This window comes from Heteronotia binoei, chromosome 21 (genome assembly GCF_032191835.1).
Source record: "Heteronotia binoei isolate CCM8104 ecotype False Entrance Well chromosome 21, APGP_CSIRO_Hbin_v1, whole genome shotgun sequence".
In the NCBI taxonomy this organism is placed as follows: Eukaryota; Metazoa; Chordata; class Lepidosauria; order Squamata; family Gekkonidae; genus Heteronotia; species Heteronotia binoei.
Window position 1 is genome coordinate 29,735,448 of NC_083243.1, and position 576,716 is coordinate 30,312,163.

At 45.3% G+C, this 576,716-nt stretch overlaps 2 protein-coding genes and 1 non-coding gene across 7 annotated transcripts in view; 2 read left to right on the forward strand and 1 right to left on the reverse strand.

The window, feature by feature from the left end:
- The first annotated feature begins 24,273 nt into the window (after positions 1–24,273).
- BEGAIN (brain enriched guanylate kinase associated) lies at positions 24,274–380,690 on the forward strand. Of its 5 annotated transcripts, none has more exons than XM_060262289.1 (7): positions 24,274–24,614; positions 134,825–134,853; positions 247,004–247,165; positions 251,117–251,183; positions 361,924–362,031; positions 371,786–371,869; positions 378,506–380,690. In XM_060262289.1, the coding sequence occupies exons 2-7, from the start codon at positions 134,840–134,842 to the stop codon at positions 379,880–379,882; spliced, it is 1,812 nt and encodes a 603-aa protein (XP_060118272.1). In that variant the 5' UTR covers positions 24,274–24,614; positions 134,825–134,839; the 3' UTR covers positions 379,883–380,690. The 5 variants fall into 5 exon arrangements, with proteins under 5 accessions (XP_060118272.1, XP_060118269.1, XP_060118270.1 ...); XM_060262286.1 differs by lacking the exon at positions 24,274–24,614 and adding an exon at positions 61,967–62,819; XM_060262287.1 differs by lacking the exons at positions 24,274–24,614; positions 371,786–371,869 and adding an exon at positions 61,967–62,819.
- TRNAP-AGG (transfer RNA proline (anticodon AGG)) lies at positions 152,387–152,461 on the forward strand. The gene has a single exon. It is a non-coding gene; the product is annotated as a tRNA-Pro (tRNA).
- A 30,798-nt stretch (positions 380,691–411,488) lies between the features above and the next one.
- The window catches only part of WDR25 (WD repeat domain 25), a 179,184-nt gene continuing 13,956 nt past the window's right edge, over positions 411,489–576,716 (reverse strand). The window contains exons 3-7 of the mRNA XM_060263015.1: positions 479,155–479,302; positions 438,760–438,890; positions 416,444–416,614; positions 412,126–412,266; positions 411,489–411,712 (exon numbers count right to left, since the gene is read on the reverse strand). Coding sequence (XP_060118998.1) covers positions 411,491–411,712; positions 412,126–412,266; positions 416,444–416,614; positions 438,760–438,890; positions 479,155–479,302 — 813 coding nt within the window. The 3' untranslated portion in view covers positions 411,489–411,490. The remainder of the gene's footprint in view (positions 411,713–412,125; positions 412,267–416,443; positions 416,615–438,759; positions 438,891–479,154; positions 479,303–576,716) is intronic.

Sequence of the window (576,716 nt, forward strand, 5' to 3'; positions counted from 1 at the left end):
CTTGCAGCCACCACCACCTTCTGTGGCAATGAATTCCATGAGCCATGCATCCTCATGACTGATTGGACAAAGGTGAGCCAATGAGATCACACAAAGGTTCTCAGACATGGATTCCCCCATGCCTCCCAGACTCAACCCAATTATTGTATGAAAATAAATCACACGATTTTCTTGTTCCATAATACGCACACCCCTCCCATGTTCAATGCCCTTGGGATGTTCTCCTCCCTCCATAGTTTGGGTAGTGGTTAAGTGTGCAGACTCTTATCTGGGAGAACCGGGTTTGATTCCCCACTCCTCCACTTGCAGTTTGCTATGGGTTCTCTCTAGAAAACTTAAAATGGAGAAATGACTAGTCTTGAAAAGCCCAGCAAAACTATAGGAGTGTAAGCAAAATTTAGGACACTGACACACATAAACACATGCCTTATACTGAGCCACTGCATTGGTCTATATGGTCACTGTTGTTTATTTTGACGGGCACTAGCTAGCCAGGGTCTCGGGTAGAGGTCCCCACATCACAATACCCAATCCTTTTAGTAGTAAAAGGCAGGGAACTGAACCTGGGACTTCCTGCATGCCTTCACTGGAGAGTGTTAGACATGATCTGCAAGACCCAGATTCAAATCCTGCTTCTGCTATGGAAGCTCACTAGGTGACCTTAGACTAGTCACACACTCTCAGCCTAACCTGCTTCACAGAGTTGTTGTTGTACAGATAAAGTGGAGGCAGGTAAATTATATTGTAAGCTGTTTTGAGACCCCCTGAGGGAAAAAGTGAGGTAACATATATAAATAAAAGATCTAGATGCATAAACTTAACAGGTAAAGACTTGACCTCTGCCCAAGAATAAGCATCCATCTCAAATGGAATGGGATGTTTCGATTTTGGGGGGTTGTGTGTGGGTGCATGTGTGCTTGCATTCCTGGAAGTCATGGTGACTTCTGACAACCCCTAGTGGAGCTAGGATGTTTTCAGAGAAATGACTTGGATATTGTCTGCCTCTGTGTACCAGCCCTGGTATTCCTTGGAGGTCTCCCTTCAAAGTACTTTCCAGTTTGGTGAGGCAGAGAGCCAATCTGGTGTAGTGGTTAAGTGTGCGGACTCTTATCTGGGAGAACCAGGTTTGATTCCCCACTCCTCCACTTGCACTTGCTGGAATGGCCTTGGGTCAGCCATATCTCTCATAGGAGTTGTCCTTGAAAGGGCAGCTTCTGTGAGAGCTCTCAGCCCCACCCACCTCACAGGGTGTCTGTTGTGGGGGAAGAAGATAAAGGAGATTGTGAGTCGCTCTGAGATTTGGAGTGGAGGGTGGGATACTAATCCAATTTCTTCTTCTTCTTCAATTGGCCCTGCTTAGCTTCTGAGATCTTACAAGACTGGGCTACTCAGATCAGGGTGGGGTGTTTTGATTTTGATGGGGGCAGCTATTGCATGGTGGTGGAGGAAGAGGAGGTGGAAGAGGAGAAAGAGAAGAAGATGAAGATGATGATGAAGAAGAAATTATATTTATACCCTGCCCTTCACTTAGACTTTCTGAGCAGCTTACAATCTCCTTTCCCTTCCTCTCCCCACAACAGACACCTGAGGTAGGTGGGGCTGAGAACAGCTCTGCGAGAACTGTGGCTGACCCAAGATCACCCAGCAGCTGCATGTGAAGAAGTGGGGAATCAAACCTGGTTCTCCCTGATTAGAGTCCACTGCTCTTAACCACTACACCAAACTGGCTCTGAGGGGAGATTGGCCAAGAGACAATGTTAGCTGCAATTAAAAAACGGAGAGAACAAATGGATCAGCATGCAATGTCTTGCTTTGTTGAACTAAAAACTGTATTTCAGTGCAATGATTTTCAAATGGTATTCCAGGGAATGCAGGGGTTACTGCAAAATTCATCTGGGATTCTAGGGCTCTTCCACACACACAACTTGCTCCTAGTTTTCGTGGCAGTCCATCTACAAGCATTGGAATCAGTTCGGGCAGGGTTCTTCCATACTTCTGTCCTCCCTCCACATTTTTACAGTTGTGGAGTCGATTTATTTCCTTCCACAAATGCATTAAATAATGAGGATTCTTAATGGATGGCGTAGTCACAGCACCTCCCCCCCCCTTAGTTTTTGTGCATGCTTATATCATGTATCAATACCCTGGCTGCATTTTAAAAAATAATTCTAAAATATTGTTATAGTGATATACCATTGTAATGATAGCTTTAGCGTGTTCCCTGAATTCCCAGCTTTCTTTTCTTTCAAAAAGTAAGTCTAGTCTCTTTTCTCATGGATATATAAGGAAAGGGGCATGTCTCTGCAAGGGCAGGGGCTAGATGCTTTTTAAAAAATGAAAGCTGAGAATTCAGAAAACCTGCTACACCTAAAGGAAAAGAGTAACAATCTCAAGTATGTTTCTCTAAAACAGGGCTTGCCCTCAACCATCAATCTTCCTCTGCAATGCACTCATAGAATCAGGCCAAGTTCCTAATGAGGCAGAAAGTCTGTATCTTTGTTCTACCAGTTCAGACTGTGGGCGGATGGAAGCTCATACAATTTCATTCTCCTCTGCCCAAAAGAAACCTCCCAGCATGTCAAATAATAGCCATAGAGAAAGCTAAGCTTGAATCCTTCCCCGTGATACTTTTATCCATGGAAGAACATTGGGGTACTGGATACAAAAATCACACAAGCTCCTATCTGAGATTTGAACAGCTACAGCCAAAGCACTGGTTTACTCCTCAAGTGAGATGCAGCAGGCATGAGAAAAGCATGAATGTGGTCCTAGACGGGCCCGATGGGCACATGCATCTCTGTAAGGAATGAACGCATGTGGAGGACCAATGTGAATTACTGCCATTATGTTACACACCAGCCTAGATCACATCCTACTCACAGGAGAGACAGCCTGTAAACTAGTTTGAAATGATAAATGAGTCAGTTGGATGAGGAGACATAACCCAGGAGAAAGCTGTTGGGAAACTGAGTGGGGTCCCCCTCACTTTCTTAAACTGCTAAATTACTGGGAAGTGTTAACTGAGGTTACTTTGTGAGAGGGCAGAATTTGAGGGTATGTGGGTGCTTGTAACCTTCTGGAGAGTGGTGTTTTTTCTGGGTCTAGTCTGTTGCTCATTGAGCAAGGTCTGCCTGGGGCTGATTGCAGGCCCTCCCCTCTGCTATTGCTGCTGGGAGGCAGGCTGTGGGCCTTTGTACTGTAAGGTTCTTTCTAGGCAGAGGCATGAGCCGAAGAGAGTCAAAGCGCTCTTGGCCTGTGGCTCTTAGCCTGAATCACTCTAGATACCTTTAAACCACTAACCAGTTATGAAGGTAGAAAGCAGAGGCTACCCAGTGTTTTGCAGAGAGTGCCACATGTACCATTATCTATCTAAGCCTGCTTTGGTAGAGAGAGTGGGATATAAATCAAATAAACTATAACTATCACCATATGGAGCTCGTGACTCCCGGGGAGCCAGTTCATTCCCTTGAAGCAAAGGCTGCCGACCTAGAGAAGCTGAAGCAGAGAGAGATTGAGGGAAGAGATCCTCAAGGGCTTACCAGAACAGTCCCACTCCTGTGCTGACAGCTCTTCTGCTATTGAGGAGAGTGACAGTCTTGAGGTCAGAGGGCATCAATCTGAGGAGAAAGGATGTGATCCCTTAGAAGGTGACAGTCTTATATCCTATAATATTGAAGATAACCCTGGGGGCTGGGGGAAAGTGGTCTTCTGGTAGTCAATGATTTGATCATAAGGAGTAGAGAGAATGGGGTCTGTGACAGGCATTTTGACTGCATTGGTGACTTCCCTGCCTAGTGCAAAGGTTGTGGCCATTACATGTTTGTGGCCTAATATGCAAAGGAGTTCCTGCTACAAAAAAAAGCCCTGATAATCACTATACCAATATGTTATTCTAAATATTATACCAATATATTGTTTTTTATTTTAAATAAATTAAATAAATATGTACATATTAGCTTGAGATGAGTCATGGTGATTTCCCTTTCATAAATGGAGACTAAAGGCTGCAACTACTACATACCCCAGGGAAACTGTGATTGAGGACAGGGTTAAATTCAGCTCCTCACCACCACTAGGGCAGATGCTGACAACTAGACTAAACTGATTCTGTGCATATGGAAGGGAGCTGATGGATTGAATTGATGCTGTGATCTGAAATTCTTGCTGAGTTCCTCTACAGAAATAGCCAAAGTACAGCCGGCTAGATTGAAAAGGACTGGGCTTGTCTGTAGCCAAAGTGGGTGGGTTCACCGGGCTGTCTAAGGGAGCTGGTAAGATGCCAATTAGAAAAAGTATAATTCTACATGTCAGTGAAAATTTCGCATCCACTGGATGAACCCTTCGAGCCAAGCCACACATAGCAATTTTATCCTCCTGCCGCTTTTGGCTTGCCTCTCTTCTTCGATTCATTGGGAGCCGCTTAATGTCGGATTGTTCTGCAGAATGGGGGAATGCATCGGATCTCTCCATGGGAAGGCATGAAACAGTAACCGAGCAGTAACCGAGCAGAATATGGCAGATAAGAGTTACTTTTCTGACTAATTCTTTTAAAAGAAATAGCAGCAAAAATAACCTGAGACCAATTAGCCTAGACAACTTTTTGAAGCAAGGCAATGAGGGAATTGTCCTCAACTTAGGCTCCCTACAGTAGAGTGATCCTGCCCAAGAAAAGGTACCTCAGATTCCCTCCCTTTCTCCTCAAACCTCATACTTTGTGTAGCTCTATATTGAGTGAATTCATTTTTATTTTTACATACTTCAGGGTCTCCTATTAAGTTTTGAACATTTTCCTAATAGTTTTACAGTATGCAAAGCTATATAAGATCTTTCAATTTATTTCATACTGCTGCTTGACATGTTACTTGCATTTTGAATATCTACTTACTTGTTTACTGATTTTACTTTTCTTTCTGTATATCTCTGAACTTCCTCAATAATTTTTTGAAAAGTTAAAAAAAAGGTACCTCAGAGCCCTAAAATTTCCACTTAGCCTTTTCCTATAATTGCTCTCCTATACTTCCCATGCAAAGAAACCAGGGCTTTTTTGTAGCAGGAACTGCTTTGCATATTAGGCTGATGTAGCCCCCCCTGATGTAGCCAATCCTCCAAGAGCTTACAGGGTTCTTCTTCCTGGGCCTACTGTAAGCTCTTGGAGGATTGACTACATCGGGGGGGGGGGGGGTAGCCTAATATACAAAAGAGTTCCTGCTACAAAAAAAAGCTCTGAAAGAAACATTTCATGCAAACTCCTCTCCAAACAGAATAACATAAGAAGAGTACCACAGGCTCAGGCCAGTGGTCTATCCAGCCCAGCACTCTACTTCACTCTGTGGCCAACCAGTTGCTGTGGAGAGCCAACAAACATGGCATAGAAGCCAAGATTTTCCCTTTATTTCACCTCATAGTGCTGATATTAAGAGGTTGGCTGCCTCTGACTGTGGAGGTTCCTTTTAATTATCTTTGCTAGTAGCTATTGATGGAACTTTCTGGTAAGAAGCTGTTAAACCCCCTTTTAAAGCCATCTATGCTTGTGGTCATCCGTTATATCCACCACCAGCAAATTCTACAGTTTAATTACTCTTTGAGTAAATAAGTAATGAAACAATGTCCATGGATTTCATAATATTCCATACTGGCATGTCTGCGCTAGTTCATAATCTCTGAGTAAAGACTATCTGTTTCTGAAAACCTCAGCCCCATGCCAATAATTTTAAACAATTAGTTATACTCTACTACACATGCACAAACACACTTCCATCTGCTTCTATTCTCCTAAGGAGCTTCTTGAAATTAAAAAAGAATTCCTCCAGTGAACATTTTGGAAAAATTCATCATCTGTGCTATTTCTAAAAAGCACTCATGCAAACCCATGTTTACCTCAGGCTGCCATTTTTCTCATACTGTTCAATAACACCTACATCTACCTCAGGTGGCCATTTCCCCCCTCAAACTGTCTAGTAATGCCCACATTTACATCAGACTGCCATTTTCCCCTCACACTGTTCAGTAATGCCCATGTCTGCCTCAGTTTGCCATTTTCCCATCACACTATTCAGTAAAGAGCTCTTCAAGTTCCTCCCCAGAATAAAATGAAACATCACTAACTGAATCTTCCTAGAGAGAGTCAAGTTAATTTCTAAAATGGAGATGTTGGAACTCACACTAGCTTGGAAATCCTTATGGTTTCCAGGGCCAGATCCAGAGAGGGCGCTTGTCTCACAAAGATTTGCATAGTAAGGAAATTCTACCTTCTGCAATATTAATAATATTACAGGAGAATTCTTGAGGGCTGAATCTGGCAATCATGTTTATGCTGTCAGTCACAGATGTGGAGGAGAGAGATGTGATTTCTGATTTTAAAAATATGCTTATGTCCTCTGGCACTGATGGAGCTTTAATTTTGCCAGTTTACATATTATGGAGTATACCAGGAGTGGCCAAACTGTGGCTCAGGAGCTCCATGTGGCTCTTTCATACACATTGTATGGCTCTCAAAGCCTCCACCACTCCATGGGACCGCTTAGAAGAGGTGTTTCTTTAAATCACTTCTCCAAGCCAAGCCAGCCAGTCTTGGTGAATGTATTTAAAGTTAAAAGTTGCTTTCTTTCCACCTCCCCCCTCCCCTCCCCCCCATCTATTTGCTTTCTTTCCACATTTATTTTCACCTACATACTTGCCTTCATTTCTTCCTGCGGTGGTAGACTTTGACACAGGTTCACTTTCTTACTTTACTATGGGTCACCAGGTAATGTATCTCAACCCTGAGTCCTCATCTCTAAACTTGAACAAATCATAGTGCTGGCCTACTTCGCAGAGCTGTTGTGCATCCTAATCTGATTGGCTTCATAAACACATTGTGTGTTTGAAACAAAAAAAGGCAATGTAAATGATCAATAATAACTGTTTTTGGCAGGTTCCACCTCAGATTTTTGGACGTATTCCCCAACCTCACTCATAAACATCAATTTCTGAAACTAAGCCTGTCAAAGAACTTAATTATATTCTCCCTAGCAACTGCTCATTATATCCCACATTGCCTAAAGTAAAATAACTGGGCCAGCTATTTTCCCCACGTCAGCACCCGCCTCTGAACTGATGGAACTCTTTTCAAGAGTCCTCTGACCATTTTCAGTACCTCTTTACTGAGACTGTATGATATGTAAATGCTAAATAGGCTAATATTCATTACTGCATCAGCCACTGAACGTATGTGTCTCATAATGCATTTGATTACTCGTAATATGATAAAACTGTAATTTTGAGAATGTTATTAGAACTGTTACTATGTTATTACAACTGTTACTATGGTTCATAATGAATGGCAGAAGTGACAGATTTTATATCACACACACACAAAATGGTGAAACTTAGGAACTGGAGAAGGTACGCACTATTGGTCTGATCTAGCAAGACTCTTCTTATGTTCCAGGTTAACGTCTGATCAGTTATCTTTCTGTTTTACTCCTTCTCAACATCAGGAAAAGTGGAATATTAAGGAGAGAGGTAAGTTGAACTATAGTTCAGTTAGAGGCACCTTCTTTCCCTCAGGTTTAACTTCAGTTTCCTCCAGTTTGGTGTAGTGGTTAAGAGTGCAGGCTCTAGTCTGGGAGAACCAGGTTTGATTCCCCAGTCCTTTACACGCAGCTGCTGGTGTGACTTTGCATCAGACACAAGTTCTCTCAGAGCTGTTCTCTCAAGAGCAGTTCTCAAAAGGGCTCTCTCACCCCCACCTACTTCATAGGGTTTCTATTTTGGGGAGAGAAAGGAAAGGCCATTCTGAGACTCCAAGTGAAGCATGGAATATAAAACCAATCTCTCTCTCTCCTTCCTTCCTTCCTTCCTTCCTTCCTTCCTTCCTTCCTTCCTTCCTTCCTTCCTTCCTTCCTTCCTTCCTCTGCCTGTTTGTGATGCTACCATTGGGGAACTCTGTAGATTTCTTAATTGACAGCAGCAAAGGACCTCAAAAATGAACCAGGTAAAAAATAAGACCAAGGGAAGAACGATGATAATATAATACAAAAATGTGCATACATGTATATGTACATTAACAAAAATGTATAAAAATATTTTTTTAAAAAAAAATCCCATCAAAAACACAGAGAAGGATCAAAGTATATACTCAAATGTGTCCAATTTGGAAGAAAACACAGAAGTTTACTTTCAACTACCATCAGCCTTTTTGACTTCAAAAGACAGAACATGAATTTCAGACCGACTACAAAAGCTGAATATTAATGTTCATAAGAGAATGTCAGTATTATGATCAGTCCTGGTGTTCAAAAATATCATCCCCGATCAAATGCTGGTAAGCAATTACTTTCTTACAATTCCGTCCTTACTACACTCAGGAGACCTTAATGAAAGATTGAACATATACAAGTACACACATTTTTGTATTGTATTCATGATACTGGTAAAGCTGCAGTACTGCAATTCTAAACTCTGCTCACAACCTGAGTTCAATCCCAGCAGAAGCTGGGTTCAGGTAGCCGGTTCAAGGTCGACTCAGCCTTCCATCCTTCCGAGGTCGGTAAAATGAGTACCCAGCTTGCTGGTGGGGAAGTGTAGATGACTGGGGAAGGCAATGGCAAACCACCCCGTAAAAGTCTGCCATGAAAATGTCCTGATGTGACGTCAACCCATGGGTTGGTAATGACCCGGTGCTTGCATAGGGTCACCTTTACCTTTATGAAGGTTAGGTTCTCAGGGTTTTAACATTTTCAGATCTCAGAAAGGAATCAGAAATATGAACCATTCTAGAAAAACATGTATGTGTCCATAAACAGAAATTTTATAAACCATGCTTAAAATCATCTCCAAAAACCTGTCAGCAAAACAACCACAAAATACTGCAAATATTACAAAATGTTATATCTATTCATAAGCACTTGATATAATGAAATTTGTTTCACATATGATGACTCATTGATATCTTTAATTAAGCACCGTACATGGAGCCTTCAGCTTCCAACATTCCATACAGCTCATTAAAGGCACATACACAGTTCGTCTTGAAATCAGGGTGGATTCTGCACCTCTTTCAAAAAATCCACAGGTAGTCCACAGGTCCAGTGCGACAGCACACCTGTTGGATATCTGTTTCTCAAATGCTTCCTCAGGTGTAAGCGTGTTGTAGGGACTCATACACCGAGTCACATCACACTCTACAGTTCATACAATGTCAGTCATCAATGGCTAGCGTTCCTTGCCGCTCATCTCCAACAGCAAGGTAAGAACAGGGGTTTACCAAAACAGGTAGCAGCCCTGTCGAACCAGATACTGGGAGAAGATACACTATTCCATGCAGATACACTATAAACAGAGCTATACCCATCTAAGCCCATTGAGAATCAGTTTGGTGTAGTGGTTAAGTGCATGGACTCTTATCTGGGAGAACCAGGTTTGATTCTCCACTTCTCCACTTGCACCTGCTAGAATGGCCTTGGGATGGCCATAGCTCTCATAGAACTCTCTCAATCCCACTTACCTCGCAGGGCATCTGTTGAGGGGGGAGGTAAAGGAGATTGTAAGTGACTCTGAAATTTGGAGTGGAGGGCGGGGTATAAATCCAATATCATCATCTTCATCTTCTTTTTCTTCTTCTTCTTCTTCGGCTTAGAAGTAGGGTCGCTGTGTTTAGGACTGCAGCATATATGAAAAAGACTTGGACTTTGGTTGTGGCTTTAGGGCCAATTTCTGAAAAACTGAAAAAGTGTCTTTCCATAAGCAAAATACAAATCTGCTTCCAAGGGCAGAGTCAAGAGTGCAACACAAGTCTGAATTAATTGTAATGTCATTTCTCTTTTGTATCATCCTGAAGATGCGGTCAGTTTGTGAGGTGTTAAGGCAGTTGTCACATCTGAACTCTGCTCTGCTCACACGTATGCTGTAAAACCTGCTGTTCCATGTGGGAGAGTCTAAACTCTCCGGCTTTCAATTCCAAGGTCTATAATGAAATCTGAAGGAGAATGATATCACGATGGGACAGATCACACCCTGCCAAAATATGTACCTTATTTACAAGACATTTCTAGGTCAGACCACATATATGTATTCAGCTAGTGGTTTTATTTATAGTTACAGGTACTCTGATGTGATAGACCTTGATATGGCAGACATGGCGAGGATACCCAAGATGAAAAAGAAAAGGGAAAATAAAAGGAAGATTGAGGGTGGCCTGGACTTTTATCATATGTTGGGAGAGAAAGCAACTGTGGATGCTTATACCTGCCCTCAGGCTATTCTGCTAGGGAGGACACACAGGCTTGCCTCAGATAACAAATATTTGGGATTGTGTTCAACAAGGCCTTTTCTGTAGCCCAGCAGGAACTCATTTGCATATTAGACCACACACCCTGATGCCACCATGGTTTCACACAGGGCTCTTTTGTAGAAAAAGCCCAGCAAGAGCTATTTGTATATTAGGTCAAACCCCCTGACATCACCATTGTTTCACACAGGGCCTTTTTGTAGAAAAAGCCCATCTGGGACTCATTTGCATATTAGGCCACACCCCCTGACACTGAGCCAGCTGAAACTGCATTTCTGTGTGTTCCTGCTCAAAAAAAGTCCTGGTGTTCAAGATAAGCAATTATTCTGCTTTTTTGGGGGGGTGGGAAACCATTTCTACCTCAGGAACAAAAAATATCTGCCTCAGGACTCCAGGTAATATGGAATAACTTGATGCAAGAGGACTTAGCAGTAGGGCTGGTGACGAAGTATGTGGGAGAAGCTTTGGCCACCTTATTTCACAGTGCTTTTATTTATTGATGGAGATATCTGTACCTCATTTTCCCCCTCCCCAGCAGGGACCCAAAGCAGGGATAAACACTGGGTGCAATAAGACAGGGACCGATTTCGCACTCAGCTTACCCCACAGTCACGTTCCTCTTCTCTGCGCAGAATCCATCAGATTTCCCACTATCTGCACCAGAGTTACAGGAAGTGTCACGGTTTTCGCACAGCGAACGGAAACTGGTTTTTAGCGGTTTCCATTTGCTGCGTGAGAGCTGCAACACTTCCTGTAACTCCGGCGCAGATAGTGGGAAATCCGACGGACACTGTTCAGAGAAGAGGAATGTGACTGTGGAGTAAGCTGAGTGCGAAGTCGGTCAGGGATTCAGCAGTGGTGGCCCCTTGGCTTTGAAAGAAACCACCCCAGGTTGAGGGGCACTGTAGCAATCAGACTGCACCCATGACAGGCACAGGCTGTACGTGTGTTGAGAGGAGCTTTCACATTACTCCTGTTCATGCAGGGCACTTGTGTGGCACATCCCAGCCATTCAGATAGCCAGAAACATGCCACGGAAGGAGTTTGCCGCTGGGAATCCAGTCTTGGCTCATCCTACAATGAGGTAAGGACAGGTGGGCCATGTGGGGCAGATGTGCATGTGTGATGGTGCACATTAAATCCGGGGGTGGGGGTGGTTGTGGCGGGCCACAAAGCTCATTTGATCACATCCATTGTTCTCCCCAGTCCTTTTTATCCTCACAACAACCCTGTTAGGCTAAGAGGGAATGACAGGCTCAAGGTCACCCAACAGCGAGCTTCCATGGCAGAACCAGGATTCGAACCTGGGTCTCCCAGATGCTAGTCCAGCACTCCAGTCACTGCACTGTACTGCTACAAGACAGTGCTCTCCAATGCAGCCTAGCAACCACCAATAAGCTTTGGCGTTCTACTTGATGAACATACCCATCGAGTCTTCTTCAAAGATGCTGGAGCACTTTAGGGATGATGCTACAACTCGGACTGCCAAACTTCAGGTGGGGTCTAGAGATCTTCAGGAATTGCAATCAGTCTCCAGGCCAGAGAGCAGTCCCCCTGAAGGAAGCAGCAGCTTTGGAGGATGGATTGAATGGCTGGGTATAGACAGGCAGCTTCGCTCACACCAGAGGCATCCCAAACTGAGCCACCCCGAAATGGATGCTCCCGTGCACCCCAATCAGACTCCCGTGCAATGCATGCAATCAGATGCTCCCGTGCAATGCTTTAGCGTGTTCATACGGTTGTTGTGCACCATCCCCTCAGTGCAGTTTAGGTTTCTTTTTCCCCCTTACATTGTTAAGTAGCCATGCGCACACGCACACCGCCAATCCGCCTCGCACACTCCTGTGTTCAGATGCCCGGAAAGATGAATGGAATGTGGCAGAAGAATTTTGATCCATCTCAGTGATGTCAGAGGAGAGGGTGAATGCAAGAGCGGGACAGGCAGCAGCTGTGCCTGCCTGACCTTGCTTTTTAATCTGCCTGGGGCCGTGCCTATGTAGGCTCAAATTGGCCTTCTGAATCCAGCCTATGATTTCACGTCCCCACTGAGCTCCTCCTCCTCAGACTCTACCCTCCCCCAGGCTCCTCCCCCAAATCTCTAGGAATTCCCCAACCTGGATTTGGCAACCCTCACTACAAGGCTAGAGAAATCTCACATTTCTTGGACAGCCAGTTTGGTGTAGTGGTGGAGAGTAGTGGACTCTAGTCTGGAGAACTGGGTTTGATTCCTCACACCTTCACACACAGATGCTGCTGTGACCTTGGGTCAGACACAGTTCTCTCAGAGCTGTTCTCTCAAGAGCAGTTCTTTCAGAGCTCTCTCAGCCCCACATGCCTCACAGGGTGTCTGTTGTGGAGAGAGGAAGGGAAAGTGATTCTAAGAAGAAGACTGTAGATTTATATCCCACCCTTCTCTCTCAATCAGAGTCTCAGAGCGGCTTACAATCTCCTTTAATTTCTTCCCCCACAACAGACACCCTGTGAGGTGAGTGGGGCTGAGAGAGCTCTCACAGCAGCTGCCCTTTCAAGGACAACTCCTATGAAGGCTATGGCCTAACCCAAAGCCATTGCAGCAGCTGCAAGTGGAGGAGTGGGGAATCAAACCCAACTCTCCCAGATAAGAGTCCACACACTTAACGACTACACCAAACTGGCTCTCTACACCAAACTTGCTCTCTCTGTGTGAAGGGTGAGGTATAAATCCAACTCTCCTCCTCCTCCTCCTCCAGCTGACATATTTATTTTCCTTGGGGCTTTTGAAGAGAAAGCAGCATCTTCTGGAATTTAAGGAAATCATTTCCAGGAGGGGCAACCAGTCCTTGTGAAAAACAAAGGTATGTCCTTGCTGAAACATCAAAGCCTGTGTCTCTTTTCCAACTCCTGTTGGCTGAAAACCAGAGCGGTGAGAGGATCAGAAGAACAGGCATAGAAAATCCCCCAAAGCCTTCCACCATTGCCTGTTTCCAATAATCAGGCATTCCATTTTCTTTCTAGGTCATGCCCCTGTGAATCTCCCTCTTTCCCATTTCTCTGCTTTCCAAGAAAAGTTTCTCCCTCCTCTTCTGTTTTGTGCCAGCCTGCTGCTCAAGGCCCAGAGGGAGAGGAAAAGGTCCCAGCCCTTCTTACATCTTGCCCTTTCTTTTATCCAGATCCAGACAGAGGTAGGCATTTATTTTATTTGAAAAGCGTGTAGCGAGATGCCACGATGCAAGATGCACAATGCAACCATATACCATAGTTTTAAAAATGTGTGCCAAGTGCAAAGTAATGCACATTGGGGCTAAGAATCCCAGCTACAAATACAAGTTGATGGGGTGTGAACTGGCAGAGACTGATCAAGAGAGAGATCTTGGGGTCTTGATAGATAACTCACTGAAAGTGTCAAGACAGTGTGCGTTTGCAATAAAAAAGGCCAATGCCATGCTGGGAATTATTAGGAAGGGAATTGAAAACAAATCAGCCAGTATCATAATGCCCCTGTATAAATCGATGGTGCGGTCTCATTTGGAGTACTGTGTGCAGTTCTGGTCGCCGCACCTCAAAAAGGATATTATAGCTTTAGAGAAGGTGCAGAGAAGGGCAACTAGAATGATTAAAGGGCTGGAGCACTTTCCCTATGAAGAAAGGTTGAAACGCTTGGGACTCTTTAGCTTGGAGAAACGTCGACTGCGGGGTGACATGATAGAGGTTTACAAGATAATGCATGGAATGGAGAAAGTAGAGAAAGAAGTACTTTTCTCCCTTTCTCACAATACAAGAACTCGTGGGCATTGGATGAAATTGCTGAGCAGACAGGTTAAAACGGATAAAAGGAAGTACTTATTCACCCAAAGGGTGATTAACATGTGGAATTCACTGCCACAGGTGGTGGTGGCGGCCACAAGTATAGCCACCTTCAAGAGGGGTTTAGATAAAAATATGGAGCAGAGGTCCATCAGTGGCTATTAGCCACAGTGTATGTGTGTATATAACATTTTTATATATATATAACATTTTTTGCCACTGTGTGACACAGAGTGTTGGACTTGATGGGCCGTTGGCCTGATCCAACATGGCTTCTCTTATGTTCTTATGTTCTTAAAAGATGGCCGGGGTGTAAAAGACAAATTATGACCGAAAAGAATATGGTTACAAATAAAATAAGGAAAATAGCAGAAAGTTAAAAAGAGCAGGTTTAGCAATATGTTTCCGATAGTATGAAAGACCTTCAGGGGGCAGCCAAAACTTGGTCTTGGAGAGGGATGCTAGCCTCCAGGTCAGACCTGGGGATCCCCTGGAATTACAGCTTACCTTGAGGTCCCTGTCCTCCCCAGACTCCATTCCCAAATCTCCAGGAGTTTCCCAACCTGGATCCAGCAATCCTACCCGCCCCCCCACACACACACACACACTCCTAGTGGCCAGGGGTCATTTTGGGCAGGAGCTCACGAAAACATCTAAAGCAGACAGATGGAAATTTTCATCATGCCACTGTGGCCACATAGGAAAAAGTAATTTTAAAAGTATGATGGGAGTAAGGTTCATTCAAGAAGCATTTTAAGGTAGATATAATTTAGTACACCTTCTGGTGATGTCAGGGGTGTGTGGCATATGCAAATTAGTTGTGCTAATGAGCTCCAGCACCTCTTTTTCTATGAAACAGCCCCTGCCAAGAAGTAATGGAATAATCATTGCATTAAGAAAAAGAAGCAAACAGCCTCTCTCTCTCTCTCTCTCTCACACACACACACACACACATCCAAAGTTTACCTGGACCATCAAGGACGCAATTCTGCAAAGGAAGGAAATGACAAATCACATCTGCTTTTTATTGACCTTAAAAGCTGGGGTCTGGATCACCAACTTGATGACACTTAATGTACCTACGTAAAGATTCCCTATAGGACAAAGATCATCACAAAACCTTGGGATCTCCACATAAAATGGACAGTCACATGTTAAGTGTGTATATTTTAATATTTCACAGGCCTGTCAGCTAAACACTTACCAGTATTGGCAAATAAATTCACAGATTCTCCAGCACACTGGAACACAGAAGAATGTGCAAAGAGATCTGATTTAACAAGCAAAAGTGCACAAAAGCCTGCCTAAATGAACATTAAAAATGAAGGCTCCAAATGGCAGCAAGACGTCCTAGAAAAAGCTCTTCCAGATTCCTAACTCGGCTACTTAAAACTTTCCTGCCCCTTCATGGTGAAGAAAGTAATACATGGACCATGTTCTCAAGGAGAAGCCATAACTTGGTGGTAGAACACCTGCTCTGCATGCAGAAGGTCCCAGTTTTGATCCTCAGAATTTCTAGTTAGGTAGCTGGTCTGAATATCCTCTGCTTGAAAGCTTGAAGAGCTGCTGCCAGTCAATACAAACCTTGCTAGACCAGTGTTCTCATTCAATATAAAGCAGATTCATGCGTTCCTCAAACCATATGTTCTGGGTAGATGAAGTGCATTGCCTGATTGAGAACTCTAAATGAATGTAGCACTTTACAACGACAGGCCCCTGTTCCTTATAATCTAAAACTGAAAGAAGTGTACGAGCTTATTAAGTGCAGTACCCACAGAGGAGGAGGACTAAAACCTTTTGGAAAAGGTGGGTCCTGGGGAGAGATTTGAAGGAAGAAAACGTGACATCACACGGGGAGAGAATTAAACCGCATTTTCAGGAGCAAAGGGAAAAGGGAGCAAAGGGAGAAATTTTTTAAAAAGAAACCTCGGGTGGCTGCAGTAAAGGATAATTCATTGTTCACAAAACAGCTATCTGAAATTCAATTGTTAATAATGCTCATTTGGGTTTCCAAGTACATGGCTATTTCTATAGGACCAGTGATGCTGTGAATCTAGCACAGTCCATCTTTGCTCAGTCCTATGAAGGTCAAATTAGCTAAAACATTGGGAAGCCATGGATCCTGTCCCTTTGCTGAATAACAGCAGCCCAGTGTGGACTGGGACTGTAATGCTGGGAAAAGAGATTTCACCCTTCCCCATAACCTTTCCCCAATGTAAATTAATCCCCTGTAAGTAGCATGTATAAATCAAGAGAGCAAGAAAGGAGGGTTGACCCTTCCTTTGCCTATCTCTGCAAATACATATCCACAGGGGTGGAATTCTAGCAGGAGCTCCTTTGCATATTAGGCCACACACCCCTGTTGTAGCCAATCCTCCAGGAGCTTGCAAAAAAGAGCCTTGTAAGCTTTTGGAGGATTGGTTACATCAGGGGTGTGTGGCCTAATATGCAAAGGACCTCCTGCTAGAATTCTACCCCTGCACATCTCCCTCCCTCCCAACCCTGCTATTTAGAAAAGTTTAAAGAGAAAGAAATCTGACCACAGGTCTAATTTGGCTCTGAGTTCACAAGCAAGTTATGACAAAGTAGCTGCAAGTCTTTAGCATTCAAAAGCAGATGTGGTGGATTTTCCACCCTGGAGGGGAACGTTGCAACAACACAGCTTGAGAAACCCCCTAGTAGCTCATTACAGTTCCCTTTTTTCAAGATTCAAAGGGGCAGCTTCTTTTGCCGCTCAGGTATCTGACAGAAGGAAGTTCTTTGGTTGTCTCAACATTAACACATTCAGTTGGGATCTATCCACAATCCCAGACTGCCTGGTCTAATTTTAATCATATTGCATAAGGGTCCACCATCCGCAACCCCAATAGTATTTTGTCAATCACAAAGAGGCTCCTCCAAGAAGCAGACAGGATGGAGCTTTTCGTCTGGTTACGTAAGGTTTACACAGTTCTCAAAGAGGAGAGAGGGTGGCATTCTACACTTTAGAGCAGGGGTCCTCAAACTTTTTAAATAGGGGGCCAGTTCACTGTCCCTCAGACTGTTGGAGGGCCGGACTGCCGTTACTGTACAAGGCCGCGGGCCGTCAGTTCTCCGTCTTCTGCATCTCTCTCCCTTCCCCACACCACACACCCCGGCCTGGGAACTCACCTCACCTCGGTATCACCTCACACTCTGTCTCTGCCGCCTCAGCCCAGTGCCGGAAGTGTGCATTGCTAACGCAAGTTTAGGTCGAACGTCACTTCCGGTCTGATTTTGCCATAACCCGGCGGGCCGCATAAACGTCCTCAGCGGACCGCATCTGGCCCACGGGCCGTAGTTTGAGGACCCCTGCTTTAGAGAAACAGCGACTCCAAGAGTTCAAAACTATCCTGAACAAAAATGGGTAGAAAACTTTGACTTTCTCAAGTGATGGCCTTGCCGGTAAATCTCTTTTCACAGTTTAAATACCGGTGCATTGGGCAAAGTTCTTGGAAATGGTTAATAAAAAAGGGGGGTTCTACAATTTTCATTTTACCCTTGGAATCTAAGAATTGATTAAGAATTCTTGAGTATGGGGAAAAGAAGCAAGATACCCGCACATGCTCAGTAGCTGTACCATTAAAGGAAGAAGCCAATTTTTTGCTGAGCAATTTGTCTGTTTGCAAGCAGGTGTTAAAGCTGCAGCAGTCCTAAGCTCTGCTCACGACCTGAGTTTGATCCTCGGCGGAAGCTGGGTTTTCAGATAGCCAGCTCGAGGTTAACTCAGTAGCCGGCTCGAGGTTAACTCAGTCTTCCATCCTTCTGAGGTCGGGGAGGGGGGGGGGAAGCTGGGGGGAAAGTGTAGATGACTGGGGAAGGCAATGGCAAACCACACCATAAAAAATCTGCCATGAAAATGTTGTCACCCCAGAGTTGGAAACGACTGGTGCTTGCACAGGAGACCTTTCCTTTCCTGAGCTTACTTTTCATAGATTAAAACAGTACAGTACAGTGCAATCAGTGGTATTTGATCCTTTGAAGACCTGTTTTCATCAAGCTTATTTCACAAATAAGTGTTTTCACATAGCCTTATGGGGATTGTAGTTCTCCCCCATGCCTGACCACCCACAACCTTGGAAAAGAAACAATTTCACCTGCTGCACAAATGTGCTTTGTAATGCAGGAGGAAGTGAAGCTGAAACATTACACCTAATTACAGCCACAAAGCTGTTCAACAGCTGCTAAAGGCCAGCTCTGGTGAGATGTGAAGATCTGTGGCTTTGGTTCATGAGTGATCACAGCTGTGGAACCTGTTTGCTACACCAGGGGTCCCCAACCCCCAGGCCATGGACCGGTACCAGTCCACGGCCTGTTAGCAACCAGGCTGCGTAGCCTCGCTGCCCTGCCCCCCTCCCCGCAGTGCCTCCTCCTCCCTCAGTTTTCACAATGTTAAAGCCCAGGAAGAGACAGCAAAGCATCTCCCGGGCTCTTTAAAGGCTGATTCCCCCCACAATCAGCTGGTCAACGGGGTCAAACCGTGGCAGCAGCGGCAAGCAACCCACTGGACATGGGAAGGAAGTGGAAAGGAGGCAAGGGCAGTGCCGCTTTTTCAGCGGGTCGCTCCCCGCTGCTGTCGTGGTTTTCCCCGCTGACCAGCTGATCGACAGGGGTGGAGTCGGCCTTTAAAGAGTCCAGGAGTTGCTTCATTGCCCTTCCAGGCCTTAAACTTGTGAAAATGGAGGGAGGAGGAGGCACCATAGGGGGCAGGGTGGGAGGAGGCCAAATTCAGTGCTCCCACCCTGCCAGCCCTGGGGCCGTGGCGGGCGGGCCAGCCCTGGTGCCGGTCCCTGGTGCCAAAAAGGTTGGGGGCCACTGTGCTACACAGTTTTCATCATCCCTAATGATTTCTCCTCTAAGCTCTACTTCATTTATAATATCTGTTTCTGTATTTCCCACAAGAAGGACTAAGGGAACAAAATCCTGGTTGCCCTAGGGGCCTAGAGAGTCAGATAAGTAATGTGATTTGTTTTCATATGATGCTTGAATTGGGTCTAAGATTGCTATGTGCCTGCTAGGGGTAGGAAATCCCTCACCCTCAGCAGGCCTTGAGCTGGAAGGAGAAAAAGAGAACAGAAGAATTACTGTCAGCTATGGTATGAGATCATTTCCAGGAAAACCAGGAAGTGATATCACACACGTCTAGGAATCGCCAGAAACTCTATGGTAAGGTAAAATGTCATGCTGCTGCTGATCCACACCCCTTTGTCTTTCCACCTACTGTCCTTCTGGTTACCAGGCTGGACTTGGCAACCATAAATAGGCCTGAGTGATGTGACAGGGGACTTAGTGGAAATCTTTACATAGGGGACATGATTATAGGGTATTACCACTGTTGTTATAAGGCCACTCCCAGAGGTTCTCTAAAAATGAGAGACTTGGATCTTGTGACTATTATTGGAGGAGGAGGAGGAGGAGACCATAGATTTATAACCTGTCCTCCTCTCTGAATCAGAGTCTCAGAGTGGCTTACAACTCCTTTATCTTCTTCCCCCACAACAGTCACCCTGTGAGGTGGGTGGGGCTGAGAAAGCTCTCCCAGAAGCTGCCTTTTCAAGGACAACTCTTGTGAGAGCTATGGCTGACCCAAGGCCATTCCAGCAGCTGCAGGTGGAGGAGTGGGAAATCAAACCCAGTTCTCCCAGATAAGAGTCCACACACTTAGCCAGTGCACCAAACAGGCTTTCAACAATTAGCATTGTTGTGGCCTAGTTGGGGCCAGTTTGTTAGATGTTTAGTTCCAATAAACATTGTTCTTGTTATCACTCTTGTTTCCACTACTGATTCCTTCCCCACCTAGAGATAATACAGTGGTGGTTCTTGCGATTAGTAGATTCTGCTAATATCATTTAACACCAGGCATAAGGTTGCCACTCTGGGTAGGAAAATTCCTAAAGACTTGGGGGTGGAGCTTGGTGGGGCTTGGAGAGGTGAGGGACCTCAGTGCAGTAAAATGCCATACAAATTGACCTCCAAAGCAGCCATTTTCTTCAGGGGAGTTGATATGTTCCGTCTGAAAATCAGTTGTAATTCCAGGAGATCTCCAGGCCTTCCCTGGAAGTTGGCAATCATAGCTGTATCCCCTCCCATGCTCCGAGCTGCATGTGGATATACAACCTTCCTTTCTCCTCTCCCAACCTTTTCCCCTTGGGGTGGACAACTGGATGCATATTGCTCATCCCTGTACCAATGGATCCTTTTATTTTTATTATTATTATTATTAAATTTTATTTGTATCCCGCCCTCCCTGCCTGGGCAGGCTCAGGGCGGCTAACAACATTCAATAAGACATAATATAAATACAGTGATTAAAACACATTAAAATTATACATAATTAATAATATACATAGTTTATACATTTTAAGAACTAATCCAACATATATAATCTATAACATATATAATCTATAGCTTAACAGCAGCAGAGGTGTTCCGGGCGCTATTACATATTTAAATGGTGGCAAGAATCATTAAAGAATCACTTTGTTGGATCCTCCGTTCAGCCATCCTCTGTCAGCATTCTGGGAAGGCCTGCCTAAAGAGGATGGTCTTGCAGGGCCTGCGGAATTGATCTAAGTTCCGCAGGGCCCGCACCTCCTCCGGGAGTTGATTCCACAGGCACGGGGCTGCCACAGAGAAAGCCCGTGCCCATGTGGTCTGTAATTTTGCCTCCCTTGGCCCAGGGACAGTCAGCTTGTTCTTCCCTGCTGACCTCAGTGCTCTTTGGGGCTCGTATGGGGAGAGACGGTCCTTCAGGTAGGCAGGTCCTCGGCCATATAGGGCTTTAAAGGTAATGACCAGCACTTTGTAGCGAACCCGGTATATAACTGGCAGCCAGTGCAGTTCGCGCAGCCTTGGCTGTATATGCTCCCATTTCGGGAGTCCTAATAACAGCCTTGGGAAAATGTGAAATGGTTCTAACTTAGAAGGCAACACAGACATCCCTGTGACACCAATAGAACATTGGAAATGTAACCCCTCTTTTCCTTGTCAGCTTGATTTCTACCAACAGCATACAGTCTCTTTAGTTCCTACACCCTTTGCTCAGGCAGTTTGTCACCAAGCAGTTAGGTTTGTGAAGATCCCATGATATCATAGCAGCTCAACCAATGATATTGAACAAGGAACAGGAACCTCATTTCATTAAAGGGAAATCACATGCCTATGAACTTCCACCTCTGTGCTTCTGTGACATCATAGCAGTTCAACTCAAAGACTAGGGGAGGTTTACAGGGTGGTTTCACACAGGAGATTTGGCCTGACCTAGCCCTGCCTCTCATTTGGATTAAAAGTGCATTACCACACAAGCACATCTGCCCTCCGAGCCATACCCATACTCACCCCATCTCCAGACGCCTCCTATCCACATCAAAAAGCTACTTGGATTTTCCCGGTACCATCCCCCTGAATCGGATGTAGGTCACATAATCGGCTGCTGTCTGAATGCCCCAGGGTGACTCATAAGCGGAAGAGCTGTGTGATTGCACCAAGCCGTTTCAGGCAAGGTCGGGGGGGGGGGGTTCTCCTCATCCCTCTCTAAGGTACGCTTGTCCGTTTCTCTGATTGAGGGCACACATGGGGGGCCTTTTAAAAAAAGACAACCCTTTCCACAGCAGGTCCATGGTTGAGCCGGGCTAGCAGTGTGAATGGCCAACCACTGCTGGGATCCTGCCGCTTCAGCAGCAGCTGTCTGATAGCCCAGAAGCGGTTCAAACTGAAGCAGGTTTTTTTCAGAACGCGATAAAATCGTGTCAATTCCACAGTGTGAAACCAGCCATAGACTGACAGATTGATTCCTCACCAGCAGTTGCTCCACCCCTGAGCTTCTGCTTGAGCTGGCTCAAGAGATCGATTCCCTACCAGTTGCTGTGAGGGTGCCTTTTGATCCGTGGCTACCTCCCATTCTCCTCGTGGCAACTGGATTTCCAAAAACCCAGATCCAGTCATCACAAGGGGAATGGGAGGTAGCCATGGATCAAAAGCACTTGCGCAGCAACTGGTGGGGAATCAACTGCTTGAGACGGCTCAAGCAGAAACCCGGGGGCAGTTTTATTTATTTATTTATTTATCTATGATTTGTATCCCGCCCTTCCCACGAGTGGCTCAGGGCGGCTTCCAGAAATTGATCAAACATAAAAATTAAACAATTTTAAATAGATAAACAATTAAACATTTAAAACAATTAAAACCTTAAAAACCAGTTAATTGCTGCTCTAGAGTTATCTCAGATGTTATTCTCTTTTTCAAATTCTTGTGATATTTTTGTGGACAACTTGACAAAACAATTGGGTTTTTGAAATGTCCTGTGCTTTAATTTGACAGCTCCTCCACATAAGCCTTTGCTTATTTATTTAGAAAAATTCTATCCTGCCCCTTTGCCCAGGGAAGCAGACAGCATAAATCAATACCAAATGCAACACAGCGATAGACTACTTAGGCAAAAGGGTTGTATACACGTGCTAGGTATGTATGTATGTACATATATATATAATGGTGGGGGGGAGAACCACTCCAGGGTTATTTGAGTCCTCTCAAATGGCAAGCGCACATAAAACCCACATTTGGGAATTTTTTTAAAAAATCCATTTTTCTAAAAACAAAAATAGTTTTTATGCTGTATCCCTTGCTGTGTACAGTGGGAAGACAGAAGGCAGGGCAGGATTCTTTTTAAAAAGCCCAATAATGAAATGCCATCAGCTTCTTGCGAGCTGTATAATTTTCAACGAGCCATTCAGATGCCGGTGCAATGTGAAATGAATGAACACTGTAGGAAGAGATGTGTAGGTGGGCAGTAGCCAGGCAGCTGGGAGCTGAGTGTGACTGATGTGTTGATAGGCAGGTATGTGCAAGGAATGATAAATGCACCGGAGAAACGCAATTGAACGCTTTTGACAAGAAGCTCACAAGATGCCATAATCACACGCCTCTGTTTTGCAGAGAATTTGTCCAGATGGCTTATTATGAACACCTTTGTCTAAGAGCCTTAATGGCAACATTTATCTCAGTGCTATTTCTGCTGTTTAGAAGTCGCTGTTTGCATCCTTTGCCAAGCTTTCTGTTTCACACACAAAACAGCTCAACTTCTCTGTTCTGGGCAGAGATTCAGGACCATGGACATCACCTCTAGATCAAGGGTGTCGAACTCAATTGTTATGAGGGCTGGATCTGACATAAATGAGACTTTGTCGGACTGGGCCATGTGTGTCATAAAATATAATGCCAAGTAGCAGAGGTATATACTTTATAAAGCACACAAATATAAAGATTTAAAAAACTTAAACAAAAATATGCTTAAAACATTAGCACTCATTGACTCTTTCCTTCCTTTTCCAGGGGATAAGAAGGGGGAGGAGCCTCAGCCAATAGAAGGAAGAGAAGCTTGGCACAGTAGCTCTACTGTGCAACTGAGAGAGCCTGGCAAAGCAAACTGTCCCCCCTTCTCCCCAAGGGAGGAGCTTCAGCCAATGGAGAAAATAGAGGCTTTGCTCTGTAGCTCCTGTGCAACTGAGCAAACCAGGCAAGGCAAGCTGAGATGCAGAAGGAAGCAAGAAAAAGGGAGAAGCAAGCAGAAAGCCAGTTATTCAGGGGCCTGTTAGAAACCCTCTGGGGACCTGATCTGACCCCCGGGCTGCATGTTTGACACCCCTGCCCAAAGGCATTCGGGCCTATTTAGAAAGAACCTGTTGTTGCATTTTCTCAGCAGCATAGGAGACATTAGCTCAGCATGGCTTCATTCCATGGCATTGTCATAACATATGGATCCCAAACTCTTGAGGGAGTCACGAGTGGTTTTCTCCTGCAAACTACAGCAGGGGGATCCTGTGCAGATTCTGAACTGAGGATACCACTCGAGTAGAAGTTGAGTCCACACATCCAGAAATTCTAACACTCTTTTATATACAGGCATATGCAGGAAAGTTTGCATGTGTGAATTATTTGTTCTGAGCATGAATGGATGTGGCATACAACAAAAGAACGCCCGCTTACCCAAGTTATGTACAAAGCAGCATGTCATACCTGGTCGAAAGCCCATAATGCTAATTGGTGTTCCGTCTTGAAACAGCACTAGTCTAAATCAATGACAATCATGACTCCTTCTTCTGTGACCATTAGGAAGGCTCAGTGTGGAAGGAATGATGGATTTTGGCACGGCGCACAGACACCTAGTTATCCTTTCTCCTCCATCAACATCATCCCGGTGCATGGCCAATAGAACAAGCAAAATCGGTGAAACCCAGATGGAATGGCTTTCCCCGACACTCTTAAAGTTCGCTGCATCATCAGAAAGCACTGCCCGATTCTTTAAAAAAAAAAATAGCATATGACCTTTTTATACTGGTTTGCTGAGTTTGCTGTGCAGGTTGCTGTGGACAAGGAGAATGATTCTTCTCCGGAGCATCCCGCTACCCTATGTGATAGAATTAAAATATACATGTCTAAGCAAGAACCGCTGAAGCTGTATGCACCTAATAAGCTACTTGTATATCCGGCTCCATCACTGTAAGCTGTGGACAAGAACAGCATTGCCTAAGCAATCCTATCTCGAGTGAGTATATATATATATATATAATTTTTTTACACTCCCCCCCTTTTAATGCATTGCATGCCTTCAGGTTTAAAAACGTTACAGGTAAGGAGTGAAGTCTTCAGTCCGGGCACCGCGGTGCTGCAATACGACATCTGAATTGCCTTGGTTTAACGCGATTTAACATGCTTGATTGTTGCGTTCAGCAGACATTGCTGCCTCCAGAAAGGGGAGCTTTTTTCATGCATTATGGTACAAGATGGCCAATTAGAAGGGCACGTTTTCCGAAAGCCGCCACGGTGAGCAAACTATTAGTATAATGATTTATAACTCGGTGTCAGAGTAAGGTCTGGGGAAGGCGGGAGGTGTGTGTGGGGGGAATTGAGTTGTCCTTCTTTCATTTGTATAATGCATGTCATGGAATAGGATATCTTTCATCTCCACTGAGAACGGAATGTCTATTGCAAACACATGATTGGCTGTCAAGTAGGAAACAGTCCTGTCGTTTTTTTGATTGGGGGGGGAGGAGGAGGTTGAAATCGCAGCCGGGAATCCCTCTCTGATTTATTAATTAGAAAGCTGGTGCTTGTCTGATAAAAACATACTTTAGCTGTTTGGATTAAACATTTGTGGAAGATATGTCGAGCGGGATGTTTGCTTAATGATGTGAGGCATTTGCCCCTGTCTGCCGACAGTCCTCAAACAGTTACTGTGATGCATAGATGAAATAATTGCTCATGTAGGGAACAGCGTAAGCACAACTTGATTGGCAAGCCAGGCTGCCAAAACAAACATTTTCTACTGTAGGATGTTCTACAGCTGTCACAGGGGCATGATAGAGTGGGAAGGGATGCCTCTCTTAGGGACATTGGCAGCTTTCCGTGGCGTCTTTCCAGTTCCATTGGTCTTGCAGTATGGAATTTTTAAAAGGATGCAATGTGGTAAAGAGGAATGCAACGTTTTCTATATGCGGCTTGACAGATGGTTGTCTATCTCTTGAGGTACCCTTCGCATGCTGCCTACATGACTTTGCGCTTGTAGATGTACCTTCTGTTGTGTGCAGAAGCAAAGGGTATAGAGTGGTCCATAGCCAGCACTGCTGGATCTGAGCGACTGACGTCTTGCAAAGACTCTCTCGACGCACCATCGATGTAATTTAGCAATGTGATACATTTTATTCTCTTCTGATCAATACTTGCTTGGGCTGCAGGCTTTTATGGATTGACTGGTTTGATTAATTGATTCAAGGGCAATTGCTGGTCTTTGAAAAACATACTCTAGATAATCAGGGAAGAAGCAAGCCTGCAAATCAGACATGGCTAGGACGCCAATCAGCGGTTTTACTTGAGCAAAGAAAATTAACTCCAATGAATTGACTGAACTGGGATTCGGGAAGGGAATCCAAGTTGCTTCAATGGCTTGGAAGAGGGTAATTAGCACCGTTGATTCCAAGGGGCACATTCCATCCATTTCTTGATTTTATAGTTATTAACAAACCGGTGTGAAAGAACACCAACTGATTGTTGGAAGAAAACTGCAGTTTAGTTCTTGTGTATCATTTTAGGTAAATCACAAATCGCATCAATAATGTCTCTAAGTTTAACATTCCAGAAGTTTCTGTACCCAACTCTTGCCCTCTGCCCACTACTTGCGCTGGTTCCTTCCTCTGTCATGACGATGGGGTTAGAGTGGAATCGGAACGACTGCTGATTCCTTCAGAACAAGCGATATTCTGCCCTTAATACAATACAGTGGCTACATTCCCTAAATCCTGTTTGTATGCTCTTTTAATGCTGACAACATTTCCATAAAGTTACTTTTACTCATTTTCACATAGTGAACAGTTCTTACAAATGCACTATAATCTTGGTGATACCAGAAAGTTTCTACATCTCCCAAGTCATTCTCTTGAACTTAATAAATCCAAACTCTTAGCAGGCAGAGTCACCTTCTGCAGAAGTGGTGTTCATAGGAAAACAGTGGGACATGTGAAACTACCATATCCTGAGTCATACCAATGGTCTTCTGAGGATGTTATTGTCTACTCTGACTGGCAGTGGTTTTCCACAGTCTCAGGTAGAGTTCTAATAGATCACTTACTACCGGACCTTTTTAACAAGAGATAGCAGGGGCCAAACCTGGGAACTTCTGCACATGAAACAGATGATCTACCACAGAAGAAGAAGGAGATGACCAGAGGTTTATACCCCGCCCTTCTCTCTGAATCAGTGGCTTACAATCTCCTTTATCTCTTTCCCCTACAACTGACACCCTGTGAGGTAAGTGGGACTGAGAGAGCTCTCCCAGAAGCTGCCCTTTCAAGAACAGCTCTGCAGTAGCTATGGCTGACTCAAGGCCATTCCAGCAACTGCAAGTGGAGGAGTGGGGAATCAAACCCAGTTCTCCCAGATAAAAGTCCACACACTTAACCATGCTGGTCTAAGCCAGGCCTGTGCCACTTTGGTCCACCTAGCTGAATACAGCCCACCGGTTATCTGTGGTGGCCTGTCACAAATCTGACAATCCTTTTCCTGTTTTAGGAATCGTAGAAAGGCAGTGAAACTAGGAGCCTTAGTCCCTTTGGTGTGCGTCAGCCACTGGCTGCTGGGTTGCATTCAGTGTGATGGATCATGCTTTGTGCCAGACTGGAATCCCATTAGGAATGAACACAAGAATAATTGCCAGTTAAAAGTTCATGTCTTTTGTTTAGAAGCAGAGTGGTATAATGGTTAGAGTGCTGGGCTAGGATCTGGAAGACCCAGGTCTGAATCTCCCCTCTGCCATGGAAGCTCATTGGGTGACCTTGGCCAGTTACACCGTCTCAGAAAAACTGAACTGGCAGGGCTGTTGTAAGGACAAAATGGAGGAGAGGAGAACATAGTAAGCCACCTCAGGTTCTCGTGGTGGGGGGAAAGTTGGGTATAAATGAAGGAAATAAACAAGTAAATATATGTCATTACACAGTTCGTGTTATGGTGCCTGTAAACTGTAATCAATTAACCACAAATACAAATTTTCCTAAGAATTGGCTGTTGTAGATTTTCCAGGCTGTGTGGCCGTGGTCTTGGTATTGTGAGACCTGACGTTTCGCCTGCAACTGCAACTGGCATCCTCAGAGGTGTAACCCAGAAAACTGGAGTTCTCTCTGGTTGGTAGAAGAAGTTGGTAGGCAGGTAAATTATATTATATCAGGGGTAGGGCTGAGTCATTATCTTGTGGGAGTTTCCTGGGCTGTGACATGCTAATGGAGGAGCTTACAAGAGGGGGTTCTTTTGTATATGGATTGGCTATACAGAAGAACCCCTCAGGTAAGCTCCTCCAGACAGACCCAGAGAGAACTCCAGTTTTCTGGGTTACACCTCTGAGGATGCCAGTCACAGTTGCTGGCAAAATGTCAGGTCTCACAATGCCAAGACTACGACCACACAGCCCAGAAAATCTACAACACCCAATGGACTCCGGCTGTGAAAGCCTTCGACAACATATTATCCTAAGAATGACTATTCAGTGGTTCACACTGAAAGTATTCCTATGATACTATCAAAGAAAACTAACACTTCTCCCAGTTGTAATCTGATGCTCAGCAAATGCACACAGTTTTATTCAGAGAGAAGGTGGCTCAATAATAGAGCATGCAGAAAGTCCTGGGTTCAGTTCCTGGCATTCCCAGTTAAAGGATCTAGCAGTAGGGGATGTGAAAGACCTCTATCTGAGACTCCAGAGAGTTACTACCAGTCAAAGTAGATAATACTGATTGTGACAAACCAATGGTATAATTCAGTTCAAAGCAACTTCAATATTTTTTTCCCAAACTGTGACTAGATAAATATGAGATAGGAACAGAAAGCAAGAAAAAGGCTTCAAGGAGGAAGGGAAACGCTGGTAGCCCAGCTGAGAATAAAAAAAGATTACTGGCTAGCAGGAATTCTGGAAGATTTATTCATGGAGAATGGGAGCTCCCAACTTATATTTGGGGGGTGGGGTGGGGTGGAGTGGAGCATCTGTGCATTCTATAAAACTGTCCTGAGGTTTAGAACTTTTTGGAAGACAATACAACTCCACTGCTTAAGACAGAAAAGCATTTCAATGAGGGAAGATTTTGTTGTGGTTCCAAAGTAGAAATAAACTGTTATAAGCAGGGCTTTTCTTGTAGCAGGAGCTCCTTTATATATTAGGCCACACACACCACGCTGATATAGCCAATTTTCCAAGAGCTTACAGTAGGCCTTGTAAGAAGAGCCCTGTAAGCTCTTGGAGGATTGGCTACATCACGGGTGTGTGGCATAATATGCAAAGGAGTTCCTACTACAAAAAAAAATCCCTGTTTACAAGCATATGCATAAGCAGACATCCGGCAGGAAGTATTAGACATTATAGGCAGGGCCTGTAAAACAAAGAGGTTCCACCAGGCCAGTGGGAAGCCATCTGAACTGGCCTCCCCTGCTCCAGTCTCCTGGTGTGCTTTCTTGTCTGCCCACTTGCCCTAGTATTTTATCCTCTATGGTCGCACATCTATAGTACTTGAGTTCAGTTGCTGATTGTGCTACAGATGACCATGTAGTGGTTGAGAGCCAGTTTGGTGTAGCCAGGGGTGGAATTCTAGCAGGAGCTCCTTTGCATATTAGCCCACACACCCTTGATGTAGCCAATCCTCCAAGAGCTTACAAAGAAGAGCCTCCAATTGGCTACATATTAGGCCACATCCTCTGATGTCACCATTGTTTCACCTAGAAAAAGCCCAGCAGGAACTCATTTGCATATTAGGCCACACGCCCTGGTGCCAAGCCAGCCAGAACTGTGTTCCTGTATGTTCCTGCTCAAAAAAAGTTCTGGAATAATACTTACAGCAAACAGGTAAATACTGTACACAGTGGTATAGCTCATAGTCCCATTACTTTTATAAAAATGGCCTCCTGATCAGTTCTGTTTCACATAGTTTGCAGAATTACAGAAGCATAGGACTATCTTGGGCAGGTCATCCCAACAAGGTGGAGGCCCCAACAGAGAATGTATATGTACAGTGCTGTCAATCTCGGGTAGAATTCTAGCAGGAGCTCCTTTGCATATTAGGCCACACACCCCTGATGTAGCCAATCCTCCAAGAGCTTACAAGGCTGTTTTTTGTAAGCTCTTGGAGGATTGGCTACATCAGGGGTGTGTGGCTTAGTATGCAAAGGAGCTCCTGCTAGAATTTCCCCCCCCCCCGGGTCAATCTTATCCTTTTGCTTGCAGAAGGGTACTTGCAGAATGCCCTTCTCTGATGATGGGCCATATCAGGTGAGATGGTTCTGTCAATATGAGGGACTCTAGGCCATGAAGGGTTTTGTATGTGATGGCCAGGACCTTGAATTGAACCTGGTAAAAGAAGAGATTTGATTTATACCCCGCCTTTCACTTGGAATCTCAGATGAGTTTGCAATCTACTTCCCTTCCTCTCTCCACAACAGACACCCTGTGAGGTAGGTGGAGCTGAGAGAGCTCTGAGAGAACTGCTCTTGAGAGAACAGCTCTGAGAAAACTGTGGCTGGCCCAAGGTCACCCAACAGCTGCATGTGAAGGAGTGGGGAATCAAACCTGGTCCTCCAGATTAGAGTCCACTGCTCTTAACTACTACACCAAATTGTCTCTCTCAAACTTGTAGCTGATGGGCAGCCAATAGAGTGACTGGAAAATGGATGTTGTAGCTAGCTCCTGATAGTGGTTAAGCAGCTGTGGCATTCTGACATCAAGAGCAGACCCATGTAGAGTGCATTACAACAGTCTAGCCTCAATGTTACCGTGGCATGGTGGCCAGCTTAGCTGAGTCAAGTTAGGGAGCCATCTTCTGGGCTAAACTACGTTGAAAGAAAGCATTTTTTGCAGCTGTATTAAGCTTCTCCTCTAGCAATAATGTTGTATCCAGTATAATCCTTAGACTCCTAACCAAGTCAGCAAGTGTCTGCTGAATCCCACTGAAGCTATACATTGGAGAAAGCTCATGCTGGAATTCAGCAAACAGATTGACTTATCCCCTCATATGGCACTCAGATTTCTACTGTTCAGAACACGAGAGCCAGTTTGGTGTAGTGGTTAAGACCAACGTACTGTAATCTGGAGAATTGGGTCTGAGTCCTCACTTGTCCACATGCAGCCTGCTGGGTGACCTTGGGCTAGTCACTGTTCTCTCAGAGCTCTCTCCACCCCACCTACCTCACAGAGTGTCTGTTGTGGGGAGAGGAGGAGATTGAATTTATTCCCCGCCCTTCACTCGGATTCTCAGGGCGGCTTATAATCTCCTTCCCTTCCTCTCCCCACAACAGACATCCTGTGAGGTAGGTGGGGGTGAGAGAACTACTCTTGAAAGAACAGCTCTGAGAGTTATGACTGACCCAAGTCACCCCACAGCATGTGGAGGAGGACTTGGGAATCAAACCCAGTTCTCCCAGAAGAAAACAAGGGGAGGGAAGGAGATTGTAAACTGCTCTGAGACTCTGAGTGAAGGGTGGGGTATAAATCCAATTCTTCTTCCTCTTCTTCTTCTTCTGCTGCTGCTGCTGCTTCTCCTTCTTCTCCTTTTCCTCCTCCTCCTCCTTCTCTTTAGATGGCAACTTCTAGGTGAACATGTAACAGCTGCCTTCTACTGAGTCAGACCCATTGGCCTCTCAGGGACAGTACTGTTCACTCTGACAAGCAGCAGCTCTCCAGGGTCTCAGGCAGAAAGAAGCCTTTCCCTTCATGTACTTCCAGATCCTTTTCCTAATGGAGATCCTGGGGATTAAACTTGGCACTTCCAGCATGTAATGCAGATGCTCTGCCGCTTAGCCACAGTCCATATTAAAAAATAAAATGCCTACACTCTATTCTCAGCATTGCCTCTCCATACCCTTCCTTCATCCCTCCCCCCCCCTCCTTGATGTGCCTATGCCCACCATTCTCAGCACTCCCTCCTGCTGCCTTTCCTTCCCCCAAACCCCATCCTTGGTGCTTCACTATTAGAATACATGATGATCAGAGGTCATTTTGTAGAAAAATAGGTGGTGGAGCTCATTAGCATAATTCATTAGCATATGCGCCCCCCCCCTTCCCAGTCAAAAGCAATCCGATGCAAGAAAGGAGAGTCCTGGACGAGCGAGGCCTGCTTGGGCTGGCTAGAGATCCAGCCAGCCCAAGCAGGCCTCGCTAGCCTGGGGCTCTCTTGGGCCGCCGCCCGCCCACCCACCCACCCCATCAAAAAGCCAGCAAGCCACCCATCACCCAAAATCACACAAGAAGTGGAGAAAGGGTGGCATGGGCTTCTCCAGGGGTTAATGAGGACTGCTGGGGGTGTGGCAAAGTCCCTGGTGGCTGGCTGGCTGCCCACTCACCTAATCCAGGGATTGTTATGCAGCTGCACCTACTATTCAACAGACAAGGTAGGTGGGGAGGAAGAGGGGGAACCCTCAGAAAGGTTCAGGAGCTGTGCTCCTGTGAGCTCCTGCTGCATCTAAGGCCTGATGATGATATTTTGACATAATCAAGTCATCAGGGCTGTATTGCTGTCTTTATGCCCTTCCTGCCAAAGATTTCTTCACACCTGTTCCCAGGGCTTTTTTGAAGCAGGAATTCCTTTGCATAATAGGCAACACACCCCTGTTGTAGCAAATCCTCCAAGAGCTTACAGGGCTCTTTGTACAGGGCCTACTGTAAGCTCCAGGGGGATTGGCTACATCAGGGGTGTGTGGCCTAATATGCAAAGGAGTTCCTGCTACCCAAAAAGCCCTGCATGTTCCCATTCAAACATGCCAGTGGAACCAACTAAGCTCCTTTCAGGTCTCCAGTCCTTCCTCTCCTTCTCTTATTGGAGGGACAGCAGCTCTCCCATCTGCCATGTCTTGTCTCCTGTGCTAATCCAAAAGACTAATTCAAACATTTTGCAGACTTTCTCCCTCCTCCTGGTGAGCCTGCTAAAGCTAACCCATTTTTTCCTACTATAACTGAGCCTCCTTTCCCAATGACAACACTATCCATGCCCCACAGCCAGTTCACACACCCTTCTGCACACCTGCATCTTGAACATGCCGCTGGACACATGCACAGGTGGTGTCTGCTCATATATTTGCCTGTCTGTGTGCCCTGGGTTGTCTTGCTAGTTGGACCCAGCCTCACTCCCTCTTTGAATTTATTGCCTGGAATTGTTGCCAGGTGCATTTTTTTTTGGTGGAGACTCACCCTCCCCACCAAGTCAAAGCTTGTGTGCCAGTCTGAAGGTTAATAGAACCACATCACTCCAGCAGACAACTCACCAATGCAGGAAACAGCAGGTTTTATTCTTCTCTGTCATCGCTACATGCTTCTCCCCCTCCCTCCTCTGCTGTACTCCTCCATGGGGGATAACTACTGTGCAGGTGCCAAAATAGGGTGCTGGTACTGATGGGCTGTATGGTATTGTGCTGAAACGTGCAGAAATATTGCTCTAACGGCTTGTCTGATTCGTCTCAATACATTATCTCTCATTATTGCAATTTATTCCAGCTTTCTAAGCCTGCTTTGGAACGCTGTCACTTTTCATTTCTGTCCCAAGCCTTTGAGCATGCAGCATTCATTCGCCTCCATTTGAGCTCGGATCTGAGTCCTGTTTGCATGGGGAAAGAAGTTTGTGTGTGTTTCTCTGAGCAAATTCCATACCATACCATACCATACCATACCTGTTAGGGAACCATGCCCTCCATCATAGGTGTTCTATCATTGATACTTGTCTCAAAACCTCCTAAAGTCTTGTGGAACCTCCCAAGGTTTGTGAGGGTCCCATGATCCACCTGCAGGGCAGCCATTTTGTAATGGCTTTGCATATTAGGCCACACACCCCTGATGTAGCCAATCTTCCAAGAGCTTACAGAGCATTTCTTACAGGGTCTACTGTAAGCTCTTGGAGGATTGGCTACATCAGGGGGTGTGACCTAATATGTAAAGGAATTCCTGCTACAAAAAAAGCCCTGGCACCCAATAGCTGTACTCAAAATTTCAAACGTGCCTGGAGGCCCAACAAGGCTGAGACTCTGCTGATGTTCTCCATTTCAAGGGGGGGTCTGGAAAGCACGATAAATTTGTTTCTTATAGCCTCGTATGTTGCAAAAAAATATATTTTCAGCCCTGTGAAACTTTACACACATCAAAAGTCAGATTCTTTCTATTGCCTGGAGCAAAGAAACAACCAATCCCATGTGCTTACGATTCCACTGCACCATTTGAAAGCATTCCTGACAGGATTTATCCTTTGACTTATTTATGGTTTTGATGAGACCTTAACATTCTATATTATCCTAGGCAGACACCGCATGAAGAAAAACCATCTGTTATTCGTTACTAAACTAGCTTTCTCTGTATATTCGGTCTTTAAAAAAAATAATACTGGCTGAAGGAGAGAAGCCATACAGGTGTGCACGTTTCCATCCTGATATGCAAACATGGTGCCAAATTTCCATAGACTGTGGGCCAAACTAGATATGATGGTGTTGCTGTGATCACCACAAGGATGCCACCGCCATTTTAAAATATTGCAAGGGCCAGATTCTGATAGGCCCCAGAGCAGAGAACACTTGTTTCTCTACACATACACCTCTCCTTTTCATATGCTGAAACTGCCAAGGAGGGGTTATGATTATTTTAATATTTGACAAGGCACAGGTGAGAAACAAGTGCCTCAGCCCACCCACCATGCTTTGAGCCCGATCAGGCATCGTTAAGTGACTTTAAAATATCAGCATGGCATAGTGGTTAAGAGCAGTAGACTCTGATCTGGAGAACTGAGTTTGATTCTCCACTCCTCCTCCACATGATGTCTGCTGGGAGAGCTTAAGCCAGTCACAGTTCTCACAGAACTAGGGTTGCCAGGTCCTGTTGCCAATCCAGTGGGGGGAATTGAGGGGCATTCTAGGGGTGGGTGGGAACATTTTAAGACATCCTCAACACGATGACATCACTACCCCTGGTGGTAGGGGTTCTACCTCTCGAGGCAGCCCCCTGTGCCATGCCCCCCCCCGCAAGCTCTGTTTGTGGGAAACCCTCGTGCACATGGTTTGTGCACACGGCACAGAGACGTCACTAAATGTGATGTCATCACACAGGGTGGGCAGGCGAGCAGGGGATGAGGGAGCGACAGGCAGTGCAAAAGAATGCTGCCACTTTTTTCCAACAGATAGTGTGCTCCAAATAATGCACTGTTTTAGGTTGAAAGCAGCCAAGCGGCGCCTTCCCATTTCACTGATGAGCACAATGGAGAGATGCCTCGGCCACTTTCAACCTGAAAGCAGCTGGGCACTGCTAAAACGGTGCATTTTTCAGAAGATTCCAAGGAAGCCTATGAAGAGCATAGTGCACTGTGTAGTGCTCCTCCAATCCTGTCTTCAAGGCAGGCTTGGAGGAGCACTCTGCAGGGGCAAAGGGGAGTAAAGGAGCACCTCATGGTGCCCCCAAGGTGGGGTAGCGCTCTAGGCAGCTGTCTACCACACCTACTCCCACGTGCTGGCCCTGTCATCACATTGGAGACATTGCGTGAGGATGCTCTGGTATTTGGGTGGAACTCTATGGTTTTTCGCCCTACTAAAACCATAGAGTTTGCCCAAACACCAGAGCATCCTCATGCAATGTCCCTGTTTAGGACAGGGGTGTCCCCATCTGACAGCTGAGGAGCCCCTGAGACCAGGGGATCCCCCGCTGGGACCTGGAGGCTGGCAACCCTGTTCAGAACTCTCAGCCCCACCTGCCTCATAAGGTGCCTGTTGTATGGAGAGAAAGGGAAGGTAATTGTAAGTTGCTTTCAGACTCCTTAAGGTAGAGAAAAGTGGGTATAAAAACATAGGGCTGCCAGTTCCTGCCGGGGGCGGGGGATCCCCCAGTTTGGCAGGCCCCAATCCACCAGCAGGGAGGAAGCCGCTTAGGGAATCCCCAAAGAGTCCCGGCTCCGTGCAACACACACAATGCGATGACATCACCCAGAAGTGATGTATCATACCAGGCAGATCGTATGGGGACACTCTAGGAAATCACAGAAAACTCTGTGGTTTTGTGTGGGGATGCTCTAGTAATTTGGGGGAAAACTCTATGGTGCAAAAATAGGCCCCCACTAGTAGCCGGAGGGGACTTGGCAACCCTAAAAAAACCTACTCCTCTTCTTCTTCAGGGGTGTCCTCTCAGCACCCATGGGGACCCTGTCACATCTAGTCTGGCCCTTGTTGCTGTGGGGAGACAATGGAGAAGAACGAGAAGGGCCACACTCCACATTGAAGCCCAAGACAATTCACGCTTGCAGGGAGACAATACATTAGTTGAATTTGTTTTTATAACAACCAACACGCATACATTTTGATCTATCCTGTTCTTTGGGGAAATTTGAGACAGGCAAAATAGATACCTCCATCTAAACTGAATCACAACAAGATGTTATAAATATTGATTTGTTGCAATCACCTATCCCTTAGAAGTGTTTATATCCATTTGAAAAGACAACATATTGGATCATCATGCCACTGTAAACACGGCTAGCCGCTTTACACAAATCGCTGAACATAGAAAATGTTCACATTATGATTGTTTTATGAATGTTTTCTCCATGAAGCAATTTATATAAAGCTACTAGCAGTGTTTAAAATATTATGATGATCAAACGTGCTGCTGTCTGAGATGTTTTATCATTTTTTTTAATGGAAGGGTGATTAAAACAAATATATTCTTGCGATTTGTTTTAGGATTTAAATGCCTTGTTTATGTGTTTGGCGTTTCCCCTGAAGTAGAGAAGAGATCAACCTCTGGGTATTTTTAGGTTCAATTTTTAAAAATCATGCTCAATAATTAGCTTTTTTCTTTACTGATAGGGCAAATACATTAGAGAACACAGAAGAAGAATTGCAGATTTATATCCCGCCCTTCTCTCTGAATCAGAGACTCAGAGCAGCTTACAATCTCCCATATCTTCTCCCCCCACCCACAACAGACACCCTGTGAGGTGGGTGGGGATGAGAGGGCTCTCACAACTGCTGCCCTTTCAAGGACAACCTCTGCCAGAGCTATGGCTCCTCCAAGAGCTTACAGGCAGCATGGTATAGCCTGATCTTGTCAGACCTCAGAAGCTAAGCAGGGTGAGTACTGGGATGGGAGACCACCAAGGAAGGCTCTGTAGAGGAAGGCAATGGCCAGCCACCTCTGCTTTTCATTGCCTTGGAAGCCCCTTGCTAGAGTTGCCATAAGTCAGTTGTGATTTGATAGCACACAGATATGCATGTGACTACATTGACTTCCTTCTGCTAGGTTTGATCCAGTGACTCTCTTTATGCTAAGTTTTCTTCCAGGTTGCTAATGGAGCAAGTCCTTCTCCATCCATAACTTTCTCCAACATCGTCAGCAGGGCTTTTTTTGTAGCAGGAACTCCTTTGCATGTTAGAGCACACACTCCTGAGGTAGCCAATCCTCCAAGAGTTTACAAGGCTCTTCTTACAGGGCCTATTGCAAGCTCCTGGAGGATTGGTTACATCAGGGGGTATGGCCTAATATGCAAAGGAGTTCCTGCTACAAAAAAGTCCCTGATGGTCAGTATTGTCAACTCAGACTGGCAGCAGCTCTCCAGGGTCTCAGACAGAGGTCTTCCGCACCACCTACTGCCAGAACTTTTAGCTGGAGATACCAGGGATTGAACCTGGGACCTTCTGCATGCCAACTACAGGCTCCACTACTGAGTCATAGCCCCTTCCAACTCTTTTCTTATAGGGTGGTAGTGGAGGGTGAATCCTTTCCGGCCTGTATGATATTTTATCTTGATGTGGAAATAGCAATCCTTTGTTGCAACCCATACTGAATTTGAATGAATTCAACGACATTAGCCTGTCACTAGGGAGGGAAAGAGAAAAGGCATGGCTGCAAAAATCTGTTGTATTTATTTGCAAAAGCTGGGGACCACCAGCCACTATTTTTAAATAGGAATAGGATAAGGAAGCCCTGACCTAGATAACCCAGGCTAATCCAATTTCATCAGATTTCAGAAGCTAAGCAGGGTCAGCCCCAGCTAGTATTTGAATGGGGGAGCTTCAAGGAATACCAGGGTCGTGACGCAGAGGCATGCAATGGCAAACCATCTCTGGACATCTCTTGCCTTGAAAACTCTACAGGAAAACCATAAGTCAGCTGTGATTTGATAGCACTTTTCACCCACCAGGATAAGGGGGGTGGGTGGAATAAAGAACTGAATTATAAAGGACACTGCAGGGTTCGAAAGTCACATAGCATCAGATGGTCTGTGCACCATGTGGAAATTGGCTGAGCAAAGATCCGGCAGAGATCCCAAGCCATTAACTTCCTTTCTTTCTTGTCTCCAAATATAGTTCATACACAACGCAGTGCTTTTTACATTTCCCATTATGTTCAGTGTCCTTCATCTTGCTATCCATGAGCTGAAAAACATAGCATGGGATGAAAAACATAGCATCTATGACCCTTTGAGTAAAAAAAAAGCTTACAAGCCTTATGAGCCCTATGTTATAACCTGAGAGATGTCTGACAGCCCCTCCCCTCCAGCTTGTATAGTCCCAGAAAAACCAAGACACTGATAAGTCCTGGTCAACCAACTCCAATATGATGCATTTTACTTGAGTTGTGTAGATCTAATCTTCTATGCTGTAGTTTAGAATTTTATGAATGGTAATCAAAAGGATAAAGGGAACCCATATAAGTTAATTTCCTCTTAGAAAGCACCTGGCCTGAGCTCCAGTTTGGTGTAGTGGTTAAGTGCGCAAACTCTTATCTAGGAGAACTGGGTTTGATTCCCCACTCCTCCACTTGTACCTGCTGAAATGGCCTTGGGTCAGCCATAGCTCTTGTAGGAGTTGTCCTTGAAAGGGCAGCTTCTGTGAGAGCTCTCTCAGCCCCACCTACCTCACAGGGTGTCTGTTGTGAAGGAGGAAGGTAAAGGGGATTGTGAGCCACTCTGAGATTCTGAGTGAAGGGCAGGGTATAAGTCCAATGTCATCTTCTTCTCTGTCTCCATCTCTGTCTCCTCCTCCTCCTCCTCCCTTCTGTTATCAGTAATCCACAGAGACTCTGATGTCAAGGAACAGCATGCATGCTGTGAGTTCCAAGCTAAGAAGTAATGCCAACAGTTCTCTACTATTCCGTATATTGGACCAAATTGAACATCAGCATACTATTGAGCAGACTTCGACAGATACTGTGGTCTTGTCGTTTAATAACCGCATATTTCACACTGTTTGAGAATTTTTTATGTTTTTAATGATGTGTCATATATGTGCTTGCAACCCACCCTGAGCCTGCCTTGGCAGGATAGAAATCCCATAAATTAATATGTGGGAGGGACTGTGGGTCAGTGGCAGTGCATCGGCTTGGGCTGGTGGGGGAACCTCCCTCGATGTCGCCGGCGCAATGACGTCACCTGGAAGTGCTGTCATCGCGCCGGCAACACTGCTCGCCAGCCACTCTAGGCTTTCCGGGGAAAAACTATGGTTTTCCCAGGCATTCTAGCAATTTGGGAGGGAAAACTCTATGATACAATATGCCACAGGAGACTTGGCAACCCTAGTAGAAGAAGAGGTGCCGGAGCTCATTGGTAGAAATCATTTGCATATGCCATGCACCCCTGACATCACCAGAAGGTAAACTAAATTATATCAGCTCAGCATCTACCTTAAAATGCTTCTTGAATTATAATTGTCATAATCAAACCTTACTCCCATCATAATTTTTAAATAACTTTCTCCTCTGTGGCCACAGAGGCATGAGGAAGATTTCCATCTGTCTGCTTGATGTGTTTTGGTTATTTTCCCATTTTTTTGTGGGCGGAAATATTAGAAAGTTTGTCAAATCTTGGAGTTCAGCAAAGTTCTCACAGGGGGTTTGAACAATGGAGCCCAGAAGAAAGTATTTTGGGGGAGGGGGGTAAGAAAGAAAGAGCACAATAAAATTTAGAGATTCTGGAGCTCCATTCCTTTGAGCTCCTGCCCAAAATGAGGCCTGGCTGCTACCAGTCTGAGTAGATAACACTGACTTTGATGGGCCAGTGGTCTAATTCAGGATAAGGAGGTTTTAGGCACTCACGTGGGTCCATTTCCCTGCTTTCTCTAGCTCTGCTGTATCTCCTTTTCCATGTAACATTACACTGGATTGCATTGCATTTTACAAGCTCTCTCTCTCTCTCTCTCTCTCTCTCTCTCCCTCTCTCTCTCTCTGGTTGGCAACTAGGAAATGCCTTCTGCACAAGCCTTTAATTCCAAGGCTATTGAAGCCAGCATTAATGCCAGTAGGGAAAAAAGGCACTTGTGAGAGAGGATAATGTAACTCATCCCTGAAAAATTTCCCTTCCAGCCATATTTATAATATGTTTGCAATGCCATAAATGGCACTCCATTACAGAGGCAATGACTAGGGTAGTCAGAGGAAATTGAGGATGGCATGGAACCCCAGCATCTGCGTGTTACGGAGCAAGCAAGAGAGCTTTGGGCCTCCTGCTTCTTCGAAACCTGCAATTTGAGCTTGTATGACTATAATTTAGGCCGTGTGGAAAAGTCAGACCTTCGATTGCATTCCACAGCTATGATTTGTCACATGGGGTGCGCATGTGTGTCCAAGAGAACCTTTGGCAAAAAGACCAGGCCAACAGACCTAACTCCTCACTAGAATGAAGGCTGTTGTGTCTTTAAGGGCTCCGTAAAAGAAAGACAGCAATTACAGCACTGGAAATTTATTTATTTATTTAGATTTTTAAACTGCCCTCCCCTGTGGAACTCAGGGCTCAGAGCAGTTAACATCAATTTAAAAAAAAAACATTTACACAATACATTCACAATTAAAATAATGAAGTTCACAGTCTATATTAGTAGGACTGTAGTGAGCCTATAACCAATAAGATGGTGATAAGACTGCCAGAAATATGCCACTGTCTCATGGTGGGGAGAAAGGAGAAACAAGAGTGCTAGCCAGATGGGAAGCCATTGGTGTCTCTCCCCACTCAAATCCCTGGCAGAACATGTCTGCCTTACATGTATTCGGGAGGAGGGGGCTGGTGTTCCAGTTTGGAGGTTCTAGTTTCTCCTTGTCCACTGTCTCTGCTCTGAGCCCAAATTCGGAAGGGTTGAAAGTTCTGGGTTTTGAGATCCCTGAAGATTTGGGGAATGCAGCGTGGGGACTGCAGGGTCTGTGGAGGGGAGACCTCAGTAGGATTACCAAGCCCCCGCAGCATCTGACTGACATCATTGCGCCGGCGATGTCAGGCACTGGCCGCTCTAGGAGCTTCCGGGAAAACTCTATGGCTTTCCCAGACACTCTAGCAATTTGGGAGTGAAAACTCTGTGGTACCTATTCCCTCCCAAATTGCTAGAGCATCCGGGAAAACCATAGAGTTTTCCCAGAAGCTCCTAAAGCGGCCAGCGCAATGTCACCAGCGCAATGACTTCACTGTGAGTGACATCATCACACCGAGATGTCAGGGGAGGATCCCTCCCCCCACTGCCGGCCCAATGCAGGCCATTGGGTTGGAAACCTCCTGGGTGGGGGAACCCCCGCCCGGCCCAGGAACTTGGCAGCCCTAGACGCCAGTGGGGTATAATGCCATAAAATCTATTTTCCGAAGTAGCTATTTTCTCCAGGGGAACTGAGCTCTTTCGCCTGGATACCAGTTGTAATTCCAGGAGATCCCCAACCACCACCTGGAGACTGGCAAGTATATCTTTTCTCCTTGATAGTGGCAGAGGGTCTACTTGCATGCAAAAGGCCCAAGGTTTGATCCTGTTGTGGACTGGTTGTTTTGACTGCTGCTTTTATGTCTGTTAGTTGACCTGGAAGCATACTTCATTGCCCTCCAGGACCCTGATGCCTGCATTCTGATTGGCTTTGCTGTTAGAACCAGCCAACTGGGACACGAGGCATTTTCTCTCAGGAAATGCAAATGAAGGATCCTGGAGAGACCAATAGGGTGGATTGCTGCCCACATAAGGGGGTATGTTTAACTCAGGCCAAATGGATATAATATAAAGAGCAGAGTGGCCTGTTTATGTTCAGCTCTGCTCTTGTTCAATAAACTTCCTGTTTACCTCAAGCTGGCTGAACTCACCATATCAGGGGTGTCAAACATGCAGCCTGGGAGCCAAATCCGACCCCAGAGGGCTTCTATCAGGCTCCCAAGCAACTGGCTGTCATCTGCTTCCTTTACCCTCTCTCTTGCTTCCTTCTGCATAACAGTATGCTTTGCAGGGCTTGCTCAATCACACAGGAGCTACAGAGCAAAGCCTCTATTTTCGCCATTGGCTGAGGCTCCTCCCTTGGGGAGGAAGGGGGAGAGGGATATCTTGCATTGCCAGGCTCTCTCAATTGCACAGCAGAGCTACTGAGTCAAGCCTCTCGTCCTTCTATTGGCTGAGACTCCTCCCCCTTCCGGTCCCCTGGAGAAGGAAGGAAAGAGCCAGAGTGTCCTTTGCCCAGTTCTCTGGATCGCATAGGAGAAATACAAAGAAAGCATCTTTAAGACCAACAAATGTTAATATTTTAAACATGCTTTCAGGTTTTTTTTAAAAAAAATCTTTAATTGTGTTTGTCTGTTTAATTGTGTTTATAAAGTTTATATCACTGCTGCCTAATCTTAAACAGGAACACACATGGCCTAGCTTGACATGGCCTTGTCCAACAATGTCTCATTTATGTCAGATCGGGTCCTCAACAAATGAATTCAAATGTGCTATAAAATGGAATAATATCTGCCATCTTTATGGGTTAACATCCTGTCACGATGTGAGACAGCCAGGCTGGGCAATACTGTGATGATATGGAAATTTTCTTAGTGTTGCTGAGTTGTCTGTTCATAAAATGTTTTTATTATAGTTTATTGTTTTATTATATGTTGTGCTCTGCCCTGAGCCCTACGGGGAATGGGCAGAATAGAAATATACTAAATAAATAAATGAATGAATGAATAACACCCCTGCACTATATAATAAATCCCCAGCAACTGCAGTTAAACAAATCAATGTAAGTAAATAACATGAAAGAGTCTACCCAAGACTCTGGTGAGCCACCCCACATTTAGAGTAGACAATGCTGACCCTGAGAGACCAATGATCTGACTCAGTATAATGCAGTGTTGTGTGTTCCTTGGCTGTGGGACACATTAAAGTCCTGCTTCATTCTCCAAATGGGTATTTCTGGATGTTGCTGCTCTCTTAAAAAGGAAACATCTGAATGGAACATAGAACTTTGAAAAGTTCTTCTTGTTCATTCACTTTCCTGCCAAGATCGTTTCTGAGAGGGTGGGAGGAGGTGTCTGTTATACCTTAGAAGCACAAGATCGCACGTAAGCTGTGATTAAGCTACAGGAGGCTTTACTGCAGATAAAAGGCTTCTAAGGATTTCTAATGGCAGACAACCAGATGTCATCTTTGTTGTGTGCATTGAGCTCACATGCATTATGCATTATTAGTGTGCGTTGAATAGTCTTGCCAGATGTTCAGACCAAACTAGAGAAATTCAAATCAGTAGCAATTTCCCCATGATGTGATTCATTTGGGGCGAATCCTATGGAAGAATAAGTGGAACTGAGTTGCCAGACCCCCTGCTGGAGGCAGGGGTTCCTGCCCCCCCCCCAGCTGCCAATCAGCTGGCCCGCAGGGGGACTTAGCAGGCCACATCACTGGTATCACACAGGATATGATGTCATCATGCCAGCAACATCAGGGGATGCTTTGGTTTTTGGACAAAAACTTTATGGTATGCACCATTTGTACCATAGAGTTTTTGCTCAAATTTCAGAGAGTCACAGTGATGTTGCAGCATTGTGACATCACTTCCTATGCAATACCACTGACATGGGCTAAGCTTTCCTTTTTCTCTGGAAAGCCCCCCCCCCCCTCATCCTCTGCCAGTTGACAGAAGGGACCTGGAAGGAGCACATGCAAGCCTCCTTCCCACAGCTGCCACCTCTCCATGGGCCACCAAAACCCTCTGAACAAAATCCCACATTCCTTGACTGGCTGAAGTGAGAAGGTGGGGGGGGGGGGGCGGGGATGAGGCAAATAGTTGCCTTGCTCATTGTCAGAGCAGTTCCTTTTTACAGAGAAGGCTCAAGGCTCAGTTCCCAGCTTCCCTAATTAAAAAGATTAGACAGGAAGTGACATGAAACACAGCTACCTGAATCCCTGCTGCCATTCAGAGCAGACAATACTGACATTGAAAGACCAGTGGCCTGGCTAAGGAGCACAGAGCTACTGCCTGGGGGTAGCCATGGATGCCCTGAGCTCCATTGCACTCCCAACCCTCCTGGCCCTGGCAAAAGCAGTGACTCACATGGCACCCTTTTCTGAATTACCTCATGGGAGGGGGGAGGACTTCCAGCTCATACTGGCAGAGTCTGTGCAGGTGGAGCAGGACTGGCCTCGCCCTGTGTTATGTTGACATAATTCTAATTGGAGAGCCAGTCTGGTGTAGTGGTTAAGTGTACGGACTCTTACCTGGGAGAACCAGGTTTGATTCCCCACCTCCCCTTGCACCTGCTAGCATGTCCTTAGGTCAGCTATAGCTCTGGCAGGAGTTATCCTTGAAAGAGCGGCTGCTGTGAGAGCTCTCTCAGCCCCACCCACAGGGTGTCTGTTGTGGGGAAGGAAGGTAAAGGAGATTGTGAGCCGCTCTGAGACTCTTCGGAGTGGAGGGCAAGATATAAATCCAATATCTTCATCTTCTTCTTCTTCCAAGTAGGCAGCCGGGTTGGTCTGAAGTAGTAGAACAAAATAGCAGTCAATTTCACCTTTAAGACTAACTTAGTTTTATTTAGAACATAAGCTTTCATGTGCTCTAAGCACACTTTATCAGACGAGGAATCCGGCACAGTGAGCAGAGCCACGCATAGCTGGTAAGCAATGGCTCAGAATGTAAAATGATACAGATTTAAGATCCACTGACAGAATAGCACAATTATCTGGTAGGCAGTGGTTTAGAATGTAAAATGGTACAAATATAAGATCCAATGGAAGAATAGTAAAATTAACAAATTGAGCAAACAATTGATCTGAGTAGCATGAACAAGCGAAAGCAACAAAACAGTAGTATGTCAAAACGTGAGAGTTCCAAATAGGCAGCCATATTGGTTAATGACACTATTGTTATAAACCTGGGCCAAAAGGAAGGAATTTCTATCTCAGAGGTTTTCCCATCCAACTAATTTACCTTTTAACATGCAACATACATATAGTTTGTCATTAGGAGAAAAATACATTAAAATATAGTGGGAGATGGGTTCAAGATATGTAATGGGATAAACAACCAATATCGCTGTTTGAGTGTGTCAATACAGCTAAAAGAGAAATACATTAGATAATGATGTTCATCATCACTGAACATTACTATCCAATGTATTTCTCTTTTAGCTGTATTGCAACACTCAAACAGCGATATTGTTTGTTTCTCCCATTACATATCTTGAACCCATCTCCCACTATACTTTAATGTATTTTTCTCCTAATGATAAACTATATGTATGTTGCATGTTAAAAGGTAAATTAGTTGGATGGGAAAACCTCTGAGATAGAAATTCCTTCCTTTTGGCCCAGGTTTATAACAAGAGTGTCATTAACAGACACTCTCACATTTTGACATACTACTGTTTTGTTCCTTTTGCATGTTCATGCTACTCAGATCAAAGGTTTGCTCAATTTGTTAATTTTACTATTCTGTCATTGGATTTTATATTTGTACTATTTTACATTCTAAACCACTGCCTACCAGATAATTTTACTATTCTGTCATTGGATCTTAAATCTGTACCATTTTACATTCTGAGCCACTGCCTACCAGCTCTGCTCACTGTACCAGATTCCTCGTCTGATGAAGTGTGCTTAGAGCACACAAAAGCTTATGTTCTAAATAAAACTAAGTTGGTCTTAAAGGTGCGATTGACTCCTATTTTGACACAATTCTGTCAGGGGTAACACTTGGGTGGACAAGAGAATAGGGGGGAAGTCGAGGGTGGAGGCTGAGAACACAGAGTCCCTGCAAGGGAGCCCGGGGATTTAGAAGAGGGAGAACAGGGGCAGAGCAGGCCAAGGTGAAGACTCCGTGCCTTGACACAGCTCCACTGAGAGTCTCAGGCAGTTAGCTGAAGGAGGAACTCAGTCTAGGAAGGGAGACAAAGCCAGGCAATTTGTTCACTGAAGGGAGGGAAGGGACCCACAGAAGCATCCCTCATTGGGCAAGGGAGCCCTCACTCTCCTTGCTTCAAGGGAACTTGTGGATTAGTGGATTCTGGGGGAAGGTGGGACCTGGAGGCTGATTTAAAGCTGCAGGCTCAGACAGGCCGAGGAGGAAGAGCACAAGACTTCAGGGGTGTGTGGATAGTAAAATAAAAAGCATGGAAGAAAGCTCATGGGCAGGAGAAAGGGAGTAAGGTGGTGTCTAACTCCTTTCTCCTGCCGCATTCAAGGCCTATCTACCCAGCTTGAACCAGCCAAGGGGTGCCAAGGCCTGATAGCTCAATATTATGACCCATATGGATTCTGTCTCCCATTGAATGCATCTGATCCAAGACATACCTGGCATTGGACAATTGGGACAGAACAAGATTTCAGTCAGTTCAAAAATAATCTTGGAGGTGGTATCAAAGACCCTTCCCCCTCAGCGATTAGGTCAAACAAGAGTGGCTTGTCACATTCATTCTGATTTGGATGCTTCTTTAGGAACAGGGTGAGGCAGAAATGTTGAGAGGTTCCCCTTGTCCAATTTTATTAGCTGTTGACAGCTGAGGATGTGGACAAAGTGCTGGGTGCTGTTTGTTCCATTACATGCACACAAGGCGCCTATCCATCTCAGGTAGTGTCAGCCTGTTGAGCGTGGCTATTGAATTTTACAGTGTGATTGGGAACGCTTCTCTACATGATGGATGAATGCAATCAGTCCTTAAAGAAGGTAGCAAGACCTTTATTTAAGAAACTTCCTGTAGAATTAGGAGATTCTAAACCAGGGTCTGGTCTTCCATTTTTAATTAGAGTGATCAAGTGGGTGGTGGTGTACCAACTCCCAATGCTTTGATACAGGGGTGGAATTCTAGCAGGAGTTCCTTTGTTCAGGGTGGTGAGACCAGAGAGGATTGTGAGGCACTCCAAAGGGATCTGTTGAAGCTGGGTGAGTGGGCGTCAATGTGGCAGATGAGGTTCAATGTGGCCAAGTGCAAAGTAATGCACATTGGGGCCAAAAATCCTAGCTATAAATACAAGTTGATGGGGTATGAACAGGCAGAGACTGACCAAGAGAGAGATCTTGGGGTCGTGGTAGATAACTCACTGAAAATGTCAAGACAGTGTGCGATTGCAATAAAAAAAGGCCAACGCCATGCTGGGAATTATTAGGAAGGGAACTGAAAACAAATCAGCCAGTATCATAATGCCCCTGTACAAATCAATGGTGTGGCCTCATTTGGAGTACCGTGTACAATTCTGGTCACTGCACCTCAAAAAAGATATTGGAAAAAGTGCAGAAAAGGGCAACAAGAATGATTAAAGGGTTGGAACACTTTCCCTATGAAGAAAGGTTAAAACACTTGGGGCTCTTTAACTTTGAGAAACGTCAACTGAAGAGTGACATGATAGAGGTTTACAAGATTATGCATGGGATAGAAAAGGTAGAGAAAGAAGTACTTTTCTCCCTTTCTCACAATACGAGAACTTGTGGGCATTCAATGAAATTGCTGAGCAGTGGGGTTAGAACTGATAAAAGGAAGTACTTCTTCACTCCAAGGGTGATTAACATGTGGAATTCACTGCCACAGGAGGTGGTAGGGGCTACAAGCATAGCCAGCTTCAAGAGGGGTTTAGATAAAAATATGGAGCAGAGGTCCATCAGTGGCTATGAGCCACAGCTTATTGTTGGAACTCTGTCTGCTCTGTATTCTTGTGCTTGGTGGGGGCACAGTGGGAGGACTTCTGGCCCCACCGGTGGACCTCTTGATGGCACTTCGGTTTTTTTGGCCACTGTGTAACACAGAGCGTTTGACTGGATTGGCCATTGGCCTGATCCAACATGGTTTCTCTTATGTTCTTATGTTTGCATATTAGGCCACACACCCCTGATGTAGCCAATCCTACAAGAGCTTACAAAAAAGAGCCTTGGAAGCTCTTGGAGGGTTGGCTACACCAGGGGTGTGTGGCCTGATCTGCAAAGGAGCTTCTGCTAAAATTCCACCCCTGCTTTCACATAAAAATGATCTGCATCAATTTCAGTCTGACTTCTAGCTAGAATATGGGAAAGAAATTGCTTTGATAGCCAATGGAAGATGATGTTGCCAGAAGAGAGCCAGAAGGAGTACAACTCTTGTGATTCACTTGTATCTCTTCTGGATTTTGATACCATTGATCAGGGCGCTTTTTTTTTTTTGTAGAAAAAGCCCAGCAGGAATTTATTTGCATATTAGGCCACACCCTTACAGCACCATTGTTTCACATAGGGGTTTTTGCAGAAAAAGGCCAGCAGGAACTTATTTGCATATTAGGCTACACCCCCTGATGCCAAGCCAGCTGGAACTGTGTTCCTGTGCATTCCTGCCCCCCCCCCAAAAAGCCCTGTCATTGATTCACCTGTATCTCTTCTGGGTTTTGATACCATTAGCCATGATTTGGGGGGAGGGGGGTGGCAGCCTGTGTGAGTCAGGGCACAGTCTTGCATTGACCCTGCTACTGTCTCATGGGTCAGTCTCAAAAACTGAGCTAAGACCCTACTTCTCTTTCCATAGGGATTCTTGGGCAGGATCCTTGTCTTGCCATACATGTTTTATGATATCTATAGCAGATTGCTAGGTGAGGTTATTTGAAGATTTGCAAAGCAGCAGCATCAGTATGCTGATGAAACCCAGTTTTATTTCTCCTCTCTCACCACATCAGGCAGAGCAGCATCCACCATAGTCAGTAATGGAATTGATGAGGGTGATGCAGCAAGAGGGGGATGCTGATGGTAGAGGGACATCCTGATTCTGAACACAGAGGCCTATTCTAGACAGGGTTACGTGTCATTACACTCAGGGGTGGAATTCTAGCAGGAGCTCCTTTGCATATTAGGCCACATACCCCTGATGTAGCCAATCCTCCAAGAGCTTTCAAAAAAGAACCTTGGAGGATTGGCCACATCATGAGGGTGTGGCCTAATATGCAAAGGAGCTCCTGCTAGAATTCTACCCCTGATTACACTCATCACAACAGGGTCTCCTGAGACAGCCAACAATGGCCTGGCCCCAGGTCCTTTTGCCAGCGTTGCTCTAGCTATCTTGAAACCCTTTTCAAGTCACCCAGCTTTGTGGTAAACCAGAGTGCTGGGCAGAGCTTTTTTTGTAGCAGGAACTCCTTTGCATATTAGGTTACACTCCCCTGAGGTAGCCAATCCTCCTGGAGCTTATAGTAGGCCCTGTAAGAAGAGCTCTGCAAGCTCTTGGAGGACTGGCTACATCAGGGGGGTGTAGCCTAATATACAAAGCAGTTCCTGCCAAAAAAAAAAAAAAAGCCCTGGTGCTGGGTGTTGCCCCAAGGGTAGGAAAGTTTGATGAGGGGCAACTTTATTGATAGTTTCATGCTTCCACTATAGCCTCAACACAACACATTTGGAATCCTAAAATCCCCCAGAGTGTTCTGGAACCCAGTAGGATTCATACGCCTCTGTGGGAGGGCCATTTTAACCAGGCCCCCTCTTATGTGGGGTGTCAGGGCCGCATTCACCTCGACTTTAAGTGGGTAGTGGCCAGACCATGCTTCAAGGCAAATCTCTGGCCCTGAAACCAAACCTTTCCTCAAAGGCTCAGAGTAAAAGTTTAATTTCAGGGTGTGACCTCTTTCATGTGTTGAGCCAGTCCCAATTGGGGGGAGACCCAAGGCCATCAAAGAAGTTAAAAAATGCTGGGATGAACCCAGCAAGCCGTCTTTGGCATGAATGTTGAAGCCCCCCAGAACAATCAGTCTAGGAGTCTCCAGCACCACATCCAATAATACCTCTGCCAACTCTTAGGCTGTGCCTACTGAGTTACTAGGTGGCAGGTCAACAAGCAGAATGCCTAATCTGGGTGTCAAACATGCAGCCCGGGGGCCAAATCAGGCCACCAGAGGGCTCCTATCAGGCCTCCAAGCAACAGGCTGTCATCTGCTTCCTTCTCCCTCTCTCTTGCTTCCTTCTGCATCACAGCTTGCTCATTGGCTGAGGCTACTTCCTTGGGAAGGAAGGGGGGAGGGTGAGCTTGCTTTGTCAGACTCTCCCAAACACACAGCAGACCTACTGAGCCAAGCCTTCTATTGGCTGAGGCTCCTCCCCCTCCTGGTCTCCTGGGGAAGGAAGGAAAGAGCCAGAGCTCCTTTGCCCAGTTCACTGGATCCCATGGGAGAAATACAAAGAACGCACCTTTAAGACCAATGAGTGCAAATGTTTTAAGCGTATTTTATTTTAATTTTTTTTAAATCCTTAATTGTGTTTGTGTTCTTTATAAAATTTATATCTCTGCTATCTAATTTTAAATAGGTAGACACATGGCCCAGCCTGACATGGCCCAGCCCAACAAGGCCTCATTTATGTCTTATCTGGCCCTCTTTACAAATGAGTTTGACACCCCTGGCCTAATCTATCCTTAGTCCCCAATGTAAGCAGCATACAGTCAATGCCAGTGATATTTTGCACTGGGAGTTTACAGAAGTTGAGGGATCCAGTTGTGCAGGGTTGGTGGGACACCATGTAACCAGGTGGTGTCAGTTGGAACAGACACACCATGTCATTTTCTTCCAGCCATGTTTCTGTCATGCAAGCCAGGTCTTGCTGCAACATCTTATAGAAGTGTGAAGTTTTGTGCTTCACTGGTCTGGTATGACACAATATTAGTGTAGATATGGGGAAAATGGGGGCTCTTGTATCATAAGTTTTCAGGATACTACGGAGATTAGACAGGCAGAAAGCATCCTTAACAAAAACTGGCCATTCCTGATAAATCCCACCCCCATACCTACCAGCTCCCATTTGCACTGGAATATCGCATTCATCAAACATCCTCTTCCAGCTAATGATTTCTCCCAACTGCTACCAATAAACCTCCCTAATACCACACATTGAACTTTCTAGTGTCCTCAAAAAAGCCAGATAAACAGTCCAGAGCTATGTTCACGTAAACAAACACCTTCCCACTCATATGCATGAAAAGTAAAGCAAAAAGGTGCTTATGGATGCAGATGATGATGATGATGATGATGATGATGATATTGGATTTATATCCCGCCTTCCACTCTGAATCTTGGAGTCTCAGAGCAACTCACAATCTCCTCTATCTTCCTCATTCAAAAACTCAATGAATTGCTTCTCAGCTACCATGCCACAGTCTGGTCATATGTTCCAGAACATGACCACGTGTTCCGCACCAAGCACTAAGGATGGAATTCTAGCAGGAGCTCTTTTGCATATTAGGCCACACACCCCTGTTGTAGTCCGCAGGGCCTGCAAGACCACCCTTTTTAAATTAGCACATTCGGACTGCTAAGAAAAACGGTAATCAAAGGTCCGCCAATGCGGTTTAAAGATCTATACCGCACCATAACTGTATTTATTGGATTGGTTTTAAGTTAATGTTTTAATGTCTTATTGTTCTATATTGTAAATTTAAGGTTTTATTTATTACTGTATGTTTTATGGAATGTTGTGAGCCGCCCTGAGCCTGCCAAGGTGGGGGAGGGCGGGATATAAATGAAATTAATAAATAAATAAATAAAATAGTCAATCATCCAAGAGCTACAAAAAAGAACCTTGTAAGCTCTTGGAGGATTGGCTACATCAGGGATGTGTGGCCTAAAATGCAAAGGAGCTTCTGCTTGAATTCCACCCCTGCCAAGCACTAAACTCTAGGGAGTCTAGAGCAGTGGTCCCCAACATTTTTGGCACCAGGGACTGGTTTTGTGGAAGACAATTTCCAGGGACTGGGGTGTGGGGGGATGATGTTTTGGGGATGATACAATCGTGCACTTTTTCTATTAGTTTGGCATGGTGGTTAAGTGTGAAGACTCTTATCTGGGAGAACCAGATTTGATTCCCCACTCCTCCACTTGCAGCTGTTGGAATGGGCTTAGGTCAGCTATAGTTCATGTAGAGTTGCCCTTGAAAGGGCAGCTTCTGGGGAGAGCTCTCTCAGCCCCATCTACCTCACAGGCAGTGTTCCCTCTAAGCTGAGTTAGTGTGAGCTAGCTCACAAGATACTTAGCCTCCAGCTTTTGTCTTAGCTCAGAAAGGATGGCCCCAGAGCACAATAATTTATGCAGTGGATCACAACTTTAATGCCAGTGGCTAACATTGCTCACAGGGTGTCTGTTGTGGGGGAGGAAGGTAAAGGAGATTGCAAGCTGCTCTGAGACTCTGAAATTTGGAGTGGAAGGCAGGATATAAATCCAATGTCTTCTTCTTACTATTATTATCACTACATTGTAATATATGATGAAATAATTATACAACTCACAGCCCGGTTGCTAACAGGCCATGGACCGGTACCGGTCCACAGCCTGGAGGTTGGGGATCCCTGGTCTAGAGGGCCAGTTCCCCTGTCTTTTTGTATAGAGCAGCTGTCAAGAAGACTAATTTGTCTCAGGTTATGGTTGCTGTTATTTCGTTAGCAGTGGCAAAGGTGACTCATCTGCCATTTTCTACTTGGTAACTATGTCTTTCAAGTGTGCTTTCTCACGTGCCCCCATTCCGCAGAACAATCCAACATTAAGCGGCTCCCAATGAATCAAGGAAGAGAGCCAAGCCAAAAGCGGCAGGGGAGGGGAAAATTGCTATGTGTTGCTTGGCTCGCAGGGTTCATCCAGTGGATGCGAAATTTTCACTGACATGTAGAATTATATGTCTTCCCATTGGTCTCTTACAAGTTCCCTTTGACAGCCTGGTGAACCCACCCACTTTGGCTACAGACAAGCCCAGTCCTTTTCAATCAAACCGGCTGTACTTCAGCTGTTTCTGCAGAGGAACTCAGCAAGGATTTCAAACCACATTTCAAATCTCAACTATGCAGTCATTCAACCCATTCATTCAACCCTCCCGCTATATTCCACATGCACAAAAGTGACTTAATCACATTGTCATCATCTTGGCTTGAGGGGGATTAGTCCCTCCCCTCAATCAGAGTCTCCCTGGAGTAAGTAGCAGTTGCAGCCTCAGTTGTCCATGTGTGAAAAGGAAATAACAGGGGAATGAACAAAGCACTGTTAAAGCAATGCTGTGCAGAAGGGATATATAAAAACTGGCTATTAATAGCCAGTTTTTCTCATATCAAGATACCAGTCTATATTAGATGGAAGATATCTTGCTTCTGGCCAGGGGTGGAATTCTAGCAGGAGCTCCTTTGAATATTAGGCCACACATCCCTGATGTAGCCAGTCCTTCAAGAGCTTACAAAAGAGAGCCTTGTAAGCCCTTAGATGATTGGCTACATCAGGGGTGTGTGGCCTGATATGCAAAGGAGCTCCTGCTAGAATTCCACCCTGGTGAATATTTCCCTAATACTTCTGATCAATTTATGGTGGAAAGTGCTGTCAAGTCACAGGTGACTTATGGTAATAATCCTGTAGGGATCACTTTTTCAAAGAGGCATCCCACATAAAGCACTGTTCAACAGGCCATACTTTCCATCAAAATTAATGGAGAAGTCTCTCAACCGCATAGATACAACATAACCATTAAATACACTTTAATTTGTTGTTGTTCAGTCGCACAGTCAAGTCCGACTCTTTGTGACCACATGAACAAAGTCACGCCAGGCCCTCCTGTCTTCCACCATCCTCCGAAGTCTGCTCAAATTCGTGTTTGTTACATCAGTAACACTGTCCAGCCATCTAATCTTTTGCCGTCCCCTTCTTCTTTTGCCAGTTTGGTGTAGTGGTTAAGTATGCGGACTCTTATCTGGTAGAACCGGGTTTGATTCCCCACTCCTCCACTTGCACCTGCTAGCATGGCCTTGGGTCAGCCATAGCTCTGGCAGAGGTTGTCCTTGAAAGGGCAGCTGCTATGAGAGCCCTCTCCAGCCCCACCCACCTCACAGGGTGTCTGTTGTGGGGGAGGAAGGTAAAGGAGATTGTGAGCCGCTCTGAGACTCTTCGGAGTGGAGGGCGAGATATAAATCCAATATCTTCTTCTTCTTCTTTTCTAGCATCAGGATCTTCTCCAGGGAGTGCTCCCTTCTCATTTGGGGGCCAAAGTATTTGAGCTTCAGCTTCAGCATCTGACTTTCCAGGGAACAGTCTGGGTTGATTTCTCTTAGGACTGACTGATTTGATGTTCTTGCAGTCCAAGGGACTCTCAAGAGTCTTCTCCAGCACCACAGCTCAAAGCATCTTTTCTTCTGCGCTCGGCCTTCCTTATGGTCCAGCTCTCACAGCCATACATTACTACTGGGAATACCATTGCTTTGACTATATGGACTTTTGTTGGCAGGCTGATGTCTCAACTTTTTATTATACTGCCCAGGTTCGCCATAGCTGTCCTCCCAAGGAGCAAACATCTTTTAATTTCATGGCTACAGTCACCATCTGCAGTGATCTTGGATCCCAGAAATGTGAAGTCTGTCACTGCTTCCATGTCTTCCCCTTCTATTTGCCAAGGAGTGATGGGGCCGGATGCCATGATCTTAGTTTTTTAATACCCTAATACTTTAATACCCTAAGAAATACCCTAAGAAACAGTATCACAGGATGGCGTTTCCGTCAGGGGCTAACCATGACCCACTCTTAAAGCCTTTGAAATTTACATGCTGAAAAACAACTTAATCTGAATAAGAACTCAAAATATTATTGGAACTTTGCATATTGTTTGAAAATTCTTCTGCACAACGAGACCGGCACCAGCACTTTAAACCAGTCCGCTGGAGCGGTGAGACGACATTCATGTTGCTTGGAATTGTAGGAAGTCTTTTTGAGACGGACTTTGAATTATTTACTTGAATTTTGTGAGAATACTGATGATTAACTTTACATTGTAATAGTTGTTATGGCACTTAAGAATTCATTGCACTTTAGAAAATTATACATTATATTCTTACAGTGATTAAGATTAAGTTTAATAGTGTGAATATGTTTGTTATTATTCCATGGTTTGATATTGTTATTACCCCTGAAGAAAATGGCTGCTTGGAAGGGTGGACTCTATGGTATTGTACCATGCTGAGGCCCCTCTGCTCCCCAAACCCCACCCTCTCTTGGATCCACCCCCGAAGTCTCTAGGTATTTTCCAACGCAGACCTAGCCAACCCTATATGCTGGCATCTGGTGCCCGAGGTGAGGCCCCTTCTGGAAGAACAGACCCAGGAGATTGAATGATGGCAGCCAGGTGGCATGCTTGCTCTGAGGTGCAGGAGTCACACCACATCGCCACACTCACCTATTTCCCTCGCCAAGGAGGAAAGGGTGGGGGGGAGGTCCCAAATTGGCACTCTCCAGGTCATGGCCTAGGTGTAGGACTAGGGCTGCCTAATGGATGGGCCGGCCCTGGCTGTCCTTGTCTGTTCATCCTTTCAGGATTAATAACAACATGGAGGAGAGAGCTGGTTTCAGTGTAGCCCAGACTGAATTAGGGATGCCAAGTAAGAAGTAGAGTTCTCCATGAATTGATCTGAAGATGGCAGAGATCTTGAGGAAATGGCAGCATTAAAAAAAACAACACCTAACCTCTGTGCCTGACCCTTTGATGAAGAGGCCATATAGAGATGCAATGTGTGTCCCATGCATCTTTCATGATCTACAGGTCTTAAGTCCACACACACAAACACACCTTCATAATGAGGACTATTTTCCTACTTTCATATATCTGACTCAGAAGATCTGCTTGTGTTATCATGGTCTCCCAGATCCACCACCAAAGTCTCCAGGCATTTTCCAACACAGACCTGGCCACCCTAGGTCATCAACCCCAACAATGTATATTCCTTTTGTTTCTCCATTGTAAGTTGTTGGTTGCCAGTGAGGGGGGGAAAGTAAATCACTGCATTTGGATATGTTGTTGGGCTAGGGTTGCCAGGCCCAGATTGGGAAACACCTGGGGATTTGGGGGGAGGAGCCTGAGGAAAGTGGGGTTTGGGGAGGGGGGACTTTACTGGGGTATAAAGAGTCCACCTCCCAGAGTAGCCATTTTCTCCAGGGGAACCAATCTCTGTTGCCTGGATATCAGTTGTAATAGCAGGAGATCTCCAGCCTCCATCTGGAGGGAGGCAAGCCTCCATTAGGCTGAGGGAAAGCTTATCCTAGCCCTGACAGTGGTTGACCTAGCGTTTCTTGACAGAAATCCCACCTGCATGGGGGTAAAAAGTATTTTTATGGGTGAAACAGAGACATGTTAGCTCCCCTACAGAGCCACACAATATACTAGGCTTCCAGCTAAGCACACCCCCACCCATCGCAACAGTAGGCATTCTGCCAGTTTAAAAATAAAATAAAAGCTAAATGGGATTAAAATCGGCAGCACAGCATGCCCAGCTGATAATGTTCTGTCGAAGGCCCTGTGGCAGCCATGGGTGTCCTGTTATCAAAGCTTTCAGCCATGTGACATTGGTCTCAAAGACTTAACCCATCAGTGCCACACAGACACCCCTTGTGTTAACCTTTGTGTTCAAAAGGGGGAGGGGGGAGGTTATTATGAACTGTAACTGCAGACACTGTATACTAGCTCTGGCCACAATAATGAAAACATCTTCCCAAGCTCTTCTGTTGGAAACTTTCAGTTGTCATAACAACCTTGACTGCAGCGGTTCCCATATTGCTACAGGAGATTTCATTTGCTTATGACAGTATTCTCCAGCAAACAAACTCCTTAAAAAAAAATTAAACAGAAGCTCAGTTGGAGGGGGGTGGAAATCCCCTTCTGCTCGAAAGGAGGACAGATCATAATTTCCACAGCAGAACCTGCTAACTGATCTAAGATCTTGGGGTCTCCAGAGCAATTTTTCTGAATCAATTAATCTCTAGGGAGGCAGCTTCCGTTCTCTTCCACCTGCATCCTGAACCTGCAGGTATACATCAGCAAGATTTTGAAAATGGCATTTGGCACATAAAATAAGCTCCAATTAACCTTTGCCAAAAATCTTTACATGCCCTCAAGCCCTAAAGCTAGTAATATATTTACTAGACGCGCCACCCACCGATACATCATTCTAAGACCTCCAAGATACCAAACGACACACACTGAATATCAAGTAGCAATGCAAGGCACTTTTGCTGTGTATCTACAGGTTTCTGGGGCATTCAGTCCATAAGGAAATTTGAGACAACCAGGGCTTTTTTTGGTAGAAAAAGCCCAGCAGGAACTCATTTGGATATTAAGCCAAACCTCCTGGTGCCAAGCCGGCCAGAACTGTGTTCCTGCTCAAAAAACCCTCTGGGAACAACCATTCCAAAAAACCAGTACAAGATCTTTCTAGATGTAAAATAAGAACAAACTGAACTCCCTGAAACCCTGTGAATCTCTATGAAGTTTCAGCAATGTTGCTCAAGACTGTAGGATTTAGCACCTCCGTAGCTGGGAAAGAGACTCTGATACTTTAGGGACAGAAGACAGTTTAATCCAGGGGTGTCAAACATATGGCCTGTGGGGCAGAACTGGCCAGCTGAGGTCTTGAATCTGGCCCATAGGTAGAGTGCCCCCACCACAAATCCCACCCCCCATTAAAGCTTTATTGCCAGTTGCTGTTGGGGTTGGCAGCACAAACAGTAGCTCCACATGATTGGCCTTTTCTGGTGGCTGTGATCAGCTACTTCCTCTTTTGCCATGAAAATCCCACCCCCTCATTCCTTGGGTCAGCCTCCCCCTCATCTTGCTACCGCACATCTGTGTATATGCAAAGCAAAGTTAGAGTCCAGTGGCAACTAACGATCAATAAAGTTTTCTTCAAGGTATCAGCTTTCCTGTGCCTCTCTCTCTCTGTCTGTGTGTGTGTGTTCTGTATGCTGCACTTCTTCTGGGTGCAACTGGGTCAGCCTCCCTTCCCTCTTGTGCACAAAGCGAGCAGTGAGATGGATTAGACTGGAAGTGTATCTCCAGACCAAGTTCACCCAGCACATTTCCTTTTAGACTAGGGGTTTTGAACTTAAGCCTCCCAAACAGTAGGCTCACACTGACCAGTCTACATTGCTGTCTCTCTGTTATTGCACTGCCTCATAGGAGTTGTAGTTATTTTTCTGAGGAAGACTAAAGCTTTGTAGACAAACACTGCGGTTTAGTTTTGTACACTCCCTACTCCAGACAGCATGGGGGCACCAGCAACAAAGAGTGTTAATGTTTTAAGCATTTTTGTATTTTAAGTCACAAATAATATATTTAATTGTGTTTATTTGTGTCCTTTATAAAGTTTATATATTCTGACGTCCATTGTTTCACACAGGAATTTCTTGTAGAAAAAGTCCAGCATGAACTCATTTGCATATTAGGCCACACACACACATCCCGATTCCAAGCCAGCCGAAACTGCATTCCTGTGTGTTCCTGCTCAAAAAAACCCCTGCCTATGAGGGGCTCATGGTGTCCACCCTATTCTCCTTTCAGTAGCAGCCCAACATGTTTCTCTTCCCCTCCACTCCAGGTTTTTAAGTTGGAGTTGGATGTTTTAAATTGTTTTTAAGCATTTGCTTCCAGCTTGAAGACTGCTAACAAGATTTTTTTTTTTTAAGTTGCTAGATGTTTTATGCTCTGAGGTTTTTATTGGCTGGGGTTTTAATGATGTGCGTTATGCTTTTATGATTCTATTTTGTGAGCGTCTCTGAGTAGGTCTGTGAATATGCAGCACATCAATGTTCTGAATAAATACATAAACAAGTCCCCTTGTTGAAAGTCAATTGGTATTGTATTCACAAGTGCAAATGTGATAAAGGAATTAAAATTGGACATGTTTTTCAAACAGAGAGTTACATCCCTGTGCTAGAATTTGAGGGGCTACCCCCACACAATATTTGGCATATGTTATCTTTCTGCAAAAGCCGCACACCAATTTCCCACTAGTCTTATGCCACTCTCACATTCCTCCTCTCTGTGGGACTTCAGTTGAATTTCACACTATCTGCCCTGGGGCTGCAACTAGCTTCGCCTTTTTTGCGCGGCAATCAGAAACCATTTTTTAGAGGATCTTGTTTGCTGTGCGAAAGAGGCGGAGTGAGTTGCAGCCCCGGGGCAGCTAGTGTGATATCCAACAGAAGCCCCACAGAGAAGAGGAGAGTGAGAGCGGCATAAGGCTAGTGGGAAATCGGTCACAGTTTCACCATAAACACTGGACAAATGTAAATTTCTTCATTTGGTGTTCTCATTGTCCCAGACGTGCTTCTCCTGCCTTAAATATTTCCGCATCTACAGATAGTAGGGGCCTGAAGGATTGGAAGACCCCTCAGCGCTGAGAAACAATGCACCCCGCCAGGAGCCGCACCCGATGCAATTGCCGAATATTGGCTAATGGACACGCTGGCTCTGGGTGCAGGAGGGCTCCAGGGAAAGTGAGCAGAAAGGGCAGTGGCTCTCCCTTCCTCACTTGCTTCCTTGCTGCTGTCCAGGAGGGGGCGCCCAATCTGGTGCTCCCCCATAGGGTCACACCCATAGGCAACCACCTAGGGTCGCCTTATGGGCACGCCAGCCCTGCCTGGAGGCTGGCATCTCTGAAAAACTTTATTGAGAAACATTTTAACTCCCATTGTTAGGGGAAAGTATGATATCAACTGAAATGTTTAAAGAAAACACTAAGCCAAGTCTCCCTTGAGAAGCGGCTTCAAGAGAATAGCTTTCCTGCGTTTCCTAAATCGGCACAACTGGGCCCCTCAAAGGCTTTCTTAATCACAATAGAATAATGGTTTAGTTCTCACATTATGTGTGATGATCTCCTGTAGAAAAAGCTGTTTTTGTCTAGAAAGCTAAATCTTTAGAAGTGTCTGCACACATTGTGTGAGGCTTTGGCTTATAAAGAGGATATCCGTTTCTTGGGAGAAAGCAGATTTTGAGCAGTAAAGTATTATTGTAACACTTCAAGGACTGTTGTATTTATCACTGAGGTGGGTTGTTTGTTTTGCATGGACTATTTAACGGTTTAGCAATATATCATCATAACGCATATATTATCATTATTGTAATTATCACCTGGTAAGTGTAAATAAATAAAAGCATCTGTTGGTTGCCCTTTTGCAAGGTCAACAAACCAGTCTGGGGCAACCCTCCAACTGGCCGCAGAAGTGATGTCATCGGGTTGGCACAATGATATAGGATTCACCCTAAACTCCATGGTTTAGCCTTAGAGTGTGGGGCAAATCCGCTGATGCAACGATGCTGCTTCCTGTTTTGCACTGGAAGTGAAATTGCATGTCAGAGCAATGCCAAAGAAATTGTTCTTCCCCACCTATATTTTTTTTCTGTTGGTGTAGGCAGGAGTTTCTCCACTCACAGCAGGTACCTGGCAACCCTAAGCCCTGGAGTCAGGGGTGGAATTCTAGCAGGAGCTCCTTTGCATATTAGGCCACACACCCCTGATATAGCCAATCCTCTAAGAGCTTACAAGGTTCTTTGTTGTAATCTCTTGGAGGATTGGTTAAATCAGGGGTGTTTGGCCTAATATGCAAAAGAGTTCCTGCTAGAATTCTATCCCTGCCTGGAGTTATCAAACTAAAGGTAGCCCTGGACATCTCCCAGAATTACAACTGATCTCCAGACAACCAAAAGCAGTTCCCCTTGCTGAGCTCCCTCCCCAAACTCCACCCTCCTCAGGCACTGTCCCCCAGTATCTAGGAATTTCCCAAACCAAAGTGGACCCTACTTATAAATATATCTTTCTATCTTTACTGGAGGAAATGATAATACACAGAAACTGCAGATATGATCCTGTCCTACCATGGGTGTAATTAGTACTTTTTTGTAGAAAAATCCCAGCAGGAACTCATTTGCATATTAGGTCACACCTCCTGATGTCACCATTGTTTCACACAGGGCTTTTTTGTAGGGAAAAACACCCAACAGGAACTCATTTGCATATTAGGCCACACCCATGACATTAGGCCATCTGGAACTGTGTTCCTGTGCATTCCTGCTAAAAAAAAAAAAAAGCCCGGGGTATAATGTAATGTATGTAAAAAGCTTCCCAAATGGATCAATGAAGACCTAGTTCCCTTTTGACATATGCACAAGCACGCACTAATAATGGGCACTTGCACACACACCAAATAATGCACTTTCATTCCACTTTACAATGTGCTTTGCAACTTTATGTGTTAAGTGGCAAAATTCAATTGCAATCTATTGCTAAAGTGCATCGAAAGTGCATCAGTCAGCACGTGTGAAAGTGCCAAACGTCACTAGAAGAGGACATGATGGAGCATTGACACTTCCCATGTTTTCATCCAGAGATTGCCTCCTGTTCAGTGCACGTTAGATATGCTCCAGAGCACCAAGTAGAAAGGAGGGCTGGATGGAGAAATTGGAAGCATTATGGACTTTCCATAATGTGGTGGTGGACAGTGCCATCAAGTCACAGCTGATTTAAGGCAACCCCAGAGGCAAGAGGCAAAAAGAGGTAGTTTGCTATTGCCTGGCCCTGTGTAGCAATCCTGGACTTCCTTGGTCATCTCCCACCCAAGTACTAGCCAGGGCCGACGGTGCTTAGCTTCTGAGCTCTGCCAAGAACAGGCTAGCCTGGTCTATCCCAGTCAAGTCGCATAATGTACATTTCCATTACCTTTGCATGTGCAAATGAAGAAATAGGCCTTACAGATCCTATAGCAATTCTCTACACTTGAGCACAGCACCATGGCGCACACCATGGCGCATCTTTTTCTATGGTTTGATGGATCCTTATAGATTTACATGAGGTTCCCCCCCCCATGGAACATTAACAAGAGCAGGACATGTCAGATCATAACATGACCTTCAGTATTATCTGATTTTTTGAAAGCCCTGCTTGCATTGCAGCCACCCTGGAGCCTACTTAGCGTGAATTGATTCGCAACGCACTCAATGAGTTCACAGTTCAACAAGCAGGCATAGATCGTACAGTAGTCTAGATCGATGCAAACCCACGTTTCTCGGCACCCTGGAGAAAAAAAAAAAACAACCCAGAAAGAATATGCAAGTGTTATGGATTCAGTTAATTAGCACAACTAATTAAAGCAATGCAAATTCATCATCGATCCAATTTAGGTGGACTTGGGAGTTGCGCATGTGTGTGACTTTGGGGTTGGGAAGTCTGGAAACTGGACCAGACAGCGAGATGCATTTTTGCAAAGCGACCTGCTCTTTTACATGGACGAAAAAGGGGATGACCCGTGCTCTGTGAACAGCTGGTTGCGTGGTGAGGCATAAAACTATGAGACACTGCTCTCCAAAGGGTCTCCATCACCAATCCAGCCAGAGACAGAAGTACATGGGAGACTCTAGAAACAAGCAGGGCCTACAGGGATGGCTGGAGAACAACCATGCCGCAGCGGTGGCTATCTCTTTGGCTCTGAAGGAAGGAGCACCCAGGAGAGGAGGTATTTGGGCATCCTAGCCATGGACAGCTATTCTAAACCCTGCACATCCAGCGAGGACAGTTACGAGCTGCAAAGCAGCCCCGGGTCAGATGTTAAAAGCTTTGTTCAAAGCATGAAGAAGGACGAAGGCTACCAATCCCACCGACTGAAGCACAGTCAGAAAAGGGGGGAGAAAGTCCATCGTTTAGAGCTCTCTTCGCTCTACCCTGAAAGAGCAGCGAACGCTGGCTGGACTCTACAACAGCAAAAGGCAGTGCAGAACAGAAGCAGTTCATCCACCTCTGACCTCAGTGTGGTCAGTCAAGGGTCCTCGAGCTCCTTGTCAGTCGTGGAAGAGAAAATTGAAGCCAAACTCAAGTTCTCTCAGTTCCTTAATGAAGTGACCTTCCGAGTGCTTGACCCCATGAGCCTGCAGGCCTTCCGAGCAGCCAAGTTGAAGAGCAGCCTGGGCTCCAGTGGGAGAAGCCTGGACGATTTGCGTCTGAAGAAGAAGGCCCATGAGGACTGGAAAACGAGCCCTCCGGTCCGAAAACTGGCTCAAGACACGGACCTTGAGAGCTTGAGAAGCGACGACACTGCAGCCAGCACACAGCTGCCCAAGCTCGAGAAATCGTTGTCTTTAGATACTGGGCCCTCGCTCAGGCAACGAGGTAATGACATCTTGCATCAAGTAAGACCAAGCCTATCGGGAGAGACCTTTGTGTCGGAAAGCAATGAAGCGCCTGCGAGAACATCTGCCTCTTTGCCTCGAAGAACTAGCACGGTAAGATGAGGGGATGCTACCTTTTTGACCTTACATTCACCACTTGGGGTTTCAAGTTCTTTACTTAATGGCTGTTTTGGCCTACAGGTCAGCTTACCCTTGTAGGCTATGCGTTCAAATGCCCCATCCCCGGTCCAACAGCCTCTGCAGAAGGACCTCATCCATTAAGGATGTATGTCACAGGAGGTACAAGCAAGCTTCTACTCTATTTTAAAAAAGGATCTAAGGGTCTATTCTACTCTAAAAAAAAATCTAGGGGTCTTAGTGGACCATAAGCTGAACATGAATCAACAGTGTGATGTGGTGGCTAAAAAGGCAAATGCAATTTTGTGCTGTATCAACAGAAGTATAGTGTCCAGATCACGTGATGTGATGGTATCGCTTTACTCTGCTCTGGTAAGACCTCACCTGGAGTATTGTGTTCAGAAGGATATAGACAAGCTGGAAAGGGTCCAGAGGAGGAGGATGAAGATGGTGAGGGGTCTGGAGACCAAGTCGTATGAGGAAAGGTTGAAGGAGGTGGGCATATTTAGCCTGGAGAGGAGGCAGCTGAGAGGTGATATGATCACCATCTCCAGGTACTTGAAGGGCTGTCATATAGAGGATGGTGTGGAATTGTTTTATGTGGCCCCAGAAGGTAGGGGGTTGAAATTTCAATGGGTTGAAATTAAATCAAAAGAGTTTCCGGCTCAACATTAGGAAGAACTTCCTGACTGTTAGAGCGGTTCCTCAGTGGAACAGGCTTCCTCGGGAAGTGGTGGGCTCTCCTTCCTTGGAGAATTTTAGACAGAGACTAGATGGACATCTGACAGCAATGAAGATCCTGTGAATTTAGAGGGAGGTGTTTGTGAGTTTCCTGTATTGTGCAGGGGGTTGGACTAGATGACCCTGGAGGTCTATTCCAACTCTATGATTCTATGATTCTATTCCCATGCTGATGCCTTCGAGCCCAGCACTTACGTCAAGACAACTGTTAATTCACTTTAATGTCAAGGGTAGCCCATCCGTCTAAAAAGGCAACGTTTGCCGCAACAGAGTGCAGAAAATCTCTCTGCTTCTGTTCATTGGCCCTGTTCAGACCTGTGGTCTTTTAATATAAAAATCATCCGTCCGAATCACTGTAATTTTACAGGGAGTCTTTGGTTATTTGTTCCATGTCAGATGGCCTCGGAAAGACGTTTGGGGGGGGGGGAGAGACAATAGCCGCGGAGGTGCCGCAAGCTCCAGTACAGGGCATCACCCTGAATAACAAATGCAAAAGCAAAAAGAAAGTAATTGTGCCACGCTGCCCCTTCACAGCTCAAATGATTCCCATTTTGCTCCACGCATTCAGAAAAATGCAACCTTTAAGCAGGCAGCTGAATCCCATGTGTCAGTTTTAACCACACTTAACACAAACAGGGACTTCTAGGCAAGACACTTTTTATAGCAGGAACTCCTTTGCATATTAGGCCAAACACCCTTAAGGTAGCCAATCCTCCAAGAGTTTACAGGGCTCTTATTCCAGGGCCTACTGTGAGCCCTTGGAGAATTGGCTACATCAGAGGTGTGTGGTCTATTATGCAAAGGAGTTCCTGCTACAAAAAAAGCCTTGCTTCTAGGGCTGCAGGGCAAATCCTAATGGCTGGAACAAAGCTGGCCAAACAGCCAAGCAGCATCCAAGCCATGATCGATCACCAACTATTTGCCTTGAGAGCTGAATGGAACATCCAGGTACTAAGACAATATACCCAGGGCTTTTTTTGTAGAAAAAGTCCAGCAGGAACTTATTTGCATATTACACAACACCCCCAGACATCACCATTGTTTCATAGGGCTTTTTTTGTAGAAAAAGCCCAGTAGGAACTCATTGGCATATTAGGCCACACCCCTGACACCAAGCCAGCCAGAACTGCGTTCCTGTGCATTCCTGCTCAAAAAAAGCCCTGAGTATACTTTTGAGCACCAGATACTGGATACCAGCTAAAGTCCTAGTGTCTGAAAGGGCTTTAGAAGACCAAGACTCTGCTCCAAAATTAGAACATTCTGCTTCAAGCCCTGCTTAGGTGCCCAGAGGCATATGGCTGACCAGTGCAGAAAACTGAGTGTTGGAGCCAGTGGGAAAGTTTGCAGGAGTTGATGGAGCAGAACTTTCTATACTTTCTCCTTCCATGCTGTTGGTTCCAAAATGGTCAGGAGAGTCTTGTAAACCAAACACACTATGTAATGGGATGCTACAGTGATAAGGGGAAATTGAGTAAAACTGTATTCTCCTCCTCCTTCCATTTATGCTAGCCACCAGCAGGAAAACAGGACAATTTTACCAGATTCCAGGGCTTTTTTTGTAGCAGGGCTTTTTTTTGGGGGGGGGGGAGCAGGAACTCCTTTGCAAATTAGGCCATGCACCTGATGTAGCCAATCCTCCAAGAGCATACAGGGCTTTTAGTACTGTAAGCTCCAGGAGGATGACTGTACCAGGGGTGTATGGCCCAATATGCAAAGAAGTTCCTGCTACAGTTACTGCAGCATTCCACTGCAGCATTCCATTAGAGCTTGTTTGGTGTAGTGGTTAAGAGAACGGCAGAACTGGATCTAATCTGGGGGACTGGATCCGATTCCCCATTCCTCTGCATGAAGCCTGCTAGGTGACCTTGGTCAGTCACAGTGCTCTTAGAAGTCTCTCAGTTCCACCTGCCTCACAAGGTGCCTGTTGTGGGGAGAGGAAGGAAAAGGAGATTGTAAGTCACTCTGACACTCTGAGTGAAGGGCGGGCTATAACTCCAATCTTCTCCTCCTCCACCTCTTCTTCTCCTACTCCTCCGCCTCTTCTTCTCCTCCTCATTTTTTTGTGAGGTTTTCCCAACCCTAAGAGAGAGGGTTCGGGACAACTGGCTGGCTGCTAGGGGAAGGAACCAGTGTGTGACACAGGAGACAGAGCGTCAGATAAGGATCCTGGAAGGCCTCTGGAACAGGGACGGGCCACAGTTGTCCTGGAAGAGCATTCCCAGCAATCATGTGCCTTACCACCACTCCTCAGGTATTTCCTGGCCAATCAGATGGCCAGGAAAGGCACCTTGGAAACACCTCACCGGTTTGTTACCACTTAGTATGTGGTAGCTTTTAGAGGTGGCAGAACAACAGGTAAGGACAGGGTGAGGACGGGATGGAATCCAGGTGTGCACATTTGGATGTGCTTTTTGGGCCGGTCTTGAGGCATCCCTGAGGCAGCTTACACTGTCCGTCTGGACCCAGCCTGGCAGTTGTAAAGTTTTTGTCTATGGCGCTAGGCCTTGAAAACTTTGCAAGTCACCATAAGTCAGCTGTGATTCACCATAAGTCAGCTGTGATTTGACGGCACTTTCTGCCACCAATGGCTGCAGCTTTAAAGTTTGTGAGCTGCTTTGAGTCCTGTGATCTAGAGGAAAAGCAGCATATAAATATTTTAAATCAACGAATGGCACAAGTGGCAACCTTAGCAACCCAGGCTAACCTGATCTCACAGAGCCTGGAAGCTAAACAGAGCTGGCCATGGTTAGTTCTGGGATGGACACCACCAAGGAAAACTGGGACTCCTATGCAGAGGCAGGCAAACTACTTCTGCTCATCTCTTGGAGGTTTTAAAACAGAGGCTAGATGGCCATTGACAGCAATGCTGATCCTGTGAATTTAGGGGGAGATGTTTGTGAATGTCCTGCATTGTGCAGGGGGTTGGACTAGATGGTTTTAATAATTTTTAATTGTAATATGTTTTTTAAACTGAAAATGTTAAATTATGGTTTTATATATTGTACTGGTTTAATTGTGTAGATACTGTGAGCCACCCTGAGTCCGCTTGCGGAGAGGGCGGGATATAAATAAAATGTAATAAATAAATAAATAAATAATAGATGACCCTGGGGGGTTCCTTCCAACTCTATGATTCTTGCCTTCAGAACCCCATGAGAGGGAACTTCATGCTGTTACTATGACTGGGTGGTGACTTGAGGCCATGCTTTAGCTTTTAAATGGTACAAGTTGTCATACCCCAGATGCCAGCAATGTATGACTCATCCCAAAACCTTACTGAGCTCAATGCAGTTGCTGCATAGAACTCTGGTAACTATTATTGGTCTGCTTAGGAAGGATTGTACCCTGCAAAATCTCTCTGCCCCATGCCTTCCAAGGCGATTTTCCTAAAAGCAATACAACTAGGGATGTCAATCCCCAGGTGGGAGACTGGGAGAAAACCGTGTTACAAGTGAAAAACTTCCAGCATTAAATCACTGTTACTCACGAGAAGTACTGATTACACATTGCTTATTATTAATAATGCCTAGAAAAATCATTTCACACTCATACATTGAAGAAAGCATACACTGAAAATATGAACACATATATCAATCTACAATAATTCCACGTGTAGTCCTCCTGCACAGGAAAAGCACTTAATACATAAAAATTATAGGAAGGTGCCAGAATTTTCTCATCCAGAAGAACATGTGAATGTGACACGATTCCGGTAAAGTTCATGTTTCGAATGTGATTCTTCATCTGGCAAAAGAAGGTAGTTTTCTGGAACCACAACTCAATTCATAATATGCTTAGGTCAATTTCATTAGGCAACAGTTCTCTATGAGCGGCCAACGACGCAAGCTGAGAGCAATTAATCTGGAACCAGTGCTCTATACTCTATAATGGCAATGTTGCTGATCAGTATACTCAAGGCAGGCACTATCGGTTCTCAATCTTTAGACTGGAATTCTGTGAATTAGGGCACACACCCCTGATGTAAGCTCTTGGAGGATGGGCCACATCAGGGGTGTATGGCCTAATATGCAAAGGAGTTCCTGCTAGAATTCTGCCTCTGCCAATCCATATTAAAACCCCTTGTTCCGCTCTTTATGGGTGAAAGGCACACAGGGAAATCCAGTCACAGAATTCCTGTCTATAGATCGAGAACTGATAGTGCCTGCCTTGAGTAAACTGATCAGTAACATTGCCATTATAGAGTACAGAGCACCGGTTCCAGATTAATTGCTCTCAGTTTGCAGCGTTGGCCGCTCATAGAGAACTGTTGCCTAATGAAATTAATCTAAGCATATTATGAATTGAGCTGTGGTTCCAGAAAACTACTTTCTTTTGTCAGATGAAGAATCGCATTCGAAACACGAACTTTACCGGAATCGTGTCACATTCACATGTTCTTCTGGATAAGAAAATTCTGGCACCTTCCTATAATTTTCATGTATTAAGTGCTTTTCCTGTGCAGGAGGACTACACATGGAATTATTGTAGATTGATATATGTGTTCATATTTTCAGTGTATGCTTTCTTCAAAGTATGAGTGCTAAATGATTTTTCTAGACATTATTAATAATAAGCAATGTGTAATCAGTACTTCTTGTGAGTAATGTGTAATCAGTACTTCTCGTGAGTAACAGTGTTCTAATATTGGAAATTTTTCACTTGTAACACTCTTTTCTCCCAGGCTTCTACTTTATGTGTTCCTTTCCCTTTTTTGCCAATCCCCAGGTGTGGGCAGGGGATCTCCCGATTTGGAGGACCTCCCCCCACTTCAGGGTCATCAGAAAGCAGAGGGAGGGGGGGAATGTCTGCTAGGAACTCCATTATTCCTTATGGAGACTTATTCCCATAGGAAATAATGGAGAATTGATCTGCGGGTATCTGGGGCTCCGGGGGCCCTGTTTTTTTGAGGTAGAGGCAACAAATTTTCAGTTTCGCATCCAGTGCCTCTCTCCAAAATACCCCCCAAGTTTCAAATAGATTGGACCAGGGGGTCCAATTCTATGAGTCCCAAAGGAAGGTGCCCCTATCCTTCGTTATTTCCTATGGAAAGAAGGCATTTAAAAAGGTGTGTGATCCCTTTAAATGTGATGTTCAGAACTTCCTTTGGAGCTCAGTTATGCTTGTCGCACCCTTGCTCCTGTCTCCACCCCCAATGTCTCCTGGCTCCACCCCCAAAGTCCCCAGATATTTCTTGAATTGGACTGGCAACCCTAAATACAACAACATTAAAACAAATCAACAATAACTACCTGCAACATAAAAATCAATTGCATATCATGGCAATCAATAAAATATAGCAAGTCAATTAAATAAAACTAATCACTGAAATGCTCCCCTAACACTCCCAGCGAATTAAAAGCATGAGTGACCAACCAATGTTTATATTAAGTGCCTGGCATTTTCTTATGGGGAAGGCAGTCCAGAGAGGAGGGCTGCGCTAGCCCTGTCACTAGGTAAATTAAGCGATTGCCTAGGGTGCCGGCCTTCTGGGAGCGCCAAATTGGGTCTCCCCCCACATAACTCAGTGATGTTATCACAGTGGGAGATGCCAGAAGTTAGCCTTGCCCAGGGTGCCAGACAATCTAGGGCTAGCCCTAGTGGGCCACTGCAGTGAAGGCCCATCTTCTCAGAAGGTGAGGGCACACAGAGTGAGGTTTTGGAGGAAGCTCTTTGGTGATGGGCAAGTTCACAGGGAAGCAAGCAGCCCTTTATTAACATAATCTAAGAAAAGCCCTGCTGGATCAGACCAGTGGTCCATCTAGTTTAGCATCCTGTCTCACACAGGAGCCAACCACTTCCTCTGGATGACAAAATCTGCCAGCCATGGGGCTGAAAGGCTACAAAATGCAAAGTACGGTAGACGTTCAGTCACGTTTTTACACAGAGCCATAATACTTGCAATATAAGAACAGAGTGACTCATTCGACACAGCAGCCGTGGATGATAATGCTGTCTTTCTAGTCTGAGTCAAAATCCAACAGAGATAACTTTACTAATGTATTCTAGTTCACCAGTTTCATACCGGAGCATCCCTTTTAAACCTTCTGGTGGAGCATGGTGGCTTTATCTCTCCTGGGGAGACCAAAACGTTTTCCAATGAGTTTTGTAACACAGTCATTTGTGTGATTCTCTTTATTTTCTTGCACAAATCAATCAATTTTTATTTGTATCCCGCCCTCCCCGCCGAAGCAGGCTCAGGGCGGCTAACAGCATAATCAATACATTAGTTTACAAGGTATTTGAACATAACTAATTAACACATTAATTAAAATTCTACTAAAACTCTAAAATCAATAAAATCATTAAAATGGATGACCTTCAGCGGCATCTGGATCAAGGCGGCTCGGCGGTGCTGATGTTGTTGGACCTATCGGCAGCGTTCGATATGGTCGACCATCGGCTTCTGGCGCGCCGCCTTGCCGACGCAGGGATTCAGGGGTTGGCCTTGCAATGGTTTTCCTCTTTCCTTGACGGTCGGGGACAAAGGGTGGCGATTGGGGAGGAACTGTCCCGGAGACACACGCTTGATTGCGGGGTGCCTCAAGGGGCGGTGCTCTCCCCGATGTTATTTAACATCTACATGCGCCCCCTTGCCCAGATTGCCCGAAGGTACGGGCTCGGGTGTCATCAATATGCTGATGACACCCAGCTCTATCTGCTTATGGATGGCCGGCCCGCCTGCGCCCCAGAAAATCTGGACCGAGCGTTACAGGCAGTGGCTAGGTGGTTTAGGCTGAGCGGGCTGAAGCTGAATCCGGCGAAGACAGAGGTCCTGTGCCTTGGTCGCTGCGGCCCGGGAAGGGAAATCCCCCTGCCAGTTTTTGACGGCGCGCCACTAACAGCGTCGGGCAGGGTTAAGAGCCTGGGGGTGCTGTTGGAGCCTTCACTGACAATGGAGGCCCAGATAGCAGCCACTGCCAAGTCCGCGTTTTTTCACCTTCGGCGGGCGAAGCAGTTGGCCCCCTTCCTGGAACCTGACGACCTGGCAACAGTGATTCATGCTACGGTCACCTCGAGGTTAGACTACTGTAATGCCCTCTACATGGGGCTACCCTTGTGCCGGACCCGGAAACTGCAGTTGGTGCAGAACGCTGCTGCCCGGCTGTTATTAGGGCTCCCAAGACGGGAGCACATTCGGCCGGGGCTCCGGGATCTGCACTGGCTGCCAGTAATATTCCGAGTCCGGTACAAGGTGTTGGTTATTACCTTTAAAGCCCTATATGGCCTAGGACCTGTCTACCTTAGGGACCGTCTTTCCCCACATGTTCCCCAGAGAGTACTACGCTCGGGTTCACAAAACCTGTTGGTAGTCCCCGGGCCAAAGGAGGCCCGTCTAAAATCCACCAGGGATCGGGCCTTCTCAGTAACGGCACCTTATTGGTGGAACCAGCTGCCGGAGGAGGTGCGGGCCCTGCGGGACCTAGGGCAGTTCCGCAGGGCCTGTAAGACAGCCCTCTTCCGGCAGGCCTATAATACTGACTGACAAGGAAATCTTTTGGATGGAACAAAATACATCTGTAGACCGCCGGTTTTTATCTATCTTGCTTTTATCAATTTATGGTTTTAATTTTACTTGTAAGTGTTTTAAATTGTAGTATTTGAATTATCATGTTGTAAGCCGCCCTGAGACACTTCGGTGCGAAGGGCGGGGTATAAATCCCAATATAAATAAATAAATAAAATATAAATAAAATTAATATACTGGTGCTATTGTATAGGTTTCACTAGCAGTTTCCCTTAATCGGTGAAGGCCAATTGGAACAGGGTGGTCTTGCAGGCCCTGCGGAACTGTTCAAATTCCCGCAGGGCCCGCAGATCCTCCGGAAGCTGGTTCCATAGGCGTGGAGCCATAACAGAGAAAGCCCAATCACGGGTACTCTGAAGCTTTACCTCTCTCGGCCCGCGGATAGTTAGTAAGTTCTTCCCAGCTGACCTCAGCACTCTCTGGGGTTCATATGGGGAGAGACGGTCCCTAAGGTAGGCAGGTCCTCGGCCATATAGAGCTTTAAAGGTAATAACCAGCACTTTGTAACGAATCCAGTATATAACTGGCAGCCAGTGCAGTTCACGCAGCCCCGGCTGTATGTGCTCCCACTTTGGGAGCCCCAACAGTAGTCTAGCAGCCGCGTTCTGCACCAGCTGCAGCTTCCGGGTTTGGCACAAAGGCAGCCCCATGTAGAGGGCATTACAGTAATCCAGTCTCAAGGTGACCGTTGCATGAATCACTGTTGCCAGATCCCGATGCTCTAGGAAGGGAGCCAGCTGCCTTGCCCGCCTCAGATGAAAAAAGGCTGACTTGGCAGTGGCTGCTATCTGGGCCTCCATTGATAATGAAGGCTCCAGTAAAACTCCCAGGCTCCTGACCCGGCACGCCGCTTTCAGCGGCGCCCCGTCGAAGACCGGGAGAGGTATTTCCCCTCCCAGAGTGCCCCGACCCAGGCAAAGGACTTCTGTCTTCGCTGGATTCAATTTCAGCCCGCTCAGCCTTAACCAGGTTGCCACAGCCTGCAGAGCCAGGTCTAAGTTCTTTGGGGCGCAGTCAAGTCGGCCGTCCATTAACAGATGGAGCTGGGTGTCATCCGCATACTGGTGACACCCAAGTCCATACTTCCTGGCGATCTGGGCAAGGGGGCGCATATAGATATTAAATAGCATCGGTGAGAGAATTGCTCCCTGGGGCACCCCACAATTTAGTGTGTGCCTCTGGGACAGCTCGCCCCCGATTGCCACCCTTTGTCCCTGATCCTCGAGGAAGGAGGAGAGCCATTGTAGGGCTGACCCCTTAACCCCAACATCGGTGACCTGTTGGTCCTGAGTAAAGAGTCAAACGTCACTGATAGTAAGGGATGGCCTGCATCCTATTGGATGTGAGTTTCTTCTAGTACAAGCAGGGGTGGAATTCTGGCAGGAGCTCCATTGTGTATTAGGCCACACACCCCTGATGTAGCCAATCAAGAGCTTTCAAAAAAAGAGCTTTGTAAGCTCATGGAGGATTGGCTACATCTGGGGCTTGTGGCCTAATATGCAAAGGAGCTCCTGCTAGGATTCTACCCCTGAGTACAGGGAATGTAACCTCCAAGTGGAAAAAAGCATTTCATTACCTAAATCACATGCATGCAGGGTAAATTGCTGTGTGTAATGCAGAAGAACATGCAAATGAGCTAGAAAGAGAAACAAGCACCGTGGGGGATTTCTTGAGCACACATGTTCTTTTTCTGAATGCAGATCTGCTCTTATGGGCATCAGTCACTCTAAATCATTCAAAACTTGTCACTGTACCATCATTGCTGGACAAATCCTTCCCACTGACCCCCAACTTTTTGTGCATGATGGTTGTATTGAAGTTCTGAAAGTTTCTGTCCTGCCACCAGATATACATTTATAATCCTTAGTACCCACAGGTGGTCACAGAATCACTGCCAGCATCAAAAATATTTAATAAATGCTTTTATTTGTTAAAGTGAGGATGTCCACAAGCATAATCTCAGCACAGCACCAGAATGAGCAAGGGGTACAAAAGAAAAGGGTAAAGTGTGATTCCTCTGTCCCTTCCTCGATACATGTCCTAGCAGATGTTAAATATAAGACAGGCTCCTTAGCTTAGAAAGTTACAGTGTTCTACAGCGTCACCATGACCTTAAAGCATCTTACCTTTGTCATGTTGCTGACCAGTTAGAGGGGCCTATAAGAAGAGAAAGCTGATGCTCTTCATACAGTTGCAAAAATCTGCTATCAGCTTAAGCCAATTTCACCAAACTGGAGAGCCAGTTTGGTGTAGTGGTTAAGTGTGCGGACTCTTATCTGGGAGAACCGGGTTTGATTCCCCACTCCTCCACTTGCACCTGCTGGCATGGCCTTGGGTCAGCCATAGTTCTGGCAGAGGTTGTCCTTGAAAGGGCAGCTGCTGTGAGAGCCCTCTCCAGCCCCACCCACCTCACAGGGTGTCTGTTAAGGGGGAGGAAGGTAAAGGAGATTGTGAGCCGCTCTGAGACTCTTCGAAGTGGAGGGCGGGATATAAATCCAATATCTTCATCTTCAATATCTTTTATCACAGCTGATTCCTTTATGCCATAGGGCAGGGTTGTCAAACATGCAGACCAGGGACTGAATCAGGGCCCCGGAGGGCTCCTATCAGGCCCCCAAGCAACTGGATGTCATCTGCTTCCTTCTCCCTCTTTCTTAATTCCTTCTCCATCACAGCTTGCTTTACGAGGCTTGCACAGGAGCTACAGAAGAAGGGGGGAGGCAGAGCTTGCTTTGCCAGGCTTTCTCCATCACACAGCAGACCTACTGAGCAAAGCCTTTCTTCCTTCTATTGGCTGAGACTCCTCCCCATCCTGGTCCCTGGGGAAGGAAGGAAAGAGCCAGAGCTTCCTTTGCCCAGTTCCCTGGATCCCATGGGAAAAATACAAAGACAGAACCTTTAAGACCAATGAGTGCTAATATTTTAAGCATGTTTATTTTAAGTTTTTTTTTAAAAAAAAATCTTTAATTGTTTTTGTGTCCTTTATAAAGTTTATATCTCTGCTACCTAATCTTAAATAGGTACACACATGGCCCAGCCCAACAAGTTCTCATTTATGTCAGATCCGGCCCTCATAACAAATGAGTTTGACACTCCTGGGGTTTTGGGGAAAGAAAACAACCAATGTTAGAACTGCCCCTAAGTCTGCTGCTAGTACTTAAAGGGTTGTCAAGATCAGATTCAGAATAACAAACAGTATCATTTAGCACTGTCTCTCTCAGTGCCTGCTTGTTCTTCTGTACCCTCTGCATGCAATGAAAGAAGAGAATGAGCAGACTAGTAAAGGCCCATGCCCACAGCAGAATATGCATTAGCCTGCCACTGGAAGAACTAAGTCACATGGAGCCTTTTGTACTTTAGCAAACTAGTAAGAGCCTTTTATTGTAGGAAGTCCCTTTCTAGATAGGATAGAGACAGCATTCTAAACTAACTAGCTAAAGCAGGATGGATGGCGGTACAGAAAAGCATGTGCTGCCTTCATAATGGAAAGGGGGGTAGTGGTGGTGGAAAGCAGGGCTTTTTTGTAGAAAAAGCCCAGCATGAACTCGTTTGCATATTAGGCCACACCCCCTGACATCACCATTGTTTCGCATCAAGGCTTTTTTTGTAGAAAAAGCCCAGCAGGAACGCACTTGCATATTAGGCCACACCTCCTAACACCAAGCCAGCCAGAACTGTATTCCTGTGCGTTCCTGCTCCAAAAAAGCCCCCACGGAAAGTGCAATCAAGTCACAGCTAACTTACGGTGTCCCTGTCTGGTCTTCAAGGCAAGAGGCATTCAGAGGTGGGTTGCCATTGCCTGCCTCTGCATCATGACCCGGGTATTCCTTGGAGGTCTCTCATCCAAATACCAGTCACGGCTGACCCTGCTTAGCTTCCAAGCTCTGACAAGATTGGGCTAGCCTGCGCTATCCAGGTCAGGAAAGCATAAGCTGCCTTCATGATGGCAAGATGGAGAGAAAGAGAGAGAAGGTGGGAACAGGATGGAAGAAAGATTCCCTAAGATCAGGGGTTTTTTGTAGCAGGAACTCCTTTGCATATTAGGCCACTCCCCCCACCCCGATAGAGCCAATCCTTCGTTTACAGGGCTCTTTGTACAGGGCCTACTGTAAGCTCTTGACAGACTGGCTACATCAGGGGTGTGTGTGTGGCCCAATATGCAAAGGAGTTCCTGCTACAAAAAAAGCTCTGCCTAAGAGTAGCAATCATCTACACATCAAAAGGAAAGCATCAGAGCAGCAGAAAGGAAGGGACACCCAGGCCCTGACCCTGAACTGTCATTCTGACGCCCTGGCCTCCCTCTGGTGTCTGAGGCTAAGAGACGCCACAAAATCTTTCATTCCCGACATGCAGAAAGTGAGATATAAAGCAGTTCCCATTTACAGGAGGTGCTCCACACTCCTGTTTTTCATGTGCATAAAATGCTAGATTGTGACCACTGAAGTCTATGTTGCGGGGGCAAAAAGTAATTATACTTTTAGATGAACAGAATGAATCTCTCGCAAACTGGAAGAACAGATAATTATAGAAAAAGGAAGACTTTTTGTACTTGCGAAAGATCCACTTTTGTTTGCATTAGCTTTCTCTCTTTCTCCTGTGACATTCTAGCTATCTTTCATTTAAAAAAAAAAAAACACCCCTTACCTGCATAATCTTCCCATGAGAACGGATTTTTAAATAGCCTTTTCCCATTGATATACTTTCTTCAGTGATCACCCTGTATTTATCATTACTGTGATTTAACATCCTGCTCTATCTCGGTACAGATGTCAAATATTTCAGACGCAGAAGGAGCAGAGCTGGTGATGAATTTCAAGGGACACGTAGCGAAATCCATTGTCATAATAAATAACTTCCAGACGTATGCACCATTTGAATGAAGATTTAAATATGCTAACTCCTGAGTCCAAAGCGAATTGAACTTTTAAAAAGTTTGCAGTTAACATTTTCAAACCCCAGGAATAATCTGTGGATTTTATGTCTCACTCCTCTCAGAAACTCATACAGAGATCAGGGCTTTTTTTGTAGCAGGAACTCCTTTGCATATCAGGCCACACACCCCTGATGTAGCCAATCCTCCAAGAGTTTACAGTAGGCCCCATAATAAGAGCCCTATAAGTTCTTGGAGGATTGGCTACATACAGACCTCAGATTCAGCAGGAGCTCACAGGAGCACAGCTCCTGAACCTTTCTGAGCGTTTCCCCTCTTCCTCCCCACCTACCTTGTCCATTGAATAGTAGGTGCAGCTGCATAACAATCCCTGGATTAGGAGAGCAGCCAGCCAGCCAGCCACCAGGAGCTTTGCCACACCCCCAGCAGCCCACATTAATCCCAGGAGAACTGCCAGCAGCCCTCATTAACCTCTGGAGAAGCCTGCACCACCTCCACTTCTTACGTGATTTTGGGCAGCGGGTGGCTTGCTGGCCTTTTGACTGGGCGGTGGGGAGCCCAGGTGAGTGAGGCTTGCTTGGGCTCGCTGGATCTCTAGCCAGCCCAATCAGGCCTCGCACGTCTGGGGCTCTCCTTTCCTGCTTTTGGCTGGGGAGGGCAGCATATGCTAATGAGTTATGCTGATGAGCTCCACCACCTATTTTTCTACAAAACAACCCCTGGCTACATGAGAGGGATATGGCCTAATATGCAAAGGAGTTCCTGCTACAAAAAAAGTCCTGTTCTGAGTAATAAGCTTTTCATTAATTCCTGCTACGTAACCCAAATCCACAGCTACAGTTTCTCCCTTTATTATGGGATGGATCTGTGCTAGGCCTGAATTAACACACAAGAGTTGTAAGAGGAACACATTTTGGGGAGTTTGTAAGAAGGCTCTTGTGCATATGAAACATACCTGAAGCATCTTGGTATTTTGAAGACTACAGATGTTCATTTGGAGTACTGTGTACAATTCTGGTCACCACACCTCAAAAAAGACCTTATAGCATTGGGAAAAGTGCAGAAAAGGGCAACTAGAAAGATTAAAGGGTTGAAACACTTTCCCTATGAAGAAAGGTTAAAGTGTTTGGGGCTCTTTAACTTGGAGAAACGATAACTGAGGGGGTGACAGGTTTACAAGATTATGCATGGCATAGAACAGTGGTCCTCAACCTTCTTGGTACTGGGGACCGGTACCAGGGCTGGCCCGCCCACCACAGCCCCAGGGCCGGCAGGGTGGGGGCACCAAATTTTCCCCCACCCCTTGTGGCACTGCGCAGCCTCGCCACCCCCCCCCCCGGTGCCGTGCAGCCTCGTCACCCTGCCACCCCTTCCCTCGCCGCCTGCCCCTCACAGCACCTCTGCAGCGGTGGGCAATCCGCTGAAGAAGCAGCCCACCAGAGTTTAGCTCTGTCGCCCCCACCTGAGCGATGAGGCTCTGGTCCCCCCTCCTGCCGCCTTCCCTCTCTCCCCGGCGCTGCAATGCAGTGCGGTGCTCCCTCCCCCCTCCCCTTCCATCAGATCGAGCAGAGCAGAGTCGAAACTGGGCCTTACCAGTTCAGTGGGGGCAGCGCGCCATCTAACACTTTGAATGCGTGAGAGAATGCTTCTCCCCCCTCACTTCCGGTTGCAGGAAGGAGGGGGGGGAAGCATTTTCTTGCACGTATTTCAAAGTGTTAGACAGCGCGCTGGCCCCATCGAAACTGGTAAGGCCCAGCTTCAGCGTGGCTCAATCTGAGGAAGGGAGAAGGCAGGAGGGGGGAGGGAGGGAAACGACGGAGCACCGCACTGCATTGCAGCACCAGAGAGAAAGGAAGGGCAGCGGCAGGGGGGTGACAAAGCTTAACTCTGTGGTGGGGGGCCACCAGGCTTCGTGGCCCACTTGCAGACAGGCCGCAGCCCAGTAGTGGTCCCCGGCCCAGGGGTTGGGGACCCCTGGGATAGAGAAGGCAAAGAAAGAAGTACTTTTCTCCGTTTCTCACAATACAAGAACTCATGGACGCTCAATGAAATTGCTGAACAGTTGGGCTAGAACAGATAAAAGGAAGTCTTCACCCAAAGGGTGATTAACACATGGAATTCACTGCCACCGGAGGTGGTGGCGGCTACAAGCATAGCCAGCTTCAACAGGGGATTGGATAAGCATACGGAGCAGAGGTCTATCAGTGGCTATTAGCCACAGGGTATAGATGGAACTCTCTGTCTGGGGCAAGTGATGCTCTATATTCGTGGTGCTTGGTGCTTGTGGGGGGCAACAGTGGGAGAGCTTCTAGAGTCCTGACCCCACTGGTGGACCTCCTGATGGCACTTTTTTTTTTTTGCCACTGTGTGACACAGAGTGTTGGACTGGATGGGCCATTGGCCTAATCCAACATGGCTTCTCTTATGTTCTGATGCCTCTGACACTCCATGCATGCACATGAGGTTCTGCCTCTATGCAAACTGTTGACTTCCATGAGATGGTTTTCACAGGGTGGGGAAGCCTGCCCTACCCTGCGGACTCATGTCACAGTCATACCATACTTCTGTGTTCTCTTTCTTTCCCACATGTTCTGTTCATGCTCCATATGGGGACTGTGGTATTACACAGAAAGAGCTTCAACTACCCTAGCAAAGTTGCTCCAGTCAAAAGATGATCTATGTAAAGGGTCCTCAGTGGGTCAAATAGCTCCCTAGTGGACCATTTCTGGTCTCTTGCATTACCACCTTTATAGTATAGGTATACATACCTTGACGAGGATAGCCCAGGATAGCCTGATCTTATCAGAACTCAAAAGCTAAGCAGGGTCATCCCTGTTTAGTACTCAGATGGGAGATGACCAGGGCTTGAATTCAGTAGGAGCTCACAGGATCCCAGCTCCTGAACCTCCAGCCAGGGTCTGCATGAAGCAGGGAGTTCTCTCCCCACTGCACACAGATCCTGGGGCATATGCAAATAAGATATGCTACTGAGCTCTCCTGTACCTTTTTTTCTACAAGATGACCACTGGAGATGACCAAGGAATACCAGATCACAACGTGGAGGCAGGCAATGGCAAACCACCTCTGGCCATCTCTTGCCTTGAAAACCCTACAGGGTCTCAATAAGTCAGCTGTAACTTGATGGCACTTTCCACCATTATATACCGTTTTGTGCTTTTTCTGTGTATGTGTGCACACACTGGATACAGGGCCAGCTTTGTCCAGCAGGCAGAATAGGCAAAAATCAGAGCTATCTTTGAGCAAGAACGTACAGCAACGCAGTTCCAGCTGACTTTGCATCAGGGGTGTGGCCTAATAGGCAAATAAGTTCCTGCTGAGCTTTAACTACCAAAAAAAAATCCTGGAAGCCATTTTTGACCAGGGATCTTGGAGAGTCAGTTTGACCAGGGATCTTGGAGAGTTTTTGCCATCTTCTGGGCATGGAACAGGGGTCGCTGGGAGTGGGAGGGGAGGTATTTGTGAATTTCCTGCATTGTGCAGGGTGTGGGACTAAATGACCCTGGAGGTATCTTCCAACTCTGTGATTCTATGAAATTCTATGAAACAATGATGATGCCAAGGCATGTGGCCTAATATGCAAATGAGTTCCTGCTGGATTTTTTCTTTAAAAAAAGCCCTGGAACCATAGATGGATTTTCCAAATAAAACTGGAAATCAAGGGGTGTACGTTACTCTGTTTATTTACTTACTTCATTTATAGTCCATCAGAACTTGGGAACTAAGAAAGGGCAGCCATGGTCAGTACTCAGTTGGGAGACCACCGCGGAAGACTGAGGCTGCTACATGAAGGAAGGGCAATGGCAAACCATCTCTGCTCATCCCTTGCCTTGATCATTCCATGGTTCTGGGATTGCTATGAGTTGGTTGCAACTCAACAGCATGTTCTTCTGCATTTCTCATTGAGACACCGTATTTCTATCTCAGCTCATTCCCACATTCTGTATCCAAACCCTACCCTAAACTTCCAAGCAACATATGGAGTTGTGATTAACACATGGAATTCACTGCCACAGGAGATGGTGGCAGCTATGAACATGGATAGCTTCAAGAGGGGCTTGGATAAACATATGGAACAGAAGCCCATCAATGACTATTGATGGAACTCTCTGCTTCAAGAGGGGCTTAGATAAACATATGGAACAGAAGCCATTGATGGAACTCTCTGTCTGGAGCAAGTGATACTCTATATTCTTGGTGCTGGGGGTGGGGCAACAGTGGGAGGACTTCTAGTGTCCTGGCCCCACTGATGGACCTCCTGATGACACCTGGGTTTTTTGGCCACTGTGTGACACAGAGTGTTGGATTGGATGGGCCATTGGCCTGATCCAACATGAGGATCCATGGCTGTTCCACGGCTGCCTCTCTTATTGGCTCCTCTTATTTTCTTAAGCCCTTTCTGACTGATGGTTGCCAAGTCTGTAAGTATGGGCAGGAGTCATCACCTGCGACTCCTTGAGCGCTTTCATCAGCGCTGCCTTCGCACCATCCTCAACATCCACTGGAGTGACTTTGTGACCAACACTGAAGTCCTCAAAAGGGCGGAGGTTACAAGCATCGAGGCACTGCTGTTGAAGATGCAGCTGCGCTGGGCAGGGCATATTTCTCGGATGGAAAACCACCGCCTTCCCAAGATTGCTCTGTATGGCAAACTTTCCACCGGCCATCGAAATAGAGGGGCACCAAAGAAGAGGTACAAGGACTCCTTGAAGAAATCCCTTGGCACCTGTCGCATCAACCATCACCAGTGGTCTGACCTAGCCTCAGATCGCAAAGCATGGAGGCACACCATCCACCAGGCTGTCTCTTCCTTTGAGAACGCACGCATAGCTGGTCTTGAGGACAAAAGGAGATTGAGGAAGAATCGCACTGCTACAGCACCAACCCCAAATCAGACTTTTCCCTGCAGCCACTGTGGCCGGATCTGCCTGTCCCGCATTGGTCTTGTCAGCCACCAGCGAGCCTGCAGCAGACGTGGACTACTGCACCCTTCTTAAATCTTCATTCGCGAAGTCAAGCCGAGAGAGAGAGAAGCATGGGCACAGCAGTTGCTTCTAAGGAATGACACATCTCTCTTTTAAAAAATTTTTTAACCATAAGATAGCTTTCTGGTGAATAATCAGCTTGAGAAAAGATGTCAAAAAGTCCAAAGGAATAAAGGGGCTGCACAAACTTAGAAAGAAAGAAAGAATTGGTATTCTTGTCACTGGGGATACACTTAAGATTTTACATAATCCGTCTTCTCCATGGCCACAGCCGTAGAGGCTTCAGTGCTGCTTCAGAAACTGTCTGTTGAGGTGTTGACAGAACTCCGAAGCAGAATCCATGACACGCAAGACTGGAAGACTGGAGAGATGACATATCAGAGACGGCTGTTACACGGCTGCCTCTCTTATTCTCGTGTGCCCGTGTCTGCTGTGTCCTGTAGACCACAAGTGGCCAGCTTATGTTCCCAGGACTTTAGGGAGGCAAGATGCGATCTTCATACATTGGAAGAAGAATTCAAGTGGGCAGCCGGGATGGTCTGAAGCAACAGAACAAAGCATTAGACAAGTCACACCTTTAATTTAGTTTAGTTTAGTTTTAGTTTATTTACGATTTATATCCCGCCCTTCCCACCAAGTGGCTCAGGGCGGCTCACAGCACATAAAATCTAACATAAAAATATAAATTTAAACATTGTACACAGTTAAAACATTAAAAAACATAGCAGGGGTCTAATAAAACTAAGTTTTATTCAGAATGTAAGCTTTCATATGCTCTACAGAGACTTCATCAGGCAAAATTGGAATGGCAAGCCATCCTTAAATATAGAGAAAGTGGGCAGTGAGTTCAACAACAACAACACAAAATTTTATTTGTATCCCGCCCTCCCCGCCGGAGCAGGCTCAGGGCGGCTAACAGCACAATTTAAGCATCAATCATACAGAAATAAATAAAATTACATTTAAACAGTTTAATTAAAATTCAGATTAAATTTTAAAAGTTAATTAATAAAAGTGCTAATGCTATATTTGCTTTTATGATGGCAGTTTTTCTTAACAATTTCCTTCTTCTTCAGCGAAAGCCAGTCAGAAGAGGATGGTCTTGCAGGCCCTGCGGAACTGTTCAAGGTCCCGCAGGGCCCGCATTTCCTCTGGAAGTTGGTTCCATAGGCTCGGAGCTATAGAGGAGAAGGCCCGGTTACGGGTGCTTTGCAACTTCACCTCTCTCGGTCCTGGAATAGTCAACAAGTTTTTCCCGGCTGACCTCAGTGCTCTCTGGGGTTCATATGGGGAGAGACGGTCCCTAAGGTAGACAGGTCCTCAACCATATAGGGCTTTAAAGGTAATGACCAGCACTTTGTAACGGACCCGGTATACAACTGGCAGCCAGTGCAGCTCACGCAGCCCAGGCTGTATGTGCTCCCACTTGGGAAGCCCCAACAGCAGTCTAGCCGCCGCATTCTGCACCAGCTGCAGCTTCCGGGTTCGGTACAGAGGCAGCCCCATGTAGAGGGCATTACAGTAATCCAGTCTCGAGGTGACCGTTGCATGAATCACCATTGCCAGATCTTGACGCTCTAGGAAGGGAGCCAGCTGCCTTGGAAAAAGGCTGACTTGGCAGTGGCTGCAATCTGGGCCTCCATTGATAGTGAAGGCTCCAGTAAGACTCCCAGGCTCCTAACCTGGCGCGCCGCTTTCAGCGGTGCCCCGTCGAAGACTGGGAGAGGTATTTCCCCTTCCCGAGCGCCCCGACCTAGACAAAGGACTTCTGTCTTCACTGGATTCAATTTCAGCCCGCTCCTCCTCAACCAAGTTGCCATATCCTGCAGGGCCTGGTCTAAATTCTCTGGGACGCAGTCAGGCCAGCCGTCCATTAGCAGATAGAGTTGGGTGTCATCTGCATATTGATGGCACCCAAGTCCATGTCTCCTAGCAATCTGGGCAAGGGGGCACATATAGATATTAAATAACATTGGTGAGAGAACTGCCCCCTGAGGCACTCCACAGTCCAGTGTGTACCTCTGGGACCGCTCGCCCCCAATTGCCACCCTTTGTCCCTGATCCTCGAGGAAGGAGGAAAGCCATTGTAAGGCAGACCCCCTCACCCCTACATCGGCGAGGCGGGTCAGTAGCCGATGGTCAACCGTGTCGAATGCGGCCGACAGGTCCAGCAACATCAGCACCGCCACACTGCCCCGGTCCAGATGCCGTTGGAGATCATCTACCAGGGCAGCCAGTACTGTCTCTGTCCCATGACCCGGGCGGAAGCCAGACTGGCAAGGGTCTAGGATGGAAGCGTCATCCAGAAAGTTCTGCAACTGCGACGCCACTGCCCTCTCTATAATTTTACCTAAAAACGGTAAATTGGAGACCAGTCGGTAGTTTGCCAATTCGGCCGGGTCTGCTGTACTTTTTTTTAAGAGGGGATGGACCAAAGCCTCTTTTAGGAATGATGGAAAACGCCCCTCCAAGAGGGATCTATTTATGATGTCCCGTAAAGGACATTCAGCTCCCTCTGGCAAGATTTAATTAGCCAGGAGGGGCATGGGTCCAAATCACAAGTTGTAGGGTGCGCAGATGAGAGAATTCCGTCAACTTCCTCCAGGTTGAGCGGTATGTAGAGTCATGGGAATGTTTTTAGCAGATTAAAAGAATCACAAATTGGGATCTGTGTTTGTTAGTGTTGTTAACTGGGCCCATTACATATACTAAACCATCTCCCACTATATTTTAATGTACCTTTTTTTTCTAATGGCAAACTAGAATGTATTTCTCTTTTAGAACAGTGAATCAGAATATTGTGGTTTTTTTGTATTGACATACTCAAATAGGGATATTGGCTGTTTATCTTATTACATATACTAACCCATCTTCCATTATATTTTAATGTATTCTTTTTTTCTAATAGCAAACTATAATGATGTTATAACCTCTTGAGATACTAATGCCCTCCATTTAAACCCACAACTAACGAAGCCAGAATGACACCCAGATTTATGGCACTTCACACTCTCTTCCCCAAACCCCACCCTCCCCAGGCTCCTCCCCCTCCCAAATCCGCAATCCAGAGTTGGCCATCTTATCCCTGAGGGCCTATGCAGAGGCGTCACTAGGGTGGGTTGCACCCTGGGGTGTAACTGATTCAAGTCACCCCCCCCATTGGGCATCACCCCTTTTGGAGGGCTGCGTCACCCCGTCTGCACACAACCCCGCCCACTTCACATGGCCTCTCCCTCATCCGTAATCCAAGATACCAGTTTTGCAGCATTTAAGTTTCCCCCACTCACCCACACGCTTTTAGCTGAGCCGGCGGCAGCGTGGCCCCGGTTTCAGAATCCCGGCCAGCCCACACACAGCAGCAGCGTTCTAGTCCCAGGGCCAGCCCCTTCCTGTTGGGGGGGGACCATGGGTCAGTGCCTGGGGCCAATGAGAATGCTCTGGGGGAGGGCCGATGGCCCCCTTGGCCCCGCCCTAGTGACGCCGCTGGGCCTATGTATCTCTGTATTGTCAAAACTAGAGAAAAAGGCGAGCGTGCAGAGTGTATAAACTGTGGCTCTAAAGCATGCCAGAAGGCTGCTATGGAGAGAGCACAGTGCTGGCAGAGCGCCCATGCAACTGTCAGAACACTGAATGGATTAAGAGCAGGGCTTTTTTTGTAGCAGGAACGCCTTTGCATATTAGGCCACATACCACTGATGTAGCCAATCCTCCTGGAACTTACAGCAGGCCCTGCACTGAGAGCCCTGTAAGCCCCAAGAGGATTGGCTACATCAGGAGTATATGGCCTAATATGCAAATGAGTTCCTGCTACAAAAAAAGCCCTTATTAAGATTAATAAAAGCCAGTTTGGTATAGTGGTTAAGTGCACAGACCAGGTTTGATTCCCCACTCCTTCACATGCACCTGCTGGAGTGACTGTGAGTCAGCCACAAGTTCTCACAGAGCTGTTCCTCTCAAGAGCAGTTTCTGTCAGAGCTCTCTCAGCTCCACCTACCTCACAGGGTGTCTATTGCGGGGAGGGGAAAGGAAAGGAGATTGTAAGCTGCTCTGAGTGAAGTACAGGGTATAAATCCGATCTTTTAAAAAGGCTTTATTTAGAAGGGATAAAACCTCATGTCCAGGTTCAAAACAGACCCAGGCAGGAGAAGCCAAAACACTAACTGGTCATAAAGTCAAACGTTCCAACCAAGAGTTGTGCACTTTCTTCATCTGAACAATGTTGGGCCTTTGCATGGGCCCTTGCCAAATGTACATTTTGCCTGGGTTGCTTCCCACATAGCTCCTGAATGTGGGTCAGTGAGTTTACATTCACACAGTCATACGGAAGTCACTTTAGAGGAGAAGGGCCTGTTCCTAAACAGCTCAGACTTTGAGCAATTGCAAATATGTGATGAGCTAAGCAGAGGTAAGGAGCCCCGTGGCACAGAGTGTTCAGCTGCAGTACTGCAGTCCAAGCTCTGCTCATGACCTGAGTTTGATCCTGGCAGAAGCTGGGTTCAGAGAGCCGGCTCAAGGTTGACTCAGCCTTCCATCCTTCCAAGGCTGGTAAAATGAGTACCCAGCTTGCTAGGTGTGAAGTGTAGATGACTGAGAAGGCAATGGCAAACCACCCCGTGAAAAGTCTGGCATGAAAACGTCATGATGTGATGTCACCTCATGGGTCGGTAACGACTCAGTGCTTGCACAGGGGACTACCCTTTTTAAGCAGAGAAGAGATTTGCAAGTTGGAAGGATCTGGTGCCAGGACAAGCGTTACTTCACCTTGCAGCCAGAAGACCCAACCATGGGCTTGCCTTTTGCCCTGGACCTGTGAGCTCTTGCTGCAAATCAATTGACAGTTGAAGCACTAATGGCTCATTCGGCCACTAGTTAGAGCCCATGGTTTGGATCCAGTGATGCTCACAAAGAAATATAAATGGACTTAGCACAGTTCCGCTTATGTGAGACTTTTGCAACCCCTAAGGTTTTCCTAGAGTTGTCATGCCCAGAGAGAGCCAGTTTGGTGTGGAGAGCCAGTTTGGTGTAGTGGTTAAGTGTGTGGACTCTTATCTGGGAGAACCGGGTTTGATTCCCCACTCCTCCACTTGCACCTGCTAGCATGGTCTTGGGTCAGCCAGAGCTCTGGCAGAGGTTGTCCTCGAAAGGGCAGCTGCTGTGAGAGCCCTCTCCAGCCCCACCCACCTCGCAGGGTGTCTGTTGTGGGGGAGGAAGGTAAAGGAGATTGTGAACCACTCTGAGACTCTTCAGAGTGGAGGGCGGGATAGAAATCCAATATCTTCTTCTTCTTCTTCTTCAGACATTGGTTTCACAAGATCATGTTCAAGCAGAAACACCAGTGAAGATACAAGTTTGACATAGCTCAAGTGGCCATTGTGGTCTTTTTCTTGCATTTCCACTTACAAGAGTTCTAGTACAAGGAAGCCATAGCCTCAGCTTGCAAGATCTGAGCAAGGCATAGGATTTTGTCAAGGTCATTAATCCATAGGGTCACCAACCATACGTCAGGAGCAACTTGATGGCACTTCACATAACCAAGAGTTCTTTTTTTAAAAAAAATTAACAACTTTATTAAAAAGTATTAAATATACAGCCCTAGTTTACAAGAAACATCAAAAACAACAAGCATTACAAAATCGTTAGGAAAGGAAAGGTCCCCTGTACAAGCACCAGTTGTTTCCGGCTGTGGAGTGACGCTGCTTTCACAACGTTTTCACGGGGTAGATTGCCATTGCCTTCCTCGGTCATTACACTTTTCCCCCAGCAAGCTGGGTACTCGTTTTAACAACCTCGGAAGGATGGAAGGCTGAGTCAACCTCGAGCCAGCTACCTGAACCAGCTTCCACTGGAATTGAACTCATGAGCAGAGGGCTCCGACTGCAATACTGCAGCTTTACCACTCTGCGCCACGGGGCTCTTATTAAAATCATTAGGCAAGTGCCAAATAGCAACCTAATGCAAACAATTACAAAGGGGGAGAAACCATCAGCCAAATTAACTAACGAGGGTACAGTGGTATAACATTTATCAGGTGCTACAGATCAATAAGCCTAATCTAGGATAAGTAAAAATAACAGGTTCCAACATTTATAGAGAAGTTAAAATAGTACGAGTTCTTTGTAACCTTTACACTTAGCTATAGAATTGGCATAAGTGTCATTATCAAGGGTCATTTTGCCAAGTAGTTTTGATGTGCCTGATATGGATCAGATTGATTCAGACTGGCAGAGTTCCAGCACAAGTGGAGTTGCCAGCCTCCACGTAGGGCCTGGAGATCTCTCGTTTTTACCACTGCTCTCCAGCTGTCAGAGATCAGCTCCCCTGGAGAAAATGGCTGCTGTGAAGGGTGGGCTCTATGGCATTGTACCCTGCTGAGGCCCCTCCCCTCCTCGAAACCCCGCCCTCTCCCAGATCCACTCCCCAAGTCTCCAACACAGAGCTGGCAACTCTAAGCAGAAAGTTTGCTCTGGATCCACTCTTGTATGATTTCAGGTTCAAAACAGCTTTAGAGAGTTCTTTTTAAAACCTCAATACAATGCTGTGACCTTCGCAACTATCTTGTTTACGCACAAAATGTGCCCTGCCCACAATAAACATTTCCTCTTGAGCTGAGAACTCCATACTTCTCACACTGATGATTCATGCACAATTTAACAAGTGGAATTTGTGTGTATTTCTGTCTGCTCAGTCAGTGGCATTCATCCTCACAGATGCAACCTTGTTGATATATTCTCCAAATTTGCTGGATTGCTGGGGATGATGAAAACAGTAGTTTTCTTAGCCGTCCAATTCAATTGGAGAGGCTGTAAAAAAACCTGCCATTTCTACAAAACTACCCTAGCCCTGGCAGGAAGTCAGGCTTGAGAAGTCTAGAAAAGGTAATTTACAGGTCCTGGATGGAGCTGCCCTTGGTTTAAATAGCCATTCCCTGTGCTCAGTCACATTCCTTTCAGAAAGCCTCAAAATTTGTTCCTTTCAGAAAGTTAAGGTTTGCAGTTCAGGAACAGATTTAGAAATCTAAAACCAAGAAGTTCCATCTTTTCCCACAAAAGGTCAAATGAATCCAGGTTGGCACAGCATCTTAGCAAGCCTGGTGTTGCTGATAGTATTCCAAACTGAAGATAATCAAATTGTGCAAGTTGGGAAGAAGAGGAGGAGACTGGAGTTATAGCCCGCTCTTCACTTGGAGTCTCAGAGTAGTTTACAATCTCCATTCCCTTCCTCCCCTCACAACAGATACCCTTTGAGGTAGGTAGGGATGAGAGAGCTCTCCAAGAACTGCTTTTGAGAGAACAGCTCTGAGAGGACTTGTGGCTGACTCAAGGTTACAACAACAGGTGCATGTGGGAAATCAAGCCCAGTTCTTCCCAATTAGAGTCTGCGCTCTTAACCACTACACCAAATTGGCTCTCTTACACATAGCTTCTAGGTACTAAAGGAGATGATGTATATTTACCTCAGTGGGCTAAGGGAAAGTAAGTTACTTGGAGAATTGCAACCATAATGATTGTTTGATGTTCTAAAAACATAGTGTGAATATTAAAATACTTGAAGTGTACTCTTCATAGCCTGAAACAGTACAAGGAAATTTTAAACTATTTTTACAGTTCTCAGTCCACTCCATCAGTAGCTGTTTAATACCCTATGGAGAATGATCTTCTGGGGGCTGCAATATACCACTCTACATACTAGGCCTACATGCACATCTTTTTTTAAATGTGCAATAGTTGTGGGGAAACTGCTACATGTAACAGGCAAGCATGTTAGGTTTATGCAGGGGTGGCCAAGCTTGCTTAACATAAGGGCCACATAAAAATAAACATAAGATGTTTGAGAGCGACAAGACAGGAAGGAGACATTGGATTTATATTCCGCCCTCCTCTCAAAGTCTCGGAGTGGCTCACAATCTTCTTTATCTTTTCCCACCACAACAGACACCCTGTGAGGTGGGTGGGGCTGAGAGGGCTCTCACAGCAGCTGCCCTTTCAAGGACAATTTCTACCCAAGACCATTTCAGCTGGTGCAAGTGGAGGAGTGGGGAATCAAACCCGGTTCTCCCAGATAAGAGTCTGCACGCTTAACCACTACACCAAACTGGCTCTCTGGAGGAAGGGAGGGAAGGAAGAAAGGAAGGAAGGAAGGCAGGGAGGAAGGGGAGAGGGAGGGAGCAAGAGGGAGATTGGATTTATACCCCACCCTTTACTTGGAGTTTCAGAACAGCTTACAACCTCCTTCCCATCCTCTCCCCACAACAGACACCATGTGAGGTAGGTGGGGCTGAGGGAGCTCTGAGAGAACTGGGATTGACCCAAGGTCAGTCAGCTGGCTACATGTAGAGGAAGAGTGGAAAATCAAACCCAGTTCTCCAGATTACAGTCTGCTGCTCTTAACCACTACATCAGGGGTGTCCAAACTTGCTTGATGTAAGAGCCACATAGAATAAACGTCAGATGTTTGAGAGCCGCAAGACAGACAGGAAGGAAGGAAGGAAGGAAAATAGATGGGGGAGGGGAAAGAAGGCAACTTTGACTTTAAATGCATTCTCCAACTTGCTGGCTGGCTAGGCTTGGAGAAGTGATTTAAAGAGACCAATGCCTTCTCCAAACCAGCCAACAAAGCGGTGGGGGCTTTGAGAGCCACACAATACGTGAGAAAGAGCCACATGTGGCTTCCGAGCTGCAGTTTGGCCACCCCTGCGCTACATCATACCACAACATCACTACACTACCAAGTAAAGTTTCTGATTTGCAGAAGCAGCAATGGGGATGCTAGATGCTGTAACCAGCGCCAGTTGTTTCATCCTTCCCTCTCATCGGCTCCACCTTGAAAAGCTGGAAATGACCAAAGATCAGCATCTACGAGAAGAGGATAAGAACAGTTCACCAAATGATTCCTCCAGAAATCCCCCTCTCTGTTGGAACAAAAAGAAATCATGAGCACGATCCAGGCATCCTGCGCTCAGTCGGTTCTTCTGTCTATTATGTGTCAGCCAAGTGGTTCGACTCAGCGTTCCTTGAGAAAAAGCACTCTCTGCGAAGAAACTCACACAGTGTCCCCAGCAAATCCTATTTCAGGAAACTCAGGCTCTGAATCACAGTCCACAAGCAGCGAGGCAACCCAAGAGCAGCCTGCGAAGTGGCGTGTGATGCGAGAAGGAGAAGAAGGAAAAGCACAGCAATAGGCAGCGAGACCCGCTCAGCAGGAGAGGATGCTCATAAACACTAATCAAAATGAAGGGACTGGAGAGAAGAAAACATTTACAAACAGACATTCTGCAAGCCTGGGGAATACAGCCAGCCATGATTCCCGAGAAAAATCTTTTTTTTTTTTTTTTTTGCCAAGTGCCTACTGTTTGCGCCACAAAACATTAACTTCTTGCTTACCACAAACCACTCATAGGCCAGGCGGAAAGAATGTGAGGGCTACCAATGTGTAACCCATGAAAAGCTCTGGGTTGGGAAATGTCTAGAGATTTGTGGCGGGGGGGTGATATCTGGAAATGGTGGCGTTTGGGGAGGGGAGGGACTTCATTGAGGTACGATGTCATGGAATCCACCTTTCAAAATGGCCATTCTCTTCATTTCTGTCGCCTGGAGATCACGTGGAATCCCAGGAGCTTTCCAAACAGCACTTGGAAGTTCGTAACTCATATCACAACATGACCCCTGGCCAGGGCTTTGTGTGTAGCAGGAACTCCTTTGCATATTAGGCCACACACCCCTGATGTAGCCAATCCTCCAAGAGCTTACAGGGCTCTTAATACAGGGCCTACTGTCAGCTCCAGGAGGATTGGCTACATCAGGGGTGTGTGCTGTGTGGTCTAAAATGCAGAGGAGATCCTGCTACAAAAAAAAGCCTTGCCCCTGGCTATGTATGGATGTGCCATCAAGTCACAATTACCTTATGACAAATTCAGCCAGGGGATTTCAGTGAGAAGCAGAGGCGGTTTGCCATTGCCTGCCTTCCTTCACGGAGTCTTCCTTGGTGGCTTTCCAGCCAAGTACTGACCCTGCTTAGCTACCAACAAGATTGGGCTATACCATACTATCTTTGCCCTCTGACTACTCAGAGGGTTACTGAAGTGGCTTTTGATGCATAGGTCAGGGCCCTCAGATGGGTTGTGGTGCCAGATTGCTGGGTTGCAAGCTCAGCAGAGCCTCCATTTTGTGCCAGTTTTTGAAAAGGAGTCAGAATGCCTCATCTTTTGCTCTTTGGCATGCATTCAGGCTGAGAGGAACAACAAGATGGAGGAGAAGTATAATCCCTGACTTTTTTCCTCAGTGTGGTACACTTCTTGGAGCTCAGCCTGCGTTTCCTGGCTCTGGATCTTTTTGGTCTACTGCCTTTGGTCCCAGCATCAGCACTAGTGAGCTTGTAACCCTGCCTCCCTTGATTTTCCATTGTGTGATTTTAGGTTACTTGCAGTTCAGCAGACCTGGGGGTTAAGAGTTTAGATTTAGAAACACTGAAGTCCAGTATCTTGATAGACAGCTACACCAATCAGGACTCTGAAGCAGGGCCTCTAACAGTGCAATCCTATGCAGATCTTCTCCACTGTAAGGACTTAACTAGTCAAGATGCTGGAAGATCTCTGTATGAATCTTCCCACATTATTTAAAGGCAAATATCCATGAGGCTTTCCAGTTTAGACTGACACTGTGGCATGCATGGAAAGGAGCATAGGCCTTCCACCCCTGCGTGATTTATCCAACTGAATCACACTATTATTATCCATAGAAAAGGGGGGAAATATAGCCACCTTTCTTTTGCTGTCTTTTTTATCTTTGTAGGCAGGGCTTTTTTGTAGCAGGAACTCCTTTGCATATTAGGCCACACACCCCTGGTGTAGCCAATTCTCCTGGAGCTTACAGTAGGCCCTGTACTAAGAGCCCTGTAAGCTCTTAGAGGATTGGCTACAACAGGGGTGTGTGGCCTAATATGCAAAGGAGTCCCTGCTACAAATGAAGCTCTGTTTGTAGGGATGATATAGAACAAAGGGTTATATATAGGGTAACCAGATGTCCTGTTTTTAGAGGACATGTCCTCTTTTTTTAATATCCATCCTCTGTTGGGCTTTTTAAAAAAAAACTGATGAAAATGTCCTCTTTTTGGATTGGAAGGTTTAGGAATATTCCTAGCCAGTAGCAATTATTGCACCTTAAATAGTAGGTGTATATAAAATGAGATTTGTCATCGATAGCGATCACTCGTTTGAAGTAGTCCGTCAGGAAATATGTCCTCTTTTTCGCTTTTCCAAATATGGCAACCCTAGGTAATAGCAGCCAGAAGTGGAGAATAGTGTGAAACTGTGAAGCAAGTAGAAAAGTTGGAGCTAGGGCTGCTGTGTTCCTAATGGGGGTGTGGCATCCCCCACCCCGGCTCATGTTTCCTGCTGCAATTCCTGCAGCTGGTGGAAGAAAACTTTTGCAAAAAACCCCAAAACAAAACAGCCCTTGCAGTAGCCACTGTGTAACATCATTTCCAGGTAAAACTCGGAAGTAATGTCAGTCTGCTCTAGGAATCACCAAAAAGTCTACAGCTTTATCATAGAGTTTCCAATGATTCCTAGAAATGTGTGGTGTCGTTTCTGGGTTTTTCTTAAGACGAGATGTCCTGCTATTGCTGAAGGACCTCCCCCACATCCTAGAAGCCTTTCTCTTCTCGCAAAATCCAAATCAAGGCTCCATGCAGATATTTCAAAGTTGCTTGCTTGCCTTTGAAAAACAGAGGAGAGATTCAGCCATGGATCTCCTAGCAATAAGACCTCAGCTCTGCTTCTTCTCTGAGTAGAAACATCTTAATAATAATAATAATAATAAATTATTTATACCCCGCCCTCCCCGCCGAGGCAGGCTCAGGGCGGCTTACAAGGTGTGGCAAAAGCCATGTTGAACAATAAAACGATTATACATTTCAATACAATTTACAATAAAGTCTAAAATCAGTCTAAAATAGTCTCATCTCATTGCTATCTCAGTTAATGATGGCGTGATGTTTATTCAGGCTCCATCTTGGAAGGCTAGCCGGAAGAGGGCGGTTTTGCACGCCCTACGGAATTGGCTAATGTCCCGTAGGGCCCGCACCTCTTCCGGCAGCTGGTTCCACCACTGGGGTGCTTTTATAGAGAAGGCCTGTTCTCTAGTTATTTTTAGTTTGGCCTCCTTTGGCCCAGGTACTTCCAGAAGGTTTTGAGAGCTGGATCGCAGTGCTCTCTGGGGAACATATGGAGAGAGGCGGTCCCTAAGGTAAACAGGTCCTCGGCCATATAGGGCTTTAAAGGTAATAACCAGCACCTTTGGACTTCTTTGGACTTCCATGACAACCTGAACCATGCCCACTTGTGGCCATACCCAAGAACTGCAGTGGGGGGGGAGGCTACCCACCCAGCCTTGTTAAAAAGTGACCAGAGTTATGTGTAGAGATCCAGGTGGGCAGCCATGTTGGTCTGAAGCAATAGAACAAAGTAGGAGTCCAGTAGCACCTTTAAGACCAACACAGTTTTATTCAGAATGTAAGCTTTCGGATGCATTTTTGTATGCATGCATACTCATCAGACAATGGAATGGGGCACAATGAGCAGAGCTACATATAACTGGTGGGCAGTGCTTAAGAATGTAAAGTATGCATGCATCCGAAAGCTTACATTCTGAATAAAACTTTGTTGTTCTTAAAGGTGCTACTGGACTCCTACATTGTTCCAGAGTTATGTGTGGCTGCTGGCTGGAAGCCAATTTCTCATTGACCAGGACTTCCCATGTGACACCAACCAGACTCTGAGAACATGTCATTTCTGTCAGCCAGCTTTCCTAGAACAGCCGCAGGCAAACTTTGATGGAGGCAGGTAGGCAGGATCGCCAAGACTGTACCTGTGGTTTATAGCGGTAATGGACTGGTAAAATGTCTACAGAAGCAGGCTTTTAAAACTTCCCCTCTAGCACTTCATCACCCTGCTTCCTCTTGGCTTGTTAATGATCTCTCTGCTGTCCACATTGTCTCCTCACAACTGCCAATATTCAGCGAATATTGAGCCACCCAAATGTAAGAAAGTACCACAAAAAATACCTTTCTCTTCCTTCATTCAGTTTTTAAAAAATATGTATTGAGCAACACAAAAAAAAACAAAAAAAAACCAGAGGGAGTAGAATGATGGTTCACACCATTTAATTGAATACAAGACACATAAACCTTCAGAAAAAATGTGGTGCTTGGGCTCTCTAGGAATTTTATTCTTCTGAAACAAACAAAACAACAGGAGTATGGCATCAAGAGGCAAAGGACAGGCAAGGTTAAGCCAGTAAAATGGAGCTGCGTAAGAAAAATTGAAGGAAACGTGCTTTTTTTTTTAATGTGCTAATTGTACACATCTTACTTTGCATCTTGGATCAGATGTCTCTGGAGAAGACAAAGAAAGGGGCACGGCTCCAAATTATGGTGATTTGAGAAACAGAAATTAAAATGTTGGGGATTTTGAATAAACAGGAAAGCAAAGCAAAATTCAGCTTCAATGGTAGCAGAATAGTGAGCTTTGAATAACGTGTTGTTAAATGCATGTTTGCTGGTGAAATGGGTCCTGCACATCAAATTCTGCCTCTGTTCACTGTAACTGAATGGTTAGGGAAGCACAAGATGTCACAGCTTCATACCACAAATATTGCAGCACCACTACCCATCTGCATCCACTAATGTGGAGCAGGGAAAAGGTCTTTGTAGTAACATTGCATCCCACATTTTCCTAAATGGATATTATAACAAGAGTAGGGGGTAATCTCAAAAGCTAAGCAGGTCCAGCCCTGATTAGTATTCAGATGGGAGACCACCAAGGAATGCCAGGGTTGTGATGCAGAGGCAGGCAATGTCAAACCACCTGTGAACATATCTTGCCTTAAAAACCCCGTAAGTCAGCTGTGACTTGACTAGGACTCCCAGCCTCCTGCTGGAGTGAGAGTTCCCCCAGTTTTGGGCCCCCCAACTCTCCCACACAGAGATGGATGGTGGGGGGATCCTTATCCCCAAAGAGCTCTGTTGTACCTGATACGCCAAGTGCAATGATGTCACCCAGAAGTGACATCATTGCGCCGGCATATCATGCGGGGGGATGCTCTAGCAATTCAGGTAAAAACTCTATGGTACCATAGAGTCTTTACCCAAATTGGTAGAGTGCTCCCATGTGATGTGCCCAGCATGATGACATCACTTCCAGGAACCAGAAAAGACCTAGCAATCCTAAACTTGACAGCAAATGGTGGGGAGGCATTTTTCCACTGAAAAATTGAATTTGTCATTTGTTTATCAATAAATCACTGTTGTATATTATGCATATTTGACATGTATAAATAATGCATATCAGACAGACAGACAGACAGATAGATGATAGACATAGATAGATAGATAGATAGATAGATAGATAGATAGATGATAGATAGATAGATAGATAGATAGATAGATAGATAGATAGATAGATAGATAGATAATAGATAGATAATAGATAGATAGATAGATAGATAGATAGATAGATAGATAGATAGATAGATAGATAGATAGATAGATAGATAGATAGATAGATAGATAGATAGATAGATAGATAGATAGATAGATAAGGGAGGGTGAGGGAGGGATGATAGGTGTGTGGGGCCGCAGATCAATGGTACAGCATCTGTTTTGCATGCATAAGGTCCTAGGTTCAATCCTTGGTATCCCCAGTTAAAAGAATCAGGCAATAAAAAACACAGACCTGAGAACCTGGAGAGCTGCTGCCATGTCAGAGTAAACAATACACACCTTGATGGACCAGTGCCTGTCTCTCCTGCCCTGCACGTGGAACAGGTAGCACTTCTGAGAAGGCTACCTTGGAGGTCCTGGTCTTAGGTCTCCCACCTAGCAGCCTAAATTTTTCCTCCAGGACCTCACGACTGCATTTCCCCACATCGTTGGTGCCAACATGCAACACAACCACTGGCTCCCCCCCCCCCCGGCACTGTCAATCAGCCTATCTACTACACTCATAGTGTCCGCTACCTTCGCACCAGGCAGGCAAGTCAGTACGCGGTTTTGCCACCCAGCTGTCTACTTGCCTAAGGATCAAATCACCAACTATCAAGACCCCCCCCCCCTCTCTCCCTGCCCAGGGATGGTTCCTTGGCATGAAAGGATTTCCGTTCACCAACTGAAGAAGAGGTCCCTTCTGAGGGCGCATTCCCCTTATCCTCAGCCCGGTGCCCTGTTCCCTCTCGACCCTCATGCTCCCTGGCAGCAACAGGGCTGCCACGTTCAGAGTGGGGCTCATCTAACACGTCCCCGAGAGTCTTCTCCGAGTGCCTAACTGACCGTCTCTGCTTCTCCAGGTCAGTCACCTTGGCCTCAAGGGTACGAACTCGTTCCATGAGGACCAGGAGCTCCTTGCATCGAGCACACATCCAAGACTTCTGTCCTGTGGGGAGATAGTCATACATGTGACACTCAATGCAAAACACTGGAAAGCCCCCACCCCCCTGCTGGCATTCTAACTTCATGAGAGCTATTTTAAAAATATACAGTCTCCTTTTAAACCCTGTTTGTTTATGTGGTTCCCCGTCTGCAGAGTCTACTTACCTTATTGGGAACACAAGGATTCTGGGTTCCTGGTCCTTACAGAGCTCCCAGGCTAAGAGCCATAGGCCAAGAGCCCCTTAGCTCTCTGGCAAGACGCAGCTTGATAATAATATGGCTTTCCTTTCCTCATTTTACACCTTCTAAACCCTGTGATGTAGGTTAGAGACAGAAAGCGAGGTCACCCAACAAGGATTTGAGCCCGAGAATCCCTAGTTCTGGACAGCAACTACAACACAATGCTGGTTCTGATGCAGTCACATGATCTTGAAAAATCCACCTTAAGTCAAAGAGTATCTTAGTAGGCAAAATGAATGAAATTGGACTGTCGGAGTCTGAAATCTGTGGGATGGTACCAGTTTCCAATATTCCTCTAAAACTAGACAGTTTACCATTCTAAAAAAAAAAAGTCCTCATTCCTTAAATGGAAATTAACACCACAAATTAAAACACCATTACCGTTTTCGCACACAGCTTACCTTGCAGCCACAATCCTGTTCCCTCCGTAGCGTCCGGTCGGATTTCCCACCATCTGCGCCGGAGTTACAGGAAGTGCCGCAGCTTCTGCGTAGCAAACATAAACTGGGTTTTAGCAGTTTATGTTCGCTACGCAAAAGCCGCGGCACTTCCTGTAACTCCGGCGCAGATGGTGGGAAATCCGACCGGACGCTGCGGAGGGAACAGGATTGTGATGGCGAGGTAAGCTGTGTGCGAAAACGGTACATATTTTTTGAAAAATATTTGGTGGGGCAAACGAAACCTTTACATGGAACAACACAGCCGCATGTTACAACAACTGTGAGGCTTCCATAGAAAACTGGAAGCTCTGTGTTGAGTACAAATGACCCCTTGTCTTGATACTGTTTGCTGAGCTGTATCCTGCCCCCTCAGGAGCAGCAACCAATGACATAGAGCAAGAGTCCTGGAGCATAATGGCATCAGGACATGAGGCAAATTAGGAGGGCAAGCAGAGGGAATGACATTTTAGTGGCGACCATGTGTTTATTGGAATAATGAAATTCAGGGATTTTTTGAGCAGGAATGCAGTTCTCGCTGACTTGGTGTCAGGGGTGTGGCCTAATATGCAAATGAGTTCCTGCTGGGCTTTTTCTACAAAAATCATTTCTAAGCAATTGCTTTAAATTAAAGAAGAAACAGGATATTATTCTGTCCACTGGAAAACAGGGAATCCCTTAGTGTGCTGAACAGGGCTACTTCCTTTTGCTACAAAAAGCTGAACCACAGGGTTGTGTATTGGTTGTTTTGACTGCTGCTTTGTTATGTCTGTTAGTTGACCCTTCATTACCCTCCAAGACCCTGATGCCTACATTCCGATTGGCTGTTCTTTTAGAACCCGCCATTCAGGACAGGAGGCATTTCTCTAAGGAAATGCAAATGAAAGATCCTGGAGAGATCAATAGGGTGGATTGCTGCCCACATAAGGGGGTGTGTTTAACTCCAGCCAAATGCATATAAATGGATATAATAATCTCCAGCCTGTTTGTGTTCAGTTCTGCTCTTGTTCAATAAACATTCTTGCTTACCTCAAGCTGGCTGAACTCACTATATAATACATAGTGTGTTGGAAAACAGCATTTGACTATGATCTGGTTCCTAGGGCAGCCTGCGATACAACCAGCATGTTTTCTGGAGCCTCCCAATGGCTTTGAGAACAGCTGTCATAGTCAATAGCCAGGGGTATCTGCAGAGACAGACAGAGATCCCTTCCGGCCTCCTCAGCACTGCCACCTGCTACCGCCTACTTCCTCACACACTCACCTTCCAGCATTGCTTGACTTTTTCCGCTAAAAGAAAAGAAGGAGGAAACGGCAGTGGAGAGGAGAGTCATGATTTCCTTGTTCTTCTGTGTAGGCAAAAGGAGTCCGGTGCTGCCAAGAGGGCTGAATGAGCAATCAAGTGGCAGTGGATGGAGGCACCCACTAGGGCAGATCAGGGCACTACAGCTGTTAGTTCTGACAGCTGTTGTCACAGGCATCTGGAGGCTTCTGAAAGCACAGTGGCTTCAAACCTGACCTGTGTCACATGGAATGACAGTGCAGAAGTCTCTGAATTGACAGAAAGCCTCTGTATCTATCAAGCTATCAGTTATATTTGTATCCCGCTCTCCCCCAGAAGTCCAGGGCAGCACATAGAGTTCTTTCCTCCCCCATTTTACCCTCATAACAACCCTATGAGGTAGGTTAGGCTGAAAGAGAGTGGCAAGCCCAAGGTTATCCAGTGAGGTTCACTTGCCTTGGGATGCCACTCCTAGCATAATTCTTTCCTTCTTGAGCAATGAGGTAAGGATTGTGATTATTTCTCCCCAACTCCCACCTCAAGTTGCTCTTATTCTTTACTGGAGAAAAGCTATGGATACTCATAATTTTCTCCCAGCGAGGGAGAAAGCAGCCAGGGAGGTGATTTTCAGTGCAAGTTGAAAGAGTTAAATAGCCCTTCTCTGGGTTTTTTTTAAAAAGAAATGGATGGAGGGCGGGAGGAGGGAAGGAAGGATTATTAGCAAAAATAATCTTGGAACTACTGAGGTGTGTTCACTAGGAGCCACCATTCCATCCTGGGCCATAATTCAATTCCTAGTGTGTGTTTTTGATGAGTGAGGGTTCCTCAGTATATACAGAACTGATCTGAAGCAATTGCTAGGAGCTTCACTTTTTTAGTGACTCACCCACAACCTGCTGGGCTTGAAAAATATATTTTATATTGATATTGTCATGATTTTATGTGTGTGTTAGTATAATTTTGATCACTGAAGAAGGCCCTTTAGGCCAAAACACATTGGGTCCTTTAGTTAATAGACATGTGTGACCATTGTTGTGATTCTTTGTTATTGGTCACGAAGCTTTGCCTTGTTGCTGTATATTATGATTTTTAATGGTGTGCAATGTATGTCATGTAATCCTAAAATTTTGTGTAATAAATATTTGTATTTTATTTTCTTGTAGCTCAACCTTTTGGTCCTAAATCCCATTTGCTACACAATCTCTGTTTAATCTCTTTGAATGGAATCAGTCATTAGTTAAAGCATAGCAGGATAAAGGCATTCTCTCCTTTGCTGTGTACATGACTGCTTTTTTCTTTTCCCACTTTTGTCCCTGTTGTTGGTCAAACAGGTGGTGGAGGGGGGGGTTGCAGCACTTCAAAAACTTGCAAGACCTGTTTACCAGAGATGACAGTCAGTCCAAGGACACACAAATGGCTGTTTTATCATATATTGCCCTCAACAGTGATATTGGGTGAGATCACACTGGGAATCTGGCATGGCAGTATCCTGGTTTTGAAAAATCCTGTTCTCTTCGATGCATGCCATGGCAATCACACAGCCCTGCCCTGTTGCTGGGAGAGGCATGGGCCACACATGCACAAGAAGAGCATTCAGACTGCTCCTGTGCATGTTGGATATTTGCATTGTGCGCTCTGGCTGTTCAGACAGGCAGGTAACATGCCCTGCATGCATTTTAGAGATTTGCTAACTGGAATTCCAAGTAGCTATTTAAACTGGTCCCAGCCCATCTTCATATGAGGTAAATATGGGTAGGACTCAGGGGGGAGATGTGCGCATGTGATCGTGCACATTAAATCTGAAGAGGAGGCATGGCTCGGTCAGGCCAAATCTCTCATGTGGTATCACCCATTGTCTTTTAGCCTTTGATCCAGTGTGTTCTACAAGGGAGGGTCAGAATTTATCTTATAATTTTTTAGAAATGAACTGGTTCTAATGTATGTTTCTCTGCTATCCTGTGATACATGCCCTGTTGGGAACAACTTTAATAGTAACTTCCGAGTAGCATGATCACACTAGGGACATCCTGGAGCAATGTTCTGTGTTTTGGCCAAATTCTATGGTTTCGAAGGCATAAAATGCATAGAGTTTTGTCCAAAACCTAGAGTGTGGTGCATAACATCGCCGATGTGATGTCACTTCCTGGTGGCATCATTGTGTTGGGGATGTCGCACACAATGACCTAACTAACCTCAGAATGTCCCCCAAATCCTCCTGCCATGACAGCAAGAGGATCTGGCAACCCTAACAAAGGCTTATACCTTGAATAAAACTTGGCACTGGACTCAAATTTTGTTCCAATAGAATAAGGTTAAGTAGATGGGTTAGGGAAACTGGTCTAAAACTGGTCCAAAAACCCTGGGGTCACTGAATGGAACTGGGGTCTCTGTGCTGATTCAATCAGTCAAAGGAAGAGATGAATGAGAGGCAGTGCAGTATAGTGGTTAGAGTACAGGACTAGAACAGGGAAAACATGGGTTCAGATTCCATGGTCAATTATGAAGCTTGATTGGCCAGTCAGTTTATCTTGCCTAACCTACCTCACAGCATTGTTTTGAAGATAGACTAGAAGAAACATGTATAACACCCTGAGCTCTGTAGAGAGAGGATAGCATAAAAAGGGGAGAGGAATATGTTTTGGGTTTAAGAAAGTGAATCAATGAAAAATCATACAAATGAAATTATTCTTTAGCCAGGGCTTTTTTAATAGCAGGAACTCCTTTACATATTAGGCCATAGACCCCTGATGTAGTCAGTCCCCCAAGAGCTTACAGGGTTCTTAGTCCAGGGCCTACTGTAAGCTCCAGGAGGATTGGCTACATCAGGGCTGTGTGGCCTAATATGTAAAGGAGGTCCTGCTACAAAAAAAGACCTGCCGTGACTTATTTGGGAGATAGTTAAGATAAACAGGTAGGCATTGAAAAAAATTGGTAGTGGAATGACTGGCTCAGAACCAAAATCCAGCACCATACTTCTTTAAAAAGTGAAACTCAAATTATGCCACCAAGGGATGAGACATGCATTCTAACATCTAAGTAATATATTGGAATTTTAAGTAAGGTACTGCTTTGAAGAAAGCTGCAGCCTGTATATACAAAGTCACTGGGTTAAATAAATTATCGACCAAGGGACTCCAGTGCTTTGAAAAATATCTAAGGAAATACAAAACAGATTAGCTACGCATCCTGCTGTTCACAAAACAAAGTTGTTGTTGTTTTAAAGCTGGAGACTGTTATTGGCATCCCCCAGTGTAAGAATCTGTCTAAGGATAAACATTAGTTTTTATATTGCGGCTACAAAGGACTATATTCCCTCTTTCCCCTTCTGCTGCAACTTTTTTTTTTTGCGGGGGGGGGGGGGGGAGAGAATTGGTCCAAAGGGAAGGAGAGGACAGAGAGCCACCTGGATAACTCAGCCCCTCCCCGAACACACACACACACTGGCACATCTATTGAGTTCTTTCAAGCAATGGTGGCATCACAAAACTTTAAAAAACAAAAACAAACACCTTAGTCTAAATGAAGCACCACTATGCTTTCTTAAAACACAATCCTATTCATGTTTATTCAGAAGTCAGTTCAGTTCTATTCATTGGGGCTTCTTCCCAAGTAGGTGTGCAGAGGATTGGAGTTGGTTTTTCCTTTTGTTTCAGAGGCTTTAAGCACACAATGAGATAGGACAGCAACTCATAGAATTCTGTGAAGGCAACGAACTGTTTGATGAGCCAGTTTGAATGGTTTTGGAGAACATCTTTAGAAATTCCTGGAGCAGAGTTGAAACTCTGGTTTTGGATGGTCCACAGCTGTGGGCGCCAGGAGAAACATGGCAAGACCCAAATGTGCTGTTTTTCTTCATTCCTTGGAGGTCCAGCTGTTTGCTTTGTATTTACAGTACTGGGTTTAGAACAAGAAGAACATACTTGTTCACATTTTCATCATTAGTTTTGACTTTCCAACATTGGTCTTGCAGATTCCTTTACATTGTGCATACGTGTTGTGCACATTTTTATATGAAACTCATACAGCGGACAGAAGAATCTGCCATTGACTGGGTCAAACCAATCAATGTGTGGATGAGACGATGGTGTAAGAAGGAAGGGTTTAAGTTTGTTAGGCACTGGGATGCTTTCTGGAACAAGCGGGAGCTGTACAAAAGAAACGGTCTCCACTTGTCCCCTGATGGAACCGGGCTGCTGGCACTTAAAATCAAAAAGGTGGCAGAGCAGTTTTTAAACTAAATCTTGGGGGAAAGCCGACAGGAGATGAAATGACTCTGGTTCGGGAGGACTCGTCTCAAAGAGATGAAGGGTTAGCTGTTACTTTTCTACCGGGTAATGGATCAGAGTTGTCCACTGTGATGGTGACAAACAGTATGGACTGTCTGCCAATGTCTCGAGGCGGCAGGAGGAAGGTTGCAGGCCAGCTTGCCTGGGAAATTATAGATGTTTGTATGCAAATGCTAGAAGTGTTCGAAGTAAAATTGGTGAATTGGAATGTTTAGTGTTGGGAGAAAACATAGACATTGTGGGAATTTCAGAAACTTGGTGGAATGAGGAGAATCAGTGGGACACGGTGATTCCTGGATATAAGTTATATCGGAAGGATAGGGAGGGAAGGGTTGGAGATGGGGTGGCTCTGTATGTCAGAGAGAATATACGGTCCAGTAAGACTGAGGTCAGAGAATTAGATTCCCTTCTAGAAATGCTTTGGGTTGAAATAGAGGGCCCAAAAGGAAATTTAACTATGGGAGTTTGTTATCACCCACCAAATCAAAAGATAGAGGATGATTATAATATGATGGAAGGATTAAAGATAGCGGCTAAATGTAAAAACTGTGTCATAATAGGTGATTTTAACTACCCGCAGATGGATTGGGTCAATATGTGTTCTGGTCGAGAGAAAGAGATTGAGTTTCTTGATGCTCTCAATGACTGTGCTATGGAGCAGATGGTCTCTGAACCTACCAGGGGTGGGGTGATCCTGGATTTGGTCCTAAGTAATGCCCAAGACTTGGTGAGAGATGTAAAAGTGATCTCACCATTTGGGAGCAGTGACCATAACGTTATTGATTCACCATTTGCATAAATAGAGAGTTGCCCAAAAAGACCGGCACAACCACGTTTAACTTTAAAAGGGGTAAATTCTCTGAGATGAAGAGGCATGTGAAGAGGAAACTGAAAGGAAAGGTAAATACGGTCAAAACCCTTGGGGAAACTTGGAGGCTATTTAAAACTACAATCCTAGAAGCTCAGATAAAATATATACCACAAGTTAGGAAAAGCACAAACAGGTATAAGAAAAGGCCTGCATAGTTAAAAAACAAAGTAATGGAAGCTGTAAAAGGTAAGAAGGACTCCTTTAAGCGGTGGAAAACCAGTCCAAGTGAGATTAATAAAAGGGAACACAGGCTGTGGCAAATCAAATGCAAGACTGTGATCAGTCTGCCCTGGGGCTCAACTTGCTCCGCTTTTTTCGTGCAGCAAACAAGATCCTTTAAAAAACGGTTTCTGTTTGCCACGTGAAAAAGGCAAAGTGAGTTGCAGCCCCAGGGCAGATAGTGTGAAATCCAACAGAAGCCCCGTGGAGAAGAGGAGCATGAGAGCGGCATAAGGCTAATGGGGAATCAATCTAACTGTTCTACTGAAGGCCAATATGGCTACCCTCTGAAACTATTACAAAGAACTATTGGTTAGGAGGAAATCACGATGTTGCCTGCATTTCTTCAAAGCTAATTTGGAAATAGTGTGATCCCATCTTGCAAGGAACACTTGCTATGGCCTACCACTGCCCTAAGAAATACCAGCCAACATGTAGCTGTTGCCTTAGGATTGTATGAGCTGTCTGGGAAACAAAGCATGTGCATCAGTTAATACTGAACAAAGCATTATGAATTTGTTTTTAAGCTAGTGGAAACCATTATGCTAATTAAACCTTTCCGAACTTACTCATAACCATAAGAAGAATGTATTTTCTGACAAACGATCGCACCATATGAAGAGTTCTATTCTTCCCTCCGACCCCATCGCCTTCTAAGCCACTCTGCTTAAATTTCATCCTTCTGTTTCAGTCTTCTCACTTCCTGCCATATGGCATGTGGAAGAATGGGAGGGTGACCTCTTTCAGCCACGGGGCTTGACATATGGGGAGTGGCTCAGATGTTATGGAAAGATCAGGCAAGAAACAGAACCCCCACCTCAAGTGACAGTGATTTTCACATGTTAAGCCAGACACCTGACACTGTCAACCTGATCCATGGTCTTCTGGTTAAATGTCGAGGGCAAAGAGAGTGAAAACTGGTTTCTCCTCCTCACCTACACCAACTCTGTGCCCTGAAGGGGACAGCCAAGGATCTGGAGCACATTGTACACAAAATGAGTGAGCTTGACGCTTCTGTGTAGCTGAGTAAATATCGTGGCAAGTATAAGCTAAAATGAATTTAATTTCCTCTAAATGTGGGGCTGTATTTTAAAATAATTGATGTCCCTAGGGATGCCAGCCTCCAAATGGGACCCAGAATTAGAGATCATCTCTAGACTACAATCCCCTGGGGGAAATGGCAGAGGGTTGACTCTATACCAGGGGTGGCCAAATTTGATTAACACAAGAGCCACATAAAATAAATGTCTGATGCTTGAGAGTCCCAAGATATGAACATCAGATGTTTGAGAGCCACAAGACGGAAGGAAGGAAGGAAGGAAGGAAGGAAGGAAGGAAGGAAGGAAGGAAGGAAGGAAGGAAGGAAGGAAGGAAGGAAGGAAGGAAGGAAGGAAGGAAGGAAAATAGATGGAGGAGGGAGGAAAAAGTGGAAATAAAGCAGCTTTAATTGTAAATGCATTCTTTGACTTTAAATGCATTCTCTAAGTTGCCATGTGGCCTGGCTTGATTTAAAGAGAGAAATCTCCAAGCTGGCTAATGGGATGGTGGGGGCTTCAAGAGCCACACAGTATATGTAAAAGAGCCGCATGTGGTTCCCGAGCCGCAGTTTGGCGACCCCTGCTCTATGGCATTGTACCCAGTAAGGTTTGTGTCCTCCTCAGGCTTCATCCCCAAATCTCCATAAGTTTCTCAGCCCAGATCTGGCAACCTTAACCCAGTGGCAGGGGTGGGGGGGCCTGGGGACCTTAGTACAGGGCTTTTTTGGCAGAAAAAGCTCAGCAGGAACCAATTTGCATATTGGGCCACACCCTGTGATGTCACCATTGTTTCACACAGAGCTTTTTTATAGAAAAAGCCCAGCAGGAACTCATTTGCATATTAGGCCACACACCCCTGACACCAAGCCAGTCAGAACTTGCTGCCGATAACATACCGAGTTCGGTACAAGGTGCTGGTTATGACCTTTAAAGCCCTTTATGGCCTGGGACCTGCCTACCTTAGAGACCGTCTCTCCCCACATGTTCCCCAGAGAGTGCTGAGATCGGGGTCCCAAAACCTTCTTACAATCCCTGGGCCAAAGGAGGCCCGTCTGAAAGTGACCAGAGACAGGGCCTTCTCGATTGCAGCTCCCTGTTGGTGGAATCAGCTCCCGGAGGAGGTGAGGGCCCTGCGGAGCCTTGAATAGTTCCGCAGGGCCTGCAAAACAGCCCTCTTCCGGTTGGCATACAATTAATTGTTATCGGAATGCCTGAACACTCAAATCTCGAACACCAGATTATTTAATACTGGAATATTGAAGAATTGATCTAAAGAAGGTAGCATAGTACATACTGAAGTGAGTTTTATGTGTTTTATGTATTTTATATGTATTTTATGTATTTTATTGTATAATTATAATTATTAATATATTATTACTGTATTTAAATTGATTTTGTTGGTTTTTATGTTGTAAGCCGCCCTGAGCCCACCTCGGTGGGGTAGGGCGGGATATAAATCGAATAAAATAAAATAAATAAATAAAATAAATAAAGAACTGCCTTCCTGTGCATTCCTGCTCAAAAAAAGAGTCCTGCCCTAGTAAGATATATTGAAAACATTGTCTGGAGATGAGTTGTGATGAAGGCTGGCAAGCTTAACACTGGACTCTTCCTTACAAACAGGTGCAGTTTTTTATGAAACGGGTTTTCTGTAAAATTGCCAGGTCCAAATCAGAAAATACCTGGGGGCTTTGGGGGTGGAGCCAGGAGACTTTCCCATTCTCTAAAATAAATAAGCAGCAGTGTAGTTCCCCTGAATGCAGTCTTCATTTCCTCATCCCCCAGCAGCTGACTGCACTTCCTCTGAATGAAAGTGAACACACACACTCACAAAGCAGCCAAAATAATTGCAGTTCGCAAGCACAAACATTTGATCTCACTGGGGCAATTTACTCACTGGAGCTGCTGAATGCAACCATCTGCTGTATTTCAACCAATTTCTTCATACTAACAGAGAAAAGAAAGCAGAGCAGCCTAAGGGGTGGAGCTTTCCTCCAAACAAACAAAGGAACTCTGCTCTTTTCTCTTCCTTTCACGCAGTCACCGGGAAGACACGTGGTTCTGCCTACTCACCCTGCCAATTCAACTTTCTTCTTGGTCTCTCATCCAAGTACTAACCACAGGATTTAAAGGCACATACACAGTCCAAAACACAAGCAGATTGCAGGCTTCTTTTAAGCCTGCCCAGATATAAAGATATACATAACCTGGAACAACCCTCAGTCTGGCCAGGTCCAATCCAGGCCAGTTAAACTTCCTGCCACAGATCTTGATTGGCGGAGCGTATTTGTAGAGCTACATCCGGGGACCAGTGGACTTCCACTGGTCACCTCCATAGCGTCCTGCTGCGTTGTAATTTCGGGACTGAAATGCAAGACACAGCAGTGTGCCAAGCAGATGCTCTACCACAGCATCACAGACCCTCCCTGAATAAAATATACCAACCATGAAAAATGAATAGGCTCACTGTAACCTAGGAAAACCAAAAGAAAGGAGGCATGCTTGCACATCCGTCATCTGATTTGCATCTATTTTGCAAGGTGTATTTTCAGTTACATAGCCGAATGTACATTCCCATCCATGCTGTGTCCAGCTAGACAGGTATGTGTGACCCAATCAGGGCAAGGGAGTTGTCAGGCTGGTTGCCGCAGCAACAGAGATGCTCCTCCCCTGGACACTTAACCATCTTGCAAACCATTTTGCACCATTTCAACAAGAGCGATACCCCCAAACCCCCCCTCCCCCCCAAAAAAAACCTTCCAAAAGAGGATTTTGTACAGGAAGGAGAAGGGCAAAAATGTTTTCACAGCATCCCTTACATTTGGGTTTGGTGCTACAGAAGACTGAGCCTTCTTTAGTAACCATTTACAGAGTCCAACTGACCCATCCACCTGCCTGGGCCTCTCTGCTGCTTGAATGATATAAGACTTCAGCAAGACAGTTTCTTCCATCCTACCACCACCCTGCTCATAGTCCTCTTCTTGTTAGGCAAGAACCTTGCCAATATTTAATTTTTTCCCTATTTTGTTTAATGCCTAATGCTATTAACATACATTTTAATGGCTATCTGGGGAAGTCTTCTTCGAAGATATATGGTTGCTAGGAGACTGTTTCCTCAGTTGTGCGAACCTTCCATGCTGCATACAGGATCCTGTATCAGGTTTTTGTCCTCTGGCAGCCTTAGAAAGCATAGATTTGGGGAGGGGGGATGCACATTCCTCCCCACATTAAAAAAAATAGATTGGATTTGTTTAAAGCCACTGATAATTTACAGTAGAACTGACTGGATATCATCAGCATTCAACTTTGCCTTGTTGCTTACAACCCCAAATCAGTGTTGTTTCACTGATTAGTCTGTATTTTTCAGTGCTGCAAACTGATAAATTCTGAACAGAGCAGAGACAGAAGGGAGCTAGAGCTGGTTAGGGGGTGGAGACAGAGAAGAGCACACAGCTCGGTACACATTGGAGCTTTAAAATATCCTGCGTGGCTGACATACTTCCCACACTGGAGTCCTGGAAGGTAGAGAGGAGGTTGTATATTCCCTCCAGCCCCTCCCCCCAGGGATCTTTCCATGGATGTTGGCAGCCCGATGGCACAATCAGATCACGTGGCAATTCTTGCCTGGACTGATTTTTCATGCTACGCTGAAGAGCATTTATTGATCCAGTTTGTACTCTCGTTGTCATGGGAGTTCTGAGTCCTGCAGATAAAAAAGGAGGCCAGATTCTCATTTGGATGGATATGAAGTCCCTTCCAATTTGGACCCACACACATAACTCAATTTTTCAACTTTTGTAATTAAGGCTATTGAGTCAGAATCCTCGGGGATATTGCAATTGCTTCAGAATGTTGGGAGATGGAGTGTGATCGGCAGAAGGTTGCTCTTTCTGCCATGTCGACTTGGGAGCAAATGAAACTCAGATTTCCCCAGTATCTCTTGGAGAATTATTCATGAGCCCAATAGGCCAGCTCGATATGTTGTAGTTTAATTAATCTTTAAAGCAACACCTTGGCATTATTCAAAACGAGCATCTTGTAAGTTGTTTTCTCTTCATTAACATATTCGATACTGCTGGTCAACCTTACTCTCCTGGCACCCTCGATAATCTCTAAGCAATGAAAGGTAGCTCAGTGCTGTGCTTAAAATGGAGGTTTGCAAAACCCTGCTAGGAAGTCACTGTGAAGAAGGAAGAGATAGTAGTGGTCCCAAAACTCAAGAGTTCCATGTAGAATAGGGTTGCCAATCCCCAGGTGGGGGCAGGGGATCCCACGGTTTGGAGGCCCTCCCCTCACTTCAGGGTCATTAGAAAATGGGGGGGGGATGTCTGCTGGACACTCCATTATTTCCTATGGAAACCAATTCCCATAGAGTATATTGGAGAATTTATCCGCAGGTATCTGGAACTGGGAGGGGCTGTTTTTTTAGGTTTGTTGTTGTTCAGTCGCACAGTCAAGTCCAACTCTTTGTGACCACATGGACAAAGTCACGCCAGGCCCTCCTGTCTTCCACCATCCTCTGAAGTCTGCTCAAATTCATGTTTGTTATATCAGTAACGCTGTCCAGCCATCTCATCTTTTGCTGTCCCCTTCTTTTTTTGCCTTCTGTCTTTCCCAGCATCAGGATCTTCTCCAGTGAGTGCTCCCTTCTCATTTGGTGGCCAAAGTATTTGAGCTTCAGCTTCAGCATCTGACCTTCCAGGGAACAGTCAGGGTTGATTTCCCTTAGGACTGACTGATTGGATCTTCTTGCAGTCCAAGGGACTCTCAAAATTCTTCTCCAGCACCACAGCTCAAAAGCATCTATTCATCTGTGCTTGGCCTTCCTTTATGGTCCAGCTCTAACAGCCATACATTACTACTGGGAATACCATTGCTTTGACTATACGGACTTTTGTTGGCAGGGTGATGTCTCTACTTTTTATTATACTGCCCAGGTTCGCCATAGCTGTCCTCCCAAGGAGCAAACGTCTTTTAATTTCATGGCTACAGTCACCATCTGCAGTAATCTTGGATCCCAGAAATGTGAAGTCTATCACTACTTCCATGTCTTCCCCTTCTATTTGCCAGGTTTTTTTATGTTGTTTCAAGCCTACTTTTGTGCTCTCCTCTTTCACCCTCAACAAGAGGTTCTTTAGATCCTCCTCACTTTCTGCCATTAGAGTGGTATCATCTACATATCTGAGGTTGTTGATGTTTTTCCCGACAATCTTAATTCCGGCTTCTGCTTCATCCAGGCCAGCATTCCACATGATGTACTCTGCATATAAATTAAATAAGCAGGGTGACAATATACATCCTTTTTTGAGGAAAAGGCACCATATTATCAGCATAGCATCCGATGCATCTCCTCAAAACACCCTCCAAGTTTCAAAAAAGATTAGACCAGGGGGTCCAATTCTATGAGCCCCCAAAGAAGGTGCCCCTATCCTTCATTATTTCCAATGGAGGGAAGGCATTTAAAAGGTGTGCAGTCCCTTTAAATGTGATGGCCAGAACTTCCTTTGGAGTTCAATTATGTTTGTCACAACCTTGTTCCTGGCTCCACCCCCAAAGTTCCCAGATAGTTCTTGAATTGGACCTGGCAACCCTAATGTAGAGAAAAAGAAGCAGAAGAAGGCAGGAGAAGTGAACATATGAACATAGCCCTGGTGGATCAGACCAACGGTCCATCTGTTCCAGCATCCTGTCTCACACAGCAGCCAACCAGTTCTTCTGGACAGCCAACAACAGGGCATAGAGACTGAGGCCTTCCCCTGATGTTGCCTCCTGGCTCTGGGATTCAGAAGATTAGTCCTTCTGAATGAGGAGGTTCCTTTCAGTCACCATGGCTAGTAGCCACTGATCGATTTGTCCTCCAAGAATCTATCTAGTCTCCATTTAAAGACGTCTATGCCTGTGGTCATCACTACATCCTCTGGCAGCAAATTCCACATTTTAATCATTCTCTGTGTCTGTCCTAAACCTACTGCCCATCAGTTTCATTGGATGCCCTCGAGTTCTAGTAATTTGAGAGAGAAGAGATTCTCTTTGGCAACTCCCTCCACCCCAAGCATAATTCCATAAACCTCTATCACGTCCCCCCCCCCCCCCGCCCCTCTTAGTCATCTCTTTTCTAAACTGAAAAGTCCCAGATTCTTCAGCCAGTTTGGTGTGGTGGTTAAGTGCATGGACTCTTATCTGGGAGAACCAGGTTTGATTCCGCACTCCTCCACATGCAGCTGCTGGAGTGACCTTGGGTGAGTCAGAACTCTCTCAGAGCTGTTCTGCTCAAGGGCAGTTCTTGGAGAGCTCTCTCAACCCCACCTATATCACAGTGTCTGTTGTGGGGAGGGGGAGGGAAAGGAGACTGTAAGCCACTCTGAGATTCTGAGTGAAGGGTGGGGTATAAATCCAACTTCATCCTCCTCCTCCTCCTCCTCCTTTTCTTCTTCTTCTCCTTCTTCTAGGTGTTCCAAGCCCCTAATCATTTTGGTTGCCCTCCTCTGTAATGGTGGTACCAGAACCAAAGAAACACATTTGGGTTAACAGCTGGTGGATGAGGTGGTGATAGTAGCAGTACTAGTGGTGGTGGTGATGGAACCAAAGTACATCGCTTGGAGGAACAGCAGCTGTAGTAATAGTAGTATGCGGTGGTGGTAACCCCAGAATTGGAGGACCCTATTCAGAGTAACAGTAGAAGCAGCTGTAGTAGGTGGTAGTAGTAGTGGTCCCAAGACCAAATAACCCCATTTGGGGTAACAGGAGTTGGATGAGGTGGTTGTTGTTCACAGTCAATTCCGACTCTTTGTGACCCCATGGACCAAGTCACGCCAGGCCCTCCTGTCTTCCACCATCCTCCGAAGTCTGCTCAAATGAGGTGGTGGTAGTGAAATCAAAGAAACCCATTTGGAGCAATAGCAGCAGCAGTTGGTGGTGGTGGTATCAGTGGTGGGCCCAGAACCAAAGAACCCTATTTGGAGTAATAGCATCAATAAGGGTGAGCTTGAGGTTCAGTGTTCCTTCCCCATTCTTTCCTTTTGCCGCTGCCTAGAAGAACACATCTGGAATGCATCAGTGAAATTCAGCAGCAATGTCACCAAATTCTCTCTTTCTCTGGCCCCCTTCAACCTCACACTGGCTCACACAAGTTTTCTTCTTCCTCTCTATTCCTTGCAAGCTGTGCCTCACCCCGCCCACTTTAGAGATCACTGTGGTTTCAGATTCAGACTTCCCCCAAGCGTTTTAGATCCAGTCTAGTTTGGTGGGCCATTAGAGACTGTTAAGGGAAACTTCTTGTTCATCAGCAGCTAGCTGCAGGGCATTTGGGAAGAAATCGTAAATGGATGTTCATTTCTGAGCTGTAATTTTGCACCTTTCATTTGGTATACGCTGCTGTGGCTTCTTTTCCCCCCCAAAAGCTCTTCTGTATATACAGAAAGCCTGTTCCATTAGGGCTATGGAAGCCCTCCCCCAACACACACACGCACACAAACAAAGGGAAAAGATGCCAGTGTAGGCTGCTGTCCTAGCAACACTTTTCTGAGAAAAAGCCTTATTGGATAAAATGGGACTCACTTCTAAGTAGGCCTGATTAGGATTGTCCCTTTAAAGCAGGGGTCCCCAACCCCCAGGCCACAGACCGGTACTGGTTCATGGCCTGTTAGCAACCGGACCATGAGTTGTATAATTATTTCATTATATATTACAATGTAGTAGTAATAAGAATAGGACATTGGATTTATATCCTCCCCTCCCCTCTGAATTTCAGAGTCTCAGAGCAGCTCACAATCTCCTTTATCTTCCTCTCCCATAACAGACACCCTGTGACGTGGGGAGGGCTGAGAGAGCTCTGATAGAAACTGCCCTTTCAAGGACAACTCTGGGAGAGCTATGGCTGACTCAAGGCCATTACAGCAGCTGCAAGTAGAGGAATGGGGAATCAAACTCGGTTCTCCTAGATAAGAGTTGGCACACTTAACTACCACACCAAACTAATAGAAACAAAGTGCACAATTGTATCCTCCTGAAACCATCAACCCCCCACCCTCGGTCCATGGAAAAACTGCCTTTTACAAAACTGCTCCCTGGTGCCAAAAAGGTTGGGGACTGCTGCTTTAAAGAGTCTTGTGCTGATAATCACTGTGCTAACAAGGGCTTTTTTGTAGCAGGAACTCCTTTGCATATTAGGCCACACACCCCTGATGTAGTCTATCCTCCTGGAGCTTACAGGAGGCCCTGTACTAAGAGCCCTGTAAGCTCTTGGGGGATCAGCTACATCAGGGTGTGTGTGACCTAATATGCAAAGGAGCTCCTGCTAGAATTCCACCCCTGCAACCTTGATGGACGAATGGTCTGATTTAGTATAAAGCATATTCGTAGATACTTCATGACACTTCAAGGTCCTACCAAGGTCCAGTAGGTATCCAACAGCTACAACTGTCTGCAGGGTTTCCACCAGCTCCAACTGGGGAAATTCCTAGAGATTTAGGGTGTTGCCTGGGAAGGTTACAGTTTGGGTTAGAAAGGGAGCTCAGCAGAGATGTGACCTCGCTAGGACCTCTCTTTGGCATCAGGCCAAGTCAAACTTCAGGAAGCTGAATCTCAGAAGCATTTCCCTAACTCTATAAATTTAATTGTTTTAATGAATAGTGTACATGTGTCAAGATTATTTGCAATATCTCAACTTTACAGGGTCCTACCTTGAAGTTGGTAGCCCAAACTCAAGGGCAATTTGGAAGCATTCTAGCAATTTTTACAAGGTGATTAACTCAATAAAAAAGACCAAAGCCTTTGACTGAGCTAGGCTGTTAATGATAGGACCATTAATTCATAGGGTCATCATAAATCAGGCCTGGATAACCCAGGCAAGCCCGATTCCATCAGATCTCAGAAGCTAAGCAGGGTTGGCTGGCAAGTACTTGGATGGGATACCTCCTTGGAATACCAGTAGTCAGGAGGACTGGGACAGGTCTTATTCAACCACCTCTCTGAATAAACTTTAGGCCTCCAGAAGGGGTCAGTCACCAGAAGTTACCATGACTTCCAGGCGTGTGCTCTCACACATATGCACATGTGCACATATAAATACCAAAAGTAAAATAAATCAGAAGCAACTGGATGGCACATCACATGCAAAGGATGACTACACCTCCAGTTAGCACCACAGCACAATGGACACCTTTGCAGTTTGCGTATTTATGTCACAGGTTGCCCTTACAACAGAGGAACCATGTGCCTCATGGCTGGTTACAGTTGGTTACAAGTTGGAGAAGGCAACTGTGAACGAAATCAGTCAGGGATGGGTCATCCTGGTTTTCATGGAAACCACAGTCCAGATACTAGAAGCACCAAGAAGGAGGCATTTACAATTTCAATGGGACTGGTTAAAGGATGAAGAATATATGTAAATCTGAACCACAATAACCTAAAGATAGCTTTGCATTGTGCTCTGCTAAATATTTTCAGCAATGTATTCTATAAGAATATAAAAGCATAAGATGCATGCAGTTTATTCGGACCAAGGGTCCATCTAGTCGAGCATCCTGTTTCACACAGTGGCTAACCAAGGCCAAATACAGGGCAGGGGAGCCAAGGCCTTCCCCTGATGCTGTTTCTTCTCACAGACATTCAGAGGCCTATGACCTCTGGTTGTGAATGTTTCCTTTAGTCAACATGACTAGTAGCCAATAGCCATAGATGGATCTCTTCTCCATAAATTTGATTAATCCCTTTCTAAAACCACTGGCAGCGAATGTCAGTTTAGGGAGCACTCCTAAACAGGACTCATTGAATCAAAGAGTTGGAAGGGACCTCCAGGGTCATCTAGTCCAACCCCCTGCACAATGCAGGAAATTCACAAATACCTACCCTAAATTCACAGGATCTTCATTGCTGTCAGATGGCCATCTAGCCCCTGTTTAAAAACCTCCAAGGAAGGAGAGCCCACCACTTCTCGAGGAAGCCTGTTCCACTGAGGAATCGCTTTAACAGTCAGGAAGTTCTTCCTAATGTTGAGCTGAAAACTGGTTTGATTTAATTTCAACCCATTGGTTCTGGTCCTACATTCTGGGGCCACAGAAAACAATTCTACACCATCCTCTAGATGACAGCCCTTCAAGTACTTGAAGATGGTGATCATATCACCTCTCAGCCCCCTCCTCTCCAGGCTAAACATCCCTAGCTCCTTCAACCTTTCTTCATAGGACTTGGTCTCCAGACCCCTCACCATCTTCGTCACCCTCCTCTGGACCTGTTCCAGCTTGTCTATATCCTTCTTAAAATGTGGTGCCCAAAACTGAACACAATACTCCAGGTGAGGTCTTACCTGAGCAGAGTAAAGCGATACCATCACTTCACGTGATCTGGACACTATACTTCTGTTGATACAGCCCAAAATTGCATTTGCCTTTTTAGCTCCTTGGATGTAAGCATTTTACTCAGTGAGGCAGTAAGCACCATTTTATTCAGTTCCAGGAAACTGTTCATTGAACAGCCATAGTTACTTACTGAGTAAAGAATTAATATCCTTTTGTCCATCTGGTATCACTTTGTGTGGTGTAGTGGTTAAAGATAGGATCTGGGAGAGCCAGGTTTGAATCCTCACTCAGCTATGGGAGCTTGTTGGGTGACCTTTGCCTGTCACAAACTCTCAGCCTAACCTATCTCACATGGTTGTTGTGAGAATAAAATAGAGCAGAACCAGGGCTTTTTTTTTGTAGCAGGAGCCTCTTTGCATATTAGGCCACACCCCCTCGATGTAGCCAATCCTCCAAGAGCTTACAGGGCTCTTAGTACAGGCCCTACTGTAAGCTCTTGAAGAACTGGCTACATCAAGGGCCTGTGGTCTAATATGCAAAGGAGTTCCTGCTACAAAGAAAGCCTTGAGCAGAACAATTTAAGCCACTTTGGGTCCCCATTGGGGGGAAAGGTTAAGGATTAAGGAAGCTAATAAATAAATTGCCCATCAACTTTATTAACTTTGTGGCAGCTTTAGAGCAGGTCTGTAAGTCAGCAAGAAACTCTTGCCAATTTCTTTCTAGTGTTTCTCCTCCCCCAGGCTTCTGTTTTTCCCTGGCACGAGCAATCGATTTCCCACCAGTTGCTCCACAGGCGCATTTTGACACGCAGCTCCCTCCAGTTCCCATCGCAGCTTTGTGATGCTGTCTCTTAAGGACTAAGAAACCACAAGGGGAACTGGAGGAAGCCACACCTCAAAATGCAGTGTTGGGAAATAACTGGAGATTTGGGGGGGTGGAGCCTGAGGAGGGGAGGTACTTCAGCAGGGTATAATACCACAAAGTCCACCCTCCAAAGCATCTGGAGATCAACTGAAACAGTGGGAGATCTCTAGGTTCCACCTAGAAATTGGCAAACCTAATTGTGAACAGTGCTAGTGCTAAGACAGTTTCATGCATTCAAGAATCTAGCAGTGCTAACATAACTAAAATGTGAAAATCTGTGATATGCTTTGCCTTCTCTTCCCCCCTTTTTTTTAACTGAACATGTAGCCTGGAGAAGTTTCTGGGGAACTTGAAAGCTTGATTGCTACTTTGTGATGTTTTCCTTGATCCTCATAATGAATTATTCTGAGCTAATTACACTACGGATGCTTCTGAATAACAGGCTGGCCTGCCTACCTGCCATTTTAAATTGGAGAAGTACGTGATGGTGACTGCCCTGCAAACTATATCATTGTTCTTTTTTTTTTCTTTTTTGCTATTTTTCCTGAATTCAAGACTGCTTATGTGCTTATCTACATTCCTCTAAATGAATAATTTTAATATTTTTGGGAGGGGGCATCTAATTGGAGGGGGGATGAATTCAGAAGAACATAAAGCTGGTTCAGATCTTTCACATACTAGAGGGCCTTTCAGGTGACTTCTGTATATGGTTACTTCACACATGTGAAATGTTCTTGTCACACCATTAATTGTAACAGCATGAGCAGAGCCCTGCTGGATCAGACCAGTGGCCCATCTAGTCCAGCAAACTGTTCCACAGAGTGGCCAGACAGTTGCCATGGAGAGCCCACGAACAGAGCATAAAGACCAAGCCTTTCCCGATGTTGCTTGCCTCTGTATTTATGTATTTGTTTGTTTATTAAAACATTGATACCCCACCTTTCCTTGTGGTTCAAACCACAATTAAAAACATTTTCTAGTTTTAAACCCAAAATAAAACAGCAAACTACAAATCCCACCTCCCTTTAAAAAGATGCCAGCCAGTTCAAATTCCCTCAAAAGCCTTGGCAAACAGGCAGGCCTGACAGTTAGGGTTGTTGGGAAGTACTTGAAGATTTGGGGGGAGGGGGGAGCCAGAGGAGGGCAGAGTTTGGGGAGGGGAGGGAATTCCATGGGGTATAATGCCATAGGGTCCACTTTCCACAGTGGCCATTTTCTCTAGGTGAACTTATCTTTGTCGCCTGGAGATCAATTGTAATAACAGGAGATCTCCAGCCACCACCTTGAGGCTGGCAACCCTACTTGCAGAACTTCCTGAAAATCTCCAAAGGTGGGGGGGAAGCTTCACTTCTGCAAGGAGTCCATTCCACAGAGCTGGAGCCACTGTGGAAAAAGCCTGCCAAACAGGCTGCCCCTAAGGGATGGGAGAGCCAACAGATGGCTGCCAGACGACCTCAGCTGGCGTACAGGAACAGATGGTGTGGGCCTTCAGACATTTGGGCTTCAGAATGTGGGCTCCTTGGCTAATAGGCACAGATGAACCTATTCTCCATGAATTCCCTTCTAAAGCCACTAATACTCATGTCCCTCCACTGTCTCATTGTCCATTCAAGATGGATAAATTTATTTATATATTCATTAAAATATTCACACCCCACTTTTCCTTGCGGCTCAAGGCAGCTTCATTTTGTCCACCGTGTAGGCTGTGAAGTCAGAGTAGCATTTCTGCAATTTGGTATGCCTATAAAGCACTAAGGCTTGCAGGGCCGGACGTAGACTGTTTGGCACCCTAGGCAAGGCTAACTACTTGCACCCTCTTCTTCACCCCTGGACTGGTGGCGCCCTAGGCAATCACCTAATTTGTCTAGCAAGTGTTCTGGCCCTGAAGGCTTGTGATCCTATTCCCAGCTGCCGCAGGATATTCTTCCCCCTCACACCTAGGGTAGTCAATGAGATGGGGTGCTTGTTAGAGGAACTACCAAGAGGCTCATGTTGTATAGAGCTGCATGGGAAATGCATGATGAACTGAGTTTGGGCATGTTCATTATTAGACTTCTAGGGTCATCTAGTCCAACCCCCTGCACAATGCAGGAAATTCACAAATACCTCTCCCCACACACACCCCAGTGATCCCTACTCCATGCCCAGAAGATGGCAAAAAAAAAAAAAAAACCCTCCAGGATCCCTGGCCAAACTAGCCTGGAGAAAAATTGCTGCCTAACCCCAAAGTGGTGAACAGCACTCCCTGGGTGGTAAGAAAGGGCTACAAGAACTAAGCACAGATGCAACCCTTCCTCCCCTCCTTCTCATGATCTGCCTCAGTTCACAAAATCAGCATTGCTGTCAGATGGCTATCTAGCCTCTGTTTAAAAACCTCCAAAGAAGGCGATTCGAAGAGGGTCAATCGATGCAGTGTAGCAGAGCATCAGTCTAGACCAGGGGTGGTCAAACTTGCTTAATGTAAGAGCCACATAGAATAAATGTCAGATGTTTGAGAGCCACAAGACATGAACCTCAGATGTTTGAGAGCGGGAGGAAGGAAGGAAGGAAGGAAGGAAGGAAGGAAGGAAGGAAGGAAGGAAGGAAGGAAGGAAGGAAGGAAGGAAGGAAGGAAGGAAGGAAGGAAGGAAGGAAGGAAGGAAAACAAATAGATGGAGGAGGGAGGAGTGAAGGAGAGGTGGAAAGAAAGCAACTTTAACTTTAAATGCATTCTCTAAGCTGCCAGCTGGCTTGGCTTGGCAGAGTGATTTAAAGAGACTAATGCCTTTTCCAAGTCAGCTGACGGGACTTTGGGGGCTTCAAGAGCCACACAACATATGTGAAAGAGCCACATGTGGCTCTTGAGTCACAGTTTGGCCACCCCTGGTCGACGATTCAAATCCCCATACTGACAGGAAGCTCATTGGTCAGGGTGACCTTGGACCCATCCCTTTTTTCTCAGCCTAACCTACCTTTCAAGGTTGTTGAAAGGATTAAACAGGGAAAGTGGGAATTATCTCCATTACTCTGAGCTGCCTCGGAGGCATGGCAGGCTAAACACACTACCCCAAGCCTTCCCCCTGACATTGACCACTGAAAACTGGAGCTGGCATCCTTCCTGAGAATGCAAACCAAGCTAGCAACAGCCGGCACCACTGATTCATTGACAAATTCTGCCTTAACCACTTTCTCCTGCTTCCCTTGACAACTAGTCTCTTGAACAGCAATTGGATGAAACCCCTGTCTAAAAATAGCATCACAGGGGAGAAGAATGAGAAGCGCCAGGCACATACTAGACGATATTCACGGTTCAGGCAGTGTTGCTTCAGGTGGGTGCAAAAGGAAGGGAAAGGGAGCAGGGAGGGGTGGGTACGCGGCATGCGCGAGGCGCTCACAGGACCAGTTCAGTGAGTATGGCTTCCTTCTGTCAAAGGAACCCTCCAGAGGCTGCTTCGATGTCTCCTCTTGCAAATCCTAACAACTCCACATTTTTTGTGTGGGAGTTGGAAGAACTGACTTTTTTTTCCCCCCTTTCCAACTTGCAGAAGGGACTTGCCATCAGGAATGCTAATGTGCACAACGGTGCACAGTTAAAAGTGGGGAAGGGGACTGGCTTCTTATGACCTTACAGCTATTAAAATATCATCCGAGCCCAGCACCAGCCTCTTGGGGAGAGTTACAGTCCTTCAGTTACACTACTTCTTCCAGGCATTTTGCAGGAAAGATGAAAAAGTAGAAGGGAAAAAAAAAGGAAAATGGCATTTCTATATTTTATTTGGGAGGAGGAAAGAGCAGAGGAACCCTTTTATTCAGGGCTTTTTTTGTAGCAGAAACTCCTTTGCATGTTAGGCCACACATCCCTGATGTAGCCAATCGTCCAGGAGCTTAGAGGGCTCTTAGTACAGGGCCTACTGTAAGCTCCAGGAAGATTGGCTACATCAAGGGGGTGTGGCCTAATATGCAAATGAGTTCCTGCTACCAAACCCCCCCCCTGCTTTTATTCCAAAAATATGGACACTGATTCATTTTTTCCCGTATTCTGAGAGGTGGTGTGGTGTGGGCATAAACTTTTGGGTGTTATGCACATAAGAAGAGCTTTGCAGAATCTGCCTAAGATCTTTCTTCTCTTTCCAACACCAGTTATTTCTAGGGACATCCCTGCATCCAATACTTACACTTTTGGAAAGTCAAAATCACAAGAACCTGCCTATGGGATCACATGAAGCTGCCTTATGCTATCAGACCCGTCGCCCATTTAGAAGCATTGGCTGGTCTTAGGAATGTCAACTCCAGCTCTGGAAAATCCTGGAGAGTAGACTAATATCCCTGCTGAGCTCTCCTCAAACGCTGCCCTTCCCAGACTCCACCCCCATATCTCCAGGAATTTCCCAAGACAACTGATGTTCCACTTCAGCGGTACCTCATTCTCCTGGCCATCTTTCAGATCATCCCACTGAACTGCAGGGCTTTTTTTGTAGCACGAACTCCTTTGCATATTAGGTCCCACACCTCTGATGTAGCCAATCCTCCTGGAGCTTATAGTAGGCCCTGTACTAAAAGCCCTGTAAGCTCTTGGAGGATTAGCTACATCGGGGTGTGTGGCCTAATATGCAAAGGAGTTCCTGCTACAAAGAAAGCCCTGCACTGAAGTACTTATGTGTATTGGTTGCTTTGACTGCTGGTTTGTTATGTCTGTTATTTGACCTTGAAGCATACTTCATTGCTCTCCAGGATCCTGATGCCTACATTCCGCTTGACCATTCTTTTAGAACCGGCCAATCAGGACACAAGGCATTTCTCTCAGGAAATGCAATGAAGGCTCCTGGAGAGATCAATAGGGTGGATTGCTGCCCACATAAGGGGGCGTGTTTAACTCAGCCCAAATGGACATAAGGAGTGGTGTTGCCTGTTTGTGCTCAGTTTTGCTCTTGTTCAATAAACGTTCTTACTTACCTCAAGCTGGCTGGACTCACTATATAATAAGTTTCCTGTATTGTAACAAGATACCCTATGCACATCATCCTTTCAGAAAGCTACCTGCTTCCTTCCCATTTGCAAAGACCTGGCTGCTCAGTGCAGACCAATCTTGCCCAGTTAATTATTATTTATTATTATTTACTTCATTTCTGTCCTGCCTTTCTTCCCAGTAGAAACCCAAGGCAGCTTACTTCATCCCCCTCTCCTCCATTTTATCCTCACAACAACCCTGAGAGGGAGGTTAGGCTGAGAGAGTGTGATTGGCCCAAGGTCACCCAGCAAGCTTCCGTGGCATGAGTGGGAATTGAACTCAGGTCCCCCAGATACTTGCACAACACTCTTAATCAAATCCGGAAGGAGGAGTTCAAGAGTCTTCCGGAGGACAAATCCACAATGCCACAGAAATTTGCCTCTCAAATATTACCGTGGCTGAACACTGAAAAGCAGCCTCCAAGCATTAAATTGCTTGATGCAATTATAGACATCCCAGTTAACTACTTCTCTGTATTATGTTGTACACCCACACAGAAGTTATTTAGCAGAGTCTGATAAACAGAGCTGTGTGTTAGTTCACTACAAATGCACCCTTTTCCTCGGTCTGTTTGATTTCATACTGCCTTGGCTTTCCGGTGCTTCTTCCATCCACATTCTCTTCAGTCGCTTTATACCTTGCCAGGGCAAGCTAAATTGAGTTTATTATTTATTTATTATTTATTTTTCGTATTTATATCCCACCCTCCCCGCCGAGGCAGGCTCAGGGCGGCTAACACCATTTCAACATCAACAATAAGATAATAAAACTAGGCTTCCCAATCCCCAGGTCCCAGCGGGGGATCCCCTGGTTTTACAGGCTTCCCCCCTCCCCCAGCCAGCTTGCCAGCGGGGGAAGCTCCACCCCCACTGCCATTATGCACCTCCAGGAACGATTTCCATAGGGAATGATGGGGAATTGATCCGCGGGTGTCAGGGGCTCTGGGGGGGCTGTTTTTTGAGGTAGAGGTGCCAAATTTTCCGTATAGCATCTAGTGCCTCTCCCCAAAATACCCCCCAAGTTTCAAAAGGATTGGACCAGGGGGTCCAATTCTATGAGCCCCAAAAGAAGGTGCCCCTATCCTTCATTATTTTCTATGGAAGGAAGGCATTCTAAAAGGTGTGCTGTCCCTTTAAATGTGATGGCCAGAACTCCCTTGGAGTTCAATTATGCTTGTCACACCCTTGTTCCTGGCTCCACCCCCAATGTCTCCTGGCTCCACCCCCAGAGTCCCCAGATATTTCTTGAATTGGACTTGGCAACCCTAAATAAAACAGTTACAATAATCTGTTATCAATTAAATAATTAAAACAGTTTAAAACAGTTTAAGATTATTAATACAATTTTAAAACGACAGTTTTGGTGCTAAAATTTATACAATACATTCAATGGTATTGGGCATCTATATACTTTGGCTGAAGGCCATTCGAAATGATGTTGTTTTGCAGGCCTTGCGGAACTGAGCAAGGTCCCGCAAGGCTCTGACATCTTCTGGGAGTTGGTTCCACCAGTGAGGGGCCACAATTGAGAAGGCTCTTTCTCTGGTAGCCTTCAATCTTGCCTCCTTCGGCCCAGGGATTGATAATAGATTTTGTGATCTGGATCTAAGTACTCTCTGGGGAATATCTGGGGAGAGACGGTCCCTAAGGTAAGCAGGTCCTTGGCCATATAGGGTTTTAAAGGTAATAACCAGCACCTTGTAGCGGATCCGGAATGCTATTGGTAGCCAGTGCAATCTCCGCAGCCCCGACTTTATGTGGTCCCGCATAGGGAGACCCAATAGCAGCCTGGCCACCACATTCTGCACCAGCTGCAGTTTGTTGAGCTTACTGTGAGTGAACTGCAGATAAGATGAGGGGCATAGGGACCCATTGCTGTTCCCTCCTTCTGTGCATTCTGTGCAAAGCAGAAGCTCTGTGTATATGTGTGTAGATTGTCTCCAAGTCACAACCAACTTATGGCAACACATCCAAGCCCTATAAGAAAAGGCTGAGGGGCTTGGGAATGTTCCATCTGGAGAAGAGGAGGGTGAGAGGGGGGACATGATTGCTCTCTCTAAGTATCGGAAGGGAAGAAGGCAGGGCACTGCTCCTGTAGAGGAGAGGACTCGCAAGAATGGATTTGAAGTAAGGGTGGGAAGATACCAGCTGGTTATTAGGCAAAACTTTCTTACAGTAAGAGTTGTCCAACAGTGAAATCAGCTGCCTAGGGAGCTCCCCCTCACTGGCAGTCTTTAATCAGCAGCTGGACAAACACTTGTCAGAGATGCTCTAGGCCAGGGGTGTCAAATGTGCAGCCTAAGGGCCTGATCAGGCCCCCAGAGGGCTCCTACCAGGCCCACGAGGAACTCACTGTCATCATCTTCCTTCTCTCTCTCTTGTTTCCTTCTGCATCACAGCTTCCTTTGCCAGGCTTGCTCAATTGTACAAGAGCTAAAGAGCAAAGCCTCTATTTTCTCCATTGGCTGACCAACACATGAAACAACTTGTTTACAAAATCTCACAACGCCCAACCATTTCATGTTTTCCCTTGGGTCTTAGGCTCAAAGCATTGTCCATGAGATTCTGTAATGAATGCCAGTAAATCAAAAGTAGGTTTGCAACTTACACACACACACACAAACATCTGAACAAGGTATTTGTGAGATGACCCTGGAGGTCCCTTCCAACTCTATGATTCTATGATTCTATACTCAAGATTGCTACAGCACAGACGTTGTCTCCAGATTTTGATGCAATAATTCACAGCAAGAGATGTCATGTTATTTATGTTAAATAGACAAAATATTGCAATAGTGCTAATCTTTTAAGCATATTTTAAGTTTTTTTCAAAAAAGAAATCTTTAATTTTCTTTGCCTGTGTCCTTTATAAAGTTTATACCTCTGCTACCTGGCATTACGTTTTATGGTACACATGTCCTGGCCTGACAAGGTCTCATTAATGTCAGCTTCGGCCCTCATAACAAATGAGTTCAACACCCCTGCTCAAGGCTAATCCTGCATTGAGCAAGGAGTTGGACTAGATGGCCTGCAAGGCCCTTTCCAGCTCTGTGTGATTCTCTGATTCTAAGTACTAAGCAGAGCTGACCCCACTTAGCTTCTGTGATTTGATGCGGTCAAGCTAACTTGAGGCTCTCCAGGTCAGGGCAAAGTGGGGGCTACTCTGTGGCAATAAACAAACCAAAGGCCACAGAACAATCCTTTCAGAACTGAAACTGGGAAAGACAGTTCTTTCAAAGTACAAGCCAAACCCAGACCGCCCATTTCGAACTGTGACCTGCAGAGTGACTGATGACCTTCCAGTTCTGCCGCACTTTGAGGCCAAGCAGCAAAAGTAGTTAGGCAAGTGTTTGGCTCAGCAGGTCGCAAGTCATACCAACCCGCTGCACAGAAATGCTCAAATCTGGGTTTCCATTGTGTTACACACAATTGATCTGCTGCTATATTGGTGCAAAGAATGTATTGTAAATGAAGATCTTTAAGTAATGTACCACTGTTTATTTGCCAGCTATAACTCTGGTTTGGTTTTTAAAGCCTAGAAGGTTTGCCAGTCTCCAGGTGGGGACTGGAGATCTCCTGGAATTACAGTGGATCTCCAGACCACGTATATTATTTTAAAAAAGCATTTATTCCACTTCTTCCAGAGACAATGGCTGCTTTGGAAGGTGGACTGCATAGCATTATACCCTACCAAGGCTCCTCCCCTCCCCAAACCCCAGTCTCCAACTTCAAATCACTAGGTATTTCCAGACCTGGAGTTTTCTACCCTATAGAGTAGGAATGCTACAAATTTTGCCATGAAAATGTTTGATTATCAAACTTACCATGTTCATAGGTAGTGATCGGATGTGAGCCAGTCACTCTATTTGTGCTGTCAGCACATGCTAAGTGACTGCAAAACCTGCTGAACCAACTTGCATCTCCCTCCCCTCCTCCACTTCCACCACCAAAATTGAGCATGTGCAAAGACTTATAGGAGGCCATTAGCATCACTACTTATATGAACAACAAAGGGTAGGATTAAAGCAGCATTTTTTGATGGCTGATTTATAGGATTTGTGAGACTGGAGTCCGGTTGCAGCTTAGAAACCAGCAAGGTTTTTGGGGATATGAGCTGTCAAGTGTTACAGTTCCCTTCATCAGATACAAGGAGACCTGATGCCCCTAAGGCTTTTTGGTTGTTTTAGCAGGAACACAGTTCTGGCAGGCTTGGCATCAGGGGGAGTGGCCTAAAATGCAAATGAGTACCCGCTGAGCTTTTCCTACAAAAAGCCCTGTGTGGAACAATGGTGACATCAGGGGGTGTGGCCTAATATGCAAATGTGTCCCTGCTGGGCTTTTTCTACAAAAGAAAAGCCCTGAATACCCCAAAAATCTTGTTGGCCTCTTAGGTGCTCCTGGACTCAAATCTAGCTGCTCTACTGCAGACCCAACATAGCCACCCTCTGAAACTCTCTTCATAGGATTTGTGAGTGGATCTAATAATCTATTTCAGGGGTGGCCAAATCTGCTTAACGTAAGAACCACATAAACTAAACATCAAATGTTTGAGAGCCACAAGGAAGGAAGGAAGGAAGGAAGGAAGGAAGGAAGGAAGGAAGGAAGGAAGGAAGGAAGGAAGGAAGGAAGGAAGGAAGGAAGGAAGGAAGGAAGGAAGGAAGGAAGGAAGGAAGGAAAGAAGATAAATGGAGTGAGGGCGAAAGCGAAAGAAAGCAACTAACTAAAAACATTCTCCAAGCTGCTAGCTGGCTTGACTTGGCTTGGAAAAGTGACTTAAAGAGAGAAATGCCTTCTCCAGGCCGGCCAATGGGGTGATGGGGGCTTTGAGAGCCACACAATTTGTGTGAAAGATGGGGGCCTGCGGCTTTCGGACATCTGATGTTTATTCTATGTGGCTCTTACATTAAGCAAATTTGGCCACCCCCAGTCTGAGCCGTTCACAAGACAACGGGTCAAAAAAAAAAAGAAGAAGAAGAGAGAGAGAGAGAGAGAGAGAGAGAGAGAGAGAATGTATTCTTCTGATATCACCACAATATACTTCTGGCTACCTAATAACTTTTGTTCCCAAAGAACTTTGCTTCTAACCTTCTGTACTACCAGGCTAAGTTTGTTCATGGAACAATGCGTTTGAACACAATGAAAAATTGATGCAGATATCTTTGCAAAGCAAACACCAAATGAAATATAAAAGCCTTTTGGAAGGTTAGCATGATTCTTAAAAGCCTTCACCCTCCTTGTCCCCACCGACGGGTGACTCCTACCTGTAAAATGTAAGAAAGGACAAAAGCCCCTTTCACACAACTTATCAAGGAAGACTGAACACACGTGAGTGAGGGAGCAGCACAGGGCTGATCACACATGTTAAATAATGCAGTTTCAATCCACTTTCAAACTGGATTTTGCCAGTTCACACACTAAAATCCACTTGGAATGTGCATGGAAAGTGGACTGAAACTGAATTATTTAGCATGTGAAATCACAGCCCTCCCGTCTTATGTGGGGTGTAAAGTCCTGTGCATATACAGATGCTTGTCAGCATGATCAGGAACTCTGAAAAAGAAGGGCTTTTGATTGGAGGGACAAAGTCCTAGAGTGGTTAAATGCACAGACTCTAACCTGGAAGGACGGGTTTGATTCCCCACCCCTCCACATGCACCTGCTGAGTGACCTTAGTCAGTCACAGTTCTTGGTCATCTTCTCTGTTTCATTCCAATTTTAGTATATGTGCTGCTGAAGCGAGCACACAGTTCTCGAAAGAGCTCTCTTAGCCCTACCTACCTCCCAGGGTATCTGTTGTAGGGTGAGGAAGGGAAAGGAGCAGGGCTTTTTTTGAGCAGGAAACCACAGGAACGCAGTTCCGGCTGTTTTGGTGTCAGGGGGTGTGGACTAACATGCAAATGAATTTCTGCTGGGCTTTTTCTATCAAAAAAGTCCTTTGTGAAACAATGGTAATGTCAGGGGGTTTGGCCTAATATGCAAATGAGTTCCTGGTGGGCTTTTTTGGTAGATTGTAAGCTGCTCTGAGACTTTGAGTGAAGGGTGCGGTATAAATCCAATCTCTTCTTCTCTTCCTCCTTAGGCTGTGGGTTGCCAGGTTATGATACTCACTCAGGCACCTGTTCTCAGGTCCATTCAGCAGAGACAAGCTGGTTCAAAACATCAACCATTTATCTGAAAGAGAACTCCAACACCAACACTAGCATACAAAACCTGGAAACTGAAACTAGAGCTCCACCAATAGGACCAAACCAAGTCACACAGATAGTAGAAGAGGAGCAGACGGTTCCATTACATATATCCATATATGCAATAAATGTACCACACATAGGGGGAAAGATCGTGGCTCAATGGCAGAACATCTGCTGTGCATATAAAATGTCCTAGGTTCAGTCCCCAGCACTTCCAGTTAAAAGGATCAGGAAATTATGTATGTAAGTCCCCTCAAGTCAAAACAAATTCTGGTGATGCCAGTAAGGGCTTTCAAGGAAATGAGAAGCAGAGGTGGTTTGCCATTACCTTCCTCTTCAGCGTCTTCCATGGTGGTCTCCTATCCAAATATTGCTTGTAAATGGAAAGATGAGCAATCCCCTAGTCTATGGGCTTGGTATCTCAAAGTCTGGGATTACTTTACACTAGATAAGACTACTGATGAGGGGCAGTCACGTGCTAATATACCTCAACGTAAATTTGTAATGGAAAAACGGTCTCCTTTTTAAAGAATCCATTTTGCTAATTATTTAACTTTGTCTTAATTTGTGTAACATTACTGGTGAGTTTATGTTGTTTCATATTTTGGAACTTTGTTTTTCTGCAAGCTGTTTGAGTTTATAATAAAGAAAAAAATATTTTAAAAACCCCAAAAAACAAATACCGACCCTGACCCTGTGTAGCTTCTGAGATGTAATGAGATCAGGCTCTGCCACAGGGTTTCCCAAACTTTTCTTTCCCATGGCCCGGTTATTTTTACACTTCTCCTTCATGACCCACTAAAATTTGGGGGTAGAGCCAGGAGACTTTGGGGATGGAGACAGGAATTATGTCATTTCCTGTGGTGTCAAGGGCCAAGTGATGTCACTTCTGGGGTACACTGAACCAAAACTCCACCTTTTCCTGTGATGTCACTTCCAGAATGTCCACCAGTGAGGCCAGGGCACTAGAAATCTTCCCACTGTTGCTTCCCCCCCTTCCAGCACCAAGAATACAGACAGAGCATCACTTGCAGGGAAAGAAAGAAAGAGGGTGGGGGCAAAGAAAAAAAGCCTTCCTCACCATAGGATGACCTCAGCCAGCAACAATTCTGCTCAGGGGCCATTTGGTTAAAAAAAAAAAAATTGCTACTGGAATGCACACTCCCTGCCCCTCCTGGCTAAAAAAAACCACACACACCCTTCTTTGCTGCCCAGGCCTCCCGGAGAAATCTCTCCCAAAGAACATACTGCAAGGCACAGGAAAGCTCATACCTTGAAGAACACTTAATGGGTCTAAAGTGCCAGTGGATGCCAGTTTTTCTTTCAAAAACTGTGAGGGGGGAGAAGGAAGGAGAGGCAGCCCGGCTCCTCTCTGCACAACATAGAGACAGGGGAAGGAAGGAAGCCAAACAGAGCTCAGACTTTGCAGCCTGTGTCAGTCTCCAAGGCTAGCTTTTCTCTGCACAACAGAAAGACAGGGGAAGGAAGGAAGCCAAATGGAGCTCAGGCTTTACAGCCTGTGTCAATCTCAAAGGCTAGCTTTTCTCTACACAATAGAGAGACGGGGGAAGGAAGGAAGCCAAATGGAGAGCAGGCTTTGCAGCCTGTGTCAGTCTTCAAGGCTAGCTTTTCTCTGCACAACAGAGAGCTGGGGGAAGGAAGGAAGCAAAGCTTTGCTGGGGGTGGGACTAGCTTTGGCTTTTCTTGTGACCCAGTAGTGAGGCTTCCGTGGCCCGGTACCGGGTCACGACCCTGCAGATGGGAAACACTGCTCTACCATGTCACCTTTGCTTCCTTCCTGTTAGATGAAGTGAAAGGCCTCTGCCTGAGACCCTCGTGAGCTGCTTATGGTCAGAGCAGACAATACTAACCTTTAATGAACTGCTGGCCTGATTCAGCAGTTAGCACAAGGCAGCTTCATGTCTTCATTGTATGATGGCTGCAAACATATCTGCATAGCTTGCAATCTCTCCAGCAAATGCAATCTATTCAGATGCTTCATCATTTCCCTGTTTTGACTGACAAGACAGGAAGCAAAAACTGGGGTGAGCTTCTGGGGCCAACATACATGCTCGGTGGGCTTCATTCAGTGAAGTGTGTCACAAGTTGCACAGGCCTGTTCTAGAGCAACAGCTCTCGTCATGCCAATATGAAGACAATTAGCTTTTTCTCCCATACAACATAGCCATGGAAACTGAAAACATGAGGGCGGGGCATTGAACCAGCAAATTCTGTGTTTGATAAATGTGCCTCCTGAGTTTGTGAAGGTTCTACACATGCGTAAGGGTAGCATGCAAAGCAAATATTCTACCACTGAACCTTTGAAGGAGCTCCAAATTAGCCTCCCATTTACCTACTATGCTCAGCCCCAATTTCCCTCTCCTGGAGAACTGAGGAGTGGGAGAAAGAAAAGCCTCAACAGTGACATTCCTAGACTTTCCACTATTCTCAGTGGTAAAGACCACTGAGACTAGGGAAGGAAGCCTAGAGTGTCACCCAAAAGTGGCATCTCCTCCTTCCACAGGCACCACTACCCAAATCTCCCAGCATTTGCTGAGGCAGTGTTGGGAACCTTAGTTCCAAAGGAGGTATGGCTAGTTGCTAGGGAGCATAACTTCCTGTTGTCCTATCCTTTTCCTGCATTTGGTACAGGAAGCAGAATGCTTACTGAATTACACCTTGCCATCCTCTTGTTCAGGCAGTGGACTGGCAGCAGTGCTCTCTGTGAGTGTGCCCAGGAGGTATTCCCTTTCTGGCTAATGGTGTGCTTATGTATTATTATGGCAACAGTTGCCTCATAAGGATAGACGATACAGGCATTCTTCAGAACACCACAGGAAAAAAACCAACTGAATGGATACTGGTTTGACCTCTGGTGTGTTTAAACCATGCTTTTATGCAATAAACTCTAGTTGGTTGGTTCTTTGGCTGGCTTTTTATTATTTAGAGATTTTAGAAGCTGCCTTTCTGTCTTTAAGGAGGCTAACAAATAATTTAAAGCATATCACAGTTTGGTTTTAAGGAATTGTTAAGAGTCAACAATAACATTCAAAACACGAGCAAAGACAGAATAAGAGATCAACTGGACATGCCAGGGATTGAACCTGGAACCTTCTGCATGCAAAGGAGATGTTCTGTCACTGAGTCATGTCCTGTTCTGCAATGCACCAATATTCAAAACTCAAGTAGGTTGAGATGGGGGGGGGGGAGTGATTTTGGTCCCAGGTGATTTGGGGTTAGTTTTCCAGACGTAATTAATTCCATTTTGTTCATAAACCTGAGGCTCAATACTCCCTCTAAGATGTGGGGTCTTGTGGGCAAAAATTCTGCTTTGTGAGCTACTGGCATTAAAATTGTGAGCTACTGCATAATTCAGTTTGCTCTGGGACCATTTTTCCTGAGCAAAGACAAAAATGTGTGAGCTGATGGCTAAAAAATGTGAGCTAGCTCGCACTAACTCAGCTTAGAGGGAACACTGCTGAGGATGTCTGCTTCTTGCCTTCTCTCTGCCTCTTTGCTATGAAAGCTTGCCAGGTGACCTTTGGCCAGTCATGGACTGTTAGCCTAACCTACTTCTCAGGGTTGTTGTGAGGATAAAATGGAGAAGAGAATGATGTAAGCTGCTTTGAGTCTCCAGTAGGGATGCCAAGCCCCCAGTCCGGGCGGGGGTTCTCCCACCCTGGAGGTTCCCAACCCACCAGCCCACACTGGGCCGGCGGGGGGGGAACCTCCCCCGACATCACTGGCACAACAGCACACACTGGCAGCTCTAGGAGTTTGTGGGAAAGCTCCATGGTTTTTCTGGACGCTCTAGCAATTTGGGAGGGAAAACTCTATAGTACAATAGATACCATAGAGGTTTTTCTCCAAAAATGCTAGCGTATCCGGGAAAACAATAAGAGTTTTCCAGGAAACGCCTAGAGTGGCTGGTGCGCAACATCACCAGTGCGATGACGTCACTTGCGGGGGGCTGCGGGGGAGTTGGCAATCCTAGTCTCCATTGGGGAGAGAAGAAGGGGATAAATTAAATAAGTAAATAAATATATCATACTTTGGAGCTAGCTTGCAGCCCACTTCATTAAAAAATTGGCCAGCTCTGCTTTATTAAATCTCTTCCTCTTCTCTCTGCCATATGCCTCTAGCTCTTGTTGGTTGTGGTGGAAAGCGCTGTCCAATCACAGTCAACTTATAGTGACCCGGTAAGGTTTTCAAGGCAAGAGACATGCAGAGACGGTAGGAACCCTGGATGTCCTGGGTGGTCTTCCATCCAAATATTGACAGAGGCATAACATCCAAATTTCAAGATGTCATGTTCCTGCTGTACACTGCATTGGTAAGGCTGCACTTGGAGTATCGTGTGCAGGACTGGAGGCCACACTTCAAAAAGGATTTGGACAGAATGGGGCAGGTGCAGAGGAGAGCAACAAGGATGAAAAAGAATGCAATCAAATCATCTTTCAATTCCATTAGTCAGGCTGGAATATTGTGTGCAGTTCTGGAGGCCTCACTTCGGAAAGGATGGGGACAGAATGGAGTGGGTGCAGACGAGAGCAATGAGGATGATGAGGGGCCTGGAGACCAAGCCCCTGGAGGAAAGACTGAGGGACTTGTGCATATTCAGTCTGGAGAAGAGGAGGCTGAGGGGGGACAGGATTGCTCTCTTGAAGTCTTTGAAGGGCTGTCACTTCGAGGAGGGCAGGGAGCTGTTCCTCTAAGTGACAGGAACAGCGGAGGAGAGGACTTGCAAGAATGGGTTTTAATTAAGGGTGGGAAGGTACCGGCTGCATATTAGGAAAAATGTTTTCACAGTAAGGGTTGGACTGAGGGAAGTGGTGAGCTCCCCCTCATTGGCAATCTTTAAGCAGTGGCTCGACGAACACTTGTCAGGGGTGTTCTAGAGCAGGGGTGGCCAAACTGTGGCTCTTTCACACATATTGTGTGACTCTTAAAGTCCTCACAGCCCCATTGCCTGGCTTGGGGAAGGTATTTCTCTCTCTGGCTTGGGGAAGGCATTTCTCTCTAGCTGGTGTCTTGGAGAATGCATTTAAAGTTAAAGTTGCTCACTCCTCTCTCCTTCCTTCCTTGTGGCTCTCAAACATCTGATGTTCATGTCTTGCGTTTAAAGTTAAAGTTGCTCACTCCTCTCTCCTTCCTTCCCTCCTTTCCTTGTGGCTCTCAAAGATCTGATGTTTATTCCTTGTGGCTCTCAAAGATCTGATGTTCATGTCATGTGGCTCTCAAACATCTGATGTTTATTCTGTGTGGCTCTTATGTTAAGCAAGTCTGGCCATCCCTGTTCTAGAGACTGATCCTGCATTGAGCAGGGGACTGATGGCCTGTATGGCCCCTTCCACCTCTGCAGTTCTCTGATTCTCGTAACCAGGGGCAGCCATGTTAGTCCTGTCTAACAGGAGGAGTCCCGGCCTCAATGGTCAGCGTATCTGCTTGTTATGCACTGGGCTTTGTTTTGTAGCAGGAACTCCTTTGCATATTAGGCCACACACCCCTGATGTAGCCAGTCCTCCAAGAGCTTACAGGGCTCATCGTGCAGGTCCTACTGTAAGCTTCAGGACTGGCTACATCAGGGGGGTGCAGCCTAATATGCAAAGTAGTTCCTACTACAAAAAAAGACTTGTTAATCCCTCCAGCTAAACGGATGAGGTAGTAGATGATGTCTCCTTGAGAGCCTGGACAGCTGATGCTGGCTAGGGCAGACAAAGCAGACCCTCCTAGCCCAGAGGTTGGACTCATTAGAAGCTGACGACACACACACATCCTTTTAAGAGAGTGACATCTGCATCTGTGCAAGGATTCTTGCACAATTCCAGAGGTCTGCATTGGCAACATGAGGGTGGCCGGTGCAGCACATAAAGCACACATGTTCACTTAAGGCACAAACACAGCTAGGACTGGGTCGCAGGGAATGTAGGGCTAACAGTTTCGAGGGGGGAGGGATTCAGAAATCCGACAGAATGGCTTTCGCAAGGGAGGACTTCTCTTGTGTGTAGAGGGAGATTCAAGAATGAACCTCATGAATCGGTGGATTCTGTCTGCTCTGCCAGGCATTTTGCTAGTGATTGCCAAGGCAACCGTGGACAGGGGCTCTTGGCCTCCACCGAAAGGGGAGAGTTGAAGTGAATGAACCAAGGAAGGAAGGAAGGAAGGAAGGAAGGAAGGAAGGAAGGAAGGAAGGAAGGCGTGCAGAGTAGTTTGGATCCCTTCAATGTAAAGCACAAGCTGCTTTCTCATTCCCTGGTTTTAATGCCTTGTCCTTCTCTGTTTTATAGCATACGGTTTAGAATTAGGACTAGCGATTATAGGCTATATTATATAGCAAAGAAGGCTGATTCGTTTTGAAGCACGAGACCTGTTTGAGATCTATGGTTTACAGACTTGTCCCGGAATTTTATTCTTGAATGCCATGAAACTGCTCATTACAGGTTTCCGTCGTTACAGAGTTTCTTCACTGGAAACGCGCCGGCTTCTATGGGCTCGGCCTGGGAGTCAATCGCTACAAGGATCGCGCTGACCGAGAGGTTTCCAGCACAGGGCCCCGATCCGGAAGCCGTGCCGGCAGGGCCCTTCACGACGTTCAGAGCGGCGGGACCGGAGGGAGCCTTGAAGCCCAGGGCCGACCTCCACCCCCCACCCCTTTCCGCTGTTAACACTGTGGGGAAGAAGAGGCAGAGTTTCCTCGCCCCGGGTGCAGATCGCCTTTCTCGCTAGGAAGTCGCCCAGTCAGGAAAGGGTTAAAGAGAGTCCCCACCCCACCTCCCCACCGCGGGCCAAACTTTCCTCGTGGCGATCCAAGGGGGAGCGGAGCAGGAGCCAAAGTCGGGGGTGCGGGGGGAGGGGGAGAGAAGGGCGAAAGAAACTCGTTTGGGGGCAGCGTTCCCTCCAAGCCGCACAATCATGCGAGCAGAACAATCTACTTTGTGAGCTGCTTGCAGCATTGAAGTTGTGAGCTGCTGCATCAATCACTTCGTGTGCCCCGGGGCCCTCCTTCCTGAGCGGAGACAAAAAGCTGTGAGTTGGAGGCTCCAAACCTGTGAGCCGGCTCCCGCTCACTCAGCTTAGAGGGCACACTGGTGAGAGGTCCCTGGGAGAAGTCCTGCGCCGGCTGCTCGGCCTGTGCTCAACTCCCTCTGTCGGGGGTTGGGCAGAGAGAGAGGCGAGGAGGGCAGCGTGCTCCTCAATCCAACACGCCCGGGCTGGAGAGAGAAGCTCGGGGGGGTGGTTCGCTTGCAGCTCGGCAGCCGCCCCGGCGTGGTCCCTTCTTCTTCTTCTTCTTCCCTCCCTGCTCCGCCTCCTCCCGGCCGGCCGGGGCTGCCTCCGGGCTTGCAACTTTCTCCTCTCTCCTCCCGGGCGCAGCAGCAGCAGCAGCAGGAGGAACCTGTTACTGGCGGCTTCTTCCTGCCACTGAGTCATCCCCCTGCCTGCCTTCCCGGGTCTCCGGGGCTTCGGCGGCGGCGGCGGGGCTGCGTTCTTCCGGAGGGGATCGGCGCAACGTGCTCGCTTCACGCCCCCCCCCCCCAGCTTGCAGATGTGGGGTCCGCCCGGCAGACGCTTGCTGGCCGGCGGCGGGGTGGAGAAGAGCCCCGAACTAGGCATGAATCTGCTGCCGCGCGAATGCTTGCCCTCCCACTGACTCGCTCCTCTTGTCTGCTTTCTCTCTCTCTCTCTCTTTTTGTAGGCCTCTGCGGCAGAAATGGAGAAAATAAGGTAAGTGCGAGACAGTTTTCATTCGATCGTCTTTTTGGGGGGAGGGTGGGGGAGGAAAGAGAGAAAAGCCCGCTTTGCCAGGCGCACATTTTATTCCTTGGCTTCGCGGGGGAAATGGCTGAGGGGCGGCGATGCCGAGAGCGAGTTGCCCCCTTCTGCACGGGTGTGTGCTTCGCGAACGTGTGAATGTCGGGGCTGGTCGTGCTCTGTGCACGCGGTTTCCCAGACCAGATGGCCGCCGGGGGTCTGTTCGACTGAAGGCAGGCAGCCGCCGCAAACGGCGTGCAAGCGGAGAAGCCAGCTCGGTCTACATGGGGGTGGGAGGGTTGCCCAAAAAGCTTCCCATTTCAAAGAGAGAAAAGGAACGAAGATGCACATCAAAGCCATTCTGTTTCCGTGTAACGCCGTGGTTCTTGGTGGTGTTGGTTTTTTGTGTCTTGACATTTCTGGTATAGCTGGGAATTTATTCCCACCCCACCCCTCAGCCAACAATGTTGTTTCCTCTGTGTTCAAAATGTTGTCAGCCTGTGCAATTTCTTCCTTTCTTTCTTTAAAAAAGCATCACTTCCCTTGCTTTAAACCAAAAGGGACATGGTGTGTTTTAAACTGTACAAGTTTCCCCCATTTTGTGTCTGAGTGTAAAGTCTGCTTTTGGAGGTTTGGCTTCTGTATGTCTTGCAATGAATATCCGAGCGTGGGACATCAGGTGCTCGTGGTCCCCTTTAAAAATATTTTTTTGGGTACAAGGTGTAAATAAAACCCAGGTTTCAGCCTTGTCTTGTGAGCAGCGTTCCCTCTAAGCTGCAGTCTTGTGAGCAAAAATGCTATTTTGTGAGCTACTGGCGTTAAAGTTGTGAGCTACTGGAATTAAAGTTGTGAGCTACTGCATAAATTATTGTGCTCTGGGGTCATCCTTCCTGAGCTAAGACAAAAATCTGTGAGCTGGAGGCTAAAAATCTGTGAGCTAGCTCATGCTAACTCCGCTTAGAGGGAACACTGCTTGTGAGTAAACCCTATTGAGCTCTGCAGGAGTGACTTCTGAGTGAACAGGCATAGGTTCGTACTGTAGGCAATCTCTTCTGAGCTTCTGGGTGTGATTTGGAGTATGCTTGGGTTTTGAGGTTTTGTTGAGGTTCAGTTCTTTTGCTTCTGGTTCCAATGGGTCATTTGAGACACTTTGTCCAATGAGGTGCAGCTTTTTGGCTTGCCAGCGTGCAAAGGTTTCTTTCAAAGTTTGTGGACCCATGTCAGGAAAGTTGTAAGGCTCTGGAAATGGTGATGAGGATGAAAAGAGGAAGGTAGAGCTCTTGAGAGGGGGGAATTCAAGCAGAAAAAATCTCCCTGTTGTACCCTGTTTGTTAGATGATCGTAGGCAAGATTCGTTGTGGTAGGAAGTAACAGTGAAGATGCTGCTACAGTCAGACGCATTTGGTGGCAGGACCAGCTCAGGCCTTCACCACTGGTTGCTCAAACTGAAATTCCTCAGGTTGGTGGACAGAGGCCTTGGAATTTGCTCTGGTCCCCTTGATGTTAAGAGAGGGATGGTGACAGGCCCAGCCTGGAAATACATAAATGTTCCCGTCTTCTTCCTTTTGCTAAACTTGGCGAAATGATCCAGGAGTGTTCTGGGCGCAAAGAGGCTGATGCGTTGTTGTTGGGGGGGGGGGGTTGGGGGGGGAATTGCAAGGCAAAAGAAAGGGGCGTGGAGAGATGTATGCTCGAGTCCTTTAGAAGCGTTGCCTGATTTTGCTGCATTTTGATTCCTGCTTCCAAAGGAAATGCTGGAGCTTTCACCAAAAGCTACAAGAAATCCAGGTTTTTTAAATTAGCGTCGTCTCCTCTGTGATCAGATATTGTATGCTGTGAAGCACGTGAAATTACTCCCTTTCCGCCCCGCAAGTGAGGAAACTAGGAAGGGGAAGAAAATGACAGGACCAGGGGTGGTCAGGCTGTGGCTCGGGAGCCACATGTGGCTCTTTCACACATATTGTGTGGCTCTCAAAGTCCCCATCGCCCCATTGACCAGCTTCGAGAAAGCATTTGTCTCTCCAAATCACTTCTCCAAGCTAAGCCAGCCAGCAACTTGGAGAATGCATTTAAAGTTAAAGTTGATTTCTTTCCACCTCTCGCTCCTGCAATCTATTTTCCTTCCTTTCTTCCTTCTCTCAAGCATCAGATGGTGATGTTTTGCAGCTCTCAAACATCTGACGTTTATTCTATGTGGCTTTAACATTAAGCTAGTTTGGCCACCCCTGGACTGGACCAAAAAAAGATATCAACCATAAGGAATGTTGTTTGGGCTCCAGCATAATTTAGGGAAAGGCAGGCCTGCCCCTAAAGCCACCCCACAGGTCCTGTACCATATAGAAGCAGTTGCGCTTCTAGCCCACTTATTGGTTTGAACCACATGGTAACTATTTTGAGAAACAATTCAGTGGCCTTCTCTGTAGGAAGGCATGCCCAAGAGCTGGCATTAGGTAATAGCATTGGACTGGAATCAGGGTTCAAATCCCCACTTGGGCATGATGTTCACTGGGTAACTTTGGGCAAATTGCTTCTGCCTGACCTACCTGACAAGGTTGTTGTGAGGCTCAAGGGGGAGGAAAAGAGAACTGTACACTGTCCTGAACTCCTTGGAGGAGGGCAGTGTACCAAATGTGGTGAATAAATCAATGAAGATACAAATTCCTTTTCACCAGCAAGAGTGCCATTTGCTGATAAGAGTGCTTCTGTAGTTGTGATGAGGTATGAAAAGTAGACGCAGTACACATTCTTAAAACAAAGTGCTCCCCCCCCCCCCAGTTTGGATGACACAGGCTAGCCTGATCTTGTCAGATCTCAAAAGCTAAGCAGGGTTGGCCCTGGTCAGTACTTGGATGGGAAACCACCAAGGAAATCCATCATTGCTATGCAGAGGCAAGCAGTGGCCAACTACCTCTGTTTGTCTCTTGCCTTGGAAACCCCACAGAGTTGCCATAAGCCAGCTGTGACAATGGAGACAAACATACAAACAAAAATCAAGAACCAGGGTTCAAGCCCTGACCTCATCAGCTCTTGGAAGCTAAGCAGGTACTTGGATGGGGATGGAATCTCCTTGGAATACCAGAGCTGGAGGCAAGGGCAGGATTTATTTAGCCGCCTCTCTGAATATCCTCCATGCCCCCAGTAGGGGTCAGGCAGTTGATGAGCGCTGACACCTTTGGGCATCTTTGCTCTTGGTGGTTCTCCCCCTACCCCCCACATTGTATTCAGAAAATTGCATCATATTTATGGTTCAGAATCAGCAGCCTTTCTGTTTGCAGTGCCCTTAAATGCCTGCCTCCTCTCTAGCTAGGCTTTCAATAGAAGCAAGTTGGCATGAACAGAGGTGCTGTTTCACTTGAAATATCCACTTCTATCAGTGCAGGAGCACTACGGAAAGAGAAAAGAAGTCCAGAGGTGAAGGAAACCTGTGATCCTCCTGAAATATGGCACATGCTCAGCCTTTGTAAGCAGCAGCTGGACAAACACTTGTCAGGGATGCTCTAGGTTGATCTTGCATTGAGCAGGGTGTTGGACTAGATGGCCCCTTCCAGCTCTGTGATTCTATAGCTTAGCTTCTCACCTGTGGGCTGTTTTTCTCCTCAGAATAAGGTTGTCTGGCAGCATAATACTCACCCCAGAAATCTTCTGTCCTCCCTAAACAGCTATGTAGCAGTGGACATCAAAGCACTGGCCTCTCCCTCCAAGCCTTACCAACCCCCCCCCCCCCCCAATATAACTCCTTCCAACCTCCAACAAATTTCACACAAGAATCCATTTTATGTCCTGTCTCCCCTGCACACACCTCCCTGTATGATGCTTCTGAGAAACACTTGATGACATCATGTGAGGTTCCTACAGGTCACATGATACTTCAGCTGTCCATATGTTTGCATTACCAGGGCTTTTTTTGTAGCAGGAACTGCTTTTGCATATTAGGCCACACACCTTTGAAGTAGCCAATCCTCCAAGAGTTTACAGTAGGCCCTGTGCTAAGAGCCCTGTAAGCTTCTAGAGGATTGGCTACATCGGGGTGTGTGGCCTAATATGCAAATGAGTTCCCGCTAAAAGCCCTGCCTGCAAAAATAAAGGGCCGGGGTTTTTTTTTCCTAATGGGAGTGCTCTGTTCTGTCCTGAAAACTAAGCCTACTGATCTGAGCTGGGATTGGTGGAATTTCAGCGGCAGGTCAGTTTCCCTCTGCCAGTGGGTTGGGGGCTCCACAACTTGGGGATCCCCTGCCCCCGGCAGGAGCTTGGGCAGCCCTGGAGTCTATTCTTGTCAGTATTGTCAGCTCTGACTGGCAGCGGTTTTCTAGGGAGGTCTTTCTCATCACCTGCTTAAATGGTCCTTTTCTCTGAAGATGCCAGGGACTGAACCTGGGACATTGTATGCGAAGCAGAAGCTCTACCATGGAGCCACATCCCCATCATTTATAGCTGTTTGGCTTGTATAGTAAAGCTGGAGAGCATATCTCAGTGTAGAGAGTCTGAAGCTAAGAGGGCAATAGCTTTTGTTCTCCATAAATCAGATCTTTACAGGCAAAGCAGCTAGATGGAACTACTGAGGAATACATTTCAGCTGTTTTGAATATCTTCCGGTTTCTACTCTGAGATTGAATCTAGCAGTTTTGATGGGCCAGAAACGCACCATCACTTAATGTCCAGCATCAAAGTCTCCTCCTCCCAACTACCATTACATTCACCTTTCTGAATTAATCACAAGAATGCTCCTTTCCTTTTACTTTCTTTTTATACGCTTAGAAAAGCAGCAAAAGACATTTATTTCTTCTTTTTTTTTAATGCAAGTGCTAAAAGGACTGAGACAAATTTCACAATTGCTAGAGTAGGGGTGTCAAACTTGCAGCCTGAGGACTGTATCAGGCCCCTGAGCAACTGGCTGATCTGCTTCCTTCTCCCTCTCTCTTGCTTCCTTCTGTGCCTCAGCTTGCTTTGCCAGACTTGCTCAATTGCACAGGTGCTACAGAGCAAAGCCTCTATTTTCCTCATTGACTGAGAATCTTCCCTTGGGGAGGAAGAGGGGAGGGAGAGCTTGCTTTGCCAGGCTCTCACAGTCACACAGCAGAGCTACTGAGCTAAGTCTCTCTTCCTTCAGTTGGCTGAAACTCCTCCCCCTCCTTGTCCCTTAGGGAGGGAGGGAAGGAGCCAGAGCTTCCTTTGTCCAGTTTCCTGGACCCCATGGGAGAGATGCAAAGAAAACACCTTTAAGACCAACAAGTGCTAATGTTTTAAGCATATTTTATTTTAAGGGCTTTAAAAAAACCTTTAATTGTGTTTGTGTCCTCTATAAAGTTTATATCTCTGCTATCTGGCATTACATTTTATGACACACATGGCCTGCCTCAACAAGGACTCATTTATGTCGGATCCAGTCCTCATAACAAATGAGGTTGACGCCCTGTGCTACAGCGATCTTAGGATCCTTATCACTGAGCAAAAGAGCCAGGGTTTCTGGAGTATGGGGGGGGGGGCTGCGACGATTGGCTGAATAAGGCTTAATATAGTAACCCCTCATAATCTCAAAAAATCTGCATCCCAGCAGGGTGTTAGAAGGATGTATCAGTCCTGTTAAGGCCATATGGGCAGATTCTATCAGTGCAGCGGCTATTCAAAAATCTCCCTTGCAAAACCGTTGTTGGTATAACGTTTAGTCTTGCAAACCAAAAAAGCTCTGCAATAATGTGGGATGGTAAGATAGCCCATAGTACAACCCGTTCAGACATTAGGGATTGAATGGGAGGATGTTGCTGTGTTATGCAATCAGTCAGATTTAGTTACTGTGGGAAAGTGAAGGCAGCTGTGCAGGATGGCAAGCGATAGCAGTGGCAAGCGATGGCAGCAAGAACCTATTGAAAAAAAAAATAGATATGTATCTGAGGAATTTTGACTTAGCAGCTACCCTAAAGAAGCAAAATATGTAGGCTCACCCTTTACCCTTAAAATTCAGGGCAAGGTTGCCTGGCCTTACAGGGTACAACCTTTTGGGCAGAACTCTTGTACTTTTAGCACACCTTCTTCAAGTCAAACCTTTTCAGCCTACAGTAGCCTTCTCATGCTTTAACATATTTCAGTAAGATTGGAATTCTTTGCTTTAGAGTTCTCAGGAGAGTAGTGATATGCCAGAATAGATCTGGCACTGGCGAAGCAGCGCTCGAGAAAAGAGCTTGAACTTTGCTCGGTCTCTGCCACATTCGCTCGTCGCTCGCTGTCTCAGATATTAAATTCACTGCCAGTGATTTCTTAACCCAGAGAGAGAGGCTTATCCTACAAACTCAAGGGTCCGACTGTTGAAGAGGGATATCGCAAGCCCCTGCTTTGCATCGAATCCTATTGAAGGTTAATACGGTTTTACTTTTGACTGTAAACCTCTTGGAGGGAAATGACCCGTCCTTTGCTTACAGCACGGTGCAAAAGCTCCATGCACGACTACAAGTGCTGTGTATCAGCGTGAAAAATATTGATGGAAAGAAAGCTTGGCATTTTAAGTTGCCATTGACTGCTTCCCAAAACCCTGCAGGTTAATTGGGTGAGGCCTAGTACTTTTGAGTAAGAAGCTATTCTGGACTGGAGTGGACTGGGGCAAAGGAAGACAAGGGGAATGGAAGGGGGAACAGAAAACAACATACCTTGTGTTTTTCTGTCTCTTCCTGGGGCACCTGTTTGAGCATCAGTCTAGATGTCTGCAGCCAGTCTCAGGGATAGGTAAGCAGTGCTGTGTGGATCTGAGAGGCTGATAAAGTTGAGACCCTACTCTGGGGTCTGCAGTGACTCTTAGAAGAAGAAGAAGATATTGGATTTATATCCCACCCTATACTCTGAATCTCAGAGCTGCTTACAATCTCGTATATCTTCTCCCCTCACAACAGACACTCTATGAGGTGGGTGGGGCTGAGAGAGCTCTTCTAGCAGCTGCACTTTCAAGGACAACTCCTACGAGAGCGGTGGCTGACCCAAGGCCATTCCAGCAGCTGTAAGTGAAGGAATGGGGAATCAAACCCAGTTCTTCCAGATAAGAGTCCACACACTTAACCACTACACCAAACTGGCTCAGTGTTCCACAATGCATCCATGCCCTGTGTCCCTGGGTTTTTTTAGCATACATCCCTGGTAAGAAACTGTTTCAATTTGCCCTGGTTTTATTGTGGAGGAGTTGTCTTCTTTTAAAAAGGCAAAGTGTTAATATGTCTACCTGTGCACCACTGCTGTTATTCCTCAGATTTCAACCTCCTTCTTAAGGAGCTATATCTATGAGCCAGGCTATGACCATTTTGGCATCAGGGTACATGCACAAACAAAAATGCTTTGCGGATCACCACTTGCTATATTGTTTCAGCCCTCTCAGTCATCTCTTCTCCAGGCTAAATATACCCAGCGCCTTCACCTTATCCTCATAGGACTTGGTCTCCGTATATGGCTATGTAGTTCCTTTGATGCATTGACATTTCCATTTGTAGACGAAAAAGCAGCAATTTCTGGTGATTTCTCTGCCACCCCATCCCTGATTACAGACATAAGAACACAAGTTGGATCAGGCCAATGGCCCATCCAGTCCAACACACTGTGTCACACAGTGGCCAAAAAAATTATATATATACACACACACACATATATATATATATATATATACACACTGTGGCTAATAGCCACTGATGGACCTCTGCTCCATATTTTTATCTAACCCCATCTTGAAGCTGTCTATGCTTGTAGCCGCCACCACCTCCTGTTGCAGTGAATTCCACAAGTTAATCACCCATTGGGTGAAGAACCACTTCCTTTTATCCATTTTAACCTGACTGCTCAGCAATTTCATCGAATGCCCATGAATTCTTGTATTGTGAGAAAGGGAGAAAGGTACTTCTTTCTCTACTTTCTCCATCCCATGCATTATCTTGTAAACCTCTATCATGTCACCCCGCAGTCGACATTTCTCCACGCTAAAGAGCCCCAAGCGTTTTAACCTTTCTTCATAGTGAAAGTGTTCCAACCCTTTAATCATTCTAGTTGCCCTTTTCTGGACTTTCTCCAATGCTATAATATCCTTTTTTGAGGTGCGGTGACCAGAATTGCACGCAGTATTCCAAATGAGACTGCACCATCGATTTATACAGGGGCATTATGATACTGGCTGATTTGTTTTCAATTCCCTTCCTAATAATTCCCAGCATGGCGTTGGCCTTTTTTATAGCAATCGCACACTGTCTTGACATTTTCAGTGAGTTATCTACCACGACCCCAAGATCTTTCTCTTGGTCAGTCTTTGCCAGTTCACATTCCATCAACTTGTATTTGTAGCTGGGATTCTTGGCCCCAATGTGCATTACTTTGCACTTGGCCACATTGAACCTCATCTGCCACATTGACGCCCACTCACCCTGCCTCAACAGATCCCTTTGGAGTGCCTCACAATCCTCTCTGGTTCTCACCACCCTGAACAATTTAGTATCATCTGCAAACTCGGCCACTTCACTGCTCACTCCCAACTCCAAATCATTTATGAATAAGTTAAAGAGCATGGGACCCAGTGCCGAGCCCTGTGGCACCCCACTGCTTACCGTCCTCCACTGCGAACACTGCCCATTTATACTCACTCTCTGCTTCCTATTAATTAGCCAGTTTTTGGTGTTTAAAGAATTTTATTAATAACATATGGTAACATTATCCATTAATAACTTTTTTATCTTCCCCATATGCTATTTTCTAAATCCCCCTCCCCCCGTTACTTGACTCCCGCCGATGTTAGGACCTTAAAATGTTAACACTTAAAGGTACCCTTAAACCATATAAGAACATAAGAGAAGCCATGTTAGATCAGGCCAATGGCCCATCCAATCCAACATTCTGTGTCACACAGCGGCCAAATATATACACACACACACATACACACCAAATATATACACACAAATATATACGGCCAAATATATACACACACACACATACACTGTGGCTAATAGCCACTGATGGACCTCTGCTCCATATTTTTATCTAACCTCCTCTTGAAGGTGGCTATGCTCGTGGCCGCCACCACCTCCTGTGGCAGTGAATTCCACATGTTAATCACCCTTTGGGTGAAGAAGTACTTCCTTTTATCCGTTTTAACCTTTCTGCTCAGCAATTTCATGGAATGCCCACAAGTTCTTGTATTGTGAGAAAGGGAGAAAAGTATTTCTTTCTCTACTTTCTCCATCCCATGCATTATCTTGTAAACCTCTATCATGTCACCCCGCAGTCGACGTTTCTCCAAGCTAAAGAGCCGTAAGCGTTTCAACCTTTCTTCATAGGGAAAGCGTTCCAGCCCTTTAATCATTCTAGTTGCCCTTTTCTGGACTTTCTCCAATGCTATAATATCCTTTTTGCGGTGCGGCAACCAGAACTGCACACAGTACTCCAAATGAGACCGCACCATCGATTTATACAGGGGCATTATGATACTGGCTGATTTGTTTTCAATTCCTTTCCTAATAATTCCCAGCATGGCGTTGGCCTTTTTTATTGCAAATGCACACTGTCTTGACCTTTTCAGTGAATTATCTACCACGACCCCAAGATCTTTCTCATGGTCAGTCTCTGCCAGTTCACACCCCATCAACTTGTATTTGTAGCTGGGATTCTTGGCCCCAATGTGCATTACTTTGCACTTGGCCACATTGAACCGCATCTGCCACGTTGACGCCCACTCACCCAGCCTCAACAGATCCCTTTGGAGTTCCTCACAATCCTCTCTGGTTCTCACCACCCTGAACAATTTTGTGTCATCCGCAAACTTGGCCACTTCACTGCTCACTCCCAACTCTAAATCATTTATGAACAAGTTAAAGAGCATGGGACCCAGTACCGAGCCCTGCGGCACCCCACTGCTTACCGTCCTCCACTGCGAAGACTGCCCATTTATACTCACTCTCTGCTTCCTATTACTCAGCCAGTTTTTGATCCACAAGAGGACCTGTCCTTTTACTCCATGACTCTCAAGCTTTCTAAGGAGCCTTTGATGAGGAACTTTATCAAAAGCTTTCTGGAAGTCAAGGTAAACAACATCTATCGGGTCTCCTTTGTCCACATGTTTGTTCACCCCCTCAAAGAAATGTAACAGGTTAGTGAGGCAAGATCTTCCCTTACAGAACCCATGCTGAGTCTTCCTCAATAACCCGTGTTCATCAATGTGCCTACTCATTCTGTCCTTGATAATGGTTTCTACCAACTTTCCTGGTATTGAAATCAGACTGACTGGCCTGTAATTTCCCGGATCTCCTCTGGAACCTTTTTTAAAGATGGGGGTGACATTTGCTACCTTCCAGTCCTCAGGAACGGAGGCAGATTTCAATGAAAGATTACAGATTTTTGTAAGAAGATCCACAAGTTCAACTTTGAGTTCTTTCAGAACTCTTGGATGTATGCCATCCAGACTCGGTGAGTTATTAGTTTTTAATTCGTCTATCAGTTGTAGGACCTCCTCTTTTGTTACTTCAATCTGACTCAGGTCTTTCAACACCCCTTCCAAAATTAGTGGTTCTGGGGCAGGCAAAAAGTTCTCATCTTCCACAGTGAAGACGGAGGCAAAAAATGCATTCAGCTTCTCAGCCATTTCCCTATCCTCCTTCAGTAATCCTTTTACCCCATGGTCATCCAAGGGCCCCACTGCCTCCTTGGCTGGTTTCCTGCTTCTAATACATTTGAAGAAATTTTTATTGTTGGTCTTTATGTTTTTTGCAATATGCTCATAGTCCCTTTTTGCCTGCCTGATCACAGTCTTGCATTTGATTTGCTACAGCCTGTGTTCCCTTTTATTAATCTCACTTGGACTGGTTTTCCACCGCTTAAAGGAGTCCTTCTTACCTTTTACAGCTTCCATTACTTTGTTTGTTAACCATGCAGGCCTTTTCTTATAGCTGTTTGTGCCTTTCCTAACTTGTGGTATGTATTTTATCTGAGCTTCTAGGATTATAGTTTTAAATAGTCTCCAAGCTTCCCCAAGGGTTTTGACTGTATTTACCTTTCCTTTCAGTTTCCTCCTCACATGCCTCCTCATCTCAGAGAATTTACTCCTTTTAAAGTTAAACGTGGTTGTGGCGGTCTTTTTGGGCAACTCCCTATTTATACAAACTGTGAAATCAATAACATTATGGTCACTGCTCCCAAGCGGTGGGATCACTTTTACATCTCTCACCAAGTCTTGGGCATTACTTAGGACCAAATCCAGGATCGCCCCACCCCTGGTAGGTTCTGAGACCATCTGCTCCATAGCACAGTCATTGAGAGCATCAAGAAACTCAATCTCTTTCTCTCGACCAGAACACATATTGACCCAATCAATCTGCGGGTAGTTAAAACCACCTATTACGACGCAGTTTTTACGTTTAGCCGCTATCTTTAAGCCTTCCATCACATTATAATCGTCCTCTATCTTTTGATTTGGTGGGTGATAACAAACTCCCATAGTTAAATTTCCTTTTGGGCCTTCTGTTTCAATCCAAAGCATTTCTAGAAGGGTATGTAATTCTCTGACCTCAGTCTTACTGGACCGTATACCCTCTCTGACATACAGAGCCACCCCACCTCCAACCCTTCCCTCCCTATCCTTACGATATAACATATCCAGGAATCACCGTGTCCCACTGATTCTCCTCATTCCACCAAGTTTCTGAAATTCCCACAATGTCTATGTTTTCTTCCAACACTAAACATTCCAACTCACCAATTTTACTTCAAACACTTCTAGCATTTTCATACAAACATCTATAATTTCCCAGGCAAGCTAGGCCCGCAACCTTCCTGCCGCCTTGAACAGTCCATACTGTTTGTCACCATCTCAGTGGACAACTCTGATCCATTACCCGGTAGAAAAGTAACAGCTAACCCTTCATCTCTTTGAGATGAGTCCTCCCAAACCAGAGACATTTCATCTCCTGTCAGCTTTCCCCCAAGATTTAGTTTAAAAACTGCTCTGCCATGTTTTTGATTTTAAGCGCCAGCAGCCTGGTTCCATCTGAGGACAAGTGGAGACCGTTTCTTTTGCACAGCTCCTGCTTGTTCCAGAAAGCATCCTAGTGCCTAACAAATTTAAACCCTTCCTTTTTACATCATCATCTCATCCACACATTGAGACTTCTAATTTGTGCCTGTCTCTCCAGCCCTGCACGTGGAACAGGTAGCACTTCTGAGAAGGCGACCTTGGAGGTCCTGGCCTTAAGTCTCCCGCCTAGCAGCCTAAATTTTTCCTCCAGGACCTCACGACTGCATTTCCCCACATTGTTGGTGCCAACATGCATCATGACCACTGGCTCCTTCCCAGCACTGTCTATCAGCCTATCTACTACATGCATAATGTCCGCTACCTTTGCACCAGGCAGGCAAGTCACCATACGGTCAGTATGCTTTTTTGCCACCCAGCTGTCTACTTGCCTAAGGATCAAATCACCAACTACCAAGACCAGCTCCTCTCTCCCTGCCCAGGGATGGTTCCTTGGCGTGAAAGGATTCCCGCTCACCAACCGAAGAAGAGTTCCCTTCTGAGGGTGCATTCCCCTTATCCTCAGCACGATGCCGTGTTCCCCCTCGACCCTCATGCTCCCTGGGAGCAACAGGGCTGCCACGTTCGGAGCGGGGCTCATCTAATACGCCCCCGAGAGTCTTCCCCAGGTGCCTAACTGACTTTCTCTGCTTCTCCAGGTCAGTCACCTCGGCCTCAAGGGTACAGACTCGTTCCCTGAGGACCAGGAGCTCCTTGCATCGAGCACACACCCAAGACTTCTGTCATGTGACACTCAGTGCAAAACACTGGAAAGCCCCCACCCCCCTGCTCGCACTCTACCTTCATGATAGCTTTTTTAATATATATATATATATATATATATATATATATATATATATATATATATATATATATATATACACACACACACACACACACACACACACACACACACACACACACAGTCCCCTTTAAATCCTGTTTGTTTATGTGGCTCCCCTTCTGGAGGGTCAACTTACATTATTGGGAGCACAAGGAAATTGGGGATCTGGGTTCCTGGTCCTTACAGAGCCCCCAGGCCAAGAGCCCTTTAGCTCTCGCCCTTCGGCTCACGCCTCTGGCAAGGTGCAGCTTAACAATGCAAAGAGGGTGGGGAACACAGCCACTCCTAATCAGTCAGCAGCAATCACCTTCACCTTCAGCCCACTAAACCAAACAAACAGCAGTTCCCCAGCAACTACAAACTCAGAATTTTCTGCAGTCACACAAACTCAGAAATTCTCAGCAACTTCCCCAGCTGCTCACCCTTATATCAGTTATTCTCTGCTCTCATTGCTATCCCCTGTGTTATTATTGAGGGTTCTCTGCTTCTTGAGAACAACATTTGAAGGAGCATAGCAGACTGTGGGGCTTTTTTTTTTGTAGCAGGAACTTCTTTGCATATTATGCCACACACCCCTGATGTAACCAATTCTCCTGGGAGCTCACAGTAGGCCCTGTACTAAGAGCCCCCTAAGCTCTTGGAGGATTGGCTACATCAGGGGTGTGTGGCCTAATATGCAAAGGAGTTCCTGCTACAAAACCAGACCTGGCAGATATTAAGAGGGAGACATAGGAGAGAGGGAGTCCTCTTGTGTGCAGTCCTTGGATGGCTGGTTACACAGCAGTATCTGTGCGAAACCACAATTGAGAATAACCATGTTTAATACACCAGATTCCAGTCCTGGTTTGACAAATCCTAACTAACTACTCAGCTGCATTCACACAGTCACACTAACCACTGTTGATTTAATGGAAACAGGTTTGTTGTTAGTGTCTGAATTGAGCCATATATTAAAGAATCAGCTGTTACAGAACATATTGGTGCAATGTATGAAATGAAGACAGGAGACTTCAGAATTGAACCCAAGAAGAGCCATGCTGGATCAGACCAGAGGCCCATCTAGCCCAGCATTCTGTTCGTGCTGTGGCCAATCAGCTGCCTTTAGGAAGCCCACATACATGATGGCTGCAGCAGCATCATTCTGCCTGTGCTCCCCAGTAGTTGATTGAAATTGTGCATTGAGGATGCCATAGTTTCCCTCAGATATGGGTATTCCAGAAGGCAAAGCTACTCAAATTGCACAACCTGGAGCTACGCTAATGACATACTTGTATGTTTGTTAATTGGTTTCATGTTGCTTCCAACTTATGGTGACCCTATGAATTAATGCCCCAGAATGCCCCATCATTAACAGTTTTCTTTGCTGAGGGCCACAGCTTCCTTGATTGAGTACGTCCATCTCATGCCAGGTCTACCTCTATTCCTGCTGCCTTCGGCTTTTCCTAGCATGATTGTCTTTTCCAGAGTCTTCTCATAAATAACCTCAGTAGTCCTTCTACCTTGTAGGGAGAGTTCAGGCTAACACATTTCTAATATAATGCACCATTCCAGGGCTTTTTCCCTGGGGGAATGTGATGCAATGGAGTTCTAGAATCTCTTTGTGGAAACAAAATTCTCAAGAAATGTTTAAAATGAGGAACACCCGTGTGTTTCTCCTTCATTTCCTGCTTGAGAATTCTGGCACCTCTTTTTCCAGGAAAGAAGCCCTCACCACCCAAACTTCACTACCAAGCCCCCTCAAGTATATTGTCTTAACTGGGGGTGGGGGGAACCAAGTAGGTTGAGTGGACTGTTGCTTAATGTTAGAATAGGGGTGGCCATACTGTGGCTCTGGAGCCACATGTGGCTCTTTCACACACATTCTGTGACTCTCCAAGCCCCCAATACCCCATAGGTTGGCTTGGAAAAGGCATTTCTCTCTTTAAATCACTTCTCCGAGCCAAGCCAAATGGTGGCTTGGTGAATGCATTCAAAGTTAAAGTTGCTTTCTTTCTACTTCTCCCCCCAGCTATTGCCTGCCTTCCTTTCTTGCAGCTCTCAAACATCCGATGTTCATGTCTTGCAGCTTTTAAACATCTGATGTTTATTCTATGTAGTTCTTACATTAAGCAAGTTTGTCCACCCCTGTCTAGAATATCTGCTTTGCATGCAGAAGGTTTGAGGTTCAATCCCTGGTATCTCCAGTTAAAAGGATCAGGTAGCTGATGATGTGAAAGACCTCAGCTGGAGACCTGGAAGAGCTGCTGCCAGTCAGAGCAGGCAATACTGACCATGATAGACCAGAGGTCTGACACAGTATAGGGGGTCCCTCTAAGCTGAGTTACCGTGAGATAGCTCACAGATTTTTAGCCTCCAGCTCACACATTTTTGTCTTTGCTCAGGAAGGATGGCCCCAGAGCAAACTAATTTATGCAGTAGCTCCCAACTTTAATGCCAGTAGCTAACAAAGTAGAATTTTTGCTCACAAGACTCCACAGCTTAGAGGGAACATTGTAGGGGTTATGTTTTCATGTTAGCTTAGACCAAAGCTTCAGAATTCTCAAGGCAAAACTGAAATGCTGATCAGCAGAGAAAAGATCGGAACAAATCATTGCAACCCCCCCCCCCCCTCAATCACATAGGAAAATAAAAATGCTTTCTGGTTTCCCTGTGCAGTAATTTATCTTTGGAGAGTAAAAGATATGGAGAGATGCTTGAAGTTACAAGATGTTAGAATATCACAATGCACGTTTGAATCAAAGGTCTTTTCTCCAGAGATGGGGAAAAGAGAGCTCTTCTCAGATGCAATGCCACATGGCTTGTGTCCATAGAAACAGTCGCTCAGGTATGCCAGATTGAAGTCAGATTGGTAGTTATTAGTGGATGGTTTTTAAAAATGGGAAATGGTTGTTTGAAACTGAGACTCTGATGCTATCGAGTCAGTCAAAAGCTGATTCTGAAGAAGACTGCAGATTTATAACCCGCCCTTCTCTCTGAATCAGAGGCCGTTTTCGCACTCACGTTTTACTGGCGCCACGACCCTCCTGACGCCGGCGAATCTGCATGGATTTCCCACCAGAAGCGCCGGCGCACCCAGAAGCGCCGGCTACTTCCGTCGCTAAGCCAGCGCAAACGCAAATCGCAAAGATGCAGGAAAACGTTTGCGCTGGCTTAGCGACGGAAGTAGCCGGCGCTTCTGGGTGCGCCGGCGCTTCTGGTGGGAAATCCATGCAGATTCGCCGGCGTCAGGAGGGTTGTGGCGCCAGTAAAACGTGAGTGCGAAAACACCCAGAGACTCAGAGCGGCTTACAATCGCCTATATCTTCTCCCCCCACAACAGATGCCCTGTGAGGTGAGTGGGGCTGAGAGGGCTCTCCCAGCAGCTGCCCTTTCAAGGACAACTCCTACAAGAGCTATGGCTAACCCAAAGCCATTCCAGCAGCTGCAAGTGAAGGAGTAGGGAATCAAACCTGGTTCTCCCAGATAAGAGTCCGCACACTTAACCACTACACCAAACTGGCTGCAGAGATGAAATGTTGTGTGAAGAATACTTTCTCAGCAGAGGTTGAGTAGTACAGATTAGAAATAGACCTACCTGAGTAGACGCCGAGTCTGTACAGTTTGTATGTAAACGGCAGCTGTGTGGGCTGGGAAAGTTTGCTAGTGCTTTATTTCCCTGCAGAAAAATTTCCATTTCTCAAGGTTTCATCATTTCATAAAGCTAACTGTAAGGAATGGGTAGCTGTGACTGATGTGATAAAAGGCAAAACTTGCCAGTTTCCAATTTGTAATGAATGATTTTAGATTAATTCTAGAAATTGCGTAGGGACGTACACATATGCTTTATCGATTGATAAAAGGGGACAGGGAAGGAGAAAATCTACAAATAGTTTGATTTTTTTTAAAAAAATGGATTGTAATATGTATGATTCACCAGACTGGCTGTTTTTGTCTCCCTGTAAATAGTGGAAGGGATAGCATAATCAGCAATCTGATCTATAGCCAACACGTAATAGAATCATGTAATTATAGAGATGGAAGGGACTTCCAGGGTCATCTAGTCCAAACCCCTGCACAATACAGGAAGTGATACCTTGGAGGGGTGAGATGCAAAAGGCGGCCCCCTGGCGACCTCTTTGGAACAGAGCTGACTTCAGTTGAAAGAGACTGAGCGGATGACTGCATCCAAGGCACCTCATGTAATGATCTTTGGGTATACTCAGGACCGGCCCTGCCACTAGGCAAACTAGGTGATTGCCTAGGGCACTGGCCTTCTGGGGGTGCTGAATTGGGCACCACCATGTGACTTGGAGATGTTATCAGTGGGAGGGGTGCGCCAGAAGTTATCCTTGCCTAGGGTGCCAGACAGTCTAGGGCCAGCCCTGGGTATACTGGAAATTCCAGCCAATCCTAAACTGAGTTCAGTCCTTCAGAGTCCACTGAAGTTAGTTCTTAGAGTGGCATTTTGTTGAATTGCCAATCTCCACATGGTGGCTGGGGATCTCCTGGGATCATAGCTGTTTCCAAGGCAGCAGAGAAGTTCCCCTGAAGAAAATGGCTGCCCCAACCTCCAGGAATTTCCCAGCCAGGGCCTGGCAACCCTACACTCTGTGCCAAAAGTTGTCATGAACTTTGTTCCTCCTTTTTATAATTAAACAGTGTGCATGGGAAGGATGGTGGCTCAGTGGTAGAGCATCTGCTTAGGAAGCAGAAGGTCCCAGGTTCAATCCCTGGCATCTCCAAAAAAAGGGTCCAGGCAAATAGGTGTGAAAAACCTCAGCTTAAGACCCTGGAGAAAGAGCCGCTGCCAATCTGAGAAGATAATACTGACTTTGATGGACCAAAGGTCTGATTCAGTATAAGGCAGCTTCATATCTTCATGTCATAATATCTTTAAATTGTAATGATTAATAATGATTTTCACATAAAACTTCCTGTTTGAGTATAGAATTCTAACCATACTTGCTTGAGTATAGAATTCTAACCATGCTCATAATCAGTATATCTAAATTCAAGTGTCTTTTGCTATTGGGGGCATAAAGTTTACATGGGATGCCGTTTAACGTTTTGCTTTGTAAAAGTATGTAATGCTAAATCATGCTGTATTTGGTGCATTGGAAAATTGTCCAATTCAGCTTCTTTTTTTTTGGGGGGGGGGGGGGGGACAGAGTTCTGCACATTAACCTTAAAAAGTTAACCTGGCTGTAGGTGGCATCACAGGGCAAGAGGGGTTTTCCTTAGGCTATACCTGACCTGGATATCCCAGGTTCACCTAATCTCAACCCTGGCAAATATTTAGATGGGCAGCCACCAAGGAAATCCAGAGTTGTGATGCAGAGGCAGGCAATGGCAAACCACCTCGGAACATCTCTGGCCTTGAAAACCCCGCCAGAGGTCACCATATGTCAGCTGCGACTTGACAGCAATAACAAAAAAAACCCCGACCCTATACAATATACAGAAGGAGCATAAATTCACTAAACTCTACAAATAACAAAATGTGTTTAGTGACACATTTTATTAGTGGTGGTAGAAAGTGCTGTCAACTCATAGCTGGCTTATGGCAACTCTGTAGGGTTTTCAAGGCAAAAAGGGTTCAGAAGCCTTTGCTACTGCTTGCCTCTAAGTAGCAATGATGGACTTCCTCGGTGGTCTTCCCATCCAAATACTGGCCATGGCTGAGCCTGCTTAGCTTCCGAGATCTGACAAGATCGGGCTAGCCTGGGCCATCCAAATCAGGGCTTATTTCACCGGGCCTCTCTCCCCATTTTTGTGTGTGGGCTGGACAACGTTACTGATGTAACTAATACAAATTTGAGCAGACTTCGGAGGATGGTGGAAGACAGGAGGGCCTGGCATGACTTTGTCCATGGGTTCGAAAAGAGTTGGACTGACTGTGCAACTGAACAACAACAACCAAAAAAACCCCTGCATGCAGACATTTGCAAATTGAGAGTTTGGTTTAACTCTTGCAAGCTTTCCAACTGACAGAGAATGTTTCCCTAGAATGCACCACTATGCATTTTTAGAACCTTCCTTTTTTTAAAACAAAAGAGCTACATCTGCCAGTTCATTAGACCAGGGGCTGTGGCTCAGTGACAAAGCACCTGCTTTGCACGCAGAAGGTCCCAGGTTCAACCCCAGGCATTTCCAATTGAAAGAATCAGAGAGTATATGAAAGACCTGAAACCCCAGAGAGCCCAGTGAGAGTTTACAGTGCTGACCTTGATACACTGATGATCTGACTTCATAAAAGCAATTTCATGTGAGCGCTAACCTCATCATAGAAAACCAGAGCATTACCTACATTATATGCTCAGATTCTACAAGATCTTGGTGGCCAAACTGTGGCTCAGGAGTCACATGTGGCATTTTCACACACATGCTATGGCTCTAGAAGTTCCCACTGCCCCGTTGGCTATCTTGGAGAAGACATTTCTCTCTTTAAATCACTTCTCTAAGCCAAGTCAGCCAGCAGCTTGGAGAATGCATTTAAAGTTAAAGTTGCTTTCTGCCTACCTCTCCCTCCCCTGCTTGCCTGCCTTCCTCTCTCCCTGTCTTGTGGCTCTCCAACGTCTGACGTTTGAATCTAGTGGCTCTCAAACATCTGATGTTTATTCTGTGTGGCTCTTATGTTAAGCAAGTTTGGCCACCCCTGGTCAAAATACCTTAATCTTAATTGTAGCAAACTTTGATCAGAACTGGGTTTTTTTTTGGTGTGTGGGGGGGTCATTGCTTGCAATGACCACCATGGGCACCAAGCCCTGACCTTGGGAGGAATGGGCATGCATGTGGAGCAGGGCCGTAATAGGAGATCACTGGCTTTGCTTGCAGAAGGTCTCGGGGTGACTCCCCAAGATTGCCAGTAGTAGGACTGGGAGATGTCTGTGCTTTGGAGAACAGGAAAGGGACTTCCACTGAGCTCATTTAGGAAAGGGCTGTGGCTCAGTAGTCCCAGGTTCAGTCCCTGGCATAACTGCCTCCTCTGGTCTACCCTGCTTATCTGCTGTTATCCACACTTTCACCTGGTGCATCAGCAGCCTTTGCCCACTGTTCAGAAATTAGTCCATCATGAGCATATCTACATGCAGAAAGTTCTGGGAGAGCTCCACAACTGCCGGATTGCCATCTGGTGTCTTATAATAGTTGCTACAGTTTTAATGTTGGAATTGATTGTTTTACTGTTTGTTGTAACCCGCCCTGAGCCCTGCAATGCAGGGAAGGGTGGGATAAAAGTCCAACAAATAAATAAATAAAAGGGATCAGGCTGTAGGTAATGTGAACAGCGAAGGTGCTAGGGTGCTAGCACAAGGCCGGCGCCCCGGGCAAGGCTCTGCCCCTGCCCCCATTTCTCCCCCTCCCCATGAGTGCAAGCATGGCCACAACCGCAATGGACCAGTGCCCACACCTCAGAGTATGCGCTCCGGCTGGCCACCATGGCTCCGCCTCCCATGTCTGTGCTGGAAGCACAGATGGGAGACGGAGCCACAGTGGCAGGTCAGCATTCAGGTGTGGACTGTGCCTTTGTGCCACTGTATTTCCTTCAGCTTGGAGGCAAGGGTGGGAGGGCCCAAATCGGCACCTTTCCCAAGACCCTCACCCCTAGGCAGCCGCCTACTGCTGCCTTATGGACACACCAGGCCTGGATGTGAAAGACCTCTGTCTGAGACCCTGGAGAGCTGTTGCCAATCTGAGTAGACAATACTGACCTCGATGGACTGATGGTCTGATTCAGTATAAGGCAGCTTCATTTATGACCACCCAAATGAGACAAAAGCCACGGTTGCTCGTACCCAGGGGTGGAATTCTAGCAGGAACTCCTTTGCATATTAGGCTGCATCCCCCTGATATAGCCAATCCTCCAAGAGTAGACCCTGGAATAAGAGCCCTGTGAGCTCTTGGAGGATTGGCTACTTCAAGGGGGTGTGGCCTAATATGCAAAGGAGCTCCTTCAAAGGAATTCCACCCCTACTCGTACCTGGGAGGTTTGACTGCATCAGGTGATGCAACTGCAAAATGTTGTGAGGTGATACGGTGGATGATGCCCACTGGTCGGCTTGACGCCAGAATATTTGAGTGTCACTTCTTGTTGTCTCTTGACATGCACAAGGGCTGGGCACAGTTGTGGTCATCCCAACAAAAAAGACATCTTCAAGCTAGGACAGATACAGAAAGGAGCAAGTGAAATTATGAGGGGCCTGGAGCATCTTTGCCATGAGAAATGTAAAAGCATTTTGGGGGGCTTTTATGTTCAGAAACAAGGTAACACAGACATCCATCCATCCATTCCTCTAAGGCAGGCTGTTAAACACGCAGTTTGGGGGCTGAATCAGGCTCCCGGAGGGCTCCTATCAGGCCCCTGAGAAACTGGCTGCAATCTGCATCCTTCTCCCTCTCTCTTGCTTCCTTCTGCATCACAGATTGCTTTGCCAGGCTTGCTCAATCGCACAGGAGCTACAGAGCAAAACCTCTATTTTCTCCATTGGCTGAGGCTCCTCCCTTGGGGAGGAAGGGGAGAGGAATAGGTTGCTTTGTCAAGCTCTCTCAATTATACAGCAGAGTTACTGATCCAAGCCTTTCTTCCTTCTGTTGACTGAGGCTCCTTCCCCCAGTCCCCTGGGGAAGGAAGGAAAGAACCAGGACTTCCTTTGCCCAGTTCCCAGGATCATATGGGAGAAATCTTTAAAACCAATGAATGCTAATGTTTTAAGCATGTTTTAAGTTTTTAAGAATATATATTTGTGTTTGTATTCTATATGAAATTTATATCTCTGCTACCTAATCTTAAATAGGTACACGCATGGGCTGACTTGCCATGGCTCAGCCCAACCTCACATGGCCTGGCCCAACAAGGTGTCATTTATGTCAGATCCAGCCCTAATAACAAATGAGTTCAACACCTCTGCTCTAAGGAGCCTGGGGTGGCACAAATGACTTGCCCTCCTTCAACTTCATCCTCACAGCATAATGACAACTGTAAGGTCGCCCCATTAACTTCCTCACAGATTAGATTGTGAACCTACTAACAAGCATTGCGTTCTTCCCAGGGACCAGACATTTTGACCTCCAGAACAGAACTGATAGGTTGAAGAAGAAGAGCTTGGATTTACACCCCACCCTTTGTTCGGAGTCTCAGAGTGGCTTACAATCTCTTCCCCTTCTCCTCCCCACAACAGACACCCTGTGAGCAGTGTTCCCTCTAAGCTGAGTTAGTGTGAGCTAGCTCACAGTTTTTTAGCCTCTGGCTTACACATTTTGGTCTTAGCTCAGGAAAAATGGCCATGGAGCAATCTAATTTATGCAGTAGCTCACAACTTTAATGCCAGTAGTTCACAAAATAGAATTTTTCCTCACAAGACTTCATAGCTTAGAGGGAACATTGCCTGTGAGGTAGGTGAGACTGAGAAAGTTCTTTTGAGAACTGTTCTTGAGTGAACAGCTCTGAAGGAACTTGTGACTGACTCAAGGTCACACCAGCAGATGCATGTAAAGAAGTGGGGAGACAAGCTTGGTTCTCCCAGATAAGAGTCCACACACTTAGCCACGTCACCAAACTGGCTCTATCAGGAGATCTTTCAAGTCCAGCCTCATATCCCACTAGACTTATGACACTCTTTTACTTGGAAACTCTCATGTAAAGACTGTGCTTGGATCCAGTTCAGACTCTTAACACTCTCCCATAAACCTCATTTTTGTTCCAAAATAGCTGTTGGGAAGACACTGCCAGCCCATTTCAATTCAAGATTTTTTTTGTAATCATGGGCAGTATCCCTAAGATAGGACAGATACAGAAAGGAGCAAGTGAAATTATGAGGGGCCTGGAGCATCTTTGCCCCTCTGACTTCAGCTTTCCATTGCCTCCCCCCTCCCTTCATCCTCTACATAGGCTGTCTTTTTCCACGAGGGGTGGGGACCAAAGCAGCTTGCATCATTCTCTGCCCTCTCACTTGGGTACAATGCCACTGAGTCCACCCTCTGAAGCATCCATTTTCTCCAGGAAAACCAATCTCTATAGTTTGGAGATGAGCTGTAATTCCGGGGGATCCCCAGGACCCACCTGGAGGCTGGTATCCCTGCCATGGATGCATAGCTAGGCTCCCTTTTAACAATATTATTCATTCATGTTTTTTTATAGCCCACCTTTCTCGCTGAAACTCAAGGTGGATTACATTATGTAAGTCAAATATAACCAACAGGGATGAGGCATCCAGTGAACAGTGCAATAGGGTTAGGGCTACAGAATTCTGAAAACAAAAACCAGAGCTAAAACAGAACCTGAAACCAGGGTTGGCCCTGCCATTAGGCAAACTAGGCAATCGCCTAGAGCACCGGCCTTCTGGGGGCACCAAATTGGGTGCCCCCCATGTGACTTGGTGACATTATCAGTGAAGGGGGTGCACTAGAAGTTAGCCTTGCTTGGGTGCCAGACAGTCTAGGGACGGCCCTGCAAACCAAGGGTAAGCATTTGAACACAACGTATTAAGTGATGTAGAAATCACATGCTCACAGTGATAGGCAGCAATACAGTAGTACTGGCCACAGGCTCTATTGGGATGCATCTTCTTTGCACAGGCTTCGTCCCTAAGCGTTGGCGAAAAGAAATGAGACAAATAGTGTGTGGGCGATCCTCAGAAAACTGACGTCAGAACTGTCTGCCTGCAGACCCAGGGACACACATACACACACTCGCTCTTGCCATGGGCTTTAGGATTATACTTTTATTCTCTTTGTCTGTGGAGGAAATACCACAGCCCTGCTGCGTTTTCATCGTGTCCTTCTGGGCGAAAGGCTCCTTTGGCAGACAAAAAAAGGTATCCGGGATGGAGCCTGGGAAACCTTCAGAATCTGGCTTCAAGTGCAGGGGAACTCCCTGCAAAGCGGAAGCGTGCTATTTTGCTGTAAACATTTCAATCGGCTGGAACACCTGGTGGCACGCGTTCTTTGCACTGTGAATAATTCTTAAGATGCGTGCGGCGCTGTAGAGTTGCATTGACGAGAATGAGGCCCGTGTGTTCTCAGAGCCAGGAAGTGAGACTAAACTTCCTAATCTCAAACCTCTTTTTTTTTTCCTTTTGGCAATCTGCATTTATGTAGGTTGGCTGTGTATATTTTCCCGAGACCTTAAAATGCTAATTATTGCTGGCATGGAAAGCGAGCAGCCCAAACCGTGTCTGAAAGCCAGGGTAGAAAATTCCGGTCCTTTTTGAGTGCAACTGGAAGCTCAGGGTTGAAAGCGTACGTTGGGTTTCATTATACGATTCTAATGAGCTCCTTGCTGCTGGAGCGATGGGGACGCCAGGTTTTTATGCTGCACCTTGCATATGAATTTTGTTTGTGAGATTGAACTTGCTCATGTTGATCGGCCTCAGCTCTCCATGCGCTTAAATGCCGCAGGCAGGATCCAGTGCCACACTTAGAGACATAGAGCTGGAAGGCATCTCCAGAGTCACCTAGGGCAGTCCTCCCTGCACAATGCAGGAAATTCACAACTACCTCTCCCCACAGCCCCATTGACCCCCTGCTCTGTGCCCAGAGGAAGGCAAAACGCCTCCAGGATCGCTGGACCAATCTGGCCTGGAGGAAAATTCCACCCTGACCTTAGAGTGGCAATCAGCATTTCCCTGGGCGTGTGAGAAGGGGCCATGAGAACTAAGCACCGATACAACCCTTCCTGCTCTCCTTCTCACGATCTGCCTAAATTCACAGAATCCAAATAAGCAAACCACATGGGGAGTCGGAGGTAAACAGTAAGGTAACCCCCAACAAGTACTTTCTCAAGTTAATTCACAAATACTATTCAATATCGAGAATCACAATCACCGTGAAATACATTTTTTGTATGTATTAAGTATTTCAGAATGTATTTCATGGTGGTTGTGATTCTTGATAATGTATAAGAAAATAGTTTTGATATTTTGGATTACAAATTACCATATTGAACATATGAACATATGAAGCTGCCTTCTACTGAATCAGACCCTCAAAGTCATTATTGTCTACTCAGACTGGCAGCGGCTCTCCAGGGTCTCAAGCTGAGGTTTTTCACACATATTTGCCTGGACCCTTTTTTTAGTGGAGATGCTGGGGATTGAACCTAGGACCTTCTGCTTCCCAAGCAGATGCTCTACCACTGAGCCACCGTCCTTCATTGTGAATTATAGTACTTGTTGTGGATTACCCTACTGAGTTCACAGAATCAGCATTGCTGTCAGATGGCCATCTAGCCTCTGCTTAAAAGCTTCCAAAGGAAGAGAGCCCGCCACCTCCAGATGAAGCCGGTTCCGCTGCGGACCTGCTCAAACCGGCAAGAAGTTCTTTCTAATGTTTAGTCCGCTTGCACTAGGGCTCTGGTGCAAGTGGAAATACAAGACCGTGGCAGCGGCTGGCACCGAGTCAGACCTGTTGTATCCCCACTGGTGTTTTTCCGCTTGCGCAAGCATTTCTGCAGCCGGTTTCTGGGCACTGTAATATGTAGGGGAGAAAAACACTTGGTGTTGCAGAAAATCTTCTGCAGCTGGAACTGTGCTAAGTCTATTTATGCTTCCCGCTCGCATGTCGCTGGATCCAAGCCTGTGTTTAAAACAGTGGACGTTCACAACTGATTGCCCTTCCGGGGCTGCATCCGCACAGGAGTGCAAACTTGTGCTCTGCCCGTGGCAGGAGGGGAAGCGGGCAGGAGTGGCATCAACCACTCTGCCCCATTCCCTGGCTGCTCACTCCTACCACCCCCATACCCCGCTCCTTCCTCCAACCAATTTTGTGCAGGAACGAGGGTGATTAAAATGTAGAATTCACTGCTGAAGGATGTAGTGATGCCCTCAGGAATAAACAGCTTTAAAAGGGGACTAGATAGGTTCATGGAGGGTAAGTCTGAAACTAAGGGCCAATGTAGAGGCAGGCAATGGCAAACCACTTCTGCATGTCACCAGAAGTCAATCGTGACTTCATCGCGGGGCGGGGGAGTCCATCACACCACGTGTTCTGAGCAGGCACTTGCAAGGGCTTCTCTGTTTTGGGCTTCTCTGCTACTAGCCATGGTGACTCAGGGGAACATGAGAACATAAGAGAAACCATGTTGGATCAGGCCAGTGGCCCATCCAGTCACACAGTGGCCAAAAATCCCCAAGTGCCATCAGGAGGTCCACCAGTGGGGCCGGGACACTAGAAGCCCTCCCACTGTGGCCCCCCTCCCCCAAGCACCAAGAATACAGAGCATCACTTGCCCCAGACAGAGTTTCGACGATAAGCTGTGGCTAATAGCCACTGATGGACCTCCGCTCCATATTCTTATCCAATCCCCTCCTGAAGCTGTCTATGCTTGTAGCCACCACCACATCCTGTGGCAGTAACTGCCACTACCTCCTGTGGAACCTCCACATTTGGAGGCAGTGAACCTCTCTGAATCCCAGAGTCAGGAGGCAACATCAGGGAAAGGCCTCGACCTCCATGCCCTGTTTGTTGGCCCTCTGGAAGAACTGGTTGGCTGCTGTGGGAGACAGGATGCTGGACTAGATGGACTATTGGTCTGATCCAGCAGGGCTCTTCTTATGATTACATCAGGAGCCCCACCCTTTCCCCTCAAGTTTCCTACCAAGCCATGCTATAACGCGACAGTATGGCTTGGTAGGGAAAGAATAGAAAACCCTTCAAAGAGCTAAAGGGAGAGGGAGAAAAAGGTTTTGAACCCTGCTTTTTCTCATCCCGAAGGGGTCTCAAGGTGACTTACAATCACCTTCCCTTCCTCTCTCCTCAACAGGAACCCTGTGAGGTAGGTGGGGCTGAGAGAGTTCTGAGAGAACTGTGACTGGCCCAAGGTCACCCAGTTGGCTTCAAGTGGAGGAGAAATGGGGAATCAAATTCAGTTATCCAGATTTTAGAGTGCATCATTCTTAACCACTACACTGGTCCTCACAAGTAAGCTGTCCTGTGGCTTTTTAATTTTAATTATTTAATTCATTTGTACCCTGTCTTTCTCTGGCTTAAGTTGTTCTACTCTCTTCACAGTAACCCTGTGACATAGGTTAGGCTGGGAGAATATGACTGGCACAAGGTCACCCAGCAAGCTACCATGTTGCAAGAGGGATTTGAACTCCCAAATACTTGACCAGGGGTGGCCAAATTGTGGCTCAGGAGCCATATCTGGCTCTTTTACACATAATATGTGGCTGTTGAAGGCCCCATTGCCCCATCAGCCAGCTTGAAGAAAGCATTTCTCTCTTGAAATCACTTCTCCAAGCCAAGCCAGCTGGCAGCATGGAGAAGGCATTTAAGGTTAAAGTTTATCTCTTTCCACCCCTCCCTCCCTCCCTCCCTCCCTCCCTCCCTCCCTTCCTTCCTTCCTTCCTTCCTTCCTTCCTTCCTTCCTTCCTTCCTTCCTTCCTTCCTTCCTTCCTTCCTTCCTTCCTTCCTTCCTTCCTTCCTTCCTTCCTTCCTTCCCTTGTCTTGTGGCTCTCAAGCATCTTATGTTTATTCTTATGTGACTCTTATGTTAAGCAAGTTTGGCCACTAGGCCGACACTCTTAACTGCTATACTGCACCGTTTTTTGAAGGTGGAGCTTAACTCCTCACACAAACATGTAGAATATCCACACGGCTGTGGCCTCTGCCATTGTTCCTCTGCTTCCCCGCTGAACTGGATTAAATCAGGTTTCTTTAAAGGGAGCACTTTGGAAATGCTGCAAGTCATGTTTGGCATGAGCCTGGCATCAGGTGGGTATTGTGCTTGAATGCGGGGGCGGGGCTTCCTGCTTTCCTTGCGAGGTGATCTTCCTCCTGTTGCTTCCCTGGATTCCCAAGCAGGGTGAAAACGTTTCCAGCACTGGACTGGCCACGCCTGTTCGCTCCAGCCCTAGGAAAATGTGCAGCAGACTCCAGAAGCTCTAAATATTTAATGCTGGGATCTGCAATAATACACCATTTTCAGATACAGAATGCAGCTCGGCGGATGGATAATTCAAAGGCCCTGACAGTTTGCTTTCCCAGCCAAGGCAGATGGGGCATTCTAATAAATAAAACCAGCGGCAATTTAATTACCTGGTGCTGCTCAAAAAAACAAAGCTGGATGGAATGGGATTTTTTTTGTGGGGGGGGGGGGGAAGTATCTTGAAGAGAGTGTTTTTGGGATGAAGTTATGTGGCAGCCTGGTATATTCTGGTTGCTAGGAGGGGCCGTGTCTCAGTGGAAGACCAAGAAGGTCCCAGGTTCGATGCCCAGCCACTCCAGTGAAAGGGCCAGATAGTCAGTGATGTGAAAGACCTCTGCCTGTGGAGCTGCTGCCAGTCAGAGCAGGTAATAATGACAGTGATAGACTGGGAGTCGGACTCAGTAGATGGCAGCTTCACATGTTCTCTTCATTCCAGTTTAATATTTTTGGTTGACTTGCAAGACTGTTGGGAGGGGAAGAAGAAGAAGAAGAAGACCGCAGATTTATACCCCCGCCCTTCGTTCTGAATCAGAGTCTCAGAGTGGTCACAATCTCCTTTACCTTCCCCCCCCACACACACACACACAACAGTCACTCTGTGAGGTAGGAAGAGCTGAGAGAGCTCTTGCAGCAGCTGCCCTTTCAAGGACAACTCCTGTGAGAGCTGTGGCTGACCCAAGGTTATCCCAGCAGCTGTAAGTGGAGGAGTGGGAATCAAACCGGGTTCTCCAGATAAGAGTCCGCACACTTAACCACTACACCAAACTGGCTAAAAAGGGTTGTGCTGTCCTGAGCTCTTTGGGAGGCGAGCAGGATATGTGTGCTAGATAAAAGAAGAATTCAGTCTCTGTAATTTCAGATCAGGGTACTTTTTCCAGCCTCTTGCTTAAAGCCTGTTGACAAACCGACTCATATCCACACGATCCATATTGCTTTTACGAATGTAGGAGCCCTTTCTGCACCTGCCAATGTATTGCTTGGTGTGTTTTTAGCCACCTGCTGTGCCAGTGTGACCTAATAAACTATTGCCTTTCTCCAGCATCGCAGAGGACTTCCTCTGCTTTCGCTGTCTAGGAATGTCCAGGCTAATAATGGCAAATACTATCAGACTGCCTTCTCATTTGATGGGGGGGGGGGGTCTAATGCTTAGGGCACTCTATGTGAAAAAGAATGCAATCAAATCATATTCCAATTCCATTGGTCAGGCTGGAGTATTGTAAGAGACCCAGTTTGGTGTAGTGGTTAAGTGCGCAGACTCTTATCTGGGAGAACCGGGTTTGATTCTTCACCTCACTTGCAGCTGCTAGAATGGCCCTGGGTCAGCCATAGCTCTTGTAGGAGTTGTCCTTGAAAGAGCAGCTGCTGTAAGAGCTCTTTCAGCCCCACCCACCTGTTGTGGGGGAGGAAAATAAAGGAGATTGTGAGCCGCTCTGAGATTCAGAGTACAGTGCGGGATATAAATCCAATATCTTCTTATCTTCTTGTGTGCAGTTCTGGAGGCCTCACTTCAGAAAGGTTGTGGACAGAATGGAACGGGTGCTGAGATTAATGGGGATGATCAGGGGCCTGGAGACCAGGCCCTATGAGGAAAGGCTGAGGGACATGGAGATGTTCATCCTGGAGAAGAGGAAGTTGAGGGTGGGGGGGACACATGATTGCTCTCTTGAAGGATTTGAAGGGCTGTCAGAGGAGGCCAGGGAGCTGTACCTGTTGGCAGCAGAGGAGAGGACTCACAAGAATGGGTTTTAATTAAGAGCAGGAGCTGAGATCATTCAGTGGTGGTGGAGCTCCTTTGCCTGGTCCTCACTAGGATCATACTTCCTGGTCCTTGGCTTGTGTTTCCTGTCCCCAGCTTTTTTGATCTGCTTCCCATGGCTGTGTCCTCGATACTGGTGAAATGGAATTGTGGGAAGATGTCTGCCAGCCATTTCAGATCTAGGCTGAATTTTTTCCTTTTTCCTTCAAGTACTAAAGTCTAGATGTGTACAGAGACGTAAGGGTTTTTTTTTTTTTTAAAAAAGAGCTCTAAGTATTTGGCTTGCCGGCCTAGGGTTGCCAGTCTCCAGGTGGTGGCTGGAGATCTCCTGAGTTTACCACTCACATCCAGGTGGCAGAGATCAGTTCACCTGGAGAAAATGGCCACTTTGGGTGGACTCTTTCCACTGAAGTCCCTCCCCTCCCCAAGCCCCAGACTCCACCCCCAAAACCTCCAGGTGTTTCCCAACTTGCAGCTGGCAACCACATTTTCAGCTTGTGGGCTTTGATGGACTACTTTTGGGGATCCCAGCTCCATCTAGCCAAGGATATTTATTCTGCCTTTTTTTGGGTGGGGGCTATTTTATATATTTCCGTTGTAGTTTGTTGATTTAAACTGCAGTAAGTTTATTCATATTTTTGTAAGTTGCTTTAGGTCCCCATTGGGAAGGAAAGCAGAATAAGAAATGCCCATGGTGGTGTTAGTAGTAGTAGCAATAATAGATACAGTGACTCCCTTTCTTCCTGTCACATGACCTTACATCTCCATGACATCCTGTCGCATCCACACAACACTGGTGGTGAGGCCTGGTTGTGAAAAGGCTGAACACCACAGCACTAAATGATAACTGGCCAAGTATGTAGATATTAGAAATACACCTGTCTTGTAAAAAACCAGGCTTCTACCCTGCTAATGGCTATTGAGAAATGTTTTACTTTTGAAAGGGAAAAAAACCCCTCTTCCTCCTTCATTAAACAAAATTTCACTGCATAGTTTGAAATTTCTTTCAAGTGATCAGCTTTGCTCCCAGACGCGTCTATTCAGCGACTTGTAGCTTTTGGCCATTGGATAGGTCTTTTCGTCACTTCCATCCAGGTCACTGGAAACAGCAGATAGATTGTGATCCATCAGTCAGGCCATGATCAATATCTGAGCTGTCTCCTACCAGCTTGTTGCAGGGAATCTGGAAGAATGCCTCCAGCCAGGCACGTGTATTTCAGCAAGAATTCATCCTCAGGATCGTTTAACACAGATTAGCTATGCATTAAATGAGAAGCGACTCTGGGCATTAGGGATCTCATCAGAGCTTATAATCACCCCGTTAGGAATTCAGCAGAAATTGGCATGCAGGTAGCAGGTACCTGCTTTTGAAACCTGGCACCCTTCCTTTGATACAACTTCTCTGGCTCAGAATGCAGTCTTGGCTGAGGAAGAGCTTCGCTTACCTGTTTACTTGTGTATCTGTGGGTGCCTTGAAGAAGGCAAGAGAGAGAAAGGGAGGCTTTTCTCTTCCCTATCCTCTATCAGAAGAAGACGATATTGGATTTATATTCCGCCCTCCACTCAGAGGCTCACAATCCCCTTCCTCCCCCCACCACAGACATCTTGTGAGGTGGGTGGGCTGAGAGAACTCTCACAGAATCTGCCCTCTGAAGGACAGCTCTGCAAGAGCTATGGCTGACCTAATAAGAACATAAGAGAAGCCATATTGGATCAGGCCAATGCCCCATCCAGTCCAACACTCTGTGTCACACAGTGACCGATATATGTGCTTGTGTGTGTATATACACACACACACATACATACATACATACAAACATAAGTATACACACACACACATATATATATACTGTGGCTAATAGCCACTGATGGACCTCTACTCCATATTTTTATCCAATCCCCTCTTAAAGCTGGCTATGCTTGTAGCCTCCAACACCTCCTGTGGCAGTCAATTCCATATGTTAATCGCCCTTTGGGTGAAGAAGTACTTCCTTTTATCCGTTTTAACCTGACTGCTCAGCAATTTCATCGAATGTCCATGAGTTCTTGTATTGTGGGAAAGGGAGAAAAGTACTTCTTTCTCTGCTTTCTTCATCCCATGAATAATCTTGTAAACCTCTATAATGTCACCCCTCAGTCGACGTTTCTCCAAGCTAAAGAGCCCCAAGCGTTTTAACCTTTCTTCATAGGGAAAGTGTTCCAAACCTTTAATCATTCTAGTTGCCCTTTTCTGGACTTTTTCCAATGCTATAATATCCTTTTTGAGGTGTGGTGACCAGAATTGCACACAATATTCCAAATGAGACCGCACCATCGATTTATACAGGGACATTATGGTACTGGCTGATTTGTTTTCAATTCCCTTCCTAATAATTTCCAGCATGGGGTGTTTGTCCTCCTCTTATGAATGAAGTACAGGGGAGTTCAAACTTCACTTATGAGTGGAGCAGCGGGGAGTTCATTTCTCACGGCTGAATATGAGCCAGAGTGGTGTACCAGTGAAGAGCAAGGGACTGTAATCTGAAGATTTGTTTCCCCACTCCTCCACATGCAGCCAGCTGGGTGACCTTGGGCCAGTCACAGCTCTCCAGAACTCAGCCCCATCTGCCTCTCAAATTGCCTGTTGTGAGGAGAGGAAGGGAGGCGATTGTAAGCCACTTTGAGTCTCCTTAGGATAGTGTAAAGCGGGGTTATAAAAACAAACCCTTTTGCTTCTTTGTACTCAGTGGCTGATGGGGGAAGGAGGAGATGGGGAAACCTTTGCTTAGAACTTAGGAAGAGGAGGGCTGGAGCGATGGTGTGGTGGCAGAACATCTGCTTTGCATGCAGTAGCCCCATGTTCGATCCCTGACATCCCAGTTAAGTGGATTGGGTCATAGGTGGCATGCAAGATTTCTGCTGGAGACCCTGGAAAACCACTTCCAATTTGAGTAGATAGCACTGTCCTTGATAGAGCGATGCTCTGACTCAAGGCTTTTTTAATAACAGGAACTCCTTTGCATATTAGACCACACCCCTCTTATGTAGCCAATCCTTAAGAACTTACAGGGCCTACTGTAAGCTCTTGGAGGATTGGCAACATCAGGGGTGTGTGGCCTATATGGAAAGGAGTTCCTGCTACAAAAAAAGCCCTGCTCTGTCTCCATTTAGGGCAGCTTTGTGGGTAAAACTCTTGGGTGGACCAGAGGAATTCTGTAACAAAGAAAAAGTGCCTATGCTAGACTGAAGCCAACCCACCCTGAACTCATTAATGGGCGACGCCAGAGACCATCTTCTTCCTCGCAGTTCCCCTTGAAGCCTGTTTTTTCATGTTTATTTTAGTACAGCTGAGTGTCTCTTCTGTGAATTAGCTTTAAGATGATTGGTGCAGACGTGGGATCCTTTCAGGACTTGTCCATTCACTCTTCTCTCCCCCCCCCCCCAATCTTGCATCTTTGGGGAAAGATGAGTACTTCCATTCTTAGAACGTTCTCATTTGAAAACCGAAATTAGAGCTCGTGAATATAAAAATAATCTCTCAGGAAGAAAATAGCTTGGCAATTACTAGAAGCCTGCAAATTGTGCTGACAAGCCACAATTAAAGGCCACGGCAAGGACCGGCAGAAACACAATACCCAGTAACCCTGTAGAGATGGTTGCAGGCTCATTCTGCTGCACTGTTTTTAATACCGTTAGAACTTCTCAGCGAATGCCATCCTGGTAATACGCGGCCACCATCCGGCGGCTCCCCCTCTGAGAGATTTCCAAGCACAACTTGGTGCTTGGAGATTGCCAGCATCTTTCAGTTTGCATGCCTCGGGCAGTTGCACGATTGCCTGAAGTAAGGCGGGGGAACTGTCACGTCCCGCTCAGAGTCCCTCGTGCTTTGATGGGCTCTCCCATGATTGATATTTCTCCTCGTTAGAGGTTTGCACGCTGAATGCACCAGGTGCACTCTAGGTGAGTCATGGTGCTGTCCCTGGATGACTTTGCAATATTTTCCTCAAGTGACAGCAACTCTTGGAGCCAGGGGTCATTCTGTAGTGGAAAAAGTGCTGAGCTCATTAGCACAACTCATTTCCATAACTCATTTGCATATGCCACACACCCCTGACATCACCGGAAGGTGTACTAAATTATATCAGCATCTACCTTAAAATGCTTCTTGAATTATAATTATCACAATAAAACCTTCCTCCCATCATACTGTTTAAATTACTTTCTCCAATGTGGCTGCAGTGGCATGATGAAGATTTCTGTCTCTCTGCTTTGGTTATGCTGCCATTTTTTGTGGGGGGAAATATTAGAAAGTCTGTCAGCAAAATTCTCACAGGAGGTTTGAACAATGGGGCCCAGAAGCAAGTATTTGGCATGTGTGTGTGTGTGTGTGTGTGGGGTGTGTGTTAAAGAAAGAGCACAATAAAATTTAGAATTTCCAAAGCTCCGCTCCTGTGAGCTCCTACCAAAAATGAGGCCTACTTGGAGCCCTGTCCACATCACTCCTTCCAGTTTGCTGACATCAAGCTGGATAATTGGCTGAACGAACCAAACAGGTGTGTAGCTAGTGTGGTCATCTGTGGCACTTGGCCCTTCATGTGGTACAATTTGCCGTACCTGCATTGGAAGTCTATTACAGGGAAGCTCTGCTCCACTGTTGTATGTTCTTTTCTCCTACCGCAGCTCCTGAGAAATGTGCTCAAGCATTAGAGCACGCTGAGGTAACGCAGGAGAGTAGGGAAGCTTTCATTCTCTATCTGCAACCTCTGTGTCATGTAAACAGAGCCCTGCTCCCAATATCAAGTTTGTAACTTTAGGAAATATTTAAACAAATCAATCCATCTAGAATAGGGGTGTCGAACTCATTTGGTATGAGGACTGTAGCTGACCTTGTTGGGTTGGGCCACGTGTGTCATAAAATGTAATGCCAGGAAGTGAAGATACAAACTTTATAAAGGACACAGAGATGCATTTTTTAAAGTTCCTTTCTTTCAAAGAAACACCCTGTGGGATCCAGGGAACTGGGCAAAGGAAGCTCTCCCACTTGGGGGGTAAGCACAGGGAAGCAGGAATTAGGAGTGGTCCAGAAAAAGGAGATAAAGAGCCCCAACTGAAGGAGGTAAAATAGGAAATCAGCTGCTGGCAGGAACCAACTTCAGAGCTGGGAAGGAGAATAACTAGCTTGGGATCTCTTTGGTCAGTTGCTTAAGAGCCACATAGAATAAATGTCAGATGCTTGAGAGACACAAGATGTGAATGTCAGATGTTGGAGGGAAGGAAGAAGAAGAAGATACTGGATTTATATCCCGCCCTCCACTCCGAAGAGTCTCAGAGCGGCTCACAATCTCCTTTACCTTCCTCCCCCACAACAGACACCCTGTGAGGTGGGTGGGGCTGGAGAGGGCTCTCACAGCAGCTGCCCTTTGAAGGTCAAACTCTGCCAGAGCTATGGCTGACCCAAGGCCATGCCAGCAGGTGCAAGTGGAGGAGTGGGGAATCAAACCCGGTTCTCCCAGATAAGACTCCGCATACTTAACCACTACACCAAACTGGCTCTCCAGGAAGGAGGGAAGGCAGGAAGGCAAATAGATGGGGGAGGGAGAGGTGGAAATAAAGCAACTTTAATTTAAATGTCTTCTCCAAGCTGGCTGATTTATTTATTTCTTACTTTCGACTTTTATCCCGCCCTCTCCAAAAGTGGACTCAGGGTGGCTAACAAGCAAATTCAGGCAATACAATTGAAGTTTAAAACAATAAAATACAGTAAAATACAATTTAAAACATCTGTGGTGCTGATGGGATGGGGGTGGGGACTTCGAGAGCCACACAATATCTGTGAAAGAGCCACAGTTTGGCCACCCCTGGTCTATAGAGATTTGAGTGTCTCATAGACTTCAAAGGCCACACTCATGGCTGAGAGTGCAGCAACTGACAGCTGCCCCAAACCTGGGCAGTGTAGCTACTTCATGGTTGAACCCTGCTGGAAAGCTGCAGTAGCCTGAGGCAGAACTACTTGGTGGTGGAACCGGGTTGAGAAAGCAGACCCTGCACAAGTGATGCTGCCTAATATTGAATCAGACACTTGGCCTGCCAAGGTCAGTATCGTCTGTCCAGACTGACAGCGGCTATTTGGAGTCTCAGGTAAGAACATAAGAGAAGCCATGTTGGATCAGGCCAACGGCCCATCCAGTCCAATACTCTGTGCTATACAGTGCTATACAGCCGCCCTGAGCCATCCTTGGGAAGGGCGGGATATAAATCCCAAATAAATAAATAAATAAATAAATAAACAGTGGCCAAAAAAACCCAGGTGCCATCAAGAGGTCCATCAGTGGGGCCAGGACACTAGAAGCCCTTCCACTCCCCCCCCCATGCACCAAGAATACAGAGCATCACTTGCCCCAGGCAGAGAATTCCAACAACATGCTGTGGCTAATAGCCATTGATGGACCTCTGCTCCATATGTTTATCCAATCCCTTCTTGAAGCCATCTGTGCTTGCAGCCACCGCCACCTCCTGTGGCGGTGAATTCCATGTTAATCACCCTTTGGGTGAAGAAGTACTTCCTTTTATCTGTTCCAACCACACTGCTCAGCAATTTCATTGAGTGCCCACGGGTTCTCGTATTGTGAGAAAGGGAGAAAAGGACTTCTTTCTCTACCTTCTCTGTCCCATTCATAACCTTGTAAACCTCGATCACGTCACCCCTCATGTCTTCCATATCATCTATCAACTAACTGATCCTTTTAGTTGGAGGTGCCGGGGACTGAACCTGAGACCATCTGCTTCAGAAGCAGATGCACTACCACTGAGCCACAGCCCTTCTGCAAGGCAAATGAAGGTGGTAAGTGAAAGGTTGAGCCACAGGGTGACCCTGAATTCCTGGCACTGGTTGTTCTCAATGAAATAAGCCATTACTGTGACCCCCTCTGTATTTTGAGGGGTGTTGACTTGTCTTTGGCAGTACTAATAAGAAGATGGTGCATCCCCGAGAGCTTCACAGTGGGATTTTCCGCATGCATTTTAACCCCTAAGCTATATCACTTTATTGGGAGTGTTCTTTTCGAATTGTGAATACAGGGGAAAAAAAGGAAAGGTCCCCTGTGCAAGCACCAGTCGTTTCCGACGGCAGACTTTTTACGGGGTGGTTTGCGATTGCCTTCCCCAGTCATCTACGCTTTCCCCCCAGCAAGCTGGGTACTCATTTTACCAACCTCGGAAGGATGGAAGGCTGAGTCAACCTCGAGCCGGCTACCTGAAAACCCAGCTTCCACTGGGGATCGAACTCAGGTCCTGAGCAGAGCTTAGGACTGCAGTGCTGCAGCTTTAACACTCTGCACCACCGGGCTCTTTCTTCTGAATACAGGAGGGGGACATATACCTGCCTGTTCTGCACGAACTATCTTTTTGTTTCCAGCTATGACGTAACAAACTTGCAGATCAATATGGAGTTGGTAGCACAGGGGGGGGGGGGAGATGAATGGAATTATTAGTTCTATTTGGAGAGAGAAAGTAATTCAGGAACGAAGATCCAGGAGGTGCGGTGTTGAGATTGCTCAGCAAAGCAATGCCTCAAGCTAAACATGATTTCATTATAGGGAAATTACATATGGAACGCTGAATCCAATGGGAGCTTTGGATGTCACAGACAAAAAATAATAATCAAACCTTACAGATAGAGGGTCAATAACCCAGGGCCGATTTTATTCTGTAGTTATTCAGCTGGCGAGTAAACCACTTATTAAGATGAGAAGAGGAAAGGCCAAAGATATCTGGAGCTTTTCAGACTGAAGAAAAGACAGCTAAAGGAGGAAATGGTAGAGGTTTATACAATTATGCACAGGGTGGAGGAAGGGAGTAGAGAGAACTTTTTCTCCCACTCCCGTAATACTGGATCGGAGGAACACCCAATGAAGTCCCAATGTAATAGAAATGTCTTGATGACCAAATGCACGAAGGAAGTCTAATGAATGAAAACAGTCTAATTTATTTTATTTCAACGGTACTTGTTGGCTTAGAACGGCTGCAGAGCAATGCTAAGTAAAAGCTAACCTTTCTAAGCCCAGGACTTTTCTTGAGCAGGAATGCACAGGAACGCCGTTCTGGCTGGCTGGGCATCAGGGGATGTGGCCTAATATGCAAATAAGTTCCTGCTGGACTTTTTCTACAAAAAAAGCCCCATGTTGAAACAGTGGTGATGTCGGTGTGTGTGGCCTAATATGCAAATGAGTTCCTACTGGGCTTTTTCTAAAAAAAAAAAAGCCCTGTCTAAGCCTGTTGACTCAATGGACTTTGGAGGATGTCTCTCTGCTTAAGATGTCACGGTTCATCAGCAATATAACTAATGAGCAAGGCAGCTGTATTCTTTAATGAACATCCAGCAGCTGAAATATAGTGGCTTTTGGAAAATGATGTTGCCGTTGTCGTCTGGTAGTTCATTAGGTTAAAACACAGCATCAGTCGAAACATGTTTTCTTTTTATCTCTGTTGACTGTCAGTAACCACAGACCAAAGGTTGCTGGAATGGCTTTAAGGTTTAGGCATCCTGTTTGCTCTCTGTATGCCTAGTTTATCTCCTGGCATAATGGAGAAACTAAAATTTCTCTGCAGGCTTGGAATGACATGAGAATTAATTGCTCTGAGCCAGCCAAGCGTCTTGAGATCATTAAGGGGAAATAGTTGTGCCGCGAACTGTTCATAGTTTAACTAGAGAGGAAGGTATTTTGAGGCAAGAGACCTGTAGGAACGCAGGCAAATGGTTCAATTATCTTCTTAAATGTCATTTAGAGCATCCCTGACTGTATTTTTTTCACAGGGAGGAAGAAATTTAAAACCACTTACATTGGAGTAACTGTTCATTTTCCTCTTAGCCCACCTTTTTTGAATAATAGAAAATGCAGGTTTCTAGTTTTAGCCTCTCCTTTCCCAATAGTCTCTCTGTGATGTTCTAGTTCACACATGTGTTGATACATTATTTGATCATTCTGTTGGCTTGATGCATTCCAGAGAAGGACTTCATGGTACAACGAACACAGGGCTGCCAGTCAAAATGGAAACCCTGTGTTGTGTCCCCCTCTGCCATTACGATGTCATTTTGGCATAGCAGAAGAGCACTTTGGGTAGGGGGGTAGTTTATATCACAGCTAAAACTTAGTCTCCTTGTCAGTTTCTCCTCCTATCATCCAGAGCAGGGTTCCCCAATCTTGTGGGGCCTGTGGATAAGAATTCTAAGAGCAGGAAATGGGTGCCACCACAGAATGGTTGCCAAGGGAGCCAGTCTTAAAATGCTAGGAAGTTGCAAGGCCGGAATCCTCTTACTATGAAGTTAGTTGTTTCTGGGTTTCCCTGTTCCAGCGAGGTGGAGGCAAGCCCAGGGATACCAAGAAAATCTTGGGTGGGTGTGATGGTGTCCATGGGAGCCATGTTGGGGGTCACTGATCCAGATGATGCACTTCAGACCAAAGCTGAGGATGCGTCTCAGGAGCAGAAGTGACAAGCAGTTTCTCCTCCCTTTTCAGTCAGGGTACACAATTTCCACTTCCATTGTGATAATAGTGGAAAGGGCCATCCAGTCACAGTTGACCTGGGGCAACCCCAGTAGAGTTTTCAAGGCAAGAGACATTCAGAGGTAGTTTGCCATTGCCTGCCTCCTTGTCACAACCCCGGTATTTCATGGAGTCCTCCCTTCCATTTACTAGCCATGCCCGACCTTGCGTAACTTTTGTGATCTGATGAGATTGGGGGTCAGGGCTCCAAGTTCCTTTTTTGTCGACAGAGTGGTGGTCATGGCTGGGAAATTGACACTCATCCTTTCTGACAGTATTAGTGTTACTCAGTTGGTGCCCACAACACATGCTTGCACTAGCGAGCAAACTGACACAGCCCCACTTGCTGAGAGAATTGCACAAATGTTATGTTCTGACATCTAGAATCGCTCATGACTGGGCCTTAGGTTGAGAGGAATTTTTTTGGGATAGGCAATATTTTAAAACAGCAATCGCAATCAGTTTTTCAGACTCCAGATTACACGGGTGTCGAACTCATTTGTTACGAGTGCCGGATCTGACATAAATGGGACTTTGTTAGGCTGGGTCATTTGTGTCATAAAATGTAATGGTAGGTAGCAGTGATATAAACTTCTATAATGGACACAGGCAAACCCAGTTAAAGATTTTTTTAAACTTAAAATACAAAATGCTTAAAACAACACTTTTGTGATATTTTGTTTAACAGTCCTTGATATCTGACACCTTCCAACCCCCCCCCCCTTAAAAGATGGCTACCTAAAATGGAGAGGTGGGATTTGGCAATGCAATTAAAAAAAATAAAACATGAAGAACAAGCACAAGGATCACAGCAGAAACTAAAAATATAAATAAAAAAATAAAATGTTCTGAGCCTAGGAAAACATGAATTGGCTGGGAAATGCAAACTTTCTCCTCCCCCCCCCCCCCCCGCACACACTCTCACAGTGGCAGTAGCTCTCCAGGCAGGATCTCAGGGTTTTTTACAGGGTGGTTTGAGATGGGTGAGGCTTGAAGGTTCTTTGAAGATAATGGGAGCCGAGAATGCTGACTGACTTGCATGGGCTCTGTTGAAATACATGGCAGAACAAAAAAAAGTGCAAAGAAAATGTGGAATGGATTTTCCATTAAGGTCTCTAAGGCCAGGTAGACTAGTCTGGAAATGTGAATTCCATCCTGCATTTTCTTTGCAACTTTTTTTGTGTCACAATATATTTCAAAGGAACCCAGAGAACTTCTGCTGTGAAGAGGAGCTGGAAAGTCCAGTGGCCCATATTCTGCTTCCTGTGCTCAGAGGCAGCTGGAACTTGACCTCAGAAGGGTAAGGACAAGTGGGAGAGGAAGGGGAAAGAGAGCTGTGGGCTGGATAAAAGACCTGGGTGGGCTGGTTCTGGCCTGTGGGCTAGAGGTTTGTTACCCCTGCTCTAGAATTTATAAGTGTATAGAAAAGGTAGGACAAAAAAGCATGAGAAGTACTATATAGACCTCTGATTGCGCTCCTGACAAAAATCCTGGACTAATTTACACCTGCTTTTTAGAGGAGAACCTCTTACAGAACCACTTGTGTCTGAATCCCTAAGATTTGGCTAAAGGCTGCCTAAATTGGTATGTTACAGAAAGCTGCACACCATGACTTTATGGGGTATAATTGCTCTGCTGGTACCATGGTGCATCAGTTAATCATTGTGGGAATCTCCACTTTGGCTTTATGCTTCCAGCACTTGGAAAGATGAAATGCGTTGTTTCAATTAATTAACTTCTGAAAAATGCTCTTCTGTTGACAATTGTTGAGCATTTGTATTCTAATCCAATTTGCTGAACAATCATCAAAACATTTGTCACTACCAGTTTGCGAAGGAAGAGCACTCAAACCCATAAAGCACACAATGGAACAGTACATATTTAATTCCTAAGTTATGTGCTGTTCTCCAGTCGTTCTTAGGAGTAGAGGACTGTAGATGAGAGAGAATGTTAGGGCCAATCTGGATGTCCTTTAAATGCACAGATACCATCAAAAATAGAAGCCATGTTACATGTGGTCCTCACTGTCCTCTTGTAATGCCTGCTAAGTTATTCTTCACAGGAACTACTAGACCAGGGGTGGCCAAACTATGGCTCGGGAGCCACATGTGCCTCTTTCATACATGTGGTTTGGATCCTGTTACCGTTAGGTGGATCGCACCCAAAGAGTGCTTGTGAATGGTTCCTCATCCTCTTGGAGAGCAGTGACAAGTGGACAAGTGGAGTGCCTCAAGGATCTGTCCTGGGACCTGTTTTGTTCAACATCTTTATAAATGATTTAGATGAAGGAATAGAGGGAATGCTTATTAAATTTGCAGATGATACTAAATTGGGAGGGGTTACAAACACAGAAGACGACAGAAACAGGATACAGGATGACCTTGACAGGCTGGAAAACTGGGCTAAAACCAATAAAATGAATTTTAAAAGGGATGTAAAGTTCTGCATTTAGGTAAGAAAAATCTCTCTCTCACATTCTCTCTCTCTCTCTCCTCAGTTTGTGTGTTCACAGATGGACTGGGTGGGGTTGACATATATCTGGGGTTGGATTCAGCCAGTTTTTTCCAAGAAAATCCATTTGAATATATGAAGCTGAACATATGAAGCTGCCTTATACTGAATCAGACCCTCGGTCCATCAAAGTCAGTATTGTCTTCTCAGACTGGCAGCGGCTCTCCAGGGTCTCAAGCTGAGGTTTTTCACACCTATTTGCCTGGACCCTTTTTTGGAGATGCCGGGGATTGAACCTGGGACCCTCTGCTTCCCAAGCAGATGCTCTACAACTGAGCCACCGTCCCTCCCCATTTCACCCAAAGCCCCTGATTTCTACAGCCTGTGTCCCACCAGCCTTTGGCATATCCCAATTCCATCATCCTCAACATAGTCCTTATTTGGTGGTCGGAGGGACTCGTCCTTCCTTTTATTTCATCAGTAGAAAAGCTGGTTGGATCCATCCTCTAGAATGAGGTATGCCATCATTCCTGGTGTCACAGTCTGTATGAAGCCTGCTGGGAGAGTTTCCTTATTTCATAACACCAGATACAGCATCCCGCCGGCCTCTACAACACCAGCACCATCGTACGCACCGCATTTCCTCCCCCTCTCTGCTTAATCAAACATGTAATTGCTGAATGGCTTTGGGGGCAAGCACACGAGAAGGGATCTTGCAAGGAGCCCTTGGAGGAAAAACTGTCAAGTTAATTGTTAGCAGCGGCTTTAATGGGGCAATGCTTCGGCTGCATTACTGCTGCATTAATTGTTCCATTATAAGACGATGACATTTTAGTTTTAGAACTGTTGTCTGCTAGCTGACAGTATCCCACATGATCACTAGCAGGAAGCAGATATCATCTGTCATGCATCTTTCCAGGGCAGCAAAAGCTGCTTTACTGAGAGTTCCCAACCCAACACTGTCTAGGCCCAGGGCTTTTTTTCTGCTGGAACCCACAGAAGTGGAGCTCCACGTGGGCTAGCCAGGGCTCCGGCTGGCCCCACCCAACATATGACAACCATGTGTTCACAGGCCTAATATGCAAATGATAATATGTGTGGCCTAATATGCAAATGAGACCCTGCTGGGCTGTTTGTACACCCCCCCCCCAACTGTCTAGGCTAAATGCTTGGGAGATTTAAGGAATGGTGCCTTGGGAGCATGTGATGTCACTTCCAGGTGATGCTCTAGGAGTTTCTCTTAATTTCTATGGTAAAGACCATAGAGGCTAGGAGACATGTCTAGATAATCACTATGAGGCCATTCCCCCTCCACGCACACACACATACTCCTCAATTTCTCAAGGGTGGGAAATTGGATTGGGTAGCGTAGAATTCTCCACAGGGCCCAGGCAAACAGGGAACCCAGCTTTCTTATTTCTGATCTTCCCATTCTTCCACATATACCTTGACAAGGAGCTTCTTGACTAGGTAATGCACTGTTTTATAACTATTCTGACACAATTCGGAAGCTGTCTTTTTTAATGTAGTGTAACCACTTATAAGTTGGCATAATGTGTAATTATTCTTAGCTTCTTTTTTCATGTCCGTTGGCTGTGTTCACTCACCACCTATCATGTAGCACCCTCATTTTTCTAGAGTTGTCTGCTGCATTTAATAGGCTCAGACAGTTAAATAGCCTGGTGGCCAAATCTTGAATGAAGGGTATCCCATAGTTACCATGCTGCATCTGAAAACACATCTGACCTGATCGGATCTGATTTAAAGGTGTTTTTAAATACGGTATTTTTTTCCCCTTGCTGTAAACTGAGGGTTGAACAAAAAAACTAATCATTGTTTTTGTGAATAGAAGGTTAGATGCTACCCCTATCCTGAGAATTTTTTATGTATTTATTAAAGTATTCATACCCAACCTTTCCTTTTGGGTCAAGTTTGAAATCTCCCTCCAATCTAGAAATAAAGAAGAGGAGATTGGATTTATACCTTGCCTTTCACTCGGCGTCTCAGAGCGGTTTACAATCTCCTTCCCTTCCTCTACCCACAACAGACACTCAGTGAGGTAGATGGGACTGAGAGAGCACTAACTGCTCTTGAAAGAACAGTCTTGAGAGAACTGTGACTGACCCAAGGTCACTCAGCAGCTGCATGTGGAGAAGTGAAGAATCAAACCTGGTTCTCCCAGTTTAGAGTCCATGCTCTTAAACACTACACCAAACTGGCTCTGTACACCAAACTGACTCTTCTATCTAAGGCAGAGGTGTCAAACGTGTGGCCCATGGGCGAAACTGGCCCCTGGAGGGCTTCAGTCAGGCCTACGGGGTTCTCTTCTCCCCCCTCCCATCCTCCCCCTACAAGGTTTGGAGGCTGCTGACCTTCCCAGCTCCTTCTGCCTTCTCTTTGCAGAAGCTAAAGCAAAGCTGCAAAGAAAATGTGGAACAGATTTCCCACTCAGGCCTATAGGCAGAGCAGACTGGAATGGGAAATCCACTCCACGTTTTCTGTGTAACTTTGTTTCAAGGGATAGGTTTAACTTCCTATGGCCAGCTGAAGCCAGCATTCCTATGGCCAGTTGAAGCTTCCTGGAGTTGTGTCAAGCAGATCAAGCTTGTATGCTCTGAGCCAGCTTTGTCTCTTCTAAAATGGAGTGAGAACTAGTGCCTAGTGAGTTTTCTAACTTTGGAACCCACAGCCAAAGGGGAATATTACACAGGAGAGCCATTGCTAACCTGAGTAGACCCCGAGGGGGGGGGGGGAGGGAGACTTGCAGTGCCTTGCCGTTTCATGTTTTCCCAAGCTGAGAGCATTTTATTTTTTTTTCATTTTCTGCTGTGTGATCCTTGTGCTTTTCCTTGATGTTTTATTTTTAAAATTGCGTTGCAAAATCCCACTATTCCCCTGCCTTTCCACTTTAAATTTTCCAAAATTTTGCAAGTTTTAAGCATGTCTGTATACTAAGTTCAAAAATAATAAATTATGTTTGCCTGTGTCCTTTATAAAGTGTACATCTCCTCTCTCTGGCATTACATTTTAGGACAAGCATGGCTCGCCCCCACGAAGTCCCATTTATGTCAGATCTGGCCCTCCTAACAAATGAGTTTGACACCCCTGATCTAAGGAGCCTTCCGTTAACTTGTGGCTCTTCCTCCAATAGAAACTGCTTAAGTTAGAGGAAGGCTTTTTCACTGAGGAAGGGGGGGGGGTGTTGAATCCATCCCACAGGTACATAAATGGAGGAGAAGGGCAGGAGAATTTTTTCTTTGGCTGCAAAAGGCTGAAAACAATGCAGCTTGGCCCAAACCTATAAACGAAACATTGCTAGTATTGCTGTTGTTCCAGACTGAAAGCCTACCCAAGTCTCTAGCAGAAGCCATCCTAATGATCCTTAGAAGCTTACAAGCATGATAAAAAGAGCTGTCAAGCCACAGCTGACCCACAGAGACCCCAGTAAGGGGCTTTCAAGGCAAGCTAGAAGCAGAGATGCTTGGCCATTGCTGCCTTCTGCAGAGTTTTCCTTGGTGGTTCCCCATTCAAGTGCTAACCCTGCTTTACTTCCCAGATTGGGCTACACCATAGCATTCCAGATCCCCAAGAAACATCCTGCACCCAGGGCTTTTTTTGTAGCAGGAACTCCTTTGCATATTAAGCCACACATCCCTGATGTAGCCAACCCTCCAAGAGCTTACAGGGCTCTTAGTACAGGGCCTACTGTAAGCTCCAGGAGGATTGGCTACGTCAGGGGTGTGTGGCCTAATATGCAAAGGAGTTCCTGCTGCAAAAAAAAGCGCTGCTACACCCATGGAAAAATGAATGGATTTGTGGGTGCTTTTCTACCCTGGATCCTTTTTGCGTTTACACAAGAGCAAACAGGAAGTGATAACTGACTGAACTGTGGGGACATAGTTATTACTGTGCAGCTGAGAACATTTTAAGAGGAAAAAGTTGTACAGCCATTTCTTTATGCGTTCTGCCTAAAAAGTTACACCTGGGGGAGAAAATGCACCCCATCTATGGTTAGAATGCCCTGACCTGGATAACCCAGGTTAGGGTGGTCTTGCCAGATTTTGGAAGCTAAGCAGTGTTGATCCTGGATTAATACTTGGATGCAGGACCTTTTTTGTAGCAGGAACTCCTTTGCATATTAGGCCACACACCCCTGATGTAGTCAATCCTCCAAGAGCTTACAGGGCCTACTATAAGCTCCAGTAAGATTGGCTACATCAGGGGTGTGTGGCCTAATATGCAAAGGAGTTCCTACTGCAAAAAAGCCCTGCTTGGATGGAAGACCACCAAGCACCCCAGTGTTGTGATGCTGAGGCAAGCAATGGCGAACCACCTCTGAACATTTCTAGAAAACCCCACAAGGTGGCCATAAGTCAACTGTGACTTGATGGCCATTTCTACCACCGCCACCGTGTATACAGTGTTTAAATGCCAACTACATGCAGCATTAACTTTCAGGGATGAAGCAATGCCTGTAAAGATAACAGAAACAGTTTGGCCAAGGGGCGGCCAAACTGTGGTTCAGGAGCCACATGTAGCTCTTTCACACATATTGTGTGGCTCTTGAAGCCCCCATGAGCCCATTGGCTGACTTGGAGAAGGCATTTGACTCTTTAAATCACTTCGCCAAGCCATCTGGAAGAGGCATTTAAAGTTAAAGTTGCTTTCGTTCTCCCTCCCCATCTTCCTCCCTCCCTCCCTTCTCTTGAACATCTCACATTTATTCAGTGTGGCTCTTACATTAAGTGAGATTGGCCACCCCTGGTTTAGCACATCCTTAGTTCCAAAAAAATCCATACGACTTGAACACTTTTGTCCCTGTCGCCTCCAAAGATGTAATCCTTGCGTTCGTCTCATCTGAGCGAGGTCACTAACAAGAGCTTGCGGCTGCGGGAAGTCTGTTTATTTCTCAATGCCACTTATTTTACTTTTTAAATTGCCAAAAGACGTATCTGTTGCCAAGAAAACGTTCCCCATCCCATTTGGGGGTGGGTCAAAGATTGGTCTAAAAATAAAAAGGCAGTCAACAACTGGAGAGTTTATCTTCAGCGGTCAGTGAATGGGATTGTGTCAGGGAAATAACAGCGCTCAGAGCCTGGGACCAAATTCTGAGCATTTCAAGCAACCATAGAAACAAGTGTGGCAATGAAAGCTGGGATTGAAGGGTGTAGCATTGGGTCAGGACATTAACATTCTCCTGAGAAGCTGAAATGCAGAATGAATTGAGGTGGAACCACTTTTCCCCTTGAAAAGTGGCAATTCCGGGAGCTTAAATAATGCCTGAGGGAAAGTACTTTTATGTGAAGACTGCGAGAAAGGTGTGAAAAGGCTTCTAAACTGAAAGTGAAGATTCTTTATCCAGAGTTGCTAAGTGAAACCTCCAGTTTCCCATAGCCCCTGTTTAACCAGGAACTGTCACTGTTTTCTGGTAGCGGTCAGCAGGGGTGGAATCCTAGTAGGAATTCCTTTGCATATTGGGCCACACACCCCTGATGTAGCCAATCTTCCAAGAGTTTACAAGACTCTTGTTTGTAAGCTCTTGGAGGACTGGCTGCATCAGGGATGTGACCTAATATGCAAAGGAGCTCCTGCTAGAATTCCATACCTGGCGGTCAGTACTCCTTCTAAACTGTGGAGTCTTGTCAGCAAAAATTTTACCGGCATTAAAGTTGTGAGCTGCTGCATAAATTAGTTCACTCTGGGACCATTTTTCCTGAGCTAAGACAAAAATGTGTGAGCCAGAGGCTAAAAAACTGTGAGCTAGCTCACTAACTCAGGTTTGAGGGAGCACTGGTAGTGGCCCCTGGCAAATCACTCTTTTGGAGGGCCAGTCTGGTATAGTGGTTAGAGTGCTGGACTAAGACCTGTATTCAAATCCTCACTCTGCTGTCAAGCTCACTGGGTGACCTTGGACCTATTGCTTTCTTTCAGCCTAACCTGCCTCACAGGGTTGTTGTGAATACAAAATAGAAGGGGTGGGGGAGCCATACACTGTTGTAAGCTCCCTAGAGGAAGGGTGGAATGAAATTAAATATGTACAGGTTGTTCACGGTTTAGGTATCTCTCAAGGGTCCCTAATGCCTGCTAGTGATGTTCCCCTCCTGAACCTGGACTCACCGCATGAGAAAGGAGAGCGGACATGAGTGTGCTGATCCTGCCCCTTCATGCTCTGTATTCTTGGTTCTTTGGGGGGTGGGGCAACAGTGGGAGGGCTTCTAGTGTCCTGGCCCCACTGGTGGACCTCCTGATGGCACCTGGATTTGTGGCCACTGTGTGACAGAATGTTGGACTGGATGGGCCACTGGCCTGATCCAACATGGCATCTCTTATGTTCTTAGGTTCTTTGATGGATTCCCCAGTAGGCTTGTTCTGGCATTGGAGCTCTTTTCCCCCTGACGCTTCCGTCCAGTTTTGCACAAACTGCCCTGGGGCTGCGACTTGCCTTGCCTCTTTCCGGCAGCAAGCAGAAACCAGTTTTCAGAAGATCTTGCTTGACGTGGGAAAGAGGTGGAATGAGCTGCAGCCCTGGGGCAGCTTGTGTGAAATCGGACAGAAGCGTTGTGGGGAAAAGAGCTCCAACACTGGAACAAGCCTAGTGGGGAATCGGTCTCTGTGTGGTTGCCTGGTAGTTTCCAGAGTGTGACTATGAGGGGAAAGGGGCCACATGTACACACCTTCCCTGTGATCAGTGACGCTATTTTCACAATGTTGCTTATGATGGGGAGGGAGCATGCTCATGGCCACTTCCTCCATGTGAAGAAGAAGAAGAGGTTGGCTTTATATCCCACCCTTCACTACCCAAAGGAGTCTCAAAATGGCTTCCAATCTCCTTTCCCTTCCCTCCCCACAACAGACACCCTATGAGGTAGGCAGGGGTCGTTTTGTAGAAAAATAGGTGGTGGAGCTCATCCAGGGATTGTTCTGCAGCTGCACCTACTATTCAATGGACAAGGAGGTGGAAGTCTCAGAAGGAGGAGGAGGAACTCTCAGAGGTTCAGGAGCTATGCTCCTGTGAGCTCCCATTGAATCCGAGACCTGGAGGTTGGTAGGGCTGAGAGAATTCTGACAGAAACTGCTCTTGAGAGGAACAGCTCTGCGCGAACTTGTGACTGACTCAAAGTCACATCAGCAGGTGCATGTGAAGGAGTGGGGAATCAAACCCGGTTCTCCCAGATGAGAATCCATGCACTTAATCACCACACCAAACTGGTCACACTTTGTAGCTGTCTACCCAATTATGTGGAGGTAGGGGTGGAGCCAGCAGGGAGCAGGGCCAGAGTATTTGTGGCTGCGTTCCTTTTCCATGTGGTAGGTCAAGACTTGGGAGGGAGGTCTGCACTGGACTTGTGTTAAATCTATGGATAGACAGTGGATGTAGGCTTTGTTTTGAACTGTGATAGGAGGCATTATAAGGATATCTTGATTCTCAGATTTAATAAGTGCTGTCAAGATACGACCCTCTTAAGGCGCATCCCCTTTTAAATTTCTTTAAAGTATTTATTAAGATTGTGCAAACGATGATACAGTAATTAAGGATATACATAGTCACAGAACACTTGCATATAGAGTACTTCAATTTAAAAAGACTGGAACTTGCAGTGGTCAATTAGAAATAACCAAAGATACAGAATATAAATCCAGTAATCACTAAAACTGAGAAATAGAGTCTACTTAAAAATCTAAAAAATACTTGGGTTTTCAAGGCAAGAAATAAGCAGAAGTGGTCTGCCATAGCCTTTGTTTTTCGTAGCAACCCTGGACATCCTTGGTGGTTTCCCATCCAAGTTTGGACCGCGGATGACCCTGTTCAATTTCCCTAAGGGCTATTCATGCTGATCTCAAATACAGCCTTAACCAAAAAACAAACTATTTTTGCTTTTTAAATTGCTGGAGGACAGGCTGCTGAAATGTCAATGTGTCTGGCACATACAGCAGCACAGCCTTGACTGTGGGTGGAAGTGACTAGAGTAGCAGACTTGAATTTTCTCAGCTTTTTCATCTGGGAATATTGGAGAGTCTGACCCCATCCGCCATGGCCAAAGCAAGGAGGAGGCAGGACTCTTTCTCTTGGTGTCTGGCTTGTTGGTCTGGGCATATGATGAGGCTTGCTTTTGGTTCAACAGTACTGGATTTGAATTCTGACCAAGACCTGCCTAATTGGAACAGGATGGCTGTGCTTTTGGTTTTGAAGAGAGATGGCACAGCTCAGCAGTACAGCACATACTTTGTTTGTAGGAGCTTCTTAAAAAAATCTCTGGCATCTTTTTTTTTGGGGGGGGGGGGAGGATTTCTCATGGTAGGGCTAGAATCCTGGAGAGAAGTTGTGCCTCAGTGGAACAGCACAGCACCTGCTTAGCATGCAGAAGGCCCCGAGTTCAGTTCCCCACATCTCCATTTAAAACAGAAAGAGGAGATTGGATTTATACCCTGCCCTTCACTTGGATTGGCTACATCGGGGTGTGTGCTACTAACTAGGAGTATTTCTAACCAGCGCTTTTTTTTGTAGAAAAAGCCCAGCAGGTGCTCATTTGCATATTAGGCCACACACCCTGACACCAAGCCAGCCAGAACTGCGTTCCTGTGTGTTTCTGCTCAAAAAAAGCCCTGTTCCTAACCAACCAACCCCAAAAGGTTAGTAGGTTTATCAGGTTTTTAAAAAGAGCTCAACAGAGGACACACACACACACAAAAGAGGACATGTCCTCTCAAAAAAGGACATCTGGCATCCCTAGTTAAATAAAAAGATGTAACTGTTCTTCCCTCTGACAACCCCACTTACTAATGCTATCTTGGCTAGCTTTGCATCCGCTTCTTGGCAAAGCAGTGACTTTTTCTTTCTCCTTTCCTCGGTGGTGTACCAACATGCAAGTTGGGAGATGTAGTTCATCATGGAAGGAGGGAGGGAGGCTGGGTGCTTGCCCAATTTCTGAGCCCTGAGAACAGGAGCTCAGTTGCAGAGCGACGGAGTAAGGCAAGAATATTGATGGCAGGGAAAGAGCAGAAGAGAGGATGATGGTTGCTAAATCTTGTGACTCTTATAGGCAAACAGTACAGCTGACATTTTCAATACTATCTAGCCAAAATGGTCACCCTAGGTGATTAGATGCCCTTCAGATTCCAATAATTCTTTCTTCCTCATGCTTACCACCTTTGGAAGCAAGGGAGTATGCAATTACAGAAGACATCACAGCTTCAGTTGTGGGCAGTAGAGGTAGAAAGGCTAGACTGGTCAGTTCCTGTATCAACTTTGCTGCTTCCGCTTTGTTTACACAGAAAGTTTACCCAGAATATTCCTCTTAGGGGTTCCTTACTTTTGACTAGCTCCTCTTCTTCCTGCTTCTCTCTCTTCTCACTTTCACTAGCCACCATGAGGGCAAGACATACTCACTGCAATCTCTCTTCATCCTACCTTAGATTGATAGCTAGAAACATTTGTTCTGTCTTTCCTATACAGTATGTTCCTATACAATAAAGGCCTTCTGTTCTTTTTCTGACCAGACCTGGATGTCTCAGACTTGATCTTGGATGCTAGGCAGGGTGGGCCTTGGTTAGTATTTGGATGGGATGGGAGACCACCGAAGAAGTCCAGGGTTGCTGCACAGAGGCAAGCAATGGCAAACCACGACCGATTTCCCACTAGCCTTACGCCGCTCTCATGCTCCTCTTTTCTGCAGGGCTTCCGTCGGATTTCACACTATCTGCCCTGGGGCTACAACTAGCTTCGCCTTTTTCACACGGCAAACAGAAACTGGTTTTTAGAGGATCTTGTTTGCTGCACGAAAGAGGCAGAGCGAGTTGCAGCCCCAGGGCAGATGGTGTGAAATCCAACGGAAGCTCTGTGGAGAAGAGGAAAGTGAGAGCGGCGTAAGGCTACTTCTGTTAGTCCCTTCAGTTGTAAACCTTGGGTGCTTTCACACATGCCAAACAATGCACTTTCAATCCTCTTTGGCAACTGTTTGCAAGTAAAATCCAGTTACAAAATGCATTGATAGTAGATTGAAAGTGTGTTGTTTAGTGCAGTGGCTCCCAACCTTTTGGGCACCAGGAACTGGTTTCATAGACGATAATTTTTCTAGATGAGGGGGAGGGTTGGCACTGGGGTGGAGCTAGGGTTTTTGCTTCCCCAGGCTGCCCCCCCATCCCTGCCTCCCATGGGGGTCTTTAAATGGGGGGAGAGACTGGGGCTGTTTCTGCTGCCTCCCCACTTGGTGGCCAGTCTGCCTCCCCCTCCCATTTAAAGACCCCCACCAATCAACTGATCGGCGGGGGGGTCTATAAATGAGGAGTAGGCTAAGGTTGCAGCAGCTTTGGAGCAAGGCCGTACTGCCTCTTTCGTCCACCTGGGTCCCGGATGGGTGGTGTGGTACCTCTGCCTCGCTCCACGGCCTGGTTGCTAGCAGGCCATGGACTGGTACTGGTCCACAGCCTGGTGGTTGAGGACCCCTGGTTTAGTGTGTGTGAGAGCGCCCCTGAAGTTGACTGCAGCCCAATGCTTTTAACACAGGCACACACATTTCTGAAGCAGCAAGCCTTGCGTGGACTTTATTCCATAATCAACAACATCTCCCTCCTCCCACAGGGTGAACCAAGCTCTACGGCTGCCACAGCCTCAACAAAGCGAGTGCAAGTGTTGACCAAAAGCACAACACTGCTCATCCTGATGTCCTTGGCACAGCCCAGTGCGGCATATGGTTGCTGGCAGCCACTGGCATCCCTTTTGAGCACTCCCAGGCAGGATGCGAACAGTGTCACCCTAAGCAAAGTTGCAACAGTCTACAACTGTTCTAAAACCACCGGCATCTAACCAACCATCACTGTGCTGCTGCGTTTGTGAAACGAGTGGCTACAACCAGTTCTGGCTGGCTTGGTGTCAGGGGGTGTGGCCTAATATGCAAATGAGTTCTTGCTGGGCTTTTTCTACAGAAAAGTCCTGTGTGAAGCAATGATGATGTCAGGGGGTATGGCCTAACATGTAAATGAGTTTCGGCTGGACTTTTTCTAGAAAAAAAGCCCTGGCTACAACTCTCTGTTAACTGGGAAGGAAGCCTGTGGTTCTGTACATCCAGTGTATTGAAGCATCCGTTTGAGACTATGGTGGATGATGTAATGTCAGATGTGGCTCTTGCATTCATAGCCTGTTCCTGACAACGGGTATTTGAGCTTGGCTCATTTAGTTTGTTCAGCATTTACATGCTTCCTAATGCACTTAAGGCGCACATTAGAAGAGCACCGGTGCTGTCAGTGTCTTGTTAGACACAGAGGCTGATTCCTCCATAGTGCTACATGTGCCTAACAGCTATTAGCAGGAATGAAAATGCTGCAAGACCATCCACCGGGACCAAGATTTTTTTTCCCTTCAAGGCAGTAACCCGTACCTTTGTCATACCTTGTTAAAAAGATGATTAAAAGCATTTTGCTTTACACTTGTGATAATCTTGGCCTCCAGTGCTTGGATCAGGACCCTCGAGTGGGTCATAAAACCCCATCTGTTAGCCCGTGTGCCCCTTTGCATGTGCAAATTGCCATCAAGTAACTTCCAACTCATGGCAACCCTATGAATGAATGCTCTCTAAAGCATCCTATCATTACACAGTCTTGGCTCAGATCTTGCAAACTGAGGGCCATGACTTCTTCGATGGAGTCAATCCATCTCATGTTGGGTCTTCTCATCTTCTTGCTGCCTTCAGCTTTTCCTAGCATGATTGTCTTTTCCAGTGAATCTTGTCTTCTTGTAATGTGACCAGCATACGATAGCCTCGATTTGGCCATTTTAGCAACTAGGGAGAGTTTGATTTGATCTAAAACCTACTTTTGTCTTTTTGGTGACCCACGGAATCTATAAAACTCTGCTTCAACACCATATTTCAAAGGGATCAACTTTCTTCTTGTCAGTTTTCTTCATTGTCCACCTTTCACACCCATACATGTATTTTGGAAAAGTCTGCTATTAGTGTGCTTCCCCAATCTTGTTTGAGTACCTTTGGAATTTTGAAAGAGTGTGGTAAGCACCACCCTGAAATGGCTGCCACAAGAGATAGAGTCACTCTGTAACGTTAACTACATTCTGAAGCCATTTACTTGTTCTGACTCATATATTTGGCTCTGACCCATAAACCACATCCCTGTCTTGCCAAGCACCAACCCTGACACACGCAGAACCATGGAGCTGCTCTTCACAAACAGAAAATTCAGGGCCATCTCTTCCATTGGGGAGGTTGAAATTGACCATTAAAGGGGAGTTTAGTGTAATACTGTAGTTACCCTGAGTCACCATTTTGGTTTTCACTAAACTATCCTGGGCGGTGTCTGACAAGAGTACTTGTTCTGAGGGAAATTGCAAGACTGAATTGATTTTCCTTCAACTTCCAATCTCAAAGCAAATGATCACCACTGTCCCAGATAAACAGTAATAGCAGGGCTTTTTTGAGCAGGAACTCACAGGAATGCAGTTCTGGCTGACTTGGCATCAGGGGGTGTGGTCTAATATGCAAATGAGTTCCTGCTGGCTCCGTGGATCAATGGTTGTGTCAGGGGTGTGGCCTAATATGCAAATGAGTTCCTGCTGGGCTTTTTCTGGAAAAAAGACCTGCGTAGTAGGCTGACCAACGAATTTGTGGTGTTTAGTGTAACAGTGGTGGTGAGGTAGTGTTACTGACCCAGACCCAGGAACCATATGTTTGTTGCCCGTTTTGTTGACCTTTTCCTCATTCAGTTAGGATGTTGGGAGGTTCTGGCCTGTTGGAAGTCCCTTACCAGTGAAGCATCAAGATCAGCCAGTGAATTTTACAGCAAACTGGAGATTTAATTACATCAGGCCCACCGTTCTGGTGGTGGAAAGTGCCGTCAAGTCACAGTTGACTTATGGTAACCCCACAGGGTTTTCAAGGCAAGAGACATTCAGAGGTGGTTTGCCATACCTGCCTCTGCATAGCAATGCTGGACTTTCCTGGTGGTCTCCCATCCAAGTGCTAACCAGGGCTGACCCTGCTTAGCTTCTGAGGTCTGACGAGATCGAGCTAGGTTGAACCATCCATGGCAGGGCTCCACTGTTCTAGTTACTTGATAACAACGTCACTACTAGCTTTTCTGCAGGCATAAGAGAGGTATAGTACTGTATCTCTGTATATCACACCAGTGAGCCATAGCCCCTGTTCTACGACACAGGCCTCAGTAGCTGATGGCTTTTCTGATCTTCAGTAGATGGATGAACAATCGGTTTTGGACTCTTCTGAGGTCTTTAAATACTGGAAAGCTGTCAGCCTGTAAGCACGCTACAGTGGCAACAGAGCGGCATCATTCTTGAACCGAAATAGGACTTTCATCGCTGCTTCCTAACAAATGCAGGGAAACTGTGTGTCGTTGCATTAAATTTAAATAAATTGAAATGTAAATGTTACTGTAATGTAGTCATTTAAAGATATTTTTATGTAGATCAAAGCCTCCATGCCCTCCAGATTTTATATGCGTGCACACGCGCGCGCACACAAAAAAGGGATTGATGCTTATTTTTGCTTCAAAGTCTTCTTGAGAATTCATGGAGGAAGCGCAAATGAACTCATGACAGGAGTTATCCAGGCAGTATTAAGCCTCACCTGAATATGCAGATTTCTTAATTATTAAATGAGACATGTTCGACAACAGTTGGCTCAAAGGATGGGAGGGAAGATAATTCAGTCAGGTTCATAATGGAATTAAGAGTATGATGATTGCTCACACCTGGTAAGGGTTTTATTTTTCTTTTAAAGATTATCCCAACTGTTTTTCTTTTCTTTGCATTTAAAAGAATGACTTTTAAAGTGAGATAGTAAGATTTGCATTTTAAGTCCCTTAACGAATCTCCAGCTTTGTAAGGAACATCTTCTGAAGGACTGATGTGTTCTCATTTGATACATTTTTGGCATATGAGCTAAGCCAGAAGAAAGATACCAAACAAGGAGTCTTTATATTCTGGCACTTTAATGGGGTGGTTTATTATTATTTTTTTTTTTGGGGGGGGGGGGGAGTTGCTACCTTTTCATGTTCCAAGCATGTTTCAGGCATCTTAAAAAACATAAGCTAATAAAACAGAGTAGAATCACAAAATCAAACATAAAACCATAGATGCCCATGATTCTCCAAAGCTTGAGAGCCAGTTTGGTGTAGTGGTTAAGTGTGCAGGATCTTATCTGGGAGAACTGGGTTTGATTCCCCATTCCTCCACTCGCACCTGATGGAATGGCCTAGGGTCAGCCATAGCTCTTGTAGGAGTTGTCCTTGAAAGGGCAGCTTCTGGGAGAGCCCTCTTAGCCCCACCCACCTCACAGGGTGTCTGTTGCGGGGGGAGAAGATATAGGAGATTGTAAGCCACTCTGAGTCTCTGATTAAGAGAGAAGGGCGGGGTATAAATCTGCAATTCTTCTTCTAAAATTCTTTATTGGGCCTTTGGTGAGTTGTATTGCTTACCTATTCAACAAGTGGAGCAGAATAACAACAACAACATGGCATTGTGTGTACTGTAGCCAGGAGATCCTGCGATTGTCTGGCACCGGAAGTTCTAGCTCTTTTAGTGTTATTTATTTATTTATTTATTTATTTATTATTTAATTTGTGAATCGCCTCATCCCGGCCAATGCCGGGCTCTAGGCGATGTACAAGAAATACATATAAAATCAATAAAACCAGTAATTTAAAACAGTTGCAACCCAATGAACATACTTTATAATGTGCTGTAATTCTGCTTTCTAGGAATTGGGAGCAGTCCCCCCTTAAGTGAAGATGGCAAGTTAGGTTTATTTTTTGGGCTGAGAGAACTCTGAAACAGCTGTGACTAATCCAAGGTCACCCAGCTGGCTTCATGTGGCAAAGGAGTATGGAATAGAGCCAGGTTCTCCAGATTAGAGTCCGTCGCTTTTAACCACTACACCACAATGACTCCCTACCTAGGGCAGAATAGTGCAGCTGCTGTGCAAGCTGAACTAAAATGAAAAAGGGATTCCCAACCCGTTCAGTGGATCTCACGTGAATACATGAAGCGACTTTAGACTTGAGTTGAGCCCTTGTTCTCTCAATGTTAGTATTGTCTACTCTGACTGACAGCATTTCTCCAGAGTCACAGGCAGAGTCCCTGACCCTTTTGAACTGGACGTGCCAGGGATTAAGATTGGAACCTTCTGCATGCAGATCAAATGCTCTTCCATGGGCCCATCCCTATCTCATGCATGGGATGTCTCCAAACGATTGAGGATGGTGTGGAATTGTTTTCTGTGGCCCTGGAAGGTAGGACCAGAACCAACGAGCTGAAATTAAATCAGAAGAGTTTCTGGCTCAACATCAGGAAGAACTTCCTGACAGAGCATTTCCTCAATGGAACAGGCTTCCTCAGGAGGTGGTGGGCTCTTCTTCCTTCAGAGGCTAGATGGCCATCTGACAGCAATGCGGATCCTGTGAATTTAGAGGGAGGTATTTGTGAATTTCCTGCATTGTTCAGGGGGCTGGACTAGATGACCCTGGAGGTCCCTTCGAACTCTATTATTCTATGATTCTATGATTGCCTTTTGCACTCCATAGAGGTCATTATGAGCACCCTCCTCATGTACAAAGGCCAGACAGAAAGCTCAACTCCCAGTTATGTCAAACACACAGGAAGAACCAATGGGTGATGGACAGCCAGGGTATCACCTCACACTTTCTATTTTGTTGCTGTTGTTCAGTTGCACAGTTGAGTCCGACTCTTTGCAACTTCATGGACAAAGTCACGCCAGGCCCTCCTGCCTTCCACCATCCTCCGAATTCATCCTTCCACCATCTTTCTACACTTTCTATAAACACCTGCAAAATGTGTCTGTGTGGATTCACACTCAGTAATTACTCCCTGTCCAAAATTTAAAAAGGTAAAGGTAATCCCCTGTGCAAGTTTTCGACTCTGGGGTGACGTTGCTTTCACAATGTTTTCATGGCAGACTTTTTATGGGGTGGTTTGCCATTGCCTTCCCCATGTCCAAAATTAGCATGCTGCAAAATTCTTCTTAAAAGCCAGAACTTGGAAGTTTGACGAGATGAAATAACTGCTTACACGGAACCCTGGCAGGGTAAGCTTTGCACTTTCAGACTTCCAATGCATAATGCTGAAAATGTAATATCTAACTTAATGCTGTGTGGGGCAAGTTTAGCCTTTACAAAAACCTAGGATGAAGTGAGCCTAAGCAAAATACTGGGCATGCCAATATCAGGAGCCTTCTAGGATTATAGGTAGAACAAGATAGTTATTGGAAGTTCTAAGAACTCCAAAGTCCCTCCCTCCCTCCTTCTAGTTTGGTGTGGTGATTAAGTGCACAGACTCTCATCTAGGAGAATCGGCTTTGATTCCCTACTCCCACACGCATCTGCTGATGTGACCTTGAGTCGGTCACAAGTTCTTTCAGAGCTGATTTCTCGAGCAGTTCTGAGCAGCTCTCTCAGCCCCACTTACCTCACAGGGTGTCTGTTGTTGGGAGGGGAGGGGAAAGGGAAAGGAGATTGTAAACTGCTCTGAAATTTCTTTGGGTAGTGAAGGATGGGGTATAAAATCTCTTTTCTTCTTCTTGCCCACCTTTGTCCCCCCAAGGACCCAAAGTTGCTTATATAATTCTCTCTTCTGTTTTATCTCACAGCAACACTCAGGTAGGTTAGGCTGAGAGTGCAAGACTGACCAAAGCTTCCATTGCAGGGTATCCCAGAATCCAACTTGGGTATCCCAGAATCCAGCCTAGGTATCCCAGAATCCAGACAGCAACTGTTACTTGAAGATGGAATTCCTCTGGACCCTGTTTCCCTTCTTCCAAGGAACGAGAGAGCTAGTCACTGGCCAAAATGTTTTTCAGTTTTGGGATTACCATGCTCGTTCCCCACTACACAATTTTGGAGCGGCTTGGTTAGCTGGAGCCGATGCCTGTATACATGGAAGCAAGTCCTACTATGTGCATGAAAGCATCTTCCTAAGCGAGCATACAGAGAATTGCAGCCTTAATTTGTTTCCCCATGCATCTTGCTAATTTGAGCCAAACCAGACCTGAACAATTGCTTCACAACATTATAAGAACATTAACTCATATGGATGTTGTCTGGTGGTTTTCTTGGTCTCGGCATCTGCAGAACTGACACAGGGTGTGGTTCTGTGCTAGACACTTGCTTGGCATGTAGAAGGTCCCAGGTTCAGTCCCCAGCATCTTCCATTAAAAGATCAGGTAGTAGTTGATGTGAAAGACCTTGTACCCTGGAGATCCGCTGCCAGTCAGAGTAGACAATACTCACCTTGGTGGATCAGTGGTCTGGATCAGTATAAGGCAGCTTTATGCGTTTGTTCTTTTAAAAGACTTATTTTTATTTTTCAAATTGGAGCAGTTGAGGCAATGGCAATTTCCAGGAGGAAGCTGGTTTAGTGGAGATGAATGTTTCATGCCATTCTCCTCTGTCATTTTCTAGCTGAAAATCACCACCTCTAAGCTGCTCTTCTCCCTGTTGGGGTACCCAAGTGAAATTAAAAAAAAAAACAAAAGTCTTCTTGCCTCACAGTGCAATACTCCCTCTAAGCTGTGGAGTCTTGTGAGCAAAGATTCTACTTCTTGAGCTACTGGCCTTAAAGTTGTGAGTTACTGCATAAATTAGCTTGCTCTGGGGCCATTTTTCCTGAGCTAAGGCAACAAAGTGTGAGCCTGAGGCTAAAAATCTGTGAGCTAGCTCACACCAACTCAGCTTAGAGGGTCCTGAGACAAATGGAGTGTGTTCAAGGGATATCCCCCCATTCTTATGTGTGACTTCCAGTCAAGCCAGGCCCCTGTGTCCTGATTTGTGTCACACATAACATCTCATTTGGCTCTCAGTGTCCAGCCAGTGGTGGGCTAGAACCAGTCCTGGCTCTCTAAGAAGCACACTATTATGATACCTGTTTCCAAACATAGATTCAGGCAGGGCTTTTTTTTTTTAGCAGGGACTCCTTTGCATATTAGGCCACCCACCCCTGAAGTTGCCAATCCTCCAATCACTTACAGGGCTCTTAGTACAGGGCCTCCTGTAAGCTCCAGGAGGATTGACTGCATCAGGAAGGCGTGGCCTAATATGCAAAGGAGTTCCTACTACAAAAAAAGCCCTGGATTCAGGTGAGTAACCATGTTGGTCTGAAGCAGCAGAACAAAGTTTGAGTCCAGTGGCACCTTTAGAACCCACAGCATTTTAGTCAAGGTATAAGCTTTTGTGTGTATGCACACTTCTTCAGATACACAGTTCCAAATATGTGCTTGCGTCATTCACTCATGACATTTTCAGTGTTACCCTTAAAAATGTGCAAGCAAGACGCTGTAGCGTGAGGGATCGCTGTGATATCTTGAATTTAAGTTATGCGCATTTGGCCTTTTAATGAGAGAGAGATGAATAGGAAAACAGTATGTTGCGATCAATGGGCTTCCTTTTAATTTCAGCTAATGTGTGCTCTGGTGGTGGTGATGGGAACCAAACATTAAAAGTAATACCAGAGGTCGCTGCACCATGTAAAATTAACTGTTTGGCACAGGAAGCAATGGTGTTAAATGCCTTTTAGAGTATTATTGGGGTCAATAGAAATATTTGGTTATGAGATTGATACAGCCCAGCCAGCATAAGTGTTCATTTAAAAATACACCCCATACTTCAATTTGATCTTGTTTCCCCCCACCCCCCAGCTAGAGTGTGGTTTATCCCCTGTGGCTCTGGAATTATGCTTTTGGTGTCTCTTGAAAGACAAATTTTCTTTCGAAAGACACAGAGCAGATCTTCAAAGATAACTATCAAAGATGCGGCGAATCGATGGGGCATTACTCAGATCCCCTTCTGTTTTTTTCTAAAGCCTGAGACGCTTTGGATTCTAGTAGCTTCTGGAAGATCTGTTGATTGGCCTTTAAACTTTCGTTTCACCACAGTTAGCACTAAGAAGCCTGTTTAGAACTGTGGCTTCGGAAATGTATTAGGGACGGCGAAATCTGGGTTCAGATCCCCGTTGAGTTTAGACCTTGGACCAATCACAATATCTGAGTTCAGATCCCCGTTGAGTTTAGACCTTGGACCAATCACAGCTGCCCTGAGCCTGCCTCGGCGGGGAGGGCGGGGTATAAATAAAAATTTACTTACTTACTTACTTACTTACAATATCTCAGTCTAATCTACTTCATTGGGTTGTTGGGGAAGATAAATTGAGGGAACCTGAGCTTCTTGGAGGATAAAAATGTAAATACACGGAGTCCCAGACAATTTCTCTAGCATGGTCAGTATTGTCTGCTGTTGTAGGCGTTGGCTCTTCAGGGTCTCAGGTTGAGGCCTTCCACATTACCTACTACCAGGACTTTTCTTTCTTTTCTTTTCTTTTTTTAGCAGGAACTCCTTTGCATATTAGGCCACACACCCCTGATGTAGCCAATCCTCCAAGAGCTTGCAAGGCCCTTAGTACAGGGCCTACTGTAAGCTCCAGGAAGATTGACTACATCAGGGAGTGTGGCCTAATATGCAAAGCACTTCCTGCTACAAAAAAAAAAAAAGCCCTGCCTACTCCGTGATCTTTTTAAACTGGAGGTGCTAGCCACTTCTGCATGCAAAGCAGATGCTGTTACCGCTGAGCTGTAGCCCCTTCCTTGATAGGAGGGAATGTGATAAACCGATGGGTGAATCTGCTGTACTCACACCAGTGGTGTTCCTGACCTGTTGTGATTGGCCAAAAGCTTTTGGCTCTTGAAGACTGGTACGGAAGGATGTGATGTTTCCGCCACCGCATCCATCTGCTTTTCATTTACCTCAAAATCAAGGCCTTTAGGAGGATCTGGAGCAGCTGCAAGTGGTCGTTTCAGAACTAGATGTGATAGTGATCACTGGACTGCTGTCCAAAACAGCAGCCCTATGTGAAGTTCCTTCTCCCTATACGTGGGTCATTTTGTAGAAAAAGAGGTGCTAGAGCTCATTGGCAAACTTCTTTGCATAGCTCATTTGCATACGCCACACACCCCTGACATCACCGGCAGGTGTACTAAGTTATATCAGTTCAGCATCTACCTTAAAACGCTTCTTGAATTAGAATTGTCATAATAAAACCTTACTCCCATCAGACTTTTTAAATGACTTTCTCCTGTGTGGTCACAGTGGGATGATGAAGATTTCCGCCTGTCTGCTTTATATGTTTTAGTTATTTTCCCCCTTTTTGTGGGGGGAAATAGTAGAAAGTTTGTCAAATCTTACTGAGTTCAGCAAAATTCTCACAGGGGGTTTGAACAATGGAGCCCAGAAGGAAGTGGGATGGGGGGAGGTTAAGAAAGAAAGAGCACAATCAAATTTAGAGGTTCTGGAGTTCTGCTCCTGTGACCTCCTGCCCAAAATGAGTCCTGTCCCTATAACGTGATTACAGAAACATTACCAGTGCCAGATTAAACCCTGTGGAGGCCCCTAGGCAGCCAAAATCTCAGGAGGCCCCTCACAAATTATCTCCTAATACATTTTTAATTTAGCAACCAACCATTTTAATAAACCAATTTTATTACACAAAATGAACATTAACAACTGAGGGAAACGGGGGGGGGGGAGGCTGGCCCAGGGCCCCTAAAGGCGTGGGGGCCCGTAGGTCAGTGACTAATTGGCCTATTTGTCAATCCGGCCCTGAACATTACCCTGACCTGGATAGGCCAGGCTAGCCGGATCTTGTCAGAAGCTAAGCAGGATTAGTTTTGGTTGAAGGGAGACAAGTCAGGCAATGGCAAACCAAATCTTTGTTACATTTCTTGCCTTGGAAACCCCATGGGGTTGTCATAAGTCAGCTGTGACTTGATGGCAAAGGGTGGGGGAGAGCATGCGATGTGACTTCAGCTGCTTTCAGAAGTTATAAAAAGTTGCCATTGATTTCCAGTCTGGGTGCAAACATAGTTCATTGCTGTGTTTACGTGAGTCTTCCACCTTTCTCTGCCTGTAATGTGCAGCTTTGGTTGAACGTTTCCTAACTGGATCAAGGTCCAGTTCCCCATGGCATCTGAATGCAAGCGCCTTAGCGCATTGGAATTGGTTTGTGCCATACACAGAGGAATTCCAAATTGTGGATTAATCTCAGGCTTGAATCCTCTGGAGCATTTCTGCTGACAGAATCTCCATTAATGGAGCAAGACTTTCTTATCTCTCCCCCTACCACCACCACCTACAGCAGCCGAAACCACTGCTTCGATTGCCCAAATGACTGTAGAATGCCAAATTTATTAGTTTCTTTTCATTATAGGAACAAAAGAGGGAACTCAGCATGATAATGAAAAAGGCCAGCTAGTACAGGAAACACTGTCCTGTTGAATGTGCTAGGACCTCCCTAGGGGGAGGGACGGTGGCTCAGTGGTAGAGCATCTGCTTGGTAAGCAGAAGGTCCCAGGTTCAATCCCTGGCATCTCCAAAAAGGGTCCAGGCAAGTAGGCGTGAAAATCCTCAGCTTGAGACCCTGGAGAGCCACTGCCAGTCTGAGTAGACAATACTGACTTTGATGGACCAAGGGTCTGATTCAGTATAAGGTAGCTTCATATGTTCATGTGACATCAGTGTCACAGACAACTTCAATTTCCAGATGACGTGCTTAACTTAACAGAGCTGAGCTGCTATGCTCAGAAGTAATATATGATGTCAGGCCTTGGATTCAATGGGAGCTCACAGGAGCACAGCTCCTGAACCTTTCTGAGAGTTCCTCCTCCTGAGAGTTCCACCTCCTTGTCCATTGAATAGTAGATGCAGGTGCATAACAATCCTTGATGAACTCCACCACCTATTTTTCTACAAAACGACCCCTATATGATGTAGATAGCAGTTGGGGCTGTACTAGTGCAGCATGCGAGGGGGGGGGGGATCGTATGTTGGTGGGCTTGTCTTCACACCCCATTTTTTTAAAAGAAACTCTTGTCAGATGGAACACTAGTCTGACAAAGAAGGAGTTTTCAGCTAAACATTAGGAAGAACTTCCTGACAGAGCAGTTCCTCAATGGAACAGGCTTCCTCCGGAGGTGGTGAGCTCTCTGTCTTTGGAGGTTTTAAACTTGATACTGATTCCAGAGTTACTGTCACTCTGTTCCCAGGCTCTGCTTTCATCGGATCAAGTTATCATTTGCTGCGTGGACGCATTTTGACCCATGATTCCCTCCCTCCCGTTCTCTTTGCACCTTCCCAATCTTGTTTTTTGGAGATCAGGAAGGTACAGGGAAAATTGGAGGCAGCTGCAGGTCAAAAAGTGTCCGTGCAGCAAGCAACTGGTGGGGAATCGATCACTTGATCTGAAGAAAGCAGAAGCCCAGGGGTGGAGCAGCAGCAAATGCAGAATCGATAAGAGGCTAGATGGCCATCTGACAGCAATGCTGATCTGTGAATTAGGCAGGTCATGAGAGGGAGGGAAGGAAGGGTTGCATCAGTGCTTCATTCTCGTAGCGCTTTCTTACATGCCCAGGGAATTTCTCTTCAGGCCAGATTGGCTAGGGATCCTGGAGGTTTTTTCTCATCTTCTGGGCATGAAACAGAGGTCACTGTGTGTGTGTGCGTTTGAGGGTGTTTGTGAATTGCCTTGCATTGTGCGGGGTTTTGAACTTGATGACCCTGGAGATCCCTTCTATGAAAGCGCAAAGCTCAAAAACAAGTGTTTCTTCTCTTAATGGAGGCTCCTTCAGCCTTGGACTCTTCCAGCTGTGACCAGAAGCACATCATAAAATACAGTGGCCTGAGGATCCTTAGAGCAGACAACAGTCATTTCAGCAACAGTCGTTTCTCAGTAAAGCATCCTGAACTGTTTTGGGAGCCATTTATTTATTTGCAACATCGATGGTCTGTCTTTCTCCAAAACAGACTCAAGATGCATTATAAAGGTCTTTAAAACCAAGAGACAACAGCGTAGCTCCTGGTTTTGAGAAGATCCTTGCAAACTTCCCTTTGCCTTCTCGCTACATTGCCAGGAGGTTTCTACATAGTGTAAATTAAATAGCTGGAGAACTGTCATCCTAGTTGCTGCTTTTTGTTGTGTTTTTTAAAATACCATATGCTCTATCTATCAATTACGTATGTCTTTTTTTGCAAAGCACCCAAGAAAAACGGTTCATGGGGCAACATCAATAGAATTGGCATTAAGAGAAGAGAAATCTCTTAGCTTAGACCGATGCATGGTTATTGAGTATCTCAGACTGATTCAGCTTCTACCCGTCTGCCAAAACTGCCTGCAGGATATGTTTGCATGGTGGAGGTTCCCCTCCTCTGCCCTTTGTCTTTCCTTTTACAGACGCTTTCACTCCCCCTGGAATATTATTCCAAAAATATACTCATGTCAAAGCAACTCCCATGAATCCATCCCAGTAATAAAAAGAACTGTCGGCTTCCACATTCTGTACTTTTAGAGAAAAGTGGGTAGATGTAATCCCTAGTGGGTAAATGGATGTATTCTGTGTGTTTTAACAGAACAAAGGTTTTGGGCTTCACTCCAAAGGAACAACTGGTCTTTATGGATGTCAGGCAGCTCCAAGAAGGCCTTTAAAAAAACGAGTTGGCCCCGAAGTCAGTGCTCATGCAGCTGGATCCTCTGGGCTGACTGATGGGTGATCTTTGTGAGTCACAGTTTGTAGCTAAGGTTTGTAAGATATGTTTGGCATCCATGGCTAGTGAGGTGAAGGTTTCGAGTTTGTAGATCTCTTCCCATGGAGGGATGATCTGATGTCTTCTGTTGGTGTGAAACATCGGCTGCGGGGTGACATGATAAAGCAGGGGTGGGGAACCTCCGTCCCGAGGACCGTATACGGCCCTTGAGGTCACTTGGTGTGGCCCTTGGGGATTGCTGAACAGATACATAGATGGCCATGTGGCAGCCTCCCTGGGGCGTGGCTGGCCAGCGAGGATCGTGGGGCCCAGCCACATGGTGCAGCGGCTTCCCAGGGCCAGGCAGGGATCACAGGGCCCAGATGTACTGTGCGGCAGCCTCTCTGGGGCCTGGCTGGCTGGCCAGAATTGCTTCAGGACCTGGAAAAGTTACTGTCTCAGTTCAGTTTGCACTTGATTATCCCAGATGGTGTGGCCTAATATGCTAATGAGTGTGTGACCTAATATACTAATATTAGGGGATGTAGTCTAATATGCTACTGAGTTCCTGCTGGGCTTTTTCTACAAAAAAGCCCTGAACCTAGACATTTGCCTAGGGCGGAGGGCCAGGTGAGTGTGTGCCAGATTAGGCTCATTTGCATGAGTCAAACCAGCCACTGATGATAATGGTAAAGAGACTATTTCATGGATTAAGGCTGCCCTTGACTTGGGTCCTGTACCCAAAGGCTGATTGCCAGCGTTTGAGGGGGGGCCTGTCTGTTCTTTTTGCAGAGACCCAGTTTGGTGTAGTGGTTAAGTGCACAGAGTCTTATCTGGGACAACTGGGTTTGATTCCCCACTCCACTTGCAACTGCTGGAGTGACCTTGGATCAGTCATAACTCTGTCAGAGGCTGTTCTGGAAAGAGCAATTTCTGTCAGGCTCACCTACCTCACAGGGTATCTGTTGTGGGGAGGGGAAGGGAAGGGAAGGGAAAGGAGATTGTAAGCTGCTCTGAGAGTCCTTCAGATAGTAAAGGGCAGGGTATAAATCCAGTCTCCTCCTCTTCTCCTCCTCCTTCTCCTTTTCTCCTCCCCTTCTTCTTCTCCCCCTCTTCTTTCTCTTCTTCCTCCTCCTCTTCCTTCTCCTTCTTCTCCTTCTCCTCCACCTGCCTGCCTGCAACTCCATTCCCGTGATCTGGTTTATTTGTGCCATTTCAGAAATAAATTAGTAATGTTTCTTTTGTGATTCATATGATAGTATGTATGGATCTGGGTGTGCATAGCCTGTATTATAAGCATGTTCTGGGCCCAGAGAAATGATGCTTAGGTTACCTAGCCACAGCAGGGGATGCACAGAACGCCTCTGCTGTGCAGCGCTGCAAAAAAAAAAAAAATACAAATAAAAACAAGACTCAGTAATGAGGTATGAAGAAAAGGAAGAGAGAAATACGTTACAGAATGACACCACCGTGCCAAAAAAAAAACCTCTCCTGATTTCTATTCTGAAATTTTGTATATTCAGCACTTCGCTATTTATAGAGAAGAAGCTCTTCCTAGCAGGAAATCATGCCGGCTTTGTAGTAGAGTGAAAATAAAAATATTACTCTCTTATGAATGGGTGCTTACTTATATGTCTTCACCAAGTGCTAATCTATGAAGTGTTTCCCCCCCATTAAAGTAAAATGAAAGTTTCCATGGTGACTTTTCAAGGAAATAACTTTGGGGGGGGGGGGCAAATGAAAAATAACATATGCTTATGTCAGAATTCTCCCCCCCCCCCCATTTTTTGCTCAAGATGAAACAATTTCTCTTCCAATTTAGGGATGTCGTTAACTTCATTTTCATATTTCTAATATGCCAGGCAAATAAGCAAGTCACATAATTGCTCATTATCTCTCCACCTTACATTTGTGAATTGGATTAGCTGGGCTACAACTGACACTGATTATCTATGACAGGAGGTTATTAAATCCCTTCGGGGAAAGATTTTTTTTTTTAAGTAGTGGTTTGCCACATTTACAGCATGACCCTTTGCCTGGCATGGGTTCAGTGAGAACTCATTGTGCCAGAATTCTTGGCAAAGAGGGCTAGTTTGGAGTAGTGGTTATCAGGGCTTTTTTTAAAAAAACTCCTTTGCATATTAGGCCACACCTCCCTGATGTAGCCAGTCCTCTTACAGTAGGCCCTGTAAAAAGAGCCCTGCAAGCACTTGGAGGATTGGCTACATCAGGGTGGTGTGGCCTAATATGCAAAGGAGTTCCTGATACAAAAAACCTCTGTGGTTATGCTATACTAGGAGACTCAGGTTCGAATGCCTACTCTGCCTTGAACACTTCTTCCGTGGCTTTCCCACATTTTCCTAATTTTCGGGGTCTCTTCTACATGTGTTTTGGTCCCTCTAGTGGTCAGTTCGATATTTCATTGCTTTATAGTCAGCATAAAAACCTGCAGTTTAAATCTGTGTGGAGATATGCCTAATATAAACTGATGTAATATTGAATTGACTACTAGAGGGACCAAAACACATGCAGAACAGGGGGGAAGACTCAAAGCAATAGAAACACACAAGCAAGGAAAATGAGAATGCAGGAAAGCCCTTGTACTCTCAATCTAACTGTCAGGGAATTTTCTTTTTATATAATGCTAGCACTAACCTACCTCATAGGGTTGTTATGAGAATAAAATGGAGGACAGGAGAACAATGTAAGCTGCTTTGGGTTCCCACTGGGGAGGAAAGTTGGGCATAAATGAAGTAAATAAGTGAGTTTTTGTGTCAAAATCATCAAAGAATCTTGTGCCATCTTGTAGATTTATTTATTTAGATATTTATGTACTGAAAATGGCCTTCATAGTCAGTTCTCCCTTCCTCGATGTTGTCCTTATAGCAACAACCCTGTGAGGTAGGTTAGGCTGAGTGTGAGTGATTGGCCCAAGGTTGGTCAGAGAGCTCTAGTGTGGAACAGAGATTTGAACCTGCTTCTCCCAGATCCTAGTCTGACATTCGAAACCACTGCACCACACCGGCTGTTGTATTCTAGCACAAGCTTTCCTCAGTTGCATGAAGTGAATCCTTGGTCAGCAGATATGGGTAGAGAGAGGGACAAATTGTGAATGGTGGGGCTCAAAACCCACAAAACATGACACTTTGCGGCAGTTCTTTGCCAAATTCAGAAGATTAGCCCAGTGTTCCCTTTCCAGCACACATTACAGTGTTATCTATCTATCTATCTATCTATCTATCTATCTATCTATCTATCTATCTATCTATCATCTATCTATCTATCTATCTATCTATCTATCTATCTATCTATCTATCTATCTATCTATCTATCTATCTATTTATTTTATGATTTATATCCCGCCCTTCCCACCAAGTGGCTCAGGTCTGATCCCTTGCAATGAATGCATAAGAATGCTCTATTTAATATTCCAGAAAACCGGAGGTCTGATCCCTTGCAATGAATGCATAAGAATGCTCTATTTAATATTCCAGAAAACCGGAGGTTATTTTCGGTAAACCTGTGTAGGAAGTGTAATGGTGAAGAGGGAGAAAGCTGGCATTCAAGCTGTCCGGCATTCAATGATATCTGGCTGTCCTCCACCAGAGTCAAGGCTTTTTCAGCCCTGGCTCCAACCAGGTGGAACTCTCTGCCCAATACCACCAGGGACATTAAGTCCCAATACCTGTGGGACTTAATGCAATTCCGCAGGGCCTACAAGGCAAAGCTCTTCCGCGTTGAGGATAGCAACGCTTTCCAACATGGCTGGCATCCTCATCTCTTCTTTTCTTCCATCTTCTTACTTCAGCCTCCTACTCATTCTGCCCACAAGACGGCAGCATAGTCTCCAACGGGTTTAAGCTTAAATTAAGCATGCTGTCTGAGATTATTCGTAATGTATGAAGGAATGTTTTAATAATTTTTACTGTTATAATGTTGATGCTTTTAATTTGTGTATATTGCCCAAAGCCCTATATATTCGGGGAGGGGTGATTCACAAATCTAAAATATAAATAAATACTTTACTTCAGCCAGCTTGGCTTAAGGGGGGCTGAATGCGTGGCTTCCCTGAGGCTACCCACTGTGTTTCTAACAGATCCAGTTTGAAGTAGGGATTTTTTGGTTCAGCACTCAGGCTCTTCTCCAGGCTGCTCCATTTCTCCTACTTTTACCTTTCTTATGAATAAGACTTTAGCTGCCGACCTCGTCATGGAATATCTGCTCTCTCGGTACTTAAGAATGCACCACCTTCCTTTAAGCTCATCTTGGAGCTTGGGCTGAAGAGCGGTAGATTATCAAGCCAGAATCTTTATATCTCCAGCTGTAATATGGGAGATGATTCTGGAGAGGGAAGGGCTTTGCCAGACGGCAATGTGTTTGTATCTTTCACTCTCCAGACTGCTGTCTTTGGAGTCACTGTGCCGTATGCTGAAGACAGCTCTTGTTAGGAAGGCTCTGTGGTTTTCACAGGCCTGGATTTTTTAAATTTTATCTTCTACTGATGCTGTTAAAAGGAGACAAGTGGTTGGTGCTAAAAGGAGCGAAAAGGGGCTTTATTGGCAAGTGGTTGCTTGGTATCGTAATACCATATACTTTTTCATATGTCAGAATTGGCCCTGAGAGTCTGTTTTGGAAGGGGGGTGGGGCAGAAATGTTCCAAATAAACGTATGACATGATAAAAAATCTCAGCTTCCTAGATGGGAGGGGATGGAATGTGGCAGGTGACCTTCATTAGTAGGGTGTCTGCTTTATATACTGGGGCTTGGAGGGGCTGTCTAGTCTAACCCCTTTCCTGTTTCAATCCAGATTGAAGCATGTAGAGTTCCTTGGCCATGCCTGGTAACTGGTGAGCAGAGTTGTGGGGGGCTGTGGTATCATGCATGCCATGACATCACTGCCACAGGAGGTGCTGGTGGCTACAAGCACAGCCAGCTTCAAGAGGGAATTGGATAAACATATGGAGCAGAAGTCCATCAGTGGTCATTAGCCACAGCATATTGTTGGAATGCTCTGTCTGGGGCAGTGATGATCTGTATTCTTGGTGCTTGGGGGGAGCAACAGTGGGAGGGCTTCTGGTGTCCTGGCCCCACTGATGGGCCTCCTGATGGCACCTGGTTTTTTTTAGCCACTGTGTAACACAGAGTGTTGGACTGGATGGGCCATTGGCCTGATCCAGCATGACTTCTCTTATGTTCTAATCACTTCTGAGGGAAACCTTCTGAGGTTTGTCAGAAATTCTGTGGTGAAATCACAGAGTTTGGAACAATTCCTAGAGGTGCCCACCAGAGCAGGAGGCCTGGCAGCCCTAACATCATGCCTGGCAGATTTTTTTCCCCATTTATGGGCCCTCTTTCTCAGTGGGACTCAAGGCAGATTCCAAGTACGAGAGAAAGAGTCAGTCAGTCACCTCATAAGAACATAAGAGAAGCCATGTTGGATCAGGCCAATGGCCCATCCAGTCCAACACTCTGTATCACACAGTGGCCAAAAATTTATACACACACACACACACACACACACAAACACTGTGGCTAATAGCCACTGATGGACGTCTGCTCTATATTTTTATCCGTCCTAACCCGACTGCTCAGCAATTTCATTGAATGCCCACAAGTTCTTGTATTGTGAGAAAGGGAGAAAAGTACTTCTTTCTCTACCTTCTCCATCCCATGCATAACCTTGTAAACCTCTATCATGTCACTCCTCAGTCGATGTTTCTCCAAGCTAAAGAGCCCCAAGTGTTTTAACCTTTCTTCATAGGTAAAGTGTTCCAAACCTATAATCATTCTAGTTGCCCTTTTCTGCACTTTTTCCAGTGCTATAATATCCTTTTTGAGGTGCGGTGACCTCAATTTGCGAACCTCTTTCAGGAGAGAGACGGCCCCCCTTCTCCAGCTGGTTCCATTGTTGAACCATTGTTTCCATTACCAAGTTTTGAACCATTTCCAACCATTGAACCATTGTTTCCATTACCAAGTTTTGCTTCATGTTTGATTCAACTCAATCCTTCTGCAATGTAAGTCTGTTAGAACTAATCCTGGCCTACATGACAGCAGAGAACAAGTCTTTGCCCTCTTCAGGTTGTTTGAAGAGTGTCATTAAGGCTAAAAACACCCAGTTCATTTGTACATAAGGCCAGTCCTGTATTCAGTAGGATGGTTTCTGGATACATGCAGCTGACCTAGAGTTAGACCTCCAAGCTCAGTATTAGCAGCAGCCCTTCAAACCCCTCAGGTGAGGGTCCTTCACATTTCTGCTTCCTGAGGTGCCAGAGATTGGGATGACTTCAGATACACTCTACCACTGAGCGTCAGCTCTTTCTCATGCTCTCTCCCATTTCAAATGAAATTCAGACCCATTTCTATCAGTACTGTGAGCTTGTCAGTTTTCTCACTGAAACTCTTGACAGCTGAGAGAGCAATTCTGAATTTGCCTTCTGTACTAAAAGTCCTAGCTATTTTATGTGTATATGCTTAGGTAGGGGTCATGGCTCAGCAGTACCCATCAGTTAATTTCTACCAAGGGAGGTGTCAGGAGTCAGGTCCACTTAGGAGCTCTAGGCCATGATGACAGATGCGTAGGAAAGTGCTGACATTAGTCAGCCATGAGAGAGCTGCATTCCGCATGCTGAAAAGAAGCTTCCAGTATAAGCTTGGTGAGGCCTTGAGCAGAGCAGCTAGGGTTGCCAATCCCCAGGTGGGGGCAGGGGATCCCCTGGTTTGGAGGCCCTCCCCCCGCTTCAGGGTTGTCAGAAAGCGGGGGGAGGGGAGGGAAATGTCTGCTGGGAACTCTGTTATTCCCTATGGAGATTTATTCCTATGAAAAATCATGGAGAATTGATCTGTGGGTATCTGGGGCTCTGGGGGGGCTGTTTTTTGGGGTAGAGGCACCAAATTTTCAGAATAGCATCCAGTGCCTCTCCTCAAAATACCCTCCAAGTTTCAAAAAGATTGGACCAGGGGGTCCAATTCTATGAGCCCCATAAGAAGGTGCCCCTATCCTTCATGATTTCCTATGGAAGGAAGGAATTCATAAGGTGTGCTGTCCCTTTAAATGTGATGGCCAGAACTCCCTTTGGAGTTCAATTCTGCTTGTCACAGCCTTGGTCTTGGTTCCACCCCTAATGTCTCCTGGCTCCACCCCCAAAGTCTCCTGGCTGCACCCCCAAAGTCCCCAGATATTTCTTGAATTGGACTTGGCAACCCTAAGAGCAGCTGCTGTGGACATGAAAGTCTATAGGAAGTTTCACCAAACTGAGAGCCAAACTGGTGTAGTAGTTAAGAGTGGGTAGATTCTCTGATCCAGAGAAACAGGTTTGGTTTCCCACTCTTCTTCCACATGTAGCTGCTTGGGTCAGTCACAGTTATATCTCAGAGCTGTTCTCTCAAGAGCAGTCTGCGAAAGAGCTCTGTCAGCCCCACCTACCTGTGGGGAGAGGAAGGAAAGGAGATTGTAAACTACTGTAAAACTCCAAGTGAAGGGCAGGGAATAAATCCAATCTCCTCCTCTTCCTTCTGCTCATGCGCAAAACAAAGTGGGGGAGGGGCAGTCCTCAAGTTTGAATCTGAAGGGACAGAAGACTGGCAGAGAAAGACAGAGGGGGGAAATGTCAGTGTGAACTGATTGCACTGATGGTGCCATCATTGGAACCCCCATGACACTGAGGAAAACATGAAAGGCAGTTGCAGTCTGGGAAGTACCAGAAATTCTAGTCTTCTCTCTGCCATGGATGCCTTCTGAGTGACAGTCACTCTCTGTGAGCTGGTCCTACCTTGCTGGGTGGTAGTTGTGAGGATAAAATGAAGGAGGGAAGAATGATCAGGGAATCCACTTTGGGTTTCTATAGAGGAGAAAAGTGGAGTAGGGCCACTTTGTAAGCAGCTTTGAGACCGATTTCCCACTAGCCTTATGCCGCTCTTATTCTCTTCTTCTCAGCAGGGCTTCTGTCAGGTTTCACACTATCTTCCCCGGGACTGCAACTTGCTCCTCCTCTTTCACACAGCAAACAAGATCCTCTAAAAACCAGTTACTGTTTGCTGTGCGAAAAAGTCGAAGCTAGTTGCAGCCCCAGGGTAGATAGTGTGAAATCCGAGGAAAGCCCCGCTGAGGAGCGTGAGAGCAGCATAAGACTAGTGGGAAAGTGGTGTCAGAGTGAAGGGTGGGGTATAACTCCAACCTCTGCTGCTGCTGCAGAAAAGTGTGGAGGGAGCTTAGCTCCTTGCACAGTTCTCTAATCAGAAATGGTTTGCTTTTGCTTGCAGTGTGTGTGGGTGCGGGGGAAGGTTTCTTTATTGGACCTGAGTTTTTCCCTTCCCAGAGATTTCTGCCTGGAAATGTAGCACAAAGGAAAAGCTCTTCCCTAAATTCAGATTGGACCTTTCCACCTATGACTGCTTTTGGCAACTGAGTTCCACAGCTAAGGATCCTGAGCATTTCATTTCTCTTGCTCTGTGGTTGCGTCATTTAGATATAGCTCTGCTTCTGCACATGGCATTTGTGACTGGAACAGGAAACAGGTCAGATTCAGTTCAAATGGCCTTTGCCCCAGGACTCACTCTAATGCCGAGCTTTTGCCTGGGATATTCCACCTCTGACTGCGGTGGTGGCCTCACAAAACTGAATGTACAGTACTTATTTAAATAATCCTCCACTGTAAGTGGTGTAGGCTCTCAAGGCAGTGTGCAGTAATTTAATAAACCATCTGAAAGGGATGAATTACTTTAAAAAAAAAAACCTACCCAAATGCTAACAATAAACAAAAATGCTCACTCATTAAAAAAGCAGTGTTGTAGATGACACACAGGCAATAGGTACAGAACTGACTGTTGAAAAGTCCATTTAAAAATACTGAAACGTTTGAAGGCGTAAAGATCAACAGAAGGGCAGGGCTTGCAAAACTCGTGTTAGAATGTAAAAAAAACCCCCAAAAAACCAAGGAGACCAAACAAAGTGGAGGTAAAAAGTTAACAAAAATCATGAGAAATTTTTTAAAAGTTTAAAAACCTTGGCACTTCTCCCAGTCACAAAACATAACGTGGCATGTATGGTGGCTGAGATTAGTCACGATTGGTGGTTCATGCTGTCAATTCCACATGTTCGATCCAAATCAATTGTGGTGTTGTACTGTTGATGCGACAACCTGTGGGTAAAATGCATCCTGTGCCACAGAGAAGATCTGGGCATTCTAGTGAATACAAATCTGACATTCCCCGTATATAGAAAACTGCCATGTTAGGAAGGAGATTAAAGTAGAAGCCTTCTCCTTGACATCTAATCTTTTTTTGTGTGGAGACATTCATTAATGTGAACTTTCGTCTGCAGCCTGAAGCAGTCAAAGTTTACCTCTTCGTCAACAATTAGGCCAGTTTGGTGTAGTGGTTAAGTGGTTAAGTGCATGGACTCTTATCTGGAAGAAAACTGTAGAAAACTTTGATTCCCCACTCCTCCCATTTCCAGCTGCTGGAATGGCCTTGAGTCAGCCATAGCTCTCGTAGGAGTTGTCCTTGAAAGGGCAGCTTCTGTGAAAGCTCTCTCAGCCCCACCCACCTCACAGGGTGTCGGTTGTGGGGGAGGAAGATAAAGGAGATTGTGAGCCACTCTGAGATTCAGAGTATAGGGCAGGATATAAATCCAATATAATGATCATCTTCCTCTTCTTCTCCTTCTTCTGCAATGACTGTCTGTTCTTCACCATGCAATAACACCCTTCAATGATGCCCAGTTCCAGTGGAATTCAGCACTGAATGACACATACTTCATAATGAAAGCAGCTGGCAGAAGCAGGAACACTTTGGCAGTCAGCCAGTAGCAACTCTTGCATCGTTTGGATTTTCTGTTGGGTCTTAGATCAGCCAGGCACAATGGATACTTGTGGGGACTAGAGTAACCTGCCAGAGTTGCATCATACCTGATCTTGCAAACCTTTCCGGAAGACTGCTGTGGCTAGTCTTTGACAAAGGAATTTGGTGAAAGACTCTTGTTTACCAACTAAGCTCTTAACAGTACTCCTTGTGGAGATGAAGATTCTCCTTTCCAATCAAGACGTGACTCTCCTTTTGATTATTGTCTGGGTCCAGAGGGTCGACTTGGGAGGGCGAGGAGGGTGCCGGCTCCAGGGCAAGATTTCTCCAGGCCTTGTTTTGTGTTGCCTCAGAATATGACCATGGAACTCTGAGGCGCTCCTCCCAAGGAAGCCAAATGGGATGTTCATGGATGTGGAAGTCAAAGTGGGGCAGCTGTTGCCCTCTCCTAGACCACTGCCCTCTTCTCACATGGCAGTTGGTAGGGTGCCAGGTGAGTCTGGAAGGCGGGGCGGGAGCCACATCTATTAGTGTAGGCAGTTAGAAAATCATGGGCCTGGCTTTCTTTGAGCCACTGAGGAGAAGGAGGAGGAGGAAGAGGAGGAGATTGGATTTATACCCTGCCCTTCACTTGGAGTCTCAGAACATATTACAATCTCCTTCCCTTCTTCCCACAACAGACACCCTGTGAGGTAGGTGAGGCTGAGAGAGCTCTGACTGAGAACTGCTTTTCAGAGAACAGCTCTGAGAGAATGGTCATCCTGTCAAGCATGCGGTTTTCAATGACGAGTCAAGTTTGATACAAAACTACGTTTATTGATAGACCTATACTTTCTCCTAGGACAGGTTCTTGAGAGTGATGCTAAAGATACATTGATACAATACTTTTAAGGCATACTTCAAAGGATTCCAAGAGGTGGGGCGAGGGATGCGCTGTAACACATAAACTATCATAAATGTCTACATTCTCACAATGTTATCAGTACTCTGTCCTTGCTTTCCCCAGATGTTTCACACTCCCAGACAGGAATGTATGGGAAGGTGCTGATTACTCTTTCTCAAGTTAGTTTCGTTTCTCTCTACTCTACTCCACAAGCAGTAAAGCAAGGAGGGGGAGGGGGAAAGAATAACAGAGTTAACAGGCTTTGGTCCTCCATGATATTTCACAGACCAACTCATGGAGGACACTAAAATAATCAATTACCAGTGGAATTCTACCATGCTTGACACACCCAGCAGGCAGGCTGCATGTGGAGGAGTGGGGAATCAAACCCGATTCTCCAGATTGGAGTCCTCTGCTCTTAACCACTACAGCAAACTGGCTATTTGGGGAGGCAGGTTGTTTTTTTCTCTCTCTAGACATTTCCTTCCTCGTATGTGTATGTGCTCAAGATAGCAATCCTACGCTGGTAAACCCAGAATCCTACTCATGTCTTATCAAATGGGCTTGCTCCCAGGAAAGTATCATTACAATTGCTCTAGAAGAAGGTTGTAGATTTATACCCTGCCCTTCTCTCTGAATCAGAATCTCAGAGCAGCTTACAATCTCCTTTATCTCCTTCCCTGACAACAGAGACCCTGTGAGATGGGTGGGGCTGAGAGAGCTCTCATAGAAGTTGCCCTTTCAAGAAAAATTGTGCGAGAGCTATGGCTGACTCAAGGCCATTCCAGCAGCTGCAAATGAAGGAGTGGGAAATCAAACAACAAGGCCTTCTTGACAGTCATATTGAGGCACCAGAGCAGGATGTTGATGCCTCGTTATGATCTTCCTGTGTCATAGATCTCTTGCTGGTCCTTAACTTGGTGTAGTGTTTAAGAGTGGCAGACTCTAATTTGGAGAACTGAGTTTGATTCCCCACTCCTCCACATGCAGCCAGCCGGGTGACCTTGGGCCAGTCACAATTCCCTCAGCACTCTCTCAGCCCCACCCACCTCACAGGGTGTCTGTTGTGGGGAGAGGAAGGGAAGGAGATTGTAAGCTGCTCTGAGACTCCTTTGGATAGTGAAGAATGAGGTATAAAACCAACTCCTCCTCCCCTATAAGCAGGGCCAGATTAACAATTAGGCCAAGTAGGCAGTGGTCTATGGGCCCTCGTGCCTTTAGGGGCCTTGGGCGGCTTTCCCCCTCCCATTTCCCCACTGCTTGCAGCCCTCCCAGCCTGCACACATAGCCAGCAACTGAGCTGCTCCTTGCCCGACTTGCCTGGTGCAGCTGATGCTGGCGTCGTCGCCAAGTTTTCCTCTCTCTGCCCCTTCCCCCACAGCTTTGTTAAAGGGGCTTTTGAGAAGGTGCCTGCAGGCTGCAGCAGGGGCCACAGGCAGCAGGCCGGCTGCTCCAACTCTGAGATAATCTGTGAGGGGCCCCCTGAGATTTTGACTGTCTAGGGGCTGCCACAGGGTTTAACCCGACCCTGCCTATAAGATGGTCCTGAGGGTATTGACCATGCAAACCAGGCCCTTGAAACCAATTCATTGTACTCCTTTGTGCCCTTACAGTATTTATACAAAGAACACAGACTTCATTTCTGTGGTCTGTCACAATTTATTTTTCCATTACGTTACAAAAGGTCTGGTACTCTTTCTGAATGCATTGCGAGGCATTCAAAATTGCAGTCTTGTCTTCAGAAGACGGATAGCGGAAAGCACCTTAGCATTATAAAATTGTTCTGTTTATTCATCCTATTATTAAGGAATGTTTGGCCTTTGATGGGCGCAGATACTTGAATGGTGGTTTCCCCCGCCCTAATCAGTTTTATTTTTCTGTAGCGCAAGGGAAACATGGCATTTTAGCCTGCTAGTTTACTCCATCGCAGAGGACAGTATTTGAAAAATATGAAGTACTATACTCATTCACAATGATTATATGCTGCTAAATTTGTAGGATGGCTGTGCAGGATATGAACAAAAAGGGATGAAAAACCCTGAAGTGACATCTCCGTAATAGGCAGGTATGTTTAGTCATTATGGCCAGGAATCAAAGCTGTACAATTAGTGAAAACCCAATGGAGATCCATGACATTGGCAGGGTGGAGAGAGGCCATTAAACAAAATTGTGTTTAGGGTTGGAGTATAAAGATATTCAGAACAGCCTCCCGACTCATGCTGCTGTTATTCCATGTGAGCTCTGCACACCCAGTCATAAATGTTTCTTGGATCAGAAATGGCATCTGGAGAAAGGAGGGGAAACATTGGGGAAGATCCATGTTGAGAAAGGTCCTTTGGTTGCAAAATGGATCACTGGATGGATCACTGGATCCATTTTGCAAGCAGAGGTGTTTTACATAGAATGCTCAAATATGCAGTGTCCTCTTTGTGATATATGCCCACCATGTAACTTGAAGGGATACGTTCCTGGAACAACTTTACCATTTGATTCATATGCATGCATAATTAGATAGTATGCAGTGCTGTGAATATTGGGCCAAATCGGTATATGATGACAAATGGCCTGATCTATTCTGTGGGGTCAGTGCCAGAGGGCATAGAACTCATATAGCACTCTTTAGTGATCCTTGATATGAAGTATAAGGAACATGCTGGAGCAGGGATCCCCAATCTTTTTGAACCTGTGGTCACCTTTGAAATTCTCACACAGCATGCTGGGTAGGCTTGCAGTCCCCAGGTCCAGACAGTGGATCCCCCAGTTTGCAGGCTCCTTCCCACCGCCAGCCAGCTGGCCAGCAGGGGAAACCCCACCCCAACAGTCACCATGTGCCTTCAAGCCTCAGCAGGTTTAGAAGAGGCTTGCAACTCTTTGTGTTTCTGAATGTGTGTGTGCCTTTAAATCTCAACAAGAAAGCTGCAGGGGGGCAGGGCGAGCAGACAGAGCCAGGTTGCTCTCAGTCCTCCGTTTGCTGGGAGGAAAACTCCACCCCCTAGGCTGTTATTTTGTTTTCCTGAAGAACTTGGTTGAAATAAAGCAGATGGTTATATTCAGCTACATGAGTAAATTGCTCCAGTGAGATCACAAAAGTGTGTGCTTGTTGTTTATTTTGGCTGCTTTGTGAGAGAGTATGTGTTTACTTTCATTTAGTGGAAGTTTAGCTACTAGGGGATAAGGAAATGAAGACTGTACTCAGGGGAACGGCAGTGCTGTACTTTTATTTATTTTGGGGAATGGGAAAGTCTCCCGGCTCCACCCCCAAAGTCCCAAAATATTTTCTGAATTGGACCTGGCAACTTTAATGGTGGTTTCAGCTGCAAAATGGCTGCCACAAAACAGCTGCTGCAGGAGGCAGCCAGCCATAAAATTAGCTGCCGCAGCTTACTTTCAGTCATGCACTGAAGATCTTTGTGCCGTGGTAGCAGCTGCTGCCAAAACAATGCTTTTCACAATAGACGCAGCCTGTGAGATCTTCAGTAGCCAGTCAGAAGCTTTGCTGAGCAACAGCCCCACCTGGCTCTGGCCTGCCCGCTTTCTCAGAACACTTGGTGGCCACCAAAAAGATGTCAGAAGGCACAGTGTTGGGGATCTAGGACATTGGGAGAGTGGCAGGCCTGTGCATGCCTTTCATATCCTCAGGGCTTTTTTTGTAGCAGGAACTCCTTTGCATATTATGCCACAATCCCCTGATGTAGCAAATCCACAAGGAGTTTACAGGGCTCTTCTTACAGGGCCTACTGTGAGCTCTTGGAGGATTGGCTACATCAGAGGTGTGTGGCCTAATATGCAAAGGAGTTCCTGCTACAAAATAAGTTGTTTATATCCCCATGTTGTACTGTGTCCTGAAGCCAGCTTGAAATGTTGTCTTTTAAAAGAAACAAACACTGCCCCCCTCCCATGTTTAGGGTTTTATTAGAGGCACTGCTGTATGCAACGGTGAGCACATTGTTACCTGGCAGGCACTGGCCCAGTTATAAGGGCACCATGTGCTTTCCTCATGCTTGCTGAGCAGGACTTACAACAAACACGTACTGATTAGCAGGTACTTATTGTATTGTGTACTGATTAATTATGCAGAATACAAATCAGATTTCCTGCACTTGGAACAGCTCACGAGTAGCTATATTGCAAGTGATAAGAGGAGAGCGTCTGGTTGTTAAATATAAATGATAGCCGACTGTGCACAGCCTGTATCTCTTTAGGCCTAGCTTTCACTGAGGTGCTAACCTGGTGTCTGGGCTGCACAAGCGAGAGCCATTGTGGTATAATGGTTGAGGCACTGGAACTGGAACTGGAACTAGGAGAGCTGAGTTCAAATTACCGGGTTGGTCATTGGTTGATCTTTAACAAGTCACCCACTTCCAGCCTATTTACCTTCTAGGCTTGTTGGGAGGATAAAAGGAAGGAGAACAATACGTATAGCTCTGTAGACTTCTTTGTAGAAAAAGCCCAGCAGGAACTCATTTGTATATTAGGCCACACCCCTGATGTCACCACTGTTTCACACAGGAGCTCATTTGCGTTTTATGCCACACCCCTGACACCAAGCCAGCCAAAACTGTGTTCCTGTGCATTCCTGCTCAAAAATAAAGCCCCTATTGCTCTGAGCTCCTTGGAGGAAGGACAGGATAGAGATGATAGAATCAAAGGGTTGGAAGGGACCTCCAGGGTCATCTAGTCCACCCCCTGCACAATGCAGGGATTTCAGAAATACCTCCCCCACATACACCCCCAGGGACCCCTGCTCCATGCCCTGAAGATGAAGGGGCCTATATAATATAATGGGTGGTGGTGGAAAGTGCAGTCATGTTGCAGCTCATTTTTGGCAACCTCATACTGTTTTCAAGGCAAGGCAAGAACCACCATGGGAGAGGGCAGAATATAAGTGCAATAAATAAGAGACCTTCAGAGGTGGTTGACTATTTCCTGCCTCTGCATAGCAACCCTGAACTGCCTTGGTTCTCCCATCCAAGTACTAGGCAGGGCAGACCTTGCTTAGCTTCTGAGATCTTATAAGACCCGGCTAGCCTGGGCAACCCAGGTCAGGGAGACATAATATCTATACAGGGTTGCCAGGTCCTACTTTTTCCCGGTGGGAGGATCTTTGGGCCTTGCTGGGATCTTCTGCCCCACACAGATGGGGCAGTAGTGATGTCATCACACTGCTGCCATTGCATGGCAACACTCTAGTTTTTGGACAAAACTCTGTGGTTTGAGCCCAAATTTACCATAGAGTTTTGCCCACGAATTACAGCGTTGCTGTGCAGCATCAGTGACGTGACTGAAATCATCATGATGCATCTGGGGCATTTGTGGGTGGAGGTTCCCTCTGTTGGCCATCTTGCCAGCAGCGGGGAAAAGCCTGCAAAAGCGAGGGAACCTGGTATCGATATGAATATATGGTAACGCTATATCTATATGAAAATATTCCCTCCATATAAATAACCAGAATTGGGGGAGAAGCGTTCCAGTCCAGTCTTCCTTGCAATTAGCTTTCTAGCTGAAAGTTGTTTTTAAATAGAGGAACATTCCTTCTTACAAGATACTACGTGCAGTCTGCGGTAATACAGCTTAGACGCACATTTACCAGCTCAGTAAGAGTTAGGCTGTAGCCTCATGATTGCAGCAGGGGCCCAAATTTGCTAAAGCATGCAGAATATATTGTGGACATGCTTTAGGAAAGTGTGTACAAAATTCCTGTGATATTTTTAAACACTGGATGTTTTTACTCCAGTACTGGCAAAGTTGTATGCAGTCTAAAAGGGCCAACATTCTGGAAAGTTCACTCATTGTCTCCGTTTTTTAAATTGAGATTTCCAAAAAGTGCACAGCTAGAAATTATATATAATAAAATCATTAACCCCAAGGAGAGGTCATTGAGAATTACAGTGTACAGTGAGAGAGTCTTCCAAAATTATTCTCATCTGGCTTTCTTCCTAAATTTGGCATTATAAATTAGCTGGTCTTGTGTCCACAGCAGAATCCATAGATTAGGAATTCTCCATTGTGTCATTTTTGTTTAGAAATTTTGTACCGGCCACTGGTGAGTGCAGAGCAGGTACCATGGCTTATTAGTAAAGCATTTGCTTTGTGTTTTGGAAGGTCCTAAATGCAGCCCACATGTCTACAGTTAAAGGGTTCAGGTAGGAGGCGATGTGAAATACCACTGCCTAAGACCCTGGAGGGCTACTTCCTGTCACAGTAGACAATACTAACCTTGATAAAACAGGGGTCTGACTTAGTGTAAGGCAGCTTCATGTGTCAAACTACATGCATTTTGCAACAGCTTTGTGGGGTTTTGTTTGTTTATTTAAAAACATTCCTATCCCAGCTTTCCTCCTTGGAGATCGTTAGGTCACAACAAATCAGATTTAAAATATCTTGCATAAAACACACAAACAGCCCAGATGCACTGAAATGTTGTCAAAAAAATGAGGAAGGAGGTCTCATGAGGAAATAGCCCTGCTAACCGTGAAACCAAGCATATGGCAGCTGTATATGATTATAGAGTTGCCAAGTTCCTCTGCTGCTGCAGCAGGGGACTGCTCTCTAGTGCACTAGGCATATGCGTCACCCAGAAGTGATGTCATCATGACGGGGACACTCTAGGTATAATGGTAAAACTCTATGGTGCCATAGAGTTTTACTACAAATCCTAGAGCGGCAGCATGACTTGCCCAGTGCAATGACATCACTTCTGATTGACATCATTGCACAGTGCATGTCACGTGATAACAGGGCTCTTTGGGGGCAGGGATCCCTCTGATGGCCTGACCATGTGAGTGGGTTGGGGCCTCCCAAATCGGGGGATCCCCTGCCCCCAGTAGGAGCTTGTCAACCCTACATGTCTACCATGTTCTTAGAATAAGCCAAACAAAACCTAAATTAGAAATGGGCTGTCAAACCTTTCTTCCAGTTGTGATTGATTAATTGCTGTTGCTGGGGGTGGAGAAATAGCTCCTACTGTTCCCTTTACCCCAACAAAGAAGCATAAATACAGAATGTTGAACCAGTAAACTTTTGTATTCATCCTGTCCTTTAGAGGCAGAGTCAAGAAATACTTCCTGTGCTCTTACATCCACCCTCCTGAGGATGTCTGGAAGACCCACAGGCTATACTGACTAGATGCTTTGTGAACTATCTTTAATAATGAGCATCTTTCACCTAGCAATGTGTAACTGTGCAAGTTAAGGACTGTTTTCTTGGGTCTGCATCGACAGTAGGTTTTGGCACTTAATGCCTGTGGCGTTCCGGATTTGCTTCAAGGTGCTGGTTATAACCTTCAAAGCCCTATATGGCCTGGGATCTGTCTACCTTCAGGACCGCCTTTCCCCATATGTACCCCACAGAGCGCTACTTTCAGGGTCTCAAAAATCTCCTTAAGATCCCTGGACTGAAAGAAGTTTGATTGTCCAGCACTAAAGCCAGAGCGTTCTCGGTAATAACCTCCACTTTGTGTAATGCCCTCACTGAAAACATCAGGGCCCTGTGGGACCTGCCACAGTTCCGCATGGCCTGTAAGACCGAATTATTCAAACTCGCCTTCAATGGTTAGGGGGAGATGGCTATTACCTTACAGCACTGACAATCTCACTGAATTAATACAATGGAAATTAGAAACTTGCCATCTTGAACTTTTAATATGCATGGAAATGTTTTATTATATTTTTTTTATTTTTAATATATGTTTGTTAATTGCTAATGTTTTTAAACTGTTGTTAGCTGCCCTGAGCCTCTTAGGGGATGGCAGGATATAAATCTGATAGATAGATAAATAAATAAACATGGGGGTTGAACCTAAAACTCTGAGAATCCCATGTTTTTCTTTTTTTATATACACATTTTTATTAATTTTCTGAATTTTCTTATTTCAATAACAACACAAATAATTCAAATAAAAACATACAAAAGAAAACCTAACTTTACAAATTCTTGCTGACTACTGGTAGATGTGTTGGTTCAGCAAAAGCAATACAATAGCCAACAACACCTAGCATTTCAGACAGTAGTTGTGTTGGTCTGCCGTAGAACAACTAGGTTTGAGTCTAGTAGCATTTTAGAGAGCAACAAGATTTGGGGCATATAAGCTTTAAAGAGTCAAAATTCTCTTTGTCAGATAACACCTACAATGACGCGAAAGAGTCTGCATACTTTACTGATTGCAAAAGCAATATAGAAAAATACGCTTAGTGTAATAGGGCCACAAATGGTACAGAACCTGTTCAGTACTCATTATGAAATATATTATGTCAATCATTTACACGCCATGCAATATTAAAAATCACAGTCCAGAAGTTTTCACAATATGAATAGGTAAAGTACCACAATCATGTAGAATTACAAAAATCTCATTGCATTCACACAAGTACAATAAATACAAAGCATAGCAAACCCCTCAAAATTCTGTTATTTTTGCACCAATTCAATTCATAGTCAGCAAGCATATAACAGGGCACACCCTGATTAAAGAGAGAATTGCCTGTGGACAGAGAGAGTGCTCTGGGCCCTCTGTAGTAAAACCAAATGGGCACATGTATTGATTTGAGTATGTGTTACTTTAAAAAAAAATCAAGGTATTGACACTGGGGGATTGTATGGGGTTTTGTTTGAATTTTGTTGATATAATTGTATTTTGTAAGCTACTCGTGAAGGCTCTTTGAAAACAGTGAAGCGGGCTAGAAGATAAGAGAGGAGGCAAGTCCTCATTTCAGTCCAAACCTTCCTAAGCAAGCCCCCTAGTTGTTTTAGTGGAAGCAGGAAGGGACTCAATATATATGCTAAAGGCTAAGAGTACTGCTTCATGTTGGCACTGCCCAGTTGTGTATTATCACACCACCAATTCCTGTTGCTTGTATGCCTGCCTGTTGCTCTTGTGTTGAGCTCTCAATCTGCTTCAGCTGTGTGTTAATTGTGGCCTGTAGTATCTTCTCCAGGTTTAACCCCAGTTGTCTTCCCCCCCCCCCATTGTGCTGCTACTACCACCTCTGTCTGGTAGCTGTGCTCATTTCAGGGCCTACAGAATCTGCTTCTCAATCCAGTTTGAACCAAACTGCCCTTGCTGGTTATTTGAAACAATAGCCAACTGTACCTCAGTACTTTCCCCTTGATGCTACCCTTGGGCCTGGGGCCGTCAATCTTTTTTGAAGCTCTGTGCACTTTTGGAATTCTGACACAAAGTGGTGGGTGCAGTCACAAAATGGGTGCCGCAATGGCTGCCCAAAGAGGCAGAGCCAACCACAAAATGTCAGGTGGTGAGGTCACCAGGGCTTTTTTTGTAGAAAAAGCCCAGAAAGAACTCCTTTGCATATTATGCACACACCCCGATGTAGCCAGTACTCCTGGAGCTTATAGTAGGCCCTGTACTAAGAGCCTGTAAGCTCTTGGAGGATTGGCTATATCAGAGGGTGTGGCCTAATACGCAAAGGAGTTCCTGCTACAAAAAAAGCCCTGGGCCACACCCCCTAATATCACTATTGTTTCACATAGGACTTTTTTGTAGAAAAAAAACCACCAGGAACTCATTTGCTTATTAGGCTACACCCCCTGATGCCAAGCCAACCAGAACTGGGTTCCTGCTCAAAAAAAGCCCTGGACTTCACACATAATTCTGATAATAACTCTTCAGCTTTTCAGGCATGCTGGTGGCCCCTGGCCTATGGATAGACCATAGGTTCTCATGGGTACTGCAGAAATCAGTAGGTCCAGGATGGAAACTAGTTGTCTAAGAATCAAACTTTATTCTGGGTATGGTTAGATCTCCCAATGTTGTCTTTAATGTGTAAAAGCAGCCATAGTGTTCCCACCACTTGGATCATGGCATTAGTAATAAGGCAGATATCGCCAGGGTGGTGCCTCTGGGCATAGTTATGGTCACCGAGGGTTGTTTTGTAGAAAAAGAGGTGGTGGAGCTCATTAGCATATACCATCACCACCCCAGCCAAAAGCAACCCAATGCAAGAAAGGAGAGCCCCAGTTGAGTGAGGCCTGCTTGGGCTGGCTAGAGATCCAGCCAGCCCAAGCAGGCCTCACTCACCTGGGGCTCTCCTGGGCCACACACTGCCCCCCACGTCAAAAGGCCAGCAAGCCACCCACCACCCAAAATCACATAAGAAGTGGAGAAAGGGTGGCGGGGGCTTCTCCAGGGGTTAATGAAGGCTGCTAGGGGCATGGCAAAGCCCCTGGTGGCTGGCTTGCTGCCTACTCTCCTAATTCTGGGATTGTTATGCACCTGCACCTGCTATTCAATGGATCAGCTAGGTGGGGAGGAAGAGGGGGAACCATCAGAAAGGTTCAGGAACTGCGCTCCTGTGAGCTCCTGTTGAATCTGAGGCCTGGTGGTCACTGATATGTTTTGGTGCCAACTTGCTTCTTCCCCAAAGCTGAGGGCCAGCATTATCTTTTCTTCTACCTCACTGGAGCAGGTGGTGTCTCAAAATACCTCCAACCTTTGGGTTTGGAGAGAACATCTATTCAAAAGCAAACTCGCATTGTAGGATGATTCTCGGGCCTCCAATCATTTGCAGTTGCTCCCTGTCAGCTGCTTGGTAATTGGTCTCACTTCTCATGGAAGTCATTTTTGTGGTGGCACACGCTACCCAGTCTCAACATTCCAAAAATTCTCACATGATTAACATGGCTATTGACTTTTAGATTAGGAGACGTAGGTGTATGGCGTTCTAATCCCGCTTTCTTGCACTCCATCCCAACAGAATTTAACATGGAGCTACTGCTAACTTCAGTTTGTGAGGGAGCCATGGCTCAGTGTAGAACCTCCTCTTAGTATGCACAGGGGTGGAATTCTAGCAGGAGCTTCGTTGCATATTAGGCCACACACCTCTGATTTTTTTTATTCGAGATTTATATCCCGCCCTTCCCACGAATGGCTCGGGGCAGAAAAGAGCCTTGCAAACTCTTGGAGGATTGGCTACATCAGGGGTGTGTGGCCTAATATGCAAAGGCGCTCCTGTTAGAATTCCATCCCCGGGTATGCAGAAAGTCCCACGTTCAATCCCAGTAGCTCCAGTTAAAATGACCAGGCAGTAGGTGATCTGATATCTCCTTGAGTCTCCAGAAATCTGCTGCCTGTCTGACTAGACCATACTGATCTTGATGGGCCAAATGGTTTATTTCAGTTTAAGGCCAGTTCAAGTGTTCACTCTGGTTTCCAACAGCACAGTCCCAATACATATGTTTAATCACCTCCCTCAAGCTGCTTTTAAATGTTAAAGTCAACATTGAGAGATGGTATCATGAAACCTCCCATGTGTCTTGGGCCTAGGGTTGCCAGGTCTGTGTTGGAAAATACCTGGAGACTTTGGGGGTGGATCCAGGAGAGGATGGGGTTTGGGGAGGGGAGGGGAGGGGAGTGGAAGGGCTCAGCATGGTACAGTGCCATAGAGTCCATCCTTCAAAGCAGCCATTTCTCCAGGGGAGCTGATCTCTGCTGGCTGGAGATGAGTCATAAAAGTGGGAGATCTCCAGGCCCACCTGGAGGCTGGCAACCCTACTTGAGCCTGAGTCCACCCAAAGAGTGCTTATTTTGTTGGGGGTGGGGGAATAATGGAGTTCCAGGGGCTGGTTAACCAGGGGAAGGCACTTACAGAATATGGTTGGTTAACACCGACTGCTGGGTTCTCCATGTCATGTCTTTCATATTTGTCATTCTGTGTTAAAACCTCAGCAATCAGTAGTAACCAGCCTAATTATGGAGATAGGCCTCAGTCATTGTTCTACAGGTAAATTTGCTGCCCATTCTTGGTTGTGGCAGAGGTAACCCATTTGTTCCACATGTGGTTGGACACTGACACTCTACCAACAGTAAACACAAACAAATTGCCCCCCCCTTTTTTTGGCCCTTTATTTTGGCCTGAAATTACATTTTAATAATTAGCAGCAGACCTCACTGAAGTCAGAACATCTCAGGAAACAAACTACTTTTCAAGAAACCCATAAGTAACCAGGTCATACTGTTCTGTTGCCTGCTGTATGCGGCATGTCTTAGTTAGGTTACCACATGGATGTCTGTTTTGAGCCATTCCTAGCTATGGTTTATCCTCTATTCATGCTGCAGGGTACGAATTCCTGGGTGCCATCCTGCCTTTGGCAACCTAGAATACTCCAGGCAGGCTCGCAAAATCTTCACCTACCCTCTGGGACAGGTAATTAAACAGTGTCCTTTTATCAAGTTTGTGTCTCTCTGAAAACTTTTCTGCTGTTGCTTGTTTTCATTCTCCACCCTAATTAATATCCTAGTTATTATTGGGTAAGAAAATAGAATGGGCATTTTAGAGATTTAGAACTGTGACAGTGGTTTATGTCCACTGACTTATTTCATGGCAGCTTGTACTAAGTAGAAAAGATGGGGATTTTGAATGGAGTTGCCAACTTTTACTAGTCTATAAGAAGCCATGCTGATTCAGGCCAGTGGTTCATCCAGTCCAACACTCTGCGTCATACAGTGGCAAAAAACTACATGCCATCAAGAGATCTACCAACAGGGCCAGAATTCCAGAAGTCCTCCCACTGTTGCCCCCCCCCCCAACACCAAGAATACACAGCATCACAGACAGAGTTCCATCTATCCCTTGTGGTTATTAGCTACTGATGAACCTCTGCGCCATATATTTATCCAGTCCCCTCTTGAAGCTTTCTGTGCTTGTTGCTGCCACCACTTCCTACAGCACTTCCATCTTCTGGGAATGGGGCAGGGGTCACTGGGGGAATGGGAAGGGAATTGTGAATTTGTTGCATTGTGCAGGGGGTTGGACTTGATGACCCAATAATTCGATGATTCAGTGAATTCCATCTGTTAATTACTCTTGGTATGATCATTCTGGTCTCCATTTCATGAAATGCTGGATTCCTGCAGCTCACACTGCATTTAAAGGCACAGGAGTCACATAATGCCAGTTGTGTAGACAAGTTAGTAGTACTTGTCTTTATAGCTACTATCAGAATTTGACTATATCATTATGGGCAAAGACTGAACTGGGCAAATTCTTTTTCAGCAATCGGCTTGTGATTATTTTTACATTGCATCTGTGGTCTTCAGAAATACAGTTCTCTCTGCAGAAGAAGCAATAGTATCCTTGGAGGAACCCGGATGTATTCTGGTGCCATTTCTACCAAGCCCACACTATGGTTCTTCTGACTCGTGGAGTTACTTTCATGACATTTGCAAGCTCCATTGATTGTTTTGGCTTTGTGTGGAGGTTTTTTTGGTGGGGGGATTTGGAAGATTTTCCCCTGCTAATGAAATGGTTTCTTCCCTATTATGTTTTAGGTGACTGGAAATGTTTTGATGCAGCTCACATGTAGATCCCTTGCCTTATAGGGGGGAAAAGCATACAAAACCGTTATTGATGCAGTAGTGGTGATTCCCAAAAGAACGTTGTTGGACTTATGCACTGGGAAAGTTCCGTGGATGGATAGCTGTTACCACTGCTTATTCTGTGGAAACATAGCACAATTGTAAGTGGTCGAGAAAAAGGGTTTCCAGTAATAGTAGATAGGCTGAATAGAGCCTTTCAGGGGTTTTTTTTGTAGCAGGAACTCCTTTGCATATTAGGCTATTAACACCCCCCCCCCCACCGATGTAGCCAATCCTCCAAGAGTTTATAGTAGGCCCTGTAAGCTCTTGAGAATTGGCTACATCAGGAGGGTGTAGCCTAATATGCAAAGGAGCTCTTGCTACAAAAAAAAAAAGCCCTGGAACCTTTTCATTATTCTGCTGGATATTTGCAGGGCATACATGGCACTGAGCACATGATAGTGAACACCTAGCTATCACCTGGAACAGAGTCCCATCTCACCTAACATACCTCAGTTCTAGCCATCTCATTATGCACTCTACGACGACTCATGTTTCAAGTACAAGTAGCCTGAGTGTGGAAACAAAGACTGCTGGACAGTGTTATAGAAGGCATTCACAGGTTTCCATTTCCAGTTGATCCTAAGTTTAGCATCAACAATTCATGAAGTCCACCATCAATCATGGTTGATACCACTCCACCATATTATGCCATCATCTTGGTATTACTGGGGAGCAGAGCTATGCCCAGCAGACACATCGGGCTGAGATCAATGGGCATTCCAAGACAAACTAAATACCAAGAGGGATGTGTTACTTCAATGTTTCTGTCTCTGTTCTTATTCCCATACTCTGCATCCAAAGAAGACCTTGAACCTCAACAGTGTCTTTGGTGGGTAGCCATGGACTCTGCAGTTTGCTCTTAGGAGCAACATTTCCCAATTTAAGATGTTTTAAGCCATAATGCAGCAGAAAGTTTCCTAGGGGCACCATCAACTTTATCTCTCATTCAGGTCCCATATAAGTAGTACCCAGATGCATTGGGCAGTACCTTTACCCACCTGAAGGCCACCAGGGGTGAGAACAAAAGGCACTGAAGCCTTGCTGTGAACGCATAAGAACATAAGAGAAGCCATGTTGGATCAGGCCAATGGCCCATCCAGTTCAACACTCTGTCACACAGTGGCCAGAAAACCCTAGGTGCCATCAGGAGGTCCATCAGTGGGGCCAGGAAAAGGATCCTGTTTCAAGGGCTTGTCAAATTCCAGGCGCCAGAGTGCCATGGTGCCTAGAAATTCCGTTGTGGCTCTACTACTATTATGAGTGCCTCTAGGTGACTGTCAGTGGAAGTACAATGTTTATTTAGGTCAAGGATAGAGGTTAGCTTTTTGTTTTGAGGACACCCAGCATTACCCCATATAAATACGAACACTACAACGCTTTTGTTATTATGGCTTTTAATAAGACAAGGTACCAAGAACAGTTTAAGATTAGGAGCAATAATTAGAAAGTATGGTCACTAAAATATAAAACCTGAAAGGCTGAAAAATGAGTTTGGCTCCTAAATTTCTGGGATGGCTCATCAAGCTGGGCGGGGGGGGGGGGGTGGAATTGTGAAGGCCTGCTTTACACAAACCAACAACACATATGTTGCCGAAGGCTTTCACAGCCAGAGTCCATTGGCTGTTGTAGATTTTCCAGGCTGTGTGGCTGGTCTTGGCATTGTGAGACCTGACGTTTCGCCAGCAACTAGCATCCTCCCTACCCCATCTGCCTGAGTAGATATAAATTACCTGCCTACCAACTTCTTCTCAGTTTGACCCAGAGAGAACTACAGTTTTCTGGGTTACACCTCTGAGGATGCCAGTCATAGTTGCTGGCGAAACATCAGGTCTCACAATGCCAAGACCACAGCCTGGAAAATCTGTAACAGCCAACAACACATACATACTCTTTAAGAACATAATAAAGTTGTTAACTTCTAATAAGTGGAAAGGAGATGAAATGAAAGAGACTGTAAGAACAGCAGACTCCTGAAGGCCTGAAAACTAAAGGGATAAAGATTGTTCAGTAATGAATTAAACTGTGGATTTGGGCGGGGGGGGGATGAAAAAGGTTCTTATTTAGATTGTTGAACAATCCATGAACTGGGAAGTAACAAAGGCTAGGAGAAAATCACCAGCAAGGTGAGGAACTCATTTCAGCATCTGTAGAGCCAGAGACAATTTGCCAACAAGAACAGCATTTAGTCCTTGTTAGGAGAATTTTGACAAGTGTCTGTTCCTGCTCAAAGCTCTAGTCTCAAGCTGTGAATTTCCTCTGATGTAATCTGCCTTGAACGTATTTCATACTGTTTTCCATCTCAGTTCAATTTATGCTTAACGTAGGACAGATCATAAGGTTAGGTTATGCGAGGTAGGATTATGAGCTGATTCATAAATGTATGAAGTTTTGTCTACATTTGGTTGGTATTATATACTTGACCTGGTTTGTACACCTGCATGTTTATTGCTTGCTTTTTTATTTATTTACTTTATTTATACTCCCCTGGTCTTGCTGTGAACAATAGATTGCATCTTATCGATGCAATCAAACCAGGCTACAGTATGGAAAAACATGTATAAAGCACAGTATGATACACGCAATGTAGCAGGTTTGGATGTGTGAATAAGCCCATTATGTTAAGATGCAGCCTCAGGTCACCTTAAACAAAAAATTTTAGTGGTCACACATTTTTCTGAGCTTCATCAAGTACATAATAGTCACAAATGGAGAATTCAAGTGATTTATATGCATGTGTAAATCAGGTCTTCATAACTGGAAGCTGGACACGGCAACTGGTGCCATTGAGAACTGTTTGTGTGAGAGCCAATATGAAAATTCTGTCTCTGTTTTCTTGGATCTAGCTAATTCACACATGCATATTATCGCTCAAGTGTAATGGCTGCCAATTGGGCTTTTTTTTGTAGCAGGAACTCCTTTACATATTAGGCCATGCACCCCTGATGTAGCCAATCCTCCAAGAGCTCACAGAGCTCTTATTACAGGGCCTACAGTAAGCTCTTGGTGGATTGGCTACATCGGGGGGGGGGGGGTGGCCTAATATGCAAAGGAGTTCCTGCTACAAAAAAAAGGCCTGGCTGCCAAGCATTGAAAGCTGCCAATGGAAATCACTGAACTGCATAGGTGGGAAATTATACGCCAGTAACTAGCTTTTGATTCACTGGCAGAGTTATTGTTATTATTTCAGGGTTTGGAGTGGCTAACAGCATATAAAATATACCAAATGAATGCTATACAAAAGACACAATAAATAAACTTTAAAAATATAAAACAATTAAAAACCTGTCTCCATTAAAATCTACCCACTATAAAGCAGGGTAGGATGCGTGGATGATGAAGACTCAGCTTAAACATACCAGCTGCCTGGTAGGACATAATCACTGAAAGGCCACCCCAAAAAGAGCAGCCTGCATGCCCTGTGGAACCTAGGGAGGGCCGGCAAGGCACGCACCTCTTCAGGCAGCTGGTTTCACCAGATAGGGGCCACTACTGAGAAGGCCCTCACCTGTTAACACAGGTTCATGAACCAGAGACCTTCAATAAATGTTTAGATGAAGACAGAAGATAACAAAGAGGACTATGCTAGGAGAGGCAGTCCTAGAGTTGTTTATTGCAGTAATACTATATGCCAAGAAAAGCCTCTCTGCCCTCCTCCTTTTGTAAATTATCCATGAATTGAGTCCATTAAAAAAACACACCCCAAAAGTAATGATAGTTAGTTTCAAGTATCTCTTCTCTCACATGCCCAGTTAGCTGTTTCATTCAGAAATACCATTTCATTCCCAGGTAAAATGAAGACGATATTGGATTTATACCCTGCCCTTCACTCTGAATCTCAGAGTGGCCTACAATCTCATTTACCTTCCTCCTCCACAGCAGACACCCTGTGTGAGATAGGTGGGGCTGAGAGAGCTCTCACAGAAGCTACCCTTTCAAGGACAACTCTACGAGCGCTATTGCTGACCAAAGGCCATTCCAGCAACTGCAAGTGGAAGAGTGGGGAAGCAAACCGGGTTCTCCCAGATAAGAGTCTGCACACTTAACCACTGCACCAATGGCTCTCCAATGCTGCTACCAATTGCTACTTCAGATGCTTTCACCAATAACTGTAGCTGTTGCTTCCTAGATTCAACAGTCTTCATGTCCTTATGGCATACAGGGATCTGGGCATGAATCTACTGAAACAGTACTACACTGTGCATTAGCCTGAGGGATTGATTGGTCCTCAGCAGGAAAGTTCTTAGAGGGCCTCTGCCCTGGAAGGTCTCTGGTAGCCAGGAGCCCTGCACCAGTGCCCGCATTTCAGGGTCTTCTTGGTGCAATTCAGGGTCTTCATGCAATGGTAGCACAAGAGTAGGCAAGAGGTAGAGTTGCCAGATCTATCAGAAATGCCAGTGGGAGGACGGGGTGGGAGAAGCTGAAAGCATTGTTGCATGATATAACGAGACTGCTGACTTCATCCAGAAGTGACATAGGTACACCGGTAATGTTGTCAGGGGGGTGACATTTTGGTTTTTAAGACAAAACTCTATGGTAAAAACAGCTTAAAAACATTGAGTTTTGTCCAAAAATCCAGAGTGTGGCCCCTCAACATCACCAATGTGCCTACATCTCTTCCGGGTGATATAAGCACATCATGTTTATTTCTGGCAATGTCACTGTTTTGGGGGGGAGCAAGAGCCCACAAAAGTGGGGGGTCTCTCATCCCCAACTGGGGAATGGCAACCCTAGCAAGAGGTGAAGCTGGGCCCATCACCATGTTCACCCCTGGTCAGGCCACAGCAAGAAACCCCGGCTGAGCTTTCTTCTTGACCATCTTAACAGCTCCTGATGAGCAAGGCCAGATCCTGTGGTGGAAGATGGTATGGACAAAAGCTGAAGTAACTCCCTTCCCAGAGCAATCATCTCATACTCTCTGCTATAACAAGCTTCACTTCATTAAAGTCACTCCCTCACCTTGCAGCAGACAAATATCTGGGATTAGACAGTCTGTCAAGTGTAATTTGATCAAAATGTATTTTATGGAGGTTGAGAAGACTAAAATATGATGATGTAGGCTCAGATGTCCAGCCTGCTCAGATTCCTTAGTCATCATGGAATCTGGCAGCAAGTTGTCTGTATTTCTTGTCTGAGCAAAGTAATTTGTCTTTCTCAGGTGTGCAGTTTCACCTCTAGTACAGAGCTCTCAGAAATGTCTTTTCAGAGAAAGCAGCCATTTGAAGAATCCAAGCCAGGTGAACTGTGACATTCAGGCAACAGTTTAGATCTTAACACTTTATGTTATGTAGCATAACCCTTCTTATGTTATGGTTACACTATGGCTTCTCCCCATGTCATTGTTGCATCATTTAGCCAGTGTGTATGTGTGTCAGCTTGGTTATTTATTTATTTAACAAAATTTATACCCTGCCTTTCTGCCCTCAGAAGGGCTGCCAAGGCAGCTAATAAAGTCAAACAGATTAAAATCAGTTAAGGAGGAGCTGTAGAACAGATTCCTTCAGCTGAATTGCTCCGTTCGTAGAAGGCACCTGTCTCTGCTGAAGGCAAGGTGCCACAAAGCTGCTATAAAGCAACAGCTGAAACAGTCCTTGCCACACATTGCTTTTCTGGCTCTGCCGAAGTTCAAGGGGAGCCCAGCAGCCCACCGTGAAAAGTGCCGGTAGCCATAATGGCCAGTCCACCTCTGCACCAAGATTTTCTGTATGAGCAAAGATATTTCAAGATATGTATTTATATCCCACTTTCCTCTGCTATGAGGACCCAAAGTAGCTAATATTGTTTCACCCTCCTCTGTTTTTATCTTCACAACAATAACCCTGTGAGGTAAATTAGGCTGAGAGGGAGTGACTGGCCCACTGTAAGCTGTAAAGCAATTGATGAAATGGAGGAATAGATCACAACCCCTCCTTTTCATATAGTAGGGTTCCCACTCTGGGTTGGGAAATTCCTGGTGATTTGGGGTAGAACTGCTGATGGCAGAATTTGGAGAGGAGAGGGACATCAGCAAGGTGTGATGGCATAGACTGTGCCTTCAAGGCAGCCATTTTGTAACTTGGAAATCCGTTGTAATTCCACGGGATGTCTAGGTCCCACCTGGAGATTGGCAACCTCATCACATATTTGACGTAGTAGTGGTAGGTATACTGACACCCTTCTGAGCCCATTGAGAGCACACTGGACTTTGAAAAGTATGCTTACAGTTGCGTTGACAACCTCTCACAAATCCAGAGAAGCAGACAGAGTGCTTCATGGTTGGGCTTGCTGTGTCATTGTGAGAAGGAGGAGGAAGAAGAAGAATTTGGATTTATATCCCACCCTATACTCTGAATCTCAGAGTTTCAGAGTGGTCACAGTCTCCTTTACCTTCCCCCACACACTCACACAGACAGCAGACGCCCTGTGAGGTAGGTGGGGCTGAGAGAGCTCTTACAGCTGCTGCCCTTTCAAGGACAATTCCTACGAAAGCTATGGGTGACCCAAGGCCATTCCAGCAGCTGCAAGTGGAGGAGTGGGGAATCAAACCGTGCACTTAACCACTATACCAAACTGGCTCTCAAGATAAATTGTTTATTTAACGGCGATTTTTAATCTATTTTCATTATGAAGGACTCAAGGCAAGTTGTGCTGTTAAAAATGCAATATCAAGTAGACAGAAACAAAATTAGTAGGCACAGCTCTGAAACCAAGATGATTGCAAAAGATTTTGGTACCCCAGGTAGAACTAGAATTTTAGTCCCCCCCCCCCCCCGCCCGTTCAATACAGGGGGAGAAATTATGCATTTGTTTATAAAAGATAGCATAGTGAAGTAGTCTTTTAAAAATTACTTCTATTTAATTTGGTATTACCCCTTGAAGCCAGGCATCCTAGGTTACCTTGTAGTTTACCTACATGCTGGGCCTGGTTAAAATTCAGAATTGAAGGTCCTCTGAAATATCTATAAGATCAACTGCTGATTTGGAAAAGCCGCTTCTGAATTACTCTACCTTACAGTGGTGCCTGAATGCCAGCAACATGGGAGCCTTCCTGGCACTTTCAGTAAGATAATAACACAGCGGCAGTATGAAGAAGAGAAGAAAAGAGATTGGATTTATACCCTGCCCTTCACTACTCGAAGGAGTCTCAGAGAGTCAGTTTGGTGTAGTGGTTAAGCGTGCGGACTCTTATCTGGGAGAACCAGGTTTGATTCCCCACTCCTCCACTTGCACCTGCTGGAATGGCCTTGGGTTAGCCATAGCTCTGGCAGAGGTTGTCCTCCACTGAGTTCAGGGATACATGGGCATTATTAGCCCAGTTTATTCTCTGAGCAACCCTTGTCAGGTTAAGCTGAGAGAGAAGGGCTCAATAAAATTTACCCTGTGAAGTTCAGGGATTGCAACTCAGGTCAAATTAGTTCTGTAGAGCACCTGCTTGGCATGCAGAAGGCCACAGGTTCAGTCCCTGGTACCTCCAGTTAAAAAATTGGCAGTAGGTAATGTGAAAGACCTCTGCCTGACACCTTGGGGACCCACTACTAATCTGAGTAGGCAATACTGACTTTGATGGACCAAGGGTCTGATTCAGTATAAGACAATTTAATGTGTTCATGCCCTCACACAGAACACCTTTACCCAGTACCAAAAGTTCTTCACGTAAAATTCTGATAGGCAGCACTGGGCCTTGGTCTCTTCCTGTTTTTTCCTCACAGTCTGCAAAGACTGAGGGGAATATTGGCTTGCCTAAGGCAGTGCAGTCAGTTGAAAGCTAAATTGCCGTTTGAGCCGAGGACTTAATTTATCTTCTTAATCGCTACTAGGCTGGGTCTCTCTGTGTGCTATTTAAAAATCATGTGGCTTCTTTTGAAATAAGCATAGCAAGAACCCGAATAGGATATTCAAAGCTTCTTTTCTTTGTGACTGACTGTCTTCACTAAAATTATAAGGAATTGAAACTTCAGTTTCCACCATGGATAAAAATAGTTATTGCTTTCCATAGAAGAGAAGGATAGCATGTTAGAGTGAAGACAGACAAACCTTCCAAATTGTGGGGAGCATGATTTGAAGACACATGGGCCGCAGCACAAAGATCCACTTGGAATCCACTCAGTTAATGCAAGTTCTAGAATAAACATACCTGCTTTTCAAAAATTATTGTGGCTTGAACACAAGAATTTAATAGGTGCTGGGATCAGACCAGTGGTCCATCAGCATCACACAACAGCCAGCCCCTGGCTTAGAATATTTGCTTTATTTAAACCATTTAGATCCTGCCTTTCTTACATAGACCAAGGGAGCTTATAAACTGATTAAACACCACCTTAGAAATGACCAGTGTTGCTCATGTGTGCTAGTGGGGCAGTGTATGTGCTCCTGAAGAAGAGCTGGTTTTTATACTCCCACTTTTCTCTGCCCTAAAGAGTCTTCTCAAAGCACCTTACAGTCACCTTTTGCTTCCTCTCTTCACAACAGACACCTTGTGAAGTGGGTGGGGCTGAGAGAGCTCTGAGGCAACTGTAACTGGCCAAAGGTCACCCAGCATGCATCATGTGGAGGAATGGAGAATCAAACCTGGTTCTTCAGATTAGAGTCCACAGCTCTCAACCACTATACCGCACTGGCGGTATAAAGGGGATTTGAAAATCCTCTCTCCTCCGTCCCATTTTGCTGTATCTTCTCAACCAATGGAGCAGCACTAGGTCTTATGACCTGGCAAAACCAAGAACTGAGACCCCAGCCAATGTTTCCACTCAGTCTTAACCACTTCCTCTCTTCATTACAGCCTCCACTAGCATAACCTCTCTCTTTGGTCAAAGGGATCCCCTACTCCCTGAAAAGTTGGTTGAATCCAACCCTAAGTGATTACAAATTTCCATGACATTGCTGTAGATTTCATGGTAGAAAATAGGTTATCAGACTTTCCACACACACACTTAAGTGACTGTTGTGTCTTCATCTTGAATGAGCACAGTTGCTTGGTTTTTGATGGTTTCTTTGCAGGATCGAGAACCTCTGGAAAGAGTTGTGGACTTGGTGTCTTTAGCAGGCAGGAAGTAGGTGAAGTCATCAGTACATGATCCTGCCTATACTTAGCAAGATGCTCAAAGGACAGACTTATGATACAGGAAAAAGCCAACATTTGCTTCAGGGCAATCACAGTAGATGAGATGTTGAAGATTCATGACTTGATCTCATTTCTCTTTACATATGAACATCTGGAACAGCCTTCTACTGAGTCAAACCACTGATCTATCTAAGTCGGTAGTGTTTACTCTGGCTGGTGGGGTTCTCCAGTTTCTCAGGCAGGCAACTTTCAGACTACCTGATCTTTTTTAATGGGAGATAACAGGAATTGAACCTGGGAACTTTTGTACTCAACGCAAATACTTTACACTGAGATATGGAATAGCAGACACAGAAGGGCACATTGTATCAGAAACATTGTGCTGGGGGAAGGGAGTTATTAATGAGCTTTGAGGTGATTGACATGGGGAAATTGTGCAAAGGCATTATTTCCCTTCACCAGCACTATAATCCCAAATTAGCTCACAACAGAAATCCAAATGCACTCATGGATCTCCCAGCGACTCATCTGGTTTGCTTTGAATGAGCATGATTAGGAAGTGAGACTTAAGGAGGAAGGCCTCATGGCAGTGTATGCTGTGTGTCACATGGTGGAGGCAGGGCAAAGGTCACATTTGGCCAAGAAAGCTGCAAGACACTGAGAAAGACTCGACACCACAGAAAGTACTAGAAGGTGGTTACAGCCTGATTCCCAGAAGGATATGGACACAAAGCTTTTTTGGCATCCAGAAAGGGCCATTGACAGGCCGGTTGAAAATATTTTCTCTCTTTCTAGTAGTGGTTTAATGTGTGGAAGTGGGCAGTTGAAGTATTTCAAGAAGTCGAAGTAAGTCATATCTGGTAAATAATAGTCTCTTTAGCCTCTATTAAAGGGACAGGATACTTTTTTTTCACCAGATAGTTGGAATCCTTCATCGGGGTCTCTGATAAATTATGGCCTCATGGCTTATTAATCAGTGTCGAAGCATTACAGATTAATGATCAGTGCTACAGTTGTGTGAGGCAGAACGAAGGAGCAATATTTCACCAGCAGTATAATGAAAAAGAACAGAGATTTCTTTCTTATAACTTGAATCTTTGTCTAAATCTTAACTGGATTGCTCACATAGAAGGGAAAATCCACCTTCTGACTATGTGTAGGAATATAGGAGATGAAAAAGAGATTAGGAAAGGAATTTATCATTAAGGAGCTCCTTAATGATAAATTCTTTCCTTAATCACATTTTCATCCCCTGTATTCCTACATAATTTTTCCTTGCTAAAATGCCCAATAGAAATTAATATGTCAGTGGAAAGAGAGAAAGCAGGAAGCAAAGGATGCTGGGAATCACATCATGCAAGGCTTGAAAGTATCAACGCTGCAATCCTAAACAGAGTTACACCCTTCTAAACCCATTGGCTTCACTGGGATTAGAGGGGTGTAACTGTTCAGGCTTTCACTGTAAGTTTCTTGCAGCCCCTACCTTTCTGAGAGGGTTCAAAGCAGAATGGGAGATATCACTGAAGCCATTTCCCATCTGGCACTCCATATTGGACATTTATCAGCTTCCTTCCACCCATGCATCAAACACTTTAGAAGAAGAAGAAGACTAAATTTAGACCCCACCCTTCTCTCTGGATCAGAGTCTCAGAGCAGTTTACAATCTCCTTTATCTTCTTTCCCCCAACAAACACCCTGTGAGGTAGGTGGAACTGGGAGAGCTCTCACAGTAGCTGCCCTTTCAAGGACAACTGTGAGAGCTATGGCTGACCCAAGGCCATTCCAGCAGCTGCAAGCAGAGGAGTGGGGAATCAAACCTGGTTCTTCCAGATAAGAGTCTGCACACTTAATCACTACACCAAACTGGCTCTTTAAGTTATTTTATACACTGTATATATTAACATACTTGTAAGGTTCTACTGGTACATTACATCAAAAAATTTCACTCCTGGATTTTTGTTTTTGCTTCTTATTCTCTTCATAGTGATGCACTATAGTGCTACCCTCTCTCCCTCTAGCCAAGGAAGGGTCCCAATTAGACATGCATGCTCAGTTCCCACTGGAGGCAACAGAAATTTTTCCATCCAGAGGCAGAGAGTGGCCTAATTAATTATTCCCCCCCCCAATCTAAAGCTGGGCAAGGCTCCAAGGATATTTGATCAGAAGCTGCAGCAAGAGAGGAGAACATGGAGAAGTGTTGATGTTATCTGTTTAGGTCACTCTCCTCCAAAGCAAAGGGTTGATTGGAGCATTTCAGGTTTTTGGTACTCAGGTAGAGCCTGGTAGTGTGTCAATATAACAACTGTAGAGCTAATTCCTGCTAGGCAAAAATCCATGTTCCTCATTTATTTCCACATTTTTTTCCACAAGAGTCCTAAACCATAAAGGTGTAGAATATTGTGTGTGTGTGTAGATAGATAGATATAGATATCTAACCCAAACAGAGAGGTTGGATAGTTGAGGGGCCTCTACTGAAAAGAATGGATATCTAGGAGTAGCTGTGACTAGGCTTGCCCAGTGTTTACTACAGGCATGAGAGGAAGGACCTAGAGTGGATTGCCAGCTCTAGGTTGGGAAATACCTGGAGATTCTGAAGGAGTAGGGTTGTCAGCCTCCAGGTAGGGCCTGGAGATCTCCCACTTTTACAACCAATCTCGAGCGAGTAGAGAGAAAATGGCTGCTTTGAAGGATGGACTCTATGGCATTGTACCCTGCTGAGGCCCCTCCCCTCCCCAAACCCCACCCTCTCCCAGCTCCACCCCCAAAGTCTCCAGGTATTTTCCAACACAGACCTGGGAACCCTTTGAAGATGGAACCTGAGGAGGGCAGGCTTTGGGGAGGGGGAGGGGCTTCAATTGGGTATAATACCATAGGGTACAATGCCATAGAGTCCACCTTCCAAAGTGGCCATTTTTTCCAGGTGAACTGATTATCACGTTGCGATCAGTTTTCATAGAGGGAGATCTCCAGCCAGTGCATGGAATTTGGCAACCCTACCCTAGATCACCACCTGAAAATGACATCACATCCCCCCAAGCGCCACCCACCCCAGGCACTGCACTGCATTCAAAATTTTCCATCATTTGTTTTCTACAAAAAAGCCCTGTGTAAAACAATGGTGATACCAGGGGTGTGGCCTAATATGCAAATAAGTTCCTGCTAGGCTTTTTCTAGGGAAAAAAGCCCTGATATTCTGGCGAAAGAATGTCCTTAACATTTGTAAAATTGCCCTTTACACTGTGTCTTTGGTTATTATATTTTATGCATTTTCCCCCTTTCTTTTTTGCTATTTATTTATTTTATTTTATTTATATACTGCCCTACCCCACCGAAGCGGGCTCAGGGCGGCTCACAACACAAAAGTTCTAACAATGAAATTCGAAATTATAAATACAATAACAATTTACATAATTAAAACATTAAAAAACATTAAAATCAGTACTTCAATCCAACAGTGTGCTATCTATAAGCTTTCTTCAGCATTTTGGTAGTTTGGTCCCGGTCAGTTATAGGCCAACCGGAAGAGGACTGTCTTAGAGGGCCTGCGGAACTGTCCAATATATCCTGCAGGGCCCTGACCTCTTCCGGTAACGGTTCCACCAGCAAGGGGCTATTATTGAGAAGGCCCTGTCCCTGGTTGACTTCAACCGGGCCTTCTTTGGCCCGGGGATTATGAGCAGATTTTGGGAGCCAGATCGCAGTACTCCCTGGGAAACATATGGGGAACTATTCTGTATCCCTTTAGAAACTCAAATTTAAAAATTAATTGGGGGAGAGGGGGAAGGAGGAAGTCCAGAGTTGCTATGCAGAGACAGGCAGTGGCAAACCACCTCTGAACGTCTCTTGCTTTGAAAACCCTACTGGGTCACCATAATAAGTCAGCTACAACTTGATGGCATTTTCCACCACACAACTGTCCTAGGCCAACTGGGGAAGGCTCCCTGGGCGAAGTTTTAACCCTTTCTTTGGGTCAAGAGCCAGCTTGGTGTAGTGTTGAGCTGGGACCCTGGTTCAAATCCTAACTTACCCATGGAAGCTCACTGGGTGAACTTGAGCCTTTCTCAGCCTAACCTCCTTTGCAGGGTTGTTGTAGGGATAAACTGGAGGAGAGGAGAACAATGCCAGCCTCTTTGGGTCCTCATTGGCGAGAGAGGTAGAGTATAAAATAAATAAATTAACTAATGCCACCCTCTGAAACACTGCAGTTAGAGCTACATAAAGGAAATGCGAAGGACAACACCCAAACCTTCCTTTTGTACCCTGCACAACTAATGGCATCTTTGAAGGGGCATTTTAAATCATGGGAGGAAAGGACTAAAGATCCTCGCCCCCAGTGTTTTGCTCTTCAAATCAGCCACCTGGGGCTGCTAGTTAACTTTTTTTAAAAAATGCAGATGGATCCTAGTTACTGAATCTTGAATCTTTCTCATTCTATCTGTTTTGGCTCTCTAGACATGAGATACACGTGGCTTCCCCCTACTTGCCAAATAGTTCCTCAGAAGGCCAAAGCCACTTTTCCATGTACACCATGATCCTGATCAGGGGTGGAATTCTAGCAGGAGCTCCTTTGCAGATTAGGCCACATGCCCCTGCTGTAGCCAATCCTCCAAGAGCTTGCAAAAAGAGCCTTGTAAGCTCTTAGAGGATTGGCTACATCAGGGGTGTGTGGCCTGATATGCAAAGGAACTCCTGCTAGAATTCCACCCCTGATCCTTATCCAAATCAGGCGCTGTGCATGCAGGAGTCAAGGAGAACCATATCTGTCTGTTCCTGCCCTGAAAGCGTCTTGGCGTGGACTAGGGCAGTCTAAAAACACTGACCTGGATGGACGGAACGGAGTTGTCACAACGCCACATTGTAGGATACCCTTCATCGTTTCTTAAAGGATGGTTGATAGTAGAGGTACACTTCTCAAAAACAAAAGAGAGAGAGAGAGGTTTGGATCTATCTGCCAGTCCAGGCAAGGTTTCCATCTTGTGGGCTTTTTGTGAAAGCCAAAGATGGCCTTGATACAGTTAGTGGCTGGTGAGCCCCCTTCTCACCCCCTGTAGGTCTAAACAAATATGGCTGTCTCTTTGTGCTAGAAATGGTAAGTCCTAGAATCCATTTGCCTGATGATGTTGTGAGGAAAACGAGGTCAAAAAATGTGTGTGCTGACCTAATTGATTTAATAGTCCTTCTTCCCTTGCGTCTTCTCATAAATTAATTTGCATAATGATAGCACAGTTGATGATCAGGAGTCAACCAGGATATTATGTGTTCTCCCCTTTTTAATATCAGCCACTGCTTTACTCTCTTCCTTTTATAACTCACTGTAGCCCCAAGAGGCCCATAGGAAGGTGGGAGGTTAATGAAAGCATCTGAAGAGATTAGGAAAAACAACCCAGGTCTAAAAACACAAAAAGAGCCCCGCTAGATTATGCCAAAGGTCCATCTAGCCAGCATCCTGCTTCCACAGCAGCCAAAGAAATGTTCCGGAAGGCCCACAGCAGGGGCCTATTACCTAAAGCCTACCCACTGTAGCCTCCAACCAGACAGGTTCCTGTGAACCATTTTTTCAGAGCTGGTGGGGACACCCCTTGGAGTCAATCCCAGCCCCCAGTGGGACCATGTTAGCATTCTCTAAAGGTCAGCACAACAGCCAGCTGATCTGTGGCAGCCAACCCTTTAAGAGTCAGCCACATTTGGCCTTCTGACACCCAGCTGCCTCAAAACTCCACCCCATGGGTGGGGAAGGGGAGTAGCAGGGGTGAGATTGCTCAGAAGTCCCTCACCTGCGCTCCTTTATGGGTTTGGCAATGCCCCACCATAGGACTTCTGGGTAGAGCAAGGCCAGTGGGAATGAATGCATGAAACTACTGTCTAATGCTGAATTAGGTCATTGGTACCTCCGGCTCAATATCATCTTCTCAGATGGACAGTGGTTCTCCCAGATCTCAGACATAGGCTTCTGAGATCCTACAGGGCTCACCTACAACCTGAGCCCTTTAATTGGAGACGCCAAGGATTGAACCTGGGACCTTCTGCAGGCCAAGCATGGCTCTACCAGTGAGCCAGGCCTCCTCCCCTCAGCATGCCAGGGGAGAGCCAGTTTGGTGTAGTGGTTAAGTGTGCAGACTCTTATCTGGGAGAACCGGGTTTGATTCCCCACTCCTCCACTTGCACCTGCTAGCATGGCCTTGGGTCAGCCATAGCTCTGGCAGAGGTTGTCCTTGAAAGGGCAGCTGCTGTGAGAGCCCTCTCCAGCCCCACCCACCTCACAGGGTGTCTGTTGTGGGGGAGGAAGGTAAAGGAGATTGTGAGCTGCTCTGAGACTCTTCGGAGTGGAGGGCGGGATATAAATCCAATATCTTCTTTCTTCTTCTTCTGCCCCAAAGCTTGTGGGAGGAAGCCAAGGAGAACCTGCCAACTCTGTCTGGAGTAAAGCTAGGGGAAATGAAGAAGACTGCAGATTTATACCCTGCCCTTCTCTTTGAATGAGACACTCAGAGCAGCTTACAACCTCCTATATCTTCTCCCCCCACAACAGGCACCCTGTGAGGTGGGTGGGGCTGAGAGAGCTCTCACAGCAGCTGAAGAAGAAGAAGATATTGGATTTATATCCCGCCCTCCACTCCGAAGACTCTCAGAGCGGCTCACAATCTCCTTTACCTCCCCCCCCCCACAACAGGCACCCTGTGAGGTGGGTGGAGCTGGAGAGGGCTCTCACAGCAGCTGCCCTTTCAAGGACAACCTCTGCCAGAGCTAAGGCTAACCCAAGGCCATTCCAGCAGCTGCAAACCCAGTTGTCCCAGATAAGAGTCCGCACACTTAACCACTATCCCAAACTGACTCTCTCAGTTTGGAGGTGAAATAGAGTGATGGTCTACTCCCATTCCTTACCACCTGAGGCCAAAGGGAATTACTTTGAACAAATTGGGCTTTGGTTTGTGATGCCTATGGCCTGGAACCTGACACCATTGAGGGAACTGTTCACCTCCCTTTTAAGCTAGTGCTTATAATCTCATTTTGTGGCACTGAATTCCACATTTTCATTCCGTGTTGTGTGAAGAAACATCTTCTTTTCTCTGAATCTAAGTCCACCAGTTTCTGTGAGTTACAAAATTTCAGGATGCTGGAAGGAAAGCTGTCTTTACCCTGCTTCCTATACACCAGGGGTGGCCAAACTTGCTTAAGGCAAGAGCCACACAGAATAAATGTTAGATGTTTGAGAGCTGCAAGACATGATGGGGAGGGAGAGAGAGGTGGAAAGAACACAACTTTAAATGCATTCTCCAAACCAAGTGATTTCTCCAAGCCATCCAACGGGGAGTGGGGGCTTTGAGAGCCACACAATATATGTGAAAGAGCCACATGTGGCTCTCAAGCCACAGTTTGGCCACCCCTGCTATACACCATGTATAAACTGTTATTGTATATCTCCATCCAGGACTACTGGCACGGGGATAGGGTTTGGCCTCGATTAAAACGTGGATTGATAGATTCAGACTATGCTGAGCTGTTTCAATGTAACTGCAGTTGGGTTATAGAAGGTTGCATATGCAAGTTAGGGATGCCAGCTGGCCAAGAGAAAAATGCCCTGTCTTTTGTGACGTTTTTTACTGGGTGATGCCATTTACCCTGATGCCATGACAAGTTTCAGCTGCCCATTTCCACATATTAAGCTTCTCTTAAAGGGACAGTACAAGCCAGTGGGCAACTGATTAATTTTGCAGTAAGTCAGCCTATTTCACTGTAAGCACCATCAAATCCATTTGAAAGAAATGCATTTTGTGTGCTGGAAAGCAAACTTTGAAGACCGTTGACTCTGCTGTTGAACAATCTTATCTCTCTCTTTTTTGAGTGGTACAACACATATATAATATAGTCATTTGGATGAAATTTGTCTTATTATTAATTTTTAGATTCATTGATGTGTTTTAAAACTCTGTAAAGAGAGAGGGATGCAAAATCATGTGAGGTAAATGTGTGTGCATGCACCTCTCAATTTAGAGTGAAAGGGATACATGATGGTACTAAATCTTTCCCTCTCCTTAAATTCACTATATACCTTGCAAGGTTTTTCCTTGGCTGAGTTGTGTTACCAGCATCATTAGAAGGAAATCTGTCTTTGGTGTCTCTCTTTATGCATTTTTATCCCTCCCTTCTTCCCCCAGGAAGCTCAAGGCAGCGGCTATTGCTCTCACACAACAACCCTTCAAAGTAGGGCAGGTTGAGATAGCATGATTGGCCCAAGAGCACCAAGTGAGCTTCCGGACAGAGTAGGGACTTGAACCCGAGTCTCTAAATTCCTAGGCCGGGGGTGGCCAAACTTACTTAACGTAAGAACCACATGAATAAATGTCAGATATTTGAGAACCACGTGAGGGAGGGAGGAAGGAAGGAAAATAGATTGGGGAGGGAGAGGTAGAAAGAAAGCAACTAACTTGAAATACCTTCTCCAAGCTCTAGCTGGCTTGGCTTGGAGAAATGATTTAAAGAGAAAAATGCGTTCTTCAACCCAGCTGATGGGGCAGTGAGGGCTTTGAGAGCTGCACAATATGTGTGAAAGAACTACATGTGACTCCTGAGCTAGCTTGGTCACCCCTGTCCTTGCCCAACACTGTGATCACTATAGCATATTGCTTCTCACTAAAAAAAAGATGGGAGGAAGGTATATGGGTGTCATGTAGATGGTTATGGAGGGTTTAGCTGGTGGTGGGGCAGGCTGTGGCTCTGCTTGGCATGCATAAGGTCTCTCTGGTTCAATCTTCAGTGGCTTCAGTTGAAAGGATCAAATAGTAGGTGATGTGAAAGACCTCTCTGCCTAAGACCTTGGACAGCTACTTGCCAGTCTTCGTAGAAGATGCTGATGTTGATAGACCAAAAGGTCTGATTTAGTATAAGGCAGCTTCATGCAATTTGTTTTATTTTTAATGTCAGCCACTTTTTTACTGGTTCCTCCTTATAGATACATCTATGTGGTGTAAAGCAGTGTCAAGTTGCAACTGACCTATGGCATCCCCGTAGGCTTTTCACGGCAAGAAACATTTAGAAGTGATTTACCATTGCCTGTTTCCATGTAGCAACCCTAGATTACTTTGGCAATCTCCCATTCAAATATTAACCAGGACCTACCCTGCTTAGCTAATGAGGTCTGATGAGATCAGAAGAAGATGATGATGATACTGGATTTATACTCCACCCTTCTCTCTGAATCAGAATCTCAGAGCAGCTCACAATCTCCTTTACCTTCCTCCTGCACAACAGACACCCTGTGAGGTAGGAGGAGGTGAGAGAGCTCTCACAGAAACTGCCCCTTCAAGGACAGCTGTGCAAGAGCCATGGCTGACCCAAGGCCATTCCAGCAGGTGCAAGTGGAGGAGTGGGGAATCACACCCAGTTCTCCTAGATAAGAGTCTGCACACTTAACCACTACACCAAACTGCCTCTCAGTCTAGCCTGGGCCATCCAGGTTGGTGCAGATGCATCTATACCCCAAGATTAAGCTTATATATGAAATTTGGTCCTAATTCTCCTCTGGAAGTACAGATTCATTGGTTTGGATCCAGCCCCCTTTTCCATTCAGCCTTGCTCAATTCCCCTCCTTAGCACAGCCCCTGTCCCATGGGGCTTTTTCCCATTTAGGTCCCATGATAGCTTTTTTGGTGCCCCCCCCCCCACTTTTCAGTCAAAAAGCAGAGTATGATTGCGATCACACAAACTGTATAATGCACTTTCAGTGCACTTTCCAACTGTATTTTGCAAGTTCCCACAGTAAAATCCAGTTGTAAAGTGCATTGAAACTGCATTAGTGTGTGTGATCCCAGAGTATAAATATTTTGTTATATGTGTAAGGGTTTCTAATCATCCCTATCTATGATCTCATATAGTTTCAGAAAATAGGACAAGAAGCCGGCTTGCAATTGACTCGGCAAGCATTATTTCTCTGTGACCCCTTACCTTCTCTCCATATCTTTTAGTAGACTGTTAATTGGAGCACAACCATCAGCAGACATTGCAAATGTAGCAGAATTTTTTTTTAAAAAAAAAATGGCAAAACATTAAGTTGGATACAGTCTCAGCAAACAAATGACTTTCCAGTTCACTTCTCCTTAATTGCTCCTGCAGTTTGAAAAAAAAATGGATTGTCACACTTATGCCTTTAAGATTACCACAAGTTGTGTGGGAATGATCTTTTCCTTGCAACACTTTTAAGTTGCATAACTTCCAAAATATTCCCATTCTCAGACCAAGGTGCTGCGAATCCAAAGTTAGGATTGACTTCAGTGGACTTAGAGTAGTCTAACTCTGCTTTGGGTTCAACTGCAGTATACTCAAGGCTTCCCTGTTCACTTGTAATGAAGTTGTTACAACATGGAAGGCTGTGCATAGAGCAGGGGTGGCCAAACTACAGCTCAGGAGCCACATGTGACTCTTCCACACACATTATGTGGCTCTAGAAGCTGGCTTGGAGAAGGCATTCTCTCCGCAAATAGCTTCTCCAAGCCAAGCCAGCCAGTGGCTTGGAGAATGGATTTCAAGTTAAAATAGCTTTCTTTCCACCTCTTCCACCCTCCTCCCTCCCTCACCCCATCTTTTTGCCAGCCTTCCTCCCTTCCTTCCCCCCTCCCTGCCTCCCTTCCTTCCTTCCAGCTCTCAAACGTCTGATGTTCACATCTTTTGGCTCTCAGACATTGCCATTTATTCTACGTGGCTCTTGCATTAAACAAGTTTGGCCGCATAGAGCTTTGCCTCAAATGGAATGGGTATGTGCAAACTGCAATGAAAAGGCAAGTTGCCTGAGAGAAATTATTCTTATGGGTTGCTTTTAGAAGAGGTCCTTAAGCCCGTTTAGAAGACTGTCAAAGAAAAATTGACATAATTCTGCACCCTCCTTTTAAAAAAAATTAAGAATACACAGTCCACCTATTAGTTCCCTTCTAAATTGCAAAGTGCATCAAAATAATTTGTCTTCCACCCCCACCTTAGTTTGCTGTGTTCTAAAATATGTGTACAATGTTGTTGTTGTTGTGTACAATGCAGAATTTTAGCAGTGTGTGTATAGGGGGTGGGATAAGTTAAATTCTCCATTTTGCCAGTAAAAAGATCCAAGTTGTAGAGAAAAGGACAGATTTTGGTCCAAGGCCACCCATATAATAAAACTGGGTCTGCAGATGGACTGTGGCTTCCAACTTTTATGAGGTCAGAGCCTGTTTTAGCAGCTCTGGTGGACAATCTCCCTTACTACTGAGTAAGGGAAATGACTTCCTATTGGCCCTAACAGCCCCTTTAGAGACAGTCGATCATTTGATCTTGTTTGAGTGTTTGAGATCAGAGGTTAGAGGTGTAGCTCTGAGGTGATTTTTGATCAGTCAGATGTAGGAGGTGATGTCTGGAGATGAGGAACTGACCGCATGGGAGTGTCTGTGGGGAATGTCACAGTGCTCTGTGCTCTCTCCAATGCTGTTCAACACATGAGAATCTTAAATGAGGTCATCTGGAGGCGCTTACACACATGCTGAATAAGGAACTTTGAATCCACTGTCAGTGCACTTTAGTGATTGTTCGCAAGTGGATTTTGCTGTTTTACACAGTGAAATCCAGTTACAAAGTGCAATGTAAGTGGATTGAAACTGAACTGTCATCAGTATGCAGATGATATTTGCCCAGTTTGGTGTAGCGGTTAAGTGCACCGACTCTTATCCGAGAGAACTTTGAGTCAGTCACAAGTTCTCACAGACAAGTTCCTCTCAAGAGCAGTTTCTGTCAGAACTCTCTCAGCTCCGCCTACCTCACAGGGTGTCTGTTGTGGAGAGGGGAAAGGAAAGGAGATTGTAAACAACCCTGAGACTTCTTTGGGTACTGAAGGGCAGGATATAAATCCAATCTCCTCCTCCTCTTCTTCTTCAGGGCTGCCATCTGTGCCCTGAGCTAGTGCCTAACTGCCAAGATCAGTTGACCAAGAAAGAATAAATCGAATCCTGATAAGATGGACCTGATGCTGGTCATTAAGTCTTTGCTTTGGGGGTACACCTTTCTTTGACAGACACCATAAGAAGCTCAAGTCCTGCTAGACCCAGCTATATTATTGGAGAAACAGATGCCTACAGTAGCCACAGGTGCATACCTGGCCTATTTCTTCCTCTTTGGAAACTGTCAGTCTGGCCATGAAGATCCATACGACAGTAACTTCAAGGCATGACTGTATTCTCAATGTGGGCTACCCTTGAAGGCATTTGGAAACTGCCATTGGTGCAAAATGTGGCACCCCGTTTTCCCCATATGAACCCCAGAGAGCACTGAGGTCAGCCGGGAAAAATATCCCTGGGCCGAAAGAGATCAAACTTCAGAACACCCGAGCATGGGCCTTTTCAATCGCGGCCCCTGCCCTATGGAATCAGCTCCCTGAGGAGGTGCGGGCCCTGCGGAACCTTGATCAGTTCTGCAGGGCCTGCAAGACCACCCTCTTCAAGCTAGCATATACGGACTGCTGAATAAGGTAGTTAATTAAGGATCCGCCAACACGGTCCTATTCAAGGACCTATGTTATTGTGTAAACTGCATACTGACAGAACTAGCGTCAAAAATGCCATCATCACTGTCAGTTTAAGCTATAACAATTTAATTATACTGACTGGTTTTTAAATATGTTAAATCTAAAGTTTTATATCTGTTAAATTTAAAGTGTATATTTATCATTGTATGTTTTATGAAATGTTGTTAGCCGCCCTGAGCCTGCCTAAGCGGGGAGGGCGGGATACAAATAAAATTTTATTATAATTATATTATTATTACCAGGCCAGGCTGCACTCTTTTGCCTTGACTGCCTATTGGTTTCCATGTCTGGTTCAAGCTGTTAGTGTTTAACTTTGAAGCCTTTCAGGATCTAGGCCCACATACCTGAAGGATAGGGTTTCCAACACTGCCATGTTAAGTTTTGGGAGATTTTTGAGGTGGTGCCTGAAGTGGACAGAGTTTGGAGAGGATATGATATCAGATGTTCTAGGCTGCCTCAGCTAATTTCTGTGGTCTTTTACCATAGAGACTAGGGAAAATTCCTAGAGTGTCACTGTATGACAGCTTTTTTGTCCTCTTCATATCCTTAGGATTGGGAAACTGGGCCTGGGGACTAGTAATGTTTTATGAGTTTGACCCCTGCGATGGCATGTTTCATTGCTGCCTGTTCTGTAACTGGTCTGATGTGGAATAGCCTCCTGGAGGAAATAAGATCTGTGTCTCTCTTGCCATTTTGGATGGCTTGTAGAGTGGAGCTCTTTAGAATTGCTTTTCACTCATCAAGATGGTTGCTTTGTGGGTGTCTTGAAAGACACCAAATTCTATTGACTTTTTTCCCATTGGCTGTTCTAATTCAGTTTTTATAATTATCTTATGCTGATTTTATTCTTATTACCTGCCTTGAGTCCCAACGGTCTGAGAGAAAGGCAGGCTTTTACATTCAGCAACGTTTGAATCCTTCGGCCCGGCCTAAGGAGCAAAGTGTCTTCCATCAGAGGAAGGCTTGAGGAAATCTTCAGAGCTAACTGATCAGAGTGGTAAGATTCAAGCCCTTGTTTTTCTTTACAGAAAACAGATTGGTCACTTGGGTGAAAAACATTTACCTTCTATCATCTTCCTGTAACAAACTTTACCTAAGGACCAGCGTTATGATTAAATTTAAGTGAGGTGAAACAGACAGCTTCAGGCAGCAGTTAACTGATGAGAGGCCATTTGTCTGCCTTCGGCTTCTGTGTGCCATTTTCTTTTTCTTTCTTTTTTTAAATTTTGCTGCAGTCTGGACTGGAGTATCTTTCTGTATGTAAGTTTTTATGTCATTTTCAACTTTTTAAACTTCAGGTTTTAAAGCTGCTAAGATTAACACTGTGCCAGATCCAGATTTTTTTTCACAGATGTCTTCTCACTGGTGTTCAATACAACTGCAGAGAGATATAATTTCTAGAACTAGCTGCTTGAGAACCGTTGCAGAAATATTGACTAGCTGCCTTCTTCTTCCCTCCAGCACGCTGCAAGAACAGAAGGGGGAACTGCGCAAGCGACTCTCCTACACAACTCACAAACTGGAAATGCTTGAAACAGAATTTGATTCTACGCGCCAGTATCTTGAAGTAGAACTGAGACGTGCTCAGGAAGAACTTGAAAAAGTGACGGAAAAGCTGCGACGGTCAGTTCCTAATTTGTTGCTATGACAGCAAAAGCTGCATGTATTATTTTGGGAAAATGCAGGAAAAAATGACAAAGGTTGACGTCTGCTACTCGCTTCTTAAGGAGGCTAGTCTGAAAATGCTGACATTAAATGGTTAATTTGGAGACTAACCTTCTGCAAATAACCAAATTTCATCCTCTTTTTTTCATCACTTATGAATGGGAGGGGGACCCACTGTGTTTAACATGGCCTGGTTGGAAATGTAAAATAAAAAGTCTTGTGATTCACTCATTTTTTATTTGTACTGGTACACTTCAGGAACTACAAGTGCATTCAATGAATTAATCATTTCTCCCATCTTTATGTAATTATTTAGACAGGCTAGATGACAACCTAAGTGGGGCAAATGATCTTTACTCCCAGCAGCCTGGATCCAAAGTGGCCCATCATGTAGATTTTCATATATGGCATCATGAGCATCCTATAAGCTACATGAGCCACCACCAATGTTGCCGCTAAGCTACAGAGTCTTGTGAGCAAAAATTCTACTTTGTGAGCTACTAGCATTAAAGTTGTGAGCTACTGCATAAATTAGTGTGCTCTGGGGCCATTTTTCCTGAGCTAAGACAAAAATGTGTGAGCTGGAGGCTAAAAATCTCTGAGCTAGCTCACACTTAACTCAACTTAGAAGGAATGCTGGGCACCACTCATGTTTCTGCAACCTTACACAGTCAGTAATGAAACCCAGCATCAAAAAAGGGGGGGCTGAGCCCTGGGAAGTTTAGGCCTCGATAGTTCTCATTTTCAGGTTACTGAGCTTGAGATCCAGGAGGGGGTTTTGCTGATTCCCATCTTCACACTGCTGACCTCCATATCATACCCCAAACTTATAGGAGATCCCCCTTGACTTCCAGGAGCAACACTGGCTTGCAGAGACAAGGCAGGAAAAAAAATCTATTCCAAGATTCCTCAACTTTTTCAGCCTATAGGCACTTTTGGAATCCTGACACAGCCAGGGTGGTGGATACAGTCACAAAATGGCTGTTGTAAGAGGTAAAACCAGCCACAAAATGGCTGCTGCAGGAGGGAGAGCTACCAAAGAAGCCTAAGTACAGGGGGAAACAAAGGATAATTCTAAAAATACACTGAGAAAACAGAGTGAGAGAGAATTAAACTAATATTGGTAGCAGCAGCTGCTGCTGAAACAACTTTATTTTAATCTGCACAATCAGAACTCCAGTGGCCAATCAGAAGCTTTGCTGGGCCAGAGCCCCATGTGGCCCCACCTATTTTGTTCGAACACCCAGGGCTTTTTTTTAACAGGAACACATAAGAATGCATCAGCTGGCTTGGCATCAGGGGTGTGTGGCCTAACATGCAAATAAGTCCCTACTGGGCTTTTTCTACAACCCCCCCCCGCCCCCGCAAACACCTGAAAAGGTACTGGCAGGCACTATACTGGGGATCCCAGTCTATTCCTGAGTGGAATAGGGATTTTGGATCCACCATGACTTTTTGGATACAACCCATTGTGCATGTGAGCTTGACACACTTTTGCTATTGACAAAAGATGCAGTTCCACTCACAAAAGATGAGCAAGGACTGAGTTTTGAACAACGTGCAAACACCACCTGTCCCACTCTTTCTCTGTAGGCTGCATTCTCCTTCTTAGAACCGCATGGCAAATAGGAACACATAACTATTGGGGATATGCACTAGTGAATACAGCAGAGTTGCACAGTCATAGAAATATGATGAGTGCAGTAAATGAATTCCAAAGAAGCGAATGCCAGAAAAGCTTATATTTATTGAAGTAGGTTCAATTAGCATCCATGCTGCAGTCGAAAGGAGAGAACAGAAGCCTAATCTAAATAATATGGTTCCCTGTCGCAAATAGTCAGCTACTCCAGCATCATGTGTGTGCAAGTATGAGGACACAGCTGCTACAGGAAAGAGGACACAGCTGCTACAGCTGCTACTGGTGATGGCACTTGGGTTTTTTGGCCACTCTGTGACACAGAGTGTTGGACTGGATGGGCCATTGGTCTGATCCAACATGGCTTCTCTTACGTTCTTATGAAGAGCTATAAGGAAAGAGAAAGAGACAAGGGCACAAGAAGAGAGGAAGAGTCAGAGAGAAACTCCCAGTTAAGACAAAGCGAGGCATCCCATTCATTGAGGAGAACAAACAGAAGAGAAGCCATGTTGGATCAGGCCAGTGGCCCATCCAGTCCAACACTCTGTCACACAGTAGCCAAAAAAAACCAGGTGCCATCAGGAGGTCCCCTAGTGGGGCCAGGACACCAGAAGCCCTCCCACTGTCCCCCCCTCCAGCACCAAGAGATAACACATATGCATATCTAGCGTAATGTAGCATCCCTCCCCCCATGTCAAGGCATGATAAGTTGCCCTACTCCGACAGCAACTTCTGTTTTTTCTATAATGAAACTCTTTAAGAGGCCCTGTACACAAAGAGAGCTCTTTTGTAAAACCTTTCCCCTCCATTTCCTTTGAAGGGGCCATTTTTGCCATGCGGCTTGGAAGGAAACTTCACAACCTTGTGCCATGGGAACAGATCAGAAGAGTTACTGTCTTTCCAGTTCAGAGCTGGGCTGTTGCTTTGATCTGGGGCTTGTGACACTCACAAGATCACACTTTTATTCAAAATTGATTCCTTTTGAATAATTTCTTTGGAAGGTTTTGCTCTCGGAGTCACCAGCATGAATTTTCAGTGACATGAATTAGCAAAGCCATTTCCAGGACAAAGGAAAGGATTTTGGGGGGCTGAGAAAAATGTTCCTACAAATGCCTTCACTTTTTCATGGATTGTAGGAATAGTTTCCCTTTCTGTGCTGTTGCTTCTGCAACGTTCCCACCTCCAGGAATCCTCCTTTGCCAAGTGATTCCAGCTGTTAAGACTCGTGATGACAGTGATGATGTCATGACATCATGTGTCCAGTCAGGTATATCCATGTGAGGATATCACACAGCCAGTTCAGAGTGAGGGCAGGAAGCATTCATTGTGAAACAAGGTGTTTTGTGGGGATCTGTGCTTCTGAACATTTTCATTTCTGCTTGACATCTCCCTTCTGGTTACCGAAGGTAGTATTCTTGTGTACAAAAACATCCATGAAAAGAGTCTCCTCCTGTGTCTCATAAAAGTTAAATGATATGAAAATGTGTTCCTACAAAAGAAGTTCAATTTGGATTTTCCAAGTGTCAGAGCAGCGACATGGTGCATTTCAGCTCCTCCTTGACCCATTTTGATACATTTCACGCATTCCTCTGTATAACAAACTTGGTTTTTACTACTGAGCATATGCTCAACATGGTCCCTGCTGATCCCAGTTTTCAGCTAAGATACTGACTTTTCTCAAACATCTGCTTGTCATATTCATACTTTGCATTTTTTAGGGGTACATTGAAAAAATCTGTGTGCACCTGAGACATTTTCCACATGAAACTATCCATGAGGCTTAAGCAGAAATTGAGACCTCTAAGGTTTGGGTTATGAAACAGCTCTCAAAGTGGGTTTTTGAAGCCTTCAAATCTTCCATTCACAAAATTAACAGCTTTACTAAGCAGCAGAATTGATGGTCAAATAGTCATTAATTAAAGTCAGTGGGAAACTAAAGAACAAAGTTGGAGTCCAGCAACACCTTTTAAGACCAACACATTTTTATTCAGAATGTAAGCTTAACCACTGTCCACCAGCTATATGCAACTCTGCTCACTATACCCCATTTTATTGTCTGATAAAGTATGCATGCACACAAAAGCTTACATTCTGAATAAAACTTTGTAGATCTTACTTTGTTCTGTTGCTTCAGACCAACACGGCTGCCCACCTGGATCTATCTAGTGGGAAACTTAAGTTACAGTGGTTCATGGGGGTGGAAATTTGGCTTAAAAGTACAGTATGGAATGTGCAAAAGATATGTTAATTTCACAATTTCATCTTTATTTTAGGATACAAAACAATTACCTAGCCTTACAAAGAATTAATCAAGATCTCGAAGACAAACTGTACAGGATGGTAAGTACAGGGATGGTTTTGTTTACATTTTGCATATCTTGGCGGTTCTTCAGTCATATATGATGCGAAGGTTAAACTGGCACTGATGGGTTTAACCTGTTGAGGGACTTTATAATGCTAGTCAGAGATTTCTGTGATTTGGCACAAAGAAAACAATAACGCCACCCTTTTTTTCATAAGAGTGTTTCCAGCATTCCAAGTGCTTCACATGTTACAGATGAGGGTAGTTGTTTGCCTGAGGCCACTGGGAAATTCATGGCTGAGATGAGATTTGAACTAGCCGCCTTATGGATCATGGTTTGTTATCTTAGCCAGGTGATACACCAGTTCCCCTTTTTAGGATGTTCTTTTCATATCTTAATGGTCGTTGCAAAATGAATAGCTGTTGGGTGGCGTAATTCTTTTCCATGTGTAAATCACTGAGTGGATGAGGAAGTTGGGGGACAGTGAGGATTTAGCAGAGGGGACATGCTGTAGGGGAAGAGAAATTGATCATTGGCCAGAATGCTGACTTCTGCTCGTCAGGCAACGAAGACAAAAACTCAGACAAGGAAGGAGCTGCCTGAGCACCTGACACCATCTCAACAAAAAGCAGTCAAGATACCTCTAAGAGCCCCCTTTGACATACAGGAGGAACCCTAATTCTCACAGTGGGCTGTAGAAGACTCTCGTGGAAGCTCTGAATCTGGCTACCTGACTCCCTGTATGAATCCATCTTGGTTCCTACCCGTCTTTTTTTAAAAAAAATAAAATAAAATAAAATTTACACAAATTATTGGGTTGTTAGATGTTGGAAGGAAAGGTTCAAATTCTAGCTGAGCCATGTCATTCATTGGGTGTCCTTGGGTAATAACAATATAAGATAAAGAATAGAAGGATGTAAAACCTCTACATGTTAAAAATAGCTAGAAAGAGAGAGAGAGAGCTGTCTTTAATTTTTTAATGAAAGGTTTTATTCCATGGTATTTATTTTTTGTATCAGTTCAGCAGAAGGCACCGTCAGATTTAGTTGTACCACATAACTTCCTGCTGTGCTGTACAGTTAGGCCATACAAATTGGTAAGCCCCACCCTACACTGGGCCAGATCTCCAGCTGGTTCGGAGGAGAACACTACAGTTTTAACAAAGCAGCTCTAATTAGTACCATCTAAGAATCGCACTGCGCAGTCTTCCCTTTAAAAGATGTACGAACTGTAAATATTGACGGGGGAGACCCTCTTGTCTTTCAAATAAGAAAAGCTGTGATGAGGGCTATCCAATCCTCCTTTTGATAAGTTTTCTCTTAATTCTCACTTTTCCCTTATTAGTAGCTTTGTGATCCTTTGGGAAGGAATGCTATTCCAGAAAAGCCGTGCTTATTTTTAAGATGCAGTGACCACTGTGGTAAGACAACATTGCTACATGTGGTAACGTAGTTTGGCAATGGACGAGTACCCTATAGCAGTCCAGTCAACAATTCAGTAAGAACCCTTGTACGCTTTCACGTTATCTTTGTAGCTGGAATGCCATGATTCTTGTGTGGTTGCCATTCTTTGAACCAGGCAACAAACAAACTGTGACGCACTGGGGGCCTTTGTGCATGCGGAGGAAAGCATAACCAAGCTATGCTTCATTGCATATACATTAAAGCTTCTGGCATTTATAATACTGAATACATTGAGCTTCATGTTGATAGCACTAGAGTGGATCTCTGTCCCCATTCTATGGTGTTGGACAAAGTTCCTTTTGGCTGGGCAAAGGCTTCAAACTGTGCTCAATGGAGTGGTAGGAAGAGATAGGGTCTACCTTATCATATGATCTACAGAGATATAACTCTGTGCCTCAGACCTAGTAGCTTCAGTCTACTAGATTAGCATGGGATATCTTCCTTGAGACGAGAGCCACATGTTGCCAGGATGTCCTGGATTTTGAAATTCTGGAAATGATCATATTTGGGAAATGTGACGTGTAACATTGTCTGTTTGTAAGTGTTGGCCTTGGCATGTAAGCATGTGTGTCCTAGGCTGCAGGAAGGTGTCCATGTTAAAATGGATATTTCAAAAGTTCTTTATGGAGAGTTGATTTTGGACATCTTATAAATGATTCTTGTGTGGCTGTCTGGTACCATTTCTTGGCCTACCATGAAACAAGTAAAGCTCTTTAGGGTTTGTAGAATCTTTCAGGCTCAAGTGCCGTGTTCTACTGGAGAAAGTTTTTCTTCCAGACGTTTCGTTCTCGGCTGTGGAGAACATCCTCAGTGGCGTTGCAGCCGGAGCAGACGCTCTGACCTTCTTGGCTGCTGTGCATTGAGTGAGGCCAGGGCTGCTGGAGAGCTGCTATTTCTAGGCTGGAGGGGGTGTGGTGAAAGGGCAATAGGTTTGTGGATGTGTCCATTGTTTGGTGGGGCTTCCTGGAAGGGTAGTGATAAGTAAACTGGCTGTTGAATGTGACCATTGATTCTACAAACCGAACGATTCTACAAACCCTAATGATGTTACCAGCCGTGAAAACCTGAAATCTTTGATAAGTAAAGCTCTGTCTAATACTGGGGGGTGTGATGGCATTCTCCAGTTCAAATTGTACACTTTACGTGTCATAGAGGGTTTTTTTAATCACTGTTGGAATCAACTTGGGCTTCACTTGGTCACTGTCAGGAGTGCTATAGAGAAATAAAAAAAAGGTAGTCCCCTGTGCAAGCACCAGTCGTTTCTGACTCTGGGGTGATGTTGCTTTCACAATGTTTTCACGGCAGACTTTTTTGGGGTGGTTTGCCATTGCCTTCCCCAGTCATCTACACTTTCCCCCCAGCAATCTGGGTACTCATTTTCTCATCCTCGGAAGGATGAAAGACTGAGTCAACCTGAGCCGGCTACTTGAAACCAGCTTCCACTGGGATCGAACTCAGGTCATGAGCAGAGAGTTCAGACTGCAGTACTGCAGCTTTACCACTCTGTGGCACAGGGCTCCTTGCTATAGAGAAATACAGGGGTGGAATTCTAGCAAGAGCTCCTTTGCATATTAGGCCACACACCCTTGATGTAACCAATCCTCTAAAAGCTTACAAGGTTCTTTTTTTGTAAGCTCTTGGAGGATTGGCTACATCAGGGGTGTGTGGCCTGATATGCAAAGGAGTCCCTGCTAGAATTCCACCCCTGGAGAAGTAACACGCTTTTTTTCTAAGATACTGATGTATATGTAATTCAGGAGTAGTTCCATCCAGCAGAGTTCTTAGTTTCATTTTAGATTGTCTCTTGCTGGCCTGGGTGCTCCCATGGCTTCTTGCACACTGGTCAGATAATGTGTTAAATGTTTCACTCCATGTAGATGTCTGCCATACTGTGGTTCTTAGTTACACAAACCACATACATGACCTTCCTGAACAGTATACTGGCTCTTTGGTTTCTGGTTGCAACTAACAGAAACCCAGAACAGAAGGCCTTAGACCAGGGGTGTCAAACTCATTTGTTATGTGGGCTGGATCTGACATAAATGAGACCTTGTCAGGCCAGGCCATACGTATCATAAAATGTAATGCTAGGTAGCAGAGATATAAACTTTATAAAGGACATAGATAAACAATTAAAGATTTTTTAAAAAAATTTAAAATAAAACACGCTTAAAAGATTAGTACTCTTGCAATATTTTGTTTGCAACTCTACTTTTGATTTATTGACATTCATTACAGAAATCTCATGGTCAATGTTTTGTGCCTAAGACCCAGGGGAAAACATAAAATGGCTGGGCATTGTGAGCTTTTGTACATAAGCTGCTTCGTGTGCTGGTCAGCCAATGGGGAAATAGAGGCTGTGCTCTGTACTCTTGCGCGATTGAGCAAGCCTGGCAAAGCAAATGGTGATATAGAAGGAAGCAAGAGAGAGAGAAGGAAGCAAATGACAGTGAGTCGCTTGCGGGTCTGATAGGAGCCCTCTGGGGGCCTGATCTGGCCCTCAGGCCACATGTTTGACACCCCTGCCTTAGACATGCTCTTATTGTCATGCAAGGAAGTGGAAGAAGCATTGATTGTGTCATTAAAAGAATATCCAAAGGAGGCCTTCCTTATTAGATAGTTCATGGATTTTCAAAAGGACTTACTTTAGCATTAATGATGTGGATTAGATCCTGTCTTCTAGCCCTTTCTATCTAAACTTTGATTAATATTGCTGGTGTGACCTTTATGAAGAAGCATGTTGTAAGATGCATGATTTTTATTATGCTGACAGTAGTAATTATGATTTGTGAAATATACCGATTTGTTCCATGGCTCTTGTAGCTTTTAAATATTGGTTTGGTCTTTGGAAGGGATCAGATTTTTAATTTCCTCAATATTAATCCCTTCTGTGAATTGTGTTTGCTGGGAACTAATGTGTTACATGTAAGCTATTCTGACTCTTCTGTAGGATCATTTGTGGTGACCATATTTACATTCTGTCTTTGAGATCTGGTAACTACAAATTGAATTGCCTTGCCCAATGAATGTAACATGTTTATTATCCCTGGAGGATTTTATTATCTGTTATTTTATGGCAAAAGCTATTTCGTATAGCAGAAAAAAGAAAACTCTGTGTTAGGGATTATTAGGAAAGGGATTGAATATAAAATGGCTGATATTATAATGCCCCTGTATAGATCTATGGTGTGGCCACATTTGCAATACTGTGTATAGTTCTGGTCACCATATCTCAAAAAGGACATTGCAAAGCTGGAAAAAGTACAGAGGAAGGCAACCAAGGTGGTTAGGGGGTTGGAAGACCTTCCCTTCCCTATGAGCAAAAGCTGAAGAATCTGGGTCTTTAGAAAAGAGACAGCTAAGTGAGGACATGATAGAGGTTTATAATATTATGCATGGGGCAGAAGGAGTTGACAAAGAGAAATTTTTCTCCCTTTCCCAAAATAGAACTTGATGGCAGAAGCTGGTGGGCAATAATTTCAGGATGGACAAAAGGAAATACTCCTTTAAATATATAATTCACTGCTAGAGGATGTATTGATGGCCACAGTCATGGACTTTAAAAAGAGATTAAACAGATTCATGGAGGATAGGTCTGTCGGTGGTTACTAGCCATGGTGACTGAGGGGAACCTCCACATTCCAAGGAAGTCAACCTCTGAATCCCAGAGCCAGGAAGCAACATCAAGAGAAGGTCTTGGCCTCTATTCCCTGTTGTTGGTCCTCCATTTGTTGGCCATTTGTGAGACAGGATGCTGGACTTCATGAACCACTGGTCTGACCCATCAGGGCTCTTCTTGTGTTTTTGTGTTGTTATATAGTGCAGCAGGTGGTCTTATGGTTTTTCTCTCAGTTTTTCTTCTTATGTAGTTCTTTGTAAAATGATTTCTTTACTGAAGAAGGGTAATGTATTGATTTTATATACCACTTTTCTGACGAGAGACTCAAGGTGATTTGCAGTTTCAAATAATAGGCTACAATCTAAAAAAATACTTTGACTAAGGAAATGAATGCATTCAGGTGTTCTTTCATAATAATACATAAATTCCATAAATTACTCCAGTTCCTACCTAATCCTAAAAATAGCAATATTCTAGCCATGTCTTCAAGGGCTTATTATTTAAATGAAGTTACTCATTTGATCCAGTGGCCTTAAGCGGTATCCCACTAGTAAAGTTAAAAACAGATTTAATAACCCAACTCCAGACTTGGACATTTATTTTTTTTTATATTATTATATCTTGCCATAGCTTGGGAAAAAAACTCAACAGCGAAAGTGACTTCATCTTTAGTACCTGCTAGGAGTACTTCAAGTTTTGTTCCAATAGGTATATTTGCCTTCCATGGAAGGTGCGGCAAAATCCCTAATTCTTATATTGGAATTAAAAAACACACTCCAAAACTGTGCTCCAGCATATCAGTTTATCCTGATAGACACAAACATAATCTATTAGTGTAAGGAACATTTTATAGCAATCGTCAATTACCTGGGAAGGTACTACATTGTATCTATCTATCTATCTATCTATCTATCTATCTATCTATCTATCTATCTATCTATCTATCTATCTATCTATCTATCTATCTATCGTCTGTCTGTCCGTCCATCTGTCCATCTATCTATTGCTCACAGGCCATTTGGTCATAAGCAAATGGCAATGAAATAGAAAATTCATCAATAATATAGATTTTACAGGTTTTACAAAATAAATGTTTAGAATCAGCAAAGTGCACAACATAAAACATCATTTCCCATTTTCTTATAATTCTCCTCTTGTCACTTAAATCTAACCACTCCCAGAAGAAATTTTACAACTGAAACTGCGATGGTTAGATCAAAGCCAACAAGCAAAAGCTGGAGCACTTAATCTAGTTTACATAAACCCTATTCTATATTGTGGAACAGTTAAGTATTTTAAATGTTCAGGATCTGCTCTTGGATATGGGCTTTTTTTGTAGCAGGAACTCATTGGCATATTAGGCCACACACCCCGATGTAGCCAATCTTCCAAGAGTTTAGAGGGCTTATTACAGGGCCTACTGTAAGCTCTTGGAGGATTGGCTACATCAGGGGTGTGTGGCCTAATATGCAAAGGAGTTCCTGCTACAAAAAAAGCCCTACGACAAACCTAAATAAAGAGGGGAGCAAACTCTACATGCTCCATTATAAAAGCTCAAGAAACGTAATTCATACAAATGGCTCACAGTCAGCCTTTGAGCTACTTCCATTCCCGATGTCCTCAGGTCTAATACATAAATAGCCATTTGGATACAAAATTTATTTTTCCTTGTTAGATGGCAGCAGATTGCCATTTCTCCCAGCCATAAAACTCACTTGCTCTGGACCAGTTAACGCTTTCTCAAGAACTCATTCTTTAAGCTTTTGTTGAAACCATGAAGCCTAGAAGAGAAGACCAATTAGTCTATAATCAAACAAGTTCCTTCTATTTCCCTTTGTATAGATTGGAACAATTACAGCAAGTGATTCAGTGTATTTTATTGATTCAGTGTATTTTAACTTTGTATTAATACTATAATGTTGAGCTCAGCGCTTATTTAATGTTAAGTATGTACTGACTGAAGCTATGTTGAACTATATTCCAGTTTTAGATCATATTTCAGGTATTTCAGCTCAACACACTTCGGGAGTCATTGAATTATTTTGGAAAAGAAAATCTCTGTGCACAGAGTGAACCATATGGAAATTATCTTTCTCCTTTTTAAATATCAGGTATCCAAATAAGTAAATAAATACCGCATGTCTGAGCATGGAGCGACATGTTACACAAAACCCACAAGGTTGCCGCCAAAAATGGCAGCCCCACATCAAGTCTTCCCTCACCACCTGTATTCACATATATTATACTTTATCTAATGTCCTGGAGTTATTTCACTGGACCTATCCCCTCTGTTATGCATTTCTTCACTGTCTTCCGCTGGAATAGAAGGGAAGAAAACAGCATAATTCTGTTCAACATGTTAGGATGGAGAACCCGACAAGGAACTCCTGTTTCTCAGCGGCAGCCTCACTTCTCTCATGCCATCTCGTATTGCCCACCCAAGCAATAGTTCATGATGTCTATCTTGTACCTCAGACTGAGCAAAGAAACCTCAATATTTTAAGCGAAACTTCCCTGAAATTATTTGAGGTTTTTTGTTTTGAGTGCTCCTCACTTTTTTTTAAAAAAAAACACCTTAGAATTCCTGGGCTGTACTCTGACAAATTCACTCAAACTGAATGTCGCTGAGAGATTCACAACTATCATCACCAAAAGCTAGGGAAAAAATGAGCCTGTCAGACTGAGCTTACTGTAAACTTTCCTTGTTTTTTTGTTTTGTTTTTTCAAATTTACAGCTCCTCTGTACAGTCTATATTTAGGTCATCCCCATTTAACTTTCTTAGGGCATACTGACAGGAGGGGGTGGACTATTCTTAGGAAAGAAATAGTAAGCAATGCTTTAAATCACTTCAGCTTCTTTAAAGACATCTTCAAAATCCTCCTACCTCACGAAACCCAAATGCGTCAGGTTTGTCAACTTGCCACTGCAAACGTTTGGCCAGCTTTCCTCTCCCCAGGTGTGAAACTGTGACTAAAAGATCATTTATGCATACACATACAGCTGCCTTATCAAGCCATTATTCTGTCAAAGTTAGTATTTACCTGGACTGACAGAAGGAGGGGCCATGGCTCAGTGGTAGAGCATCTGCTCTGCATACAGAAGGTCCCAAGTTCAATCCCTGGCATCTTCAGTTAAAAGGAACAGATGGTAGGTGATGTGAAAGATCTCAGTGTGAGATTCTGTAGAACCGTTGCCTGTCTGACCAGACAATACTGACCTTGACAGACAAATGGTCTAAGTCAGTATAAGTCAGCATACAAATTGCAAAATGTCATAGTCCTGCTTGGAGAGCCAGTTTGGTGTAGTGGTTAAGTGTGCGGACTCTTATCTGGGAGAACCGGGTTTGATTCCCCACTCCTCCACTTGCACCTGCTAGCATGGCCTTGGGTCAGCCATAGCTCTGGCAGAGGTTGTCCTTGAAAGGGCAGCTGCTGTGAGAGCTCTCTTCAGCCCCACCCACTCCACGGAGTGGAGGGCAGGATATAAATCCAATATCTTCTTCTGCTGTTGCTGCTGTGCACTGCATTGGTCAGGCTGCCCCTGGGGTATTGAGTGCAGTTCTGGAGGCCTCACTTCAAGAAGGAAGTGGATAGAATAGAGTGAGTGCAGAGAAGAGTGATGAGGATGGTCAGGGGCCTGGAGACCAAGCCCTAGGAGGAAAGGCTGAGGGACTTGGAAATGTTCCGTCTGGAGAAGAGAAGGTTGGGGGCAGGGCCAGCTCTCCCACTAGGCAAACTAGGTGGTTGCCTAGGGTTCCGGGAGGTCGGGGGCGGAAAATTCGGCTCCCCACCCCCTCCCGGTGCCCCAGGCAAGTACCTAGTTTACCTGCCTCCTCGGCCGCTGCCTGCCGCCCCTTCCTTCCCTTTGCCTCCACACCTCCCCACAGCCCCTCCTCCACCTCCCTCCCTTCCCCACGTGTCAATTGCAATGCCAGAAATGGCTCTAATGCCACATCCCGGCAATCTAAAGCCCCTTCCCTGTCGGCGATGACTCGCTGTCGTTGACTCCTCTCCCATACAGGAAGTGGGGATGGGGAGGGGAGGAGTCAGCAACAGTGAGGCCGCCCTTTCAGGATGCTGGTCCAGACAGAGCGTAAGCGAGGCCCCGTGGTGCAGTTTTACCCGCCGAGCAAGTAATCACTGGTGGGGGGAGGGTTTAGATCACCGGAACGCAGCATTAGAGCTGGTTCCGGCATCTTAATTGACACATGGGGAAGGAAGGGAGGGGGCACGGAGCCGCAGGGGAGAGCGCCAGGCAGCAAGTCTGCCTAGGGTGCCCCAGGGCATCAGACCAGCCCTGGTTGGGGGGGGGCAGGGCATGATTGCTTTCTATAAGTATTTGAAGGGCTGTCACTTAGAGGAAGGCAAGGAGCTGTTCCTGTTAGCAGCAGAGGATAGAACTTGCAATAATGGGTCTCAATTAAGGTTGGGCAGGATATTAGGAGAACCTTTGTTACACTAAGAGTTGTTCAGCACTGGAATCAGCTACCGAGGGAGGTGGTGAGCTCCCCCTCACTGGCAAGTCTGTAAGCAATGGCTGGACAAACACTTGTCAGGGATGCTCTCGGCTGATCCTGCATCAAGCAGGAGGTTGGACTAGATGCTTGTATGGCCCCTTCCACCTCTGTGATTCTATATGTTCATCAGTTCGGCAGGGTCTCAATTTGTGGTCTTTTCAGATCACCAGCTACGTGAAGAGAGCCTGTTTTCAGTTTGCGAAATTGAGCTGAGGTTGAAGGGTTAAACCTTCCTCTCCCTTGATGAGTCTTCAGACAAAGAGGTCTTCATTTCCTCTACTTTTGACCCACTAACTCCCATTGTGGGTGGACGTCTACTGTTATGGTGAAACATTACCATTCCTTTTGTTAATGTGGGAATGGACTGAGCCACAGTAATTGGCTCTGCTCCGTCATCCACATACCTGGTACTTTTAACAATAGCAACAAGGGGGTCTCTGCCCCAGGAGTTTTCATTTGATAGAAAGCAGCAGTGATGTAGAGTCACAGGTCAACACCAAGAAAATGCTAGGCCTCTTTTCACAGGACAGACACATCCCAACTAGATATGAGGATTCACTTGGCGGGAAAATTAAAAGCAAACAAAGACAGCTTTCACACACATTGGATAATGCAGTTTCAACACATTTTAGCAATCGTTTACAGCTGGATTTTTGTGCCTGGAACAGGAAAATCCACTTGCAAACAGTTGCTCAAGTGCAATGAAGGTGCGTTATCCGATATGTGTGAAGGCAGACAAATATCATGGCTGGGGCAGAGCTGGCTTTCTGTCTTGTTGTGAGGTGTTTCTCTGTGCAAAACCAATGTGTACCGACACAGTCCGTCTTTTGACAGTAATGCTCAAGTGTTTTATCGATAGCTGTCAAAGAAATCCACAGACTGTGACTGATCTCATGCTTGGTGATTTTAACACAAACGTCCTTGGTCTGTCCCATTTATTAACCATCTGCACATTGACGAGTGATTAACTGAGGAATAGCAGTAGCTGAAATATTGGAGAGAGTGCATAATTTATAAGGCTTGAATCCTTCCTGTTGCTTACTTGGACTGGTAAGGAGGTGGACCATGGTGTCACCATCATAGCTGCAGTCTCTGAGTTCTGGAAATGTGGGAATCCCAACCCCATCTGTTCTGGGCCCAGACAATCATCATTGCAATATCAAATAGTGAAGTGCCTGTTCTGTACCCATTATAGAAGCAGCAGTTTTTCACCCAGTCACAATATAGGATTTTTCACATACTCATTGAAAATCTACACATAGTCATGGACAAGGGTCATTTTGTAAAAAATAGGTGACAGAGCTCATTATCATAACTCATTAACATATGCTGCCCCCACCCCAGCCAAAAGCAACCCAATGCAAGAAAGGAGAGCCCCAGGCAAGCAAGGCCTGCTTGGGCTGGCTAGAGATCAAAAGGCCAGCAAGCCATCCGCCACCTAAAATCACATAAGAAGTGGAGAAAGGGAGGGAGGGGGGTCTTGGTAGTAGGTGATTCGATCCTTAGGCAAGTAGACAGCTGGGTGGCAAAACTGCGTACTGACCGTATGGTGACTTGCCTGCCTGGTGCGAAGATAACGGACATTATGCGTGTTGTAGATAGGCTGATAGACAGTTCTGGGGAAGAGCCAGTGGTTGTGGTGCATGTTGGCACCAACAATGTGGGGAAATGCAGTCATGAGGTCCTGGAGGAAAAATTTAGGCTGCTAGGTAGGAGACTTAAGGCCAGGACCTCCAAGGTAGCCTTCTCAAAAGTGCTACCTGTTCCACGTGCAGGGCTGGAGAGACAGGCACAAATTAGAAGTCTCAATGTGTAGATGAGAAGTTGGTGTAGGGAGAAAGGGTTTAAGTTTGATAGGCACTGGGATGCTTTCTGGAACAAGCAGGAGCTGTACAAAAGAGACAGTCCCCACTTGTCCCCAGATGGAACCAGGCTGCTGGCGCTTAAAATCAAAAAGGTGGCAGAGCAGTTTTTAAGCTAAATCTTGGGGGAAAGCTGACAGGAGATGAAATGTCTCTGGTTCGGGAGGAGTCATCTCAAAGAGATGAAGGGTTAGCTGTTACTTTTCTACCGGGTAATGGATCAGAGTTGTCCACTGAGATGGTGACAAACAGTATGGAGTGTCTGCCAAAGTCCCGAGGCAGCAGGAGGAAAGTTGCAGAAAATTATAGATGTTTGTATACAAATGCTAGAAGTGTTTGAAGTAAAATTGGTGAGTTGGAATGTTTAGTGTTGGGGGAAAACATAGACATTGTGGGAATTTCAGAAACTTGGTGGAATGAGGGGAATCAGTGGGACATGGTGATTCCTGGGTATAAGTTATATCGGAAGGATAGAGAGGGAAGGGTTGGAGGTGGGGTGGTTCTGTATGTCAGAGAGGGTATACAGTCCAGTAAGACTGAGGTCAGAGAATTAGATTCCCTTCTAGAAATGCTTTGGGTCGAAATAGAGGGCCCAAAAGGAAATTTAACTATGGGAGTTTGTTATCGCCCACCAAATCAAAAGATAGAGGACGATTATAATATGATGGAAGGCTTAAAGATAGCGGCTAAACGTAAAAACTGTGTCGTAATAGGTGATTTTAACTACCCGCAGATTGATTGGGTCAATATGTGTTCAGGTCGAGAGAAAGAGATTGAGTTTCTAGATGCTCTCAATAACTGTGCTATGGAGCAGATGGTCACAGAACCTACCAGGGGTGGGGCGATCCTGGATTTGGTCCTAAGTAATGTCCAAGACTTGGTGAGAGATGAAAAAGTGATCGCACCATTTGGGAGCAGTGACCATAACATTATTGATTTCACCATTTGTATAAATAGGGAGTTGCCCCAAAAGACCAGCACAACCACGTTTAACTTTAAAAGGGGTAAATTCTCTGAGATGAGGAGGCATGTGAGGAGGAAACTGAAAGGAAAGGTAAATACAGTCAAAACCCTTGGGGAAGCTTAGAGGCTATTTAAAACTACAGTCCTAGAAGCTCAGATAAAATATATACCACAAGTTAGGAAAGGCAAAAACAGGTACAGTATAAAAAAAGGCCTGCATGGTTAACAAACAAAGTAATGGAAGCTGTAAAAAGGTAAGAAGAACTCCTTTAAGCGATGGAAAGCTAGTCCAAGTGAGATTAATAAAAGGGAACACAGGCTGTGGCAAATCGAATGCAAGATGCTGTTTACCTTGACTTCCAGAAAGCTTTTGATAAAGTTCTTCATCCTTAGTAAACCTGAGAGTCATGGAGTAAAAGGACCAAAAACTGGCTAATTGTGGATCAAAAACTGGCTAATTAATAGGAAGCAGAGAGTGCGTATAAATGGGCAGTCTTTGCAGTGGAGGATGGTAAGCAGTGGGGTGCCGCAGGGCTCCGTACTGGGTCCCATGCCCTTTAACTTGTTCATAAATGATTTGGAGTTGGGAGTAAGCAGTGAAGTGGCCAAGTTTGCAGATGAAACTAAATTGTTCAGGGTGGTGAGAACCAGAGAGGATTGTGAGGCTCTCCAAAGGGAACTGCTGAGGCTGGGTGAGTGGGCGTCAACGTGGCAGATGAGGTTCATTGTGGCCAAGTGCAAAGCAATGCACATTGGGGCCAAGAATCCCAGCTACAAATACAAGTTGATGGGGTGTGAACTGGCAGAGACTGACCAAAAGAGAGATCTTGGGGTCGTGGTAGATAACTCACTGAAAATGTCAAGACTGTGCGATTGCAATAAAAAAGGCCAACACCATGCTGGGAATTATTAGGAAGGGAATTCAAAACAAATCAGCCAGTATCATAATAATCGATGGTGCGGTCTCATTTGGAATACTGTGTACAATTCTGGTCACCGCACCTCAAAAAGGACATTATAGCATTGGAAAAAGTGCAGAAAAGGGCAACTAGAATGATTAAAGGGTTGGAACAATTTCCCTATGAAGAAAGGTTTAAACGCTTGGGGCTCTTTAGCTTGGAGAAACGTCGACTGTGGGGTGACATGACAGAGGTTTGCAAGATAATGCATGGGATGGAGAAAGTAGAGAAAGAAGTACTTTTCTCCCTTTCTCACAATACGAGAACTCGTGGGCATTCAATGAAATTGCTGAGCAGACGGGTTAGAACGGATAAAAGGAAGTACTTCTTCACCCAAAGGGTGATTGACATGTGGGATTCACTGCCGCAGGAGGGGGTGGGAGCTACAGGCACAGCCAGCTTCCAGAGGGGATTGGATAAGCATATGGAGCAGAGGTCCATCAGTGGCTATTAGCAACCCCAGCAAGGGGCTTTCAAGGCAAGTGAGAATCAGAGGTGATTTGCCATTGCCTTGGTGGTCTCCCTTCCATGTACCAACCCTGCTTCCAAGATCTAACAAAACTGGGCTATTCCATGCTGCCTTCCCTCCCATGCACAAAAATGGGACTTTCTAAATTAACTTAAAGAACAAAAATGGAGACTGTTTCAGGAGACACAGGTTGTTCAGGGCAGTGGAGAGTTAGTTATAAATGAAAATCAGGGAAATGGAAAAAGTGGCCCAGTCAACCCCCTGATAGTTTATAGAGTCCTGGAGGGGAGGAGATTTGGGAGTGGGGTTTTTTTGTGTGCGTGGTGGGGGGGAGATTTCCAGCCCATGTATCTCTGTGCCACTCCCCTCTCTGATTCCTCAAGGGCTTGTAGCTTGTTCCCTCTAATTGTAGTGTCCATTCCTAGCAGGACAAAAAAATGGGGCCACCTACAGAGAATACAAGGATTTCCCCATATACTGATATAACAGAAACATTGTAAATTTTAAAAGGTGGACCTCATTCTCCCCCCTGCCCTGCAAAATTGATCTGATGAGGACTGAGTAGGTTGCAAAGGCCATGTTGAGGGCAAATATAGGCCCATTAGGGCCCCCTCACCTTTTTTGTTATATTTTGCGACCCATTTCTGATCAAATCACTGCACAGACCGAAGCCACCAGGGCAGTGGAACCTTTAGGCAAAAAAAAGGTCCCAAGCTGGATCCCAAACCCGTGAAATAAGGCTTCCTACTGAGTGTGAGGGAGTTCACCTTTCAGCTTGGAAACTTCGTTTCTAAAGTGAGCAGGAATGTTTAGGGGAGGAAAACTTTCCATTGGCGTAGTTTGATGTAGTGAGCTGGGTTTGATTCCCCACTCCTCCGCTTGTAGCTGCTGCCATGGCCTTGGGTCAGTCATAGCTCTCGCAGAGCTGTTGTTGAAAGAGCAGCTTCTGGGAGAGCTCTCTCAGCCCCACATACCTCACAGGATGTTTGTTGTGGGAGAGGAAGGTAAAGGAGATTGTGAGCTGCACCGAGACTATAAGATTCAGAGTGGAGGGCAGGATATAAATTCAATATCATCATCATCTTCTTTTTCTTCTCTTTCCCCCATTCTGCATGCAAAATTGACACTCTTGATGCTAGTTTTCATTATGGGGGGAGAAAACATTGTTACTTTATTGCATCCATTTGCCTTTAAAGCGCAGCTCTGCAGATTGCCAATCTCTTCCTCAGTCTTTTCCATTGTTATGGCGGTGCGGGGGGGGGTGTGTTGCCCTGCTTAGATAAGAGAGGCTGAGAGGCCTGGAAGGGACAGTGGGATTAATCAAGATGTGAGCATTACAGTTTGTCTGGTAAGAAAGATAGCTTGAATATAGATTTTTGAAAGAAAAAAAATAATAATTGGGCCTCCCAGCCTCCTGCAACAGTATTTGGAGTGTCTGGAATGCTAGGACATCGACTGTCAACATTGTTATTAGTTCGCCTATAGTTACTTATTGATTTAATTATTTGCCGCATGTTGGGGAAACAAGCCTTTCCCTTGTACAAGCGACAGCGTCGATGCAATCTTGTCTCCGAAGGTAGCATTAGAGGGACTCCAAGGAATTAGATGTGAATGAGCTTCCTTCCTTTTCCCTCCAGCTACAATGGTCTTGCATAATGCGTTATTACAGCTACCAAGTCCTGTTCCACTGTTCAGTGCAATTGAGGTTGAATGCAGTGTAATAGATGCCTGGTGTCACTCGGGTAGCAAACCATTTGCAATTCGATAGAAGTTTTCAGCCAATCAGTGAAAACCACCCCCCCCCCCCACTGCAGTTTGTAATCCAGGGATCCCTAGTCTCCAGCATGATGTTTATGGGAGCCAGGGCCGGCCCTGCCATTTGGCAAACTAGGCAATTGCCTAGGGCGCCAGCCCTCTCAGGGTGCCAAATGGGGTGCTCCCAGGGCTTTTCTTGTAGAAAAAGCTCAGCAGGGAAGCATTTGCATATTAGGCCACACCTCCTGACACCAAGCCAGCCAGAACTGCATTTCTGTGCGTTCCTGCTCAAAAAAAGTCTTGGGTGCTCCCTATGTGACTTGGTGATGTTATCAGTGTGCGGGAGGGGGGGGGGACACCAGATATTAGCCTTGTCTAGGATGTCAGGCAGTCTAGGGCTGGCCCCGGTGGGAGCCATGGCGCCAGCTGACACCTTTTCTGGTGCCCGTCAGGTGTTTTCAGGAAGTAGGCGGGGCCAAGTAGAGTTTTCCTAGCAAGGGTTCTGAATGACTATTGGAGATTTGATTGGCCATGCAGATTTTTTCAAATATTCCTTTGGCAGCAGCTGCCACCCCAGCACAAGTATCTTCACTGTGTGACCGAAGTGAGGCTATGGCAGTCCTTTTGTGGTTGGATCCGCCTCCTGCATGTGGAGTGGTGACTGCACCCACCACTCCACATCAGAATTCCAAAGGTGCTTGCATGCTGCAAATATTGGGCGGGCTGGGGGGAACTATTCTAAGCACTTGGGCTCCTGGCAAGATGCTGGGGTGATCACCTTGGCTTGGATTCTGTGGTAAATCTTTGCTGACAGAACAGATTTCTGTCAACAGAACAGGACTTCCTTGCATCCTCCTTCCCACCACAGCCCAAAATGTCCCCTGAAATGCAGCTCCTGAGAGCCATGGAGCCCCCCCAGGAGAGAGAGGATGCAGAGGGAGACAGAGATTTGCAATAGCAGAGGGGAAATCATTCCCCCTTTTCCATTATCAGACATGTTCTTTGGGACCGAGCCCAATATCACACATCGTGCCAACGTGCAACCTTTTAGGAGTCTCAGGAAACGAGTGCTGTTTTGCAGCCTGTGCTTGTGAGAGAAAAGTCACGTGATGGAAGGCTCCTCAGCTGTAGGAAACCATGACCCACCATTTGTTCTGATGCTGGGTTGCCCTTTACTTTCTTGGTTTCTCTTGCTGCTTTCCAGGTTGTTGTTTCCTGGGTGTCATTAGTCTCTGTTTGCTTTTACCCCACCCCACCCCCTTACATGGTTGGGTAGTGTCCCCTTTGCCCCTGTAACTTACTCTTCCCATTAGCCATAAGAACATAAGAGAAGTCATGTTGGATCAGGCCAATGGCCCATCCAGTACAACACTCTGTGTCACACAGTGGCCAAAAAACCCAGGTGCCATCAGGAGGTCCATCAGTGGGGCCAGGACACTAAGAAGAAGACGACATTGGATTTATATTCCGCCCTCCACTCAAGAGTCTCAGAGCGGCTCACAATCTCCTTTATCTCCTTCCCCCACAACTGACACCCTGTGAGGTGGGTGGGGCTGACTCTCACAGCAGCTGCCCTTTCAAGGACAACCTCTGCCAGAGCCATGGCAGACCCAAGGCCATTCCAGCAGCTGCAAGTGGAAGAGTGGGGAATCAAACCCGGTTCTCCCAGATAAGAGTCTGCACACTTAACCACTATACCAAACTGGCTCTCTAGAAACCCTCCCACTGCTGCCCCCCTCAAGCACCAAGAATACAGAGCATCACTGCCCCAGAGAGTCCCAACGATACACTGTGGCTAATAGCCACTGATGGACCTCTGCTCCATATGGTTATCCAATCCCCACTTGAAGCTGGCTATGCTTGTAGCTGCCACCACCTCCTGTGGCAGTGAATTCCATGTGTTAATCACCCTTTGAGTGAAGAAATACTTCCTTTTTTCAGTTCTAACCCAACTGTTCAACAATTTCATTGATTGTTCATGAGTTCTTGTATTGTGAGAAAGGGAAAAAAGTACTTCTTTCTCTACCTTCTCTATCTCATTTCTTCTGATGGTGCAGTGAAGAGCCCTCTTTGAGCTGCTTACTGGCTGTGTTCTTTTTGGACCTGATTAAAGCCCTCTCTTCTTCCTGCACCTTTCTTAGTAGTCTTTCTGGGTCCCGCAGAGCTGCTCTCTCTCCATTTAAATGAAAGGGAAGTCAGCCAGGGCAGAACTAGGAACACATCACAGCACAGATGGAGCTCCGGATCATGGACATGGTTGTTGTGGTCTCGGAACCCTACTATGTCCCAAAACATCTCCGTGTTTTTCCTGCTAATCTGCGTAGCTCTCTGCATTTAAAGCCAATCAACCTGCTATTTTTGCAAGCCCTCCAGTGCTCTCATCTCTCATGACTCTGACTATCATCAGTCTTTTCAAAATCCAAACTGTCTGCTTCTTTCTTAAATGTTTTGGCTGCAGCGCTTCATTCTCTCAACATTCTGATTACTGAAGAGCTTGCTCAAGTGAAAGTGTTCCCTTGCTTTTATGAATAACACGTCACGTTGATTCAGGCTGCTCTCAGTCTGTGCATGGAGGTTATGCAGGTGTAGAATGATAAGCATTTGAGTGACAGGGGAAGGAACTGCTTCTTTAAGACATTGGAACTATGCCACTATAGCAGGCAAAGGTTGCAAACCCCTTCTATCTGGGATGGTTGCCCTCTTCCACTGAGCGCCCAGCTTCGGGAGGGACACACATGGAGTGGTGAGGGAGGTAGGGGACATCCACCTAGCCAGCCAGATCAGCCGAATCAACCCTAGCAATGGGGTGACAGATGTCGCAGCCAGATCAGGCATAGGGCTGAATATCTCACCTGCCTAATGGCTTTCTGGCAACGCAGACCCTATTCGGTAGCTAGGTTCCATGTGCTACCATCTGTGATACTTCTTGGAGGATTCCATAAAACTCCTTGTGCTAAAAGATTGTGCTCTTGTGCATGTCCAGAGATAGAAACTTTAGAACATGTGTTCCTAAACTGTACTTTTTACTCTGACCTGCGCTCCATACTCATTGACCCCTATCTGAGTGAGCAAACAGTGAAGCCCAACAAATATAAAATTGTCTTCCTGTTGTCAACTTGGAACCAATTGGTAATTGAAACCGTTGCAAAATTTTTATACATAGGATCTAGAAGGTGCTTAATGTATTTGCAAATTGCCGTTTAATGGATGGATTGGTTCCTTGCCATGTTCGATATCATGCCAATAAAGGTTATTGTATTGTATTGGTTGCAAACCCCATAAGCAATTATTCCTCAGTTTCAGAGGACATCCACGTTGGTTTGTAGCAGATCAGATGGATTCCAGTCCCGCAGCACCTTAGAGATCAACATGATTTTCAGGGTGTACATTTTTGAGAGTCAAAGCTCATGTCTGATAAAGAGAGCTCTGATTCTCAAAAGCTCAGGTCTCATTTTGGGCAGGAGCTCAAAATGTTATTGTGCTCTTTCTTTCTTAAACACCTCCCTACTTGCTTCTGGGCTCCATTGCTCAAACTCGCTGTGAGAATTTTGCTGAACTCTAAGATTTGACAAACTTTCTAATATTTCCCCCCACACACAAAAAAAATGGGGAAATAACCCAAACATAGAGCGGACAGATGGAAATCTGCATCATGCCACTGTGGCCACATAGGAGACAGTAATGTAAAAAGTTTGATGGGGGTAAGGTTTTATGATGGCAGTTATAATTCAAGAAGCATTTTAAGGTAGATGCTGAGCAGATATAATTTAGTACCCCTTCCGGCGAAGCCAGGGGCGTGTGGCATATGCAAATGAGTGATGCAAAAGAGTTGTTCTAATGGACTCCAGCACCTCTTTTTTTTACAAAATGACCCCTGCAAAAGCTTATACCCTGGAAATCATTCTAATTGGTCTCTGAGATGCTGCTGGACTGGAATCCAGCTGTTCCTCAGTTTGAATCACACTTTGAGATGAAACTGTAAAAAGGACCCTCAGACAATAAAAACAGGGTGCTTTTTATGGCAAACGTTTTGTTGCAAATATTTTGCTTGTGTGCACTCTCCTGCTAATTAACCCTTTTCCCACAAACCCCAGATCCCAACTTGTGATCCTTTTAATCTGCTAAAAAAACATTTCCATGACTCTGCGTACTAACTCACTGCCCACTTTCTCTATATTTAGGACTTCTTGCTATTCCACACTATTGTCTGACGAAGTGTGCCTAGAGCACACGAAAGCTTACGTTCTGAATAAAACTTTGTTGGTCTTAAAGGTGCAACTTGACACCTGCTTTATTCAACTGCTTCAGACCAACACAGCTGCCCACCTGGACCTACCTTTTGTCACAGGTGATTTTTCCCACTGAAAATGGCCATCCACCAAACAGATGGGAAAAACTTGTATGTACTTGGGGTGGGGGGGGTGGGAGATCATTAAAAAAGAAGAAAAAGTTGGACAAAGAGGCTGCGGCTCAGTGGCAGAGCTGTCAGCTCTGAGACTATCCTCATTTTATTGATAGACAGATCAGTAGCAATACACAACGGTGTCAGAATTGGTTCACCTGTGAGGTGACCAGTCTTATATACCTTATCTAGAGCCGTTCAACAGCCCACCTAAAATGCAATGCAAAAAGCCCGCGTAAATGATATAAATTGTTCCCCGCCAATTTCTCTCATATAGCAGACAGTGGGCAGAGGAGCTGTCTCTGCAAACAGATAAAATGACCTTGAAGTACTGGCCATACATCTACCTGCAGGGCAGAAACAGATGTCTGTTGCAAAGTGAATGGCATAGTAGAAGCAAAGCAGGCATGGCTTTTCCCTCCCCCCCCCCCCCCCCCCCGCATCCTCCGTACAAGCATCGTGCAGTATACAGATAGAGCAAATCGGCAAGGGTTCTTGACAAGAGCATGGCTTGCCATGCAGAAGGTCCCACGTTCAGTCCCTGGCATCTCAACTTTAAAAGATTCAGGTCATAGAGCATAGATGTTGTGGAATTCAAAAGCTGGAAGGGGCTTGAAGTCCATTCATTCCAGGTGTTGCAGAAGGCTTTCACCTGAGACCCTGGAGAGCTTCCACCAGTCAGGGCTTTGGGCAAGACCCGCTGTTGCCGACTCCACCCCTCTGCCCACTCACTAACATTCCACCACTTGTGCACCTATCTATATGGAGTGCGTGAGCTCCCCAGTGCCAGCAAAGAAAGGGGTGTGGACATTGCAGGCACCTGTGAGCGTGGACTCCAGGAGGCCTTGCAAGCGGGTACGGGAAGGACACTCGGGCAGGTGGGAGGCATGAGAGTGGGTGGAAAGGAAGGGGGAGCTTCATGGTGGGTAGAAGAGGAATGGGGACTCTGGGAATTCTCTGCCTTCAGCCTCCCCAAAATCTGGTATAATATATTTTTATTTTATATAAATAAACATAAAAGAACAAACATAGAAAAAGGCAGGATAAGATAGAAGTACCACCGTGGTTCATTTATACATAAACAATGATATTTTGGCCAACAAAAACATAAAAATCAGTAAAGCAAGAAAACCCATCAATATTAGCTAATAAATTGTAGCTGATAACGTTTTTTCGATCTGTAAAATTGCTGAACAGATCTTAAGTGCGAGTTACTTATGTACTTTTGATTTTGGTCTGGACTACATATAAATACATTCACATCCGTAACATTCTTGACAATTCTAGTGTATCTGATATTAGGTCATTGTAAGCATAAACATTTTGAACATAGCCTCCCCAAAATCTGGAATTGGCCCTGACATAGTCTATGATTGTGTCCAGATTAAATAGGATTTTTTTTCTGTTTCCCCCTTCTTGCTTTTGACCCTCTCATGATATTACTCAGAATCCCCTGTGCCCCCCTCAGAGGAGCATTTGTTAGAAGTGAGTGGGTTGCAGTGGGAGGAGGAAGGGAGGAAAGTTCCATTCTGCCCAAAGAAAGTTTAGTCTGGAACAAAACTCTCTAGCTTCAAATAAGACTGTGATGAAACTGTCTATTACTTGGCCTCCATCTCATCAACATTCTCATCATTTCTGGGTGCGCTTAGAACCTTCTACAATGTTGTAAATAGTCAGAAATGAGGAACAAAATTTGCAAAAATGCAGAAAGTAGATAAGAGAAGACCCACAAGGCCTCCTGATGAGAGGAGAAAGAGGAACGGGGAGGTAGATGTACCAGCTGTTTCTGCGGGTGACATTTTCTCCTCATACACATTTTCTATAATTAACTCTGCTTAGTGCTGATTTAGTACCATTATAACAGAAACAAAGAGCATTTGATCCATTGCCAGCCTCTTCACTGAAGTGTCTCCAAACTAGATTACTCGCGGCTTTAATGTCTCCAGAAAAGAAAAGGAGGGAATTATGCTCTTTAAACATCTCTATCGGTAAGGTTTCAGGAAACTCATGCATCTGCTTATTCTCTGCCCCCTAACTTCAAATGGCTGAGCTCTCCTGACAATGGCAACGTATTAAGAGGTGTTGCTGAGCTATGGACATCAGGACAAATGGAACAGTTGTTTTGAGCAGAGGCCCTGCAAGGGCTGCACTCCATGATTTCAGCTCTGGATCCAACCACCCTGCCTGTTCAGGAAGCAGAGGATGCTAGAAAGGCAGAAGCACTTCCTAAGGAGAGTCCATAGAAGCACAGAGTTGGAAGGGACCTCCAGGGTCATCTAGTCCAACCCCTTGACCAATGCAGCAAACTCACAAATAGCTCCCCCTAAATGCTGCCTAAGTTCACAGAATCATCATTGCTGTCAGATGGCCATCTTGCCTCTGCTTAAAAACCTCCAAAGAAGGAGAGCCCACCAACTCCCAAGGAACTGAGGAACTGCTCTAACTTGTCAAGAAGTTCTTCCTAATGTGTGGTTAAAAACTCCTTTGAGTTAATTTCATCATCTCTTCCTTAATTTAAAATAAATGACCGTAATGTATGATCTAACTAACAGGCAGGGCTTTATGTACTCTTTAAAAAAAAAATATTCCCTCCAACTTAGTTTGAATAAAGCATGTAAATGGTAGGTTGTTTGTTTCTGTGTGTATGGGGGGGTGGGGGGGAGGAATGAAAGTGAAAGGAAAGAGAGTGAAAGGAAATACTCTAGAATTCTGGAACTGGAACAGAGAAAAATGCAAATGTCTTCGATTATAGGAGACCATTACGTGGTCCCCTAATAATTTAATTCGTGGCAAATAATGATTCTGTCTTCCATTTCACCCACCCCAAACAATTCCTAGTTTTGTAATGCAGATACATAGTTAGATATAGTTCTAAATAGAATTGTTTACAATTTACAATTTAATTTACAATTTAATTTTGGTGTACATTGCTTTTTGTGGTCTTGTAAAACTTTTAGCTGTTTCAGTAAAGTTTTTAAAAATGCAAATATGTTGGGTTTTGAAGCTCTCAATCGGTTTACAGTGCCAGTAACCACATGGAACTTTCTCTTATAAAATTATTACTTATTACTTTGGAAGCTATATTTGAATTCCCACATCAAGGGTCTTTGTGTGAACGTTAGAATTGTGTGAGGAATCAGCGAGATTTACCACAAGAGGGAATGCTGTCTGCCCTCCCAGTTTCCCACTGCTTCAGCCAACCCCATTTGCCCTTCCAGTCCTCTATGGGCCCCCCATTTTTCTCCCTTTCCTCCACCTTACTCCCCAATCCCCACCTTCTCTCCCTTTCTTCCTCCCAGTTCAGTTGCAGCTTCTCCCTTCCAGTCTCTCACAGGTCACATTTTTCATTGTTTGATGAAGGGTGCATGCACACAATGCACAAAAGCTTACATTCTGAAGAAGGTGCTGCTGGGCTCCAATTTTGTTCTATTGCTTCAGACCAACATGGCTGCCCACCTGGATTTAGGTCCTCATTTCCTTCCTTTCCTCCAGCATTCCTGTTTGCTTCTTTTTCTTCCAACTCCCATAGGCGCCTTATTTTTCTCTCTCCTCTCAACCTTCCTGCTGGCCAGACCCCCCCAGTCAGCTGGGAGTCACAAGGGAGGGAGGGCTAAAGCAGAAAGTGAATGTTCGGTGCTTTTTTGCATCAACGCTCCTTCTCCTTTAACACCCGCCTGGTTTGGAAGATGGCTTCATGTTTTGCTGCCTTGTCCTTGCCTCTCAGTTTCTTCTCACTTCGCCCACTCACTTCCACCCATTGCCCTGTCTGCCACCACCTCCATTTGCAAGATCTCGTTGGCATTTTTCCATTGGAGCTGTGAGGTTCATGCAGGCTCAGGCCTCACTTCTTCAGCTTGTTTTTTAAACAAACAAACAAACAAACTCACAACCTTTTAAAAAGCTTTTCAGATTTTTCTGCAAACCTAGAGATTCCCCTGGGTTTGTAGAAAAATACTTATTCTCTGTAAATAGCCCGGTTGTGCAGATATCTGCATCCAGGGGCTGTGTTCAGAGAGGGAGGGAGGGAAGGAAAGAAGGAAGGAAAGAAGAAAGAAAGAAAGAAAGAAAGAAAGAAAGAAAGAAAGAAAGAAAGAAAGAAAGAAAGAAAGAAAGAAAGAAAGAAAGAAAGAAAGAAAGAAAGAAAGAAAGAAAAAAAGAAAAAGAAATGATGACCCTGCAGACTATTCATTCTAAGAACATAAGAGAAGCCATGTTGATCAATGGCCCATCCAGTCCAACAGTCTGTGTCACACAGTGGCCAAAAAACCCAAGTGCCATCAGGAGATCCACCAGTGGACCAGGACACTAGAAGCCCTCCCACTGTGCCCCTAAAGCACCAAGAATACAGAGCATCACTGCCCCTGAGAGACAGTTCCAACAATACGCTGTGGCTAATAGCCACTTATAGATTTCTGCTCCATCTGTTTCTGCCCATTCCATCGGTGAGTGAAAACGGGTGCTCATTTTAGTGCTGCCTACAAAAAAGTTTGAGGTGTAGCCTTTTGGATGGCCCATAGATTGGATATTAAAGCAAATTTAATTTGGAGCTTGGAAGTACGTTTGGAAATTTTTTGCTCTTGAAAGAGTACACGATTTATGATGAGGAGTCTCTTTTACGCACTTTGTGTGTACATATATCTATTTATCCCAGGAGAAGGATGATAGGTAGAAACACTTATCACCAACCAACGGGAAAACACAGTACTGAGAATCGGGTACCAAAAAGCTGTTAACAGCCATGGGAATATAGGAGCTCTCATCTATGAAATAATAGCACCACTAAAAAGTTATCTTTATATCCAGCATGGTACAAAACCACAGATTTTACCTCCTCCCGTTTAGCTCTTCAGGTAATATCTGCAGAGGTTTTATTTAATGTTCTTTTGCCAGCTCTGGGATGTCACGGTGACACTTTTTGATCCATTATTAAAAGAGATCTGACTTGAGTGAAAATGTGTGAAGTCTTGGCAGAGCTTAACTGAGTGGATCACTAAAGAGGAGAACAGACTTTTTCTTTGGCTTTTTTTTTCTAAAATAAAATATAGGTCTTTTTCTGGCAGTTTGAAAAGTTTAGTTTTAGCCTTCTCAGTAACAGTCCATTTAATGCAACTATAACTTCAGAGGACATGATTTTAAAAAGAGATTGAGCCATTCTAGTATGGTTATTCGAGTCTTGTCTGGATGTTAAATATTTATTCCACATTTCCTCCAAGGAGCTCAAAGCAGTGCACATAACTCAACCTTTCTCTGTTTTGTCTTCAGCACAAACATGTGAAATAGGTTAGGCTAGGAAAGAGTGACCATTATACAGTCACACCTGTGAGCTTTGTGATTGAGAATTTAAGCCTACATCTCCTGGATTCCAATCCAATCTAATCATTACAGCATCCTGGCTCTGTGAAGGAGCTCTATACTAATGTGATCTAGCTAGTTTGTGTGAAGCCTAATTGGATGAGCAGGTAGGATGCGAAAAAGGCAACAAGCTCAGTGGTGCCTGATCTGCGGAGGCCATGGCTTCCCAGTTAGAAACACTGCAGGGAGCTGTCCAATGCTGAAGTCCTTAGCTGTCACCCACTATGCCAGTGTTTCTCAAAATGAACGATATTGCCCCCTGGAGGGTGCTGAAATGATCCAGGGGGGCTCTAGTAGCCTTGGGTGCAATTTGGGGGCAGTGAATAAAAATAAGGGGGCAGTGGAAGCATAAAGGGAGAAGAGAAGAGGGTGGTAGGTGTTAAAACATCACATTTCTGGGAGGTATCCAGAATTTCTAATTTAGAGAAAAATTCCCATTAACAAAAATAGAGGGTTCCTTTTTGTCTGCTACTTAGTGCAAATTCACCCAATTAGACTACTAATGAGGACCAGAACTCCTTCCACTTAAAATATAAGAAGGATACAGTGTATTTACAATAAAAAAGCAGAGGTGTACAGACAAACAAGAAACGCAGAAACAAAAAACCTTACTACCTAACCTAGCCAATACTTGCTACAGCTAGCAGCTTCTCAAGGTTGCTTGCAGTTTCTCTCTCAGCAATACAGTTCAAGTCAGGACAGTGGAAGCACTGAGGCAATTGCACAAACTTCTCTGAAGAGTTCCAACCTGCAGCTTTCTCCTCACAAGGTTTTCTGCAGAGCATCAAGCTTCTTACAGGCCTCTGGTTACCAGGTGGTTGCTTCTGTTGATTTTAGCCAACTGCAATGCCCCAGACACAAGAGTGTTTTCTGCAGGAGCAGTGCATGGAAGTGGGCAAGGTAGGCGACCCCTTCCCATGTGGCACGCCTCTGCTTTTCTTCTCAGGGCAAATGTTGCCTGTGCTTGTTGGAGGCTTCCAAGGAAGCCTCCAAAGTGAGCCCCATTTTACTGCTGCCTGCTGCTTTCGGGTTGAAAGCGGCTGGGCAGCAGCACTTTCCCATTGCACATCAGAGCTGATGAGTGCAATGGGAAGGTGCCGCCCGCCCAGCCACTTTCAACCCGAATGCAGTGGGCAGCAGTAAAATGGGGCATTCAAAGGAAGCCTCTGACAAGCACAGACAACATTTGTCCTGTGAAGAAAAGTGGTGGTGAGACAGCACTTGTGTGTGCCGCCCGGGGCTCTCGGCTTGCCTGCTGGCTGGCATGATGATGTCATCACCGGTGTGCGAAGAATATCCCCCCCCCCTTTGGAGCACACGGAGGGGGGCATGCCTGGGGCGGCAGAACCCCTAGCACCAGCACTGATCTTCTGCTCCTCTTCTTGAGTTTTGATATTTTACTAATCCACTTATATCCCTGACTGGCTATCAAAGTGCTAGAATTGTGCAACCAATCACTGGTACAAAACAACCAATTTAGCTGGGCCCGTCTAGAACTTCTCCTGTCAAATACCTGTGTGTGCAAATATTATTATGGTTGATTTTATAAAATAAGTTTAGAATTTCAAGCCTCAAAAGTGTCTTCTTTACAACATCTTTGTTTACCCTGTGTGCAGATACGTCACTGCATTTTTTTCATCCACTTCTTGAAGGCAGATTTCCAGGGGGGCGCTGAGTAATTTTTTTTTTTTTCTGAAAAGGGGGCGTTAGGCCAAATAAGTTTGGGAACCTCAGCACTACGCAATAGCCTGGGCAGCCCATCAACGACTTATGTACTGGTTTTTTTCTGCCTTATGGGGCTCAGGTCGCTAGCAGATATCACAGGCACATCCGGAAGGAACATAGCCAGCAAGCATTTTAGGCATATCTTTTCTGCCCTGGCTCTTGCCTGGTGGAACTCTCCGCCTGGAGACATCTGCACCCTGCGAGACTTACTTCAGTTCCACAGGGCATGCAAGGCAGAGATGTTCCACAAGGCATTTGGCTGAGGCCAGCTACATCTTTTCCCATCACATCCAGTCCATGATCCACCCCATGGTGGAAGAAATCTGATATTGAAGACCACCTGAAGATAGTTGTTCCTTCTTTAAATCTGACTAAGTATTGATTGTTTTAATGTTTCTAACCAATGATTGTGCTTTTTAATCCTTGTTGCACACTGTCCTGAGCCCTTTGGGGAGGACAGTTTAGACATTAAATACATAAATTAATTAAATTAACTGGTGGGAGGCCCACAAGCCTGGTTGCGGCATAGAATTGTGATAGAATTCTCATCTCTCCCCTGTGCTGTTCCATTGCCCAAAGCGCTGACTCAAAAGATTAGCCGTAAAGTCTCAGGGGCCTGCATATGTATTGGTGTGCATGGCAGGGCAGTAGAGAGCTATGATGAAGCTCCCCAAAAATACATACTTTGTAAAATTCCTGTGAGTGGGTTGCCCAAGATCTGAGCAAAGAGTTGCCATGGGACGATAGCAGTGTATCTGTTCCAATCAAATGTTGTCTTCTAAATGCGATAAAAGGAACAGTGGTCTTCCACCAGTGGGCTGGGGCCCATGGAACTGTCCTTCTGCTTGCTTTTACAACTGTTTTGCTTCTAGTATATATGCATTCAGGGCTTTTTTTGTAGCAGGAACTCTTGCATATTAGGCCACACCCACCTGATGTAGCCAATCCTCCTGGAGCCTATGGTAGGCCCTGTAAGAAGAGCCCTGTAAGCTCTTGGAGGATCGGCTACATCAGGGGTGTGTGGCCTAAAATGCAAAGGAGCTCCTCCTACAAAAAAAGTCCTGTATGCATCCATGGTGTGCTTCCTTTTTACCACATGTTCTTTTTTTTACACACGACTCTGCCATGTCACTTCCTGTCACATGCTTGCAGCTCCATGGTGCCTGGGAGCTACGGGGGGAGGTCTCACATCTGGGAGGCTGCTGCTTTAGGGAACATCAGGAAAACATCTCTCAGTTCGAAAGGGGGGATAAAAATGTAAGATCTGAGCAAGCCTAGCTCTCTGTGCATCTGCCTGCATTGGTGATCCAGGTGGCAGCCAGCGACAGAGCTTTTTCACTGGTGATACCTCACCTTCAGAAAGGTTTTCCCTTGAGGTTTTCCTGGCAACTACTCTCCTTTTCACACCAGGCCAAAACATTCCCCCTCCCCCAGACTTTTAAACTTAGAGGTTCTGTCTTTTTAAACCTTCTTTCTGGTTTGCGTCTAGCATGAGGACTGTGTTTATGACTATCATTTTAGAATGCTTAATGTTTTATTGCTAGGCTTTTTTTTTTGCAAGTGTGTGTGTGTGTGTATGCCTGGAGGTCATGGCTAACTTCTGGCAGCCCCTAGTGAGGCTTTGACATCTCAGAGGGGTGGTTTGCTTGCCTACTTCTACATCCCGGCTCTGGTATTCCTTGGAGGTCTCCCATTCAAGTACTTGCCAGGGCCGACCCTGTTTAACTTCTGAGATATGATAAGACTGGGCTTGGCTGGGCTATCTGGGTCAGGGCATGCCTCCTTATTTTAAATTACACCTGCAACAGGTCTTCAGAGAGGCAACGAACACATTTTCTAAATAAATAATAAGATAGTCTTTCATATTTATATCTTGCTGATACATCCTGTTGTGTTTGGGAAACCTTCATATCCTGGGGGGGGGATCCTCTCTTAATTTCCTTAATTACTATGTTTCATCTTTGCAGTATTTCATTATCAAATCCAAGATTATTTGTTGTTATTTTAATCAGGCATGCTGGGCAGCTTTGCAGAAGATGGGCACTGTTTGGAATTATGAACAGTGATGTTTGACAGCCATTTAACAGTCCCATCAATCACCCAGACTACATGATTGCTAAGCTTTCTTGCACAGGACTGCAAGGTCCTGTTAAAATTCAGTAGCATCAACTTTTAAATATGAGCCAAATTGAACAGGGAAGGCTTAAAATCTTATTGACTTGATTTCATTGTTACAGTTTATGTCTCAAGTTTGCCAGAGAAAACTTAAGAATACAGATCTTTTGGAGACAAAGGCGTGCAAAAATTGTGTGATATCCCAAACATGACAAAATGAATACACCAAACTGCCTTATACTGACATTTATTCTTGTTCTATCAAGATTAGTATTGTCTGTTCTGGCTGTCAGTAGCTCTCCAGGGTCTGAGGAGGAGGTCTTTTGCATTGCATGAAAACATTTTAAAAATGTAAATGTAGTCCCCTCTGCAAGCACCAGTCGTTTCCGACTCTGGGGTGACATTGCATCACGACGTTTTCAGGGTGGTGAGAACCAGAGAGGATTGTGAGGCACTCCAAAGGGATCTGTTAAGGCTGGGTGAGTGGGCGTCAACGTGGCAGATGAGGTTCAGTGTGGCCAAGTGCAAAGTAATGCACATTGGGGCCAAGAATCCCAGATACAAATACAAGTTGATGGGGTGTGAACTGGCAGAGACTGACCAAGAGAGAGATCTTGGGGTCGTGGTAGATAACTCACTGAAAATGTCAAGACAGTGTGCAATTGCAATAAAAAAGGCCAACGCCATGCTGGGAATTATTAGGAAGGGAATTGAAAACAAATCAGCCAGTATCATAATGCCCCTGTATAAATCGATGATGCGGTCTCATTTGGAATACTGTGTACAATTCTGGTCACCGCACCTCAAAAAGGATATTATAGCACTGGAAAAAATCCAGAAAAGGGCAATTAGAATGATTAATTGCCCATTTATATTCACTCTCTGCTTCCTATTAATTAGCCAGTTTTTGATCCACAAGAGGACCTGTCCTTTTACTCCATGACACTTGAGCTTACTAAGGAGCCTTTGATGAGGAACTTTATCAAAAGCTTTCTGGAAGTCAAGGTAAACAATATCTATTGGGTCCCCTTTGTCCACATGTTTGTTCACCCCCTCAAAGAATTGTAACAGGTTAGTGAGGTAAGATCTTCCCTTACAGAACCCATGCTGAGTCTTCCTCAATAACTTGTGTTCATCAATGTGCCTACTCATTCTGTCTGGAACCCTTTTTAAAGACGGGGGTGACATTTGCTACCTTCCAGTCCTCAGGAACGGAGGCATATTTCAATGAAAGATTACATATTACTGATCTTGGAAGGATGGAAGGCTGAGTCAACCTTGAGCTGGCTACCTGAACCCAGCTTCTGCTGGGATAAAACTCAGGTTGTGAGCAGAGAACTCGGACTGCAGTCCTACAGCTTTACCACTCTGCGCAATTGCATCGTACCTAATCCACACTGCCGTGAAAGTGTTGCATAGTGCCTAATACTTTTAACTGGAGATTTTGAGAATTGAACCTGGGACCTTCTTCATGCAAAGCCAACACACTGCCATTGAGCCATGGACCCAAAGATAGTGTTAAGATTTTTAACCAGCTGCTCTTTGTGAGAGAGACCCAGTAGCGCCTTAGAAACCCACAAGATTTCCACACTGCCATGAAAACTCTCTGGGTGAACTCAGCCCAGTTACTCCTTCTGATCCTAACATACCTCTCAAGGTCTTTGCAACAACAGACTGGAGGAATAGGACCATTGTATGGCAACCTGAGCTCTTTGGAAGAAGGGAAGGATAAAAAAAAAACCATGCTAAATAAATTATGAATAATAATATTGAACAGCCGTTTTCTATGCGTTTCAATATATTTGAGTCCCCTTGCAGAAACTGTCCATGAAATTCCAAAGCCTGCCAAGGGGCTGTAACAGAAGAAGAAGAGGAGGAGGAGGAAGAGGAGGAGGAGATTGGATTTATACCCCACCCTTCACTACCCAAAGGAGTCTCAGAATGGCTTACAGACTCCTTTCCCTTCTCTTCCCCACAACAAACACCCTGTGAGAGCTGTCCAAGAACTGCTCTTGAGCAGAACAGCTTTGAGAGAACTTGTGACTGACTCAAGGTGCATGTGGAGGAGTAGGGAATCAAACCCGGTTCTCCTAAAGAGTCCATGCACTTAACCACTACACCAAACTGAAACGGTCCTATGTCATCACTAAATATGTAAATCCTATCAGCCCTACGAAAACATGAAGCTGCCTTTTATCTGAAGAGTCCAAGGTCTGAAGATAAGACCTTTTGCCTGGAAAGCATGAGGGTTTTTTTTTTTAATTGAATGCTTTGAATTTCTGCTATGCTAATGCAGATCAAGGGATGGTGTGGTATGCAACACAGACTGCCTGAATCGGGCCAAATTTGATGGTTGGCAAGCCATTGAATTCATTGCTGGCCGGGCTTCGTTCATTAAGCCCAGCACATGCTAGCAGTCTTCTAGTTAATCAGTAGTCAATCAGCATCCATTCTCATTAGTCAGGGTTCCCTGGGAGATTTCCCAATAAAGCTGAGATCCTAATTAAGCTCAGTCCAATTAATTTGGGTATGATAGGAATTTTTTTTGCAGCCACTTTTCAGATTGTATTCTAGGCTGGCATTCTGGTAGGAAATTTTATTCAAGTGACCAGAAGATGAGCTCACTCTGCAAAGCACTGAGGTCAAAGGACATTAATGTACTAACCCCTTTTAACGTGCACTGAACTCTGCCCACCTTGTGTTACTGCGGACAGGGTCCTCCATGCTTCACGTAGATCAAACACCTGCTGCTTTCAGAGTACACACAGAGTTCATTTGGTTTGTTCTTCTCATTAAAAAAAAAATCTTTCTCTCTTTCTCTCTCTCATTCTCTCTCTCTCTCTCTCTCTCTCTCTCTCTCTCTTTCTCTCTTTCACCTGTGCCTGGAAGAACCTAGTAGGGTTTGCCTGGGTGTGTTAAATGCCTACATTGTTGCTCATCCAGTCTCTGAATAGAAGTGGTTATGGCTGGGTATTAGGCAGAAAGGCCGCAGTACTGCAGTCCAAGCTGTGCTCATGACCTGAGTCCGATCCTGGTGGAAGCTGGGGTTCAGGTAGCCGGCTCAAGGTCGATTCAGCCTTCTGAGGTCAGTAAAATGAGTACCCAGCTTGCTGGGGGGAAAGTGTAGATGACTGGGGAAGGCAATGGCAAACCACACCGTAAAATGTCTGCCATGAAAATGTTGTGAAAGCAACATCACCCCCAAGTACTTGCACAGGGGACTACCTTTACCTTTTAGGTTTCTGACCATGGGATTATATGGAATTCTGAGGTTTTGCAGGTGGGTAGCCAGCTTGGTCTGCAGTAGAAGATCAAGATTCGAGTCCAGTCGTACCTTAGAGATCAACACGCCAGTTTGGTGTAGTGGTTAAATGTGCAGACTCTTATCTGGGAGAACTGGGTTTGATTCCCCACTCCTCCACTTGCAGCTGCTGGAATGGCCTTGGGTCAGCCATAGCTCTTGTAAGAGTTGTCCTTAAAAGGGCAGCTGCTATAGGAGCTCTCTCAGCTCCACCTACCTCACAAGGTGTTTGTTGTGGGGGAGGAAGGTAAAGGAGATTATGAGCCACTCTGAGATTTGGAGTGGAGAGTGGGATACAAATCCAATATCATCATCTTCCTCTTCCGGGGTAGAAGCTTTTGAGAGTCAGATTTCCCTTTGTCCTTTACTAAAGGTGGAGTCGGGCTCTGTCGCTATACAGGATTTAGTTGTGGGATGCGTGAGCAGACTGGCCCAGTATTAATGGTCTTGGATTAAGCTGGGCAAAGTGGCTCTGATAGGGGGTTTCTCAGTGCCAACTTTACCAGCAGTGATAGCAAGGATGGGCATAGGCCTGCCATTGGTAGCAGTGCAGGGCAAGACAACAGGCATGCTAGGAGCATCGTTGTGGCTGTCTGCCAGATGCCTTCCAGGACAGGATGCCTCCATGAACTTTCCTGTCAGTTAAAGGACTATTCCACCCATTTTTATATAAGCAAGCTGGTTTCAAGTGAGATCTCCTCCAGGTTTGCCCACAGGAACCCCTAAATATATATCTTGCAGCCGTTGCTTCTTTTGTGTGGTACCCAGGGCTTTTTTTTTCATAGCAGGCACTCCTTTGCATACTAGGCCACACCTCCCTAATGCAACCAATCCTCTTGAAGCTTACAGTAGGTCCTGTTCTAAGAGCCCAGTAAGCTCTTGGAGGATTGGCTGCATCAGGATTGTGTGGCCTAATATTCAAAGGAGTTCCTGCTACCCCAAAAGCCCTGGTGGTACTTGTGCATTGTGCCAGTGGGAACTCAAACCTGATTTTGAGAGTCAAGCTAGAGTAGATACTTGGTGCTTGACTTCTCCTCTCTAGAGAAGGGATGAATTTTGTATGTACAGAGGAGGCTGGTCTCCAGTGAGCCTCTTTTCAGTTTACTCAGAGGAAAAGGGATTGTTGAATATATCTCATGAGTTACTCTTTGCTGCTGAGTTATGTAGCAGGAGTTGGAAGGGTGCATATGAGCAGGGGGGGGGTTAGGGCACTTCCTGCTTACATACATGATCAAAAAGAAGTGGCTCTAATTTTGATGCAGAGGGAGGCTAGTTTACCATGGAATAGGGACGTGAATTCCACTATTAAATCAACTTACTAAGCAGAGGGAAATAATTTTCATTAAATGTCATTTCAAATCCAAAGGGGGGAAATAAAAACATTGAGCAATAAATGTCAGTCTTCATCAATTATTCTGGCACCTGGCCATCTAACATAGAGTTCATCGGGGGTGAAGAGAATTGGAGAGAAGGGACAGTATTGATCAGAAGACTTGCTGGGAGTGGAGGGTGTTCTTTGGTGCATTGTGCAAGACACAGAAGCAGGCATTTTGGTTACACACACACACACACGGACCATAGGCTGTGTGTTAGGGGCATCACTTCCCCCCATGCCTGGCAGTGTCTTTCTAATAAGTAGTTATGCGTTGCAAACAGTAGCTCGGAGATGCTGCTTCAAATGGCATCAAGTGAGAAAGATTTCCCTAAAAGTGGGGAGAGATGGTGGCTCAGTGGTAAAGCATCTGCTTGGTAAGCAGAAGGTCCCAGGTTCAGTCCCCGGCATCTCCAACTAAAAGGGGTCCAGGCAAGTAGGCATGAAAAGCCTCAGCTTGAGACCCTGAAGAGCCGCTGCCAGTCTGAGTGGACAAGACTGACTTGGATGGACCGAGGGTCTGATTCAGTATAAGGCAGCTTCATATGTCCATATGTTCAAAAGCAGGTTGTGGCGGGCGGCAGTTTTCAGGAGGAAAATGGCTTGGGAAGGAGGTGATCCCTCCCCCACTTGAAACTGCCCTGCAGGTGGTTTGAAAAACGAAAAATTGGCGTTTGAAGAAAAAAATGGGACTACTTATAACAGGCAGTTCCTTAGCTGTAGACGATTAAACATGTAAAGTCTGTCTGTCATTTTGTCCACCAGAACTAATAATGGACTGGCAAAGGTTTATGCAGCAAATGGTATTGGGGGGAAGGAATCCCAGCCTGCCACAGAATCATATGCAGATACAGAACAGGCTTCCTCATGCTTTCATTTTAAGAAAATAAAGCTGCTGTGATAACTGAGTCAGAAATCTCTAGCACAGGGGTTCCCAGCATGGTGTTTGTGGGCACCATGGCTTCTGCCAACGCCTTTTTGGATGCCCACCGGGTGTTTTAAGAAAGTGAGGAGGGTCAGATGAAGCTTTCCCTCAGCAAAGTTTCTGATTGTTTTAAAAAAAGTTGTTTTGGCAGCAGCTACCAGCACACCACAAGGATCTTTTACTGTGTGACTGAAGGTAAGCTGTAGCACCTATTTTGTTGCTGGCTCCGCCTCCTGCAGCAACCATTTTGTGGCTGGCTCCACCTCCTATAGCAACCATTTTCTGGGAGCCATTTTTTTGGTTGCACTGACCACACTGTGCCAGGATTCCAAAGGTGTCCACAGGTTCAAATAGACTGGGCATCCCTGCTCTAACATCTCACCCAGCAGGCCTTAGGGTAAGGTGGAAGAATCTACCCAGCAGTGTCACACAATGGGCTGAGGGACTGGGTGATGACTCTGCCAGCTATACCTCTTCCACTTCCCTCATGGTAAAGAGATAGCACCATGATATCCATAACAGTGTGGTGTAGGGGTTATAGCAGGGGTATCGAACTCATTTGTTATGAGGGCCAAATGTGACATAAATGAGACCCTGTTGGACCGGGCCAGGCCATTTATATACCTATTTCAGATTAGGTAGCAGAGATATAAACTTTTTAAAGGACACAGACAAACATGACTAAAGATTTTTTTTTTTTAAACCCTTAAAATAAAACATGCTTAAGACATTAGCACTTGTTGATCTTAAGGATACTTTCTTTGTATTTCTCCCATGGGATCCAGGGAACTGGTTAAAGGAAGCTGTGGCTCTTTCCTTCCTTTCCCAGGGGACCAGAAGGGGGAGGAGCCTCAACCAATGGAGATTTTGCTCTGTAGCTACTGTGCAATTGAACAAGCCTTGCAAAGCAAGCTGAGATGCAGAAGGAAGCAAGAGAGAGGGAGAAGGAAGTAGACAAGAGCCAGTTGCTTGGGGGCCTGATTTGGCCCCTGGGCCACAAGTTTAACATCCCCAGGCTATAGTGTCAAACTAGGCACTGGGAGACCTAGGTGTGAATCTCTGCTTAGCCATGGAAACTCACTGGGTGACCTTGTGCCAGTGATACATTTTCAACCTCACAGAATTGTTGCACAGATAAAATGGAGAAGAGAATATGAGCTGCTTTGGGTCCTTGTTGGAAAGAAAGGTAAGAGTATAAATCAATATCTTACTTGGGCCGATTCTGCCATGCTACCTACTTTCTTGGAACACCAAATGCTTCCTCAAAAGCTTCTCCTATCTGTCTGAAATTTGACAGAAACCATCCCTTGGGTATGGGTACCATTCCTGAAAATTCTATCTCAATTAGAAAAGAAAGGCTGCAGCCAAAGATGCATTTCCCCCTGAAGCCACTGAGAAAAGAGCAGCAGATAGGACATAAAGTGAAAACAGTATTACAAAATGTGAGCACAAAAGAACTGAAAACATGCTATTCAATCCCATATTAGTTTGCAGCGATGACAAAGGCCAGTAACATAGAAGACAGCAAATAAGGGCTTACAAGAAAAAAAGATATTCTAATGACCAGAACAGAAAGCAAGGCATCATTTTTCAGAAAGGGGGGGGGGGGGGCGGAATATGGTACTGGACTGGGGATAGAACTCCATTTCACAAAAAAATCTCAATTTTCTTCTTTAAAGAACTTCTAGCCCATATGGTTGATCAGATATGCTTAAAGCAATACCCAGTGATATCACAAAATGGAGAAGAGTTGCTCAATAACACTGAGTGCTACACACCATTGAATGAGGAGAATGGTCTCAGAACCTACCAGGGGTGGGGCGATCCTGGATTTGGTCCTAAGTAATGCCCAAGACTTGGTGAGAGATGTAAAAGTGATTGCGCCGCTTGGGAGCAGTGACCATAATGTTATTGATTTCACCGTTTGTATAAATAGGGAGTTGTCCAAAAAGACCACCACAACCACATTTAACTTTAAAAGGGGTAAATACACTGAGATGAGGAGGCATGTGAGGAGGAAACTGAAAGGAAAGGTACATACGGTCAAAACCCTTGGGGAAGCTTGGACGCTATTTAAAACTATAATCCTAGAAGCTCAGATAAAATACATACCACAAGTTAGGAAAGGCACAAACAGGCATAAGAAAAGGCCTGCGTGGTTAACAAACAAAGTAATGGAAGCTGTAAAAGGTAAGAAGGACTCCTTTAAGCGGTGGAAAACCAGTCCAAGTGAGATTAGTAAAAGGGAACACAGGCTGTGGCAAATCAAATGCAAGACTGTGATCAGGCAGGCAAAAAGGGACTATGAGGAGCATATTGCAAAAAAACATAAAGACCAACAATAAAACTTTCTTCAAATATATTAGAAGTAGGAAACCAGCCAGGGAGGCAGTGGGGCCCTTGGATGACCATGGGGTAAAAGGATTACTGAAGGAGGATAGGGAAATGGCTGAGAAGCTAAATGAATTTTTTGCCTCCGTCTTCACTGTGGAAGACGAGAACTTTTTGCCCGCCCCAGAACCACTAATTTTGGAAGGGGTGTTGAAAGACCTGAGTCAGACTGAGGTGACAAATGAGGAGGTCCTACAACTGATAGACAAATTAAAAACTAATAAGTCACCGGGTCCGGATGGCATACATCCGAGAGTTCTGAAAGAACTCAAAGTTGAACTTGTGGATCTTCTAACAAAAATCTGTAATCTTTCATTGAAATCTGCCTCCGTTCCTGAGGACTGGAAGGTAGCAAATGTCACCCCCATCTTTAAAAAAGGTTCCAGAGGAGATCCGGGAAATTACAGGCCAGTCAGTCTGACTTCAATACCGGGAAAGTTGGTAGAAACCATTATCAAGGACAGAATGAGTAGGCACATTGATGAACACGGGTTATTGAGGAAGACTCAGCATGGGTTCTGCAAGGGAAGATCTTGCCTCACTAACCTGTTACATTTCTTTGAGGGGGTGAACAAACATGTGGACAAAGGAGACCCGATAGATGTTGTTTACCTTGACTTCCAGAAAGCTTTTGATAAAGTTCCTCATCAAAGGCTCCTTAGAAAGCTTGAGAATCATGGAGTAAAAGGACAGGTCCTCTTGTGGATCAAAAACTGGCTGAGTAATAGGAAGCAGAGAGTGAGTATAAATGGGCAGTCTTTGCAGTGGAGGACGGTAAGCAGTGGGGTGCCGCAGGGCTTGGTACTGGGTCCCATGCTCTTTAACTTGTTCATAAATGATTTAGAGTTGGGAGTGAGCAGTGAAGTGGCCAAGTTTGCGGATGACACTAAATTGTTCAGGGTGGTGAGAACCAGAGAGGATTGTGAGGAACTCCAAAGGGATCTGTTGAGGCTGGGTGAGTGGGCGTCAACGTGGCAGATGCGGTTCAATGTGGCCAAGTGCAAAGTAATGCACATTGGGGCTAAGAATCCCAGCTACAAATACAAGTTGATGGGGTGTGAACTGGCAGAGACTGACCAAGAGAGAGATCTTGGGGTCATGATAGATAACTCACTGAAAGTGTCAAGACAGTGTGCGTTTGCAATAAAAAAGGCCAACGCCATGCTGGGAATTATTAGGAAGGGAATTGAAAACAAATCAGCCAGTATCATAATGCCCCTGTATAAATCGATGGTGCGGTCTCATTTGGAGTACTGTGTGCAGTTCTGGTCGCCGCACCTCAAAAAGGATATTATAGCATTAGAGAAGGTGCAGAGAAGGGCAACTAGAATGATTAAAGGGCTGGAGCACTTTCCCTATGAAGAAAGGTTGAAACGCTTGGGACTCTTTAGCTTGGAGAAATGTCGACCGCGGGGTGACATGATAGAGGTTTACAAGATAATGCATGGAATGGAGAAAGTAGAGAAAGAAGTACTTTTCTCCCTTTCTCACAATACAAGAACTCGTGGGCATTCGATGAAATTGCTGAGCAGACAGGTTAAAACGGATAAAAGGAAGTACTTCTTCACCCAAAGGGTGATTAACATGTGGAATGCACTGCCACAGGAGGTGGTGGCAGCCACAAGTATAGCCACCTTCAAGAGGGGTTTAGATAAAAATATGGAGCACAGGTCCATCAGTGGCTATTAGCCACAGTGTATGTGTGTATATAACATTTTTTGCCACTGTGTGACACAGAGGGTTGGACTTGATGGGCCGTTGGCCTGATCCAACATGGCTTCTCTTATGTTCTTATGAGAATGTGCAAGAAAAATACATGTTATAACGGCTGACAAAAGCTGGGATTTTAATTTGGTATATACTAGCTGTTTGTTGCTCCACTAGAACATCAGTTGTTGCAAAAAAAAAAATTTGGTTTCTTTCCATTCCACCAGACAACATGCATCCTTTTAACCAGTGTTCCTTCTAGGCTGAATTAGCATCAGCTAGCTCACAGTTTTTTAGCCTCTGTCTCTCACAGTTTTGTCTCAGCTCGGGAAAAATGGCCCCAAGCAAACTCATTTATGCAGTAATTCACAACTTTAATGCCAGTAGTTCACGAAGTAGAATCTTTGTTCACAGAACTCCACAGCTTAGAAGGAGTATCTCTCTTAACTCACGTCAGTGTATTCTTAAGACCTATCTAGATATTACAGGAGACATTTGGCCAGGAAGAAAACACAAGTCTCCTCTTTTTCGGTATCATCTAGTAGTGAGCGAGTTCCTTGTGTATTGAAAATCTTCTCTGCCATTGCATGTGGTAGCCCATGAAGTGGAGTGGCGGTGGAGAAATGCATAGCCTGGTGACAACACATCCTGCACGCTCTGTTTGTCAGGAAAGAGGAAGAAGAGATTTGGGAAATGGTGGTTGCTGTGGCAGCAATGCACCCTCCCTAAAATTCAGTTCCATTTGAGGTTGCTGACAGAATTTGTAACTACCTGCTGAGAATATGAATTGCCAGGGCTTGTGGTGCTCAGGTGCATCATGAATCAAATATCATTTTTTCCGAACTAGTCATTTTTAGCTTGAAATGAGATTTTAGAGAGTTATGGGTGGCTGTAAAGCTCTAATGTGAGCTCAGTTGCACCTAAGCAAACATACTCCAAAGTTGATTTTTGAGGCTCCAGGGAACATTCCCACGGATACTCCAGAGCCTTGGGTGGTGGGGTGAAGCTGTACATGGCCATTGAGCTTGTCTGATAAGCTCTGGGAACCTTCACAACCGTGATATAATTTGGCAGTGACCTGTTACATTATGTCCTCTGTTTTTTTCTTCCCAAAGCCTCAATTTCTTTACCGTTCAAAGCTTACAGTGAGGAGGCAGAATAAAGTCTCTGGAGAGGTGGTATCTAAATGTTAAAAATAAATATTAGCCCCCCAAAAGTTCCTTCCACAAATTGTAGTGTTCCATACAAACCCATATGATGCTCTCTTATTCAAGATGGTGTTGTCTATTCTTTTTTTTTGTTTAAACCAATTTTATTATACTGCAATATATTGTAATAATACTTATAAAATAATACAAATACATTACATTTTTCTCCTCCCTCCCCCCCTTTTCATGACCCCCGACGGTGTATTTTAATTAAATTGCTAAAAATAAAAGATAGTTTTATCAGTTAAAGAATCTTCATTTAAAAAATCCTTAAAACAAGAAGAAAAAAGGAAAGAAAAAACCATATGTTATAATTATAATCCATCTTCATTATAATCCTTTAGTCCTTAAAAAAAAAAGTTGGGGAAAAATAAGTTCACATAGTCTCGCTTTTTGACTGTAGTCCATTTATTATTCCTCTAAAGTTCAATCATTGTCAAAAATCGCCAGATATCCTTTAACCTTCCATTGTTTTTCAACATATTTTTGAAATTTTCCCCACTCATTTTTAAACTTCTCTAGATCATATTCTTTTAAGATTCTTGAAAGCTTGTCCATTTCACTCCAATGCATAACTTTTAAAGTCCAGTCCCACTTTTCTGGTATTTTATCTTGCTTCCACATCTGCGCATATAATGAACGTGCAGCTGAAAGCATGTACCAAATTATCATTCTATCTTCATCAGGGTCTTCCCCCAAAAACTCAGCAATGATTCTTATTATGTATGTCCTTAAATCAGTCTTAATAGATTCAGGCACCCCTCTCAAACGTATCGGGTTTTCCATTAGTTTACAGTCTTGTAGCACTGCTTTCTCCTGCATTTTTTTATAGTGGAATCCACTGTGTCAATTCTTGAGTCTTGGTCTTTCACCTTTTCTTCAACCTCCTGCACTTTCTTTAACGCTGCTTGGGAGACTTTTCTGAGATCCTCAATTTCTTTTTTAAATTCTTTTTTAATCACCTCTGTACTGGATTCAATGTCTTTTTTAAATTCTTTCTTACTCTCTGTTATTGAATCCTTTATTACTTTTACCAATCTTACCTCCATGGTCTCTATTGAAAAGGAAGTACTTCTTCATCCAAAGGGTGATTAACATGTGGAATTCACTGCCACAGGAGGTGGTGGCAGCCACAAGCATAGCCACCTTCAAGAGGGGTTTAGATAAAAATATGGAGTGGAGGTGTATATATATATATATATATATATATATATATATATATATATATATATATTGCCACTGTGTAACACAGAGTGTTGGACTAGATGGCCCGTTGGCCTGATCCAACATGGCTTCTCTTATGTTCTTATTGCCTCCTGCCATTTAGACATTTTTACTTCTTCTAGTGTCCTAGCCCTTGTACGAATCTGCTTTGCTCCTGATTAATTCATAGACATCACTGCCTGCTCATTGCTAAGATAGGCTCTGAAGTTGACCTCATCAAATTAATTTTCAATATCACAGTCTTATAGATTAAGGCATGCCATTTTAGATGAGCCTAAAATCACCGTTCTCAGAGGTTCCTAAGTCAAGATATTATTTTTTTAAAGTTTTATTTTCTTCAAAATGGCGTCCGCGGCTTTTCTGTTCCCTTTTTAAAAATTTTCCTTTTTCTCCTGGAGTGCTCCAAAATTGAATCAAAACATCTAGTCCAATAGATCTCACCTTTTAATGATGATATCTGCCGGCTCCACTATTTTTTAAAGTCCCGTTTACTTTTTAATTTTTTTAAAACTTTTGACCTTCTTTTAATGGCTGCCAATACTTCTCTATGATTTATAGTCCCAGAGAGGGCTAGGAGGCTTGCAGTTTTCCCTTCTCTTAATGGCCACTTCCTTCCTTTCTTGCCACGAAGTCTCATTTTTGATGGCTGAGAAATCTCGCGTTAGTTCTATAACATCATTTCCTGTGACATCCCACAAGTCAGCAGATCTGTTTCAGAGGGGGTTGTCTAGCCCGACCACAGGTATTCAAAACAACAGTTGTTTTCCTTCTTTTAACCTTATTTCTCCAAGCTCATTAGTCCCAAATTTACCCCCACCTTTATCTTTATTTCAAATAAGTCTTATTTTAGTCCCGGAGTGATAGATAAAGATCTTTTACCTTTAGAATTGCGATCCTTTTAAACACCGTTCTCTTCAAAAATAGACTTTATTCAGTTCCAAAGAAGCTTTGAATCCTGGTGAATTTAAGTCAATTTAATGACCTCAGAAGTCCTCTGTAGACGTTGGAATGCAATCCTTCTCCGGGGACCCTTCAAAGCCAAAAAGGAACCCCACTGGAATTCCTCGTCAGCCAAAGTAAATCCCTTCAGAGTTTAAAATGCATGTCTTGGCTTCTCCCTGCCTGGGAGAAGAAGGCAGCAGGCGTTAGGATCGCCTTCTCTGCCCAGAACACCTCAATCCTCCATGACTCAAAACCGGAAGTCCAAGATGGTGTTGTCTATTCTGATTGGCTGTGGCTCTCCAGGTACAGAACTTCCACATCACTTGATCCTTTTACCTGGAGAACTGAGGGTTGAATCTGGGACTTCAGCTTGCAGTTTATTTATTAATTAAAATACACATGTTCTGCCTTTCCTTGTGGTTGAAGGCAGTTTTCTTCACAGCTTGAAGAAAATGCTCTAACATAGAGATACGGCCCTTCCCTAATAAATATGAAGCTGCCTTTTGTCTGTCATGTTCAGCATTGTCTAGTCTGACCGGCAGACTATAGAGTCTTGGGATGAGGATTTAGGGTCTTGGGATGAGGTTTTTCACCTGCGACTTGATCCTTTTAGCTGGAGTCACTGAGGATTGAAGCTGGAACCACCCATGTGTGAAAGAAATACTGTATCACTGGGTTACCCTTTGAAAGCATTTGGTATTCTTTATTCACCACAGCCAAACACGTGCTAAGTCTGAGAACAATTCCGTCCATGTGCATTGTCACCTTTTACATTATGAATCAACAAGTGGGAACCCACAAGGACTTGCGGGAGGCATTTCATTTCATCACTCCAACTATAGGGTACCAGATGCTAATACTTCTCTGTTTTCTTAACTGTCTCTCATTTAATTAATTGTTACAGTATTGAATTTACTCAAAAGGAAGAGTGTATAACAGTCCCCTTAAAAATGTTTTGTGGAGCAAAAGAAATTATTGGTCATAACTGGGGGGAGGGTAACAGGAACACACAGAAATGCCATTCCGGCTGGCTTGGCATCAGAAGGTGTGGCCCATGCAAATGAGTTCCTGCTGGGCTTTTTCTGCAAAAAAAAAGCCATGTGTGAAACAATGGCGACATGGGGTGTGGCCTAATATGCAAATGAGTTCATGTCGGGCCTTTTCTTCAAAAAAGCCCTGCGTGAAACAATGGTGATGTCATGGGTGTGGCCTAATATGTAAATGAGTTCCTGCTGGGCTTTTTCTGCAAAAAAAGAAGAAGCCCTGGTCATAACTCTAATTCTTATGCAAATTCAAGAGGACCCCTTCTGTTTTTGATGGCATACCTGTGAAAAAACCTAGTCTTTCCTTTGAGTAGATAATGGTGTTTGTTAAATGAATTTGTTTTTCTGTTCACTCTGCCTGAGTCCTTTTTTCTTTATATTTGGCTGTACAGAAGAGGAACCTGCCTAGTGGGGGCAGGGAGGGTGCTGTGCCAAAGCCAAAGAACTTCAGTGGGGGCAACCAGTTAAGCCGCTTCTTCTCTGGGGCTGAAGAGAGAAGGAGCTGGGAGTGTATGGGGTGGGAGGCTCCTTTGGAATCAGAGTCCCACAAGGACTCCCCCCTTCCCACAACAGCTCAAAATTTTTCTATAACTACAAACTGAGCTGAAGCAGAGGAGGTTTCCATCACTAGTTTAAAGTCTTGTTCGTAAACATGATTCGTGATGTTTCACTTGGCAGAGTGGAGTAATTTACAGGCTCCTCAGCCTGTCACAGGAATCTCGGCACATAGCAATAAGAATGTCAATTGCTTTCCCCGTCTCCCCTCTCCTTTCTGTTGGCTGGGGAACTGACTAACCCCTGGGTAATCTGTGCATTTAGTAGGCCTGATGACTGTAAACTTTTCTTTGAAAGTAATTACATTTGTCTTTCCATTCTTTAGTAACTGTTGTGGAAGCCGTTGAAGTATCCTTCATTAGCGGTGGCAGGAATACTCTACTGAGCAATAAAAATCTGGGATTTCTTTACGACTCAAGCTAAATGCTATTAAGATGATGAACAAACTAGTCTGCGTTATTATTTCTTGCTAACCCTGCACTACTCCCACAATCCTTGTTAAAGGACCATGTAAAATGAGGTAGAGGGAAGGAGGCTGCATCAAGACAGCAAGTTGGATCACATATAGGGCTTTTTTTGTAGGAGGAACTCCTTTGCATATTAGGCCACCCACCCCTGATGTAGCCACTCCTCCAAGAGCTTACAGGGCCAACTGTAAGGTCTTGGAGGATTGGCTGCATCAGGGGTGTGTGGCCTAATATGCAAAGGAGTTCTTACTACAAAAAAAGCCCTGATCACATGGTACATTTCTGCTGGCTGAAGGGGGGGGGGTATTTGCTGATTTACCCCCCCACACACACACACACACACACACACTCCCATTTATGCTGTTCTTGGTGGTTCCTCCCCCCTGCCTCCAAAATGATATAGTGGTTAAGAGCAGCAAACTCTACTCTGGATAACTGGGTTTGATTCCCCCGCCTCCCCCATCCTCCTCCACATGATGCCTGATGGGTGACCTTAGGCCAGTCACAGTTCCCTCAAAACTCTCAACCCCACCTGCCTCACAAGGTGCCTGTCATTGGGAGAGGAAGGGACAGGCTATTGTAAGCCTCTTTGAGACTCCTTAAGGTAGAGGAAAGTGAGATATAAAAACCTACTCTTCTTCTTCCCAACATTTCAGGTAGCATTATGGGCTGCACTGGAAGGGGGTTGTTGGTGACATCACATTCTGGTGATGGGCGTCTTTCTCTTGGTTAATGTTTTTGGGAAGATCCAAGCCGCAAGCCTTAGTTCAGTGGAATGTTCCATGTGGTAAAGTTTGGTAATGGGCTAGAGTGACCTCCAACATTGGATGCGTGTTGGCTTAATGTTTCAGCCTCTTTGGTGCAGTGGTTATGTGTGTGGACTCTTATCTGGGAGAACCAGGTTTGATTCCCCACTCCTCCACTTGCAGCTGCTGGAATGGCCTTGGGTCAGCCATAGTTATCACAGAGCTTGTGCTTGAAAGGGCAGCTGCTGTGAGAGTCCTCTCAGCCCCAGCCACCTCACAGGGTGTTTGTTGTAGGGGAGGGAGATAAAGGAGATTATGAGCCGCTCTGAGACTCTTGAGTGGAGGGCAGAATATAAATCCAATGTCGTCATCGTCGTCGTCTTCTTTTTTTCAGCCTCTCTGGTAGCCAGACGGCTGTGTCCTTGCCTGCAGTTTGTAGATGACCTGTTGAGAACAAAGCTTGGTGTCTCCTCACATGCAGCATCACCGTTTTGGCTTTCCTTTCCTTTCTCTTGTGCAGCTACACACACATTGAGCACACAAAGCTGCCTTATATTGAATCAGACCTTTGGTCCATCAAGGTCAGAACGGTGTACTCAGAACAGCAGTGGCTGTCCAGGGTCTCAGGTAAAGGTCTTTCACATCACCTGCCATTCTGTCCTTTTATCTGGAGATGCCAGGAATTGAACGTGGGACCTTCTGCATGTAAAGCAGATGCTGTACCACTGAGCCACGGCTCCTCTCTCTTGCCATATGTTGTGCTTTCCCACCTCTTCTCCACAGCATGTGGAAGCAGAGAAAAGTGATAAAAATTACACATTGCCCCATGTTGTAGGTGAGTAGATAGGAACTGCGGCACAGCAATGCTGTACCTCAACAGCCCCTTGTTTGGGGGGGGGGGGGATATCTAGCTCTGCCCTGAAAGTGCCCCAGCACCAATGTTCCCTCTAAGCTGAGTTAGTGTGAGCTAGCTCATAGTTTTTTTTAGCCTCTGGCTCACACGTTTTTGTCTTAGCCCAGGAAAAATGGCCCCAGGGCAAAGTAATTTATGCAATAGCTCACAATTTTATTGCTAGTAGTTCACAACTTTATGACAGTAGCCCACAAAGTAGAATTTTTGCTCACAAGACTCCACAGCTGAGAGGGAACACTGCCCAGCACATTATTTTTCCAGATTGGTAAGCATAGTTTAAAAGTTCAACAAATCTCATTGATGCAAACTAGCCTTGTTGTGAGATAGCGTCAATGGAAATTTCTTCCAGGTAAGCTTTTTTTTTAAAAAAAAATCCTTTTTTAAGCCTCGAAGCAAATGCATTTGGATTTCCGCAGGGTTTAATCATAGCTCAACGAATGCCCTGTAGATTCCAATGAGGAACAATGGTGTTCAGATCAAAAGCATTATGATTAAGTAGCCTCATTAAGAGATGCGTGAAATCGGCATACTAGCAGTGTTTTTCCCACTAAGGATGAAAGAAAACTTGCCTGCTTTTTTTTTTTTTTTTGCAGAATTAAGGATAAATATTTACTTCCAGTGGCATTGACTTCCGTGTGCTTCCTGCTAATTCGTGCCTATAAAGTTATGTGCCTTTCCTCATCTTATTTTGACATAGTACAGCCCAGAGAGATGAAGAAGGCAAGAATTTTTTGGGGGGAGGGGGGTAGTATAAATATATGTGTGCTGGGGGAAAAGGGGAGGGGATTTCACATTGGCAGTAGATCCTGCAGATGGGTATAGTTACCAGGTTGCAAGCAATCTATAAAATACATAGATGTTTCTGAGTTGAATCCTAGCATGATATTTAGCCAGAAACCTGTGATTTAATTTCAGTTTGTTGGTTCTGCTCCAACCCTCTGGGGCCATAGAAAACAAGTCTGCATCATCCTTTATATGACAGCCCTTCAGATACTTGAAGATTATGATCCTATCACCTCTCAATAGTCTCCTCTCCAGGCTTAACATACCCAGCTCTTTCAACCTTTCCTCATAGTACTTGGTCACCAGACACTTCACCATCTTCATTGCCCTCTTCCAGACATGTACCAGCTTGTCTATATCCTTCTTGAATGGTGGTACCCAAAACTGAACACAATACTCCAGGTGAGGCCTAACCACAGCAGAATAGAGCAATACCGTCACCTGAAGCAGGACAGAGAAAAACCCTCAGACTGGATGTTACAAGTTGGTCGTTGTCTTCCTACAGTCCCCTTTTTTGCTCAGAGCTTCCATTGAAACAATGATGGGTTGCTTTTAGAATATGAATTTTGTGTTTGTTTGTTTTTAAGTAAGGCAGCTGAAGCTCCCCCAAAAGTTGCCACAAACTCCACCTTCTGTACCTGCTCAGTTCTGGCTACTGTGATCCAGTCTATCCTACCGGCTTGATTTAAAATAGGGGGAAGAGGGCAGGGGAAGGAAGAAACAAAAGGAACCGAAGAGATTTGGCCCGACCTGGCCGTGTCTCGCATCTGGATTTAATGTGCGCAATCACATGTGCACATCCGCCCCCTGAGTACAGCCCATACCTACCTCATCTGAGGACAGGCTGGGACCAGATTAAATAGCTACTGGGAACTTCCCAGTGGCAAACCTCTAAAACATATGCAGGGCACATTTCCCAGCTGTCTGAATGGCCAGGCACATGCTGCACCCACCCTGCACCTGCCCAGCATGCACACGAGCAGTCTGAATACTCCTCTTACACGTATGCGGCCAATGCCTCTCCTGGCAGCAGGGTGGGGGCTGTGTGGATCAAAGAGAACCAGATTTTTCAGAGCCGGGATACTTCCATGCCAAATCTCTTGTGTGAGCTCACCCAGAGTCTGTAATAGAAGCATGGTAATGTTTCTCAGTGACTGTAAATAGAAGAAGATACTGGATTTATATTCCACCCTATACTCAGAGTCTCAGAGCAGTCACAATCTCCTTTACCTTCCCCCCCCCCACCCACAACAAACAGCCTGTGAGGTAGGTGGGGCTAAGAGAGCTCTTACAACAGTTGCCCTTTCAAGGACAACTCCTACGAAAGCTATGGCTGACCCAAGGCCATTCCAGCAGGTGCAAGTGGAGGAGTGGGGAATCAAACCCAGTTCTCCCAGATAAGAGTCCGTGCACTTAACCACTACACCAAACTGGCTCAGCGACTACACCAAACTATCTTCTCAATGGACCTTAATTGCTAGGAGCTGGCTGCATCCAAGATGAACACCACCTCCACCAGCTTCAGCTAAAGGGAAAGAGCAGAAGCATGTGTCCATATAAAGAAAGATCATACTGATTCTGGAAGAGACAGAGAGTGAAAACAACACACTGCTGTCAGTTGTCTGAAGCATTTTCAAGGTGAAGGATCTCTTTCAGTACACATGTGACAGTGAACACATAACTTGCATGGGCGTTGATTTTGCTGTTTGTAAAAAAGAGCCAACAGGTGTTCCCTTTGCAATTGAAACTCAAGGACCAGTAAGTAGTCAGCTAAAGGTGGCATTTGTATCACACATTGAGCTGAACATGAGAATTACTCAAGCAATTGGGGAAAAAGTCAAGTGTGCACAGGTTGTATGGACATTGATTGTAACATGTGAGTAGGCGTTCTGTCTCTGAAGATTTGATGTGGTGTAGGTGTAGTGGAAATGGAGCAGTGCCTCTTTGCTTCCACTTGTGCTTTCTCTGTATTTTTGTAAATAAGTCTTTCCTCCGAAGTGTACCTGTGCAGATAAGCTCTGGCCCTGGAACGGTTTACCTCTTGGAGAAGTGGGTAGCAAGCAGGGCCGGCCCTAGAGGGTCTGGCACCCTAGGCAAGGCTAACTTCTGACACCCCCCGTGCACTGATAACATCACCAAGTCACATGGGGGGGCACCTCCTTCGCATAATTTGCCTAGTGGCAGGGTTGGCCCTGGGAGCACGTACCAAGGGCTATTAGAACTGAGAAGGGCTACAAGTTTCCAATAGGGGATGGAATAATTCAAGTAAGTGGTTTATTTTAAGGAGATAATCAATACGAGCAGCCTGATAGTCCAACCTAATCTAATCTTGTCAGAGCTTGAAAGCTAAGCAGGGTTGGCCACGATTAATACTTGGATGAGAGACCACCAAGGAAGTCCAGGGTTGGTACTCAGAGGAAGGCTATGGCAAACCACCTCTGTTCACTTCTAACACCATCAGGGGTGGAATTCTAGCAGGAGTTCCTTTGCATATTAGGCCACACCCCCTTGATGTAGCCAATCCTCCAAGAGCTTACAAAAAAGAGCCTTGTAAGCTCTTGGAGGATTGGCTACATCAGGGGGTATGGCCTAATATGTAAAGGAGCTCTTGCTAGAATTCCACACCTGGTCACCACCATGAGTTGGTTGTGTCTTAATGACACAGAATAATAGCAGTGGTGATAGTAGTAGTAGAAGTAGTAAAATAATCTCTGTTTTTCATACCTATCATATACTAATAATTCATGGACATTAAAATAAAAAAAACCAAATGCATTAGTGATCTGGGTAGTCATGAATGAAAGGACTTCTTGTAACACCAAGTTTTTGAATGCCTAATTAATTAACCTGTTGTTCCCCGACTATTTTTTCCCCTTAGGTATTTGTCAGTTTGGTCCTATCTGTTGTTTAATTCTATCCGTTGTTTAATTCTGTCACAATTCTTGCTGCTGATTTTCAGATTTATGTTGGTGTTGCTTAACAAGGCTTTCTGTGCTACAGTTTTATGATGCCTTTATGCTGTTTATGTTGTTTTTCCTCCATTTTCCTAATTTTATTTGGAAATGGACTCAGGCACATTAATGGAAAGTATAGTGTTCAAAAAGCATGAACTATAAACACTTTGATTGTGGCAGATTAAAACTGTAAGCTGTTTCAGCTGCTCCTGCCATCAGGATAAGAGCTTGTTTATCTTTGTGAAAGAAATGCCCTCCTCCTGTTTTATCACATAGCCACAGAGATCTTTTTCTTGACAACCCTTCAGCTTGACTGAAGATGCTGTATCTTGAAAAGAGCATCATTACAGGCTTGACAATTTATCACTTACTGACCTTTTTCCGTACACAAAATCCCCACAAAAAAAAAGTATGAGAACATTGACCATATGTCAAGATCAAAGGAAACCATGGCTTCTAAAGTGTGGCTAGACAAACCCTAGTTAGTTGTGACATCAAAACCTCTGCAGAGATGGCAATATAAGGAAGACATCTTTCCCACTGAGAGGTTGGGGGCACAGGAAAGAAACAAGACAAGCGAGAATTAACTTTATACATGAATCCCCATTTGTTACTTATATCTGGCGGACAAGATGTCCCCAATATGGTACCCTGGTGCCAGGGAGCTCACTGGTGTGTTTCCTAACTCCCACTTTCTCCTTCAACAAAGCAAAAAGACAAAGCAAAAAGGCTTTCCACCATCTTAGTAGGAAGTTGTGATGGACAGCACTCAAGAGTGTGTGATTATAAAGTGGGAAAGTTACCCAGAAAACTAGAACAGTTATAAAAAGATAAACCTTTAACATCAAGGATACTTTTAGTGAAAGTTAAACCAGTTTAAGGGTAACACTGTATCTTGTGAAGTCAGTAGCCTCAGACATAGGCCTGTGTTCAGTTTTATCTGCCTGTGTACATCTTCTAAATCCCCCAGACCTATGTAAATATCCCATCCCTGCCCAGCCAGTCCATTTAAATAAACCAAAACTTGTTTAAAATCATTTACTGTGCCATTTTCTGAAAAGTAAATTTTGACACCTAAGCAACGACAGGGTGATCATTCCAGGGGAGTGCTTAGTAGAATGGTCGCCCCTGTCACATAAGTGCTTTTAAAGACCCCCCAAGGCCTCACTTTGGGGTTTTCAGGGGGAGTCCATTTGGAAACAACTTGCCCCATTATCAGAAAATACTTGGCTTAAAATCTCCCACTATTTTATAATTGCTTACCTCAGTGGCAGCCATTTTGTGGTAGCTTTCTCAATACTCTAAAAGTGCTTGCAGGCTCAATAAGGATGAGAATCCCTGTAGGAAACTAGTTAGAATTTGTTGCACAAACTACAGTTTATAGATACTGCATAACTGCTTAAGGAGTTCCAGTGTGCTTTCCTCAGCCACTCCTGGGTGACTTTGACACTCCCAAGGGTTAGATCCTCTTTGCAACTAGTAAACTAGCACAGCAAAATGGCATCCAGCCAGGTGTGTTTGCAAAGTTCAGAGAAGAGAGTTGCCTAGAATTACCTGCTCAATGAGTGTTGCCAAGGATGTAATAGATGATGTGCATTGAATAGATATTTTGATTCTTGGCTGATAGAGTTGTTCTAGCTTCTTGAGTTCTTGGCTTTATGATTTTTCCAGATGTACAAGCAGCTACATACTACATATAGCTACGTGAGTCAGAGCGTTTGTATGATTTTGAGATCAAAGCGCCCTCTGGAAAGCTTCCCAAAACGATGACTTATTCCATTCAGGTTCTCAGAAATCTCGGCTTGTAGGAGCATGAAAGAATACAAAAAGAAAGAAATCTGCTTATGAAAGAAAAACCAAGGAATCGGCCCTTGGGGACAAATCCTAGACTCCTGTAAACAGACGTTCTGTTGGTTTCATCAAACAGTATTTGTTCTGTTATCCTTCTAAGAAAGAAAAAGGCACGTCTGATACAGGAAGCTTGATTATATCATCTGGGCTATGCAGAATCTTGATGCTATTCTGGAATTATGGAGTGGTTCCTTTCCCCCAAGTCTCTTCTGAACTGCAACTCACTTGGACTTTGGGGAGGAGAGAATACTTTCAGAAAGTAGCTGTGCGGATCCTCTAGTTGAACAGCTAGATTGGAGTCCAGTAGCTCCTTATAGACCAACAAGATTGGGGGGAGGGGAGTTATAAGCTTTTGAGAGACAAAGTTCCTTTACTCAGATATTCTTGAAAACCTTTACCCTGAAAAGCTTGTTGCTGTCCAAGGTGCTACTGGACTTCAATTTATTTCTCTGGGGCAATAAGTCAAAACACTAGATTACCAGTTCACACATTATTAAGTTTAAGTCTGGGGTCCCCATCCTGTGTCAGTCATAAGAGTCAGGGCTTTTTTAGTAGCAGGAACTCCTTTGCATATTTGGCCACACACCCCTGATGTAGCCAGTCCTCCAAGAGCTTACAGGGCTCTTTGCAAAGGAAAAGGCACGCAAAGAAAGGTTTTGACATGCCTGAAATGGAAACATGCAAGAGACAAATTCTGAAATCACAATTCACAGGATTATTCAAAGTTATTTGTGATTTGTGTGCTAAAACTGTTTTCTGTTTGAGAAAGAAAAGCAAATATTGGTGATGATGTTGTATTATTCTCAAAAAAAAAATTAAAAACATAAATTTAAATTTAAAAATGGTAAATTAAAAATGTAAGAAGTTTCAAGTTTGGTGTTCATTTTTCCTACATTTTTTCTGTTTTAAAAAATTGCTGGGGGGAAGCACTAGTAGGCAATCTCACTTAGGATGCCAAAAAGCCTGACACCGGCCCTACCTAGAGGTTAGCCATTTTGTGGACAAGTGTGCAAGATTGTTGGTCTGACCCAGTCTAGCTCTCCTTATGTACTTTTTACCTGGTGAACTGTGCAGGAAGGCAGGTGGATCCTATTGTGATTCAGTCCAGATGCGATTATTTCTTTGGAATATAGTTTATGGGTGCATTCACACTACACTAAATAATGCGTTTTGCAACTGAATTTTTACTGTTTAAGAATAGCAATAGTCCTCTTGCAAAACAAATTATTTAGTGTAGTATGAACGTGCCCTGTATCTGGTTTATATGAAATACAGTAATCATTTGAAGCTTGCTGGGAATCTTGTTTGCTCCTTTACAAAAAAAATCACGTTTTTTTGCTCATCATTATTTTAGTAGCAACGTTTAGGATCCAAATTTCAGTAAGCCAACAGACTTTTAAAAATAATTATTGTTTAAACCTGAAAAGCTGCTACATATCATTGTGCAGAACCAGAAATTTTCATTTTCCATGGTTCAACAAACGACTGGCTACGTCAAGGAAATGGTATCTCAGCAATTGGAAGAGAACCCAACACAGGAGGAGGGTTCCTGGAAAAATGTAACCTGAAGGAGAAAGAAAATCAGCAGATGTTCTGAGCCTCTGCTGCTCAGCAATAGGTTCCAGGATCTCTCCACAGTAACAGTAACTGATTCTGAACCATTGGAACAAGGGCTACTTCTCCGTGAAGCTTGAACAAAGTTTCTCCGGATAAGAAGGCTGGAGCTACTGCTCCCCAATATAGGAAGAGGAAAGTGGTGGTGATTGGAGACTCCTTGCTCAGAGGGGTGGAACCCAAAGTGTGCCGACCGGACTTGTCATCCCGAGAGATTTGCTGTCTGCCGTGTGCATGCATCCAGGCTTTGACAGAAAGGACTGGAAGATTTATCAAGCCCATGGATCACTATCCTTTCTTGCTGATCCACATGGGAACGAATGATACTGCCCTTCATAGCCATGAACATATTAGAAAAGACTATGTGGCTCTGGGTCAGAAGGTGAAGGAGCTGGGTGCACAGGTTTTGTTCTCATCAGTTCTTTCTGTTGAAGGCCATGGCTTAGGACAAGAAAGAAGAATACTTCAAAGACAGCAAAGAATCTGCAAGTAATAAATGAACTGGATCTGGAGACTACTGCATCTCTAACCAAGTTAATTTATTACAGCAGGGAAATAAGAAGACCTCAAAGTGGTTTATAAAAAACTGGGGGTTTGTTAATAAGATCTGCACAAATAGTGTCCAGATCATGTGAAGTTATGGTATTGCTTTACTCTGCTCTGGTAAGACCTCACTTGAAGTATTGTGTTCAGTTTTGGGCACCACATTTTAAGAAGGATATAGACAAGCTGGAACGGGTCCAGAGGAGGGTGACAAAGATGGTGAGGGGTCTGGAGACCAAGTCCTATGAAGAAAGGTTGAAAGAGCTGGGGATGTTTAGCCTGGAGAGCAGGTGGCTGTGAGGTGATATGATCACCATCTTCAAGTACTTGAAGGGCTGTCATCTAGAGGATGGTGTGGAATTGTTTCCTGTGTTCCTGGAAGGTAGGACCAGAACCAATGGGTTGAAATTAAATCAAAAGAGTTTCCGGCTCAACATTAGGAAAAACTTCCTGACAGTTAGAGCGATTCCTCAGTGGAACAGGCTTCCTCCTTGGAAGGTGGTGGGTCCCCTTCCTTGGAGGTTTTTAAACAGAGGCTAGATGGCCATCTGACAGCAATGAAGATCCTGTGAATTTGGGGGAAGGTATTTGTGAGTTTCCTGCACTGTGCAGAGGGTTGGACTAGATGACTCTGGAGGTCCCTTCCAACTCTGTGATTCCACCAAACATGAAATAAAGTGACTACTTCTTATTAAATCTCTAGTATAATTTAGAACTACCTGCCAATGTTTAGGGGTGGAAAGCAGTGTTGATCAACCTCACATCAGGGCTGGCCCTAGATTGTCTGGCAGTCTAGGCAAGGCTAACTTCTGGCACCCCTGCCTGCACTGATAACATCACCAAGTCACATGGGCGGTGCCCAATTCGGCAGCAGTCCATGGTTGCCCGTTCATGCTTTTAGTGCGACTCAAACACAGACCAGCTGCGGAAAAGGTTGGGTTTTTTTTTTTTTTTAAAGTCCCCCATGTGTGCACTCAAGCAGAGAAGTGCACAAGTGCTCCCCGGAAAGGGGTTAGTGGGAAAAAAACTGCTGGAAATGGCTTGGTGCAATCACATGGCTCTACCACTTATGAGTCGTGCCCTGGCATTCAGACAGCCACCGATTATGCGATCTAAATGTGATTCAGGGGGATACAACCAGGAAAATACTGGTCGCTTTTTAATTCGGATAGGGGGCATCTGAAGACGGGGTGAGAACGAGTGCGGCTTGAATGGCAGATGTGCTCATGTGATCGTGCGCTTTTAATCTGATTGGGAGGTGGGGCTAGGTCCAGCCAAAACTCATGTGAAACCACAGATCGGCCCACAATCTCCTTTACCTTCCTCCTCCACAACAAACACCCTGTGAGGTAGGTGGGGCTGACAGAGCTCCCACAGAAGCTGCCCTTTCATGGACAATTCTGCAAGAGCTATGACTGACCCAAGGCCATTCCAGCAGCTGCAAGTGGAGGAGTGGGGAATCAAACCCGGTTCTCTCAGATAAGAGTCCACGCACTTAACCACTACACCAAACTGGCTCTCAAGCACAGGCACCAACAAGATTCATGGCAAGACCCCTTGATGCCACTCACCTTTTCCAGTAATCTAAAAGTACCTGTGGGCTGAACAGTGTTAGGCACCCTGCTTTGGTCACAACTGATCTTAGCTGAATCAGAGCTTCTGATTCATTCTTCCAGTGGATTTCTGGGAATCAACAGTTGCAGGCATGTCTGGCTGTCTCTTTCAAGATGCCAACGACAGGAGGAAGCCGGAGGGTTGTGATGGGCAGGGAAAACAGAAATGGACGTATTTCTTTGAGTGTTGCACTCAGAAGGGCAGAGGGAGGAAGGAGTGAATAGACATAAATGTACTGATGTATCTGATAGGGATACATCTTATCAGGCCAGACAATAAGGAGTGTGTGTGAGGTTTATTTATTTGTGTCCTTCATTTATATCTACCTTTCTTCCCAATAGGAATCCGAAGAAAGCCAGTGTGGTGTAGTGGTTAACAGCGGTGGACTTTAATCCGGAGAACCAGCTTTGATTCCTCACTCCTCCTCCCATGAAGCCTGCTGGGTGGTCTTAGGCCAGTCACAAGTTCTTTCAGAGCTCTCTCAGCCCCACCTACCTCACCTGTTGTGGGGAGAGGAAGCGAAGGTGGTTGTAAACCACGCTGAGACTCCTTTGGGTAATGAAGGGTGGGGTATAAAAATGAACTTTCCTCCTCTTCTTCTTCTTCTTCTTCTTCTTCTTCTTCTTCTTCTTCTTCTTCTTCTTCTTCTTCTTCTTCTTCTTCTTCTTCTTCTTCTTCTTCTTCCCTTATATTGAAGAAGAAGATATTGGATTTATATCCTGCCCTATACTCTGAATCTCAGAGCAGTCACAATCTCCTTTGCCTCCCTGCCCCCCACAACAGACACCCTGTGAGGTGGGTGGGGCTGAGACAGCTCCTACAGCAGTTTCCCTTTCAAGGACAACTCCTGCAAGAGCTATGGCTGACCCAAAGCCATTCCAGCAGCTGCAAGTGGAGGAGAATCAAACCCAGTACTCCCAGATAAAAGTCCGTGCACTTAACCACTACAACAAACTGGCTCTCTTATATTGTTCCCCATCCCTCCATTTTATCCTCACAGCGACGTTGTAAGGTGGGTTTGGCTGAGAAAGTGTGACTGGCACAAGGTCACCCAGCAAGCTTCCATGGCAGAGTGGGGATTTGAACTTAGATCTCCCAGCTCCTAGTTCTCTATGCTGCGTCGGGTCTCAGAAAAGAAGCCGAGAGAAGGACAGAGTAAGGGAAAAGAAGAAAGGCAGAGGAGGGAGGGAAGCATTTGTCATTTTTGTTGCCTGGATATGAAAATTGCAGGATTGGGCAGAAAAGATAAGAAACATGTCTTCGAACAAGTCCTTTTATTAGCTGCTCTTCAGGAGTAAGCAATTTAAATTGGTTTTCGGTTTTCAGTCGCACCATTCTAGGCAGAGTTACATCCTCCTAATCCTGTCTTCAGCAGACTTAGAAGGGTATAACTCTGCCTAGGATGGCTCTGTTAGGCTTCTGTTTATTTATTTATAGATTTATGGCATCTATATCTCACTGTTCTTCCTCCATGAATCACAAGACAGCCTACACAGGCTTCCCAGGAGGTCTCATCCAGGCACAAACAAGACCCAGATCCGTTTCGCCTTAGCCAGATCACAGCGTTGTGTGGCCTTCGACCCCACCCCACCCCCCCAATAGTGAACTCCTGCCTGTGCTGGGTCTTCAGTTTAGTGTGCATGTATATTCTTGTCAATTATATTGAAGTGTTTTTCGTAAGCTCTGGATAGATTGTGATCCCCCCTCTTGCTTTCTCAATATTTTTCTGCCTTTGGTTGCCACCCTCCTCCCCCCAAAAAAGAATCCTGCGGCTGGAAATCAGCTGTTCTTGCTGGCAGCAGCAATATAACGATTTCTATATTGCCCAATAAATAGAAGTACAACAATGCCCTTGGGGAGTGTGATAGTTAGTGAGTTTCTCTCCCCCCCCCCCTTGTTTCTGCTTTTCGAGTATGGGAAAGCGAATCAAAATGAGTTCTCGTCTGGGGGACTCTCTCGTTCTCTCTGCATTTTCTCGTTTGGTCTTAATGTAAACTCATTTGTCTTGACTCTTTTCGTGCTATATCTAGAAAATTTGCTTCAGACATTAGTAGGGCTGCTTTCTTTATTGAGCTATTTAGCTGACATTCGCCAGGAAAAGAAAATACTTAGTGCTGCTTGAGATAAATGTCCAATTACCTAAGAGGTTGCAGAAGGGATAAAAATACGGGGAAAATTTAAAGCATGCGAGGTCTCTAGGAATCAAGGGCTCTGCCCTTAGTTGCACAGGATAAACATATACAGCCGACCATATAAATGCTTAATTTGTTTACTTTATTTACATCTGTGTCTCTCCCTGAGACTGAATGTGGACGGCAGCAGTAGGAGGAAAGAGGCAGATTATAGGTCCATTTGGTTCAGTATAGTGTATCCTGATTGGCAGGGTTTCTCTCCAGGATTTCCTTCCCAACAGTTTCTCCCTGAGGGTCAGACCACAAAAAACTGTAGGCGATCCATGACTGGACCTTTGGTGATTTTTAAAGAGTAATTTCAGCCTCAGAGTATACCAGTTTTGACCAGGGCCAGGACTGAAGAAAAGAGTTTCCCTACATTGTTCCATTGATTGCCCACTGTACTCTTAACACCCTGTAAAGACAAAATAGATTTACTCACCTTGTTTCCTTTAAAGGGCTAATAATGTCAGGATGTCAGTTTCAATTTGTGACAAATCCTTGTAGATAGCTTCTGGATCTCCAAAATAACAAGCCCAAAGAAGCCTTGGGGGAAATTGGAGGGAGCCGCGAGTCAAAATGCAGCTGCGCAGTGACTAATGGGGAATCGACCACTTGCTCCAAGGAAAGTGGAAGCCCAGGGACGGAGTGACTGCTAGAGAGAATTGGTATATGTGTAGACCAGAAGTAATATCATCCCTAACTGAATTCTTGGCTACCAACATGCCTCACATTAACAGTCTGAGTAAATAGGTAGACCCAGGACTGGATCTTCCCAATTTATTCTTTTAGAAAGTCAAATCCCAATTTTAGAAAGTCAAATGGAATTCAGAACCAGAGCACAGCACATGGGAATGAGTTTAACTGTTCTGGCCTGCATAATGTTCCAAATGGAAATCAAATTATCTCTACTCCCTGGCACCTGCTCAGTATTTCCCCCCGCCACATCTAAGGACAGTGTGGGGAGCAGGACATTTGGGTCAACAAAACTTCAGAGAGGGGAAGAGTTAAGCTCTTTCACTATATATGCAGCAGCTTTTTTGAGATTTGGGCAGCTTGGGGAGTATTTTGCTAAAATAGCACAGGTTAGCTACCATTGAATAGGACAGTGAAGAAGCAGAAGGGAGCCACCTGAGAGAAAGGGTGCAGATAAAGGCAGGGGTCATATTTCCATACACATTTCAGCTGGTTTGGGTAAGTATCTCACTAACAAAAGAAGAAGGTTAAGAATATGTCCTTCAGTCAACAAGTAATTGCAGTCAGTTCCCAGCAGATCATTTTTAGCACAAAAGCGTGGAGGAAAAGTTTTAAAGAGTATTTGTTCCACAATTCTTCACCTTCTCGGACAAATTTTGACACTGTGCAAAGCAGCAGCCATGTTCCTGCCCACTTCTGTTTGGTGCCACATTTTCTTTGGCTACATGATGCTACACTGGGATGAGGGCAGGAAGTTTTGCTCTCACTCAGAAAAGGCTTTGTGGTTGTAATGAGATCTGATACATGGTTGTAAAGCCAGATCAGAATGAGGGCAGTGCTTCCTGTCCTCGTTCTGGTATCACTTTGTGAAGCTGAAGGAAAAGAATGGTGATAAGCAATAGCAGAGAGGGTGGTTGACATTTAGAGTTGTCAAGCTCCAGGGGGCACCTAGAGATCATCACTCACTATTACAGTTGGTCACCTGATAACCAAAATCAGTTCTCATGGGGGGCGGAATGGTTGCTTTGGAGGGTGGATTCTATGATATTATACCCCACTGAGGTCTCTCCCCTTCCCAAAGTACATCGTCCCCAGACTGCGCCTTCCAAATCTCCAGGTATTTGCTAACCCAGAGCTGGCAACGCTATGACATTGCTAGGAGAGTCACTGATAAGTTGTGTGAACATTTTTTCCATGTTTGAGGTATCCCCAAAGAGTTGTTTTGTTCAGTGCATTTATGAGGTGGCAACGTTTTATTTATATACCTTGTTTTTCTCTCCCATTATGAACCCAGAATGGCTTTCCTTCATTTTATTCTGTGCGGTGGGTCAGATTGAGAGAGAGTGATTGGCCAAGATTATCCCGATAGCTTCCATAGCAGAGTGGGGATTCAGCCCAGAGAGTCTAGTATTATTATTATCATATGGCATTGTATGTAGTGTAGCCAGGAGATCCTAAGCTTGTCTGGCAGTCAGAAGTTCTCTTTTCAGCATTATGCACTACTAGGTGGTGGGATAAACTTGATTTTAAGTCAAAACAAAAGGAAAAATGCATGAGTAGGCCATCAACAATGTGAATGCTCTTTCTGATATTTATAAACAATTAATTATGGCATAAATGCTTGACTTGATTTTAAGGCAAGAGACATTTCAGAGGTGCCTCTATGTCACCACCCTGGTATTCCTTGGAAGCCACCCTTCCAAATACTAAAAGGTAAAGGTGCAAGCACCAGTCGTTTCCAACTCTGGGGTGACGTCACATCACAATGTTTTCACGGCAAACTTTTTTTACAGGCTGGTTTGCCATTGCCTTCCCCAGTCATCTACACTCCCCCCCCCCCTCAGAAAACTGGGTACTCATTTTACTGACCTCAGAAGGATGGAAGGCTGAGTCAACCTTGAGCCAGCTACCTGAACCCAGCTTCCGCCGGGATTGAACTCAGGTTGTGAGCAGAGAGCTCAGACTGCAGTAATGCAGCTTTACCACTCTGCACCATGGCCAAATACTAGCCTAGGCTATCCAGATCAAGGCCTTGGGTCTAGTATAGCCACTACACCACGCTGTCACGACACCATGTCTTTTAGCCCATTCCTTGCTTCTGTAACATTCTAGCCACACAGAGACACACAAACACACTCACACACATGCTTCTTACGTTGCTGCATTCAAAACTTTCCCCCTTTTTCTTCAGCACTGCAACAACAAAAAATCCCTTTGTTATCAAACTACTTCATCTTCCAGAGAGTTAAATATGTACATTTGTTCTGAGATTAAATATACAGCCATCTACAAGCAGCGTTCCCAAAGCATAAGCTTATCTGCAAAACCTTGCTGGCTGTAGCTTTGCATGGAAGATTTAGTGAGGCTCAAGGTCTTACGGTGCTTATTTCCACAGTAAACAAAAGACAAACGGGATTTGAGGCAGGGCTGATTACTTAAATTGCATTCTCAATATTCAGGGTGATATCAGATAGAGAGATCAATTACTGCCTACTTATGCATGGTGTTCCTTCTCGCCTCTCATGGGGAAAAAGAGAGAGAGAACAATAGAGTAGATTTTTAATATTTGTGAGCCTAAGTAAAGAAACAAAGCAAAATAAAGTGAAAGCCATTTGCAAACATTTTTGTTTCATCCAAAGAACTTTTACTTGCCCGTTTAATATAATGAGTGCAGTAATATATTTTCCGCATATCCACATTAGCAGGTTGGTTCTCACAGATTTTCATGTCTTGTTTGCATGTGGAAGCACTAAAAATGTTCTTTGCCATCTGCTTGCGCTAAGTGCAGGATTGTATCCCAGCTATCTTTTCTGCGTACACCAGACACTTCATGAGGTGCTGCCATTTCTAATATAATAAATAAACTAAAATAATCCAAATCATCTACTGTATACTCTGTAGGTCCATTTTTACGTTGTTATTTTGTTTAAAAGTTATATTAAAGTGGTGTGCTGCTGCAGCCGTTGTATTTGTTGCTTGCACCCACGGAACTGTGCAAAATACATTTTCCTTTCTGCTTATGTATCACCGGATCCAAGCCATTGGAAGTGCTCCACTTTTATATTAGTAAACAGAGACAGGCTGGGAAGGGGTTTGTAAGAAATTGGGGTGGGGGGGGGAGGTGTAAACAGTTTGGTGCTTCTCCAAACTCTGATTTCCTCTGCCTGGTTCTATAAGCCCTCAAGAGATTACTCAAGTTTAGCATAAGAACATAAGAGAAGCCATGTTGGATGAGGCCAATGGCCCATCCAGTCCAACACTCTGTGTCACACAGTGGCCAAAAAAAAAAAAAACCAAGTGCCATCAGGAGGTTCACAAGTGGGGCTAGAAGCCCTTCCTCTTTGCTCCCCCCCAGCACCAAGAATACAGAGCATCATTGCCCCAGACGGTTCCAATAATATGCTGTGGCTAATAGCCACTGATGGACCTTTGCTCCATATTTTTATCCAATCCCCTCTTGAAGCTGTCTATGCTTGTAGTCACCACCACCTCCTGTGGCAGTGAATTCCACATGTTAAATCACCCTTTGAGTGAAGAAGTACTTCCTTTTATCCATTCTGACCTGTGTTTTCCCCTTTAATGAACTCTCAATTTCTCTCAACATTCCATATCTCCTATTTCTTTAGGGCCGCTAACTCTGAACTGGGAAATTCCTTTGGGGTGGAGCATGAGAAGGGAGGGGTTTGGGGAGGGACTTCAATGGGGTGTAATGCCATGGAGTCCATTCTCCAAAGTAGCCATTTTCTCCAGGGAAATTGATCTCTGTGGTCTGGAGTAGACATGAGCATGAACCAATTCACATATTGTGATTTGTGCACAAATTGGGCCAATTTGTGGCTCATTTTGAACTGGTTCATGCCTTGGTGATTTGTTTGTTTTGTTTTTGCAGTTCGTTTTTCCAGACAGCCTGGCGCTGATTCAGTCAATGCCTAGGCAATGCTGGGGGTGGACTTCTGGGAGCCCTAGAAACACCCGTGATTGGCAGCTCTGGGAGCCAATCACGAAGCTCCCATTCTGCAGCATGAAGAGAGAAGACTTAGTTGTCAGGAGAACTGAAGCTGAACTTTTCCTGGGGGCATCTGTTTCTCTCTTCACAAGGAAAGTGACCCTAGGGAAGATCTCCTGAAAATTTTGGTTTCTAAGAGAAGTGAGAGAGTACAAATTATCATTTAGGAATCTCCTGAAACTGTTGTACTAGCATCTATATGCAGGACTGCCCATTCTTTTCTTTTTTCCAGGAAAAAATGGAACTTGGGATTTTTTAAGAGTACTGTACAGTTATTTTCAAACATCTCCAGTTTTTCATTTGGGGCACAGAAGAAGAAAAGTCAGAAAAGATTGAGACCAGAAAAGGCTGCTTGCTAGTTGTGGTCTGTATCCAGCAAGCATATACAGAAGCATGGAGTTTTCCCATTCCATCTTGTCTTTTTGACCCACAGAAAGATATTTATAGTAGTTGTTGAACCAACAAAAACAGACATAAGTGTTGGGGTTGTAGTGATGAGGAAGGGAAAGGGAGCAAAGTTGCCCCTTCCTTTTCTCTTTCAACAGCAGAGCTGTATTTGTGGAAGAGACAGGATGATTTCATCCCCTTCCCTATTTTCCCTGCAGTGCCCAACTTAGGCAGATATTTCTCCTCATGTGTGTGTCCCATGACCCAAGCAGTTGTCTTTCTGTGGATCAGAAGGAGTTGCCAGAACAGAAAGGAACATGGAAATGTCAGAATTCCATGCACTCATACTTGGATACAAGCCTCTATTTTGCTATTATTTCAGCAGCAGCCATGGAACATGGATCCAGGAGGTTTTGGTTTCTTTTCTTTTTTTTTGCCATCTTCTGGGCATGGAGCAGAGGGCACTGGGGGTGTGAGGAGGGGAGTATTTGTGAATTTCCTGCATTGTGCACAGGCTTGGACTAGCTGACCCTGGGGGTCCCTTCCAACTCTATGATTTTATGATTTCAGAATGAATGTTTTTTTAAAAAAAAAAAGTGGATACAGAAAACTCCATTTCTTTTGAAATGAAAATGAATGGGAATCCCAATTACTGTTTTAATCCCACCGTTTTGTTTCTATTGCTTTTGACAGGAAACACATTTCTAGTAGTAACGCCTTTGTTTTACACCATTGTGGGTGAAATTTTCAAGGAGCATGCCCATACTCAGGGGATTGGGTTCTCGCAGGTAGGAGAAAAGAGTCCCAATTTTTTATTGGCAATTAAAGTTGAAATACATTTGTGGACACATTACTGTTTCCATCCTCTTCAAATGAAATTCACAGGGAATATAACCCCCTCATCATGGGAGGAAGGGATATAAAATAAAGCTTCACTGATCTCAAACAAATCGGACAGTATAAGAGGCTGTTTGTTTATTTAAACATTTTTAGTCCATTCTTCTGCACTGCCAGACTCAAATTGGCCAACACGGTATAAACAAATCACACAGAAAACAGTCTTTCAATTTCCCCCCAACTGAACTGGACCTTAATGATAGAAGAATTCAAGCAGAACTGGTCTTAATCTTTCCTGTTAGGACTGGGCTTCAGGCCTATAGTACCTCAGACCTGGCTGTCCACACTGGAGAAGGCAATGGCTGGCAATAACTAGAAAGCTACAGTTGAATACCATAAAATGTGGGGTGTAAGAAACAAAAAAACAGGAAGCATTCAATTGGTCACCAAAGTGAACAGGAAATAGTCACTCCATGAAGCAGACAGGAGGGAAGCAGTCAATAAACAGGAAGCATTTAATCAATCACCAAAGTGAAACAGATTTATGTTTCTCATTTTGTGCTAGTAGAAGGAAGGAGAGAGAGAAAATCAGAATACACAAAGACAGTTGAAACTGGCATGCAAGATATGTTCAGACAGTAAGATTTTGTCAATCAATAAATAGGTTTGGTATATAGTAGTACCTCCTATGGATATTTTTTGTGGAAACAGAGCACAGTGTATAACAGCACTACAAGAGTTAGCTATAACATAGTTCTGATGGAGATATGTGGGCATGATCACCATTACTTATGTATTAGTCACTTATCAACATATTACTATCCCACTTATGATCTTCCTAAGTTCACAGAATCAGCACTGCTGTCAAATGGTCATTTAGCCTCTATTTGAAAACCTCTAAAGAAGGAGAGCCCCCCCCCACACACACACACACAAAGAGGCTGCCAGAGATGAGCAAGGGTTCTGCAGGGTAATAGGTCTAATCAGAAGTAAGCAGGTCTCGAATTCAGCGGGAGCTCACAGGAGCACAGCTCCTGAACCTTTAAGAAAGAGTTCCTCCTCTTCCTTCCTACCTTGTCCATTGAATAGTAGGTCCAGCTGCATAACAATCCCTGGATGAGCTCCACCACCTATTTTTCTACAAAACAACCCCTGGAAGTAAGTAAGGACTGGCAAAATTTGCATGGTGTTTCTGTGGGTAGGAGATCCACCTCCCATCCTAGATGGGATCTGCCCTGGGACCTGTTTTGTTCAGCATCTTTGTAAATGGTTTGGATGAAGGAATAGAGGAAATGCTTATTAAATTTGCAGGATACTAAATTAGGAGGGGTACCAAATAGGGTAGAAGACAGAGTCAGGATACAGGATGATCTTGACAGGCTGGAAAACTGGGCTAAAACCAATAAAATGAATTTTAGCAGGGCTAAATTTGAAGTTCTGCAATTAGGTAAGAAAAATCCCATGCATGGTTATAGGACAGGGGAGACTTGTCTGGGCAGTAGTATGTGCGAAAAGGATCTAAGGGCCTTAATGGATCATGCGCTGAACATAAGTCAGCAGGGTGATGTGGTAGCTAAAAAGGCTCATGGGATTTTGGGCTGTATCAACAGAAGTAGTGTCCAGATCACATGAAGTGATGGTATTGGTTTATAATAATCCCGCCCTCCCCGCCAGGCAGGCTCAGGGCGGCTAACAGACATGGGAGTCCCATGATTCACATAAAACAACATAAACAATTTAAATATATCAATTACAAATAAGTTATTTAAAATAGGTAAAATATATAAAATAGGTGCTAAAATGCTGTAATCATAATGTACACAAGATGGCTAGATGTCCGCTCGTTGGGTTAATCAGGTTCTATCTCGAAAGCCAGCTGAAAAAGAAATGTTTTGCAAGCCCTGCGGAATTGGTTCAGGTCCCGCAGGGCTCGCACCATCTCTGGAAGGTCGTTCCACCAACGAGGGGCTATCACCGAGAAGGCCTGCTCCCTAGTAGCCTTCAACCTAACTTCTCTTGGCCCAGGGATTGTTAGTAAGTTCTGAGAACTAGACCTCAGTGCTCTCTGGGGCACATATGGGGAGAGGCGGTCCTTTAGGTAGGCAGGTCCTCGGCCATATAGGGCTTTAAAGGTGATAACCAGCACCTTATAGCGAACACGGTATACAACCGGCAGCCAATGTTTACTCTGCTCTGGTTAGACCTCATGTAGAGTATTGTGTTCAGTTTGGGGCACCACATTTTAAGAAGGATATAGACAAGCTGGAACGGGTCCAGAGCAGGGTGACGAAGATGGTGAGGGGTCTGGAAACCAAGTCCTATGAGGAAAGTTTGAAGGAGCTGGGCATGTTTATCCTGGAGAGGAGGCGGCTGAGAGGTGATATGATCTCTGTCTTCAAGTATTTGAAGTGCTATCACATAGAGGATGCTGTGGAGTTGTTTTCTGTTGCCCCATAAGGTCAGACTAGAACCAATGGCTTGAAATTAAATCAAAAGAGTTTCTGGCTCAACGTTAGAAAGAACTTCCTGACAGACTGGTTCCTAAGTGGAACAGGCTTCCTCAGGAGGTGGTGGGCTCCCCTTCCTTGGAGGTTTTTAAACAAAGGCTAGATGGCCATCTGATAGCAATGCTGATTTGGTGAATTTAGGCAGATCATGAGAAGGAGCAAGGCTTTTTTTGTAGCAGGAACTCCTTTGCATATTAGGCCACACACCCCTGATGTAGCCAGTCCTACTGGAGTTTACAGTAGGTCCTGTACTAAGAGCCCTGTAAGCTTTTGCAGGATTGGCTACATCAGGGGTATGTGGCCTAATATGCAAAGGAATTCCTGCTACAAAAAAAAGCCCAGGGAAGGAAGGGTTGCATCTGTGCTTAGTTCTCATGGCCCTTCTTACACATCCAGGGAAATGCTGATTACCACTTTGGAGTCAGGAAGGAATTTTTCTCCAGGCCAGTTTGGCAAGGGATCCTGGAGGTTTTTGCCATCTTCTGGGCTTGGAGCAGGGGTCATTGGGATATGTGTGTGTTGGGGGGAGTGGTATTTGTGAAGTTCCTGCACTGTGCAGGGGGTTGAACTAGATGGCCCTGGAGGTCCATTCCAACTCTTTGATTCTATAATTCCCCAACGTTTTTTAATAAAGATTTCATCCAGGACAAAGAGTACTGTAAAGAAACTATGTTATACAAAGAAACATTATAGGAAGTGTTGTTTTGGTCTCGCCTCAATGTGTGTGTTTATCTGGGGCCCCTCTTCTTGGTTGGGCAAGAGTTTCGATTCATGAGCATTTTCATTCCATTTGGATGGGAGACAAAGGTGTTCCCACTGGAAACGTGTTCTGACCATAGTTGCCTATGAAACCGGGACTGTTTCTCCCATCTGTCTGAAATTTGGCAGGGTATGTCCTTTGGATAAGGGGTGCAGGTGATGAAAATCTCATCCAGATGGGATGAAGCCAAAGAGGTGATGGTCAGAAATCTATGAGAAACAGACACAAATTAAAGCAAAAAAAAAAAAATTAATTAAGAATTTAATACCTAACCAGATTTCTTGCGACAGTGAAAGGGAAAGGGGGGGGGGAGGTCAAGTATGCCTCTTGGAGGAAAAACCGGCTAAAAATTTAATAAGAGTAATAAATTTAATGAGTATGATACTTTGGAATAAAAAATGAGAACCAAAAAGGGAAAAAAAGTGGTGACAGATTGCATTATTGGCCGTATCGACTAAGCTTCAAAGTCCTTATCAACTACAAAGTCAGTCATCTCAAACAGCCCAATTCACTGTGGGTTTTTTGGTGAGTGGAAAAGTCCTTGCCCAATAAAATCCAATATATTTTGTGCAAAATGGACTGCTTGTTGGCAGCTGCTCTTCGCTGCTGTCACTTACTAGAGTTTGTGGTGTTTTGTTCCCATTTTCCTCTTTTCAGACTCATTTGTTCTCTTCTATTTCATATTCTCCCTGCTTCTCTCCCCCACAATCCTGCCCTCTCTAAATATTTGGAAGGATCTTCTTCAATTGCAGCTGGCTGACAAGCGGGAGGAAATGGTGGAAAGGCCACTGCGAGTTGCCGACTCGTTCCCTAATGAGGCAGGAACATGACCTGCACATTGAGCCAGCATTGAAACAAGAGATGAAAAGCAGAGAAAGCTCATTTGCCTCAGCTGTCAAGCAAACGCCTTTCCTTTCTTTCTCATCCAAGCTCAGGCAGCTGCCTTCACATCGGCTTAAAGAAAATAACAACTATGTTCACCTAACATGGTGGAGGGCAGGTTGAAAAGCTCTATGGTTGCGGTATAGAGAACAGAGCACCAGGCTCGGCCAGGGGAGAGACTGATATATATGTCCACCAAGCAATGAAGTTCGCTTGGTGACCTTGGGCCAGGCACCGTCTCTCAGCCATGCCTGCTTCACAGCGTGGTTCTTGAAGAATTAAATTGGTTCCACTCTTATTCTAAACTAGGAATAAGGCCCATTGTGAAGAAAAATACAATGGCCTCTAGAAAGAGGCTCTGGGTGAGTGCCCCCCACCCTTGCTGTCTTCCCACCCACCAAGTGAAGGCATTCACTCCCCCCACCTGCAGGGGTGCTGATCTCCAGCCATCACTTGGAGATTATGTCAAGAAAAGTCGTGAAAATTAATTAATATAAGTCACCAAAAATACAAATAGCGAAAGTTGTATTTATTTGTATAATATATTGCACTAAGAAATGGAATTTTCATTATTTGTCTTTTTGGTGACTTATATTAGCTAATTTTCACAGCTTTTCTTGACATATACCTCTTTCTGTGATTCTCTGTGGTTTGCATCACCTGGAGATTGGCAATAGTGGTTCCCCAGGAGGAAATGACTGGTTTGGAGAGTGGAGTCTATGGCATTGCACCTGTCTGAGGTCCCACCCCTCCTCAAACCCACACTCTCCAGGCTCCACCCTTCAAATCTCCAAGAATTTCCCAACCTAAAGTTGGAAACAGTTAAGTAACAGTGACTGTTGGGGGGGGGGGGGGTGCTGAACAGGAGCAAACAGCCAGGCCTAGTTAAGTCATGCTAGTCGGGTGGCATCAAGTCACCCAGAGGGTGCTGCCAGGCCTAGGACAGCCAACCTCCAGGTGGAGCCTGAAGATCTTCTGGGATCACAACTGAACTACAGACAACAGAGCCCTCTCATCCTAGTGAAAATAACTGCTTTGAAGGGTGAACTCTGTGGCGTTATATTCAGCCAATCCCTTCGCCAAAGTCTGGCTTCCATAGACTCCTCCACAAAATCTCCCAAGAATTTCCCACCAACCTGGAGCTGACAACCATAGTCAGGAGCAGTGTTCCCTCTAAACTGAGTTAGCGTGAGCTAGCTCACAGATTTTTAGCCTCCAGCTCACACATTTTGTCTTAGCTCAGGAAGGATGACCCCAGAGCACAATACTTTATGCAGCAGCTCACAACTTTAATTCCAATAGCTCACAACTTTAATGCCAGTAGCTCACAAAGGAGAATTTTTGCTCACAAGAATCTGCAGCTTAGGGGGAACATTGGTCAAGCGTGGTCCCAATGAGTTCTCCCTCAAAGGCCAAAATAGGTCTTGAAAGGGCCTCCTTCCCCCACCTTTTACTGACAGAACCAAGTTGGTTGACTAGCAACAGGTACTGAGGAGAAAGCAAAGCCAGTTTCCCCAGTGGCCCACTGTAAAACACAGGACACCATTTCTATCTATCTCTCTCTCTCTCTCTCTCTCTCTCTCTTTCTCTCTCTCTCTCCATACCTAGGATGAAACATTTTTGTTCTGCTGCCAAGGAATGCCATTTTTTGTCTATGTCTCTCTAGCTGTTTGGCTCCCCAGAGGAGGGAGAAGGATGACCCCTCAGCCAATTGAGGGAAAGCTGTCTGTGGTTGTTCCCCTCCTCCCTCCCTCAGCCAATTGAGGGAAGGCTTTCTTTATCTCCTCTGTGAAGCAGTGCCAATTGAGAGATGGATTTCTGTGGCAGTTTCCCTCCTCCCTCCATCAGCATATTAAGGGAAGGCTTTCTTTCCCTCTTCTGCGAAGCAGTGCCTCAGTCCTCAGCCCTGAGTCTGCTTCAGTGGGGAGGGCGGGATATAAATAAATTAAACTAAATTAAACTCCAATGGAGCACAACAGACCTTGAGTGGTAGTTGATGGGCCAGTGATTGATGCACACCCCTCAGCCAATGAGAGACCTGCATGTGGCCACTCCACAGGATTTTTATTATAGAGATACAGAGCCCTTGCTTCTGGGATTTTATTTTTCTAATAATGAATAATAAACTATCAGCCAATTTGGCCATGACAGCACATTGTAACAATTCACATTCCTAATTCTTCAAGCTGAAGGGTTTCTTTGTCTTCTGTGTTTCTTTTTAATAAACTACACCCTGTTTTTTAATTACTGACCTGGATGGCCTAAGCTAGCCCTGTCTTATCAGATCTCAGAAGCTAAGCTGAGTCAGCCATGGTTAGAGCTTGGATGGGAGACCACCAAGAAAGTCTAGGGATGCTTCACAGAGACAAAACCACCACTGAACACTTGTTGCCTTGAAAACTCTGTGGGGTCACCATAAATCAGCTGTGAATTGATAGCAAAAAAAAATTCTGAAGTTACATATTGTTTCTGTAAATATTGTCATGTTTTTAGAATTTTATTTATTTTATCTATATTCTGCCCTCCCCACTAAAGGCAGGCTCAGGGTGGCTCACAGGTTACGGGTCACACAATCAGATTAGTGTGACCAACAGGATAAAAACAATTAAAAACATAAGACATAAAAACAATTACTAAAACATCTACATGTGCTACTATCATGATTTCAGACAGCGGTTAAATTCTAATGGTGGTAAGTAGCTAAGTTAGCTGTTCTAAGAGGTCCCAGGATCGCCATAGCGTGGTGAGGTAGAACCGTTGGTAGTGTTTTATGGGCCAATCCCGCTGTTGCAGGTGTTGCCCTCGTGAAAATGCATGGTGGAAGAGTGCCATTTTGCAGGCACTGTGGAAACTCTCACAGGGCCCTAACCTCCTCTGGCAGCTCATTCCACCAGCTAGGGGCAGCAATGGAAAAGGCCCTAGCTCTCGTTGATTTAAGTCTCACTTCTCTGATTCTGGGAACTGTCAACAGGTTTTGAGAATATGAACACATGAAGCTGCCTTCTACTGAATCAGACCCTTGGTCCATCAAAGTCAGTACTGTCTTCTCAGACTGGCAGCGGCTCTCCAGGGTCTCAAGCTGAGGTTTTTCACGCCTATTTGCCTGGACCCTTTTCAGTTGGAGATGCCGGGGATTGAACCTGGGACCTTCTGCTTACCAAGCAGATGCTCTACCACTGAGCCACCGTCCCTCCCCATACATTATGTAGGGAGGAGTTGCTGAGGGCTGATTCCACATCATGTATGTTCACTGATCTGTGCATCTAGGAAATGTGCTGCCCCTAGCCACATGCCACTATTGCACAGGAAGTGGGTCCAGTGGAAGGATAGGCTTATCGATGGCTATAACCCATGGTAGCTCAGGATGCAGACTTCATATTCAGAGGCAGTACATGTCTGATTAACAGAGGCTGGGCGAAAAGAACATGGAGTGGCTATCTTTATTATGGGACATGGAATGGTATGATATTGGAAGGTAAGCAGGGTCAGTACTTGGGTGGGGGACTCTCAAGGAAGACTCTGCAGAAAAGGGGTGCTGCTGGACTCCAGCTTTATTCTCACATCTCTTTGTTAGCTCTTGCATTTACATGCTAATTCGCTGTCATTCAATGTTCTTACCAACCACATAATCCTATTTCAGCTCAATTTATGCATTTTGGCTCTGAGTGGCCCTTCGCAATAGTTGCCCTCCACCCTCTTTTTTTTCCTGTAAGTAGGACTTGAGGAGATTTCATTCCATTGTTTGTATCTGAAGAAGTGCGTTTGCACGTGAAAGTTTATACTTTGAATAAAACCTCTTTGGTTTTAATGGACTCAAACTTTGCCACTGGACTCAAGCTTAGTTCTTCTGCAGAGAAGGATAACAGCAACCACCTCTGCTTCTTGCTTACCTTGGAAGTCACTTGCTGGGCAATGTTCCCTCTATGCTGCAGAGTCTTGCGAGCAAAAATTCTACTTTGTGAGCTACTGGTATTAAAGTTGTGAGCTACTGGCATTAAAATTGGGAGCTACTGCATAAATTATTGTGCTCTGGGGCCATTTTTCCTGAGCAAAAACAAAAATGTGTGAGCTGGAGGCTGAAAATCTGTGAGCTGGCTCAAACTAACTCAGCTCAGAGGGAACACCGTTGCTGGGGTCACCCCAAGGGTCAGTTGTGACTTGACAGCACTTAGGAACATCTTTATTATGCTTGTAAACTTCTGAGGACTATTAGGATGGCTTCTGTTGGAGATCTGGTTAAGCTTTCAGTCTCCAACAATAGCAGTTCTTATGTTCTTATCCTAGCATGTTTTTTTTATATGTGAGCTAAGCTGCATTGTTTTCATCCCATAGAACAAAATTCTCTTCCCTTCTCCCTCACATATCTACTTGTGGAGGAGATTCAACTGAATTCAAGGAGCCTTCCAACAACTTTAGCATCTCTTTCTTTCTTAAACTGGTGGAAGGCTTCTAACTTGAACCAAAAGGGAAGGTGGGGTATAAATATTTTGATACATGTGGGACGTTTTTTTGTAGAAAAAAACCAACAGGAGCTCATGCACAGTAAGCCACACTTCTTGGCATCACCATTGTTTCACACCCCTTTGTTTCGCATTGTTCCAGCAAGAACTCATATGCGTATAAAGCCACACTACCCGACACCAAGCCAGCCGGAACTGCATTCCTGTGTGTTCCTGCTCAAAAAAAGTCCTGGATTCATGAATAAATAAATTTTGCTTGGAGGAGAAATAGGATCCACACCAGTACTTCCCTGCTATCCAATTCCAATTCCAAAAACCTTTATTGGCATAACAATTTTTTAAAAAAATAGCAGTACAAATCAGCCTATATGCCAACAAAAGGAAAAACAAAGTACAACGATTTGTAGCATTAGGTGTAGTAATAATAATAGGACAAAGGGATAAAAGTTTGGAACAGTAATCTCAAATATTATAGTAATTATACTTCTCTGCTATCAATAACTTAGGGATACAGAAAAACATGATGCTCAGAATCAGTCCTGTATATGCACTATTCGAGTATTATATGTGACATACACAGTACAGGAAGAGAGGGGGAAAGTGGATTGGGAAGTTTATTTTATTTATAGCTGTAGATCCCTGCACATTTCTCATTCTACTTCTTCGGGATCTAGTTAAAAGCGAAATTAAGAGAATAAAATGGTAACAGAGGATTTAAAAACAAATACAGATGGCGGTATATGTAGCCAGAGTTTGCATGTGATGTGGGGCATCCCTGACTAACCTAAATTATCCATGCTCCACCACCTCTTATGATTGAACTAACCATCAGTATTGCAGAATGGGGAAATTAGAACACGCAATTGAATACATAGACTGCTCTGGGAAAACGGAATGAAGAGTATGTTGTTTGGCCTAGCGTATCAAACATGATTGGAAGCCAAATCCTCTCTTCGGTTGTCCATTTGCATAATGGCACAAGCCCATTTAAAAAAAAAAAAACATTTCCCTTTCCCATGTACATTATTTAATATACTTAGTTATTACACTCCAGCTAGAGAGGCTTGAATCGACAAGTTGGCTGTTAAAAGCTATTTGAATTAGGAGGATCGGGAGGGTGGAGAATGAGATGGGAATGGAACAATTTGTATTAATGAATTTTTCTTGCTCTCTTGAGTAACGGGGAGGGTGGGGGATGCTACATATCCTAGGGAACTTCAGTTGATTGCAGAAAGCCTGAAATAGTATTCTCTGAATTTGAGGCTCTTTAAAAGCAAAAAAGAAGATTGGTGTTATTTTTTTTAATGACTGCAAAGAATAATTTACATACGAGAGAGAGGCAGAAGTATACAAGATGCAGCTTATACCAAAAGCAGCTTGAGTTGGGAATAAAAACAAAGACCTGACTCCTCCCAAGTATACTATTGAACCAGTTGCCCAGAAGATCTAGATGCAAATCAGAATATGTTTTTTGTTATGCTTGTTAGCAGCAAATATTTTTGTGATGTGGTCAGAGTCCTTTCTATTTAGAGGGCATTCTTAAGGAATAAGACATTTTGGGTGCAATCCTAAACAGGTCGATGGAGAAATATGAGCCAGTTTGGTGAGTGGTTAAGTGTGTGGACTCTTATCTGGGAGAATCGGGTTTGATTCCCTACGCCTCCACTTGCAGCTGCTGGAATGGCTGTGGGTCAGCCATAGCTCTTGTAGGAGTTGTCCTGGAAAGGGCAGCTTCTGGGAGAGCTCTCTCAACCCCACCTACTTCACAGGGTGTCTGTTGTGGGGAGGGGAGAAAGTAAAAGAGATTGTGACCTCTATGAGACTCTGAGATTCAGAGTATAGGACAGGATATCCAAATAATTTAATATTTCCAAATAATTAAATGAATAAGTTAAAAAGCACCAGACTTAGTACTGAGTACCATTGGTACCCCTCTGCTTACTACCATCCACTGTGAAAACTGCCCATTTATACCCATTCTCTGATTCTAGTTAATTCACCAGTTTGTAATCCACAAGAGGACTTGTCCTCTTATTCCATGAGTGCTTTGTTTATTTAGGAGACTCTGGTGAGGAATTTTATGAAAGCTTTCTGGAAGTCTAGGTAAGCAACATCTACTGGGTCACCCTTCCCCATATGTTTATTTACCCCCTCAAAGAACTCTAAAAGTTTAGTGAGACAAGATCTTCCCTTTCAGAATCTGTGCTGATTTGTCTTCAGTAGCTTTTGTTCATCAGTGCGCTGTCAAGCATGTCATTTCTATACGCTATTCTTAATGGAGTTTTGTAGACAGGCCAGATACAAAGCACAACACTCTTCATGCTCTCTTCCTTCATCCCCCCCCCCCCCCCCCCGCTTTCTCCTTCTGACCAAAGGGTGCATAATAAATCCATCTGGGTCCAGAATGTTTAGAATAACCTTATGCTAATGGTGTAGAGTGCCTCTCCCCCATATTCACACAGCCAGGTCTTATCGGTTCCCAGAGAATGTGTGAGAAAGGGAGATGTTTTTATTAGCTGACATTCCGTAGTCACAAAGAGATACTAGTGAGTAGCCTTTGAACCCTCAACTCAATTTGCATCTTTATGTTATCCTTTTGAAGTTATCTGTAACCTATCCCTTTGAAGTATGCCTATAAGTTACTTTGCAATACTATGTATGTCATTATTTCCAAGGAGTTCATCTTTGGTAAGCTATGGAGTTTCAACAATAAAGCAACTTTTGATTGAAGAACAAAAGCTTGATTATTGCGAAATATCGATGCTTGACATTTTGGAAGTAATCTTACTTGGGGATGTAACCAAATTGGCAACTTGGAATGGAGGCAGATTTTAGTGATAGGTTGCATATTTTTGTCAGGAAATCTGCAAGTTCACATTTGAGTTCTTTTAGAACTCTAACCTCACTTTCAGTGGAGGCCGAAATCACTGAGTGTCACATGTATGACTATCTGCCCAAAGGACAGAAGTCTTGGGTGTGTGCTCGATGCAAGGAGCTCCTGGTCCTCAGGGAACGAGTTCGTACCCTTGAGGCCGAGGTGACTGCCCTGGAGAAGCAGAGACGGTCAGTTAGGCACTTGGGGAAGACTCTCGGGGGCATATTAGATGAGCCCCGCTCTGAACGTAGCAGCCCCGTTGCTGCCAGAGAGCGTGAGGGTCGAGAGGGAACAGGGCACCGTGCTGAGGATAAGGGGAATGCGCCCTCAGAAGGGACCTCTTCTTCGGTCGGTGAGCGGGAATCCTTTCGCGCCAAGGAACCATCCCTGAGCAGGGGGAGAGGGGGGGTATTGGTAGTTGGTGATTCGATCATTAGGCAAGTAGACAGCCGGGTGGCGAAACCGCGTACTGACCGTATGGTGACTTGCCTGCCTGGTGCGAAGGTAGCGGACATTACGCGTGTAGTAGATAGACTGATAGACAGTGCTGGGGAGGAGCCTGTGGTCGTGGTGCATGTTGGCACCAACGATGTGGGGAAATGCAGTCGTGAGGTCCTGGAGGAAAAATTTAGGCTGCTAGGCGAGAGACTTAAGGCCAGGACCTCCAAGGTAGCCTTCTCGGAAGTGCTACCTGTTCCACGTGCAGGGCAGGAGAGACAGGCACAAATTAGAAGTCTCAATGTGTGGATGAGACGATGGTGTAAGGAGGAAGGGTTTAAGTTTGTTAGGCACTGGGATGCTTTCTGGAACAAGCGGGAGCTGTACAAAAGAGACGGTCTCCACTTGTCCCCGGATGGAACCAGGCTGCTGGCGCTTAAAATCAAAAAGGTGGCAGAGCAGTTTTTAAACTAAATCTTGGGGGAAAGCCGACAGGAGATGAAATGTCTCTGGTTCGGGAGGACTCGTCTCAAAGAGATGAAGGGTTAGCTGCTATTTTTCTACCGGGTAACGGACCGGAGTTGTCCACTGTGAAGGTGACAAACAATATGGACTGTCTGCCAGTGTCTCGAGGCGGCAGGAGGAAGGTGGCGGGCCTAGCTCGCCTGGGAAATTATAGATGTTTGTATGCAAATGCTAGAAGTGTTCAAAGTAAAATTGGTGAATTGGAATGTTTAGTGCTGGGAGAAAACATAGACATTGTGGGAATTTCAGAAACTTGGTGGAATGAGGAGAATCAGTGGGACACGGTGATTCCTGGATATAAGCTATATCGGAAGGATAGGGAGGGAAGGGTTGGAGGTGGGGTGGCTCTGTATGTCAGAGAGGATATACGGTCCAGTAAGGCTGAGATCAGAGAATTAGATTCACTTTTAGAAATGCTTTGGGTTGAAATAGAGGGCCCAAAAGGAAATTTAACTATGGGAGTTTGTTATCGCCCACCAAATCAAAAGAGAGAGGACGATTATAATATGATGGAAGGCTTAAAGATAGCGGCTAAACGTAAAAACTGTGTTGTAATAGGTGATTTTAACTACCCGCAGATTGATTGGGTCAATATGTGTTCTGGTCGAGAGAAAGAGATTGAGTTTCTTGATGCTCTCAATGACTGTGCTATGGAGCAGATGGTCTCAGAACCTACCAGGGGTGGGGCGATCCTGGATTTGGTCCTAAGTAATGCCCAAGACTTGGTGAGAGATGTAAAAGTGATTGCGCCGCTTGGGAGCAGTGACCATAATGTTATTGATTTCACCGTTTGTATAAATAGGGAGTTGTCCAAAAAGACCACCACAACCACGTTTAACTTTAAAAGGGGTAAATACACTGAGATGAGGAGGCATGTGAGGAAGAAACTGAAAGGAAAGGTACATACGGTCAAAACCCTTGAGAAAGCTTGGACGCTATTTAAAACTATAATCCTAGAAGCTCAGATAAAATACATACCACAAGTTAGGAAAGGCACAAACAGGCATAAGAAAAGGCCTGCGTGGTTAACAAACAAAGTAATGGAAGCTGTAAAAGGTAAGAAGGACTCCTTTAAGCGGTGGAAAACCAGTCCAAGTGAGATTAGTAAAAGGGAACACAGGCTGTGGCAAATCAAATGCAAGACTGTGATCACGCAGGCAAAAAGGGACTATGAGGAGCATATTGCAAAAAACATAAAGACCAACAATAAAACTTTCTTCAAATATATTAGAAGTAGGAAACCAGCCAGGGAGGCAGTGGGGCCCTTGGATGACCATGGGGTAAAAGGATTACTGAAGGAGGATAGGGAAATGGCTGAAAAGCTAAATGAATTTTTTGCCTCCGTCTTCACTGTAGAAGACGAGAACTTTTTGCCCGCCCCAGAACCACTAATTTTGGAAGGGGTGTTGAAAGACCTGAGTCAGATTGAGGTGACAAATGAGGAGGTCCTACAACTGATAGACAAATTAAAAACTAATAAGTCACCGGGTCCGGATGGCATACATCCGAGAGTTCTGAAGGAACTCAAAGTTGAACTTGTGGATCTTCTAACAAAAATCTGTAATCTTTCATTGAAATCTGCCTCCATTCCTGAGGACTGGAAGGTAGCAAATGTCACCCCCATCTTTAAAAAAGGTTCCAGAGGAGATCCGGGAAACTACAGGCCAGTCAGTCTGACTTCAATACCGGGAAAGTTGGTAGAAACCATTATCAAGGACAGAATGAGTAGGCACATTGATGAACACGGGTTATTGAGGAAGACTCAGCATGGGTTCTGCAAGGGAAGATCTTGCCTCACTAACCTGTTGCATTTCTTTGAGGGGGTGAACAAACATGTGGACAAAGGAGACCCGATAGATGTTGTTTACCTTGACTTCCAGAAAGCTTTTGATAAAGTTCCTCATCAAAGGCTCCTTAGAAAGCTTGAGAATCATGGAGTAAAAGGACAGGTCCTCTTGTGGATCAAAAACTGGCTGAGTAATAGGAAGCAGAGAGTGAGTATAAATGGGCAGTCTTCGCAGTGGAGGACGGTAAGCAGTGGGGTGCCGCAGGGCTCGGTACTGGGTCCCATGCTTTTTAACTTGTTCATAAATGATTTAGAGTTCGGAGTGAGCAGTGAAGTGGCCAAGTTTGCGGATGACACTAAATTGTTCAGGGTGGTGAGAACCAGAGAGGATTGTGAGGAACTCCAAAGGGATCTGTTGAGGCTGGGTGAGTGGGCGTCAACGTGGCAGATGCGGTTCAATGTGGCCAAGTGCAAAGTAATGCACATTGGGGCTAAGAATCCCAGCTACAAATACAAGTTGATGGGGTGTGAACTGGCAGAGACTGATCAAGAGAGAGATCTTGGGGTCATGATAGATAACTCACTGAAAGTGTCAAGACAGTGTGCGTTTGCAATAAAAAAGGCCAATGCCATGCTGGGAATTATTAGGAAGGGAATTGAAAACAAATCAGCCAGTATCATAATGCCCCTGTATAAATCGATGGTGCGGTCTCATTTGGAGTACTGTGTGCAGTTCTGGTCGCCGCACCTCAAAAAGGATATTATAGCTTTAGAGAAGGTGCAGAGAAGGGCAACTAGAATGATTAAAGGGCTGGAGCACTTTCCCTATGAAGAAAGGTTGAAACGCTTGGGACTCTTTAGCTTGGAGAAACGTCGACTGCGGGGTGACATGATAGAGGTTTACAAGATAATGCATGGAATGGAGAAAGTAGAGAAAGAAGTACTTTTCTCCCTTTCTCACAATACAAGAACTCGTGGGCATTCGATGAAATTGCTGAGCAGACAGGTTAAGACGGATAAAAGGAAGTACTTCTTCACCCAAAGGGTGATTAACATGTGGAATTCACTGCCACAGGAGGTGGTGGCGGCCACAAGTATAGCCACCTTCAAGAGGGGTTTAGATAAAAATATGGAGCACAGGTCCATCAGTGGCTATTAGCCACAGTGTATGGAGCACAGGTCCATCAGTGGCTATTAGCCACAGTGTATGTGTGTATATAACATTTTTTGCCACTGTGTGACACAGAGTGTTGGACTTGATGGGCCGTTGGCCTGATCCAACATGGCTTCTCTTATGTTCTTATGTTCTTATGAAAATTGCCATGTCAGCACTTTACCAGGTTCAGCAGGTCACATGACTAGTTCCCTATCTCTCCCCTTGTGAAGGGTTGCATCAGCGCTTAGTTCTTGTTTCCCTTTCTTACACACTCAGGGAAATGCTGATTGACACTTTGGGGTCAAGAAGCAATTTTTCTCCAAGCTACTTTGGCAGGGGATCCTGGATGTTTTTTCCATCTTCTGGGCATGGAGCAGGGGTCACTGGGGATGTGTGTGGGGGGGAAGTATTTGTGAATTTCCTGCATCATGCAGGGGGTTGGACTAGATTACTCTGGCGGTCCCTTCCAACTCTACTATTCTATGCTTCTACAACTTAGCCCCAGTGATCCATGCAATGGTCATCTCCAGGCTAGACGGCTGTAACTCATTCTATACAGGGCTGCCTTTGAGATTGACCCAGAAACTTCAGCTGGTCCAAAATGCAACAGTGCATGCCCTTACTAGGACAAGAGCCCACATACAATCAGTGCTCTGCCAGCTGCATTTTCTCCCAGTTGAACACTGGGACAACATATCTAAAGGACCATCTCTCCTAGTGTGTCCTTCAAAGAGCTTTACGCTCCATAGATCAACATCTGCTGGTGCTCCATGGCCCAAAGGACATCAGCATAGCCTCAACCTGAGCCTTTTCTGCTTTGGCTCCAGCCTGGTGGAACACTCTCCTAAGTGAGAGCAGGGCCTTGCAGGGGTTGTTGCAATTCCAAAGGCCTGTAAAACAGATGTTCCACCGGGCCTATGGTAGAGGTAGTGGAAGTCTTCACTTCATGCAAGCAAATCGCTTATTTATAGCTTGCCCTTTACAGAGTCAGCTTCTCCTGTGTATTTTAGATGAAACAGCAACGACTACAGCTGTAAAGATACCAGAAAGCATATTGCTGGAATAGGGTTGCTAATCCCCGGTTGGTGCAAGAACCAACTTTTTATAAATACAAATACAAGATAGCCCGAACCCAAAGTCCTTTCATTCAGTGCCAAAGTTCATTTCTTTGTGGTGGAAGTCCGGGGAAGAAATTAAACAAGCCATGAAGTAAGAGTCCGATGCTTAGACAGTCCTTTCAGCAAAGACAGGTCTAAAGATGATAAGCAGCACAGGGCAATTTCGCAACAGGGAAGTGCATATTGCCCTGTTTCACACGAGGCTTTAACAAGCTTAATCAATCTTGAATCATTCATACGTAGTAATAGCTCAACTTTTTTCCTGCAGATTGTTTTTGTATTTATAAGAAGTATCGTTTGCTTATGTAGGAAGTATTTTGTATAAATTTGTCAATTTTTTCATAATTGAGGCTGGTTTTTCGTGGATGCTTTTGGGCTTTGTTCTTGCTTCACTTTTCCACGTTACTCTTTTGGTTACCCAATCCCCAGTTGGTGGCAGGGGATCCTCTGGTTTGGAGGCCTTCCTCCCACTTCAGGGTCATCAAAAAGCAGGGCAGGAGAGGGAAATGTCTGCTGGGCACTCCATTATTCCCTATGGAGATTGATTCCCATAGGGTATAATTGAGAATTGATGTCTAGGTATCTGTTTTTGGAGGCACCAAATTGTCTGCATAGCATCCAGCACCTCTCCTTAAAACATCCTCCAAGTTTCAAAAAGATTGGACCAGGGGGTCCAATTCTATGAGCCCTGAAAGAAGGTGCCCTATCCTTCACTATTTCCAGTGGAGGGAAGGCATTTAAAAGGTGTGTGGTCCCTTTAAATGTGATGGCCGGAACTCCTTTTAGAGTTCAATCATGCTTGTCACAGCCTTGCTCCTAGCTCCACCTCCAAAGTCCCCAGTTATTTCTTGAACTGGACCTGGCAACCCTATGCTGGAAAATAAAGTCAAACACAATGGAGCCCATTGTGTAGCTCGTGTCTACACCAGAGCTCCTTCCCAGGCCAACTCCGCTGCCTCTAAGAACAAGAACATCTCTTCTTTGGAAAGAAGCCATGAAGCCTTCTTATGATATTGGGAAGGTACTGTGGGATCAGAAGACAGTGAAGTGGCCCCCACACTCTCAAGGGGTTACAAGAGAGCCTCGGGCCCAAACTAGATGAGACGGCATCCACGTGGAATTGATTCTGATTACACTACATGGCGGGCGAGAAGAGAGGCTGTTGCCTCCCCCATGACATTTTCCTGACCCAAAATGTTGCAGATGGACTCAGTGCATCGGGGGAAAGGCAGGAGACTGTGTTCTGTTCCAAGCAGAATTGATCCCTGTAGGGCCGGTCCTGCCACTAAGCAAACTAGGCGATAGTCTAGGGCACCAGCCATGTAGGGGTGCTGAATTGGGTGCTCCCCATGTGACTTGGTGACGTTATAAGTTTGTGTGTGGGGGGGTGCCAATAGTTAGCCTTGCCTAGGGTGCCGGACAGTCTAGGGCCAGCCCTGGGTCCCGGCCGTGGAAACTAACTCTTCAAAATGGCTGTGAATTTGGTGATACTGTCTAATATAGTTTGGCCCTCACTTTATTTCAGAAGTACATAAGTGTTCTTATTGCTTATGCTCTGAAAAGCGCAACGATACTTGTTGGGAATTTGTTAATGGGGGCCATGATGTAGCCCAGTTACATCTATTTTACCTTTATGCTGCAAAAAATCCATAGTAATCAGGTTTTTATAGCAAGCTAAACTGTCTTCCTGTCATCTCAATTGATTTCTTATGAGGCATGTAGCAGCTTTTCCTAAATCATAGCAGATACTCCTAAATTAGATTGCTGCCATATTTTTTTTTCCCTTCACTGTTTAACCTCGAATGCATTTGCAAGCTGGTCTTTGGGGCCTCTTCCCACTCAATGGCACCCCTGATTGTGAGGACTAATTAGATACAAAAATAGTCCAGTGATGGGCACTGCGGAAATTATTAGCAATAATAACTGAGAGCCTCAACTGTTGTAGAGGCAGAATTGCACTCTGCTGATTATCCAATACAGCCCAAATTAACCGTGCGGCTGGAGGACATCAAAAGTGCTTAGTTAGTCAGAAGGCTAGATGAAAAAGGAGTTCTGAGATCACATACATAAGTGACCTTGGTTGTATTGATCATAAAACAGGTAGTTTGAGAAAACAAATTTGGCTGAAATGGCTGAACACATGAAGCTGCCTTCTGTTGAGTCAGACCCCTGGTCTATCAAGTATTGAATCACAGAGTTGGAAGGGACCTCCAAGGTCACCTAGTCCAACCCCCTGCACAATGCAGGAAACTCAGAAATACCTCCCCCCACACACACACACACCCCCAGTGACACCTGCCTCATGCTTAGAAGACAGCAAAAAACTTCCAAGCTCCCGGCCAAACTAGCCTGGAGGAAAATTGCTGACTGACCCCAAAGTGGTGAACAGCATTCCCTGGGCATGTAAGATAGAGCCGTGAGAACTAAGCGTTGATGAAACCCTTCCTACCCTCCCTCTCATGATCTGCCTAAGTCCACAGAATCAGCATTCCTGTCAGATGGCCTTCTAGCCTTTGTTTGAAAACCTCCAAGGAAGGAGAGCCCACTACCTCCCAAGGAAGCGTTCCACTAAGGAACCACTCTTAATTGTCCACTGAGGAACCACTCTAACTGACTGGCAGTGGCTGTCTAGGGTCTCAAGCAGAGGTCTTCTGCCCCAAGCCAACTGACGGGGCAGTGGGGGCTTTGAGAGCCACGGAATATGTGTGAAAGAGCCACATGTGGCTCCGAAGCCACACTTTGGCCACCCCTGCACAAGATAATTGCTTTCCATGAAGCTCTTATGTACATGATGCTGCTAGCAGCAGAGGAAGTGAGCACCACATTGAAGGAAAGGTGTGGCCAGGGAGAAGGAAGAAGATGATGATGATATTGGATTTATATCCTGCCCTCCACTATGAATCTCAGAGTGGCTCACAATCTCCTTTATCTTCCTCCCCACAACAAACACCCTATGAGGTGGGTGGGGCTGAGAGGACTCTCACAACAGTTGCCCTTTCAAGGACAACCTCTGCTAGAGCTATGGCTGACCCAAGGCCATTCCAGCAGGTGCGAGTGGAGGAGTGGGGAATCAAACTCGGTTCACCCAGATAAGAGTTTGCACACTTAACCACTACACCAAACTGGCTCAATGTCATAGGGAACAATGTCATAGGAACCAAACCATGGGTTTCTGATTGGATTTTTTGCATGCTTTCCAACCCATGCAAGAAGAAACCTTCTTCTTGATCAAGAGACAGGAGAGACCATTTCACCTGCTTCACTACAGCCACCCATGTTGCGTGGCTTGTTTGTGTATGTCCCTGTATCTCAAGCATCACCTTTCCAGCACTCACATGCAACTGCTAGGAGGAGAAGCTCCTTCTATTGGTGCTGGATAGGATCTAGCCCTATATTTCGATCCAACATTTTTCAACCACAGCAGAAATCCCTCTCCCCAACCTTGCCTACAGGCTTATTATCATCTTAGCTCAGAGTTAACTGTAACAGGTTGTTTTTCCTCTCCCCCCCACCAAAAAAAAGACAAATCCTAAGAAAATAATATATATCAATGCACCACTGAGGGAACCATCCAACCAAGGTGTCTTATTTTCAGACTGTAGTTTGCCATGAGCTTTGTGTTGCTCCTTTCTGGCTGGCTTTTTCTCCTTTGTTTTGCAAAATATCAAAAGGTGGCCTAGGAACAAGAGGTCCCTTTAACCTCATAGTAAACCTTTGCATGATGGTACTTTCAGAGCAAAAGAAGAAGACTGCATATTTATACCCCGCCCTTCTCTCTAAATCAGAGCCTCAGAGCGGCTTACAATATCTTCCTCCCACACAACAAACACCCTGTAAGGTGGGTGGGGCTGAGAGGGTTTCTCACAGCAGCTGCCCTTTCAAGGACAACTCCTGCAAGAGCTATGGCTGACCCAAGGCCATTCCAGCAGCTGCAAGTGGAGGAGTGGGGAATCAAACCCGGTTCTCCCAGATAAGAGCCCGCACACTTAACCACTACACGAAACTGGCTCTCTTTTCTTTAATATGGGTTGGGTACGTATTAATGCAGTGTTTCATTCACTGTGTTACAAGGAGCAGCCAATAAAATGATTAATTTTTTAAAAAGAATGGGTATGGTCCAGCCAACAGGTAAGGATTTTGTGTCACTGCGGATTTCCGTGAGAGAAATTGAAATAAATGAGGGTTAACAGCATTTAGGTTTCAGTGGACCATGACCACTGTCTTACTCATTAATTTATATTGCTACGTTTAACCTCTATTCCCCCAAAGTCATTTCCGTACTTTTTATTTCTCCTGAAGAGGAATGGCCACTTCTTTCTCTTTGTCCCTGTCCTCTCTCATGATTATACTAGGCAATATGCCAGCTCAAAAAGAAAAAAAAAATTCCAAAATTAGATATGAGCAAATATCTGGATATTTAGAGATTCCACATGTTAGGCAATAATCGACTTGAGAATATTGGATGAGGGGGAAACTATGGGATGGGCTTAAGTTTGAAACAGAAAAAACAAACAAACCCTGGACCTAGGTTTCGATCTTAGACGGGCGAGGCAGCTGGCCCCCTTCCTGGAGCGTCATGACTTAGCAACAGTGATCCATGCAACGGTCACCTCAAGACTGGATTACTGTAATGCCCTCTACATGGGGCTGCCTTTGTGCTGAACCCGCAAGGTGCAGCTTGTGCAGAATGCGGCGGCTAGGCTGTTGTTAGGGCTCCCGAAGTGGGAGCACATACAGCCGGGGCTGCACGAGCTCCACTGGCTGCCAGTTGTATACCGGGTTCGTTACAAAGTGCTGGTTATTACCTTTAAAGCCCTATCTGGTTGAGGGCCTGCCTACCTTAGGGACCATCTCTCCCCATATGAGCCCCAGAGAGTACTGAGATCAGGGGGAAAGAACTAGTTGACTATCCCTGGGCCAAAGGAGGCCAAATTGAAGAGCACACGAGAACAGGCCTTTTCGATCGTAGCTCCACACTGGTGGAATCAACTTCCGGATGAAGTGCGGGCGCTGCGGAGTCTTGATCAATTCCATAGGGCCTGCAAGACTACTCTTTTTAAAATGGCCTTCGCCTAAATATAGACCTAAGACAGCTGCTGTAGACATATCCAGCCACCAAACTTATTGAAGGAAACATCTGAGATATAGCACCACAAATGTTAATTTTAAATTGTGAATGATAGTTTTAAATAGGATGGTTTTATGTAATTAATTATTTACCTAATTGTACTGATGTTTTATTGTAAACTGAAATTTATATGTTGTTAGCCGCCCTGAGCCTGCTTCAGCGGGGAGAGTGGGATATAAATCAAATGCATTATTATTATTATCATCATCATCATCATCATCATCATCATCATCATCATCATCATCATATTACACCCAGTGACCCCTGCCCCAAGCTCAGAAGATGGCAAAAAAACTCCATGATCCCTGGCCAAACTTTCCTGGAGAAAAGTTGCTTCCTGACCCCAAAATGGTGATTTCACTGGGTGTGTAAGAAAGGGCCACGAGAACTAAGCACTGATGCAACCCTTCCCGCCCCCCCTCTCATGATCTCCCTAAGTCCACAGAATCAGCATTGCTGTCAGATGGTCATCTAGCCTCTGTTCAGAAACCTCCAAAGGAGAGCCCCCCAGCTCCTGAGGAAGCCTGTTCCACTGAGGAATCACTCCATCAGGAAGTTCTTCCTTACGTTTAGCCAAAAACTCTTGATTCTGGTCCGACTTTCTGGGGCAACAGAAAACAACTCCCCACCATCCTCTATAGGATAGCCTCTATATGACATGTTAATCTCTGTGGCGAAGCACAATTCCTCTTCCACTAAAACTTCTATTTGTTGAAGGGCCCTGTCCAAGAGCAGGCCCATCCCCCCTCAGGGCCGGTGCATGGAAGTAGGCAAAGTAGGCACCCACCTAGGGCACCACCTGACCTAGGGGCAGTCCTCAGATTCAGTGGGAGCTCACAGGAGCGCAGCTTCTGAACCTTTCTGAGAGTTCCTCCTCCTCCTTCTGAGAGTTCCACCTCCTTATCCATTGAATAGTAGGTGCAGCTGCATAACAATCCCTGGATGAGCTCCACCACCTATTTTCCTACAAAATGACTCCTGCCTACGGGTGCCACTGGACACTCTTTCCCTAACATGCGGCTCTGGCTCCTGACTGCTGCTGCCTTGTCCTCTCCCACCACCAAGCTGCCCTCAGCAAAGCCAAGCTGCCCCCCTCTTCCCAACGTGCGACTTGGGCTTCCACCTCGTCCTCTCCTGCCATCCTCCTTCCTGGCCTGGCCAGCAAGCACTTCTTCTCACATTTTTTTATAACATCACATTTTTCAAAAAAATTAAAATTAAATATCAGGAAATTAAAAATGTGAAAATTGTCAAGTTTGGTGCGCTTCATTTTCCCTACAGTTTTGTTTTTATAATCGAGGAGGGGGGCGCTAGGAGGTGACTTGCCTAGGGTGCCAGAAAACCTAGCACCGACCCTGCCCCCACTATTAGAACAACCCCAGGAATTACCCAGGATGCTCATGCTGGAACCCTCAATTCCAGCAACAGGGTAGCCCAACAGGGCAGTGGCAGCCAGAAGGAACGTTGCAGCATCCCATTACGAGCCATTGAGGGCAACAGCAGCAAGAAGGAAGAATAGTGCAACAGCAGGAATACAATACGGGCCTTTTAAAGACCCACTCCAGGCTTTTTGTGTGTGTGTAGCAGGAACTCCTTTGCATATTAGGGCACACACCCCTGATGTAGCCAATCCTCCTGGAGCTTACAGTAGGCCATGTATTAAGAGCCCTGTAAGCTCTTGGAGAATTGGCTACATCAAGGAGGTGTGGCCTAATACGCTATGACTCGCTTCAGTCACTGTCAACAGGTGCTGGCAGTTTAGCCTGGTCAGGGCAGTGGGAGGGGAAAAGATGATGCAACCCAAGAGTCCCCTAATGCATCATTTTACTAAAAAGAAAAGGGCTATTTCAGACCAGTGCCTTTTCTTTTTAGTAAAATGATGCATTAAGTGGATATTGCTCTGTGAGAGAAGCTCAGCTGTGGATCAAGATTCCGAAACCAGACCTTTTGCATTGATTACTGGTCAGTTGAATGGATATTTTTATCTCCATGAGTAGCACCATCAGAGACTTTTCCATGTAGCTACCTGGAGAATTTGCAACAGGATTTTGGAGAGCAGTTTTGACTTATGGAAGTATGGACTTGGGAGTATGTTGGTATATTTTTGTTGTATGCAATTTCTGATTGTACTATTGAAAGTTCATTGCTTACTGTGCATTTCGATATTGTATGAGAGGTGCCTGTTTGATATTATTATATACTGTTACATGGTAAAGTATTAGTGAAGAAGATGATTTTGGATTTATATCCCGCCCTATACTCTGAATTTCAGAGAGGTCACAATCTTCTCTACTTCCCCCCCACAACAAACACCCTGTGAGGTAGGTGGGGCTGAGAGTGCTTTTACAGCAGCTGCCCTTTCAAGGACAGCTTCTAGGAAAGCTATGGCTGACCCAAGGCCATCTCAGCAGGTGCAAGTGGAGGAGTGGGGAATCAAACCCAGTTCTCCCAGATAAGAGTCCGCACACTTAACCACTACATCAAACTGGCTCTCCTGTAATGTACTCAAGCTGTAATGTACTCAAGCAAAGGGGTTTCCTTTGCTTGAGCTGCGGGAAATGACAGCAGAAACTCGTTACTGTTCAGTAGCTGGCCAGCTGCCGTACCAGAGTACTTAAGCTGTGTGGAAAAGGCCTCAGTGTAGTGTGAACTTACCCTAAGACTGAAAAATAAAGGAGGATTAGAAAGGGGGAAAGAAAGGAAAGCATATCATGAAAGAAAGGGAACAAAATGGAGAAAAGTGTGGAAAAGAAGAAGAGAAATTAAGAAAAGATGTAAGGTTGTTTTATTTTCTACAATACACCATCGGGTAAGCTCTGGCTGAACAGACAGCCCTGTAGAGGTAGGTGGAAGGAAAGGACTTCTGAAAATACAGCCTTGTAGGAGGCTGCAGCCTGGCAATAACTGTAGCAAGAATGCGCTGTGCTCCCCGGTCCTGCCTTGTTCCAGTGCTGGCTTGGTTTTGATGGGTGCAGCAGCAGGATATGCGAGCATTTGCCTCCTTGTAGTAAAAAAAAAAAAAAAGAGCCCCATGACGCAGTACTGCAGTCCTAAGCTCTGCTCACGACCTGAGTTCGATCCTGGTGGAAGCTGGGTTCGGGTAGCTGGCTGACTCAGCCTTCCATCCTTCCGAGGTCGGTAAAATGAGTACCCAGCTTGCTGGGCGGAAAGCGTAGATGACTGGGGAAGGCAATGGCAAACCACCCCGTATAATGGAAATGATTTTATTGTATATTTGTTTTAATATTTTATGTTGTTTTTATTTGTTGTTAGCTGCCCTGAGCCCGTCAGGGAAGGGCGGGATATAAATTTGATTAAATAAATAAAAGTCTGCCATGAAGACGCCGTGATGTGACGTTACCCCAGAGTCGGAAATGACTGGTGCTTGCACAGGGGACTACCTTTACCTTTTTTTAGAGTAAAACTTTGCAGAATGGCACCATTAGCAAAAAAGCAGAGCAACTGCTATTATTGTGCTCTGCCTTCCCTGTGCCCCTAGTGGTTGCACTGGAGAACTGCATTTGAAACTCAACACAGCATGGTGCTGGCTTCAGGGGCCCACCAGCTGACTCGGCACATGGGACTTTTGCCCCTGACCCCGTCCCCCCTCTCTTAGTGGCTCTGTGTACCAGAAAGTCCCAGTGGAGAGGAGAAGAAACCAGGTGCTGCAGATCCCCTCCCCTCTCCAATCATGAGGCTCTAGGGTTACCAGGTGTGTATTGGGAAATACCTAGAGACTCTGGAAGTGGATCCAGGAGAGGGCGGGGTTTGGGGATGGGAGGGGGCATCAGCAGGATACAATGCCACAGAGCCCACCCTTCAAAGCAGCTTAGGGTAATGGGACATTTGGAGGTAAAGCAGTATGACGTAGCCCAGACTCTTTTTCAGGCATCTAGTTGAGCGTCATGGGAAGTAGGATGTTGGAACAGACAGACCTTTTGTCTGGTGGAGCAGGAATGGCCTTAAGGCAAAAAAGAAAGAGAGGCTCAGGGGAAATCAGTAGTATGATTTTACTCAGGGCCACGGCCTTGATTACAGACATCCGATGGCTGCTGGTTGAGCTACCAGCCGTGAAAGATTCAGGGAATCAGTAAAGAGCTTGTGTGGATGTCAGACTAGAACTGGGAAGGCTTGAGTTCAAATCCTTACACAGCTGTGCAGCTCACTAGATCACTGGATAACCATGGGCCTGGCCAGCCTCTCTCTCCCCCCCACCCCACCCCCACAATCTATCTCATAGGATTGTTATGAGAATACAAAAGGAGAAGTGTGCCAAACCTGGGCTTCTTGGAGGATGGATGAGATAAATAAATGCTATATGAAGTAAGATCTGTCTGGGTAAACCTGCTTCTGAATTCAGATCAGCATACCCTGCAAGGCATTTGTAGGCTGGCTGCTAATCTCTACCAGAGGGATAAGATGGCCAAAGTATACTTGCATTTGTTACTCCATTTAGCTGCGTGGAGATTGATAATATAGCCTGTGGCCTAGTGTTCAAGACGAGCCAAAAGATAAGTGGATAGAAGGTAGGCTTTCCTGTCCCCTTAAATCCAACCAACAAACATCCATTGTGGATATGTGTCACATTATATTTCTGTAAGGCCTTCAATTTATTCAGATTTGAGGGAAAGAGTCCACATTGAAATCCGTGGGAGATTTTCCTCTCCTTTTCCTCATCTATTTTTGCTCCCATCAGGAAATAGGTTCCTATAATAGATAAATGCCCCCAGGTAGATAGAATGCAGAGCAACAACTTATTTTTCTTGACCCTGCCGAAAAATATGTGCATATTTTAGCATCCATAATGCTGGGAAATTGTCTCTACAGGCTACAGCCTTGCCTTGGGGTCTTTGTGGTTGCAAACCAGTAAATCTCTAAAGACAAATATGTGGTATACTATAGAATAAATAGGACACATTGCTAATTACTCTGTAGATACTGAAAGCCAGGCAGAATTAACAGCATGAAAAGGTATTAAAGCAAGATGAGTATCCTGAGGCAGAATGAGTGGGAAACTATAGCAGTGCATCCAAAATGGGCCTTGTTTTTGGCATAGCTTCACTTTATCTGCTCGTATACTTTATTTTATTTCATTCATTAGATGTATATCCTGCCCTTCCTGCAAAGAAGGCGCAGGGCGGTTACCAGGGCGTTTTTTTGTAGCAGGAACTCCTTTGCATATTAGGCTACACACCCTGATGTAGCCAATCCTCCTGGAGCTTTCAGTAGGCCCTGTAAGAAGACCCCTGTAAGCTCCAGGAGGATTGGCTACATCAGGAGTGTGTGGCCTAATATGTAAAGGAGCTCCTGCTACAAAAAAAGCCCTGGCGGTTACATTGGCGGATCGATGGCATGTTTACTTATCAGGTGTCAGAGCTCCATAGGGACAACAATCGAGTCTATTTGTTAGACAGGGGGGTGTTTCTTATGCTATATTGCCCATTTCTCCTCCAGAAATTACAGATAAGCCTAACATCATCATGTCTGATTATGGATGCCAGCCTTCTGGTGAGACCTGGAATTACAGCTTATCTCCAGACTACAGAGATCAGTTCCCCTGGAGACAGTGGTTGCTTTGGAGGAAGGATTCTATGGCATTGTACCCCAATGAAGTCTCTGTTCTCCTCAGGCTCCATCTCCTCCACCCCCAAATCTCCGGGAGTTCTCTAAGCTGGACCTATCTGCCCCATTCCCTGCCAATGGCCGGGGTGGGTAGGGTTGCCAATCCCCAGGCAGGAGCAGGGGATCCCACTGTTTGGAGGCCCTCCCCCCACTTCAGGGTCATCAGAAAGTGTGGGGGGAGGGAAATGGCTGCTGCACACTCCATTATTCCCTATGGAGACAGATTCCCTTAGGGTATAATGGAGAATTGATCCGTGAATATCTGAGGCTCTGGGGTGCTGTTTTTTAAAAAATTAGAGGCACCAAATTTGCAGCGTAGCATCTGATGCCTCTCCTCGATATACCCTCCCAAGTTTCAAAAAGAGTGGACCAGGGGGTCCAATTCTATGAGCCCCAAAAGAAGGTACCCCTATCCTTCATTATTTCCAGTGGAGGGAAGGCATTTAAAAGGTGTGTGGTCCCCTTAAATGTGATGGCCAGAACTCCCTTTGGAGTTCCGTTATACTTGTCATAACCTGGCTCCACCCCCCAAAGTATCCTGGCTCCACCCCCAAAGTCCCCAGATATTTTTTGAATTGGACCTGACAACCCTAAGGGGCCTGGCAGCCCTACATTTGATGGATAGGCTTGCCAGCTCTGAGTCAGGAAATCTGTGGAGATTTGGGGGTGGAAGCTGGGGAGGGTGGGAGGGGAAGGACTTCAGCAGCATAGAAATGCCATAGAATCAATCCTCCAAAGCCACCATTTCCTCCTGGGAAACCGATCTTGGCCATCTGGAAATGAATTGCATAGTAGCAGGGGATCTCCAGGCGCAATCTGTAGGTTGGCAACCCTACATGATGAGGAAGGTCCCTGCTTGGGGACTTTTCCTTGTTGTTCTGAAATGGTGACATTTCTTGTAAATGTGCCTCTCCAGTGGTCCAATTTCTCGGTAACCCTTCATGAAGAATGATCAAAAGGCAATAACTTAGGGCGGAAGCAGTTTTCTTAGGGGACAGATTGTTGGTTTTATTATTAGTCTTAAGAACAGAGTACAAATAGTTCTTTAAAGATAATTCTATCTATTGATTAAACACAGTGATTAAGATGTTTTGGAGCAGGTTCCTATATTCTGTGATAGAGAGGAACTAATTCTCCTAATGAAACGCCCCTGGCAATAAAAAACCAACTCAAAACTTGAGCTGTTGCATGAGAATGAAACCTTAGCCCTTGTTCACATGTTACTGGGAACACATGGATATCCTGCGTGCATACATCTGTTGGTAAAAAAGAGCCAACATGAGTTTACTTTGCAGATGAAACCAGGGTAGGATTGCCCGGGTGGGAGCAGGGGATCCCCTGGTTTGGAAGCCCTCCTCCCACTTCGGGGTCATCAGAAACCAGGGGGGTGGGAAATGTCTGCTGGGCATTTATTGTAACTTGTGAATAGGGCTTTTGTCTTGCACTGTATACGGACCTTTGTACACCACCTTTCAATAATGTTTTGGGTAAATACATGAGGATATTAAGTGCACATCACTGTACTGTGTGCTCAAATCTGAACACAAAATAATTCCTTCAACCTGCAGTTAACTTTTGTTGAACATCACTTCTCTCCAACAACTTTCCAGATTTCCTCCTTTAGAAATTCTTCTTTTTTGTTGAAAACATTTTGGATTTTTTTAAAAAAAAAACTGTTCTCAACTGCCTTAGAGCTACTTTTTCCCAGTTATTATACAGCGGGAGAAAATACAACTTGAGGAAGCAGGTGCAATTAGAAAACAGTAGTCATGAGATTGAATGAATTTCAGCTTTCACTTTTGTGATAGCACTGGATTTTATTCTTCTTTCCCTTTTGTTCTTGTATTTCTTGGCTTTTTTGTAGGGAAACATGATTCATTGGGAATATTTAAAATAATGTTATGCATATTATTATTACATGCTGGGGGGAAACCGTCTTGGGAGAACATTGTGGCTACCTGTGTATTTGTGAGTCATTCTGTTCTGAATGGGGAAATCACTCTCTGCCTGAGCTTGGTGCGGGCTGCGGAACAAAGGGCACAAATGAATGGGTCAGTTGACACAGTGGGCTTGATCACTAGTCACTCGGAGCAGGCTTTGGTTCAGAGCTTCCAGCAAAGCGACAGAAAGCTTAAACCAGTTTGGCCAGGCTAGGTCTAGCAAAGTCTAGAACCCTGGGCCTTGCAAGTGGAAGAAACACCAGTTTTTGTATGGAATTTGCCTGGAAATCTGGAATAGATTTTTTTTAAAGGGCAGCCATGTTGGTCTGCAGTACAGCAGCCAGATTCGAGTCCAGTAGCACCTTAGAGACCAACAAGATTTGGAGGGTATAAGCTTTTGAGACTCATCTGACCAAGATAGCGTTGGCTGTCAAAGCAGGAATTACCAGTGCTTAGTTCTTGTGATCCTTTCTTACATCAGTGCTTAGTTCTTGTGGCCCTTTCTTACAATCCAAGAGAAATACTGATTGCCATTTTGGGGTCAGGAAGCAATTTTTCTCCAGGCCCGTTTGGCCAGGGATATTGAAGGGTTTTTGGCCATCTTCTGGTCATGGAGCAGGGGTCGCTGGGGGTGTTGGGGGAGGTATTTGTGAATTTCCTGCATTGTTCAGGGGGTTGAACTACATGACCCTGGAGGTCCCTTCCAACTGTATGATTCTACTAGCATAGTAATGATCTTTGCCTGGCCCATATAGGTTTTAGGAACTCAGCATGTGACTTAACTCCAACGTAATGCACATTTTCAAGCATCTGCTCAACTTGAATCATAGCTTACGGCCATGAGTGGGGAGGAAACTCTAGAGACAGGGCGTCAGCCATGCTAGGTGAGGCCCTGCCCCCCACCCACACCAACCCTCGCGGGCAAAGCTGGAGGGCGGGGAGGGCACGTGTGGCAATGCGGCAAGGCTCTGAGCAGCACACAGAGGCCACCTGCTCACTAGCACTCTGCCTTGCGGAAGTGGAGTGACGGCAGCCAGGTGGCACACGGCTTCTCTGCACCTTGCCATGCCACTGTGCGCGCCCTCTGGCTTTGCCCACAGGGGTGTCAGCAGGGAGGAGCGGGTAGCTGGGTGGGGCGGACCTTGCAGAAGAGGCCAGGAGGTGTGCAACCTCTTCCCGGCTTCTAGAGGGCCTCTCCTGGGTGATATCAATTTGCCCAGGAGACAAGGGCGGTGAGGAGGGCGCAATTCAGTGTCTAGTGACTAGGTTTGCCTAGTGGATGGGCTGCCTGTCTAGAGAACTAAACAATGGGGTCTTGATTACAGTTCTCCTGGAGCGTTCTGGCTTTGGTTGCCCTTTAGAGGAGTCCTGCCTTTATTGAACAGTTAGATTGAGTCCAGCAGCACCTTAAAGGCCATTGAGATTTCCAGGGTATAAGGTTATGAGTGTCAAAGCTCTCTTATGTGACAGACCCAGTTTTAATATCAAAACTTGAGAGATTTTGTCCCTTGCACCTCTGAGATCTGAAACCACAAAGGATTTGGGGGTGCAAATAATGTGGGTTTCAGTACAGGCGCACAAGGGGGCCCCCTCTGTTGTGTAGGCAAACTGCAATCTGCCCAATTTGTTTCCCCTCCATAAAAAGAAACCGGAATGTATTACCAAACAGAAATGAGGAAAAGTGAGATATAAGTATAATAAATGAACGGAAGTGGTAGAAGACGAGTTGGATTTATACCCTGCCCCTGACTCGGAGTCTCAGAGGGGCTTACAATCTCTCCGCAACAGACACTCTGTGAGGCAGGTGGAGCAGAGAGACCTCTGAGAAAGCTGGGACTGACCCAAGGTCACCCAGCAGCTGCATGTGGAGGAGCTGGGAATCAAACCCAGTTCTCCCAGATTAGAGTGTGTGCTCCTAACCACTACACCAAACTGGCTCAAGTAAAGGGCATCTGATATATTTCCAGGATATGGCTGAAAAGTGCAAAGATTAGCAGTGCCTGAAAAGGAGGCCTCAGAGTCCTTTGAATGTCACCCTGGAGTTTCATGGGGGGGGGGGGCATGTTGTGGAATAAGGCACTGTTTAAATGGAGCATACCTTAAGAGAGGGACTCTTGTACTCTTTACTTGGCAGGGGCGGGGAGGGGCAAACTACTGTTTCTATTATATTTGGCTATTTTTACATGGATTTCTAATCTCCCTGCGAGCTCTCCGTTTTCTATTAACCCATCACCGTTAAAGCTGAGATGGCTGAAAGCTGGCGGTTGAGTTGCAATAAGCAGAGAGGTCCTGAAGCAAATCCTAGCTCTCTCCATCATTTTTGTCAGGCCGAAAATAGAACTCCTTCTATGGAATTTAAAAAAAAAAACCAAAATAGCCACTATTCAGCAAAGAGGCTATTTTTTGCTGCCGTAATCAACTGGGCTACAAAGGGACGGAGAGGAAGCTTGTATTCTCCTCCTGAGTGTGAAAGTCCTACTGTTTATGATTTACGTGGCACTTGGAATTTGGAAAGGCTTTGCTATTTTTATAGTGTTTGTTGTCACAACAGTGGGAGACTGGAGTAGGTCATTGTTATGCCAGATTTTGAACAACAGGTTTTGGACAACATTGTTATGCCAGATTTTTGGATTTACTGTTATCTGCTGGGGGTGAACTGTCATCTAACCAGTTAATTAAGACTGACCTTGTGGACGGTGTTCCCAGGGGTTTTTTTCTGGGATAATGTGGTGGAACAGAGTTCCAGAACCTCTTTGTGGAAACGAAATTCACAACAAAAAAATGTTTAAAAGCTCATGAGGGGCACCCATGTGTTTCTCCTTCATTTCCCTCTTGAGAGTTCCGGCACCTTTTTTCCAGGGGGGAAAAAAAGCCCTGAGTGTTTCCTTGGCAGAGTATGTAAAGATTGTGGAGATTCTTTTGAACCTGGCCTTTCCTTGCTGGGGAAAAAAACAGTTGCTTACTACTGTTCAACAGCAACTACCCCACAAAAGCCAGTGTGATGTAGAGGCTCAAGTTTGGGCCCAAGTTTAGCTCCTGCTAGAATTCCACCCCTGTATATATAGCTGAACATGGGAGAGCAGTGAGTGGGAAGGACAGAAGGAAGCAGGGAAAGATGAGGATATGGCGGGTGCTGGGAGGAGGGAAAGAGAAAATAGTATCAGGGAGTGGATACAGGGGAAAGTAGTACCCTACACCAGTACCTGCACAAGTCCTTGCAGGTTCCCCATTCTTTAACTGGACGCAGCTCAGCCAGCACTGCACAACTTGGCTAGAGTTTTCCCAGGGGGAGGGAAAGAGGGAAAACTGAAGACAGGAGGGCAGATAAAGATAGTTTGGGTGGGTGGGAAGGAGAGAATGAATCAGGAAAAGGGGAGAAGCTATGGGGCCTACAAGGGAAGGGGAGTAAGAAGGCCCTCACAAGCCTACTTGTAGTGTATGTTTTGATGATTAGGGATTGCCACATCACTACACACCTTGGATACTGGATACGTAACAAGTGTTTGCTTCTGTATTCTCTCAGCATTTTTCAGCGTTCGAGGCTATTGCAGGAACCCCTTGTTTTTCCATGCAAAGAAGCACAGCTCTGATGGTTCTGAGTCTTTCCAGCCGAAGCGTTTTGAAGTGCTTCAGTGCAAACATCTTGCACACATCCGACTATATCCCACTATAACCTTGCCATTCATGCAAACAGAAAGGAAGTACAATGCGACCTCATTTATCCAAACATCCCAGAGGCTGCTTGAATCACTGGGGCATTCGCAAGTGTAGGTAAAAGAGAAGTGCCAACAGGATTCCGCCACCATGTGGGACCTGCTGTTTAAGGAAGGCACGTTTAAAATGAGAAGAAAGGTATTGCTTTGTATGATCGCCTCCTGTAGACAATCCTGCAAGCTTATATCGCTTAATGTATGGCTATAAAGAACACATTTTGCGGAGCTCCGTAGTCTTTTTAGTTAATTGGCACTGAGCTAACCTTACTTACCAAGGCTGGGAATGGTTTCAGATGTCTCTAAGAATTAGGGTCAGAGGGAATCTTCTTGCTGATGGTCTAGGAGGTTTGCAGGAATTCTAGCCAAGGAGTCGCTAGAGGCTGGGAATTATCCCAACAGTATTGTCAGCTACTTTTGTCTGAGCCCTTCCACTCTCCCCCTCCAATTAAATGAAACTATAGAAAGGAGAGCAGCAGGAAGGGGTCAGCCAGTGGAGGAATTGTTTTCTTACTGAGAAAACAGCATGTTTTTAGCCCCTTGTGAGTTTGCTGTGGAGGCTAGAGGATGACACAAAAGCGGAGCTTCTGATGCTCGTCTCTGTGCCCTCAATGTGCAGCCGTTACACATGGTTCAGTCTCCAGATTGCTGGGCTGATGCTGAACCGCTCACAATCCCTGCTCGCAGCCCCCAAGCGCGTTTGTTGCTTTGCTCTATTTGCTGACACAAATTAACATGATTAGGATTTGTTCTGCAATCTCCCATTATTTGAGAAAAGTTATGCAAATATTTATGAGGATGTCTCTAAATAGCTTGGCTCACACACACACACACACACACACAAACAACAAGATCAATCTTCTTCAAGGTTTGAAGCTGCCCTTTAAACTTTTAATGGGTTTTAGTAAGAATCTGGCAGTTAACTGTGCTGCCACAAAATTCTACAATAGTAATACTTGTGGTGGGGGGGGGTGCCTAGAGATAGAATCATAGCATTACAAGGGATCTCCAGGGCCATCTAGTCCAATCCCCTGCGCAATGCAGGACATTCACAAATACCTCTCACACATCCAGTGATGCCTGCTCCAAGCCCAGAAGATGCCCCCCCCCCCAAAAAAAGAAACCCTCTCCAGGATCCCTGGCCAAGGAGAAGAATTGCTGCCTGACCCCAAAGTGGCAAACAGCATTTCCCTGGGCGTGGAAGAAGGGCCCATGAGAACTAAGCACGGATCCTCCAGTTGATCCCCAACAACAACCTCCTCTCCCTCCCCCCTTGAGTAACCTGGCATGGTAACGTTGTATATTACAGTGAGCCACCAAAGTACCCAGTACTGTCTGAGTTGTAGAAGGCCCCAGGAAGGGAGCGAGTGAGACAAAGGGCACACCGAGATCGAGTCTCTCAGCATCTTTATGTTTATTTAAAAGCAATCATGGGGGAGGCAAATTACATCAGAACCACTGCATTGGAGGAGTGTGGAGTTAATCCTTTTTCTGCTATGCACCTTCTCAGTATAAATCAACCCAGGCACTTTGCCCATCTGGTTGAATCATACCAGTGATATACAGATGCCTTCTCCACTGGGGTAAACAGCAACTTCAGGAGATTAGCTTCAATAAATGATGTATTTACTTTTATAGTCTGAGATTCAAAATTACACAGATTTTGGGGGGAACTGTATAGGAAAGGGAATGTTTTTAAAGAACCCTCCCCACAGCAGTCCAGTTCAAAGCCCACGCAGTTGCTTTTAAATAAAATTGAAAACATCAAGAGATCTAAGCCGGGCTCCTGCCTGTTTATCTAAAAAGGTAAAGGTAGTCCCCTGTGCAATCACCAGTCATTTCTGACTATGGGGTGATGTCACATCACAACGTTTTCACGGCAGACTTTTTTACAGGGTGGTTTGCCACTGCCTTTCCCAGTCATCTTCACTTTCCCCCCAGCAAGCTGGGTACTCATTTTTCCGCCCTCGGAAAGATGGAAGGCTGAGTCGACCCTGAGCCGGCTACCTGAACCCAGCTTCCCCCGGGATCTGTTTATCTAGCCGTCTGCTAAAAGGCATTGCAATAAACTTCCCTATGATAGGGCTGTAGCGATATCCCACCTGAGAAAGGCTAGCCCTCCCAAAATGTTTTTTGCTTCCCTTAAAAATGGCTCTGATGAGTCTCTCTCTGCCATCTTCTAGGAAAAAGATCTCAGGCTGCAGGATAAGAAGAAGATGTCTGAATCGTAGAGTTGGAAGGGACCTCCAGGGTCATCTTGTCCAACCCCCTGCACACTGCAGGAAATTCACCCCACACACACACACTCAGTGACCCCTGATCCATGCCCAGATGATGGCAAAAAATCCCCAGGATCCCTGGCCAAACTTGCCTGGAGAAAAGTTGCTGCCAAAGTGTTGATCAGCATTTACCTGGACATGTAAGAAAGGGCCATGAGATCTAAGCACTGATGCTTAGGACCTTGGAGAGCTGTTGCCCCTTATTGCTAGGCAGGGCCAGCTCCAGGTTTTGATGGGCTCTGGGCAGTGCTCACCCCTGCCTACCAGCCGGAACCCCCCACTCAGTCCCCCATCCCTGGTAACCAGTCAGAACCCCCACACCCCTGGCTACCAGCTGAGCCGCCCACGCACGCTTCCCTTTCTGCCCTCCATGAACCCCGCTAGCCTGTGCACCAGATGCTATGCTGCAAATGTGGTGCCTCTACCTCAAAAAACAGCCCCCCAGAGCCCCAGAAACCTGCAGATCAATTCATCATTATACCCTATCGGAATCTGTCTCCATAGGGAATAATGGAATGCTCAACAGACATTCCCTCTCCCACTTTCTGATGACCCTGAGGAGGGGGGGGCGGGCCTCCAAACCAGGGGATCCCCTGCCCCCACCTGGGGCTTGGCAACCCTACTGCTGTGACTGTCACCATATAAGCACTCTGGCAGTGCTAGGTAGTCCAGGTAGCTAAGAGCACAGGAGGTGAAGCTGTTGCAAGCCAGTGGCCAAGCGACAGGCACATAGGCAGGTGGTGGGGGAGATGTGCAGGAAGGCACTGGTGGCCAGAAGGCCTGGGCCCACCCCAGGGTACACTGAAGCCCATCCTGTTGCTAGGGAAGCCAGCTTTTTGTAAATAAAAAAAACCGCTAAGAGACATTAAGAGCTACCTGTACGGGAGCACATTCAACCTGTGCTGAAAGAGTTACATTGGTTGCCTGTGGTGTTCCGGATTTGCATTAAGGTGCTGATTATAACCTTTAAAGCCCTGTATGGCCTGGGACCTGTCTACCTTTGGGACCGCCTTTCCCCATACGTACCCCAAAATCTCCTTAAGATCCCTGGACCGAAAGAAGCTCAATTGACCAGCACTAAAGCCAGAGCGTTCTCGGTAATAGCCCCCACTTTGTGGAATGCCTTCCCCGAAAACATCAGGGCCCCGCAGGGCCTGTAAGACCGAACTTTTCAAACTCACCTTTAATGGTTAGGGGGAGGTGGCTGTTACCTTCAGCATCGACAATCTCACTGAATTAATACAATGGAAATCAGAAGCTCGCCATCTCGGATTTTTAATATGTATGGAAATGTTTTTATATATCTAATTTTAATATGTTTGTAAATTGCTAATGTTTTTAAACTGTTGTTAGCCACCCTGAGCCTGTTGGGGGAGGGCGGAATATAAATATGATAAATAAAAGAAATAAATTCTAAACAACAAAACAGTGTAATGTAGAGGTCAATGGTGTTCTAACAAAGCTTGCACGTAGAACTTCAAATAGACAAGAGCATATAGCAAAAGGACATTCACAGAAGACAGTTCAAAAACAGTCTTTCCAAAGAGTAACAATATTCCAGTATTTAGTTTGGGGAACTAAAAGAAGCCCTTCCAAAGACGTCTGTTCTAGATATCAAGACGTTTCATCTGTCTTTCTTCAGTTTGGAGGCTTATTTATCACTGGAACCCAATCTTTACAATACATTCACAGGAGACCAACAAGGTTCAGAACATGTCTGCTGGATTTCCAGTTTCCTGCCCCTCAGCCTCCATCCCCAATTGCCACTCAGTTGTGCCGTGAGCAGGTAATTGGGGGGGGGGAGTTAAAACAGTGTCCGGCAATGCTACTACATTACTTCTTGCAGAATCACTGAAAGTGATATCAGGTAGTAGGTGATATAAAAAGACCTCTGTGTCAGGGATGGCCAAACTTGCTTATAACGTAAGAGCTACATAGAACAAATGTCAGCTGCTTAAGCACTTCAAGACATGAATGTCAGATGTTTTGAGAGCCACAATACATGGAGGGAGAGAGGGGAGGAAGCAAATAGATGGGGAGGGAGAGGTAGAAAGAAAGTAACTTTAACTTTGAATGCCTTCTCCAAGCCAGCTGATTTGGGGGGGGGGAGGCTCCAAGAGACACACAATATGTATGAAAGAGCCACATGTGGCTCCCAAGCCACAGTTTGGCCACCTCTGCTCTATGATCCTATAGTAACTACCAAGACAGAGTAGGCAGTAATGCTTTTGATAGAACAATGACCTGCCACTGTAAGGGAACAGCATCCATTCACAAGAATCAGCCACCTTGCTGAAGTAACTAAGTAAGGATGGATCTGATGCATTCCCTGATGGGAGACCACTGGGGACCTGTAGATACTCTGCCTCGAGTTTCAAATACGAAAGGCAGGATTTAAAATGCTGGTGATGATGTCACCACTTAATGATATTATTTGAGTTCCTTCTAAACTCAGGGTTTCCACCAAGCAAACGGCACATAAAGGCCTCAGGCATAGCTCTCACCCACAACTAACTATATGTTGGGTCTCCCCATTTATTTCATCACATGGCCTCCACTGGACACCATCCCTAAAAATGTTAATAGCATTTAGGTGGGTGGGTGGTCTGAAGAACAAAGTTTGAGTCCAGTTAAACCTTTAAGACCAACAAAGGTTTTTTCAAGGTATAGTCCCAACTCCCTGTACAGTGAAGGAAATTCACAAATACCTCCCTGACACACACACACACCCCCAGTGACTCTTGTTCCATACCCAGAAGATGGCAAAAAACCTCCGGAATCCTTGGCAAAACTCAACTGGAGAAAAATTGCTTCACAACTCCAAAGTGGTGATAAGCATTTTCCTGGACGTGTAAGAGAGGGCCATGAGAACAAGGCACTGATGCAACCCTTCCTGCCCTCCTTCTCATGATCTGCCTAAGTTCACAGAATTGGCATTGCTGCCAGATGGCCAGCTAGCCCATTTAAAAACCTCCAAAGGAGAGCTCACCACCTCCCAAGGAAGCCTGTTCCACTGAGGAACCCCTCTAACTGTCAGGAAGTTTTTTTCTAATATTTAACTGAAAACTCTTGCTTTAATTTCAACCCGTTGGTTCTGGTCCTACCTTCTGGGTCTGACCTTCTGTAGCTAGATATCTGAAGAAGTATGTATTCACATGAAAGCTTATAAGCTGAATAAAACTTCATTGGTCTAAAAGGTGCCACTGGACTCAAGCTTAGTTTTAATAGCAGAAAGCTAACTTTTTCACCCAACAATCTCTGTGTCTCTCAGGCTACCCAAACCAATTATGCATTATTATCTGGGTCACTTTGTTCAGTCCCAGTTAGCATATACAGATCTGCTTCATATCTACAGTCACTTTTGGCATCTGGTTTTTATAATTTTTCAATTTAATATCCAGGGAAATATCCGTTCACTCATTTTCATCTTCGTGTTGGTATTTTGTTCAGAAGTTATTTACTAATTCTCTAATTATGTTTCTATACTTATATCTTCTTCCCTGAGAACTGAAACTTAAAAAGTTTTTTCTCTCTGTGTTTGTGAGCCAACTAAACATCTTAATGTTTTTGACCCCAAAAAACTTGTGAATTTGTTCAGGAAAATATGTTCCATCCACATGTGCTGTTAATAACCAGAGAGCAAAATTCATCCTGGATATGTTGTGCGGAGAGGGACACTAAACCAAAAGAGCTTGCCTCCGTGTGTTTTAAAATCATCCCCCGAGTTGTCTTAATGCGTGCTTGTCACCCCTTTCCAATTTTTACCGTCCCTGTTTATCGTAGCCCTGTTCTGTACTCACAAGCAGACAGTTAACCTTGATTTTTGTTCAGGGCCCGCAAGACAAATGGCTCCCATAGCTGTCAGTTGTCAAATGATGCAGAGAGAACAATGATGGAAGTCTGTGTTTATACTGATACACACGAGGCATTTGGGAGGCTGAAGCACAATCTAGTGTACTTATTACAGCTAATCATTCATGTTTGGTTGCAATAAACATGAGCGAGAAAGGAGGGGAAGGGGTGAAGTTCAGAATGCCAGAAGCTCTCCCCAAGCAAAGATCTGGAGGCAGTCACTGTATTGACAGAGAAACATTGTGATGTTGTAATTTCACAGGGATAGCCGTGGTTCATCTGTTGCAGCAAATAAAACAGAATTCCAGGATAGGGTAGACTCTATGGCATTATACCCTGCTGAAGTCCACTCTGGCCTAAAACCCTGCTTTCCGCAGGCTCCAGGAATTTCCCAACCCAATGCGGCAACCATAAGAAGCTGTTACTGTAACTGTGTGGTAGGTGTGGTCATCCTGTGAATTTTGTGGCTGAAACCATGGAGTAGGGTTGCCAAGTCCAATTCAAGAAATATCTGGGGACTTTGGGAGTGGAGCCAGGAGACTTTGGGGGTGGAGCCAGGAGATGTTGGGGGCGGAGCCAGGAGCAAGGGTGTGACAAGCATAATTGAACTCTGAAGGGAGTTCTAGCCATCACATTTAAAGGGACCACACATCTTTTAAATCCCTTCCCTCCATAGGAAATAATGAAGGATAGGGTCACCTTTTTGGGGGGCTCATAGAATTGGACCCCCTGGTCCAATCTTTTTGAAACTTGGCGGGTATTTTAAGGAGAGGTACTGGATGCTATGCTGGATGTCTGCTGTTGATAACCCTTCCCCATGAAGTACTTCCTGCTCCAGTTTAAAGGCACACACACATTTTAAAACTGGACCTGTTTCAAGGTCCTGCCCAAGATCTAGAGGTACAGGGTAGCTGTGAGGGAGGAGCTTCCCCCGCCGGCCAGCTGGCTGGGGGGCAGGGGGAAGCTTGTAAAACCGGGGAATCCCCCGCTGGGGCCTGGGGATTGGGAAGCCTACCATGGAGGGAGTTGAACCTTATTCTTGTCAGGGTTTTTTTTGAGCAGGAACACAGTTCTGGCTGGCTTGGCATCAGGGGTGTGTGGCCTAATATGCAAATGAATTCCTGTGTGAAACTATTATATAGTGGGTTCTATGCATCAAGGAGTCGTAGTACAAGCGATATAAGCTCTTTATTTGGTACAGCATGGTATAGGGCTTCACAGTCAAGGCTGAGAACTAGGCCAACGGGGCCAAACTTATATACATCCCTGGGTTCCCGCGCAAGCACGTTGTTGGGTCATTCAAACCGGTGGGAGCTTGTGATTAGTCCAGAGTGGCAGAGATCTGGATTCTGCAGCCCATTGTTCCCAAGCTCCCAAGCTCATTCCATATGGCTCCAATGAGCCAGGCAGGAACACCCAAAGTCTTCACTTGAGTCCACATACATAACAGAAACAATGGTAACATCAGGGGGCATAGCCTAATATGCAAATGAGTTCCTGTTGGGCTTTTTCTACACCAAAAAAAAAGAGGGCCCTGCTTAGGGGTAAACTACACTGCCTGTTATGTACTGTTCTAAGGAGAGCTCCATTTTCCAAAGAACTTTTGGCTCTGTCTAACCTCTCCACTCCACTAAGAGGTAGCTTGTTCTGGGGACAAGGCGCCTCTTGCCTCAGTGAAGGCTCCACCCTGAGTCTCCATTGGTTTGGGTTTAATATTTAATTGGGGCTGAACTACAGCTTGAGCCACAGTTACCTCAGATAAGTGTAAAAGAAAAACAGAAAATTTGAGATAACCTGTGGCTATATTTGACAAAAGTAAATCTTCATATAAGCTCTTCAGCTCTCAGATGTGAGGATGCCTTCCCTCAGGAGATGAAATTTAGTGCTAGCAGGAATATAAACACCTGTAGAGATTTTTTTAAAAAAATAGAGAAGAAAAGGCTGAAAGAATGACATATATACAGAAGAAGAGGGCAGAGATAATGTCTTTCTGGAGACCCAGAAATATAAGTTAAAGTTGGCCTACATAATTAAATTTCTACAGCCGTACCTCAGAAAAAAACTGTTTTCTTTCGTTGTGTCTGTTCCAATAAGGAATTACTTTTAAGGAAAGTTTAAAAAAATGTTCTCAAGCTCCATTTTCCATCCCAGCCCCCTTTAATTTAATTCATTCTAATGACGTCTATACAAAAACCTTTGAGAGTAAATCCAACATGGCGCTGGAGCCAAAGAATATCAGTATTGTACATATATTTATAAACAAGTTTGCTGTATTCACACTTTACATTGGCAGGAATACACTTGCGGTGCTTTAGGTATGGACCTTAAAATCTATGTTAAAAATGTGTAGAGGAACCAAATTTGCTGCATAGCATCTGATGTCTCTCCTCAAAACACCCTCCAAGTTTCAAAAAGACTGATCCAGGGGGTCCAGTTCTATGAGCCCCCCAAAAAGGTGCCCCTATCCTTCATTATTTCCAGTGGAGGGAAGGCATTTAAAATGTGCTGTCCCTTTAAATGTGGTGGCCAGAACTCCCTTTGGAGTTCAATTAGGCTTGTCACAACCCTGTTCCTGGCTCCACCGCAATATCTACAGGCTCCACCCCCAAAGTGCCCAGATATTTCTTGAATTGGATCTGGCAACCCTAAGCAGGACGAGTGGGCCAACACAGAAGTCTCACAAGGATTATTAGATCTTGATTCGGTTAGATTTGTGGAAACCAGGGATCACAATCTTTAGGAAGCACCTCACTCCATTGCCTGTCTGCCCCCAAACATAACTAGCCATGAATTCCCCCATGCAGTTTATTGCCAGAAGAAGTAGCACAGGCTTTCTCATATGAGAGGTTCTCCTGCCAATATGACTTATCAAGAACTTGAAGCAGAAATAAGTGGGTATCAGTGTTCCCTCTAAGCTGAATTAGTATGAGCTAGTTTATAGATTTTTAGTCTCCACCTCACAGATTTTTGTCTTAGCTCAGGAAGGATGACCCCAGAGCACAATAATCTATGCAGCAGCTCACTACTTTAATGTCAGTAGCTCACGAAGTAGAATTTTTGCTCACAAGACACTAGAGGAAACAGTGATGGGTATCTGCATATTTTTGGAAATGGATCATGATTCTGGCAAATAATATATAGATGGTGAATTTTATCTCAATTCAAAACTATATCTGCTGATCTCTTCGGAAGGTACAGTGTGATCAAGGATACAGAAACAAGAATGTCAGGGAGAAAGCAGGAATGTCTTTATATTATTGAGGTGTTTCCTTGCCATAAGCACTTCCATTTTGGTTCAGACTATTGTAACACTTTGCTGCTAGAATACCTGGCTTGCTAATCATATATGTTATGTCTGTGAAACTTACAAGTATCCTTTCTCACCCTGAGGTATGTGGTATGCTTGGGCACCAAGGTCCAACTGCTGTCAGAGACTATTGGTTTTGGCTGTAACTGACTTTGACTGGAATTCAAGCTGGGGAAGGGGGATTTTTTCATTGGTAGAAAAAAGGTGTTTTTTGCTTAACTGAGTAACAGTCTGAACCAGCTAATATATCTGACTGTCTGTGCCTGTGATTCCAGTTCTATCAAGAGGCAGTTTTGAGCTGTAACTCTCCATGAGGTAAATAAACTGCCTGTGCTTTAATAAACATAAAGCTCATCACTGATGCACAGTACTTGACATGGGACAGCATCCAGACCCCAAGGCTTATGTCCGGTTGTTTGCAGGGTGGGGCTTTCCTGATTCTCCCTCTTGCTGCAGCCTACTGACTCCCCTCCTTTCCCAATTTGTTCTTAGGGATCCTCACTACAGCCCGGGAACAGAAGCCAAGGGAGGGTCTGCAGAGGGAGTGGGGAATTGGCAGAAATGGCCACTCCAAAATGCCATTCTGTCAGAGGATGCCTGTTTGGAAACATGCCACCAGGGCTTTTTGTTTTTTAGAAAAAGCCCAGCAGGGGGGGGGCATATTTGCATATTAGGCCACACCCCCTGGCAGCACCATCATTTCACACAGGGTTTTTTTCCTAGAAAAAGCCTGGCAGGAACTCGTTTGCATATTAGGCCACACCCCTGGCAGCACCGTTGTTTCATGAAGGGTTTTTCCCTAGAAAAAGCCAGGCAGGAACTCATTTGCATATTGGGCCACAGCCCCTGACATTGCCATTGTTTCACACAGGGCTTTTTGTGTAGAAAAAGCCCAGTAGGAACTTATTTGCATATTAGGCCACACCCCTGGCACCAAGCCAGCCAGAACTGCGTTCCTGCTCAAAAAAACCCTGAATGCGACAATTCTCCCACCTGAAGTCTGAAGTGGGACAGTACCATTGACATCTCTATCTCCCGTGTGACTTTTAGTCGCTCGACTATGCTCATCCAGAAGGATTTGTTATAGGGACTGTTTTCGTAGCCTTGATCCCAGCGGTCCCAAGATACGGATGCTTCAGGCCCATGTTTGCTTATATCTCGCTTTTCAAACCATTGCTTTGAAGTGGATCACAGTGATAAAGAAAGACAAGCCCTGATCAGAAGCTCAAAATCTAAAAGAATAAGACAGACAAGGAAAGGGAAGGGAAGTAGAGGGGAAAGGGAAGAAAGGCCAATCGGTACAGCAGAATATTCAGGTAGTGGGGTAGGCTGCATCTTCGTCAGCATTCTTTCTCAGATGGAAGGGATTTGATCAGGGGTGGCCAAATTTGCTTAACATATGAGCCACATAGAATAAATGTCAGATGTTTGAGAGGGAGGGAGGAAATAGATGGGGAGGGAGAGGTGGAAAGAAAGCAACTTTAAATGCATTCTCCAAGCCACTGCCTGGCTTGGAGAAGTTATTAAAAGAGACAAATGCCTTCTCCAAGCTGGCTGACAGGACAGTGGGGGATGTGAGTGCCACACAATGTGTGTGAAAGAGCCACATGTGACTCCTGAGCCACAGTTTGGCCACCCCAGGATTTGACTGTCCCATGCCCATAACTCCTTTGGCTAGTGAGAACACACCAGCATATCCTTTTCTTCATTTTTGCAGTTGCTGGGTTATTAAAGAGGGGGGGGGGTTCTGTCAGGGAATGGGTGGGGAACTGTGCTCCCTGCATCTGTTTCTTCTCCAGCTGATGAAGGGGGCCAGGTCAGTCTTCCCCTTGCTTTTGTATTCATCGTATCAGGAAGGGATAAACTGCCTCTGCCCCCCATTGACCTTATATCCCTTTATCTGATGACAGAAGCCAATGCCCTCTTGCTCACTTTCTGCAGTTTTAGAATGGTTTGTTGATGCAACTGAAATCAATTGGTCGGTCTCACTCTGCAATCATGCGTACACACACACACACACACACACACACAGTAATGCACTTTCAATGCACTTTGCAACTGGATTTTGCCAGTTCACACAGTAAAATCCAGTTGGAAAGTGCGCTGAAAATGGATTGAAAGTGCATTATTTAGTGTGTGTGATCACAGGCTCAGTAGCTGGTTTCCCCCACTGATATGCAATCCAGAGAAGGAAATATGTTTTCTTTCCTGAAATATTTGCCTGAAGTATTCCCCCCGTCCATGTTGTGCAATGTAATCAGGAGCTTGGGCAGCTTTTGTCAGAACAAGACAGTCATGATAACTTACCTAAAAGAGTATTTATTTATTTACTTCGTTTCTATTGAGTTTTTCTCCCCTATGAGGGCCTAAAGCAGCTTACATCATTCTCCTCTTCTCTGTTTTATCCTCCCAACAACCCTGTGAAGTTGATGAGATTGAAAGGGTGTGACTGGCCCAAGCTCACCCAGCGAACTTCCAAGGCAAAGTGGAGATTCGAATCTGGGTTTCCCAGATTCTAGTCCAGCACTTTAACTACTACATCGTGTTGGCTCTCATGGCCAAGGGTGAGAGAGCTCTGAGCTGTGCAGTCACCCATGAGGCAGAAGCAAGGTGAGTGCAGTGTGATGGCTGGTGTGCCATACTAGAATCTGGGAGGCCGATTCAAATCCTCATTCTGCTATGGAAGCTCACTGTGGGTGTCTTTGAGCCAGTTTTTAGGGTTGCCAGCCTCCAGGTGGAGCCTGGAGATCTCCCGCTTTTACAACTGATCTCCAGCTAGCAGAGATCAACTCCCCTGGAAAAAATGGCTGCATTGAAGGGTAGACTCTATGGCATTGTACCATACTGAGGCACCTCCTCTTCCCAAACCCACCCTCTCCTGGATCCACCCCCAAAGCCTCCAGGTATTTTCCAACACGGACCTAGCAACCCTACCAGTTGCACATTCTCAGCTTAATCTGCCTCACTGAATTGTTTTGAAGATAAAAAGGAGTAGAGGAGAAATACTATTTAATTGTCTGATGATTTGCTTTGTTAATTGCCTTATCCCTGCGTGTGCAGACCTCTGGGCAATGTACAACGAAAAGAAATCCAAGATGGCATCCCTAGAAGTTACATTCTGATTCTGGATTGCCAGGCCATTCTCTGGGCAGGGGAAGAGGAAGCACAAGATCAGAATCATGGGGCGGGAGCAAGGGAGAGGGTGACAGCCACAGTGAAAAACCATTGCTGTCCTCAACCACAAAATCCTGGCGGAACATCTCTGCCTTACAGGCCCTGCAGAATTGCATAAGATCTTGCAGGCCTCTGGTGGTGTTAAGCAGAGAGTTATACCAGGTCAAGGCCAGGACCGTAAAGGCCCTCGCCCTGGTTGAGAAGAAGAAGAATTGCAGATTTATACCCCGCCCTTCTCCCTGAATCAGAGACTCAGAGCGGCTTACAATCTCCTATATCTCCTTCCCCCACAACAGATTCCCTGTGAGGTGGGTGGGGCTGAGAGGACTCTCACAGCAGCTGCCCTTTCAAGGACAACCTCTGCCAGAGCTATGGCTAACCCAAGGCCATTCCAACAGGTGCAAGTGGAGGAGTGGGGAATCAAACCCAGTCCTCCCAGATAAAAGTCCACACACTTCACCACGACACCAAACTTGGCTCTGAGGACAGCCAGCAGGTTGTTACCTGCAGATATGGTGGTCCCAGACTGCTCAAGGCCTCAAAAGTCAATACCAAGACCTCGAATCTGAACCTTGTAAGCCATTTTGGGTCTCCATTAGGGAGAAAAGTGGGGTATAAATGAAGTAAATAAATAAGAGATGGTTGGAGTAGCTTTCCAGTAAGAGTGTAAGGGACTTCGGATGAGAGACTTAAACAGGGGCTTTTTTTTTTAGCAGGAAAGCACAGAAATGCAGTTCTGGCTGGCTTGGTGTCAGGGGGTGTGAACTAATATGCAAATGAGTTCCTGCTAGGCTTTTTTGAGAAAAAAGCCCTGTGTGGAACAATGGTGCCATTAGGGTGTGGCCTAATATGCAAATGAGTTCCTGCTGGACTTTTCTGCCAAAAAAAAAGCCCTGGACTTAAATATGCCCTTGGACCTTTCTTGTGTTGTTTATACTATGCACAAATGTTGTGAAAGAGATAGAGGACAAAATTAGAGACATTTTAAACTGCTGTGAGGACCCAATGCTGATGCTGGTTCCCCCAGCCTTGTGCCTTTTCAAGCGGCAAATCAGCTTCAGAGGAAGAAAACGAGCCCCACCCCAAGCACCCACCACTGTTTCAGCACTTGAAAAAGCACAGGGAATGGGGACAGGAGCCTCACATTGCAGGCCAAATCAGGATCGGAGCTTTGTGGCATTTTGTCTTTAAAATGGTGCCAGCCATCTTCATGTTGGCAGTGAGAATGCTGCCAATTTAGTTTGGCCCAGACAATACAGAAGAGAAACTCAGACCGATTTTGCACTCAAACTACTCCGCTCTGATGTTCCTCTTTTCAGCGCAGCCTCCTTCCGATTTCCCACTATCTACCCCGGGACTTCACCTTGTGTCGCCGTTTTTGCGCAGCAAAGAGAAACTGGTTTTTAGCTGTTTCTCTTTGTCTTGCAAAAACGGCGATGCAAAGTGAAGCCCCGGGGTAGATAGTGGGAAATCGGAAGGACGCCGTGCTGAAAAGAGAAACATCAGAGCGGCATAGGGTGAGTGCGAAATTGGTCTTAGTGTATTTTCTTGCCTATGTAGGGCTCTATATTTTTGTTGCAGGATGATTTTAGTTAAAAGCGATTTTACCTTTGCTGGTAAAATTACCCCAAATGAGTCTAGGCTTTCTATTTCTTTTCTCTCTTATTTAGTAAGAAAGTGAAAGTAGTTGGTAAACTATTCAGAAAAAGGGGCTGGATTATGTTTCCCTTTGATGTGGAAAACAGTGTTCAATGGCATGTCTTGAGTGGGGAAAAACAAGCATTGACTGAATTGTTTTTGCACACAGGGTCAACATTATGAAGAGGAAAAAAGAGCTTTAAGCCACGAAATCATGGCCCTCAATAACCACTTAATAGAAGCAAAGGTGACAATTGATAAATTGTCCGAAGATAATGTAAGTATTGAATGGCAGACATTTGTCATGGTCATGCACAAAGATAAGAGTATGGAATTATGGATAACAGGATCAGAAATACTAAGTCTCTCGCTATTATTAATTACTCCATTTGTCCTACTCCACGGATCTGCCTCAGTGACTACTCTTAAAAGGTTTTCTTCTAATCCTATAATTATAGGCACGTGTTGGGAATGTGCATTTGACCGCATTCCTAGAGCACTAATAGCTGCGTGCTCCTAACAAGGTCATTCCAAACTGTATGTTGTATATTTTCCACTCACGCATAACATACTTTTCCCCCTGCATATAATCTCGGTTAGCTCTTCCATTAGGCCAGATGAGGTAGCCCACCTCCAAGCGCCACCTGATCTGAGGTACTATTTATAGATAGTAAATTACATTATTTAGTGTATGATATTTTTACCATTATTGAAAGTGCCATTTTGGATCACCTGCCCCAGGCGCTGAAATGTCTTGATTCTGTCTCCGACATGCAGCGTGTTGCAGCCAAAGTTAAACTTAGTCTATTAAGTGCTATTGTGTCCCAAAACGTAGATTATAGATAAAGCTGTGTAATGGTAGCCCCAACAGTCCTTTCAAAAGTGGGCACTTTGAAGCAGAGGAGGTAGCAAGTACTTAATCGCCATTCTCTGGGGCTTGCCTGCAGTGGTGTTCAGAACATGTGTTTGGAAAAAGCTAACACATATTTAAAACACTGCAGTGCAATGGAGTGGGGGGGGGGGGGAGGTCAATGCAATTGAGAGTAAGGAAAGAGTTAGGTCGTTCCTCCACATTCTTTTTCCCAACTCCAAACCACCGTCTCCTGAAGCACATTCCCCAGTTCGATTAGATCAGTTTGCTGACAGCTCCACAATCAATATTCTTTTTTTTTTTTCCTGAAGAGCTTTTTCCAAAATGAAGAGCTTGCTTGCTTGTCTTTTGGTACTTTCCCCATAGACTAGGCATAGTTTCTAGACCGAGGTGGCCAGACTGGCCAAACTGCAGCTCAGGAGTCACATATGGCTCTTTCACGCAGCTTGCAGCTTGGAGAATGTATTTAAAGTTAAAGTTGCTTTCTTTCCACTTCTCTCTCCCTCCTATTTTCCTCCCTCCCTTCCTTCTTGTCTTGAAGCTCTCAAACATCTGTTGTTTATTTTATGTGGCTCTTACATGAAGCAAATTTAGCCACCCCTGTTCTAGACATAAAGACCAACACATTTTTTTCCAGGGTAAAACAGGTGTAAATCAAGCTTATACCCTGGAAAAATTTGCTTGCCAGGGCTGCTGAACTTGAATTTTGTTCCACTGCAGCAAATAACACATCTGCCCACCCAGAACAGAAGACGTTTACCTATCCTTTGAGTGGCACAGTTGAAAGGCCTTTACGACTGACGGGGAAGTGATAAATAGTATGATGGCTGCAGGGAAGCACAACCACTTGGAGGCTGTTCCATGAGACAAATTATTTATGCTGAATTATTCCCTAGGCTCTCACAATTTATCTTGTTTGCTCATGGTAGACTTCCCCAAAACTACTTTGGTAGCATCATAAAAATGTAAGAAGAGCCCTGAAAAATCAGACCAATGATCCATCGGTTCTAGAATCCTGTTTCAAACTGTGACCAATCAGAGGTCCCCAAAAAAGCCTACAAGCAGGGCATGGAGACCAAGGACTCCACTGTTGTTGACCCACCAAAGAGCCCCTTCTCTCAGCCTCTGAATGTGGTGGTTCCATTGGGATCCAGCAATAGCTGTTAGCAATAATGACTGTGTTCCAGAGGAACTAGTTGGCCATTATGTGAGGCAGGATGCTGGACTAGATGGACCACTGGTCTGATCCAGCCATGTTCTTCTTATGTTCTAATGAAGGCCTTGGTCTCTATGCCCTGGTGTTGGCCCTCCAGAGAAACTGGCTGGCCACTGTGTGAGACAGGATACTGTACTAGATGGACCACCGGTCTGATCCAACAGGACTCTTTTTATGTTCCATGAATCTGGTTCTAGGCCTTTCTGAAGGCATCTCAGCTAGCAGCCAAGTTGTGTGAAGAGTCATTTTGTATGTCCTGAACATAATTGGATGCCCTCAAGTTCTGGTATTATGGAAGAGAAAAGCAAGTTCTGAATTGGTCCAGGGTTTCAAGGAACTACTGCGATGCTGATTGTGTAACACCCCAAGCTGCTTTCACTTGTTGGTGTTCAACCTAACAGGAAGTAACGGTAAAATGGTTTACGGTGTGGTCTTAAGCAGAGTTACACCTTTCTAAGCTTATTAGCTTCAGTAGACTTGGTGATGGTAGAAAATACCATTAAGTTGTGGCTGATTTATTGTGACACCATAGGAATATATGGAAGGAGACAGTCCTTCAAATATGTAGGTCTATGTTAGTGAAAAGCAGCCCCGTGGTGCAGAGTGTAAAGCTGCAGTACTGCAGTCCTAAGCTCTGCTCATGACCTGGGCTCAGGTAGCTGGCTCAAGGTTGACTCAGCCTTCCATCCTTCCGAGGTTGGTAAAATGAGTACCCAGCTTGCTGGGGGGAAAGTGTAGATGACTGGAGAAGCCACCAGTCACTTGGTTTGGAGGCCCCAATGGCAAACCACCCCGTAAAAAAAAGTTTGTAGTGAAAACATTGTGATGCGACATCACCCCAGAGTCGGAAATGACTGATGCTTGCACAAGGGACTACCTTTACCTTTTTTGGTAGTGAAGGGCTTTAAGGGTCATAACCAGCACTTTGAATTGAACTGAGAAACAGACTGGCTGACAATGTGGTAGTGATGGAAAGGGCCATCAAGACACAGCCAAGTTAGGGTGACTCCTTCAGAGACGTTCAGAGGAGGTTTGGTGTTGCCTGCCTCTGTGTAGCAACTAGGGTTGCCAGGTCCATCTCAGGAAATATCTGGGGACTTTGGGGGTGGAGCCAGGAGCGAGGTTGTAATAAGCACAACTAAACACCAAAGGGAGTTCTGGCCATCACATTTAAAGGGACCATGTTCCTTTTAAATGCCTTCCCTTCATTGGAAATAATGGAGGATGGAGGCACCTTCTTTGGGGGCTCATAGAATTGGACTCCCTGGTCCAATCTTTTTGAAACTTGGAGAGAGCTTTGAGGAGAGGCACCCTATGCTATGCTGAAAATTTGGTGCCTCTACCTCAAGAAACACCCCCCCCCGAGCCCCAGATACCCATGGATTGATTCTCCGTGGAGTATAATGGAGTGCCCAGCTGACAATTCCTCCCCCACCTTGCTTTCTGATAACCCTGAAGTGGAGGGAGGGCCTCCAAACCAAGGGATCCCCTGACCCCGAGTGGGGATTGGCAACCTGGATTTCCTTAGTGGTCTCCCATCCAAATACTAACCAGGGTCGACTTTGCTCATCTTCTGAGATCTGATGAGATTGGACTAGCCTACGCCATCCAAAGGAGGGCTCAGTGGACTTAAGAAGGATGTAATTCTGCTTAGGACCATACTGGTAGATATGATATTCATATACCACTGTTACCCGCCCCTGACTACACAAAGCTGCTCAGCTACTGCATACAGTTTGCTAACGATGCATCAAGTTGGATCGCTGAAGCATGATTTCCTACTGCCTGGATCCTCTAACTTGGGAAGATATTTTGGCAGCAAGCAATATGTAGGAAGTAAGCTCTGAACTGGCTCGTTTTCAAGAAGCTACCCTGAAGCTTATTGGCTGTGTGATTTGCCTCTAAAAGTATTATTGATACAAATGATAAATGAGAGCATGTGGTCCAGCGAACGCTTGCCTCGGGCAGCATTCCATTCATCATAATTATTTCTTTTGTTACTGCGCTGAATGTTTCCTGGCAGCAATCCGGGTTGCTGTAAATAATATCAGTCTGTCCTTCAAGGGCCACACAGAATGTGTTTGGTCCTTAACTGGAGGCTTCTTTTGATTTCTCTTTTGTCATCTTTTGGGGCACTTTATATATGCTTCGATTAAACTGAGGCCCCCGGAGGGAAGGAGATTAACCCCATGTTATATCCGAGCAAGCTATTTCAGACTGCATCTGCAAAATAAAAACTGTGAAGGCTTTATCAATGAAAACATATGGAGCGAAGTTAATTTCAAGCCATTATGGAAATTGCTACCAGCCTACAAAAGAACACTGCGTGCAGTGCGCATGTCCATTGTCGAGTAGATTACGTCGAAAACATTTTTGCAATTAAGCATCTGAAGTGTTTTTCTTGCACCTGTTCAACCTCACCAAGTTGTCATGGCAGAAATTCTTGGTTTTTTTCTGGAATTCGGGCTTCAGCGAACAAATGAACAGTAACAAATCTTTACAGAATCGAGATACACTTCCCTTTTCATCTTGGGACAGCAGTGGAACTGATTTCCCTGCAGTCAATACAAAGCCTATTGACCATTCACATCACTTGCAGCCTGCAGTAGAGATCTAATTCAGACTCAGCTCTGTTGGCTCCCAGCACTGATGTTCTGTTTTTCACATCGCCTTTTGAGCTTGAGACAGCATGGCAAATGAGTTGGCCTGAGCAGAACAAAATCTGCACTTGACATGTCGAGACGTCATGTGACACAATCTGTTATTAGTTCTTTACAGGACTTTTTTTTGTAGCAGGAACTCCTTTGCATATTAGGCCACACACCCCTGATGTAGCCAATCCTCGTGGAACTTACAGGGCTCTTTGTACAGGAGGATTGGCTACATCAGGGGGTGTGGCCTAATATGTAAAGGATTTCCAGCTGCAAAAAAAAAGCTCTTTTACTTCATGCAGATTTTTCAAATGACTTATGAAAATCTGAATTAAGTGCCTTGAGTTTATCACTGCATGGAAAAAGCCTGGGCCAAACAAGACGCAAAAAATGCACACCAAGATAGCTAATTTTGGGAGGGGTGTTGAAAGACCTGAGTCAGATTGAGGTGACAAAAGAGGAGATCCTACAACTGATAGAAGAATTAAAAACTAATAAGTCACCGGGTCCAGATGGCATACATCTGAGAGTTCTGAAAGAACTCAAAGTTGAACTTGTGGATCTTTTAACAAAAATCTGTAATCTTTCATTGAAATCTGCTTCCGTTCCTGATGACTGGAAGGTAGCAAATGTCACCCCCATCTTTAAAAAGGGTTCCAGAGGAGATCCGGGAAATTACAGGCCAGTCAGTCTGACTTCAATACCGGGAAAGTTGGTAGAAAGCATTATCAAGGACAGAATGAGTAGGCACATTGATGAACACGGGTTATTGAGGAAGACTCAGCATGGGTTCTGTAAGGGAAGATCTTGCCTCACTAACCTGTTACATTTCTTTGAGGGGGTGAACAAACATGTGGACAAAGGAGACCCGATAGATGTTGTTTACCTTGACTTCCAGAAAGCTTTTGATAAAGTTCCTCATCAAAGGCTCCTTAGAAAGCTTGAGAGTCATGGAGTAAAAGGACAGGTCCTCTTGTGGATCAAAAACTGGCTGAGTAATAGGAAGCAGAGAGTGAGTATAAATGGGCAGTCTTCACAGTGGAGGACGGTAAGCAGTGGGATGCCGCAGGGCTCGGTACTGGGTCCCATGCTCTTTAACTTGTTCATAAATGATTTAGAGTTGGGAGTGAGCAGTGAAGTGGCCAAGTTTGCGGATGACACTAAATTGTTCAGGGTGGTGAGAACCAGAGAGGATTGTGAGGAACTCCAAAGGGATCTGTTGAGGCTGGGTGAGTGGGCGTCAACGTGGCAGATGCGGTTCAATGTGGCCAAGTGCAAAGTAATGCACATTGGGGCCAAGAATCCCCACTACAAATACAAGTTGATGGGGTGTGAACTGGCAGAGACTGACCAAGAGAGAGATCTTGGGGTCGTGGTAGATAACTCACTGAAAATGTCAAGACTGTGCGTTTGCAATAAAAAAGGCCAACGCCATGCTGGGAATTATTAGGAAGGGAATTGAAAACAAATCAGCCAGTATCATAACGCCCCTGTATAAATCGATGGTGCGGTCTAATTTGGAGTACTGTGTGCAGTTCTGGTCGCCGCACCTCAAAAAGGATATTATATCATTGGAGAAAGTCCAGAAAAGGGCAACTAGAATGATTAAAGGGCTGGAACACTTTCCCTATGAAGAAAGGTTAAAACGCTTGGGGCTGTTTAGCTTGGAGAAACGTCGACTGCGGGGTGACATGATAGATGTTTACAAGATAATGCATGGGTTGGAGAAAGTAGAGAAAGAAGTACTTTTCTCCCTTTCTCACAATACAAGAACTCGTGGGCATTCGGTGAAATTGCTGAGCAGACAGGTTAAAACGGATAAAAGGAAGTACTTCTTCACCCAAAGGGTGATTAACATGTGGAATTCACTGCCACAGGAGGTGGTGGTGGCCACAAGCATAGCCACCTTCAAGAGGGGGTTAGATAAAAATATGGAGCAGAGCTCCATCAGTGGCTATTAGCCACAGTGTGTATATGTGTGTGTATATATATAATTTTTTTTGGCCACTGTGTGACACAGCATGTTGGACTGGATGGGCCATTGGCCTGATCTAACATGGCTTCTCTTATGTTCTTATGTTATGTTCTAAATGTATGCTAATTGGATGATCAACAGATAATGCTGCCCAATCAAGAGTCCTTATGCTATCTGCCAACCACAGCGCCCATTCTTGCACATTTCAGATCTTGTCTCTGCCAGAAGGGTCTCCACTAAACAAAAATTATATATTTTTAAGGATTCTTTATATTTCAGGAGCTGTACCAAACGTAGGCAAGTAAAGAAAATGACTTTGTCAGGGCTTTTTCTGTAGCAGGAACTCCTTTGCATATTAGGCCACAGAGCCTTGATGTAGCCAATCCTCCAAGAGCTTACAGGGCTCTTAGTACAGGAGGATTGGCTACATCAGGGGGTGTGGCCTAATATGCAGGTGGATTCCTGCTACAAAAAGAGCCCTGTGTGTCCATATTTTCTGTAACAGAGAAAAGGAGCTTTTTGAGGCAATGAAGAATGGTTTGCTTGTGTTCTTTCTAAATACAGTCAACTTGGTTTGTGTTACTGTATGCTATTGATTTCTTGCATCCCCACTCTGAAAACTGAAATTACTGTGCCATGCGTGAGAGATTACAATGACAGTGGCTTGAACCTTAGACCTTGTGTCTGCAAGTGTTCTTTTTCATCCTTTGCAAAGACAGCCACAGCGCATTCTTTTGGCGCTGGGTTCTTCCAGTTATGCGAGATCACTGTCTTTTCAAGGAACTGAAAAGTGCACAGGACTGGAGGAATGTGAGAGAGCTCCTCCACAAATGACAGAGGAATGAGAGTGGAAAGAGGATACAGGATCCAAAGTAGTCTCAGGCAGGGGTGTAATTCTAGCAGGAGCTCCTTTGCATATTAGGCCACACACCCCTGATGTAGCCAATCCTCCAGGAGCTTACAAAAAGAGCCCTGTAAGTTCTTGGAGGACTGGCTACATCAGGGGTGTGTGGCCTAATATGCAAAGGAGCTCCTGCTAGAATACCACCCCTGGCTCAGGAGATAGCTGTGTTGGTTTGCAGCAGAAGAGCTAGGCCTGAGTCCTGAAGCACTTTAGAGGCCAACAAGGAAGGGACTCCCCAGGGTCATCTAGTCTAGCCCCCTGCACAATGCAGGAGATTCACAGACACCTCCCCCTAAATTCACAGGATCCGCATTGCTGTCAGATGGCCATCTCGCCTCTGTTTAAAAACCTCCAAGGAAGGAGAGCCCAGGATAGCAGCTCTTGAGAATCAAAGGTCCCTACATCAGATACGAGTCGAAACGGAGATCTCTGAGTCCCAGTCAGAAGGTGGGAGGGGCGTTGCAGAGAAGGAACTCAGGATGCAAAGCTTCAATGCACACTGCAGTCAGCTTGACTGGAGCAGAGAGGAAATGCTTGGGGGCAGAAAGTTAGTATCTGTAGCATCCAAACTATTAAGGGATTAGTAGCTTATTTTCTGAGTCTATCTTTAATAAGAAAAATGACAATTGGGGTACCAGATGCCCATGATTGTACAACTGACATTCTCAAGCATTCACTCAAGGCATTGCCTACTGTGATTCTATTCGTTCATTACAATGCAGTTCTTACAAATCCATCCTAAGCAGAGGTACACCCTTCCAAGCCCATTAACTTCAGTGGAACAAAGCTTGAGTCCAGTGGCATCTATAAGACCAACCAAGTTTTATTCAAGGTATAAGCCTTAGCATGCATGCATACATTGAAATGGAAGTTAGCAGTTCTTACATATAAGATAGAGAGTGAGCAGCAAATTAGCAGAAGGGTATATCTGCCCATCAGTCTTCAATTCTGATATATTTATTTCCTTCACTATGTTTCCCCCCAGCATTAAACCCAAACAAATAGTAACCGTATAAACTAAGTCTGTTATTCCTGTTTGGTCCTTGAATCTGTTAAATATCTTCATTATGTTGGATGCTAATTTGCTGCTCTCCTCTGTCTATATGTATGGACTGGTAACTTCCATTTCAATATATCTGAAGAAGTGTGCATGCACCAAATGGTCTTTCAATTTGTTTATTACACTGTTTTGTCATTGGATCCTAACTTTGTATCACTTTACATTCTTAATCACTACCCACCAGCTATATGTAAGTGCTTCTCACTGTACCCCGTTTCCTCGTCTGAAGAAGTATACATGCATACAAACGCTTACATTCTGAATAAAACTTGGTTGGTCTTAAAGGTGCTACTTCTCCTTCTCCTACTTTGTTCTACTGCTTCAGAGCAACACAGCTGCCCACCTGGATCTATCTAACATGAGTGGAGTTGGGTGCTTAGTTTGGTACTATACATGTCCTCCTTGTTTTGCACATTGATGTGACAGTGGGGAGGAGGAGCTATATCAGGGCTTTTTTTGAGCAGGAATGGAAAGGAACACATTTCTGGCTGGCTTAGTGTCAGGGGCATATCCAAATGAGTTCCTGCTAAATTATCAGCTCCCAGAAGCCAGAATATAAAAGTGGTGTATTGATGATAAGAATATCACTAAAAACATTAAATGGTAAGACATAGATGAACTGGATGATCTACACATAGCACCATCATGAGTCCGTTAATGGTAATGAATCCATCAGTGGCAATAGCCTTAGAAGGGTAACTCTGCAGAAGATGGCACTGACAGTAACTAACACCAGTGAATAAGTATGAACACCACAACATCATGTCTCAATGAAACTCAAGTCAGTGGATAAATTATTAAATAGAGATGACGAGCATCAATGTATCATCAGTGATAAATAATGCATTGACTCCCATATCACTGACACTTGATACTGCAGCAAACATTCGTGTTCACTGATATTAGAAAGCGTACATTGGGTGATGGATACATGTGTTCCATATTATTCGATGTTTTAAGGGATACTCTTAGTATCAATACATCCCTTTTGTATTTTTGACCCATAGTACCACATACTTTTGTTTCTGCTCAGTAGAGATCTGTCTCTTTGTTCTTGTTGGTGGTCCTAGTTAAAAATGTGGCATCCTTAAAGCAAAGATAGTCCTGTGTCTAGGTTAGGTCCCAGCATTGGATTATGAAGCCCTTCTCCAATCCTATGGTCATAACCTTTAACTGTTATATTAATGGACTGTTCAGGAGTTTTTAGTCTCAGGCGAGGTTCAGTGCCTTACTTGAATTTTTGGACATTAAGCATATTCTGCACTTTCGCAGAATAGCGGATCTCTGCAGATTGAGTCGCTGGCTGTAAACCTTAGGCTTCTATTTATATACCACTTGTGTATTGTTTTTGCAGGAGCTCTATAGGAAGGATTGCAATTTAGCCGCTCAGCTGCTCCAATGTAGCAAGAATTACGACAGGGCGCATAAGCTTTCTGAGGTAATGTAAACAAAAATGCATGTCTCTGAAATGCAATAATGTGACTATGGCTGTGAAACTGCTACTGCTCTTCAGGGAAGGGAGAAAGCCAAAGTGGGGGGGGGGGGGGGCTTGTTGCCATGTGTAGTCAAGGAAGGACCAGAAGATGGGGGAAATGGGTAAGGAAGACAACCAAAGTGGGAGGGGACTGATTTGACTATGTGAACATCAGTTGCCTGCTAGGATACAGGAGGCAGTGCTCACTTGGAGGCGTGGAGAAGGGGTTGGCTTGGGATCAGGAGGACATCTGGAGGGCAAGGGAATGGATGTCACTGAAGGGAGAATTGTTGGGGCTCGGCAGCGTCAAGGCCCTGTTGAAAGTCTTGACTGTCCACGGTGGTCAAGAAGCATCTTCAGTATTCTTCAGCAGGCCCTTTAAGGCGGAACCTGCCCAACCTGCTAGCTGTGACTGAGTTATATTCAGAAGCAATGACAGCAACAACAACCCGGTGCTGAACTTGCTGATTGCTCTGGAAAGCCAACTTCGGAGCGGCTTTTTCTGCCGATCATGTGATCAGTGGGGGGTGGTGCCTTGCAAGAGCCCCAGGAGCCCGCTCTTTACTCTTTCGCCCGGTTGGTGGGTGAGTAAGTGGGTGAGGGGAGGGAGGGAGAGGGGCCGTGTGGAGGGGGGCGGGGCCTCCAGAGCCAGGGGGAGAAAAGTGGCGGCGAAGAGAGTGTGGGCCACCAGAGGGAGACCCCTCCATCCAAAAATTTTTCCCATGGGCCCCCCAACTGAAATTTTCTGGCTACGGGCCTGATATACACCCAGCCTGCAGCCTTTAGTTGGTTCTCAGGGAGTTCTTTCCTCACTGGATCATTCCTTCTTAAATGGTGAACAGCAGTCCTCCTTTCTAGGACTTTACAATACTTCTTAGGCTAGTCTCAGACTTTCCCTGAATTTTTGACTGCTCCTGTAACATGATAAAGGAGCTCTCCCATACCCCTTGAAGTAAGAATGTGTGGGGTAGGGGTGTATTCTATCTGGAACTCACTTCAGCCTCAGTCTCCTACAACATGTGGAACAATGACAAATATAGGAATTTCTCAGAGGGTTCATTGCTCTGAGTACATTTTGCTTATCATTCAGTAAACGGAACCTGCACTTTCATACTTCAGGGCCGAGGTTTCAGAATTTGGAGCGAGGTTTCAAAGTCTGGTAAGCTTGAGGTCTTTCCTTTTTAAAACTCTTCCCCTGGCGAGAGGTTAGGTAAGAAGAGGGAATGGCAAGAACAGAGATATTTCTGCTTCTTGTTCTGAGCTGGTCTTCAGTAGAAATGGAAGAAGTTCATATTTTGATATGGCCTGCTAAGCACTATTAATTTCTGTTCTGTTCTCGTTGTTCCTCATATCACAACTATCAATCAATAAACGAATGATGTACACAGAGTGATGTTCCTTAATACAGATTGTTAACGAAAGTTTGACAAGAAAGACAAAATGAGACGAGTGCCTTCTGTTCTCTTGTTCTCTCTTGTTTACATTGATAGGAACGATTAAGTCAATAAAATAAAATACCATGCACAACAACTGACATCAGGTTGAAGTTCCCCATAATACTTTCCTTCTGTACATAAAAAGAAGAAATCTCTTCCCTCTATCCCATGAGCTCAGGATGACATTCCTAGTTCTCTGACCCTCACAACCAGGTTGTGAGATATTTGGCTGTACAGTATTTCTTCAAATACATTAGAAGTAGAAAACCAGCCAGGGAGGCAGTGGGGCCCTTGGATGACCAAGGGGGTGAAAGGATTACTAAAGGATGAGAGGGAAATGGCAGAGAAGTTGAATGCTTTTTTTGCTTCTGACTTCATTGTGGAAGATGGGAAGTGCTTGCCTACTCCAGAACTGCCGATTTCAGGAGGGGTGTCGAAAGACCTGAGGTGGATTGAGGTGATGAGAGAGGAAGTCCTATGACTGGTGGACAAATTAAAAACTGACAAATCACCAGGCCCAGATGGCAGACATCCAAGAGTTCTGAAAGTACTCATATGTGAACTTACGGATCTCCTGAAGAAATATACAATCTATCACTAAAATCTGCCTCCATTCCTGAGGACTGGAATATAACCCTCATCTTTAAAAAAAAATATTTCAGGGGAGATCTGGGAAATTACAGGCCATTCAGTCTAACACCAGTACCTGGTAAGTTGGTGGAATCTGTTAAAGGATAGAATTAGTAGGTACATTGGTAAACAACAGGTATCAGCAAGGATTCTGAAAGGGAAGATCTTGTCTCACTAACCTTTTACGAGTTCTTTGAGGGGCTGAACAAGCATGTAGGCCTAGTAGACATTGTTTACCTAGACTTCCAGAAAGCTTTTGTTAAAGTTCCTCGTCAAAGACTCCTAAGAAAACTCAGCAGCCATGGGAGGACAGGTCCTCTTATGGATTAAAAAATGGTTAATTAACAGGAAACAAAGAGTGAGTATACATGGGCAGTTTTCGCAGTGGAAGGTGGTAAGCAGTGAGGTACCTCAGGGCTCAGTACTTATCATTAATGACTTGTTCACAATAATTTATGCAGTAGTTCACAACTTTCATGTCATTAGCTCACCTTTGTGCCAGTAGCTCACAAAGTAGAATTTTTGCTCCCAAGACTCTGCAGCTTAGAGGGAACATTGATCTCACTCCAGCCTAAAATGGTGTCTGCCATTAGCTTCTTCTTGCCTATCCCACCCCCCCCCCCCCCAAACTTCAGAATGAAGAGACAAGCCTCTGAGCTTCTCTTGGAATTAACAGAAATCTCAGCCCTGCAAGTGTACTTGCCGTCTGAGTTTCCAAACTAAGATGTTTCCAGTAGGTGGTCAAATGCAAGACTTCTGGATTTAGTTTTTGAAGATGCAGGAGACAAGAAAGCACACTGGGTTAAAAATATAATTTATTTAAAATGCAAAGGTATTTCTGAAGGACACAACTTGTGAAGGACAAAACAAAAAATCCAGGCATAACCAGCATAGCTAAACAGTATTTAATAATTACCAGTGTCGTTCACCAGGTTTGCCGGGTTCAGCATCAGCATCTGGTTCTCAGAGACAAATCAGGGCTTCAGCCCATTTCAGGAACAGCAATCAAGATGGCTTCCAAGCAAAGCTGAGCTGGGCTACCAGTGACATGACGTTTGCCAAGTGATCACCAAGCTAACAGACAAGACAAAAGGCTGGCTAACTTCTAGGAAAGATTCTGATGGAGCCGCGGGCCCTGAGGACCAATCAAAATCAGAGATATGATGTAACTCTTTTCCCTTGTTTCTGAGACACATGACAGCCTACTGCAAATTAGCTATCCAGTTTCAGAGGTAACAAGGTCATTCCTTCAGATGATAGGAATTTGCCAACTGAGGTCTAGGTGAGGCTGGTACCTCCACCGGGCAAGTTCACACTCTTGTTGTTCTAACTATCTCTTGTGAGAAAGTATTTTGTAGGCCTAAAGCCTGAACCAAGATTTTACAGTAAGCAAGACTTGTAGTGAACCAATATTCTGTACAGAGGGCTTCTGGAGTTCTGGCCCTACTGGTGGATCTTCTGATGGCAACTCGTTTTTGGCCATTGTTTGACACAGTGTGGTGGACTGGATGATCCAATGACCTGATCCTACATGGCTTCTCTTCTGTTTAAAGTTTTTCCACACCATTTTGTGGACTCACAACGTTATAACATTTCAGTTAAGCAGGTAGGAGTGCAGAGAGTAACCATCAGCCGAGCTCTGATTCCTGAGGTGAATCTTGGGCCTTTCCCCATTCCTAGGAATTTCATAATTGGCCCTGCAGGGAAAAAACCAGAATAACTGGTTACCTTTCTGTCAACTGAAAAATTAATTAGAATGCTGAATTAGGCTCTGGATAATGATAAAAACATAACTCTCCGCGGAAACTTGGGAACCAAGCCTATTTTATGGTCACAAACCAAATACAAGACTATCTGCACCTCCTGCTACTTCAGGTTACATATTAACAGCCATGGGAACAACGTGGGAAGATCTGTTTTCCTACCCTGTGCATGTACAGTATCTGGGAGAACTGAGAATTATAGGAATTTTCTGCTCACTAGAGTACATTGGTCCATGTTGAATTGCTCTAAGGGTGTCTGCCATATCAAAATACATTTTAATTTCTTCTGACTTCTTCATACTCTGAGAGTTTAGTATCTAAATGTTGGGCTGGCAATAGCTGGTCAGAGAGATGAATGAATTGCTAGAATTTGCATCCATTAGACCATTGTCCATGCAAAATTGTTCAGTAAAAGGACTGAATACAAGACCTCTACCCTCAAAACATTTCACTAACACTTGTCATGGTAATGAGTCATTTTCCTGCAAGCCACTTTTTGGCAGCTGAGTTGTGTAGTAATACTGCAAAAAAAACTCACAGATAATATAGGTTTGGAGGGTTTATTCACATTACACGTTGGGTTAGCTGATTGGGGTCAGGTTTACAGGGTTAGGACTAGAATGAGATGTAGAGGGTTAGAGTTGGGATTACAGGGCTGGGGTTATGTTTAGAGTTAGAGGTGAGGGGAAAAATTTTTTATTTCAATGAATCTGCTTTACAAAATTAGAATATTAATAAGGTAGCTTACAGTACAATTGCATATAATGGACTGGATTCAGCACAAAATTTCTGCTTACACTGGAGTTGCCAAAGCAGAAACGTAAGGGAAAAGCTCCTTGTGCTAAATCAAACTTGTTATATGTCCACTTGTGCTTCCACAAGTCCCTGTACAATCAGTTTCTGGGCACTATAACATGTAGTGAGGAACAATGCTCCCTCTACGCTGTGGAGTCTTGCGGGCAAAATTTCTACTTGCGAGCTACTGGCATTGAAGTTGTGAGCTACTGCATAAATTAGTTCGCTCTGGGGCCATTTTTCCTGAGCTAAGGCAGAAATTTATGAGACAGAGGCTAAAAAACTGTGAGCTAGCTCACACTAACTCAGAGGGAACACTGGGGAGGAAAGTGCTCAGTGTGGTGAAAGGCCTTGGCACAAGCAGAAGTGCACTATGTCGGTTTATGTTTTGGTGGAGCCAAGCCAATGTATACGCAATGTGGCCATTCCCTCTGGTCTTCCAAGAGCACATGCTTGCAGTGCAGCTCCTTCAGCTATTCCCAAATACGTCATAGGGAAAAAGGGACTCCTTGGTCCAATCTTTTTGAAATTTGGGGGTTCTGAGGGGGAGAGGCTCCTGCAGCTTCCCTGCAAATTTGGACCCTCTACCACATACACACACCCTGATGCAATTCATTATACCCTATGTTGCCCTTGAGTTCAGTGGCCCGTAGGGTATAATGGAGCTAAATTGCCACCAAATTTTGGCGGTTATTTGTTGCTGCTGTATTCAGCTGCCAAATCAGATCAGAGAATCTGATTCAGCTCTATATGGCTGGAATACAGCCGAATCAGCTGTTTTTTCAGCTGAACCAAATGCACACCCCTTATCTTCACATGGCAAGTGCAGGTGAGGAGCAATGGACATTGGCGGGGGAGGGGAGGGGGCTGGATGGAGCTGAGCAAAGAAAGAGAGAAGGCAAGGGGAGGGAGTTTTCTGAACTTGCCTCTGCTGGCTTCTTCACTTCCTGGTATTTGGCTTGTGTTTCCTTTCCCTGGCTCATTTGGTGTGTTGCTCACATGCCTGCCCTTGACACTGTAAAGGCCCTAACTCTGCCTCCCCCTCTTTCTGTCACATGATGCCATATGACTTCCTGTCACATGTTTGCAGTTCAGTGGATTCCATGCCGCCAACTGAGGCTTGAATGTGGCTCTCACATTTGAAAATGTTGAAGACCACTGATATAGATCTTTCTCTTTCCAGTCCTGCTACTGCTGAGTTGGGCATATAGAAAAAGGTCAACTGTGAGTGCAGTTTTAAACAAAGCTACACTTTTAGTCCACTGAAGTCCGTGTAAACACTGACCTTACTCTAATAGAATATGCAATTGTGGTGCGGGTAGTGTAAGCACCGTATATTGTGACCCCTGAACGCAGTTTCTTTTCTGAGCCTAGAAATCTTTTAATTCTTCCTTTGTTCCAAAATACAGATCATATGGAGACATTCCCTCTTTTATTAGAAGATAATAGCAGGCCTAGCAATTTTTTAGCTGCAAATTTTATGCACCTGTGATAGATTTCCCTAGCCATTCAAATTGGGTCTAGCGTTTCCTACATTTTAGTAATCTGCTAAAAACTGATAAGCCAAGAAAGATGGAATCAGGCCGCTGATCCACTGAAATCAGTATCATCTACTTACACCAGCAGTGACTCTCCAGGATCTCAAGCAGAGGTTTTTTGCATTACTTACCATCTGATCTTTTTAACTGGAGATACTGGGGATTGAACCCCAGACCTTCTGTCTGCCAAGCAGCTGCACTGCCACTGAGCCATAGCCCCTCTTAGTGTTCTTAGAAGGTTTTAACTCTACATAAGATCATACTGTATGGCACACAACTGAGCCAAGATTTCTTTAGATTTGATTTTAATGTTTGATGCATCAAAACCTGTCAAAAAATAACTGTGCAAATTGCACAACATTTCATAATAATCGCCCCATTGGCAAAACTCAACTGACCTGTATCCCTCTTTCTTCCCCCTTCTCCTGTCTGTTACAGCTACCGGCTGAATTTCAGGAACGTGTGAGCATCCACCTGGAGAAGCACGGGTGCAGCCTTTCAGTACCTCTATGTCACACATCATTTGCAGACAACATCCCAACTTGCGTCATCGCTAAAGTGCTAGAAAAGCCAGACCCAAACAGCCTATCGTCACGCTTGTCGAGCCCATCTGCTAGAGACATGGCCTTCCAAGACTCAGTGGGAAAGCTTGGCCCAAGGCCACAGTATAAGTCTGACATCTACTGCAGTGATACAGCCCTTTACTGCCCTGATGAGAGGAGAAGGGAAAGGAGACAGAGTGTCGATATGCAGGTTAAAGATGTCGGCTTTTTGAGGTCCCAGAATTCCACAGACAGCACTGTGGAAGAAGACGGCTTCCATTCCAGCTTCTCTCACGAAGCTTTCCCAGAATACGTTACCTCTTTACCTACATCTAGCTCCTACTCCAGCTTCAGCGTAACATCGGAGGAGAAGGAGAATGCCCAGGCCAGCACGCTGACTGCCTCCCAACAGGCAATTTATATGAGCAGCCGTGAAGAGATGTTCGAAAGAAAGCCATCTTCAGGTTACGACCACCAGGGGAGTCCACGGTTTGCCAAGTCGAAATCCATTCAGCACATGGAGCTGGCAGATGACAATGAGGACTCCCCAACCTTCACCAGGACTATGTCGCCTTACTCAAGTGAGCCTTATCATTTCTCGGCCATAACAACTCAGCAAGCTTTATCATCTCAGAAAATGCGTAGCGAGTGCAGGAACACCCACCTGTCCGAAGAGGACTTGCCGGGACGGTGGAGGCAGCTGAGCGTTGAGGATATTGGGGCGTATTCATACAGAAACAGTGGCAGGCTTTCGCCCTGCAGTTTTTCTGAGCAGTATTATAGGAGCCCCATAAAGAAAGCAGACAGCCGGTCAAGTCCCATTTATGCTAGTTACAAAGCGGATAGCTTCTTGGAAGGAGACGATCTTTGTCAAAGCAGACTTGTGGATTCTTGCTTCCTGAGAACAGACAGTGGTTTGAATATTGACATCAGTGGTAGTTGTAAACAGGACAAGATGGCTTCTTCATACAAAACAAAAGAATTGAGAGACAAAAAGAATGAGAGAATCACAGTCCAGGTGTGCAGTAGCAAAAGTACTGAAGGCAGCCCGGTCTTGAAAAGAGAATACGTTGATGTTAGTCCGAACAGTTCAGCCGAATCCCTCAACCAGAGTTCTATGGAGGCGTCAGAGATCCATCAGTCTTCCATTGATCAAGGAAGCCATTCAAGCCTTCATAGCAAACAGCAGCAATTCCAACGAACTGGAAGTACCGGCTTGAGTCGGAAGGATAGTCTCACAAAAGCACAACTGTATGGGACTCTCCTAAACTAAACATCTTCCAAAGCTGCAATAAGGAGACAGACCACAATGATGATGACAGAGGTGACCACTGATACTCCTAGTGTACGGTAGGCTGAGAAAAGCAGAATTATTATACAATATATATTCATATTCACAATGGTACTGTTTTAAAAGGGAGGGGAAAATCCCCCAATTATGATGAAAAAAAACATTACTCAGCACTTTTCACACACTGACTTTTCCATCTTGGATACCAACCCTGAGCCCCACTTTTATACCCTGATATATTTTTATAAACAAAATGGTATTTATTAGACTGTCCTTAGTACTCTCAAGCGCTTTGAGTGACATTTTTTGTCCCCTTCAAGTAGGTTTCTTATTTATTTTTTGTGCATGAGGCCACCTGTGCCTAATCTCTTGGAGGAAAAGGGTAAGAGAGAGAGAGAGAGAAACCCCTTATCTCAAAAGACAAATCAAACCCCCTATAAGATTCTTTTTTTAAAAGTGGATGGTGTGCAGTGCAAGATATACAAGAATGGTAATGTTATTTTAAAAGAAATAAATCTATTTTTAAATGAAATGGAACTGAAATGACCTGCTAAGTTATTTAATACAGATGTATTTAGGAGTGGGGGGGGGATTAAAAAGTATGCACATACGGATATTTTGGTTTGTCTGTCCCGCTGTGTTTTTACTCTGCCCCTGTACACTACCTCAACATTAATTGAGGGTTTGTCACCTATTTTTCTGTAGGCTTGCATTTATATTGTCTCAGATGCATGGAGTGTCATAATTAGTACTGTATTTTGCATTACTTAATAAAAGACACCAATGAAAATGTCGTGAAGGGGGTTTTTTTTCCCATTAAAAGTTGTTCCAAGAGGATCCCGTTACCCAGTAGTTGCTCCGCCCCCCACTCCCCGCCCCCCCCAGTAAGGTCCCTTTGAATTACAGCTCCTGTTATTTTCTGGAACCCATTGAAGGAACTAATTTTAAGAACATAAGAGAAGCCATGTTGGATCAGGCCAGTGGCCCATCCAGTCCAACACTCTATGTTACACAGTGGCCAAAAAAAATTTATATATATATATATACACACACACTGTGGCTAATAGCCACTGATGGACCTCTGCTCCATATTTTGTGCCAAGCAACGCTGTGTGGCTTTTTGGTTCATTCCAGTGCGAGTTAGAAACTAATATTTCTGAAGCCGAAAAGCCAAATTCTGAATATTCACAACCTGAATAAATGATAGTTGGGATCCAACTGGGTATTTCAATGGATGAAAGGATTTCCATCCAAGGAGCAAACAACTTTCTTGCTTCCTCTCTCCTGGTACAGTCTGAAATACCGCCAGAATGTTTTGGGGAAATAATGAATGCTGTGGCTGGGATGTCTGGTTACATAGATGTGTCCACCGAAATGCTCTGTTGGATCCAGCTTTTTATTAGTAATACATATTGTACTATATTAATTATTAACCACAAATTGATTAGCAGAAGCACATCATGGACCAAAAAAAATGCTTTCAATATTAGGCTAAGATCGCCATTCTAACTGAAGACAGCACAGTGGTGAAATAGTAGGGGGGAAGTGGGGGAGAGGGGAACAACAGAGATAAAACGATGAACAGAAACATAGTGGCTAAAGTTTCAAAGTGCAGCCATGTTAGCCTACAACAGAATGGCTAGATTCAAGTCCAGTAGCACCTTCGAAATGAAGAAGATTTTTGGGGCATTTGTTGGTCTCTAAGGTGCTACTTGGGCTCAAATCTAATAATGACTAAAGAGCAGTTATTTTGAATCTCCCATCAAAACCGGTCTTCATCAACTTTATCAGCAATGGATTGGGGACAAAGTATGGGATTCATGACATAAGGGCAATCTGGCTGCAACAACTGTCACTCTGTTGATCACCAGGGTTGATTTGGCTGATCTGGCTGGCTAGGCGGGTGTCCCCTACCTCCCTCACTGCTCCCTGTGTGTCCCTTCCAAAGCTACACACTCTGTGGAAGAGGACGACCGTCCCGGATAGAAGGAGTGTACTGTTCTTCGGTCAAGAGTATGGAATTCATGACCACAAGACTGGACAACAGTCACTGTTGAAGGGTTAAAGCATACATTGTGGTTGCCATAAGCATGCCGCCCCATCATATTGTGAATTTTTGTGTCTCAAAACACTGGAATCCTTGAGTAGATGCTTGGAATTGTACATTATGATGGAGTTACATCACCTGCTGAGTTCCTAGAAACCATATGCAAGCATAGACAGCTTCAAGAAGGGATTGGATAAACATATGGAGCAGAGGTCCATCAGCGGCTGTTAGCCACAACGTGTTGTTGGAACTCTGTCGGGGGCAGTGATGCTCTGTATTCTTGGTGCTGAGGGGGCGGGGGACACGGTGGGAGGGCTTCTAGTGTCCTGGCCCCACTGATGGACTTCCTGATGGCACCTGCTATTTTTGGCCACTGTGTGACACAGAGTGTTGGACTGGATGGGCCATTGGCCTGATCCAACATAGCTTCTTTTATGTTCTTATATGTCATTGCTGTGGGGAGCCATCATTAGTAGTACCCCCAGGGGCAACTACGCCGTGTTCCGGTCTTTAGATGGCATTGTTAAGGAGGACACATTTATTATACCTTTTCCTGAATGGCCCAGGCTAGCTAGATCTCATGAGATCTTGGAAGCTAAGCAGAGTTGGCCCTGGTTCATCCTTGGATGGCAGACCACCAAGGAAGTCTGAAATGCTATACCATGGCAGGCAATGGCAAACCACTTCTGTTCATTTCTTGCCTTGAAAATCCTCCAAGGTTGACATAAGTCAGCTGCTACTTGATGGCATTCTTCCACCGGATGTTTATTATATGCTACAGTTTATAAGCCCTGGGCAACCATTATCATATACTCTGAGTCTTTTCATAAGGAGCTTTCTCCATAAGCTCCATGTTCACCACACAAATATGTCCGAAGAGGTATGTGCACCCAGAGAAAGTCCCACAGGGACTCCCCTATTGGCATTCCTGTACTGCTTCCCATTCTTCATAAATTGCTTTTCCAACCATTCACATGTAGAAGGTTCTATACCAGGGATGGCCAAAGTGTGGCTCTTTCACGCGTTGTGTGGCTCATGAAGCCCCCACCGCCCCATCGGCCAGCTTGGTGTAGTGGCTAAGTGTGCGGAGAGCCAGTTTGGTGTAGTGGTTAAGTGTGCGGACTCTTATCTGGGAGAACCGGGTTTGATTCCCCACTCCTCCACTTGCACCTGCTGGAATGGCTTTGGGTCAGCCATAGCTCTGGCAGAGGTTGTCCTTGAAAGGGCAGCTGCTGTGAGAGCCCTCTCCAGCCCCACCCACCTCACAGGGTGTCTGTTGTGGGGGAGGAAGGTAAAGGAGATTGTGAGCCGCTCTGAGACTCTTCGGAGTGGAGGGCGGGATATAAATCCAATATCTTCTTCTTCTTCTTCTTGGAGAAGGCATTTTTTTCTTTAAATCAGTTCTCCAAGCCAAGTCAGCCAGCAGCTTGGAGAATGCATTTAAAGTAAAAGTTGCTTTCTTTCCACCTCTCCATCCCTCTCCCCTCCCTATCTACTTGCCTGCCTGCCTGCCCTCAAACATCTGACATCCATGTCTTGCAGCTCTCAAATGTCTGACGTTTATTCTATGTGACTCTCATGTTAAGTAAGTTTGGCCACCACTGTTCTATACAATTTATGTCTTTTTTTAAAAAAAAAACCTTCTTGATCTCAGCATTATATCCTGAGATCCAAGGAGAAACAGCACATCAGGCTGGGTTTAGACCAAGTGCCTTTTTGGTCCAAATACCTCTTCAGCTCTGGAAACTGTTGGTTGGCTTTGGCTACATCTTTAGGTGTCAGCCTAGCCTACCTAACTGGGAAGCTGAATAATTAAAAAGGACAGTCCATATATGCCAAACTGATTTCACTGGAATAAGAACATAAGAAAAGCCCTGCTGGATCAGATCAGTGTTCCATCTAGTCCAGCATCCTGTCTTACACAGTGGCCAACCAGTTCCTCTGGATAAGAACATAAGAGAAGCCATGTTGAATCAGGCCAATGGCCCATCCAGTCCAACACTCTGTGTCGCACAGTGGCAAAAAAAAAAGGAGGTTCACAAGTGGGGCTAGAAGCCCTTCCACTTTACCACCACCACCACCCCCAAGCACCAAGAATACAGAGCATCACTGCCCCAGACAGTTCCAATAATATGCTGTGGCTAATTGCCACTGATGGACTTCTGCTCCATATTTTTATCCAAACCCCTCTTGAAGCTGGCTATGTTTGTAGCTGCCACCACATCCCGTGGCAGTGAATTCCACATGTTAATCACCCTTTGGGTTGGACTGGATTGACCATTGGCCTGATCCAACATGGCTTCTCTTATGTTCTTATCCAGAGGAACTGGTTGGACACTGTGTAAGACAGGATGCTGGACTAGATGGAACACTGGATGGCTAATAACAGGGCACAGAGGCCTGGCTCTGGGATTCAAAGGCTTTGTGCCTCTGAATGTGGAGGTTCTTTCAGTCACCATGGTTACAGCCATTGATAGACATCCTCCATGAATCTAGCTAACCCCCTTTTAAAGCTGTTTGTTCCTGTGGCCATCACTACATTCTCTGGCAGCAAATTCCACTTTTTAATCACTCTCTATGTAGAGTAGTATTTCCATCCTGAACCTACTGCCTATCTGTTTCATTGGATGCCCTTGAGTTCTAGAATTTTGATAGAGGGAAAGAAAAAAATTCTCGGTCAGTTCTGTGCATGCATAATTTTATAAACCTCTATCAAGGTATAAACCCCTTAGTCATCAGCTCTCCAAACTGAAAAGTCCCAGACTCTTCAGCTTTTCCTCATAAGGAAGGTGCCTTCAACCCCCTAATCATCTTGGTTGCCCTCCTTGGTTGGAGAGCCAGTTTGGTGCAGTGGTTTAGTGTGCGGACTCTTATCTGGGAGAACCGGGTTTGATTCCCCACTCCTCCACTTGCACCTGCTGGAATGGCCTTGGGTCAGCCATAGCTATTGCAGGAGTTGTCCTTGAAAGGGTAGCTGCTGTGAGAGCCCTCTCCAGCCCCACCCACCTCACAGGGTGTCTGTTGTGAGGGGAGAAGACATAGGAGATTGTAAGCCGCTCTGAGTCTCTGATTCAGGGAGAAGGGCGGAGTATAAAACTGTAATTCTTCTTCTTCTCCTCTCTGTACTTTTTCCAGTTTTACAATGGAGATCTGGTGACCAGAACTGTACATAGTATTCCAAATGAGATCTATACAGGGGCATAACAATATTGGTCATTTCATTCTCGGTCCCTTTCCTAATAATCCCTAAGAGTTTACCTTTTTTTCACTGCTGCAGCACACTGGGTTGACACTTTCATTGAGCTATCCACTATGACCCCAGGATCTTTTCCCCTCTCAGTCTCAATAAGAAAGCATATGCAAATACGTTTCAAGTGGGTAGCCATGTTGTTTTGCAATAGAAGAGCAATATACGAGCCCAAGAGCACCCTAGAAACCAACAAGATTTTCAGGGTATAGGTTTCCAAGAGTAAGGGCTTTTTTTGTAGCAGGAACTCCTTTGCATATTAGGCCACACACCCCTGATGTAGCCAATCTTCCAAGTACTCACAGGACTCTTAATCCAGAGCCTACTGTAAGCTCTTGGTGGTGTGTGGCCTAATATGCAAAGGAGTTCCAGCTACAAAAAAAGCCCTGCCAAATTAAAGTTCTTAGAATGCATCTGTTGAAGGGAGCTTTGATTCTTGACAGCTAATATCCTAGAAAGCTCTTGGTCTTTAAGGGTGCTCAAATCTTGCACTATAAAAACATGACTACTAATTACAGGCTGCATGTTAAGTTAAAGTATAAGCACTGTGATGGTGTTCGATCATCTTACTTTATTGTATCTGTGTTGTTTTGGAAAAGGTATAAGAAACCCCTTTATCCTTCACCTTTTCCTCACCTGCTTTGCAACATTTAGGGCAAATGCCACTTGAAATAAACTCTCAGGATATGCAAACTTGTGAGCACAAAACCCGTCCTACATCTCCTGCCCACCTACCTGCAGGCATCTATGCCTTGAATACTCCGTCAGTCTCTTCCACCATCGCAGGAATACACACCCGTGACCCCCTGAGCAGAGACATAAGGTGCGCATAAAAATTAATCACAAAGCTGTCTTTGGCTTTGATTAGGCTGCAGCAGGAGTTGAGTGTACCGTTCAGATTAGAAACCAAAGAATGAGATGCTTGAAAGGGAGCCGGCGAATATGATGAAAGGGTTTCGACTGAATGACATGCGGCGGCTGAAAGAACTAGGTTTGGTTAGCATGAAGAGAGAGAGGTGGAGCAAGTACAAATGTGTTCAAATATTTAAAAGATTTCTATAAGGTAGAATCCTTCTGGCCTGAGGTGGGTTTGTTAGATGCAGACAGATATAGAAGAGGGTGCTGGACAAATAAGGAATAGATGTACCATTCTACTGTTGTTGATTCTTGTAATACTATATATCATTCTTCCTTCCCTCCAAGGGGCTCTGGGCAGCATCCATGACTTTCCCGCCATTTCTCCTCACAATACCCTGAGAGATTCTAGTCTGAAGGGAGATTTGAATCTCGTCCCCCCAGTCCTTTGTCTGATGCTGAAATCACTGCCTCACACTAGCTCTGTGATATAAGGGAGGGAGAGAATTTGGCATACCCCTAGACAATATATCACTATCCATTTCACAAATGACACACGACAAAGTTAATGGACAGGGATTAAGATCTAGCCCAAATTTAGCACAGCCCTGGGGGCAGAGGTAAAGGTGGTCAAATGTTATATGGAAATGTATTTATTTGTGGAACAAAGGTTTCTAGGATAACATTTTTAGGGTTATTTGTTTCCTCAAGTGGCTTTATTTGCAAGGAACGCTTAAAAAAAATAAAGAGAATTCAATGCTTGTTTTGTCATTCACTGCTCCTCATAACACAGGCTCTAGGGCCCTTCTCATTGGGTGATGCCCCAAACCAGACTCTCATAACCTCCCATTTTTAGGGGAAACAGCCTCAGGAGTAGAGACATGGCATGAGGAGAAAGGTTGCTTCAAATCCTCCCCTGCTATAGCCTGGCAGGGTTCCAGTCTTACATTTGCCCTGATAAAAATAGTGGGAAGGAATGGATATTACCAGGGGGTGGAATTCTAGCAGAAGCTCTTTTGCATATTAGGCCACACACCCCTGATGTAGCCAATCCTCCAAGAGCTTACAAGGCTCTTTTTTGTAAGCTCCAGGAGGATTGGCTACGTGGGGGGGGGGTGGCCTAATATGCACAGAAGTTCCTGCTAGAATTCCATCCCGGTATTACCTACCACTCCCTGCTGCTTTCCCTAACCAAATTGCTTTGTCTTGGTAACTTTTGTGGAGAGGGGGGAAATACATAAAGAACCTCAAAGAATACATAAAGTTGAGTTAGACCCAAGCATTTTGCTTTGGAATAATAATTAAAAATGTGTTGACTTTTCCACCATTTGAACTGTCCAACCTGGATACAGAGTTTATTTTAAAGGCCTTAAAATGTTGCACTTTGGGGCTGAAATTTAAGCCTTCCACACACTCACACATCCTGTGCCTTCCATGCAAAAGTCAAAGGAAGGAATTTGTCAAGAGTAACGAATCTGTTAACCTTGAGCCTCCATCAGAACATGGGTCTGTGCCACTCATCCCATAAAAACTCCAAACTCTTTGAACTACTGTCTCTGCAATGGAGTGCTAAGGAATGCTAAACAGATTAACTCCCTTTCAGCCCACTGAAATCGATGGGCCCAGAAGGGTATAACTCTGTTTAGGATGGCACTGCAACCCTAGCCATTCTGCCATTCCGCAGATCTTGATTATATCCAACCGTCGAAGAGATTCACTTTTTAGGTGCCCTCCTTTTTTGCCTTTGAAAGTCTCCTACTTAACGTAGCTGACTGATGAGAATGGACTTTGAATCTGTCTAGCTCAATATTTAATTCCTGGATCAATAAATCTTCAAATTGGCTGCACTTCTCAAGAAGTCAACAGACTCCGAGCAGTCGTTCAGCTCAGGATGTTATTTCATTCCAAAAACTTAGTCTCAAAGGAGTCTAAATATCCATGAGCCACCTGATTGGAAATGCAATTCAATAAGATGAACGTTCTTACTTTGTTATTCAAAAGGTTAGCACTATATATATATGCATGCACACACATACACATATTGTGTGTCACCCAGGAAGACATAAATGTCAAGCGGATGATAAGAGAAGTAAAATAAACTATGGGATTTAATGGGGGTCCCTGGAAAAGGACAAGCAGCCTTAAAAGATTTAAGTACATACCGGTAGTAAGAAGTGTCGAAAGCATCTCTAATGCAGAAATAGAGAGATGCTGTATCAGAGCTCTGGAAATTTAAAATATCTGAGCTTCAAACCAGCTCTTCTTGCACCCCAAAGATAGTCAAATGCAGGGCTTTTTTTGTAGCAAGAACTGCTTTGCATATTAGGCCACACACCCCTCATGTAGCCAATCCTGCCGGAGCTTACAGTAGGTCCTATACTAAGAGCCCTGTATGCTCCTGGAGGATTGGCTGCATCAGGGGTGTGTGGCCTAATATGCAAAGGAGCTCCTGCTACAAAAAAAAAGAAGAAGCCCTGATTAAATGTAATTAATCACATTGCCTTGACCAGTTTTGTCAGATCTCAGAAGATAAGCAGAGTCAGCCCTGGTCAATATTTGGAAGGGAGACCACCGAGGAATACCAGGGTCACTGCATAAAGGCAGGCAATTCCAAACCACCCCTGAACATCTCTTGCCTTGAAAATCCTACAGGGTTAGCACAAGTCAATTGTGACTTGCCAGGAAAAAAATCAAATTACAGTGTTGATTGGGTTGACCATTTGAACATACATCCAAATGCATGCTCCACCGAAATAAACACAGAATGATTTTTATTTATCTAAAACAATTAGCCATCATACCATGTAAATAAATGAATAATGATTAAAACCTCACAAAAACATTCAGCTGTAGATTCACGTTCCCCCACAGTTCCTGATCCAGTGACAGGTGCCTAGCCACACAGCTTTTTTTGTAGCAGGAACTCCTTTGCATATTAGGCCACACACCCCTGATGTAGCCAATCCTCCAAGAGCTTACAGGGCTCTTAGTACAGGGCCTACTGTAAGCTCCAGGAGGATTGGCTACATCAGGAGTGTGTGCCCTAATATGCAAAGGAGTTCCTGCTACAAAAATAGCTGTGCACACAATTGTTGGCTGGATTTAAAACGAAATAGTATTAACATTTCCATTTCATTTAAAAGCCCTGCACAAATTAGCAGTTTCTTGCCCTTCTCCCCAACAGGGACCTAAAAATGGCTTATAATAGCTCTCCTCTCCTTTATTTTATCCTAACAACAACCCTGTGAGGTAGGTTAGGCTGACAGTGTATGACTGGCCAAGCAAGTTCCCATGTCCGAGTAGGGATTCGAACATGGATCTCCCAGATCCTACTCCAACCTAGAGATTTTAAGGGTGAAACCTGAGGAGGGCAGAATTTGGGGAGGGGAGGGACTTCAGTGTGGTATAATGCCATCTTCCAAAGCAGCCATTTTCTCCAGGTGAACTGATGTCTGCTGCCTGGAGATCAGGTATAATCCCAGATCTTTAGCCACCCCCTGGAGCTTGGGAACCCTACACATGGGTTGAGAGTCATAAAACACAGCCCAATTGCTTCTGTTCAGTTTAAAACACAAAGATTGTTAGTGCCCGATATTTATTTTGTACCCTTCTATACAATGCTTCTTCACAGTTTTGTGGCGCAGAGTGGTAAACTGCAGTACTGCAGTCCAAGCTCTGCTCGTGACCTGAATTCAATCCCGGCAGAAGCTGGGTTCAGGTAACCAGCTCAAGGTTGACTCAGCCTTCTATCCTTCCGAGGTCGATAAAATGAGTACCCAGCTTGCTGGAGGGAAAGTGTAGATGACTGCGGAAGGCAATGGCAAACCATCCCATAACAAAAAGTCTGCCGTGAAAATGTTGTGAAAGCAACGTCACCCCAAAGTCAAAAACGACTGGTGCTTGCACAGGGGATTACCTTTACCTATACAATGCTTCCTCCAAAGAGCTCTGAAGGACCACGGGGAGTTCCCAGGTACTTTTCCCAGGAGGAAGGGTCACATATTTGAGTGCTCCCTCATAGAAAACGTATTCTTCCCTGCAAATTTGAAAACAAGCAGTAAGGGAAACAATTATGGCAGGGTTTTTGTTTTTTTTAATGTGCCAGCTGCATCCTGGCTCAATGGTAGAGCATCTGCTTAGCATGCAGAAGCTCCCTGATTCAATCCTCAATATCTCCAACGAAAGAGCCTGACTGCTGATGATGGAGAAGACCTCAGCTGAGACCCTGGAGAGCTGTCGCTGGTCTGAGTAGGCAATACTGACCTTGATGGACCAAGGCTCTGGTTCAGTAGAAGGCAGGTTCATGCATTCATGTCTTCATGTCACTCACTTGTGTCGAAGATGTCACTGCCCCTACTCACTCTCTGCTTTGAGCTTTGAAGTTTTTCAGATTAATATGGGGAATGACGCATCTAGATGAAGAAGAGCTGGTTTTTATACCCTGCTTTTCTCTACCTAAAGAATCTCAAACAGCTTACGCTCTAGATCAGGGGTGGTAAAACTTGCTTAACGTATGAGCCACATAGAATAAATGTCAGATGTCCGAGAGCTGCAAGACGTGAACATCAGATGTTTGAGAGCCAGAAGGAAGGAAGGGAGGAAGGAAAATAGATGAAGGGAGGGAAAGGTGGAACCAAAACAACTTTAAATGCATTCTCCAAGCTGTCGACTGGCTTAGCTTGGCGACGTGATTTAAAGAGACAAATGCTTTCTCCAAGTTGGCCGATGGGGCAGTGGGAGCTTTGAGAGCCACACAATATGTGCAAAAGAGCCACATGTGGCTCCCAAGCCACAGTTTGGCCACCCTTGCTCAATGGAAGTGAGCCTCCTTGGGCAGTTGCATGTCAACTCTGGATACCAGCTGATGACTGGAGTAAGAAACCTGATCCCAGTTACCCTGAGCTAATGATACCAGCAGTTGCCTGAGCAATTAAGCTACTTAACATGAGCTTTAAAAGATGATCAAAACTTTCACCTCCATTGCTTATAAGAACAACAAATGCTGTACCAAGGAAGTTAAAGCACGTCCGGACAGATTTTCCCACAATGAATGACCATTTGTACCTGGTGACTGGAGGCCGGTTGGCCTTTCCACCAGAACCTCTCCCTTCATTTCATTCTGCCTTCAGTGGTTTTTCCATTTATTTCCTTGGCATCTATGCAGAAAGCATCCATGCAGGTGACAAGTTTCATTTCACAGGCTGGTGACACTGATTGACAATGAGAAGAGGTCTTCGTCTACAAAGAGAAGGCAGCGGGAGAAATTAAAGCAATGGGGGAGCACAAGGGGGCTCCCTTTGTGTTACAGATAGCTGGTTTCAAGAGTTTGACTTTCAAGCATTTCATTAGGTACCTCTAACAGCACTTGAGTTGGTGCTGAAAGTCCTCTGAAGACGTCTCACCCATTTTTTCTTTACCCCACTTTTCATTATCAGAGGTGGCCTCATTTCTCTCCTCACAACAAATCCCTGAAGCAGACAAGTCTGAAATAGAGATTCCCCCCACCAAGGCACCCCGTGAGCAAGAATACAGGCCTGGACAGAGGCCCTCTTAGTGATTCTGGGGCCCGGGGCAAAAGTCGAGGATGAGGCTCCACCAGGGTTTGTTTGTATGTTTGTTTGTTTAGCAGGAACTCCTTTGCATATTAGGTCACACACACCCTGATGTAGCCAATCCTTTGAGAGCTTACAGGGCTGTTAGTCCAGGGCCTACTGTAAGCTCCAGCAGGATTGGCTACATCAGGGGAGATGCGACCTAATATGCAAAGGAGTTCCTGCTACAAAAAAGCCCTGGGAACCACACCTCCTTTGTTCCCACCCAACCCATTGTGAACACAAATATGGAAGTCCCCAATTTATGAATGGATTGCACTCCAGAACCTGAGTGTGTAAGGCTGGTGAGAGCCAGAGTCGTGTAATGATTAAGAACAATAGACTCTCATCTGGAAAACTGGGTTTGATTCCCCACTCCTTCTTCACATGAAGCCTGTTGGGTGACCTTGAGCCAGTCACAGTTCTCTCAGAACTCTCTCAGCCCTAACTTTCTCACAAGATGCCTGTTGTGGGGAGAGGAAGGGAAGGCGATTGTAAGCCGCTTTGAGACTCTTTAGGATAGAGGAAAACGAGGGTATGAAAACCTCTTCTTTGGAACTTAGAATGCATTTTCCTGCAGATAAGTATGTAAGATGTAGGTCCGCAGGTAAGCTCACAGAATCCTAACCTATAACATAGCTCAAATACTGTATGTTTGCAACAAGAAACAGAAGACAACTATACTGCTGTAATAATTAAACAAGACAGACAATAAAGTAACAGGAAAACAAGAACTTTCTCCAGGGTGATAATAGCAGAGTGTTGGACTATATCTAGGAGACCCGAGTTCAAATCCCTGCTTTTGCCATGGAAGCTTGCTGGGTGACCTTCAGCCACTCACAGCCTGTTAGGCTTGTTGCGAGGACAAATTGGAAGAGAGAAGAATGACTAAAGTTGCTTTGAGTCCCCACTGAGGAGAAAGGTGGGATGTTGATGAAGTAAATAAAGAAATAAATCCATGGCGTCTTGATGGGACCTGAGGCGGCAGGGCTGCAAAGGAAAGATCTCTGCCGGTCATAGTCCGGGCGTACTTGAGGCAGATGGTCTGATACAAGGAATCTACATAATAAAGAACAGCCTTGCCTCCCAAGATGCAATGCAATGCAAACTGCCTTTTCTTCCTGAAACCAGACACCATAATCGGAGCCGACAAGTAAGATTCTCCAGGACAGACTGCACAACGGCAAGGCAGATGCTTCTCATTTTAGCAATTAATCATCCGGTGATTCACTTAAGCCTTCTCTGCAGTCCTGGGTGGTGCAAGCGCATCCCTCATCCTGAATTGTACTGGGTGGTGCATTTCTAGAACCCCACCATCCCCTGCACCGCATTTCTCTATCCTCTTCAAATGCCCAGCATACAAATTCTGCTCCGTGCTGAGGAAATCTGCCCCCTCTGAAGTGGGGATTTCAACCTGATTCTCCTCAAATGTAGGCCAGCTATAATATAGTGGGTTCTATACATTAATGAGGAAAGGTGGTAGTGAGCATAGTTCTTTTATTGAATACAGCATGGTATAGCGCTGCCTACGAAGACTGAAAACTAGGGCTGCAGGGCCCCCTATATATACACACCCAAAATTCCCGCACTGCCTGAGACTGGACCATTCAAACCAGTCGGGGGCTCTTGATTGGCACAGGGCAGCAGGATTTGGATCCGGCTGCCTATTGTTCCTGAGTCCCCAAGCTCTGTCCTTCAGGCCCCAGTTAGCCAGGCAAGAACTCCAGCTTTTAGAGACAATTCTAAGCACATATACAACACCAGCAATGTAACTAGTGGCTGTACACAGCAGTTCTTCTCTCCTGCTATCAGTACCACTTCTTTTCCAGTGAAGGAGAGAAGAGGAATTAGTGATGGTATGGTGGTACAGGGAAGCAGGAGGGAATGTCCACCAAAACAGTGCTGCCTTTGGGGCGTGGAATGGAGGGAAGGAAAGGCAGCCATCTTTGCTACACTGGCCCATTTGTCAGCAGTTAAACACATGAAGCAGCCGCATGCTGATTCAAAGCATCTGTCTATCAAGTGGACAGTTTTGCCTACTCTGACTGGCAGTGGCTCTCTCCACGGCCTCAGGCAGAGGTCTTTTCACGCCTGACCTTATCACTAGAGCTGCCAGGGACTGAACCTGGGACTTCTTGTATTCCAAACAAATGATTTACCATGTGTTATGCTCCCCAGGTCCCAGAAGTGGTTCCCTCAGTTTTCTCTGAGCAATATCCCCAAAAGTGATGTCATCACATGGGGGCATCAGGTGCTGACCAGTGTTCCCTCTAAGCTGAGTTAGTGTGAGCTAGCTCACAGTTTTTTAGCCTCTGGCTCACACATTTTTGTCTAAATTCGGGAAGGATGGCCCCAGAGCCAACTCATTTATGCAGCAGCCAAATCACTTGCTCACAACTTTAAAGCTGGTAGCTCATGAAGTAGAATTTTTGCTCACAAGACTCCACAGCTTAGAGGGGGTATTGGTGCTGATGCTCTGGCGTGAGGGAAAAGCTATGGTTTTAAGCCAGTTTTACCAGCGAGATAGGCCCAAAACCAGAATATCGCTACGCAATGTTTCCAATGTGATGACATCACTTCTGGGTGACATCAGGGACATCCCAGAACACCCTCCAAATCTCCTTGGTACACCAGTGGGACTTGGCAACCCTCTACCCCCTCAATCTTTTGGACTCACCTCCGCCTCTTGGTTTCAGGTCTCCTAACATCCCATTATTGAAACCAGCCTCCATGGCAGCCATTTTGTTTGCAGTCATGAGTACCTGTTCTCAACATTCCAAAAGGACCTTTGGGTTCAACAAGATACCCCCCCCCCTTCACCATATCGTCTGACGTATGTTTTGTGAGAGCGTGAGTGAGAAGAAGAATCAATAAACACAACTCAGTTCAATCTTAATTTGTCCTCGAGGTTTGCATAATGGGATGGTGATGACTTGATGTTTCTTGCCACAAGTAAACTGACTTCAGCACTCACACAGTGCCAGAGTTTAAAAATAGAAACAGCAGCAGGCCCTCAATTAATTACTCTCCTCAGTTTCCAACATCAATAGCTGTCTGCATCATTTTTTATCCCCTACAGGGTGTTTCATAGCAACACAAAACACTCCACAAGGCACCAAAACCCGGAGCAGCCATTTCAGAGCTCCTGCCTGGCTTGAATTTAAAACCCACTGGAGCAACTGACTTGCATGGGATTTAATAACAGGACCAAGGAGGGGAAAGGCAGATTCATTCGGCCCTGCAAAGACAGTAAAGGGTTGGTCGCGGATAACTGTTTGGCAATTATTCCAATCAGGCTTTTCCCCTTCTTGTTTGAAACCATTGTTGAAATGCTCAGTCTGAAACCCAGAAAACTCTCGATCTGCATGCACTTAAATGAACACATAGGAATGAGCAACAACTTAGGGGAGCGCGGAGAAGCTTTACACATACAAAGGTCCCTGGTCTGATGCTTGCCTTCTTCAGTTAAAAGCTGTCAGATGGGAAGAGGGTTATCTTTTTAAAGTGGCTTCTGATTAATTTGTAGTGGCTAAAGTGCCGGACTAGGAACTGGACAATCCAGGGTTGAATCTAAGCTCTGCCATCTACACTTGCTGGGTGACCTTAGGTCTCTCTCTCTCTCCCCCCTCCCCTCTCTAGCATACCTTACAGAGTTGTTGCCAGGAGGGTATAATAGAGGACAGGCAAACAATGCAAACCACTATGGGTTCCCACTGTGAAGAGATCCAGGTCTGAATATCTACATAAACAAATAATTAGAGACTTTTTCAGAGTCATGCCTCTTCTTTTCCCCTCTTGCTCTGTGTTCTTTTAAATAGTTGCCTCAAAGGATGACAAGATAGGGAGGGTATAGATAGGCTCACACTTTGCTCACACGTTGGCTGCCCATGTGGAGGAATAGTGCTGCCATTTCGCCCAGCATCATGTGCAACCTCTCATCCATGTGCAGCCTCTCATTTCATGTGGAGAGGCACCAGATGCTATTCTGAAAGTTTGGTGCCTTTACCTCAAAAAACAGCGCCTCCCCCAGATACCCACAGATAGATTCTCCATTATACCCTATAGCAGGGGTGTCAAACTCATTTGTTATGAGGGCTGGATCTGACATAAATGAGACCTTGTTGGGCCGAGCCATGCCAAGCCATATGTGTACCTATTCAAGATTAGGTAGCAGATATATAAACTTTATAAAGGACACAAACACATTAGGGTTTGTAGAATCTTTCGGGCTCAAGTGCCATGTTCTACTGGAGAAAGTTTTTCTTCCAGATGTTTTGTTCTCGGCTGCGGAGAACATCCTCAGTGGCGTTGCAGCCGGAGCAGGCGCTCTGACCTTCTTGGCTGCTGTGCAACGCCACTGAGGATGTTCTCCGCAGCTGAGAACGAAACGTCTGGAAGAAAAACTTTCTCCAGTAGAACATGGCACTTAAGCCCGAAAGATTCTACAAACCCTAATGATGTTACCAGCCGTGAAAACCTGAAATCTTTGATGACACAAACACAATTGAAGATTTTAAAAAAACCTTAAAAACATGCTTAAAACAACACTCATTGGTCATAAAAATGCTTTCTTTATATCTCTCCCATGGGATCCAGGGAACTGGGCAAAGGAAGCTCTGGCTTTTTCCTTCCTTCCCCAGGGGACCAGGAGGGGGAGGAGCCTCAGCCAATAGAAGGGAGACTTGGCTCAGTAGCTGTGCTGTGCAATTGAGAGAACCTGACAAAGGAAGCTGTGCCTCCCCCCCCCCTCCCCAAGGGAGAAAATAGAGACTTTGCTCTGTAGTTCCTGTGTGATTGAGCAAGCCTTGCAAAGCAAGCTATTATGCAGAAGGAAGCAAGAGTGGGAGAAGATGACAGCCAATTGCTCTGGGAGCTGATAGGAGCCATCGGAGGGCCTGATTCAGCCCCCGGGCTGCATGCTTGACACAGGGAGCCGTCTCCACAGGGTAGAATGAAGTGCCCTCCCCCCTGCTTTCTGATAACCCTGAACTGGGGGAATGACTTTCAAACCAGGGAATTCCCTGCCCCCAACTGAGGATTGGCAACCTTACTTGGTTTGCTTTGAAGTTTTCACTGGCAGTAAAAAATAATTGTTTCCTTAGCTAAGAACTTATGGGTTATTGTACTGAACTTGGTTGATTGGGTCCTCCTCCTCCCCTCATTGTCATGTCCCAGTGCTTGATAATAGCTGCTGACTATAATTAGACATTTGGGTCAGTACTTGCCCTGATCTTTAAATGATGTGGGACTGCCCTTGGAGAGTGTTTGGAAGCTGCAGTAGTGCAGAATGCTTCGGCTGGGCTGTTGGTTGGGATCAGCTATAGGGAGCATATGTCCCCAATACAACAGCAATTATGCTGGCTCCTGATCTGCTCCTGAGCCCAATTCAAGGAGTTGGCTTTGTCCTTTAAAACTCTACAGAAGCTGTTCCTCTCAAGAGCAGTTTCTGCCAGAGCTCTCAACCCCACTTACCTCACAGGGTGTCTGTTGTGGGGAAGGGAAAGGAGATTGTAAGCCACTCTGAGACTCCAAGTGAAGGGTAGGGTATAAATCCAATCTCCTCCTCCTCCTCCTCCTCTTCTTCCCCATGGCTTGAGCTTGGGGTATCTGAAGAACTGTCTAGGAACACAGATCACAGGGAAGAGGAAGAAGGGACTGGATTTATACCCCAACCTTCCCTACCCAAAGAAGTCTCAGAGCACCTCACAATCTCCTTTCCCTTCCCACAACAGACACTCTGGGAGGTAGGTGGGGCTGAGAGAGCTCTCCAAGAACTGCTCTTGAGCAGAACAGCTCTGAGAGAGTTATGACTGACCCAAGGTCACTCAGCAGGTGCATGCAAAGGAGCGGGGAATCAAACCTGGTTCTCCCAGATAAGATTCCACACACTTAACCACTCCATCAAACTGGCTCTCCTGACTGTCCCACCAATTGGGTATATGAGAGAGGGCCTTTTCTGTGGTTGCCCCACAGTGATGGAACTACCTCCCCAAAGAAGTAGGCCTACCCCTCATTTGGTGTAGTGGTTAAGTGCGTGCACTCTTATCTGGGAGAACCGGGTTTGATTCCCCACTCCTCCACTTGCAGCTGCTGGAATGGCCTTGGGTTAGCCATAGCTCTCATAGGAGTTGTCCTTGAAAGGGCAGCTGCTGTAAGAGCTCTCTCAGCCCTACCTACCTCACAGGGTGTCTGTTGGGGGGGAAGGTAAAGGAGATTGTGACTACTCTGAGACTCTGAGATTCAGAGTATAGGGTGGGATATAAATCCAATATATTCTTCTTCAACCTTCCGACAGTAGAAGACAGTTGTATTTAGGACTGCATTCTGATTGATTTAGCTTCTACTGTTGGCAGTCCTAATTGGAGTTTTTAAACTGTGGTTTATATAATTGTTTTTATTGTGTTTTTAATAAGCTTTTATTAATACACATGCCAGTTTACTTTTATCTCTTCGAACAAATACAGACCTTCAGGTGGAGGATGTGGAAGGCAGTGCCTCACCAAACAATGGCTTTAAGATTCGAGTTCATTTACAATTTTGCCCACAATGACTGGACGTTTCCTCACAGAAACTGGAAAACTCCATTCCCTGAGGACTGATATTATGGCCCTGGCAGAGGTTCCTCCACTTTGGGCGGCTTTGGCCCACCACTGGCCAGCTGGCTGGCAGGGGAAACCTCACTCCCAACAGTTACATTGCCATGCAACATCCCTGAGGTGATAACACCACTTCTGGGTGACGTCATCAAGCCAGGGATGTCATACACTATGTTCTGGTTTGGGGGCAAACTCCATGGCTTTGAAGGCAAACTGCCATAGAGTTTTGCCCCCAAACCAGAACTTCTCCTCTAACGGCACCAACATAGTGACATCACTTCTGAGTGATGTCACTGCATCAGGATGTCGCATGTAACGTTTCACCTGCCCCCCGGAATGCCCCCCCGAATCCCCCCACTGTGATGAAGAGAGACAACCTTAACTGAAATGGTTGTAATCAAAGACAGGGGAGAGTCATTCCTAAAGGAGAAACAAGCTAGTTGGAAGAACGTACATCGGAAGAACTGTTTAGCAGAATGAATGTCATGACAAAGCCAGAGATTAAGATCTAAAAATTACGGGTTTGGTGACGAACTATTCTATTGGTTATATAAATTAAAATCATTTGATCAAGGAAAACCCCTGATTAACTTGTAGCAGATTCTATTTTTTAACATGTTAATTCTTTTAAAGCAAGAATGTACAGAAAGCGTGGGTGGAAGAAGTACCTTAGGTGTCATTTGGTAGGAAAAAAGGTGCAGAAGCTCAGTAGCATATCTCATTTGCATATGCCCTGGGGTCTGTGTGCAGCATGGAGAGAACTCCCCACTGCATGCAGACTCTGGCTGGAGTTTCAGAAACTGTGCTCCTGTGAACTCCTGCAGAATTCAAACCCTGATTCTGATACACAGGCAGATGACCAGCACAGACCGTAGTCTTAGAGTGCTGAAATGCTGCTCTCAATTACTGCAATTAGCAACTATTCTGTCATGCATGCACACTAATGTATATCTTACTAACTGCAGACCTATCCAGTTCGGTTACCTTTATTGGCATTAAAGGAGAGATAAAGAGAGGAAGGGGGGAAAAAATAGATGTACGCACATATGCATACACCTACTATCGACCAACTTGCTATTTACCATCATTGAACTGTAACTGCTGTCTGAAACGATTATGCTAGCAGCTGTTGATGTTTTTACTAACTATTTTTATTTCCATATTGCCATTTTATCTTGTCTGGTCATGCAAATCTGATCCCTTGACCCCTAATCTGTGAGCCGCCCTGAGCCTGCCTTTGACGGGGAGGGCAGGGTACAAATGAAATAAATAAATAAATGCAAATAAATAAAAGATGCCAATATGAGTCAAGACAAAAGAACCTTCTAAAAGGGTCTAAAATCTGTACAAAAATAATTCAAAAGTCAGTCTGTCTGATACAAATGAAAATTATAATCCATGACTGCGTATAAGAACAGCAGTCTGCAAAAACTTTGCCACAGCATCAGTTCTGTTCCCATCTTTGTTGTTTGATAGATACAGCAGTTTATATGAATCAGGAAGCTCTAAGACGTTATCAAGGATTTACGATACAATGCTGTGCCGAATATTAACATAATAACCGCATTCTAATAACATGTGAGACACAGCTTCAGTGGACCCACCTGCACAAGGACATAGTCTGTTAGCAAAAGCTATAGTTAAATCTCCCTGTTGAAATCACTGAAGGGAGAGCAGTGAACCTAGCATGAGAAAAGATTCTGCATAACGCTGGAGTCTGAAGGTAAAAGTAGCTACCAGGAAGGCCCACAGCAGCCCTATCCTTCCCTTTATGTGTGAATTCAGGGACCAGTCCTTTATGTTATCGTGAATTCACACATTTTGGTCCTCTACACACAACCCATACAAACACTGAAGCAATGTGTGTAGATTGGGAGCAGGCACAAGCACAGTGGTCCCATGCCACACCTACACACGAGCGTGGAGGAAGTGTACATGCATTGGATCTGTCCCTGCAATTGGAAGCATTGCTTTTCACACATTCCTCTTCATGGCCAGGGAGAATACATTGAAGAACTTCCTCTATATACAGATGCCATGTACAAGAGTTGGCAATCGTGTGTAGCTGGCAGTGGTTCCCCCGCCCCCCAGTGTGAACTGATGGACCTTCAGAAACTGGACTCTGCAGACAAAGCCATTGGGGAAGATTTCAAAATCCAGGAAAGTGGATGGAAAGCACACTTCAGAAAATGATCCTTACTTCCTCCAGCTGCCCACCCAGAAAGTTTCACATTGTCGTTTCCAAGATATTGAGGCATTTAGTTTCCGTTGCTTTGGCCTAACACCCTCCAAGATGAAGATGACACTTCTGTTGGGGCTGTGAATAGCACCATTAATTTCAAAACCTCCAGCCCTTGCCTAGGTGCCAAGTGAACCCATCTGTTGTTTTCATTCCCACTCATCCTCAGCAATACTCTCCCTGTTTGGTATGGAAAAGGTAACCCAAACACACATATTATCTTTCAAGGCTTTGAGCCCAGAAGGATACTGCTATGTTGGTGTCATTAGCACTTGCTGTTTCCACAATGAAACACAGTCTCCTCATGCTGTAATTACTACAACTGGCAACAGGTGTTACCAGGACCGTTCCAGAATCCAAACACACACATTCAATAACACATTTTGCATTCAGAGCAAACAAGACAGTAATTATAAGATATTCCATTTGGACACTAGAGACTCAGTATCATATTTTAGCAAAATAGTTCAAAGCTTCTGAAGGTCTATCGACTCTGATGCAGATGAGGGGTCCCGCCTGGTGCAACACGCTACATCTCCCATGTGCGTGCTGAGTTCCTTGGAAGGGTTTTGATAACCATGAAGAGTACAAATGCCACAGCTTGCACCAGGCATGAACTATGGAAGCAATGGAGACATGACAGAAGGCCACACCCAGGGCTTTTTTTGAGCAGGAACACAGTTCCAGCTGGCTTGGCACCAGGGGGTGTGGCCTAATATGCAAATGAATCCAAGCTGGGCTTCTACATAAAAGCCCTGTGTGAAACAATAGTGGCATCAGGGGTGTGGCCTAATATGCAAATGAATCCCAGCTGAGCTTCTACATAAAAGCCCTGTGTGAAACAATAGTGGCACCAGGGTGTGTGGCCTAATATGCAGATGAATCCCGGCAGAGCTTCTACATAAAAGCCGTGTGGAACAATAGTGGCATCAGGGGGTGTGGCCTAATATGCAAATGAATCCCAGCTGAGCTTCTACATAAAAGCCCTGTGTGGAACAATAGTGGCATCAGGGGGTGTGGCCTAATATGCAAATGAATCCCAGCTGGGCTTCTTCTACATAAAAGTGCTGGCCACACCCCTTAGGACTGCTGACTCCTGGAGGGCTGCAGAGCACTGTATGTGGACTAGTGTAGTGCCCGAAGAAAAGGAGCCACTGCCAGAAACTCTTCTAAGTGGCATCTTAGCCATTCAGGCCAGGGATCCCCAATTTGTTTCTGCCCGCAGGCATCTTTGGAATTCTGACATAGGGTGATGGGCACAGACACAAAATGGTTACCGCAGGAGGCAGGCATCCACAGTAACTCTTCAACATTTCAGGTAGAAGCTCTGAGGCCTTTTAAAAATGGACCTATTATTTAAAATATTTTCTTGCTTACAGCGGACGAACAGTTACTCAGTGAAGGTCCTTGTGCTGTGGTGGCAGCAGCTGTTGCCAAAGCATTGCTTTTAAAAAGCTGCAAAGCCAATCTGATCTCCAATGGCCAGCCCCACTGGGCCCTGCCTGCTTTCAGAAAACACTAGAAAATAGGGTTGCCAGGTTCTTATCTGGCGCTGGCGGGGAGTGCAAGCTTTCCAGGAGTGGGCGGAGCAATGTTACCATGCGTGATGTCCCCAATGTGTTGACATTACGTGGAAGTGATGTCATAATGCCAGGGATGTTCCATGGCTGTTGGGGGTGTGGCTTCATCTGCTGAGCAGCTGGCCAGTGGTGGGCAAGATCTCATGAAATTCGGGGATCCTTTGCTTCCACCTGCGGGCGCCAAACTGGCAAGCCAAATCATAAAGGACAGTTCATTGTAGAAGATAAGAATCTCACCTTACTTCAACTGCCATCTAGGATAACATGGTCCAGACCAGGGGTGGGGAACAGTGGCTCTCCAGATGTTTTTTGCCTACAACTCCCATCAGCCCCAGCCATTGGCCACCCCTGGTCCAGACGGTCCAGAGACCAGGTGACCCGTTGAGCTTTCTGGGGAAGAGAAGCATAGAGGCATTGCTCCCAAAGGGAACAAATGTACAGTATATAAAAGAATAGCATGACAAATGAAATAAAAACAAATGTATTTTTAAAATACAGAGTCAGACTCTCTGTAGACTGGAGATGAGCCATAATTCCCAGGGATCCCCATGTCCCACATGGAGGTTGGCATCCCTACTTGGAAGTGCCTTGCTGGGGGCTCCATAAGTCAACTTTGAGTTGACAGCATTTTACACACAAGAACCAAGAGGCATCTGGCTGCTTGTAGATGGAAACAGCACTGTAGGTGAGATGGACTTGGGTGCCGTCCACCAAGGCAATTTTTTATAGTTCAGTTTTGGGCAGTCAACTGAGATACACTGTGGAGTTGTTATAACCATCCCTAGCAACGCATGTCAAGGAGGGGGGACGATAGCCCAAAGGCAAAGTTGCCTGGAAATGGGTTGATTGGGAGCCAGTTTGGTGTAGTGGTTAAGTGTGCAGACTCTTATCTGGGAGAACCGGGTTTGATTCCCCACTCCTCCACTTGCACCTGCTGGAATGGCCTTGGGCTAGCCATAGCTCTGGCAGAGATTGTCCTTGAAAGGGCAGCTGCTGTGGGAGTTCTCTCAGCCCCACCCACCTCACAGGGTGTCTGTTGTGGGGGAAGAAGATATAGGAGATTGTAAGCTCCTCTGAGTCTCTGATTCAGAGAGAAGGGCGGGATATAAATCTGCAGTCTTCTTCTTCTTCAAAGAGATTCATGGAGAAGAAGTCCATCAATGGCCACTAACCATGGTGACTAACAGTAACTTCCATATACAGAGGCAACAAACCTCTGAATACCAGTGATAGGAGGCAACACCAGTGGAAGGCCTTGGCCTTTATGCTGTTTGTTGGATCCCCCCCCCCCAGTAAATGGTTGGCCACTATGTGAAACAGGTTGCAGGACTAAATGGACCACTGGTCTGATCCAGCATGGCTCTTTGCATGCCTTTATCCTTGGATCATTGTATGTCTTCTTGACACTTAATGTTAACGATGCTTCAGTTCTGAGAGTTATCCCCCCCACTGAAATAGTTCCTATTTTGTACTGTAATGGCCTCATAATTACTTCAGACTTCAAGGCAATTGTAAAGCAGCAGAACATACAAAAGAGAAAAAAAATTGCGGTCAGGAGAAGTTAAGCTCTTTTAAACATTTGAATTCCAAGGAAATATTCAATTATAGCTTTGTAAATAAGAGAGATGAATAAATAATACTTAGTTGGGTTTTCAATAGAAGCTCTCGAGTGCTTTGTAAACATTAGTGACTCAACTCTCACAACATATGCTCCTGTACGAGAACTTCAAAACACAAGTTTTTTAAACAAATGGAAGAAGGTAGAAATCACAAGCGCTGGTCTGGATGTATGTTCTTCAGTTGTGAAGACAAGTTATTTTTAGAAGGAGAGTATTACCGGAGCAACGACTCATCATTCCTCAGACAACTGTCTCTAAATGCTTTTATAGAATAGCAATTGATTTCACAGACATAGAGGGCTCAGTGTCAGAGCAACACAGAAAACAGTTATGGAAAAATTAAGGCACTCAGTTTCAAGTGACTTGCCATGTCTCTAGTTTGGAGTAGCGGTTAAGTGCGCGGACTCTTATTTGGGAGAACTGGGTTTGATTCCCCACTCCTCCACATGCACCTGCTGATATGACCTTGAGTCAATCACAAGTTCTCACAAAGCTCAAGAGCAATTTCTGTCAGAGCTCTCTCAGCTCCACCTACCTCACAGGGTGTCTGTTGTGGGGAGGGGAGGGGGACGGGAAAGGAAGGGAAAGGCGATTATAAGCCACTCTGAGACTCCTTCAGGTAGTAAAGGGTGGGGTATAAATCCAATCTCTTCTCTTATTATTATTCCCTGATTTTCTTCAGTCAGGGGGTTATTGTTTAACCTATTGTAGTAAAACAAGATTTCACGGCAGGTAAATAAGAATCAACAAGTAAGGGGTAGTCCCATCCTATCCATAGCACAGCTATACCACCACAGTAGTGGTGCTGCCGCCCATCGCACACACCCTTCCACATGACCCAGACCACAGAATAAGCACACTAGAGTTGTTAGTGACCTTGGCCCTACCCAACGGTGCCCCACTGACATCCACATGGATGGCACACGCAGCTGTAGCCCACCAGTGCCTACCAATATGGCTACTGGCCTGCTTGTGGCATGCCACCCCTACCCACAGGAGGAACATAAGAAGAATGGGAAGCCTGCGACATGAGTGGCAGGAGTCATGGAGTCAACATACTCCAGGAAGTCCACGCAAATGGGGGTTCCATTCCCTGCCTGCAGCTAATTTCCCTATTGCCAGACCAGGAGACTGCAGATACCATGGTAGGAACAGGTAACATGTCTAACCAAGGCTTTTCCACACACCCAGTTTACTGGGAAGGGGACACTCATGGGGCAAATTGGAGTTGTGGTTATGGTCCCCAGGAGATGTATGGAGGCCAAAAGGCAGATTCCAGCTTTTACCCAGCAATGGGCCAATCAGCACTCAGTCAGAGTGAGGATTCTCTAACTACTGAGACAACCACTGTTTCTGCAAGGTTTTTAATATTGTAAGCCGCCCAGAGCCTGCTTGCAAGATAGGGTGGGGTATAAATTGAAAAAATCAATTAAATGAAACCAGATGCACACCAAGAGGAAATGGCACAAGACAGGCCTTGACCACCAGCCCTGGCATCACCAGCAACCAGAAAGAGCCAGGCTGCCTCCCCATGTCCCAGTAGGGATTCCCCTGCTTTTGGAGGTTTTGATCTGCCACTGTCCAATCCCCAAACAAGGACACCACTACGCCAGGAGTGGCCAACAGTAGCTTTCCAGATGTTTTTTTGCCTACAACTCCCATCAGCCCCAGCCAGCATGGCCAATGGCTGATGGGAGTTGTAAGCAAAAAACATCTGGAGAGCTACCGTTGGCCACCCCTGCACTACGCAATGCCCCCATTACTTGGGACACATGGCTGAAGGGTCCCTCCTGGGATTGTCCCATCTGCACACATGCCACCCCTGGCTCTGGGAGTCTGCATTCTTAGGGTGGCACCCAAGGGGGGGGGGGGGGGAAGGCCAGAGGAGATAGTTGTAGACTCCCAGTCATAAGAACATAAGAGAAGCCATGTTGGATCAGGCCAATGGCCCATCCAGTCCAACACTCTGTGTCACACAGTGGCCAATATATGTGTGTATGTGTGTGTGTATACACACACACATATACATACACACACACACACACACACACACATATATATATATACACTGTGACTAATAGCCACTGATGGACTTCTGCTCCATATTTTTATCCAATCCCCTCTTAAAGCTGGCTATGCTTGTAGCTGCCACCACCGCCTCCTGTTAGAGGTTGCTAGCTCTTTCTCCCTGCTTAGGGAGGCTCAGACACTTCCTTTGTGTGGGTTTCTTATGGGCCCTGCCATAATTTTTGCAGGGTTCTCTTGTAAATCTGCCATCATTCAGTAAATGCACGAATGATCTCCCACCATTTAATCAATTAATGTATCGTTGGAGAGTATATACAGGAGTTCCCATCTGATACTGTCCATTGTTTTACATAAAACAACTTTTTTGAATGGGTAAAACCTCAGTTTGGTGCCAGTTTGGTGTAGTGGTTAAGTGTGTGGATTTATCTGGGAGAACCAGGTTTACTTCCCCATTCCTCCACTTGAAGCTGCTGGAATGGCCTTGGGTCAGCCATAGTTCTCGCAGAGCTGTCCTTGAAAAGAGTAACTTCTGTGAGAACTCAGAGTGAAGGGCAGGGTATAAATCCAATATCTTCATCATCTTCAAAAAAGGTCAATTCCTTCCAAAGTTTAAAAAAAAATCACAGGAGGTGTCTGGCATTGGTGGTACCCAACGTGCCCTTTCTCTCCCTCCATGTGGCATCCATGCCACACCCAGCAGTCTAATAACTGAGCTGGAGAAAAAAATAACAATGAGATTTCAAGGGCATGAGTTCTTGAGAGTCAAGCTTAGACCCAGGAAATCTCGTTGGTCTTTAAGATGCTACTGGACTGGACTTCTTTCTCTCCTACTGCAGACCAACATGGAATTAGTAAATTTAAATTTTCCTTGTCAGCTAGTGTTTCAGCAACTATTATGTGGGACTATGCAGGGCTTTTTCTACAAAAGCCCAGAAGGAACTCATTTGCATATTAGGCCACACCCCCTGACACCAAGCCAGCCCAAACTGTTTTCCTGTGCGTTCCTGCTTAAAAAAAAAACCCCTGGGACTACAAAAGAGTTATAGAAGAATCAACAAAAACATTGTGTAAGACAACGTATAAATGACCACAATGAAATAATTTGTAATTGACCGAACTTGTCTCTTGTACTGATTAAAACTTTCAATCGCAACATGATTAAATGTATCCAAACAGCAATTAGAAAATAGCATAAATCAAGCAGCAATATACAATGTTATGGTAACAGTTTTCAAGTGAGGCATGTTAGGAATCAGAACTGTCCATAACAAGAAAATGACAAAGATGCTTCAAAAGGTGGTGGCTACGAGCATCCAGATTTCCACCCATTTCAAACGTGGAATCTTCGTCAACGCTGGGAAATGCAATTTTAAAGTCTGGAGACAGTGCCTGCGAAATTTCTGCACAGAGTAGCCAGTTTCTAGATCCTCTCCATTGACGGCTGATGCCTTGCAAGTTTAACAAAAATGAAAAGAAAAGAAAAAAGAGTGGCAGCAGTGATTAGAGAATAAGGAGGCAAGAACCGACATAGATCTAGTTTCCGCTCTCCTGTCCCACTGCTAGTTTCCCCCCTAACTGCAAGCTCCATTGTGAGAGGTAAGTAGCTTGCTTTCACTTGCTCACCAGGCTCTCTCTCAAAGCTCAGTGGGACACCGTTATAAAATGAGGGTTTTAAAATAAAAGATTGTATCGACACCATCGTTCCGCAGGGGAGCTCAAATAACTGGTTGTGTATTTCAATGGATTTTCAAATATCAGGAATCTGAAAGCTTCAAATATACGGAGCTACCAAATTAATTTAAAGCCCGCTGCTAGATGTTTGGCACAGCAGATTATCAGACAAAAAAGTGAAGGAGAGGAAGTCTGAAGCTTTTTTATTAAAGTTCTATACAAATTATTATCTGGATCAAATTAATTTCTATCGTAAGGAGCCTCTCTTGCTTCAGTGGACTGTTCTAAACATGGATGGAATGAAGTCCTTGTCTGGACCGGAGAGAAGCAATAGGTCAAGTCAATAGCAGATGGGTGTCTCAAGACAGCAATTATTTGCTCATAATGAAGTGCCAGGTTTATTGGACCAGACAGAACCTTTTCTCTACCTGGTGTAGTTGCGCTATGGTTCAGCAAACTCTGAAGTACTGCTGGTGGTGGTGGCAGCAGCAGTGTGGTATAGGTCAATATCTTTCAAGCCATCACTTGAAAGATCCTGGTTCAAGATGCCTGACATCTTTACAGGCCCCTCTTTCTTCAGTAATCACTCTAATCTGAGTATTTAACACCTACGTATCCAAGGAAATGTGTGAATTGAGCCACAGAAACAATGGTCATTAACAGGGGTTCATGCCTAATGAGCAGTGGGTCTTGTCAAGATCAAACATGGTTGCTTATTGCCATTGTAGCCAGTTCTTGTACCTGTCTTAGTGTACATTTCAAATTGGAGAGAAAATACTGACTCCTAGAACAAGGGGTCTTGATTTGCTAAAAATATATGGGATAAAATGGCTGGCTTGCTGAAATTGTCCATGAAGAACAAAGTAATTTATTACAATATTATTAATTCAAAACAACTTGACTCAATTTATATGAAATACCCATTAACATAAATAATAAAATGTTACTGTTTATCCAGGGATAATTAAACCAGCTGCAGTTTAACAGAAAACACGGAAGAATCAAGACATTGGCACTTACAAAGTACTGTGTCATTTTAAGATATCCTCTTAAAAAGGGAAGGGGAAAGTTTTTTTAAAAAATTATATTAGGCAGCAGTTCTGATTTCACATACAAATATTTATTAATTTACTTAATTTATATCCTGTCATTCCCACAATGGGACCCACAGCGGCTTACACCACTGTCTTCTCCTCAATTTTATCCTCACAACAACCCTGTGAAATAGGCAGGGCTTTTTTTGAGCAGGGACACACAGGAATGCAGTTCCAGCTGGCTTGGTGTCAGGGGGTGTGGTCTAATATGCAAATAAGTTCCTGATGGGCTTTTCCCACAAAAAAGACCTATGTGAAACAATGGTGAGATCAGGGGGTGTTGTCTAATATGCAAATAAGTTCCTGCTGGGCTTTTTCTACAAAAAAAAGCCCTGGAAATAGGTTAGGCTATAAGTGTGTGACTGGCCCCAAGTCACCCTGCAATCTTCCATGACAGTGGGGATTTGAACCTGGGTCTCCCAAACCTTGGTCCCAATGGGAAATGTAATGTTGGAGCTCACTCAGACTACCAAGTGGCTGGCACTTTGGCTTGGATCCCTTCTGAGTTTCTGATTTCACTGAATGGCTCAGAGCCATTTAAACCCCTGCTTTCTGCTCTTCATGAACCAGCACGAACTGCCTTAACATTTCTAGAAGTTCATGGTGGATCTTCAGTTCACAAACTTTGGTTTGCAAACCACAAACCAGCCAATGTTCATGAGCCAATTCGTACCCAGAGTCAACCAATAAGCTCTGCTGAGTGTGGATTTGAACCCAGGTCTCAGGGTAGTATTTCAGCATGCTAACCACTGCACCCTACTGGTGCTTGTTCAAAAATATAAGCATGCAACTCGCTCTGGATGAGCACCTGGTGACAATAAAGTCAGCTGATTCAACCATACAAGTTATCACTTGATACTGCACACGTCGACTGTAAGTCAACCAGTGTGATTTTCAGAGTTTAATGCAATGGTTTACTGATTATTTTTGCAGGTCTTTATAGTTTATTATTGTAATTAGTCAACTTGCAAGTTTTCAGCTGAGCACAGGATGAAAAAAGGGTTTTGAATAAATAAATGAGGTAATGGACATACATGGCAAGCCTGATCCAAGATGTCAGAAGAAACTGGTAACCTTTCAGAAACAGATGATGATCAGAGTTCTAATCACCATTATTTATGCTGGAGGTGAGCACGGCCTTCTCCAGAGTGGTACCCACAACTTGGAAATCACACCAGCTTTATGTGTGTATATATATATATATATATATATATATATATATATATATATATATATATATATATATATATATATATATATATATATATATATATATATATCTCCAGCCAGACTTTGAAATAGTGACTGATAGGTAATCACAGGATGATTAGGGTTTCCCACTCAATGCACAGCAGCCAAGAAGGTCTGAGCGCCTGCTCCAGCTGCAACGCCACTGAGGATGTTCTCCGCAGCTGAGAACGAAACGTCTGGAAGGAAAACTTTCTCCAGTAGAACACGGCACTTGATCCCGAAAGATTCTACAAACCCTAATGATGTTACCAGCCGTGAAAACATGAAATCTTTGATAATCACAGGATGGTTTGATACTGATTTAAGGTTTTGCTTTAATTGCTTGTTTGGAAGTGAGATGATAAACTTTATTGTGCAATTGTATTGTAGTGTCTTTCTGATTTTAAGCTGCCTGGAATACTTTTTGGTGATTTGTACAGGAATATTAAAGTCAAAATAAAATCCCCAGAGTCAAATCTAATAAATAAAAATTAAAACACGTCAACAGGCCTGGCAGTTAACATTTGACAAGGGACTCTGAAAACCCAACAGTGAAACCAGCATTCATTTGGCTTATTAGGGTTCTTTTCTTTGTACATCTTTAATATGTAAACATGAACACCTTTCACTTATGCAGGAAATTTTTGTACAAATCCATTTTCTCTAGCACAAGACGGTAATGTCAGAGTTCATGACTGCCATCTAAGGCAAATCATTGCCAGCTTGCCCAGAGTAACTACACATGGAATTAAAACTTAAATGTTGTCATCTGAGCCTTGATGCCTTCATTCCCTACAATCCCCCAAAGGTAATGAAACACTGTAAATATATTAACAGTAGATGGAAACCAAACCCTGCCATTTCTGTGCTTGTACGGAGTCAGTCCAAAATGGAGAAGAAAGAAAGAAAGAAAGAAAGAAAGAAAGAAAGAAAGAAAGAAAGAAAGAAAGAAAGAAAGAAAGAAAGAAAGAAAGAAAGAAAGAAAGAAAGAAAGAAAGAAAGAAAGAAAGAAAGAAAGAAATCAGATATTTCTAAACCTCTTTGTAGAAAGCCCCTCCAAATTAAAATGGTATAACTTTCCTTTCAGTTTGAGCTTTCCCCTAAATAATGAGAAACACAACGGGTTGGATCCCACAAGACTGTTCAACTAACAATGGCACTCCATTCTCTTGAGTCAAAGAAAGGCTCTTTGGCCTGGGGGATGTTGCTGTCTTTGGATCCGTGGGATCCAACGCAGTGATTTGAAGATCGGGTTCTGATAGCATTATTGTGCACTGGACAAAACCTCTATGGATGCATCAATCGTTATCAACCAAACACTCAGACCTGATGCATCAACCAAACACTCAGACCTGATGAAAACTATTGCAGGACCTTTAGCAGAAAAGAGGTAAAAAAGATTAAAGCTATAGTGTGGATTTAGTCCAACTCAACAGGCTTCTGGGCTGCCAGAGGACTTATCAAAGGACATTTCTTCTCTTCCAGTTCAAGATCTTGTGCGTTCTGTAGCAGGTGAATCATCAACTGGACAGTCTTTAGGATTACAAAGTAGCCACATTCCAATTGGCTACAACAGGAAGTGGGAGGAGACAGCTGCAAAGAAGCCACCACTCCGTGGACATGGGGACCAAGAAGAGTAAAGGAGCCAAGCAAATTTTGTCCTCTTATGAGGTAGCTAGAAAATTAAATGCTCTTGCCCTCACCTAAATGCAAGCCGCATCTAGTTTCACAACACAGAATTTAAAAAAGCTAGAAAGCCAACAAGCTAGCTAGAGAGTTTGCACTGTACAACATTACTGCCATATCTTGATCTCTCCATCCCAACCACAGGTAGCAAGAAGCGATGGGATGACGGGGTGAAAAGTGGCGTTCACACAGGCCGACCCATGCGCAGACAATGTTCGCACAATTCGAGCTGTACTATAGCTGTAGAAAAACACTTTGCCCTCCGAACTCCCGGTTGCAAGAAGTGTTCCATCTGGAGAGAACTCACAGCCAACAGCAAACCCTTCAACCTGTATGAGTGAAAGAATGAAAGAGAGTTTTGATAAAGCAAGATACTTAATTAAGGAAATGTTAGTATGATCTATAACCTCCTGGAATTTCGCAGTGCAATAAACATGTCAATTTTAGCCATAATGCTCTAATTGCTTCCCCAGGTGTTTATTAAGGCAGTCCCATTAAGGGCTTTACATTGTTAGCGGCAGTCAGTGTATATGAGAGAGGGCTATTAGCAATTAATAATGCTCTCAGTTATTTTAAGCTCTGCCCACGCTTCAATTTCGTTCTAAATTGACTAAAATATAGAGAACGGGGTTGAAGTCTATTAATTTTTATCCCTGTTATAAATCAACAGCATAAGCAGGCATGCTAAAAGGACTATAAAAGAGCATGCTATACACTGTAAGGGTTTCCACAGATCACCCACCTTATGGCCTTCATATCTCTTCCTTTTGTTGATTCGGTAGGGTCGAAGGCTTGAGAACAAGGCCATATAGTTTCCGTTTGTCTGAGCCACAAAGACCGAGTCTTTTGGGTGAGGCGTTAGACAGGGACAGGTATAGCGCTCCTGGAAGAAGGTTGGGGGGAAAGTGTCAGAAAGGTGTATTTAATAAAACTGGGTTGTATCCCCACTGCTCAGCTCAGACATAATGGTCAAGGGTGGGGTCAACAAGACCGAGTCATGGGCGGGTGGTCCTCAAGGTTAGGCAAGGCAAGGTTGAATCAGGCAGCAGTGGTGGAACATGCGGTCAAATCATAAGCAACTTATGGCAAGCACTCAAGGGGTTTTCAAGGTTAGAGAGGAACGGAGGTGGTTTTCCATTACCTGACTCTGCAGAGCGACCCTGGATATCCTTGATGGTCTCCCATCCAGGCCTTGAATTCAGCAGGAGCTCACAGGAGTGCCGCTCCTGAACCTTTCTGAGGGTTCCCCCTCTTCCTCTCCAGTCCCCACCTACCTTGTCCATTGAATAGTAGGTGCAGCTGCATAACAATCTCTGGATGAGCGCTACCACCTATTTTTCTACAAAATGACCCCTGCTCCCATCCTGCTTAGCTTCTGAGATCTGATGAGATTAGGCTACCTGGTCAGGGCAGTCAGGCAGTAGGCAAGACAGATTATACACATCAGATCTCAGAGAAGCTAAGCAAGGTTGGTACTTGGCTGGAACACTCTGCAGAGGAAGGCAATGGCAAACCACCCTTGCTTCTCATTTGCCTAGACAGCCCCTAGCTGGGGTCACCATAATTCAGCTGCACCCTAACAGCACATACATCCATAAGCAAGTGGCCACTACCTCCTGGGGCAGCACACTCCATAAACAATCATTCTTTGAGTAATAAAGCACTTACTTTTGACTCCCTGGACAGTATTGCAAGAACCAAAACAAGTAGGTCACCCAGACTGTGTATTTATTGCTCACACCAGTTCTGTACTGAAGCTGAGGTTGCTTGTGCAGGCATCACTTGCTTACCTGACCATGGTGGCACAGAGTGCTGAAATTCCACCGCCGTTCATAGCTTTTAAGCAGGGGTGGAATTCTAGCAGGAGCCCCTTTGCATATTAGGCCACACCCCTTGATGTAGCCAATCCTCCAAGGGCTTACAAAAAAGAGCCCCGGAAGCTCTTGAGAGCCAGTTTGGTGTAATGGATAAGTGCGCGGACTCTTATCTGGAAGAACCGGGTTTGATTCCCCACTTTTCCACTTGCTCCTGCTGAGATGGTCTTGGGTCAGCCATAGCTTTCATAGAAGCTGTCCTTGAAAGGGCAGCTGCTATGAAAGCACTCTCAGCCCCACCTACCTCACAGGTTGTTTGTTATGGGGGGGAAGGTAGAAGAGATTGTGACTGCTCAGAGACTCTGAGATTCAGAGTATAAAGCAGGATATAAATCCAAAATCATCATCATCTTCTTCTTGGAGGATTGGCTACATCAGGGATGTGTGCCCTAATATGCAAAGGAGCTCCTGCTAGAATTCCACCCCTGCTTTTAAGTATGATATTGCATTGCTGCATTTTGGAATTCTGCTGGTTTTTTGTTGTAATTTGATGAGTTTTGATGTTGCTTTAACAATGTATGCTAATTTTACTGACTTTTAAAAAAAAGTTATTGTTACATTGTTTGCATTTAAATGAACATTGCCACAAGGCTTCAAGAAAGAGTGGCATATAAATAAAGTGATCTCAAAAAAGAGGTTTCCCTGTTGGCAGCCATACCGCCATACCGTAAAAGAGGATCAGGGCCTAAAGATGGCGTAAGAAGTGCCCATAGGGTTGCCAGGTCTGATTTGGGAAACAGCTGGAGGGTGGGGCCTAATGAGGACGGGGTTTGGGGAAGAGAGGGAGTTTGATGGGGTATAATGTCACAGAGTGCACCTTCCAAAGCAGCCATTTTCTTCGGGGGAACGGCTCTCTGTTGCTGTAATCCCAGGACTCCTGGCCAGCAATTTTCTACCAAATCTTTTGCTGCTGTGTTTATTTAAATACCATTCTGAACCAGGGATAGTCAAGATAAACATTATATTGTCAGGGAGGAGATTTGCTCCGGGTGGCATTGGCATCCATTCTGGGCTATTTCTTCTCGCTGAGGAAGAACAAATGACTCCCAGGCAAAAACCAGATGTTTTAGAACAACAACAACAAAAAGAACTAAAAGCAAACAATGCAAGTTGTCTTGGCTCGGTAAATAGTGTTTATGGTGGCTCAAAAGTGAAAACTGCCTTCTCAGTGCGTTGGGAGTGCGCCCAAGCACCCATCTGAAAGATTAGAAATGGAAATGTATGAAACTGAAGGCAATTTTTTGTAATTGTTTACCAAAAAAAAATCACCCTCAATTTCATGCCAGCTCTGAAGAGAGAAGTGAACTGCCCCATTCAATAACGCTCTTTCCCCCCCTCCGAAGAAATCATCCTCGTTGAAGCTGCTGAATACATCAAGACTGAGCGCTCTGCGGTTTCTTATTCACTGAAGCACACACTGCTTTTGAAGTGCAAATGACTAACCTGCGATCACAATTTATGCACAGGACTGTACATCTGCAGATCTGGACAAAGGCATAATCACGGAAGTTGGGGATGGAGAAGTTCCATTATATCACCCACTCCGTCTCTCTGCCAGGGCAGGGTTGTTCTTTTCAGAGATAAACAGACACCAACTGACCTCCTTCTTTACATTTTTTCAAAGAGACTAAACTGGCATGGAGCTCCGCCCCCCCCCCCCCAACATTTCAGCCATCTTTGTTTAAAACTGATGAAAATCACGTCGGAAATTCCTTGCTGTGTTTTTTAAAACCAGGGCTTTTTTTGTAGCAGGAACTCCTTTACATATTAGTTCACACAACCCTGATGTAGCCAATCATCCTGGAGCTTACAGTAGGCCCTGTAAGAAGAGCCCTGTAAGCTTTTGGAGGATTGGCTACATCAGGGGTGTGAAAGCCCTGTAAAAAACTATTTAGCTCAGCATATCGCACGCACTGCAGGGAAGGGAACATCAAGAACGGTTCCAGCTCCACCCGTTTTCTGCAAAGGCTGCAGGAAATTCACAGTTAAGACTGTGAAAGCTAGGACTCAGCTGTGCCCAAAGGCCAGAGCATGAAATCCAAGAAGTGGTTCATGTTTCATCCATATGTAAACACTTCTGCATAGTCAAGGGGCAGGAACAAGTTATTGTGATCCTTCTAGGTGTAGCATGCCAAACACTACTCTCAGCACCAAGAGCTGTAGGTAAAAACTGCACAAGAGCTAGCAAAAAGTATGAAAAAACAGCATTGCTGTATAGTAGGGGTGGCTGAACGGTGGCTCGGGAGCCATATGTGGCTTTTTCACACATATTGTGTGGCTCTCAAAGCCCCCACCGCCCCGTCAAAAGGCATTTGTCTCTTTAAATCACTTCTCCAAGCCAAGCACAGCCAGCAGTTTGGAGAATGAATTTAAAGCTGCTTTCTTTCTACCTCTTCTTCCCTCCCCATCTATTTTCCTTCCTTCCTTCCTTCCTTCCTTCCTTCCTTCCTTCCTTCCTTCCTTCCTTCCTTCCTTCCTTCCTTCCTTCCTTCCTTCCTTCCTTCCATCCATCCATCCATCCTGTGGTTCTCAAACATCTGATGTTCATGTCTTGCAGCTCTCAAACATCTGACATTTTATGTGGCTCTTACATTAAGCCAGTTTCGCCACCCCTGTTGTATAGCAATCTATATATCAGGAAGTGATCCAGCATACACTCCATTACAAGAAATGCGCTTTGAACAACCAAAGTTCCAGATAGTCTGGCTGCCATCACAGCTGCTATTACAACTCAAAAGCTTTATTAAACATGCTTTCCATTCCAGTTCAAAGCAGCTCGTTGACCTCAAAATCAAGGTGCAAAACCAGCAATCTGAAACTAGCATCCACCTTTAAGTTTAAGAAATGAAGGCTGCAATCCTGTTATTTTTCTGAAGTGTGATTTGAGGATGCAATTTGAGCTTATATTATATTTTTTTCAGTTTTCTATAAACCACTTTGATCTTCTACGGCAATCAGTAAATAAAACCTTAAACACATATAGCTGTAACGATATAGTTTACATTCAATGGGATTTACTTCTGATTGAGATGGATAAGCCTCTTCCTTGGGGTGGGAGGGCACTGTGATACAGTCGCTGGAAAAATACATCTACAGTTCTTACAAAAAATTGCCACTGAATGCTAATCTTTGATGACCAGGTGATATAGATGTTTTAACAATAAAAACAGCAAATAATCATCTTACATGGAAAATCTGGTTGGAGATCTTTGCGCCTGTCTGGAAGTCCCAAGCAATGATGGTACGGTCAGCGGAATCTTGGCTTACTGCGTCTGTGCTGGTGAGGAATTCTTTTCCTTCAGAAAGGAACATGATATCCAAGGTTTGCTGTACTGCAGCTTTGTACATTTTAATTGCCTATGACACAAAAACATGAAATATATTTGAGAAGATGTACAACGGAGCAACCAGCCATGCTAATGCAACCCTCCATGGTCTCTGGGCAGCAGAACCTCCCCACTCCCCCTGCTCATAGAAGCAGCTCACTCAGCCCTCCCTTCCTCCCCAGTTTCGTTCCAGGGGGACCCAGCAGACTCTCAGGGGCAGCACAAAGTGGAAGTCCTGTGTTAGAAGGGAGGGAAATGGCAAACGTTGCTGCCTCTTCTTTCACACATGGAAATGCTGTCCTGTTGGAAGAAGTGCATGACTGAACAAATGCCATTTTTCTAATGGCTAATTGTGTGTTATCTTTCCATCTAGATTCAGACTAGCCTAATGCAAACTGAGGAACTAGTGCAGGGATGGGCAAACTGCAGCTCGGGAGCCACATGTGGCCCTTTCACACATATTGTGCGGCTCTCAAAGCCCCCACATCCCCACTGGCTGGCTTGGAGAAGGCATTTCTCTCTTTAAATCACTTCTCCAAGCCAAGCCAGATGGTAGCTTGGAAAATACATTTAAAGTTAAAGTTGCTTTCTTTCCACCTCTCCCTCTCCCATCTATTTTCCTTCCTTCCTTCCTTGTAGTTCTCTTTCTCAAACATCTGACATTCATGCCTTGTGGCTCTCAAACATCTGACATTTATTCTATGTGGCTCTTACGTAGTTTGGCCAGCGCTGTAGTAGTGGCCTGAAGGAAGTCCATTCAAGTTAAGGGAAAGGAAGTGAATGAAGAGAGAATGTATTCCTAGAGTTTGCCATTTGTTAAGTACTGGAACAATCACAACAGAATTAACAATGTACAGCAAGAAGTAAAAGCCAGTTTGGTATAGCAGGTAAGTGTACGGACTCTTATCTAGGAGAACTGGGTTTGATTCCCTGCTCTTTCACTCTCTCCGCCCCACCTACCTCACAGGTGTCTGCTGAGGGAAGAAGCAGGGAAGGAGATTGAAAGCTGCTCTGAGACTCTGAGTGAAGGGTGGGGTATAAAACCAATCTCCTCTTCTTCTTCTTCTCGCAGGCTTACTATCCATGATTTCACAGAACAGCTTGTCTACTGCATTGTGAGCCAATTAAATTAAAGAGGCTTTGTCTGCTGCTATCTCGCGAATAGTCGACTTGTGGAACTCACAGCCACAAGATGTGATGATGGCACTGCTAGACATATAAGAAAGAGTGTTGGGCAAATCAATGAGGCACAGGTGTCTCATTAGCTATTAGCTATCATTGGCTTTTAGCCATGGTAGCCAAATGGGACCGCCACGTTCAAAGCCAGAATGCCCAGCAGATGCAGACTGTTGCCAGCAGGCCCGGCTTGTGGGCCTTCCTGTGTCTTAAAACAGGCCACTGTTAGCATCTGGATGCTGGGCTGGGTGGAACTGATCCAGCATGACTACTCTTACTTCCCTCCGATCAAATTTCTTTCAAGAGGAAGGCTGCAACTTACCCAGAAGGCCTAAAAAGCATGTGTATGGTTTTAACTAAACATTGACAACATTACTTGTTTTGTAACCAAGCATATTTTAGACAAGAGTTACAGTTTCATATTCTAGCAATCTCTATTCTTTAGCAACACATTCTCTTAGGAATCTTGGGTTTTATGTATTTGCTTAAAATATTTATATGGCTGCTTTTTCTCTCGACGGCTTAGAAACCAAGCTTGCTTCAGAGAAAAGCAGGTGAGCCTATGGCTTATCCTCGGCGGGAAGTACAAGCAACAACAACAACAGCATCGTTGAAATATGGGAAGCATTTTTGCAGAAAGGACCCACACACAAACAAACAAACCACACCATTCTACAGCCTATATAAAACTGTCCCACCCACACTTCCGTCTTAAGATCCACCCTACAAAAATGTCGTAGTGGTATCCTCTGATAGCCTGCCCTAAAGATGTTCCTGAGAGCCAGTCTGTGTAGTGTTTAAGTGTGCAGACTGTTATCTGGGAGAACTGGGTTTGATTCCCCACCCCTCCACTTGCAGCTGCTGGAATGGCCTTGGGTCAGCCATAGCTATATCAGAGCTGTCCTTGAAAGGGCAGCTTATGGGAAAGCTTTCTCAGCCCCACTACCTCACAGGGTGTCTGTTGTGGGGGAGGAAAGTAAAGGAGATTGTAAGCTGCTCTGAGATTCAGAGTGAAGGACGGGGTATAAATCCAATATCATCTTCTTCTATTGAAGAATAAGGAACATTTGCCTTGGCCCTTGGAGAACCAGACTTCCCTCCCTGGTATCCAGGGGAAAAGCTCACAGTGGCTTTTTAATAATAATAATCCACATTGTTGTTCAGCCCACCTAATGTCATTGTGTTTGGGGTGCACCATTATTGAAGAAGAAAGCAGGACTTGAACCCAGACTTAGAAGTACAAAGTACCCAAGGAAAAGGGGCTGTAAGACATATTCACATGAAAGATTCTGCTGAGAGCTCCAGTTTAAGAAAAGGGGTCTTAAGAGGAAGCACGCTGTGAACAGCAGGAGCAAAGAGTCAAGAATAGTAGAGCTGAAACTAGCCCTGGAACGAGGGAAAGATGTGGCACACTTCAAAGCAGAAAGTGTCTCCTTTCTCTCGCAGTAACATCTAAGACTGGGGTCCTCAACGTGATGCCCGGGGACTCCATGGTGCTCACTAATGCTTTTCCTGATGCTTGGCAATTGTTTTTAGAAAGTGGGCGGAGCCACAATGGGCTCTTGCTCAGGAAGGCTACTGATTGGCCACTGTAGAAGAAGAAGAAGAAGAAGAAGAAGAAGAAGAAGAAGAAGAAATTGGATTTATATCCCGCCCTCCACTCTTAAGAGTCTCAGAGCGGCTCACAATCTCCTTTACCTTCCTCCCCCACAACAGACACCCTGTGAGGTGGGTGGGGCTGGAGAGGGCTCTCACAGCAGCTGCCCTTTCAAGGACAACCTCTGCCAGAGCTTTGGCTGACCCAAGGCCATTCCAGCAGGTGCAAGTGGAGGAGTGGGGAATCAAACCCGGTTCTCCCAGATAAGAGTCCTCACACTTAACCACTACACCAAACTGGCTCTGATTGGAAATAACATTGTTTCAGCAGCAGCTGCCATAATTGTTGGTTTTATTCTCGCTCACTCCAGTTTCTCAGTGTATTTTTAAAATCACCTTGTCTCACCTGCACCTCAGCTTCCTTGTCTCCGCCTCCTGCAGCAGCCATTTTGTGGTTGGCTCAACTTCTTGTGGCAGCCTTTTTGCAGTTGTGCCCTGCCCACCACCCTGTGTCAGAATTCCAAAAGTGCCTTCAGGCTAGAAAAGGTTGGGGGGACCCCTGATCTAAGAACAGCCGGGATATCACACCACATGGGAGTTTCTCCACTCCACAAGCAGCGACCAGAGGTTATGAACAGGGTCAGAGAAACCTCTCAGCAGTGACATCACACAACTGACATTACCAGACATTACAAGGAGAAAGGGGGAGCAGAAGAGGATGCAGGGCTTCTCTTTTCAGTGGCAGTCCTGTGTTGCCCGTAATGACTAATTCCAGCCTGAATGGTCAAAATGTACAAATTAAGTTGGATGCTAGTACCGCTTACAGTAGGTCAGGGTCCATGCAGACCAAACCATGGCAAAAGCACACAACGCTATGACAGCTCAGTAGTGACATTGGGCCACTCACAGTGCAATAAACATGTCAATTTTAGCCTAAATTTGCAGCCTAAACTACTTCATAATGCTATTGTGAGGATAACAGTGGGGAAGCGGGAAGAGAGCTGTCTGAGCCCACTCCACTAGTGAAAGGTCAAGGTAAAAAAAAAATGCAACAAAAGGACCAAGATTTCTCCCTCTAATGAGGCCAATTAATCTAGAAACATGACGTAAATGCTCTTGTAGAGCTGAACGAAATTAATGGAACTTTTTGGGTACTTATTGCAACAGTGGCTTAACAGATTCTTCGCTGGATTGCTAATAACTCTTTTTTTGTTTGTTTCATTTTGGCCTTCAGGTGTGCTTCCTTTTTTCTGTTCTCTGCTTATCTCCTATCTATTATGAACTGAAAGCATGTTGTAAGCATAAGTTAGTTGCGGCAGATTCTGCAGCAACAAACGTTTCTGGCACTCTGGCCTGAAGGAGCTCGAAAATACGATTTCTGTTCCGTGGAGGCTTGGAATGCTTATTTGCCTGGAAAAACATAAGCAGGAGTGAATACAAATCTCTCTTCTACTTTCCCAGCTGTTACTGGTGTTCTTTACCCAGCATGTGTCATAGGAGGATTGCCAACTTACTGGGAAATTCCTGGAGATTTGGGGTTGGGAGCCTGGGAAGGGTAGAATTTGGGGAGGGGGAATTCAGTGAGGAATAATGCCAGAATGTCCACCCTCCAAAGCAGCCATTTTCCTCAGGGGAACTAATCTCTGTTGTCTGGAGACCAGTTGTAATTTCAAGAGATCTCCATCCCAATCTGGAGACTGGCAACCCTATAACAATGCTGACTTCAGCCTCTTTCTGGAACAAAATTTCTGCAGTGATGGGGGCAGAGAAGATGGAATGAGTATAAGGAGGGCTTTTTTTATAGCAGGAGCTCCTTTGCATATTAGGCCACACACCTCTGATGTAGCCAGTCCTCCTGGAGCTGGCAGTAGGCCCTATACCAAGAGTCCTATAAGCTCCTGGAGGATTGGCTACATCAGGGGTGTGTGGCCTAATATGCAAATGAGTTCCTGCTACAAAAAAAGTCCTGAGTATAAGTGAAGCAATCACTTGCCTGCAGTCAGGACTGCCACAGCCACCATAGGGCCCCTGGGAAAAGGTTATCTGCTCCTTGTCTTCATTTAAACATTTAGACATTATGAAAAGGAGGAGGAAACTCATCAGTGCTTAATGGAATGAGTTTTTCTCTAGGAATCCATAATCACCCATTTTAACTCTTAATGATGACTTCCAGTCAAGCAAAAGATTAAAAATCAGGGATTATGGTTTCTAAAGGAGTGTCTGGATGTTGCTGAAGTCCTTAGATTACAGGTAGAATTACCAGCCTCCACTTGCTTCCTCTACCACCACTCAGCAGGCGGGAAAGTACTCACACCAACAGCATGATGTCACTTCCAGCACAAAACCATAGAGTTTGGGGGATGCTGGTTTTGTGCCAATGGCATGACATTGTTTCTTACACCACTGCCCACTGCTTCTCTTGCTGATGGCCATCTGATGGCTTGTGGACTTCTTGGGGGGCCTCAGATCTACTTAGGTATGGGGAATTTTGTACCCCCAGTCCCCTTCCACCTTGGTGGCTTTTTATCTACACTCAGTAAAGTGGACATTGGCCTCCAAAAACTTGTACTCTGTAAAATAAAGAATTGGTTTTAAAGATGCAACAGAATTTTCTTAATGTTATTCTCTACAGACTAACACAGTCATAGTTTTTCTTTCAGATTTTCGGGAAGGGCTTTCTTTTCTCTGTCTAAACCACGCATGATTGTCTTACATGGTGAAAACATTAGTCTTTGTCTTAAGGTAGAAAAAAATCTAGTGTGGTCATGGAGAAGCCAGCGGATATAAAACTAAGTATGGTAAAATACAATTGGTTCTTATACAAAGCACAGTTAAACTGGTCTTAAGAATCTCACACAGGATGGGGAGAGAGATCTGTTGTCTGGAGTTCAGGTGTGATCCCCAGAGATCTTCAGAGATCCACCTGGAGGTTGGCTACCCTAGGCCTGGCAGTATCCTCTGGGTGAATTGATGTCACCTGACTGGCATGACTTAACTAGGTCTGACTGCTTGCTCCTGTTCAGTAGCAGCCCCCCCCATGACAGCCAGTGTGATTTAGCAGTTGCCAATTCCAGACTGGCAAATTCCTGGAGATTTGAGGGGTGGAGCCTGGAGAGGGTGGGTTTGAGGAGGGGTGAGACAATGCCATAGACTCCACCCTCCAAACTAGCCATTTCCTCCTGGGAACCATTGTTGCCAATCTCCAGGTGAGGGCTGGTGATCACTCAGGATTACAACTACTCCCTAGATGGCAGAGATCAGCTCCACTGGAGGTGGGGGGGGGGGGACTGAATGCCTTCATTGGGTGGGTGCAAAGACAGCAAGGGAGGGCACTCACCCAAAGCCTCTTTCTGGAGCCTGTTGTATTTTCCCTCACAATGGGCCTCATTCCTAGTTATCAGTATTTGTATATTAATAGTAAATGTATCCATATTTCTGCAAAGAAAATAATTGCACTTGGATAGCTCAATAAGAAAGGAAAGGGAACACTGGCAGAATGGTAAATGTAAACTCTCAGTTTAGAAACAAATAATACTTTCCATATTAACAAAAACATCTCGATGGCTAGCAGTAGCTGTTCAGAATGGAAATTTAGACAGATGGGTGTGACGGGACAGATCCCATCGGCAATCTGCAGCCAAAAAAAAAAAAAATCAAAATCTTTGAATCATTTAAAGTTGCACCAAGAATGCGTAGGCTGCGAAGGAAAGGGGGTGCTCTGATGAGCACATTGTACAGGAAATGGTTGCTTAGCAACACGAACCTTTGGAAAGGAAAGGAGTTAATGTTGACAGCTGGAAAGATCAGAAGCAAGCACAAAAGTGCACCCGAATGCCAGACAAGCAAGCGGAGGGACAGAAACTAATTAGCTGTGGACTTGGGGGGGGGGGGGGGGACATAAAAGCGAAGGGAGAAAGGAGAGAGTAACTTGAAGCCCCAGAGTAAGCATTTATATTTTAATCACTGATTAAAATGGTCTGCACATTTTTTTAAAAAAAAAATCACCATTAGGGGAAACTCCACAATTGTTTGAATATCTTACAAAATGTGCCTTAAATATATAAACATGCTTAAGTGTTGTGCTTGTACCCAAGGGAAATCACTTTCCCCATACTTAACATTGCATCATTAAACTAACCACCACAAAGCTGAAAGCAGTCAAAACAGAGATACAAAGACGCCCCCTGCCTTCTAGCTTCCTTCTGTTTCACTGGGTGAAAGTGTAAGGCCATTTAAAATTCCTCTACGTAATGGCCAACGGCTGGCCACCACAGGGACTTCAAAATCTGCGACTCTGAGATTCAGAGTATAGGGCAGGATATAAATCCAATATCTTCTTATATAAACAATGCGGCCAGCCACAGTTTAAAAAAGGTAAAGGTAGTCCTCTGTGCAAGCACCAGTCGTTTCCAACTCTGGGATGACGTTGCTTTCACAAAGTTTTCACGGCAGACTTTTTACGGGGTGGTTTTGCCATTGCCTTCCCCAGTCATCTACATTTAGAGTCACAGTTTAGAGTTCTACAAATCCAAGGGACATGATCTGTATAAAAAAGACTCTGCCTGAAACATGAGGAGATATATCAGGCCGTGTACAGAACCTCCCCTCCAAAAAACAGAATTCTGGTTGCGTTTTAATTACCGCAGCATTGCTGAAGCAGAAGCAAATACCAGGAGGAAGAGTTTCAGGGCTGTAGCCAGGATTTTTTGTTTTGTGGGGGGGGGGGACATATCCAGGATTTTTTGTTTGAGGAGTCAGGGTAGTTTGGTGGCCCTGGCCATGTTCTCGGCACTGGAAGGCAGTCCCCACCATGCTAATCGCTTGCCACCCCAGCAGCAGGTAGAAGAGCAGGTGGGCAGTGCCCACCAGCAGCCCCAACAGTGCCTAGCCTGTGTCCTCCTCCATGGCCCAGCTGGCCACGACTAGAGGCAGGCAGGGAAGGAAGCCGACCCATGGTGCAGCAGCTGGGCAGGCAGAGGGAGGAGCGGTAGTGGCAGTCCCTTTCCTCTGGGCCTGGCAGCACCAAGCAGAGTGCACCACCCCCATCCTTCTCCCTCTCTCTCTTGGCTGCAGCAATGAATTGGAAGTTGGGGTGGTAAGAAGTGGGGCCAGGACCCCGGCCTTGGTGTTGAAGAAGTGCGACTGGGACACTGTAGCTATGGGTCTGCTTACTCTATTCCCCAAACCCTTTCTTCCTCAAGCTCTGCCCACAAATCTCCAGGAATTTCGAAGCCTAGCATATAGGATTGGCCGGCAGGGGAGCCCCACCCCCAAAGAGCTCCATTGGCGTGTGACATGCCTGGCACGATGACATCACCTGGAAGTGACATAATTGTGCCAGGCATGTTGTGCAGGGACGCTGTAGCATTCGGTAAAAAAAAAAAAATCTCTATGATGCCATAGAGTTTTTTACACAAATGTTAGAGCATCCCTGGCACACAATTACATCACTTCCAGTTGCCGTCATCGCGCCATGAACCGGCAGCCACATAAAACCTGGCAACTCTAAATTTTCCTTCCCCCGTTAAGTTCTCCCAGGTCCTCTTTCTGGCTACTTATAATCCATTTGATGATGATGAGGATATTGGATTTATATCCCGCCCTCCACTCCGAATCTCAGAGCGGCTCACAATCTCCTTTATCTTCTCCCCCCCACACCCTGTGAGGTAGGTGGGGCTGGAGAGGGCTCTCACAGCAGCTGCCCTTTCAAGGACAGCCTCTGCCAGAACTATGGCTGACCCAAGGCCATTTCAGCAGGTGCAAGTGGAGGAGTGGGGAATCAGACCTGGTTCCTCCCAGATAAGAGTCCGCACACTTCACCACTACACCAAACTTGCTCTTTCCCTCTCTTGAGTCCTTCTGGGTGAAAGGTGGAGTATAAATGTTTTATGTAAATAAAATTAACACAGGGCTGCAGAAGGTGCAGGTGTGGAGAGCGCTGACATATGAGACAGGAGTTAGTTGCATGGGATGTTCACACAGATAACTGGATTAACCTGTGGTTTCCATCACCTCCAAGGCCACTGCAAACATAACCATATTTATATAACCTGCATGGCTCCTTTCCATAAAAAGCTGTTCACGGCAGGTCACAAAAGATAAAAATTAGAAAATATAATAAAATAAAACCAGTCATAGAAAACCCAGCTGCACTGGATCTCCTATGCCTTACTGGGCCAGTGGTCAGAAATTAGTGGCTACTCAGGGGCAGAAATGCTTGTCAGGCAACCAGAAAATTCCCCTTCTGCAGTTGCTGAAAAACACCTTGGCAACAAAAGAGAAATAAGTGGGACTGTCATGAAATGATAACTGTCCCACCCAAGTTTTTACATCTGGCTGCTAGGGGTCCCCGAGGTCTGACTTTGACTATAATGACTTCCTTCAAAGAACACTGAGAGTTGAAATTCAGTGATGCTACATACATTTCTCTGTCAGAGATTCCTAGACTTCCACACAGAACCCCGGAGTGGCAGGGAGGGTAATGATAATTATGTCAGGAGAATGTCAGGAGGCAAGGGAAATGCTGAGACAATATCTGCAGCACTACAAATATCCAGCTATACAGTTTCAAAACCTGGCACAGGCGCAGGTGATAACATCTCTTTCCAGCAGCAGGCTCGGCTATACATTCAGTAGCTGCAGGTAGGGCCACCAGCCTTCAGGTGGGGGCCTGGAATTCTCATGGAATTACAGTTGACCCCCAGACTACAAAGATCAGTTCCCTCGGAGGAAATGGCAGCTTCAGAGGGTGACTTCTATGGCATCCCATCTAGAGTTGTCAAGTCTCCCATTATGAGTTTTATCACAGAGTTTCTGGCAATTCCTAGGGTGACATGATGTCACCTTTGGTTTTCCTCAGAAGTGACATTACATTCTGCGCAGTGCCAGTGCCCTCCATGTTCCTGACCCCATCTGCTGCTAGGTGCCGGGCATTGGCTGGCAACCCTAATCCCATCCCTACTGAGCTTCTTCCACTCCCCAAACTCTTTCTTACTCAGGCTTTGCCTGCAAATCTCCAGGAATTTTGAAGTCTGGAGTACATAACACAACCAGTGTACCCTCTAAGCTGAGCTAGTGTGAGCTATCTCACAGTTTTTTAGCCTCTGGCTCATGCATTTTTAGCCTCTGGCTCATGCAATCCTGAAATACCTCCCATAGGCTCATCTTCGGTTCCAGTTTGGTTATGGGAAAAAAAAAATATATATATATATATATATATATATATATATATATATATATATATATATATATATATATATATATATATATATATATATATATATATATAATACACAGGTCTGACACTAGCCTTCCTTTTTTAAAAAAAGCAGCTCTTATAAGCCTCTATAAAAGGCACACAATAGTCTCTGGTGTTAACAAAATCTGGTATAATGCTAGAAAAATTTCCCACTGAGGCAAAAAAGAGTTTCAGGTTGAAGGTTTATTTCATACAAGATAAGATAATTCGAGCACAAGAAAGTCATTTTAGAGAGACATCCACTTTTGATGTGACAAATGGGGCACGCGGGATGCAGCATTTAAAGCCCTGTTTTTGTACCCACGATTCTTCAACCTTCGATTCACAGCTGTAAACTCCTGTCAGTTCAACAAATCCAAAGTCTACATTTCCACACTCCCAAGCTCATGGCACAAGCCAGTTGTTAGCCTTGAGCCATGAAACAAGTTTAGCCGCTGAAGCCTCTTGAAGCTATCCCGTTTCATAAGCATTTTGCAAGGGGGAAGCAGGCGATAAATGTGTCAGCTGGGCATACTTTCATCCTGCCCTCCCTCTCTCACACCTACAAGAACCATCCTGTGGCACTTGTTTAATGCAGGAATGGGGGGAGGGTCGCATGGCTCTGTGTTTTCAGAAATAACCTAATAATCCACAGCATGGAGTCTGCCTTTCAAAAGCAGACCCCATGCTGCAGATTATTAGGAAAGGGACTGAAAACAGAATGGCCAGTATTGCAACGTCCCCTGGTTGCCATGTCTCAAAAAAGTGAAGTGTTACAGTGGGTGGTTATAGATTCCTAAAGTGGCATTACTCCCAATCCAGACATAGTGGAATCAAATCAAGTAACTTGGCATAGGGTTGCAGTGTTAGGTAGGTTTCTAGAAATTTTAAGGATTCACTGAACAATTCTTCCACTTTTGTTCAGGTGCATTCGCTCAACATTTGTCCTCCAATTTCCCTTCCCTCTTCCCTATGCCTACAGCCATGTTATCTGTTTCTGTCAAATCCCTACCTCCCCCATTCATGCTATCTAACATTAAACTGTGATATCTCATCTTTATTTTCTGCTTATGGTATTCTGCAAAATGTCATGTATTGCATTTATTCATTTATACCTTGCCTTTCTCACCAACAGGGGCCCAAAGTGCAGTGTTCCCTCTAAGCTGAGTTAGCATGAGCTAGCTCACAGATTTTTAGCCACCAGCTCACACATTTTTGTCTTAGCTCAGGAAGGATGACTCCGGAGCACAATATTTTATGCAGTAGCTCATAACTTTAATGCCAGTGGCTCACAACTTTAATGCCAGTAGCTCACAAAGTAGAATTTTTGCTCACAAGACTCTGCAGCTTAGAGGAAACATTGCCGAAGTGTTAACTTTGTTCTCATGTTGTGGCACATCATTCCACTCTCTTCCATTTGATCCTCGCAATAACTCATTGGGCTAGATAAGGCTGAAAGTGCCCATCATGTAAAATTGAATAGCTCCACCTTGGCCTCAATGCCATGTTGCTGGCCGTCCAGAGGAACTGACTGGCCACTGTGAGGGGCAGGATGCTGGACTAGATGAACCATAGGTGTGATCCAGCAGGCCTCTTCTTATATCCTTATGTCCACCTGTCATTTCGGTGGCACTTGTACAATTCTTCCAGAGGCTCTTGCGGTTTTTCCAGGGACCCTTTTTCCAATGGCCCTTGCAGTTTCAAGAAGGAAACCCAAACCTGTGTGAAAGTCAGGCATTTCTTCTCCTTCAAATGCCGCAATGGTTTCTAATTAGTGTTACCAGGTCTGACTCAAGAAATATCTGGGGACTTTGGGGGTAAAGCCAGGAGGTTTTGGGGGTGGAGCCAGAAGCAAGGGTGTGACAAGCATGGTTGAACTCCAAAGGGCATTCTGGCTATCACATTTAAAGGGACTGCATGCCTTTTAAATGCCTTCCCTCCATCTAGAAATAATGAAGAACACCTTCTTTTAGGGCTCATAGAACTGGACCCCCTGGTCCAATCATTTTGAAACTTAGGGAGTGTTTTGAGAAGAGGCACTAGATGCTATGCTGAAAATTTGGTGCCTCTACCTCAAAAACAGCCCCCTCAGAGCCACTGATACCCACAGATCAACTCTCCATTATACCCTACGGGAATCAGTCTCCATAGAGTATAATGGAGTGCCAAGCAGACATTCACCCTCCCTGCACTTTCTGATGACTGTGAAGCAGGGGGAGGGCTCCGAATCCGGGGGGGATCCCCTGCCCCCACTTGGGGATTGGCAACCCTATTTCTAATACTCTTAAAGATGCATAGTGGTTTATGCACTGCCGGTTATCTTTTATGAATCTCAAAGATGATTTAACACAGATGCTGACTGAGGCAAACCTACTCTGACAGACCAAAAGAATTTCTGGAAAACAGCTAAAGAAAAAAGGGGTCTCACTTTTTGTTCTCTCTAGCTCTTGTTTTTTCCCCCCAAGTGTTTCCAGCCCCTGAGAGGCAACTAGCTCACAATATCATGTTTTTGTTCATTTTGAATGGACAAAAAAAATTTGGAACGATAAGAAGCAGCTTTGCCCAAGGAGGACAATATGATGAAACTGGGCTTTATCTACTACTATTTTTTTATAAAGTGGCAAAGACTCAGAAGAGCATTAGAGGATTCCTCCCCCCCCGCCCCCCCCCCCCCCAACATCTAAACACTTCTCTAAAGGGCCAGTCTGATCAGCAGAACCCAACCTGCATGTGCTTCCTGTATGTGCCAGGATTTCAGCAGAGTTCATATCTGCAATGACAATGGGTACAGCCAAGGCCCTGAAGTACCTGCAGAATCCCAAGAGGTCTCTTCTGTTTGGTGCGGTTTGGCATTTTCATGCAGCATAATGCAACTCTGGCATGCTTAAGAAATCTGTTTTGCAAAAAAAAAACCCCAACTCCTTCAACAGTAGCAAATTGAAAATGGCGTAGAAATACTTTAAACTTATTTTATGAAACCCACAGCATTCTGTTTATGCATCACACTATGGACTTGACCTTCTATCCACAGCCGGCACATAGCAGTAGGGCAGGTAGGCAGCCGCCTAGGGTGCCACCTGGCATACATGGGCGCTTCTGGGCACCCCCTCCCCTGATGAGTCCTGGCGGCGTGTGCGCTCCTTGGAGCCTGCCTTCCCCAGTTGCACTCCCCGAGGGAAGACAGGTTCCAAGGAGTGCACTGGGCCCGGGCCGCTTTCGCATTCCCTGGGTTTGTGCTTCAGAAGCACAGACCTGGGGAACACAAAAGCAGCTGCCCCCCGACCCCGCTCAGCCTTCCCAGGTCCAGAGAAGGCTGAGCGGGGTCAGTGGGGTGCTGCGGCAGTGGGCACACTTGGAGCCAGACTCTGAGCATGCCTGCTGCTACATTGACTCTGCTCAGCCCTCCCAGGATCCAGGAAGGCTGAGTGGGGTCGGCAGGGTGGCGTGGCAGTGGGTGCGCTTGGAGCCAGGCTCCAAGCATGTCTGCTGCTACTCTGACTGGAAGTCAGGGGTGGGGAGCAGGGCCTTGCCTGGGGTGTCAGAACCCCCTGTGCCTGTTGGCGTATTCGCTGGTATGCTCTGGGTTCGAGAGGCTTAAGAATATACAGTACACTGACTTGTGCTAACTATATACATTTATTTACAGATTTACAAGTTATAGTTGTCCTGGTATACACTGGGCAAAGTGCTTCGCCAGACAATACATACGATAGCAGAGGATACACTGTACAAGCTCTCCCCAGTTATATACACATATCTATATACAAGAACCAATCAGCACACAGTGCTGAGTCATTCTGCTTTAGCACAAGTCCCCTGGACAGAACCGGTTTGCACCTGCTGAGGGAAGCTGTCAGGACCTGTCATAGATCATGAACTGTCACTTGCATTAGACCCCAGCCTGAAGTCTTACTAGAAAGCATATGCTGACAGTGCCAGCCCTGCTTCTGCCATTTTCCTAACAGCAAAAGGACTGACAGGGCTTAGGCCATGTGTTTAAAGGACTGCCTCTTTGGGTAAGAATCTCTGCACCAGCTTCATTCCTTCCAAGCATTTCTCTTCCCTGTACCTGGGTAATCAGAACGTCAGACCCTTGATGGATCAGACCAGTGATCTATCTAGCCCAACGCAGCAACCAACCACTTTTTCTGATGGACCAACAAAGGGGGCATAGGCGCCGAGATTTTCCCCTGTTGTTGCCTTTTGATACTGAGATCCAGAAGTCTGCTGCCTTTTTACACAGGCTCCCTCTGTTCACGATGGTTAGTAGCCACTGATGGGCCTTTCCTTCATGTGACTACACTATTCCACAATTAAATTACTCATTGAGCATTTCCTCATGCTAGTCAGGTCTTTCTCAACTAGTCAATTGGCCTTTCTGCATTCTCATTTTCTTTGTTTGTAAATTCTTGTTGCTTCCGGGTGGAGGGGGAGATTCTGTTTCCACTCATTTTTTTAATTCCCTCTAGTGGTCGAATCGATATTACATCAGTTTACGTCCAGCATAAAAACCTGAAGGTTAAATCTGCAGTAGGGTTGCCTGGCACAATTGTGCTGCTGCTGTTTGGGGGTAGAGCTTCCCCTGCTAGCCAGTTGGCTGGCAGTGGGCAGAAGTGCCAAAAATTGGGGGATCCCCCACCTGTACCAGGCATCTGGGAACCCTAATCTGCAGAGATATTTGTCAGATATAAACTGATGTAACATCAAATTGACTTCTAGAGAGAGCAAAACATAAGTGGAATAGACAACCCCTCCCCCAAAGAAACAGGAACTTACAAGAATGTAGAAAAGTGAAATGAGCTGGTGGGGGGGGGGGGCAGAAGAAGAAGAAAACTGCAGATTTATACGCTGCCCTTCTCTCTGAATCAGAGACTCAGAGTGGTTTACAATCTCCTTTATCTCCTTCCCCCACAACAGACACCCTGTGAGGTGGGTGGGGCTGGAGAGAGCTCTCACAGCAGCTGCCCTTTCAAGGACAACTCCTGCGATAGCTATGGCTGACCCAAGGCCATTCCAGCAGCTACAAGTGGAGGAGTGGGGAATCAAACCCGGTTCTCCCAGATAAGAGTCCACGCGCTTAACAACCACACCAAACTGGCTCTCCGGAAGCCCCATTTCCAGAGGAAGTGAGGAACACCATAACTCTGGAATTTTTTTTTTTTTAAATGCTACAAAGCAGTCTTCTTTAGGAGCTCATCTGGTGAATACGATCCCCCCTCCCCTTTTTAGGCCAGCTATGTTTATTGTTTCTTGGGATGGGTGGTCAAAAACGGTTTTAGGGATGTTACTGGAGTGGGGGCTGCATCCAGATTTGTTTCTTATTTTACTAGCCACTCCAAGTCGCCTTATGCAGAAAAAAAGCAGGATGTAATAATATAAAGGTATTACTGTCATAGCAGATCATGGCACTGGGCTACAGATTTCTAAGGCCTCTCTACGGACGAAACATATTTTGTGTTACACAATGCTGTTGTTGAATAAACAGTAAATAAGACTAGACAGAATTACTGCGAAAGCATTTTCTCCTAGGGATATTCCAATCTACTTTGAGCAAACAACATATATCAGCATCCACACAACGCAACGCTACAGGGTCACGGGGATGGAAGTTAAAACGCTACAGTGTTAAACACCAGCAATATAAAAAAGGCAGTTATCTGACAAAATTAGCAATTATCTGGACTGGAATATAAATTTGCCCTGCTCATTATGCGCACACGCACACATTAAAAGTCAAATGTTATCTCTCTCAGAAGTTCACAAATTAGCTTGCAACACAAAGCAAGAGGTTCTGCACGGGCACAGAAGGTGCTTTCATGTCACGTCTATTTAAAACCCAATATGGATATGAGCTGTAGCTCCTATGAAGGTAAAGAGCATCTCCAATGGGTAAGGTAAGTTAAGATTCTCAAGTTCATGAGCAAATGCTGGGTAGGGGGGAAGAAGCTGTGTGATCTCTGAGCTTGTCTGACCACAGTCTGGAAAGCTCTTGGACAAGCTCAGGGAATGCACAGCTTCAAGGGCCGGGCTTTCTTTGTAGAAAGAGCCCAGCAGAAACTCATTTGCATATTAGGCCACACCCCCAGCGTTCCTGCTCAAAACGAGCCCTGCTCAAGGGCATCACATCCAGCCTTTAAAATCCCCCTTTGTAGGCATTTAATTGGCTCTGTTAGAGCTGCAGTGAATGTCCGTGACTCAGGGTAAAGGAAGACTTGCAATGCCACCCTAAGCAGAGTTATACCCTTGTAAGGTCCACTGAACTCAGTGGGAGTTAGAAGAATACAGCTCTGCTAAGGATTACACAATCAAACAAGTGGCACATTCGGTGCATGGGCTGAATCTTGTTTTACGGGAGCCAATTTAGAAACGTTGGTTTAAAAAAGAGTTTCCTCCACTGCTGAATGTTCAGTTGTGATGATCACACCAATCAATCCCAATTACAATGGGGAGTTTGCCTATCCTTATTAAAAAGAAGACCGCAGATTTATACCCCACCCTTCTCTCTGAATCAGAGACTCAGAGCGTCTTACAATCTCCTTTATCTTCTTCCCCCCACAACAGACACCTTGTGAGATGGGTGGGACTGAGACGGCTCTCACAGCAGCTGCCCTTTCATGTATACTGCATGCTTTACACAGAGACCTCTATAACAACTTATATTCTAAAAGCAAGCAAGGAAAAAAACTCATGAGGAAACAGGGAAGATGATAATGATAATAATAATAATAATAATAATAATAATAATAATAATAATAATAATAATAATAATAATAATAATAATAATAAATTTTATTTATATCCCGCCCTCCCCGCCTAGGCAGGCTCAGGGTGGCTAACAACAGGTTCAAATAAAATTATACAATATATACAGTAAGTTTAAGAACAACGTTTAAATTGTACAATAATTTAAAACAACAATATCTAAAACCATTCCAGTTATCTAAACCATTCCATAATTTAACAGCAGCGGTGATGTTCCTGGCGCTATTCTGTCCATTTACATAGTGGCAGAGGTCACTAGATAGAATCATTTGGTGGATTGAGCAGCCATCCTTTGTCAGCAGTCTACGAAGGCCTGCCTAAAAAGGATGGTCTTACAGGCCCTGCGGAATTGGTCCAGATTCCGCAGAGCCCGCACCTCTTCCGGGAGCTGGTTCCAGAGGCACGGAGCTGTAACAGAGAAGGCCCGTGCACGGGTGCTCTGTAATTTCGCCTCCTTTGGCCCAGGGATAGTCAGCTTGTTCTCCCCTGCTGACCTCAGTGCTCTTTGGGGCTCATATGGGGAGAGACGGTCCCTCAGGTAGGCAGGTCCTCGACCATAAAAAACAAGATGAAAAAATATCTTCTGAAGAGCCAGTCAACTGACTAGTCAAATTTTGTCAAATATTCTGTGGGATTGTTGTTATTATTTTTAAATAGTGGGTTGGATCCTACAGAGCAGGGATGGCCAACGGTAGCTCTCCAGATGTTTTTTGCCTACAACTCCCATCAGCCCCAGCCAGCATGGCCAGCTATTGTTGGCCACCCCTGCTACAGAGTATTTCTGCTGTTTGAAGGGTGTGTGTTTTGTTTTCAGTTCCCCCCTCATTCTGTTCCTGGGGTCCCATCTCCCAGACACTTCCTGGGGGCATTTGGTGTCACAGAAGGAAGAGCAAGATGGAAAACTCATGCTCATTCCCATCAGCAGAAATTATCAGTGGAATCCAAGCTTCCATATTCCATCTGTCTCTTCTGAGGTTGACTCACCAGTCAAGTAACTGGTCAACTATCCCCCCGCCCCCCACAATTATTGTCAGATATTTCCTGAAGTCAAGAATGCTACTGTGTTGATGGCAACTTACCTTTGCTATTTCATTATGGTATCCAGGAGTGGAATTCTAGCAGGAGCTTCTTTGCATATTAGGCCACACCCCCTGATGTAGCCAATCCTCCAAAAGCTTACAAGGCTCTTTTTTGTAAACTCTTGGAGGACTGGCTACATCAGGGGTATGTGGCCTAATATGCAAAGGAGTTCCTGCTAAAATTCTACCCTGATGGTGTAGAGCTACTGCATAAATTAGCTTGTTCTGGGGCTGTTTTTTTATGAGCTAGGACAAAAATATGGAAGCTGGAGTCTAAAAAACTGTGAGCTAACTCAGCTTAGAGGGAACACTGGTGGCTACTATGCTTTATATTTGTTTTAATTTCATTTTTTTTTTTTACGTTAGCACTAGAACTCTAATCTAAACCCAGTACCCAGGACAAAAGGGAAATAATTGTTTGGTGAATCCATAGCTTTACAGTCTTACCTAACAGTGCAATCCTATACAGTTATTCCACTTGATTTCGCTGGGTTTAGGTTATAGTAACCCTACATGGGATGGCACTGTAACACTGTTAAGACATTCAGTGGTCCGCTGAATTTGTAAATGAAGTTTAATTTCATTTCTTACATCGGTTAACTATTTTTTATATAATGAACATAAACACTGCTAGAAATATCTTTTGCTTTATTTTAACAACATTAAAGGCTGCACCCATTTCTGCTAAGATAGATCCCACGAATCTCTTATGCTAACTCTTCCTTCAGCAGCAAAAGACATCTTCCAATGGTGTTACTTTCAGAAATGGTGTCACTTACAGCAATGGTGTTACTTTATTAAATGGCAAAAGCATTCCCTGATAAAGAAAAATCTTTCTTTGTTAAAGGAAATTCTCCCTGAGTCATAGGATTTCTATCCTAACTGACCAATATTTAACTGGTAAATTGACCATTTTTTAAATTAGTCAAACTGGCAACCCTAAGATTATGCAACAAAATACAGATGTTCCAGACAACATTAAGAGTACTGATGCTCCATTGGCTGAAATAGGAAAAGCATGTCCTTTTAATTCTATCCCAGTTGAAAATGAGACTTTAAAGTGTTTAACCTGACTAGATGGTGCCTTATGTGGATTTTTAATTAAATTTTGAAAGATTTATTTAAATCAATGAGAAATAAAAGGAAGGAAACAGATATAACTTTGGTATTCTTCTAAGAAGAAAAGATATGCTTTGACGAATGATGTCTAATCTTGCTACAACTAATAAAACTTAGGTTTGAGGAGATAGTTCAAGCATTCCAGTGCTCAGCTGATGGCAGCCAAGGATTCATCTTAAAAAAAAAAACTTATGCCATAGTAATCAAAATTCTGTACCAAGAAAAGTCAAAATCTGTGACCTGTATAAATCATGCAAATGAATTCTGTTTGCATAATTTATTCTGGTTTTTCTAGTCACAGGAGGGCAAGAAGATAAATACATTCTTAAATTTGTTGGAAATATTCAATCATCCCTCAGGTTTTTGGATTTCAGCATGTCTTGTTCATGTACTTAAGCACATGTTTGCAGTGATAAGGACTAGAAACTTGCCTTTAAAAAAATAAAAGAGAAAGCTGAGATGCTAAAGCTGATGTCTATATCAAATCCCACATTCTATGCTTCTCCACCCTTCAGTGGCAGAATCATAGCATTTCATGTACCCCTGATGACAAGAGTTTTTAGTTTTGCCAGTGAAGCAAGCAAACGCTTGCATATAACCAGGCCTTGTTTTGTAGAAAAAGTCCAGCAGGAGCTCATTTGCATATTAAGCCACACCCCGATGTCACCATTGTTTCAGACAGGGCTTTTTTGCACAAAAAGCCCAGCAGGGACTCATTGGAATATTTAGCCACACCCCTGACATCAGGCCAGCCGGAACTGCATTCCTGCTCAAAAAAAGCCCTGCATATAACAAAGGGAATATCGGGGTGGGGGGGAATACTGTTTCACCCACACAAATATCAACGGCTCTTCTGAGCTGAATGAAATGGAAAAATTTGGAAGTACAATTTAAGACAAAACATGATCAAAGCAGCAACAAATGTAGGGGGGATTGGAAAATATGTCTCTCGTGACAAACTAAGAAGAAAGCACTATCGAAAGCGCATAGGATGTATAGAAATGCTATGTGTCATCATCATAATTGGATGCAAGCGGGAAGCAATCCCCAGCCATCTCTTTCAGTTAAGAATAAATTGAGCATATTGCGACAGTCAAAATTACAACATACAAAATTACAACACACAAGGATATATATATCTCCCAGCTTCAAATGCTGCCATAAGGATGCACAAATAGAAAATAGAAAGAAAACAGAGAGGTGGGGCAGGGATACAAGTATTGCTATGCACAGACTTTGTATGAGGGTAAATGGAACTCTGAAGACAGATCTGCCCTGAAATATCACAAACTGCAGGAACGCAGAAATCAGGCTGGTCAGCAAACAGTGCTGTTCTCGGGGAATAAAATCAGCATAAAAAGTAGCTGATTACATTTCTGCATGGTTTATAAGATGTTTCATTACACTGCAGTGGGAAGCCTGCAGTAAATGGAGCCATCCAAGAGCCTTTGTGGAGTTTGAATCCCCCAAAATGTGAGCGAAAGCTCTTTCCGCAACGTGGATGTTCCACAACATGGATGTTCCCAAGTAACTTGGACCAGTTCTTCCAGGAATCATCCAGGCCATGAGAAATCAAATCACATAATCATAACTAATTTGGATACTTAGTTTAAAAATATGCAAAAGAGCAAACAGACTTTAAAGTCAAACATGTACGCTTTTCGAGAGAACAACCGTTTTAACTTGGCAAACAGGGTTCAACGAACAATGAACTTACAAAGCTGCCTTTTGCTACAGTTGCCAGAAATTTTAGAATGTCTCCACAGAATGTGTATAGTTTCCCTCTAATGCGTGATTCTGTGGAAATAAATACAAAGGGTAGGATCCAGCTACCCTTTCCAACGAATCTTACTCAATCCCCCTTTTTACTTCAGTTCTCCCTCCCATGTGACTTTTTATACGTGTAGGGAAGGCTTTTTTTAAAAAAAAAAAGAAGTGCCAGAGGAACTCTCAAGAGGGAAATGAATCTCTTCTTCAGAGATTGTCAGTGGCATCACGGCTGAACCCCAATTCTCTAAGTTAATCACAGGACCGCAAACTGGAGCCGGCCGTTTCACACACAGGCTTCATCAGACATTCATACTGGAGTTGTGCAAATCTTCATATATTTCCACTCCATTCAAAAGCATTTTGAGTCAAAGGCGCTGGCTCCTCCCAGGACGTCACATATCCTACCCAGCTAGGGAGCCAAGTTAGGTTCTTTAAAGATAATCTTTAACTCTAATCACCTCCCACAAGTTGGAGCAGGGCTATTAAACCAGGTAAAAACAACAGATGTTGAATGTGCAATATGGATAACCACTGCTGACTCAATGAAAGTGTGGCATAGGGTCCCCATAGGGTATAACAGAGAATCAATCTGTGGGTATCTGGGGCTCTGGGGAGGGCTACTTTTTGAGGTAGAGGCACCAAATTTTCAGCATAGCATCTGGTGCCTCTCCTAAAAACACACACACCCAAAATTCAAAAACATTGGACCAGAGGGTCCAATTCTATGAGTCCCAAAAGAAGGTGCCCCCATCCTCCATTATTTCTAATGAAGAGAAGGAATTTAAAAGGAGCACAGTCCCCTTAAATGTGATGGCTAGAATTCCCTTGAGAGTTCAATTGTGCTTGTCACAGCCTTGCTCCTGGCTCCGCCCCCCAAAGTCCCCAGATCTTTCCTGAGTCGGACCTCACAACCCTACGTGAGCCTGAGAATTGACTTTGATAGACCAAGGGTCTGACTCAGTATAAGGCAGTTTCATGTGCTCATGCATCTATCAGCACCTTCCACTGATGGGCTGCTGGCTCAAATCCATTACACAAACTTATAAAATACAAAGCAATTTTTATAAGGAGAAAAGACAATAATTTTGAAAACCTGTGGTTCCTTATTGCCTCTATTAATCAACTTAACATGGTCCTGTAATTTCTACACTAACTGAGGATATTACAGAGAATTATTTTTTCCCCTTTTCCTTTCTTCTTTTTTTTTTTTACAAAAAGGCCTTCAGTTTTTCTCCTTTCCCGATCCCATTTCTTTTAAAGAGAGTACAATATGGACAGGAGCTATTCGCTTTTATAAGACAAAACAAGCATGATTGGCGAAGTTGTGTTCCCATGCTGCTTTAATAGAAAATGCCAATTATCTTCTCCAAAGCAGCATCATTACCTACCCCTGCTTCATTATCAAGTGAGTAAAATGTCAGCTTTGTTTTCTTTTACCTTGCAAATCCTGATGTCCCAGGCTATGACTTCCGGACTAAATCCTCCACAAATAAAAACATTAGGATCAGCAGGGTGAAACTTCAGGGTGCCAATTCGAAAATCACTCCTACCACTAAATACCTGTGCTCCTGAAATGGAGACAGAAGAGAAGAAGGAGGGTTAGTTAAAAAAAAAAAAGAATAATTTACAGTTCCACATATTTTAGTTCTGTACCAGCTGTATTAGTAACCCCCAACAATCAGTTTGAAGATTAAAAAATAAATATGACAACAGACTGATCCTTGCAAATATCAGATAACCAGTCCAGAAGTCATTTTGTAGAAAAAGAGGTGCTGGAGCTCATTTGCATGACTCATTCGCATATGCCACACACTCCTGACATCACCCAAAGGTGTACTAAATTATATCAGCTCAGCATCTACCTTAAAATGCTTCTTGAATTCTAATTGTCATAATAAAAGCTTACTCCCATCATATTTTTAAATGACTTTCTCCTATGTGGCCACAGTGGCATGAGGAAAATTTCCATCTGACTGCTTTATATGTTTTGGTTATTTCCCCATTTTTCGTGGGGAAAAATATTACAAAGTTTGTCCAGTTTTAGAGTTCAGCAAAATTCTCACAGGGGGGTTGAACAATGAAGCCCAGAAATAAGGTTTGGGGGGGGGGGCGGGTTAAGAAAGCACACAATAAAAATGTAGAGGTTCCGGAGCTCCACTCCTGCGAGCTCCTGCCCAAAATGAGGCCCAATATGAATTTCACTTGTTGTAGTTAATGGGTGTGAACCCACACCTCAGGAGCTTGCATAGCATATGTTTGCTGAAGAATGTTCCACATATTTCAAAACTCTCTGGCCTAATGCAAATATGATTTCCTTATTCTTCTAAACATGGTTAGGAGATAAGGAGCTTATGTTTATCCTTTCCCAGTGGTGGTGGTAGAAAATGCTGTCAAGTCCACAACTGACTCATGGCAACCCCACATAGGGTTTTCAAGGCAAGAGACAAACAGGTGATTTGCTATTACCTGTCATGAGCCCTGAGGAGAGGGAGCTGGAAGGGTTAACAGACCAGGAAGAACCAACAGCTGGCCCACCAATCACTCTCCCCACATTCCAGGGACCGCACTGGCTGTTGACAATCAGTCTTCTCCAAGCTCTCCCCCTCCCATCTCAAGAATGCGCAGCCATCTTCAACAAACACTGGTAGAACACAGGCGCACTGCACACCAATGCTTCCGATCTCTTTGCCCTGATTACTAGGAGAACTACGGCCACCCAGGGAGCAGGCTGATTGAGGTGCCCATATAACTCACGCCCAGGACTTGGCAACATCATGGAAGCAGCAAGTCGATTCCCTGGCTTGCATCCACGCTCCTTCCTGATTCCAGTTCCAGTTCCTGAATTCCTTGGCACCCTGACCCTTTGGCTTTGGACACTGACTTCTGCTTCTGGTTTTCAATTTTGCTGTGATGACTCGCCTCCTGACTGACTCCCTGAACTTTGACTTCAGACCAGCTTTAGACTCCCTCCTGCCTGTGTCCTGAGAACGTGACAATAGCAACCCTGGGATTCCTTGGAGGGTCTCCCTTCCAAGTACTAACAAGGGTCAACCATGCTTAGCTTCCAACAAGATCAGGCAATAGGGTTGCCAAGTCCAATTAAAGAAAAATCTGGGGACTTTGGGGGTGGAGCCAGGAGACTTTGGGGGTGGAGCCAAGAACAAGGATGTGACAAGCATAATTGAACTCCAAGGGAGTTCTTGCCATCACATTTAAAGAGACAGCACACCTTTTAAAATGCCTTTCTTCCATAGGAAATAATTAAGGATAGGGGCACCATATTTTGGGACTCATAGAATTGGACCCTCTGGTCCAATCGTTTTGAAACTTGGGGGGTATTTTGGGGAGAGGCACTAGATGCTATACTAAAAATTTGGTGCCTCTACCTCAAAAAATAGCCCCCCCAGAGCCCCCAATACCCATGGATCAATTTCCTATTATTCCCTATGGGAATCGTTCTCTATAGGGAATAATAGAGTGCCTAGTAGACATTTCCCTCCCCCCCCACGCTTTCTAAAGGGGGGAGGGCCTCCAAACTAGGGAATCCCCTGCCCCCTCCCTCTCACACACACACACTTACCAGATCTTCCTCCAGACAACTCTACTTCCTGTGAAAACGAAAGCAAAAGAAAGGGAGGGGCCATTCTCAGAAGCCCTTTCTGCTTCCTGCTTCCTGCCCAGCCTTAAAGGGGCAGACATTTTGCAAACGGCTCAGGAGCTCTACAACATGAAGCCTAAAGGTATGTTCTCCCCCCCTCCACCCCCCACCCCCGCTTCCAGAGTTTTGAAGAGCGGGAGATGAGGCTGCGAACCCAGAAGTCTCCCGCCAGAGCGGGAGGTTTGGGAAGCCTATCAGGCAACCTGGGCTATCCAGGTCAGGACTCTCCTTTCCAGGGGTGGAATTCTAGCAGGAGCTCCTTTGCATATTAGGCCACACACCCCTGATGTAGCAAATCTTCCAAGAGCTCACAAAAAAGAGCCTTATAACCTCTTGGAGGATTGGCTACATCAGGGGTGTGTGGCCTAATATGCAAAGGAGCTCCTGATAGAATTTCATCCCTGCTCCTTCCCCTACTTAATATTAATTCTACCATCCTTGCCCTTTTCAAAACTAACCATGGTACTGGGTTACATCTGCAATAATATTAGCACCAACCATGTTTAGGCCCTAAACAAATACACAAACCTGCTTCTAGCTGTAATTGCAAAGTTTGGTTTAAAGTTAATCATGGGTAGCATTAACATTGGTGTAAATATTAGGGTGACACTGAAAAGAAGAGTTGGATTTTATACCCAGCTTTTCTCTACCTTAAGGAGTCTCAAAGCAGCTTAGAACCTCCTTCCCTTTCTCTCCTTACAACAGAGACCTTGTGAGTAGGGTTGCCAGGTCTGTGTTAGAAAATACCTGGAGACTTTGGGGGTGGTGTGAGGAAAAGCCCCCTACTTTTCATACATGTGGACATCGTGATCGCCAGTGTGGTTGCCAGGGTGCCTGGAGATTTGACTCTCACACATCTGCTCTAAGAAGTGGACTTTGCTTACAGTTTCTAAGGCTTATATGGCAGCTTTGCATTCTACATCTCTGAAGAGTGTTAGCCAGAACTACAGACATGCTCCAGCTGCTCCTTGTGTGCCCAGTCTTGGCCACTGCAGTGGAAGAAGCCAGGCCACCATGTTTCCAGCCTATCTCCATGAACCAAAGGCTTAACAACAGCAGAATCCATCTTGCTTTCCTGACCCAAGCTTACCCTGCCAGGCTGAACTCATTCCTTCTTAGTGGGAAAGTCACACGTACACACCCTAGCCTGCAAGCAACCTCATGAATGGATTAATAGCTCCACTGTTGATCCTAATTGCTCAGCAATACCAGAACAATAAACCTTGCCCAGCAGAAGATGAAATAAGAGGAAGGACATCTCCTGTCTTCATCAAGTCTTTTGTCTTACCCGGGTGGTACCTAGGCCAGCATTTGACTCCCTATTGTCACCTTCCCAGCTAATCCCATTTAACCTTAAGTATCCAGCCATTCCCATTCTCACCCCAGTCTAATACCTTGGAGCCGCCCCAGGCAGCATTGCAGCTTGGAAATTTCCAGGTTCACCAGACTAAGGTGAAGTTCATTGGTCAAAACTGGCATCCAATTAGGTGTCAGCAAGGGATGTCCAGCCTTCTTGGTCATCGCAGAGCCTCCCCTTGCTCCTCCCCAAGACCTCCCAGCCCCTAAGGGTCTAAGGGAGTCTATTTAACCTCTAACCCAACTCCACACATGTGTGCTTTCTATTCAGCAACCCCTATTACCCGCTGTCTAGATCCATCCCCAATTCTGGCCACAGTGTTGGGTCCATTTCCCCTGTCCTCTTAAGTCGCCATTGGAAACCTTCCCTGAAGACGACGATGGTAAATATGACCCTGTTTGTCCACCCATATATGTTACCCCTATCAATCTATCTGTATTTCCTTAGACCTGTGTGAATGTGTGAGTGTTTTGTATTTTTACCTTGTATGAAAGAACTATTATTCTAAATAAATTACAATTGGTTTTACTAAATTAGAGTCCTTTATTGAGCATTGACTATCTGAATGGTTGAGCCTGGTATACACAGATAACAAAGATTCCTATTGGGCCAGCTGTCTCTCAATCTAATTCCCCAATCTCATTTTGAGAGCAGTTTCCCTAACAGTGGATCCAGGAGAGGGTGGGATTTGGGGAGGGGAGGGGCCTCAGCAGGGTACAATGCCATAGAGTCCATCCTTCAAAGCAGCCATTTTCTCCAGGAGAGCTGATCTCTGCCAGCTGGAGATCAGTTGTAAAAATGGGAGACCTCCAGGCCCCACCTGGAGGTTGGCAACCCTACTTGTGAGACAGGTAGGGCTAAGAGAGTCCTGAGAGAATTATGACCAGCCCAAGGTCACCCAGCAGGCTTCAGGTGGAGAAGTAGGGAATCAAACCCCGTTCTCCAGTTTAGAGTGAATGTGTGTGTGTGTGTGTATGTGTGTGTGTGTTGAACTCTGTGGGTACAGTCTATTAAAAATACTAGACTTTTAGATACCACAAGAAAAAGTGTTTCTAACCCTTCCTGTTATGAAGACAATATTGAAAACCTGTATTCTGGAAATTATATGAACTTGCTGCAACATACACTTCCTATGAACATCTGTCTTTGACAACACATGCATTTATGAGCAAATATTTTCGTTACCGAACCTTGCCAGATAACGATAACACAGATTCCAGCTCGCAGTTATTTAACACTGGTGGTATGGCAAACATGGTGCAGAATACAGAAAATGACACAGTCCCTACATCTGACTGCTCTGAGCCCTGGAGTTTGTTCTGTCTATGCTACTGGACAGAATTAGAAAACACAGAAGCAGGGCAAGCGACCACTAAACTGACAGAGAATAGCCCCAAACAGATGACTCATGCCTTACCAAAGAGTTTGTGAATGGAGGGTTTGCCCTGCCCTCGCTCACCCACAAAAATTGAGATGCTCTTAGCAGGGCTTTTTTGTAGCAGGAACTCCTTTGCATATTAGGCCACACACCCTTGATGTAGCCAATCCTCCGAGAGCTTACAGGGCTCTTAGTACAGGGCCTGCTGCAAGCCCCAGGAGGATTGGCTACATCGGGGGGGGGGGGGCATGGCCTAATATGCAAAGGAGTTCTTGCTACAAAAAAGCCCTGCTCTTAGGCACTTCACAGTCTGTGGTGCTTCCAGCTAGGCTTGTCAACCTCCAGGTAGGGCCTGGAGACCTCCCAGAATGACAACTGATCTCCAGATGACAGAGATCAGTTACTCCTTTCCAGGGGTGGAATTCTAGCAGGAGCTCCTTTGCATATTGTAGGGTGCTTTGTAGGGTGAACTCTATGGCATTATACGCTGCTGAGGTCCCTCCCCCCCCCCCCCCCGCAACTCCACCCTTCTCAGGCTCCACAAACTCCCAAATCTCCAAGAATTTCCCAACCCAAAGTTGGCAACCCTGCCTCCCAACCAAAAGAACATCCCGTGCTGGAATTCTGTGACTGAAGTGCATGTAATTTACCTGTAAAAAACAGGTGAAAGGGAGGATTTGGATTGAGGCCATGGCATTCACAAGCAGGTTAACTCTTCCCTCCTGAATCCTTTCCCCAACTAAAATGGTTCCCCAAGGTTACTTCCAAACTTTAAAAAAATACAGGAAAAAACATCACACCTGTATTTTATTCCTACTTAAATTGGAGGGGGGGGGCAATTTCCAAATTATGATAATACGGCAAGCAGAAGAGTTAACCCACTCTTTCCCACAAGTCTTGCTGAGCTGGCAAATGGTTAGAAAAGCACATTTGGTTTAGGAACGCCACCTCTATTATCGACAGGGAAGCCAACTTTAAGAGTCAAGCTACTGTAGTGTAGTGGCTAACAGATCCAGGTTCAGCTCCCTACTTAGCTATCTGGCTCACTGGGTGATCATGAGCCAGCCATTTTCTTTCAGCCTAACTTCCCTCACAGAAGGGCTTTTTGGATAGAAAACGCCCAGCAGGAACTTATTTGAATATCAGGCCACACCCCCTTATGCCACACAGGGCTTTTTTGTACAAAAGCTCAGCAGGAACTCATTTGCCTATTAGGCCACATCTCCTGATGCCAAGCGAGCCAGAAGTGCATTCCTGCTCAAAAAAATGTCCTGCCTCACAGGGTTGTTGTGATCATAAAATGAAGGAGGGAGTGCCATCTATGCCAAAAGTGTCGAACATGTGATCCAGGGGCCAAATTAGGCCCCCAGAGGGCTTTTATCAGGCCCCTGAGCAACTGACTGTCATCTGCTTCCGTCTCCCTCTCTCTTGCTTCCTTCTGCATCACAGCTTGCTTTGCAAGGCTTGCTCAATCGCTCAAGAGCTACAGAGCAAAACCTCTATTTTCTCCATTGGCTGAGGCTCTTCCCTTGGGAAGGAGGGGGGAAGGAGAACTTGCTTTGTCAGACTCTTTCAATCGCACAGCAGAGCTATTGAGCCAAACCTCTCTTCCTTCTATTGGCTAAGGCTTCTCCCCCTTCTTGTCCCCTGGGGAAGGAAGGAAGGGCCAGTTTCCTTTGCCCAGTTCACTGGATTCCATGGGAGAAATACAAAGAAACCACCTTTAAGAGCAATGATTTCTAATGTTTTAAGCAAGTTTTAAGTTTTTTAAAATCTTTGTATTTGTCTGTCCCCTTTATCAAGTTTATATCTCTGCAGTGCTACCTAGGGTTACCAAGTCCAATTCAAGAAATATCTGGGGACTTTGGGGGTGGAGCCTGGAGACTTTGGGGGTGGAGCCTGGAGACTTTGGGGGTGGAGCCAGGAGCAAAGTTGTGACAAGCATAACTGAACTCCAAAGGGAGTTCTGGCCATCACATTTAAAGGTACCGCACACCTTTTAAATGACTTCCCTCCATTGGAAATAATGAAGGATGGGGGCACCTTCTTTCGGGGCTCATAGAATTAGACCCCCTGATCCAGTCCTTTTGAAACATGGAGGGTATTTTGGGGAGAGGCACTGGGTGCTATGCTGCAAATTTGGTGCCTCTACCTCAAAAAACAACCCCCTCCAGAGCCCCAGATACCAGCAGATCAATTCACCATTATACCCTATAGGAATCAGTCTCCATAAGGAATAATGAAGTGCTCAGCAGACATTTCTCTCCCCCCCCCCATTTTCTGATGACCCTGAAGCAAGGGGAGGGCCTCCAAACCAGGGTATCCCCTGCCTCCACCTGGGGATTGCAATAGAGCCTAGAGTACCACAGTACAAAGCAGATTATATAAACACCAAAAAAACCCCTGTGGAAAATTAACAAATAAATATTAAAGGTAAGTTTATAAATGTAAATTAATTATTCAAAAACACATTTCACACAATACATATCACTTAGCAAAATAAAAAATGTCACAAATTCAAAGGTCCAATGTGCGAAGAATAAAATTTCAAAGTTATTGCCTATTTATCGTGTCAATTTCCCACTTTAAGCGCTTGTAGACCATTCGCCCTGATCAGCAGGTAAATTAAAGTGCCAGTGCCAAAAGTATTCCATGTGCAGTCAATTCTAGTGTTTCACGATATATCTTTCATTTTCAAAGATGCCAAGCTAAAAGCTTCACCATTTATGAAAATTTTTTTGTAAGTGGGTTGCCAACAGCCTCCGACAGTAAAGCCGCCTATATTACCGTTTCCGAATATACCTTTGTCAAAGAGACGTATCCCACTCATCACAACGTCACAAAATGCTTCACATAGCACTAGCCCTGGAGAAAACTCTCGGACATTTTGGATTTTGCTAAGTGTTATGTATTGTGTGAAATGTGCTTTTGAATAATTAATTTACATTTATAAACTTGCCTTTAATATTTATTCATTCATTTTCCACAGGTTTTTTGGTGTTTATATAATCCACCTGGGGACTGGCAACCCTAGTGCTGCCTAATCTTAAATAGGTACACCCATCGCCCAACCTGACATGGGGCAGCCCGACAAGGTCTCATTTATGTCAGATCTTGCCTTTGACACCCCTGAATGCTGTCTCGAGTGTCTTGGATGAAGGGTAGTTTTAAAATGAAAGAAAGACAAGGTGCTCAAGGTGAGGAGTCAGTACAGAAAGTCACATAGATGAGAGGGTGAGAGAAAGGAATGGTGGTCCATACAAGAAACAAGCCATGAGAAGGTGAAATGGGGGACACAAGGAAAAATGTAGTTACAGACTGCGTAATGTAAAGCCATCAATGTAAAAAAAAAAAATCAAGACTTTGTAATAGAGTCAGAAAACAATAGGAATTTAAAGACACGACATCTTACCATCAGTGGGAGGCAACAAATAAAAAAACATTCTGAATGGGAGGCATAGAACAATTGTCCTAGATAACAGAGTGGATACAGCAAAAGATTGGGCCACCAAGAAAAAGACAGTAATAACCAAGAGACCCTAATAACCATGGTGAGAAACAACAGAGTCATTCCATAATCCCAAATTACTGTGGACAGTCCTGATTTGCTACCCCATTTTGAAAGGATATCTCTAACCACACAAGGATATCTCTAACCCCCTTTCTATAATTATGCCAATCAGGCTCATGCTGCAGTTAACCCGATTCTTCTTAGTAGTCCAAACAAAAAAATGCCACACTACTCTCTCCTATAAGCACCTATGGGATGACATAAATGATGTCACATGATATGTCAATGTCATACCTGGGTAAAAATCAGGATGTGAAGTCAGCATATCAGCTGACGCACAGGAATATCTCCCAAACTCTATTCTTTTCTTTTTCTTTCTTTTTTTTTGGGGTGGGGGGGTGGGGAGACCTGAACATCAGTAATGAAGAATCATCCTGGAAAGGCAGAATAAGAAGAAACTATCATATTTTTGCATCTATGGGATGGTTGCTAAATAGCAGCTATTCTAGAAAAACTATCAGATCCATTGAGAGATGAAAAGAAAGTTTTTTTGGTTCTAAAAAGGAAACTAGTAACATCAGTTTACTAACAAACTCCAATATTGGAGGTTTTTAAACAGAGGCTAGATGGCAATGAAGATCCTGTGAATTTAGGGGGAGGTACTTGTGAGTTTCTTGCATTGTGCAGGGGGTTGGACTAGATGACCCTGGAGGTTCCTTCCAACTCTATGATTCTGTCAGAAGACTGCAGATCATTCCACTGAGACATAGATGACAATAAAGAATGAGGGGAAGGGAGGGGGGGAGGAGAGAGGGAGGGAGAGAGAGAGAGAGAGATTGTGGTGAATCTACAGTAGTGGGTATAAAAGGAGGGGGATTTACATCCTTACTTCTATTTGTATCATGAACAATTCAAAAATGCCAGAAGGGATTTGGAAATTGCACGACTTGGTAATGGTGAAAGATACAGGGAAAGAAGGAGGAGAAGGTCAAAAGGTCAGTGTTGTCTTCTCTTAGGTTTCACCGTAGTCCTGCCCTGGTTGTCATCACTACACCCATTCTACAGGAGAATGACTGAGGCTGACTCGTTCAAGGCCATCTTTCAAACTGGGATTAGTGTACAGATAGATAGACATCTTGGGAACAAGCTGGAGGGAAGGATTCAGATTTTGAAATGTGCCCAAACAAAAGAAGATTCAAGCTGATCTCTCCCTCCCTCTCTCCCTCTTGGAGCTTTTGAGCCTCAAAGGCCAATCCAATATCCCTCATTTCCAGCTGCTCACCATAACTGGAAACCCAAGTTGGAGGAGTGAGATGGATGGCCAGAAGGCCAAAAAAATTGTCCAGGGATGGGTGGAAGAACATAAGAGAAAGGGATAAATTTACATGCATTAATAGAGATTTTCTCTCACTTCTTAAAGAGTTATGCCATACTTAGGTTATGATAAGAGACAGAGGTAAATTAGCTTTTTGGGGGGTGGGAATGAGAAGTCTTGAGAAATGCCAAGGTATTACTGCTGGAAGAGAGCTTAGCCTTGCTGGTGATTTTTCACAGTTCCTCCTCCACCACCGCCACCAATGACTCAGGATCAAATCCTCAGCATCCTGACTGGCAGAGTTCCACAGAACACAAGAAGAGTTCTGCTGGATCAGGCCAATGGTCCATCTAGTCCAGCATTCTGTCTCACACAGTGGCCAACCCGTTCCTCTGGCCAACAACAGGGCATAGAGACTGAGGCCTCCCCGATGTTGCCTCCTGGCTTTGGGATTCAGAAGTTTAATGCCTCTGAATGTGGAGGTTCCCCTCAGCCACCATGGCTAGTAGCCATTGAAAGACCTATCCTCTGTGAATCTATCTAATCCCCCTTTTAAACTGTTTATTCCTGTGGCCATCATTGCATCCTCTGGCAGCGGATTCCACATTTTGATCACTTTTATGAGTATTTCCTTTTGTCCAACCTGAGCTTCCATTAGAATGTTCACAGATGGAACAAAAGGAGAACAACACAAAGTTTTTTCTGTGCAAACATCCAAACGGAGGCATTTAGGTGAATCATGACCATAACAGGAATCAGGGACCAAGGCCTTAGCAAATTCTCTCTCAAGAGATAGGAGCTCTCTTGTCAAAACACTGTTAAGATATGCAGTATAATGATTAGCAAAGGTCATTATTCTTAACAATATTTTGTTGCTTACGGCGGGGTGGGCCACTGAATTGTACTCTTAAAGCAAATAAAAGATTTGCATATCATCTCAAGTAAAGGCACTGGCTGTTCCCATGGATACACTCTTTTCTAAATTTAATTGTATGCAGTAATCTTCACAGAATCCTGTGGCTTAATACCAATCGTCTTTGTAAACAACCCTTCCTGAGTCGTAAATTAATGCCACAGGAAATTCAGCTACAAGGATTTGAATTTTATCTCCAGTTCATTGCCGTTATGCTTATCAAATTAATGATGTTAATAAACAGTTCACTCCAAGGTGCTAAGCCAAATGTGTTTTTACCAATTTTCATTGCCTTTTACATTCTAACAAATTATGCACCTTATGAGTTTGTGTTGCGCGGTCTTGTTTTTCTTTGTATATATCGTACGGGTGGGACTCTGGAAGGGAATTTTATGGCAATGCTGGAGCTAATACTTGTTTTATCTAGCCCTTTTCTGTTCAGATCTTAATACGGTGAAGGGATACTTAGATAACAAAGGAAGCATACACAAGACCACAGCATTTAATTCTAGAATGAGATCTGAGAAGATCATTGTATTCTGGTATTGTACCAAAACTGATTTGAGAAACACTAATAGAAATTAAATTGTGGAATTTATTTCCAGTGGATCTAGTGATGGTCACAAGCAGAGCATGGAGGATAGGCCCATCAACAACTACTAGCCATGGTGACAACTTCCACATCCACAGGGAGAAAACCTCTTAATAACAGTGCTAGGAGGCATCACCAGGGGAAGGCCTTGGCCAGTTTAGTGTAGTAGTTAAGTGTGCCAACTCTTATCTGGGAGAACCAGGTTTGATTCCCCACTCCTCCACATGCAACTGCTGATGTGACCTTGAGTCAGTCACAAGTTCTCGCAGAGCTGTTCCTCTCAAGAGTAGTTTCTGTCACAGCTCTCTCAGCCCCACCTACCTCACAGGGTGTGTTGTGGGGAGGGGAAGGGAAAGGAGATTGTAAGCTGCTTTGAGTTGCCTTCGAGTAGTGAAAGGCGGGGTATAAATCCAATCTTCTCCTCCTCCTTCTCCTGTTCATTGGTTTCTCAAGGCAACTGGTGGGCTGCTGTGTGAAACAGAATGCTGGACTAGCTGGACCACCAGTATGATCCAGCAGGGCTCTTCTTATGTTCTTATGGCTCTACATATGTGCAATAAAGTGAGCAGAGAAATGCCCATCCTTTCATCATTCAGTCTGCAAGTACCAGTTAAAAACAAGTTATGGGGTAGCTTATCCACCTACCTTCCTGACTTTTCAGTGAGGCTGCAAGTCAGAGTTATTCCAGAGAGCTCTGGAGCCAACTTGAGACTAGGGAAAGAAAGAATACCCTGCTGATGCAGGGCTCAACAAGTTTCATTGCTGGCAGTCCACATGGACCAAAGTCCAATGTGGTGTTAGCGTTTTCCACAAGCCTACCACAAGCCTAACCTGCCTCACAGGGTTGTTGTTCAGTTCAAAGAGGGGAGAGGAGGATGATGTAAGCTGTTTGGTCTCCCCCACACTGTGAAGAACTATTGTCTTTTTCCTATGTAGAAGCAGCAGGGAAGGGGAAGGTGATGGAAATCTGAAGTCAGAGGGGCAGATAAAGGGATGGCTCCACCTGATGTTAGTTACCCTTCACCCAGTTGCTTGCTACTGTTCAGCAGCAGCCACCCTATGACAGCCACTATGGCAAAGGAGTTTGGACTTCAGAGTGGGATCTGTCAGACCCAGGTGGAAAGCTGGGTGATTTTGGACTAGTCACAGACTTCCAGCCTAACCTTCCTCACAGGGTTGTTGTTCAGATCACATGGGGGGAGAGGAGAATGATATAAACTGCTTTGGTCCCCCCCACACCCCACTGTGAAGAAAGATTGTCATTTTCCTATGGAGAGGCTGCAGGAAGGGGGAAGGCAATGGAAACATGAAGGGGTAGATAAAGGGAAGGAGATGGGTTCCTAAAGATTTAAGAGGTGGAGCCTGGAGAGGGTGGGGTTTGAGGAGGGACAGGATCTCAGACAGGTACAATGCTATTTCCTCCTGGAGAACCACTGGAGATCACTCAGATTTACAGTTGCTCTCTAGATGGCAGAGATCAGCTCCCCTTTGGGGGGAGGGGTGGAAATCAATGACTTCACTTGGGTGGGTAGGAAGACAGCAAGGCTGGCGGGCACTTGCCCAGAGGCTCCTTCTAGAGCCTGTTGCATTTTTCTTCACAACGGGCCTTACTCTTAGTAAGATGAATAAAACATATGGTGATTACATGCCAAGGAATATGGATATTGTGATTAAATGAATAGATGAGTAAACAAAATAATAACAAAATACAATATGAAACAGGATTAATAAGCAAGGAAAACAATACTAGAATATGTAATTAATGAGCAAGGAAAACAAATACAGAACACACCGCAGAACCTGTGATCAATGAGCAAAGATGCTGAGCTGATATAATTTAGTATACCTTTCAGTGATGTCAGGGGTGTGTGGCATATGCAAATGAGTTATACTAAGGCAAATGCAATTTGGGGCTGTATCAACAGAAGTATAGCGTCCAGATCACGTGATGTGATGGTATCGCTTTATTCTGCTCTGGTAAGACCTCACCTGGAGCATTGTGTTCAGTTTTGGGCACCACATTTTAAAAAGGATATAGACAGGCTGGAACTGGTCCAGAGGAGGGCGACAAAGATGGTGAGGGGTCTGGAAACCAAGTCCTATGAGGAAAAGCTGAAAGAGCTGGGGATGTTTCGCCTGGAGAGGAGGCAACTGAGAGGTGATATGATCACCATCTTCAAATACTTGAAGGGCTGTCATCTAGAGGATGGTGTGGAATTGTTTTCTGTGGCCCCGGAAGGTAGGACCAGAACCAATGGGTTGAAATTAAATCAAAAGAGTTTCCGGCTCAACATTAGGAAGAACTTCCTGACCATTAGAGCGATTCCTCAGTGGAACAGGCTTCCTCAGGAGGTGGTGGGCTCTCCTTCCTTGGCGGTTTTTAAACAAAGGCTAGATGGCCATCTGACAGCAATGAAGATCTTGTGAATTTAGGCGGAGGTGTTTGTGAGTTTCTTGCAATGTGCAGGGGTTGGACTAGATGACCCTAAAGGTCCCTTCCAACTCTATGATTCTAATGAGTTGTGCTAATGAGCTCTGGCACCTCTTTTTCTACAAAATGACCCCTGCCCCCTCCAATTTTACTCATGATTACCAGAATGCAGCAACATGAAGAAGAAGAAATTTAAAGGCCTGCATCTGAAAACCTGAAGCTGGATATTGCCTGCCAAAAGGCAAACTGAGAACGCTCAGGATCACTGACAATAAACTGCAGATTAAGGATCGGAAAACTAATCTGAAGTAATGAAATGACTTTTAAAAAAAAAAGAGTAATGCCAGGGTTTCCATTATCAACACAACAAAGATATGGCCTCCCCTGCACTGCCATAAAGGCAGCTTAGTGGCAGCGCAGGAAGAGTCCAAATTAAGCTATTAATCTTGCTTCCTGTGAAAACGGTACATCTTCCCCAAAAGGGAAAACATGCCTCGCCAGCTTTCGACTGTGGCAAACTCTGTAAAACTGTGCCAGTCCCTGTGTCCAAAGCCTCCTCAGTCCTACCTAGAAAAGGATATGCAGGCACAAGATCAAGGCCAAGCTGAGGCTAAAGAAGTTTGAGGCCCCTAGTGGGAAGAGCACAAGGTACTCAGAACCCAGAGCATACGAGAGAATGTCAGAAGGAAATCCGCTTGTGTTTCATAGGTTACAGCAAAGCTTTTGACTGTGTGAATCATGAAATCTATAGCTGGTTATAAAAGAAATGGGTGTGCCACATTATTGGATTGCTTTGATGTGCAACCTGTACTCTTGGACAAGAGGCTACTGTTAGGACAGAACAGAGAGAAACAGAACGGTTTCCAGTTGGCAAAGGTGTCAAACAAGGATGTATTTTCTCCCCCTAGCTCTTCATTCTATATCAGAACATATCATAAGGAAAGCAGGATTAGAGTTAGATGAAGATGAAGTGAAAATTGGTGGAACGGACATTAACAATTTGAAATATTCAGATGATATATTAGTGGCAGAAAATAGTGAAGACTTGAAACAACTTGGATAATGCATTTAAAGTTAGTTGTTTTCTTTCCACCTCCCACCCCCCTCCCCATCTATTTTTCTTCCTTCCTTCCTTCCTTCCTTCCTTCCTTCCTTCCTTCCTTCCTTCCTTCCTTCCTTCCTTCCTTCCTTCCTTCCTTCCTTCCTTCCTTCCTGTCTCAGATATTTGACATTTATAATATGTGACTCTTGCATTAAGCAAGTTTGGCCACCTTGGCTTAACATCCAAAGGAGTTCCTGCTCCAAAAAAAGCTCTGTATAGTTCTAAATGTTTATTTCAGCACGCCTTACATCACAGCTCATTGTGAAAGTTGCTGTAACATAAATAAGATATGCAAAAGGCTTATTTAGTGCTGACAGCTTCCCCTCATAGATCAGCATAAGGTTAATCAGGGAAAAGGTGTTGTTGTCGGTGGCAGACTGTATTCAAGAGGTGAGGCGCCTCAGACTATAATGCCGTATCATACTACTGTATGAGGCAAATGCATTAACTAGTATCAGTCCCTATTCCCACCCTCCCTTGATGACGTTCTTGCCCACCCTCCATGTCCTGGCACCCAACACTTCCTTGCCTGTCCATTCTTTTCTCACCAACAGCTTGTACAGGCACTCACACATGCATAAACGCATAGACTCAGATGGGTAGCCATGTTGGTCTGAAGCAACAGAAGAAAGTTCTGCCACCCCAATGCTAGTGCATCTCAGACCCTAACACTAGTTGGGTCCTAACCGTGTTGAACATTTTTTAAAGGGGAGGGCATGAAGTAAAGGAATAAGGTGGAGGGATATGTGGAGAACAGGGTCAGAGAGGACTGAAATTTTTAAAATCATTTTTCTTATCAGCTGTTATTTCCTCAGGACAACATGACCCTACTCAGGGCCGGCTTGCCCACTAGGCAAACTAGGCATTTGCCTAGGGCGCCAGCAGGAGGGCATAAAATTGGGCTCCCCCCAGTATCCCAGACAAATTCTAATTCGCCCCCCCCCCAGTGAGCTGAGAGGAGTAACGCCAGCCTCCCCTTACCTGCTTCGATACAGGCATTTCCATAAAGTGTTCTCTTCGGAGAGCGCAGGACACAATGAGGTTTTGCTCCCCTCTCCATTCTGGGAGGGGTGAGAAGCCTCGTTACGTCCTGTGCTTTCTGAAGAGAATGCTTTACTGAGATGCCCATATCAAAGTGGGTAAGAGGAAACTGGGGGGGGTGTGTGTGGAAGGTAGCCTCTCAGTGCACTGGGGGGGGGAGGTGGAAGGTAGCCTGCCCACCGCCCCCTCCCCCAGCACGCTCAGAGGAGCACGCCAGCCTCCCTTACCCGGGCTGCTTTGACCCGAGCATTTCCATAAAGCGTTCTCTTAAGAGAGAGTGCGACGTGATGAGGCTTCGCTCCTGAGCAAAGGGGAGGCTGGTGCGCTCCTCTGAGTGCGCTGGGTGTGTGTGGGGGGACTGGAGCATGGCACCGTGTTGCGGCACCGCAAATAACACAAGAAGAGAGGGGGCAGGAGGGGCTGTGGCATAGGTAGAGGGGGCAGAGGGGAGGGCCAGCAGAGCTCGGTGCAGCGGGCAACTTTGCCTGGGGGTGGGGCACCCTAGGGCCAGGCCAGCCCTGCCCTACTTTTTGGTTACAGGTAAAACTCTCACGCTCCAAGTGTAAAAGTAGGATACATTCTAAAATTCAGGGACTTTAAAGAGGAGTCTGAAGATTGTGAGAGAGCTCTGGAAAGGAAAGCTTTTACCAGCTGTAAAACTCCTCTAGATCCTTAGAATTACACATGTGCCAGTAATAATTATGCTTGTCCTGTCTATTCCATTTGCAAGGAATGCCTACCCACAATTGTTGGAGTCAAATAGGCTATTTAAAAAATGAAATGAATGGGGAAAAAGCAACACGCATACACAGTAGTATGAAAACCAGTGACATCTGAAGCTAGAAATTCTAAAGAGTTATTACTTCAGAGTTCATTACTTATTGGTTTTAAATGGATTCTTTTTAGAGCAAGTGACAAAGGCTGACACACGGTGGCAGTTTCAAAGCCTAAGCAATGTTTAAACTGAGAGTCAATCCCAATTCTGTGGACACTAATGACAGCTATTTTTTTTCCCTATAATGGCAATTTTCAGGAAGACATTTAGTAAGCACTCATGAAACATCCTAACATTGCAGCCTAATCTCAAGAATTGCTATGCCAACACACATATACACACAGGGCACTTGAAATGAAACTTGTCATTTGCCGGCCCACGGTGGGAAGAAAATCACCTGAGCCTCAATCCCACACCTTCTACAACTGGAGGAATGGACAATATAGTACAGATGGTGCCGCTCTAGGAATTTCCCAAATTTTTACCATAGAGACTGTAAGAACTCCTAGGGTGATTACACCGGCACTTTGGGCTGACTCAGAGACGCCTCTGAAATCGACCCAAAAATCGCTTCAGATGGCAACATCTGCTGCCCGTCCCTGTCCTGTACTAACCCTGTCCTCCAGGCTCTGCAGAGCAGCTCAAAAAGCTACCATTTTGAAAATCTTTGAGCCAACCACCAGTTACCTCCTTGCCGTCAGGAAGCAGCAGGGGGGGGAGTGAGGTGACTTGACTGTGAAAGTACCAAGCTGCCCCAAGCTGCTTCCATCTTTTTTCTTTTTAAGAAACCAGCCAGAGCACTTGAGCGCTTGAGCACATGAGCGCTTGACCCATTTGTGGAGGCTTCGGGACAGCTCTTTTTGAGCCGGCCCACTTCAGAACACCTCCCAACCGCCCCAAACTGCCCCTCTGTTATCACCCCTAGAGTACCAAGCAGATGTGATATCACATTGTTTGACCCACCACACAGAAGTGACATCCATTGGATATTTTAGCAGATTTGTGTAAAGTAGCTAAAAGATAGTTTACTAATAAAATTAGAAAGAGTTATATGACAAAGATTAAACAATATATGCTTATTGTCTATATGACACAGATTATATGACAAAGATTAAACAATAAGTCTATCTAGCGACATCTTTCTAGTTACTGTTAGCTCCAAGATGAATTCTCACACTCTAATCTCTAAACAAAGGGAGGAAGAAGAAACTTCAAAATGACTATGTGTAAAGTATTAGGTAGCATCACCCAACTATGAATTGACCAATAGGTCACTTCATCATGCATAGGACTTCCTTTTCCTATATGCAGGACAGCTAATTGGTTCCACAGCTAACTAATAATTACCATAAACAAACAAGCAAGTTAACTCTTTCAAGACATCCGGGAGTGAACTTGCAAATATCCCCAAAACATCACATCTTTCATGATGCTCTAAGCATTTATACAGTCTCTATAGTTTTTACAATAGTGTTTAGGGAAACTGCTCATGTATCACAAACAGGGCCAGCTCACCCACTAGGCAAATTAGGTATTTGCCTATGGCGCCGGGGGGGGGGGGACGCCGAATTGGGCTTCCCCCCACCATCCCAGTACCCAAGACAAATGCCTAATCCCCCCCCCCCGCCACCATCACTGCCATCACTGTTTGTCCGCCAGCTGTGGGCCACCTTCCACAAACACACACCTGCCCAAGGGCATGCTCAGAGGAGTGCCGCTAGTCTTGCCTCTACCCGCTTCAGCACAGGCATCTGAGCATTCTCTCTTAAGAGGGTGCTGGAGAGTGTTGGAGGAGGCTTCACTCCCTCTCCGGTTCCGGAAAGGAGGAGTGAAACCTCCTTCAGCGCTCTCTTAAAAGAGAATGCTCAGATCTCTGCGTCAAAGTGGGTAGGACTGAGGCTAGCGGCACTCCTCTGAATGTGCCAGGAAGTGGTGCATGGTGCCATGTTGCAGCGCTGCAAAAGGGGAAGGAGGGATGGGACAGCACCAGGGGGAGGCATGTGGCCTGGCTGGGGGATGTGTGCGTGTACCTAGGGCCCCCGGGGCATGGGATGGTGGGAAGTGAGTCTGCCTGGGCTGCCATGTGTCCTAGGGCCAGCCCTGATAATGAAGGATGTGATGTTACATCTCCTGAAAATCTATTCTCCCCAGGCACTGCTCCTCACATCTCCTAGCAACCTCAGACTGACACATCTTCCAACAATCTTAGACTAGCAACCTTAGGTAAAACATAACAATAGTACATCAATGAAAGGTGATACTATGGAACAGATGGCAGCAATTGAACCAGTACAAGCTGTTAAGGCTTGTGCTCGCATTTCCAAGTAACATACTCCAAAAATTGAAATGAAACGCAGGGAGCATGGGTCTAGAACCACAGATATAGGGCTAACAAAAAACTTGAAATAGTGGCTGGCCTCCATCTTGTTAGCTTCCCAGCTATGTTTATTTCTTTGCCCCCTTTCCATCTAATATTTGTTAGATCGGTTGGCCTCCCCTGCTGTACCATCATGTCGAACCCTCATCAGTGCCGAAATAATTATGCTATTAATATAGTGCTGCTATTTCATCATTATTCGGACTGTCGTTACTGATGGGGGGCAATGGGCTATGTAGCATCTTAATACATGGTATGTAAAGTGCTGATTAGTTTCTGAGCTTAATGCTGTAACTGATTTTATTATGATTTCAGCTGTTTTAATTTTGTTTTATTATCATATATTTGATGTACTCTGCTCTGAGCCTCCATGGGGGAATGGGTGGAATATAAATAAAATAATAATGATAATAATGATAATGATGATGATAGTAATAATAGTAATAATAATAATAATAATGATGATGATGGTGATGAGTGTCCCCGAGGTGGTGACCATCAAAACATTTCAACATTCAAATATTTAATAAGGTAAAGCAGTATTCAATATAATGCACATATTGAATATTGAAAAAAAATCAATAAAGTATGTTAGCACATATAACACAACCAGAGTGGATGGCCAATAATAGTTTAAGACTCTGATCCTGCATCAGACCTGACAAGAGCAGAGACCCCTTAGACAGACATACAGTGAGAGATTTTCAAATTCAGAATCGGGTATATACACCAGAAAGATGGCTCTCAGAGATCAGACCTTGCCTGGTCAATTACGATAATGCCTCCCTGACTATAGTTCCCTGGGGCTCAAAGCCCCAAAGCTCATCCAAACTGGTTCCAAGTAATGCCATCCCACACCGTATCCATGCCCTTGAAAACCTCATTTCTTCACTTTTTCTTCACTATTAAAAAAGGATCCTCGGGCTTTCAAGATAAAAGTCCTGGTCCCCATTTATTTGGTAGCGGCTCCATCAGATGTATCTGCAATATTAAAACTGTTTAGTTCATAAAATGAACCTAATGTTCCAGGCTGTTGAATTATAGCTTTTTCCACATGAAGAGCAGTGGAGAAATTACCATCAGATATCTTCACGTTCTTTACTCAGTAAATATCCCTTTCTTTCCCGAAGGGATTTATAAGCAGCAGTACCAATAAGTATAGAAAACAGTTGCTTGTGTGGTCTGCAATTTTGTCATTGTGCAGTGGAGTGGAGTGAAGTGATTACAGCGCTGGACTAGAAACTGGGAGGCCCAGGTTCAAATTCCCCTTCATGCCATGGAAGCTTGCTGGGTGACCTTGGGCCAGTCACATACTGACAGGGTTGCTGTGAGAATAAAATGGAGCAAAGGGAAAACATGTAAACCGCTTTGGGACTCCACTGTGGAAAAAAGCAGAGCATAGATTAAGTAAATATAAATAAAGAGAACCAGCATAGTATAGTGGTTAAGAATAGCAGCCTTCTCCACTTCTCCATGTGAACCCAGCTGGGTGACCTTGGGTCAGTCACAGTTCTCTCAGCTCTGTCAACTGCACCTACTTCATAGGCAGTATTCCCTCTAAGCTGAGTTAGTGTGAGCTATCTCACAGTTTTTTAGCCTTTGGCTCACACATTTTTGTCTTAGCTCAGGAAGGATGGCCCCAGAGCAAACTAATTTTTGCAGCAGCCATATCACCCACTCACAACTTTAATGCCAGCGGAATTTTTGCTCACAAGGCTTCACAGTTTAGAGGGAGTACTGCTCACAAGGCGTCCGTTGTGGGGAGAAGAAGGCAAGCCGCTTTGAGACTCCTTTGGGTAGTGAAGAGCAGGGTATAAACACCAACTCTTCTTCTTCTTCTTTGAAATGCACAGTGACAGGGGAAGATTCCTTGTTTGTTTTTTTAACCTAGGCAATCTAACAAATTTAGAGACTTTTAAATTGTACTGTCTGCTACAATGGCTCCAAACCTATATTGAGGTATTAAACATATCATTTAAAAACAACTCCGACTGAAGAAACAATAATTTGTTTTAAAATCAAACAGCAGGAAAGGTAACTCATCACTACAGTGCTAACAACATTTCCATCTATTCAGCGATCAGGAAAATCTTCAGATATGTTCTCAGCTGCTGATGGAAAGAGTTCATCAAGGTGGCCTGTCAGGGTAAGCACAGAAGACGATTCCACATCTGTGATGCCACCACTAAGAAGGGGGCCTGGAGCCAAGGGCTGGAGCTCAGTGGTACAACACATGATTAGCTCCAATCCTGAGCATCCCCGGTTTAAACAATTTCAGGCAAGAGGTATTAGGGACTACCTGTTTCCAAAAAAGCCCAGCAGGAACATTTGCATATTAGGCCACACCCCTGACACCAAGCCAGCCGGAACTGCGTTCCTGTGCATTCCTGCTCAAAAAAAAAAGCCCTGTCTGTTTCTGCCTGAGTCCACAGAGAACCATTGCCAGTCAAAGCAGACCTAGAGTCCCCAGCCCTGTTGAACACATGGGGCCCTTAGAAATGCTGAGAACAGGCATTGAGCACCACAAGATATTGGCTGCCTGTCATGAGTCAGCCAGGGCTCAGCAACAGCAAGGACTCCTCAGGAGAAGAGGACTCCTCAAGACTGTGTAGCCAGCTTTGAGTTTAACTGATGCTGACCAGCAGGAAAATCCTGCAGGCTTGTCAGGATTCACAACCAACAGCTGGTGCAGAGCCACCAACATCCTCCAGTCATGATTCAGCAGATGAACCTCAACTGGGCACTCCCAGCTCACCTACACTATTATAGCGCTGCAGACAAAGGCTGAGAACAGAGCTATAGCTAAGACATCAAAGTGCACGCCTCCTGGCCTGATGCCAGCTGCTTGATGATAATGAAGTTGAATAGTTGCAGGATTACTTCTGAGTAACTGGTTGCAAGCATGACCCTTAGGCATGGGGCTATAAAAACAGCCAAGAGAGGCTGTGAGGGCTGGATGCAATGCGAATGATAGATGCTAAAGCCACCAACTCTGCCTTGCCTGAATCCTGGACCTCTGACCTTGGACTGAATGACTCTGCTTTCCCTGACTTCTGGCACCTGATACTCAGAGTCTGCAAGCCAACACACTGCCAATGAAGAAGGACCAATCACAAAATGGCTGCTCTAGAAGGCTCCACACAATATTAGGAGGTTTCAAATCAAGAATTTCTCTATGATTGAGGCAGCTGTTTCCAAATAGCTGATGTTTCCAAATGAAGTTGATGCTTCCTAGGCTTTCCTAAGTGCTTCCTACTTCAGTGAAGTTGAGGAAAGCCAGGATCGCCTCTGCTTTAGAAAACAACCAAGTGGGTGCCAGAAAAAGACAACTGGTAGTATTGTTGATTTAAACTGTGGAAAAGACACAGGAGAGAAAGCATCTAGCCTATAAATGCATGGCCAACAATCACAGCACAGTGGTGCTTTCTAGCACTGGTATTTAGTATAATGTAGTATATGGAAGTTCCCTTTACTACCCAAGGCTACTAGCCATTGATGGAAGTCCAGAAGACAATCCACCCTGGACTTACCTGGAGACAAGCATCCCGATCTGGGCAAGCTTTTGGCCTTGGCCCTGGCTCGCCTCTGATCTCACCAGCCAGGGCAGCTCTGATGGGGTAGCTGGGGGCCGAATGGTGGCCCATTGGATTGGCCATAGTGGGCAGCTGCAGCGCAGGGAGCCCCTGTGCAGGGGGTGGTGTGGCAGCCTGTTGCAGTGGCCTCCATGGGTCTCAGCCATCTTCAGGCACAGGATGAGATGGCTGGGAATGTCTGAGTCACTTTCTTGACAGGACAAGTATTACCCAAAAGGCATTGCCTGATCATGGAAGAACCCCAATACCCAATGGGGTCCCCCATGTTTGTACCTGAACCAGAGATTCCAAAACAGGCCAAGTGAAAACACTCTGCTTAGGCCAGAAAACTTGCCCAGGCTTGTCTAAGAGAAGAAGAAGAAGAAGAAGAAGAAGAAGAAGAAGAAGAAGAAGAAGAAGAAGAAGAAGAAGAAGAAGAAGAAGAAGAAGAAGAAGAAGAAGAAGAAGAAGAAGAAGAAGAAGAAGTAGTAGTAGTAGTAGTAGTAGTAGTTACCTTCCTCCCCCACAACAGACACCCTGTGAGGTGGGTGGGGTTGGAGAGGGCTCTCACAGCAGCTGCCCTTTCAAGGACAACCTCTGCCAGAGCTATGGCTGACCCGAGGCCATTCCAGCAGGTGCAAGTGGAAGAGTGGGGAATCAAACCCGGTTCTCCCAGATAAGAGTCCGCACACTTAAACACTACACCAAACAGCCCTCACGCCGGACGTTCCCCACCCCTGCTCTAAGTAATGGGCCTCTTAGACGTGGCACGATGGCTGTGCACATCCTCGTCTTTAATATCCACATGGACTTCTACATAGCTGGATTAGGTAAACATCACCTCTGTAATAATTCCTAAAAGTCTCTATTCTTCTCCCCTGATTTTCTTAGCCTCTTGGTGTGTGTACTGATGATTGCTTATGTGTGATTGTATTCCTACATATTTTTCTAAGTAAACATTTTAAACTATTTTAAATCTGGAGTTTTCTTTCTGATCCTGGACCTTTGTGTTATTGGTGTGAGGATCCTGCTCCAAAATAGCTCTACCTAAGTCTTCCTCTTGCTAATTCCCCCCATCAAAAGAGGAGACCCAGCAATTAGGCTAACATGAAGTCCCACCCCTTCTTAAAGCCTTGCAGGGCAGGGCTTGTGATTCCCAGGCCAACCTCCTTTAAAAGGAGAGCAGGACAAGCTGTGAGGAGGATGTACCAAAGTCTTCTCTGACAGTTTGGAAAAAGAATGCAGGCTGGAGAGAGTGGGCGGGGGGGTGGGGGCTAGGGTGAGCAGCCTGGTGCTCTAATACAAGAGAGATTGGAGGGTGATTTGACTCAGGAATCTGAACCCAGGGAGGCAGCCCCTGACATCCTCTACGAATGTGACTAATGCTCACTGAAAGCCATCTGGGCTCACATGCTCACAGTCATAAGAGCCCTGCAGAATCTCTTCCAATTCCACAGGGCTTGTAAAACTGAACTTTTTAAACAGGCCTATAACAAGAGTGGTAAAGCTGCAGTACTGCAGTCCTAATCTCTGCTCACGACCTGAGTTCGATCGCGGCAGAAGCTGGGTTCAGGTAGCCGGCTCGAGGCTGACTCAGCCTTCCATCCTTCCAAGGTCGGTAAAATGAGTACCCAGCTTGCTGGGGGGAAAGTGTAGATGACTGGGGAAGGCAATGGCAAACCACCCCGTAAAAAGTCTGCTGTGAAAATGTCATGATGCAACATCACCCCAGAGTCAGAAATGATTGGTGCTTGCACAGGGGACTACCTTTACCTTTTTTAAAATAACAACTAAAGGAGAAGGCTGCCGCTCTTATGCTGCTGGGCAACTCCACCAGAAGGACCACCAACAGATAAATAGAAGGCCTAGTACAATCTGAGCTGCCTAGGCTTTTAATATTCTGTAAAGCACCAATATTTTGTTTTTAAATTGTTTTAAATTGTAAATTATTATGTCTTATTGTTTTATACCTGAAATTGAGATGTTGGTTTTATTCTGATTGTTAGCTGCCTTGAGTCCATTTGAAATGGGCGGGATATAAATTTAAAGTAAGTAAATAAATAAATCACTACTTCGACCAGCAGCAAATTCCACAATTTAATAACTTATGGAGTAAAAACAAAAAAGTTTCATTTTATCTGCCACGGCCTCCCATTCAACATCTCAGGAATTCCTACCATGGAGCTTTTTGAAAGGCTTGACTCCTAGATATTTTAATATATTTATTTGGGCACTTCTAAGCCCCATTCTCTGTTGTCAGATGATCCTTGAAGCAGCAAATAAATTACCACTGCGGGTGGGGGGAGAGAAGCTGGAGCTGAATAATCCAGCAAGCACTAAGTAACTTCCATTTCCCTCTTAAAACTAGATACAGCTTATTAAACTCCATATTTATGATGGAGATGCATTTAAACGATATTTAATTCATGAACTCTAATGTAAACGTAATGTTGGGCAATCTCCAGTGCACCAAATAAAACGCTTCAAATCATCCCGGAGTGGCACTTCCATTGAAATAATAGGACTGAACTGGCACCCAAATAACCATGATTTTTGCTAGCAATCTGCAGGTGCAGGGCATTGTTTTATTTGTGAGGAAGTGCTGGCGGTTTAATTAAAACATTCACTGTTATGCAAATGAGACAACATATAAATATAATTTTAAAAAGGAGCATTAGCATTCTAGATTTTGCTGAGGTTTAGGAACCAATGGCGGATACAATACGCTGTAAAAACGACTAGTTTGGGAGGGGGGTTAGCTGACATGCTGGGAAAGGCCTAGGCTTTTGTGCAAAAAGTACCTCAGGAACTTTAAAACTTCAAACTTCCTGGAAAATAGCTGGCATAAGCTTGTTTTTAGCTTTCCATCAAAATGCTTTCAAATGTTTGGTGGGTATATTCTTTATTTCTTTATTTAGAAGATGTCTATCCTGCCGCTCCAGATAACCTACTTGAGGAGGCTTCCCAAGTAAAACATAATTGTAGCAAAAACACTATAAACTGTGTTAAGAGCTATTAAGGATTTCCCTGTACTGGAATATTTGACTGTACAGGATGGAATTCCAAAAGAACTAGACAAATTGTATTTTTGGTAATCTTGCATCTACTGTATTTTGTATCTTGTTTTGATGGATTTTTTATCCGTTTATGCCCTTCTTTGTATTTTCTGATTTTTTTTCCAAAAAAGATACTTTAGTTGGGGGAAGAGGGGAAAAAAAGAACCATTAAGGATAGGATTGCCAACTTCCAGGTAGCACCTGGAGATCTCCTGCTATTTCAGTCGATATCCAGATGACCAGGGGTGGAATTCTAGCAGGAACTCCTTTCCATATTAGGCCACACACTCCTGATGTATCCAATCCTCCAAGAGCTTACAAAAAAGAGCCTTGTAAACTGTTGGAGGATTGGCTACATCAGGGTGTGTGGCCTGATATGCAAAGGAGCTCCTGCTAGAATTCCACCCCTGCAGATGACCAAGATCAGTTCCCCTGGAAAAAATGGCTGCCCTGGAGGGTGGGTTCCATGGCGCTCTACCCAAGCCCTCCCTCTCCCCAGGCTCCAGCCCCAAAATCACCAGGTATTTCTCAACTCGGAGCTAGAGCCCCTCATGAAGGACCAGATTTAGAGGCAGGGACCATTCCTCCAACCCAGCAAGGAAAAGTAATTAAAGAAGATTTTTTTTATTTTGCTTTGCTTTTGTGTTGCTTTTTTGCATAGGTAAAGTTGGGAGACTTCTAAATGAGGTTAGTCATAGATAAAATAAACCCTGCACTGATGAAGAGCAATGGAAAGAGGTGAATGAACAGTTCGGTGCAGTAATGCAGTTCTAATTTGCACAGTTGGCATCATGTTTTTAAAGTGAGAATGCAACCCTATTTGGATTCCAGTAACAAGCTGTTGTTTTCCTGAAAATGTTACTGATGCATTTGCTTGAAATACAAAGTACCCCGGGTGGGGGTGGGGGACACAGAACAACAAAAGCAGGACGTGTGTTATTTATTCTGCCCTGCTTTTCTATTAAAAAGCACACCTAGAGGTGCATAAATAATATTGAAAAACCCATAAAACACGTCCAAAAGAGCATAAAACAGCAATCTGCTATAAAAGTCAACTGACAGGTAAATTTAATGTTCACACACGAGACTATTTAAATACAAATATTTTAACCTGCTGTTGAAAAGAAGGTCCTCTTTGGACATGACTATCCACTGTCATTTTCACTAAAGAGAGGCACTTGTCCTGTGTGCCCAAAGCGGAGACCACCTTACGGTTTAGGGCTCACGCATGATTGCCAGCTCTGGGTTAGGAAATTCCTGGAGATTTTTTTTTTTGGGGGGGGGGGGGAGTAGAGTCTGGGAAACGGGAAGGGGTATAATATAATATCATATAGTCCACCTTCCAAAGTAGCCATTTTCTCCAGGGGAACTTGATCTTTGTTGCCTGGAGATCTTTTGTAATCCCAGGAGATCTCCATCCACCACTTGAAGGTTGAAATGTCACACAGCAGGGGCCTAGCAGGGCCTTCTACTGGCTACCACCACTCTGGTAAGGGTCTGCAGGAGAGGGCCCACAGCACCCAGCCACTTCTATATCTTCCTTATTAGTAAATACACTGTGGCGCAGAGTGGTAAAGCTGCAGTACTGCAGTCAAACTCTCTACTCACGACCTGAGTTCAATCCCAGCGGAAGCTGGGTTTAGGTACCTGGCTCAAGGTTGACTCATCCCGCCATCCTTCCATGGTTGGTAAAATGAGTACCCAGCTTGCTGGGGGGGAAAGTGTAGATGACAGGGAAGCCAATGGCAAACCACCTCGTAAAAAGTCTGCTGCAAAAACGTCGTGATGCGACGTCACCCCAGAGTCAGAAACGACTGGTGCTTGCACAGGGGACTACCTTTCCTTTTTTTTTTTTTTACCTTAACTGTGAGTAATGAGATGTGAGGACCCTGGCAGTTAAACAACAACAGTTCATTTACAGTGCTCAAACAATACTAAATGGGTGATAAACATTTAATACAATAGTGAAATATATGTACAGTAAAGGTGGTACAAAACAAAAAGAAAAGCCCTAACATGACTTGCTAAACATTCCCTGCTCTAATACCAAACTCGTCCCTTGAGTAAGGGATCTCTTCTGCTGCATTCTCTCCTGCAGCCTTTTCCAGAGAGAGCACACCCTATATGCTCTTGGCCCTTTTATGCTTTCCTCCCAGGTCCCACCCCTCTCTGGGCCAGTTTTCCCTCCAAAACCTTGTCACCGAATCAGAGGGACACAGGGGATCCTGGGAAATACAGGCCCTCTGTAGCTACTCCTAGACAGGCTTATCTGGAGTTTGTAAGCCTCACTAGGCCCAGGATCATGGCAGAAACTGTACCTTTAACTTGGCTGTCAGCTGTCTATAACTGTGCTTTAAAATTATTGATGTTCTTCCACTTGGAAATTGACTAGAGCGGGTGAATGCCAGTAGGTATATGATTTGTGTAAAAGTTTTATTATGAATATGGCTTCATTTTGAGGTGTGAGTGTAATGTACTGGGAGACGAGTCGTGGTGGAAGCTTATTCTTTATTCGCTGGTACATTACAGAACGGACAGACGCGGCCGGGTCCGCTAATTTATACATGCATCCCGGAACATCCCCTTCGCTGGCCAGCCCAATCCTGGCCAGTTAAACTTCCCGCCCTTGGTCTGGATTGGCGGGGCTTTTCCCGCGCAGCGCACGGCGACCTGAGTGCGCCCTCAGGTCGCGCGGCGCTTGCGCTGAGTCCGATACTCTACACTCCTCCCCTCCTAGTTTAAACGACATAGTCCTTTAGGTACCCTGGTGTTCGGCGCTCCCGTGTTGATCTCCTCGGGGTTGCCGTCGGTGGGGGGCCCGATCCCGATGTGGGAGGCGCCGTTTCTGGCTGTTGCCCGCCCGCGTCGGGTACTGGCTCCGGTTCTGGTTCCGCGGCTCCGGGGGCATCATACGTTGGTAGCTCCTGTATTGGCGGCGCCTCTTCTGGCGGTTCCGTGACCGGCGGTTCCCTGCTTTCTCCCTCTGCTGACTCCTCGGGTGGGGTGCGGCGGCGCAGCTGGTCGATGTGCCGTCTCAGCACCTGGCCTCCGGCGGTGGTTACCTCGTAGGACCGGGAGCCTGTCACCCTCAAAACCCTTCCCGCTAACCACTCGGGGCCGCTTGAAAAGTTTTTCGCATACACTGGATCGCCCGGGAAGAACCCTCTCACTGCCTCCCTGACCTCGGGGGTCCCGCGGACCTCTGGCGCCCTGTCCGGGTGTAGCCTATCTAAACGAGTGGTCAGTTTCCTCCCCATGAGCAGTTCTGCGGGGCTGAAACCGGTTATGGGGTTTGGGGTGATCCTGTTGTGGAACAGGAAGGCTGAGAGGCGGTAGTCCCATTCCCCTTGTACTATACGGCCCAGGGCTTCCTTGGTGGTCCGCACCATCCTCTCCGCCTGGCCGTTGGTGGCTGGATGGAATGGGGCGGACCTTATGTGCCTTATAAGGTATCTGTCGGTGAACTCCCGGAATTCCCGGGAGGTGAATGCCGTGCCATTGTCCGTTACTAGTGTGTCGGGGATCCCGTGTGTGCAGAGGACCCTTCTGAGCGCCCGGACTGCTGCTGCGGTGGAGGTCGAGGCCACCGGGATTACCTCCAACCATTTCGTGTATGCGTCCACCAGTATAAAGAAGATCTGGCCCTGATGCGGCCCCGCGAAATCCACATGGAGGCGGGACCATGGCCGCCCGTTCGATTCCCACCTGTGGGTCGGGGCGGACGGCGGGTTGGGTCTGGACTCCTGGCATGGTTGGCACCTTCTTACCCACCCTTCTATTTCCTCATCCATGCCTGGCCACCACACGTAGCTCCGTGCCAGGGCTTTCATTCTCACGATGCCCGGGTGGGTCTCGTGGAGATCCTCCAATACCTGCTTGCGCAAGGGGGGGGGGACCACCACCCTGCTACCCCAGAGTATGCACCCCTTGTGTGTCGATAGCTCGTCCTTCCTGGACGCGAACGGCCGGAAGGCTTCTTCCGCTTTGCCCGAGGGCCACCCCCTTCCCACCCAGTCCCTGACCCGTGCGAGGACGCGGTCTCTCCCGGTCGCCCGAGCCACCTCGCTCGCGTGCAGGGGGCGCTCGGGGAGCGACTCTATGAGCATCACTCCGTGTGCCGGGGCGGGATCTGGGTCCGTCGCGGGTAGCGGGAGGCGGCTGAGGGCGTCTGCGTGACCCATTGCTTTACCGGGGCGGTGTATCAGCGTATACGTGTAAGAATTCAGGAACAGGTTCCACCTTAAAACCCTTTGAGACAGAATTTGGGGGGTCTGACGATCGGGGGCTAGGAGGCCGAGGAGCGGCTTGTGGTCAGTAGCGATGGTGAAGCGCCTACCGTAGAGGTAGTCGTTGAACTTATGCACCCCCGCCACGATCGCCAGGGCCTCCTTATCGATCTGGGCGTAGTTCCTCTCTGCCGGGGACAGAGTCCTGGAGTAGTAAGCGATTGGCACCTCTCCCCCGCCCGGGAGTTGGTGCCCTAAGACCGCTCCTACTCCGTAGGGAGAGGCGTCGCAAGCCAGGATCAGGGGTAAGTTTTCATCGTAGTGATGAAGTACCGCGTTAGAGACCAGGAGGTCTTTCACCGCCTGGAACACCGCTGCTTGGTGTTTACCCCAGACCCACGGGGCTTGTTTATCTAACAAACGGTGTAACGGCTCCGCCACGGCGGCCTTGTGGGGCAAGAATGCGTGGTAAAAGTTCAATAAACCTAAAAAACTCTGTAGTTCTGCTTTGCATTTGGGGGCAGGGGCCTGAACTATGGCCCTGGTCTTGTCTGCCGTTGGGTGAATTCCAGCCGCGTCCACGGCGAACCCCAGGAACTCCACCCGCGGAACTCCCAACAAACATTTCTCCTTTTTGACTTTCAGCCCCGCCGCTTGGAACCGTCTGAGGACCTCTCGCAGGCGGCAGCCGAACTCTCCATCGGTGGGGGCGGCGATTAAAACGTCGTCAAAGAAGGGTTGAACTCCGGGGATCCCTTTGAGAAGAGAGTCCATTATGCTCTGGAATATCCCCGGAGCTACGCTAACCCCGAACTGCAGCCGTTTAACCCTGAACGCACCCCTGTGGGTCACTATCGTCTGTGCCTCCGCTGTCTTAGCGTCGACCGGCAGTTGCTGGTATGCTTGTGCTAAGTCCAGCTTCCCAAAAACCCTCGCCCCGGCTAGTGCTGCCAGGACATGGCTGACTACCGGGACTGGATAGGGGTTGTCTTGCAGTGCCTTATTTATCGTGCACTTGTAGTCAGCGCAGATCCTTACTTCCCCGTTGGGCTTGACCGGCGTTACTATGGGGGTCTCCCATTCTGCATACGTTACCGGCTCTAGGACGCCCTGGGCTGTGAGGCGGTCCAGCTCTGCCTCTATTTTTTGTTTGAGGGCGAACGGAACGCGCCTCGCTTTGAGCCTTATGGGCCTGACCATAGGGTCGATCGGTAGGGTGATGGGCGGGCCCTTGTAGCTCCCCAAGGACCCGTCGAAAACCTCTGGGAACTCCCGGCAGACCCCGTCGAAATGGCTGGTCTGCACGTGGTCCACCCCCACCAGCTGGATCCCCAGTGGTTTGAACCAAGCCAACCCGAGGAGTGTGGTCAGTTGGCGCTTGACCACTAGGATGTCTAGGGGCCCCTTAAAACCCCCTCTTTCTACATGCACCCGGGCCCACCCCACGATGTGTACTGGGTTCTTCTGAAAGTCCCTCAGTACGAAGTCCACTGGCCTCGTTTGGAGGCGGTGGCTGGGACATAGTCTCTTGAGGGTTTCCTCCGAAATGATAGAGATGGAGGACCCCGAGTCTACTTCCATGATGCAGGGGGCGCCCTCGATTAGGACTGACATTTTGACCTTGTCTGGGGCCGAGAGGGGTAAGCTCAATACCTGCAGACTGGTGGATGCCGTCGTGTGTGTGTCCATGGAGTCGTGATGCGCTGACGGTTGGCGGCGGCTGTTCTTGGCCCGGCAAGCCCGGGCGATGTGGCCTGTCTTTCCGCAGCTGCGGCCGTCCAGGTTTCGGTACGGGCAGTCCCTCCGCTCGTGGGGGTCGCCGCAGCTGGCGCACCGGGAACCGGTGGTGGCGGTGGCCCTCTCCGTCGCTCGTTGTCTCGCGGGGGCCCGTGTGTCCGCTCTTTGAGGCCGCCGGAGCTGGAACGCTTCTTCCTCTGCTCGGTCCTCCGGCTCCGTTTCTCCCTGGTGGACTGCCTCCCCACGTGGCTGGCCATACGCCTTGGTGGCCCTTTCGAACGCCGTCGCCTCGTTGAAGGCTTGTTGTAGGGTGAGCTCCTCTTTTGCGAAGAGCTTCTGCTGCAGTCGCTCGTCCCGGAGGCCCCAGACAAATCGGTCCCTCAGGGCTTCGTCCCTCTTGTCGAAACTGCAGTTTCCGGCGATCTGCCGAAGGGCCGCCAGGTAGACCGCCGCTGTCTCCCCCGCCTTCTGGTCCCTCTTGTGGAAGAGGAACCGGCGGGCGACGATGGACGGTTGGGGCGAAAAGTGGCCCGTGAGGAGCCTCACGACCTCTCCGTAGGTCCTCTCGGTCAGCTTCGCCGGAGCGGAGAGACCGCGTGCGATCTCGAAAGTTTCTTCTCCACAGACGCTCAGCAGGACGTCTCTCTTTCGGTCGTCGTCGTCGATCAGGTTCGCCCGCAGGTAGCACGCGACTCGTTCCGTATAGGTCTCCCATCTCTCGGGGTGCTCCGGGTTGAATTCCGCAAGATGGCCCGTCGTTACACTCGGGTTCGCCATGGTGGCGGCGGGCTGTGCGGTCCTGCGGTCCCCACCTTCCTCGTCTCCGGCCAGGTCTGGTTCCCCTCGGGCGGCCGGACCTAGCTAGATCCCACCTTCGTCGCCAGTGTAATGTACTGGGAGACGAGTCGTGGTGGAAGCTTATTCTTTATTCGCTGGTACATTACAGAACGGACAGACGCGGCCGGGTCCGCTAATTTATACATGCATCCCGGAACATCCCCTTCGCTGGCCAGCCCAATCCTGGCCAGTTAAACTTCCCGCCCTTGGTCTGGATTGGCGGGGCTTTTCCCGCGCAGCGCACGGCGACCTGAGTGCGCCCTCAGGTCGCGCGGCGCTTGCGCTGAGTCCGATACTCTACAGTGAGTATACTATATATAGTTTTGTGCTTCTGTAGCATTTACTATTTACTGTATACAGTTTTGTGCTTCTGTAGCACCCTTCTTAAATCTTCGTTCGCGAAGCCAAGCCGAGAGAGAGAGAGAGAGCCCTGAAAGATTTACCTGAAAGGAAGATTGCCCTGAACTGAAAATGCCATCGTATCACTCATGCAAATTTAAGATGATTCCCAGTTTTTTCTTGCCAACACTCCTGAGGTGAAAAAACTAGTCTTCCTGCCAGGAAATAAAAGGGGAATTGGAATAAGAAGAGTATGCTAAGCTAAGCTTCCTTTGCCTCATTCTTGGCTACACATTGTTCCTCCTCGTTTTTGTCCAGTTGCTTTACTGAACTGCTGGATTTTTAAATTATGAAGCAAAACAGGATTTTTACAGCCCTCTTTCCCTTGCACTTTCCCCGTATTTTAATCTTATTTTTATCTTATTTTCTCTCAAAAACAAGTTTTTAAAAAAAAATGAAGTAGAAGAGTTGGTTTTATACCTCACTCTACACTACCCAAAGGAATCTTGGAGCAGCTTACAATTGCCTTCCCTTCCTCTCCCCACAACAGAGGTAGGGGAGCTGTGGGAGTTCCAAGAGAACTGTGACTGACCTATGAAAATACCTTTCTTGTTGACACCCAGTCTAATTAATGTACTGGGCAATTTAATGCAACTTTAGGCAACTGCTAACAGAAATTACTAGTGGGAACACTTACAGTCTTTTCCATTTTAAGGCAGGATGTAGCCATGTACCATTTGGTGCCTATAGGATCAGCGTCAAAAGAGCTGAATGAAAAACAAGTGAATTGCTGCTAGTGACTGCACCTCTTTCTCTTGTACACCATTTTTCATCCTCCCCATCAAGTTTAGGACTATTTTTTATTCCTTTTCTATTACAGCAGTTCCAAAACAGTATGCAACGGGGAGACTGAGAAGTAAGCAGCTCTGGATCTCATCAAGCAGGACCATGATAGAGTAGGCCAATTTGGCACAGTGGCCATCCAAAACCATGCACCGATTGAAGGGAAACGGATGCAACAGCAGACTGGATCCCAATATAATTTGATGAATGATGTTAATGCAGAACAGGATCATACAAATGTCAAAAGACTACATAGCTCCACGGCACACTGACAATTGATGCACAGCCTTCCACTTGGATAAGTTAGGGGTGCCAGGTCCAACTCAGGAAATATCTGGAAACTTTGGGGGTGGAGCCAGGAGCAAGACTGTGACAAGCACAATTTAACTCCAAAGGGAGTCCTAGTGATCACATTTAAAGGGACCATGCTCCTTTTAAATGTCTTCCCTTCATTGGAAATAATGGAGGATGGGGGCACCTTCTTTGGGGGCTCATAGAATTGGACCCCCTGGGCCACTCTTTTTGAAACTTGGGTAGTTTTTTTGAGAAGAGGCTCCTGCTATGCTGAGAATTTGCTGCCTGTACCTCAAAAAACAGCCCCCCCAAAGCCCCAGATACCCATGGATCGACTCTCCATTATACCCTATGGAGACGGGTCTCCATAGGGTATAATGGAGTGCTCAGCGGACATTCAACACCCCCCCCTGCTTTCTGATAACCTTGAAGTGGGGGGAGGGGCTCCAAACCAGGGAATCCCCTGCTCCCAGCTGGGGATTACCAACCCTAGGATTTGTAGGCATGCCGTTAAAGCTGCCAATGATTCAGCATGAGAAATTTTACATTGCATGCAACAAAATTTAATATGTTTTATTTATTCAGTGTGGCCATAACTAAATGGATGCCTATATAACATACCATGTTACAGTCCACAGGTTTTGAGCACAAAAGCAACATTAACATGCGTTCCTGTAAATGCCCAGGGATGATGGAAGCTGCTAAGCATACCATTCACTGCTGCGAAGCTCTGGGACATTCAGCCCATTAGCTTCAGCTAGGAATTGGCTTCCGCAAAGAAAAAGTAAATATCACTGAAACGTGGATGTGAAAAGAAAAATGACCTGGAGATATAATGAAGAACCGGTTTATCTGAAAAGAACGTTTCAGTACATTAATTCCCTTCCCCACCCCAACTGCAAGCAAAACAGATTCGGAACACTCGCACACAGCAAATGAAAAAGCTTGACTAACTTAGAAATGTTACAATTCCAAGGTAAGAATTTAATGGATTGTACATTCTCAACACGGAGCTGTACCTTGAAGCCATTGCAGAACGTTTTAAAAAAAATATAATCGTATGCCATGACAAATGCGAAGGAATTGATTACTGCAAGTCCAACAGACACGTCCTCTAATTATACCAAAAAAAAAGGCTAGATTTTTGCTGGGTTCTGAAAGAATTCACATCACTCTCTACTTGATTGTATCTCTCTGCTTCCATCCCCCAAAGTCCTTTCGCACATTCAAGGAGAAGTGGGTATCCATCTCATTCGCAATGAAGTTTGGAAAAAGTAAGAATCAGTGTGAGACAGTCCTATATGCTTGAAACAGATGTACCATGGGGAGTTGCCAACCTTCCTGTGGGGGTTGGGAGATCTCCAGAAATTATAACTAATCCCCAGACATCACTTTCCCTGGAGAAAATGGCTGCCTCAGAGAGTAGACTGTATGGCATTATACCCCACCGAGCTTCCTCCACTCCCGAATCCTGCCTTCTCCAGGCTCCATCTCCAGATCTCCAATAATTTCCCAACTTGGAGCTGGACCCTAGTACTCTGACAGCTCAGGGGAAAAGTCTGTATGACCAATTTCGCACTCAGCTTACCCCGCGGTCACATTCCTCTTCTTTGCGCAGCATCTGTCAGATTTCCCAGTATCTGCGCCGGAGTTACAGGAAGTGTCGCGGCTTTCGCACAGCAAACGGAAATTGGTTTTTAGCTGGTTCGCTGCGCGAGAGCCACGACGCTTCCTGTAACTCCAGCGCAGATACTGGGAAATTTGACGGCCCCTGCGCAGAGAAGAGGAAGGTGACTGCGGGGTAAGCTGAGTACGAAATTGGTCCTGACTCCTGAGCAGTAAAAGGTAAAGGTAGGCCCCTGTGCAAACACCAAGTAATTACCGACCCATGGGGGGATGTCGCATCACAATGTTTTCTTGGCAGACTTTTTGTTACAGGGTGGTTTGCCATTGCCTTCCCCACTCCTGAGCAGTACCTAGATACAATTCCTAAAACTGAAACAGATGTATCACAACATTTGTTTTTTTTCCTTTTATCCAATAAAAGCTCTAGGATACCCCATCCCCCACTGGTAACCAGGAGGGATCTGGCAACGCTAATGATACGATCTTGAGCAATGAATAGTTGTCATTGATGACTTATCACTCAATAGACAAAAGGAGTAAAATAATGTTGCAACTGCTAGGTTCTTTTTGGATCCCTGTCACCAATACGGGTGTGCGGTCAGCTAAATTTGAGCTGAAAAAATACCCAAAAAATACCTTATTAGTATTTCTCTGATATTAATTAGGCTGGATAGTAATTTTGGATATTGTTCAGAATTTTCAGGACTGCCAGACAGATGAACAAAGGAACAAACTCTGTGACTTGGAGAACTCTGAAGTTGTTTAAAGGGCTTGCAGTGCCCTTAAATGCCTTCTGGGTGAACTCACCTAGACTGGGGCTGCTGGGTTGTCTTGCAGCTCAGTTTAAACAGAGCTGCAAACGGAACTAGCCTAGGATTGGCCAAGACAAAAAGAGCAGACAGCTCCGCACCACCTCAGCTAGGGCTGTTGGCTCCTCTTGTAGCTTGGTTTAAACCGAGCTGCAAAAGGACCCAGCCCAGGATCAGCCTCAGTGAGAGCTCCACGCCATCTCAGTTGGGGTGGCTGGCTCCTCTTGCAGCTTGGTTTAAACCAAACTACAAAGGAAACCAGCCAAGGATTGCAGCGGCTGATTCTCTCTTGCGGGTCCAGGCTCTCTTGCAGCTCTGAGGCAGGGGGAACTGCAACAGGAGCCACCCAGTCAAGGCGGTGCAGAGCTCTCAACTTCTGCTGCCCCAGCTGATCCTGGGCTGGTTCGTCTTGCAGCTCGATTTTCCATTATACCCCATGGGGACCAATGGTACAACAGAGGTGAAAAAATTCGGCTTTCCCGAATATTTCCCTGATCTGAATACCATACAGGTATAGGGATTCGGGAACATTGGAAATATCGTTATTTTTATGGCTGAATATTCCTGAACCTAAAGAATACCAGGGGAAGGGGTTTGCACACCCCTAGTCAGCAAGTAGAAGGGTAACTACATCACAGGAATATATGTTAGAATGAGTTTACAAACATAGTGAAATATAATGTCTCCTGAGATTATCATACAAAGGATACTCTAGAACAGAGGTGGGGAACAGTGGCTCTCCAGATGTTTTTTGCCTACAACTCCCATCAGCCCCAGCCAGCATGGCCAATGGCTGGAGCTGATGGGAGTTGTAGGCAAAAAAACCATCTGGAGAACCACTGTTCCCCACCCCTGCTCTAGAAGTATGATATTGTGTCACCCTTACCTAAGGGATAAGGGCAGCTTCATTCCAAATATGGTAAATGTATGAAGCTACCCCTCATAAGTGCAAAGGAGTGAGCCAGTTTGGTGTAGTGGTTAAGTGTGCAGACTCTTATCTGGGAGAACCGGGTTTGATTCCCCACTCCTCCACTTGCAGCAGCTGGAATGGCCTTGGGTTAGCCATAGCTCTTGTAAGAGTTATCCTTGAAAGGGCAGCTGCTGTGAGAGCCCTCTCAGCCCCACCCACTTCACAGAGTGCTTGTTGTGGAGGGAGAAGATATAGGAGATTGTAAGCCACTCTGAGTCTCTGATTCAGAGAGATGACCGGGTATAAATCTGCAGTCTTCTTCTTCATTTAGTCTGTCCAGAATGAATGCCCTTAATGGCTTTGAGAACTCAATATTTGTAGGAGGAAAGAGATTTTGGATGGGGAATACAAAAAAAATTGGGATGGACAGGTGTGGTGTGCTCTAAATGCAGAGCTTTGGTGCTTGATTAATTTTTCATGATTTCTCACCAAACCAAATGCTGCTTGAAAGCCCAGGTCCTGGATAGCATCCAGGTTAACACTGAGAGCCAAAAGTTTCTCAAAAACAGTCTTAAACCACATTGACTTAGACGTGTCTTCTTTCATGAGTGCCAGGTAGCCCTTGATGCTCAAGTATTTCTTGATGAGCAGTCCAACGCATGTAACCAAGCCCTTGCCTCAAGAGTAGGTAGGCCCAGTTCTGAACGGAGAGCCACAACAGCTACACTTTGATTGATTGATTGATTCTTAATACTGGAACTGGTGTGTTTTTGGATACACACACCATGGATTATGCAACCAAAAGATTCACTAGGCCATCTTCTTATTAAACATGTGGCAATTTTGAACAACTAAATGGTGGAACTTGATGACACGAAAACAGCAGATAGGCAAAGTTCACTTCCCTCCCCCAGCCCTGTCAACACCTAGTCCTAGAACAGGGATGGCCAAACTTGCTTAAGGTAAGAGCCACATAGAATAAACATCAGATGTTTGAGAGGTACAAGACATGAGCATCAGATGTTTGAGAGCCACAAGGCAGGCAGGAAGGAAAGCAAATAGATGGGAGGAGGAAGGGAGAGCTAGAAAGAGAGCAACTTTAACTTTAAATGCATTCTCCAAGCTGAGAGAAATGCCTTCTCCAAGCCAGATGATTGGGCATTGGGGGCGTCAAGAGCCACACAATATGTGTGAAAAAGCCACATGTGGCTCCTGAGTCACTGTTTGCCCCCCTCCGCCATCCTAGAACAACTTGCCCTATATAAGTTTAATCTTTCCCAGTCCCTGCCTAAGGACAGCCTATGCTGTAAAACGGAGACAGTTATCAGGACATCATAGGAGTTAAGACGCAGGTATGTGAATGCTGGTTGCTGATGTTTTTAGAACCATTGTCTTTTTTCATTAAAATCTGACCCAAGCAAGGTCTGCACATCTTTCAGAATCATTACAAAGTCTTTTCTGTTAAGTTCTTTTTGGGTGGTTAGGTGGTAGCATTTAGCATTTGGTGACCTGAGAAAGAGCCTTTTTAGTTGTGGCACCAAAATTATGGAATTCCAAGTATTCATCTGTCTTCCCCCACTGTCTTCCTCCAGCAAGTGAAGACTTATCTTTTCCTTTGGGCATTTCTTCACTGACCCTCCTTTTTGTTTTATGTGCTTTGTTTGAATTGTTTATGTATTATAATTGTTGTTTTTAATTGTTGGAGGGGCATGGTTGGGTTGATGTTTAAACCCTTGTTTAATGGTTTTAATTATTTGCTGCCTTGGTGCCCGGCGCCCACTTACCAGGTCTCAAAAGCTAAGCAAAGTTGGCCCTGGTTAGTACTTAGATGGGAGACCACCAAGGAAATCCAGGGTTGCTAATACAGAAGTAGGCATTAGCAAACCACTTGTTTCTCTCTTGCCTTGAAAACCTTATGGGGTCATCATAACCCAGCTGTGACATGACAGCGCTTTCCACCACCAATGTATTTTACCCACCTGGACCTTTTGAGACGGAACGTGCTTGACAATTTACCTTAAAAGATTACATGACTTGGTCACGCTCAGGCTTATTCAGGAGGCAGACATGAATGTACCATCTAATCTGACATTGTGCGAATCAAGACAAGAGAAATGTGAGGCTGCACTGTGAGTTCATGGTCAAAGTAAGGTGGGTATTTGTAGTTCTCTGGAGACGTCCAGCTCTCTGCTTCCACTCTTAACCACCATTATGGATGGTCTGCGGAAGCTGGCAGTAGCCTCACGGAGCCTCACAAAAAGTTCTGTATCTCTGTGATGACACTGATGATGAATCCCAATGCAAGAGCATCCTGATTCAAAGCTAAAAGAAGATGCCAGGCACAATTAAATGCTAACATGTCAGCCCTTAATCATATTGCTTGGAAGCCGGCCCTATTGATTTCCGTGGAACTCAATGTTCAAGTCAAATGTACTTAAAATTTATTCAGTCTGAGGGCCAGTTTAGTCAGCCAATGGCCCCCACAGGAAGGTTTCTGACACAAGCTGGCAGGCTGATGGTGAGGGACGGAATTACAAGGAGGTGCTGATGGTATAAATGAGAAGTTCCATGTGAAAGTTGTTAAGTACCATATCTTAAATTCTTAAGCAGGGGTGTATATGTTTGATGTTAGCCCCACATCAAAGCCTCCTTGCCCTGGGAAAGCTAGTGCATTACCAAGAAAGGATGCAATCTCTATGACAAAATAGCTTTGAGAGCTAGTTTGGTGTAGTGGTTAAGAGTGCAACTCTAACTGGGTTTGATCCCCGACTCCTCCACATGCAGCTACTGGGTGAACCCTGGGTCAGCCACAGTTCTCTCAGAGCTGTTCTCTCAACATCAGGTATTGAAAAAACTCTCTCAGCCCTACCTAATTCACAGGGTGTCTGTTGTGGAGACAGGAAGGGAAGGAGATTGTAAACCACTCTGAGACTCCAAGTGACGTGCAGGATATAAATCCAATCTCTTTCTCTTTTTCTTTTAATATAAAATGTTAGCCATTTCCCAACGTTATCTTTATAAAATACAGAATAATGGAGGTCCTAGATCTCTGTCAAATATTCCAATTAGTATGAAAATTTCCTACTTTCTCCCCAACGTTCAAGCAAATATACATAATGAAAATTATATTTACCTGTCTCGATATCTGTTAAATGAAGCATTGAATCGAAGCCCCCGCTGAGAAAGCCACTTCCAGAAGGCAACCAGTGGGCATCTCGAACGGCACAGGAGTGGCAAGAATATGTCTTTAAGCAATGGCCTCGGTCCACAGCATCCCAAACCTTTAAAGGAAACATGATGACATTTTTAAAATATGAATTCATCTCAACAATTTAGAAAAAGAGGGGCTCACAAGTGACCTCTGAAGGACCTCTTGAAATGTCCTTTTCTGAATAAAATCAGGAAACAATTTGCAGACAACATTCTTAAGACCGTAGGTTGGAACTGGAGAGCCTTAGGGCCAAACAACATGGTTGCTTCCTAACAGGTCTCTAGCCTGTGTACGAGGCAAATAACTCCCCCTTGCTGGGCCATTTCCGCTTTAGAAAATGACATGGAGGGTAGCCAGGAGCCTCCCCCCCCCTCGAAAGCTTACGTTCTGAATAAAATGTGGTTGGTCTTAAAGGTGTACTTGATTCCTGCTTTGTTCAACTGCTTCAGACCAACACGGCTGCCCACTTGGATCTATCCCCTCATACTAAAATCCCAAACCAAATCTGCCCCTCTCTGGATTTTTAAAATGCTATTTTCCATAGCTGCTATGTGGTTGCGGAGAGGGGTGGAATTCTAGCAGGAGCTCCTTAGCATATTAGGCCACACACCCCTGAAGCAGCCAATCAGGATGGTTAGAAGCTTAAGCGCTTGGAGGATTGGCTACATCAGGGGTGTGTGGCCTAATATGCAAAGGAGCTTCTGCTAAAATTCCACCCCCAGTTAAGCTCTTGGAGAATTGGCTGCATCAGGGGTGTGTGGTCTAATATGCAAAGGAGCTCCTGCTAGAATTCCACCCCTTGTTGTGGGGAAAGCAAGTCAAGTCTGGCGTTCCCAGACATGACTCGTTAGGAAATGTAGCTTGGCTCTAAAATGTTGCCCTTCTTCAAAAAACAGGAGTTGGAGTAACACCCTAACTACAGATTTGAGGGAGCAGAAGGAACATTTAGTAATTTATTAACTTTGTTTACAATCCAGCTTTCTTGCTGATATTCAAGTCAGACCATACAATACAAAAACCATGTAATCAAACAGCTGATCAACAATGCAATGGGACTAGAGTTACAAAATTAGGAAAGCAATGCAAAAAAGGAAAAGGTATCAGACTTGACTGATCATAAATAATGCAGAAAACGGAATGATAAAAGTAGTGCAGTAAGAGCAGGATAAAACGCACAATGATTCTTGGAATAGACTACTATCGTGTTCCTTTTATAAAAGGTCCTCCTGAAGTATTCCGTTCTACTACAGCCCTTTTGAAAAAGATGGTGCTCCAAAAGGTAGACAGGCATCATATTATGACGGGCTTTTAAAGTTGAATACCGACACTTTAAAAGTCCCCAGGAGCCGATATAAGCAGCAAATGTGGTGGCTAGGATAGTTCAGATACGTCCCCTGGGGCTCATCTCTGCCAGAAGATAAGTCATTGAAGGCTTTGCTAAATCCAGCTTCTGAACCATCATCTTAAAGGCAGTTTCATGTAAACCATCCCACAGTAATGACCATACAAGGTGACAAAAGCATGGATTACAGAACCAGGTCCTCAGCAGAGAGAAGCAAACCTGTGTCCCACCAGCCCTAACTGGTGAAAGGCATCTCTGGCCCTTGTCACCATCCCAGAATCCAAAAACAAACCAAGGTTCAAAGAAACCTCACAAATGCACTGGGTTCCCCAGGGGAAGAGTAACCCAATGCAGGAAAGGACAGAGAGACCTAGGCTGGTTCATGATTGCATTGTTATGGACAGAACCACTGTTCCTGGGTTTGCTAAAACCAAGAAACAAAACTGTGGTTTGGTGTAGTGGTTAAGTGCGTGGATTCTTATTTGGGAGAATCAGGTTTGATTCCTCACTACTCCACTTGCAGCTGCTGGAATGGCCTTGGGTTAGCTATAGCTATCCCAGGAGTTGTCCTTGAAAGGGCAGCTGCTGTGAGAGCCCTCTCAGCCGCACTCACCTCACCGGGTGTCTGTTGTAGGGGGAGAAGAAGAAGATGATATTGGATTTATATCCCGCCCTCCACTCCAAATCTCAGAGCAGCTCACAATCTCCTTTATCTTCCTCCCCCACAACTAGGGGTCCCAATCCCCCCGCTTTAGCGGGAGGCTTCTGGGTTCCCAGCTTAATCTCCCGGTCTTCAAAAATTGAGAACCGGGGGGGTGGGGGGGTGGAGGGGGGGAGAACATACCTATAGAGCTCCTGAGCAGTTTGTAAAATCCCTGTCCCTTTAAGGCTGGGCAGGAAGGAGGAAACAGGAAGGGCTTCGGAGAACGGCCCCTCCCTTCTTTGCTTTCGTTTTCACAGCAGGCACAGTTCTCCGGAAGAAGACCAAGTAAGTATTTGTGTGTGTGTGTGTGAGACAGAGGGAGGGGGCAGGGAGGGGGATTCCCTCGTATGGAGGCCCTCCCCCCCTTTAGAAAGCGTGGGGGGGGGAGGGAAATGTCTACTGGGCACTCTATTATTCCCTATGGAGAATGATTCCCATAGGGAATAATAGGGAATTGATCCGTGGGTATTGGGGGCTCTGGGGGGGCTATTTTTTGAGGTAGAGGCACCAGATTTTTAGTGTAGCATCTAGTGCCTCTCCCCAAAATACCCCCCAAGTTTCAAAACGATTGGACCAGAGGGTCCAATTCTATGAGCCCCAAAAGATGGTGCCCCTATCCTTAATTATTTCCTATGGAAGAAAGGCATTTAAAAAGGTGAGCTGTCCCTTTAAATGTGATGGCCAGAACTCCCTTGGAGTTCAATTATGCTTGTCACACCCTTGTTCCTGGCTCCACCCCCAGTGTCTCCTGGCTCCACCCCCAAAGTCTCCTGGCTCCGCCCCCAAAGTCCCCAGATTTTTCTTTAATTGGACTTGGCAACCCTACCCACAACAGACACCCTGTGATGTGGGTGGGGCTGAGAGAGCTCTCCCAGAAGCTGCCCTTTCAAGGACAACTCTTGCGAGAACTATGGCTAACCCAAGGCCATTCCAGCAGGTGCAAGTGGAGGAGTGGGGAATCAAACCCGGTTCTCCCAGATGAGAGTCCACACACTTAACCACTACACCAAACTGGCTCTTGGAGATATAGCAGATTATAAGCTGTTCTGAGTCTCTGATTTAGAGAGAATGGTGGGGTATAAATCTGCAGTCTTCTTCGATGATATCACACTGTTGAATGGTTTCTCCCAATGGTCCAGCACAGAACCTTAAAAGCCATATGGACAAGACAGAATTTAATGGAGTGCACAGTGGGATGCACTGTAAGCAGCATTCTCCAGGGTTACCCTCTGCCACCAACTCACGAGTAGTAGGAGAAGAACCACGGCCAAGCATTGTTTTCCCCCCCACACAGGGTTGCCAATCTCCAGGTGGTGGGTGAAGATCTGCTGGAATTACAACTGATTACCAGGCGACAGAGATCATGGAAGGTAGACTTTATGGCATTATACCCCACTGAAGCCCCTCATCTCTCCAACTACCCTCCTCAAGCTCCACCCCCAGATTCTCCAAGTATTTCCCAACTCAGACTTGGCAACCCTCTCCCCTACACTTTTATCAGTCTCAGGCAGCCCAAAACGATTCAGTCATCAATCAAATGTATCAAAATTGCTAAGAAATGCAGATGAATCAGTGCAAAGTCGCACTCCCCTTGTCCAGCTTCAGATACAGATAGCCAGCTGGGGCAATTATGGTTGTCTCTGTCCTGAATTCTGATGGATACAGATCCAGAAAACCCAAATTAAGGTGTTCCATCACTGCCTGCTTGATCAGAGGTTAAAAAAAAAAAGAATTTTTTGGATCAGTTCATAATTATTCAATAAAGCCAGATCCAAAAAGGGCTTGTCTTGGAGTGGACAAATCACCATCTCTTTCAGGTAGCTGTCTGTCCCACCCACTCCCAGCCAGGACTCCCACCATAATCCCCCCCCAGTCCCCAAGCAAGCCCACTGGCCCCAAAGCAGATAGCCCCACACCCCACCAGGGAGAGAGGCAGACCAGCGGATGAGCCCGAGTCCCGTGACAACATCCAGTCAGCCAAAGAAGAGGCGGGCCCCCGCCACAACGTTGAAGCTGGAGTCGTCCCAAAGGAGCACTTAGCCAGGCCCCCAGCATGGGCAGTGCACTGAGCCAGGCCCCCAGCCTTGCCCCCATGTCACCCCCACAAGCTGAGGAGGCAACATGGAACCCGGAAAGCTCAGCTGCACTTGAGGCCAGAGCGCAAAGGCAGCCAGAGTCTCCCTAGCCATGGCAGGATGCCCAGGTGGCTGGAAGCAGGCCCAGCAGGTGCAACTTCCCAGAACCCTCACTGAGAGTCAAAGCTTACCAAGCAGAGAGGGGCCAAGCAGGGCAGAGAATGGAGGGAGGGCTAGGGAGCTAGAAAGGGTATAAAGAGGCAGCCAGAACAGGGGATCGATGAGGAGGAGGAGATGGTGGAGCTGGAGACTGGTGGAGGGTTGACAGTAGGAGAGAGACAAACCAAGGAAGCCAATTAACGTGAAGCCAGCAAGAAGGCAGCAGGGTGAAGCTAACCCAGCCTTCCACCCAGTTTGAGACCCCTTGGCTGCACCCCCAAAGCAGGATACAGCAGGGCAAGGGGATGGGAGCCCCAGTGGAAGCGCCACCTGAGGACACTGTCCTTCCTCTAGAGAGAAATATCTAGGGCCTGACAAAATTTTCTGGTCAAGAAAGCAAAGTATGAGGGAACAAGTGGTAGATCCTACATCTCCAAGAAATTTGTCCAGTTCCTTTGACAACAGGGGTTGAAATTCAGCCACTAAACTGGACTAACAACACCTCACCCAGGCCTGCAATAAACAGTAGATTTAAAGTAAAAGGGCAGTACCTTACATTCTGAAGTCACAATCCTTCTCCAAGTAGAAAGATATTAAAAGCAATAAATAAATATATGGCAGCAACAATTTCCTGAATACGCTGGAACTGATCATGAAAGATTTTGGTTGCTACATTTATCATCCATGACTTACTCGTACCCAATCGTATTACATAAATTCCCCAATCTTTTTAGATTTAATTTCATTTAAAAGTGCAACCTGACTTCTGGCATGGTACTTTCACCATTGGGGCATATGGAATTCAGATAGATAGATAGATATTCCATTTGTGTGTGTGTTCCTGTGTATATTCCCTGGGTGTTAAGAAAAGACCATGAGAAATAAGCACTGGTGCAACCCTTCCTGCTCTCCCTCTCATAGAATCATAGAGTTGGAATGGACCTCCAGGGTCATCTAGTCTAATCCCCTGCACAATGCAAGAAATTCACAACTACCTACCTCTAAGTTCACAGGATCAGCATTATTGTCAAATGGCCTCCAGACAAAGAGAGCCCACCACCTCCCAAGGAAGCCTGTCCCACTGAGGAACCGCTCTGTCAGGAAGTTTTTCCTAATGTTCAGTCAAAAACTCTTCTTATTTAATTGCAACCTGACCCTCTGGGGCCGTAGAAAACAACTCTGTACCATCCTCTATATGATAGCCTTTCAAGTACTTAAAGATGGTGATCTTATCACCTCTCAGTCATCTCTCCAGGCTAAACATTCCCAGCTCCTTCAGCCTTCCTTCATAGGACTTGGTCTCCAGACCCCCTCGCCCATCTTTGTTGCGCTCCTCTGGACATGTTCTAGCTAGTCTATATCCTTCTTAAATTGTGGTGCACAAAATTTTTAATTTAATTTGTGACTTATACCCTGCCCTATCCCGCTAGGCAGGCTCAGAGCGGCTTACAACATTAAAACAATACAGCATAAAACTGAACACAATACTCTAGGTGAGATCTAGCCAGAGCAAAGTGATACCCTGCATGAGCTAGAAGCATTAAACTCATGGTAGACCTCCCTGGGATGCCCATCTAATGCCCTACAAGTTATGTGCAGACTAGACTTGGGAGTTCTGAGTTATGGACCTCCGAACAAGGAATGTGCTTTTCAGGGAGATGACATGTGTGGGTTCTGGAGTGTACAGAACAGGCCCTGTGAGAGCTAGAGGCAGGGGTGGAATTTAAGCAGGAGCTCCTTTGCATATTAGGCCACACACCCCTGAGGTAGTCAATCCTCCAAGAGCTTACAAGGCTCTTTTTTGTGAACTCTTGGAGGACTGGCTACATCAGGGGTGCGTGGCCTAATATGCAAAGGAGCTCCTGCTATAATTCCACCCCTGGTTAGAGGCTTCAAACTTGTAGTGGACCTCCTTGGGATGCCTCCCTGCATGTCCTGACTGGGGGGGGGGGGGGGGGGTCTGAATTAAAACCTGCCGAAAAAGGCACCCTCAGGAAAGTGCTTTCTGAGGAAATGTTGTCAATTGTGGGTTCTGGACCCCATGTGACCTAGTAGAGGGAAGACATCAAACTTGCAGCAAAGCTTTCTGGGCTGGAGACCCCGCCCCTTCCCCCAGAAGTATTAGCGGGAGAGAACTGTTGCAGGCATTGTTGCAGACAGATGTAAGAACATAAGAGAAGCCATGTTAGATCAGGCCAATGGGCCATCCAGTCCAACACTCTGTATCACACAGTGGCAAAAATTTTTTATATATACACACACACTGTGGCTAATAGCCACTGATGGACCTCTGCTCCATATTTTTATCTAACCCCCTCTTAAAGCTGGCTATGCTTGTGGCCGCCACCACTTCCTGTGGCAGTGAATTCCACATGTTAATCACCCTATGGGTGAAGAAGTACTTCCTTTTATCCATTTTAACCTGTCTGCTCAGTAATTTCATTGAATGCCCACAGACGTTCCCCTGTCTGGGCTCATCCTCTCTCCAATGAGCAGATGAATGTAGAGGAAGTGTGTATAGAAGGCATAGATTGATGGCTCCCCAGAGGAGAAGCAGGACAACTGGGGAGAGGTTTCAAACTACCAGTAGGTGTGGAGAGCTGGGCACTAAAATCATCCCAAGTCACTCCCTGAGACTGGAACAACTCCCCTAGTCAGGGTGGGTGAAGGAAGAAAGGAGACAGGCTGACAAAGACAGATCATCCCTAAGGAAAAGTGGGCTGGGGGTGGGTTCTAATGGAGAGCTGGACAGTAAAGGTTAGTAGTCACTCAGCCCAATTACACTGGTCTGGAACAAGTCCCCCAAGACAGGGTGAGTGGAGGAGGAATGGAGGCAGGCTAGCAAAGGCAGATCTCTCCCAAGGAGAAGTGGGTCAGTGGAGGGGGGTTTCTAGTGGAAAGCTAGGCTCTCCAGTAGTTACCCCAGTTAGTCTGTAAGAAGTCCCCCAAAACAGGGTGGATACAGGGAGGCAGGTTGACAAACACAGATCACCCCCCCCCCCAGGAGAAGCAGATCAATAGGGGGGTTTCAAATGGAGAGCAGTGGGCAGTAAAGCCAGAGGCAAAATATGCATGGTTATGCATGGGATAAAGAAGGTAAAGAAAGTAGTACCTTTCTCCCTTTCTCACAATACAAAAACTCGTGGACATTCAATGAAATTGCTGAGCAGTTAGGTTGGAATGGATAAAAGGAAGTACTTCTTCACCCAAAGAGTGATTAACACATGGGATTCACTGCCACAGGAGATGTTGGCAGCTACAAGCATAGACAGCTTCAAGAGGGGATTGGATGGACATATTGAGCAGAGGTCCATCAGTGACTACTAGCCATAAGGTATAGATGGAACTCTCTGTCTAAGGCAAGTGATGCTTTGTATTCTTAGTGTTTGGTGGGGGGGAGCAACAGTGGGAGGGCTTCTAGTGTCCTAGCCGCACTGGTGGACCTCCTGATGGCACCTTGCTTTTTGGACACTATGTGACAGAGTGCTGGACTGGATGGGTCATGGGCCTGATCTAACATGGCTTCTCTTATATTCTTATGCATTCAGCTTCTCTGCCATTTCCCTAACATAATTTAGTAATCCTTTTACCCCTTGGACATCCAATGGCCCCACTGCCTCCCTAGCTTGTTTTCTACTTCTAATGCATTTGAATGGTCTTTATATTTTTTGCAATATGTTCCTCATAGTCCCTATTTGCCTGCCTGATCACCAACCTGCATTTTATTTGCCACAGCTTGTGCTCCCTTTTATTTACCTCACGTGGACTACCCTAAAGGAATCCTTACCTTTTATTAATTCCATCTTTATTCATTAACCATGCAGACCTTTTAAATGCCTATTTGTACCTTTCCTAACCTGTGGTATACATTTTATCTGCGCTTCCAGGATTCTAGTTTGAAATATTCCAAGCTTCCGGAAGGGATTTGACCCTCCTTACTTTTCCTTTCAGTTTCGTCTTTACAAGCCCCCTCATTTGAGAGAAATTACGCCTTCTAAAGTCAAACGTGGTTGTGTTGTGTTGGTCTTTTTAGGCAACTCTGTCTTTACATAAATGTTATGCTTTCCTCTGCCAATAGCAAATGGGCTCTTGTTCTCAAATCACTTCTCCATTCATCATAGGTTGAAATCTACACTTAGCATTACTTCAGTGGTTACCAGTGTTCAGCTTGTACAGCCAAACTGCCTACATCCAAATCAAACATTTTGTTCACGCACCATGATTCCCGAAGGCATCAAAAAATGCGGAAAGTTGCTATAGGAGGTGTATTTTTCAATTGCCTCAGCTGAAAAGGCACAGCTAGCTCATATAAAAAATAACCATTTTAAGGGGGGGGAGGAGGAAAAAATAAGAACAGACTTGTGTTCCACAAAACTTTAAGAGATAGTCGTAATTACAATTTGTAATTATGCTTTGGATTTCATGATCATCAAGATACCATATTAATCAAATGCAATGGCCCTAACATACACTGTTTTCATCTCATTCTGATAACAAATTTATCTACAAAAATTATCAGAAAAGTAATATCCAGCTAGCATGCTAATGGCTCTTTATGAGACATTATGTTGATTTACTTCTTCTATTAGAGCGTAAATGCTAATAACCCATGGCAATAAAAATCCTGAAGTAACATGCTGGATTACTATCTTCAACTTGGCTATATCACAGCCTGCTTCTTAGTTTTCAAGATGCACGCTCACTGCAATTAGTTATTCTGGACACCTTAATCTTATTGCCAGAGGACTTCCAGTAAATGAGTGTTCCAGTGGGAATGAGTGTGTGGACAAACATGACATAGAGCTGGATGTATGACTTAGGCATAAACACGCATACCTGTCATAGGCAACATCTTTGATACCGATGAGCAAGGGGGATGAAAAAGTCACAAGTTGGTGTCGCATGTTTGGAGGGATCATGCTCAATGGGAGAACTCATGTTTTAGATGCTGGATGTCTCAAGTTTGGTTTGTGGCTTCAGTTGAAGGTGTCGCAAAAGTACATTTCTGTACCATTTAAACCCATGATGAATGGAGAAGTAATTTGAGAACAAGAGCCCATTTGCTACTGGCAGAGGAATGTAGGCAGCCGTGTTGGTCTGAAGTAGTAGAACAAAATAGGAGTCGATTGCACCTTTAAGACCAACTTAGTTTTTATTCAGAACGTAAGCTTTCGTGTGCTTTTAAGCACACTTCATCAGATGAGGAATCCGGCACAGTGAGCAGAGCCATACATAGCTGAATAAAAACTAAGTTGGTCTTAAAGGTGCAGTCAACTTCTATTTTGTTCTACTTCTGTACCTAAGGAGCCACCACCCATCAACATAGCCAGTGCTGAGCTAGGTGAGCCAATGGAATGAATAACCATAAAGCAGTTTCATATGTTTAATGTTCAAATCACATATTAAGTATGACCATGGAAGCACATTCCTGGGAAACGTCAGCATAGCTCATGAAGGCAAGAGGTAAACTGTGCAATTAGGGTTGACAACTCCAGGTTGGGAAATACCTGGATATTTGGGGGGGCGGAGCCTGAGGAGGGCAGGGTTTGAGGTATAATGCCATAGAGGTCAATTTCCAAAGCAGTCATTTTCTGCAGGTGAACTGCTCTCTGATTCCTAGACATCAGTTATAATAGTGGGAGATCTCTAGCCATCACCTGGAGGCTAGATACAAAAATAACTGTGAAAACTTGAGAATTACTATACAAGCATTTTTTCCTCTTTGTAGCTTTCATGCACTTCACTCATCAAGGAACGTTTGCATCCTCTGTTTGTGATGGACTTTTGCTCTCTGAGATGGACTTACACTCTTTGTAAAGGTTGATGAGCATTCTGTGTATGAATTATGAGTGTATATGTTGTTGTTCTGCATGTGTAATGTGTGGAACTCTTAAAATAGACTCACAGACAATTTTGCACATAATTGATGATTAGATGTATTGAATACTGTGAGATCAGACTATGTAAGACTGGTACTTAGTGAAATACTCATGGTTATTTTTGCATCTGGCTCTCCTTCCAGTGGATCAACCCCCTTTTTTGTCTATATCACCTGGAGGCTAGATATAGATAGGTAAATTCAACCTTCTTATATCACTGTAAATACTCCCCAAATTAAAAGAAAGTTAAAATTACAAACTGCTTCCTTGATGACAGAGTTCCTCTTCCTTTGCCATAAATTTGCTGTGTTGAGCAGTCAGACAGAACATCAAACCCAGGGGATCCTCAGGCTCATGCATTCCTGCCAACTGTGCACACCTCTACAAATAATTGGGGAAAGGGGCTATGGCTTATTGGTAGAGCGTCTGCACACAGAAACTCTTAGGTTCAATCCTCAGCATCTCCTCTTTTAAAGGATCCAGACAGCAGGTAGAGCCATCACTAGTCAGAGTGGCTGGTACTGACCTTGACCAACTAATGGTTTGACAATACAGGCAGCTTCATGTATCATTAAAATCATGACCACAAACTGTAGTTTGGTCTCTTTCCTTCAAACCAGGATTAAATGTCATCTATATACAGCGCTGGCTCTAGGGTGCGTGGCACCCCAGGCAGGCTCCCTGACCACCACCCCCTCCACTGCTGCCACCCCCCCTCCTTCTGTAGCACTGCAATGCAGCACCGCAATACAGCGCTGCGCTCTGTCACTGCCCCCCTCCTCGATCAGAGCACACCGTGCCAAGGCTGTGTCCTACCGGCTTCGATGCAGCTGGCATCTAATCCTTCTTTGAAGAGCACACTGGAGAGAGGAGGCTTCTCCCCCTCCTTTCCGGAACCGGAAGTGAGGAGGAGCGAAGCCTCCTCCAGCGTGCTCTTCAAAGAAGGATGAGATGCCGGCTGCATTGAAGCCGATAGAGCCCAGCCTTGGCGCGTTCCTCTGACCACGTTGCGGGGGGGGGGGGGTCAGGCAGGGCGGGCAAAGTGCAAAGGAAGGGAGAGGGCCGCCAGCAGGGTGGGGGAGGGGCAGCCAAACTAGGCATTTGTCATGGGCACCGGGAGGGGGGAGCCCAACTCAGCGCCCCCCTCTCAGCACCCTAGGCAACCACCTAGTTTGCCTAGTGGGCAAGCTGGCCCTGTCTATATACTAACAGCCAAGTTGGCCACATCTTTGGATATTTAAATCTGGTAACTGGAGCTCTGAACGTGCAAGAGTTTGCAGAATCTGGAAAGGGGGAGAGGCTATGGAGGCTTTCAAGAAAGAAAAAGAGAAAACAGTGGGGGAAAGGGAAATGTGATGCTTCCTTCACCAGGTCCTTGTGGGTTCCCACTCGTAGCAAAATATTATTGAATTACACATAAGAGGAGGAGGAGAAGTCATGAGAGAAAAAGTATTCCCCAAACTCATTCATGTAACCATTAACCATGCTTTTTCATTACATCTGAATCAAGTCAAATCAACAAGGCAAGCCTCATTGTTGAAAACATTTCCTTTATCCTATTTGCAAAGAATTTTCTTAAGTTCTTGGAAACATGCAATGACCCTGTCACATTTTGCTAGACTAACGAAGAGTAAATCATATTCAGGAGGAATTTGGAAAAGGGAATTTTGAGAAAGATGCTGATTGGAAAGGACAGGTTGCAAATTACTCGGTATAGTTCTTCTGCTGTATGGTTAAATGATTAAATGCAAGGGGGAGAAGCAATTTCTACCACCAAAGTATGAAAGAGACATGTTGCGCTGTGTGCTTTTCCCTATTTGTTGGAAGGAGGAAGACAAGCGACCCATGGAATGTCACCCATTGAAGCCAAATTGTAAAAGAAAGTTATAGCATTTTGTCTTTTCCATCCAACACTCAGCTCCTGAGGACTTAACCTCGATTTGCACCTACATGCTGGTTTTTAACTTGAATGCCATTTTGCATCTGTAATCCACTGACAACCAAGAATGTTATTGTTGATCCACCATAGTGAGGTGAGGTCAGGGAACAGAACATCACTTCCATCTTCCAGCAATGCAGCCTTAGAAAAGAACACTTCACGTTAACCTAGATAACACAGCGGTAAATTAAAAAGGATTCCGCTGTTATGCATTACTCTAAGAAGAGTTTGCATCCCGTCAGCCACAGAGACAATTGAGTAATAAAATGCAGGTTCTCTTTGGACAACATTAAAAGGTAATCAATAACGTTTTCACTTGTCAGAGAGTTTACATGACATGAACCCCCCTAAGAAACCAATTATAATGATGAAAGCACACAGTAAAAATATAGCAGAAGGGCATTCGTCCAGCAGGTAAGGATGCCAAGAAGCAAACATAGTGACTGAGGATTTGGGCAAGAGAACCTTTTAAAATACACTGGAGGATCCTGCAGAAAAGGGGACCCATCTAATGAACATTATTACAGCATAGCCTGCTGTTCTGTTCAGAATCCCTCATACTGCATTTAAACAAATGGGGTTTCATACATATATGACCATGATCTCCTGCAGGATATGAAACTGAAAGGTTGCCAATTCTGGATGGGGAAATTCCTGGGGATTTAGGGGTGAAGCTTGGGGAAGGAGGGCTTTGTGGGTGGGCTGGACCTCAGCCAGTTATAATGCCATAGAATCCACACACCAAAGCAGCCATCTTCTCCAGGGGAACTGGTCTCTGTAATCAGGAGATCATTTGTAATACTGGGAGATCTCCAGGCCCCACCTGAAGATTGACAACCCTAAATTTCAATGTGATCTCTTATATAGTATTTATTGGAGGAGGAAACTATTATGGATTCAGATTTAGAAAGGGTTCAAGGCCTCCCTGGCATCATGCAAGACTACCCTATTTACTGGAAAAGAAGACTAGTTTTCTCCCCAGATATGCCATCACACTTGAATGCAAGTGTGACGGTAATGAACGGGTTAACACGAAAACTAAGGACGCATAGAACCTGCGTCAGGTGATCTGAGGGTAGGGGCCAGAGTGCTCGGATCTCTGAGATTGACAGCTAACGGCTGAGGGCAGTTAGTGTCAGACGGAGTGTGAGAGAGACGGCTGAAGAGAGCAGTTGGTCTGAGAAGGAGCTGAGACAGGAGCTGAGGAGAGTCTTCGAGAGAAGCAAAGCTCACTGTTCACTCTATCAAGACAGCCATGGGGCTGTGTGTGACGAAAGAAGAGTCACAGTAAAAGACCTGAGAGATCACAGACACAGAGACACTTCTCTTAAGAGCTAAAGAGGTGGTTGAGGGAAAGATGTGGGTCTAGAAGTCTGAAGGGCTGGGAGAAGAGACACCAGTCGACTTAAGGGACTTGGCACATTATACCCAAGAGGCCAACCTAGAATAGTGTTGGAGAGTGGAATCTATATGATCTGTGAAACCTGAAAGACCTAAGCGAAATTGATATTATAAAGCCTGAACTACAAAGAAACTGTTAACTGCTTGAGATACAATATAGCCCATGTATATATTTCCCATTCCCCAGTTGAAGACAGTGTGTGAACGTTAATAAATTTCTGTGGTTTACTTTAAAGTTCTCTGGTGCCAGTATATTGGAAAAACTATCAAAGCTTCTGTGGTCCCCTACCTACAAACTGAGTTTATATCCATCTGAAAGCAAAACAAAAACCCCGAAGAGACTAGTAGTGAGAAATCCATATTACACCCACCCCTTGCGTTTCATAGTTGTGAGGTAAAATTCAAAAGGAAGAACTGAGGTGGAAGAGGGGCTGGGGTAGCCATAAGCCGCATATAGAAGCGATCCAGTGAGACCGCGAGGCATGCTGTTACAGCAAGTTACAGTTATAATTTCTTAAAAACTACAGGTAAAACCTCTTGAGTCACAAGGGCCAGGTTCAAAGTCTAGGCCTTTAGGGTAATGTTCATAAACTCAAAATGTAAATTCAGTGTATTTAAATACAACAGAAGGCAACTGTGGAAACCATTCCCAAAGCTATCAGTACCGGTTCACTAACCACTGTCCCAGAGCAGAGTCCTACTCACAATTCACTATGTAAAAGGCACAGGCAGCACTGTGTATTCTTTCTATGGCTAAGCCTGCAGCAGAGACAAGAAGGCCTTCTTGCAACAGCAGGAACTCTTCCTGTGAAGATGCTGGAAGAGTCTTCAAGCTTGTTCGTTGCCCTAGGATCAGTTCCCTTTCCTCCCGGGGACAAAGTGGGGCAGCTCTGTATTAGGGTGCTGATTTTACTGTAGTCAATGGAGAGTTCAACTGTCAGGAATTCTTGTTCTTCAGTTCTTCCAGCTACTGCAGCTCTTCTAGGGAGGAGGAAGAGGAGGAGGAGAAGGAGAAGAAGAATTGCAGATTTATACCCCGTCCCTCTCTCTGAATCAGAGACTCAGAGCAGCTTACAATCTCCTTTATCTTCAAAGATGGTGAGAGGTCTGGAGACAAAGTCCTATGAGGAAAGGTTGAAGGAGCGGGGAATGTTTAGCCTGGAGAGGAGGCAGCTGAGAGGTGATATGATCACCATCTTCAAGTACTTGAAGGGTTGTCATATAGAGGATGGTGTGGAATTGTTTTCTGTAGCCCCAGAAGGTAGGACCAGAACCAATGGGTTGAAATTAAATCAAAAGAGTTTCCAGCTCAACATTAGGAAGAACCTCCCGACCGTTAGAGCAGTTCCTCAGTGGAACAGGCTTCCTCAGGAGGTGGTGGGCTCTCCTTCCTTGGAGGTTTTTAAACAGAAGCTAGATTGCCATTTGACAGCAATAAAGATCCTGTAAATTTAAGGAGAAGTATTTGTGAGTTTCCTGCATTGTGCAGGGGGTTGACTAGATGACCCTAGAGGTCCCTTCCAACTCTATGCTTCTATGATTCTCCCCCCACAACACACACCCTGTGAGGAGGGTGGGGCCGAGAGAGCTTTCACAGAAGCTGCCCTTTTAAGGACAACTTCTACAAGTGCTATGGCTAACCCAAGGCCATTCCAGCAGCTGCAAGTGGAGGAGTATGGAATCAAACCAGGTTCTCCCAAATAAGAGTCCACGCACTTAACCACTACACCAAACTGGCTCTCTCTACACCAAACTGGAGGATTATTTAACTTTTCCCAGCTAGCAATTTCAGCTCTGTCTTTTCTGTTCTTGTTTGGATCCAAAACTTGTGGGTGAGATCTAACCAAAGCAGAGTAAAGCGATACCATCAATTCACGTGCTCTGGACACTGTATTTCTGTTTATACAGCCCAAAATTGCATTTGCCTTTTTAGCCACTGCATCACAATGCTGACTCATGTTCAGTGTATGGTCCACTAAGACCCCTAGATGCTTTTCGCACATACTGCTGCCAAGAGAAGTCTCCCCCATCCTATAATTATGCATTTGATTTTTCCTACCTAAAGGCAGAACTTTACATTTTCCCCCGTAAAAATTCATTTTATTTGTTTTAACTTGATTTTCCAGTCTGTCAAGATCCTTTTTCTCTCTCTCTCGGCTTGGCTTCGCGAACGAAGATTTAAGAAGGGTGCAATAGTCCACGTTTGCTGCAGGCTCGCTGGTGGCTGACAAGACCAATGTGGGACAGGCAGGTCCGGCCACAGCGGCTGCAGGGAAAAGTCTGATTTAGGGTTGGTCCTGTAGCAGTGCGATTCTTCCTCAATCTCCTTTTGTCCTCAAGACCAGCTATGCGTGCGTTCTCAAAGGAAGAGACAGCCTGGTGGATGGTGTGCCTCCATGCTTTGCGATCTGAGGCTAGGTCAGACCACTGGTGATGGTTGATGTGACAGGTGCTAAGGGATTTCTTCAAGGAGTCCTTGTACCTCTTCTTTGGTGCTCCTCTATTTCGATGACCGGTGGAGAGTTCACCATACAGGGCAATCTTGGGAAGGCGGTGGTTTTCCATCCTAGAAATATGCCCTGCCCAGCACAGCTGCGTCTTCAACAGCAGTGCCTCGATGCTGGTAACCTCTGCCCGCTTGAGGACTTCAGTGTTGGTCACAAAGTCACTCCAGTGGATGTTGAGGATGGTGCGAAGGCAGCGCTGATGAAAGCGCTCAAGGAGTCGCAGGTGATGACGGTATAAAACCCACGATTCGGAGCCATAGATGAGGGTTGTCATCACAACCGCTTTGTAAACATTGATCTTTGTGCCTTTTTTCAGATGCTTGTTGCTCCACACTCTTTTGTGCAGTCGGCCAAATGCACGGTTTGCCTTTGCCAGCCTGTTGTCAATCTCCTTGTCGATCTTGGCATCTGAGGAGATGATGCACCCCAGGTAGCTGAACTGCTGGACTGTCTTCAGAACTGATTCACCCACAGTGATGCAGGGAGGGTGATAATCTTCCTGGGGTGCAGGCTGGTGGAGAACTTCTGTCTTCTTCAGACTAACTTCTAGGCCGAATAGCTTGGCAGCCTCTGCAAAGCAGGACGTCATATGCTGCAGAGCTGATACCGAGTGGTAATTCCGTACATTATCCACAAGCCAACAAAATTCATTCAAGTGTCAGAGAAACATTGTCTACATGTTTCCCCAAGAATCAGGCAGACAGAGAAACTCCTTTGGAATGTGAAGAACACCCATAAATGTGAGGTATTTTACCTTATGGGTAAGGTAAGACTACCCAGGTAAGACACAATACATAAAGTTCTGTGAAATCTACTAGTTGGACACAGACTTTAAGTACGGTATCCAAGCTAAAATTAAAAGATCACTAGCTGATGCTAAACAATTAATCTGCAAGCATCTGGAAGAAATGGGAGTGATTACTAACAATCAATACAGTTTTATGAATGAACAAACAGAATTTTATTGTGTTTGCTAGAGGCCACTGAAACAAATAGAGCACAAATCCATGCAACATATAAATCAAAAGAAAGAATGAATATCAGACCAACATATTACCATAATAATTGCACATTGGGTGTTGGGCTTGTTTGTTTTTAAACTAACCCTTTGGTTTTTATGTGGACATAACCATATAACTATAACATACATATAAACATAACATTTTCTCATTGCATTCAAGAAAAATCAACATCCTGTTAAATCAGCCCGAAAGATATACCAGATAAAAAACAGAAGTTAATATATGCAATTTTCGATGGAACAGGCCAGGAGACAATTCAATAGCTCTTCACCGACACTATCACTTATACATAATCCATCTCGGATCCAGACTGGATATTTGCACAGACACAAGGATTTGAACCTATGAAAATGTCTTATACTGAATCAGATCTTTAGTTTAGCAAAGTCATCACTGCCTATTCAGACTAGCAACAGCTACCCAGGGTACTAGGCAAAGGTTTTGCACATAAACTACTGTCAGATCCTTTTAAATACTGATACTGGTGATTGAACATGGGACCCGCTGCATGCCAGGCAGATGCTCTACCATGGAGCCACTGACCCCACCCTTAATTGAATAATGGTTTTACTGCCTGAATTCAGTAGTGTACATCTTCCTAAGTAAATCCACAAAAGAGGCTAGCAGCGATAATCTTTGAATAAAATAGCAGTTCAGTTAACAGCACTGTTATGAATGTGACTAGGACCAAGTATAGGCAGAGTTAGGAGCTCCAGAAGCAGGACTTTCAGACTTGGCATCAGTTCAGTCACCTTGCTTGAATGTACTATCTCGCTGTGATATTAAGGTCCTGGAACCTAATTTATGAAGGCAATGCAAAACTTGGAGTACTTTGCAGATGTGTCAAAATGGTGAAACCTGCTAACTAACTAACTAACTTTCAGCAGCCTTAGACTGTAACATAGAAGTGCACTGTTAGAGTTTTAACAAGGAGTATTGTTCAGGCAGGAAGGAACATTATGCCCATAAAAGTAGGTCAAACCAGCACAGAGCAGGAGTGTCAAACATCCATCCCATGGACTGGGTCCGGCCCCTGCAGAGCTCCAATCAGGCCCATGAGCAGACCCAAAATCAGGTCTGCTTCTTCCTATTCCTCCTTTCTGGGTTTTGCCCAGTTTCTCCTATTTCTTGCTTTGCGAAAGAAAGAAAGAAAGAAAGAAAGAAAGAAAGAAAGAAAGAAAGAAAGAAAGAAAGAAAGAAAGAAAGAAAGAAAGAAAGAAAGAAAGAAAGAAAGAAAGAAAGAAAGAAAGAAAGAAAGAAAGAAAGAAAGCTGAGCCTCCCTTCCCTCGATTGGCCGAGGGCTCCACCCCCTCCTCCTCCCATTGCACTTTTAAGAAGACTAACAACAATATTTTATTCCAGGTATAATAAGCTTTTGTGTGCCTGCACACTTCTTCAGAGAGAGGGGGGAGGGAGGGGGGAAGCAGAGGAAAAAAGCCAGAGAGAGCACACCAGAGAGAAAGAGAGGAGGAGTCCCATAGCAGTTTGAGGGATCCCCCTTTCCAGTTCTAACAGATGGGAGGCGGGAAGAAACACAGCTTGCATTCTTTATTAGTGGAAGGGAGCTAGAGTCCAGTAGTCCCTTAACGACTATCAAAATTTGTGGCAGGGCATGATCTTTCATGAGTCACTGCTCACTTCTTCAGATACAGCTAGAATGTGAGTCCATTTGTCCTTATATCTTGGAGAGTGGAGTAATGTCAGGCACCAAATGACAATAGCAGGCACTGGTAATGAGAGAAGAAGCCCAGATCTCAGTTCAGTCCAGGAGGATGCATTATCTTGAGCTTCATTATCAGTTGCAATCCAGCAGTCTCTCTAATTCAGGGATGTCGAACTCAATTGTTATGAGAGCTGGATCTGACATAAATGTCATTTTGTTCGCCCAGGCCATGCATGCCATAAAATGAGGTACCAGAAATATAAACTTTATAAAGGTGATTTCAGATGTTGAACGACAATAGCAGGCAAATGGCAATGGCAGGCTTGATTGGATTAGGTGTGATATGCAGAGGGGTAGTAGGCATGGAGATACCAGCATTTGGAATGAGACAGGAAACCCAGGTCTCAATTCCATCCAAGAGGACTCAGTCCAAGAGGATGAAAAGAAAAAATGGATAGATGACTGACATTAGAAACCATAACATTCATCTGCTGACCTAGGAGTAGCAGTGCTCTTACAAAGGAATGTCAAAGGGAGATTAGAAAGAGAGACTGCTGAATTGCAATTTATAATGAAGCCCAAGACAATGCATCCTCCTGGACTGAACTGAGAGCTAGTTTTCCTGTCTCCTTACCAATGTGTGCTATTATCATTTGGCATCTGAAATCACTCCACTCTCCCAGATATAAGGACCAATCCAAGTGTTCTAATTCCTAATCAGGGCTTTTTGGAAATAAAATAAATCCAGATAGGAACAGAGAAATCTAATCTTTTTTTAAAAAAAAAACCCACAATTTTTCCTAATAAGCCAAAATATTTTTTCTCAATGTACATCGTCAGAAGAATCCATCCTTCCATCCACCCACCCTGCCTCCCTCCCTCCCTCCAAAGACGAAGTGTGCTTGCGCACAAAATTTTATACCTAGAATAAAATGTTGTTGGTCTTAAATCTGCCATGGAAGTCCAACATTGTGCTTTCTCTCTCTACCTCTACCTCTCCTCCCCCTTCATCCCCAAAAGAAGAGAAGTAACCCTGGAGAAGCACGCAGAAGAGGGGATGAGAAAGAAGGGGGCAGAGAGAAAGACAGAGAGAGGCAGAAGCAGGCTTGCCTTTGTATCTCTCTCACATGAAGCAGCCACAGAGCTCTCCGTGTACCTGTGTGTGAGAGAGAGGGAGGCAGGGAGGGAGGCAAGAGGCAGGAAACAGGAAGCAAAGAGCCATGGAGGGAGCTGGGAAAAAAGCAAGGCATGGTGCAGCTGCAGGAGCAGCCCTGGAAATGAAGCAGCAGAAGGAAGTTGCTTTGGGGGATGGATCTGAGCCCTGTGGGGCTGGATGCAGTGCACAGGCTGCACATTTGACACCCCTGGTTTAAAGTGCAATAATTTTATTGCTGGAAGGACGTTAGTGGGATATTCCCATGATCAAAAATGGACATACCAAAGATATTAGTGAATGAGACAGCACTCCAATGGGGCACCTTTAAGGAACATTCAAAGCTCATTTTTAAAAATGGCAGCACACATCTTGCAAAACTAGAACTTGGAAGCAACAAAACTTCAGAACACGCTGAATTTGGTAATCACCTTAATAGAACATTAACTCCAAAATAGCTCAACCTCTGGGGATATTTTTATTTTACTTGCTCTTGTTCAGTAAGCAATGTGTCACATTGCCAATTATCTCTACCTAGAGGCAAGCGAAAAATCCAGCAACCGCCACACATCAAATATCCAATGGGAATAAATTATTCAGATCAAGCATCAATTGTATCAAACCATTTGCATAGCTGGACAGTTTCCATCTTGGCAAACATGTCTCAAAAACTTGGAAAATTTCAGTTGTTGTCCTCGTGCTTATCTAGGCAGAAATGCAAAGAGATACTGGGAAAAATATCTTTCGAAAAGTAAAAATTGCCACCCAAAAGACTTGTCCAATCAAAGCATACTTTTTCATTGAAATAAATACACTGTTTGCCTCAGAATATTTACAAAACTGTAAAGAGGGCATTTGGATATTCTAATCCTTGGAAATCTGCTGCTACTTTGCTGTTGGTAGAATTCATGGTTTAAGAATTGGGGGTTACAGTTACAGGTTAAGCCAATGGCTAAAATGAAGGATTTAGACCCATGGTGAGGTGAAATGATGAAACAGGAACAACAAAGAATGGCTGATGAATGCAGAATGCCAACTTCAATCCAAATGGATTGCTATTCTTTACATTGCTCAGTCTACAATGCATGGCTACACAGGATCACAATCAAAGCCCCAGGTGGAAAGTTGACACCAACCATGGCCAAACCCCCATCAAAGAAACTCCTGCAATTTACATGTTTGGCAAAACAGGTTACAACTTTTCACTTACAACTTGATTGCTTTTTCGTTTTTTAACAATATGTTTAACTGATAACATATTAAGAACCAATTCTGAGACTTGTATAAATGTTCTCCATACTGCAGTGATAAAATATTGAAATAGTTTAAAAGGAAATAACATGTTTCCTAGATATTATTGGGGGGGGGCTTCTACTTGATTTATATATTAATAGAATGAAATAGGGGGTTTTTTTAATTGTGCATCCTAGTAGGAGTGTGCTGTTGTGTGCTGTTTTAATTCATATTTCAGGAGAAGCACTTCTTGATTTTCTCTGCAGTGCAGCATCAATTCCAAACAGTTTTAGGTTAAGTGAGAGCTGTTTTATATCTTGATTCTCTATTTTGGCAATCTTGTAGTTCAAGATTGACAGCTCTCGCAACAAGTAATACAGAAAACGATGTAGTGGACACTTTAACAAAGCACACATGTTACAACTTCGTAATATTTATTTGCCGTTAAGAGGCTTGATTAATCCAATCCTACTTTTACTTAAAAAAGCAATTTCGCTTTAGCCATTACAGTGTGGCCAGCATTACAGTGTGGCTAGCATTATCTCTCTTACTACAATAACTTGATCTTACTCTTACTCTAAAGAGCTGAGGCAAGTGTACGTGGCACTTCCCTTTCAATTTTATCCTCTCAGTAACTGTGCCTGGCCCATGATCATTAAGTGAACTTCATGGCAGAGTGGGTATTTGAAACCAAGTCTCTCCGGTTCCAGTCTAGCATTCTGTTTTTATTTATCAAGGTAATATTTATGTCTCATCTTCCCTCATGATTCAAGGCAGCTTACAATAACAATTAACATCGTCTGTTAAAACTAAACTAAGCAACAAAACCAAATCTCCCCTGGCCCAGATGCCTGTTCTCCCTCAGAAGCCCTGACGAACAGGCAGGACTTGCAGCGACTCTTGAAAACCTCCAAGAAGGGGTACCCGGCCCATCACTTCTCTGGGGAGCCCATTCCACAGAGCTGGAGGCACAGTGGGAAAGGCCCAGACTCTGGTTGATGCCAGACAAGCCACTCTGAGTGGTGGGATAGCCAACAGATGGTTGACTGGAGACCATAGCTAGCACACAGGGACACATGGAAAGCGACAGCCCTTCAGCCAACAGCTAATCCAAACTGGCTGTATTGGTAAATTGTGTCATTTCATCTCTAGCTACATTCCTTTTACACCTCAGTACCTGTTGTGGATGTAGCAGAATTTTATGCCAGCTGCCCCAAAAAGACCAGCACAACCACTTTTAACTTTAAAAGGGGTTAATTCTCTGAGATGAGGAGGCATGTGAAGAGGAAACTGAAAGGAAAGGTAAACACAGTCAAAACCCTTAAGGAGTGGGGTGCCGCAGGGCTTAGTACTGGGTCCCATGCTCTTTAACTTGTTCATTAATGATTTGGAGTTGGGAGTAAGCAATGAAGTGGCCAAGTTTGCAGATGACACTAAATTGTTCAGGGTGGTAAGAACCAGAGAGGATTGTGAGGCACTCCAAAGAGATCTGTTGAGGCTGGGTGAGTGGGTGTCAATGTGGCAGATGAGGTTCAATGTGGACAAGTGCAAAGCAATGCACAATGGGGCCAAAAATCCCAGCTACAAATACAAGTTGATGGGGTCCGAACTGGCAGAGACTGACCAAGAGAGAGATCTTGGGGTAGTGGTAGGTAACTCACTGAAAATGTCAAGACAGTGTACAATTGCAATAAAAAAGGCCAACGCCATGCTGGGAATTATTAGGAAGGGAATTGAAAACAAATCAGCCAGTATTATAATGCCCCTGTATAAATTGATGGTTTGGTCTCATTTGGAATACTGTGTACAGTTCTGGTCACCGCACCTCAAAAAGGATATTATAGCATTGGAAAAAATCCAGAAAAGGGCAACTAGAATGATTAAAGGTTTGGAACACTTTCCCTAGGAAGAAAGGTTAAAACGCTTGGAGAAACGTTGGCTGCGGGGTGACATGATAGAGGTTTACAAGATTATGCATGGGATGGAGAAAGTAGAGAAAAAAGTACTTTTCTCCCTTTCTCACAATACAAGAACTCGTGGGCATTCAATGAAATTGCTGAGCAGTCGGGTTAGAATGGATAAAAGGAAGTACTTCTTCACCCAAAGAGTGATTAACATGTGGAATTCACTGCCACAGAACGTGGTGGCGGCTACAAGCATAGCCAGCTTTAAGAGGGGTTTGGATAAAAATATGGAGCAGAGGTCCATCAGTGGCTATTAGCCACAGCATATTATTGGAACTGTCTGGGGCAGTCATGCTCTGTCTTCTTGGTGCTTGGGGGGGGGGCAAAGTGGAAGGGCTTCTAGCCCCACTTGTGAACCACCTGATGGCACTTGGGGGGTTTTTTGGCCACTGTGTGACAGAGTGTTGGACTGGATGGGTCATTGGCCTGATCCAACATGGCTTCTCTGATGTTCTTATATCCTGCCCTTCACTCTGAGTCTCAGAGCGACTTACAATCTCCTCTACCTTCCTCCCTCACAACAGACACCCTGTGAGGTATGTGGGGCTGAGAGAGCTCTCACAGAAGCTGCCCTTTTAAGAACAGCTCTGTGAGAGCTATGGCTGACCTAAGGCCATTCCAACAGCTGCAAGTGGAGCACTGGGGAATCAAACCCAGATCTCCATGCACATAACCACTACACCAAATCAGGCTGGCAGGCACAAGCCCAACCAGTACCTGCTGCTCATTCATTCATACCAGAACGAAACCAGAACAGGGCTACCTGTCGCAATTTATCAATTTATGTCATTTTGGGGGCTGTGGTCCCATGTTAGCTAAAGCGGTATTCGCATCTTGGAATTCCAATAAAAATGTCAGCAAAAGAAAGGAGGAGGTAGGGAGAGAAATGCCACTGCCCAAAGTCCAACCAGCATGCCAATACGTCTGCCATCCCAAGAAAGACGATGCCATGAAACCAGAGGTGAAGAGGCAGAGTACTAACTCTGCCAAGGCTTTTAGATGTGGAGGAATCATTATCTTTCACACACCCTGTAAAAAAAGTGACTCATCTCACATTTCAAAGGCACAGAACTCGGTCTTCCCTCAGATAACTGCATAACAACATTAATATGTCCTGTGAGGGCTTACAACCTGTCTTTGATTATTATTCTAGCCTTGGAAGGCTGAAAAGCTCTCATTCTAATGCTCTTCTGACATTGTTAACTCTGCTTTCTTGTCACCACCTTGCTATAAAAGCAGCAGAGCGACTTCTCTTGAAATATTAATGCCGTTCGCTTTTGATCAGTTGTACTGTCCATGTACCAAAATACTTAAATGGCATATGACTCTGGCATCCCTATTGCATAACAACTTTATCCGTGAAATGCATTGCGGTATTTCTCTGAAAGGCCAGTGATAAGCTAATGGGGGTAATTCAGGCCGACGCCATCTCGATGACTCCTTTGAAACCATCGGGGAACTCTCTGATTATAGCCTTATTCTGAAACTAGCTCTTCAAAGCAAGTTCCTACTTTGAGTTTGGTTCTAATTGAAGTCAATGTTGAAAAACAGAGGTCTGACCACTGCCGTTGCCTCTCTGGTCCATGTTGCGTACAACCTTGTTCAAGATTTTTTAAAAAAACCAAAACTTTGCTCTCATTTTGAGGATAGTAGTTTGGATCCTATCAAGCAGGGGTGGAATTCTAGCAGGAGCTTATTTGCATATTAGGCCACACACCCCTGATGTAGCCAATCCTCCATGAGCTTACAAAAAAAGAGCCTTGCAACCTCCAGGAGGATTGGCTACATCAGGGGTGTGTGGCCTAATATGCAAAGGAGCTCCTGCTAGAATTCCACCCCTGCTATCAAGTAAGGATACCAGCGTCCAGGAGTTACAGCTTATCTCCAGACTACAAAGACCAGTTTCCCTGGAGAAAATGGATGCTTTGGAGGGTGGGTTCTAGGGCATTGTATGCCACAGAAGTTTCTGTCCTCCCTGGGCTCCATCCCCAAATCTCCAGGAGTTTCCAACTTGGAACTGGCAACCCTGTGGCCCCATCCCCTGCCAGTAGCAAGGAAAGACCTGGCAAACCTACCTATCAGCTTTTCTGCTGATGCAAAAAAGTAAGTTCCTACAAAGGCAAAGCCAGGGTATGTGGGACATGTACGCCCAAAAAGATGTGATCCAGAGCCAGAGAGCAGAAGCTATGAGGGAAAGAGAGTAACTGTGCTGATGTTTACCCCTTCGTAACAGCTAAGTACTTCCACAAATCAGGAGAATGTTCAGTCCCTAAAGAAGGAAAACAGCACAAATAAAACTTTTAATAAGTTCACAAAATGCCAAGAGCTCTTGTTAAAATTCAGATCTCTCTGCTGCTTCATTCTAGCAGTAAACTAGCTGGTGCCTACAAGGATGACAAAAGCATCTTGCCTACAGGCAAAATAAAGGTGTTAACTTAGTTGGGGAACGCCCCAGTTTTGTAGAAACGTCTGAGCTTGTGATATAAGCAAATATATATATTCCTATTGTTAGCAGCCTTGCAGACAGAGGGCCGTGGCTTCTTTGATAGAGCTGATCGATCTCATGTTGGATCTTCCTCTTTTTCCACTGCCTTCCACTCTTCCTAGTATTGTTGTCTTTTCTGGTGTCCTCTCGTAATGTGACCAAAGTGTGACAGTCTCAGTTTAGTCATTTTTGCTTCTATAGTGAATTCAGGCTTGATTTGATCTAGAATCCACCTATTTGTCTTTTTGGTTGTTCAGTAGAGGGGAGATAAAGATCAGCCAGCTCAAACTAAGAGACAGATGCATCAAACATACAGTTGTTGTGAGTGTGGGGGGGGGGGGAGAGGTACTGAGTGTTTGTGTTGGGGGGTGGCATGCAACAGCAGGGGTGTAGTTGGGGGCAACGTTCCCTCTAAGCTGAGTTAGTGTGAGCTAGCTCACAGGTTTTTTGCCTCCAAGTCACATTCCAGGAAAAATGGCCCCAGAGAAAACTAATCCATGCAGTCGTGCACAACTTTAATGCCAGTTGTTAAATAAATAGAATTTTTGCTCATGAGACTCCATTGGTTGGAGGCTAAGCTAAAACAAGAGTCTTGAGTCACCTTAACGATTTTAATGGGATTTTGTTGCATCATTTTTATTTTCCAAACATCTGAACCTTGCTTTTCTCCCCAAATAGGGACCTAAAACAATTTAAAGGTATCGTTCTCCCCATCTATGTTTTTGTTCTCACAACAACTGAGTGACTGAGAGAGTGACTGGCCCAAAGTCACCCGGCAACTTCCATAGCAGAGTGGGACTTATGAACCTGAGTCTCACAATCATTAGTCCTCATGCTCAGATCTCAGCCCCATGAGTGGTTGGGTGTCTTTGTGGAAGGTGAGGTCTCTAAGTGGAGCTGAAGTGCAAGGAAAAGGAGTGGTCAGTGGGAGCAGAGATTTGGAGGAGAGTGGATTGGTGTGGATGAATCACATGGGGGTGGTGGGAGAAAAGGGTTTGGATCATATTACTGTCAAGTGGATTGGTATCTGGTTGACAGATTGCACCCAATGAGTGCTTGTTAACTCCTCTTAGAGAGGAGTGACAAGTGGAGTGCTGCAAGTATCTCTCCTGGGACCCGTTTTGTTCAACAGCTTTATAAATGATTTGGATGAAGGAATAGAGGGAATGCTTATTAAATTTGCAGATGATGCTAAATTGGGAGGGGTTGCAAAACCAGTAAAAGAGTCAGGATACAGGATGATCCTGACAGGCTGGAAAACTGGGCTAAAACCAATAAAATGAATTTTAACAGGGATAAATGTAAAGTTCTACATTTAGGTAGGGAAAATCAAATGCATAATTATAGGATGGGGGAGACTTGTCTCAGCCATAGTATGTGCAAAAAGGATCTAGGGATCTTAATGGATCATACATTGAACATGAGCCACCAGTGTGATGTGGTAGCTAAAAAGGTAAATCCATTTTGGGCTATACCAACAGAAGTAGTGCCCAGATCACGTGATGTGATGGTATTGCTTTACTCTGGCTAGACCTCACCTAGAGTATTATGTTCAGTTTTGGACACCACGATTTAAGAAGAATATAAACAAGCTGGAACATGTCCAGAGGAGGGCAACGAAGACAGTGCGGGGTCTGGAGACCAGGTCCTATGAGGAAAGGCTGAAGGAGCTGGGCATACTTAGTCTGGAGAAGAGACAACCGAGAGGTGATATGATCACCATTTTCAAGTACTTGAAAAGCTGTCATATAGAGTGGAGTTGTTTTCTGTTGCCCCAGAAGGCCAGACCAGAACAAACGAGTTGAAAATAAATCAAAAGACTTTTCAGCTAAACAATAGGAAGAACTTCCTGACAGAATGGTTCCTCAGTGGAACTGGCTTCCTCAGGAGGTGGTGGGCTCTCCTGTGGGTAGCATAGCCAGGATATCCTACAGTTGTCTGGCATTTAGAACTTTTAGCTCTTTAGCATTATCCAGGATGCACCATGAAGAGGCAAGCTAGAATTACCCCTTGTCAGGCCTCAGATTCAGTGGGAGCTCACAGGAGCTCAGCTCCTGAACCTTTCTGAGAGTTCCACCTCCTCCTTCTGAGAGTTCCATCTCTTTGTCCATTGAATAGTATGTACAGCTGCATAACAATCCCTGGATGAGCTCCACCACCTATTTTTCTGCAAAATGACCCCTGCCTCTTGTAATATTTCAACTACCCTCACATTGATTGGGTAGATAGGTGCTAGAATCAAGCCACAAAAGCAAGCTTTCTAACCACCATAAATGACCATGCATTGGAGCAGTTGGTCACAGAGATGCAGTATTTCTGAACTTGGTTCTAGACAAGGTTTGAGGCCTAGTGCAAGATATAACATTCTTGTACCGCCTGAAAACAGTGACCCCAGTGGTATTCAGTTCAATATTCAGTGGTATTCTGTTCAACAGAAAGTTGTCCTTAAAAGAATCACTTTTGATTTGAAAAGAGGGAATTTTGCTAAAATGGACTGGTCAGAAAGAAGTTAGAGAGAAATTACTCCAGAATGCCTGAAAACTATATGAATTGAGGCCTAGATAGAATGGATACCTCAAATCTAAAAGGATGCTTGCATAGTTAACCACTCAAGCCAAGGAAGCTGTGAACAACACACATGCTCCTTTTTAAAAGTGGAAGGTTTCTCTGAAAGGTTTAAAAGTGGAAGGTTTCTCTGAAAAGAGCACACTAGGGTTGCCAAGTCCAATTTAAGAAATATCTGGGGGTGGAGCCAGGAGTCTTTGGGGGTGGAGCCAGGAGACATTGGGGGCGGAGCCGAGATCAAGGGTGTGACAAGCATAATTGAACTTCAAGGGAGTTCTGGCCATCACATTTAAAGGGACTGCACAAATTTTTAAATGCCTTCCTTCCATAGGAAATAATGAAGGATAGGGGCACCTTCTTTTGGGGCTCATAGAATTGGACCCCCTGGTCCAATCTTTTTGAAACTTGGAAGGTATTTTGGGGAGAGGCACTAGATGCTATACTGAAAATTTGGTGCCTCTATCTCAAAAAACAGCCCCCCCAGAGCCCCCAATACCCGCAGATCAATTCCCCATCATTTCCTATGGGAATCGTTCATAGAGGTGCATGATGGCTCTGGGGGCGGGGCTTCCCCCGGCGGCCAGCTGGCTGGGGGAGGGGGGAAGCCTGTAAAACCGGGGGATCCCCCTCTGGGACCTGGGGATTGGGAAGCCTAGAGCACACACATCCTAGCAAAATAAATATAAGCTGACATAAGGCAAGCAAAAAGAGAATCTGATGAGATGGCCAAAAAGTTTAAGAGAAGCAATACATATTTCTTCAAATATAGCAGGAGCAGGAAACCAGCTAGGAAGGTGGTTGGGCCTTTAAAATAACAAAGATATAAAGGGATTGCTAAAGGGAGATGGGGAGATGGCAGAGAAACAGAATGCATGTGGGGCACACACCCATGCCAGAGTCAATTTTTTCAGGAATGGAGTCAGATGAACTGAGTCCAGTTGGGGTAATACGAAGTTCTAGGACTGCTAGGCAAACTGAAAACTAAAAGACTGGAGATCCAGATGGTACAGACCCCAGGGTTCATAAGGCACTCAAATGTGAAATTGCTGATCTGTTAACAAGTATGTGTTATATACAAGTATACACATCCAACAGGAAGCCTTCAGAAGCAAGGGGGGACCCAGATGTGACCCTCAGGCCAAAACATTTTCTCCAGTCCAGAGGGAAAGCATGTTATGGGACAGCCTGAAAAGCAGTATTTTTCCAACATCGTAAGGGCAAATGTCTTTTTGTATTCTAAATGAAAATGATCAGTTCTTAAACACGTGTGTGTGTATGATTAAAATCAGCCTCCATGCCGGACAACAGGAAAATAGCAAATGTCACCCCTATTTTTAACCACAGGTCCAGAGGGGATCCAGGAAATTGTAGGCCAGTTAGCCTAACATCTGTTGTGGATAACTTGTAGAAACTACTAAGAGAAAATTATTAAGCACAATGAGGGGGAAAGTCTGGGGTTTTCTGCATGTGTTATTTCCTTGCTTGTGTGTCCATACGGCATCGGTTTTTCTTCTCTTTTCTGTACACGTTTTGCTCCCTCTAGTGGTCACTTCAATATTTCATTGCTGTATCTCTGGTTTATTTATCCAGAGGAGTTAGCCGCATTAGTCTGTTGCTGCAAAATAGAAAAGAGTCCAGAAGCACCGTTAAGACTAACAAATTTTATTGTAGCACAAGCTTTCGAGGAACACAGCTCTCTTTGTCAGATGGTTTATTTATGAGCACTTTAGTAATAACATATGCAGAAAAATCCTCTGCTGAGGGAAAGTCAGTATCATTTCTGCCTCACCAACCTCTTGGAGCTATTTGAGCAGGTTAGCAAGCATGCGGATATGTGTAGTCCAGTAGACACCATATACTTGGACCTTACCACAACTCCTCTGTGCTTTGCAGGCATGGGATAAGGAGACAGGTCTTCTTATAGATTAAAAGTTAATCAAATGACAAGAAACAGAGAGTAGGACTAAATGGACAGTTCTCATAGTGGAGGGAATTTAGCAGTGGGGTCCTTCGAGGACTGGTATTGAGACTGATGTTATTTAACTGGTTTATGAATTGGGGGCGAGTAGCATACAAGGCAAGTTTGCAGATGATACCAGATTATGCAGGATGGTGAAAACCAAGGTGCACTATGAAGAGCTACAGTGGAGTCTCTCAGCCAGTTTGGTGTAGTGGTTAAGTGTGCGGACTCTTATCTGGGAGAACCGGGTTTGATTCCCCACTCCTCCACTTGCACCTGCTGGAATGACCTTGGGTCAGCCATAGCTTTTGTAGGAGCTGTCCTTGAAAGGGCAGCTGCTGTAAGAGCCCCACCTACCTCACAGGGTGTCTGTTGTTGGGGGGGGGGGGGGAAGGTAAAGGAGATTGTGACTTCTCTGCTCTGAGATTCAGAGTATAGGGTGGGATATAAATCCAATATCTTCTTCTTCTCAATTTGGTAAGTGAGCAACAACATGGCAAGTAAAGTTCAGTGTGGGTTCACTGTCAGGTGATACAAATTGGAACAAAATAAAATAACAATAAATATATGCTGAATGGGCTCTGTACTGTCTGAGACCGAGACTGAAAGAGATTCTGGCGTTGTAATGGAAAGTTCAATGGAAACATTGATCGAGGATGGTGAAAAAAGGAAACTCCATGCTAGGAATTGTTCGGAACCATGAACTATCTACAAACCTCCATTTTCCCAGTTCAAGCCCATCCCTAGTTTTGAATCCGTTCACAGAAGTATCAAACATTCACAGTTATTAAGAGTTATATGGATTGTTCTCTTCTGGTCAATATCCAGCTTTCAAAAAACAGACTGTGGATGCAGATGGTTACCAACTCACCACTCGAACATGCTCATTTAGCTATGCCGTTTATTTGAACAGAAATTACTTCTAAGTAACTGTACTGTGGGAACACAGTATTTAGTTGCTGTCCAGATTCCAGTATGGAACGGTATTACACTCAAAGGGTAGCCATTCTTTCACTCACACACACACACACGCACACAAATCACGAGCAAAAGGGAACTGCATCTTCAAGCCAAAAGAACAATGTTCCAGAAGGTCCTTGGGATGCGACAAGAATAAAAGATAAACACAGATTCCATAAAGGATTCCAGTACAGCACATACTGTCCTTCCAGTTTCATGAGATGACTGCGGCGAAGACTTAATTAGTATAACTATTACACTTAAACGAAGAGGCTTGCTGTTGGCCATCTGTTCGGGAAAAGTAAAACACCCAATAATTCAGTCTTCTAAATGCTTACCTGAAATGTTAAGAAGGAAAAAGCCTCCCAGCAAGCTTTCACAGAGCGCAAATCTACTTCAAACGGTATAAAAACTGGCAGCTCTTTTCGCCACAAAAAATCATTAGGACTCCATAATGCACAACTCACATAAACAACGTCCGTTTCAGAGGCACAAAAAATTGGGGAGCTGGAAGAATTTTAGTGGGGAGACACCTTTTCAGGCAACTGTGCAGCAGGCAATGTTACAAAGATTGAAGACCTATATAGATTTGAGCTAGTATTGGTAAATTACACCCCAGCCTTACCAATGCTGAAAGCCCTACTGCCTGTAAACAAGGTACAATGGACCGTTTTCGATAGGAAATAACTAGGCAACTCCAAATAAAAATCAATCTCCATTGTGAGCACAGCTTTATTCAGCTTTATTCCAAAGTGAGAAAAATCAAAACAAAATCATTGTGGACAAAAAACCCAACCCCCCCCCCCCACACACACACACACCTCCTGCCTACAGTTCCAAGCGCAATTAAGACCTATTTACTTCATCAAACTTTCTACCCTGGCCCATTCCAAGAGCTCAGGATGCATGCTGCTAACACTTCTACCCGAGCCGTCGCTTCCAAAACCAATCTGAGTCCTACAGACATTATGGTTAGGATCCAACAAGCATCCAGAAAAACAGGTTTCCTACCTGTAACTGATGATCTTCGAGTGGTCATCTGTGCAGTCACACTTATGGGAGAAGGCGCCGGCGCCGATCACGATCGGTAACTTCAAAGCCGCGGATTTCCGCGCCCCCGTCCCGGTGCGCATGCGCAAGCACTCCCCTCCCTGCGCATGCCCACCAGGACAGGAGCGGACATCCCGCCAGTTCCTTCTGACCGCTGCAGGAGCCCTGTAGACGGACCCGCAGCAGAGGGGAAGGTGGGCGGGTAGTGTGACTGCACAGATGACCACTCGAAGATCATCAGTTACAGGTAGGAAACCTGTTTATCTTCTTCGTGGTCTCTGTGCATCACACTTATGGGAGATTAGCAAGCTAGCAGCCTACCTGGAGGAGGGTTGCACGGTCCGTCAACAGGTCATCGACTGCAAAACCGCACGGCCCACAGACGAACTATGCTTCCACCGGAGGTCCAGCGCATAATGCCTAATGAACGTATGCGGAGAAGACCAGGTGGCCGCCTTGCAGATGTCTCGTAACGGCACCCCCTTCATAAACGCCGCGGAGGTGGCCATTGCCCTTGTGGAGTGAGCCTTGACCGGCCCCGGCAGAGGCCGCTTCCGTACGAGATAACAGAGTTTGATAGTCTCTGTCAGCCATTTTGACAGTCTCTGCGAGGAAACCCTCTGTCCAAGCGAGGCCGAAGCATAAGAGATGAACAGCCGAGGGTCCTTACGCGAAGGCTTTACCCTATGTAGGTAGAAAGAAAGCGCTCTTTTAACATCTAGAGCGTGAAGCCGACGTTCTGAATCTGTCGAAGGATTCGGGAAGAACACTGGTAGGCAAATGTCCTCATTCAGATGAAAGGTGGACACCACCTTAGGTAGAAAGGTCACGTCAGGGCGTAGCCACACCCCGTCTGGTCGGAACTGGAGGTAGGGATCATCGCAGCGTAAAGCCGCCAGTTCCCCTACCCTCCGAGCTGAAGTGATAGCTACCAGGAACGCCGTCTTCCAAGATAGCAACTGCACAGAGCACGTGGCCATGGGTTCAAAGGGCTTGCCCGTAAGGGCTTCTAGAACTCCCGGCAAGTCCCAGGATGGGGTCGGTTTCCTGACTGCAGGGTACAGCCGTAGCAGTCCCTTAAGGAAGTTCTTTGTGGTCGGGTGAGCGAACACCGAGTGGCCGTCAATGCGCTCGTGATTGGCTGAGATGGCTGCCAGGTATACCCGAATGGAGGACACCGACAGCCCCCTGTCCAGTAAGGTAAGGAGAAAGTCAAGAATGCCCGGAAGGCCTGCCGTTCTGGGGTCACCCCCGGTCCCAGACACGAATTGTACGAAACAGGTCCATTTATAGGCATAAGACTTCCTTGTAGACTCCCGTCTGCAGTTGAGTAGCACATGCTGAGCCCTTTCCGACAGCACAGTCATGGGAGTCTCCACGCCGTCAATTTGAGGTGTGGAACATCGTGGTGGACCACTCGTCCCTGCTCTGAGAGCAGTAGATCTGGCACAGGGGGAAACTGGTGAAAAACTCCTTCGGACAACCGCAGGATGTGGGTGAACCAGTGCTGCCTGGGCCACCATGGAGTGATCAGGACACCGTTCGGGCGCTCCCTGTATATCTTCTGTACCACCCGAACAAGAAGGGGGATCGGGGGAAACATGTAGACGTGGCAATTGTCCCAGGGTAGCAATAGTCCGTCCCCCAACGACAGGGGGTCCCTCCCCCCCCCGGCAACAGAACTGTCTGCACTTTCTGTTGTCGCGGGTGGCGAAGACATCGATGTCCGGAGTCCCCCACTTCTGGAAGACAGGCTGTAAGAGGGTCCAATTGAGCTCCCATTCGTGTATGGAAGCGCCCCCTCGGCTGAGAAAATCTGCACACCCGTTCTGATCTCCCGGCAGATGGGCTGCAGCCAGAGTCGTGTTCATCTCTCTGCAGATCTCCCAGATCCGCAAGGCTAGAAGGCAAAGTTTCCGAGATACTGTGCCGCCCTGACGGTTTATGTACGCAAGTGCCGTGGTGTTGTCCGTCAGAACCGCAACCGTCTGCCCTACCAGCAGGTGCCGAAAGGAGAGGAGCGCATGATGGATCGCCAGTAGCTCCAGGAAGTTGATGTGGTATTGCAAATGGTCCTTGGGCCATCTGTCGCCCACACATAGTCCGCTTACATGCGCTCCCCATCCCCACAGGGACGCATCCGAGGTCAGAGTGACAGTCGGGCGTGGTTTGTGGAAGGGGGCCCCTTGCAATAAGTTGCCCTTGTGCTGCCACCAGAGCAGAGTCCTGCGCACACCCTCGGGAAGGAATAGTCTGCGACGAGGGGAGTCTCGCACACAGTTGAAGACCCCCAGGAACCACAGCTGAAGGATCCGCATGTGGAACCTGGCAAAGGTCAGCACCGCTGTAGTGGATGCCATCAGGCCCAGCATCCGCTGTACCTGAAGGGCTGTGACCGATTCGCTCTCCAGGAAAACCTGCACCAAGTCCATGATGTCCTTCGCCCTGTTCTCTGGGAGGAAGGCCTTGCACAACTGCGTGTCCAGGATAGCCCCTATAAATTGTACTCTCTGAGAGGGCTGGAGACAGGACTTCGCCGCATTCACCTTCAAGCCGAGTTCTTCTAGAAGGGAAAGAGTCATTGTGATGTGCCGGAGAAGACTGGCCTCTGATTCGGCCACCAGAAGCCAGTCGTCGATGTACGGATACACCGCTACACCCTGTAGTCTGAGATGAGCCGCTACCACTACCATGATCTTCGTAAAGACCCTGGGGGCTGTCGACAACCCGAATGGGAGGGCCCTGTACTGGTAATGCATAGTCCCGATGGAGAACCTGAGGAATTTCCTGTGGGATGGGTGGATGCTTACATGAAAGTAAGCGTCCTGCAGGTCCAGGGTCGCCATCCAATCCCCGAGATTCAACAACGGAAGTATGCTGGGTAGCGACGTCATGCGAAACTTTTGGTGTGGTATGTACAGGTTGAGGCCCCGCAGGTCCATGATGGGCCGAAGACCACCATCCCTCTTGGGGACTGCAAAATAGCGGGAGTAGAACCCCAGTCTTAATTGGTCCGACGGGACCCGTTCTATGGCCTCTTTCTGAAGGAGGGCAGTTACTTCTTTTTGAAGTGTCGGAGACGGAGTGGTGTAGACGAATGTTGGAACCCTTGGTTCCTGTTGGAATTCTATTTGATAGCCCAGCCGGACTATCGATAAAACCCACTGGTCTGATGTTATTGCCGCCCACGCGTTGTAAAAAGGCCAGAGCCGGGTGCGGTCCAAAAAAGAGCAAGGGCGGGGGCAAGAAGGGAGAACAGAGTCAAAGTCCCTGCTTAGGTTGTCGGTTTCCCTTCTGGCGAGACGATTGGGAGGAGGTTGGGGAGTACTTAGACTTGTTGCCGTACTGTGGTTTGGAGAAGGGAGCCGTGGACTTAGGCCTCCACTGCTGCTCAGTCGACTGCTTGGGAAAAGACTTCTTAGGCCAAGCTCGCGACCAGGAACGTTTGGTCTGCTGCCTAGAGGAAGCTGGGACCCCAAGGTTTCTGGATGTGCGGATGCTTTTATCCATTTCCTGCAGGACTGTATCAGTGTTAGCACTGAACAGCCCTTTTCCGTCAAACGGCAAGTCCTCAACGTATGCTTGGGTATCCGCTTGCAGAGCCGTAGACCTAAGCCAAGAGTGCCTCCTTAGTGTAACAGCTGCCGTGAGGGTTTTCGCTGCAATGTCGCCGGCATGCCTGGCGGAATTGAGCTGTTGCTTGGCCACCGTCATGCCCTCTGCCTGAAGCTTCCTGATAGCGGTTTTGGTCTGTTCTGGGAGTCCAGGCAGTAGTGTGGAGATTTGGTCCCAAATGGCGTATTGGTATCGCCCCATACATGCGGCGTAATTAGCCACCTTCAGGCCTAACGCCCCGGCCGAGTAGACCCTTCGGCCCAAACCGTCAAGTTTCTTTCCCTCCTTGTCTGGGGGGGAAGCATGGGTCTTACGGGCCTTAGATGAAGATGCCACAACCACGGAGTTTGGTCTCGGATGGTTGAACAGGAAATCGGCTGTAGACTCCTGTACGCGGTACATGTGGTCAAGCCTGCGCGAAGATATGGGCGTCGATGCCGGCTTGTCCCACGAAGCTTTGGCCGTATGCAGCAGCACCGTCGTCATTGGGAGGGCGACCGCCGATGATGTATCCCTTTGCACGATGTCGAACACAGTGTCCGTAATGACAGGCTGTGGCTGGATCGTAGAGAGGGATAGGGATTGGGCCATTCTTTTCACCAAGTCCCCGTAAGATTTTAAGTCCTCCGAAGGGGAAATGGGTTGATCCTCACCGACCTTGTTGGAGGGAGGGCTGTCTTCCGGGGAGGATGGACCAGGATCCTCCAGTACCGAGTCTCCCGACGATCTCGGTGATGCCTCGGGAGATTCCGACTGCTCGGACGGGTGCGACGCTCGGTCCCGATGCGGGTCTGGTGGCGTTGCGTCCTTCGCAGGAGGTTTGGGTGGTGACTTCTTCTTAGGAGGGTCTTCCACCGGGGGCTTCGATACCGATGCAGATGGGGATCTCATCCGTGGTCGATAGGACGTTCTCGACCGATGAGATGCCTCCGAGCGTTGGTCCCAGTCAGGTTGTCGAGGAGGAAACCATGGGAACATCGTGGGCATCGGGCAGGACCCATAAAGGTACTGCCATTGACGCTGGTCCCACGACAGCGGGGGAGTGGTCTTTCGCCCTGGCGAGTCCTGACGTCTCCTAGGGGATGGATCTTCCGGAGATCTGTCTCTCGACACTCTGAAGTCTCTTCGGTGTCGGGGGCTCCAAGACCTGTCCCGATGCGAGCTGCCCGATCGGTCCTTCGGTACCGATTCACGTCTCAGAACCAAGGGTGAGACTCTGCGGGGGCTCCGAGACCGATCCCGCTTGACGTCTCCGGCACGGTCTCGGGGGCTGCGCTGCTCCAACTGAACATCCAGAGGACTCTCCCCCCTCACCGACCTCTGAGCTGGGTCGAGGTCGTGGTCGGAGTCCGACGAGATGGCAATCTGCGTCGACATCGACTGCAGTCTAGGCGGGCTCTGCTGTCGACGCGGCGATGCGAGTAGCTTCAGCGGCGGGACAAGTAATTCCTTCGGGATGGATGGAGACTTCGGGACAGAGCGTGAGGCAGATTCGGTATGCTTCTGCTTGTCCGTCTTCTTCCTCTTCTTCGGCTCCGAAGAATCCTCTTCTACCTCCTTGGGCCTCTTGGCTGGTGTGGAGGTATCCGACCTCGAGGCCGAGCCCGCTCTTTTCAGGGGGCGATCGGCATCGGAGGGAGTCTTGTCGACATCGACCGTCGACACCGAAGAATTTGGCGCGTTTTCGGATGACGACGCCATTTCGCGAGGGGTCAGCACTCGCTCAATTAAGGCTGCCGCGAGGCGAGCAGCTCGGTTTTTTCTCGTTTGCCTGGAGAATTTTGCGCAATGAGGGCAAGAGTCCGGTCTATGCGCTTCCCCAAGGCAGAGTAGGCACAGAGTGTGGCCGTCCGGAGGGGCGATTTTACTGCCACACTTCCTGCACCTCTTGAAAAATCCCCAGCGCTTTTCCATGCGCGGAAAGCGCGGGGGGTGAGGGGGGGAAGGCTAAGGGGGGGGAAAGGGAAAAAGGGAAACAGGAAATAGGAAAAATAACAAACGCCTATTCCTCCCCACTCACTGACAGACGAAAGACGAACAGCTAGAAGGAAATCCAAACAGCAAGAAGAAATCCACCGACCGGTGCGAAGATCGACTGATCCCAGCGGCGGTCAGAAGAGAACTGGCGGGATGTCCGCTCCTGTCCTGGTGGGCATGCGCAGGGAGGGGAGTGCTTGCGCATGCGCACCGGGACGGGGGCGCGGAAATCCGCGGCTTTGAAGTTACCGATCGTGATCGGCGCCGGCGCCTTCTCCCATAAGTGTGATGCACAGAGACCACGAAGAAGATGAAGGGCATTCCATATTTAAGCAAATATTCCTAGTTTATTTATTGTTTCACGTACCATCCTTTTTCTCACAAGGACTAAAGGCAGTTTACAAAAATTAAAGGCCAACATCACAAAAAAATTATAAACAAATGAAAAACAGCAATACGCACAATAAAAAGCAATATATTATTTATTTGTTTTAAAATTATTAGCCACCTTTCTTCAAGGCAGCTTACAATAACATGCATAAAACAGACTGCATAAAAAACCCATAAAACTGAACTTTAAAATCACAGTTTAGGGCTGCTTTAATCAAATGCAGTCTTAAACAGGGGTGGAATTCTAGCAGGAGCTCCTTTGCATATCAGGCCACACTCCCGATGTAGCCAATCCTCCAAGAGCTTACAAGGATCTTTTTTGTAAGCTCTTGAAGGACTTGCTACATCAGGGGTGTGTGGCCTAATATGCAAAGGAGCTCCTGCTAGAATTCCACCCCAGTCCTAAATATAAACCATCTTCAGCTGCCTTCTAAAGATCAAAATTGAGGGGGCTGGGCACACCTCTCTGGAGAGGTTGTTCCATAATTGTGGGGCTGCCACTGAAAAGCCCCTCTCTTGTGTACCCATCAAATGAGCTTATCTGATTAATGGGACAGTCAGGAAATCCTCACTGTGATACTAATCCCATGAGTGGAATGTATGAGAGAAGACAGTCCTTCAAAAACCCTGGTCCCAAGCCATGTTGGGCTTTGAAGGTCAAAACCAGCACCTTGAATTGGACTCTGGAGTGGAGCCAGATCCAGGCTGGGAAACTTCTTGATATCTTGGGATGGAGCCTGGAGAGAACAGGGACCTCAGTGGTTTACAATGCCATAGAGTCCATCCATCAGAGCTTCCATTTTCTCCAGGGGAACCGATCTCTGCAGTCTAGAGCTAAGCTGTAATTCCGGACAATCCCTAGGTCCGACCTGGAGGTTGGCATCCCTAGCCTCTACTAAACTCTAAGGGTGGTGCCATGTCATCCTAAAGTAACCTTCCATGGTAGAGACCGTAGGCAAGTTGGGTTTGGTAAATGAGGAAACCTTGAACTTGTAATATGTTGTCGAAGGCTTTCATGGCCGGAGTCCATTGGTTGTTGTAGATTTTCTGGGCTGTGCAGTCATGGTCTTGGCATTGTGAGACCTGACGTTTCGCCAGCAACTGTGACTGGCATCCTCAGAGGTATAACCCAGAAAACTGGAGTTCTTGAACTCCAGTTTTATGGTTACACCTCTGAGGATGCCAGTCACAGTTGCTGGCAAAACATCAGGTCTCACAACGCCAAGACCATAGCCACACAGCCCGGAAAATCTACAATAACCTTGAAAATGTAGTTTGCAAAAACTGAGAACATCTATCCTCTCCACAGCAATCCTCTTCCTCTCCCATGATTGTTCCCCTCCAACCTAAGGAACACGTGGGAGACGGCTGCGTATTCCCCGGCTCCTATGTGTCACTTTCTTTACTGATCCCATAGCATAAAACAGGGGTGGCCAATGGTAGCTCTCCAGAAGTTTTTTTTGCCTACAATTCCCATCAGCCCCATTGCTGGCTGGGGCTGATGGGAGTTGTAGGCAAAAAACATCTGGAGAGCTACCACTGGCCACCCCTGGCATAAAAGATAGAACGAAGCAGCAATACACAAAAACACCCATGTCACTGTTCCGCGAGAACAGCAAGGAACAGCCTAATTGAGACTGTTGCTAAACATTTGCTTAAAAAAAAGATGAAGCTTTGAAAAATGCTGACATTCCAATTCATTATGAAATGATTTCTTGATGGTAAAATTATCTCTAAGTAATCCCCGCCGCGATCGCTTCAAGACTCCATTACAAAGCCATTATTGTAACAGGTTCCAGTGGGACAAGGTCGTTCATTACAAGATGAACTTGGCCTTGAAAACAAAGGCAGAAGAGCCGATCCAAGCCTTATTACTTGGCCCCACATAGATTTACTCAGAAGTAAGCCCAGATCATTTCAGAGGATCTTGTGTCCATAGAGGGCAGAAACATATGCTGCCTTGACAAATAACACTCTCCCAAAACAAATTCTTGCTGAGGTAATGCAAATGCAGAAAGAGCATCCTTAAGGTAGAATCAGTGAGCCATTGCACTTATGCTCACATTCCCCCTCTCCTTCCATACTCCCTAATTCTTTCCAGAATAGAGCTGCCAATCCCCAGGTGGGGGCAGGGGATCCCCCAGTTTGGAGGCCATCTCCTCATTTCAGGGTCATCAGAAAGGGGGGGGCAGGGAAATGTCTGCTGGGCACTCCATTATTCCCCCTGGAGACCGATTCCCATAGGGTGCACTGGAGAATTGATCTGCGGGTATTTGGGGCTGGGGGGGATGTTTTTTTGAGGTAGAGGCACCAAATTTTCAGCATGGTATCTGGTTCCTCTTCTCAAAACACCCTCCAAGTTTCAAAGAGTTTGAACCAGGGGGTCCAATTCTATGAACCACTAAAGGGGGTGTCCCTATCCTTCATTATTTCCAATGGAGGGAAGGCATTTAAAAGGTGTACAGTCCCTTTAAATGTGATGGTCAAAACTCCCTTTGGAGTTCAATTATGCTTCTCACAACCTTGCTCCTGGCTCCACCCCAATGTCTCCTGGTTCCACCCCCAAAGTTCCCAGATATTTATTGAATTGGACTTGGCCAGGGGTGGAATTCTAGCAGGATGTCACATTCTCAGGATGCAGGCAGGCAGGAGTTCAAAACCTGTCCAAGGTCAAAGTTCAGGAAGTCAAGCAGGAGCCAAGTCACCAATGCAGAATCACAAACCGGAATCAGAAGTCAATGTCCAAAAGCCACAAGGTCAGGGTGCCAAGGAAATCAAGCAGGTCAAGATCAGGAAGGAGCATGGATGCAAGCCAGAGAATAGACTTGTTGCTTCCACAAGGTTACCAGGTCCTGGGTGGGAGCTATATGGGAGTCTCAATCAGCCTGCTCCCTGGGTGGCAGTGACTCTGCTAGAACTCAGGGCTGAGAGATCTGAAGCATCAGCGTGCCTCATGTCTCCACTCTGAAAGTTCTTTCCAGAGCCTGCTTCAAACTTTTGAGATGGGAGAAGGAGAGCTAGGAGGAAATTGATCGTCAACAGCTGACACTGGTGCCTGGAGAGTGATTGATGGGCCAGCTGCTGTTTGTTCAGCTGAGGAACTGGCTAGCAACTCTTCCAGGTCTGTTAACCCTTCCAGCTCCTCCTCGTCAGGGCTCATGACACAGGAGCTCCTTTGCATATTAGGCCGCCCACCCCTGATGTAGCCAATCCTCCAAGAGCTTACAAGGCTCTTTTTATTAAGCTCTTGGGAGGATTGGATACATCAGGGGTGGGCGGCCTAATATGCAAAGGAGCTCCTGCTAGAATTCTACTCCTGGACCTGGCAACCCTATTACGAACCCCGCCCCCACCCCCTCAGGTGGGCGTATGTTTGTGTTCAGAATTTGTGCAGAAGGGAAAAAAGCAAAACATTAAATATAACCTAGGAGTCATTTATGGAGGAGAATTTTTGAAAGGGAAGAGTTAAATCCCCCATTCTCATCCACCAATTTTTATTAATTTTACTTATTTATAATCCTTCTTTCTCACTGAGATTCAACATGGGTCACAGGATACAAAACACTGCAATCAAACAGCATAAAAACAATCATTAAACAAGCATAAAAACAACCACTGAACTAGGACTACGAATGCAGAATTAGAGAACTACATGAACAAACATACTAAAGCAAAGTATACTAAACACAGAAGATGAATTACAGTGATACTTTTCCTCAGGCCTTGAATTCAGCAGGAGCTCACAGGAGCACAGCTCCTGAACCTTTCTGACGGGCCCCTTTCCTCCTCCCCACCTACCTTGTCCATTGAGTAGTAGCTGCAGCTGCATAACAATCCTGGATTAGGAGACCGTAAACCAACCAGCCACCAGGAGCCTTGCCACACTCCCAGCAGCCCTCATTAACCCTGGAGAAGCCCGCACCACCCTTTCTCCACTTCTTATGTGATTTTGGGCGGCGGCGGGTGACTTGCTGGCGTTTTGACTGTGGAGGGAGACAGCCAAGGACAGCCCCAAATGAGCATGGCCTGCTTGGGCCGGCTGGAGCTCTAGCCAGCCCAAGCAGGCCTTGCTCTCCCGGGGCTCTCCTTTATTGAGTTGGGTTGCTTTTGGCAGGTGGAAAGCAGCATATGGTAATGAGTTATGCTAATGAGCTCCACCACCTAGTTTTCTACAAAACGGCCCCTGCTTTTCCCCACATCCCTGCATTTGAGGTACAACAAAAGCATGGGGGGGGGGGGAAGGGTTGAAGGTTAAATCACCAGATGTCCAGAGACAGAGGGCTGCCTGCTTTACCTTGCCCCTTCCATCCACTTTCCCATCTCTTTCCTCAAATTCTCAAACATTTATTGTCTGAGTAAAGGTTATACAATAATAACCCAGATTGTTAAAGAACAGGGCCGCAAACCAAACCCTAAAAAGTAGGTAGTTTATACCCTGAAGGCACCAAACTGGATTTGCTTGTCAAAAGACCAGTTTTGTATAGCTATTGCAAATGAAGCTACCTTACGAGGGTGTATATTTATCATGATTGCTCAGACGTTTACTTTCATTTACGCTCAATATCCCAGCTATCAAACCTGCCAAGGATTTTCTCCTGAGAGATGCACAGATTGGAGAGCATCAAAGACGACAGGCATCTGCTTCCTAGAGCTACTGCATACAAAGCCATTGATTGAATGGTAACTTAAAACGGTAGTGCGCATTTGATACTGAGAATTTTGGGTCTGAAATCTCAGAGCGGGGAAGCAGTACACAGGTGTGGTGTGTTTAGTTACAAGGGGGAAAAAACTTCACAGATTCTGGGTCTCTTTTATAGCTGGCAAAATTAGTTGGATACACCGTCCCTTTCTAACTAGTACATCCACAGACAGATAGATTCACATGGACAGCTGTGTTGGTCTGAAGCAACAGAATAAAATTTTAGTCCAGTGACACCTTTAAGACCAGCTTAGTTTAATTCTGGGTGTAAGATTTCACATGCATGCACACTTCATCAGATCTAGTATCTGAAGTTTGCATGCACCCAAAAGCTATACCCCAAATTAAACTTTGTTGATCTTAAAGGTGCCACGGGATTCAGACTTTGTTCTATTCTTCCACAGACAGAGTTTCCGTTTGGATATCATGCCAAACCATGGTTTCCTCTAACCATCACTTAGAGATCAAATGTAGTTTTTGTTTCCAAATCACAGAATCATAAAGTTGGGACCTCCAGGGTCATCTAGTCCAACCCCCTGCACAATGCAGAAAACCCACAAATACCTACTCCAAATTCACAGGATCGTCATCACTGTCAGATGGCCATCTAGCCTCTGTTTAAAAACCTCCAAGGAAGGAGAGCCCACCACCTTCCAAGGAGGAAGCCTGTTCCACTGAAGAACCGCTCTAACAGTCAGGAAGTTCTTCCTAATGCTGAGTCGGAAACTCTTTTGATTTAATTTCAACCCACTGGTTCTGGTCCTACCTTCCGGGACCACAGGAAACAATTCCACACCATCCTCTATATGACAGCCCTTCAAGTACCTGAAGATGGTGATCATATCACGTCTCAGCCGCCTCCTCTCCATTTCCAAATGCGCTTTCATTTCCTGTTGAGTAAGTGATCAACAGGGCCGGCCCTGCCACTAGCAAACTAGGCAATTGCCTGGGACGCTGGCCTTTTGGGTGCTCCAAATTAGGTGCCCCCATGTGACTCAGTGATGTTATCAGTGCAGGGGTGTGTGTGCCAGAAGTTAGCCTTGCCTAGGGTTCCAGACAGTCTAGGGCAGTCCTGGTGATCAACTTTACAAATTCACTTCTGCCTCCGTGGCACAATGGATCTACAGGTGGAGCGATGGACAGCATGGTGGTTGCTGCGGATTTAAATATCTTGCCAGACCGTAACAAGCCTGAACTACTGCTTGCAAACCCAATTCAAGGGATGGGTTCTGGTTTGCCAGTCGACAGAAAACCAGGGTTTGTCAATCCAGACATCACGCCAAATGGATGAACTTGGCACGGCAGAGCTATGAGACAGAGTTTCTGTGAGAGCTTGAAAGAGAGAAGTAGGTTGAATTTTGATTAGAGAACTGCGTCCACATATGACACACAATGATTTATACACAGACCTGCAGGGAAATTAAAATCTAGAGGTCCCTGAACACAGTCTCTAAATCTCTGATATGGATTGAAAACTGAAAAATATTATTTGAGGTCTGACCAAGCCAGATGCCAGCATCAGCACACTTTATCGAGAAGGGTCAAAGTGTCAACTTTTAAGATTGTGAGTTGTGTGAGATCAACTATTTCTGGGTAGCTGTTTTTAGAAAATAACAGAAAGGGGTCCCTTTCGAATGTCAGATAGGAAAGGACCTCTGAAAGTCAACAGAACAGCAAGAAAGCTGGATTAATTTACATTCTTTCTCTTGCTGAACAAGAAAGGTAATTTCTTTAAACGGAACTTTTCATTTCTTGTACATAGGTTTGCATTAAGCTATTTACATTCAGTACAGATATAACCTTGATACGATTTTCCATGTTCTCCAATGAGGCTTCGAAAATTACTGACTTGTCATAACTGACTCTTCTTGAATACAAGCCAAATTTTATATTACTACATTTATTCCTTCACCTTTTACCCCTGTGGGGACCCAATGCAGCTTACACCATTCTCCTCTCCTCCTTCTAGCTTCACAAGTCTGTGAGGTACATTCAGCTGAGTGTGTGTGTGACTAGCTCAAGGTCACCCAGCAGCTTCCGTGGCAGAGTCTTGAGTCTTCTAGATCAGGGGTGGCCAATGGTAGCTCTCCAGATGTTTTTGCCTACAACCCAGGCAGCATGGCCAATGGCTGGGGCTGATGGGAGTTGTAGGCAAAAAACATCTGCAGAGCTACCGTTGGCCACCCCTGTTCTAGATCATAGTCTTGACCAGGCCTCATTTTGGGCAGGAGCTCACAGGAGCAGCACTCCAGAACCTCTAAATGTTATTGTGTTCTTTCTTTCTTACCACCACCCTCCCCCCCCCCCCCAAAAAACCCCTACTTGCTTCTGGGTTCTATTTTCAAACCCCCTGTGAGAATCTTGCTGAAGATTTGACAAACTTTCTAATATTTTCCCTCACAAAAAATGGGGAAACAGCCAAAACATATAAAGCAGACAGACAGAAATCTTCCTCAAGCCGCTGTGGCCGCATAGGAGAAAGTAATTTAAAAAGTATGATGGGAGTAAGGTTTTATTATGACAGTTATAATTCAAGAAGAAGAAGATGATGATGATATTGGATTTATATTCTGCCCTCCACTCAGAGTCTAAGAGCAGCTCACAATCTCCTTTATCTTCCTCCCACACAACAAACACCCTGTGAGGTAGAAGGGGTTGAGAGAGAGCTCTCTCAGAAGTTGCCCTTTCAAGGACAAGCTCTGTGACAGCTACGACTGACCCAAGGCCATTCCAGCAGCTGCTAGTGGAGGAGTGGGGAATCAAACCTGGTTCTCCCAGATCAGAATCCACGCACTTAACCACTACCAGAACTTTTTTGTAGCAGGAACTCCTTTGCATTTTAGGCCACACCCCTCTTATGTAGCCAATCCTTCTGAAGCTTATAGGTCTCTTATTAAAGAGCCTACTGTAAGCTCTTGGAGGATTGGCTACCTCAGCGGTGTGTAGCCTAATATGCAAAAAAGTTCCTGCTACAAAGAAAGCCCTGACCACTACACCATACTAGGACATAAGAGAAGCCATGTTGGATCAGGCCAGTGGCCCATCCAGTCCAACACTCTGTGTCACACAGTGGCCAAAAAAAGAAAAGCATTTTAAGGTAGACGTTGAGCTGATATAATTTATTACACCTTCCAGTGATGTCAGGGGTGTATGGCATATGCAAATGCTTTATGCAAATCAGTTGTGCTAATGAGCTCTAGCACCTCTTTTTCTATGAAATGACTCCAGGTCTTGACTCTCTAGCCACTGTGTGTGTGAAGTTCTGTCAAGTCACCTCCAATTTATGGCAATCTCATAGGATTTTACGGGCAAGAGGCTAACAGAGGTGGTCTGCCATTGCTTTCCTCCTGTAACCGCACCACCAGACATTATATACAAACTTCTTACTGCACCCCTGTAACCTAAGAAGAGCTCTGCTGGATCAGACCAACAGGCCATCTATCCAAGCAAGCTTGTTTTTCTTTCTTCTGCTTCATTAAACCTCTACTGGAAAACAACAACGTCTGCTGAACAAAATGAGAATTAACTTTAATTTGGAAAAGTTGAAGACAAGTTAAACATTTCCGCAAGCATGCGTTCGCACCACAAAGCGACATTAGTCACCGTGCTTCATCAATGCCTTAAAGAGAAACGTCGGAAAGAAACTGGCCCATGTGTTCTTGCCAGATTAACAGAGCCTGCACTGGCAAGTTCATTTTGCTCATAAATAAAGAAGGAAAATAAGGAAGCCAAACCATATCTGGCTTTGCTTTCCCTTTCCTCTGCATACAATGAGCAAACCCTGACTTTCTGCCGAAGGAAGACAGCATATTCTCCCGTAACTGTGATAGGAGATGTGAGACAACAGCCATAAGCATCCACTGGAAAGAGAAAAGAAATGAAAACCAAGGTCACTAAAGCAAAACTTTGGACTTCGTGCGCAGCGAAAGAACTCTTGCCTTGAATTTAAATGGACTATTTCATTATGCTGCAAGTGGTTACCAACTATTCCCTCCCGAAGTAATTCAAGCCTTGGGGAATAGAGGCTAATACATAAAATGAACAAGATGCTTTAATAAATAATCCCTCTGCTGCTTTCATTCAGTTTCTCCTACCTTTAATTTCATTCAAAAGTAAAGCTAATAACTGAGGCTGCCCTCCACCCCGGCAAGGCCATCAAAGGGCTGGAATGGAATTAACTGGGTAGTTATAGTTCTATAGTGCCAGCAATTAACTGGGTAGTTATAGTTCCATCTGCAGCATTCGTAAAGAAAGAAGTTGCTACGGTGGTTTAGCCATTCTAACCACTGCTAATTTTGGATCTTGCACACAGTCGACACGCTACTATTGTTAAACTGTAAAGGAGCTTGTTATGTACATGAAGGCATGCCTGGACATGTTGGGTGTTTGTCCTGAGCCTGAGGTGCAACACAATAGACTGAGAGGATCCAAAAATCTGCATCCTGATTGGCTGCATAATTCAAACTGGCCAATCAGAAGACAGTATCAGAGGATCCTAGGATCTGCCAATGAGTCTGGCATCCCCCACCCCTCCTCTTGCAGCTACGGGAGCTGCCGTTGTGACCCACTGCAAGCCAGCTACAGGAGCCGCTGTTGCGAGCTCCCACTTCACCACAGCCCGCACCCCAGAGCTCGACACGGGAGTGATGCAGGCCAGCTCATCTGCAAAGACTATGTATATTAGATTTGTGGACTGGGGGGGGAGGGGTGTTATGTATGTGAGGGCATGCCTGGACATGTTGGGTGTTGTGCCCTGAGCTTGAGGCACAACACAATAGACTGAGAGGATCCAAAAAGCTGCATCCCAATTGGCTGCATAATTAAAACTGGCCAATTGGGAGGCAGTATCAGAGGATCCTAGGATCTGCTGATGAGTATGCATTTTCTAATGAAGGATCCATAAAGGGCACAATCGCAGGATGTTTTCTGCTTCTTGGGGGCTGGGTTTCCCTGCCCCATCTGTATATATTGCCACATGTTCTGGTGCTTAGCAGTAGTTTGTAGTCAATAAACATGCTGAATCACTATTAAAGAGCTCTGATCACTATGCAATGAACCTCCTCATGCACCGAACCCAATATTTAACAGAGCTTAATAGAGAGAATGATGTCCATCATCTCCTCGGTGCTTGCACCTTTTACTGGAGTGTAGCTGGAGAAACCAGTGGGCTGAGTGAGCTCAGAGTTCATTCCACCAAGTGTTCTGCATAATAGTGTCTCCCCCCCCACACACTACCCTGGCCACAGAGGCTTGGCAGCATCTTGTGTACCAGAGGACTTTGCTGATTGCCATACCTTTGTCTCCAGACAGACAGAAACACTGATTATGTGGGCCAAGATGGGTCATCAGTTACCTGAAGCAAAGTGGCATCAAGGCAGGAGACACCTGCAGGAGAGAAGCTTAACCCGTCTCCCACCCACTACTTTACTCTGCCAATTAAGAGCAGAGTGGAGCAGAGGTCCATTAGTGGCTATTAGCTACGGAGTATTGATGGAACTCTCTGTCTGGGGCGCTCGGCCTAGAGAAAGTTGACAGAATTCTCTCTACTGCACGCCCAACAACTTGTGATCTGGACCCCTGCCCCTCCTGGCTAATTAAAGCTTGCCAGGAGGAGCTGAGATGTCCTATACGGGACATCATAAATAGATCTCTTTCGGAGGGTCTTTTTCCAACCCCTCTGAAAGAGGCAGTGGTCTGCCCCCTCCCGAAAAAGGCTACATCAGACCCGGCCAAATTGGCATTACCGACTGGTCTCAAACTTGCCCTTTTTGGGCAAAGTCATAGAGAGGGCTGTGGCGTTGCAGCTACAGATGCAGCGGCATCTGGATCGGGGTGGCGTGGCGGTGCTGATGCTGTTAGACCTGTTGGCCGCGTTCGACACGGTCAACCATCGGCTACTGACCCGCCGCCTCGCCGATGTAGGGGTGAGGGGGTCAGCCCTACAATGGCTCTCCTCCTTCCTCGAGGATCAGGGACAAAGGGTGGCAATCGAGGGCGAGCTGTCCCAGAGGCGCACACTAAATTGTGGGGTGCCTCAGGGAGCAGTTCTTTCACCGATGCTATTTAATATCTATATGCGCCCCCTTGCCCAGATTGCCAGGAGATATGGGCTTGGGTGCCATCAGTATGCGGATGACACCCAGCTCTATCTGCTAATGGACGGCCGGCCTGACTGCGTCCCAGAGAACTTAGACCTGGTTCTGCAGGCTATGGCAACCTGGTTAAGGCTGAGTGGGCTGAAACTGAATCCAGCGAAGACAGAAGTCCTTTGCCTAGGTCGGGGCGCTCGGGGAGGGGAAATACCTCTCCCGGTCTTCGACGGGGCGCCGCTGAAAGCGGCGTGCCGGGTCAGGAGCCTGGGAGTTTTACTGGAGCCTTCATTATCAATGGAGGCCCAGATAGCAGCCACTGCCAAGTCAGCCTTTTTCCATCTGAGGCGGGCAAGGCAGCTGGCTCCCTTCCTAGAGCGTCAGGATCTGGCAACGGTGATTCATGCAACGGTCACCTCGAGACTGGACTACTGTAATGCCCTCTACATGGGGCTGCCTTTGTACCGAACCCAGAAACTGCAGCTGGTGCAGAACGCGGTGGCTAGATTGCTGTTTGGGCTCCCAAAGTGGGAGCACATACGGCCGGGGCTGCGCGAACTGCACTGGCTGCCAGTTGTATACCAGATTCGCTACAAAGTGCTGGTTATTTAAAGCCCTATATGGCCGAGGACCTGCCTACCTTAGGGACCGTCTCTCCCCATATGAACCCCAGAGAGCACTGAGGTCAGCTGGGAAAAACCTGCTGACTATTCCTGGGCCGAAAGAGGTGAAGCTACAAAGCACCCGCAACCGGGCTTTCTCTACTATGGCTCCACGCCTACGGAACCAACTTCCAGAGGAAACGCGGGCCCTGCGGGATCTTGAACAGTTCTGCAGGGCCTGCAAGACTATCCTTTTTCGATTGGCCTTCACCGACCAAGAGGGTAACTGCTAAAGAATTCGCCTTTGTAAATAGCACCAGCATATTTTTATCAATTTTAGAATTTTAATAGATTTTAATTAAATTGTTAATGTAATTTTTGTGTAATTATTTGTATAACTAATGTATGGAATTTTGTTGTTAGCCGCCCTGAGCCTGCCCCGGCGGGGAGGGCGGGATAGAAATAAAAATTGTTGTTGTTGTTGTTACAGAGTTTCCTGGATGACGCTTCCACCTTGGATCCATTCCAGTCCGGCTTCCGCCCGGGCTATGGGACAGAGACAGTGTTGGTCGCCCTCATGATCGATCTCCGGTGACATCTGGATCGAGGCGGCGTGGCAGTATTGCTGTTGTTAGACCTATCGGCTGTGTTCGATATGGTCGATCACCGGCTGCTGACCCGCTGCCTCACCAACGCAGGGATTCAGGGGTTAGCCTTGCAGTGGCTTTCCTCTTTCCTTGAGGGTCGGGGACAAAGGGTGGTGATTGGGGGAGAGCTGTCTCGGAAACAGCTACTTAATTGTGGAGTGCATCAGGGGGCAGTTCTCTCGCCGATGTTATTTAACATCTACATGTGCCCCCTTGCCCAGATTGCCCGGAGATATGGGCTGGGTTGTCACCGGTATGCGGATGACACACAGCTCTATCTATTGATGGGCGGCTGAACTGGCGATGTCCCTGCAAATTTGGACCACGCATTGCAAGCTGTGGCAGATTGGATTAAGTCGAGTGGGCTGAAATTGAATCCAGCGAAGACAGAGGTCCTTTGCCTAGGTCGCGGTGGTCCGGAGGGAGGGATCTCCCTTCCAGCTTTTGACAGTGCACCACTGGTACCAGTGCACAGGGTCAGGAGCTTGAGAGTGCTACTGGAGTCCTCTTTGACAATGGAGGCCCAGATAGCAGCCACTGCCAAATCTGCCTTTTTTCATCTTAGGCGGTTGAGGCAGTTGGCTCCCTTCCTGGAACGCAGTGACCTGGCAACAGTGATCCATGCAACGGTCACCTCGAGGTTAGACGACTGTAATGCCCTCTACATGGGGCTGCCCCTGTGCCGAACTCGGAAACTGCAGCTAGTGCAAAATGCAGCGGACAGACTGTTAATGGGCCTACTTCGGTGGGAACATGTGCGGCCTAGGCTGCGGGAACTGCACTGGCTGCCAATTGTATACCGAGTTCGTTACAAGGTGCTGGTTATTACCTTTAAAGCCCTATATGGCCGAAGACCTGCCTACCTTAGGGACCGCCTCTCTCCATATGTTCCCCTGAGAACACTGCAATCTAGTTCACAAAATCTTCTGGAAGTACCTGTGCCAAAGGAGGCCAAATTAAAAACAACTAGAGAACAGGCCTTCTCTATAAAGGCTCCCCAATGGTGGAACCAGCTGCCGGAAGAGGTGCGGGCCCTACGGGATCTTAATCAATTCCGTAGGGCGTGCAAAACCGCCCTCTTCCAACTAGCCTTCTGAGATGGAACCTGGCATAAGGATCACGCCATCTTTAACACAACTGAGATAGTAGCACCACTAAATTATATTGTTTTAGACTGTTTTTAGATTATTTAATGTTTAATTGTGAATTGTATTTAATTGTATTATCCTGTTTTTATTGTTATAACATGGCTTATGCATGTCCTGTAAGCCACCCTGAGCCTGCCTTGGCGGGGAGGGCGGGGTATAAATAAAAAAAAAATTATTTTATTTATTTAAGTGATGCTCTGTATTCTTGGTGTTTGGGGGAAGCAACAGTAGGAGGGCTTCTAGTGTCCTGGCCCCACTGATGGACCTCCTGATGCCACCTGGTTTTTTTTGGCCACTGTGTGACACAGTGTTGGACTGGATGGGCCATTGGCCTGATCCAACATGGCTTCTCTTATGTTCTTATGTAATATCCAACAAGAGAAACAACAGTTCAACAAGAATTAAGAATATCTGCAATGAATATTGATCAAGGCAACAATCCACAATAATAATGACCAAAGTTCAAAAGTTTCTCTCATTGGTACAGCCTCTCCTCCTCAGGAAGAGGAGATATTTCTAAGTATTGTCTTCTGAAGATCACAAATTAAACAATGACATGACGCAGAAGCCATGTCATGATATGAGGAAGATATTCTATGTTTCAAGGAACCTTACTAGCCTTCTTTGCCATATATGAGCAAGTCCTTTTACGATCCAGGAAAATTAGTGTCTCTGCGACTCTATTTTTAGGACTGCTCTTCGGATATATATCAGGTTCAACTGCACTTAAAGATTATTTACTGTTTTCACCATCAGTGGTGTTATCTGAATTGCAGTGCTGATTGTTGGAATGTTCCCTAAGGTAGTTTAATGATTATAAGTTTTGATGTATGAATGTGATAATTAATTGTACAATAGCAGTGCATATCATTTGAAAGCTCTTTATTGAATATTATATAATATTATTCATCATAGTAAACGTTATTTTTAGCACCTACATCACAGCTGATTTTTGGTTTTGGTTCTCTCCGTCAACTAGCATTCACCCACAGGGTTCAAAATCTGCTTTTCTGTCCTGCTAAAAATATTTGCATCAATGACCGACGATGAAAAAGATTACTGTTCCATCAACTTATCGGTTCTGAACAGCTGTACAATGAGCCACCACAGCTGAAAGGAATTTGGATACAGCCAGTGTGTGTGTGTTTTTTTAAATCTCCCAGAAGTCATGTCACCCTACCAGGGGGTGTGACACGGAGCACAAACCTTCAAGAAGGATAATCAGCTCATTTCTATACTCTAAATGTGATAGAAGATTCACTGGTATGGTAAACCAGTAATCTATGCTCTACTGTAGCAGGGTGCACTAAAGGCTCAATGCAGCTGAGCTTCTACTGAGCTGAGAGCCAGTTTGGTGTAGTGGGAGATCTGGGTTTGATTCCCCACTCCTCCACTCGCAGCTGCTGGAATGGCCTTGGGTCAGCCATAGCTTTCACAGGAGTTATCCTTGAAAGGGCAGCGTCTGTGAGAGTTCTCTCAGCCCCACCTACCTCACAGGGTGTCTGTTGTGGGGGTGGGGAGGTAAAGGAGATTGTGACCACTTTGAGACTCTGAGATTCAGAGTATAGGGCAGGATATAAATCCAGTATCTTCTTATCTTCTTCTTCTATTTGTTCTGAGCCAGTTGCAGAGCTTACACAGAGCCTCTTGTTGGTTTCAAGCTAGTAAGAGTTTTATATTTAGGGAACTCCATTCTAGACAGTAAAGATGAGAGACAGAAACAGGATCTAGCTATTCTAACTACCTAGGATGCCTGCAGATGCAGAGTGCATCCCTGCACCCATGGTGCCAAAGATGGAGAGCAATGTGCTCATTCTTTGTGTGTGTGTGTGTGAGAGAGAGAGAGAGACCACGTACATGCACACACACACAGAGATCAGAAGGAAGGAAGGCAATTTCCCTGAGTTGTCATTCTACACATCAAAGGGACAGAGGAAGAAGAACAAACAGGAAGGAAACCCCACTCCAGAGGCTGAGGCTAAGAGACAGCATCTGGTCCTTCTCTTCCAACAGAATGATACAACAGTCAAGTAGGATATGAGATCTATAGTTTTTATTACCCCACAGCCACATGGTCATAACCTTTTTGAGTATGCTTGCTTTATGAAACACCCACTGGTAACCAATAAGGGTAGTATATTTGGATGTCCAAGGGTAAAATATATTTTGGAACAGTTACCCTTTTCATTTAATCTAGCATCTTTTTTGGAGGCGGAACAGGTGATCAGCAACCCAGATTCTTCCCAAGGAGGGAAGGGCCATGGCTCAGCAGTAAAACATCCACTTTGCATGCAGAAGGTCCCAAGTTCAATCCCTGGCATCTCCAATTAAAAGGACCAGGAAGCAGGTGATATGAAAGATCTTTTCCTGAGACCCTGGAGAGCCACTGTCACCTGAGTAGATAATTCTGACCTTGATGGATCAAGGATCTGATTCAGTAGAAGGCCACTTCAAGGCTACTTTTAGTGCTGTGCTTTCAACTCAACCTGAAACTACCACATGGTTCCTGCTTCATTAGAACTGCAGAGACCATCCCTTTCCAAAAAATCTTTCTATTTAAAAAATTACCACAGCCATTTTGTCTCGCTATATTCCTTAAATATAGGGAAAACGCTCTCAGAAAATAGCTGTTTTATAGACTTCAAAGGTCACTGTATTTTTCCACTTAAGAGATAAGACAGCTCTCAACATATTAAGCACAGCTGATTATAAAGGGTACACGTCTCGTTGCTTTAGGGCAAAAGGTACTTGGGAGTTTCAACTTCCCTATAAAAGCTGTCAATACCCTTTGTGATGAGGAGCGGAGGAGTGATTTGACATTTCTTCTGAAGGAGAGCACACTGAAGGGGAGGAAATGGGCATGAAAGGGCATGATCAGAATCCAAATGGTAGTTTGCAAGGAAGCAGCAGATTTCATTTCAAGGTTGCCCGCAAAGTTCTTCAACGGTGCTTAAAACATCTGAAGAATGCAAAACGTAAAAAAAGAAATCAAGGCCTCCCAAAAAAAGGCAGCACAGACAGTTTCCAGGGGAAAGAGCATAGACTCCTCCTCCAACTTTCTGCCTTTTCCACTGTATCTTGCTGAAATTTGTGTTAGAGTTGACAACCTTCAGGCAGGGCTTAGAGATCGTTCAGAAGTACAACTGATCTCAAGATTGCAGAGATCAGTTCCCCTAGAGAAAATGGCTGCCTTGGAGAGTAGACTCAATGAACATATGAAGCTGCCTTATACTGAATCAGACCTTCGGTCCATCAAAGTCAGTATTGTCTACTCAGACTGACAGCGGGTCTCCAGGGTCTAAAACTGAGGTTTTTCACACCTATTTGACTGGACCCTTTTTAGTTGGAGATGCCGGGGATTGAACCTGGGACCTTCTGCTTACCAAGCAGATGCTCTAACCCTGAGCCACCATCTCTCCCCAAGCCACAGCTTGGCCACTATGGTATTATACTCTGCCCTTCCCAAGCTCTGCCCCCACATCTCCAGGAACTTCCCAACCCAGAATTGGCAACCATAACTTATGTACATCTCTTTCAGGGAGGGGAGCATGTAGAATGCCAAAACCACACATCCCTCAAAGATTGTACATCTTAAAATTTTGCTCCATCCTTCAACAAGTCTTGGTTCATCTCCACAGTCCCATTCTGCTCAGCCGCTCAGAGCTTACACTCTCGACAGCAAGCTCAAACACCAATTGATTTCAACTCTGCCATGAAGAAGCATTACTTTCATTTCATACTGAGGGTCAATTAGCTCACAATGGGAGCATTTTGGTCTGGAAGTTCTTCTTTTGTTATACCCTGCCCTGAGAATTTGCCACCAGGAAAAACAGGAGGCAATGATTCAATGCATACAGAAAAAGAATGGAATTAAGATGCCTCACCTTTCGCCACGGGGTAAGGGGAAGAACTGGGAGGAATAAAGGCCCAATATACTTTGGTGAAGGGGCACCAGCTGTTATCAGGTGGGGATGGAATGAACCAAAAGAAAGCAAACATTGAGATTTTAATATAAAAACTATTTCTGGGAATCCTTCTGAATTTTTGTGGATGTCACCCTAAGGGCGGTACAAGCTACAGGACCTGGGGGTTATAAGAATGTATTTATGTTCCCCTTTATTAAACTTCTTCCTAAGCTCCTTTTGTAGAGCAGCAAAGTAGGTAATAAAGTGTCTTTGCAGCTCATTCCCTTCTCGGTATTTTAGCAACAATTCCCCCAGCAGCATACTTATTCATCAAATATAAAGTCAAGATTTAGTTAAATTGTAAATGCATTTCCAAGCAGGGCATCCGGAGATAAAAACAGAAGGGGAGGCTTTTTTGAAGTATAAATATACAAAGCAATGTAACGTTGAAATAAAAATTATTATCTCAGAAGTCCCAGAGCTAGGACTTTGTAACTGTATGCTATTTAAGAATTTGACTAGTGTAAGTTCTATTCCTTTATACAGGGCAGAACATTACACGTATCTCGTTTCCTCCTTCCGCTTTAGCACAGAACCATTCATTACCTTGTCTTGGGTGCAGCTCTTGAAATCCCCTACGTTTCCTCCCAGTTTGTTTATTAAAAAGTTAACGTAAAGATAGATTATTTTTAAATGTGAAACTTCAGGTTGGGCCTAGGGTTGCCGAGTCCAATTCAAGAAATATCTGGGGACTTTGGGGGTGGAGCCAGGAGACTTTGGGGGTGGAGCCAGGAGACATTAGGGGCAGAGCCAGGAGCAAGGGTTTGACAAGCATAATTGAACTCCAAAGGAGTGCTGGCCATCACATTTAAAGGGACGGCACACCTTTTCAATTCCTTCCTTCCATAGGAAATAATGAAGGCTAGGGGCACCTTCTTTTGGGGCTCATAGAATTGGACCCCCTGGTCCAATTTGAAACTTGGTGGGTATTTTGGGAAGTGGCACTAGATGCTATACTGAAAATTTGGTGCCTCTACCCCAAAAAACAGCCCCCCCCAGAGCCCCAGATACCCGCGGATCAATTCTCCATGATTTTCTATGGGAATAAATCTCCATAGGGAATAACAGAGTTCCCAGCAGACATTTCCCTCCCCCCCCCGGCTTTCGGGTGACCCTGAAGCGGGGGGAGGGTCTCCAAACCGGGGGATCCCCTGCCCCCACCTGGGGATTGGCAACCCTAGTTGGGCCTATTTCAGAAGAAGAAGAGATTGGATTTACACTTCACCCTTCAGTACCCGAAGGAATCTGCAGAGCGGCTTACAATCTCCTTTCCCTTCCCCTCCCCACAGGCATTATTTATTTCAGGCCATCCCAACAGAACTGTCCAAGCTGAAGGCCATGTGCTGTGGCCTGCCAAGTACTTGACAACCTTCCCTGAGTTTTTTTGTAGTCATAACTTCAGCCCAGGAAGGAAGGAAGGAAGGAAGGAAGGAAGGAAGGACCAATTGGTGGGGCCTGGAGATCTCCCGCTTTTACAACTGATCTCCAGTTGGCAGAGATCAGCTCCCCTGGAGAAAATGGCTGCTTTGAAGGGTGGACTCTATGGCATTGTACCATGCTGAGGCCCCTCCCCTCCCCAAACCCCACCCTCTCCCAGATCCACCCCCCAAAGTCTCCAGGTATTTTCCAACACAGACCTGGCAACCCTAATCAAGGTACAGTCCAGAAACCACCAGATTTATTCTCCATACCCAGTGTGAGTTTAGACTTCCGTTTTAAATAACAGAGAACTGTTAATAACAAGCCCTGCTCTGGATGGCCCAGCCTAGCCACTCATCACATTTTGGAAGCTAAGCAGGCTCGCTCTGGACCAACAGGGAAGTTCAGGGTTGCTGCACAGAAGCAGGCAATGGCAAACCACCTCCGTCCCTCTCTTGCCTTGAAAACCCTGTGGGGTCAGCAGCAACTCAACAGCACTTTTCATTGCCATTAACAACAAGCAATAAAATTGCTGTCTCCAGTTTCAAAACCAGCAGTTCAGAGAAATGGTTTGGATTCAGGCTTACATTTCCACAGCTGCAAAGATTTCCACTCACAAAGCATGATTTCCTCCACACACACACACACTTCCTCCCATGGCAGCTTGAAATGGTCCCCCAAATTTGGTTCCTGGGGACCCACTCTCCTCCAAGAACAGGCTTTTGGCAGACATTTCAGGCTACCCAGAGAAAGGAGAGGTAGGCAAATGGTGCTTCGCTAGTACAAAGCAGCAAACAAGGAAGTGATTAAGCCCCCCACATATACATATGTGTACTTCCCTTCCCAGGCCAATGCTCCCATGCCCCAATCTTGCTTTGCACCTGTGCCATCTACAATCTACACTGGGTCTCTGTAACAACAGTTGTGCAAAAAAAAAGTTTAAAACACCCCTTGCTGAAACCCAGCAGGTAACAAACATCAGAAACATAAGTACGGTGTTTAGTAATTTCTGTTAATTAACTAGCAATATGGCAGCCTTTCCAAATGTGAAATTTTAAGCACCTTAACGTGAACCGTCACTGAGATAATTCAAGCTCATCTGCTGCAAGACCTTGACTCCTGCACATCTGAAAACACCACTTAAACTATCATTAAAACTATAATCATGTATTTTGTTGCTCTAGAAAATTAGGTATGCTTGCCTACTTACCTGGAAATACAGCAATACATGCTCAAATCTGCAGTAAAACACTAGCTAACAGTCTATGTGGAGTTACTCCAAGATAAACCCATCAATTTCAATGGCTTAGAATGGAATAACTCTGAAAAAGAACTGCAGAGTTACTCTCTTGATTGCCAAAGACATGACTATATTACAGCTTCTTCAAGGCTGGCTGCATGCAGACTGCATTCAGAAATGTGGCATGTGGCTTCAGACATTATGGCAAGCTGCAATCCACCTGCAATCAGACAGGAATGTGGGATGCCAGCTGTTGCCGTGCTCACCCATGCCCCTTGCCCCTCCCACCTCCCTTGGCACGTGGACCTTGAATCAACTCATCTTAGTCTGATAAAGCTTTAATGCGCCCTGACATCCAAAAGCAGATGCCACAGTGAAATCTACCTTCATTTATGCCATACAAAATAAGATTCAGAACTAGATTAAAACAAGGCTTAGAAGAGTCAACAAATCCTGATTCTCTGAAGAACTTGCATTCAACCATTATTGCAAAAAAGAGCCTGGTCATACCAGCAGGCCTTGAATTCAGCAGGAGCTCACAGGAGCTCAGCTCCTGAACCTTTTTGATGGTTCCCCCGCCTCCTCCCTCTCCCCACCTACCTTGTGCATTGAATAGTAGGTGCAGCTGCATAACAATCCTTGGATTAGAAGAGCAGGGGGCCAGCCAGCCACCAGGGGCTTTGCCATGCCCCCAGCAGTCCTCATTAACCCCTGGAGAAGCCCGCACCACCCTTTCTCCACTTCTTATGTGATTTTGGAAGCAAGTGGGTTGCTGGCCTTTTGACTGGGGATGTGGCCAAAGAGAGCCCCAGGTGAGCGAGGCCTGCTTGGGCTGGCTGGATCTCTAGCCAGCCCAAGCAGGCCTTGCTCACCCAGGGCTCTCCTTTCTTGTGTCTGGTTGCTTTTGGCTGGTGGGGGGGGGCGGCATATGCTAATGAATTATGCTAATGAGCTCCACCACCTATTCTACAAAATGACCCCTGCATACCAGGAAGTTTTGAAACAAGCTCTGTGATTGAAGGGCTGGGCGGGAGGAAGGAATACAAGCACAGCAACATGCTGTGCTCATGCCCAATTTTAATTTAATTGCAGCTACCGTAGTTATTGTGACGTATCAAAAAGCAGTCCATGAGAACAGGGAAACCAAAGCTTATTGATTTAGAGGTCTTATTCTGAAACAGAAATTCTTGTTTAGACAAATGAAGAATTTAGCCTTGACCTGGATAGCCCAGGCAAGACTTACCTTGTCAGATTTCAGAAGCTAAGCAGGGTCAACTCTGCAAGTACTTGGATGGGAGACCTCCTTGGAATACCAGCAGTCAGGGGGACAGAGGCAGGCTTTATTCAGCCATCTCTCTGAATATCCTCCAGGCCCCCAGTAGGGCTCAGTCACCAGAGGCTGACATGACTTCCAGGTGCGCGCACACACACACACACCCCAATAAAAATACCCCCCACCAAAACAGAAGAATTTAAAGTGCTTTACCTCTACCTATTCCATTCCTGCAAAACCAAAACAATTTAGATAGACAGTATCTGAGAAGCTAAGCAAGATCAGCCCTGGTTAGCATTTGGATGGGAGACCACCGAGGAAGCCCAGGGTCACAAAGCAGAGGCAGGCAATGGCAAACCACCTCTGCTCATCTCTTGCCTTGCAAATCCTACAGTGTCACCAGAGGTGGCCTGCGACTTGATGGCAGACAAAAAGCATTTGTGTTATTTATCACACCATCTAAATCAGTGGGAAGCCAGATTTTTAAGGGATTGATACTTGAATACCTTGACCACTAGCACATTACTGCAAATGACCTCCAAACAAACGGTTGTTTTTTCCATCACTGAAATTGTACCCATACAGGAATAAGAAAAGAGCACTAATTTGTTGGCATTGTTAATCACCCTTTGGGTGAAGAAGTACTACCTTTTATCCGTTTTAACCTGTCTGCTCAGCAATTTCATCGAATGCCCACGAGTTCGTGTATTGTGAGAAAGGGAGAAAAGTACTTCTTTCTCTACTTTCTCCATCCCATGCATTATCTTGTAAACCTCTATCATGTCACCCCGCAGTCGACGTTTCTCCAAGCTCAAGAGTCCCAAGCGTTTCAACCTTTCTTCATAGGGAAAGTGTTCCAGCCCTTTAATCATCTAGTTACCCTTTTCTGGACTTTCTCCAATGCTATAATATCCTTTTTGAGGTGCGGCGACCAGAACTGCACACAGTCACAAGCAGACATAGAGCAGACTAGCAGGGAAAAAAGCCTTTATGTATGTATTTTACACATTCATATTCTGCTGCCTTCTATCATAACTTTCAAGATGTTTTATAATTCAAAACAATCCCTGCAATATGATACACACAACGCAAACAGAAGAATGGGTGGAAATACAATAGGAAAAAAAAGAAAATCCAGGTGTTGTCTCTTACATAACTTATATCAAGGTAAAGTAGTCCCCTGTGCAAGCACTGAGTTGTTACCAACCCATGGGGTGATGTCACATCACGACGTTTTCTTGGCAGACTTTTTACGGGGTGGTTTGCCATTGCCTTCCCCAGTCATCTACACTCTACCCCTAGCAAGCTGGGTACTCATTTTACCGACCTCGGAAGAATGAAAGGCTGAGTCAACCTTGAGCCAGCTACCTGAACCCAACTTCCGCTGGGATTGAAGTCAGGTGGTGAGGAGAATTTGGACAGCCCCAAGGCGCAGAGTGGTAAAGCTGCAGTACTGCAGTCGGAGCCCTCTGCTCACAACCTGAGTTCGATCCCAGCGGAAGCTGGTTCAGGTAGCCAGCTCAAGGTTGACTCAGCCTTCCATCCTTCTGAGGTCGGTAAAGAGTACCCAGCTTGCCGGGGGGAAAGTGTAGATGACTGGGGAAGGCAATGGCAAACCACTCCGTAAAAAGTCTGCCGTGAAAACTCTGTGAAAGCAACATCACCCCAGAGTAGAAAACAACTGGTGCTTGCACAGGGGACTACCTTTACCTTTTTACTGCAGCTTACCATTCTGCACCACAGAACTTGCTGATAACCTGTACAGCTATTCCATAATGACCAGATGCAATGGTCCCTGAAGATCAAAGATCTGCAAGTGGTAATTAACAAAAATATTACAACTGCTGTTTTTTAAAAAGTTCCCCTCCATTGATGTTTGTGCCTTGGGTGCATCACTAGGGATCACTTTCTGAAGTTCATTACACTTCTATATTCCTTTTCAGCAATCCCAATAAAGGTTTGTGTTGTTGTGCCAATTATGTTCAGCAACTCTGGGGACAACACTGTATGATGCTAGATAGCTCCCTCATTGAATGTCCTTATTTTCTCTGGTAATCAAAAGCGGAACTGAATTGAAAAGGGGGCTTGCACCTTTTTGTAAAAGTGCCTTCATTAAGCCACAGAATTCCGCTTTTCTTGTCATAGCCTTTTCAGTTGGTTTGCTGCTAAAAATCTATATATTTAGGCATCAGATCTGGCCACCAGGCTTCCAGCAACCTTGCTCCATAAGAACATAAGAGAAGCCATGTTGGAACAGGCCAACGGCCCATCCAGTCCAACACTCTGTGTCACACAGTGGCAAAAAATTTTATATACACACATACACTGTGGCTAATAACCACTGATGGACCTGCGCTCCATATTTTTATCTAAACCCCTCTTGAAGGTGGCTATACTTGTGGCTGCCACCACCTCCTGTGGCAGTGAATTCCACATGTTAATCACCCTTTGGGTGAAGAAGTACTTCCTTTTATCCGTTTTAACCTGTCTGCTAAGCAATTTCATCGAATGCCCACGAGTTCTTGTATTGTGAGAAAGGGAGAAAAGTACTTCTTTCTCTACTTTCTCCATCCCATGCATTATCTTGTAAACCTCTATCATGTCACCCCGCAGTCGACGTTTCTCCAAGCTAAAGAGTCCCAAGCGTTTCAACCTTTCTTCATAGGGAAAGTGCTCCAGCCCTTTAATCATTCTAGTTGCCATTATCTGGACTTTCTCCAATGCTATAATATCCTTTTTGAGGTGCGGTGACCAGAACTGCACACAGTACTCCAAATGAGACCGCACCATACAGGGGCATTATGATACTGGCTGATTTGTTTTCAATTCCCTTCCTTATAATTCCCAGCATGGAGTTGGCCTTTTTTATTGCAAATGCACACTGTCTTGACATTTTCAGTGAGTTATCTACCACGACCCCAAGATCTCTCTCTTGGTCAGTCTCTGCCAGTTCACACCCCATCAACTTGTATTTGTAGCTGGGATTCTTGGCCCCAATGTGCATTACTTTGCACTTGGCCACATTGAACCACATCTGCCACGTTGACGCCCACTCACCCAGCCTCAACAGATCCCAACAACAACAACAAAATTTTATTTGTATCCCACCCTCCCCGCCGGAGCAGGCTCAGGGCGGCTAACAGCATAATTCAAACCTTAATTATACAAAGATAAATAAAATTACATTTAAACAGTTTAATTAAAATTCTGATTAAGTTTTTAAATTAATTAGTAAAAGTGCTAATGCTATGTTTGCTTTTATGATGGCGGTTTTTCTTAATAGTTTCCTTCTTCTTCAGCGAAAGCCAATCGGAAGAGGATGGTCTTGCAGGCCCTGCGGAACTGTTCAAGGTCCCGCAGGGCCCGCATTTCCTCTGGGAGTTGATTCCATAGGCTCGGAGCTGTAGAGGAGAAGGCCCGGTTACGGGTGCTTTGCAACTTCACCTCTCTCGGTCCAGGAATAGTCAACAAGTTTTTCCCGGCTGACCTCAGTGCTCTCTGGGGTTCATATGGGGAGAGACGGTCCCTAAGGTAGACAGGTTCTCGACCATATAGGGCTTTAAAGGTAATGACCAGCACTTTGTAACGAACCTGGTATACAACTGGCAGCCAGTGCAGTTCGCGTAGCCCAGGCTGTATGTGCTCCCACTTGGGAAGCCCCAACAGCAGTCTAGCTGCCGCATTCTGCACCAGATGCAGCTTCCGGGTTGCATGAATCACCGTTGCCAGGTCCTGGCGCTCTAGGAAGGGAGCCAGCTGCTTTGCCCGTCTTAGATGGAAAAAGGCTGACTTGGCAGTGGCTGCAATCTGGGCCTTCATTGATAGTGAAGGCTCCAGTAAGACTCCCAGGCTCCTAACCCGGTGCGCTGCTTTCAGCGGCGCCCCGTCGAAGACTGGGAGAGGTATTTCCCCTCCCCGAGCGCCCCGACCTAGACAAAGGACTTCTGTCTTCGCTAGATTCAGTTTCAGCCCGCTCCTCCTCAACCAAGTTGCCATATCCTGCAGGGCCCGGTCTAAATTCTCTGGGACGCAGTCAGGCCGGCCATCCATTAGCAGATAGAGTTGGGTGTCATCTGCATATTGATGGCACCCAAGTCCATGTCTCCTAGCAATCTGGGCAAGGGGGCGCATATAGATATTAAATAACATTGGTGAGAGAACTGCCCCCTGAGGCACTCCACAGTCCAGTGTGCGCCTCTGGGACCGCTCGCCCCCAATTGCCACCCTTTGTCCCCAATCCTCGAGAAAGGAGGAAAGCCATTGTAAGGCAGACCCCCTCACCCCTACATCGGCGAGACGGCAGTAGCCGATGGTCGACCATGTCGAACGCGGCCGACAGGTCCAGCAACATCAGCACCGCCACACCGCCCCGGTCCAGATGCCATTGGAGATCATCTACCAGGGCGACCAGTACTGTCTCCATCCCATGACCCGGGCGAAAGCCGGACTGGCAAGGGTCTAGGATGGAAGCGTCATCCAGAAAATCATCCAGATCCCTTTGGAGTTCCTCGTAATCCTCTCTGGTTCTCACCACCCTGAACAATTTAGTGTAATCCGCAAACTTGGCCACTTCACTGCTCACTCCCAACTCTAAATCATTTATGAACAAATTAAAGAGCATGGGACCCAGTACCGAGCCCTGCGGCACCCCACTGCTTACCGGCCTCCACTGCGAAGACTGCCCATTTATAATCACTCTCTGCTTCCTATTACTCAGCCAGTTTTTGATCCACAAGAGGACCTGTCCTTTTATTCCACGACTCTCAAGCTTTCTAAGGAGCCTTTGATGAGGAACTTTATCAAAAGCTTTCTGGAAGTCAAGGTAAACAACATCTATCGGGTCTCCTTTGTCCACATGTTTGTTCACCCCCTCAAAGTAACAGTAACATTACAGTACACTACAGTAACATTAATGCTACACTTGAATATAAAAAGAATAGGGCCGCCAGCATCAGGAGCAAACAGAAGCAGATTTTCTGAGCTTCCTCTTCCCCCAGCAATCCTCTGCTAGCCAAGAATAATGCAAGATGTTGGGCATAAGACAGTGGGCTGGTTTCAACCTCTTCCGCAATGCAGCCATCTGTGCTGCATAACTTTTTGTCTATGTCTGATCCTCAACACAACCTTTTCAGAACTCACATGAGAAATGGAAGACAAGAAAAACCCACCTCCACCAGCTCTTTCCCACTGATACAGCACAGGATCCAATCTGTGATATTTAGGCCCAGAAGTGGCCATACTGCAGCTCAGGGAGCCACATGTGGCTCTTTCACACATATTGTGTGGCTCTCAAAGCCCCCATTACTCTGTTGGCTGGCTTGGGGAAGGCATTTCTCTCTTTAAACCACTTCTCCAAGTCAAGCCAGCCAGCAGCCTGGCGAATGCATTTAAAGTTAAAGTTGCTTTCTTTCCACTTTCCACTTCCTCTTCCACCTATTTTCCTTCCTTCCTTCCTATCTACCTTGTCTTGCAGCTCTCAGACATGCGATATGTATTCTATGTGGTTCTTATATTAAGCAAGTTTGGCCACTCCTGCTTTGGCCCCTGGAAGTCAAGGATGGTGACATTTTTTTTACCTGTGTTTATTGCAAAAGACTTTTCCACCAAGGCAAAAGGACATGTGTGGCATTGCACATGATGTAAAAGAACAGTGCCTCACCTCTCCATTTTGGGTGAGAGCCAGTTTGGTGTAGTGGTTAAGAACGGTGGCCTGTAATCTGAAGAACCGGCTTCGATTCCTCACTCCTCCACATGCAGCTGGTGGGTGATCTTGGGTCAGTCACAGTTCTCTCAGAGCGGTTCTGCTCAAGAGCAGTTCTCCCAGAGCTCTCTCAGCCACACCTACCTCACAGAGTGTCTGTTGTGGGGAGAGGAAGGGAAGGGAGATTGTAAGCCACTCTAAGACTCCGAGTGAAGGGCAGGGTATAAATCCATCTCTTCTTCTTCATGATCACATGGTAAAAAGGCGTGGGTGCCCCCACTAAGTTCATCAGACACCTGATTTCTGACAGTTCCCTCTTGTTTGAAAAGTGTGTTCAGCTACAGACCATGCACACCCATTTGCAATGGCTGCTCAACACCTGGAAACAGCCTGCCAACTATGGTACCAAGGGGTGACAAACTCATTTGTTATGAGGGTCAGAGCTACCATAGATGAGACCTTGTTGGGCAAGGCCATGTATGTCATAAAATGTAATGCCATGTAGCAGAAATATAAACGTTCTAAAAGAAACAGAGGTGCTTTCTTTTTTCTTTTTTTTAAAGGTGTTTTCTTTGTATTTCTCCCATGGGATTGAAGGAACCGGGCAAAGGAAGCTGTGGATCTTTCCTTCCTTCCCCAGGGATGAGAAGGGGGAGTAGCCTCACCCAAAAGAAGGAAGAGAAGTTTGGCTCATTAGCTCTACTCTGTGATTGAGAGAGCCTGGCAAAGCAAGCTCTCCCTCCCCGCCTTCTTCCTCAAGGGAGGAAGTTCTCCCAGAGCTCTCTCAGCCACACCTACCTCACAGGGTGTCTGTTGTGGGGAGAGGAAGGGAAAGGAGATTGTAAGCCACTCTAAGACTCCGAATGAAGGGCAGGGTATAAATCCATCTCTTCTTCTTCATGATCACAAGGTAAAAAGGCGTGGGTGCCCCAACTAAGTTCATCAAACACCTGATTTCTGACAGTTCCCTCTTTGAAAAGAGTTCCCTCTTTGAAAAGCCAGTTCCCTCTTTGAAAAGCCAATGGAGAAAATAGAGGCTTTGCTCTGTTGCTCCTGTGCAATTGTTCAAGCCTGGCAAAGCAAGCTGTGATGCAGAAGGAAGCAAGAGAGAAGGAGAAGGAAACAGACTTGCTTGAGGGTCTGATAGGAACTCTACAACGGCCTGATTCATCCCCCAGGTCGCATGTTTGACACCCCTATCCTATACTCTCTTTACACAATTCATACATAGAATCATAGAGTTGGAAGGGACCTCCAGGGTCATCTAGTCCAACCCCCTGCACAATGCAAGAAATTCACAAATACTGGCCCCTAAATTCACAGGATCTTCATTGTTGTCATATGGCCATCTAGCTTTTATTTAAAAACCTCCAAGGAAGAAGAGCTCACCACCTCTTGAGGAAGCCTGTTCCACTGAGGAACCTCTCTAACGGTCAGGAAGTTCTTCCTAATGTTGAGCCGGAAACTCTTTTGTTTTAATTTCAACCCATTGGTTCTGGGGCCACAGAAAACAATTCCACACCATCCTCTATATGACAGCCCTTCAAGTTCTTGAAAATGGTGATCATATCACCTCTCCGCCACCTCCTCTCCACCTCAGCATGAAGTTACCTTATACTGAATCAGACCCTTGATCCATCAAAGTCAGTATTGCGTCCTCAGACTGGCAGCAGCTCTCCAGGGTCTCAGGCAGAGGTCTTTTACATCATCCATTGCCTGTCCTGTTTAACTGGAGATGTCAGGCCCGTTTAACTGGAGAAATCCCAGGGACTTAACCTGGGATTTCTGTATGCAACACAGAAACTCTTCCACTTAGCCGCAGCCCCTCCCTTCCTTCCTTCTGTGAAAGGTGCAGAGCAGAATTATTTTGAAGCGCTGTTAGTGGAAATAAATAATGAATGTCCCATGGCAGCTGGTAGTGCAGTTTTAACGGGATATATATTTAATTCATGTGTTTAGCTCTGTTTTTAATTGTGTATGTTTATACTTGCAAGCCACCTTGGGAATTATGGAAAGGCAGGATATAAATGTTTTAAATAAATATTTCTAAAACCAGGAGAACATCGGCGTTCCAACAAGATGAACGTTAGCCTTGGAACAGGCTGCGGTGCATCTACTTCTAAAGAAGCCTACATCGGACCCTGGAGATCTCAGTATTTATCGACCGGTCTCATTCTTGAGCAAGGTGATTGAATAGATGATGGCTGGAAAACTCCAAGGCTTCCTGGATGAGGTGAATTGTTTTGGTCCCTTCCAATGTGGTTTCAGGACTAGTTATGGGACTCATACAGCCTTGGTTGTCCCAGTAGATACCTCATACTAGGAGATGGACAGAGGAAGAAGACGACAATGACATTGGATTTACATTCCACCCACCACTCAGAGTGGCTCACAATCTCCTTTATCTTCCTCCCCCACAACAAACACCTTGTGAGGTGGGTGGGGCTGAGAGGACTCTCACAGCAGCTACCCATTCAAGGACAACCTCCACCAGAGCTATGGCTAACCCAAGGCCATTTCAGCAGGTGCAAGTGGAGGAGTGGGGAATCAAACCCAGTTCTCCCAGATAAGAGTTCACACACTTAACCACTACACCAAACTAGCTCTCAACTCTGTTATCTCATGGACTTCTCAGTGGCTTTTGATACCATCTCTCATGCTGATCTTCTGGATTGGTTATCTGGACTGGGACTGATGGGAAGCATCATTCTGCAGAAGTTGCAGTCCTATCTAGATGGCACGTTTCAGAAGGTGCTGCTGAGGGTCTGATGTTCAGTCCTTGGCAGAGCTTTTTTGTGTAGAAAAATCCCATCAGAAACTCATTTGCATATTAGGCCACACACCCCTAGAATCAAAGGGACATCCAGGGTCATCTAGTCCAACCCCCTGCACAATGCAGGAAACTCACAAATACCTCCCCTTAAATTCACAGGGCTCTGATGACACCAGGGGTGGAATTCTAGCAGGAGCTCCTTTGAATATTATGCCACACACCCCTGATGTAGCCAATCCTCCAAGAGCTTACAAAAAAGAGCCCTGCAAGCTCTTGGAGGATTGGCTACATCGGGGTGTGTGGCCTAATATGCAAAGGAGCTCCTGCTAGAATTCCACCCCTGGATGGCACCATTGTTTCACACAGAGCTTTTTTGTAGAAAAATCCCAGCATAAACTAATTTGCATATAAGGCCACACCCTCTGATGCCACGCCAGCCAGAACTCAGAATATAAGAGAAGCCATGTTGGATCAGGCCAATGGCCCATCCAGTCCAACACTCTGTGTCACAGTAGTGGCCAACCCCCCACCCCCCCCAGTGCCATTAGAAGGTTCATAAGTGGATCTAGAAGCCCTGCCACTTTGCCCCCCACAAAGCACCAAGAATACAGAGCATCACTGCCCCAGACAGCTCCAATAATATACGGTGGCTAATAGCCACTGATGGACCTCTGCTCCATATTTTTATCCAATCCCCTCTTGAAGCTGTCTATGCTTGTAGCCGCCACCACCTCCTGTGACAATGAATTCCACATGTTAATCACCCTTTGGGTGAAGAAGTACTTCCTTTTATCCGTTCTAACCCGACTGCTCAGCAATTTGATTGAATGCCCACGAGTTCTTGTATTGTGAGAAAGGGAGAAAAGTACTTCTTTCTCTACTTTCTCCATCCAATGCATAATCTTGTAAAGCTCTATCATGTCACCCCGCTGTCAACGTTTCTCCAAGCTAGAGTCCCAAGCGTTTTAACCTTTCTTCATAGGGAAAGTGTTCCAAACCTTTAATCATTCTAGTTGCCCTTTTCTGGCTTTTTCCAGTGGTATAATATCCTTTTTGAGGTGTGGTGACCAAAATTGTACACAGTATTCCAAACGAGACCACACCATCGATTTATACAGGGGCATTATGATACTGGCTGATTTGTTTTCAATTCCCTTCCTAATAATTCCCAGCATGGCGTTGGCCTTTTTTATTGCAACCACACACTGTCTTGACATTTTCAGTGAGTTATCTACCATGATCCCAAGATCTCTCTCTTGGTCAGTCTCTGCCAGTTCACACCCCATCAACTTGTATTTGTAGCTGGGATTTTTGGCCCCAATGTGCATTACTTTGCACTTGGCCACATTAAACCTCATCTGCCACGTTGACGCCCACTCACCCAGCCTCAACAGGTCCCTTTGGAGTGCCTCACAATCTCTCTGGTTCTCACCACCCTGAACAATTTAGTGTCATCTGCAAACTTGGCCACTTCACTGCTTACTCCCAACTCCAAATCATTAATGAATAAGTTAAAGAGCATGGGACCCAGTACTGAACTCTGCGGCACCCCACTGCTTACCGTCCCCCACTGAGAAGACTGCCCATTTATATCCACTCTCTGTTTCCTATTGGTTAGCCAGTTTTTGATCCACAAGAGGACCTGTCCTTTTACTCCATGACTCGAGCTTACTAAGGAGCCTTTGATGAGGAACTTTATCAAAAGCTTTCTGGAAGTCAAGGTAAACAACATCTATTGGGTCCCCTTTGTCCACATGTTTGTTCACCCCCTCAAAGAACTGTAACAGGTTAGTGAGGCAAGATCTTCCCTTACAGAACCCATGCTGAGACTTCCTCAATAACTTGTGTTCATCAATGTGCCTACTCATTCTGTCCTTGATAATGGTTTCTACCAACTTTCCCGATATCGAAGTCAGACTGACTGGCCTGTAGTTTCCCAGATCTTCTCTGGAACCCTTTTTAAAGATGGAGGTGACATTTGCTACCTTCCAGACCTCAGGAACAGAGGCAGATTTCAATGAAAGATTACATATTTTTGTCAGAAGTTCACCTTTGAGTTCTTTCAGAACCCTTGGATGTATGCCATCCGGACCTGGTGACTTATTAGTTTTTAATTCGTCAATGAGTTGTAGGACCTCCTCTCTTGTCACCTCAATCTGACTCAGGTCTTTCAATATCCCTTCCAAAATTAATGGTTGTGGAGCGGGCAAACACTTATCTTCCACAGAGAAAATGGAGGCTTCTCAGCCATTTCCCTATCTTTCTTCCGTAATCCTTTGACCCCTTGGTCATCCAAGGGTCCCACTGCCTCCTCGGCTGGTTTCCTGCTTCTAATATATTTGAAAAAAAAATTATTGTTGGTCTTTATGTTTTTTTGCAATATGCTCCTCATAGTTCCTTTTTGCCTGCCTGATCACAGTCTTGCATTTGATTTGCCATAGCCTGTGTTCCCTTTTATTAATCTCACTTGGACTAGCTTTCTACCGCTTAAAGTAATCCTTCTTACCTTTTACAGCTTCCATTACTTTGTTAACCATGCAGGCCTTTTCTTATACCTGTTTGTGCCTTTCCTAACTTGTGGTATATATTTTATCTGAGCTTCTAGGATTGTAGTTTTAAATAGCCTCCAAGCTTTCCTAAGGGTTTTGACTGTATTTACCTTTCCTTTCAGTTTCCTCTTCACATGCCTCCTCATCTCAGAGAATTTACTCCTTTTAAAGTTAAACGTGGTTGTGCTGGTCTTTTGGGGCAACTCCCTATTTATACAAATGGTGAAATCAATAACATTATGGTCACTGCTCCCAAGCGGTGGGATCACTTTTACATCTCTCACCAAGTCTTGAGCATTACTTAGGACCAAATCCAGGATCGCCCCACCCCTCGTAGGTTCTGTGACCATCTGCTCCATAACACAGTCATTGAGAGCGTCTAGAAACTCAATCTCTTTCTCTCGACCAGAACACATATTGACCCAATCAATCTGCAGGTAGTTAAAATCACCTCTTACGCCACAGTTTTTATGTCTAGCCACCATCTTTAAGCCTTCCATCATATTATAATCATCCTCTATCTTTTGATTTGTACAAAACAATAACAATTTCCTTTTGGGCCCTCTATTTCGACCCAAAGCATTTCTAGAAGGAATCTAATTGTTTGACCTCAGTCTTACCGGACTGTATATCCTCTCTGACATACAGAGCCACCCCACCTCCAACCCTTCCCTCCCTATCCTTCCGATATAACTTATATCCAGGAATCACCATGTCCCACTGATTCTCCTCATTCCACCAAGTTTCTGAAATTCCCACAAAGTCTATGTTTTCCCCCAACACTAAACATTCCAACTCACCAATTTCACTTCAAACACTTCTAGCATTTGTATACGAAAATCTATAATTTCCCAGGCAAGTTAGGCCCACCACCTTCCTCCTGCTGCCTCGAGACTTTGGCAGACAGTCCATACTATTTGTCACCATCTCAGTGGACAACTGTATTCCTGTGAGTTCCTGCTCAGAAAAAGCCCTGGTTCTTGGTCTTCAGCCTATCAGGTCCCACAGAGGTCCATACCCTGTGCTCTAACATCTACATGAAACAACTGGGTGAGGTCATCTGGAGATTTGGGCCAGGCTGTTGCCAATATGTGGATGACACTCAGCTGTATCTTACACTTCCAGCTGACCTCAATGAGGCTGTAGAAACCCTGAACTGTTGCACAGAGGCAGTTTTGGAGGAGATGTGGGCTAATACACTAAAGCTCAATACCGAAAAGACAGGAGTGCTACTGGTCTGAGTGGAAGGTCTGACCTGGAATTTAAGGTAGCACCCTTTCTGGATGGTGTTGCACTCCCCTTGAAGGACTGAGTCTGTAGTCTGGGAGTGCTCTTGGACCCAGGCCTACTGCTGGATAAGCAGGTGGCAGCTGTGGACAAAAGTGCCTTTTACCAGCTTTAAGACCAACAAAGTTTTATTCAAGGTGCAAGCTTTTGTGCACATGAAAGCTTATACCTTGAATAAAACTTTATTGGTCTTAAAGGTGCCACTGGATTCAAAATTTGTTCTACGGCTTCAGACCAACAAGGCTGCCCAACTAGTTTCACCACCTTTGACTGGTTAGCCAGCTGCAGTCTTTCCTAGATAGAAAAAGTCTGGCCAGTGCAGTTCATGCCCTGGTTACATCCAGATGAGATTACTGCCATGCAGTCTCCATGGGGCTGTCCTTGAAAGAGTGTTTAAAAACTCCCACCGGTACAGAGTGCTGCAGTCAGGATGTTGACTGGAGTGGGTCATAGGGACAGTATTATTCCAGTCTTGGCCCACCGGCACTAGCTTCCAATTGGTTTCCAGGCACAATTCAAGGTGCCGGTCTTGACTTCCAAAGCCCTGTTTGATTTGTGACCAAGAAAGGATCACTTAATCATTTATAAAGTTGCCTGCCCATTATGGTCATCTTTGGAGGCTCAGTTTTGGGAGCCCCTGCCTTTTGAGATTAGGTGGATGACAACCCAGGAGAGAGCCTTCATGGTCATGGCACCAATGCCCCAAAACTCTTTTCAGGGAGATTTGTCTGTTCCCTTCTGTTGCCGCCTTCCACCAGTGAGTGAAGACATTTGCCCCTATTTGGTATTTCCTCAATGATCCCTCCTTCCTAACTGATGTTTTATGTTTTGTATGTATTTTACTCTGCTTTTAAATTCTTTAAAAGTTTTTTGGGGGCTATTGTAATGGTTTTATAATGCGTTTTATTATGTATGTTTTAAATTGTTAGCTAACTGTCATCAGCCCTCCTCCTTGCTTTCGGTGATATATGTTTATATACTTCTATTGAATCATTTTATGCAGGTTTTTTTAAAAGCAGGAACGCAGTTCCAGTTGACTTGGTGTCAGGGGGTGTGGCCTAATATGCAGATGAGTTCCTGCTGGGCTTTTTCTACAAAAGAAGCCCTGTGTGACACAATGGTGGCATCAGGGGGTGTGGCCTAATTTGCAAATAAGTTCCAGCTGGGCTTTTTCTACAAAAAAGGCCCTAATTTTATGTATTATTTTAAATGTCATCGTGATGCTCAAATGTTTTTATGTTTCCTGCCTTGGGGTCCCGATTTGGGTGGGAAAGTGGCATTCAAATGTTTGAAATAAATAAATATACATCCCTTCACCCATTATCATACACTTTGACTGAAAATCCAGATGTTTCATCTTTACTTTCAGGCCTAGATGTCACCCGATTTTGGTGTTAAAACCCAGGAATCATTACACACCAGCCAACTTGGAATTCAAGAGTCGCGGGGGTGGGGGGCCTGCTTGAAGCTTTGGGAGACGCTTAGTATTCAATAGACATAACAGGCACACAGACCAGAAAGAATGTTATAAACCAACTTTGGCAATCCAGTCATCACATGGGAATGCTGCACAAAATTTGCTGCAAGCTGTGCTTGCTTGCCATGTGTTCAGTCATTATCAGTTCTGGTACAGTAATTCACAGGACAGTATATTTACACAATACTTTTCCAAGTGGCAATTAACCTTTCAACTTTCAAGCAGAACTTCTTGCTTAAAAAGAAGCAGCCATGGGGGATGGCAGGGGCCTGGCTTGGGACTCTTGCCTAAACACCCCAGTTGCCCCAAATGGTATTCGGTGGTTCCGAATGATGTTGTTGTGATGTAATGAAATCTGAAGGGATGTCAGGAAGAGACCAAATATATTTTGCTACAGGGTGGCAGCAGAGCAAGTGCAAGAGGCCTCCAAGATCTGCAGAGTCACCTCTTGGGTACTAAGGCTGCTCCAGGGAAGACGGCAGCACCACTGGGGTACACTCCTCCCCCCACTCCCAGCCAGTGACAGCACAGCAGAAGCCAAGTGCCTCCCAAATCTACCCCAGTGTTTTGGTGCAGAAGAAGCTTTTAACAATGAGGCCTGAAGCACACACTCATGACAAGCATTGCAAGATCGAGACTTGCCAGACTGAATTGGACTGGCAGCAAACAAGGAAAGGAGGGACTTCTTATCCTTAAGCCTGACTATTATCAGAAAATGGACTCCAGTTATTAATGTGAGTGTGAGCTAGCTCACAGTTTTTTAGCCTCCGGCTCACACATTTTTGTCTTAGCTCAGGAAAAATGGTCCCAGAGCAAACTAATTTATGCAGTAGCTCACAACTTTAATGCCGGTAGCTCACCAAGTAGAACGTTTGCTCACAGGACTCCACAGCTTAGAGGGAGGATTGGTCTCGTCTACGAATTTTATTGAACCACTATCTCTGAAGACAGTATATGAAGTGGAGCCCTGCCCAGCTTTGAGATTGTTATGGACTTTGGCATCATCTCTACTATTATTGACATTATTGCTTTTGTATAACAGCATGTAAGAAATAGAGACAGTTCCCTTTAGTCACCATGGATAGTAGCCACCGACAGACCTATCCTCCAAGGATGTGTTTAATCACCTTTCAAAAGTGTCTGTGCCCATGGGCCTCTCTGCACCCTCTGGCAACGAATGCCACATTCTAATCACTCACTGTGTAAAAAAGTATGTCCTTTAATCCATCCTGAACTAGTGCCCATCAGTTTCACTGGATCCCTTGAGTTCTAGTATTTTAAGAGAGGGATAAAAAAGTTCTGTTTGCCAACTCTCTCCACCCCAGGCGTGTTGTTCTAAACCTGGATCATGGTCCCCCCCCTTACTTGTCCTTTTCTAAACTGAAAAGTCTCACTCCTCAGCCTTTCCTCATAGGGCTCCAACCTCATCGTCTTGGTTGTCCTCTTCTGTAATTTTTTTTTTTTTTAGCTCTGTGATGTCCTTTTTGAGATACGGTGACCAGAACTAATCACAGTATTCCTTCCCTCCTCATTCACAGTAATTATTCTAAAGACAAAGCAGTGGGCAACGAATGCCCAGGGTGGCTTTGTGATCTCTTGCAAGCTACCTGCAAAGGTGATTGGGGACCGAGGAAGGAAGGGCTGTTAGTTCCTCTCCCTCCTGGGCAGAAAGAATCCCTTGTCTCAGAAAGAATCCCTTGTTAGCTGCCACAGTCAGAAGTTCAAGGACAGTATCATACATGGCAGGGCTTTCTTAGGGATGGATCAGACTTTGTGGAATACCTGCTCCATGGAGTTTGCTCTCTTAGAATCATAGAGTTGGGAGGCACCTCCAGGGTCACCTAGTCCAGCCCCCTGCACAATGCAGGAAAATCACAAATACCTTCCCCCACTCATCCTCAGTGACCCTTGCTCCATGCCCAGAAGATGGCAAGAAACCTTCAGGATTCCTGGCCAAACTGGCCTGGAGAAGAATTGCTGCCTGCCCCCAAAGTGGTGATCAGTATTCCCTGGGCATGTAAGAAAGGGCCATTAGAACTAAGCACTGATGCAACCCTTTTCCTTCTTGTGATCTGCCATTAGACATCAGCCAAAAACAGAGCTTTGTTTCAAAGAGCTTGCTGTCTCTGCTGTTAAAATATCTCTGTCTTTTCAGCGGAATGAGCTCTTTATGGAGTACTCCAACTTGATTCATTATTTCAGGTTGTATCTATTCTCTCTTTACGATCTGTACCATGTTCTCATTTTTTTTTCTCCTTTCATATAAAGACATGTTGTGGACCCAACAAGCCTGGGAAAACAGGATAAGAAATGTATTTTAATAAATTAAATGCATCGTTTTAATAATAGAAATCCAGAGAGAACCATTTCTTTTGCTAAACACTAGGATGTCGTAATAGAGAATATTTGCTTTTTTTAAAAAAGTAAAGCAAAAGCTTCCAAAAGATTTTGGTTACCTTGACGACATCACTTTCAGAACAGAAGAGCTTTTTTAAAAAATATCAAAAATGATTGCATTTTAATAAGGAGGCTTAGTAAATACAGTGCTGTACTGTCTGCAGCTCCGTTACCACCATCTGTCACTTCGATACCTCTTTTCAGTGCACAACATGCTTTACAATTCTTACAAAACACCCTATAACTGGCATCACATGGTACTTAAAAAAAATCAGTTTTGAAATAACGTCACTCACTTCCTGTTGGTTTCTGGCCCTAATTCAGTGTGCAGCGCTCAACCACCCATTTCTGGGCATTGAAACAGACCTGGGGAAGGGAGGGAGGAGGAGGCTGGGGAGCAGGCAAACTAGGCATTTGCCAAGGGGGGGAAGGCCGAATTCAGCATCCCTGCCCTGCTGGCACCCTAGGCAAACCCTAGTGGGCGAACCAGCCCTGCAGGTTGGGCACCATTGCTGTATTAATTACTCTGCCAGACAGAGAGTTCCATCTGTACCTTGCGGCTGATAGCCACTGATGGACCTCTGCTCCAGATGTTTATCCAATCCCCTCTTGAAGCCATCTCTGCTTGTGGCTGCCACCACCTCCTGTGGCAGTGAATTCCATGTGTTAACCACCCTTTGGTAGGAGCCCTCTAAGCTGCAGAGTATTGTGAGTAAAAATTCTACTTTGTGAGCTACTGGTATCAAAGTTGTGAGCTACTGGCCTTAAAGTTGTGAGTTACTACATAAATTATTGTGCTCTGGGATCATCCTTCCTGAGCTAAGACAGAAATGTGTGAGCTGGAGGCTAAAAATCTGTGAGCTAGCTCATGCTAACTCACCCTAGAGGGAACACTGCCCAGGGTTACCTGGCCTCAGAAGCTAAGCAGGGCCAGCCCTGGTAAGTGCTTAGATGCAGGGCCGGTGCTTGGCTCTCTGGTGCCCTAGGCGAAACACCCACTAGCACCCCTCCCCCATTAAAAAAAATAGGGAAATTGAAGAACGCCAAACTTGAAACTTTTCACATTTTAAATTTACTGGGTTTTTTTTAATTTTTCAAAAAAAATGTGATGTTATGAAAAATTGTGAGAATAAGTGCTTGTCAGCCATGTTAGGAAGGAGGGTGGCAGGAGAGGATGAGATGGGAGGCCAAGTCACACATCGGGGAGAGGGGGTGTGGCTTGGCTTTGTTGAGGGCAGCTTGGTGATGGGAGACGACAAGGTGACAGCAGTCTGGAGCCAGAGTCATGCGTCAGGGAGGGGGCACCCAGTGGTGCCCCGCAGGCCAGGTGACGCCCTAGGCAATTGCCTACTTTGCCTACTCCCACACACCAGCCCTGCTTAGATGGGAGACCACCAAGGAAGTCCAGGGTCACTACACAAAGCCAGCCAATGGCAAACCACCTCTGAATGTCTCTTGCCTTCAAAACACCAAAGGGCCACCATAAATTATCAATGACTTGAAGGCACTTTCCACCATGACCACGTAAAAATCCTGTAATCTATCTTCTTCCTTTTGGTAGCCGTTTAACTGAGATTTTTGACACTATGTTTGGGGGAAAGTAATGCACTGTACTGCTAAAACTCCAACAGCTCTAAGCCTTCCAGTCAAAGGTCGAAAGTGCTCCCAGGGAGATCACCAACAGAGATTTCCAATATAGTCAGACAGCAAAACTCTCAGTTTTACAAAAGCCATGTAAGAAATAAAACTTTTAAACCACATGTGGACACGCACATCTCTCAGCCTTCTATTTATAGTGAAAAATGAATACAGTGACAACAACTTATATAAGCTTGAATCCTGCCTAGATTTCCACAGCAGCCAAGGAGAAGAAGCGATTTTCGCTGACCCCCACTCCTATAGAAGAACTCTGATTCTATCCCTCCCACCACCACCAATTTCTGGGGTTCTCCCAGGAACAGCATTTTAGAGAGCATCTGTGAGAGGGAAGCAAAAATTGCCTCCTTTGTGCCCACCGAAACCTAGGCAGAATCTACCCATAGATTCATTTCACTCTCAGCATTCACACTGTCTTCAAGGCAATGCAGTATCATTACCAATAAAATGAATTTTAACAGGGAGAAATGTAAAGTTCTGCATTTAGGCAGGAAAAATCCAATGCATGGTTATAGGATGGGGGAGACTTGTCTTAGCGGTAGTATGTGCGAAAAGGATCTAGGGGTCTTAGTGGACCATATGCTGAACATAAGTCAACAGTGTGATGTGGTGGCTAAAAAGCCAAATGCAATATAGTGTCCAGTTCACGTGAAGTGATGGTATCGCTTTACTCTGCTCTTGTAAGACCTCACCTGGAGTATTGTGTTCAGTTTTGGGCACCACATTTTAAGAAGGATATAGACAAGTTGGAACGGGTCCAGGGGAGGGCAACGAAGACAATGAGGTGTCTGGAGACCAAGTCCTATGAGGAAAGGTTGAAGGAGCTGGGCATGTTTAACCAGGAGAGGAGATGGCTGAGAGGTGAAATGATCATCATCTTCAAATACCTGAAAGGCTGTCATATACAGGATGGTGTGGAATTGTTTTCTGTGGCCCCAGAAGGTAGGACCAGAACCAATGGGTTGAAATTAAATCAAAAGAGTTTCCGGCTCAGCATTAGGAAGAACTTTTTGACCGTTAGAGTGGTTGCTCAGTGGAACAGGCTTCCTCGGGAGGTAGTGGGCTCCCCTTCCTTGGAGGTTTTTAAACAGAGGCTGGATGGCCATCTGACAGCAATGAAGATCCTGTGAATTTAGGAGGAGGTATTTGTGAGTTTCCTGCATTGTGCAGGGGGTTGGACTAGATGACCCTGGAGGTCCCTTTCAACTTTATGATTACAAGATCCACAGCAACAGTACAGATAGCCTTTTGACATCATCAAATCTGAGAAACTGGATATAGAAATTCCCTGGTCAGCAAAATTAAATGGGCAGCATTCACATTGTAGTAGTATCTGTGAAGTTCCTGCACTGTGCAGGGGGTTGGACTCGATGACCCTGGAGATCCCTTCCAACTCTGATTCTATGATCACAGCTGAAACACAGCTAAGCTCCCAAAGTTTTGTTTGCCTAAACAAAGCCTTGTTTGTCTAAATGTTTATATCCCACCTTTCTCCAAACAGATCCAAGGCACTTATAGTTGCTTTCTACTTTACATTTCAGAACTGAATATCTAGGTAAAGTACATTCCACTTTCCTTTCTCAGCTTTAGAAAAATACCCAAAACTATGACCCAGTAAGAAAAGAAATCTGGCTCTCTCTCTCTGTAAAAAATGGAGTCTTGGGGCACCTTAAAGACCAACAACTTTATTATGGTATAAGCTTTTGTGCCTGCTCTTATTTCATAATAAATGTGTTAGTCTTTAAGGTGTCCCAAGACTCTCCTTGTTATTTTGATTTAAAAAGAGTAAAGAATAATGGGGAAAGTATAGAATCACAGAGTTGGAAGGGACCTCCACGGTCATCTAGTCCAACCCTCTGCAAATGCAGGAAATTCACAAATACACACATACTTCCCCACACACATACATCCCCAGTGACCTCTGCTACATACCCAGAAGATGGCAAAAGCCTTCAGGATCCTTTACCAAATTGGTCTGGATGGCTTCCTGATCCCATAAGAGTGCACAAATGCCCCATGTTGACCCAAGAAGGTATATCAGCAGACTGACGCCGGAGCCAATATTGCCCCCAGCATTGCATTTCAGACTGCTTTTTGACACACACCTTCAAGAATTAAGTCACATTATGCCAACTATATGGGAAATAAATGAAAACAGCTTGTGTGAATGCACAGCTCCCCAATATAACGAGGGTCTCCGCCATAACACCAGGAACTACAATTTCCAACAGCCGCCATGTCATTGGTATGATTTCTTCATTGTGTTTATATCAGGACTTTTTTTGTAGAAAAAGCCCAGCAGGAAGTTATTTGCATATTAGGTCACACAGCCCTGACATCACCATTATTTTGCACAGGGCTTTTTTGTGGGAAAAGCCCAGCAGGAACTCATTTGCATATTAGACTACACACCCGGCACTAAGACATCTCACAGAGGTCTGAGAGAGAGCAGAGCAGCTCTGATAGCTGAGACAGCTGGAGAAGTTGCTGAGAATTTCTGAGTTTTGAAAGACTTCATTCTGAGGTTTGTGTGACTGCTTAAAATTCGGAGTTGTAATAGCTATTTGTTTGGTTGAGTGGGCTAAAGGTGAAAGTGATTGAGAGTGATTGCTGCTGATTGCTTAGGAGTGGCTCTGCTCCACACTCTTTGCATTTTAAGCTGCACCTTGCCAAAGGCGTGAGCCGAAGGGCGAGAGCTAAAGGGCTCTTGGCCTGTGGCTCTTCACCTAGGGGCTCTCTAAGGACCAGGATCCCAAATCCCTAATTTCCTTGTTCTCCCAATACATAATATATATATAATTAGATAGAATGCCGGCAGGTTGGTGGGGGCTTTCCAGTGTTTTGCACTGAGTGTCACATGTATGACTATCTGCCCAAAGGACAGAAGTCTTGGGTGTGTGCTCGCTGCAAGGAGCTCCTGGTCCTCAGGGAACGAGTTCGTACCCTTGAGGCCGAGGTGACTGCCCTGGAGAAGCAGAGACGGTCAGTTAGGCACTTGGGGAAGACTCTCGGGGGCATATTAGATGAGCCCCGCTCTGAACGTAGCAGCCCCGTTGCTGCCAAAGAGCATGAGGGTCGAGAGGGAACAGGGCACTGTGCTGAGGATAAGGGGAATGCGCCCTCAGAAGGGACCTCTTCTTCGGTTGGTGAGCGGGAATCCTTTCGCGCCAAGGAACCATCCCTGGGCAAGGAGAGAGGGGCGGGGTTGGTAGTTGGTGATTTGATCCTTAGGCAAGTAGACAGCTGGGTTGCGAAACCGCGTACTGACCATATGGTGACTTGCCTGCCTGGTGCGAAGGTAGCGGACATTACGTGTGTAGTAGATAGGCTGATAGACAGTGCTGGGAAGGAGCCTGTGGTCCCCGATGTGGGGAAATGCAGTCGTGAGGTCCTGGAGGAAAAATTTAGGCTGCTAGGCGGGAGACTTAAGGTCAGGACCTCCAAGGTGGCCTTCTCAGAAGTGCTACCTGTTCCACGTGCAGAGCAGGAGAGACAGGCACAAATTAGAAGTCTCAATGTGTGGATGAGACGATGGTGTAAGGAAGAAGGGTTTAAGTTTGTTAGGCACTGGGATGCTTTCTGGAACAAGCGGGAGCTGTACAAAAGAGACGGTCTCCACTTGTCCCCGGATGGAACCAGGCTGCTGGCGCTTAAAATCAAAAAGGTGGCAGAGCAGTTTTTAAACTAAATCTTGGGGGGAAGCCGACAGGAGATGAAATGTCTCTGGTTCGGGAGGACTCGTCTCAAAGAGATGAAGGGTTGGCTGCTATTTTTCTGCCGGGTAATGGATCACAGTTGTCCACTGTGATGGTGACAAACAGTATGGACTGTCTGCCAGAGTCTCGAGGCGACAGAAGGAAGGTGGTGGGCCTGGCTTGCCTGGGAAATTATAGATGTTTGTATGCAAATGCTAGAAGTGTTCAAAGTAAAATTGGTGAATTGGAATGTTTAGTGCTAGGAGAAAACATAGACATTGTGGGAATTTCAGAAACTTGGTGGAATGAGGAGAATCAGTGGGACATGGTGATTCCTGGATATAAGTTATATCGGAAGGATAGGGAGGGAAGGGTTGGAGGTGGGGGGGCTCTGTATGTCAGAGAGGATATACGGTCTAGTAAGACTGAGGTCAGAGAATTAGATTCACTTTTAGAAATGCTTTGGGTTGAAATAAAGGGCCCAAAAGGAAATTTAACTATGGGAGTTTGTTATCGCCCACCAAATCAAAAGATAGAGGACGATTATAATATGATGGAAGGCTTAAAGATAGCGGCTAAACGTAAAAACTGTGTCGTAATAGGTGGTTTTAACTACCCGCAGATTGATTGGGTCAATATGTGTTCTGGTCGAGAGAAAGAGATTGAGTTTCTTGATGCTCTCAATGACAGTGCTATGGAGCAGATGGTCTCAGAACCTACCAGGCGTGGGGCGATCCTGGATTTGGTCCTAAGTAATGCCCAAGACTTGGTGAGAGATGTAAAAGTGATTGCGCTACTTGGGAGCAGTGACCATAATGTTATTGATTTCACCGTTTGTATAAATAGGGATTGCCCAAAAAGACCGCCACAACCATGTTTAACTTTAAAAGGAGTAAATTCTCTGAGATGAGGAGGCATGTGAGGAGGAAACTGAAAGGAAAGGTAAATACAGTCAAAACCCTTGGGGAAGCTTGGAGACTATTTAAAACTATAATCCTAGAAGCTCAGATAAAATACATACCACAAGTTAGGAAAGGCACAAACAGGCATAAGAAAAGGCCTGCATGGTTAACAAACAAAGTAATGGAAGCTGTAAAAGGTAAGAAGGACTCCTTTAAGCGGTGGAAAACCAGTCCAAGTGAGATTAATAAAAGGGAACACAAGCCGTAGCAAATCAAATGCAAGACTGTGATCAGGCAGGCAAAAAGGGACGATGAGCATATTGCAAAAAACATAAAGACCAACAATAAAAATTTCTTCAAATATATTAGAAGCAGGAAACCAGCCAAGGAGGTAGTGGGGCCCTTGGATGACCATGGGGTAAAAGGATTACTGAAGGATAGGGAAATGGCTGAGAAGCTGAATGCATTTTTTGCCTCCGTCTTCACTGTGGAAGATGAGAACTTTTTGCCCACCCCAGAACCACTAATTTTGGAAGGGGTGTTGAAAGACCTGAGTCAGATTGAAGTCACAAAAGAGGAGGTCCTACAACTGATGGACGAATTAAAAACTAATAAGTCACCGAGTCTGGATGGCATACATCCAAGAGTTCTGAAAGAACTCAAAGTTGAACTTGTGGATCTTCTAACAAAAATCTGTAATCTTTCATTGAAATCTGCCTCCGTTCCTGAGGACTGGAAGGTAGCAAATGTCACCCCCATCTTTAAAAAAGGTTCCAGAGGAGATCCGGGAAATTACAGGCCAGTCAGTCTGATTTCAATACCGGGAAAGTTGGTAGAAACCATTATCAAGGACAGAATGAGTAGGCACATTGATGAACACGGGTTATTGAGGAAGACTCAGCATGGGTTCTGTAAGGGAAGATCTTGCCTCACTAACCTGTTACATTTCTTTGAGGGGGTGAACAGACATGTGGACAAAGGAGACCCGATAGATGTTGTTTACCTTGACTTCCAGAAAGCTTTTGATAAAAGTTCCTCATCAAAGGCTCCTTAGAAAGCTTGAGAGTCTTGGAGTAAAAGAACAGGTCCTATTGTGGATCAAAAACTGGCTGAGTAATAGGAAGCAGAGAGTGAGTATAAATGGGCAGTCTTCGCAGTGGAGGACGGTAAGCAGTGGGGTGCCGCAGGGCTCGGTACTGGGTCCCATGCTCTTTAACTTGTTCATAAATGATTTAGAGTTGGGAGTGAGCAGTGAAGTGGCCAAGTTTGCGGATGACACTAAATTGTTCAGGGTGGTGAGAACCAGAGAGGATTGTGAGGAACTCCAAAGAGATCTATTGAGGCTGGGTGAGTGGGCGTCAACGTGGCAGATGCGGTTCAATGTGGCCAAGTGCAAAGTAATGCACATTGGGGCCAAGAATCCCAGCTACAAATACAAGTTGATGGGGTGTGAACTGGCAGAGACTGACCAAGAGAGAGATCTTGGGGTCATGGTAGATAACTCACTGAAAATGTCAAGACAGTGTGCGTTTGCAATAAAAAAGGCCAACGCCATGCTGGGAATTATTAGGAAGGGAATTGAAAACAAATCAGCCAGTACCATAATGCCCCTGTATAAATCGATGGTGCGGTCTCATTTGGAGTTCTGTGTGCAGTTCTGGTTGCCGCACCTCAAAAAGGATATTATAGCATTGGAGAAAATCCAGAAAAGGGCAACTAGAATGATTAAAGGGCTGGAACACTTTCCCTATGAAGAAAGGTTGAAACGCTTGGGGCTCTTTAGCTTGGAGAAACGTCAACTGCGGGGTGACATGATAGAGGTTTACAAGATAATGCATGGGATGGAGAAAGTAGAGAAAGAAGTACTTTTCTCCCTTTCTCACAATACAAGAACTCGTGGGCATTCGATGAAATTGCTAAGCAGACAGGTTAAAACGGATAAAAGGAAGTACTTCTTCACCCAAAGGGTGATTAACATGTGGAATTCACTGCCACAGGAGGTGGTGGCAGCCACAAGCATAGCCACCTTCAAAAGGGGGTTAGATAAAAATATGGAGCAGAGGTCCATCAGTGGCTATTAGCCACCGTGTGTATATGTGTGTGTGTATATATATTTGGCCACTGTGTGACACAGAGTGTTGGACTGGATGGGCCATTGTCCTGATCTAACATGGCTTCTCTTATGTTCTTATGCCAACCAAAACTGCGCTCCTGTGCATTCCTGCTAAAAAAAAAAAACCCTGGTTTATATTATTTATATTCCACCCTTCAGGGGAGGGCACTGATCAACAACAACAAAAGTAATAATTAAAAATTTTAAAAGGCAGAGAGAGGGCAATAGCTGTTGGGGAACATCTTGCTAACTGCACTCCAACTTGGTGGGGCTTTTTGACCTCCCTCCTGACATGACCCTGGGCATGAGCCCTTGAGTACAAGCCAAAGGTCTTTTGGCCCTTAAGTTCACAGCCTGTGCTTCCAAAGGAACCAGTCACACTAACCAGCATGAACTCAAGTCTCTTTGTTTATTGGTTTTTTGTTTTTGTTTGTTTTGGGGGGGGGGTTGTTGTAAGTTGCTTTGGGAACACAAGCAGGATATAAATATTTAAATGAAATAAATAAAACCCCAGCAGCCGCTCTAAAACAGCCTTTTGCAGGAATTTGAAATCAATCCAGAATAAGCTAACACAATAATACATATAGCAAGCAGAACATTAAACTGCAGCCCTATGCAACACACACAACAAAACTGTAATAAGGGTCCGCCTTAGACCCTCACCAGTCCGGCTTTCGTCCAGGTTATGGGACGGAGACAGTGCTAGTCGCCTTGGTGGATGACCTCCAGCGGCATCTGGATCGAGGCGGCGTGGCGGTGCTGATATTGTTGGATCTGTCGGCCGCATTTGATACGGTCGATCATCAGCTACTGGCCCGCCGGCTCGCCGACGCGGGGATTGGGGGATTGGCCTTACAGTGGCTTTCCTCCTTCCTCGAAGGACGGGGACAAAGGGTGGCCATTGGGGGGGAGCGGTCCCGGAGGCACCCACTAATATGTGGGGTGCCACAAGGGGCAGTTCTTTCCCCGATGTTGTTTAACATCTATATGCGCCCCCTTGCCCAGATTGCCCGGAGGTTTGGGCTTGGGTGCCATCAGTACGCCGATGACACCCAGCTCTATCTACTAATGGATGGCCGGCCTGGCTCCGTCCCAGAAAGCCTGGACCTAGCATTGCAAGCCGTGGCAGGTTGGCTCAGACTGAGCGGGCTGAAGTTGAATCCAACGAAGACAGAGGTCCTTTGCTTGGGTCGCGGTCCCCTGGGAAGGGAAATCCCCTTACCGGTCCTTGACGGTGTGCAGCTTAAAGCGGCACATAGGGTCAGGAGCCTGGGGGTTCTTCTGGAGCCTTCATTATCGATGGAGGCACAGATAGCGGCTGCTGCCAAGTCCGCGTTCTTTCATCTTCGACGGGCGAAGCAGTTGGCCCCCTTCCTGGAGCGCCGTGACCTAGCAATGGTGATCCATGCTACGGTCACCTCGAGACTGGACTACTGCAACGCCCTCTACATGGGGCTGCCCTTGTGTCGAACTCGGCGGCTGCAGCTGGTGCAGAACGCGGCGGCTAGGCTGTTGCTGGGGCTCCCAAGATGGGAGCACATACAGCCGGGGCTGCGCGGGCTGCACTGGCTGCCAGTGGTATACCGAGTTCGGTACAAAGTGCTGGTAATTACCTTTAAAGCCCTATATGGCCGAGGACCTACCTACCTGAGGGACCGTCTCTCCCCACACGAGCCCCAGAGGGCACTGAGGTCATCTGGGAAAAACCAGTTGAATATCCCTGGGCCAAGGGAGGCCAGACTGAAGGCCACCCGGGACCGGGCCTTCTCTATCGCCGCTCCAATGCTATGGAACCAACTCCCTGAGGAGGTGAGGGCCCTAAAATGTTTAGATCAATTTCGTAGGGCCTGTAAGACCCACCTTTTCAGGATGGCCTTCAACTAGTGACAGAATCAGTGACAAAGCTAGTTATGCTGCTGGAAATGTTCTATTCTTGGAAGTTCACTAAAATCTAGTGCTATAACGCCACACTATTATGTTAATTTTAATAATTTATAACTGTTTTAATTATGTTTTTATGTTTTTATTATGTAAAACCGATGTAATGTATCATTATGTTGTGAGCCGCCCTGAGCCCGCTCCGGCGGGGAGGGCGGGATAGAAATAAAAAATTATTATTATTATTATTATTATTATTATTATTATTATTATTATTATTATTATTATTATTATTATTATAAAACTGTCTGTTTCCCTACACAAAGGCACCTTCCTGACAAATTTCAGTCCTCTTTATACAAAGGCCCTTCTGACTATCAAAAACAGCCCAGTACATGCAAGATAAAATGCCCTCCTAGCATGCTAGCGTAAGGGATCAGGGGTCACAAACCATAGACTAAAGCAAGACAGCCAGGTGTCTCCAACTGTGCCGCTAGGGCACTTTGTCAGAAAAGGCAGATGTTGACATGTACTCTGCTGGACAGTGCCACCACTGCAAATGTTCAGATGTGGTACTGTCAGTGCCTATACAGACTCCGCAGGGAACAGGTGATATAAGAACCAATGCCCAGTCCTGTACAGTTGCCTACTGTGGCCGAGCTAGTCGGTCTAGGCATCAGTGGCTTGAGGAAAAAGCAAGCTTCTCTGGGGCCAGCCACCCCCTCTTGCCTCCAGGTTGAGACTTGTCTGATGTAATAACGTGTTCTGATTTTAAGAACTTCTGACTTCTTACCCGACTTCTTTGTTTATTTAAAACTTTAAATTGTAACATGCAAGTGACCGACTAAGAGCCAACCTAGTCACGCAGCACAGCGCAGGTATTAATCACAGAGCATGGTTCTCCATTCAGCAGCTATGTGGTGATGCTCTGACCTGGATAGCCCAGGCGAGCCCAGTCTCATCAGATCTTGGAAGCTAAGCAGGGCTGACTCTGGCAAGTGCTTGGATGGGAGACCTCCTCGTAAAACCAACAGTCGGGAGGACAGGGGCAGGCTCTATTCAGCCATCTCCCTGGATATCCTCCACGCACCCAGTAAGGGTCAGTCACCAGAGGTCACCATGACTTCCAGGTGCACACACTCACATATACACACACACTTAAAAATACAAAAAAAAATAGCAATGTGGCAGGTGGAGAAAGCAGGAAAAAGTAGCAGGTGGGGTGAAATGTTTAATCCTTTCCCTTCCTGCCAATTCTCTCCTGCACTCTACTTTCCCAGCTGGGGTTCCAAAATGCATTCCATACAACTGGAGGGAAGGGGTGAAGCAGAACAGAAGAAGAAGAAAAGGAATAATAATAATAATAATAATAATAATACTTTTTATTTGTATCCCGCCCTCCCCGCAAGCAGGCTCAGGGCAGCTCACATCACGTAAATACAATGTACAATAAAACCGTATACAATAATTACAATTTCAATTATAAAATCATCCTTAAAATCATTAAAAATTACATTATGGTGCTATAGTTAAAATCTTCCATAAAATCCAGTGACTAAAACATAAAACATCCAGCAGGACTTTCTTGGCTCGGTATTGTGAAGGCTATTTTAAAGAGGTGGGTCTTGCAGGCCCTGTGGAATTGGTCTAAACATCACAGGGCACGTACCTCCTCCGGGAGTTGGTTCCACAGTAGGGGAGCCGCTATGGAGAAGGCCCGAGGAAGAGGAAGAAAAAGAAAAGGAAGAGGAAGAAGAGGAGGAGGAAGAAGAAATTGGATTTATATCCTGTCCTCCACTCCGAATTTCGGAGTCTCAGAGCAGCTCACAATTTCCTTTATCTTCTTCCCCCCACAACTGACACCTTGTGAAGTGGGTGGAGCTGAGAGAGCTCTCACAGCAGCTGCCCTTTCAAGGACAACCTCTGCCAGAGCTATCGATGACCCAAGGCCATTCCAGCCGCTGTAAGTGGAGGAGTGGGGAATCAAACCCGGTTCTCCCAGATAAAAATCCACACGCTTAATCACTACACCAAACTGGACACAAGAAGATGGTCACCTCTCTTCTCCAAGACCACTGACTCCACTGTTTTTAGATGTTTAGCAATCTAGACTAGTATGTGCTGCCAAACACTGTGTCAAACCCTAAGGATTTTAAAAGGTGGGTTTTCTGGTCTGATCCCATTCATTTTGACAGAGGGTGTGGCTTCACAGATGCATTCTTTGCATGTGTTGGAGTTGCCAGTTACATTGATGGGACAGAGACACTGCCTGTGCATGGATGAACCCCCCGTGCACAGTGAGGTGCTTATGAGGATGCTATTGGACTGAAGATGATGATGACGACTGCAGATTTATACCCTGCCCTTCTCTCTGAATCAGAGTCTCAGAGCAGCTTACAATCTCTTTTATCTTTCCCCCCTTCCACAACAGACACCCTGTGAGGTGGGTGGGGTTGAAAGAGCTCTCCCAAAAGCTGCCCTTTCAAGGACAACTCCTGCGATAGCTATGGCTAACCCAAGGCCATTACAGCAAGTGCAAGTGGAGGAGTGGGGAATCAAACCTGGTTCTCCCATATAAGAGTCCGTGCACTTAACCACTACATCAAACTGGCTCTCTGGAGTGAAATGGTACGCCAAAACAAGTGTGACTGCCGCAGTATAGAAATGGAAAGGCGCAAATGTTCCTCGCTGGCCCATGTGCTGTGCAGATGAACTTCGGTCTTGGAGTCATGAGCCATAAATACTCTGCTTGCACACTAAAAGCACTACATATTTTTAGACTGAACCATGACCTAGTGGAGACACGTAGGTCAGATGGTGTCAATTATAAAAGCAAGTTTGCGAACTGCTCTGGAAAAGGAGCATTATAAGGCAAGACAGGGTGTCCGTGAAATCTCAGGACCAAGATAAACACTATTACAAAGTAATCTGTTTCTGCCAGGAATTGGGGGGGGGGGGAGAATAGAACTGTGCTTTGCAATGACTACTTTTGGTTTCCTTGGAAACAGCATGGCTGGAAACAAGTTTTTTTTAAAAAAAAATGTTCAAAATTATTTGTTATGACCAAGAATTGCTTCCACATAACTCCCATTCATTTCAATGGAACTTCCGAAGAAAGTGTGTTCAGTCAATTGGTCAGTGTTCTACCATGCCAAGCACGGAACACCTCACTTCCTGCATATTCCTCTCGGGGTCTTGAAGCCCTGGATTGTCGAAAGGAACAGCTGTATGGGTTGGAAGAGGCTAAAGCAAAGATTTGAAAATGTTTCTCCTCCTTCTTCTGAAAGCGCAGAAAAGGAAAGGGTCAGTTTCACCCATGGATTCTCCTTATTTTAATCCACCAACCCTCACAGCTATTCCTCTGCATAGATCCATTAGGAATGATTATTATGAAGGTCAGAAAGAGCTGTAGGAAAGGAGGAGAAGATGGGGAAACTTTGTACACAAAGATGATAGGATAGCACCTCACTGTTAACAACCCCACATCATCTCCCAAAGTTCATCATTGTACCTGATGTTTTGAGAGCCAGTGTGGTGTAGTAGTTAAGTGCACGGACTCTAACCTGGGAGAACTGGGTTTGATTCCCCACTCCTCCACTTGCAGCTGCTGGAATGGCCTTGGGTCAGCCATAGCTCCCGCAGAGCTGTCCTTGAAAGGGCAGCTTCTGGGAGAAATCTCTCAGCCCCATCTACCTCACAGTGTGTCTATTGTGGGGGGAGGAAGGTAAAGGAGATTGTAAGCCACTCTGAGACTCTTGAGATTCAGAGTGAAGGTCAGGGTATAAATCCGATATCTTCTTCAAAATATGCATTACAGAACCCTTTCAAAGGATAGCAAACTCACTCCTTAAGACAACATAAGAACATAAGAGAAGCCATGTTGAATCAGATCAATGGCCCATCCAGTCCAACACTCTGTGTCACACAGCAGCCAAAAAACCCCAGGTGCCATCAGGAGGTCCATCAGTGGGGCCAGGACACTAGAAGCCCTCCCACTGTGCCCCCCAAGCACCAAGAATACAGAGCATCACTGCCCCAGAGTTCCAACAACACATTGTGGCTAATACCCTCTGACAGAACTCTGCTCCATATGTTTATCCTCAACAGAGACTGTTTATTTATGGCTATGATAGTCCATTATGAACAGGTAAAAACTAAATAAAGACAGACAAGAACAGATGCACAGGCCTCTCCTGTAGTCATCCTTGGCTCTTTTCATAGACCTGGGCAGGCCAGGCTAGCCTGATCTTGTCAGAGCTTGGAATCTAAGCAGGGACTGCCCTGGTCAGCACTGGGATGGGAGACCACCAGGGACGTCCAGAGTTGCTACACAAAGGCAGGCCAGGCACTGGGAAACCACTCTTGTTTGTCTTGCCTTGAAAACCCTGCAGGGTGACTGTAAGTCAGGTGCAACTTATGGCACTTTACACACACATCATGGACTATAAAAATATTCCGAACTTCCAGACAAGGACATGAAAGGTTTAGACAAATTCCTAGGCTCGATCACCTGCTGTCACCTCATCAACGTCTTATTTATTTATTTTATTTATTTACTTTAGATTTATATGCCGCCCACTCTGCGAGCGGACTCTTAGCCCTCCCCAGTGGAAACTGAGATACACGAGAAATCGAGAAACATCCAGTGTGTCATGATAACTATCATACTGCAAAAAAAAAAAAAAACCATACACATTACACAGAAGGGGTCAGAGCTTGACATACAAATGCTGTTTTCAAAAGCAGCTACACACTGAGGTCTCATTTTGGGCGGGAGCTCACAGGAGCAGAGCTCTGGAACGACCAAATTTTATTATGCTCTTTTGTTTTTCTTTCTGACCGCCCCCCCCCCCAAAAAAAAAATTTGCTTCTGGGCTCCATTGCTCAAACCCCCTGTTGGAATTTTGCTAAACTCTAAGATTTGACAAAATTTCTAATATTTTTTCCCACAAAAAAAAAGGGAATATAACCAAAACATATAAAGCAGGCAGATGGAAATCTTCCTCATGCCACTTTAGCCACATAGGAGAAAGTAAATTTTAAAGTATAATGGGAATAAGGTTTTATTATGGCAATTATCATTCAAGAAGCATTTTAAGGTAGATGCTGAGCGGATATAATTTAGCACACCTTCCGATGATGTCAGGGGTGTGTGGCAAATGAGTTGTGCTAATGAGTTCCGGCACCTCTTTTTCTACAAAAGGACCCCTGCACACACTGAAATTCAAACTGAAGTGTGCACACGCACACACGCTTGAATGCAAAAAGTCAGAGCGAGGTCAGTAGCGTATATCCTGATCTGCAGTAGTTCTCCAGGGTCCTGAGCACAGGTCTTTCACTTTTACTGCTGCCAGAGGACGTTGTGCACAGAAAGCAGTTTTACAACAGAGGACGTTGTGCACAGAAAGCAGGTGCTCTACCGCTCAGCTGCAAATTACCAGACAGGAGCAGAACATGCAAGGACATTCTGAGCTCTTAGCCCCCACTGCACTGAAGACTTACGAGATTCAGAACCCTGAAAGATGCAGTGCATTTCTTCTTTCTTGTGTCTCATCAAAATGATTGGGATGGAGTTAAGAGATTAGGAAGGTCATGAACTCAGAGCAGAGAACCAATATTTTATCATCCACAGCAGCGAAGAGATGCACAACTAGGACGAAATGTGTTGATTGAGGGGAAAAAAGAGCCTACAGAAATGTTCAGAAGATAATGTGAAATATATTCGCTGTTTACTTAGGTCTTCTGCCTCCTGTCCCTCCAATCTGTCTCTTTCGCATTTGCAGTCGTTTTCTCTACAGTTAAAAATGTGAACATTGTTTCTGCGTTCAGCGGCTGCAGGAGCAGCATAGAACATTCATTCTGAGAAGGAGAACATCCAGACAAGTGGGCTTCGTTCCTGGAGGCACTTTAAATAACTGAAAAATCAAGCAAAAATCTTACCGCTAGGTTCCTCCCCTCCCCCAAAAGGGAGCATTTGAATAAGGAGGCCAACATTTTTGCTACAGTAAAACAGGAAAGGAAATCTTCCCTGACTTGGTACACCGAGGACGCTTCTACTGCCTTGGACCAAGAGAAGGCAAGAAAGGATAAAAAGAAAATAAAGATCTAGATAAGGGGAGATTCAAAACTGCCTTTGAGGTAAAGGTGACAATTCTCATACCCCCAGAATTCACTAGAAAAGTAGTGGGAGCATAGAATCAAAGAATCACAGAGTTGGAAGAGGCCATCCAGGCCATCTAGTCCAACTCCCAGCTCATAAGAACATAAGAGAAGCCATGTTGGATCAAACCAATGGCCCATCCAGTCCAACACTCTGTGTCACACAGTGGCCAAAAACACCAAGTGCCATCAGGAGGTTCAGCAGTGGGGCCAGGACACTAGAAGGCCTCCCACTGCATCTCCCCCACAAGCACCAAGAATACAGAGCTTCACTGCCCCAGACAGAGAGTTCCATCAATACCCTGTGGCTAGTAGCCACTGATGGACCTCTGCTCCATATGTTTATCCAATCCCCTCTTGAAGCTGCCTATGCTTGTAGCTGCCGCCATCTCCTGTGGCAATGAATTCCATGCGTTAATCATCCTTTGGGTGAAGAAGTACTTCCTTTTATCAATTCTAACCCGACTGCTCAGCAATTTCATTGAATGTCCATAAGTTCTGGTATTGTGAGAAAGGGAGAAAAGTACTTCTTTCTCTGCCTTCTCTGCCCCATGCATAATCTTGTAAACCTCTATCATGTCACCCCTCAGTCGACGTTTCTCCAAGCCAAAGAGCCCCAAGCGTTTTAACCTTTCTTCATAGGGAAAGTGTTCCAACCCTTTAATCATTCTAGTTGCCCTTTTCTGCACTTTTGTCAATGCTACATATATGCTCAATGACAAGTGTTTGTCCAGCTGCTGCTTAAAGACTGCCAGTGAGGGGGAGCTCACCACCTCCCTGGGTAGCTGATTCTACTGCTGAACTGCTCTTGCTGTAAAAACGTTTTCCCTGATACCCAGCCGGTACCTTCCCGCCCTTCATTTAAACCCATTCTTGTGAGTCCTCTCCTCTGCTGCCAACAGGAACAGCTCTCTGCTCTCCTCTAAGCAACAGCCCATCCAATGCTCATAGAGAGCAATTCTGTCCCCCCTCAACCTCCTCTTCTCCAGACTGAACATTCCCAACTCCATCAGCTTTAAGAACATAAGAACAAAATAGAAGCCATGTTGGATCAGGCCAATGGCCCATCCAGTCCAACACTCTGTGTCACACAGTGGCCAAAATATATATATTTCTATTAGCCACAGTATGTATGTGTGTGTGTGTGTGTGTATATATACACACACACACACACACTGTGGCTAATAGCCACTGATGGACCTCTGCTCCATATTTTTATCCAATCCCCTCTTTCCTCACAGGGCTTGGTCTCCAGGCCCCTGAGCACCCTCGTCGCTCTCCCCTGCACCCGCTCAATTCTGCCCACATCGTTTTTGAAGAGAGGCCTCCACACAATACTCCAGGTGCGGCCCAGGCCCATAGCTATGGGGGCCCTGGGGGGCAGGCCCCTTCTTTTAACTCCCCCTTCCACCTGTAGGGCTCTTCCATTGGATGGAAGCCAGTGAGATCCTTCTCCCCCCACCACTGCCGAGCATCTGCTTCCAAGACCCAAGCAGAGTGCCATGGGGCAACCTCGGCCATCTGGTGCACGTAGGAAGCTTCCCCAGTGCCTGTGGGGACTGTTTACAGCAGACTCTCACCTGCACCGCTGGCACGTGCTATGTCCTGATCAATGAAATACCAAGGCAGCAGCCAGCCAAGGGCCTCTCTTCAAAGCTGCCATGCTCCTTGGGGTGCTCTTCATGTTTTGCCAGCAGGGAGGGGGTTATTTTGCTGTGGGGAGGGGGTAACTTTAAATCCTAGCTACAGCCCTGGTGTGGCCTGACCTATGGAGGGTACAGCAGGACTATGACATCTTGCAATCTGGATGTTATGCCTCTGTTGATAAACTCCAATACTGCATTAGCCTTTTTTGTCGCTGCATCACGCCAGCTGCTCATATTGAACTTACGGTCTGCCCATACCCCAGGATCTTGGTCACTACCCAGAAGCCCATCCCCCATCCGGCATAATTCAGTCCCCTCCAAAAAACATGTCATAAAGTCGACTGGCACAGCTACAGACAAGGGATGAATGTAAGGCACTTCAAAAAGACTCTTCAAGTTCCTGGTCAAGTCAAAGACTAAGAAAGAGGAGGCTGGAAGAACCTGAAAATCTGGCATTATTGTAATGTTTCAGCCAAGGCACCAAACAAAGGCTAGCCCTTTCCATTATGCATATGCTGAAACACTCCCCTGTGAAGTTCCCAACCTTCAGAGTCTAATAAATATTTTCCCCCTGAAGGCTTTTTCAAACTTGCTTGGCTATTTTATTGCACCCAGTAAAAGTGGAGGCATGGTTTTATTTTTTCTTTCTTTCTTTTTGTCCACCCATAAAATGGAACAATGCCACATTCCCTCCTCCTGAGGAAATGCCTTTTTCAAATTTAGCTCTCCAAGGTGCTGAACAGCCTCACCTACTGGTAGAAAACGTGGACGATAAGAAGAGAACCGTAACCTTGAAGCGAACGATATATTATTAATCACTTCCAGATCACTTTTTAGCATGCAGACGGCTTTAGGGTAAATAGCTGGTTCATAAATAATTGCTTCCTATTGGATTTCAAGCAGACACGCGTACACACATTTGCTCTGTAGTAGAAAACTATTCTTAAAGGGTCACGCTCTGCAAGTTTGTGTCAAACCACCATCAGTTTTCACTTTTTATTTGTTAAGTATGGGAAGGGGAGATTGACATGGGATCTATTCTACATAGCATCAGGCACAAGGCTGCATTTGCAAGTGTGTGCATTATGTGTTAGTAAGTCATTTCCCACTTGCGGCAACTCTACGAATGAATGACCTCCAAAACGTCCTGTCGTTGACAGCTTTGCTCGAGTCTTGCAGACTGAAGGCCATGGCTTCCTTTATTGAGTCGATTCATTTCATGCTGGGTCTTCCTCTTTTCCTGCTGTATTCAACTATTCCTAACATTAATGTCCTTGCATTCACAAGGTGGACTGTCAATAGTGGTAGTCAGACAGGTAGTCGGACAGAAGCATAAGCCTGAGAGAAGGGAAAGCCCTGGATCTTGATGGGCTGTGGCTTGGAACACTTGTTTTACGTGCAGAAGGTGCAGCTCAAGTCACGATGCTTCTAGTTACAGGATCTCCGGTACCGGATACTCAGAAAGAACTTGCTCTTTTTCACAGAAGGGCTATGGCTCAGTGGTAGAGCTTCTGCTTGGCATGCAGAAGGTCCTAGGTTCAATCCCTGGCATCACCAGTTAAAAGGACCAGGCAACAGGGGATGTGAAAGACCTCAGCCTGAGACTGTAGAGAGCAAATGGTTTGATTCAGTACAAGGCAGATTAATGCATTTATGTGTGCCCAGGACAGGCATGCCCAGAGCCTCTCCCAGTCCAATCAAACAACACCGGGATAGATGAGCCAGTGGTACAAGGCAATTTTGTATGTACATCGTTCCTCTTCCATACCAGCACAGCAAGAAAGAGTCAATGTGGTTTAGAGGGGAGACCAAACCTCAAATCCCAATTGGTCATAAAACTCTGGGTGAACTTAAGTGAGTCATTCTCTCTCAGCCTAACCGACCTCACAGCCTTGTTAGTGGAGGAGGAGAGAGCCATGTACACAGCTCTGAGCTCCATGGAAGACGGAGAGAATTAAAAAAAATGCACTAAATAAATAATACATCTTCAAGAGATGCTGTCACATCTAGCAAAGGTGAACACAAGAAGCGGTCTTCTACCAAGCCAGACCATGAAGGTCAGTGTTATCTACTCTGGCCGGCAGTGGCTCTCCAGGCCCTTAGGCAGAGGTCTTTCACATCACCTACTGCCTGGTCTTTGTAACTGGAGGTGGTGGGGGACTGAACCAGGAACCTCCTACATGCCAAGCAGATGCTCTACCACTGAAGAGGAGAGAAGAAGAGATTGGATTTATACCCTGCCCTTCACTATGAGTCTCAGAGCAGCTCACAAACTCCTTCCCTTCCTCTCCCCACAACAGATACCCTATGAGGTAAGTGGAGCTGAGAGAGTTCTAAGAGAACGGTGACTGACCCAAGGTCACCCAGCAGGCTGCCTGCGGAGGAGTGGGGAATCAAACCTGGTTCTCCAGATTAGAGTCCACCGCTCTTAACCACTACACTCAAACTGGCCACTGAGCCATGCCCCTTGACAACTAACTATTCTCAGCATCACAAGCAAATTAACAAAGTCCAAATTAGGGCATCTTCATGTGTGCTTGTGACTCAGTGGTGTCCCTTGGGAGCTTGGTTATCCTACTGCTAATTTGCTTCAAGCAGGATAAGAGAGAGAGTTTGCCCTCCAAGCACAGTCCTCCCAAAAGGAATGTGCTTACTCCTTCGTGTCCATTTCCAACCATTTCTAAAATTTAAAGTCAGCATTTCTTTCACTATTTACTTTAATTATATCCTACCTGTCTCCTCAGTAAGCAAAGTGGCTTGCATCCTTCTTCTCCCTCCCCTCCATTTTATCCTTACAATAACCCTATGAGGTAGGTTAGTCTGAAAGACAGTGGGTGTGATCACACTTGCTAAATAACGCACTTTCAATCCACTTTCCAACTGGATCTTGCCAGTTCACATAGCAAAATCTAGCTGGAGAGAGCCTTGATAGTGGATTGAAAGCGCATTATTTAGTGTGTGTGTGACCGCACCCAGTGACTGGCCCAAAGTTACCCAGCAAGCTTCCACAGCAGAGAGAATATTTTGAACCTAAGTTTCCAAAATCCTACTTCAACTTTCTAACCACTACACCCTGCTGGCAATGACAAGAACAGAGAAATTATTTGAAAGGAAGAGAGGAATCATTTCCTAAAACAGAAGGGTTAGCATAACTAGCTGCTACAATACTTATTATTCACTACATGCAGGTGCTATATCAGGTTTTTTAAAATGTAAAAAGCTTAAAGACGGTCACTTATAATCTGACAGAACTGGATGGGAAGGAGAAGCAAGGGAGGGGACAGCAAACAGAGAAACTCAGTCCTAGAAAGCATATGAGAAAAGTAAGTCTTCAAGTGTATCTTGAATAGGCTGAGGGAGATAACTAAATGCCAAGCAATGACTATTCTCTCTTTAAACCACTTCTCCAAGCAAAGCCAGCGGCTTGAAGAATGCATTTAAAGTTAAAGTTGCTTTCTTTCACCCCTCCATCTATTTTCCTTCCTTCTTTCCTTCCTTGCAGCTCTCAAACATTTGACATTCATGTCTTGTGGCTCTCAAACATCTGACATTTATTCTTTGTGCCTCTTACATTAAGCAAGGTTGGCCACCTCTGGTCTATAGCAAACCTTGATTTAGGCACTTAGTTGTTTGCACTGCCTTTTAATTCTCTTCTGTCGCCTTGTTCTGATGCTGTATGAGTGCACAGGGTTTTTTTATTTCACAAACCAGCTTCAACCTCTACAAGAAAGGCAAACTACAAATAAAGTAAACAAATGAATAAAAGCAGCCAACAAAGAGAAGCAACAGTTCATAAGGGTGTTTCCACCTGACCGAAAGGCAACATGCCCACAGACTGATTTGTTCCATAGAAAAAGGGGGACAAGATGTTCCAGGGAACCAGTCGTGTTGGACTAGAGCAAGCCTGCAGGTTCTGCCTGGGCCATTCCTGCCTCAAGCCATTTGCTGTGATCTATGCTACAAAGCAGCATTCCCACAGTGACTGCGACCATACAGAGACGTTGAGACTGCTGTTGGCGCATATTTAATCTAACTGTGCCCTCTACTGGTATGAAAGGCATATCAAAGAAGGCAGGAGCAAACATTACAAATTGTCCCTTTAACAAAAAATCAATGCATCCTTTTAC

Excerpts from the sequence above, each read along its gene's own strand:
- BEGAIN (XM_060262286.1), top strand. The coding sequence starts at position 61,983 with ATGGCTGGAGAACAACCATGCCGCAGCGGTGGCTATCTCTTTGGCTCT. Across the intron at positions 134,854-247,003 it reads GCAGAAATGGAGAAAATAAG|CACGCTGCAAGAACAGAAGG; the intron begins GTAAGTGCGAGA and ends TCTTCCCTCCAG. Across the intron at positions 247,166-251,116 it reads GTGACGGAAAAGCTGCGACG|GATACAAAACAATTACCTAG; the intron begins GTCAGTTCCTAA and ends TCTTTATTTTAG.